General features: G+C 42.3%; 2 protein-coding genes across 12 annotated transcripts; both read left to right on the top strand.

Moving 5' to 3' along the window:
• Positions 1-96,613: 96,613 nt before the first annotated feature.
• LOC120916761 (mucin-5AC-like) lies at positions 96,614-392,060 on the top strand. 11 transcript variants are annotated; one of them, XM_040327693.1, is made up of 72 exons: positions 96,617-96,703; positions 102,118-102,237; positions 103,763-103,813; positions 105,099-105,360; positions 106,681-106,795; positions 106,882-106,972; positions 107,834-107,940; positions 108,033-108,243; positions 108,909-109,034; positions 109,143-109,260; positions 109,374-109,512; positions 109,693-109,803; positions 110,521-110,590; positions 110,696-110,833; positions 110,918-111,082; positions 112,976-113,070; positions 118,787-118,913; positions 119,081-119,336; positions 119,684-119,730; positions 121,259-121,359; positions 121,482-121,633; positions 121,728-121,866; positions 125,821-125,931; positions 126,038-126,217; positions 128,307-128,546; positions 133,957-134,113; positions 134,245-134,373; positions 135,832-135,976; positions 138,280-138,323; positions 140,992-141,183; positions 146,286-147,428; positions 147,510-147,739; positions 148,659-148,833; positions 149,893-150,143; positions 154,857-155,040; positions 158,732-158,945; positions 159,559-159,737; positions 159,830-159,899; positions 160,332-160,432; positions 160,572-160,603; positions 161,295-161,472; positions 163,588-163,692; positions 164,346-164,383; positions 171,300-171,474; positions 173,092-173,342; positions 174,273-174,456; positions 174,570-174,855; positions 177,408-177,586; positions 367,041-367,110; positions 367,593-367,693; positions 367,862-367,893; positions 369,674-369,851; positions 369,950-370,054; positions 370,494-370,534; positions 372,325-372,453; positions 372,539-372,637; positions 373,579-373,707; positions 373,799-373,897; positions 374,916-375,035; positions 376,693-376,791; positions 377,210-377,329; positions 377,702-377,800; positions 379,928-380,047; positions 383,243-383,341; positions 383,750-383,869; positions 384,235-384,333; positions 385,111-385,230; positions 385,909-386,007; positions 386,157-386,276; positions 389,184-389,229; positions 389,366-389,483; positions 390,957-392,060. In XM_040327693.1, the coding sequence occupies exons 1-72, from the start codon at positions 96,643-96,645 to the stop codon at positions 391,180-391,182; spliced, it is 10,563 nt and encodes a 3,520-aa protein (XP_040183627.1). In that variant the 5' UTR covers positions 96,617-96,642; the 3' UTR covers positions 391,183-392,060. The 11 variants fall into 11 exon arrangements, with proteins under 11 accessions (XP_040183623.1, XP_040183625.1, XP_040183626.1 ...); XM_040327694.1 differs by lacking the exons at positions 367,041-367,110; positions 367,593-367,693; positions 367,862-367,893 and adding exons at positions 177,720-177,789; positions 178,519-178,619; positions 178,779-178,810; XM_040327690.1 differs by lacking the exons at positions 134,245-134,373; positions 135,832-135,976; positions 138,280-138,323; ... (17 more) ...; positions 174,570-174,855; positions 177,408-177,586 and adding exons at positions 344,321-344,449; positions 345,634-345,778; positions 346,990-347,033; ... (7 more) ...; positions 365,787-365,988; positions 366,748-366,926 and having other exon boundaries at positions 96,616-96,703.
• On the top strand, positions 316,490-316,699 carry LOC120916906 (40S ribosomal protein S28-like). Its single transcript, XM_040327848.1, has one exon. It carries the CDS (start codon positions 316,490-316,492, stop codon positions 316,697-316,699), a length of 210 nt encoding a protein of 69 aa, XP_040183782.1.
• Positions 392,061-470,133: the final 78,073 nt, after the last annotated feature.

Genomic DNA, 470,133 nt, shown 5'->3' with positions numbered 1-470,133 from the left:
CATTGAACTTCGTTTTTTTCAGCACGTCGTTGTGTTTTATGTCACCACGTTCTGACACGATCGTTTTTTTTAACTGATGGTGTGTAGGCACGACGGACCATCAGTCAGCTTTATCGGTTAACCTATGACAACGGTCCTTCAGACCGTTGTCTTCTGGTTAACCTATCGTGTGTACGAGGCCTTACAGATAAAAATATCATTGGTGTCATGAAGCTGGCTATGCCATGTGGTGTTGGTCCTGAAACGGTGCAGGCACATCAAATGGGAGGTCAATTAACTGTAGCAATCCACAGAACTGGCTCAGAATAGCTGGTCTAAAACTATATCGTAAAGGTGATAGGTGTTTGGGAAAACTATGTCTCTCATTCTTCCAATGGGCATAATGGCAGCCAAGACATCTTACCTCAGGCAAACTGTCCCCTAATCCTCACGCACACAGTTTGTGCATGGCAGAATGATGTCGAAATTAGAAAGACACATACACTGTGTATTTTTTTTTCAACTTTTTGTCTTTACTGAAGTGAAACATTCAAATAGAATTGATAACAAAAGAGACCCTGTCATCAGACAATTGATTCCAACAAAAATCTTTCTAGATGAGATGATATATTCATTTAACATACTTTAACCACTTCCCGACCGCCGCATGTATATGTACGTCCACAGAATGGCATGTACAGGCAAATGGGCGTACAGGTACGTCCTTGCCTTCTAGCGGGTGGGGGGTCCGATCGGGACCCCCCCCGCTACATGCGGCGGTCGGATTCCCGCGGGGAGTGATCCGGGACGACGGCGCGGCTATTCGTTTATAGCCGCTCCGTCGCGATCGCTCCCTGGAGCTGAAGAACGGGGAGAGCCGTATGTAAACACGGCTTCCCCGTGCTTCACTATGGCGCTGCATCGATCGAGTGATCCCTTATATAGGGAGACTCGATCGATGACGTCAGTCCTACAGCCACACCCCCCTACAGTTGTAAAGACACACTAAGTCAGTGTTTCTCAATTCCAGTCCTCAGGCCCCCCCAACAGGTCAGGTTTTCAGGATTTCCCTCAGATGAAAAGGCTGTGGTGATTACTAAGGCTGGGTTCACACTACTACACTACTTTCATCCTACTTTGCTCTGCTACATTGATCCTACATTGGTCCTACATTGGTCCTACATCCATCCTACTTTCATGAACAGGATACTACTTTGGTCCGACTTCAATGATATTCAATGGGCCTGAAGTAGGATCAATGTAGGACCAAAACTAGTACAGGGAGCATTTTCAAAGTCGGACCGACTTGTGTAGGACGCTACAAGACGCTCTCATAGGGAAACATTGAACACAGAGCAAAGTAGGATGAAAGTAGTGTAGTAGTGTGAACCCAGCCATAGGCAGTGAAACTGATCAAGTCACCTGTGCAAAATAATGGAAATCCTGAAAACCTGACCTGTTGGGGGGGCCTGAGGACTGGAATTGAGAAACACTGCACTAAGTGAACACTAACTCCTACAGCGCCCCCTGTGGTTAACTCCCAAACTGCAACTGTCATTTTCACAATAAACAATGCAATTTAAATGCATTTTTTGCTGTGAAAATGACAATGGTCCCAAAAATGTGTTAAAATTGTCCGAAGTGTCCGCCATAATGCCACAGTCACGCCGCCATTAGTAGTAAAAAAAATTTTTTTTTATAAAAATGCAATAAAACTATCCCCTATTTTGTAAACGCTATAAATTTTGCACAAACCAATCGATAAACGCCTATTGCAATTTTTTTTTACCAAAAATAGGTAGAAGAATACGTATCGGTCTAAACTGAGGAAAAAAAATGTTTTATATATGTTTTTGGGGGATATTTATTATAGCAAAAAGTAAAAAATATTGAATTTTTTTCAAAATTGTTGCTCTATTTTTGTTTATAGCGCAAAAAATAAAAACCGCAGAGGTGATCAAATACCACCAAAAGAAAGCTCTATTTGTGGGGAAAAAAGGACACCAATTTTGTTTGGGAGCCACGTCGCACGACCACGCAATTGTCTGTTAAAGCGACGCAGTGCCGAATCACAAAACCTGGCCTGGGCATTTAGCTGCCTAAAGGTCCGGGGCTTAAGTGGTTAAAGCCAAACTCCAACTTTTGTTGAGAAAAAAACATCCCCCTCTGAAAGAGAACCACACAACCCAGAGCCACCAGAAAGAGCACCGCACTGCCCAGCACCACCAGAGAGAGAACCACACTGCCCAGCACCACCAGAGATAGTGCCAGACTGCCCAGCACAATCCAGCTAACTAGTCACTGGATTGCTTTTACAAGGCAGCCGGTGCATCCCTTCCCCTTCTACCACATTCTCAGGGTCTCCTGTATCACCGCCGGGTGGTCGAGCAACCAAAAAAAGCCAGGCCGGGCATTGATCGGGTCTCCGCTATAGTAATCGGAAGGGATGACTTGACATCACTTCTGGTTACCTGAATGTCATTGGCATCATTTAAAAAAAATCAAAAGCATTAAAAAACACAGATCTTAGTGTTTTGAATGCTTTTAAGGGCATAAACAGTATCTGTCACATGCATGTTACCTTAACAAGGATGTTTACATTCCTTGTGTCATCAATAAAAATAACAAAAAGATAAATAAAGCAACAATGTAAAGTAAAAAAAAAAAAGTTTTTATCTATTAATCTTTTTTTTTTTAAGGAAAGTGCTCCCATACCCCCTTGCTTGCAAGCAAAGGCAAAAGTGTGAGCCAGTCCTGCGCTCATGCAAACAGCGATCCCACACATATGGGGTATAACCACGAATGTCAGATCATTGGTGGTCATTTTAGCACCTGTTAGACCTCCACTGTAAATCTAAAGTGGTAACCTGTAAAGGCTTTTAAAGCATGGCCTATCGATAGTAAAATTTAACTCAGTTGTCGCCATTGCACAGACAATTTTAAACATGTTTGGCACCTATTTTCTCAGGGTAAAATAATTTTTTATATTTTACAAAAAAATTGGTTATGTATCGTGTTTTTTTTTTGCATTAAAATTTTAAAAAGTGTATTTTTACCCAAAAAATTGCATTTGAAAAACCGCTGCGCAAATACCATGTGACATAAAATGACAAAATCCACCATTTTATTTTCTTTGAAATATATACATAATTTTTTGGGGTTCTAAGTAATTTTCTAGCAAAATATACAGACTTTTACAAAAGTGCCAGAAAAAGGCCTGGAGGTCAAGTGGTTGATATACACTTTTATATCGCTATCAAAAAGTGAAATTAGATGAAAATTGACAGGTGTGATAGGGAATTTTTTGGCTTGGTAGCGTCACATTAGCAGTCTCATTTCTCTCCAGAAAAATCTCCTATGTGTGATGGCAATGGTGTTTATCCAGCGTGTCTACAACGTTGTTCTAATTTCCACCGACCACTAGATGTCCCTCCTGCACTCCCCTTGTAAATGTAATAAGCTTATGAAGTAAAAGTGTCTGCTTTATGGTTAGGATATATTTACTAAAGTTTAATACAAGCTATTGATTTTATCCACCATTATAAAAAATATAATATATCTATTATCTAATAGGATCAGCTATTAGGAAGTGTCCTCAGAGATTTTCTAATTGCAGTCACTACACCTTATTAACCACTTCCTTAGTGGGCGCTTAAACCCCCCTCCTGCCCAGATGCACTTTGAATGACAATTGCGTGGTCATACAACACTGTACCCAATTGAAATTTTTATCATTTAATTTCGCACAAATAAAGCTTTCTTTTAGTGGTATTTAATCACCGCTGGAGTTTTTATTTTTTGCTAAACAAACAAAAAAAATGGAAAATTTAAAAAAAAATCATGTTCCATAGTTTGTTATAAAATTTTGCAAACAGTTAATTTTTCTCCTTCATTGATATGCGCTGTGAGGCGGCACTGGTGGGCACTGATAGCCTGTACTGGTGGGCACTGATAGGCACAGATAAGGTGGCACTGATAGGCACAGATAAGGCGGCACAGATAGGGATAGATAAGGCGGCACTGATAGGGACAGATAAGACGGCACTGATGGGCACAGATAAGGCGGCCCTGATGGCCACTGATGGGTGGCACTGGTGGGTGTCGCTGATGGGGGCGCTGATGGGGGGCACTGATGGGTGGCACTGATGGGGGGCACTGATAGGTGGTACTGCAGGGCACTGGTAGGTTAGGGTGACCAGACATCCCCAGTTTCAGGGGACAGTCCCTTGATTGAGGACACTGTCCCCGGACCAAGTCTGTCCCTGGTTTTGTCCCCAGATTGGATTTATTGGGGACAGGGGCAATTTCAAAGACAATCAGTGCAGAATTGAAATAAAAAAAAAAATAATTACACCCCCCCCCCCTGCCGTGCCTACTAGCATAGGGGGGTTGTATTTTTCCCATTATCTGTGCCCCTTTCTGATGATCATGTGCTGGTCAGAGTAGAGGGAATATTTCTTCAGTTTCGGGTGCATGCCCATTCAGCTTCACTCGCATGTTCTTCTGCCTTGGCTCAAATCCTGGCCAGCCACCTGCCTATCTCCTTGCCTTCCCTGGCAGACTGATCTTCCTCCGCTCCCCGTAAAGAAAAAATATGTCCCCGGATTTCAGTCTAAAAATCTGGTCACCTTATGGTAGGTGACACTGATGAACACTGGTATTGGACACTGATGGGCGGCACTGGTAGGTGACACTGATAGGTGGCACTGTGGGCTCTGATGGGTGGCACTGTGGGCACTGATGGTGGCACTGTGGACACTGGTGGGTGGCCCTGTGGGCACTGATGGGTGGCACTGTGGGCAGAACTGTGGGTACTGATGGGTGGCACTGTGGGCACTGATAGGTGGTGCTGGTGGTCACTGGTAGGTGTCTCTCTTCATCTGGACCGATGTCGCTCTGACAGCCGCGGGTGGTTGTCTATTTTTTTCTCCTCATGCAATCAGCATGAAGAGAAAAAATAGCCGATTACCGTCTCTGTTTACATCACATGATCAGCTGTCATTGGCTGACAGCTGATCACGTGGTGAGGGGTTGGGGTTGACCCCTTACTCGGATCTGTGATCAGCTGTGTCTCATAGACTCGCTGATCGCAGAGCGTGCTGCGCGTGCCCTGCAGGGGGAGTGCAGGATGCTCGAACACGGAAGCACGTCCAGGAATGCCCTCCCGGCAATTCAGGTCCACGCTGTAGCGGTCTTTCAGCTATAGCGTGGATCTGTAGTGGTTAATACTGTTCTTCAAAGCTAGAGAATATAGTAGAAATTTTGGAATATGCCCATAGCTCATAACTGTCCCTGGTTTCGAGGGACTGTCCCTGATTTGGAAAATGTCCCTCTGTCCCTCATTCTCCTCATTTGTCCCTCATGTTGGCCTGATCAATATAGATGTATATAACATGCACTTTTTAACTATCAAAAAGTGTTTTCCAGCGCTAATCCTTATATCTGGTTTCTAAATTACTGCATTTGTAACTTCCAAAGGCCAATATAAAGGAATAGTAGTGGTAAAAAAAGCACTTGTGGGTTTAACCAATCCTGTTTTTTTGTACAATTCTTCTTTAACCTTCCTGGCGGTGTTCCCGAGACTGACTCGGGGTTAGATTTTCCTGCTACGATCGGTAACCCCGAGTCAGTCTCGGGCTTGCCTCGCTAGATCCACAGGCACTTTTTACTTACCTTGTCCCTGGATCCAGCGATGCCACCGCGCTGTGTGAGCGAGCGGGACCTCGCTCGATTCACATAGTGCCTCCGTGTGACGCCGATCTCCGTTCCCTGCGACGTTACGACGCACGGGGACGGAGAACGGCGCCAAATTCAAAAACGTAAACAAACACATTACATACAGTATACTGTAATCTTATAGATTACAGTACTGTATGTAAAAAAAACACACCCCCTTGTCCCTAGTGGTCTGTCCTGTGTCCTGCATGTCATTTTACATAATAAAAACCTTTTTTTCTCCCTGCAAACTGTAGATTGTCCATAGCAACCAAAAGTGTCCCTTTATGTCAAAAATAGTTTTAGATCAGCTAAAAAACAGCGATAATAAATTATAATCACTTGCAGAATTGTGCGATAGCGATTTGTGGGGAAATTCGTCATAAAAAAAATAAAATAATGACAGCAACAATTCTGCAACTGAGAAAATTTCAGTGATTTTAATTTGATTACATTATTGAATAATTTTTATTATAATTATATTATTATTTGTTATAATTATTTATAATTATTTATTATATTATAATTTATAATTTTGTTTTTAAAAAAATGTCATACCCGGGATGCCTATTAGAATCTTGTTTGGTCAGATTTAAGTGAGTTATTTCTAAAAATTACAGACCTACAATATAAAACGCCAAATTTCCTTGCAAATAATGGTACCGCTTTCAGCATGTTTTTTCGGAAAGAATCATACCGCCAGGGAGGTTAAGGGGGCGTGACACGGGGTGTGTCCTATGCCTGCATACTTTTGTTTATAGGTGTCCCTCATTCCCATCTCAAAAAGTTGGGAGGTATGTATGCCTATTTAGAAGGTTCCAACAGAAATGTATTTCTTAATACAAAGAATATCAGGCTTTTAGCGTATGCATTGCTTAATGGTAATCGTTTCTATGGACTATCAGGTCCTATAACATTATTAAAGGAACACTAAAGGTTCGTTTTTTATTAGATCAATTGATTGCTGTAAGCAAGAGCATTTAAATATCACTTACCTCGTTTTTCCTTTTGACCTCCAAAATACAGTAATCCAGGTTTGAAAATGCCATTTCCTGTCACTCCTCTTCTTGCTTTCCACCAGCATCTGAGCCGTTTTGCATGGTGGAAAGCAGAATGTGCTCACCCCCTCCCTATGTCTACAGCCCTGCATGAAGACGCCCTCTTATCCCTCACAGGCATGGAGGCTAAGCCTAATGGGAACTGTAGTTCCCATTAGGCCGTGATGTAGCAAGAATGAATGCGCACCGCAAACCAGGAAATCAGTGAGAATAACGATTCAGGAGTGACGGAGGTGAATAAAACGGCTCAATTTTAACAGGTATCAAACTAGTTATAATGCAAAACATTACTTTTTACTTTATCAGATACTGTCAGACTTTAATTTAAGAGGAAAATATTTTTGTCTTTATAACCCCTTTAAGATAGATACTTTATTGTCATTGCAACAAGTCACAATGAAATTACTCCATGAAACTACTCACGTTTAAAAAGAATATAGTAATCAACAGTAACTGCACACAAAATTAGTCTTGTACCCCCTCCTTCCTAAAAGAAACAGTAGGAAAAGTGTCACCATTTCTGACTATCTTGCATTTTTATCAATGAATACAAGGCTTCCTCTGATTGGCTCAGGTGGAGAAGGAGTGTGCCAGGCCACTCTCCCCATCCAACCAACCCCCTAAGTGTACATCCAGTTTTAAATTAAGTTTTCTGAGTGCAATTGCCATTTAAATCTGTACCCCTTTTCCACTGATGTGCTGATTCAAAGTTCCCATCACAATATGTCAACCTATATGTATAAAAGCCTAATTGTTAGAGAGTCCTAGGAACTTCTACGGACCTGACCAATAACTGTAAAAATAATTGTGCAGACCAATGGTAGATCCCAATGGCAGATATCTTCAAAAATGATTCAATTATGATTACTGGAGTCAGGGAGCACCTGACACACACGTTTTTTAATTTTTTATATGTTAAAATGATTTACAGAAGTACCTGTCTTTTGGAAAAGTGTGAATGCCTTCTTTCTGTACCCATCTTACATAGTAATTGGGGAAGATTATGTGTCATTTCTTCTTGATTATTCAAGTGAATTCTGAGGCAGCCAGGGGCGGATTGACAACTTATGGGGCCCCCGGCCAATAGGAGATTATGGGGCCCCCAGGCAGTAGGAGATTATGGGGCCCCCAGGCAATAGATTATGGGCCACACAGTATACACACACACACACATACAGTATACATACACAGTATACACACACAGACACACAATATACACACACAGTATACATACACGCAGAATACACATACACACACTGAAAGGGTACTGGAGAGGCGGGCAGTTATAATCTTGGGATTTTTTTTTAAAAACACAGATTTTTACACACTGTCCCTGGTTTAACTGAGGCTGGCAACCCTGATGGGGCCCCCTAGTGGCATGGGGCCCTCGGGCAGTGCCAGAGTGCCCGAATGGTCAGTCCGCCCCTGGAGGCACCAGATAGCTGAGTTGCGACCCCAGCCGCAAAACACTGACTTCAGACACCCACCAGTCTTAACACCAATATGCATTGTACCGTACACACTCAAGGACTCCATACCTCAGATGGATCCCCACCAGTTTCCCAATAATCATAAATAGACCTCCGTCAAGGACCCCAACTGCCAAACATTACATTATGAAAAAAACAGCAAACCGTAGAAGTAATAATAATAAGTGTGGGTGGGAGGGATGCTCTTTGACAATTTCCTCTCTTCAAGTGAGCCGGGACCTCCCCTTCCGGACAACTGGACACCCGGTCCTTCCCCATCACACCGTCCTTTGTGCCAATCAGGTAAGTGCAATAACTGACCATGCTATCTTACCATAGTTAACCCCTGCTGACCGATTCCCCTTTCACCCTGTCATGTATGCCCTTTACTGACTCCATTCCTCCTCTGTTTCCGGGCAAGTCTTTCTGCAAACAAAAATGAATTGCAGAAAACATTTGTTTAAGATCATTTCCTTTCAAAGCCAAGATATACACTTAGATATTGAATGGCTTGAAAGGAAGAGAAAGAGGTTGATTTACTAAAGGCAAATATACTGTTCACTTTTCAGGAGAAGTTGTACTTTCCAAAGAAATTTACCCTGGAGCTTAAATAACGAGGTGAAGCTCTGCTGACTTCATTCCATAAACAACATTTTTCTTGCACATGACCGTTTTGATGGAGGAATTGAGCAATCTTTCTTGCAACCACAGTACATTGCTTGATTTATGGCTGGTTTTAGTTTGTTAGCCCTTAAAGGAACACTAAAGACAAATACAAAAAAACAAACATGTTATACTTACCTCCACTGTGCAGCTTGTTTTGCACAGAGTGGCCCTGAACCTGGTCTTCATGGGTCCCTCGGCGGCTGTCTCAGCTCCCCCCCCCCCCCCGCAAGAACTTTCCACCTTCATGCTCTTCTCTCTCTCTCACGGTGGTAAGTTCTTGCGGGCGCGCTCCCGTGATACAGCCGGTGGCTATAGCCACTCACTGTATCACTCGGCCCTGCCCCTCAACGCGCCGTGCCATTGGATATGATTGACAACAGCGCAAGCCAATGGCTGCGCTGCTTTCAATCAACCAATGAAGGAGGGCCGCTAATGCTCGGATGTTTTTTCACCTTAATGCATAGAATGTATTAAGGTGAAAAAACATGTAACTTTACAACCCCTTTAAAAAGGGTCTCTGGACTCTGTGTGATGCTTTTTGAAAAGGAAACCAAACAATCAAATCACAGCACAGATAGAGTCATAGAAAAATAACTTAACCCTTACTAAACATTCATAATAAAGGGAGGTGAGGGGCCATTCACTGATCGGTTGCTAGGGGTGGTTTACAAAGCAACATGGGAAGCTGTTATTAAAACGGATGTCCGCTGAAAAAAAAAATATTAAAAGCCAGCAGCTACAAATACTGCAGCTGCTGACTTTTAATATTAGGACACTTACCTGTCCTGGAGTCCAGCGCCGTCCGCAGCAGAGGACGAGCGATCGCTCATCACTCTGCTGCCCCCCCCACCATCCTCAGTGAGGGAACAAGAAAGTGAAGCACTCGGTTCCCTACGACGCATGCGCGAGTCGCGCTACGCCTGCCGATTGGCTCCCGCTGTGTACTGGGAGCCGAGTGTTCCCAGAACACAACGGGGGGGGGGGGGACGGGAGGTGACGTCATGCCGGCAGTCTTCCCGAGACTGTGTGGCCAGAAGTGGGTGCAAATACCTGTCTTTAGACAGGTATCTGCCCCCCACCTGAAAGGTGTCAAATGTGACACCGGAGGGGGGGAGGGTTACGATCAGCAGGAGTTCCACTTTAGGGTGGAGCTCCGCTTTAAAGTATATGGTCTTTTTTCAAGCAATATTTAACCCTGTTCAATAAACATCCTTTTTGGCTATAGCAAAACTATGGGGCAGATTCACAGACAATTGGACAGGCGCAGCGTATCAGAGATACGCTACGCCGCCGTATCTTACCTGGCGTAATTTCGAATCCAAGAAGAATTTGCGCCGTATTTTTCTGGCGGCGTATTTGAAATTGGGCGGGTTGGGGGCGGCTTTCATTTAAATGAAGCGCGTCCCCGCGTCCAAATGAAATGCGTATGCGTCGTTCCTAAATTTCCAGCCATGCATTGCGCTAAATGACGTCGCAACGACGTCATTTTTTTAACTTAGACGTGACTTACGTCCATCCCTATTCACGGACGACTTACGCAAAAAAAAAAAAAATTCAAATTTCGACGCGGGAACGACGGCCATACTTTAACATGGCAAGTCTATCTATACGCCACAAAATAGCAGCTTTAACTATACGCCGGAAAAAGCCGACTACAGACGACGTAAGAGAATGCGACGACCGCGCGTACGTTCGTGGATCGTCTGAAAAAGCTCATTTGCATACCCGATGCGGAAAACGACGCAAACTCCACCCAGCAGACGCCAAAGTATTGCATCTGCGATCCAAAGGTGTACGAAGCCGTACGCCTGTCGGATCTTACCCAGATGCCGTCGTATCTTGGTTTGAGGATTCAAACTAAAGATACGACGCGGGAAATTTGAAAGTATGCCGGCATATCAGTAGATACGCCGGCGTACTTGCTCTGTGAATCTGCCCCAAAATGACTAATTATTGGACAGAAAGAGCTTAAAGGAGAAGTACAGCCAAAGCTCATTTGGCTGCACTTCTCCTATGGATCACTAGAGTGCAGTTCATTTTGCACTCCTGTGACCCATTTTCAGCAGAGAGCAGGTTGAAGTCCACTGTCTGCTGACATCAAACAGTCGTCCAGGCCCAGGCATCATCACGACCATGGAATTGGGATTTTCAGGTCCCTGGACCAACACCCGGCTCTCAGTAAGCTGCTGAGAGCCTAAGCCGACTGACAGTCACCAGCTCTCTTCTCAATGAGCTGTGAGAACCAATCGATCAGTGGTGTGTTCGATCGCTCGGTTCTCAGTGTAGAGGCGCTGAGGGACAGATGCTGCATCGGACCAATGCTGCATCCACCTAGGTAAGTATGAATCTAATATATATATACTTTGCTTTCAAAGAAGAACTAAACCAATTACCAAAATCTTGTATTAGATTTAAAGTGGTTGTAAACCCTTGTTTTACAACTTTATTCTACAGGTAAGCCTATATTAAGGCTTACCTGTAGCTAACAATGATGGTTTAGGAGATATCCCTGTATTTGTATGTGCCGACGTCATGCGGCACATGCGCACTTAAACCAACTGAAGCAATGACACTATATGCCGTTGCTTCAGTTGTACTTTGCCGTTCCTGCATGCATGCACAGGTTTGACATCATCGCGGCTCCGGCCAATCATAGCACTGGAGCCACAATACCCAGAAATCACTTTGGGACAACATATCGGCGACCGACACGGCAGACGTGGAATGCTGCGGGGGCTTCAATCTGAGGTAAGTAATACATAATCAGCTAGTATGCTATGCATACTAGCTGATTATGTCTTTGTCTTGCATGGTTTATTTTTTATTTTTTGTTTGCTTTCTGAGAGTTTACTTCCTCTTTAACATGTTAATTACATTTTTAAATATGCAACTTTAATTAAAATCATACCTGGTGACTCTGTCATGAAGGTCTATGTTCAGTGGCTTTCTGTTATGAAATGAGGTTTGTCTTCCAAATGTGTTCTTGCCCCATCAACCTTCACACATGCCCGTGGTTGGAACCATGGTCATGTGTAGCAGGGTTACATATATTTAACTTAAAGCGGTGGTTCACCCTGCTGAACAACATTTCAGCATACAATTCGGCATCGTAGCGCGAGCTACAGTATGCCGGTCTTACATTTTTTAACCCCGTACTCACTGTTTAATCGTACATAGACGATTCCGTCTGCCGCGGGGAATGGGCGTTCCTAGCAAGAGGGAGGGTGATTGACGGCCGACTCTGGCACGTCACGCTCCCCGAAGACAGCCGAAGTAGGACTCGGCTCTTCACGGCGCCTGCGCACAGGCTATGTGCAGGCGCCGTGAAGAGCCAAGCCTATTTCGGCTATTTCCGGAGAAGCGTGACGCGCCAGAGCCGGCCGTCAATCACTTTCCGTCTGGATTGGAACGCCCATTCCCCGTGGGCAGTCGGAATCGTCTAGGTAGGATTAAACAGTGAGTACGGGGATAAAAAATGTAAGACCGGCATACTGTAGCTCGCGCTACGATGCCGAATTTTATGATAGAATAAAAAAAAATTTTTTTTTTTTTTTTAATAGGGTGAACCCCCGCTTTAAGATTTCTGATTCTTGGTGTGCAGCTCATTGTTTGAAGTTGAGTGTATACAGGGGAGGGTTGCTGGTCTTGCACCCAGCCAACCACAGAGTGAAGGAACAAGAGGGCAGCTTAGATGCAGTCAGATATTGGGAGATTGTCCAACTGTAATTGTGCCATATATAATGCAGACATGGTCCACTATTGTTACTATAAGGAAGCAACATTATGTAGACAATGTTGGAGTAGATGCAAATAGACAGGAAGAGTCTGAAATCGGCTGGAGGAGGTCAATAGCACTGGGATGAAAGAAAAAAAAGATGAAGAACATGTAAAAACAGATATTTAATAAAAAACAAAAAAACAATGGTATCAATGGTATATTATATACAGTATTTGATAAATAAAATTCAATCTCCACTTCAGCTCCGGAAGGTTTACCCCCCTTCCTGACCAGGCCATTTTTTTGTGATATGGCAATGCAATGCTTTAACTGACAATTGCGCAGTCGTGCGACACTGTACCCAAATAAAATGCATGTCATTTTTTCCCACAAATAGAGCTTTCTTTTGGTGGTCTTTGATCATCTCTGTGGTTTTATTTTTTTTACACTAGAGACAAAGAACCACCAACAATTTTGATAAAAAAAAAAAAACAATATTTCTTAACTTCTGCTCTAAAACACATCCAATAAAAAATTTAAAAAATCGAATTTCTTCATCAATTTAGGTCAAGATGCTACATATAAATCCCAATAAGCGTATATTGATTGATTTGCGCAAAAGTTACAGTGTCTACAAATTATGGGATAATTTTATATATTTTATTTATTTTTACTAGTATCACCGACTTACAGCGGGACTGGGGTATTGTGGCAGAAAAATCGGACACCTAATTGACAGCTTTTTTTTGGGGGGGGGGACCAGTGACACTAAGGGGGTTATTTATGAAAGACAAATCCATTTGCACTACAAGTGCAATGCAAGTGCACTTGGAAGTGAAGTTGCTTTAAATCTGAGGGGTAGATCTGAATTGAGGGGAAGCTCTACTGATTTTATCATCCAATCATTTTCAAGCTAAAATGCTGTTTTTTATTTCCCTTACATGTCCCCCTCGGATCTACAGCGAGTGCACTTACAAGTGCACTTTCAAGTAGTGCAAAGTGGATTTTCCTTTAGTAAATAACCCCTAAAACAGTGATAAGTGCTAAAAATATGCACTGTCACTGTACTGATGACACTGGCAGGGAAAGGGTATACTTAAGGGGCGATCAAAGGGTTAAATGTGTGCCTATGACAGTCTGCCTATGTAAACAACAATTGGTGGGTACCGCCGGACCTCGGGTCCATGGGACACGCTGATCAGTTCTTGCTGTGTAAAATCACAGCGGAAGCGAGCCGTCGACGATGCAGGCTTGTGCACAAAACCTAGAAGTGCAGAACAATGTATATATGTATATACGTGATTCTGCACCGAGTGGCTACTCTGTAGCAGTAAATCTGCTTTGGGGCGGCTGTGAAGCAGTGCAAAAAAATGTGGGCTGTTTATTAAATCGAAGTTCCGCTTAAAAGTGGAAGTTCCGCTTTAAGCACTCCTCACCCCCATTTGTCATGTCATTTTTTTTTTGGGGGGGGGGGGGGGGTCGGGTACCTAGTTTTGACAGGTACCCAGATCCCACTTCTACTCAGGCCACCTAGGCGACTCCAGCAGAAGTTCTCCTCTCCTCCTTACAATTATGGGACACGTCACAGGTCCCAGAAGATTGCCCGGCCATTGAGGAATGTGCACCGCAGCCGCGTGCCCACACTTGTGATGCCGGAGTCGGGGAGAGAACCAAGGGTTTGGGCGGCCGCATCACTGGATGTTGGGACAGGTGAGTGCGTGTTTATCAGAAGTCAGCAGCTACACTTCTTTTAGCTGCTGACGTTGAATAAACCCAAAAACGGTTGGAACTCCGCTTTTAGATGTTTGCCATGAGAGTTTATTTACATTTGGTAGAATTTATATTCTCAGAAGAAAAGCTTTAAAGTTGACAGAACAAGGTCTATAAATGATTCATTATGAATTGCAGACTAATGAAGGTATCATGCCAACGTTATAATGAATTCAAGTCAAGAAGAGGTAACATATCATGCATGAATGACTCATATGCCATTGTCCTGACATGGCATGAGGAAGAAAAAGGCTGTGGTGACAGTTAGTGGAAATAAATTCATATGAAATGATTCATGTTTTATCATTTAAGCGTCAAAGTTATTAATAACAGGATAGTGATGTACGGTAACTCCTATCCTATCAGAGTGACTAGGCAGGGCATAAAACCATGTGGCTCATCTCTATTGAATTTCCGACAAGAAAACCATGGCTTTTTTTCAGACAGAATTTTGGCTCAAACTTGTGTTGCATACACACAAGTCACACAAAATTCTGACTGTCAAGAATGCGGTAATTTACAAAAGTACAACGACTCGAGAAAAAAGAAGTTCAATGATTCCGAGCATTCGTCAAATTGATTCCGAGAATGCATTTTTTTTGCGCATCGGAATTACATGCAGACGATTGGTATTTCCGACAAGAACTTTTCCCATCGGAAAATTTGAGAACCAGCTCTCAAATTCCGACAGAAAAAGTCAGATGGGGCCTACACACGGTCAGAAGCTCACATCGAACTTTTCTTGTCGGAATTTCCGACCGTGTGTAAGAAGAAATAATCAATATTTGTCCATAGACATTGCCTGTAAGTCAGTCATGGCCACTTTAGCTAGTGTATTTGTTTGACATGAAGCATCACCCATCTTCCCTATTGGAATTGTCAAATTACCTCCATATGCCCGCAAATGGGAGGAGGACCTGGAAAGAACATTGGCTGATATGGCTGATTGGTCAAAAATCTTTCTCCCCAAACATCCTGGCGGTATAAACCAATTATAAGGTTTTAATTTGATGGTACCTCGCCCCCTCCAGGTTGGCCAAATTTACAACAAACCACACAGTTCAATGCTTTTGAGGATGTTCTGACCCGGGCACCCACTTGCACATATGGTGGTCCTGCCCATTGGTACAGATATATTCAAAAAATTATATTTGGAATTGCTTCCAGAATGTTTACTCTCAATGTGCAACCAGACCCAGCCACTGCCTTGCTCAATTTAAAATCAGACTATATCACATACAGACAATTTAAACTCCTTATCCAACTTACCACAGAGACTAAGCAAACAATTGCTAAGGTATGGAGGACCCCTGACCTAGAGATACCTGAGACTGAAGGCAGTCTAAATGTTTTTATGTCTCATGCCGAAATGCTAGCAATAGAAAGGGACCAAAAAACATGGAATCCTTGGATTAACTACCATCTATCACCATCCTGCGATAACACAATTATCATGCCATGGTAGCTGACAACCTTACTCAGATACAAAGTGACTTACAAACCCAAACTCTTAGGGCCAGATTCAGGTACAATTACGTTACTCCTCGGCGGCGTAACGTATCCCATTTACGTTACACCGCCGCAGGTTTACAGCGTAAGTGCCTGATTCACAAAGCTCTTACCTGTAAACTTGCGGCGGTGTAACGTAAATCCGCTCGGCGCAAGCCCGCCTAATTCAAATGGGGCGGGCACCATTTAAATTAGGCGCGTTCCCGCGCCGAGCGTACTGCGCATGCTCCGTCGGGTAAATTACCCGACGTGCATTGCGCTAAATGACGTCGCAAGGACGTCATTGGTTTCGGCGTTAACGTAAATGGCGTCCAGCGCCATTCACGGACGACTTACGCAAACAACGTGAAATTTAATTTATCTCTTTTTTTTTGTTTACTTTTTTTTTCTCTCTTCCCTGTCCCCCTCGTCCCCCCCGCGGACCCCTAGGTTGCAACTTGATCCGTTTCCGCGGGTATCTTACTGACTAGGAGATGGATCCCCTGGTAGTGATATCAATAAATGCTAAGGGTTTAAACATACCCGAAAAAAGGAAGATTTTGGTACAAGATTTGAAAAAAAGGGGAAGTAATATCGCTTTGATACAAGAGACCCATTTTAAAACGGGAGGGCCGTTCTGTCTTGCAAGTGGATCGTTTCCATGGGTGTACCATGCGACTAATCCAGAGGCCAAAAGAGGAGGAGTTTCTATTTTGATCTCAAAAAACACCCCGTGGTCATTTACAGAATCACTGGTGGACCCAGGGGGGCAGTTTATAGCATTGAAAGGCACTATAGCAGGCATGGTAACAACCCTGGCAACCTTTTACTCCCCCAATACACAACAAGACAGTTTCTTGAAAAAGTTTCTGGAGGAGCTGGCAGGTTTCCAGGAAGGTCAGTTGTTGTTGGGTGGAGACCTGAATATGCCATTAGACCCAAAGGTAGATACATCAACCGGTGGATCCTCAGTCGCGGGGGGCATTAGGAAAATAATTCAACATATGTTACAACAGGCGAGATTAATAGATGTATGGAGATTGATGCACCCCGGGGAACGAGACTACTCCTACTATTCTATCCCACATAAGAGTTATTCGCGTATAGATTACTATTTTATTCCACACAACCAGCTACACTCGGTAAAAGAGGTTGGAATAGGGGAGATCACGTGGACAGATCACGCCCCAATTTCTTTGAGGTATGCGTTGGCGGACTCCCGGCCCCCGGGGCCTGGACCATGGAGACTGAATGAAAGTTTACTGCAGGTGGAGTCTATTCTAGAGGAGATACGGAGGGAAATTAAGTGGTATTTTGAGACTAATGAGACTTCGGATTGTAATCCGGGCGTGGTCTGGGAGGCCCACAAGGCGGTAATAAGGGGGGTCCTGATGAAGCATGGGGCAAGGATCAAGAGGGAAAGGGAACTAAAGGTAACCACTTTAATGTCAGAAATTGTAGATCTGGAAACAAGACATAAACAATACCCCACTCCAGAGCTAGAACGGGATCTACGGGCGGCACGTAGACAGATTTCAGAAATACTTTTATACAGAGCTAAAAGGGCAATACAAAGTGGTAGAAGGCAGAACTATGAATTTGGGAATAAGAGTGGAAAACAACTGGCAAGCTTACTAAAGGAACAACAGATTAAGACCTACATTCCAATGATTCAGGGGACAGGTGGAGAGAAAATTATGTTACCTAAGGAAATTGCAGAGAGTTTTGGAGAATATTATAGTTCCCTATACAACTTACAAACGAGTTCACAGGATCAGGTGGGAATGGATAACTACATAACTTCCTCGGGTATCCCGAGTTTAACATCAGAAATGAGCCAACAGATGGAAAAACCTATTACAGTAGAGGAATTACAGGAGGCAGTGAAGAAGGGGAAAGGGGGGAAAGCACCCGGGCCGGATGGATATACCATCCAGTATTATAGAGCCTTTTTACCAGAGCTGGGCCCATATATGATAAAAATGTTCAATGATTTAGGGGAATCAGGCACTTTCCACCCTGACTCACTGAAAGCGGTAATAGCGGTTATTCCTAAAGAAGGAAAGGATCCCTCCCAAAGGGGGAGTTATAGACCGATCTCTTTGTTGAACGAAGATCTGAAGCTTTTCGCTAAGATCCTAGCAGGGAGGGTCCAACAGAATATACCAGGACTTGTCCATAAAGACCAGGTGGGATTTGTCCAGAAGCGGGAGGCCCGAGATAACACGATTAAGACTATGAACCTGATCCATATGGTTGGCGTTTCCCGAACCCCATGTGTCTTTGTAGGGACGGATGCAGAAAAAGCATTCTACCGGATAAATTGGCAATTTATGTTTTCAGTGCTGAGACACATGGGGTTCGGTAGAATGATGTTGCAATGGATTGCAAGTAGCTACACACATCCAGTGGCGCAGGTTAGAGTGAACAGAGTTTTGTCATCACCCTTTAAACTTTCTAACGGGACAAGGCAGGGATGCCCTCTTTCGCCGTTATTGTTTGCTTTGACAGTGGAGCCCCTTTTGAGTAAAATACGGTCGAATACTGGTGTTAAAGGGGTGTCTTTGAGAGGTGCAGAGTACAAATGTTCAGCATACGCAGATGACATGATGTTTAGTTTAACTAGCCCAATGGAATTCCTGCCCAATTTAATACAAGAACTGAGTGAGTATGGAGAGTGGTCAAATTTCAAGATCAACTATGATAAATCGGAGGCAATGGGAGTGGCGGTCTTAGGGAGAGATTTAAAGTTATTGAAATCAAAGTATAGATTCAGATGGTCAGACACCTCCCTTACGTATTTGGGTACATCCATCCCAGCGGATCTAACACAGGTTTTTAAACTTAATTATGTACCTCTATTGTCTAAAATACGGACCCTCCTGGATGGATGGCAGAGGGGGTTCCATTCGTGGTTTGGACGATCTAGCATCGTCAAAATGAGTGTGTTGCCCAAGTATCTGTACCTCTTCCAGACCCTCCCAATCGCAATACCGAAATCCTTTTTTAAGCAAACACAGTCCCTTATTAATAGATTTATTTGGGCGAATAAACGCCCAAGAATTAAGGCTCGGGTAATGTCACTGGCCAAACGGGATGGAGGAATAGCGGTCCCAGATATCTATAGATATTACCAGGCAGCGTTACTATGTCGACTTGTTGATTGGAGCAGACATGCAGGAGACAAATTATGGTCAGGGTTGGAGCAAGATCAGTGCGACTGCATACTGCAGAGGGCGGCATGGTGCTACCGGGAGCTCCCAATTGACGTTAAGAAACATCCGTTGATAGGTCCTACTCTCCGGGTGGCTCATAAGTTATTTGCTAGAGGGATACTATCAACGGATGATTCACCACGATTCCCAATTCTGGGAAACCCACAGTTTAAACCAGGCTGGATGAAAGGACCATTTAGTAAATTAATAGAGCAGGGGTGGTTCCAGGCTTCGCACTTCCTGAAGGAGGGGGCCTGGACTACTCGACAGGAGATGATATCAGGTGAGCTACCCTATCAACTTAATTTTTGGCGGTCTTTACAATTACAACATTATTTTAACACCTTGAAATCCCCAGCTAGTTACGCACAAACTTTGACAAGGTTTGAGAGGTACTGCAGCGGGGGAGGGACCCTACGGCACCCTTTATCGAGAATTAGAGAGTTACTGAACACCCCAACAGAGGAGTTTCAGATACCCTTCTTCCATAAATGGGAGCCTGAACTGGGGAGACCTTTTACAAATGAACAAAAGAACAAAATAATTCAGAATATTTTTGAAACATCTATGTGTGTAAAGACACAAGAGATGAATTACAAAATCCTGTCACAGTGGTACTGGACACCGGAGGTATTGAACAAGTGCTACCCAGACATGGTAGATAGATGCTGGAGGTGTGGGAAGAGGGGAGGAACCCTAATGCATATTTTCTGGGCCTGCCCTAAGATTTTAAACTATTGGGGTAGGGTCCGGGAAATAACACAGAGATTTAGTGGGACGCAGCTACCAGACAAATGGTCTTTTTATCTGTTGCAAGATACAGAGATGTCAGCGAGACGATATAAGAGAACAATGACCTGCCATCTTTTAAATGCTGCCCGAGCATGTATCCCAGGGACGTGGAAGCAGACATCCCCTCCAACTATAAGGATGTGGCTTAATAGAGTTGAAAATCTGAATAGAATGGAGGATTTGGTTTGGACCTCAAGGCAAAAACGGAAGGTATATTTAGAAATATGGGCAGAGTGAAACACATTTAGATATTCGGAGGAGGGAAAGGCCTTGATTGACGCGGATTGAGGGAGGGGTGGACGGGGGGGGGGGGGGGACCTGATGGGGGGAGGAATTATGAGCTTTTTCTTCTTTTTGTATTTTTTGTCTCTTTTTCCCTTTTTTTTTTTTTGTGTGTTTGTTTTGTTTAGTTTGGGGGGGGGGTTATAGGGGAGGTAAGGCAGGAGGAACAGATTAGGTGCCCCAAGCCCGACGAGATATGGATCTCCCGTCGGACAGGTGGCAAAAGGGAAGGAGGGCAAAATGGTATTAGGGGAGTGGATCAACAAAGTAGATTTGGGGTAGCAGGGAAGGAACAAGTATAGGAAGAGAGATAATGTAACATATTATGAGCCTCTTTTCTTCCCCCAAAAGAGATCCACTTCCCCTTTACTTTTTGTTTTTACTTTTATTATTGAATTGTTATGAAGATAATACTGTTACTTATGTATCGACTGATTTAAACCAGAGGAATGCCTCCTAGGTTTCTGTATACTCTTGCTTTGCTAAAAAAAAAAACAATAAAAGAAGATTGAAAGAAATTTCATTTATCTCGACGGAAACGACGTAATTTTAGATCGACGGGCATCGCGGACGTTCGTGAATCGCCGTAACTAGTGATTTGCATATTCTACGCCGACCACAATGGCCTCGCCACCTAGCGGCCGGCCTAGAATTGCATCCTAGGATCCGACGGTGTAAATCAATTACACCTGTCGGATCTTAGGGCTATCTATGCGTAAATGATTCTATGAATCAGCCGCATAGTTAGGACGGGCGGATCACAGAGATACGACGGCGTATCAGGAGATACGCCGTCGTATCTCTTTTGTGAATCTGGCCCTTAGAACGTAGCTGTTACCCTACTCTTTATTGTGAAATTCATCATGCCCTTTTCAAGTCCAAAGACAAAAAGCCATGTTACCTGTACCAATCCAGTGAACTCCTGCACTTTCTTCTCTATCTCTCCTACTTCTTTTTCCTACTATTCCTTGTGTCTCTCTTCTTCTGTGTGTCCCTTTTTTTTTCCTTCTTTTTTTTTTGGGGGTTCTATTTTGACCTTTTTTTTTTTCTGAAGAGTAATAAAGTATTTTTCTACCTAACGGTTTTAATAGTTCTGGTCCAAGCGATTACCTCTTACGGTAGCATCATTTTCACCAAAGTCAGCTATCTTAAGTTTTATTAACTACTGTACTTCTTCTTTTTCTATAGTAGTTAAATAATCTACCTATCAGTAGTTTACTGATGGACCTTAGAGTTTTACCATTTCTTTTATACAGGTATGGCTCATTGCAGAAGCGGACTGACAACTCATGGGGCCCCCGGGCAATAGGAGATTATGGGGCCCCCGGGCAATAGAAGATTATGGGGCCCCCAGGCAATAGGAAATTATGGGCCCCCCAGACAAGGAATTGTCTAATTACCTGCTTGTCCAACAAAGTCTATGACAATGGTTATTCCATTCATACCCTGGCTTTTTCATCGTACAGCAACAAGTGAATGCTCAGCTTTGAGAGCCCCAATCTTAAAAAAGGCCATATCGACATGCTGTATTAGTAGCGTTTTTGTGAATACCAAAAAAAAAATTGAAAAATACTGAGCAGTATTTTACCACATTTCTTAAGGCGTTTGATACTGCTTTGTGAAAGTGGGCCCAGTATTAACTAAAGATCTACAGTATAAAGGGGAATTAGTACCTGCCTCTTTCTGCTGGTGATCCCTCTAGTAATACATTGCCTGGTCACACTGTTTGCTCATTTTACAATCATCTGAGTTAAGTACCCCCAGATCATTTTCCTCTGTAGTACTGGCCAACACTTTACCCCCAATATTGTGCTCTGTCAAGGGATTCTTTATTCCCTAGATACATTTTACATTTAGATACATTGAACTTCAGTTTCCTCTGCTTTGATTAATCTTCCAGTAATGCAAAATCATGTTCTATATTACAGACACCTCCAGGGATATTAACCCTATTGCACACCTTTGCTTCATAAGCAAATATACATACAAATATACATACATTACTCACCAAACCTTTAATTATATTACTTAAATATAGATAAATAGAACAGGACATAGTACAGAGAGCCCTGTGGTACACCACTAGTGATTGGTCATAGTGTGTAAAAAATAAAATCTGATCACTTCCACTGAGCGGTACAATGTTACACTCATAAAAAAAATATGTAAAAAAAAATGAAAACAAAATTACCAGTATATGATGACATTGTACTGCACTTCTGACAGTATGTAAAAAAAATATAGTGAAAAATCATTTTTTTTTAATGTCTTAATTTTTCTCAAAATTGTGACAAAAAACTTCTTACTAAATACCCTGGAGTGTCTACTTCCTAAAAAAATGATAATTTGAGGGGTATTTGTACTGTCCTGCCCGTCAGCACATCAGGATTAATCGATTTTCAGATATACTGTATATGTGTATCATAGTTAGTGGACTCTATAACTTTCCTACAGAGTAAATAATAAACACCGTTTTGGGTTATTTTCACCAAAGAAATGTAGCATAATACAGTTTAGCCTAAATATATGCAGAAAGATTTTTTATTTGTAAAATTGTACCTCCAAAAAAAGGCTACATTTATGTGGAAAAAAATGATAAAAATGTAATATGGGTACAGTGTTGCTTACCGCGCAATTGTCATTCAAACTGCGACAGCTCTGAAAGCTGAAAATTAGCCTGGGCAGGAAGGGGATGAAAGTGGATTGTATTGAAGTGGTTAACCAGACCAGTTCCTCTACCTCCTCTGTCTCCAGAGATCATGAAAATGAACCATCATTACTAAAAGCAATACAATCCCAATTTGTTATTGTTAGTGCAATTTCTGAAAAGACTGAACAGAAGTATTTGTTTAAATAGTTTGTAACACTCACGTTACCCTCAGCTTACAGTAAGTGCCCGTTCACACTACTGCAACTTGGGATCCGACTTGTGTCGCCCCAAGTCTCGCAACATGAGAAATTACATTAAAGTGAATGAGAGCCGTCTTAATGCACACTACTGGAGTCGCTCCGACTTCAGAAAAGGTTCCTGTACTACTTCAAGGTGACTTCTAGTCAGCTTGTACCCATAGATTTCAATAGAAGTTGCCTCCAAAGTCGGATCAGTGTCTTAACTGAAGCAACTTTACAGGAAGAGAAGATAGTTTTCTCAGGCAAACCCCTCCCTCGCAGAGAGCTGATTATTGTTTGATTGGCCACTGGCAAAGTTGCCTGTCCTGGAGGCGACTTGAAGTTGCCTCGAAGTTGCCTCAAGTTGCCTGGCAAAGTCGTGTTGACTTTCATGTCGCTGTAGTGTGAACCGGCACTTAGGGTTTTGTACAGTTTTTATTTCAGTGATCCCATTGTATATTTTCCTTCCATTACTGATGTACCTAAAAATGCTTGTCTCCTTTCCTTTTAGATTTAGCCATTTCCTCTTTTTTTTTTACAGCACTGTTAGTTAATGTTGTTGGCCACATTTTGTCTATTTTATACACTATGGCCCGGATTCACAAAGCACTTACGCCGACGTATCTCGAGATACGCTGCGAAAGTGCAAATATGCGCCGTCGTATCTGTGCGCCGTGCCCACAAAACTAGATACGCCTGAAAATAGGCTTCCTACGACCGACGTAACTTGCCTACGCCATGATATCGTGGGCGCATATTTACGCTGGGCACATTTGCCGCTCTCATTGATTTTCTATGCACATATGCAAATGAGGGAGTTACGCCGATTCACGAACGTCCGTCCGTCCGACGCAGTGCGTGTAAAGTCATACGTCTGGCGTAAAGTTATGCCCATAAAGGAGGTGTAACTCAGCAGCATCCATGCAATAGTCTGTACCAGGGAACTGAAAGCCGTCGTATTTTACGTCGTTTACGTTGGACGTGAATATGGCTGGGCGTAGGTTATGTTCACGCCGTAGGCAGTGATCCGTTGTATCTTAGGGAGTAGATCAGATGTGATTCTGAGCATGCGCACTGGGATGCGTCCACGGGACGGCGCATGCTCCGTTCGTTTTAAGTACTTCGATGACGCTTGGCCCATCATTTGCATGGGGTCAGGCCTCATTAGCATGGCTCACTCCCACTTCCACCTACGACGGCTTACGCCAAGGGAACCCGGCGCAGTTTGGGAGGCAAGTGCTTTGAGAATTCAGTGCTTGCCTCTCTGCGCTACGTCGGCGTAGCGTATATTAGATACGCTACGCCGGCATAAATATGCGCCAATGTATGTGAATCCGGGCCTATATCTTTCAGCTACACTTCCTTTTCCCTTAAATTCCTTTATGCTGTTTTTTTCTTCTTTACTATTCTACTTACCTCTTTAATGAACCATGTTGTTTTTTTCTTCTGTTTACTCTTACGAATTTTCCTGACCTATAATATAGTTGCTTCCAGGATGGTATACAACTGCCAACCCAGCAAAATCCTGTCAATGCGAAACACACAAATATTTGTTAGAAAAGATACCAATAGAAAATATAATGAAGATGGGAATTTCCAGGCTATGTATACCATTAGAGCAAATATGCCTATTTGGTTTTGCTAGGACTCGGAGTGCTGTTGGAAGAAAGAAAATGTATAGATGATACAACTATACTAATTGGGGCAGTAAAAATTTTTTTTTTGAACAAGTTATATACATTTTTCCCTACCAAGACAGATTAAATCATTTCAGCCTAGGTTCACACTGCTTCAAATCGTCTCATCGCTATATTCAAAAACAAACGCTGATTTGGGGGAACTACTGACCTAACTCTACAAAACTACTTTTGGCAGATGCATGGAAACCAGTGTTGGATACCTTTCCTCTCACCAATTGAGCCACTCTACTGGCCTGTAGGGATGAGCCGAACACCCCCCTGTTCGGTTCGCACCAGAACCTGCGAACACACCAAATGTTCGTGTGAACTTTAGAACCCCATTACAAGTCTATGGGACTCCAACGTTTGAAATCTAAAGTGCTAATTTTAAAGGCTAATATGCAAGTTATTGTCCTAAAAAGTGTTTGGGGACCTGGGTCCTGCCCCAGGGGACATGTATCAATGCAAAAAAAGTTTTATAAACTGACGTTTTTTCGGGAGCAGTGAATTTTATAATGCTTAAAGTGAAACAATAAAAGTGAAATATCCCTTTAAATTTCATACCTAGGGGGGTGTAAAGTATGTAAGGGAAATAGCACATGTTTCCCGTACTTAGAACTGTCTCTGCACAAAGTGTAATTTCTGAAAGAAAAAAAGTACAGTAATTTAAAAATGACTCGCGGCTATAATGAATTGTTGGCTCTCTGCAATTCAGAGAGAATTCATTCATAAAAAAAAAAAGCGTGGGGGTCCCCCCAAATTCAATTACCAGGCCCTTCAGGTCTGGAATGGATTTTAAGGGGAACTCCACCCCAAATTTTAAAAAAAATGTTGCGTAATTCCCCCAAAAATCCACACCAGACCCCTTATGCGAGCATGTAACCTGGCCGGCCACAGAAAAGAGGGTGGGACGAGAGAGCACCCCCCTCCTGAACCATACCAGGCCACATGTAGTACCAGGCCACATGTTGATGGGGACAAGGGTCTCATCCCCACAACCCTGGCCGGTGGTTGTGGGGGTCTGCGGGCAGGGGGCTTATCAGAATCTGGAAGACCCCTTTAACAAAGGGGACCCCCAGATCCTGCCCCCCCTATGTGAATTGGTAATGGGGTACATTGTACCCCTACCATTTCACGAAGGAAGTGTAAATAATTGTAAAAACACACACACACACACTGTGGAAAAAAATCCTTTATTAAAAAAAAAAGAATCCAGCGGTGGTAATCCACTCTCGATTCCCGCTCCAACATTGTCGGTATCCAGCAACGGGTGATCTCCTCTCCGCCGGGGTCAAGCGATAAGAAGATCCATCCAGGTCCGGGATCCAGAGCGCAGTATCACCGGCCGCCTGTCTCCACCGGAGACAGCCCGGCAAATGATGCGGCTGGAGCTAGTGACATTTCTTATATAGGTGAGGTGGAGCCTGGGCTTCCCCAGTGACGTAGAAGAGGGTGCGTCAGGTGGGGACGGGGTCACGTGACGGGTGGCCCTGCCTCACCTATATAAGAAATGTCACTAGCTCCAGCTGCGTCATTCGCCGGGCTGTCTCCGGTGGAGACAGGTGGCCGGCGATGCTGCGCTCTGGATCCCGGACCTGGATGGATCTTCTCATCGCTGGACCCCGGCCGAGAGGAAATCACCCGTTGCTGGATACCGACAACGTTGGAGCGGGGACTGAGAGTGGATTACCACCGCTGGATTTTTTTATTTATTTTTAATAAATTACTTTTTTTCCACGGTGTATGTGTGTTTTTTTACAATTATTTACACTTCCTTTGTGAAATGGTAGGGGTACAATGTACCCCATTACCAATTTACATAGGGGGGGCCATGACTTGGGGGTCCCCTTTGTTAAAGGGGTCTTCCAGATTCTGATAAGCTCCCCGCCCGCAGACCCCCACAACCACCGACCAGGGTTGTGGGGATGAGGCCCTTGTCTCCATCAACATGGGGACATCCTCCCCATGTTGAGGGCATGTGGCCTGGTATGGTTCAGGGGGGGGCGCTCTCTTGTCCCCCCCTTTTTTCTGCGGCCGGCCAGGTTACGTGCTCAGATAAGGGGTCTGGTGTGGATTTTTGGGGGAACTCCACGCCATTTTTAAAAAAAATTTGGGGTGGAGTTCCCCATTAAAATCCACACCAGACCTGGAATGGATATTTGGGGGGAACAACGTAATTTTTTTTTTAATTTACGGCGGGGTCCCCCTTAATATCCATACCAGACCTGAAGGGCCTGGTAATTGAATTTGGGGGGACCCCCACGCTTTTTTTTAAATGAATGAATTCTCTCTGAATTGCCAGGAGCCGACAATTCATTATAGCTGCAAGTCATTTTTAAATGACTTTTTTTCTTTCAGAAATGACACTTTGTGCAGAGACAGTTCTAAGTACGGGAAACATGCGCTATTTCACATGCATACTTTTTAGGACAATAACTTGCATATTAGCCTTTAAAATTAGCACTTTAGATTTCTCCCATAGACTTTAACAGGGTGTTCCGCGGCTTTTCGAATTTGCCGCGGACACCCCAAATTGTTAGTTGTTCGCTGAACAGGCAATGTTCGAGTCAAACTCAAAGCTCATCCCTACTGGCCTGGAGGAGCCTACTCCTACGGTCCCCTCAAGACATGCAAAGATACCAGATATGCATCCCTATGAAAACCCTGGGACATCTTATACCTTATACGAAAATGTATAAATTGGTTGATAGAAGCTTGCTGTGGGTGGATTAACTTTTTAATGTCACTGTTTTGAAAAACATGGCGATATTAAAGCAGAGTTCTGCCTGCAAAAAAAAATTAAAGTCAGCAGCTACAAATACTGCAGCTGCTGACTTTTAACATAAGGACACTGACCTGTCCAGTGCCCCAGCGATGTCATCACCTAAAGCCGACCCGCCTCTTGGCCCCCGGGTGGAGGCGCCGGCATCTTAAGTAAGGGAATTAGGAAGTAAAGCCTTACGGCTTCACAGCCTATTTCCCTACTATGCAGGCGCAAGTGGCGCTGAACTTTCTGACTGGTCCCTGTTGTCTTCTGAGACCTGTGTGTCTCCCAGAAGACAGCAAGGGCGGGCAGAAGAGGGGCCAGACATGGCGTAGTTCGCCGCAGATTCTGCAGCGATCTTTTGCCGGAAGTGGTAGCAAATCTGCTCCCCCCTCCCCCCTGAAAGGTGCCAAATGTGACACTGAAGGGGGGGGGGGACCGGATAAGCGGAAGTTCCATTTTTGGGTAGAACTCTGCATTAAGACAAAATTATGGATTTACTACTGCTGACGAATTCACGTTTATTCGTATAGGGAAATTAATGTCTGAACACCCTCTTTCCACGGTTTCAGTCGATTCATCAATTTGGTCCTTTCTTACCTCGCTCCATAGTAATACCATAAGAATTTTGCTGTTCTATAACTTTCTCAAACAAAAGTACATTTCTATCGTACTGTGACCACTCACATAGTTGTAGCCATGAGAATAGTGATAGCTAGACACTAGAAGGCTTTTCAGGCACCCAACAAAACTGAAGTCTTATTGTTAGTCCAGCTTAACCATGCCTATGAAAAATCCCTATTTATCACAACAACTAAAAGACAACTTTTTGAAAGACTATGGAAACCGTCAACAGACTGATGTAAACATCAACATTAGTACCACTCCTACTGAATGTGTGACCTAGCATTGTATAGATATCCTTAATGTATTACTGTTTTGCTATCTACAGTACGACTCTGACTATTTGAAAACACAAGATTTTTTTTTATGGATCTTCCCGACATGAACATGATATGTTATGTTTTGAAAATATTTTTTATCTCTACATTCTCTGTAACTCTGTACACATTCTAGATACTCAATAAAAATGTATTGCTATAAAACAAAAAAATAAAAAACAAAAGTTGATTTGACTATGCTAAGGCTTTATTTCCATGGACGTTTTTACAGCCACTTTTCTGAGCATTTTTTTGCAGCTTAAAAACAGCTCTCCATGGTAGTCTATGGCCTTATGCACACCATGACGTTTTTGAGCTGTAGATGGCTGAGCCGTTTTTAAGCTGCAAAAAAAAACCAGAACCAGTGCGTTCTGAAGCTCCAGCGTTAGAGCTGTAAGCCTCGTCCTGCGTTTCTTTCTCTATTCAAAATCAATGGTTCCCTATGGGAGCCCATTGATTTGAATAGAGGTCGCACCAGTAGTCGGATCAAGATGATCCGACTTGCAGGGCGACTGGTGTGCACAGAATCTTGAAGGGGAACCCCACGCAAATGACATTTTTTTTTTGTGTGAGGTTCCCCCCCAGGATGATAACAGACCCTCCGGCCAGGCAGCATGCTCAGATAAGGGTCTGGTATGGATTTTGGGGGAACCCCCACGCCGTTTTTTTCGGCGTAGGTGTTCCCCTTTAAAATTCATACCAGACCGAAGGGTCTGTTATCATCCTGGGGGGGAACCTCACGCAAATTTCTTTTTAATTTGCGCAGGGTTCCCCTTCAAGATTCTATGCACACCAGTCGCCCTGCAAGTCGGATCATCCTGATCCGACTTCTGATGCGACCTCTATTCAAATCAATGGGCTCCCATAGGGAACCATTGATTTTGAATAGAAACAGAAAACTAGCACGGCAAAACGTGCATTGAATTCAATGCAAAACGCTGGAAAAATCGCGGTAAAAACGCTGCTTTTTTTCCTGGCGTATATAGCTTTACAGACCGTTTTTTAAAACGTCCATGGAAATGAAGCCTAAAAATTAAAAAGTCAAACAAACTCCACAATTGCTTTAAAAGAGAAATTTGGCCAAAACCAAAGCCCACTGTTGGCTGATGTCACTCAGCCACTCTAGACTCTGGAGAGATGCCAACAATATTGTTGAGATCCACACAGATTCTTGGTCAGCAGCTGGCTCAGCCTTGCCGTGAGTCACTAAGAGCCTGAGCCAGCTGCTTCTGCCCCCTTCACAGCTCAGTGCTCCAGTCAGTACTGGATGGGCAGAGCAGAGAGCGGTGACTGTCAAATAAAAACGGGGAAATGATTGATCAGCGGTTGTGTAATTACCCAGTTCTTGGGCTTAAGGGCAGTGGGAGACAGCTGCAGCATCAGATGAATGAGTTTTACATCCCGCACTTCTCCTTTAACTATGAGACCGCTATTCTATAAGGTCATACTGTAAATAAAGCATTTGCTGAAAATACTTCCTATGGAAGATCAAAATTGAATAAAAACTTTACTGTCAAACAATAAAAAAATAGAGAGGCAGATGCTATGTTCATCAATAAACTTAGAGAAAAAAATAAAACTTTCTTAGAAATTTTTAAAATAAATTCTACTAGTCTATAGCCAGCTTTTTTTCTTGCTAGTTGACTGTCTGTCTCTGGATTCATTCTATAGGAGTACAGAAGAAAATTGAACAGCAAACATATAAGCAATGATGAATAAACTAGATGTAAATGATTGTCTTGTATTCAAAATTAGTAGCCATCACATATCAGGAGTTACAAATCTCTTCTTCAGGGCCTAGATATTGCAGAGAACAGCTGCTGCAGTCTTGACTTCTGCATGTCTGCATTTCTTTAACTTAAATAAGATAAACATGAATATCAGCAAACCAGTGTGTGATGTCTATTATGATATGTAGTGGTGCTTAAAGTGTCCCTAAACCCACATCATTAAAACTATCAATAAATGGTGTATTACATGCGGTTCATACTCACTATAAGAATTGTTTTCTGTAATATCCAGAGCCTCCATAGTAGGAAAACATATAAGAATGGACAGATTAAGGGCACGTATGCCTGGAGGGAGCCCAGCTCTCCTAACCCTAAGGTAAACACAATGGGGGGTGGGATATTACATCATGATTGATGGAGGCTTCACCTCCCTCTTTTTCTAAGACACAGGCTGGGGGGGTGTGACACAGTCTGTGACTGGCAGAAATCTGCCAAGCTTGCAAGGGGACCCATGATACACTTTAATCCTTACTGAGAGAATCTAGTTTACATCTTGTTTGTCAGGACACATTGTGCACATCTTAAAGAGCTAGCTGAAGACTTAAGCCTTCCTCCAAGCATTCCTCTACAAAGGACTACAGCATAGCCCCCCCCCCCACAAGGGATAAGAACATTTGGTGCCTACCTAAGCCCATACAGTAACCAAAGACTCTATTTGCTAGAGAATAGGTATAAGAACTTTTTATAGAGTGTTTGCTTAGTGTAAATTTAGGCCCGGATTCAGAAACAATTTACGTCGGCATATCTATTGATACGCCGCGTAAATTCTAGCATGCGCCGGCGTAACTTCTTTCTGTATTTAGAAAGCAAGATACGCCGAAATTTGGCTAAGATACGACTGACGTAAGTCTCTTACGCCGTCGTATCTTAGTTTCATATTTACGCTAGCCGCTAGGTGGCGCTTCCGGAGATTTACACGTAGAATATGCAAATTAGGTAGATACGCCGATTCAGAAACGTACGTCCGCCCGGCGCATTTGTTTAGGTCGTTTACGTAAGGCTTTTCCGGTGCTTTTTCCTACTATATGCAGCGTAGCCAATGTTAAGTATGGATGTCGGGCCAGCGTCGAATTTTGCGTCGTTTACGTTGTTTGCGTAAGTCGTTCGCGAATAGGGCTTTGCGTAAGTTACGTTCACGTCGAAACCAATGAGGCTTTGCGGCGTAATTTGGAGCATGTGCACTGGGATACGTCCACGGACGGCACATGCGCCGTTCGTTAAAAATTTCATTTACGTGTGGTCACACTGAATTAACATAAAACACGCCCACATCTTCCTATTTTGAATTAGGCGGGCTTACGCCGGCCCTCATACGCTACGCCGCCGTAACATAGGCAGTGGCGTATCCAAGGTATGGCAGCCACGGCAAGTGCCATAGGCGCCATGTGGGGGGGGTGTGATGCGACAAAAAAAAGAAACAAAAAAAATTCCCACCCAAACCCGTCCTCCTGCCGGCCGCCTCCCACACAATAGCCCCCGGTGAAGGCACAGCACTTCACTTGTAGTACTCTTACTTGGCTGGATGGCAGTGTTTTCGGAGAGTGACAGGTGCGGGCGCCCCCATGCTTGTAGATGAGTGTGACTGTCCAGACCATCGTGATTCGGCTAACTGGCGGTGGCGGAGCTTTCCTCCTCTGCGCGGCTTTCATCTTCTCCCCGAGCGGGTCGGTGACGTCACGTGAGGTCGCCGTCACTGAGGAGAACTTCAGCTGACAGAGGAATTGGACTCTGGAACCCGAGCCCCCAAGCCAGGCAGCACTGCAGCAGCGGCAGCCTGCAGGTACAACATAGCTATCATCATGTGCATATGATTTGACAGTGTGCCAGGCCAGCCCACCTGCCAAGCAGCCAATCAAATATGGTGTTTGCTTGCTCAATATGGATTAAATAAACTGTAATTATGCATAGCCATAGATATAAATAAAGTGATTTGTGCAACAGCAGGTACTACTTGCACAAATCACTTTATTTATGATATCTATGGCTATGCATAATTACAGTTTATTTAATCCATATTGAGCAAGCAGACACCATATTTGATTGGCTGCTTGCTTCTGTTTGGGCCTGTGCCTGGCACATTTATGACTTAGGCTATTTTCACACTGGGGCTTTGCGCCGTTGTCGGTTAAAGTTCCACTGTGTTAACTGCGCTTTACTGTTGTTTTTGCAGCGCTATTCAGCCGCTAGTGGGACGCCTCAAAGATGCGGCTGGCAGGACTTTTTTGAGCATCCTGCCAGCGCACCACTAGCGACCCAAAAAGGGTTAAAACATTTCCTGCAAGCAGCATCTTTTAGGCGCTGTAGGAGCGGCTCCTAAAGCGCCCCCTGCCCATTGAAATCAAAGTGGCGCTTTGCGGGTGTTTTTTTTTACCTTTTCTAGGCTGCTAGCGAGGGTTAAAAGAGCCCCACTAGCAGCTGAATAGCGCCCCGAATAAGACAGTAAAGCGCCGCTAAAAATAGTGTTGCTTTACCGCCAATGCCCCCACCTCCCAAGTGTGAAAGAGGCCTTAAAGCAGGGCTCAAGTCCTGTGGGAATGCATGGGAATGGAGTTCCTGTACTTTTTTCACAGCAGGAACTCAGTTCCCTTTGCAGGACTAGAGCAGCCGAGCCGCCCGAGCCAATTCTTCACTAAGCGGCGATGCCCAGCTTGAGTCTTTGTCAGGGGCAGGCGAACCTTAGTAATCCTTTATGTCACTGGCCGCTTCCTGTATATGGATTCATCAGGTTGTGTGCGGGTATTGCGTCACTTCCTCGATGCCGCAATGTCTTCTGGGAGCTTTTCTCATTGTTCCCAGGAGACATTGCGGAGGTCTGCCGCGAGTTATCGCGGGATTTAGAAAGAACTTGGTTCTTTCTAAATCCCGCGATAACTTGCAGCAGACCTCTGCAATGTCTCCTGGGAACAATGACAAAGGCTCCCAGGAGACATTGCGGCATCGAGGAAGTGACGCAATACCCGCACACTACCAATGAATCCATATACAGGAAGCGGCCAGTAACATAAAGGTTTACTAAGGTACAGTGGATCGAAAAAAAAACATGCAGTTTAGTAATTATGCATATGAGCGTATCATTTTTTTTTTTGGTGGGAGAGTGGATCTTGGGTGGGAGTTCCCACACTTTTTTCCCCAGGACTTGACCCCTGCCTTAAAGTCATCATAATGTGCGATTGTGCGTGTGTGCTAAGCAGACAGTGTCAGAGGCGCTGGCGCAGCAGTGGCGGAGGACTGTATTTATTATGAGGAAACATCCCCTGCACTGCTCCGTGTCCCTGATCATCACAGTGCCACTGCCAGTGAGTGTGACCTGTCTGTGTTCCACTGCGTGCAGTCACTGTCTCTGATGTTCAGTTCCACTCTGCCTTTCTGCCCAGTGCTGTTCCCGTACACTGCATGATCCGCCCCCACGGAGGCCACTCTCTCTCCCTAATGCTAAGTGCCCATACACCACACGATTCCTCCGCATTTCTGTGTGCTGTTATCACTGCATTTTTGGGTGCTGGTAAGGCCGCATTTATGGGTGCTGTTACCACATTTATGGGTGCTGATGTTACTGCATTTATGGGTGCTGATGTTACTGCATTTATGGGTGCTGATGTTACTGCATTTATGGGTGCTGATGTTACTGCATTTATGGGTGCTGATTTTACTGCATATATAGGTGCTGATGTTACTGCATTTATGGGTGCTGATGTTACTGCATTTATGGGTGCTGATGTTACTGCATTTATGGGTGCTGATGTTACTGCATATATAGGTGCTGATGTTACTGCATTTATGGGTGCTGATGTTACTGCATTTATGGGTGCTGATGTTACTGCATTTATAGGTGCTGATGTTACTGCATATATAGGTGCTGATGTTACTGCATCTATGGGTGCTGATGTTACTGCATTTATGGGTGCTGATGTTACTGCATTTATGGGTGCTGATGTTACTGCATTTATGGGTGCTGATGTTACTGCATTTATGGGTGCTGATGTTACTGCATATATAGGTGCTGATGTTACTGCATTTATGGGTGCTGATGTTACTGCATATATAGGTGCTGATGTTACTGCTTTTATGGGTGCTGATGTTATAAGAAAATTCCATAAGAAAGGTTACAAAGACAAAACCATCAACAACAGCATAAACACAGCCTTGAAAACCCAAAGAGAAAATCTCCTTCAATACACAGAGAAAAAAACAAATAACCGAGTACCTCTGGTCACCACATACAACCCAACACTGGAAGGGATCAAAAAGATAATCAAAGATTTACAACCCATTATAACAGAGGATGAAACTCTGAAAGGAATATTCCAACAACCCCCATTATTGGCTTTCAGACAACCACCCAACCTCAGACACAAACTAATCAGCAGGAAACTTCACTCTGATTATAAAGTCACAAATAATGGTAGCAAACCCTGCAATAAAAAATGCTGCACACTGTGCAACCAAATCAATCTATCCAAAAGTGTCACACACACAAATGGGACCTTCAATATCATGGGATCTTACAACTGTACCTCCAGTAATGTTGTGTACCTTATCCAATGCAAAAGGTGTGGCAAAGGATCTAATGGTGAAACAGGACAGAAGTTGCAAGCGAGGATGAATTTGCACAGACATACCATCAAGGAACATGAAGAAGACAGTTTATGCACACCCGTGGGACATCACTTCTCACAACCGGACCTTAAAGGGAATTTCAGAACTATCCAGGAAAGGAAAAGCTGAGAATGATAATTCTTTTTGACACAAAAATGAATGGCCTAAATTTAGATATTGGTTTCCTTATCCATTATACTACAGTTCTATAGCTCTCCCTCTGTCTTATCTCACTAACTATGCTGCTATCTTTATTACCTTTGATTTGTATGTGTTTGTTTTTCTTTTGTTTTTGTTTTTTTCATTTCCCAAAAAAATGTGTTAATCAGTACTGCTTGGACCTTGAAGAAGGGGACATACCCCGAAAGTTTGTCCTGAAAAATTGTATGTTAGTGCAAATAAAAAAAGTATCACGGACAGTACTCAATTTTCTCATGCATTTTCCAAGAACTACATCCAATCATCTTCATGCTTTGTTGTTTTTTGAGGTTGTGTGATACAGCTTCACACAAACAATCAGCAGCAGTAGCATAGAAAAAAAAAACAGCGTGAAGGACCCCCAAAAATCTGTACTAGACCCTTCTGGTCTGGAATGGATTTTAAATGAGAACCCAATGCAAAAATCAAGCACAAAAAATATGAGGTCCCCCAAAATTCCATACCAGATTCTACTACACCTTGTCACACGCCCTCTACATGGGGGGGCCTTGCTAGGGAAGACCTACATACTTTCCACTGCCCTGTCCTGCCACTGCATAACGTGTTAACCTGCCCCAACATAATGTCCACTGCTTTGCCCTTTCACTACACAATGGCCTTGCAACTACATACTGCTCACTGTACTGCTCTGCTACTGCATACTGCCTTGTGACTACATACTACTCACTGCACTGCACTGCCACTTCATACTGCTCTGACCCACCACTACATACTTTTTACTGCTTTGTCCTTTGATCACACACTGCCTTGACCAGTTAATACATACGGCTCACTGCACTGGTCTGCCCCTGTCCACTTCCTTGACCTTCCACTTCATACTGTCCACTGCCAAGAGGTGCCATTACATACTGCTCACTGCCTGCCCTTACGCACTGCTCATTGCCCTGCAACTTCCTTCACTGACGATATGTAAAGTTCATTGCCGTGACACTGTATACCTGTTAACTGAATAGCATTACTATTATATACTGCTCACTGAATAGCACTGCCAGTGCCATTATATACTGTACATCTCATTGCCCTGAAATTATATAGTGATCACTGCTTTGCAACTTAATATCATTCACTTTCTACCCTGCCCTTTCATACTTCTCATGGTCTGCCCTGTACTGCTTGTAAGTGCACCAGGTATTGTGCATGGCCCTGGACTATTTTACTACTACATACAGCTCCGTGCATGCCAATTACTGCCCTGCACTCTCTTCCTGCTACATAGCACAAACTGCACAGCTCTGCACTGCCATATTATAATGGCCACTGCCCTGCACTGCACATTTTATATTACAGAATATCTACATACTGCTCTGCACTGAGACACCACATACTGCAGCTACACATTGCACACACTAGCCCCGACAGTAACACTAAGCAGAGATGGGGGGGCCCTGTTAGGTAGACAGTATGGGCCCAATGATTCCTTAATGCAGCCCTGTTGCCAGCAGTGACCATTATAGCTCTCAAAAATCTGTTCAAGAGAATGTCCACAGCCCATGTCCCACTCAGTCTCAGATTTTCTTCCCAACATTCCCCCTTATGGGCTGTACAGCCGACCGAACATGTCTGCTGAAACTGGTCCACGGACCAGTTTCAGCAGAAATGTTTGGTCGTGTGTAGGCCCGAGCGTGCAGGATTCCAGCAAACATTTGCCCGCCGGGCCTTTTCCCAGCGGGCAAATATTTCTGGACTTGTTTTAAAACAGTCCGATGGAATCCTGCCTGCTCGGACATGTTCGGTCGTCTGTACAGACCTACCGTACATGTCCGAGCGCCCGCCATCCCTCGCATGCGTCGAATGACTTCGACGCATGCGTGGAAGCATTTAACTGGCAGGCCCGCCTACTTCGCCGCGTCATCGTCGCAGGGCGGCGCGGACACGCCCCGCGTATTGTTTCCCCGCGGATTTCTGTACGATGGTTAGTACAGCCATCGTACAGAAATCCCCGGGCAGACATGTACGGTGAAAACGGTCCGGCGGACCCGTTTCATCGTACATGTTTGCCCGTGTGTACGTGGCCTTAGAGAAATAACAGCATGGGTGCGTTATACCCATGCACCAAACCCACTATGACCTAAAACTTCAATTTTCTGTATAACTGTCTAAAACTCATAATGTAGAAAATGGAAGTCATAAGAAATGCAGGTGTATAACCTTATAGGGCAATGCAGAATTAGTACAGAGATACAAATTTATGGAACAGATATAGAACTTTATTTTAGGGAGAAAACAACCATACAGCAAGTATATCTTTAGCTGTCATTGGTTAATCTTTGAGTGGAGATGTGCATAGAGTAGGGTAAGTATCCTGGCCACATACCATATCCCAAAGGCATGGATTGATACTGAGGTTTACTGTTACTAAAAGACTCAGCTGCTCATCAAAATAAAATATACCACAGTACCCTTCCAGCCTGGGAAAAGAATACACACCTATTAATCCACTCACTATCTCCACCAGTACACAAAAATCTTCCCTTTCCTCCTAAAACTAAATCAAGAAAAAAAAAGAAAAATTAAGAAAAAGAATGAAACCCCCCCCCCCCCCCCCACAAAAATCACTTTGTTATGTAGGGACAGCCTCCCTAAATTGGGAACTGTCCCTGAGGAACTGAAGTCTAAATACTCTAATGCCGGGTACACACGAGAGGATTGATCCGCGGATATGGTCCGCCGGACCGTATCCGCGGATAAATTCTCTCGAGGATTTCCGCGGATTTTGATCCGATGGAGTGTACTCACCATCGGATCGAAATCCGCGCCGAAATCCCATCGCGATGACGTGTCGCGCCGTCGCCGCGATGATGACGCGGCGACGTGCGCGACGCTGTCATATAAGGATATCCACGCATGCGTCGAATCATTACGATGCATGCGAGGGAGGGAATCGGACGGATCGATCCGGTGAGTCTGTACAGACCACCGGATCGATCCGCTGAAGCCGTTTCCAGCGGATAGATTTCTTAGCATGCTAAGAAATTTTTATCTGCTGGAAATCGGTCGGCCCGAAAAAAATCAGCGGAAAAAGATCCGCTGGGTTGTACACACCAGCGAATCTATCCGCTGGAACTGATCCGCAGATCGATTCCAGCGGATAGATCCTCTCGTGTGTACGGGGCCTTAGGCGATGTTCACACTGCTGCAAATTTTTTTGCGAATTTGAGCCGTTGCAATCACTCAAATTCGCAAGTGATTTAAATAACATTGTTTCAAATCAGTGCGGTGCAAATCTAAGCTGCGTGTAAAAAGGGTCCTGTGCGAGTTTGATCCGTGTGCGGTGCGAATTCAGCTCCATAGACTTCAATGTAAATCGTTCTGGAATCACATTGATGGTTCACATATGTGCAAATTCCACCACACTACTCTCCACAAAAAACAGGAAGTACACAGGAAGTTAACATCTTTTTTTTACATTATGATTCCATTGGCTAGAACATCAATCGCAGCTATGTCCAACTCCTGAAATTCACGGTAAAATCGCGTTAAATTTGCAGTTCATTTGCGGTAAATTCGCACCTCACACAGGACAAAAACTGAACAAATTTGCAGTGCAGCAGTGTGAACCTAGCCTAATACAGGGTTAGGCAACCATTGAGAGGTGGAGATCTGGACAACATGGAAGAGATCAAAGATCACATGGGTTTTTGGAAATTAAACAAATTTTGCTGTAGAAATAAGAAATAAATAGTCTATCTTAAAAGTTATGTTTAGTTTTTTAAGTGTGGAAAATAATTAATCACCCCAAAAGCCTGATGCAGGAGTTTACCTGTAAGGCAGAACAACTGGAATGGCACATCACTGAACAACATTATTTCCACAAAACTCCTGAAAGAATGTTTCCTGGAATCATGGCACCCACCATAACACATCTCATAATCAAACTCCTCCTAAACCCAACCTCGACCCCAAAGACCCAAACTAACGCAGACCGGTAACAAGCCTCAGCACCATCTCCAAGATCATTGAGAAAGCAGTAGTACAACAGCTACAACTCTATTTGGACACCCACAAACTCCTGGATTCACTACAATCGGGTTTCCGCTCAGGCCACGGGACAGAAACAGCACTTCTCAAAATATGGGATGATGCAGCAGACGAAGGAGAATCGTGTCTCCTGGTGCTGCTGTACCTTAGTGCAGCTTTCGACACAGTAGACCACAAAATTCTACTCACTCATCTCACAGAAGTAGCTGGAGTCGCAGACTCAGATCTACCATGGTTTGCATCATTCCTAGAAAATCGATCCCAGACACTGAAACTAGGAGCCTTCACTTCTGAAGCGCACACCATCACCATTATTGGCAACGGTGGCAGACAATGGAACGGTTTCTTGCGTGACTAGTCCCGATTTAGCAGACCCATCGGCTAGATGTACAGGGAGTCCCTGAGCCTTGGGTTGTAGCAGGATCTGATAATTTGCAGCAAAAGACAAGTCCATGAACAGCTGCAGGCTCTGGAATCAATTATGGCCTGGGTTTTTCACTCCTGGAAGCTGTAATACAATGGAAAATGTGAGATAAGAAGAGTTGCTTAGCAAGGCTGGTGTAAGGGCAGGAGAGATTGTTAGACACAGTGTCCAGGTTCCCCACAATACAGGCAGAGATTGTTCTGGCCCCGATGTTGACGCTCTTCAATAGTGAGTGAGGGGCAGAGCAAGCCCACCTGCATTGGTTCAGGAATATCAGGGGTGGATGCTGCAGAGAAAAGGAGAAAAGTCCTTGTAGTGTAGATGTTCTGAATCTTCAGCTAGCTTCACAAGTGCCCAAAAGATTGGTGTGCAATTGCAACCAGCAATAGTGCCTAGCATATGAAAAAGGTTTCCTGTTAGAAGCTTTTTGTGTAAAGGGATGGGTAAAGGTGTCTGCATGTAAGATGTATATGGTGGGCCTTTGCCTGCTCACCAATTCTGATGACACCAAGACTCAAAGAAATAGGGTGTCCCAGAACAGGCACTTGAAGAATCTGCAACCAGTGAATGGTGCCTGGTTGTGCACCTGGTGATGATGGGATTCATCTGGGTCTGTAACAGTCATGATCAGGGTGACCCCGACAGTCATTCAGCCTACAGGGAGCTGGTGATTGTGGATCCACCTGCAGGTGTATGGCTCACTTGCTAAAAACTCTCCACACTGTCCAGGCTGCAGCATGTGCTTGCATTCCCAAGAACGGTCGGGTCCCTGCTCTTATCTGAAGGTCGCAGTCTGAAGAGGAAGATGAAGAGCCTAACCCTGGACCAGCATTCTTCTCTCTTCAGCTGGCTGGAACTTGTAGTCCCAGATCTCTGGACCACATGTCCTACAATCCCCTGCTTCAGTAGTGGTCTCTCACTCTCTACCTCTAGGAAATGATGACAAAATCACCAGACTGAGCACTAGAGGAAAATAAACTCAAGGCAGCCCTTATTAAGGAATGTCCCACTATATCACAGGCAGACTAACTAGCGCCTGGCTACATGCATTTTATATATATACCGTTATATATAACTGCCATTTTTTAAAACTTGTTTTTGCATTGATACATGTCCCCTGCAGGACCCAGGTCCCCAAACATTCTTTATGACAATAACTTGCATATTAACCTTTAAAATGAGCACTTTTGATTTTTCATGCTCGTGTCCCATAGACTTTAATGGTGTTCGCGTGTTCGAACAATTTTTTTGCCTGTTCGCATGTTCTGGTGCGAACCGAACCGGGGGTTGTTCGGTTCATCCCTACATGTGAAACACACTCCCCTAGGGGTTTACATGCATCACCCAGGATGGTTTAGACGTGTAAAAAAAGGCTCCACATAGCTTTATACCGTTTCAAACGTTTATTCGACTACCCCCTTAAAACCACACTTACACAACATAAATTGTAACAGGCATTTGGTTGAAAAATCAAACTGTGTGTTATCACCAATCAGTATGGGATGCCACCTGCCATCTACTGCATCCAGTTACACTCTGTTGAAGTTGTAATGACGAAACGCGCCAGTTTGGGACCTTACGGCGACCGGTGACGTGTCCATGTCACTACCAGCAAGGAACAGCCAGATACTTTTAATGCAGTGGATTGGGTGGATGGCAGGCAGCATTCCATACTGATTGGTGATAACACACAGTTTGATTATTCAACCAAATGCCTGTAACAATTAATGTTGTGTAAGTGTGGTTTTAAGGGGGTGGTCATCTTGAATAAACTTTTAAAACAGTATCACGTTATGTGGAGCCTTTTTTTTACATCTCTAAACCATCCTGGGCGATGAGCTGTTTGAGCTAACCGGACCAAACGGGAGACACCTGGCGTGTTCAAGGCTTTCGAATTACATCCCTTCAAAGAGTGTGAACCTCTACGGGAGTGTGTTTCACGTGATGTGGTGAATGGTATATATGAATGGTATATATGCCTATAAATCATCAAGTAGAATCCTTCACCTATAAATTGAACTTTCACATCACCTATCAACATACTACTGATTTGTCATATGTTTTTACATGTACATTATATGCTGGTCATAATTACAGTAATTTATTTGATTGGAGCGCTGTGTTGAGTATTGGAACTTTGTCTATATCGACTAAGTACTTTTTTTTACTTACGTGTACGGTATATTTCTGTTTTATTTAGCGGCTGCTTTTACGTACACAGACAGTCATATACATTATATATATATATATATATATATATATATATATATATATATATATATATATATATATATATATATATATAATTATTTTTTTGGGAACTTTTTTTACTGAGTGCTAAGCGGTGCAATTAAGCCTTTTAGACACTGAGCACATGAACATTAGTAATGTTCGTCAATTCTACCTTGGACTGAACCCATGCATGTCCCTACCACAGGAGCCTGCTACTACCTAAGAAGGTAAGATAGCATTTGCATAGAGAGGGTGGTTGGTATGCTGTGTATGTTTAGGGGGCTTGGGGGGTGCTGGGAGCTGGATTTTTAAAGAAAATAAAACATTTTGCCTTTTAAATCAATTTAACGTTGTTATTTTGTGTACAGATTACCAGGAAGAACTGTGAATTTGTAAATTCCATAGAGAATTTAGGGAAGATGAGGGTGTATGTTGACTCTAAATGAAGGGTGGAATAATGTGCTCTTTACTTTTTTCTAGTGTAAGCTCAAAGTAAAGAGACACGGCTCCGTGAATGGAAAGATGGTTATTTGCCAGAAGTAAGAGGTAAGATCCATTAATCTGTATAAACAAAAAAAAGTGAGCACAAAGAAAACTATCAGCATGGGGTCATTTGTCTTGCAGTCATAGTAAATACAGGGAACAGGTAAACTGAATGATTGTGGAATGATTGAAACATGACTTCCAGTCTTCTAGTTAAAGTTGAATTACAGGTACAGTAGATAAAAAAAGACACAAGCTTTCTTTTGGTGGTATTTGATCACCAATTTTCTGTGCTAAAATCAAAAAAAGACAGACAATTTAGAATAAAAAAAACTACAATTTTTACTTTCTGCTATAAAACATATCCAATAAAAACATTAAAAAATCACATTTCTACATCAATTAAAGCTAATATGTATTCTGGTACATGTTTTTGGTAAAAAAAAAACAATTGCCTAGATTCACATACAATGCCGCAACTTTGCGGGGGCTTGGCTTAAGGCATTTAAGCTACGCCGCCGTAAGTTAGCGAGGCAAGTACATGATTCTAAATGTACTTGCCTGCTAAGTTACGGTTGGCGTAGCCTAAAGCGGGCGGGCGTAAGGGCGCCTAATTCAAATGTCTCTAAGGCCCCGTACACACGACTGGATCTGTCCGCTGAAACTGGTCCGACGGACCAGTTTCAGCAGACATGTTCGGTCGTGTGTAGGCCCGACCGGACAATTGTCCGGCGGATCGGACAGTTTTCAGCGGACAAAAATTTCTTAGCATGCTAAGAAATCTGTCCGCTGGAAACCTGTCCGTCGGACGTGTTCGGTCGTCTATACAGACTCACCGGACACGTCCGATCGGCCGCCATCCCTCGCATGCGTCGTACTGATTCGACGCATGCGTGGAAGCTTTGAACTTCCAGGGCCGCCCATGTTGCCGCGTCATCGTCACGGCGCGGCCACGTCCCCGCGTATTGTTTATGCGCGGATTTCTGTCTGATGGTGTGTACAACCATCAGACAGAAATCTCCGGGCGGACATGTCCGCTGAAAACGGTCCGGCGGACCGTTTTCAGCGGACTGTCCATCCGTGTGTACGAGGCCTAAGGGGGCGTGTTTTATGTTAATGGGGCTTGACCTTGCGTTTTCGACGTTTTTTTCTAACTGCGCATGCGCTGGGCGCCTACATTTCCCAGTGTGCATTGCAGCTAAGTACGCCGCACGGGCCTATTGATTTCGACGTGGACGTAAACAACGTAAATCCCGATTCACGGACGACTTGCGCAAACAACGTAAAAATTTCGAATTTCGACGCGGGAACGGCGGCCATACTTAACATTACTATTCCAACTAGGGCCTAGCTCTAACTTTAGGCGGCCTATCTCTAACGTAAATGGCGTAAAAGTACTGCGTCGGCCGGGCGTACGTTCGTGAATCGGCGTATCTACTAATTTACATATTCTCCGCCGACCGCAATGGAAGCGCCACCTAGCGGCCATCCGAAATATTGCAACCTAAGATAGGACGGCGCAACCCGTCGTATCTTAGATATGTTTAAGTGTATCTCTGATTGAGAATACACTTAAACATAAGTCGGCGTAGATTCTGAGTTAGGTCGGCTTATCTACTGATAAGCCGGCCTAACTCTTTCTGAATCTTCCTAAATAAGCGTATATTGATTGGTTTGCGCAAAAGTAATCGCGTCTACAAACTGTGGGATATTTTTCCAAAGTAATGTTTATTGTATGCAAAAAGTGATATACATGAACATCACAGGAATCAGATATACTGTACAAAAAAAAAGAGTACAATGTATGATCATAAGAAAACCAACTGCTGAGAAGGGTTTATACATTCAACTGGAGTGAGGTGTAACAGGGGATAATAAAAGTTGTGGGTGGGTGGGGCACCACATATACCATTAGTTATATCATCTTCATAAGTCATGAATATCCATAACGTGCTGCAGTATCTCTAAAATTCTTCTCTTATTAGAGAGGTGTTGAGGTGTTGAGACCCAAGAAGTACTTTTGTTATATTAATAGAGGTCAAGAGTAGGGGTCTCAAGGAGTGTTGGTGTCTTTAGTATTAGTCGTGTGAGGGCACCTTTTATGTGGTGTCCACTGAAGGACATTTAATACTGTCCGTTAGCAGTGCATGGGGTTCTCTAGGGTCAGTGGTCTGCTCTTTCTAGATATGTCAATGGTCTGTGGGATTGCGGTCATCGGACCTCTAGCAATCCCCAGGGAAAAAAGCGAGACCAACAGGCTTTGTCTATGACTAAGACCCTCAGGGAGGGTGGTATAGAGAGTCAGTCAGGAAAAATGATTGGGTGAGGGGCGTCATCTTCTGAGGGGGTACCTCGTGGAAAGGAGGTAGGTAAAACAGAGAGACAGCTGGGAGAGGTATAAAACTTAGGAGATGGGGAGGCAAATAGGACATTTGTCCCCATAGGGAGTCAGTGTTTAGTACTATACTGAGTGAATACGGGGGGGGGGGGGGGACTGTTGAAAGAAACAAGTAGTAGGGGGGAGAGATGAGATGGGGTAAAGGGATATCTTTTCCTCCTCCTCCGCACTATTATCGCGTGTCTTCAGATATTACCTAGACAATAGTTGGGAGTATTCTGCAGTTGTTTGAAAGAGCTGCCTGCAAGCCCAATTTTTGTCGGTATTTGGTAGATGTATCTTTGGATTGATGTACCAGATCCTCTATTTCTGCTACTCTGTTTATGTGTCTAATCCACTCCACAATTGTAGGGGGATTGGGTGATTTCCAGTGTACTGGTATACGCATTTTTTCGGCGTTTAAGAGGTGTAGGGTTAGGGAGCTGTGGTAGTCTTTTTTGGCGATGGAGTAATGGTGTAGGAGCTATTGGGCTGGGGAAAATTCTATCTGGAATATGGTGATTTGAACAGTAAGGCGGTGGATCTCTTTCCAGAAGTTTTGGATATATAATACTAATATAATATATAATACACCATATATAAAGAAGTGAGCAGTCCTTGGCAGAGCATCTCCAACAATCGGGGGGTATTGCGGGGGAAACACTACTATTTTGCCAACAACCTCACCAGGCTCTGATGCCTAGTACACACGACCGGTTTTCCCAACAGAATTCCTCTCAGCCTGCCTTACATACGCACACTCAGACCGTTACAGAGTGACGAATGTGATATCTCCATTACAAAACATTAGTTTTACCAGAAAGAGCTCTCCCGTCTCATACTTGATTCTGAGCAATGCACGGTTTTCTGCCCGTCGAAAAACCATACAGACAAACGGTTTTCCCGCTCGGATTTTTGGCCTGACGAGAAAAAAGAGATCCTGATCTTTTTTTTTGTCCGGCAGTTTTCCTGTTGGAAAAACTGCGATGGAGCATACACACAGCTGGGTTTCCCAATGAAAAGCTCTTATCGCAGTTTTCTTGTCGCAAAAAACGCTCATGTGTACAGGGCATGAGTCTCATTCTGACGTAAAAGGACCAAACAATGGGTTACAAGTGAGTTGGATACTTCTATCTCTCTTCTGTCTTTTTTTTGGCTCCCCAAATTGTCCCCACTGACCTTAACAAAACACCCGACCATTGTCCCCTCTTAGAGAGTGTGCTCTGTAGCATTAAAAACGTATGGCTTTGCTCCTTTTCCATCACCTTTAAATCCTGTTCTCGGCAAACCAGATTTCCACCCAGGCAACTGTGATAGCTCATTTCTCCCATTGAAACAGAGGCGTAAACCATCTATACAACATTTTCTCAGAGGATCATTTTGGCTCACGCCTCTTCAAATGTCCCAAGACCCTGTACTTATGTGTCTCTGCACATTTTAAATGTTGCAATTATCTCACTTTCTTCATTTCGTACCACATACAGATCTTTTTACTTGCCTATTGACACTTTTTGAAAAATAAATTGCCTTTTGACTGTTCCGAAATACCATATGCTATCCTGGTCTTATACAGGTAAGAGTCTATTTCAGGAAACCTCTACACCGCCTCTGTCTCCTAATGGGAAATCCCTAATCCCTTGATAAAAATCAGTTCATTGGTTGAAACATGTCGGGTTGGATGTCAACATTGTGACGCAATTATCGTCATCGGCATACTACGTCACATGGGCGCATGCGCTCTGCACCTGGATGGGCTCTGCATCACACACTCACTACTTCAGCTAGCTGCTGATATGCTCGTTTGAAGTGTTGTAATCGTCGGGAAGGCAGTCACTTAAGCGGACATTACTTTTAAGCATTATTAGACAGGAAGTCTATTTCAGGACTCTGAGCACCTCCGAGCCAACGATACAGCAGGACACTATATCTCCAGGATATCCCCAGGATGGGGGCCATTACATCCTGCCGGCTCCTGCAGCCACTTTGAACATATAGCAGTCTGCTGAAATTATCCCCTTACCATGGGAGTGGAGGAACTTTGGGAAAACGCTTAACCCTTTCATGTCCAGATCTGGTGAGCGGACCGTTGGTCCAACAGTTATCATCAATCATGCTGATGTCTCATGTTCTGCTGCTATAGCATTCTGAACTTGCTGCATTCACGGCTGCTTGCCAACAAGGCCTCCTTGTTTATGCTTTGCTGCTACTGATGCTATTTTTGCTCTTCTGCCTTTTTGCCTTTTTGCCTTCCACTATTGGCTTAAGTGTGACTGAATCACTGTAATTTATACCTGTATTCACAGCATTTATTACAGGATACACATCATCTAACTGTGATATTTTAGTGTGTTTGATGCTTACATGCTTAAAAATATAGATGAGCCCCTGTGCGCAGCATTTTCTATACTGCTCAAAATTTCCCTTTAGGGGACTTGGTCAACCTACTTGGCTGGTCCAATCATATTGCAGTCTAATCAACTGGGACCATTTTCCAGCTGGCCATTCTGCTTGAGTACTGCATGCATGCACCTTGTGACCTAGTTGTGTTTTTAATATAGACAATGTTGTCTTATTAATTTTACTGTTATGGTGGTGGTGTAGGGTTTTTAGTGCCTTTAATATGAATATGTTTTTGTAATTTTTTACCAATAAATCCACTTTTCTTGGAGGACGTAGTATTTTTCCGGGGAGGAACAACCAAAACTGATTTCCATGTCATTCAAATCTTTGATCAGTTACTACTATCAGGAGTGTTGTTATAAAATTCTCACCTGCTGGTACCACACTATAGTATCCAAACTTATCTCCCACTTGCTGGCGGTATGGACAAAGTCCTGGAGACATGCTGCATGTCTTCTGGTCATGCCATGCGATGAACTCTTTCTAGTCCAAAGTACACTAACTAACTCAAAACATAGACAGACATATCCTGAAATCATGGGAGTTTGACTCACTTCATCATAACTCCATATCACCAAGACATATCGAAACTCTGCGTTAAGACATCTTGTTAACAAAGCTTGCTCCTATATTCTGACACAGTGGAAAGCCTCCACTCCTTCTACAATTTCTCAGTGGATAAGATGGGTTGAGAACATTAGGATAATGGAGAGTCTCAAAAGCTCCCTTAAAGATAAAAAAATTAAATGCACTGCCATGTGGTACTATTGGATTGAATTCAAAATTGAAAATTGTTCCCTTTTATAATGGTACTGTCGGTCTGGAGTTATTTTAGTGGGCATCCTTTGTTTGACTTTTTTTCTATTTCTGGCTGCTCTTCTTCTTTGTATATACCACCATATAAACATCACATTGCAATCATAACTATACTCCCAGTACTTGAAAGGGAGTCTCTTGTAAACTTCATGCCCTATTATTGTGCAGTTGTAACACTTAACCTTAACCCCCTCTTGGAATGAAATAGATTGTCAAATGGTCTAAGCCTGATTTGATTTGACTGGTCTATGTCATTTTCACATTGTTACATAATACTTTTCTTACAATGAACTGTTATATTATAATGTGTTGAAATTGTTCTCTATTTCAACCATGGAATCATACCAAACTGTTGTTTTTTGTGGTTATAAAGGGAAATTGGCTCTAAAAGAGTATACAGTACTTGATGTTGTGGTTAATGCCAGCAAGTTGAAATGTCCCTGGCTTCTGAAATTCCTTAAAGTATCTGGTACCGAAATGTCCCCCCAAGTGCTTCCAGCTCTGCTCACTACTGTGGCCATTCTGAAATCAGATAGGTGTGTCACATTCTATCTGTTGAATCCTCTGTAATGTAAAAAAATAATAATTGTAAAATCCATTGGCAAGAGTAAACTGACTCAATTGCCATGGAAAATAGACAGAGCTGTCTTCTAAATCTCATCATTAGCAACTTCAAGAGATATACAAAGACAGCAATAAAATGTACCCTGACACCCCAGAAAACAGGAAAAATGGAAGTAGGAATTTGTTTTTTGATAATTGCTTTTACTGATTAAATATAATCAACAAATTAAGATAATTGTTTTTTTTTAAATTCATGGTAGAGCAGGATGCAAATGTATTTTATAAGAACTAGCAATAGTAATTTGCCACTATTTATACATAGCTGTATTGTGTAATCCTTGGTTTGTTAGAAAATCTTTATGCACCAATGTAAACTATACTTTAATGTATTTTGTGTATTTTAAACTCATTCATAGTGTGTATTTTCATAAAACCTTATTCCATTACTTAACTGTTGTAGTAACAGTTCTTCTGGAAGGAATCTTCACTGGTAATACTGGAATTTCCACATTAGGTAAAAAAAGTATACAATAGCTGTCACAGATATTTTTGTCAGGTTTTTCAACACGCTGCCAAGCCAATAATGAAGACATCCGTACACAGTGGCATGACGTACAGATAAGGGGAAAAATCAACAACCTTTTCTTATTCATGTGATGCTGAAGAACGTACAGGGATGTTTATCACACATGATTTTGGGCAAAATATATCAAATAGCCGGATGCTTACACTTAAACATTAAAATATTTTAGGTGCAAGGTGGTAAAAGCACAATATTGTATTTATTAACATTTTTAACCCTCCTGCTCACTAGTGTTGAGCAGAATACGCCATATTCGATTTCGCGATATATCTCGAATATATAGTCGAATATTCGAGATATATTCGCTAAATTCGAATATTCGTGATATTTTATCGAAATGAAATGATTGCGAATTTTCGCTATTGCGAATGCGAAAATAATTGCGAAATTTCGATAACTGCGGTAGGAGCACTCTGATTGGCTCAGAATATTCTTGATATTTTTTCGAAATTTCGCAAAATGCGAATGCGATATTTACTGCGCAATTTCGACAAATGCTGTAGGAGCACTCTGATTGGCTCAGAATATTCGTGATATTTTACAATACAAAATAATTGCGAATATTCGGCAAATGCGGAAGGAGCACTCTGATTGGCTCAGAATATTCTTGATATTTTACAATAGAAAATAATTGCGAATATTCGGCAAATGCGGAAGGAGCACTCTGATTGGCTCAGAATATTCTTGATATTTTACAATAGAAAATAAAAAGTGTTTTGCATTGGTGGTGATTCTTTACTCTATCCATCTGTCACAGCCGTTTGTCAATCAAACACCTTGAAGATTGAACACGTTCATGCTGCATGCTTTGGACTTTTTTTCACTTCACATATCAAAGACATTTTTATTAAAGATTATTTTTCTATTATGGGAACTATATTTCTTTATATATTTGTTTCACTGTGTATTTCACAAGTTATTTGCGCTTGCTTATTTTATAATTTGCCCACATGTCTTGTCACTAGACATATTTTTTATTCTTGTAGAGCGACTCCATTTTCTGTCTTGTATTAATTTATGTTGTATAACATTTTTGAGTTGCTGCTGTATTCTCCCCTTTTTTTAAGGTATGTGCAATTTTTTCCTTCTTACAAAAAAAAATAATATCAAACATACAAATATTCATAACAGAAACATACACAAAGCCCCCCCCTTTTGCATCAGAGACAATCAGAGTTCTCCTACCACAGTTATCGAAAATTCGCAATCATTTTCGCATTCGCATTAGCGAAAATTCGCAATTTTTTTTTTTCAATTCGGCAACATAAAAGGATCGCCTCAGCTTAGCTACTCGGCCCAGGGTCTCTAATCATACCAGCAATGCTTTTAGACGTCGATAGGATGTGATCTGTTTTAAAAATAAAATTGAAAAAATGCGAATATTCGGAATTGCGAATATTCACCGCGAAATTCGAAATATATCGCGAATACTCGAATATGCCATATTCGAGCCGAATATTCGCAATACGAATATTCGTGAGCAACACTACTGCTCACATCTGAAATAAAGTTCTTCTGGTGATCTCTTCTCTCTGCTCCTACCATTCCTACCCATTCACTTGTGGGATTCAGTGCCAGATTAGGCAATGGAAGGAAGTTGCCACCATCGCTCTATAATTACACCAACTATTTGAACAATACTTTTATTGGGACTTTAAAGGCAAGGAATGCAATTGTAAAAAAACAAACAAGCTCTATTCTACATATATATTCAATATTATTAGATCAAAAACCATGGCCTACTCCAAATAACAAAAACACGCACAAAAACCATGACTGGCTGAATTGTGTACATTAAAGGGGTTGTAAAGGTTTGTTTATTATTTTCTAAATAGGTTACTTTAAGCTAGTGCATTGTTGGTTCACTTACCTTTTCCTTTGATTTCCCTTCTAAATGTTTTTTTTCTTTGTCTGAATTTCTCACTTCCTGTTCCTCCTCAGGAACTCGTAAAACGGATTCTCTATTTCCCTGAAGCTCTGATGGTTTATGAATCAAGGGGAGATTATAAAGCTTAGTGTAAAAAGCATGAAATTGTGACGCAATCTGATCCGTTTTTTGTATAAGTTGACCCTTAGATGTCTTAATGGAAAGAATAGAATGTGCATGAGAAATTGTTTTAAGGGTTTTTGCAAGGAATTTGCCACACTTATCCCCATGTTCATAATGAAAGCCCTTTTTGAAATAGAGAATACGTTTTGCTTTAAGATTAAGTAAGGAGTTAAGTTTTTCCCGCGTCTTTGACAGTTCCAACAAAAGCACCTCTAAGTGTGACTGTTTATGTTGGCTTTCCAAAGAAGCAATTTTTTCCGCCAATGCCGAAATAACTTTATCGGCTTCTCTTTTCTTAAGGGAACCAAGGCGCATAAGTTCGCCGCGTAGGACACACTTATGGGCCTCCCAGATCGTCAGAGGTGACATATCCTCTGTATTATTAAGCTGAAAATATAATTTGAGTGCCTCGTGAATTTGTTGGCAAGTAGAGGGGTCCGTCAATAGGGTGGAATTCAACCGCCAGCTGCATGACCTAGGGGGCCTATCTAATTGTGATAGGGAGATTGATACCGGACAGTGATCCGAAAGGGATTGTATGCCTATATTAGCTGCCTGGAGCAAAGGTAAGTCACGTTGCGAAATGAACACATAATCAATTCGGGAGTGCTTTTTGTGCAACGGAGAATAGTACGTGTAATCTCTGCCTGTCGGGTATACCAGGCGCCAAGCATCCACCAAGGCCAAAGAGTTCAACTGTGATTTAATTTTCTGTATAATAGAATAAGAAATGCTAGACCTGCCATTAGAGGTATCCTGTAGGGGTAACAACGGGATATTAAAATCTCCACCTAAAATAATACAACCAGTGGCAAAGCCCTTTAGTTCATCTATTAAATGACGACAAAATGCAAGATGGCCTGAATTAGGGAAGTAAGCATTTGCCAGGGTAATCTCTCTATTATGCCACTTTCCTCTGAGGAACAGAAATCGCCCCATAGGGTCAGTGCATTGCTGGGACACTTTAAAATTTGCATGTTTATGCAACAAAATACAACCCCTTTAATCATACATGTGATAACTCTATCAAAACTTGTCCTTTAATCATGAGTTGGTCCATCTGCTGGGTGACCCAAAGAATTTTGAAATGGTAGGGGTAAGGGTGTACCACACTGGAATTAAATAAGAACAATTTAAAAGGGAAGCGTGGCTGACTGCAGACCAAAGCAGATATATCTGACTGAGTTCCAGACCTTGGAGTGTGTCTGAATATACATTTTGTGGGATCTCTACAAGACTTTGCAGCACATACCTAGACAGGGGAAGTCCTGGAGTCTCACCCATGATCTCCTGACTCCTGACATTCAGCAGTTCTTCTGCTACTGCTGTGTTACAACCACTGGATTCCAATCTGTTGCTGTCCTCCTCTTCTTCACAGAAGCTAGGGTGGCAGCAGTGGGGTAAGGAGAGGATGCGTACAGCCAGCTTCCCCCTCCCTGGTTCTGAAGAGAGAGCAGACTCACCTATTGCTACCTTTGCTGTTAGTGCCCTTGATTCTTCTACCCGCTTTAAGTGCCCTGGTGCATCTCTGGTTGACTTTGTAACACTGCAGAGACATATAAGCCAGGCTGGCCTCTTTGCCTACCAAATCAGGGCTGGAACAGTGGGCTGTCAGGATTGAAGCTTCACTGAAAGGTGAGGTTAAGGCTCTCATATCACAAGTTATAGCCAACTAAAGCTGCTTATCGATCTCCAGCTGCAGGCTCAGGCAGTAAAGAAGATAGGAGTCGGCAGAACAACATTCGCCTCTGGGGAATACCGGAGGCTAACCTAGTTGCAGATTTGAAACACACCGTCATCACAAATCTGATCAGGTACGTTGACCTGTACCCCACAGCAGTTAGTGCTGGACTGTGTATATCAGGTTATTGGGTCTAGGGGCCCCTGTTGGGATTCACTATGTGACATGCTACGCAAAGTCTTCTTTTGTACTATAAAGAAATACTGTGAAAAGCCTGGCACCCTGGCCCTCTGGCGTTTGATGAGGCAACTGATTCCAGTCATAAACCGTTCCGGATGCTGCTAGTGAAGTTTTGGGCTGAAGTTTTAACCACAACTAGGTTACCTCAAAATTGCAGATGCCCCCTGCTCCAGGTCTCTTGGGCTCTCCCCTTTGCGGGGACTTCCTATGGTGAAAGATCCATTGGGTTGTTAACCTTAATGGTTTGTTAGTTATTTGTATGCCTATTATTTGTATGTGAATTATATTGTATTCAACTTTTTTATGTAGTTTACTGATTAGTTTTGTATTTGAATTCTCACTGGGAGACTATTTTCACCTGGATTTAGCACCCCTCCCTCAACTGGTTCTGACTAATATGTTTTTTTTCTTCTAGCAGCCCCCAAAAGGAGAGACACTGTGCTTGTTTTCTTTTTTTACATACAGGTCGTGGCTATCTGCCTTGTCTGTGAGGCTTGGTGCAAAGGGCTGCCTCTTTGTAAAGACTTTTAAAAGTCTCCAGTAACTTTCTGCAGTATTGATTTCAAGTAATTTCTACAGGCTGAATGATGCCTGTAATTTTCATAGTTTTTACTATTTTTGGATGCTTCTTTTTGTAAGCTTCTATTTTAGGTATTCTATGTACCTAGATTCTGTGTACTACTACACCAAATTTGCATGTGAATCTGCTGTTTTGTAGTTTGCCTACTGGGGTGACACATGGTTCAAATAGTCATATGATGGAATTAAAACTTTCTTTAGGCACCCCCGGCTTGAGGAAATGAGGTCTTGAATTTTTTTTGGTGATACTCAGCAAATTTTGTTTTACAGTGGCATTAGTAGCCAAGTTGCCGTGGTTTTTATATTTCATTCTTTTGAGAGATGAAGGAGTAGGGGCTCCTGTGGTGCAGGATCTTGTGTTTTAAATGTTATTTTTTGGGGTCATGTTAGCCTCTGTCAGTGGACAAGGGGGGGGGGGGTTCGGGTATGGGCTCCCCACCTGGACCTCCCTCTCCTCCCGTCAATGCAGGACTGAGGTTCCAAGGCCCTCCCTGAGGTCTGGTTACTTTTAGTGTCAGGGTCCTCAGGGGGTTCAGAGTGACATTAACCCTGGCTTTGAGGTGCCTCCGAAGCATGGCTTCCTTTCTATATGTTTATTACCCTGTTCTCTTGTTGTTCAGTTGTTGGAATTAAGGACCTGGTTGGCTAGTGTTTTGGTATCTGCAAGCCTTCAGAAGCGGATACGTGAGGTCCCATGTAGATGGGTCAAACAATGTTATGCTCTTTTATGAGTCTGGGTACCTTCCACAGTCCCTACTTCCTCTCCGCATAGGCCTTGCTCCCACCCATGATTTCATGATTGGATGACATGTGTGTATCATGTATTGCTTTTTCCTACACTCTTACTCCCCTTGTTATCTGATGCTTTCTCCCATCATGCTGTAAATAATTATTTGGGTGACTGGCTATTTCTCTTTCCCCTACCCCTTCCCTTCTCTTAAACTCCATCTCTCCTCTCCTCTCCCCTCCTCCACACCCCTTTTGTAATGCATTTCTCTGCCTCAAAAATGCAAAGGCTGTCCAAATTTTGCCTTCCAAAGATGTACTATACAGTAACACTGGTCAACCAAGCTTCCTGGAGGACTGTTAAGTTAAACTCTTGGATTTTGCTGAGGGCCTCTGGATTGGGAGGTGATTTTAATATAGCCCTAGACCCCATTCTGGATGTGTCTCAGGGTACTTTGCATTTGTCTTACACACCACTGAAGAGACCATAGAAACTGTTGGTGCCAGTCCATTTTATGAATATCCAGAGGCACTTGCATAATGATACAAAAAACTACACGTATTATTCCCCCCCTCATGATTCTTATTCATGATTGGATTACTTTTGACTTCACCAGTTGACTTTTTAACTTATTAAACAAACTGGCATAAGCCTTATAGTTGTATCTGATCACGCTCCTGTTCAGCTTATTCTGGTGTTGGGAGAGAGTTTCCAAACTGGGAGCACCTGGAAATGAAATGACAGCCTTGTTCAAAATCATCAAAACGTCCACGAGCTGCAGAGGGCCTTGAGGGAATAATTTACCACCAATGGCTCCCCTGAAATGTCAGCCTGTCTTAGGAAGCACATTAATGTCTGATTAGAGGTACACTGATTAGATTGGGGGCCCAAAATTAAAAAAAAAGACAGGCTGAGATAGATTTTTCGCTGGACAAAATCAGGGCTTTTGAGTCGCTTCACAAACATTCTTTAGCAGATCAGGTTGCGCTTTATCTGAAAATCTTCTATTATGAGTTTGGTAGTAAAACAAGTTGACCCCTGGTATATGCCCTAAGGGGGGGGGATCACCTCCGGTCCTATATCCCTTGCATTCACTCATCTATGGGAAATAAATTACACAAATCAATGGATATTGCAAATTGTTTTCAGGATTTTTACAGTAAACTGTACAATTTCCCTTGATGGGCCAGTGGTTCTCAATGGTTGAGGAGACCCAGTGAATAGAGGAACTTACCGCCACTATTAAGTTGAAAGAGGAACAGCAACAGAGTGCCTTCTCATTTTCCCAGGACTACCACATGTACCTTGCTCAATAATCCCCAGCCCAGATGCCTCTTGGAGGTCTCAGGACTTGCATTGTGATACCTCACAGGATGGTCTTTCTTTTTATCACCCTTAAGTTACCCCTTTGGTTGTATGAGTAGCTGTGCATATATATATAGTCTTTCCCCTTTCCCTCTTTCGCCCATCTCTCTCCTTCCCCTCTCCCTCTCTCTATGTTTATTCCCTTGCTTTCTAACCTTCACTTTGTGTGGATGTCTAGTTCATTCATCTGCGCACTTCTCTGAAAATGACAAAGCTTTTTGGTCCTTCCAGGTTGTTTATTTATTGGAGACCATTATTTTATACAGCATTTGAATGTAAAAATCACCAACTGATAAACTCTCTTCTCCTTTATTCACCTTTGTTTACCAAATATCTTCAACTCATCACATGTGAAACCCAAAAGAAACTCATATAGTGTAGAATTTTAATAATAAATGGAAAAAAGCATATCTATATTGTGCTCACATGTGAATATACCAACATCAGTGCACCACCAGTGATACAGTGCTCCCCCTGCCACTTGTGCCATCTCTTACCAAATAATCAAATTAAAACCACATATCATTCCAGGTAGGTCACTGGATCAACCTCCCTTGGTGTTCCTCCTCTCTGTATATGTAACTCAAAAGAAGATTACTCTAACTAGTTTAACACTATAAAGATTAACACTGAAATCCATATGAATAAATAAATCATGCTCACATTAACCACTTTTGGATCGCCTGCCGTCATTATACGGTGGCTGTTTGCAGAGGGATATCATTGTAATAGCAGCAGCTAGCTACCATAATCCCGGTATCCTCTTCTTTAGCGGGCGGTCTGCTTTCAGATAAAAGTGGTCTCTGCGACTGATTCGCCGCAAGATTACTTTTATCGGCAGCAGGAAAGAGCCCTGCTCTCCGGTGCCCTCTGCTGCTGATCAGAGCCACCGGCAGTGGCAATCAGGTCCTTCTCCCTGTAAGGTATGGAGATGAGTAAGGGGAAGGTGGCCCCCACCCGTCTCCATACCATTGCAGGGCAGAAGCAACGTCAAAACATCACTTTCGCCCAATGCGTTTAAAGCAACATTTTTTTTTGCATTTTAGTGTAAATATGAGATCTGAGGTCTTTTTAACCCCAGATCTCATATTTAAGAGGTCCTGTCATGCTTTTTTTCTATTACAAGGGATATTTACATTCCTTGTAATAGGAATAAAAGTGACACAATTTTTTTTAAAAGAACAGTGTAAACATTTTAAATAATAGGTAAAATAAATATAAAATAAATAAATAAATGCACCCTGCCCCGCCAAGCTCGGGTGCAGAAGCAAACGCATACGTGAGTAGCGCCCGCATATAAAAACAGTGTTCAAACCACACATGAGAGATTGTTAGAGTGAGAGCAATAATTATAGCCCTAGATCTCCTCTGTAAGTCAAAAGATACAACCTGTAGAATATTTAAATGTTGCAAATGGAGATTTTTTTTTAAGGGTAAAAGTTTGTCGCCGTTCCAAGAGCAAGCGCAACTTTGAAAAGTTGGGCTAACTTTAAAGTTGTCTCTTTTTTTTATTCAAAAAAGTGAATCTCTTAAAAAAAAAATTACACTTCAAGACTGCTGTGCAAATACAGTGTGACAAAAAGTATTGCAACGACCGCCATTTTATTCTCTCGGGTGTTAGAAAAAAAATATATAATGTTTGGGGTTTCTGAGTAATTTTCTAGCCAAAGAAGTGATTTTAACTTGTAAACAACAAGTTTGAAAAATAGGCCCGGTCTTAAAGTGGTTAAATCAATATTAAAGTGCAGACCTGTGATTCCCACACCACATTTTGGTAATATGTACTAACCCCTTACCAGAGGTATGTCCTTTAAAGCACAGAGGGCCAAATCTTCAAAGGAGATACGCAGGCGGAACTGCTGTTCAGCCTGCGTATCCCTGTGGCTATCTTTGGAAAAGATCCTCAGAAGGATTTTTCCAAAGATAGTCAGAAGATCCGACATCTGTAAGACACTTACACTGTCGGATCTTAGGATGCAGTACTGCATCCGCCGCTGGGGGCATTTCGAGTCGAAATGCCGCTTTGCGTATGCAAATGAGGACTTAGGCAGATCCACAAAGCTTTTTAGCTTTGTGTTTTCTGCGTAAGTTACGTTTTGCATACGTAAAATTAGGGATGCTTTTACAAGGCCTAAACTGTTTAGACCTTGTAAAAACAAACCTTTTTTTCGATCGCCGCGTTTTTTTTTTAATTTCGAATTTTTTTTCCCGGCGCGTATTTTTTTTTTTACCCGACGCAACTTTATTGTCCCGTCGCGATCCACAAAGCCCGGCTTAAAGTACATTCGCGCGATGCCGTCGGGAAAAATGACGTCACGCATGCGCCGAACGTCCGGCGCGGGAGCGCGCCTCATTTGAATAGGAATCGCCCCCTCGAGCAGACGACCGCCTTGCGACGGAGGCACTTAGGTTACACGGCGTGTAATTTCTAGGTAAGTGCTTTGTGGATCGGGCACTTAGGTAGAAATTTAACGCCTGTGTAACTTAACTGCTGAAAGTTAAGTTAGGCAGGTTTTTTGAGAATTTGGCCCAGAATCTGGTAATCTTAGATCTCTATTCCAATCTTCTCAGTGCTCAACATTAATACCAGCTAAACATCTTACCAAAATGGATCCTTTATGGCACAGGATATGGTAATCTAAGCCTCTCTCTCAGTCTTCTCAGTATTCAGCCTCCCCATAGATCAATAGTTAAAGGACACAGAGAAAGGAAAATTAGCTCATAGTGCAGAAAATCCCATAAAAACTGTTTTATTCACCAGCAATATGCTTACATGTAAGAAGGTATACAGACCTCCAACACACAAAGTGGCTGCCTGGGTGCTTCCAGTTCCAGCATCTGATGTCACTTTCTGACATGTTTCGTCTATAGACTTTGTCAAAGTAATATGGCATATTATTGGACGCCATATTCCTTTGACAAAGTCTGTGGACAAAACACATCAGCAAGCGACATCAGATGAGCTTCTTTTGCTTTCTCCATATCCTTTAACTATTATTTCTATGGGGATGCTGAATGCTGAGAAGACCAGGAGAGGGGCTTAGATTACCATATCCCATTTCTTAAAGGATCCATTTTGGTAGGGTGTTTAGCACATATAAAAGTGGCAAGCGTGTGGGAATCTCAGATTTGCACTTTATGGTTGGTATTAATGTTGAGCACTGAGAGGATTGGAAGGACCTTAAAGGACCTACCTCTGTCAATGGTTAGTACACATTAAGCTGCAATGTGGGGTGGGAATCACAGGTCTGCAATTTATTATTGATTTAAAGCAGGGGTCTCCAAACTGCGGCCGAGAGCCAGAGGTGGCCCTTTGCTATCCTTTATCTGGCCCTTGGGGCACAATTCCTCCCACTAGCATGAAGCACTATTCCTCCCATTGACACCAACAATGGGCCACTATATTATCTACTGATACCAATGATGGGATACTATTCCTCCTACTAATAGGGGGAATACTCCTCATCCTATCGATCACCAACCCTGAGGCCATATTTGTTCTCACTGATGCCGGGCCGGTGACATTTTCTTCCCTTGCTGGCCCCAATCCGGCCCTCCTAAAGTCTGAAGGGCAATAAAGTGGCCCTTTGTTTGAAAAGTTTGGAGACCCCTGATTTAAATGATAAGTTCACCTTTAATATATATATATATATATATATATATATATATATATATATATATATATATATATATATATATATATATATATATATATATATATATACAGAATAAATGCACATCCTTTTCCAAGTAAAAAAAATTGCATTTATTATTATTTTTTTATTAGGAGCCTTTAAAACATTGCACCATCAGTAGATAGCAGGTGCAATGCAGAGCTCTTGCAGGCGGGGTTAGCTTACCATGTACTGCAGCAGTAAAAGGCAGGAAGCATCAATGAAATACCTAGAGCGCTCAACTGGTAGTTCATTAAGAACTACAAACCAACAGCCAAAAATTCTGTCTATACTTGTAGTTCTTTCACTCTCAGTACTTTTTTTAAACTGTGACACCAAGATTGGGGAGAAGATCCCCAGCTCATTGTCACTACAGGTGGTGGATCGAGGAGATGCTGCAGCAGTGTGAACATGTTACATGTTCCACCCCCAAAAAATGGGTGAAACATGCAACATGTTCCCAAAGGTGAACTTATCCTTTAGGTTTGAGAATGATTTATTTATTCATATAGTTTGCAGTGTTAATCTTTACAGCATTACACTATTTAAAATAATTTTTGTTTTAGTTATACCGAGAGGAGGAACACCAAAGAATGTTAATCCACTGTCCTACCTGGAAAGGAATGATATGCGGTTAATATGATTATTTGTAAGAGGCAGCACAAGTGGCAGGGGGAGCACTTTATCACTGGTGGTGCACATGTGAGCACAATATAGATACTGTATGTTTGTTTCTATTTATTTAATAAAATACTACACTGTGGGCCAGATCCACAAAAACCTGACGTAACTTAAAAAATCCAATTTAAGTTACACTGCCTTAAAGTTTCTACCTAAGTGCCTGATCCACAAAGCACTTATCTAGAAATTTCAGGCTGTGTAACTAAAATTCCGCCGGCGCAAGGCGTTCCTATTCAAATGGGGCGAGTCCCATTTAAATGAGGCGCGCTCCCGCGCCGGCCGTACTGCGCATGCGCGAAGTTACGTTACGCCGAGTTTTGAGGATCGCGACGGCTTAAAGTTGCGTCGGGGAAAAAAAAAATGACAGCGGCATGCATTCCTGAGGGAGAACTCCATGCCAATTTTCAAAGAAAAAACCGGCATGGGTTCCCCCCCCAGGAGCATACCAGGCCCTTAGGTCTGGCATGGGTTGTAAGGAGACCCCCCCACGCCGAAAAATTGACGTAGGGGGTCCCCCTACAATCCATACCAGACCCGTATCCAAAGCACGCTACCCGGCCGGCCAGGAAGGGAGTGGGGACGAGCGAGCGCCCCCCCCCCCTCCTGAGCCGTGCCAGGCCGCGTGCCCTCAACATGGGGGGGTTGGGTGCTCTGGGGCAGGGGGGCGCACTGCGGGCCCCCCCACCGCAGAGCACCCTGTCCCCATGTTGATGAGGACAGGACCTCTTCCCGACAACCCTTGCCATTGGTTGTCGGGGTCTGCGGGCGGAGGCTTATCGGAATCTGGGAGTCCCCTTTAATAAGGGGGCCCCCAGATACCGGCCCCCCACCCTAAGTGAATGGATATGGGGTACATCGTACCCCTATCCATTCACCTGGAGGCAAAAAGTGAAAGTTAATAAACACACAACACAAGGCTTTTTAAAATATTTTATTATTCTGCTCCGGATGCCCCCCCTGTCTTCGTTATTAGCTCTTTTACCAGGGGGGGCTTCTTCTTCCACTCTCCGGGGGTCTTCCACTCTCCGGGGGTCTTCCGCTCTCCGGGGGGGCTTCTCCGGACTCCGGGGGGGCTTCTCCGGACTCCGGGGGGCTTCTTCCATCTTCTCCCCTCTTCCGCTCTTGACTCGGCGAACCCCGGTTCTTCTGCAGCTCTCCGGTGCCTTCTTCTTCAGCGCTGGCTGCCTGCTATGTTTGTGTGTTAGCTCGATTTCAAACAGGCAGCCGGCGCGGTCTTCTGTGGCGTCAGGGTCTTCTGGTCTTCTGTTCTTCCGATGTTGCCTCGTCGCCTGTTGTCGCTGTAATGATGGAAGCGCGCCTTGCATCCCATTTATATAGGCATCACCGTCCCATCATGCTCCGGTAGGTACCCACGTGGTGGGTGCCTACCCACGTGCACCCACCACGTGGGTACCTGCCGGAGCATGATGGGACGGTGATGCCTATATAAATGTGATGCAAGGCGCGCTTCCATCATTACAGCGACAACAGGCGACGAGGCAACATCGGAAGAACAGAAGACCAGAAGACCCTGACGCCACAGAAGACCGCGCCGGCTGCCTGTTTGAAATCGAGCTAACACACAAACATAGCAGGCAGCCAGCGCCCCCATGTACCCCATATCCATTCACTTAGGGTGGGGGGGCCGGTATCTGGGGGCCCCCTTATTAAAGGGGACTCCCAGATTCCGATAAGCCTCCGCCCGCAGACCCCGACAACCAATGGCAAGGGTTGTCGGGAAGAGGTCCTGTCCTCATCAACATGGGGACAGGGTGCTCTGGGGTGGGGGGGCCCGCAGTGCGCCCCCCTGCCCCAGAGCACCCAACCCCCCCATGTTGAGGGCACGCGGCCTGGCACGGCTCAGGAGGGGGGGGGCGCTCGCTCGTCCCCACTCCCTTCCTGGCCGGCCGGGGTAGCGTGCTTTGGATACGGGTCTGGTATGGATTGTAGGGGGACCCCTACGTCGATTTTTCGGCGTAGGGGGGGTCCCCTTACAACCCATACCAGACCTAAGGGCCTGGTATGCTCCTGGGGGGGAACCCATGCCGGTTTTGTTTTTTACAAATTGCCGTGGAGTTCTCCCTCGGGAAAGCATACCAAATGCCGTCGCTGGAATGGGCTTTTACAAGGTGTAACTAGTTTACACTTTGTAGAACGAGCCCTAATTTTACACTTGCAAAATAACACTTACGGCGCAAAAAGGAAGCTAGAAAGCTTTGTGGATCGCCTTAAGTGCTAATTTGCATACTAGCAACGGCATTTCGACTCGAAATGCCCCCAGCGGCGGATGCGGTACTGCATCCTAAGATTCGGCAGTGTAATTCAATTACACATGCCGGATCTTCTGTGTAACTTTGGAAAAAGCCTTTTGAGGATCGTTTCCAAAGTTACACACAGACTGAACAGCAGTTAAGTCGGAGTATCTCTTTTGAGGATCTGGCCCTGTATGACTTTCTTTGGGGTTTCACATGTGATGAGTTTAAAATATTTGGGACGCAAAGGTGAATAAAGAAGAAACACAGATGGTGGTTTTGACAGTTTTTTGGACCCATTTGACATATGTGGATTGCAAATCTGGTAAGAGGCTTGAAAAGTCATCTGCAGAATAGCTGTCAGGACCTGGGCTTAAACCTGGGACCTCTTCTGTGTCTGGCATTGACTCTTCCCATTGAGCTATCTGGGATGCTGAATAGCTCCCTGTCTGATCTGCTGGACAAACCTGATCCATTGGAATACTCTGCCTTGTGTCTTGATTGTTGTTGAACCTTGAACCCCTTGCTTCTCCCATGAACTTCCTATAAAAGCCTACTGCCTGATCCCAACCTGCAGCCACTCGTGATTGATCCCTTGGCTTGTTTACTGACCACGCTGCTGTTTCATCCTTGTCTTTTTATCCGCTATTGGACCCTGGCTTGCTCACACCCTGGATCTCGGAGGAATTCAACACATGTGACCATGTAGACCTGGATCTCGGAGGAATTCAACACATGTGACCATGTAGACCATGTTTCATTCAAATTCTGGTGAACGCCTGTGGGCTAATTTTTTGGGCCTATACTGGCCGACACTTTATTCTGTATCCAGTGAATGCCTAATGTACCACCAGCCACAGAATAAAAAGTTGTTTGCTGTCCGGTGAACGCCTGTGGCCGTGGGAAAATTTTTGGGGCCTGTAATGGCCAACACTTACTTCTGTATCCGTTGAATGCCTAATGTACCACCAGTCACAGAATACAAAGTTGTTTGCTGTCCGGTGAACGCCTGTGGCCGTGGGCTAATTTTTGGGGCCTGTAATGGCTGACACTTACTTCTGTATCCATTGAATGCCTAATGTACCACTAGCCACAGACTACAAAGTTGTTTGCTGTCAGGTGAACGCCTATTGGCTAATCTTTGGGGCTTGTAATGGCCGGAACTTACTTATGTATCCGTTTTTTCACTTAATACTTCTGGTAGGTCAGTGTCCATGTTGTAGGACTATTTGTGCACAGCTAGTAAGTATTTTGTGGCTGCAAATATGACCTGAATGTTTTTAATATTCGCCTGCCATTAAAGTCAATGGGGCCCGCCGCAAACTTGCGGTTCGTGGACATTTGCGATAGTTCGCGGTTAGCGTTCTCAACCCGTCCCGTTCATCCATCACTACTCAGGGGAGCCTGTGTCATCTGCCAGAAGTGACTGCCTGTATGCCTGTCCTGCCACTGCTATTGCAATTGGTCTTCAAGCCCGACACATGATCGTGACAATAGCACTCACTTTCAAAAAAAAATCGTGAAGCGCTGGACATTCTCTTGAATTTTTGAACTTTGTTGTATCTGGGACACTGAACCTCTGTGCTTTTTATTGTTATTATTACTTTGCAATGTACAACTCTGTGGAAGGATTCAATAAAACCTTGCAATTAAATAAAGAACAATTTTAGAATATAGTAGTATGTAGGCAGGTGTCTTTTTTTTTTCTCCACTGCAATGGCACTCGACCGTAGTGGCAATGCACATAGGACAGAAGGTTAGGAAAAGCTGTGTTTCTCTATGATTTCCTCGGTCACCCTGTCCGTGATCCAGTTAAATGCACTAGCCCCATGTGACCCTACAAAGTTTACCTTATTCAGGAAGCTTACTGTTTTGGGTCGGGTTGCCCTTCGATCCTTGTGGCAGATGCTGTCAGCATCCCTGAATCTACTGACTGCTGTCAATTTGCTGCATAGTTGTAAGTGGCACCGAAAAAGGTGAGGCTCCCCGCCAGACCTGTTTGTGTTGTCCACCTGATATTTCAACAAATTGTTCTTTGCAAATCAGGACTGAATGTTTATTGCCTACCACACTACACTGCATGTACCCAACAAGCATGGTTCAATTTTTAGAACACATTTTCTGTGCTGTAAATATCTTTATCATCTTAGGTACACAAAGACCACCTACACCAAACATTAAAAACACACACAAAAACATGACTAGCTGAATTGAAGACATTAATCATAAGAATACAACACACTGCCAAGCCAACAATGAAGAAATATGTACACAGTGGCATGATGTATACATCAGGGAAAAGTCAACAACCTTTTCTTATTCATGGGATGCGGATGCTGAAGAACTTACCGAGATGTTGATCACACATGATCTTGAACAAAGTATATCAACTAGCTGGATGCTTCCCTGTAAACTCTTGTAAACATTTTGGGTGCAGGGTCGTAATGGCAAAATATATTGGGTTTGCTAACTTTTTAAACTCTCCTGTTTACATCTGAAATAACGTTCTGCTGATGAACTCTCTCCTCTGCTCCTACCTTCCTTAGGGATGAGGATGTGCCACTCAGGAATTAAATGGGAATGATTTCAGAATTTAACAGCATGGTTCATATTTAAAATTTAACACCTTTCCTGTGCTGTAAATACCGTATACACTTACATATTTTTATAGATATATGATTACAGCACACATTTTAAGAAGATTCCAGATGGCTTTTTCTTACTCCACAAAGAAGCATGCCCCCCCAGCAAGCCACATCTTAGGCACACAAAGACCTCAGGGGCCCACCTAAGCCACTAGAAAAAACACAGATTTCATAAATATAATGGGTCTGCCCAATTAAGGTAACTACCCCAAATTATAGACCCCCAAAGAGTTAACCCCATACAGGAGTCCCTGGGGGAGTAACATCATCATTAAGTCATACCACCAATCTGTTTTAAAGATACTAATAGGTATACCAGGGATTACCATGTCCCATCTCATTTATTATCTCCAACACCTGGGAACTCTATACTACCTGCCCATGTATTCTGAAAGAGAATACTTACACGATGTCAAGGTCCAAATCTTGTGACTACACTTTACAGCATTGTCTAGTATCTCCTCTGAAAATTCAATTGACAGAGAGGGAAATTAATGACATTAATTAAAAATGCTCTTTTTCATTGGACAAAAACTTGGGCGCCTGATTTTCAACACACTGCCAAGCCAACAATGAAGACATCTGTACACAATGGCATGACGTGCAGCTCAAGGAACAATCAACAACCTTTTCTTATTTATAGGATGCTGAAGAACTTGTAGGGTTGTTTATCACACATGATCTTAAACAAAGTACCGGTATTTTAAATAACTGGATGCTTCCACATAAACGTGTTAAACATTTTGGGTGCAAGGTGCTGGGGATAACTTGTTCAATCCACCTGTTTACTGTACATCTGAAATAAAGTTCTTCTGGTAATCTCTTCTCTACACATTCCTACCTGTTGGGAATCAATGTCAGATTACCAAAAACAGGAAGAGTAGGCATTGGCCTGTGAACGACACAGAGTTTAAGGACCTGGTGACAACAGATCAAAGTAATATTGATTTAACTCAAAAGAAAGTTGTAATAAAGCTTTCTTAAAGTGTTTACAAAAATAGAAAAAAAGAATCAACTTAAGGAAATGAAAACGTTACATTAAATACTCTGTAGAGAAAATTTTGTAAAAAAAAGGGTAAATTCTATAACTGTATCCTATTTTGTATGTTTTCCTTATGCATTGCACAATATAGTTATTGTACACATGGCACTAATAATGTTTGATTATATGTTTGCATTCTTTTGAGTCCTGATAAGAAATTATCCCACCTGTATTATGTCCCTTGCTACCATAAAGACACTATTGTAAAAATATTATACCTATGTGAGCATGTGTATAAGAAAATGTCAATTGCACCAAATAAACAGATGCTTATGTATTTTTTTCCTGTTCTCTACTGCAGTAGTTATTATTAATTTGGAAACACTAATCAATATGAGGATAGGTGTTGCCTATCTAAAATTGCCAGAACAATACTGTATTAATGAAATGTCCCCAATGACAACTTAACCACTTAAGCCCCAGACCATTATGCAGCTTAAAGACCAGTCCACTGTTTATGTTTTGGCACTGCGTCGCTTTAACTGACAAATACGCGGCGTGGCTCCCAAACAAAATTGGCGTCCTTTTTTTCCCACAAATAGAGCTTTCTTTTGGTGGTATTTGATCACCTCTGCGGTTTTTATTTTTTTGCGCTATAAACAAAAATATAGCGCCAATTTTGAAAAAAAAATCAATATTTTTTACTTTTTGCTAAAATAAATATCCCCCAAAAAATATGTAAAAAAAATGTTTTCCTCAGTTTAGGCCGATACATATTCTTCTACTTATTTTTGGTAAAAAAAAAATCACAATAAGAGTTTTATTGGTTTGCGCAAAATGTATAGCATTTACCAAATAGGGGAAAGTTTTATTGCATTTTTATTAATATATTTTTTTTCTAGTAATGGCGGCGATCAGCGATTTTTATCATGACTGCAACATTATGGCGAACACATCGGACACTTTTGACACTATTTTGGGATCATTGTCATTTTTACAGCGAACAGTGCTATACAAATGCACTGGTTACTGTAAAAATGGCACTGGGAGTGAAGGGGTTTACCAGGAGGGGGCGCTGTAGGGATTAAGTGTGCTCTAAGGGAGTGATTCTTACTGTAGAGGGGCGTAGCTGGGCGTGTGATGTCACTGATCGTCGTTCCCTATGACAGGGAACAGACGATCAGTGACAGGCTCACTAGGAAGCACGGGGAGAGGTTTGTTTACACTTACACGGGCGGTGATCGGGTCCGCTGTACCCGCGGGGAAGGTCACGGAGAAGAGGGCCGGGGTCGCGAGGGCACCGCAGGCGGCGCGCTCGCAACCCAAGCCTGGGATCTTAAAGGGGACGTACATGTACCCCCTTGTGCCCAGCCATGCCATTTTGTCGACATATATCGTCGTGCGGCGGTCCTCAAGCGGTTAAAGTACATAAACCATGGGCATCAGGTTTACATTACAGTTTGTCTTTTAAAAGCAGATTTTATACTGAAAAGCAAGTTTATGACATGGACAGAAGTTCCCACCATTCCTTGTATAAAAATGATTCAATTTATTCTATACATATAGAAAATATTATTCGATTAAAAACCATGGACTGCACCAAATAATTAAAACACATACAAAAAAATATAACTGGCTGAATTCTGTACCATAATCATACAGATGGTAACCCCATTAAATCCCAAACTGGACTATGATCATAGATCTTTTAAATATCAATTGATCCATCTGGTGAGTGACCCAATGCGTTTTGAAATCTTTATCTTTATTCTTCCTCAGGGGTAAAAGTGTACCACTCTGCAACTAAGAACAATTTCAGTATATAACAGCATGGTTTATGTTTCAACTTTAGGAACACTTTTCCTGTGCTGTAAATATCCTATGCATTTACAAAGTTGTATACATATGAATAAAATTTTAAGAAGATACCAGATGTCTTCTCTTTACTCCATAAAGAAGTATGCTCCTCCAGCAAGCCACATCTTAGGTACACAAAGACCACAGGGCCCACCTAAGTCACTGGAAACAATACAGTATAAGATTTCATTAATATAATGAGTCTGCCCAACTAGGGGTAAATACTCCAAACTTTAGACTTCTAATGAATTAACCTCTCACAAGAAACCCCCTAAGGAGGGTAACATCATCACCAGCTCATACCTTCAATCTATTATAATAGTACTAGTAGGTATACCAGGGATTGCCATGTTCCATTTCATTTATTATCTTCAATACTATCTCCTCTCAAAAAAAAAGTCTAAGGCAGGGCTCATTATACACCTATAATCCAATAGACAGGGAGGGAAAATATTCACATTAATTTAAAATGTTCTCCTTCGTGGGACAAAAACTCTGGGGCCTAATTTTAAACACACTGCCAAGTCAGCAATAAAGACATCAGTACACAGTAGCATGACGTACAGATCAGGGAAAAATCAACAAACTTTTCTTATTCATCAGATGCTGAAGAACTTACAGAGATGTTTATCACACGTGATCTTGAACAAAGTATATCAAATTGCTGGATGCTTCCACTTAAACTATTTAAAATATTGGGGTACAGAGCGATGGAGGCATAATATTGGGTCTAACTAACTTTTCTAACCCTCCTATTTACATCTGAAGCAAAGTTCTTTTGGTGATCTCTTCTCTCTTCTCTTATCATTCCTACCCATTTTCTTGTGCGAATCAGTACAGGATTACCAAATAGACAGAGTAGGCATAGGCTGCCCTGTGCCATTAAAGGGCCCCCGCGACAAAGGATTGAAATAATATTGATTTAATTTTGAAAGAAAATTACAATGAAGCATTCTTAATTTTTTTACAAGAGATAGCAGAAATGAATCAACTCAAAGGAGTGAAAACTTTACAATAAAGTGGAGGTCCGCCCAAAACAAAATAATTAAAAGCCAGCAGCTACACATACTGCAGCTGCTGGCTTTTAATAATAGGACACTTACCTGTCCTGGAGTCCAGTGATGTCGGCTGGTGTTTCCAGCCTTACGGCTTCACGCTGGGAACCCTACTGCACATGCACGAGGCCCCGCTCCTCTCTCCTACTGACCCGTCGACAGGGGGAGCAGGAGGGGGAAGGAGCGTGCAAATGAACAGCACACTTGCGGTAACAGCAACTATGTTTAGGTGCAAATGAACAGCACGGTTGCAGTAACAGTAGGGATGAGCTTTGTGTTCGATTCGAACGTATGTTCGACTCGAACATTGTCTGTTAGTACGTTCGACGAATTTCGAACAAAATGGGTCATTCGTGCCAAATTCGAGTGACGCGCAGCGGCCCATAATTCACTGCGGCATTGCGCGCTGATGATTGGTCAAGCATGCACTATGACCCTGCATGCTTGGCCAATCACAGTGCGCAAAAAACGGAGAACAATAATTGGCCAAAGCCAGGGTGTTGTTCGAATTTCGTCGAACGTACGAACAGACGATGTTCGAGTCGAACATCCGCTCGACTCAAACACAAAGCTCATCCCTAATCTATACATATAAAGTGCTGAGGGCTAACTGATCCTTAAAACACTAACCATTTCTAACCAATCAATAAAAAAAAATTCAAATTTAAAAAAAATCGCGTCGCGAGCAAGAAAGGTCTGTTTTTACAAGGTGTAAACAGTTTACACCTTGTAAAAGCAGCCCTAATTTTGCGTTTGCAAAATTAAACTTACGGAGAAAAAACGAAGCTGAAAAGCTTTGTGGATCTCCGTAAGTCCTAATTTGCATACCCGAGGCGGCATTTCGACGCGAAATGCCCCCAGCGGCGGATGCGGTACTGCATCCTAAGATCCGGCAGTGTAATTCAATTACACATGCCGGATCTTCGTCCTAACTATGGGAAACTGATTCTGTGGATCAGTTCCATAGTTAGGACCAGGGATACGACGGAGTAACAGCAGTTACTCCGTCGTATCTTTTTTGAGGATTTGGCCCATAATTCTTAACTTCCCAGAGACGCATGTGTAGCATATAGGTGTTAAAGTCCTCCCTTGTGCCGCCACACATACTGTATGTGTTAGGTGGTTGTAAGGGGGATAAAGTAGTGCAGTGATTTGGAAATCCTTTAAAACTGGTTTACGATCAGAAGATCATCAATATATCTCCTCAGTGGTTTCCTAGTGAAGAAGAAAGGCATGTATGGGAGGTATGTTATACTATTTACCCCTGAGCAGTGAGCCATCTGGGGTGGGACCCCCTTCCGTCACCCTCAGAAGTGATCTAGTGGCTAATTAAGCTGAAAAGATTGATACTGGGATGATGCCTGTAGGTGCAGGCATCATCCTGGTATAACCACTGAAACCCGGGAACTTCCATGGATGTCCTACGGGAGGGAAGTGTTTAAAGTGCAGCCAAAACATAAAACACAAAAATCAACATAAGTGACATACAGTCCCTTACAGTCACCAGGATGTGTCCTTTGTGCTCATGCCTCTTCCATTAGGTGAAATCTTCCTCTGTCCATGCCCCCACCCCTGCAACTGCTGCAAGTTCCCAACTATGCCCCCCCCCCCTTTCTTCTCAACTACTCCTCATAAATGTTTGTCACTAGAGCTTCTATAATGATGACTCCCCTCCATTTATTCACAGATCATGTTTCATTCATTCATGTTTCATTCATAGAAGCTGTAGTACAACTTCCATGAATGGAGGAGCTCAGCAGAAAGGGTTAGCATAGTTAGGCACTCTTGATGAAAGCCTGTGACAGCCTCTTAATTTTATGAACCCCTGTTGCACCAGAAGACTGCAGCTGTGGGTGTAGAGAGGGGACATGGGTGAAGGAGGATTTCATCTAATAGAAGAGGCATCAGTCTAAGGGACACATTCTGTAAGTTATATCCCTTGTGCTGATTTTTGTGTTTTAATTTTGGCCACACATAGGCTTTAAAGAAATATTTTATCTTGTAAGTTCACATGAGTTCATGATCTTATGCAATGAATAAAATGCAATTTATTTTCTAAAAAGATCTGAAGCAATCTGTTATGTTGAAGATATGCTTTTGTTTGTCTACTTAATACTGTCTTTGGAGTTGTTAATGGTTATTCCTGTTATTCACTTGCCCTTTTAATACCATAATTTCCCTGATTGTCTTAATATATTTACCAATTTCCTTGAGTAAGCCTATTTCTGTTTATTCTGTCTTGTGGTTAATGAATAAACCTAGAAATAACCTTTAGATGTTAATGTAGTGTAGATATTAGAATATAAAAAGCCATTATTTCACCATAAGGATTATCGACCTTTCATTGTGTTGAAGTATAGAACAGAGAATTAATCTGTGGTAGATGTTGAGATTAAAGAATGATAATATTTAAAGTGATTCAACCCAAAGTGAGCATCTAGTTACCAAGAGTAGTAAGTGACTCAAAGGATTTGTCTGCATTAAAGCATGATAACTGATCACAAAAGGCATAGGCTTAGCAATAAACACTCCTTGGTGTGCTAAGGAATAGGATAGCTGTTCTCAGAATCAGAGGCAAACAAGCTTCTGCTTCCCCATTTTTTCAGCTCTGTTCTCCAGTATAGTAGTATTTTTCTTCCCAGAACTTTCACTTCTCCAGTCTGTTACCCTTAGATTTTTGGGTTAATCTGCTATGTATAACTACTGAATAAGGAAAACCCTGTTGTTTTTTTAACCTTTTTTTTATAATGGCAAATTTTGGTTTTACCTCTAGTAATAGATATGGAGCCTACGAAAGAATAAAATAATTATTTAAATGTATTTTTTTTCCAGATCTCGACTTTTACTCTCTGCTTTGTTTCTTAAACTTTTCCCCACGTAGTGCACCCTTTGGCTCATCCCTCTTTTCTCCTAGCAGCAACCAATCTGTGTTTCCTCGCTGGTGGCGTCAGAGTGGTCTGACGTCATGGGTTGCCATGGTGTTGGTGGCCCCGTTGGCTAGCGTCCTCTGTTACTAAGAGAGACAGCCAGCTGCATTACGTATGCGCGACCGGTGCCCTTTACTGTAATAGGCTGACAGGACTGGTTGCCAGGTTACTGGCGATGCTAGATCCTGTATGTTGCATTCTTTTGATTGGCGCATCTGGCAGGATGGGACTTTTTTTTCAAGCCAAAGAGGACAGGACTTTTATATACAGTAGGTCTGACATCCCTGTTTGGTTTTGGAACCGTAAAAAGGTTTGAGTAAAACCCTGATCCTCTGGGGACAACAGGTGTTCCAAGGCCAAAAACAAAGGCCTTCTTTTTTCTGGATCTTTGGCAATTTTTTATCTCAGAAACCGGGGTGGCCAGCTTGTAGCCTGAGAACAATGTGGAGATGACCTACTTGTCCTGAACTTCGTTCTGCCAGGCGTTTTATTTTCTGCTAGTAAATTTCATGCAAGGATGAGAATCAGCTGCATATGAAATCAGATCAGTAGATAAAAGCATTAAATACCTTTTAGTCAGTTTTATGTGGTGAGCAGTGTTCTAACAATTTCATTGCTGAAGATCTGTATCTGATTTTAGATTATTTATGTCATAAATCTATCCCCTATTTTGTAGACGCAATAACTTTTGCGCAAATCAATCAATATACGCTTATTGCAATTTTTTTACCAAAATATTGTAGAAGAATAAATATTGACCTAAACTGATAAATATATATTTTTTTTAATTGTGGATATTATTATGGCAAAAATATATTTTTTATTTTCAAAATTGTCATTTTTGTTTGTTTATAGCGCAAAAAAATTAAAACCGCAGAGGTAATAAAATACCACCAAAAGAAAGTTATATTTGTGGGAAAAAAAGGATGCAAATTTTGTTTGGGTACAGTACCAAATTGGAAAAAGTGCTCTGGTCAGGAAAGGGGGAAAATCTTCTAGGGCTTAAGTTGTTAGACAATTTATCTGGAACAAAAAAAAACAGAGTTGCTTTCTCGATCCTTACTACTAAAAAAAATTCTGGTGGAATGGGCCTCCCAGACATTAGAAATTATTATTTTGCTTCTATCTTAGATCAGATGAAACATTGGTTTAACCCAACAAATTACAAATTATGGGTAAACATTGAACGTCTAGCCACACACAATTTTGACCTCCCTTCTCTCGCAATAGCTAGCGCCATTATCCCCAAGATAACAATCCCCAACCTAATAAGCATTAAAACTACTTTATTCGCTTGGAAACACATTCTCTCAAAAACCAGACATGTAGAGAAAAAGGCTAAATTACATCTTCCCACAGAAGTCATTAATTATTGCAGAATCAGATTCTCTGTAAACGAGTGGATCAGTAATGGATATAATCTATACCAGAACCTACCCCCTAATGTTAAGAACATCATCGAGAATAAGATTGGTAAGTGTGCCCGACTGAAAGATTTCTCTCCCAGTAATTTGATCGAAATCCCTATGAACCTTTGGGAGTTCCTCTCTCCTCAGAAAAATGATAACAAGAAAGGTATAACTTTCTTCTACGATGTGTTATCCTCCCAACTCTTTACCAAAAACACAAATATGCTGAAATGGGAAAAGGATCTGGACCAAATTTTTTCCCCGACTCAGTGGATTAAAGCATTTCAAACAATAAGTAAGTCATCCTCTTGCATTGAACACTGGGATAATGCCCAAAAAATAATTAATAGATGGTACTTAACACCATACTTATCACCATACAAGTTATCCAAAATGTATCCAACAGCATCCGACATCTGATGAAATGTAACGAGCAAACGGGAAACCTCCTGCACACGCTTTGGAGTTGCAAGGCTCTAAAAAGTTTTTGGAACTCTATCTCATCCTTTATCGCCAATCTTACGGGCAACCTTACCAAGCTTACTCCTACCAATGCATTATTAGGTATAGATCTAGACAAATACCCCATTTTGTATAGGACTATTGTCTTACACATTTTGATAGCCTCAAGAATTACAGTGGCCTCTCTATGGAAATCCGCAGACGCCCCAAACCTACCAATGGTCATCACCAGATTAAACACCCAAGCTCAATTAGAACTATTATTAGCCTATAAGAATGATTCTATAATCCCCTATCGTAGAAAATGGAAAATGTGGTTAACCCACCCGAAAGCTTCCAAATATTTAAAAGATTCCTTACTTCAATAATCTTCCTATAGTCTGAAGAATAACAGTATAAAATACTGAATCTTTGGTATAGAGAATGACTAACGGCAGCCTTTATTTCAGTTTTCTCCATCCCTTCCCCCCCTCCTTTATTTGTCTTTACTTTAGCTGTATAGGTGTACCACTGATCATCTTGGTGACCTCCCAGTCCTACAGTTTGTACCCAATAGGGGAAGGCTGGCCTAGGTCGCTGAGTACCATATTCTTTTTCTGTTAAATGTTTGCCTGTACATGGTGATTATACTACTCAAGTTGTATATTGAATGCAACTATCTCAAGTGTTGTAAATTGATAAACCCAATAAAAATGTATTGATAAAAAAAAGTTGTTAAACTGTTTAAACAAAGCAGTCCAAGTGCATGTGTTTTTTTTTTCAGAGGTACAGAAAAAACTTTTATTAAAACTGGAGGCGGCAAAATCTGGTGCACTGGACACAGTGCAGAGGTCTCGCTCATATTTTCCCCTGATAGTCGAATGTTCCCAGTGTATAGTGTTATGCCGCGTACACATGACCGTTTTTCGGGTTGTAAAAAATTACGTTTTTTTTTTATGTCATTAAAAACTATCGTGTGTAGGCTCCAGAGCAGTTTTCACGATTTAATAAATGGCAATTAAAAATTTAGAACATGCTCTAATTTTTCACAACGTTTTTAACATTGTCGTTTTTAACGTCGTAAAAAATGGTCGTGTGTACGCGGCATTAGGCTATTTTCTCTATCAGTGATTGTTAACTCTAATGTCGCGTACACACGACCATTTTTAATGGTCTAGGAAAAACGTTTTTTTTAGCCCAATTATTGTTAAACTGGTCTTGCCTACACACGATCGTGAAAAAAAATGCTCTAGCAAAGCGTGGTGACGTACAAAACGTACAACGGCAGTTTAAAGGGGAAGTTCCATTCAGATGGCGCCACCTTGGGGCTGCTTTTGCTGATTTTGTGTTAGTAAAAGACAATTCGCGCTTTTCAGTCTGTTACAGCGTGATGAATGTGCTATCTCCATTACGAACGCTAGTTTTACCAGAACGAGCGCTCCCGTCTCATAACTTGCTTCTGAGCATACGCAGTTTTTTCACGTCGTTAAAGTCCACACACGACCATTTTTTACAACATTAAAAAGGACAACGTTAAAAACAACGTGAAAATTTAGAGCATGTTCTAAATTTTTAATGCCCATTTTTTACGTCGTGAAAAATGCTCTGGAGCCCACACACGATCGTTTTTTCGTGTGAATGTTCCTAGGGCTATTTTTTTCTTAGGATTGATTGTTAGGGAAAGTTGCATTTGCCCAGCGAAGGGTAACAAATAAACTATTATACACATAACACACATTAAGGGCCAGTTCACACCAGATGTAGTTCCATACAGTTCCGGGTGCATTTTTTCTGCACTAAAAATGCATGCACAGTGTTTTCCATGTATTCCAATGGCTCTAGTTCACACCATACAGTCAGTTTCCGGTACAGAAACTAACTGGAAACTAGACTGCATGATGTGAACTAGAGCCATTGCAATACATGGAAAACACTGTGCATGCATTTTGTGCAGAAAAAAAGCACACGGAACTGAACAGAACTGTGTCTGGTGTGAACTGGCCCTAATGCCGCGTACACACGACCATTTTTCGGGTTCTAAAAAAATACGTTTTTTTTATGTCAATAAAAACGATCGTGTGTGGGCTTCAAAGCATTTTTCGGGTTCTAAAAAATGGCCAAATTTTTTTTCGAACATGCTCTATTTTTTCACAATGTTTTTAATGTTGTCGTTTTTAAGGTTGTAAAAAATGGTTGTGTGTGGGCTTTAATGACGTGAATAAAACACGCATGCTCGGAAGCAAGTTATGAGACGGGAGGGCTAGTTCTGGTAAAACTACCGTTCGTAATGGAGTAAGCACATTCATCACCCTGTAACAGACAGAAAATGATCGAGTTGAAAAAAAAGTCATTTTTTTGAACCCGAAAAACGGTCGTGTGTACGCGGCATGAGGGTAATATTTGTTATGTTTACATTACAAGAATTAAGAGACATTAGCAAAGCACATTTATTGTTACACCCCTAAATGTTACAGACAATCTTAGGATTGAATGTTAGGGAATGTTACATTCACTCAGTGAAGGGTAACAAAGAAATTATTATACACATATAACACACATTGTGGGTATTATTTGTTATGTTTACACAAATGAGGAGACATTTGCAATGCAATTTTTTTATTACTACACCCCTAAACGTTACAGACGCTAACTAATATGATTTTGCTAACTTTGATTAGGTTATTTTTAGGGCTGTGGAAATTAAAGATTAATTTCTCGATTAATCGAAAACGTTTTTGATTGATCAAAATTCTTTTGATCGGTACTAGTGGTGCAACGGATGGTAAATGATCCGTGATCCGAACAGGTCACCATATGCGGATAGGCACATCGCTGCTGCCTCGGCCTTAGGAAAGGCAGCGGCTTTGGCCTAGCTCCCTGGGCAGCGGCCATCTTGCTCTACCCGGTGGCCCAGGTGAGCCTAGAGCGGTGGGCTGATGTCATCACCCGGCCTCAACTGCTCGTGCTCAGCTGGCTTCTCTGGTAAGACTAAGCAAGCACTAATCTTCCTATACAGTGGGGAAGATGTGGACCATATTACAGTGGGGAGATGTCTGTGGATTACAGTGGGGAGATGTCTGTGGATTACAGGGGGAGATGTCTGTGGATATTACAGTGAGTGAGATGTCTGTGGATATTACAGTGGGGGAGAAGTCTGTGGATATTACAGTGGGGCTGTTTGTGGATATTACAGTGGGGGAGATGTCTTGGATAGAAGAAGGTCCTGGACTGCCGTACTCCTTAAAGCGGGGGTTCACCCTTAGAGGGCACTTTTCCCCCTTAGATTCCTGCTCGTTATTACTAGGGGAATCGGCTATTTATTTAAAAATATGTGCAGTACTTACCCGTTTACGAGACGCATCCTCTCCGTCGCTTCCGGGTATGGGCTTCGGGAATGGGCGTTCCTTCTTGATTGACAGGTTTCCGAGAGGCTTCCGACGGTCGCATCCATCGCGTCACGATTTTCCGAAAGAAGCCGAACGTCGGTGCGCAGGCGCAGTATAGAGCCGCACCGACGTTCGGCTTCTTTCGGCTACGAGTGACGCGATGGATGCGACCGTCGGAAGCCTCTCGGAAGACTGTCAATCAAGAAGGAACGCCCGCTCCCGAAGACCATACCCGGAAGCGACGGAAGAAGATGCAGCTCGAAAACGGGTAAGTACTGCACCTATTTTAATACAAATAGCCGATTCCCCTAGACCGAACGAGCAGGAATCTAGGGGAAGAAAAAAAAATTTTTTAGAAATGGGTGAACTCCCGCTTTAAAACTATGTCTTTATTATACAAATAAAATCCAAAAAACAACCAAAGCGATGCAGTCAAAATAAAGTGAACAACAGGAAAAAGGTGGCTGACATGTTTCACATCATGTGATGCTTACTTGTAGCTAGTGAACAATGACCACATGGGGGATATGTCTGTGGATATTACAGTGGGGTGATTGTGGATATTACAATGGGGGTGGTGTCTGTGGATATTACAGTGGAGGTGATTGTGGATATTACAGTGGGGGAGATGTCTGTGGATATTACAGTGGAGGTGATTGTGGATATTACAGTGGGGGAGATGTCTGTGGATATTACAGTGGGGGAGATGTCTGTGGATATTACAGTGGGAGAGATGTCTGTGGATATTACAGTGGGGGAGATGTCTGTGGATATTACAGTGGGGGAGATGTCTGTGGCTATTACAGTGGGGGTGATTGTGGATATTACAGTGGGGGTAATGTCTGTGGCTATTACAGTGGGGGTGATGTCTGTGGATATTACAGTGGGGGAGATGTCTGTGGATATTACAGTGGGGGAGATGTCTGTGGATATTACAGTGGGGGTGATGTCTGTGGATATTACAGTGGGGGTGATTGTGGATATTACAGTGGGGGTGATTGTGGATATTACAGTGGGGGAGATGTCTGTAAATATTACAGTGGGGGAGATTGTGGATATTACAGTGGAGGTGATTGTGGATATTACAGTGGGGGAGATGTCTGTGGATATTACAGTGGGGGAGATGTCTGTGAATATTACAGTGGGGGAGATGTCTGTGGATATTACAGTGGGGGAGAGGTCTGTGGATATTACACTGGGGGAGATGTCTGTAGATATTACAGTGGGGGGAGGTCTGTGGATATTACAGTGGGGGGAGATGTCTCCGGATATTACAGTGGGGGGAGATGTCTGTGGATATTACAGTGGGGATATGTCTGTGGATAGTACAGTGGGGGAGATGTCTGTGGATATTACAGTGGGGGAGATGTCTGTGGATATTACAGTGGAGGTGATTGTGGATATATCAGTGGGGGAGATGTCTGTGGATATTACAGTGGGGGAGATTGTGGATATTACAGTGGGGGTGATTGTGGCTATTACAGTGGGGGAGATGTCTGTGGATATTACAGTGGGGGAGATGTCTGTGGATAGTACAGTGGGGGTGATTGTGGATATTACAGTGGGGGTGATGTCTGTGGATATTACAGTGGGGGAGATGTCTGTGGATATTACAGTGGGGGAGATGTCTGTGGATATTACAGTGGGGGAGATGTCTGTGGATATTACAGTGGGGGTGATGTCTGTGGATATTACAGTGGGGGAGATGTCTGTGGATATTACAGTGGGGGTGATTGTGGATATTACAGTGGGGGTGATTGTGGATATTACAGTGGGGGAGATGTCTGTGGATATTACAGTGGGGGAGATGTCTGTGGATATTACAGTGGAGGTGATTGTGGATATTACAGTGGGGGAGATGTCTGTGGATATTACAGTGGGGGAGATGTCTGTGAATATTACAGTGGGGGAGATGTCTGTGGATATTACAGTGGGGGAGAGGTCTGTGGATATTACAGTGGGGGAGAGGTCTGTGGATATTATAGTGGGGGGGGAGATGTCTGCGGATATTGCAGTGGGGGGAGATGTCTGTGGATGTTACAGTGGGGAGATGTCTGTGGATATTACAGTGGGGGAGATGTCTGTGGATATTACAGTGGGGGAGATGTCTGTGGATATTACAGTGGGCACTATATATGGTGGTGATCTGAAAAATGTATGTGCATTATAATTAATCGAAATTAGTCGATTAATCAATTTAAAAAAATCGATTAATCGAACATGAAAATTTTAATCAGTAACAGCCCTAGTTATTTTATTAAAGTATATATTTTGTACACTGTATGTACATACCACCCTACTTTCTGAGATGAAAAAATTTGACAAAATGTTGGCACAAAGGAAACACCTACATGTCACCTCTCTTTAGATGACCACCAAAAATGAATATTTAAAAAGATTGTTTTTTTGTTATGTTTCCTTTATATTGGAGTTTTAATTTAACAAATGCATTTATTTAGAGGTTGGATGAAAGATTGAGTTTAGTGCAATGCTTTTGGTGTTATATGGAAGAGGGAAGGATGAAGAGGAATTTGGATTTGGTTCCAAAAGTTACAGTCCCTCCAAACGAGGGACAGTTTGGGGCTATGTAAGCATAAAAAGCTATATTGTGTTTCCCCTAATGGTTTTTCATGACTGTTCTCACACCTATCCAGCACAGTAAATGCCCAAGATTGTATTTGTTCTGGTCCCTTGCTAGTTTTCTGTGCAGCACCGGAATGTGAAATGACCCTTGCAGCCCATGTTAGTCATTAGATGAAACATGTACAGCTGGGAAGAGTAAATAAATACAAACACAAAAGATCTGATTTCTGAGGGATTAAGCCACTATGTGGTCACTCCCTGCTGTCTGTTTGTGGCGTAATGTTAAATGTTCCGAGAGAAGCCAAGAAAGAAGCAGGGCAATTCCCACACTTCATGTGCACAGTGGATAATAACGCATTCATTGATTTCAGTGGGGTGAATGACAGTTGTATGTAGTACATGCCACAAGCATTTTCACCATATAAACAGTCATAGAAAAGGAAGTGTTTGAAAGAAATTATCTTTTCTGTATTATTTTAACCCCGAAACATGTCTAGTTTGATGTGATGATTTTGCACCTTCTGTAGCAAATTAGATGTTCCTTCCTGCCCAGGCCACTTTTTTCATCTTTTAGCGCTGTCACACTTTGAATTACAATTGTGTGGGCATGTTACACTGTACCCATATGACATTAAAAAAAAAAAGAATTCACACAAAAAGAGATTTTGGCCCAGATTCACGTAGGAGATACGACGGCGTATGTCCAGATACGCCGTCGTATCTCTGAGTCTGAGGCGTCGTATCTTGGCGCCTGATTCAAAAAATCAGATACGCCAGAATTTGTATGAGATACGACCAGCGTAAGTCTCCTACGCCGTCGTATCTTAACTGCATATTTACGCTGGCCGCTAGGGGCGTGTACGCTGATTTACGCCTAGAAATATGTAAATCAGCTAGATGCGCCGATTCATGAACGTACGCCCGGCCGTCGCAGTCCAGATACGCCGTTAACGTAAGGCTTTTTCCGGAGTAAAGTTACCCCTGCTCTATGAGGCGTACCAATGTTAGGTATGGACGTCGAAACAGCGTCAAATTTTTCACGTTTTACGTTGTTTGCGTAAGTCGTTCGCGAATAGGGCTGGGCGTCATTTACGTTCACGTCAAAAGCATTGGCTTTTTGCTGGTTAATTTGGAGCATGCACACTGGGATACTTTCACTGACGGCTCATGCGCCATTCATAAAAAGCGTCATTTACGTGGGGTCACATTAAATTTACATAACACACGCCCACATCTTCCACATTTGAATTAGGTGGGCTTACGCCGGCCTATTTACGCTAAGCCGCCGCAACTTTGCTTTGTGAATACAGCACTTGCCTGTCAAAGTTGCGGAGGCATAACGTAAATAGGATACGTTACGCCCGCACAAAGATGCGCTCTCCTACGTGAATCTGGGCCTCTGTTTGGTGGTATGTAATTGCCACTGTTTTTTTTTTCACTAAATAAACAAAAAGAGACCGACAATTTTGATATCATTTTTTTTTTCATAGTTTGTTATACAATTGTGCAAACAACTGATTTTTCTCTTTCACTGATGTGTGCTGATGGGCTCCAATGATGGCCACTGTTGCGGTGACACTGATCGGATGGCACTGATGGGCACTGATGAGGTGGCACTAGTGGACACTGATGAGGAGGAACTGAAGAGGAAGCACTGATGAGGCTGCACTGATAGGCGGCACTGATGGGTACTGATAGTTGACACCGATGGGCACTGATAGGTGGCGCTGATGGGCACTGGTAGGCAGCACTCATAGGTGACACTGATGAGGAGACACTCATGGGCACTGATAGGCAGCAATGGTGGGCACTGATAGGCAGGGACTGAAGGGACTGCACTGATAATCAGGACACTTATAATAGGTGCCCTGATTATCACTGTAGATGTCTCTTTCACACAAGCCGGTCATCGGCTCTCCTCTCCTTAGTCTGTCAGCATGAGGAAAGGAATTTATTCACTCTTGAGAAGAGGAGATTAAGGGGGGGGGATATGATCAACATGTACAAATATATAGGGGTCCATATAGTGAACTTGGTGTTGAGTTATTCACTTTACGGTCAACGCAAAAGACAAGGGGGCACTCTTTACGTCTAGAGGAAAAGAGATTTCATCTCCAAATACGGAAAGGTTTCTTCACAGAAAGAGCTGTGAAAATGTGAAACAGACTCCCTCCAGAGGTTGTTCTGGCCAGCTCAGTAGATTGCTTTAAGAAAGGTCTGGATACTTTCCTAAATGTACATAAAATAACTGAGTACTAAGATTTATAGGTAAAGTTGATCCGGGGAAAATCCGATTGCCTCTCAGGGGATCAGGAAGGAATTTTTCCCCTGCTGTAGCAAATTGGATCATGCTCTGCTGTTTTTTTTTTGCCTTCCTCTGGATCAACTGTGGATATGGAGTTGGGTATATGGGATTGTACGATATTTTTTATTTAATTATTATTATTTTTTTTCTATGGTTAAACTGGATGGACTTGTGTCTTTTTTCAACCTGACTTACTATGACTGACTTGTGTTTACATTATGATCAGCTGTGTCCTAAGGACACAGCGATCGCACGTCATATAACATCCTCCTAGAACTGGCTGGCTGCCAAAATATACCGTATTTATCGGCGTATAACACGCACAGGGGTATAAAACGCACCCTAACTTTAAGAGGGAAGTTTCAGGAAAAAACTTTCCACAGCCCCCTGCGTGTAGCACAGTTTACCCTCTATTTTCAGGGTAAAAAAGTGAGTGTTATACACCAATAAATACAGTAATAAAAAAAATGTGATCATACAGTACAATAATAATATGTGAGCAGATACTTAACCTACTTCACTCCCAAAACTAATATGTGATGGGTGGGCAGCTGCCCCAGTAAATGCCTGATAGACCCATTGAAAACTGTATAAAAAATCTGCAGTTGCCCAAATCTGCAGTTGCACTCTCCAAGTGCAGTTGCTCCAGAGCTTAATAAATGAGGTAATGCTTCACTTTACAAAGAATACCCAATCACGTGCAAAAAAAAAAAATACATTTTTGCTTGCACATGATTGGATGACGGAAGTCGGCAGAGTTTCTGCTCATTTACTAAGCTCTGGAGCAACTGCTCTTTTGAAAGTGCACGATCTATTTGCCTTTATTAATACCCACCCCATAGTATGATATTAGTTATTAAAAATCAAGCTTACAAAGTGATGTATATATATATATATATATATATATATATATATATATATATATATATACACTCTTGACTGAATAGATTGATAGCAGCGCAGGCATTTATTCACACCTGCCTAAAACAATTGCACAGTATTGTGTGTATATATATATTTGACAGTGTATGTCTTTGAATCAATGGATCATTTTGCAATGTGGTTTTTACTTTGATTTTTGCTTCATCTGTGTTTGAAGTGCCAGGTTTATTACAGGTGTACTTTAACTCTACACTACACGCATTACTAAAACAATAGGGTTGCCAAACCACAGAATTCTGGCAGTAATTCCGTTTTTATTTGGCAACCTCTTTCATGTACATTAGAACCTGGCTAAACAATATAAATTGCAGACTTTTCATTAAACAGTACAGTGCATTTACATTTTCTACTTAAATGGATTGTGACAGACTGAATACACAAGTAAAATTTATATTTTTTACCCATTTTTGCACTAGTTGTTCACCTCATAGCAACTAGCAAATTTTTCTAAATTCAACCAGGTTCAGGTACTTTGTCAATAATAATGAAATGTGATGTGAGATTTAGAACAAGTGTTGATGGTTGTTCACTTCAGAACCGATCCCTCCTCCATCTGTGGGAATGCAAAAACAGCTTGAAGGAGGTCAACTAACTGCAGATCAAATGCATGCAGAATTTTCCCATAGAAGCCTGTTGATACTGGCCTTTTTACTGTTGCTAATGTTTTTTTTAGAGCTATTTTTATTTTAATAGCAAAAGAGGTAAAGAATACTTTTTTTTAGTTCTGACCAGCGGCTGTGCATCCATAGTGGGCGCAGGAGTGCCGCCCCGTCTCTCTCCTGCGCCGTCACTCAAGTGTACAATACATAGAGATTCATGCATTGCATGTATAATCACCGCTGCCACCCACTATTCAGATAGCCGGCCCCCTGGTGAGCGCTGGCCATCTGAATAACATTAGTTAGTTGGTGTTTGGAAGTGCCTATCAGAGCAAGCGGCTCTGATGGGCTTTCCGATTACAGCCTGTTTTTGGCTTCCAAATAGATAACCAGGGGACACAGGGGGTGTGCGTTCCCTGGTTAACACTGACACTCGTCTCAACCAATTGGGTTCACCAGGTCTGGTTACCGGTAACCTGATTGGCTGAAGCGACATCGAGGGCGGGACTAGAAAGAAGACATCGAGTGCCCATTAATTGTCACCACTGTGCCATGCCATCAAACGCAGCCACTGTGCCGTCAATTGTCGCCACTGTGCCATCAATTGTCGCCACTGTGCCATGCCAAACGCAGCCACTGTGCCATCAATTGTTACCACTGTGCCATCAATTGTTACCACTGTGCCATCACTTGTCGCCACTATGCCATCAAGTGTCACCACTGTGCCCATCAAGTGTCACCACTGTGCCCACATCAATTGTCGCCACTGTGCCCATCAATTGTCGCCACTGTGCCCATCAATTGTCGCCACTGTGCCCATCAATTGTTGCCACTGTGCCCTGTAAAATGCTGCCAAATTGCCCCCCGCCTGGCACTTACCTTTCTGGGGTCAGCCATCCTCCTTCCACAGTCCCTCCATGTCTTCTCCCGCCCTCGATGACGCATTAGCCAATCAGGTTACCGGTAACCAGAACCGGTGAACCTGATTGGCTGAGACGCCTGTCAGTGTTAGCCAGTGTTAGCGTCCCCTGGTTAACTATTTGGAAGCTGATTACAGCCCTCAGGCTGTAATCGGAAAGCCTATCAGAGCCGCTGGCATGCGCTCTTAAGGGATGGCATACCGCTTTGTTGTACTTTTCCTGGGTAGGAGTGCAGTTCTTTCTGCACTTTTGTGACCCATTTTTAGCCCACAGACAGCTTTAGCCAGCTGTAAGCTGACATCACCCACTTCTTAACTTTAGGGTTCGCTCAGATGCCTAGACCAGTAGCTCGCTTAGCCTCTCCACAGAGACCCTGAGACAGCCACTTCTGCCCTCTCCACAGCATGGCATTCCAGTGAGCTTGGGGAGGGGGGCAGAGCTAGGGACTGACAGTCACCACTCTTTGCTCACTGAAGGCTGAGAACTGAGTGATCAGTGGTCTTTAATAGCTCTGTTGTTAGTCTTAGGCCCCGTACACACGACCAGTTTCCTCGGCAGAATTCAGCTTCCGACCGAGTTTCTGGCTGAATTCTGCCGAGGAAACTGGTCGTGTGTACACTTTCGGCCGAGGAAGCCGACGAGGACCTCGGCGAGGAAATAGAGAACATGTTCTCTATTTCCTCGTTGTTCTATGGGAGCTCTCCTCCCGCCGAGGTCCTCGGCGGCTTCAGGGCTGAACTGGCCGAGGAACTCGACGTGTTTGGCACGTCGAGTTCCTCGGCCGTGTGTACGAGGCCTTTAGAAGCAGCTGGGGACAGATACAACATTGGATCGATGCTCCATCCAACTAGGCAGTACAATAAAAAAAAACATCTCTTTTAAAGGAAAAAAAATACCCTTCTCCCTCCTAAGAACCATCCCTCCCCAAGCAAAGATCCCCACTGTAAAATATCTCCCTCCCTCAAATATCCCCCCAAAATTAATCCCCCCTGTCTCTAGACCGACCCCCCAAAGTAAAAATATCTCCCTTAGTCAACACCCTCTCCCCCCCAGCAAAGATTTCTAATTATAAATAAAATCTCCCTTCATCCAATCAACCCCCCTCCCAGAAGCAAATCCCTGCTATTACCACCCCCTGTAAACTTCTCTACAAGAAACTCCCCCCTTCTTTAAAAGCAAACTCACCCCTTTCCTTAACCCCGCACCAAAAGAAATGAAATTCTCACTTCTTCCTTCCCAAAACAGAAAAATGGCGCCTCCCCACTTACCAGACCTCAGATTCAGCATGGCACACAAGTAGGAAAACTTCTGGATCCCCAGTCTCCCTTCGGCTGTGTCATATGATACCTTGAGGAGTCTAGGTGTTTCCTTAACCGTAACACTGTCAATTGCCGGCATCTGAGACCTTGCAGTAATTTCATGCTTTTCAAAAGGGCCCTTTAATAAACTGAGGGGATGGGGCACAATAGAAGGGGGGCTGGCTGCTGCACTCCGAAACTCTGATTGCTTCTACTGTGCTGATGCTGAGGTTAAACAGCAGGGATACTGTCTGGGCATTTTGCCAGGATTCTCTGGGGGTGGGGTTTGAACACCCCTGACCCCCCCTTATCCACACCCCTGAGAAGGTAGGTTTAGACACAGTATGCTAGACAGTGTAATCACTATGTCAAAGTAACTTAGAATAGGGTTCTGTACCACTAGACAGGAATCAACATATTATAATAATACTAAAACTACTAACTTCCTAGGGGAATGGCTAGGATATGTAGCAATGTCCCCTGAGAGGTACCTCTTAGAATAATTAGAATAAACAATAGGTAAAGGAGCTGTAATGGGATAGTCATTAGTTGTAACTTATCGGCTGGCTAGAGTTGGGCCCCAGTTGTGCCATTGGTGCACATGGGAATAGTCCCAGTCATGCCTGGGGCGAGCAATAAGGTTATTAGATAGCTGTATGGTCAGTTCCTAAAGGGCCCAGTCTCTTTCTCTCCAGCAGCAGTAAATTCCCACAGCAGCTCACCAGTTCCAGTGATATTACAACTCACCATCCAGTAAGTAGCCCACTGTGAGCCAGGAGAATTCCTAGCATCTGTAGACATTAAGAATGTTATCTTCATGTCCCAATCTTTTCCTCCCATCAGATATTTTTGCGATTTGCAAAAGAGGACTGGGACTTTTAATTTGTAGGTCTGCCATTCGCGCTGGCCAATGCTCACTTAGGGCCGGATTCTCAAAAGAGATACGACATCGTATCTCTGAGCTGCGCCGTCATACCTATGCGCCTGATTCTTAGAATCAGTTATGCATAGATTTCCCTTAGATCCGACAGGCATAAGTCGCTTACGCCGCCGGATCGTAACTGCATATTTACGCTGGCCGCTGGGGGCGTGTACGCTGATTTACGCGTCAAGATATGGAAATCAGCTAGATACGCAAATTCACGAACGTACACCAGGCCGACGTAGTACAGTTACGCCGTTTACGTTAGGCTTTTCCCGGCGTAAAGTTACCCCTGCTATATGGTGGCGTAAGTGCGGCGTACCAATGTTAAGTATGCCCGTCGTTCCCGCAACGAAATGTGAAAATTTTGCGTAGTTTCCATAACTCGTCCGTGAATGGGGCTGGACGTAATTTACGTTCACTTCAAAACCAATACGTCCTTGCGGCGTATTAGGAGCAATGCACACTGGGAGATTTCCACGGACGGCGCATGCACCGTTCGTGAAAAACGTCAATCACGTCGGGTCACAGAACATTAACATAAAACACGCCCCCCTGTCCCACATTTGAATTAGGCGGGCTTACGCCGGCCGATTTACGCTACGCCGCAACTTACGGAGCAAGTGCTTTGAGAATACTGCACTTGCCCGTCTAAGTTGCAGAGGCGTAACGTAAATCAGATATGTTACGCCCGCACAACGTTACGCGCTCCTACGAGAATCTGGCCCTTAGTATTTAAACAAGTGCTGGCCCTAGTTCTAAGCCTGTTAGAGTTTCAAATGTTACCCATTCTGGAGTATTTTGAAAATATGTTGCTCAGAGAGCAATCAAAATTATACAAGTGCAGCGCTATGTGCTATACAAGCTAAAGATTATACCAAACAATGGAAAATACAAAAAAAATTATATATTGACAATTCCAAAATATATGAGAGTCCCAACATTATTAATTTAGATCATTTCTTGGTACAAGATAGGTATCCACCATGTGTGCAAGTTTTCATCCAGTGTTTAAACTCTGCTCAACTATGCGCTCACCAAAGACATGCAAGTAAACAGCAAAATGACAGCTGATACACTTCACCAGGTGTAACAAACATTGGCGTAAAATGAAGGATGGATGGATGGCCGCACTCCAAACCAAACAGGTTGTCTTTATTTAAACGAACAGCAAAAACATACCGGATCACAGCAACAGAAACAGGAGGATAACCGACGTTTCGCACTGACTTAGTGCTTATTCAGCCATGAATAAGCACTAAGTCAGTGCGAAACGTCGGTTATCCTCCTGTTTCTGTTGCTGTGATCCGGTATGTTTTTGCTTACAGCACGCAGGCTCCCCCCAGTTAGCAGCTTTTCATCTACAGTATTGAAAATGCTCACTGCATATTTTTTGCTTTTATTCAGAGAACAATCTGTTTACTATTTGAGGTAAAATGTGTTTCTCACGATTCATGCCTCGTACACACGACCGGTTTTCCTGGCATGAGAGTTTTTGGCCGGCAATCCAGTTTTCCTGCCAGGAAAACCAGCTGTGTGTAGGGGGAAAAGCTATCGAGCAGGTTCTCGGTTTTCTCCTTGATTTTCCCAGCTGACTTTTTACCACCGTGTACAAGGCATTATACTCTGGAGAAGTTTGGCTGGGTTTTCGAAGTCCAGAAGTTAGCATTGGTGCCAACTCAGAGACTGGAGCTTGTGGGTCTGATCCTGAGAGCACTGTCCAGGAGAAAATGTTTCTTCCTCCAGAAAACTGCATTTCTCTAAGAAATCAGGTATCTTTCCTCAGAACTCACAGGTTTCACTCTATTTTTCTATGTATGTGACTGTTAGGAAGAATGGTTGCCACTTCTTAGGCAGTTCCTTTTGCTCAATTCCATCTCTGGCCAATACAGAAGAATATCTTGTTTAAATGGGACAAGTGGGCTCATTCACTGGATTATTGGATGTCCCTGCATCCCAGTACACAGTGGGTACTAAACTGGTGGGTGTCTTCTTTGAAGTTAGAGAAAGGGGAAGCCAGGGAAATTACTGGCAACGGATGCCAGCCTAACAGCATGGGGAGGTGTTCTGGGTCACCTTTCAGTTCAGGGGACTTGGTCTCCTCAGGGAAGGTTGTTATCCATCAACATTCTTAAACTTCAAGTTATAAGTCTAGTTCTGGAAAGATATTGTTTCCCCCTCTATAATCGGACTTTAAAGGCTTAAGAGTCATAAGCCTCATTCTGTTACACTGGACAACTACAGGCAGTGGGCCCATCCATAGAAGGTGCACAGGCGTTCGCCCCCCCATCCGTGCATCCAGCCCCCTGATCTACATACAGGGATCCCAGACCATGGATTCCAATGGGGGAGGTTATTTTGAAGCACGCAATTTGAGACAGAGGCTTTAATAGGCTTCAAAAATGGATGGGCTCAGGACACAGAGCACTGCACTACGAGCCCACCCAGTTGTGTGACAACAGCAAATTTATATTTGCTATTCTCACACTAATCCTCCTCCTGGCCAATCAGGAAGCAAGTATGTATTGGTAAATAGTAAGGAAGTCTAAGCTAATACACAGCAATCTATCTATAGCCTATACGAACAAAGTTAAAATAACAGAATACAGAGTATAATACTCAAAACATTCATCTACAAAACAACAGGACATAAAAGGCATAAGGCAAACATTTAGATTCAAGTACAAGGGAGATTTCCCATAGTTACCATTACCATGTTACTGCCCACCACGGTTCTATTCTGGTGACTGCCCTACCATAGAGTGTGTGCTTTCTCCTCCCATCTAGTCTGTGTATACCATTACAGGCCAGTGCCTCATTGGTTGGCATTGCATGGGTCTAATTGATGGCCCTCCCAATTCTTGGTTAAGGATTTTGGCTACATCTCCAATCCCTATACTTCGCATAAATCAGCCCCCTTTAAAGCGGATCTCCACCCTAAAGTGAAGTCGCACTGATCGGCACCCTCCCCCCCCTCCGGTGTCACCTTTCAGGGGGAGGGGGGTGCAGATACCTGTCTAAAGACAGGTATTTGCACCCACTTTCGGCCACACGTCACGGGCAAAAGACGGGTATTTCCATGTCCAGACCAGGTGGAGGTCTGGGAACTTGTTAGTCGACTTTTGATGGGGGAGAAATGTGACAGACTCTGACCCTCTTATGTTTAAAATCATCCTATGTCCACTAAGGGCATAGGATGACTGAGAAATTATATCTTGGACTACCTGAGATGGGACTATTATGTAATTATTATCCACAATATATTCCAGGATATCTGCAAGGCCGCGTACACACGATCCGACAAAACCTTCGGTCCAAAATTTTAAAACATGCTTCAAAACCGAACCTATGGATCGCTGCCCGTTCGGTCCAAACCGATGGTTAGTACACAAAAGCATCGGTTCAAAACCCGCGCATGCTCAGAATCAAGTCGACGCATGCTTGGAAGCATTGACCATCATTTTATTCAGCACGTCGTGTGTTTGACGTCACTGCGTTCTGACCCGATCTGACCCGATCGGTTTTTGGAACGATGGTGTGTACGCATATCAGACCATCAGGCCATTTCAGCGTTTCATGCATTTCAGAGAATGGCTACTGAACATCTCGGAAGTGCACTGGAAGATTTGGAGTTTCTGGCCATCCAGGAATGGGAGCTGGAGATCGCCTACAGACGGCTGCTAGACTCTGCTCAGCGCCAGGGCTGGGCTCCCTTTGCCTGGGACTATCAGAAAATACCAGTGAACAACACTGAAATTCTGGCTGAAGAGTCGCAATGTGGCAGAGTAACAGTGTGCTTTGCCATCCTGTCCCTGCAGCTATGGACGCAGAGGTCTTATGGCGGATGCAGGAAGTGCTGACAGCAGGGCAGAGTACTGCTAACCTCTGCCCAGCACCCATAGCATCTTCTGGGTTCCACGGACAGGAGATGGTAAACGTCTATCCCCAGACACCAGTTGCAGAGGCAGGGGATTTGATAGACTTTTCTGCTGAGGAAGAACAACCTGAGGAGCCTCCAGCAGAAGAGCTGGTATCAGGGCCACTATGCTCTGCCCATCACCAACAGCAGTATCTGTGGAGTTGCAAGGAACTTCCCCAGCTAAAGTGCTGGTCACCGGACAGAGGTTCAAGACCTCTGCCCCACCCCTGAGGCAGTTCCGGAGGCTCAGGGTGAGAAGGTGGCGATCACTTCCCAGCAGCAGATACAGGGGGAGAAGGGAGAGGAGGTGTTCATCGTCCCTCCCCAACAGTTGGCCAGGGTGGAGAACATGGTCTTTTTTTCCCAGCAAAGATCCGTGCATCTGGGAGACAGTACCACAGACATGTTGTCCCAGCAGCCAGATGAGGGAGCGGAAAAGTAAGTAGCCAGCTCACCTCCCCAATGGCAGCTACACAGTTTGGGTGTGGAGGAATCCAGCTTCCTCCCCAACGGTTAGCTGGAGCAGATGGTGTGGAGTCTCCAGCAGAAGTGCTGGCAAAAGGGCAGAGCGCCGCTGGCCCCTGCCTACTACATACAGTGTCTCTACAGCTTCAGTAAGCTGGGGGGGGTCGGCCCCGCTGCCCAGCAGCAGCCCTGGAATGTTAAAAACCACCCAGCTGAAGAGCTAGCAGCTGGACAGAGAGTCAATGACCTCTGCCCCACACCTACTGGTGTCAACTACTCCTTGCAGCCAAGATGGAGGACATGCGGACAGACTATGTGAGTTCACTTTATTTTTACAGTGGCAATGTCACTGATCGTCTGTTCCCTGATATAGGGAAGGCGATCAGTGATGTCACACGTCCAGCCCTGCCCCCTACAGTTAGAAACACATATGAGGTCACACATAACCCCTACAGCGCCCCCTAGTGGTTAACTCATTTTCACAGTAAACAATTCATTTTATAGCACTTTTTGCTGTGAAAATGACAATGGTTCCAAAAATGTGTCAAAATTGTCCGATGTGTCCGCCATAATGCCGCAGTCATGAAAAAAAATCGCTGATCGCCGCCATTAGTAGTAAAAAAAAAATATTAATAAAAATGCAATAAAACTATCCCCTATTTTGTAAACGCTATAAATTTTGCGCAAACCAATCGGTAAAAGATTATTGTGATTTGTTTTTACTAAAAATATGTAGAAGAATACATATCGGCCTAAACTGAGAAAAAAAAACATTTTTTATATCTTTTTTGGGGATATTTATTATAGCAAAAAGTAAAAAATATTGATTTATTTTCAAAATTGTCGCTCTATTTTTGTTTATAGCGCAAAAAAAAAAAAAACGCAGAGGTGATCAAATACCACCAAAAGAAAAAAAGCTCTATTTGTGAGAAAAAAAGACGGCAATTTTGTTTGGGAGCCACATCGCACGACTGCGCAATTGTCAGTTAAAGTGATGCAGTGCCGAATCGCAAAAACTGGCCAGGTCCTTTACCTGCATAATGGTCCGGGTCTTAAGTGGTTAAAGGGGTTGTAAAGGTAAAAAACATTTTCCCTAAATAGCTTCCTTTACCTTAGTGCAGTCCTCCTTCACTTACCTCATCCTTTGATTTTGCTTTTAAATGTCCTTATTTCTTCTGAGAAATCCTCACTTCCTGTTCTTCTGTCTGTAACTACACTAATGCAAGGCTTTCTCCCTGGTGTGGAGAAAAGCTCTTGAAGGGGGAGGGGGCGAGCAGGCAAGTCAGGACACTCTCTACTTTGCAGATAGAGAAAGGATCTGTGTGTTAATGGGCGTCCTGACACTCCTGCTCGCCCCCTCCCTCCTCAAGAGGCTTTTTCCACACCAGGGAGAAAGCCTTGCATTACTGTGTGTAGTTACATACATAAGAACAGGAAATTAGCATTTCTCAGAAGAAAAAAGGACATTTAAAAAAAAAATCGAAGTATGAGGTAAGTGAAGGAGGACTGCACTAAGGTAAAGGAAGCTATTTAGGGAAAACATTTTTTACATTTACAACCCATTTAATGACTTTTGGCTGCATCAGAAGCTATAGGTTTGGTGATTATGAACAGGTCATTTCTTTAGTTTGCACATTCAGCAAACCTTGACCAGTCTGAATTTAGGTCAAACCTGCCATTGATCTAAACCTGAAGCTTATTTCTATGGCTAATGCCTAGTACACACGATCGTTTTTCCTGTCGGGAAAATTGCTGGGTTTTCCTTTGGCCGGGGAAACCGGACGCGTGCATGCTCCTTAGTCAGGAAAACTGCGCTTTAAAAAACTTTCTCTTTTTTCTCGCCGGGAATTGCAGCTTTTTTTCCTGCAGTTTTCCTATGGGAAACACTTTTCCCGACCAAAGTTCTCCTGGCATTTTTACTGTCGTAAAGAAAAAACGGCCGTGTGTACAGGGGAAAAGGGACTGAGCCGGTCCCGGTTTTCCCAACGATCGTGTGTACTAGGCATAAGGATGCAACACAGGCAGAGAGTATGGAACGTTATCAGCTCAGTAGATTTCTGACATAATCCACAGGATTTTTTTTGTGCTTATCATACAGATATAGGAAAACACTTTTGATAGCATATTTACTAAACCAAAGAGACCAAATAAGAGACAATCATTTTTAAGGTTTGCATTATTCACAATTACTGAAACCAATTACATTTATTTTTGCCTAATTATGTTTACATTTTAGTGGTTTAAACATCAGAAAAAAATGGTGGGGTAACCAAGGATTTTAAAATATATATAAGATTATTTCCTGTGAAAGTAATGATTAATGTTGGACAAATAAGTGGAAAGACAATAAGGAGTTGTCTGCTGCTTGCAAGCAGGAAATACCCACAAGCCAATATTTGCTATGTTGGTCTTCACAATGTACGTTTTTTTTCCATGCAATCTGTTGGGACTGTGAATATTTACGTTTAGATGTTTTCTCTGCTTTACTGTGGATACTGTCTGACTCTGTGGATATTTTACAAAACTAAAAGGGTACTCCTTACAAATAAAAAAAAACAATTCTTACTTTTCCTATTAATTGTGCTGCCAATTTTCACTATCTTGAAGAGCTAAGCTTGCTGAAGAATCTTTTGCATCCTATGCCTCGTACACACGACCGGTTTTCCCAACAAGAAAACTGCAATTTTTTTTGAACCTGCTCTATTTTTTCCCATTGTGTTTCCCGCCAGTCTTTTTCTCATCGCGAAAACCGCTTGTGTGTATGCTTTTCCGAGGGGAAAAAAACGCTAATGCTCAGAATCAAGTATGAGACGGGAGCACTCGTTTTGATAAAACTAGCGTTCGTAATGGAGATAGCACATTCGTCACGCTGTAACGGACTGAACAGCACAAGGCTGAAAAGCGTGACTCGTCTCTCACCAAACTTTTACTAACACAAGGATCAGCAAAAGCAGCCCAAAGGGTGGCACCATTTGAATGGAACGTCCCCTTTATAGTGCCGTTGTACGTGTTGGACGTCACCACGCTTTGGTTGAGCGTTTTTTTGACTGAACATGTGTATTCAAGGCAGGCTTGAGAGGAATCACGTCGGGAAAACGTCGGGTTTTTGCATGTCAGGAAAACCGGTCGTGTGTACAGGGCATAACAAACTACCTGGTGTTTCAAAAGCCTGGTTCCTCGCTTCATGGGGTGGTTCCATTTGAAGCCCCTACATCACCTCTTTATCTAGCAGTGACATATGGGCTTAAAAATGAAACCACAAAACACAGGGGGTGACCAGGCATTTGAAAAACCCAGGTACTTATTCACGCAAATAAGTGAGAAATTAACTTAGTCATAATACCCTTATGACAGCGATAAAAAGAATGCAAATGCCCATTAACCACTTTCTTACTGGGCACATAAACCCCCTTCGTTCCCAGGCGAAATTTCAGCTTACGGCACTGCATCACTTTAACTGACATTTGCGCGGTCGTGTGACGTGGCTCCCAAACAAAATTGGTGTCCTTTTTTTCCCACAAATAGAGCTTTATTTTGGTGGTATTTGATCACCTCTGCGGTTTTTATTTTTTGCGCTATAAACAAAAAAAGAGCGACAATTTAAAAAAAATATATATTTTTTTTACTTGTTGCTATAATAAATATCCCAATTTTTTTTTTAAAAAAACGCAATAAACGACTGGTTTGTGCAAAAGTTATAGCGCCTACAAAATAGGGGACAGAATTATGATTTTTTTTTATTCTTTTTTTTTTTACTAGTAATGGCGGCGACCTGCGATTTTTATTGGGACTGCGACGTTATGGCGGACACATCGGACACTTTTGACACAAATTTGGCGCCATTCACATTTATACAGCGATCAGTGCTATAAAAATGCACTAATTACTGAGCAAATGTGACTGACAGTGAAGGGGTTAACACTAGGGGGTGAGGAAGGGGTTAAATGTGTAGCCTGGGTGTGTTCTAACTGTGTGGGGGGAGGGGGGTGACTGGGGGAGGTGACCGATGCTGTGTCTCTATGTACAAGGGACACAGATCGGTCTCCTCTCCTCTGACAGCACGTGGAGCTCTGTGTTTACACACAGAGCTCCACGTCCCTGCTGTCTTACCGACGATCGCTGTTTACCCGGCGGACATCGTGGCCGCTAGGTACACGCATCGGCTCCCGAGCGATGCGCCGGGACAGTGTTTACCCGCTGCGCACCCCCCAGTGGCGCGCGCGGGTAATGCTTTCAAATGACGTCCAAAGACGTCCAGTTGGCACTTGAGAGCCGCGCTGTTGACGTCTTTTGTCGATAGCGTGGGTCTCAAGTGGTTAAGATAATTGGCCAGCTAGAGCAATCATTAATAGTGAATAATATAGTTTAGCTAACCACTGGGCTGCCAAACACTTTATCATGGTTTCAACCTAAATTTACAACAGGAAACAAACCTGTACGAAATTACAGTGCAAGCTTCATTGTAATAAGTTTACTGGACCTAATTTTGGATCATTGGGGGAGATTTACTAATACTGGAGTGTACAAAATCTAGTGCAGCACTGCTTAGAATCCAATCTGTTTCTCGCTTAATTGAACAAGCTAAAGTTAAAACCTGAAGCCTCGTACACACGACCGAGGAACTCGACGGGCGAAACACATCGTTTTCCTCGTCGAGTTCCTTGTTAGGCTGTCGAGGAACTCGACAAGGCAAGTTTCTCCATTCCCGTAGAGGAAAAAAAAGACATGCTCTCTTTTTGGCTGGACGGGATCCTCGGCAGTTTCCTCATCGAAAAATGTACACACGACCGGTTTCCTCTGCAAAAAAAAAATCCCAGCAAGTTTCTTGCTGGTTTTTGCCGAGAAACTCGGTTGTGTGTACAAGGCCGGACTGGCTACTACGAACAGCTGCACCAGGTTTTTACTGCTCTAGTTGTAGTAAATCTCCCCCATAACATTTGACTAGAGGTATGAATGCCTGTCCATACTCTTTATACACTTTATATTACATATAGCCCTTTATTGCATATTTCTATAGCACATCATTTTTATTTGCCCAAAAAACAGGTATTAAATTTGTTAAAATGTACATCTAATGGATTCAAGCTAAACTGACATGAGGCAAACTATATGCAAACAATTACAAATGACAAAATTACATAAAATGTATATTTCATCTGCAACATACTATGCATGATACTGGCTCCTTTAAATGACTTATTTTAACTCATAATATTATGTAGAGAAAATATAGAACTGTGAAATCACAGACACCAACCCAAGATACCAAACAGAAAATTACTCTTTATCCTAAAGACACTGAAATGAAAAGCAGGAATAATAACCCCAAAAAGTTAATAAACCACCATAGAAAAGACAGTATGAAAGTAATTGTAATTAAAGTACTAGAAATTGTAACTTAACTCAGTAAGCTTTTTCAAGTCATAAAAGTTTTAATGGTCTAATGATCCTCAGCATTTCACCTTCTGAATAGCAATACAAAAATATACATCCTATTAGTATATTTGTATTTAAAAAAAAAAAAAACGAATTGTATTAAAAGTTTAAAACATAGTAGCATGGTGAGCATAAATTGACTGGAAAGCATCTATAATATTTATCTGTTGCTACAGACTGCAAATTCTGAAATAAAGTAGAAGTGTAAGTATGCATAGGTATAGTCAGAGTGTACATTGTTCCAGCATCCTCCCTTACACCTGCAATAAAAGGAAAGACCAACAACTCCTCCCAGGTTACCTGTGTGGCGTACGCCTGGCATTGTTCCAAGCTCCCTTGAGAAGTGTATATAAAGATCACTGTCCAGCCTTGTTCCCTACGAACCCTCCTCTTTGCTGTCTCAGCTACTTAGAAGATGGGGACCTCCAACAGGATCCCGTTGTGGATCCTACTAGTCATCTTGGCCCCACTGAATGGTAGGTATCCTCACCCACTCTTCTATGACTTTTCCACAAAGAAATCTAATAAGAATTACATTTTTTAGTTGAAGTTTTATTTAAAAAATGCATACTTGTTTTAAAAAAAATGGTTGTATTAGAAAGAAGTGCTTATGGAAATAAATTGACCAATGTCCCTATACAGGTAAAAATTGTTTACTGGATAGAATAAAGAAAGTTTTTAGTTTTTATTTGATACTTATGTACCGTTAAAATGTACTGCTTCTACATGATCTAGAATTTGAAAAAAAGTTAACTATTAAAAATAATTATAGACTCTTAGGGGGAATTTACTTACGTACTTTATTTGCAAAATCTGGTGCAGCTCTGCATAGAAACCACTCAACTTCCAGGTTTTATTGTCAAAGCTTAATTGAACAAGCTGATGTTAGAAGCTGATTGGCTACCATGCACAGCTGTACCAGATTCTGATTGTCCCAGGTTTAATGAATCTCCCTCTTAGTTATTTTGCTTTAGATGCTGATTCTGTCAGTGCTGATATAACACTGATTATAACTTTCACAGTGTATTACAATTCTGGGTTGTATATCATTGTTAGGGTTTTTATCTGTCCTCTGCCTTTATTGGTACAGAAGGTATGATGACATTTTAGTATAATTATATCTGAATCTGTGTGTGTGTATAAGCCTGAGTGTTATAAAACCTTAAATTGATTGTATGTTTTTTTTATTAAAAGATAAACAGCAAACATGTTATACTTACCTCCACTGTGCAGCTCGTTTTGCACAGAGTGGCCCCAATCCTGCTGGTTTCTGGTCCCTTGGCCGCTGTCTTGACTCCCCCGCTATAGCTAACCCCCCTCTGGGAAGCTCTATCCCAAGGGGGTTAGCTTGCGGGGGCGCTCTCCCTGTCATACACGACAGACTGTGTCTATGGATGCAGCGTCCATAGACACAGAGTGTATGACTCGGTCCCGCCTCCCGGCAGGCACGTCATTGGATGTGATTGACAGCAGCGCGAGCCAATGGTTGCGCTGCTAGCAATCTATCCAATCTATCCAATCAATGCCCAGACTCTGTGGAGGATAGGACGCGGGGGACGCGCACAGCATGTAAACGTGCTCAGGTCGTCATTGCCAGTCATTGCCAGGTGTTTTTTCACCTTAATGCATAGGATGCATTAAGGTGAAAAAACACGAACCTTTACAACCCCTTTACGCAGTTCTCTGTATTTACTGGTCTCAGAGCAGGTTAATTGGTGGACTGTTAGCAGTCCTTATTAGGCTTTTCTAAAATAGACAAAATCGGTGTACTGATTCATTTACAATAAAGTACATGGATAAAACAGAAAACAGACCATTTGTTAGACATTTGTATAGTTACTGCACACAGCTGAGAAAAGATACAGAACATAATCTGCCACATTATAGGGGTTGTAAACCCTCAAGGTTTTTCACCTTAATGCATTCTTAATGCAGACCCCCAGACCCCCCCCCCTTTTTACTTACCTGAACCTGGTCTTTCTAGCGACAGGGACGAGCATACCTGCTCCAGCGTCTCTGGTCCTGATTCAATAAATTGATAGCAGCACAGCCATTGGCTCCTGCTGCTGTCAATCAAATTTAATGATGCAGGAGGCGGGGGAGGGGCTGAGTCCTGCTGTCTGTGTTAATAGACGCAGCAGCAGGACACGGGAGCACGCCTGCACGAGTGCCCCGAGGGAGAGTGCTTCTCCAACAGGGCACTACAGAAGAGGAGGAGCCAGGCGTGCCGCTGATGGTCCCCAGAAGAGGAGGACCTGGCCAACTGCACATAGGAGGTAAGTATGAAATGTTTGTTATTTAAAAAAATGAAGAGATGTTTCATCTCTCTGTCCTTAAAAGGAAGGGGGAATCAACCTTGGTTTCAATGATCAGTTTTATTTTTTCATTTAAATTTGCACTAATAAATGGCTAAACAATATATAGGCTGTTATATGGAGTATGTCAGTAAAGAATTAAGATATTCCAGTGCCACTCTTTTTTATATGTATGTAATTATTCAGTAAGGTAGTACAGACAACGGTAATATTTCAGATATAGAGGGACTGTGGTGAGCTGAACCATTTGCAAGCTTAATTTATCTCTAGGTATCTAAAATTGCGGGATCTCACTGCCATAATTCTTGTTTCTTTTCCTTCAAACCTTATAGTTTTGGGTGATTCTATTCTCCCTGGGGGTATTTGCACTTTTTCTGTTATACTCTTGCAAAGTGTTCAAAGCCAGCAGAAAGAACAGAGCCTGACTTGTAATATCATGTGTACAGATCTGAAGAAGTGTATAGATCTTAACCCAGAGTTCCTGAGAGCTAAGAGTAAATACTGGGGAACTGAGCTCTCCAGCATTTACTAAACATCAAAGTATCCTTTTTGGACTAACTGATCCTTTAAGCTTGTCAATGCTGGACAGCACAATCCTAGGCTGGGAGTTTCAAAGTCTGGCTATCCTTTCAACAAAGAAGTATTTTGGCCCAGTTGAAAAAAATCGAAAGTGAATGCTCTTTGGAAAGACAAGTTCCATATTGAACTAATTAACTAATACATGTTAAAGAAAACCTCCCATGAGCAAAATAGAGGCTGTCATTACTGACCCAAACCCACCCCCCACTAAACACGATAAACTGATAAGGCAGAGATGTCAACGACGTATCTCTTTATTTGGGGTAAATGCAAGTTCTTTAGGGGTTGTTAATATAGAAAACTTGCAGAATTTATAGCTTTTGCATATAAATCACCTTTGCCTTACTGAAAACATATATATTAGCATTTAATTGCACCCTTTCCTTTATACAATAGAAATGTGGGGTTTCATGCTCAATTTCACTGGAGGTTCAGAAAGAAACCTGTGGTACTTTTTTGTGTGTTATGATAATAGTCTTGCTTTATCACTAAATTCGGGTAGAGGTAGTCAGGTAACTATGTTTCTTTCACAATAAAAAAATTGTGAGAGGGTTATACTTTATTTTGGTTTCTTTACCCCTTTTTAAAGTGAAACATTACCGTAACAACTCGATAAAAAATAACGTTCTTTAGCAAAGAACATACATTCCACATTTATTAATTGCGGTACCAAAATTAGTGTGTGCTGTAAATTGCCTTCAGCATTGCTCCTGTTTCTTCTTGCTGAAGGATGCCATTTAGCTAAAGCCCAGAGCCCCTGAACAGCTGTAAATCATAAAGCATATATAAACCCGTTGATTTACTGGTTTCTGAAATTAGTTACATTGCTGGTGTCATAACTGATCACATGTGCAGCACCATGGCAGTTGCATATCAAATAGAATCAGCTTCCTTGGCTGTAAGGGATAGGGGGCTTAATTCCACTTTAAGGCTGTCAGCACATCGACCTAAAATAGAGAGCAACTGATCATGTGTAGATGAGCGTGAGACAGTGTAATATTGGATATTAAACAGTATAGACACTTATTTATAATGTTTTACATAGCTATATCTGCAAAAGGGGCCAGCATGAAGTGATCTTGCATGACTTAATTTTCAGACTCAAGCAAATCAGTCAATGCTATCTGAAATGGATAAAACTTTCCTATGCATTTTTTTGAGCAGAGTCATAAAGGTTATGCTTAAACAGCCTTTGGATGTTCACCAGATAATACATATTAGCTGCATTTACGGACTCACAGATCATGGGTCATGTATATATTTCGGCAATTAAAGACAGCATGGAACCTTGAGTGGGTATATGGGCTCTTTGGGCCAGATTCACCAAAGAGATACGACGGCGTTTCTCCTGATACGCCGTCATATCTCTGTTTCTATCTATGCGACTGATTCATAGAATCAGTTACGCTTAGATATTCATAAGATCTGACAGGTGTAATTGTTTTACACTGTCGGATCTTAGGATGTAATACCGCGGCCGCAGCTGGGTGGAGTTTGCGTCGTAAACCAGCGTCGGGTATGCAAATTAGCAGTTACGGCGGATCCCCGACGGATTTTCGCGCTCGCTACGTCGTCCGTAGTCAAGTTTCTTGTCGCAATTTTAGTCGTTATTTGACCTGCACTAACTTTAGTCAGCAATCTTATTGCTGTCTAAAGTATGGCCGTCGTTCCCGCGTCGAAATTTAAAATGTAACGTCGTTTGCGTAACACGTCCGGGAATACGGAAGTACGCTACGCCCGTCGCCGCTCGAAAAAATGACGTCACGGCGCGCAAAGCACAGCGGGAGTTAGGAAACGGAGCCTGCGCAGTAGGTCCGGCGCGGGAGTGCGCCTAATTTAAATGGCACACACCCATTTGAATTGGCCCGCCTTGCGCCGGCGTAGTTTTCATCGCAAGTGCTTTGTGAATCAGGCACTTGCGATGAAAACTTGCGGCGGTGTAACGTATCTACGATACGTTACGTCGCCGCAGTTCTATGTGAATCTGGCCCTTTGTTAGTATATTTATAAATTATAAGTATGCTTTGTGATTTGACATTACCCTTAAGAAAAATACTGTATAGCTATAATGGCTTGTGACTTGTATGTTAAATAAAGAATAAGTATATAGGGTATTGGGTAATTAAGCAGGGAATATAAACCAACAATAGACTGACAATATTTAAAAATTTGAAATTGTTGGAACATTTAAAAAATGTAAAGACTAACTATATAATAGCTTTGTATACTTATTATTCAGGTTACTGCCTCCAAAATGCCAGCATCCCCCAACAGTCTCAGGCCCCGTACACACCATAGAATCCATCCGCAGATAAATCCCAGCAAATGGGTTTCAGCGGATAGATCCTATGGTGTGTACACGCCAGCGGATCTGTTTCCGCGGATATATCTCCCCTGGGATGGATTCCAGCAGATCGAATATTCGCTGACATGCAGAACATATCCATCTGCTGGAATCCATCCCAATGGATGGATCCGCTGGTCTCTATAGACTCACCGGATCCATCCGTCCGAAGGGATCCCCCGCATGCGTCGTAATGATTCGACGCATGCGTGGAATTCCTTATATGATAGCGTCGCGCACGTCGCCGCGTCATAATCGCGGCGACGGCGCGACACGTCATCGCCAGAGGATTTTGGCGCGGATTTCAATGCAATGGTGTGTACACGCCATCGCATAGAAATCCGCGGAAATCCTCGAGAGGATTTATCCGCGGAAACGGTCCGCTGGACCGTATTCGCGGATAAATTCTATCGTGTGTATGGGGCCTTAGACTTGTCTATATATGCTCCTACCAGATTCACATTGTGTGGACCACAGAAAACAGCTGCCATTGTTCTCCCAGCTATTTCCTCTGTTCTTCTGCATGCAGTATGTGCAAAAAATATTAATAACTCCTATGGAAAAAACATCTATTATGCATCCCAAGGACAGTTACTGTATTCTTTGTAATTTCAGCATTCATATAAGATTTATTTTACTTATTTTGTTGTAGCTCAAATACAGCATGGAGATTATGCCTCAGAAGAGACTGAAACAGAAACGTATGACTACACTGTTGATGAGACTGTACAACAAAAGCAGCTAATACAACAGCAGCAACAAGAACAGTCTGGTAAATATTAATTGTCTATAGTAAAAATATATAATAAAATATGTTAATAGAAAAAAAATGCCTGTTAAGATAAACCATAAGAAGCACCCTGGTTGATTATTCTTTATATAATGCTTAGCTGATATATGGATACACACACATTACTTATACCAAAGATAAGGGTCCCATCGAATATGCAGTTTATAATGCCTTTTTTCCACTGAGCGGAATGGTTTGGGTCGGTACAGTTTGGAAGGTTTAGAATGGTCTGGCCTATTCAGGTGAGCATTTCCACTGCAAGTCGGACCTATGATATGGACTGAATGGCAATATGGTGTTTGTTTTTCTTTCCTTTGACGTGAGCATTGAAGTTTTTCTGTGGAATGTATCGTGTGACGCCAGTAGCTCCACCCTAACCGTACCGTACCATTTTCTATGGCCCCACATCTGAAGCAGGACCCTGAATGGTGCGGTATGGTTAGGTTGTATGGGCCTCTTTCATAATGGAAATGCTCAAAATAGCATACCGTACCAAACCAACCCAAACCAATCTACTCAGTGGAAACGAGGAATAAATGAACCTGGTTTTACATTTTCTGTCTATTGTGATTGCTAATGCCATATGCAATACCACACTAATCGGACATTGTCGACAAATGAAAAAGGGTTGAATTAAACATTTTCAATAATATACCATGTATAAAGCCCTATACACAAGATCGGATATCTGATGGAATCTAATCTGATGGATTTTTTTTGTTGGATATCCGATGAAGCTGACTTTCATCAGTCTTGCATACACACTGTCAGACTAAATTCCGACTGTGCCAAAACGCGGTGACGTAAAACACTACGACGAGCCGAAAAAAATGTTCAATGCTTCCGAGCATGCGTCGACTTGATTCTGAGCATGCGTGGATTTTTCTCCGATGAAGTTCCACACAGATGATCGGATTTTTCAATCGTTTTTTTATCCATAGAAAAAATTTAAAACATGTTCTATTTTTTAACACCGATGGAAAAAAGCCCGATGGGGCCCACACACGATCGGTTTGTCCGATGAAAACAGTCCATTGGTCTGTTTTCATCGGACAAACCGATCATGTGTACACGGCTTAAGAGATACTTTAACTGTAACAACCAAAATATATAGTCTATTGATTTGTTTTATCATTAATAACTATCAATATGTAATCTTTGTACACATGTGTCAGACAACATTGTATCATAATGGATATACAGTACTATGGTTTTGGTTTTTGGTTTCTATTCTTATTTATGATTATAAAAAAATAGAAGAAAATTGCCCTCTAAAGTCATATGGACATTTTTGTAAAACTAATTTTCCATACTACAGAACTCATGAAATACCCTTCATACTATATGATGACTAACGATACTGGCAATCAGGCATAATTCAATAGCCATTCATCTATAATGTCATGATGAAAAACTGAGAGGCGTTTGTACTTTATTTCTATACTGTAATTATTAATATAATTATATAATATACATCTTTTATTTATTTTTCCAATTTTAATAACAGGAGCACCAAGAATATCAGTGATCCAAGTGTCTACTAACCTTCCAGTGAAAGGTAGGTAATAAAGGACCAAATTCACATAGATTTACGTTACTCCACGGCGGCGTAACGTATCCCATTTACGTTACACCGCCGCAGGTTTACAGCGTAAGTGCCTGATTCTCAAAACTCTTACCTGTAAACTTGCGGCGGTGTAACGTAAACGCGCTCGGGGCAAGCCCGCCCAATTCAAATGGGGCAGGCACCATTTAAATTAGGCGCGTTCCCGCGCCGAACGTACTGCGCATGCTCCATCGGGAAAATTACCCAACGTGCATTGCGCTAAATGACGTCGCACGGACGTCATTTGTTTAGACGTTAACGTAAATGGCGTCCAGCGCCATTCACGGACGACTTACGCAAACGACGTGATTTTTTAAATTTCGACGCGGGAACGACGCCCATACTTAATATGGCTTAGAACACCTAGGGCTCAGCCCTAATTTTACGCGGCGTATCTCAGCGGAAACAACGTAAAGTTAGATCGACGGGCAGCGCGGACGTTCGGGAATCGCCGTAACTAGTCATTTGCATATTCTATGCCGACCGCAATGGCCTCCCCACCTAGCGGCCGGCCTAGAATTGCATCCTTAAGATCCGACAGTGTAATTTAATTACACCTGTCGGATCTTAGGCTATCTATGCGTAACTGATTTTATGAATCAGTCGCATAGTTAGGACGGCCGGAACACAGAGATACGACGGCGTATCAGGAGATACGCCGTCGTATCTCTTCTGTGAATCTGGCCCTCAGATTCTAAATTGATTGGATATCGGTGCGTAGATAGTAATTACTTCAATAAAGGTATTGAATAAACAATATACTTTACATGTACACACATACATTTAAGGTGTTTCTAAAGACATCATTCATTTACTTCTAATTAAATATCCCAGGTCAAGGGAGAGGATGTTACCCTATTGCCATTTCAGAGGTAGAAATTAAAAATAAATGTATCCCTCCTCACTATATTGTGAATGCCATTATTTAAAATTTTACAAACATCTCAGATGTAAGGAAGGCAGCTTGCATAGCCAATCACAAAATAGCATGAAAGAGATAATCTCTGATAAAAAATATGATATAAAAGATCCCTAAAAAGAGACTACATAGATTAAAGGAAATTAACTGTATAGAGAGACACAGTAAATGGACTAGATGGAAAAAACATATACATTCAGTATCCAATAACAAGACTGTAGGGACGAGCTCTCATCATTTTCTGCACTGAATAACAAAGCCTTTTTGTGAAGTGTAGATGTAGAAATGGTTATTACATCTTTCCATGCATTTTTACAGCTTTGAATGTGGCTCATAACAACAGAGTATGCAGCACCTGGGGAAACTTCCACTTCAAGAACTTTGATGGGGATATCTTTGACTTCCCGGGTACATGCAATTATGTATTTGCCTCTCATTGCAAGAGCACCTATGAGGACTTCAACATCCAGATGCGGCGGACTGTTGTAAACAATGTCCCTGTCATTGAGAAGATCAGCATGAAACTCGATGGGCTTATAGTACAAATAGACAGCAATGCAGTTTCAGTCAATGGCAATAGGTAAGTGCATAAGGAAAAGAGCCTAACTATATCAATAGAAGACCATGTGACTACTGTGAGAGCAGCTGCACTGAGATTCCAGAGCTATCCGCCTGGACACATTACATTTTACTGTTTTGTACCCAATTTATATCCTTATTGTATCCTCCTTTTTATTTCTCTTGCTTGTACTGAACCAGTTTTCAATAGAGGGGAAAGTTTATACAGTTTTCCAGGTTCCATTGGAGAGAGAGTGTTAGGCCCTGTACACACAATCAGTCTAAACCGATGAGAACGGACTAAAGTTCCGTTTCATCGGTCCAAACCGACCGTGTGTGGGCCCCATCAGTCCGTTATCCTTCGGTCCAGAAATGTAGAACTTGCTTTAAATCTGAACTGATGGACTGGTAACCGATAGGTCAAAACCAACGGTTAGTACGCAAAAGCATCTGTTCCAAACCCGGGCATGCTCAGAATCAAGTCGACACATGCTTGGAAGCATTGAACTTCATTTTTCTCTGCACGTCGTTGTGTTTTAGGTCACCGCGTTGGTTTCGATCGGTTTTTGAACTGATGGTGTGTAGGCACATCAGACCATCAGTAAGCTTCATCGGTGAACCGATGAAACTGAACTTCAGTCCGTTTTCATCAGTTTGGACTGATCGTGTGTACAGTGCCTTAGCCTTTTCCTAATTTACTAAACCATGTTTATTTCTGTAGCACGCTATCCATTCCTGAAAAAATTAATAAAAAATAGCCGGACATACAGTACATCTGTCACTTTCAGGAAGGCATATGATTATATACAGTATAGGAGCTGAAAAACTTTTCTGATGTGCCCTGCAAAATATTGTAAATTATTTAGGCCTCGTACACACGACCGGACATGTCCGCTGAAACTGGTCCGCGGACCAGTTTCAGAGGACAGATCCGATCGTGTGTACAGGCTAGTGGACAGATTTCAGCGGACTAAAGTTTCTTAGCATACTAAGAAACTTGTCCGCTGGAGAGCTGTCCGTCGGACATGTCCGCTGGTTAGTACGTCTAACCAGCGGACCGAAATCCCGCGCATGCGTCGAATTGATTCGACGCATGCATGGAAGCATTGAACTTGTGCGATAGAGAACGTCGGTGTCATCTACGTCACCACGTTCTCTGTCCGCGGGGATTTCGGTTTGATGGTGTGTACAGCCATCAGACCAAAATCTCCGAGCGGACATGTCCGATGAAAACGGTCCGCGGACCGTTTTCATCGGACATGTCCCCTCGTCTGTACAGGGCCTCAGAGCTTTATTTAAAGTAACATGATAATAACTAATCTCTGTTTCAATATTTTCTTAGAGCCCAACTGCCCTTCAGTGGTTCTGGAATTCAGATAGAGAAACATGGAGTATACCTTACAGTGAGCTCCAAACTTGGCCTGATCTTTAGGTGGAACGATGATGACAGCATCTTGGTAAGAGAGCAGAAAAAGTTTCTCATGTTATTTATTCCTGGTGCTGCCTGTTTTTCTATAACTTTCTTTTCTTTTTCCCTCGGTAGCTGGAACTGGAATCTAAGTATGCCAACACAACCTGCGGACTTTGCGGAGATTTCAATGGCATTTCAATCCACAATGAGTTCATTGCCAATGGTAATTTTCTCATGACTTTCTGTAATGAACGTATAAAAAAATAATATGGGAACATAAAAATATACATGAACCAAACTACACTGTGAAAAATGCAAAACATACTACGCATACTACATTTTAAGTGCCTATAAATGAACCACAGTACTATTCTAAAACTCTTTAAAGCTCCTCTACATCCAGTGATGGACTTTTCCCACTGTCCTCATGTCAAGAGCTGGTCTATGCACAAAGCCGGTTGCATGCGCGCGCGGGGGGGGGGTTGTCATCAGGAGCAGCAGGGATCGGTCTTGCACTTGGAGGTTTAGGGAAGTATATCTCTGCTCTTCTCACTTTGCGACAAAAGTAAGAAGATAACCAATTCAGTGCAAACACAGCCCCACTGCATCGGAAAAAAAAATCCTGAAATTCTTCTTTAGAAAAACGTACCTGTAAAAAAAGAGTTTAAATACTTACCTTTCTTGCCCCCCCCCCGCTAAAGTCCATCGAATGAACAACACTTCAACACTTCCAGATGTGTTGATATCCTTAGTTCTTGCAGCTCTCAATTGTTCCTTCTGCCAAACTCTACATCATTACAGGACACAGTAGTGATGGACCCAGGAGACTGATACTCCCAAAAGTATTGGTTTGTCTAAAGATTTTGGAACATGATAAATAGAGGAGAGATTAGCAGCACAGGTGGCAGGAAAAGTAAGTTATTATACTCTATTTTGACAGGTACGCCTACCTTAAAGTTCTTTAGCATAGTGTAAAATAATTGTGTTTAACAAAAAGGTTTCTACTAAATTAAATCTTAACATACCATCTTAAATCCAAAATAGGAACATTACCTAATTTCTGGAAACACATGCTATTTTACAGGTATTCAGATGACAGCAGCTCAGTTTGGTAACCTGCAGAAGTTGGATGGACCCACAGAACTGTGTCCTGATGTGCCACCTACACCGAAGAGCAGCTGTGCTGACTTTGTAAGTCATATGTTTCAAAGCAAATTATAATGACATGTGTTGACCAGCATCTGCCAAACAGCTATAATAATGACTCTACATGTGTTTTCCAGGAGAAAATCTGTGAAACTGCCCTTCTTAGTGCATCCTTCTCAAGTTGCCATTCCTTGGTGGCTGTAGAACAATATATTGAAACTTGTGAGCAAGATCTGTGCCAATGTAAAGATATCACTCAGTGTCTGTGTAATACCTTTGCTGAATACTCAAGGCAGTGTGCCCATGCTGGAGGACACCCAGAGAACTGGAGGACAAAAGACCTATGTCGTATGTGTCTTTATTTATCTTTTACCATTTTTCGTGAAACAAGAAAATGAATTAATCACATAAATGATTAGTTGCAATACCATATTTTAAAGTGTTACTAAACCCACAGCAGTAAAATCAGCCTGTATATGCAGAAAAGCATGATTGTTATACTCTCTGTGGAACCGAAGGAGCTAATCATCTGCATTGTGTTAAAAGGCTGTTTAATCCTGTCTTCTCTGATCCTCTGCTTTTCCACTGTCCCCAATACATCTCCTGATAGAACAGAGCATTGGGGGCAAGCTGTACATACTCAGATTGGTGTGTATTGCTAGAGAGTTTATTTTCCTTGGGAGAGTGCATGTGATTAGCACAGGGCCAATCAGCACTGTCCAGACAGAGGGTCAGAGGTCCTGCAGCCTCATAGGACAATCAAGGGAGAATGAAAACTCCTTCTACAAGCTTTAACCAAACACTGATAGAAGTCACAAGACTGTTCTAACTGCTGAAGAGAAAAGGTATTTGGCATTTTATATTTACTAAAACAATTACATTTCCATGTTCTGTGTACTGTAAGAGACCAGATATAGTGATTGCAGGGTCCTGGGTTTAGTAACATTTAAAACCTGCCATTAAAAGCAAAGTATGTAAGTAATGAATGCATAATTTTCATTATTTTCCCACAGCCAAATCTTGTCCTTACAACATGGTATTTCGGGAATGTGGATCCCCTTGCCTTGATACTTGTAGCAACCCAGAAAGATCAGTTCTGTGTGAGAATCACTGCATGGAAGGCTGCTTCTGTCCTCCAGGTTTGCCTCTTAAAGTTACATAACAAGATGACCAATAGAGTGAAACAAAAAAGTAGAATTTTGCACTGTATATAAACATAAACCACATTATTTCCATATTCCTTACAGGAACTGTATTTGATGACATCAACGACTCAGGCTGTGTCCCTCTTGAAACATGCTCCTGTACTTTCAACAGTAATGCCTATGCTGCCGGAACAGCTTATTCAACGTCTTGCAGTGCTTGGTAAGTTTACTTGCTCGTCAGTTTAAAATGCACAGGTACTCATAAAGTGAAGAATTAACTTTCCCATTCCAGACAAAGTAAAAGGTTGTTTAATTGGTTGTTTATTTTAATAGCATGTGCTCGGGAGGAAAATGGTCATGTAAGAACCTGCCATGCCCAGCCAGTTGTTCCATCGAAGGAGGATCTCATATTACCACTTATGATCAAACTCATTACAGCATTCATGGTGACTGCAACTATGTCCTTTCAAAGGCAAGTCCATACTTTAGTTACTACATATCTCTGTAAATAATAAGTGAATAACTCTTTATGATAATCATATTGGCCATTATATTGAGTATTTCGGTCTTGACAAAGCGTGTATACCACTAAAGCATTAATGGATCGGTATATATTCAAAAAAATAATTTATATTCTTAAACCTTTCTATAGGCTTGTGATGGCGAGTCTTTCATTGTACTGGCAGAGATGCGTACATGTGGTTTGACAGAAAGTGAAACTTGCCTCAAGAGTACAACTATCATTCTTAATGGAGGAGAAACTGTAAGTGTAAATTTATATAATCGAATGACGAACATCCCAAATGGTTTTACAGGCAGCTTTAAGGCCTCGTACACACGATAGGTTAACCAGAGGACAACAGTCTGATTCGTTTTCATCGGTCCAAACCAATCGTGTGTAGGCCCCATAGGTTATTTAACCATAGGTTAAAAAAATACCAACTTGCTTTAAAATTAACCTATGGATTCCTAACCGATGGGAAAAAAACGATCGTTAGTAGGCACGACCATCGATTAAAAATCCACACATGCTCAGAATCAAGTCGACGCATGATTGGAAGCATTGAACTTCGTTTTTTTCAACACGTCATTGTGTTTTACGTCACCGCGTTCTGACACAATCGTTTTTTTAACTGATGGTGTGTACGCACGACGGACCATCAGTCAGCTTCATCGGTTAACCTATGACTATCGGTCCTTCAGACCGTTGTCCTCTGGTTAACCTATCGTGTGTAGGAGGCCTTACAGTTTTCTTTTCTTCCGCTCAGACTTAACTTTCTTGGCGACTTTCTCATCAGCCTTACAGATTTCTAATGTGATTAAATAGAGTTTTCCTTTTTGCAAATGCAATAGATTCATTTCTCTGTGACTGTAATTATATTGCTATTTTCATATCGCTTCTAATATGAATATATCCTAGTAGTTCTATTATTGCTGTATTCTGACTTATTGATCACCTTTTGTTGCCTTATTCCAACAGATTATTGTAATCAAGCCATGCGGCAGTGTCTTTGTCAACAGCATCTACACTCAGCTGCCTGTATCTGCAGGTATGAAACATTGAGAACAATGTTTGCTAGGAAAATATTTGTGGAGCTAGTTAATGCTTTGTAAATTTGTTATACGTGATCTAAGAGTTGCATTCTATTTGGTAGCAAATGTCACCATCTTCAGACCGTCCTCATTCTACATCATTGTTCACACCAATCTGGGAGTACAGATCGTGGCTCAACTCACTCCATTCATGCAGGTCTATGTTGCCCTGGACCCAGCTTATAAGGGCCTGGCATGTGGTAAGTTTAGCACTGTGATTTTTTTTACTGCTCTGTGAACCAATGCATATGTTCAATCTTTTTTTAACTAGCAAATAATTTTAGGTCTCTGTGGGAACTTTAATGACAAACAGTCAGATGACTTCCAAACCATCAGTGGTGTAATTGAAGGCACTGCAGCATCCTTTGCCAACACATGGAAAACCCAGGGAACCTGTTCAAATGTTAAAAATGTTTATGAAGACCCTTGTTCCCTCAGTGTGGAAAATGGTAAGATTTGTTTTCTTAATGGAAACTGTATTTGAAAAGATCACAACGTACAGATAATAGATAGATAGATATGAAAAATAAAAACTCCCTCTAGAGACAGCAAGAACAACCTTCTTTCTTATTTCTTGACACAACTATGCTCAATGGTTTGGCTAAATTTAGACATTAAAAAGGTATCATTCCAGTTTAAAAAACTTACTGTAACTTAAAGTGATTGTAAAGGACACACAAAGCACAGCTCAGCCGCACACCCTCTTCACTGGCTGTGATTGAAAGCAACAGGAGCAAATGGAACCTGTTACGGTCTCTGTGCTAATGAGGAGGTAGAGAGCTAAGAGAGACACTGCTCTTGTGCACATTGATGGGTCAAGGAAAAAGAGGGGGACCGGGAATAGAGGGATAGCGGCTGCTAGTACCGCAAACTCACACGAACTATTACCCAGACAAAAGTGTATCAATGGACTTTCTCGGTACTGATAACATGAGTCAATGTAGTAAAAAAATCATTTATTATACATAAAAACATACATATAAATCAGGACTAGGACTAACAACCTCACTTAAGATACAGAATCATTATTACAAACGGAAAACCGTGGGGTATCTGGGGTTGTGAGGAGGAGTCATAGGAGAACCTCTACCGGTTTGGTTTGGTGACCGCTTCTTCAGGAGGTAGTATGTACAATAGATGATATAATATCAAAAACTAGCAAACATAAAACATCAGAACAACAAACAATATAACACTTGGAGGGATCAAAAAATTGCAAACCAAATTTTTGCAATTTTTTGATCCCCCCAAGTGTTTTATTATTTGTTGTTCTGATGTTTTATGTTTGCTAGTTTTTGATATTATATCATCTATTGTACATATCGATGGGTCAAGATCGGACTCAGGTAAGTATAAAGGGGAAATGGAGGAGGAGCTGCACTCTAAAGGCTTTTTTTTACCTTAATGCATTGGATGCATTAAATTGATATTAAACACACACTGTTTAATTTACATTGTCCTTTCTTTATGTTGATGATGGCACTGTAATTATAAAAAAAAAGACAACCAAGTACCTTTTTCTAATTGATATACAGCTGTCACATCACCCAGCTCTTTCCCAGCCTGTCTGCAGGGAAACATAAGCAGGAGGAGATTCTAGTCCTCTGCTGCTGGTCACAAAAAAAGAAACACAACCTTTGGAATATAGAGTAAACAAAATCATATCAAAAAACTGTTTTACATCATCATACATATATGTATTTGAAAATAAATCTTTATTATTTTTGGCAAAATTATAGTGTGTGTGGAATTCTCCCAGTCACAGGCTGTGTCACACCCCTTAAGACCGTGTCTTAGAATAAGAGGGAGATGAAGCCTCCATTAATCTACATATAATATCCCGCCCCCATTGTGTTTAGCTGGTTAGTGGGCAAGGAGGAGGGAGGGACTTGGCTGTAATTTATACGTTTATACACTCACAGGTGTGACTCTATAGTCCCATAGGCTGCTTAGATGTGATAGGAAGAAAATGCTCAGCATAGAATCTCACTGAAAACTGAGCATGTGCAGAGCTTCCAACACTGCTCTGCAAAATCCTTAGCTGAATTGGGGACTTGGACAGAAGGAGGAGATAGACAACAGATCAATCTGGTGTTTAGCACAATGCAGAAAAGGAATCTCATAGTGACTGAGTATGAACAGCATGTAATACACCATTCATTGATAGTTTTTTATGATGTGGGTTTAGTGACACTTTGAGGTAAAAAAAAACTCAGCTTTTAGAATCACTTTACTATCTGTTTCTACTTGTGAAAGGTATAATATACATATAGACTTGAAAAATACATAAGCAAAACATATTTTTTTTTCAAAATTGAATTATTTTATGTGCTTCATTACAGCGAATTATGCCCAACACTGGTGTGGTCTTATTTCTGACCCAACTGGACCATTTGCTTCCTGCCATGCTACTGTTAATCCCAATCTTTACAAACAAGTAAGCTAAAAGAGGAAATCTTCAGTTACATAACGTTTTATTGAAAAGATAAGTTGAACATAAGCATTCAGATATAAAACAATATGCTGTATTTATCAGTGTATAACACGCACATTTTTCCCCTTAAAATCAGGAGAAAATCGTGGGTGCGTGTTATACGCCGAACGGCTGCCTCGGAGGGCAAGAGTGCCGCCAAAATAGACAGAGCTGAATCTCCTGTGTACTCAGCTCCACTCTGCTCCACTCGCAGTCACGCCCAGTCCCGCCTCCTAGCATTTACTTCTGCCATTGGACCGATGTTATGTCCGTCATAGGAGCCAGGCTAAAGGGCCAGGACTGGGCAAGACTGCGAGACGACCCGAGTACACAGGAGATCCGGCTCTGTCTATCTCGGCAGGGGAAAATAATGCAGATGGGCACTGATCATGCTACAAAGAGTTGCAAGACTGCAGATGGTCACTGATCATGGTGGTCACTGATCATGCTGCAAAGAGGGGCAGGACTGCAGATGGGCACTGATCATGCTGCAATGATGGGCAAGGCTGCAGATGGACACTGATCATGCTGCAATGGTGGCAGTTCTTTATTTAAAATGTAAGTTTTTTCCTTAAACGTACCTCCTAAAATTGGGGTGCGTATAATACACCTGTGTGTGTTATACGCCGATAAATTTGGTACTTGTACTTCGATGGATGTTGCACAAATTGTTTTTTTTACAAAAAAAAAAAAAAAATGAAAAAAGAACGCGGGTCACGTACAACATGTACAACGGCACTATAAAAGGGAAGTTTAACCACTTAAGACCCGGACCATTACACAGGTAAAGGACCTGGCCAGTTTTTGCGATTCGGCACTGCGTCGCTTTAACTCACAATTGCGCGGTCGTGCGATGTGGCTCCCAAACAAAATTGGCGTTCGTTTTTTTCCCACAAATAGAGCTTTCTTTTGGTGATATTTGATCACCTCTGCGGTTTTTATTTTTTGGCTATAAACAAAAATAGAGCGAGAATTTTTGCTATAATAAATACCTCCAAAAAACATATTTTTTTCTCAGTTTAGGCCAATACGTATTCTTGTACATATTTTTGTTAAAAAAAATCGCAATAAGCATTTATAGATTGGTTTGCGCAAAATGTATAGTGTTTACAAAATAGGGGATAGTTTTATTGCATTTTTATTTATCATTTTTTTTTTACTACTAATGGCGGCGATCAGCAATTTTTTTCGTGACTGCTGCATTATGGCGGATACATCGGACAATTTTGCCACATTTTTGGGACCATTGTCATTTTCACAGCAAAAAATGCTATAAAAATGCATTGTTTACTGTGAAAATGACAATTGCAGTTTGGGAGTTAACCACTAGGGGGCGCTGAAGGGGTTAAGTGTGACCTCATATGTGTTTCTAACTGTAGGGGGACGGGGCTGGACATGTGACTTCATTAATCGCCTTTCCCTATATCATGGAACAGATGATCAATGACAGCGCCACAGTGAAGAACAGGGAAGCTGTATTTACACATAGCTCTCCCCGTTCTTCAGCTCTGGGGACTGATCGCAGGACTCTGGCGGTAATCGGGTCTGCGGGTCCCACGGCAGTGGTCATGGAGCTTCGGACCGGGTTGCAGGAGCGCGCTGCGGGCGCGCGCCCACGGCTGGGCACTTGAAGAGGACGTACAGGTACGTGCTTGTGCCCATCCATGCTATTCTGCCGACGTATATGTGCAGGAGGCGGTCCTTAAGTAGTTAATACCAAGTGCGCCACCCTTTGGGCTCCTTCTGCTAATCTCGTGTTAGTAGAAGTTTGGTGAGAGACGATTCATGCTTTTCAGCCACAAAAATACAATGTCAAATTAACAAGGGACACCAACACCATCCAACCTCCTTGAGGTTAAAAAATATAAGATAATAATGGCGTTGTGGTAACTTGAAACACAAAACAAAAAAAAATATTATGGAGATCTCTGGAAAAAAAAAAAAAAGAGATCCGATTCATAGAGATCAAGTGGGATTTGTCCCTAGGAGACATGCAGGCGACAATACGCGATGCACGATAGACCTCATCAACCTATTAACGAAAACTAAACGCTTTAATATTTAGTTTAGATTCCCAAAAAACATTTGACCGTCTCAGTTGGTCCTTTATGTTCACAATCTTATCAAAATACAGTTTCTCTGGCCCTTTTATCCAAGCCCTTCAGACTCTATACTCAAATCCCACCTCTCAGGTTCTGCTCTCCTCCCATCTATCGCTGATGTTTTCCCTAGTAATGGTATGAGACAGGGCTGCCCTTTGTCACCTTTACTTTTTATCCTCAGCTTAGAACCCCTGGCAGTGGCCATACGTGAATGCTCTACTGTTAAAAGTGTACAATTACGTCAAACGGAGTATAAGCTATCCCTCCTTGCATATGATGTTCTCTTAACGCTTACGCACCTACACACATCCCTCCCCTCCCTCCATAACATCTTATCATCTTTTAGTTCCATTTCCGGTTTTAAAATCAACACTGCCAAAACTGAAGCCCTACCTACTAATATCACCCCCTCTCAACTAGCTTTTCTTCAACAAAATTATACCTACCATTGGTGTTCCCACTCACGTCATCATATTCCACCTTGTACCAGGCTAACCTCCTCCCCTTTTTCACAGAAATGAATCGCTTATTGACCCATTGGACCAGCCTCCCCTTTCCCTTCTGGGACGTATTAATGTCCTCAAAATGTCGATACTCCCTAAACTGCTGTATCTGTTTGAGATACTCCCAGTGTCTATCCCAATGTCACAATTGAAAGCTTTTCAGAGGAGAAGTTTCGGTTTCATCTGGAACAATGCTTCCCACCGAGTGGCGGGGTCGGTGGTCATGGATCGTAAAACTAGGGGAGGTAGGTAGGTGGGTGGAGATTAAAATGAGTGTTACCGCACCGGTACACCCATGTTATATGCTCTGGCCATCTAATGACAAACATATGCCCAAACCGAGAGGTATAAGTTTAGCCCCAATGCTTTTTACCTTGTCTATATGGAGAAGATACTCCGAGCCTTACTCTCTATCCTCCCCATGCCCACCACTTCTTAGGCCGCGTACACACGGTCATTCCAAACCGATGAGAATTGTCCGACGGGCCATTTCCATCGGTTCACCGCTGAAGTGGCCTGATGGTCTGATGTACGTACACAGCATCGTTCCAAAAAACGATCGGGTCAGAACGCGGTGACGTCAAACACACGATGTGCTAAATAAAATGAAGTTCAATGCTTCCAAGCGGCGAGTTGTCCCGTGGCGAAGTGGAAGCTGATCTTCTGCGGGCTGCAGTTGCCGACGGAGGTCTGTCAATTATTTTGAAGTCCAGCAGGGCCTGTTGAAGCTGAGCTGGTGTTCTACACACAATTTTTGTGCCTTGACAGGTGAATCGCAGGGAGAAAGGGAAGCCCCATTGATATTTGATTTGGCGTTGCTGCAATTCGTATAGGAGGGGTCTCATTTCTCTCCTTTTGTTGATTGTCATTTGCGAAATGTCCGCAAAGATTTGATATTCATTCCCCTGAAAAGTTAGCTTGCTCTTCTCTCTGGTGGTCTGCAGAATCAGCTCCTTTGTTCGATAGAAATGAAATTTAGCTATGATGTCCCTAGGGGGACCATCAGCCTTCCTGGACGTTAGTGCTCGGTGAACTCTGTCCATTTCCAGCCTGTCAGCTGGTATCCCAGGTAATATTTCCTGACACAGTGCCAACATTGTACCATTTAGGTCAATGATAGATTCCGGTAGTCCCCTGAACCTCAAATTTGATCTCCTGGCTCTGTTTTCGAATTCCTCCAATCTATTTTGCAATATCAAGTTTTCCTCTTTTAAGGTGTCAATTTCAGATACACAGTCCTGAGTGTAAGCTTCTAAATCATCCATTTTAGTCTCAAGTACTTCTGTGCGGCCCCCAAGCTCCCTAATTTCTTTAGTCAGGCTATTTGTTATCTGATCTGAAGTGGTCTGGAGCGCCTTGTGCAGTATCTTTTCAAATTGCCTCAGGAGACTTGTGGGTACCGCTGTGCTGTGACATATTGCTGTAGGGTTTGTCACATTGTCATCCTCCTCACTATCTGAGACAGTAGTATTGAGAGAAGCCATTTGTTTTGCGCTTTTAATGCTGGCCTTTTTCTGCTTCACTGAGGTGAATCCCTCAGAGGGGGCTGGTGCCTTTCTCTCTGAGGTGATTTTGAGATGCTGAGGAGACTGGGGATGCTGTGCGCTGCTGCTGTGAAGCAATTTCCCCTTTCCTCTCGTTCCTTTCAGCACCATAGCGTATAAAAATGTTCTCTCACCCTTCCTGAAGCTTTGCCCAGTATTCTGGGTGGTTATGCCCACAGTGTTCCTCCGTTATTTGCGGGTCAATCTCTGTCACGGAGCGGAGCTCTAGCTCAGCATTGCCTACCCGCTAGGCTCCGCCCACCAGCCGTCGTCCACTTTTCTATTCTTACCTGCAGATCAGACATTTCTTCTTCACCAGATCCCCTTTCCTATCCATAGAGAAACCATCGGAATTTGAAATGCTATGCGCCAAGGGCCCTTACGAACCCCAATTAATATCCACCATTTACAAAATCTTACACAAAGCCACCCCCTTAACTATTTCTGGAGGAAGTGGTCTCAGATCCTTTAGCATGACATTTCCTTGTTGGATTGGGGGAAGATCTGGGAGTCCACCTCCAAAATCTCCAGCTGTGTGACTTATATAGAAAGCGTGTATAAAGTTCTACTTTTTTGGTATAGGATCCCAGAACTCTTACATGGCCGGAATCCAAAAACCTCAAAACAATGCTGTAGATGTAATAATGCGGTGGGCTCACATTACCATATTTTTTGGGAATGCCCCTCAGTTAATCAGTTTTGGGTCCAGATCCAAACGCTTCTGGAAAAGTTGCTAGAGATCCCCATTTCTGTAAATCCTATGCATCTACTAGGTCTCCCTTTCCAAAATATCCCTAAAGCTAAACGGAGACTAATGTTCTTTATACTATTTATTCTTTATACTATTTATACTATCCCTAGGCTTTGGCTCTCCACTTCTCCCCCTAAACTCCCCAAATGTTTCTTTATTATGGCTGATATACGTAGGATGGAACATTTGACTGTTGTAGTTGATGTCTGTTGTGCATTCCCTCCACCCCCCACCCCCCCCTGTTGGTATGGTGCATTACTTAGTGCAGGTTTGAACCCTTGTTTGTGAATATTCTAAGTCAACTAAGGCCGCAATTTTGTTCTGATTGTTATTCTTATGGTTTATTTTTTCTTATTTTTTTATAAATGGCAGTGTGTATCTGTATTGTTCACAGAGTTTGTATTCTTTGTGTTACTTTGTATGCTTTACAATTTTTTTTTTAAATAAACAATAAAAAAAAAAAAAGAAGGAGATCTTGATTAAAAAAAAGAGAAAAAAGATCACTATAAAAATACATTTTAAACATTATTATGGAGATCTAGCTTGCTTAAAAAAAAAAGATTATTCAGGAGATTACGAGAAATAATAAAGAACTCTGTGTGAAAATTAGCAGCAAAGTGTGCAATCCTTTCCCATCTATACTTGTACTTTTATAAACCTCTGTCCATCAAGAGGTATGTTATTCAGGCCTCTCACAACAAATTAGAAAATTGTTTGGAAATGTATAATTATTTATTATAGTAGTTTGAACTTAACTACGGTATCTGTGTTTCTTATCAGAACTGCATGTTTGACACCTGCAACTGTGAAAAAAGTGAGGAGTGCATGTGCGCCTCCCTCTCTTCCTACGTCCGAGCCTGTGCTACTAAAGGAATCATACTGACTGGATGGAGAGAAAATGTGTGCAGTAAGTGTTTTTTTAATGTAATCTGTCAAACTTCTGCACAGAAACATATTATTACATTTTTTTATTTTTTTTTGTTCTTGACCCACCCCCTTCTTTCCAATGCTTTTTCTATAAATAAATATTATAAATTATACTGATTTGAAATGTTCACTTTTTTTAAAACTTAGCCAAGTACATGCACACCTGCCCCAAATCACTGAACTACAGCTACTCCACCAGTACATGCCAGCCAACCTGCCGTTCTCTCAGTGAACCTGATGTCACCTGCAGCATCAAATTCATACCTGTTGATGGCTGCACCTGTTCCAAAGGATTTTACATTGATGACAGTGGCAAATGTGTCCCTGCTGCTGCCTGTCCATGTTACTACAAGGGATCTGCTGTGCCTTCTGGAGAAGTTGTCCATGATAACGGCATTATGTGGTGAGTGTGGACATTGATTTTAAGTTCTATATAATCTACTATACAAGAAGCAGCTTAGAACAGCTGAACAAAATATTATCAAGTATTTATTATTCCCATTATTCAGCTGCCCTACAATACTTACCATATTTATCTATATGACAATAATCTGCTAGCATACAATACTTACTAATATTGAAAAAAAAATATTGTTTATGGAAAAAGTTAAAACACCTTTCAAAAAAAAAAATGTAAATCTATGTGATGAAGCCACTCCCTTGTTCCTTGTTGGTACATATGACTTTTAGTATCAGATGATACCCTATTATATTTGCATTTATGTTTCTGTTGTACTCTTTCATTTATAGCACTTGCGCTCAGGGAAAATTAAGCTGTATTGGAAGTGTTGAAACAGGTAACGTTCATATATATATAAGAAAAAAAAAATCATAATACCACTAAAATAACACCAGGCAGCCTTCCCAACTTGCTGTAACTTTATTTTTGGCCCTTCTTAAAAGTCTTCTATTTCTACTCTGCCCCCTGCTCCTGTACTTTGCCCCCTGCATTGCCCAGACTGTTCAACATTTCCTTTTTCACAGGTAATTTCCACTAAGCCTTGAGATGTGCAGTTATAACTCACATGAAGAGCATTGCCTTTCATGACCCATCTCTACTTTACAAATGCCCTTCCATTTTTTAATATGTTATGTTTTGCCTAGGGCTGCAACTAACGATTATTTTCATAATCGATTAGTTGGCCGATTATTGTTTTGATTAATCAACTAATCGGATAATCTTAAAAAAAGTGTGGTGTACAATTTAATTAATATGTAAATGATAATAATAAAAAAAAGCAATGTATTCTTAAATATCCATATGCAGTGGTAAATATAAATAACCAACTACAGTAATTGTAATGCCTTCTATTACCTCCACTTTCTTTGGGTTCAGATGCTGATCTTCCCTGCAGTCTATAAAGTGATTTTTATTTTTTTAAATAAACTTGTTATACTTACCTTCTCTGTGTAATGGTTTTGCACAGAGCAGCCCTGATCCTCCACTTCTGGGGTCCCTCACCGATGCTTATGACTCCTCCTGCCCTCAGAGAGCCTCAATAGCAAGCTGCAAAGTATAGTATAGAGCGCCCCCTATAGCAAGGTAAAAAAACTCCTGCCTTTAGAACCACTCACTTCCTGCCCAGGACTACATGTCCCATGAGGCATTGCTCCTCGCACTTTCACATTCACAAATTCTCAGGCACTTAGTGACATGTATGGATGGTGTACTGAGCTGTATGTGTGCTGCACTGTATTTCCTGATATGTAAACAAATAATGCATACTATATGCAGGCCAACTAATCAACTGGCCGATTAATCGATTATGAAAATAGTTGACAACTATTTTCATAATCGATTAGTTGTCGATTAACCGATCAGTTGTTTCGGCCCTAGTTATGCCTACCCCACAAATGCGTTGGCCTGCTTTTCTCAGACCTCACATCGAGAAAATGTCTAGTTTCACCCTGTAGTAACTTTCACAATTCTACATAAATTCTTTCCAAACTAAACAAGCTAACAAAGATTTACCCTATGGCCTCATAATGTTTTGGTCTTAGCCAAAGACCTTTTCATTCTCTAATCTCTATCAATACTCCAATTTCTTCAGCAAGCTAGTTCAAGCAATGGCATGTTCTTCTCCCATGTCCCATGTCTGTATATATTATATATTGTCTAGGTTTTTTTAATATACTAAATGCAATGCAATATAATAAGAAATATTAATAATATGTTTTCCAAATCATATAGAGCACTTCTTTTATACCTAACTTACCATTTTATTTTCTATTATGTAATACAGAATATAATAATATATTTAATAACAATGTAGTGCAATATTAATAATATATCTATACATAATTTTTTTTGCATTGTCTTCTCAGCCTGCAAATCTCCAATGGCTTACTTTGACTGCAAGAATGCCACAGTTGGCACCAAAGGTTCAGAGTGCCAGAAAAGCTGCCAGACCTTAGATATGGCTTGTGTAAGTCTTCTAAACCCTGCGCAGCAAAATATGGGAAGAAAGTAATTATGGCAATCTGAATGTATCTGAAAATTTGAATTTCCTTTATTGTAATTTTGACATTTGGTATTTATTTTATACAGTACAGTGCTAAATGTGTCTCTGGCTGTGTGTGCCCTGCTGGTCTGGTTGCAGATGGAAAAGGAGGTTGCATTAAAGAAGATGACTGTCCATGTGTTCACAATGACGGTACTTACCAGCCAGGGGAACAAGTTAAAATGAAATGCAACACCTGGTATGAAAAAAGAATGCTAGTATGCAAAGTAAACTTCATTCAATATTGAGCTGGCTGAACAAATCTATTTATTTGTATTTATTTTTCTACACAGCACTTGTAAAAATAGGATGTGGCAGTGTACCCAAAACCCATGCCTGGCTACATGTGCTGTGTATGGAGATGGACACTATACTACCTTTGATGCTAAAAGCTACAGCTTTAGTGGAGACTGCGAATACATACTTGCCCAGGTAAAGTGATCTCCAAGACATCTATATTATTATTATTTTTATTATTATCACCATTTTTAGTTATTACTTAGAATCTTTAATCCATTAGTAACACTATACGTACATCTAAATGTTCAATGCTTAGAAAAATTGATGCTCTCCCTGTCCAGTCTGTGTTGTTTACGCGTGTGAGATTACCTCAGCCTTACACCATTCCACCATACATCTAAGACAAAGGCCCAGTTGGTGGAGCGAACCTAGGGCTGCCACCTATGCTTCAACAAAACCTGAACACTTCAGTGGCACAAAGCATTTTTTTTTGAGTGTAAAGAGTGTATAAGCTTGTAAAAGACCTGGGACTCTTTTGAGTTCCCCAAGGAGAGGAGTAATGCATAGAGTTTAGCACTACATGTCGAACATTGGGTGTGGCCAAACTGTGCACAACCCCCCCCCCCCCAGCAATACTCTCCCCCACTTTACCCTTTTATTAAAAATCCCTGTATGTTTTCCGAATAAATTCCTCTTGACAAAAATGTCCACTCCAATTCCTGCAAAAAAAAAATCCAGCAATAATCTTAATGCTCACTCAACCACCAAATATAATTCCCACCCCCTCACAGAACAATCCCCCCCCCCCAAAAAAAATCTTCTTCCCCTTCCTTAGCACAAGTCCTGCACCACATCTCCAAAATCACCAGTCCTAGTACAAACCCCCCTTTTTCCCATCCTAGCACTTATCCCCACCCCCCTCAATTCCCTCTCTTAATACAAATCCTCTTCCCCTACAAGCACAAACCCGCCTTCCCCCCAAGGCGGGTCTGGGTCTCAGGCGAACGGAAATCCAGACACATTATTCAAAACCTGAACTGTCCAAGTGAAACCCAGGCAGGAGGCAACCCTAAGCGAAACATGTCAGAGGCGTAGCTTGTGGAGTGGTGTAATGCTGAGGCCACCTGACACACATTAACAACATAGAATTGGAGGGCTGCAATTTTTCTAAGCAAACTACACACTCCGGGATGGTAATATTTTGTGCCAGCACCACATTCCTAAACACCAGCAAGACTTAATATATCTTCCTTTTTTCCTTAAAACGACACTACAAGTAAAAAGTGATCTAAATGTTTAAAGTTGATTTTCATTCAAAGCTTTTTTAGGGGAGTAGGGGAAAGTTACCGGTACAATCATCATAAACCTTTTATTGATGTCTGTGTCCCTGTTAGAAATTGTTCCTCTCTGGTAAAATTGTTGTCACATTGGCAGAAGGAGAGAGAAAATCAAACTCGGTATAGCAATAAAAAAATTTTGAAAAAATAACACAAAAACTGCACAAAAAAAATGTAATAAACATACAAATTTATTACATTTTAAAAAGAAATTATGGATGTGGGGGCATCTTATATGTAAAATTATTTTAAAGCTAAATTATGCAGGTTCACTCCAAACATTCACTCCAAACATTTCCTTCTCTTGCTGCACAAGCTGCTACTTGCTAGCAAAGTCCAAGCTAATTTCAGTAAACATTCCTATAACTAATGTAACTAGAAAGTTTCCAGCAAACTGTGTGTAAGGGCTCACATACCGCGTACACACGGTCATTTTTCGGCATTTAAATTTTTTGGGCATGTAGTTTGGGCATGTAGTTTTAAAAAAATATCATTTAAGAAATGATTGTGTGTATGTAGTTTGGGCATGTAGTTTTAAAAAAATATCATTTAAGAAATGATTGTGTGTGGGCTAAGACAACGTTAAAAACCTGCGCATGCTCAGAAGCAAGTTATGGGATGGGAGCGCTCATTCTGGTAAAACTACCGTTCATAATGGAGTAAGCACATTCATCATGCTGTAACAGACACAAAAGCGCGAATCGTCTTTTACAAACACAAAATCAGCAAAAGCAGCCCCAAGGGTGGCGTCATCCGCATGAAACTGCCCTTTATAGTGCCGTTGTACGTCTTGTACGTCACCACGCTTTGCTAGAGCATTTTTTTTTAACGATCGTGTGTGGGCAGCGTCGTTTTAATGATGAAGTTGGAAAAAACATTGTTTTTTCTAGAGGCTGAAAAACATTGTTTGTTACAAGCCGAAAAATGATCGTGTGTACGCGGCAACACTATAAGGGGTGCTCATTGTTTTACAAAAAGTCCAAATTTTAACACTGGTCAATAATGCCTAAGGCCTCGTACACACGATCGGTTAACCAGAGGATAACGGTCTGATGGACCGTTTTCATCGGTCCAAACCGATCGTGTGTAGGCCCCATAGGTTATTTAACCTTCGGTTAAAAAAAAGACAATTTGCTTCAAAATTTAACCGATGGATTGCTAACCGTTAGTAGGCACAACCATCGGTTAAAAATCCATGCATTTGTTGACTTGATTCTGAGCATGCGTGGATTTTTAACCGATTGAACTTCGTTTTTTTCAGCACGTCGTTGTGTTTTACGTCACCACGTTCTGACACAATCGTTTTTTTAACCAATGGTGTGTAGGCGCGACGGACCATCAGTCAGCTTCATCGGTTAACCTAGGACAACGGACCGTCAGTCCGTTCTCATCGGATGGACTAATCGTGTGTACGCGGCTTAAGCTACGATTTACTGAAATATACTGAGACCTTCAAAATGCAAAAGACATTCTTGGTGCACAGCTGGATACCTGGCCCAAAGGTTGCTCAAAATGTAACTCAACTTTATCATAGCAGCACCACAAATTTAAAATGCTATTTAATTAATTTTTAAATAGTAAAGAAAACTCACCCATTCATCCATGTCTTCATGCTTCATTTTGTTGGAAATTCTTTTGAAAAACACCCCCTAGCATTTCTAGCCACAGCCATCTTGGGTAAGGGCGGATGATTCATGTAAATGGGAGTGAGGTAGTAGGTATTGGCGCCTCTAAATTTGTGTAAAAACCAAAAAATAATGAATAAAAATAAAGTTAAAGATGAGGAATAAATCAGTAACCTCCTATGAATCCGTGTGTATATAGTTATTCGTGGTGTGTGGGTATATATGGATATATATCAAACCCTTTCTAGATCATAGGCAAAGACTATAGTGCTCAAAATCAACAACTAAACATTTGAAAAAAAGTCCATACAGTTATAAAAAAAATAAAAAAATATAAATAAAAAATATATTATTAATGGATGAATTGAATTAAAGTGCTCTGTGCTGTGAATATCCACTGATATAAGATAAACAGTCCATGCAAAAAAAGTGCTTCGTGCTTCATATAATATGCAGATGACAGTGTGCTCAGTGCTCCCTCAAGGGGTAATACGCCTTCACAGAATTAGCCCTGTGTCGCTCTCTGGCAAGTATCCACTTGTTTGGACCCCTTCACTTAGATGTATATCTCAGAGGAGAGAGAGTACTCACATAGTACAGTATCGTTTTGATCAAAAAAATATTTTATATAAAAGTCAGGTACTCACAATTGGCAAGAAGTAATCAAGCGCTTGTGTCAGATATCCTTGGAGTGTTTGCAAATGGGTGCTTGACCGGTTTCGTCTAGTGACATCATCTGGAGCTTACCTCCGTCGCAGACACTCAGTGTATTTATGCTGGATCTGTGCTCTCTCATTATGCCTTGCCCTGCGTCCAATACTTTGATTTAAAATGGGGACAGAAGCCCTGGCTTCATGTAGCATTCACTTCCTGGAATCCATATGCCCTTAGCTCAGGCATGCAGGCAGGAGGGCATGCTAAGCTGAGAAAACCCCTTCTCCCCTCCTCCACATGAAAAAAAATACTCATTAGATTTATGACATCATTTTGGCCTAGGCCAGAAACCAGGAAGCAATTTAAGAAGCAGATAAAACAAGTAGATATAATGTACCTTCCTAACAGTAGCATCATAAGGATTACAAAAAGTTAATGCTTGCTGATTAAAATAGTTTTTAGTTCCACTTTATGCATTAGGAAACTTGTAGGTGTATTGTATTGTTTCATGCTCCCTTATTGCATTTTAGGATCACTGTGGCCAGGCCGCAAACAGCAGCACCTTCCGTGTCATCACTGAGAACATCCCATGTGGCACCACAGGAACAACATGCTCTAAGAGTATTAAAGTCTTCATGGAGGTAAAAGACTTATTATCATTATCATCTATATCAAAATTTCAAGTGTAATAAAGGTATTTGTTATCATTCTTTTTACTCTCTGACATGCCTATATTTCCATTCACAGAACTATGAACTTGTTCTTACTGAGGAGCACGTTGAAGTGGTGGAAAGGGGTATTGGAGGAGTTGTGCCCTACAAGGTCCGGCACATGGGTATCTACCTCATCATTGAGGCTGACAATGGGCTCATCCTGATGTGGGACAAAAAGACAAGCATATTTATCAAGCTCAGCAAAGAGTTTGAGGTAAAACATCAAGTTCTACAGAATTATTTCAAAAGTGTTGTGTGAAAATGACCAATAGTAACTTGATGCAAACAGAGATAATCTCACTCAGTATTTGATACATATTAAAGCTAAGCGCCAGAGAAACTGAAACAGGAGGAAAATGGATTTTTATTTCCCTCCATCCAGTCTTGAGGTTTATACAGTTCTGCCACACATCATAGCCTTGCCTGGCAGGGCAGACAGCCTAATAATTTTGTTTGCTGTAGTTCAGTAACATTTACAGGTCATGGGCCTCCTCTAAACGGTGAGTGGACAATACAATGAAGCAGTAGACTGATGAGCTCATCTTTGCTCTCTCCTCATCTCAGCATGTTTCTTGTTATCACATGAACCCTGCAGCATAGCTGATTGGCTTATTGTGCTGGTTTTCCTTTTCTCAGCCTAAGCTCTGCTGTACAGGGACTTCTATCAAGTCAAATTCAAGTACTTGCATTTGTGTCTTAAATCTGCCTGTTTAACTAGCTGCCGACCAGCCGCCCCAGTTCTACGGCGGCAGGTCGGCTCTCCTGCGCGAGAGCCCGTAACTCTACGTCGGCTCTCGAAGCGGCCACTAGGGGCGCTCGCTCCTGACTCCCGGGCGGTCGCGATCACCGCCAGGCACCCGCGATCGCTCGTTACAGAGCGAGAACCGGGAGCTGTGTGTGTAAACACACAGCTCCCGGTCCTGTCAGGGGAGAAATGCCTGACCGTCTGTTCATACAATGTGATTTCCCCTAGTGAGTCCACCCCCCTACAGTTAGAACACACCCAGGGAACATACTTAACCCCTTCCCCGCCCCCTAGTGTTAACCCCTTCCTTGCCAGTGTCATTTTTATAGTAATCAATGCATTTTTATAGCACTGATCGCTATAAAAATGCCAATGGTCCCAAAAATGTGTCAAAAGTGTCCGAAGTGTCCGCCGTATTGTCGTAGTACCGAAAAAAAAAACGCTGATTGCCGCCATTACTAGAAAAAAAATATTAATAAAAATGCCATAAAACTACCCCCTATTTTGTAAACGCTATAGCTTTTGCGCAAACCAATCAATAAACGCTTATTGCGATTTTACGAAAAATATGTAGAAGAATACGTATCGGCCTAAACTGAGGAAAAAACTTGTTTTATTATATATTTTTGGGGGATATTTATTATAGCAAAAAGTAAAAAATATTCATTTTTTTTCAAAATTGTCGCTATATTTTTGTTTATAGCACAAAAACTAAAAACCGCAGAGGTTATCAAATACCACCAAAAGAAATGTGGGAATTTGTGGGAAAAAAAGGACGCCAATTTTGTTTGGGAGCCACGTCGCACGACCGCGCAATCGTCAGTTAAAGCGACACAGTGCAGAATGGCAAAAAGTGCTCTGGTCTTTGACCAGCAATATGGTCCGGGGCTTAAAGCGGGAGTTCACCCGAATTTTTTTTTTAACATTAGATTGATGCTCATTTTGTCATGGGGAATCGGGTAGTTTTTTAAAAATCGAAGCAGTACTTACCGTTTTAGAGAGCAATCTTCTCCGCCACTTCCGGGTATGGTCTTCGGGACTGGGCGTTCCTATTTGATTGACAGGCTTCCGACAGGCTTCCGACGGTCGCATACATCGCGTCACGAGTAGCCGAAAGAAGCCGAACGTCGGTGCGGCTCTATACGACGCCTGCGCACCGACGTTCGGCTACTTTCGGAAAACCGTCGGAAGCCTGTCAATCAAATAGGAACGCTCAGTCCCGCAGCCCATACCCGGAAGCGGCGGAGAAGATCGCTCTCTAAAATGGTAAATACTGCTTCGATTTTAAAAAAACTACCCGATTCCCCTAAACAAAATGAGCATCAATCTAATGTTAAAAATTTACTTTTCGGGTGAACCTCCACTTTAAGTGGTTAAGCTTCAGGGATTCCTTACATTTCTGTAATCGTTCAACTTAATTTTAGCTCATTTAGGCTAAACAAAAATTCCTGTTATGTTAAAAAGAATGATGCAAAAATATTTAATGGTTAAAATCTTTTTGTATGTCCTAATTCAATTCAATGATTAACAAAGTACTGATGCTTTTTTTTCCTTTTAGGGCAAGGTTTGCGGTTTGTGTGGTAATTATGATGGAAATGGAAACAATGACTTTACAACAAGGAGCCAATCTGTAGTTGGAGACATTGCTGAGTTTGGCAATAGCTGGAAAATCGCTCAGTCATGTCCAGATGCCAATGTACCCAAAGATGCCTGCACTGCCAACCCATACAGGAAATCCTGGGCACAGAGAAAATGTAACATCATCAATAGTCTGGTTTTCTCTGCTTGCCATGCTCAGGTGTGGATACAAATTATATAACTTTTTTTATTATTATTATTATTATTATACAAGATTTATATAGTGCCAACAGTTTGCAAAAATTACCAAAAATAGGTAGAAGAATACTAATCGGCCTAAACTGAGGAAAAAAAATATGTTTTATATCTTTTTGGGGGATATTTATTTTAGCAAAAAGTAAAAAGTATTGATATTGTTTTTAAATTTGTCGCTCTATTTTTGTTTATAGCGCAAAAAATAAAAACGTCAGAGGTGATCAAATACCACCAAAAGAAAGCTCTATTTGTGGGGAAAAAAAGAACGCCAAATTTGATTGGGAGCCACATCGCAGGACCGCGCAATTGTCAGTTAAAGCGATGCATTGTCGAATCGCAAAAACTGGCCAGGTCCTTTACCTGCATAAAGGTCCGGGTCTTAAGTGGTTAAAGAAAATAGTTTTCAGGGATCGCCTAAAAGTGGAAAGAGTAAGAGATAGACAGAGAGGCTTGGAAAAGTCCTAGAGGCAAGCATGGGAGGAGGTGACAATCGAACTAAAGAGCAAGAGATCCTGGGAGGAACAAAGAGAACAATTTTATTGGTATTTTGAGACTAGGTTAGTGATGTAACTGGGGGCCAAGTTGTGGATGGCTTTGTAAATTATTCTTAGCATTTTAAATTTAACTTGTTGGGTAAGAGGCAGCCAATGGAGGGATTAGAGAGGAGTAGCAGACGCTGAGCTGTTTGTAAAGGCACAATATTTAAAGGAATATTTAATTTTTATTATTTCACTTTAAAGTGGAGTTTCCATCCCAAAAATATTTTTTCATTATTGTGCTCATTAGACCTAAAAAAATAAAAAAATAAAAAAGATTTTTTTTTTTTTTACTCATCTGGAAATACCTGTTGTTATGCAGTCCCACGAAATCTGCCTTTGGATCCACCTAGGATTCTGACATCATCTCCCTCTAATGCTCCTGGGAAATGTGTGTCATCATTTCCCAGGATGCAGTGCGCTACCCAATTATCACTCCCCATCCAAGACTTCCAGGAAGTAAGTGCTTGTGAGCTTCACAATTCCCACAAGCAAAATGACAACGGTGTGGACATAGTTTTATAAACTATCTTTTTTGAATAACTATAGTAAGTGACCGGATTTATATTATAAAAACGCAGGATGAAAGGACATGCATTTAAAAAATGCTAATTGTGGTTGGAACTCCGCTTAAAGCATTCTTAACCATTTTACCACCGGGACAATTTTGGCACTTCTCTCCTTCATGTAAAAATCACAATTTGTTTGCTAGAAAATTAATCAGAACCCCCAAACATTATATATTTTTTTTAGCAGACACCCTAGGGAATAAAATGGCGGTCATTACAACTTTTTTTTCTCGCACGGTATTTGCGCAATAATTTTTCAAACGCCTTTTTTTGAAAAGAAAAACGGTTTCATGAATTAAAAAATAACAAAACAGTAAAGTTAGCCCAATTTTTTGTATAATGTGAAAGATGATGTTACGCAGAGTAAATAGATACCTAACATGTGGCGCTTTAAAATTGCGCACACTCATGGAATGGCGCCAAACTTCGGTACTTAAAAAATCTCCATAGGTGACTCTTTAACATTTTTTTACAGGTTACTATTTTCGAGTTACAGAGGAGGTCTAGTGATAGAATTGTTGCTTCCGCTCTAACGCATGCAACAATACCTCACATGTGGGGTTTGAACGGCGTTTACATATGTGGGCGGGACCTGCATGCGTGTTTGCTTCTGCGCACGAGATAACGGGGACAGGGGCGTTTTGAAATGTATTTATTTTTTTTTTTATTTTTTTTTTTACTTAATTCTTTTTATTTTTACACTTTTTTAAAAAAAAAAATTTTGATCACTTTTATTCCTATTACAAGGAATGTAAACATCCCTTGTAATAGGAATCAGTGTGACAGGTCCTCTTTATGGAGAGATGTGGGGTCAATAAGACCCCACATCTCTCCTCCAGGCTTACAAGCATCTGTGAAAAAAAATCACCGATTACATGCCGACAGCCGCGATTGCGGCTTTGTTTACTTCCGGGTACCGGGCGTGATGTCATAACGTCGCGCCCGGGCCTCCGACGGTCATAGAGATGACTGGTGACCATCTGGTCATCTCTATGCTTTCCAGCACCGCCGACCGATTTGCTCTCTGGGCCCCCAATGGCATGGGAGAGCCCGGAGAAGCACCAGATGGCAGCGGGAGGGGGGGAGTCCCCTCCCACTGCCTATAAGAACGATAAAGCGGCGGGATAGCCGCTTTGATCATTCTTATCGTGCACAGATTCGGTGGCTGAAGACGGCGATATCTGAATGATGCCTGTAGCTGCAGGCATCATTCAGATATCACCGCACAAAGCCATGTGCAGTACCCGGGTCCCCCACTTTTTATGGCAATAACTTGCATATAAGCCTTTAAAATTAGCACTTTTGGTTTTTCATGTTCGTGTCCCATAGACTTTAATGGTGTTCGGATGTTTGAACAAGTTTTTTGCCTGTTCGCATGTTCTATTGCGAACCAAACAGGGGGTGCTCGGCTCATCCCTAGGTGCAATGGTTGTGCCATTGATCTTGACAGAGAAGTCAGGGGAAGGGGCACGTGAGGGAGAAGATTTTATGAGCTCAGTTTTGGACAGGTTGAGTTTGAGGAAGTGGTGTGACATCCAGACTGATATGTCAGTTAATAAATTAGTGATGCGTGAGGAGACTGATGTTGAGCTGAGGCTGAGGGGTAGAGAAAAAGATTTGGGTGTCATCAGCGTGGAAATTATATTGAAAGACATATATATATATATATATATATTATATATATATATATATATATATATATATATATATATATATATATATATATATATATATATATACAATGTGATAAAGTCACAGATGGGTATATTTATTTTCTGCTAATAGTATCACAGTAAAAAAATATGATTTTCAGCAAATTGTATAACAGTATGTTCAGAAGCATGTGGAGCAAGCAATGGATCAGTACGGATCAGCAAGCATTGCAACAAAGTTGAGAATGTAAAGAACGGTATAGGGCATTTGCTGCCCTACCTGCAGAAACTCAGGGAAAGAAATCCCTGACCCTTTTTTTACCACGTCAATATCAGACACTTTTACCCCCCTTCCTGCCCAAGCCAATTTTCAGCTTTCAGCGCTGTCACGATTTGAATGACAATTGCGTGGTCATGCAACACTGTACCCAAATGAGATTTTTTTATTTTTTTTCACACAATAAGAGCTTTCTTTGGGTGGTATTTAATCACTGCTGGGTTTTGATTTTTTTGCTAAATAAACCAAAAAAGGAAAAAAAATGAAAAAAAAAAGATGCTATTAAAAAATATTTCTTCAAAAATTTAGGCCAGACTGCTACATTTCTTTGGTGAAAATAACCCAAATTGGCGTATATTATTTAGTCTGTAATTTTTTGTTCAAATATTTCTGGGATACTTTTGAATACTGTCACCAGTGCAGTATGCTGTCATCATATAACTCGTGTGGCGGTGATCAGGGACACAGTATTAAAAAATTTTTTTTTATTTTTTTACTTTTTTTATTACATTTATTTCTTTTTGTTAAGCTTAGAAAAGGAGCAGTAGGTATTTTATGAGAAATACTATTGTTATTTTAACAGTCCAAAGAAGATTGCAATAGGCTTACTTCAGTTGGTATCTGTTTAGAGATCTGACTACATTAAAGTGTAAGTACAGCCTAACACAAAAAACCCTGCATCTACAGCCATACTGTACATGATCTAAAACTAACCCATCTAGATTTGTAAAGAAGAAATCCATATACATACCTTTTTTGAAGCAGATCCCATCTCCAGCGGCGGAAGCTCTACAGAGGACACAGCCGACAAAGGCTGTGAAATGAATATGGAGTGACTGATTTTTATACATGCATAGAGTTACTAAGGCTTCTGTTGCCGGATGTGTCCTCTGAACCTGCCTCCGCAGTGAAGCCGCAGCTGACAGCTCAGTGTGGGATTGGGTTGGATTGGGTTTAAAAAAGGTATGTAAGGTGATTTTTTATTTTCAGGACAAGATATGTTAGATTGTGGATATCTGTAGATGCAGGGATTTTAGTGTTAGGGTGGACTTCTACTTTAACCACTTCCCGCCCGGCCTATAGCAGATTGACAGCCGGGAAGTGGTTCTGTTATCCTGACTAAGTGTCATATGACGTCCAGCAGGACAACATGCCGGTGGCCGGCTGCGGGGACCACCGGCATGTCTGACACACACCATCTATGATCGTAGTAAGGAGCCTCTGACGGAGGCTCCTTACCACGTGATCAGCTGTGACCAATCACAGTTGATCATTGTGTGAACCAGGAAGTGCCGGTAAACGGCTTTCCTCGGTTCGCGCTGAGTTTGTTTGTTAGTTAGTTTGTTTAGCAAAAAATAAATAAATAAAAATCCCAGCAGTGATAAAATATCACAAGAAGAAAGATCTATATGTGGGAAGAAAATTATAAAAATTTGATTTGGGTACAGTGTTGTATGACCGCGTAATTGTCATTCAAAGTGTGACAGCGCTGAAAGCTGAAAATTGTCCTTGGCAGGAAGGGGCGAAAGTGCCTGGTATTGAAGTGGTTAAATATACATCTGAAAACTGACTAGGGGATATTCATGCGGTGTGCAGGGTTGTTTTTTGGGACGATACACCAATCTGTTGCTCTCATGCCTAGTACACACGTACGGGTTTCCCTGTGGACTTTTTACCACCGGGAAACCCGAGGGGAAAGCCGAGAACCTGCTCGGCAGCTTTTTCTCCCTACACACGACCGGTTTTCCTAGCAGGAAAACTGCCATGAGAGCTTTGGTCAGGAATCTGGCCATGTGTATGCTCCACCGCAGTGTTTCCCATAGGAAAACTGCCGGGAAAAAGACCGCCGGGAATCCCGGCAGGAAAAAAAAAACATGTTCTCATTTTTCCCCGCCGAGGTTCCCGGCGGTTTTCCTGTTGGGAAAACTGCCATGGAGTATACACACGGCCAGTTTTCCCGGCCAAAGGCTGTCATGGCAGTTTCCCCAATGGGAAAACTGGTCGTGTGTACAAGGCATCATTTAGAAGCATGGGTTTTCCATCAATGGGCAAAAGTAGCAAACATTCAGATGCATTCAGCTTGCATTTGAGATCAGTTTGAGATGCATCTGAGATCATTCAGAATTCCTTCACAAGTGCTTTTGACTTGCAGTTTACTTCCTTCTTTCCAACATTTGACCTGCTTTTAAACTTCATCAATCTGTTTTAGGCTGCTTTTGTATTCCTATTAACTTATGAGGGGAGGGAAGCAGTTCTGACATGGGCAAAAACTTGTGTGTACAAGTTTCTAAAGTTGCTAAGCATAATAGTTAGAAAAACTGTCTATTTTTCACTTTGACAGGTTGATCCATCCAAGTACTATGATGCTTGTGTGGCTGACGCTTGTGCTTGTGACACTGGTGGGGACTGTGAGTGCTTCTGTACTGCCGTTGCTGCTTATGCCCAGGCCTGCGGAGAAACCGGAATCTGTGTTTCCTGGAGAACACCCAGCATCTGCCGTGAGTATCATATTCCCATCATTATATGAGTTCTCCTATCCTTCTTATGCTGCAGGCTGCGTAGATAATACTTTTCATAGTAAAATATTATTATACTTCTCTAAATAAAATAATGTCCTTTCTATTTCCAGCTCTCTTCTGTGATTACTACAACCCTAAAGGAGAGTGTGAGTGGCACTACAAGCCCTGTGGAACACCTTGCCTGAAGACCTGTAGGAACCCCAGTGGAAAATGTTTACATGAGCTTGCAGGTTTGGAAGGTAATGCCATCATGCCATACATGTCCATGTTGTTATTACCATCTCTTGCTATCATATTTTTGTTTTGTTTTATTATTTAACACAATTAACTTCATGAGCTTTTCTAAATGTATCGTGTTAACGCTTTTTATTGCTTGTTATCCGACTTAGACTAAAAGATAATTTATACTACATATACAAAGAATACCAGCTAATAGAAGGAAAGATACAAAAAAATTATTTTCAGTTTAGGAATGCAATTTTGGTATAACATAAAGAAGTTGATATGTGTAAGGCCTCGTACACACGACCAAACATGTCTGCTGAAACTGGTCCGTGGACCAATTTCAGCGGACATGTTCGGTAGTGTACGTCCGACCAGACAATTTTCCAGCGGATCGGACAGGTTTCCAGCGGACAAATGTTTCTTAGCATGCTAAGAAACATGTCCGCTGGAAGCCTGTCCGTCGGACATGTTCGGTCTTCTGTACAACTTACCGGACATGTCTGCTCGGCCGAAAGCCCTCACATGCGTCGAAGTGATTTGACGCATGCGTGAAAGCATTGACCTTCCAGGGTTGCGCACGTCGCCGCGTCATCGTCGCGGTGACTGCGCGGTCACGTCACCGCGTATCCTGTCCGCGGGGATTTTGGTTTGAAGGTGTGTACAACCATCAGACCAAAATCCGGCAGCGGACATGTCCGATGAAAACGGTCCGGCGGACCGTTTTCATCGGACAGTCCGTCCGTGTGTATGAGGCCTTAGTGACTATCCATAGATTTGATTGGTCTCCAGAAAGGCACAGGATAATTATTATAACATCAAGACTACTGCATATCAGATCCCATGTTATTGTTTATGCATCCTTTAATTGTCATTTTCAAGAAAATAATTATTACAAACAATAACCCTGAACAACAAAATAAACAGAGCACATATTGTTTTATTCCTTATATTTGCCATGTATGTTCACATTTTAATACAAAAAAGCTGTCACATTTGTCATTAGTATAAAGTGTCCCATATTTGAAATATTGTTTTGTTGAGTAGGGAGGTTTGCAGTATTGTCTGAGGACAGTCTACTCTCTCAATAAGGCCATAAAGGTGATATACAATATCCCAATAGAGGAGAATTGACAGTAAGGTTCCCAGTGAGTAATAATCAAGAGGCCATTATGAGGATAAAAGGGATGATATTGTAGCTTGTTGTAGAGAGTAAATTATAATTTCAGAGGGATAAGAGGATACTAATACAGGAGGAAAGGTTGGGGTCAGAGGGTATGCCAAATGACGTTGTTGTAATCCCACCTTCTATCCTAACTCTTTTTATTGTTTATTGTTTTTACAAAAAAAATGCATTTACCAACAAACAAGGTTAAGCCCCATTAGTGACTTGGTACAATGTAATCACTTTTGTATGTCTGCCAATGTGCCAACATTTTTGTCAAAGATAACTTTTTATTTTTAAACTCAATCAGGATGTTACCCTAGCTGTCCAGCAGCTAAACCATTCTTTGATGATGAAGAAATGGAATGTGTAGCACAGTGCGGTTGCTATGATGATGAAGGAAATCATTTCAGAGTTGGCCAAACTGTACCCTCTATTAAAAACTGCCAGACATGGTAAGAATTCTACAATGTGCATCAGACATAACAAAGCATGCTTAGCTTTCTGTTAATTAGTGCATAATTTAGCAAAAAACACTTTGACAAACACCAATGTGTATATACACTATGGGCCAGATTTACAGTGAGAGTACGCAGGCGTATCTACTGATACGCCGGCGTACTTTCAAATTTGCCGCGTCGTATCTTTATTTTGAATTCTCAAACAAAGATACAACGGCATTTGGCTAAGATCCGACAGGCGTACGGCTTCGTACGGCTTCGGATCTTAGGATGCAATACTTCGGCGCCCGCTGGGTGGAGTTTGCGTCATTTTCCGCGTCGGGTGTGCTAATTAGCTGTTTACGGCGATCCACGAAGGTACGTGCGGTCGTCGAATTCTCTTACGTCGTCGCTAGTCGGCTTTTCCCGTCGTAAAGTTGCGAGTGCTATTTCAATGGCTTTTATTTAGACTAGCCATGTTAAAGTATGGCCGTCGTTCCCGCGTCAAATTTTTTTGGCGTAAGTCGTTCGTGAATAGGAAAGGACGTAACGCACGTCGCCGTTCAAAAAATCACGGTGGGAAATTTCAAAACGGAGCATGCGCAGTATGTTCAGCGCGGGAACGCGCCTAATTTAAATGATACACGCCCCATTTGAATTAGGCGGGCTTGCGCCGGACGGCTTTACGCTACGCCGCCACAAGTTTACAGGCTATATGGCCAAATATTTGTGGACACATGACCATCAAACTTATATGAGCTTGCTGGACATCCCATTCCAAAACCATATACATTAATATGGAATTGCACACCCCATTTGCAACTGTCTCCACTTTTCTGGAAAGCTGTTTACAAGTATTGATGTTGAAAGGGATATTCTTGCTTGTAATCAATATTCCAACTCATCCCAAAGGTCCTCAGTAGGGTTAAGGTTAGGTCACTAAACCCAACAAACCAAACACAACACAAACTTTATGGGGCTGACTTTATTCACAGGGGCACAGTGATGATGGAACAGAAAAGGGCCTTCCCCAAAGTGTTGCTATGAGGTATAAGGTGCATAACATTTATATATTTAAAATATATTTTGTATGCTGTAGCAGTAACAATACTTTTCATTGGAAACACCTAAACTGAATAATTTGATGGGGGTTCACATACTTCTGTCAATATATTGTTTCAGTAACCAGCAGAAACCATTTAGGAATTATCTTAAAGCGGGGGTTCACCCTTAGAGGGCACTTTTCCCCCTTAGATTCCTGCTCGTTTTTACTAGGGGAATCGGCTATTTATTTTAAAATATGTGCAGTACTTACCCGTTTACGAGATGCATCCTCTCCGTCGCTTCCGGGTATGGGCTTCGGGAATGGGCGTTCCTTCTTGATTGACAGTCTTCCGAGAGGCTTCCGACGGTCGCATCCATCGCGTCACGATTTTCCAAAAGAAGCCGAACGTCGGTGCGCAGGCGCAGTATAGAGCCGCACCGACGTTCGGCTTCTTTCGGCTACGAGTGACGCGATGGATGCGACCGTCGGAAGCCTCTCGGAAGGCTGTCAATCAAGAAGGAACGCCCGCTCCCGAAGACCCATACCCGGAAGCGACGGAAGAAGATGCAGCTCGAAAACGGGTAAGTACTGCTCATATTTTAATACAAATAGCCGATTCCCCTAGACCGAACGAGCAGGAAGCTAAGGGGAGAAAATATTTTTTTTTACAAATGGGTGAACTCCCGCTTTAACCTGCAGAATAGGCCTGACAGTTGTGTGTTAGTTAGTTTCCTTCAGAGCACTCTAAAGCCCTGTACACACGATCGGATATTTGATGGAATCTAATCCGACGGATTTTTTTGTCGGATATCCGATGAAGATGAATTTCATCAGTCTTGCCTACACACCATCAGTCAAAAATCCGACTGTGCCAAAACACGTGACGTACAACACTACGACGAGACGAAAAAAATGAAGTTCAATGCTTCCGAGCATGCGTCGACTTGATTCTGAGCATGCATGGATTTTCCTCCGATGGAGTTCCACACAGACGATCTGATTTTTCTATCGTTTTCTTATGCATAGGAAAAATGTAAAACATGTTCTATTTTTTTTTACCAATGGAAAAAAGACCGATGGGGCCCACACACGATCGGTTTGTCCGATGAAGACATGGAAAAAAACGATCGTGTGTACAAGGCTTAAGAGGAAAATTACTGGTGTTATTTAAAGTTAAAAATTGCCTTAAAAATATATAGGCTCACTATTTCAAACATGCATTTTACCATTCATGACTATAGATGCACTTTAATCTTAAATTTTACTTTTTCAGTGTTTGCAGCTTGTCTGGAATGGAGTGTAAATACCAGAAAGAAGGTAAATACAACACATTTTTAGGGGACTTTTTATGGTATTAACTGTGTTAGAAATGGTACATAGTAATAGTAAGAATAAGTGGCCCAGATCACCCAGATGATAAAGATATGAAGGACTGATAGTTTGAGTGCCTAATAAGGTAAGTACAACCCATTGGGAGTTAACCTTTTTTTATGGATAAGCCTAAAGTGTACATATACATTACATAGACAGCAAGATCCTATGTAACGTCTCATCCATATACTTTATGCATGATAAATTACAGATCTTACGGCTTGCTCATATGCATGAGCCATTAAAGCGGGGGTTCACCCAAAAATAAATTTTTACCATTACATTCAGCCGAGTTGTCCTAATGACAATCGGCTGTTTTTTTTTTTTTCCCCTTACATACCGTATTTTCACCGCCGCTTCCGGGTATGTCGTCTGTGGGACTTGGCGTTCCTATCTGATTGACAGGCTTCCGACCGTCGCATACAGCGTGTCACGAGTTGTCGAAAGAAGCCGAACGTCGGTGCGGCGCTATACGGCGCCTGCGCACCGACGTTCGGCTTCTTTCGGCAACTTGTGACGCGCAGTATGCGACGGTCGGAAGCCTATCAATCAATTAGGAACGCCCAGTCCCGCAGAAGACATACCCGGAAGCGGCGGAGAAAATACGGTATGTAAAAAAAAAAAACAGCCGATTGTCATTAGGACAACTCGGCTGAATGTAATGTTAAAAATTAATTTTTTGGGTGAACCTCCACTTTAAGGTTAGGTTAATTGTTAGTATTTGGATGAGGTTAGAGTTAAGTGTTAAAATCAATTCACTGTTTAGGATTTTATATTAGATTTGTTTTAAAAACACACATATACACTTTTTTCTAGTGAAAATCCAACACAAGGTAATAGTATAGGCATGGAAGTTAAAGGAAAAAAAGGTGTTTAATACCATTGTAAAAAAATTTTTTTAATGTATTTAAAAAGAAAAAAAATGAAATAAGCAACTAATCATATTCTAATTGTCATTCTCTAGTATAGACTCCAATATCAAAGAAAGAGCAAGAGCAAGAAATATGAATAACTGTCCTAGAATAAGCTAAAATGTAATAGTACTATAGTTAATGCCAAGGCCATATGTTAGGAGTGAACGCCTATCTAAGGCCCCGTACAGACGACCGGATTAATCCGCTGAAAACGGTCCGCTGGACCGTTTTCAGCGGATAGATCCGCTGCGACCGCTGCCGGATTTCTGTCTGATGGTCGTACACCCCATCAGACAGAAATCCGCGCGTAAACAATACGCGGGGCGTGGCCACGCCATCGCCGCGACGATGACACGGCGACGTGGGCGGCCCTGGAAGTTCAAAGCTTCCACGCATGCGTCGAATCAGTACGACGCATGCGAGGGATGGCGGTCGGTCGGACGTGTCCGGTGAGTCTGTACAGACGACCGAATATGTCCGACGGACAGGTTTCCAGCGGACAGATTTCTTAGCATGCTAAGAAATTTTTATCCGCTGGACACTGTCCAATCCGCGGGACAATTGTCTGCTCGGGCCTACACACGACCGGATCTGTCTGCTGGAACTGGTCCGCTTGGAAGAAAACCATCTGGCCATCAGGAAGAAGCTTAAGACCCAGGCAGTTTAGTTTGTGTTTGTAGCGCTATACAAGTTACTCATTCATTCATTCATTCAAGTAGCAGTATTTTTAGATTACTAATCTCAAATTATAGGTATGTATGGAAAATTTAAGGGGTTATAAATGTACAATTTTTTTTCCCTAAATAGCTTCCTTTACCTTAGTGCAGTCCTCCTTCACTTACCTCATCCTTCCATTTTGCTTTTAAATGTCCTTATTTCTTCTGAGAAATCCTCACTTCCTGTTCTTCTGTCTGTAACTCCACACCGTAATGCAAGGCTTTCTCCCTGGTGTGTAGTGTCGTGCTCGCCCCCTCCCTTGGACTACCAGAGAGTCAGGACGCTCTCTACGTTGCAGATAGAGAAAGGAGCTGTGTGTTAGTGGGCGTCCTGACTCTCCTGTAGTCCAAGGGAGGGGGCGAGCACGACACTCCACACCAGGGAGAAAGCCTTGCTTTACTGTGTGGAGTTACAGACAGAAGAACAGGAAGTGAGGATTTCTCAGAAGAAATAAGGACATTTAAAAGCAAAATCGAAGGATGAGGTAAGTAAATGAGGAGGACTGCACTAAGGTAAAGGAAGCTATTTAGGAAAAAAAAATACCTTTACAACCCCTTTAAACTGATCTGCAAAGGGCTGCATACTTCAGAGTTCTGTAATGTGGGTCAATAATGATTACACGTTAACGTATGTTGTTTTGCACATTAGCATGCATTGCATTAAAGCAGCCCATTAATTATAACATTTCACCACAGCACCCCAAAACACATGGTATGTACTTTGTGGGAAAGATGCAGTGCATGTACATTGGCTGTGACTGTACTAGTGCTTTGGGTGCTATCCAGATTCATTCGGACCACTTTGCACATATTGCTGTGTGTCATGGTACATGTGGAAAAAATTGTTTTATTCATTACAACAGCACAAAAGTCTGAATTTTTTTGTTGTACTGTGTTCATGAAGCAATTTTACCACATTATTCTCAGTTGTATTAATGTTTTAAGTGTATATCTATATTATTGTGCTTGTTTGTGTCTAAACAGCATGCCATTGTGAGTACCAGGGAAAAATGTTCCAATACAATGATGTGGTCTATAACACTACGGATGGAATTGGAGGCTGCATCCTTGCCATCTGCAAAGAAAATGGCACAATATACAGAGACATTACTGACGGGTGTTATATAACACCAACTCCTTTTACCTTTACCACAACAAATCCAACTACTACTTCAGGTAGGTTACAGTCAGTAGGTAATGCAAACATTCATAAAGCTACTAACTACTGTATATTAAAGGTGAATGCAAACCCCAACATAGAGGAGTGGATTTACTAAAGGCAAATACACTGTGAACTTTGCAATGTTCACTCTGAAAGAGCAGTTACTCCAGAGATTAAAAAAAAATTGCAGAAGCTCTGCTGACTTCCATCATCCACTCATATGCAGGCAAAATGCATTTTTTTTTAACTTTTCCTTGTGAATGGGTATTTTTTGCAAAGCGAAACTTCACCTCATTTACAGCTGCTCTTGCAAAGTACTTTGCAAAGTGCACAGTCTATTTGCCTTTTAAATCAACCCCAGAGAGTCTAAATTCTCATACACACGGTACGATTGTTGGCCAACCGAGTGTCTGATTTTTGTCAAAAGGGCGTGTGCCAGGATCTTGTCTTGCCTACTAACGTTACACAATTGTCATGCCACAAACCCGAACATAGTGACATACTACGAAGAATTTCAGCTCTTGAGCGCCACCCTTTGGGCCCCTTCTGTTAAATTCATGTTTGGTGAGCATTGACTCAGAGGATGCGTGTTTGTATGTTTGACTTTTGTGTGACGGATTTGTGGACTGACCATCAGAAAATCGAGTGACAAACCGCTGTCCACCCAAAATTTACTAGCCTGTCATCCAACATTTGTTGGCCGAAAGTTGGAAAACAATTGTCAAAAGAAGCGTATTAACAGTAAGAATTTAGGACAACAGTCTGTCAACAGACAATCCCCTGCCAACAATTGCTCCATACACACTATTAGATTTTCTGCATATCTTTGTCTTTAGATTTACCAAAACCATATAATATGAGGTCAAACCTTAAAGCCCTGTACACACGATCGGTCCATCCGATGAAACGGTCTGATGGACCGTTTTCATCGGTTAACCGATGAAACTGACTGATGGTCAGTTGTGCCTACACACCATCGGTTAAAAAAACGATCCTGTCAGAACGCGCTGACGTAAAACACAACGACGTGCTGAAAAAAACGAAGTTCAATGCTTCCAAGCATGCGTCGACTTGATTCTGAGCATGCATGGATTTTTAACCGATGGACGTGCCTACAAACGATCGTTTTTTTTTTCTATCGGTTAGGTATCCATCGGTTAAATTTAAAACAAGATTGCTTTTTTTTAACCTATGGATAAATAACCGATGGGGCCTACACACGATCAGTTTGGTCCGATGAAAACGGTCCATCAGACCATTCTCATCGGTTTGACCGATCGTGTGTACGTGGCCTAAGAGTTTTAATTTGTATGCAATCAGGCAGGCCCTTGCACTATATGGTTTTGGTAAATCTGAAGACAAAATATGCAGAAAATCTAATAGTGTGTATGGGGCTTTACTCAATAAATCAGGCAGGAAGATACTAAAGCTAATAGATGTCTTTTGCAATAAAACATGAATATACTAAAGATGATAGGTGCAGTATTAATAGCAATAATTGAGAACCAATATTAGGCTGGGCTCAAAATGATCCCTGATCATGGGACTAAAATCACTAGCAATTAATAACCTTCCTGGAACACATGACAGGCAATGGATGCAAGCGCATAGGCAATTTTAATTAATCAATTAAGTGACAGTACAATATTTTCCAATTAAGTAACATAGTGAGAAATCATTGCTGCTTTTTAACTCTTTTAATTTGAATGAAAGGAATCAATTAAAGGGGTTGTAAAAGTTAGTTTTTTTTTCTTTTTCTAAATAGGTTCCTTTAAGCTATTTAGCTATGCAGTATTGGTTCACTAACCTTTTCCTTCGATTTCCCTTCTAAAACATTTTTTGTTTTTGTTTTCTTTGTCTGAATTTCTCACTTGCTGTTCCTCCTCAGTAAGCTGTTCTGGCTGACTAACCCCCATGGATTATGGGGGCAAGCTTACTGAGGAGAGACAGGAAGTGAGAAATTCAGACAAAGAAAAAAAAACATTTAGAAGGGAAATTATAGAAAAAAGGTAAGTGAACCAACAATGCACTAGCTTAAAGGAACCTATTTAGAAAATAAAAAACAAACCTTTACAACCCCTTTAATTGCAAGGTTGTAGTATAATCAAGTAATTTCACACTTTTTTTTGTTTTGTTTTGTTTAAGGCCTTGCAGGGCACAAAAACAACAATGCCAGCCTCAACATTTCTCTCTGTAAAGGTTTCAAAACTTTTTCAGACGGAAACCTTGCACATGCATGGTTATTAAAAAAGTTTTTTTATTTCTATTGTTTAATATTAACCTGTGTCCAGATCATGCTCATCAATCAGCAAAAACACTTTGAAACAAACCTTCATTTATTTCTGTATCTATAAACATTTTAGAGAAAAAAGTGTCAAAGTTCACAAAACAGTACCGTATTTACCGGCGTATAAGACGACTGGGCATATAAGACGACCCCCTAATTTTCCAGCCAAAATGTTGGTTTTGGGATATACTCGCCCGTATAAGACTACCCCCTTCCTACTAGTCATGCCTCGCCTCACAGTGCCACCATTACATGCCAGAATGTGCCCCATTACATGCCAGACTGTGCCCCATTACATGCCAGACTGTGCCCCATTACATGCCAGACTGTGCCCCATTACATGCCCGACTGTGCCCCATTACATGCCAGACTGTGCCCCATTACATGCTAGACTCGCTGTGCCCTTACCTTATCGTAAGACATGCAGAATCGTGGCCGTCCATTTTTTCAAAAGCCGCGCCTTCTACATCTTCTGTTCCGTGATAGGTGGAACACTCAGCTTCCCAGGAGGCACTGTGTTCAGTGTTTGCCTATCACGGAGGCCCTCTCGTCCGAGGACGAGAGGGCCTCTGTGATAGGCGGACACTAAACACAGGACGAGAGGGCCTCCGCTATAGGCGGACACTAAACAGTGTCTCCTGGGAAGCTGAGTGTTCCGCCTATCACGGAACAGAAGAAGTTGGAGGCGCGGCTTTGAAAAATGGACGGCCGTGATTATGCATGTCTTAGGATAAGGTAAGGGATGTCAGGTTACCGGCGTATAAGACGAACCCTGACTTTTAAGAAGATTTTAAGGGGTTAAAAAGTCGTCTTATACGCCGGAAAATACGGTAATTGAAATCATATTTTTTTGCATGAGAGAATTAGACCTTTAATGTAAACACACAGTATGAGTCTCTGAGCTGCTAAGAGAGCCATTCGGGTTCTGCCTCTGTCCATTGTCAAAATGCAGACACACACTGAATAAACACGGATGTCAAAACTCTGACAACCCATTCAGCTCCGATTCATCAGGGGATTCACTCACAGATCCTCTGCTGAACGGATCATATCGGCTCTTAGTTGATGACTCAAGCAGCTAAAGAAGTCAGGGTTGGTTTTTATAAAGCTTTTTTACTATTTGGTAAGAATATATAAATAGTTAAATGTTTGGGCACTTTAGGGTCACCATCTGTGGGACGCATTGTCCTTTTAATTATATAGAAAATATTGATCAGCATCGGTAAAATCAAGAGTACTGCACACTAACCTTTCATTTAAAAATTGCATTTGCATATTTAAAAACAAAACACTTTGTTCAGATCACGTGTATTCATTCAACTATCTTCTATTGTTGCAAAATAGCATGATTGAGCAACTTTCTTAATTCCACATCTAATGCCACGTACACACGATCATTTTTCGGCATGAAAGAAAACGTAGTTTTTCAGCATGTCCAAAAAACAAAGTTTTTCCAACTTCATCATTAAAAACGACGTTGGCCACACACCATCGTTTTTAAAAAATGATGAACAAAGCGCGGTGACGTACAACGCGTACAACGGCACTCTAAAGGGGAAGTTCTATTCGCCTTTGGGCTGCTTTAGCTGATTCCTTGTTAGTAAAAGACGATTTGCGCTTTTTTGTCTGTTACAGCGTGATGAATGTGCTTACTCCATTAGGAACGGTAGTTTTACCAAAACGAGCGCTCCCATCTCATAACTTGCTTCTGAGCAGGCGCGGGTTTAAAACTTCGTTTTAGCCCACAAACGATCATTTTTTACAACCCGAAAAACAAAATGTTTTAAAACGACGTTAAAAAATGCAGCATGTTCGAAAAAAAAAAATTGTCGTTTGTGCAGCCCACACACGATCATTTTAAATGACGTTTTTTAAAAACTAAGTTTTTTTCATGTCGAAAAATGATCGTGTGTACGCGGCATAATAGTCATCTGTATGAGCCCAGCCATATACTAATCACAATTTAGTAACATGAATTCTGCTTGGTTGCTATGTTTTCCTGCACTTAGCATTTGACACTTTGCTTCTTGTACTTTATTATGAATAATTCCAATAACAGTGAGGTTGGATTTGCACCTTTGTGTTTTATGCTTGATGCATTTTCCATTTAAATCAATGGAAATGTATCAACACACATGCCAACGCATGATGTACATTGACATTTAATACAAAGTACATGTCTGTCAGTTAAAGATTTTTCCATATAAGTATGTAAAAATGTTCTGGCACAAGTCACAGGCTGCTGCAAGAAAACAGCAGGTTTGTACTCTTATGCCTCGTACACACGACCATTTTTCTCGGCAGGAAAAAAAGCAACGTTTTTCCCGACGTGATTCCTCTTCAGCCTGACTTGCATACACACGTTCATGCAAAAAAAAGTCTGATCAAAGCGCTGATGTACAACACGTATGACGGGACTATAAAGGGAAAGGTTCTTTCAAATGGGGCCACCCTTTGGGCTGCTTTTGGGCTGCATACTTGATTTTGAGCATACACATTTTTTCCCCTCGTAAAAGCATACACACGACCGTTTTTCGCGACCGGAAAAAGACTGACGGGAAACACGACGAGAAAAAAGAGCTGGTTTCAAATTTTTTTGCGGGCAGTTTTTTCATTGAGAAAACTGCTAGGGAGCATGCATACAACCGGTTTTCACCACCAAAATAAAAAATGACAGTTTTCTTGTCGTGAAAACCAGTCGTGTGTACAAGGCATTACTCTGGACTGTAGCCCTTCTTCATTTTCTCTTAGCTGGAGCTCTCCTTTGGTATACATGGTCTATGATTCTTCAGACCACATAATTCAACTTTCATCATGTTTGTTATTTAGGAACAACAACAACTCACAGCACCACAATTTGTGTTAAAGAAGAGTGCAAATGGTCTGAGTGGATCGATGGCAGTCATCCTGAATTAGGAATGCAAAATGGCGATTTTGACACATATGAAAATATTAGAGCTAAAGGAATCTCTATCTGTAACCATCCTCAAGACATTGAATGCAGAGCCGAAATGTTCCCTAATGCACCACTTTCAGAGCTTGAGCAAAATGTACAGTGTAATGTATCATTTGGACTGATTTGTTGGAATAAGGAACAGCTACCACCTATTTGTCACAACTATGAAATTAGAGTAAAATGCTGTAGTTTTGTACCATGTGTACCAACAACGCAATCTATAACATCTACAGAAACTCCTACAACCACAACACCCACTACCCCACAGCCAACAACAAAAACAACACATTCAGCAACAACGTCATCTGCAACCACAGAGATCATTTCAACTCCATCCACGACAACAGAGCCAACCACTTCAATTGTACCATCTACAACAGTCTGTCAGCCACAGTGTATATGGACCAATTGGATTGATGTTGACACTCCAACTTCTGGATTAGATGGAGGAGACAAGGAAACATTTGAAAACATAATGGCTAAAGGGAAAAACATCTGCAAATATCCACAAAATATTAAGTGCAGAGCAACAGATTACCCTGATATCAGCATTGAAAATGTGGGGCAGATTGTTAAATGTGATATTACGGTTGGCTTGGTGTGTAATAACAAAGACCAAATTGGAAACGTAAAGCAGTGCTACAACTACCAGATACAAGTTTTGTGCTGTGATGATTATAGTCATTGTAGCATTACCCCTGTGCCAACAACAACAACTACATCAACTCCCACTACGTCAACTACTACCATTCTAACCACAACCACAGAAACAACTACTACTCCAAAACCAACAACAACATCTACATCAACTCCCACTACTACCAAAGTAACTACTACAAAACCACCAACAACAACAGAATCTACTACAACCAGTGTTTCTACAACTACAGAAGCAACTAAATCAACAACTCAAACAACACCAGAGACGACGACAGCTGAATCATCTTCAACCACCCCCAAACCAACAACTCATAAGCACTGCTTTTGCCACGTAGGCGACAAATTCTACTCACCAGGTAAGATTTCTTTCTGTCTTTATTTTTTTCTTTCTCATGCGGACTCTTCCTTAAATATGTGTATTGGGGTTTCTTCTGCAGGAGAAATTCTCTACAACACGATTGATGAAGCTGGGTGCTCGTTCTATGCTGTTTGCAATGATTTGTGTGAGGCTGGGAGATTTGCAGGACCTTGTACAACGACAACCCAGACTACAATTTCACCAACAACCCCTAGGTCTACAACATCTCAAAAGACTACAACTACTCCTACAACTACTGGAAGCACAGTTGTTCAAACTACACCAGTAGAAGGTTGTCCACCAAGAAAGGTAAATGAACTTAACCTCTTTATAACTAACCTCATAACAAGTATATCTGTCTTTTGATTATACAGTCACTGTTGTTATATGGCAGCAAGTTGTCTCCCCTACGCAAAACCGCCGTAGCTGTATGGCGGGCACTTTAAGTGGTATAGGGGGCATGCCGCGTGACATCGAAACCAATGCATGTGGCCCGTGGCCGCGATGTCTGCAATGTGAACCACGATCACTCCTGAGAGAGACAGAACAGGGATATGTCAATGTAAATAGACAGATCCCCGTTCTGTCGGGAAGTAGAGAGAGATCTGCTGTTCCTAGTAATCAATCTATTCCCTGTCATTACACTGCCCCCATAGTTAGAAACACCTCCCTAGGGAACACTTAAACCCTTTGCGCAAACCAATCAATAAACGCTTATTGTGATTTATTTTTACCAAACATATGTAGGGGAATACATATTGGTTTAAACTGATAAAGATTTTTTTTTATGTTTTTTTGGATATTTATTATAGCAAAAAGTAATAAAGATTTTTTTCAAACGTGTCAGTCTTTTTTTGTCTATAGCGCAAAAAATAAAACCTGCAAAGGTGATCAAATAGTGTATACAAGGGTTAAAACCCTATTTTTTTCCCCCTCACTCTGAAGATGCAACAGGAAATTTGAGGAAATCTTTCTAAAGTGAGAGAAATAGCCATCTTAGACAGTTGTTTCTTTAATGTTTAATGTTTGTTCGTATTGGATATTTTTGTGTATTTTTTGCTCTGGTGATAACTTTGCAGTTTTGGATTCCTCATTGCTTTCTGTCAAATAAAGATGATTATTTCCCCTAACCATCAAAATAATTAAACTTTCTACTGTATATGCCACTGTATGTGTTTGTGATGTAACATTATAAAAAAATAAATAAATACATATTCCCATTCTGTAGACCAATGAGACATGGATAAATGACCAATGTGAAGAGGTCACATGCCATGGAAACAACATCACTATCCACAAGCCGGTGACATGCCCTGAAGTCAAAGAGATAACTTGTACTAATGGCTTCCCACCAATTAAGAAAAAGAGTGCGGATAGTTGCTGTTACCACTACGAATGCCAATGTAAGTTTAATGAATGAAGGACTTCCTTACCAAGTGAGCATTTATATTATAATAGTAATTTCTAGAAACTAAAAAACACCTATACCACCTACCCTGTGGAAGAAAGATCTGTATACTTACCTATGTTCAGGCTCCTCTGGTCTGGTCATGCGATCGGCAACCCTGTATCGGCTAGCATCGGTTTCAGGGGAGAGGAGGGAGCACCAACAACTGATGGCTAGTAAGCCTATGGGTGATGTTGCCACTCAGGCATTCCAGCCATTGTCGGAGTGCTCTCTCCTTAAACCAGAGGTGGCTGATACAAGGCCACTGAACTGGACCAGAGTGGCCTTAGAATAGGTGAGTATATGCATATTTATTCCACAGTGTAGTTAGTATAGGTGTTAGAAGAGGCGCAAGAGCAGTTTTAAGAATTTAAATTACAGTATACCATTGAAAGTGTTTTGTAATATGTGTTTCATAAGTGTAAATACGTGTTGCTTTTTCCATAAATCTTGTGAGCTGATAACTTCCTACGCACAAGCAGGGATTATAGAGATGAGAAAGGTGGAGGGAGATGAAGAGAGCTCTGTTTTTTTTTAATGTAATCCATCATAAAAGAAGTAGGCAAGGCTGACACCATTAGTAATTCAAAGCAGAATATATACTATGTTATCATGAAAAAGAGGAAGGTAAGAGCACATTATCAGGGGAACTCAAAACCTACCTAATGACACATTTCTGGTGATAGTCTCCTTGAGAATTGCCTATGCCTAATTCAGGCAAGAATTTGCAGTAACATTACCAGCATATGCCGCAAATTCAGGTAGTTCTTACTACTGCAACTTTAGGAATCTGTCACTATGGCAGCAGCAAATTCTTAATAACATTACTACCATTTCCCAGATTAAGAATCTGGCAGTAATTATATAAACTTTGAACTGGTGTGCAGGATGTATGCCAGTACTCAGAGGTGCAATGCCTGTGCTGGTTTGCTGTCATGTATGTGACAGTTAAAATCCTTTGTTTTACAGGGTGCAAGTGGATAATAATGCAGAAAAATTGCTTGCCTTTGTACAGGTGTCTGCAGAGGATGGGGTGATCCACATTACGTAACCTTTGATGGAACCTACTACACTTTCCTGGACAACTGCACATATGTCCTTGTTCAGGAGATCGCTCCCAAGTATGACAATTTCCGCATCCTTGTTGACAACTATTTCTGCGATGCTGACGATGGCTTGTCCTGCCCACAGTCTATCTTGATCTACTATAAATCCAATGAGATTGTTTTAACACGTATGGTTTACGAAGGAAGGATGAGAAGCCGGGTAAGAGATGCATATTTTTTCCTTATAAGACAATATCCTTAGTCTCCAAAATAATCCACTAATTAATGTCAGTTGTGAGGCAGTGGTTTAACATTGTCAGCTTGCAGCAGAAACTGCTGTTACTGAAGGGATTTCTAAGTGATAAACTTTGCAAAATTAAACTTTGCCTAGGGGGGTCCTAGGTGGAAGGAATAGTTCTGGAAATGAGGTGATGGGTTGGATTCTTCCCCGCTATGGTATGCAGGGAGTGTTACAGATGAGGGTAGTGTTCCATTCTCAGACATTGTGGCTAAAACTAATTTGGGAGGGATACAAAATCTAATATCACCTTGGATACATTTTGGCTGTGTGGAGAATCTGTGTGTGGCTGTATTGGGTGGCAGAAGGTTTTAGTATTTAAAAAGGTGCCAATGGGTGGCATAAAACAACTAGAGCCGGATACCATCTGGATCTGAGCTTGTACAGGTAAAACCCGAAAAATTTGAACATCGTGCAAAAGTTCATTTACAGTATTTCACTAATGCAACATAAAAGGTGAAACTAATATATAGACTCATTACATGCAAAGCAAGATAGTTCAAGCCATGATTTGTCATAATTGTGATGATTATGGCTTACAGCTCATGAAAACCCCAAATCTACAATCTCAGAAAATTGTGAAAAGGTTCAATATTATAGGCTCAAAGGGCCAGATCCTCAAAAGAGATACGCAGGCGGATCTGCTGTTCCGCCTGCGTATCCCTGTTTCTATCTTTGGAACTGATCCACAGAATCAGTTTCCAAGAGATAGACAGAAGATCCGACATGTGTAAGGGACTTACACTGCCGGATCTTAGGATGCAGTACCGCATTCGCCGCTGGGGGCATTTCGAGTCGAAATGCCGCCTCGGGTATGCAAATTAGCACTTACGGAGATCCACAAAGCTTTTCAGCTTCGTTTTTTCTCCGTAAGTATTAGTTTGCAATCGTAAAATTAGGGCTGCTTTTACAAAGTGTAAAGTTAGTACACCTTGTAAAAGCAGACCCTTCTTTCCAGCGAGGCTGTCTTTTTAAAAAAAAAAAATTTCCACCGCAACTCGTTTTTTTTCCCGACGCAACTTTTTTGACCCGGCGCGATTCACGAAGCTTGGCGTAATGTAATTTCATGCTATGCACGTCGGGAAAATGACGTCACAAGCATGCGCAGTACGTGCGGCGCGGGAGCACGCCTAATTTAAATGGGACTCGCCCCATTTGAATTGGGAACGCCTTACGCCGGCCGGATTTAAGTTACACAGCCAAAAATTTCTAGGTAAGTGCTTTGTGGATCGGGCACTTAGGTAGAAATTTTCAGCCAGTGTAACTTAAATGGGAATATTTAAGTTACAGCGGCTGGCTGTGGATCTGGCCCAAAGTGTCCCACTCTAATCAGCTAATTAAGCCAGAACACCTGCAAAGGATTCCTGAGCCTTTAAATGGTCTCTCAGTCTGGTTGAGTAGGAATCACAATCATGGGAAAGACTGCTGACCTGACTTGTGCAGAAAACCATCATTGACACCCTCCATAAGGAGGGAAAGCCTCAAAAGGTAATTGCAAAAGAAGTTGGAGGTTCCCAAAGTGCTATCTAAGCACATTATTAGAAAGTTATGTGGAAGGGAAAAGTGTGGAAGAAAAAGGTGCACAAGCAGCAGGGATGACCGCAGCCTGGAGAGGATTGTCAGGAAAAGACCATTCAAACGTTTTGGGAACTTTCACAACAAGTGGACTGAGTCTGGAGTCAGTGCATCAAGAGCCACAAAGATGGGTCCTGGCTTCAAATGTTGTATTCCTCTTGTTAAGCCACTCCTGAACAACAGACAATGTCAGAAGCGTCTTACCTTGGCTAACGAAAAACAGACCTGGTCTGTTGCTCAGTGGTCCACTTTTCTGATGAGAGCAAACTTTGCATCTCATTTGGAAACCAAGGACCCAGAGTATGGAGGTAGAATGGAGAGGCACACGCTGCAAGATGCTTGAAGTCCAGTGTGAAGTTTTGATTTGGGGAACCATGTCATCTGCTGGTGTTGGTCCACTGTGCTTCATTAAGTCCAGGATCAACACAGCCGTCTACCACATTTTGGAGCACTTCATGCTTTGTTCCACAGACAAGCTCTATGGGGATGCTGACTTAATTTTCCAGCAGGACTTGGAACCTGCCCACACTGCCAAAAGCACCAAAACCTGGTTTAATGACCGTGGGATTACTGTGCTTGATAGGTCAGCAAACTCGCCTGACCTGAACCCCATAGACAATCTATGGGGCATCGCAAAGAGAAAGATGAGAGACATGAGACCGGACAATACAGAAGAGCTGAAGGCCGCTGTTGAAGTATCCTGGTCTTACATAACACCTCAGCAGTGCCACAGGCTGATAGCTTCCATGCCACACCGAATTGAGGCAGTAATTGCTGCAAAAGGGGCCCAAACCAAGTACTGAGTACGTATGCATGCTTATACTTTTCAGAGGTCCGATATTCTTCTATGTACAATCCTTGTTCTATTGTTTGCATGTAATATTCTAATTTTCTGAGATGGGGATTTGGGGTTTTCATGAGTTGTAAGCCATAATCATCATAATTATGACAAATCACAGCTTGAACTATCTTGCTTTGCATGTTATGAGTCTATCTTATATATTCGTTTCACTTTTTAAGTTGCATTAGTGAAATAAATTAACTTTTGCACGATATTCAAATTTTTCGATATTCATCTGTAATTCAACTTTTGAATGTCAACATTAATATAACCCTGGAGAGATAGGATATTCATATATTCATACTGTGGAGAGAGTGTTAGTGACAAGTTCAAGTAGATTGTCATTGTAAGATCAGACAATGACAATTGGGATAAGCATAGGGATTCAGGGGTGGGTCATAGTGTGATCTAGTGTGGGGGTCATTCAGGAAGTGTTGGAGCTGTAAATAGGAGCATGTTGACACTAGGTTGAACTTATTCATGGTATTCAATGTGTACAATCAGCAAAATTTGCCACTGCTTAAGAACATTCAAAGACTAACATTCAGGTCAGGGTGACAGCATGAGAGAGAAACGTCACAAGCACAGTTCATTTCTTGCCAGGGGCGTACCTAGAGCATTTGGCACCCGGGGCGGATCCAATATCTGACACCCCCCCCCCACGTTAAAATGTAAAAACACCCCACTGTGCCCCCTGCATACCTCTGCATCCTTCAATATCTTTTTGTTACTACTGTGTACCCCCTCTCCACAACTGCACCTCTGGACCCCTTTACATTACACAGCCCCCTGCATCACTGGACCCCTTTACATTACACAGCCCCCTGCATCACTGGACCCCTTTACATTACACAGCCCCCTGCATCACTGGATCCCTTTAAAATTACACAGTACCCTGTATCACTGGACCCCTTTAAAATTACACAGCACCCTGTATCACTGGACCCCTTTACATCTCACAGCCCCCTTCACCTCTGGACCCTTTTACATTACACAGCCCCCTGCACCACTGGACCCCTTTACATTACACAGCCGCCTGCACCTCTGCACCCCTTTACATCACATAGCCCCCTGCACCTCTGGACCCTTTTACACTACACAGCCCTCTGCACCCCTTTACATTACACAGCACCCTGCACCTCTGGACCATTTTACATTGCACAGCACCCTGCATCACTGCACCCCTTTTACATTACACAGCCGCCTGCACCTCTGCACCCCTTTACATCACATAGCCCCCTGCCCCTCTGGACCCTTTCACACTACACAGCCCTCTGCACCCCTTTACATTACACAGCACCCTGCACCTCTGGACCCTTTTACATTACAAAGCCACCTGCACCTCTGGACCCCTTTACATTACACAGCACCCTGCATCACTGCACCCCTTTTACATTACACAGCACCCTGCATCACTGGACCCCTTTACATTACACAGCACCCTGCATCACTGCACCCCTTTTACATTACACAGCCGCCTGCACCTCTGCACCCCTTTACATCACATAGCCCCCTGCACCTCTGGACCCTTTTACACTACACAGCCCTCTGCACCCCTTTACATTACACAGCACCCTGCACCTCTGGACCCTTTTACATTACACAGCCACCTGCACCTCTGGACCCCTTTACATTACACAGCACCCTGCATCACTGCACCCCTTTTACATTACACAGCACCCTGCATCACTGGACCCCTTTACATTACACAGCACCCTGCATCACTGCACCCCTTTTACATTACACAGCCGCCTGCACCTCTGCACCCCTTTACATCACATAGCCCCCTGCACCTCTGGACCCTTTTACACTACACAGCCCTCTGCACCCCTTTACATTACACAGCACCCTGCACCTCTTTACATTACACAGCACCCTGCATCACTGGCCCCCTTTACATCTCATAGCCCCCTGCACCTCTGGACCCTTTTACATTACACAACACCCTGCATCTCTGCACCCCTTTTACATGACACAGCCACCTGCACCTCTGGTCATGTCAGCTAAAAAAAAAAAAAAAAAAAAAAAAATTTTTTTTTTTTTTAAATCGGGATGGTGTCACCCCTCTAGTGGGTGTCACCCGGTGCGGCCCGCACCCCCCGCACCCCCCTAGGAACGCCACTGTTTCTTGCACTGGATTTCAGAGTTAAACTGTGCTTTCTTCTTATGGGGCCAATTCAGGATTGACGTGAATGTATCCTGTTCTCTCCACTCTACAGATTAGATTCAACAATATCTGGATCTCTCCTGGTTTCACCAAAGATGGCATTACCATCACCACTGCTGGTGTCAAGATGAATGTGGAAATTCCAGAAATAGATGCCTTCATCTCATTCAGCGGAATGATCTTTGTCATTAACCTACCATTTAGTAAATTTGCTTACAACACAGAAGGACAATGTGGTATGTAAATGGCTCTTAAGACTTTCCTTAACCACTTGACAACTGGGCACTTAAACCCACTTAATAACCAGACCAATTTTCAGCTTTCGGTGCTCTCACATTTTGAATGACAATAACTCAGTCATACAACACTGTAACCAAATGAAATTTTTGTCCTTTTTTTCCCACAAATAGAGCTTTCTTTTGGTGGTATTTGATCACCTCTGCGGTTTTTATTTTTTTCGCTATAAATTAAAAAAGAACGAAAATTTTCTAAAAAAATGAATTTTTCTTCATTTCTATTATAAAATTTTGCAAAAAATGAATTTTTCTTCATAAATTTGGCCTAAAATGTATACTGCTACATATCTTTGGTTAAAAAAAAAATTTGGATATTATTTAGTCTGGGTGAAAGTTATAGGGTCTACAAGCTATGGTACCAATTACTGAAAATTGATCAATTTGATCACATCTGATGTACTGACAGCCTCTCTCATTTCTTGAGACCCTAACATGCCAGAAAAGTACAAATACCCCCTAAATGACCCCTTTTTGGAAAGAAGACATTCCAAGGTATTTAGAAAGAGGCATGGTGAGTTTTTTGAAGTTGTCATTTTTTCCCACAATTCTTTGCAAAATCAAGGTTTTTTTTATTTTTATTTTTTTTCCACAAAAGTTTCATATTAGCAGGTTATTTCTCACACACAGCATATGCATACCACAAATTACACCCCAAAACACATTCTGCTATTCCTCCCGAGTATGGCGATACCACATGTGTGAGACTTTTACACAGCGTGACCACATACAGAGGCCCGACATGCAGGGAGCACCATCAGGCGTTCTGGAACACCCAGACCAATTCTGACATTCCTCTCCTACATGTAAAAATCATCATTTATTTGCTAGAAAATTACATAGAACCCCAAAACATTATATATGCTTTTTTAGCAAAGACCCTAGAGAATACAATGGCGGTCGTTGCAACTTTTTATCGCGCATGGTATTTGCACAGCAATTTTTCGAACGCATTTTTTTGGGAAATAAAACAGTTTTGTGCTTTTTAAAAAAAAAAACATTAAAGTTAGCCCAATGTTTTTGCATAATATGAAAGACGAAGTTACGCCGAGTAAATAGATACCCAACATGTCACCCTTCAATATTGCACACGCTTGTGGAATGGCGCCAAACTTCGCTACTTAAAAATCCCCATAGGTGACGTTTTAAATGTTTTTACTGGTTACATGTTTTTAGTTACAGAGGAGGTCTGGGGCCAAAACGATTGCTCTCGCTCTAACGTTCGCAGCGATACCCCACATGTGTGGTTTGAACACCGTTTTCATATGTGGGCGGGACTTACATACACATTCGCTTCTGTATACGAGCACGCGGGAACAGGGGCGCTTAAAATTTTTTTTTTTTTTTTTTATTGTTCATTTTACTTAATTTATTTTAGTTTGACACGTTTTTCCCCAAAAATAAATGTTTTGATCACTTTTATTCCAATTACAAGGAATGGAAACATCCCTTGTAATAGGAATATAGCATGACAGGTCCTCTTTACAGTGAGATATGGGGTCAATAAGACCCCACATCTCACCTCTAGGCTGGGAAGCCTGAAAAAAAACAAGAAAAAAAACGATCCTGGCTTCGATCGCAGCGGTGAGTCAGAAGAAGCACCGGAGGGCGAAGGGAGTGGGGACGTCCCTTTTTGCCTCCCGTAAGAACGATCAAGAGGCGGAACAGCCGCCATGATCATTCTTATGGTGTAGAGAATCGCCGGCTGAAAAAAATGATATCTGAATGATGCCTGTAGCTGCAGGCATCATTTAGATATCCCTGCACAAAGTCAAGGACCTCATATGACGTGGGCGGGAAGTGGTTAAAACACATTTTTTTCCCCAGAGTATTTTCTGGGTATTGCAGAGTATTGGCTGGGGTATTGCAAAGTATTGGCCGGGGTATTGCAAAGTATTGGTGCGGGGGTATTGCAGAGTATTGGTGCGGGGGTATTGCAGAGTATGGTGCGGGGGTATTGCAGAGTATTGGTGCGGGGGTATTGCAGAGTATTGGTGCGGGGGTATTGCAGAGTATTGTGTGGGGGGTATTGCAGAGTATTGTGTGGGGGGTATTGCAGAGTATTGTGTGGGGGGTATTGCAGAGTATTGTGTGGGGGGTATTGCAGAGTATTGTGTGGGGGGTATTGCAGAGTATTGTGCGGGGGGTATTGCAGAGTATTGTGCGTGGGGTATTGCAGAGTATTGTGCGTGGGGTATTGCAGAGTATTGTGCGGGGGGTATTGCAGAGTATTGTGCGGGGGGTATTGCAGAGTATTGTGCGGGGGGTATTGCAGAGTATTGTGCGGGGGGTATTGCAGAGTATTGTGCGGGGGGTATTGCAGAGTATTGCGCGGGGGGTACTGCAGAGTATTGCGCGGGGGGTATTGCAGAGTATTGTGTGGGGGTACTGCAGAGTATTGCGCAAGGGGTACTGCAGAGTACTGGCAGGGGGTACTGCAGAGTATTGCGCGGGGGTATTGCAGAGTATTGCGCGGAGGTATTGCAGAGTATTGTGCGGGGGTATTGCAGAGTATTGCGCGGGGGTACTGCAGAGTATTGCGCAAGGGGTACTGCAGCGTATTGCGCGGGGGTATTGCAGAGTATTGCGCGGGGGTATTGCAGAGTATTGGTGCGGGGGTATTGCAGTGTATTGTGTGGGGGGTATTGCAGAGTATTGTGCGGGGGTATTGCAGAGTATTGAGCGGGGGTATTGCAGAGTATTGAGCGGGGGTATTGCAGAGTATTGCGCGGGGGTATTGCAGAGTATTGCGCGGGGGTATTGCAGAGTATTGCGCGGGGGTTTTGCAGAGTATTGCGCGGGGGTTTTGCAGAGTATTGCGCGGGGGTATTGCAGAGTATTGCGCAGGGGGTATTGCAGAGTAATTGCGCAGGGAAGGCAGAGCATTGCAGAGTATTGCGCAGGGAAGGCAGAGTATTGCAGGGGTTAATGCAGGGATGGCTGAGCAGGGATGGATGGATCTGTGACTGCAATAGTCACAGATCCATCCCACACTGCTGCTGCCATCCGCGCTCTCCTCTCACACTGTACCGATCGGTACAGCGAGAGGAGGGAGGAACCGGCGTCATCAAATGACGCCGGTTTGTTTACCTGTGATCGCGCCGTCATTGGACGGCGCGATCACATGGTAAAAGACCGCTGTTGTCGGTCAGTTACCGTGATCTGTGTAGCCCCGGGTCTCATAGACCCGGCGCGCACAGAATTTTCTGTGTGCGCGCCCGAGGCGGCGCGCATTACAGCTTCTGCGGGGCGCCGTTTCAGAACGGCGACCCCCAGTTAAGCAACCACCTTGCCGCCGTTTTTGGACGGCGGCTGGTGGTTAAGTGGTTAATTATTATGCCTCGTACACACAGTCGAACTTTTGACCATGCAAAAGTCCGCCATGAGTCCGTCGGTAGTCCGACGGAAATATAGAGAACATGTTCTCTATCTAAGGTCCGTCGGACTTCCGACCAAAAAAAGTTCAATGGAGGCTACACACGGCCGGACTTTCTGAGAAAAAAAGCCCTTCGGACTTTTTTTCTCGGAAAGTCCGACCATATTTACGAGGCATTAGAGGTATGGCTTTCAATGTAAAGTTCAAATTGTATTGTTACGGTTGAGTGAAATAATTTTGGTGATTTCTCCCACAAAGGCACTTGCTCCAACAACAGCACTGAAGACTGTCGAATGCCAGATGGCAAGATTGTAAAAGATTGTTCTGCCATGGCTCCTCACTGGAGGGTCAATACCACAACACCTGGCTGCAGTAAACCACCTCCTCCAACTCCACCTTCTCCAACTCCACCTCCTCCAACTCCACCACCAACTTGTAAATCTTCACAGCTATGTGATATCATCTTAAGCGAGTAAGTTATATCATTGTAAGGTAATTAAAGCAATTTGCATAAATGTTCCTTTTTATTCACTTTACAAGCATGTTCCAGTCAAATTGAAGATTAAAGCAAAACTAATTTTTTTTTTCATTACTAATAAAATGCCCAGGATAGGTTGAAAAATGTACTTTATTTACAATACTCACCTTCAATCTGGAGTTTTTGCTGGTTAAATAATTTTGACCACTAAATGGGGCTAGTCTTTTATCTTGAATGATCTCCACAACTTCCTCTTAGCCCATGATGCTATAGATCAGCCCCATGGGGGTGCATCTTTACACAAGCCTGCATAAATAAATACTAAATACTAAATAAATAAATAGACTGGGGCCACACACTGGCAAAGACAATCATAGAAAGATGAGTAGAATTCCAGCTTCAGCTTAGTCTTCTTCCACTGGTCCGCCCTTCTGCCATGTTTCACCCTGGTTGGGGTTAATCATTGGTGATTATAGCACATTATTGTTTTTACACAGATGATGCATGACAGGTTCACTTCAATTATAGAGCTATTATAATGCATGCTATTGTTTTTATACAAATGTTGCTTGACAGGTTCATTTTAATTCAACTCCTCTCTTTAAAGTATCTTCGCTGCATGCCACAAGATTATTCTCCCAAAGCCTTACCATAATGGTTGCATCTTTGATGCCTGCCGGATTAGAAACGATTCAGTGCAGTGTTCCAGTTTGGAGATTTATGCTTCCCTGTGCAGTGCCAATGGAATCTGTGTAGACTGGAGAGGAAAAACTGGAGACCATTGCCGTAAGTTCTAATAACGGAGAAAAAAAATAAAAACATCTATCTATCTATATGTGATGTGATCCAAACTTTTTTTTTTGCCTTTTAAAATATAGCATACAACTGTCCTGCTGGAAAAGTGTATAATCCTTGTGGGCCAGTGCATGTTAAGACCTGTGAAAACAAGTAAGAAAAGTTAATAAAGCATCCTTTTTTTTTAACACATCTTCCATACTGAAACCCTACCTGTTCCTTGGTTATGGCTTCTCCTTCTCATAAAGCGCACCTCCTGAATTAGTTGGAGTATTCAATGACCAAAATAGAATATAGGCATCACAGGGATTGTAAAAGGCCTTTGGAATAAGCTATCCTTAAAGCATTAATGGTAAGCCATAGAAGGCTTTGTATAAGGAAGACTACTCAATTTTATTTTGTTATGGGACTTGTTGTGATTACATTTTTCACAATTGCAGTAAAACATCCTCTAGATCCATCTTGCCTTAATCTAAACTTGATAAATGTGACTATATCATTTTAAACTGAATTCTTATTTGTATTGGTATAGGCAAGGGCCACAATATTTAGTTCCAAATTGTGATCCACACATTATTTTTACAGACTCATTGAAAATGTTGCTACCGGTACAACTGAAGGCTGCTTCTGTCCAGCTGGAACAACCCTTTTCAATTCCTACACTGATACTTGTGTCAAGAGCTGTGGTAAATGTGAAAAATATGTAATCTATTCACAGAAAACAGTAATAAGCAACTGAGACGATAAAAAGTATAAATATGTCAATTTTAATGTTTAGATTTCAATAATGTAATGAAAATTATTATTTTTCTTTCTTTCTTGCAGCTTGTGTTGGTCCTGAGGGAATGCCCAAAGCTGTGAGTTCTAAGTAAACATTTAATCATTAAATATACTAGTTAAATACCATTTAAATTTAGTCTGTAAATGTTTTTAAACTTTTTAATTATTATTATGAGTATTAGTCCTTCCCTAAAAAAATAGAATTTTTACTCTACAAACATTTTAACTAAATCAAATCCCTTGTTTGCATTTCTCCTGTGCTAGAAGTAAACTCAATCTTGTACAAAGTTGTGAGCTAATAGATTGCAACGATTAACAAAAAGTTAGCAAATGACAGTTGGAAGCAATGAACAACAAAAACATTGCTGACAGTTGGAAGCTGATGCAACACTAAGTTTTACCTTTAAAACACTTTTTTTATTTCAAATTCTCCATATTGTGTTGTAAATTCTTCCTTTCCATGCCTCCTTCCTGTGCCTTTTGATACCAGATGTATATTTATGTGTATTGGGACCCCTTAAAATTCTTTTTTTTTTACCCCCTGCTAAAAATGTAATTGAATAAACATACTGTATAGTTATGTAGTTACCTTAGACAGATATTAGTATTAAGCAAGTACAGGATAAGTTTAGGTAGACATTAAAAAAAATGTCCACACTCACTGGGTAAATAATAAAGATTTTTGTGAAACTAGAAAATTTAGGCTTTTCTTGCACATTAAATTCTAGTCTTTGAATTGTACTTGAATTATCTTTTATATATTAACAGCCTGCAGAGACCTGGACCAGTGGCTGCAAAAAGTGTGTCTGTGAAGCAAATTCCCTCACTGTTCAGTGTCAGCTACTGTCTTGCCCCAAACTAGCACCCATCACCTGTGAAAAGGAAGGCTTCATCCCTGTGACTCTGCCAAACCCAGAAGAACCATGTTGTATGCAGAATAAATGCCGTAAGTTAACACCTTATCTGTATATTTTATACAATCTCATCAATGATTATCCCCAGGGGCGTATCGTGGGTTATCAGCACCCGGGGCGTAGCGTGGGTTGTCAGCACCCGGGGCAGGTAATTTGTACCCCCTAACCCACGGACTTTCCTATTCTCAGATCAGTCTGTCGGTCTGGACATATGGTCCACTGTGTTAGTCAGCAGTAGCTGAAGGGGAGAGGAGAGAGTGCTTGACATTGGCTGTTAAAGCTTGGAGCGATGACATCACCTGTAGGTTCCTATGTCTTATCTGTTGTTGGTGCTCCTTCCCCCCCTTTGCATACACCACAAGGGATAATGTAAGAAGACTGGAGCAGCCTGAAAATAGGTGTATACGTCTTTTTTTTTTACAGGGGTTAGCAAGCATAGGGGTAAGTAGGGGCAAGGGGAGAAATTTTAAGGCTAGTCAGGTTTAAACTGGAAATTCTACTTTAATCCCTCCCCATTGGTGGGTATTGGCGGACTTAATTAAACCATTTGTGCTGTATTAGTGACCACTGGAAGTGTTTTTTTAACCCCTTTATAAAGGGGTAATTAACACTGACACTGGTGCCACTAATTCAGAATAAAGGGGTTAAATAACTGTCACTGGTCACTAATGCATCAGTGACCTGTGGCAGAACATTAACTTCTTCTTGTTACACTTTATTGTGCAAAACCATTGTTAAGGAATTACCCCTTCACCCCCTCCAGAATTTAACCAGTCCAGTTCACAGAAAATAAAAATGGGGTGAGAGAGAAAGAGGGAAGGGGTGAGAGATGGGAGGAGAGAGAGAGGAGTGAGAGAGAGAGATAGGGGGCTGAGAGTGAGGGGGTGAGAGGGAGGAGGGATGTAAGAGAGAGAGAGAGAGGGGCTGAAAGAGGGGGCTGTGAGAGTGGAGGTTAAGAGAGAGAAAAGGTGAGAGAGAGAGGGGTTGAGAGAGAGAGGAGATAATAGATAGAGGGGGATGAGGAAGAGGGGGACTGAGAGAGAGAGGGGAGTGAGATAGAGGAAAACTGAGAGAGAGATGGGGCTGACAGAGGGGGTGAGAGAGCAGGAGGGGGTGAGATAGAGGGACACTGAGAGAAAGATGGGGCTGAGAGAGAGGGGATGAGAGAGAGAGAGGAGGGGACTGAGAGAGAGGGGGTGAGTGAAAGAAGGGGCTGAGAGAGAGGTGGGGTGAGAGAGGGAGGGAGGCCGAGAGAAAGAGGTGGCTAAGAGAGAGGGGTGAGAGAGAGAAGGACTGAGAGAGAGGGGATTAAGAGAGAGAGACAGGGAGTAAGAGAGTAGGGGCTGATAGAGAGAGAGGGGGTGAGAGATGGGATAGTGAGAGAGAGGGAGTGGGTGAAAAAGAGGGGAGGTGAGGGGGTGACAGAGAGGGGGGCTGAGAGAGAGGGGGCTGACAGAGAGGGTTGATGAAAGAGAGGGGAATTGACAGAGAGGGAGCTAAAAGGAGAGGAGGGCTGCGATAGAGGGGTGGCTGAGAGTGAGAGGATCTGACAGAGAGGGAGCTGGGAGAGAGGGGGCTGAGAGAAAGGGTGGCTAAAATAGAGGGGGCTGAGAGAAAGGGGGCTGACAGAGAGGGGGCTGTGAGACTGGGTTGAGGGGGGCTGAGAGAGAGGGGGCTTAAAAGAGAGGGGGCTGAGAGAGAGGGAGGGCTAACAGAGAGGTGGGCTGACAGAGAGGTTGGTCGAGAGAGAGGGGGGCCTGACAGAGAGGGTGGTTGAGAGAGAGGGCATGAGGGGAGAGATGAGAGAGAGCAGCCCTGTCCCTATCTGAAGTCCCTCCTTTTCCCCCTATACCAGTCAGTGCCTGCAGCTTGGTCTCTGTATGATGACCATTGCCTTCCATGGCAGTCTCCTTCTTGATCCGGGGGTACTCTTCTGCTCATTTCAGTGGCTCCCTGTTAGCATGTGCCTCCCGCCAGTCCTCGTCCTCATTTACAATAATGACTGAGCCCAAGGCAGCACACTTGGGATGGTGCCCCTCTAAATTTTCTGCCTGGGGCAATAACCCCAGCAGCCTCCCCCACACTACGCTACTGATTATTCCATCTACTGCTGTAGAAATACTAACATTTGATCTGTCTGCTCATAGAATGTAACAGTACCAACTGTCTGCACAAGGAAATGAAGTGTGAAACCGGATTTGAAGCTACTCCTGTACTTCTAAAGGGTGACTGCTGTCCAAAATATGAGTGCAGTACGTACCTAATTAAGATTCCTCTACTTTGATGTACTCCATGCCTGAAAATGTTCTTGGTACTGTTTGCATGCTTGAAAATGTTATTGGTACTGTTTGAAACATCAGAGTTGATTCTATTATAATTTTAAACAAATAACTTTGTGCTGATCTACAATTGATTTCATTTAGGAGCATTTTTGATTATTCCAGATAGAAGTTCTTAGTGCACAACACCATCTAGAAGAGAAGATAATTTTTTACCTGTTTGCGATTGCACTTATCTGATCATCATACGCAGAAACACAGTGGGGATTATTTACTAACGCTTGAGAGTGCACAATCCAGCTCACTTCTGCATATAAACCAATCAGCTTCCAGGTTTTGCTGCCTAAGCTTAATTGAATAAGCTGAGGTTAGAAGCTGATTGGTTTCTATGCAGAAGTGAGCCTGATTTTGCATTCTCCAGCTTTAGTAAATAAACCCTGTATGTTTAATAAAGCTGTACATTTTTTTTAGTAGACACATTGCAAAGTGACTTACCGGTACTTGTCCTAAATTCAGTGAATAATTAGTAATTATTCAACATTCACACTAGCTTTGTAAAAAAAAAAGGAATTTGATAGTATCATCACAATAAGAATATCCTAAAATGCTCTCATATTTTTCCACAGCTGTGCCAGTCTGTCTTGATCATGATAAAACTTATAAGGTAAGAAACATCTGAACAGCAAAACATGACATTTTCCTGAGGAAAGAAATTACAATGATATGGCTTATATGGCATCTTAACCCCTTTGAGACGGTGCCTCCTGGTCCTTTAATGATTTTAATATCCTGGGAGGCGTGGCAGGGTTTATGATCATGTGACCACCATGATTGGCTGGCATGGCGGTCACATGATCGGAAACCTCTCAATGTCAAGCAGCTATCCTGACCTTTCCATTAGCCACTGGTAACTGTAAACAAAGAGAAGAGCCACACTAGCCTTGTGCATTACCCAAATGGTATCTTTAATAGTAAATTATTAAGAAATATACTCACAAACAAATCAGAAATAAAAGCATATAAGGGTCCATAATAACCACAAAGCAACCAGGTCATCTAGACTGTTGCCAGCAAGCCGGAGGACCGTCCATCCACACAGCTATGTTTCAAGGGGGGATCCCTTCTTCCTCAGAGCCAATCTCAAGGGTGTGCTCTCTCAGAACAGCTGTATACCACCAATTCATGCAACTATGCGGCCGCTTGGTGCAAAGGCCCACCTGCGAAAAGGCTGCATATTTGCATGCGGCAGGCGCCAATGGGTTAACGTATACAGTGCATCCCGAAAGTATTCACAGCACTTCACTTTTTCGACATTTTGTTATGTTACAGCCTTATTCCAAAATGTATTAAATTCCTTATTTTCCTCAAAATTATACAAACAATACCCCATAATGACAACGTCAAAGAAGTTTGTTTGAAATCTCAGAAAAATCACATGTACATAAGTATTAACGGCCTTTGCTCAATACTTTGTTGAATCACCTTTGGCACCAATTACAGCCTCAAGTCTTTTGCTACTAGCTTGGCACACCAATTTTGGGCAGTTTTTCCCAGTCTTCTTTGCAGTGCCTCTCAAGCTCCATCAGGTTGGATGGGGAGTGTCGGTGCACAGCCATTTTCACATCTATCCAGAGAAGTTCAATTGGAAGTCTGGGCTCTGGCTGGGCCACTCAAGGACTTTCACTGTCCTGTAGCCACTCCTTTTTGTTATCTTGGCTGTGTGCTTAGAGTCGTTGTTACATAGTACATAGTTACATAGTTGGTAAGGTTGAAAAAAGACACAAGTCCATCAAGTCCAACCTCTGTGTGTGTGCTTTTATGTCAATATTACATTGTATACCCCTGTATGTTGTGATCGTAGGTGCCTGTCCAATAGTTTTTTGAAATTATCTATGCTCCCTGCTGAAACCACTGCTTGTGGAAAGAACAGTTAAGAACCCTCTACGCAGTTTAAGGTTAAACCGCTTTTCTTTTAGTTTTAGTTAATTCCCTTTCGCGGGGAACATTTTTTCCTTATTGTGGGATCACCAGCACAGTATTTGTACATTGAAATCATATCCCCTCTCAAGTGTCTCTTCTCTAGAGAGAATACGTTCAATGCTTGTAATCTTCTCTCATAACTAAGGTCCTCCACTTCCCTAATACTCCAGGTGTGGCCAAACCAGAGTCTTGTAGCGTGGGAGAATTATCGTTCTGTCTCTGGAGTCTATACCATTTTTAATGCATGCCAATATTCTGTTGGCTTTGCTTGCAGCAGCTTGGCATTTAATGCCAGATCATTTATGAATAATTTAAATAGGATTGTTCCCAGGACAGAACCCTGGAGGACCCAACTTTTCACACCGGACCATTCTGAGTACTCCCCATTTATCACTACCCTCTGAACTTGCCCCTGTAGCCAGTTTTCAATCCAAGTGCTCACCCTTTGGTCCATGCCGACAGACCTTAGTTTGTACAATAAACATTTATGGGGAACTGTATTGAATGCCTTTGCAAAATCCAGATTCAGCACATCTACTGGCCTTCCTTTATCTAGATGGCAGCTCACATACTCATAGAAGGTTAATAGATTGGTTTGGCAAGAACAATTTTTCTTATTACTGCTAATGATACAGTTTTCATTGCTAAATCTTGTATATAGTCCCTTATCATCGCCTCCAAGAGCTTGCATACTATTGATGTCAGGCTAACTGTTCTGTAGTTCCCAGGGATATATCTTGGTCCTTTTTCAAATATTGGTGCTACATTGGTTTTTCTCCAATCATCTAGTACCATACCAGTCAGTAGACTGTTTGTAAAAATTAAGAACAAGGGTCTGGCAATTTCCTTAAGGACCCTTAAGTGCAATCTATCTGGTCCCGGTGACTTAATTATGTTAAGTTTTTCAACTCTATTCCTAATTCTATCCCCTGTTAGTCACAAGGGTGCTTCCTGTGACGTGTCACAAGGATAGACCTTGCAGTTTTGGGTACTGAAGCCCCTCGTTTCCCACATGAAGACTGAGGAGAAGAATAAATTCAGTACCTGTGCCATCTCTCTATCCTTTTAACCAGATTCCCCTCATCTTTCTTTATGGGGCCAATATGATCTGTCCTCCATCTTTTACTATTTATGTACTTAAAGAATTTCTTGACATTTTTTTTACTCTCCTCCGCTATGTGCCTTTTCGTGTTCTGTCTTAGCCGCCCTGATTGCACCCTTACATTTCTTATTGCATTCTTTGTACAGTTGCAATGCTGATGATGACCCCTCAGCCTTGTATTTTTTAAAGGCCTTCTCCTTTGCTTTTATATTTGCTTTTATATGCATTTTTACATTGGAGTTAAGCCACCCAGGAATTTTATTAGATTGTTTACATGTATTACCCATTGGGATGCACTGGCCAGTACTCTTATTTAATATGCTCTTAAAACAAGCCCATTTTACTCCATGTTCTTTGCTCCTTGGATTTTATCACATTTAGTATCTTCTAGCAAGGAGCGTCGTTTATCAAAGTTGGCTTATCAAAGCGTCGTTTTATACTGAAACTATTTATACCTGTGGTTGCTGTTAGGTTGTCCTGTATTTCCACACCTGTGATCAGGTCTGTATTGTTGGTAATCAGTAGGTCTAGTAACACATTTTTTCTTGTTGGTGCATCTACCATCTGACCAATGAAATTGTCCTGTAAGACATTTAGGAAATGGCAAGCCTTGGAGGAATGTGCTGTTCCTTTGACCCCAGTCTATGTCTGGACAATTAAAATCCCCCATTATAATGACAATTTTCATCCTTGTCGCCATTCCAAACTATGATAGGAGGTCTGCCTCCCCCCCACCTTTGGTTAGGGGGCCTATAGAATACTCCCAGTATTACTTTCCCCTTAATTTCCTCCCTTTGTAGTTCTGCCCATAAGGATTCCACCTCCTCCCTTGCTCCAGTGATGGCATCCCTCACATTCACTTTCACATCATTCTTGATATACAGGCATACCCTCCCCTTTTTTACCCTTCCTATCTCTGCGATATAGGGAATACCCTTAAATGGTTGCCAGCCAATCATGAGAGCTATTGAACCAAGTCTCTGAAATTCCCAGAAAATCAGAAATCCTCCTTATACATTAGCAGCTCTAGTCCTCCCCCATCTTGTCCGCCAGACTCCTGGCATTAGTGAACACGCCTCGTAGTTTTGTCCAGACGCATACTATCTCCTTATTGGGTGTTCTGAGGTTAGAAATAGGACTGGTTACTATGCTTACCATGGGTTTAGGTGCTTTAGTCAACCTACCACTAATGCCCCCAATACTACCCACTGAAATTTGTTTCACGCTGGCCATTCTTTATATCTGGACCCTCCCCCCATCGCCTTGTTTAAAAGCCCCTCTAACGTTTTGGCTATCTTCTCTCCCAGCTGATCTTCACCTTCCCTATTTAGGTGCAGTCGGTAGCTGCTAAAGAGCTGGTAACCAACTGAGAAGTCGGCCCAGTTCTCCAGGATCCCAAACCCCTCCTTTCTACACCAGCTCCTCAGCCACTTGTTTACTTCCCTAATCTAACATTGCCTTTCTGGTGTGGTTAAAGGTGCTGGTAGTATTTCTGAGAATACTACCTTGGAGGTTATTTTCCCCAATTTAGCTCCTAAATCCCTAAAATAATTTTTTAGGACACTCCATCTTCCTCTGACTTTGTCATTGGTGCCAACGTGCACCCATACCCTGCCCCTCCCAGTAATCTGTCCACCAGATTTGTGATGTACCGAACCTGAGCGCCCTGTAGTCAACATACAGTTCGATGCTTTAGGTCTTTGTTACAGATTGCCCTCTCTGTCCTTCTGAGAATTGAGTCCCCTACCACAAAAATCTGACTTTCCTTTCTCTTCAATTCCCCCCTGCCCTGAGTTCTTCCCCTGGCAAAAATCCCCACAGAATGATGCTACCACCACCATGTTTCACTGTAGGGATGGTATTGGCCAGGTGATTAACGGTGCCTGATTTCCTCCAGACATGACGCTTGCCATTTAGGCCAAAGAGTTCAGAGATGTTTTTCATTGTCCGAGAGTCCTTCAGGTGCCTCTTGGCAAACTCCTGGCAGGCTGTTATGTGCCTTTTACTAAGGAGTGGCTTCCATCTGGTCACTCTACCATACAGGCCTGATTGGTGGAGTGTTGCAGAGATGGTTGTTCTTTTGGAAGTTTCTCCTCTCTCCACTGAGTAATTCTGGTGCTCTGTCAGAGTGACCATCAGGTTCTTGGTCACCTCCCTGACTAAGGCCCTTATCCCCTGATCACTCAGCCCACTCTAGGAAGAGTCATGGTGGTTCCAAACATCCTCCATTTACAGATGCTGGAAACCACTGTGCTCATTGGGACCTACAATGCTGCAGGAATTTTTCTACACCCTTCCCCAGATCTGTGCCTCGATACAATCCTGTCTTAAAGGTCTACAGACCATTCCTTGGACTTCATTGCTCAGTGTGTGCTTTGACATGCATTGTGGGACCTTATATAGACAGGTGTGTGCCTTTCCAAATCATGTCCAATCCACTGAATTTCCCACATGTGGACTCCAATAAAGTTGTAGAAACATCTCAAGGATGATCAGTGGAAACAGGATGCGTTTGAGCTCAATTTTGAGTAACATGGCAAAGGCCGTAAATACTTATGTACATGTGATTTTTGACATTTTTAATTTTTAATAAATGTCAAAAAAACGTCTTTCACATTGTCATTATGGGGTATTGTTTGTAGAATTTTGAGGAAAATAATAAATTTAATCCATTTTGGAGTAAGGCTGTAACATAACAAATTGTGGAAAAAGTGAAGTACTGTGAATACTTTCTGGATGTACTGTATAATTGAGGAAAACTTTTTTTGAGGTTTTGGATATCTTAGATTATTACAACCAGAACAGGTGTGGCTGTGGAAAGATTTCCACTCACATTATGTTTCAGTGACAACTGTGGTCACCAGGACAGAGAGAGAAGGTACATTCCTCTGGTGAGGAAACAGAGAGAGACAAAAATATAACAGAGAAATGTATTCTTTCCCACTCCATATAAAACTTTTCGCATTTAGATACACCTTAATTATGTATTGTAGCAATGTGTGGAACAATCTGATATACCGGTATGCTTTAACCAGTTCAGTTCTCGTACCTATAATTACCTTATGGACTGGATTAATGTTTGCAAATGTTTGCTGTTGTCTGAAATTAACTTTAAAGTAATTGTTGTTATATTTGAGAATTAATTCCTTCATAGTACAAGCAATTAGAGGTCAAAGAAAATATTTGCCCCGTATTTTGTACATGTGGCAAAAGTATTGTTCAATGAATTAAATGTGAATTTTATTTTTTAATTTTGCATATTTTTGCTAATATAACTCAAAAAAAATATTTTTACCTTGATTAAGGGAAGCTTAGTCTTCGCAAAACATTTTTTTTATCTGGTCTGCATTTATTTAATTGCTGCATTGAATTTTTGTTAAGCTTGCCATTTTTTTCAATGGTCTGTTGCAGTACCTGAAAAGGTTATGCACACATTGGGGGTTATTTACGAAAGGCAACTCCACTTTGCACTACAAGTGCACTTGGAAGTGCAGTCGCTGTAGATCCGAGGGGGACATGCAAGGAAAATAAAAAACAGCATTTTAGCTTGCACATGATTGGATGATAAATTCAGCAGAGCTTCCCCTCATTTCAGATCTTCCCCTCAGATCTACAGCGACTGCACTTCCAAGTGCACTAGTAGTGCAAAGTGGATTTGCCTTTCGTAAATAACCCCCATTGTTACTTTGGCACTTGAGGCATGTGCGTTGTATGGTATGTGTATCAAATATGGGCCTGTCACATCCTAGCTAAAGCAGGGTTGTAATTTGCTATACCATACCTGGCAAATCGTAGCGTTTGTTTTTTTCCAAGTGGGTGGGTAGAATTATAGTATGGAAATATATATTATATTACTTTATGAACACATTTATATCATTAATGTGTAGATAGGGATGGGCCGAACACCCCCTGGTTTGGTTTGCACCAGAACATGTGAACAGGCAAAAAATGTACCCTAGCGTTCCCATTTATTACCCTAGCCTGTCTATATACTACCCTAGCCTTTCCATATACTACCCTAGCCTGTCTATATACTACCCTACCCTGTCCATATACTACCCTAGCCTTTCTATATACTACCCTAGCCCGCCCCATAGAATTGAATATAAAGGTATGTCATATAATTTTGCATATAGACAAGGTGCTGTTGCAGGTAAATCTGACTTCCTGATACATTTAATTTTAGTTTTAATGATCATAGATTATAATAGATGTGGGGGCCTTTTGATGGGCTTGATTTATTTAATCTTTTGGGTCGTGGGGGGCAGCATTTTATTCTTGGACCCAGGCAGCACAATGTCTTGGGCCAGCCCTGGGTCTGTGGGAGCACTTTACAGAGACACTGTTAATTTTCTTTGTATGAGCAAGGTGACAATGTCTCTTTAAAACTCAAAAAGTAATAACCATCAAAAGAATTCATAACAACTTTCTATATGCCACTGTATGTGTTTTGATATAACATTATAAAAAAATAAATGCATAATTCTTTCCATTCTAGACCAATGAGACATGGATAAATGATCAGTGTGAAGAGGTCACATGCCATGGAAACAACATCACTACTCACAAGCCGGTGACCTGCCCTGAAGTCAAAGAGATAACTTGTACTAATGGCTTTCCACCAATTAAGAAAAAGAGTGCAGATAGTTGCTGTTACCACTACGAATGCCAATGTAAGTTTAATAAATGAAAGACCTCCTTGCCATTTGAGCATTTATATTATAATAATAATTTCTGGATTTGATCTTAACCACTTAAGACCCGGACCAGTATGCAGGTAAAGGACCTTGCCCCTTTTTGCGATTCGGCACTGCGTCGCTTTAACTGACAATTGCGCGGTCGTGCGACGTGGCTCCCAAACAAAATTGGTGTCCTTTTTTCCCCACAAATAGAGCTTTCTTTTGGTGGTATTTGATCACCTCTGGGTTTTTATTTTTTGCGCTATAAATAAAAATAGAGTGACAATTTTTAAAAAAAATCAATATTTTTTACTTTTTGCTATAATAAATATCCCCAAAAAATATATAAAAAACATTATTTTTCCTCAGTTTAGGTCAATACGTATTGTTCTACATATTTTTGGTAAAAGAAAACGCAATAAGCATTTATTGATTGGTTTGCACAAAAGTTATAGCGTTTACAAAATAGGGATAGTTTTATGGCATTTTTATTAATATTTTTTTTTACTAGTAATGGCAGCAATCAGCAATTTTTTTTCGTGACTGCGACATTATGGCGGACACATCGGACACTTTTGACACATTTTTGGGACCATTGTAATTTTCACTGCAAAAAGTGCTATAAAAATGCACTGATTACTGTGAAAATGACAATGGCAGTGAAGGGGTTAAGCTTTAGGAATCTGTCACTATGACAACAACAAATTCTATAAAAATGACCACCAGTTCTCAGAAGAGTCTGGCAGTATTTATAATAAATATAACTTATATTAAACTGTAAACTGGCATGCAGGATATATGCCAGTACTGAGAGGGGCAGTGCCTGTGCTGGGAAGCTGTTATGTATGTGACGGCTTCCCACCAGTGCTATATCCCCATCCCCATTCAGCTGGAATTTCTCACCAAAAATATAAATATAGATAGGTATATAGTTGATGTCATTATTCAAATGTGGGTAAATGACTTGTCATTGGATGGGCAGAGTCTGATGGGGAACTGAGAGACTAGTCCCCCACCAGGTCAGCTTTACTTTTGATTGACAGCACATTGCAGAGGGCCAATTCAAAAATGGATATTGGACTCATTAGTGGCTATGGATTTACCCCCTTGCTATGCTCTGTCAATCAAAAGTAAAGTGTACCTGATAGGGAACTAGTTTCTCTGTTCCTCATTGGGCTCCACCCACCCCAGTACAAAACGCCTTGATCATGTATCTGTCAGTGGGGTGGGGGTGCACTGGGGGAGGCGTTTCCAGTGTGGACACTCCTTCTTCAGTACAGACTTGGACAGATTCATGTACTTAAAACTTTTGGTTCTGTACCCTGACGAAATTCGAATGGGTGTCTATGACACCCTTTATTAATTCCCTGGTATATTTCAGACATATCAACCTTTTCTCCTCAACTTGCAGCATGTTTAAAGAGATAAAACACAATGCAGTGGGCATGTATTGTGGACATGTACTAAATATAGTCATCATTAAAAACTCCATTCAAATAATTAATAAATAAATACATTAAAAAAAAGTTTAAGCTATACATACACTTTGAAATCCTTTGTTTTACAGGGTTGCAAGTGGATAATGATGCAGAAATATTGCTTGCCTTACAGGTGTCTGCAGTGGATGGGGTGATCCACATTACTTAACCTTTGATGGAACCTACTACACTTTCCTGGACAACTGCACATATGTCCTTGTTCAGGAGATCACTCCCAAGTATGACAATTTCCGCATCCTTGTTGACAACTATTTCTGCGATGCCGATGATGGCTTGTCCTGCCCACAGTCTATCTTGATCTACTATAAATCCAATGAGATTGTTTTAACGCGTATGTTATACGAAGGACGGGTGAGAAGTAGGGTAAGTTGGACTTGGAGAAGAGGGTAGAGTTCCTGATGCCCATTCCCTGTCACTGTGGGTCAAATCTAATTTGGGAGGGGTTCACAATCTAATATTACTTGGATAAATTTTGGCTGTGTGGAGAATCTGTGTGTGGGTGCATTAGGTGGCAAAAAATGTTTAGTATTTAAAAGTGCCAATGGGTCCAAGTAAGTAAAAAGTGGGACATGTTATCCTAACTAACAAAAATTAGTTCCTTTAAAGTGGCCACTGAGACCTTGCAGGGAAGCCATTCTTGAATCAAAGTAGCATGTGGGGATATCCAATTTTGTGATGTTAACAATTTTGCATCTTTCAGCAGCTGAAGTACTAGGAAATGCCTGTACTGCATCAGGGGCATTGGCATAAAATATATAGAGGCCTGTGCCATTGTTGCATCTCCAACAGGTGTCAGGCACATCTCCTGAGATGTGGCATAAAACTACTGGGTCCAGGTGCCATCTGGATCTGAGCTTTTATTTTATCTTATGAATGTCAACATTAATAGAACCCTGGAGAGTTAGGATATTCATAAATTGCCACTGTGGATTCCTTGAATAGGGTGTTAGGGACAAGATCGAACAATGATGTGTGGGAGAATCATAAGGATTCAGGGGTGGGTGATAGGGCATAGTGTGGTCATTGTGGTCATTGTGGAAATAGGACCATGTTGACACTGGATTGACATTATTTGTGATATTTAATGTGTGAAATTAGCAACATTTTCACAGCTCAAGAACATTCAAAGCCTAAGATTCAGGTCAGAGTGCCAGCCTGAAAGAAAATCTTGGTCTGGGCCAATACTATAGTTAATTTATTGCACTGGATTCTCTGGATTCTATAGAGAATCAGTGTTCGCTTCCTATGGGGTTAATGTGGGATTGACTGTAACGTGTTCTCTCCACTCTACAGATTAGGTTCAACAATAACTGGATCTCTCCTGGTTTCACCAAAGATGGCATTACCACCACCACTGTTGGTATCAAGATGAATGTGGAAATTCCAGAAATAAATGTCTTTATCTCATTCAGCGGAATGATCTTTGTCATTAACCTACCATTTAGTAAATTTGCTTACAACACAGAAGGACAATGTGGTATGTAAATGGTTCTTAAAATTCATATTTTTTAGGGGTATGGCTTTCTGTAACATTTTGCATTGTATTGTTATGGTTGCGTGAAATAATTTTGGTGATTTTTCCCACAAAAGGCACTTGCTCTAACAACAGAACTGAAGACTGTCGAATGCCGGATGGCAATATTGTAAAAGATTGTTCTTCTATGGCTTCTCACTGGAGGGTCAATACTACAACACTTGGCTGCAGTAAACCACCTCCTCCAACTCCACCATCTCCTCCAACTCCATCATCTCCTCCAACATTACCATCTACTTCAACACCACCTCCTTCAACTCCATCATCTCCTCCAACACCACCCCCTTCAACTCCGCCACCTACTTGTAAACCTTCACAACAATGTGATATCATCTTAAGCGAGTAAGTTGTATTGTAGCTATATCATTAAAGCAATTTGCATAAATGTTCATTTATATTCACTTTGCAAGCATGTTCCTGTCAAATTAAAGATTAAAGCAAAACTCCATTTAAAAAATATATATATATATTTACTAATAAAGTGCCCATGATAGAATAAAAAAAATGCACTTTATTATTATTATTATTATTATTATACAGGATTGATATAGCACCAACAGTTTATGCAGCGCTTTACAATAGAAAAGGGAGACAATACAGTTATAATACAATAAAATACAAGAGGATTAGAGGGCCTTGCTCAGAAGAGCATACAATCTAATAGGGTGGGGCAGGTGGTACAAAAGGCTGTAACTGAGGGGAATGAGCTGATGGAAGGGGTAAAAGATTAGTTGGAGACGTTATAGGCTTCCCTGAAGAGATACATTTTCAGGGATCACCTGAAGGTAGCAAGAGTAGGGGATAGCCAGACAGGTTGAGGTAGTGAGTTCCAGAGAATGGGAGTGGCTCTGGAGAAATCCTGGAGATGAGCATGGGAGAAGGAGATGAGAGAGCTTGACAGTAGGAGGTCTTGAGAAGAACGGAGAGGACGGATGTAGCTGGGGGAAGAGTTGTGGATGGCTTTGCAAGTTGTGGTTAGTATTTTGAATTTAATTCGCTGGGTTCTTGGGAGCCAGTGTAGGGATTGGAGGAGAGGGTTGGCAGACACTGAGCAGTTGGTAAGGTGGATAAATCTGGCAGCAGCATTCATAATAGACTGAAGAGGGGATAGCCTATGGAGAGGCAGGCCAATGAGAAGGGAGTTGCAATAGTCAAGGCCAGAGATAACAAGGAAGTGAATGAGGAGTTCATTTGGTTTTTTCATTTGTTAAAAAGGGGCGAATTTTAGAGATGTTACGGAGGTGAATTCTACAAACTTTTGACAATGATTGGACCTGAGGCTGAACTGACAAGTCAGAGTCTAGGATTACACCTAGTACTCTGGCATGAGGGGAGGGACTGATGGTTGCATTGTTGATTTGGAAAAGTCATGGAGGGGGGCACGGGCAGGGGGGAATATTAGTAACTCACTTTTAAAGAGATATAGTTTAAGGAAGTGGTGCGTCACCCATGCTGAGATGTCAGTTAGTAAGTAATAAAGAGAAAAGTGCAGCGCCAATTGAAACAAATATGCCCTGTTGAGCAATATCATATGGTGTATCAGTTGGCAAATCAGCAAACGTACTCCAATATAAAGTGATTACAGTGAATGAGAAGTATCTGATATATCCTCACCGACCAAATGGTCAGTAGGTATAAACTCTTCCCAAATTAAAAAGTACAAAATAATGTGAATCTCTAGGTGCAACAACCTAAGAAAATACCTGTAAAGACTATAACAGTCTCACAAAATGTACAGATATGTGATCAATCACAAACAAGCATAATATTTGTACAGTGAAAAGGAAATTCTATATAATATGACATAGAATGCATAGTCCCATTCAATACACAGAGGTGATTCTATGTTCTCATGGATGGAAGAGTAAGTAAGTAATGCGAGAGGAGACGGAAGGAGTGAAGTGAGGAGTAGACAGATAGATTTGGGTGTCATTGGCGTATAAGTGGTATTGGAAGCCGTGAGCAGTTATCAAGTGACCAAGGGAGGAGGTGTAGATAGAGAAGAGAAGTGTTCCAAGAACAGAGCCTTGGGGGACCCCCACAGAAAGGAGCAATGAATCACTTTATTTGCAATACTCACCTTCAATCTGGAGTTTTCCCTGGTTAAAGGCCCCTTTCACACAGATGTTTTGATGGGGTCTGCCTGTTTTTCAGGTGGACCCGATCGGAACCTCCATTCTTCTTTATGGAGCAGCAGGTGTAAACGGACACATGTGCTACATCCAATCTGATCCGATCCACCATAAAAAAAACTCATAGGGATCCATTCCCCTTCCATCCAGTGGATCAGATTAGATGGCACTCGGGTGTAAAATACACAGGTGGTCCATTTACATCCAGCCGCACATAGAGGAGAGTGGGTTGTGTCTGTGACCACTCTGCATTAGTTGGATGGACATGCACCTGTCATCCGCCTACTCAGTGGGGATCAGGGGAGAGATCCCCTGCTGAGCAGGTGGATTGTAGCCGTAGTCTGTCCCATGTGAAAGGGCCTTATTTTTTGACCACTAAATGGGGCTAGTCTTCTGGGCTGAATGATCTCCAGCCTCACTGAACCCACTTCCACTGAGCCCAGGTTGCCATGGATCAGTACCATGGGTGTGCATCATTACACCAGACTGCATAAATTAACTGGGGCCACACACTGGCAAAGTAAACCATAGAAAGATAAGTTAAATTCCAACTTCAGCTTAGTCTTCTCCCACTAGCCCGCCCTTCTGACATGTTTCACCCTGATTGGAGTTAATCATTGGGTGATTATAACACATTATTGTTTTTATACAGATGATGCATGACAGGTTCACTTTATTTATAGAGTGGCTACAATGCATGCCATTGTTTTTATACAGATGTTGCATGACAGGTTCACTTTATTTCAACTCCTCTCTTTAAAGTATCTTCGCTGAGTGCCACAAGATTATACTACCCAAGCCTTACCACGAAGGTTGCGTCTTTGATGCCTGCCGGATTAGAAACGATTCAGTGCAGTGTTCCAGTTTGGAGATTTATGCTTCCCTGTGCAGTGCCAATGGAATCTGTGTAGACTGGAGAGGAAAAACCGGAGGCCATTGCCGTACGTCCTATTACTGACTCTATATTAAAATATCCATGTTAGGATACTTGATTCTAATAACAGAGAAAAAAGAAATACATTCTATCTATCTGTGGTGTGACCTATTTTTTTTTTCTTTCTTTTTAAAATATAGCATACAACTGTCCTACTGGAAAAGTATATAATCCTTGTGGTCCACTGCATGTTAAGACCTGTGAAAACAAGTAAGCTATTTTAATAAGCATAAATCATCCTTTTTTAGCACACTTCTTTTTGAGGCCAGCCATACAAGGTTCAAATCTGGGATCAAATTGGGTACAGCCAGCCTGCCAGATTCTCTTACGCTTATTGCTAGTGGCTGCTATAGCCGCTAGCGATAATCATTGTCTTCTCCCAATGGGGATGGCTTCCTCTGCCTTCTCACTGCCTTTCCGCCGAGAGAAGACAATGGCCCGGCAGGAGGTATTTCCACATCAACATTGTTCGTGGAATCTAGCAAATTTCTTTCTTACAACCTGTGGTTGCAGGAAAGAAATTTGTTCCGTGTATCTTACAGAAACCCTGCCTGTTCATTGGTTAGCGCTTCTCCTTCTCATATACCACAACTATTTGGAGTACCAAAACTGTACCAAAACAGAATATAAGGACCACTGGGATTAGGAAAGCCATTGGAATATGTTAATCTTGAAACATTAAAGCTAAATCATAGAAGGCTTTGTATAAGGAAGAGTACTCAATCTTATTTTGTGTTGGGACTTGTTCTGCTTACATTTTTCATAATTACTGTAAAACTTTCTCTAGATCCATCCTGCATTAATCTAAATTTAATAAATGTGACTATAGCATTTTAAGCTAATCTCCTTGGTATTGGTATAGGCAAGGGCCACAATATTTAGTCCCAAATTATGATCCACCACAGTTCAAATGCCATTACTGCATTTTTCTTTTTAAAGGCACATTGAAAATGTTGCAACCAGTACAACTGAAGGCTGCTTCTGCTCAGCTGGAACAACCCTTTTCAATTCCTACACTGATACTTGCGTCAAGAGCTGTGGTAACTATGCAAAATGTGTAATCTAATCACTGAAACTACTAATAAGCAACCAAGAGGACTATAAAACGTATAAATATACTGTAATTCTTTTTAAATCTTAGTTTATTTTTAGGTTTCAATAATGTCATGAAAATTTGTTTTCTTATTTCTTTCTTGCAGCTTGTGTTGGTCCTGATGGAATGCCCAAAGCTGTGAGTTGGACTTAAACATTTAATCATTAAAGATACTAATAAATACCAGTATTATGAGTCCTTTCCTAAAAAAATTGGATTTTCACTTTACAAACATTCTAACTAAACATAATCCCTTTTCCTGACAGCTCCATGTCAGCCTACCACTGGGTATGCTTCGCCCATCCCTCCACCTGCAGGACCTAACTAATAAATTTGACTCCCTCCCTCAGGCCAGCGTACCTTTCATTTCCTCCTCACCTCATAGGACCAAGCAGCACCCCTTACCTGGCTGCAATAAACTTGTGGCCATCCAACTGTTGCTCGCCACGTGCAGACACAGACCCTTATAATAGGCTTCTTGCATGGGTGTTATGGCTGGCATTGGGATTGATGCCACGCTAAATGCATGGCTGTTCCCAAAGGTGACACCATGGCTGTGCAGCTATATGGTATGTAATTCTGCCTGATTTTATTGCCTTTTTATTTGTCTCTGTGATGTATGCTGCATCTTAAAGGGGTTGTAAAGACAAAAATATTTTCCTCTTCAATTAAAGTCTGACAGTAACTGATAAAGTAAAAAGTAATGTTTTGCATTATAACTAGTTTGATACCTGTTCAGATCGAGCTGTTTTACTCACCTCCGTCACTCTTGAATCATTATTCTCACTGACTTCCTGGTTTGCGGTGCGCATTCATTCTTGCTACATCACGGCCTAATGGGAACTACAGTTCCCATTAGGCTTAGCCTCCATGCCTGTGAGGGATAAGAGAGCATATTCACGGAGGGCTGTAGTCATAGGGAGGGGGTGAGCACATTCTGCTTTCCACCATGCAAAACAGCTCAGATGCTGGTGGAAAGCAAGAAGAGGAGAGACAGGAAATGGCATTTTCAAACCTGGATTACTGTATTTTGGAGGTCAAAAGGAAAAACGAGGTAAGTGATATTTAAATGCTCTTGCTTACAGCAATCAATTGATCTAATAAAAAACAAACCTTTAGTGTTCCTTTAAGTCATTCAGTGATGTTTCTCTAGATTGAATGGATCCCCATGTGGCAGTTAGGATGCTTTTTGGACTCCACAGCAGCTTAGGGTTGAATAAAGGCACCTGTTTGTGGGCTATTGAAGTGTACCCCACTTTTGTTAAAATGTACAATGATGATATTTACTATTCCCTTGGGTGATCGGTGTACATTGCAGAATATTATTATAATCTGTTACAGAGTCCCACCTTTTTTGTTTATGTCCTGAACAAAACTTTTTTTTTTTTTCAAAATAAAAATAAAGCACAAACATTTCCCAGAGTACAAAAGGGAAGATTGCACATCATAAACAATGATAAAAGTTCCAGATGAACACCCCGTACAACAGCTAGTGAACCTATACAGAAGGTATCAAGGCATTAGAACTGAGAGGGCACTAAGTCCGTCGCCAACAAATGATAAAGTGTAAACCCGGGATAATGGAGATGCAAACTGGGAGGGTAGAAGTGAAGTAAAAAAAAAGGATGTGGGGAATAGGGAGAAGGGAAGAAAGGAAAAGGGAAAGGGATGGATAACTGTAAGAAACACCTTGAACATGTCCATACAGATGCAGTTGATTAAGACATATCATAAACAGTACAAAATACACAAACAAAGACAAGTTGTATTCTACTGTGAGTCAAACCATTCCGCCCAAGACCTCCACTGCTTATCAAACTTAACTCTTCTATCTTCCCTGTTTGCCAGCAAAGTCTCAAAGGTATAATTGGCTTGCGTAGTCTCGAGGATTTCCGAAACATTGGGGACCTTATTGGATTTCCAATTTCTAAATATCAATGACCCAGCGGGACATGGGGTCACCTTAGTATAGTATTGCCATAGGGTATCCTGTATAAATATATGTCGGGACTTTAATTGCGTTCAGAAAATGAGAGGCTTGAATATATTTAAAATGGTCTGTAGGGGGTAAGTTGAATTCTGCTGCAAGTGTTTTAAATGGTTTGAGCGTATTGTTACTATACAAATCATCAATCCATGTGATGCCACTAGCAACCCAATTGGAATAGGAAGTACATGGGATAGCGTGTGACAGGGTCTCAGTGGGAATCAGAACAGCCACAGTGTTGGGGGAGCTAGACGCCAGACTACACGGCTCCCTCCATGCAATTAAAAAGCCTGGAGCGTCAGCGTAAATTCTGAGAGTGGTGACTGCAAGCTGAGCCGAGTGTCAGTCTATGACACTCTTTCATAGCCCAGCGAGTCCAGCCACCCCCCTCACTCTCCTCACATACGAGCATAGAGGAATACAGCTCCTCCTCCTTCCAGTCCCGCCCACACTATCCCGGCATGCTGTATCAGAAGAGAGGGGATGTGTGGGTGAAAAATATGAAAATCAGCAGCATTCCTGGCTGTGTGTGAATGATGCCTGAGATTCTAGCCTGGACAGTGGGTAAGTGTGTGCACTGCAGACTGCAGTACACTGTAATCACTGAACTGCATTATCTCCATCCCTTCTCTCCCCCATCTGTCTCCCTCCCCCTCTCCTGTTCTTTCAAGACATTCACAATTTACTTTCACTTTCAGTTAGGCAGGTAATATACGGTGCAAATTTCTTTCCTGTATCCACAGATTGCAGGAAAGAAACTTGCATGATTCCACCATCAACACAGACAGTGCTGACAGGGGAATATCCCTCCTGCCCAGCAATTGTATTCTCCCGACAAACAGTGATATCACTAGTGGCTATACAGCAACCACTAGTGATAATCATAAGAGAATCTGCTAATTAATGGTTCACATCTAAGCCAGTTCCTGCTGAACCAGCTGAGATTTAAACTGTCTATGGCTGGTCTTAGCTCTTAGGCTAAGGTGACCAGATTTTTTAAATGAAATCCGGGGACATATTTTTTCTTTACTAGTAATGGCAACAATCAGCGACTCTCTGCCCGTCACCGCCCGCCTCACAGCCTCTTAAGTCTTACTCTTTGGGCCCCGGCTACTACTGGATGGGGAGCGGAGGAAGATCCCTCTGCCAGGGAAGGCAAGGAGATAGGCAGGTGGCTGGCCAGGATTTGAGCCAAGGCAGAAGAACATGAGAGCAAAGCTGAATGGGCATGCGCCCGAAACTGAAGAAATATTCCCTCCGCTCCGACCAGCACATAATCATCAGAAAGGAGCACAGATAATGGGAACAATACAACCCCCCTATGCTAGTAGCCACGGCGGAGCTGGGGGGTGTAATTTTTTTTAAATTCTGCACTGACTGTCCTTGAAATTGCCCCTGCCCCCTAATAAATCCAATCTGGGGACAAAACCAGGGACATACTTGGTCTGGGGACAGTGTCCTCAATCAGGGGACTGTCCCCTGAAACTGGGGATGTCTGGTCACCCTATCTTAGGCAGCCCATACATTGATCACTTTTTTTCATTCAACTATTAGGTTGAATGAAAAAAAAAAAAATGATCCAATTCCCCCATCTACACATTATAGGTGGACCAGTGGTGGAACAACCAGAGTTTCTGTCCTGTCCCAGCTATTCACAGCGCTGGTCTCTGTCTCCATGGCAGCAGCGGCAGCACATTGGAACCCAGTGCTGGTTACTTTATGGGGCTGATGTACAGGAGGGCCAGCACAATTTGTTGTTAGAGATGAGCTGGGCATGTTCAAAATTCCACATGCCAGAGCCTGCCAGGAAGCCCACACTGCACAGCGCTAATCACGGGCAGTGAGACATTTCCCGGTCCACAGCTGCACCAATCAGGAAATGTCTCACTGCCTGTGATTAGCACTGTGGAGTGTCAGCTTCCTGGCGGGATCGGGCATTTGGGATTTCAAACACACCCGAGCCCATCTCTATTGGTTGTAGACAGTTGAGCTCCCTGCAGGTTGCTTAGCAGCAGTGGGCCCTTCTCTGACATGCTGATCGTGATGCAATCCAGGTGATGCTCTGTTAAATATCAGTGATTTTATTGATCAAAGACCACACTTTACAGGCATAGAGCCCACATGGCTGCGGAACATATGGTTGATTATATATATGTGGTTGTACTCTTGATGCTAATAAATACTGTGTTTATTAGATCTGACTGGGAGCATCACCTGGATCACATCCCGATCAGCATATCAACAGAGAAGGTTATACAGCATTACTGCTGCTAGGTGACCAGCTGGGGGCTCGGCTCTCTATAACCAATAGTGCCAGCCTTCCCCTGCATGCACCCATACTGTCACCAGCACTAGGCCCTAATAGACTGCTGCCGCTGCCAAGGAGACAGATGCCAGTCCAGCGCTGTAAATAGCAGGGACAGGACAGCTGGGGAACCCCACAGTGGCAGAACACCAAGGCCCGGTGACAAGACAACCTTTGCAACCCTGATAGTTCTCCCACTACTTTGGACCCTTATATTTCCTTGGTGTGCTGGTGACATATATCTCTTGTTTTCTGCCACCCTGGGGGGCCCCAGTATAGTAGGAAGGGAGCTCATTGCAGAACATGTGAAAGGGCCCGTTGTGGGATCATAGTAAAGGGCCCCAGGATAGATAGATATAGATACTGTATATATATAATTGCATTTTATAGTTGGACCCCCTACTTTCGTCCCTGTTCCCCCATGTCCCCCCCCTGAATATGAAAGCTGGAGACGCCATTGCCAGTAGTAGGCTGACATGGAGCTTGTCAGGAATAGAAAATTGCGTTAAGTGATTGATATTACATTTTCCGCTGTTTGCATGCTCACATCTGTAAGCGAATAGATTGCAATGAACATCAAAAAGATAAAAAATTACAGTTGTAAGCTGATAGATTGCAATGATTAACAAAAGGTTTGCAAATGACAGTTGGAAACTGATGCAACATAATGTTTTACCTTTAAAACACTTTTCATACATCAGATTCTTCATGTTGTGAATTCTCCCTTCCCATGCCTCCTTCCTGTGCCTTTTGATACCAGATGTATGCTTATGTGTATTATTTATTTTTTATCCCCTGTTCATAATACCAGTGGATAAACATGATGTATAGTTACCACAGAAATATTAGTTTTATACAAGTACAGGGTAAGTTTAGGTAGATGTAAAAATAGTCCACATTCACTGCGTAAATAGTAACGAGTTTTGTGACACTAGATAATGGAGGCTTTGTTTGTACATTAAAGGAGAAGTACAGCCATATGGATCACAGGAGTGCAGTTCGTTTTGCACTTTTGCAACCCATTTTCAGCAGACAGCGGGCGTGAATCAACTGTCTGCTGATGTCACAGAGTCAGTCCAGGCTCAGACGTCATCACGAGCATAGAGTCAGGATCTGCCCACATGCCTGAGGGCATGAGCCCGCTGCTCCCGTCCCCTCCACAGCCCAGCACTCCAGTGAGCGAGGAGGGGTTGGAGCAGAGAGCTGCTGACACCCAGCAGAGAGCTGCACACTGAGCTCTGAGAACCAAGCGATGAGCTGTGTTTTATCGCTCGTCTCTCAGTGTTAGAGGCACCGGTGGACAGATGCCGCTCTGGACCGATGATGCATCCACCTAGGTAAGTATAAATCTAAAAAATTAAAACCCAATACTTCTCTTTTAAATTCTAGTCTTTTTAACAACATCATGTAACTGAATTATCCTTTTCATATTCTCAGCCTGCAGAGACCTGGATCAGTGGCTGCAAGAAGTGTGTCTGTGAAGCAAATTCCCTCACCGTTCAGTGTGAGCCACTGTCTTGCCCCAAACTAACACCCATCACCTGTGAAAAGGAAGGCTTCATCCCTGTGACTCGGCCAAACCCAGAAGAACCATGTTGTATGCAGGATGAATGCCGTAAGTTAACATCTTATCTGTATATTTTATATAATATAATCACTAATTATTCTATCTACTGCTGTAGGAATACTAACATTTGATCTGTCTGCTCATAGAATGTAATGATACCTACTGTCTACACAAGGAAATGAAGTGTGAAAATGGATTTGAAGCTATTCCTGTACTTCTAGAGGGTGACTGCTGTCCAAAATATAAGTGTAGTAAGTACCTAATTAAGATTCCTCCACTTAGATGTACTCCATGCTTAGTACAGTTGTTTCTATAGGGAATTTTTAAACAATTAACTTTGTGTTGACCTACTGTACAATGGATTTCCGTCAAGAGCTGTTTTCATTATTTCAGATAGAAGTTCTTAGAGCACATCACTTTGTAGAAGAGAAGAGAATTTTCTATCTGCTTGCAATTGTACTTAGACCATCACAATCAGATACACAATGGGCCGGATTCAGAAAGCCTGGCGTTACTTTGAGCGGGCCTAGCGTATCTCAGATACACTACGCCGCCGTAACCTAGTGAGGCAGGTTCTGTATTCAGAAAGAACCTGCGCCCTAAGTTACAGCGGCGTAGCGTATGTGGTCCGGCGTAAGCCCGCGTAATACAAATTATCCAGGCAGTGGGCGTGTTGTATGTCAATCAAGGCTGACCCCACGTAAATTACGTTTTTGACTTATGGCCCATGCGCCGTCCGTGAACGTATCCCAGTGCGCATGCTCCAAATTACGCCGCAAATAGTCAATGCTTTCGACGTGAACCTAACTTACCCTATTCGCGAATGACTTACGCAAACGACGTAATTGACAGAAAATTCGACGCTGGCCCGACATCCATACTTAACATTGCGTACGCCTCATATAGCAAGGGTAACTTTACGCCGGAAAAAGCCTTGCGTAAACGACGTAAAAAAATGCGCCGGCTGCACGTACGTTTCTGAATCGGCGTATCTACCTAATTTACATATTCTACGCGTAAATCTACGGAAGCGCCACCTAGCGGCCAGCATAAATATGCAACTAAGATACGCCGGCCGTATCTTAGTAAAATTCTGGCGTATCTTGCTTTCTGAATACAGAAAGAAGATACGCCGGCGCTTCCTAGAACTTACGCGGCGTATCAATAGATACGCCGACGTAAATTCTATCTGAATCCGGGCCAATGTGTTTAATAAAGCTGTACATTTTTTTAGTAGTCACATTGAAAAAATAATTTTTACTTATCTTACTTATCCTAATTTCAGTGCATAGTTAGTAATTATTCAACATTCACACTAGCTTTGTAAAAAATGAATTTGATAGCATCATCACAATAAGAATATCCTAACATATTCTCATATATCTCCACAGATGTGTCAGCCTGTGTTTATCATGATGAAACTTATCAGGTAAGAAACCTCTGGACAGCAAAACATGGCATTTCCCGAGAAAAAAAAGCCCAAAGTATGTTATAATGATATGACTTCTAATATATGACGAAATAAAGTATATAATAGAGGAAAAATATATTTTTTAGGTTTTGGAAAGCATCAGTATAGATATTTATTACCAGAACAGGTGTGGCGGGGGAAAGATCTCTACGCCCGTTATGTTTCAGTGACAACTGTGGTCACCAGAACAGAGAGATAAAGTGAATCCCCCTGGTGAGGAGACAGATAAAAACATGGCAGAGGTTCTAACTCTTTCCCACTCCATCCAAAACCTTTTGCTGTAAATACACCTTATTTATGTATTGTAGCAATGTGCAAGACAATCCCATATCTGGTTTAACCAGTTCAGTTCTCATACCTATTGTTGACTTATGAACTGGATCAACAATGGACTGGATCACAACTAACTTTAAATGGGTTGTAAAGGTACAATATTTTTTTCCTAAATAGCTTCCTTTACCTTAGTACAGTCCTCCTTCACTTACCTCATCCTTTGATTTTGCTTTTAGATGTCCTTATTTCTTCTGAGAACTCCTCACTTCTTGTTCTTCTGTCTGTAACTACACACATTAATGCGAGGCTTTCTCCCTGGTGTGGAGTGTCGTGCTCGCCCCCTCACTTGGATTACAGGAGAGTCAGGACGCTCTCTACGTTGCAGATAGAGAAAGGAGCTGTGTGTTAGTGGGTGTCCTGACTCTCCTGTAGTCCAAGGGAGGGGGCGAGCACGACACTCCACACCAGGGAGAAAGCCTTGTATTACTGTGTGTAGTGACAGACAGAAGAACAGGAAGTGAGGATTTCTCAGAAGAAATAAGGACATTTAAAAGCAAAATCGAAGGATGAGGTAAGTGAAGGAGGACTGCACTAAGGTAAAGGAAGCTATTTAGGAAAACAAATTGTACCTTTACAACCCGTTTAATGTAATTGTTGTTATATTTGAGAGTGATTTACTTCATAGAACAAGTAACTAGAGGTCAAAGATAAAGCTTTAGCTTGAAAGCTTTTTTACTGCTTGTTACAATACTGTCTTAAAAATATCTTCTATTTAACCTATAGACAAACATATGTAATGCCTTCAGTGCGAAACGCGTCAGAGGTCAGGTTTCATTTTATTTTGCTGTGATTTGTAGTGCTGTCCTTCTTTTAATAAAAGGCTACAATTTGTTCAGTGTGCGGCTGTCCAGAGACAATCTTAGTTCCTGCTTTGCTAAGTGCATTGCCTGCACCTGAGTTGTCTGCAACGGAGGATATTCATCTGGGTTCCCACCTGGAGCGGCTATTCCCTTTTCCCCTTTCTAATGCCTTGTACACACGACCGGTTTTCACGACGAGAAAACTGCCATTTTTTATATTGGTCGTGAAAACCGGTCGTGTGTATGCTCCCTAGCAGTTTTCTAGATAAAAAAAACTGCCCACAAAAAAATTGAAACCAGCTCTCTTTGTTTCCCGTCAGTCTTTTTCTCGTCGCGAAAAACGTGTGTATGCTTTTCCAAGGGGAAAAAAACATGCATGCTCAAAATTAAGTATGCAGCCCAAAAGCAGCCCAAAGGGTGGTGCTATTTGAAAGGAACTTCCCCTTTATAGTCCCGTCGTACGTGTTGTACGTCACCTCGCTTTGCATGTTTTTTTGCATGAGAGCTTGTATCCAAGTCAGGCTAGAGAGGAATTACGTTGGGAAAAACATTGTTTTTTTTCCTGCCGAGAAAAATATGGCATAACACTACACAACAATACATTTGTCCAAGTTTTACTGTTAGTTTTAGTTTGAAACAACTAGTGTTACTGTATCTATTAAGCCTCGTACACACGACCGAGGAACTCGATGGGCGAAACACATAGTTTTCCTCGTCGAGTTCCTTGTTAGGCTGTCGAGGAACTTGACAAGGCAAGTTTCTCCATTCCCGTTGAGGAAATAGAGAACTTGCTCTCTTTTTGGCTCGTCGAGTTTCTCGACAGTTTCCTCGATGAAAATGTACACACGACTGGTTTCCTTGGCAAAAAAATATCTCCCAGCAAGTTTCTTGCTGGTTTTTGCCGAGAAACTCGGTCGTCTGTACGAGGCCTTAAAGTGCACATTTTATTCTACAGGGTGGGCCATTTATATGGATACACCTTAATAAGATGGGAATGGTTGGTGATATTAACTTCCTGTTTGTGGCACATTAGTATATGTGAGGGGGGAAACTTTTCAAGATGGGTGGTGACCATGGCGGCCATTTTGAAGTCGGCCATTTTGAATCCAACTTTTGTTTTTTCAATAGGAATAGGGTCATGTGACACATCAAACTTATTGGAAATTTCACAAGAAAAACAATGGTGTGCTTGGTTTTAACGTAACTTTATTCTTTCATTAGTTATTTACAAGTTTCTGACCACTTATAAAATGTGTTCAATGCACTCTCCAGTGACATGCGGCGAGTGCTACGCTGTGGGCTCTTGCTGAATGAAGCTAGGACAGCCACTGATGTTTCTTCATTAGACCCCTTTTACACTGGATACGCCTATATCGGAGCCTTAAAATCACGGTAAAATTGCGGTAAAATAGCAGTGTTTTACCGCGATTTTACCGCTCCGCTATGGGCGTATCCAGTATGGGGAGGCAGAATTTGATGGGCACAGTAGCAGCAATTGATGGGCACACTGGCAGAAATTGATGGGACAGTAGTGGCAATTGATGGGCACAGTGGTGGCAATTGATGGTCACAGTGGTGGCAATTGATGGGCACAGTGGCGGCAATTGATGGGCACAGTGGCTTCATTTGATGGGCACTGTGGCTGCTTTTGATGGGCACAGTGGCTGCGTTTGATGAGCACAGTGGCTGAGTTTGATGGCACAGTGGCTACGTTTGATGGCCCAGTGGCGGCAATTGATGGGCACAGTAGCTGTGTTTGATGGGCACAGTGGCTGCGATTGATGGCACAGTGGCTGTGTTTTATTGGCACGGTGTCTGCATTTGATGGCACAGTGGCAGCAGTTGATGGGCACAGTAGCTGCATTTGATGGGCACAGTGGCTGCATTTGATGTTTTTTTTTTTCAGTTTGTTTGCGCCCCCAAAAAAATGTTGAGCAACAGCCACCACTAGGGATGAAATGTGGTAAACAACTGAAACGAGACTCCGTAACTTCAGGGCCAAATTAACCAACAGCTAATAACTCTACAACTCTGCAAATTATATTTTACATTTTGTATGCTTGTATCTGAGGCTCCTACATTATATTCATATACATTTTGTTTTTTCTTTGAAACATTTTAGCCTGGTGAAACATGGAGTCCATCCAATGATCCATGTATCAAATATAAGTGCGAAATGACTGAGGACCAGTACATTCCTATGGAAGTCCCAACAACTTGTCCAAGTGAGAAGTGTCCACTGGTAAGTTGTATGCTTATATGAAAGGTAGAGTCTAACCTACATTAAAAAAATAAACATTGAGATGTATACAAGATTAATAGCCCTCTTATTGGACATTTTTCATCCTAACAAGTCTGTACTGCAGTAATGAGTGATGTTTTTATTTGGAAGCTGGTAATCATGGAACACACCTGCCAGTGATGCTGAAAAACCTTCCATGCTGCTTCTCTCATACAGAAAACCTGATGTAAAAAACATTCCACTACTAAGAAGTTTCTCACAGCCATCACTCGCCAGGCTGTAACTTGCACTGGAATATTGAATGTAATTGGCAATGCAGGAATCATAAAAAAGTGGAAGTTAGAGCTCATCTATACAGGATTTTGATTAATTTGCTTTTTTTCCCTCATCCCATTCAGGTCAATATGAATGCAACAGCCACCCAAAGACACTCAGCAGCGTGTTGCTTTAATTTGCTGCCTAAGTTAAACTTTCAGCTTTTTAACTAGTGAATAAACAAAACAGGGAGTAGTAACATGCTTTAAACAAAGTCAGGAAAATTATGTTTGACCAGAATGTCTATGTAAAATATGTAAATTATTAAGTATTTTCACAGGCATCAGTCCACACTGGAAATTTGAAAGTACTTATTAAAGTAATATTAAAGGCTTTTTTCTAAATAACACACATGTCATACTCACCTCCTGTGTGTAGTGGTCTTGTACAGAGCAGCCCGCATCCACCTCTTCTCAGCTCCCTCGCCACGCTCTTGGCCCTATACTCCTGCTGAGTGCCCCCAGAGAAAGCAGCTTGCAATGGGGGCACCCATCACTGGATTGAGATGGGGCTCAGGCAGGGGAGGGCTGGCAGCCTTAAGCATGGGGGCCAAGTCGAGTCGGGTGGCCCATTGTGCCACCAAATCATCTCACCATCAATGCCCTCTGGGTTTTATAACAGATATTGAGGTTATGAAGCAAGACAAATATGACACAGCAATGACAGCATGACCCTGATCTGGGTAAATAGCAGATGACGCCTTACCCATGTGATTGGCTGTGTCCAATAACAGCCAATCACATGTAAATGACAGCCTGTGAGGAGAGCCGATTAGGGGCATCTCCTCACAGGGGACACTGTACAAATAATTAGAGCACTGATTACAGTGCAGCCCCAACAGTGCCCAGCAAATGACACCAATCTGTTCTGCTTTTTAGTGCCACCCATTAATGCCCATCATTGCTACCCATCAGTGCTCAACAGTACCGCCTATCTGTGCCCCCCATCAGTGAAAAATTACTTACAGTGCCCTGAAAAAGTGTTTATACCCCTTGAAATTTCCCACATTTTGTCATGTTACAACCAGAAAAGTAAATGTATTTTATTGGGATTTTATGAATACTTTTTCAAGGCACTGTATTTACAAAAAAAAAACTTAATTTTATTTTTTATTTTTTCATGTTTTAGCAAAAAATAAAAAAACCCAATTGTTATTAAATACCACCAAAACAAAAACTCCATTTGTGTGAAAAAAAGAACAATGTAATATGGTACAGTGTTGCTTGACTGCGCAATTGTCATTCAGAGCCCAGGTTCACACTGACATCGGGAATGAAATCGTGTGAGTTCAGCTGAACAATTGAACGATTTCATACTCGCATTTCAATCCAGACTTTGGGGTGCGAATTCAGAGACATCTGTGCGGGTTTCTGTACAAGTGTCTTTTGAAATCGCACCCCGAAGTTGCCAAAAGTAGTACAGAAACTACTTTTGGGAATCGGTACAACACCACAAATGGAATCGATGCAACGTTGCATCGATTCGGATGGTGCCATCGCTGCCAATTCTCACCGTTTTGGCATCGGATTTGACATGTCAAATTGCATGCCAAATCGCTCCAAAGTGAACCTGGGCTCAGTGTAAGAGAACCGAAAGGACTGGGCAGGAAGGGAGTGAAAGTGCCTGGCAGGCAAGAGGTTAAATGATAAGGCTCAAGGGAGAGAGGAGTAGGAAAAGAGGAGGGAGGGGAGAGCCTGTTTACAGCTCACCCACTTGCACAGTCCTAGCAGGAGGCTCACTGTCACTGGCTCACTCAGCGTCTTCATGTTTTGAATATGACACTGTGGCTGCCGACTTCAAAGTTTCCCGCCCGCATATCTTCTTCACAGAGGACACAGGAGGCATCGAGTGTGGGCAGGCATAGGGAGAGAGGGGCGGGAGGAGACAGAGCTGATCGTTCTCCCATTAGTGGAGACTGAGGAGGGGGAGGGCTGTACTCTGCAAGACGGAATGCACACACTCACTGAGCCCTGTGACAGGTGCAGCTAACATCCTTGTCACAGGACACAGCGCAGCTGCAGCATGGGCTGGAAGGATCAGTGTGACCTTTCACTGCAATTCGGCCGCTAATTCACGATCCAGACAGTGCAGTCTCTCGCTCAGGCTCACCGACTCTTTTCTGCAGCCAGCCCACGAGTCACAGAGATGTACGGCGCTCGTGCCCTGACCCTCCCCTGACGTGCCACATGACCTAACCTTCCTACAACTCCCACAATGGAGCGCGGCAGCAGCCAGCCCGCCAATCAGTGTTCAGCCCTCAGTGGTGGCTGGTGCTCCTAATTTTTGGGGGGCGCAAAAAAAAAGAAAACCCATCAATTTCCGCCACTGTGTCCATCAAAACGCAGTCACTGTGCCCATCAAAAACAGCCACTGTGCTATCAATTTCAGCCACTATGCCATCAAATGCAGCCACTGCGCCCATCAATAGCAGCCACTGTACCCATAAATTGTTGCTAATGTGCCCATCAATTTCTGCCAGTGTGCTCGTCAATTGCCATTACTGTGCCCATCAATTGCTGCCAGTGTGCCCATCAATTGTTGACACTGTGCCCATCAATTGCTGACACTGTGCCCATAAACTGCTGCCAGTGTGCCCATCAATTGCTGCCAGTGTGCTTATTAATTGCCATTGTTGTGCCCATCAATTGCTTCCAGTATGCCCATCATGCTGACACTGTGCCCATTAATTTCTGCTACTGTGGCCATCAATTGCTGCAAGTGTGCCCATGAATTGCTGCTACTGTGCCCATAAATTGCTGCCAGTGTGCTCATCAATTGCTGCTACAGAGCCCATCAAATGCTGCCAGTGTGTATCCCCCGCCCACCCAAAACTTACCTTGTGTCGGTGGGGCAGCGAGGTCCTTAATGTTCCTCGATGTCTTCTCCCGTCGTCTCTTCATATCCTCTGCAATAGGCGTCCTATCACAGCGCCTGTCATTTCAGCCAATCAGGTGACAGGTAACAGACCAGCATGGTGCCTGCTGTTCACCTTTTTGGATGCTTATTAAAGCCTATGGCTCTAATCAGGTGCTTCCAAAAAATACCTTGCCGCTGCGGCGACCATAGATAGATTCATGCAATGCATGAATCTATCTATGGTGATAGACAGGTCACAGGAGAGAGGGGGTGGCGCCCGTGTGCCCTTTATGGACACACCGCCACACAGCCCTACTGATCCTCTATAGATCTGTGTGTGCTTTCTGATTTAAATCAACATTTACTGTACAGCATTAGGGGCTTACTTATTAATTGTATTTGTTGCCTATTTAAAGTTAATTCATAAAAAAAAAAAATTAATTAAATAACTATAAGCAGTTATAGAATTCAGACACTCAAATATGCTATACCATGCCTAGATGAGTTTTCCCTACTGCTGCTATGGGTAAATGACAGGACAATCTAAAAAGGTTAAGCTTAGACAGCTCCACTACCTTCCACCTACCACAAATTCCTATTGGCCCATCAGCATAATTGACTGCTTCAATAGCCAATAGGTATGCGTGGGAGATGGCAGGGGATGGACAAGCTTCTATACTACCTGGAAGTGCCAAAACTGATCACAATATTCCAGAAGAAGAATTGCAATTGATGTAATACCAAGGTTTTTTTTGGCTTGTAATTAGCAAAGCCATACTCTGGAAATAATGAAGTTTTAAATATATGTGCACTGATTTAAATACTGATTATTGTCTCTTTTCTTTCAGGGAACCAAGTATGAGAAGACTGATGGGGAATGCTGTGGCAAATGTATACAAGTGGCTTGTGTAATGAAAATGAAAGATAACACTACAAAGATTTTGCAGGTATGTCTTAATGAATCAATGCAGATTAGTCATATCATAATAGGCATTGCATCCCCTGATACCTAAGCAGGGATGACAATTCTGGTGCTATATGTCTTATCTAATTATAATCTAGTATTCTAAATCTAGTATTTTTTGTATCTGAGGTTTCTACATTTATTTTGTTTAAAAAAAAAAAAACAGCCTGGTGAAACATGGACCCCACCTGATCAACCATGTGTAAAATATGAGTGTGAAATTTTCGACGGGCAGTTCAACCCAACAGAAATCAGAAGAGCTTGTCTAATTGAAGACTGTCCACTGGTAGGTTTATATATCTATTAAAACAAATTCTAGTCTAAATTATACATTTCACTTGAATTCCTATAAGGGGTACAACCCTTCCACTGAGTAATTTAATTGTCCATCTCTGCTATACTAAAATAGTTCATACAGCTTTCATGAGTCTTGAATTTGGTGATCCTGGAGGGCACCTGGTGGTAAAACCAAACACTTTTCATGCCAACCTTTCCACATATAAATCCTTCTAGGAAATGGATGCATTGAATAATAAGCCTTTTCCCAGCCGCCAGTCTGAATTCTAAGCTAAATTGGAAGTTTGAGCTGCTTTTCTTCGCCATACTAGTTACGCCATACTATGAGTTAGCATCACATGTCAGCCACCTTTTTCCTGTTGTTCACTTCATTTTAACTATATATCACTTTGGTTGTTTTTTGGATTTCATTTGTACAATAAAGACATCGTTTTAAGGAGTGCGGCAGCCCAGGATCTTCTTCTCTCCAGTTACGCCATACTAGTTAGTGCAAATTCAAATGCATCTCAAAGCATCTTTCAACTTCTGCTTATTACCCACGTTTGAAATGTAATATTTATCTCATTAGCTTAGTAATGATCTGTTTATAAGTGTGCAACAATGGAAGGGCATTAGGGGCAATTAAAACAGGTAAAGCAATATCAAGCTGTGAATAATATATATATATATATATATATATATATATATATATATATATATATATATATATATATATATATTTTGGGGGTCATTTGTTAGGAAGAAACTGCTGGCATCAAAAGGTAAAGAATTGTGGTCGACATTTCAGAAAAACAGCTAGTCCAGCATTATGTGGCTTTTTCTTGCCATCAGTGTATTGCTCATACTAATTAATTTTTCTTTTTCTCAGGGCGCCAAGTATGAAAATGTTGAAGGGGAATGCTGTGGTAAATGTGTACAGGTGTCCTGTGTTATGAAACTGAAGGACAACTCTACAAAGATTTTGCAGGTACAGCCTAATGAATTAATGCCGATGAGTATCAATATAATAAGCATTGCATCCCTTGCATCTATGTAAGAATTACTTTTCTGGAGCTTTTGTGTATTCTTGACCTCAAGGTTTGTGCAGACACATGCAGATTTACAAAACATATACAACATTTTTTTATTTATTTAACATCAGCAGCATTCACAAAAAGCCTAAACTGGTCAGTGGAGGCCTGCAGTGGGATGAAATGTGGGTAGAAACTAAAGTTGAACACTTTGGCCCGGATTCACAAAGCACTTACGCCGACGTATCTCGAGATACGCCGCATAAGTGTAACTATGCGCCGTCGTATCTGTGCGCCGTGCCCACAATCTGAGATACGCCTAAAAATAGGCTTCCTACGACCGACGTAACTTGCCTACGCCGTCGTCTCGTGGGCGCATATTTACGCTGGGCGCATTTGCCGCTCCCATTGATTTTCTATGCACATATGCAAATGAGGAAGATACGCCGATTCACGAACGTACTTGCGCCCGGCGCATAATATACGCGGTTTGCGTAAGACGTACGTCGAGGCGTAAAGTTATTCCCCATATATGAGGCACAACTCATGCTAAGGTATGGACCAGGGAACACTGCCGTCGTATTTTACGTTGTTTACATAGTACGTGAATAGGGCTGGGCGTAGGTTATGTTCATGTCGTAGACAGTGATCCAACGTATCTTAGGGAGTAGTTCCGACGTGATTCTGAGCATTTGCACTGGGATGCGTCCACGGGACGGCGCATGCGCCGTTCATTTTAAGTACTTCTATGGCGCTTGGCCCATCATTTGCATGGGGTCACGCCTCATTAGCATGGCTCACGCCCACTTCCACGTACGCTGGCTTACGCCGAGGAAACCCAGCATAGATTTGAGAGCGAGTGGGAGCACTGGCTTCCTAAATACTGTGCTTGCCTCTGTGCGCTGCGTCGGCGTAGCGTATATTCGATACGCTACGCCGGCATAAATATGCGCCAATGTATGTGAATCCGGGCCTTTATATTCAGGACCAAATAGGCCAAGCTGATAGCACTACAAAGCTAAAAATTTGATTTTGCATAATTTTTTGGTCTGAGATAATGTTCCTTTCTTAAACAAAATGTAGCCCGGTGAAACATGGAGCCCACCTGATCAACCATGTGTCAAATATGAGTGTGAAACTATTGACGGCCAGTTCAATCCAACAGAAATCAGAAGTGCTTGTTTTGAAGACTGTCCATTGGTATGTTGTTTTTCCTACCAAAAGCAATTTCTTGTTTAATGTATAGCCTTAAAATTGAAATTCTTTCAGGTATTACAACCCTTCCACTGAGTAATTAAATTTGTTATCCAGACACTGCTGTACTACACTAGTCCACGCCACTTTCTTTTGCCTGTAATCCATTTATTTTGGAGAGGACCTTCTGGTGTTGGAGCATCCTCCATGCTGCCTTTCTACACAGAAATTCTGATGTAAAATGAATTTCACTAAAAAGCCACTAAAGCTGCATTGGAAGTTTGAGCTAAATTAACTCTACATACAAGTTGGTGTGAATGCAAACACACTAAAAGCAGCCTGAAATTCCTCTATTCTGTTTAAGTAATATGCTTAGTGGTAACAATCAGATAGCAGGTTTGTTACAATAGATGGGTATTAGGGGCAAAGAAAACAGAGAAAGCAATAACACGCTATGAATACAAAAATTCAATTTTCAATGTTTTTTAACCACTTCAGCCCAGGACCATTTGGCTGCTGACTGGGCTGCTTTTTGCAATTCGTCACTGCGTCACTTTAACTGACAATTGCGCGGTCTTGCGACGTGGCTCCCAAAAAAAATTAACGTACTGTTTTCCCACAAATAGAGCTTTCTTTTGGTGATATTTGATCACCTCTGCGGTTAATATTTTTTGCGCTATAAACAAAAATAGAGCGACAATTTAGAAAAAAAGCAATATTTTGTAATTTTTGATATAATAAATATCCCATTTTTTTTTTAAAAAAAGCAAATTTTTTCTCAGTTTAGGCCGATACATATTCTTCTACATATTTTTGGTAAAAAAATTGCAATAAGCGTATATTGATTGGTTTGCGCAAAAGTTATAGCATCTACAAAATAGGGGTAGTTTTATGGCATTTTTATTATTATTATTTTTTTTACTTGTTATGGTGACGATTTGGAATTTTTATCATGACTGCGACATTATGGCGGACACATCGGACACTTTTGATGCTATTTTGGGGCCATTCACATTTATACAGCGAGCAGTGGCATAAACATGCACTGATTACTGTGTAAATGTGACAGGCAGTAAAGGGGTTAACCAGTAAGGAGCGCTGAAAGGGTTAAGTGTGTACTAGGGAGTGATTCTAACTGTTAAGGGAGTGGCTTACTGTGGCATGTCACTGATCGCTGCTCTCGATGAGAGGGAGCAGACAATCAGTGCTGTGTCACTAGGCAGAATAGGAAGATGTTTTGTTTAAAAGACATCCCCCCGTTCTGCCGTTCTGTGACCCGATCGCCGGTCATGGAGACCACAGCGGCTGCGCGCACCTGCTAGGGGGCAGGTTCAAAGCAACATACAGTATATACACACTGTACCGTGCTTTGCCTGCCCGTGCCATTCTGCCAACGTAAATCTACGTGAGGCGGTCAGCAAGCGGTTAAAGCATAATTAAAGGAAACATTTTTGTTTAGTTTTGCACAGAGGGAGGTGGATTAGAACACCTGCCAGTTTTTATTTCTGTCTGTTCCCCCGTTAATGCTATTCACCCTCTCTAATTGTCCTGTTTACCATTATCATTGAAAGTGAAAGTAAAAGAAAATCCCACATTTTGGGTTGTTCTGAAAAAAGTAATATAGGGGAAATCTTTCAATGGGGACACTAGTTCTGGTGGCCTGGTGGTCCCCAAGAAACTCCATTAATTTGCAGGGATTTCCTCTCACTTCCTATTTAGCTATGGGACAGGAAGGAACAGGAAGTGAAAATAAATCTCCCCAATGGGACAAAGATGGCAAAAATAAACCTTACAGGTGTTATACCCCTCCCTTATTCTATCCAAAATGAAAAAAAAAAAGTTTGCTTTTAAGTCTCCTTTAAGGTCTATGTATGAGCCTGACACCTGAATCTGCTCCTTGTAATATATATTTTGACCAGAATATCCATTGTCCTAGAATACATATCATAAATAAAGGACTCAAACATGTGAAACTGTGTACCCACAATTTAAAATCTTTAATTAAATCTCTGTCAATATATCTGATGTTAGAAGACTGAACTGTTACTTTTGCAGGGCTACAAATATGAGACAACACCAGAAAAGTGCTGTGGAAATTGTGTGAAGGTTGCATGTGCTATGACACTGGCAGACAACTCTACACAAATCTTGAAGGTAAATCTGTTGCAATATATATATATATTAGACAATTGTAACTTAAAGCGGGAGTTCACCCATAAAAAAATTATAGATGCTCATTTTGTCTAGGGGAATCGGCTAGTTGTTTTAAAATCCGAGCAGTACTTATCGTTGTAGAGAGCGATCTTCTCCGCCGCTTTCATGTATGGGTCTTTGGGAGTGGGCGTTCCTTCTTGATTGACAGTCTTCCGACAGGCTTCCGACGGTCGCATCCATCGCGTCACGAGTAGCCGAAAGAAGCCGAACGTCGGTGCGGCTCTATACGGCGCCTGCGCGCACCGACTTTTGGCTACTTTCGGAAAATCGTGACGCGATGGATGCGACCGCCGGAAGTACAGCTTCGATTTTAAAACAACTAGCCGATTCCCCTAGACCAAATGAGCATCAATCTAAGGGTAAAAAGTGGTAATTCCGGGTGAACCTCCACTTTAAGGACAATTCTTCATTTTATCTTTGAATATATTTTAGTATTTACTTGTATTTTTTTAGCCTGGAGAGGTGTACGTGTCACCAGAAGACAAATGTGTCTCATATGAATGTACCAGCTCCCTTGAAATGAAAGAAGTAACCAAAACATGCCCAGCTTTCAATCCTGAAGACTGTTTAGAGGTTAGTATTTGTGTAATGTGTACTATTTTTAACAATTTACCATAATAATGTGACTAAAAAAGTATATAAAAAAAAGTTACCAGTAAAACTAATATTTCTGAAGGAATACACTAACATTACTTTAGTCTAAACCAGTTGTCTCCAAACTACAGCCCTTTGCTTGCCTTTATCTTGCCCTTGGAGCACTATTCCTCCCACTGATATGAGACACTATTTTGTCAACTGACAACAATGGGACACTATTTCTCCCATTGATACCAACAATGGGGCACCATTTCTCCCTTTGACACTAACACCAGGGCACTATTTCTACAAAATTATACCAACAATGGAGCACTGTTCCTTCACCTAATACCAAATGTGATGTTTACTCTCACTGATGCCAGGAAAATGTCCACTCCTCCTTGCCACAGTCCAAACCTCTTAGGCTGCGTACACACGATAGGATCGCCAGAGGAGAACGGTCTGAAGGATAAAAAAAAAAACAGGCCCTTTACTTAGAAAGCTTGGAGACTCTTGGTGTAAAAAAATATACCTTAATTTATTACAGAATTTCAGTCATAAAAATGGTCTCTAATTTTACAAAATGTCAGCACTGTTTAGAACTAATCTGTAGCCACTAGCCAGTAAAATTGTATTTATATTCCTGATGTCATATTTTAAAGAATAAACATGTTGCCCCGTGTTACTAAATTAAATGTGTCTTAGTTAAATGTATCCCAATACAAAGGTTCGTAATATTATCAAAAATAAATGTGATATCTATACCAACATCATAAATTCAAATACAATTGAGAAATAAGACACCACTATTCCAAAGTGACACAAAAAAACCCCAATACATTTGTCAATAAATATAGAGCCTGATGGAAGTCCACAACCTTTATGCAAATGTCCAAATAAAATAAGTAGTTATGTGTAGGAGGGTTCCGCCACCATTGCAATTTCTGGCTGCAGTTCAGATTTAAACTGTGAGCTTCATAATTCTCACTAATTAAGACAAAAATACATCCGTTCCCACTATGTAATCAGGTATTTTCAATGAATGGATTTTGTGGGGGGGACCTGTCTTTGGGTCTGAACACAGTTCTTTGTGACACAATGCCTATAATTGAACACTTTAAAATAGCACTTTAACCACTTGCTTACTGGGCACATAAACCCCCTTCCTGCCCAGGCGAAATATCAGCTTTCAGCACTGTCACATTTTGAATGACAATTGCGTGGCCGCAAACAAAATTTACGTCCTTTTTTTCCCACAAATAGAGCTTTATTTTGGTGGTATTTGATTACCTATGCGGTTTTTATTTTTTGCGATATAAACAAAAATAAATCGACAATTGTTAATTTTTTTTTTTTTTTTTTACTTTTTGCTATAATAAATATCCAATTAAAAAAATATATATATTTTTTTTCTCAGTTTAGGCCGATACGTATTCTTCTACATATTTTTGGTAAAAAAAAAAAAAAAAACGCAATAAGCGTATAGTGATTGGTTTGTGCAAAAGTTATAGCGCCTACAAAATAGGGGATAGAATTATGACATTTTTTTTTTATTATAATTTTTTACGTCGTTTTTTTTTTTACTAGTAATGGCGGCGATCTGCGATTTTTGTCATGACTGTGATAGTACGGCGGACACATCGGACACTTTTGACACATTTTTGGGACCATTCACATTTATACAGCGAACAGTGCTATAAATATGCACTGATTACTATATAAATGTGACTGGCAGGGAAAGGGGTTAACACTAAGGGCGAGGAAGGGGTTAATGTGTGCCCTGCATAGTGTTTCTAACTGTGGGGGGAGGGGAGTGACTGGGGGAGGTGACCGATGGTTATCCCTATATACAAGGGACACACCATCGGTCTCCTCTCCCTGACAGGACATGGATCTCTGTGTTTACACACAGAGATCCATGTCCCTGTCTCTGTGACTGCCGATCGCGGGTGCCTGGCGGACATCGTGGCCGCCAGGCACGCGCATCGGCACCTGAGTGATGCAGCGGGCGTGCGCCGGTGGCGGCGCTTGCGCTCCCCCCAGTGGCTGGAGGCCGTGTATAGACGGCCTCCCGGCAATTCAGATCCACATTGCGGCCGTAAAAAGTCGTCAGGCCGGCAGGAAGTGGTTAAGCAGTGTATTGCTGAATAATAAAAAAAAAAAACATTATGCACCCTTGTCTAACATATAGTTTTATGCCACTTCCAATGGAAATCTTCAAATGCATTTCTATGGGTATTGGTAATGGCTCATTTACACCTCCAATGAACATAAACTTGTATGGATTATTTTAGAGACTTTATGTGGTGTGAACCTTGCCATTGTCCACACACAAACATACTAAAGAGTAGATCTTTCAGGCTGTTTTTTTTTCTCAATGCAAACTACACTTGTCTGATATCCCTAGATTGTTTGATTGGGGCTGTGCAAGAAAGTCAACACTTTCTATGTGACACAATAGCAATTTGTCCTCTATGTTTTTGTCCTGCAGGGTACAATCAGGAGCACAGAAGATGGTTGCTGCAAGACTTGTGAAAGTAAGTATATATATATATTGTAAGGGGTTAGCTCGGTAACGGGGTGTGTGACCCCTTGGATGGGTTCACTACACACTGAATTTATACAGACAGGCAGTCGAAGACGGTTGAAAACAAAGATTTTGGTTTATTCTTCTATCTTGCTGCAAACAAGTGCAAGCCTCCAAACAGCATAAACAAAATCGAACATAAAATAAACCCTGGCCACTTGGGGCGTCTATCTTCACCACACAGGAACCTATCTATGGAGTCTGGCACAGCCTAGTGCTGGGCAGACACTGCTGGTCATACAGCAGAAAAACAATAGTCTTTTGATTTTTATTACACAGAAAAATCAATCCTCCTCACCTCCTCAGAAGACTTTCAGTACACTGCTTCTCCTTACTCACAAAGCCTCAGGATGCAGCAAATCAGTGGTAATCCCCTGGATTACTTATAGAGGCCTTAATTGCCTCATTCTGAACAGCTGAAGTCTTCCAACGCCCTCAAACCTTTCCTGGCTACATTTGCAGCCGACGCCTAATAACAATTGGTGTATTGTCTAAACAAGGCAGAAATGTATGTCCCGTCTGTGACAACACCCACAGATTTACCTGACTTCCTGTCACAATATATATATATAGTTACATAGTTAGTTTGGTTAAAAAAAAGTCCAACTAATTCAACCAATAAAAGGGGGACATAAATATACAAGCCTATATATACAAACCCTTTCCCATAGTTGATCCAGAGGAAGGCAAAAAACAGCAAAGCATGATCCAATTTGCTCCAGTGGGGAAAAACATTCCTTACTGATCCCCCCAGAGGAAATCAGATATTCCCTTGATCAACTTCACCTATAAATGTTAGTACCTAGTTATATTATGTACATTTAGGAAAGACCTTTTTTTTTAAAACAATCTACTGAGCTGGCCCGAACCAGCTCTTGAGGGAGTCTATTCCACAGTTTCACAGCTCTTACTTACTTCAAATCAAATCTCTTTTCCTCTAGACAGAAAAAGTGCCCCCTTGTCCTCTGTGATGACCTTAAAGTGAATAACACAACACCATATACATAACATATATATGTTGATCATATCCCCCCTTAATGTCTTCTTAAAAGAGAATAAATTCACTTCCTCTAATCTTTCCTCATAGCTGAGCTCCTCCATGCCTCTTATCAGTTTGGTTGCTGTTCTCTGCACTTTCTCCATTTCCCCAATATCCTTTTTGTGAACTGGTGCTCAAAATGGAACTGCATATTCCAGATGAGGTCTTACTAATGATTTGTACAGGGAAAAAATAATATCTCTCTCTCTCTGCAGTCCATACCTCTCGTAATACAAGAAAGGGTTTTGCATATTTTGGAAGCTGCCACTTGGCATTGCATGCCATTATTAAGCCTATGATCTACCAGAACACCCAGATCATTCTATACTATTGATTCCCCCAGTTGTACTCCACCTAGTATGTATGATGCATATGCTTTCATTTTTCTTTCTTCTTTCTTTAATGAATACTTGTTGAGACACGGGTAGAAGCTACTAAATGTGAACAGTCAGAAGATGACATTTTCAAGGAACCAATCAGAAAATGGAAAGATCCCTGCACTCAACATATGTATACTATGTACATAGATTGTTAACCAGAGATGCAGGCTTACATTTGATTATCTGTTGAGTAATAGTACACCAGAATGTATAATCTGAAATTGAGAATTTGGTCAAATGCTGTTTAGGAATGGAAATTGTTTTGATATAAGCCATATGCTGTAAGCTAGGATTCACCTCGCATCAAAAGATGACACTCTATTTAAAAAAAAGGTGACATTCAAATCACTGATATTAATTGATTGTCAGCATTTGAAATGTTATTTATCCTGAGAAACATTTCATGACTGCTGCAAAAATTTTGTTATAAGTAACATTCTTGGTTATTTTCTTTCCAGGCGCCCTAAAAGGATGTCAAGTTCATAAACAATCTCGTCAAATCAAGTCTGGAACTTGTGAATCTGATCAAGTTGTGGAGCTCTCATACTGTGACGGAGGCTGTATGACATCATCCATGTAAGATATTGTTTTGATACTAATTTGCAATTAGTAATGTATATTATCTTTATTGAAACTTGATCTAATGCTACCCCTTAAAATCTTTACTCTAGAAAGGTAAACTAGACCAATTAGCTGTGCTGCTACTGTTTTATATATAGTAATCATGCTTCCATTCAGAGTAAAACCGAACTTATCTGCCTAGTAAAGTTAATAACTTACTGCTCTAGGGTGACAACACTGTACCGCTATAGGTACAGTACAGTAAGTTTGTTTTCACAGGAAGAGTTTGACTTGCAGGATCACCAGGTGAAAAAAAACATGCAAAATAAAACTACAGTAATGTAATTACAACTTCTAAGGACTGAAAGATGACAAATATTATATTTTTTCTTCTGGGATTAGATATAATATACATGATAAAATCAAACAGTGGAGACAATGCAGGCTCTGTTGCCTTCCTTTAGTCATTGACTTCATACATTCATCTTCGCTGTCATGTTTAATTACTTTATATACAGAATTAACTGTTAAACATCACAAAGGAAGACAGAATAGTACTTCATAAAATGGTACATAGTACACAGACTTTTTGGTTATACTTGCACTGCTGTTGCCAAAAAAAGACGAGAAAACTGCATTGAGTTAATGTTACACACCTATTGGCTTTATCCTTAGGCTTACTAGTAGTTTATTTTTCTACCCATGATGGAAACATCAGTTTTTGCACTCACAGTCTCACAATTTGATCTTTTCAGGTACTCGGCTGACTCTAACAAAATGGAACACAAGTGCAGCTGTTGTCAAGAAGTAAAAACAAGCAAGAGGGAAGTGAATCTGAAATGTCTGGATGGAACAAGTATTGTCTACACCTACATCTACGCTGAAGAGTGTGGTTGTACCACCACAGAATGTGATAAAGACATACCACAGCAAGAACAGCAACAAGTCAATCAGGAACAACAGCAGTAAAACATCAACTGAACACATCTGAGTACAGATACACGTATACCGATGAAAGAGAACTTTTGAAATATAAACTATAACCAAATATTAACCTACATCTACATACTCTGGGGATTACCCTCTACCACTGGGCCTCCTCACTGCCAACAACTCTTCAATGAAACAACATTACAATAAATGCATATAAAAAACATTAAAAACAGGAGAGTTAACACAGAAACAACTGAACAGCAAAGGTTCAGAATTAACCAATAATGATCCAGAAGAGACATCAATAAAATCTCAGCAGAGATATGATGACTAGCATACATAGTAGATCAAAACCAAGCTTGACATGTTTCGCGGAGGCCGCTTCTTCGGGAGCTATAAATATTTCATTATTGGTTAATTCTGACCCTTTGCTGTTCAATACAGTTGTTTCTGTGTTAACTCTCCGGTTTTTAATGTTTTTTATATGCATTTATTGTAATGTTGGTCCAATAACACCTATGGGAGAATTGCATCAATAAACATATTCATATTTTTATAATTGGTGCCTACAAAGTCCATTCTTGTCGTGGCACTGCACTACCACAGACACCCACAGCTCCATCCTTTGTGTGGTGTACTTTCTCTTTTTTTAATCATAAAACTCTTCAATGAAGTCTCCAACAGCCCTTCCATTTTAGATAAATTTAGAACCATATTGGAGATAACCATGGTGGAGGTTTAGATATGGCATTGGACTTCTAATTATTGCTGGGATTTTTCTTTAAGCAAGCTTTGCTTTAATATAAATTGTGCTTCCTAGCATCACTTCCTATCATAAACTATGACACAACAAGTATAATTTCATCCTTGCATACAGCGTCTGTGATATATTATTATTTTAATGTCTATTTTCACATTCTATAGAGAGATTTTATTTTTATTATTATTATTTTAATAACTTAAAGCAAATGTAGAGCATAATATTTAGATTGGTAGAATTAGCATAGGAGGCATTTTATATAACTTATAACACACTTACAACATATAGTTAAATTGCTGAAGCCATGTAAACAGTTCAGTAATATAACCTCAGGTCCATGTTTGCATTTCATTAAATGAAGGCAACTATACTGTCACTTTTAGAAAATGTGATTCTGTTTACAAAGTAAAATACATTTGGATAAATCTATTTAGCTAAACTGGAGTTCACTAGTGGGTGAGCATAAAGATTGCACTTTTTATTTTTGTTTACATTTTCATTCCTAAACTTTTATTTTCTAAGGATGGAACTTTGCTGTATTTATTTGTTTGGAAAATTGTGATAGGTGTCTAGAATCTTTCTTGAGGCTCATTGGATTTAGAGGATAATGTTTTTATCTCCAGAGTATAGAATTTGATTTCAATAAAACAATCTTTTAAGCATGTGATAATCATGTTGATTTTCTTTATATTATTCATACCTCCCAATTCTTTTTCTACCAAAAGCAACAGTTATACATTCTACTAATTATAACTAGATACAACATTTCTACTAAGAAACATCTTTAAATATATTCACTTTTACAAAATTTAATTATCAAGGCACACAATCTAATTCAATATCCACAATACCAAGGATAACTGATTTGTTTATGTTATACCAATATACAGTAAACTGTAAACTATTAGGTAATAAATGAATGATATTTATACCCTTTAAAATTAAAGATGGGTGCTGATTATAAAGCTGTAAAATATTACAGCCTACTAAAAAACCTTATAAAATTCACAAATCAACTGTACCTTGATTGTATGTATTGTCCTAAACTAGAAATGAAGAGTTACATTGAAAATAAAAATCAATGCTAAGTAGAACTGAACAATCATTTATTATACTGTAGCAAAGGCTCCCTAAGCAACAGCTGGATTGTTTGGTCCTCCTGCCATTCCCAGTGGTGAGCTGCTCTTAATTGGCCCAGACCACTCATCAACACCAGTAGTGGTAAAATATTTTTTTTTTTTTTTAGGCAATAGTACGCCCAGTAGGGGAAGTAATCATTAAACAGTTTGAATAATAATATTGTTTATTTACATCCCCTCATGAACCACAGAAACCAAATTACAACAAAGTATATTACATATTTCTTGTTTTATCCCCTGTGAATGGCCTTGACAAAAATGTACTAGACAGATGTAAAAAATAAGCTGACACCGGAAGTGACACAATCACGAGGCAAGGGGCTTATCGGAATCTGGAAACCCCCTTGAACAAGGGGACTCCCAGATCCTGGCCTCCCCCCTATGTTAATTGGTAACGGGTACACTGTACTCCTACCAATTCACAAAAAAAGTGTAAAAAAAAAAAAAAGACACTTTGGGACAAGTCCTTTATTAAAAAAAAAAAAAAAACTGTCCAGTAATGTCCATTCATCTTTTATCACACCGCCCGATGAGCCTGAAAAAAAAAGCCGCAACAGATCCACCTCGATGGGAGGCTCCAGCCGAGTGATGCGGGGCCACCCAGAGACATACACGGGTGACCCGCCTTCCTCTGAATCATGTGGCATCAGAGGGGGGGCAGGGTCACCTGTTTACATCACCGGGTGGCCCCACCCTCAGCTATATAACAGCTGTCACCAATTCACATGGTAAGGCCAGGATCTGGGGGTCCACTTGTTAAAGGGGGCTTCCAGATTCTGATAAGCCCCTCACCCGCAAACCCCCACAACCACCGGGCAAGGGTTGTGGGGATGAGGCCCTTGGGCCCATCAACATGTGGCAGAGCCCCCCCTGCCCCAAAGCACCTATCCCCCATGTTGAGGGCATGTGGCCTGGTACAGTTTAGGAGGGGGGGCACTCTCTCGTCCCCCTCTTTTTCTGCATCCTGCCCGGTTTGCGTGCTCAGGTAAGGGTCTGGTATGGATTTTGGGGGGATCCCTATGCCATTTTTTTAAATTTGGTGCAGGGTTCCCCTTAAAATTCAAACCAGACCTGAAGGGTCTGGTATGGATTTTGGGGGGACCCCTACGCCATTTTAAAAAAATTGCGCAGGTTTCCTCTTAAAGGAGTTGTAAAGGTTGTTTTTTTTTCACGTTAATGCACCCTATGGCAATGACGGCCCCCCAGCCCCCCTGTTTTACGTACCTAAGCCCCAAAACTCTGTGGGCTCGTTCCCACAATGGTTTACCCCAGCTTGAGTCGGTTCGTCATTGGATATTGATAGCAGCCAGCCATTGGCTCGAGCTGTTGTCAATCGCATCCAATGATGCAGCACACTGGGGGGGGGCAGGCCGAGTGATACAGTGAGCCGCTGGCTATATCACGGGAGCGTGCCCGCAAAAACTAACCCCCATGGGAGAGAGCTTGCATGAATGGGGGTTAGTTCTTGCGAGGAGGAGCTGAAACAGCCATCAAGGAACCCCAGGTTTGTTTGTTTTTTTGTTTTTAATTATCCTTTACAACCCCTTTAATATCCATACCAGACCTGAAGTTCGGGGTTCCCCTTAATATTCATACCAGACCCTGGGAGGAAAACCATGTCGTTTTTTTCTATGAGTTTTATCTGTATTGCCGAGACCCAACAATTTATTACAGCCGCGATCAGTTTTAAATGACTTTTCTTCCTTTAGAAATGTAATTTTTCTGCGGGAGTGTTGTAAATACACAGGACGTCACTTTACAGCAGTGTTTCTCAATTCCAGTCCTCAGGCCCCCCCAACAGGTCAGGTTTTCAGGATTTCCATTATTTTGCACAGGTGATTTGATCAGTTTCACTGCCTTAGTAATCACCACAGCCTTTTCATCTGAGGGAAATCCTGAAAACATGACCTGTTGGGGGGGCCTGAGGACTGGAATTGAGAAACACTGCTTTACAGGCATACTATAGACACTCCCCAGGCATGATAACCACTTCCCATCCCGCCAATAGTAATATGATGGCCACAAGGTGGCTCTGCCATCCTGGGTGGCCGTCATATTACATCCTCGGGCCTCTTGTCCGCATCACTCAGGTCCTGCTGCGCTTGTCTGGCGGCCGTGATGTCTGCCAGGTGCCGGCGATCGGCAGTTACAGAGCCAGGGACGTGGATCTTTGTGTGCAAACACAGAGATCCACATCCTGTCAGGGAGAGGAGACCGATGGTGTGTCCTTTGTTCATAGGGACACCGGTCGGTCACCTCCCCCAGTCAGTCCCCTCCCCTCGAAGTCAGAATCACTCTGTAGGGAACACATTTAACCCCTTGATCGCCCCCTAGTGTCAACCCCTTCCCTGCCAGTCACATTTATACAGTAATCGATGCATATTTATAGCACTGTTCGCTGTATAAATGTGAATGGTCCCAAAATAGTGTCAAAATGGTCTGATCTGTCCGCCGCAATATCACAGTCCTGACAAAATCGCAGATAATCGCCATTACTAGTAAAAAATAAAAATTATACTATACACTAGACCAGTGGTTCTCAACCTTCTAGTGCTGTGACCCCTTGATAAAATTTCCCAAGTTGTGGGGACCCCTAGCAGTAAAATTAATTTTGTAGCATGGGTTGTCGGCACCCAAGGCAAGACCAGTAATTTGCACCCCTAACCCACAGATACTTGGCGCTCCGAGTCCCTTCCACTCGTACGGTATTAAAACCCCTTATGGTACTTACTGTCTCTGGAGCAGTGACACCTATGCCAAAATCAGGAGATAGGGTCTCCTCCAGCCCCTCCCACTTCATATTCCTCACCAGCCATCTGACATCTAGTCTCTGCCCCCCAGTCACGCCGTGAACTGAATGGGTGGCTACGTAGAGGCCGAGTGGGCCACCACAAGCTCCAGGGACAGCCCTGTTGGGTAGCCATGAAAAGGCTGGGAGAGCGGTGTGGGATTCAGGAACAGCCCAGGATTCCGTGACCCCTGGCAAATCATCATTTGACCCCCGAGGGGGTCCCGACCCCCAGGTTGAGAACCACTGCACTAGACGCTTATTGCGATTTTTTACCAAAAATATGTAGAAGAATACATATCGCCCTAAACTGAGAAAAAATATATATATATTTTTTAATTTGAATATTTATTATAGTAAAAAAGTTAAAAATATTGTGTGTTTTCAAAATTTACAGTCTTTTTTTGTTTATAGCGCAAAAAATAAAAACCGCAGAGATAATCAAATACCACCAGAAAGAAATAAATCTCTATTTGTGAGAAAAAAAGGACGTAAATTTTGTTTGGGAGCCACGTCGCACGACCGCGCAATTGTCATTCAAAGAGTGACAGTGCTGAAAGTTGAAAATTGGCCTGAGCAGGAAGGGGGTGAAAATGCACGGTATTGAAGTGGTTAAAGGGATATTTAATTTTTATTGTTTAAGCATTATTAAAATCACTGCTACTGTGTTTAAAACTTTTATTTTTGCATTGATACATGTCCCCTCTTCGTAGTTTCCCAAAAACTATTTTTTTTATGACAATACCATGCATATAAGACTTTAAAATGAGCACTTTTGATGTTCGCGTCCCATAGACTTTAACGGTGTTCGCGTGTTCGAACAGATTTTTTGCCTGTCCGCAAGTTCTGGTGCGAACCGAACCGGGTAGTGTTCGGCTCATCCTTATTCACAAGGCAAGGAAGTGGTTCAACGTGATATGTCCACTCCCTGACATCTCGCCAGAAGCATCCAAGTACCCTTTTGTTGGAAATATAATATAAATATATTTTTTTATATATACAAAAATGTAAAAATGTATTGTGTGTGTATATATATATATATATATATATATATATATATATATATATATATATATATATATAAAGTGATATATATATATATATATATATATATATATATGTATATATATATATATATATATATATAAAGTGTATATATATATATATATATATATATATAAAGTAGTAATACAGTTTTATATATATATACATACACGCATGTGTGTTTGAGCTTTGGGGTACACACACTGATACATTAGGCTGCACACACATATGTACTGTAGGCTTGTAAATTTCTCCCAACAGTTTTCTTTTTAGCAAAACGAACTACTGACACAGCATGGTTCACCAAGCAGTAGATGTGATTTCAACTTTTCTCCGCAAGAGGGCAGCAGTGTACATGCCGTGTAACAAACATGAGAACAACAAGCTAAATTCTCTGATCATATAAAGAGGCATATAGTCATTGAATTCTTGCATTGAGTAAATGTACATTCATTATCCTCTAATTGTTAAAGTGTACCATAATGCGTCAAATAAAAATGCTTCAAATAAAAACAATGCATGCATTTAGTCCCTCATGTTTTTTCTTGACCCATCACCTCTTGTGCCTTAAGACATTTTCTGTGTATAATAACTGTCCCCCAATCACCAATGTGCTAACAGAACTTTCACCTCCGTCTTTCTTTTATCACAGCTCCCACCACAAATCCTTCACATGCATGGATCCCATTTGTTTATATGGGGGTGAGTGTCTTCTTGTGTGCATGATTGTGCTTTGCGCATGTTCACATGCGCATGTTCACAGATACTCTTCATCCAATCTGAAAATTTTGTAAAGAAGAATGGACACAAATATCACTCTCCAAAAAGACTTGCAGCTGTAATTGCAGCGAAAGGTGGTTCTACAAAGTATTGTCTCAGGGGGGCCGAATACAAATGCACACCACACTTTTTACATATTTATTTGTAAAAAAACTTTGAAAACCATTTATAATTTTCCTTTTATTTTACAATTGTGTGCCACTTTGTGTTTGTCTATTACATAATATCCCAAAAGAATACATTTACAATTTTGGTTGTAACATGACAAAATGTGTAAATTTCAGTGTATGAATACTTTTTCAAGGCACTCTATTTGGTCATGAGGGATTCCTGGCCAGCAGCTGACAGTGCCCGATGACATCAGTAGTTGCTAAGGACTCAGCAGGTGCTATTACCACTTGCTTATTTAACAACCATTAACAGGAAGTAAACTGTCATATATAGTAGTAGTACAAATATTGCTACTGTTTTATTAACCCCCTGGCGGTTAGATTTTTGTGCTAGGATCGGTAACCCCCGAGTCAGACTCGGGCTCGCCTCGCTGGATCCACAGGCAGTGTTTTCTTACCTTGTCCCTGGATCCAGTGATGCCACCGCGCTGTGTGAGCGAGCGGGACCTCGCTCGATTCACACAGCGTCCTCCTGTGCCGCCGATCTCCGTTCCCTGCGACGTTACGACGCACAGGAGCGGAGAACGGCGCCAAATTCAAAAACGTAAACAAACACAATACACACAGTATACTGTAATCTTATAGATTACAGTACTGTATGTAAAAAAATACACACCTCCATTGTCCCTAGTGGTCTGCCCAGTGTCCTACTTTTATATAATAAAAAACTGTTCTTTCTGCCTGCAAACTGTAGATTGTCCATAGCAACCAAAAGTGTCTTTTTATGTCAAAAATGGTTTTAGAGCAGCTAGAAAACAGCGATAATAAATTATAATCACTTGCAGAATTGTGCGATAGCGATTTGTGGGGAAATTCGTCCAAAAATAAATAAATAATGACAGCGACAATTCTGCAACTGAGCAAATTTCAGTGATTTTGAGTTGATTACATTATTGAATAATTTTTATTATAATTATATTATTATTTGTTATAATTATTTATAATTATTTATTATATTATAATTTATAATTTTGTTTTAAAAAAAATGTCATACCCGGGATGCCTATTAGACTCTTGTTTGGTCAGATTTAAGTGAGTTATTCCTAAAAATTACAGGCCTGCAGTACAAATCACCAAATTTCCTTGCAAATAATGGTACCGCTTTCAGCACCTTTTTTCTGAAAAAATCATACCGCCAGGGAGGTTAAGTCAACCCCAAAATATGGATAAAAGGATTTTTTCCATTCTACACCTCAAACATTAAAACTTTGCATTAAAATATTACACACCCTCCAGTGATCAGTGCCGTGCTGGGGAGGGGGTAGGAGTTGCTGGCTCAGGTTCTCAGTGATGCATTGAAAGGTCGAGCCAGCTATCTGTAAGACATCTGGATAGATCCCAGAGTCAGGGTCTGTAACATCAGCTGACACCTGGCCTTAGCCAGCTGTCGACTGATTTTGGGTCACAGAAGAACACAAGTAAATGCAGTCCTGAAACCCAGAGGTGTAACAAGAACCTTCAAGGCCCAGGTGCAAGAAACCATGAAGGGCCCCCAAACCCAGCCAGGAGCCCTTTCCATTGATCCCACAGCTCTTTACTCCCATTCCAGGCCCTTTAATATGGTCCCGCAGCGGGACCCTTTCACTTGTTCTGCAGCGGGCCCCCTTCCTGCCCATACATTACAGTCCCCCCTTACATTAGAGTTCTTAGCGCTCCTGGAGCCACCTTTACATAAGAGTTCCCCGTTTACAGTGCCAGGGATACTGGTGAAAAGGGGAACTCTGATGGTCACCAGAACTTTCTCTTACATCAGCGTTTGCAGAGTTCCTCCTTACCTCAGGGTACGCAAAGTTTCCTGTGAACTCTGCTGACTCTGATATAAGCAGGGATTATGGGAGCTCCCCCCATTACTGTGCTCAGCCCCTCTCCATTAATGTTCTCAGCGACCCCATTACAATCTTGACCCTCCATTAACATCCCCCTACATCAATATCCTAAGCCCAACCCCATTAATGTCTTCAGCCCCCCCAGCTTCATTAATGTCATAAGCTCCCCCATTGATGTCCCTTTCATTAAAGAGGAACTGAAGTCTGCTCACATAATTTGCAATAAAAACATCTTTGCCATTCTGAAGCTTCTTTCCAACCACTTTGCATATTATTTTATATATACTGTGATTCTGTACAAACATGCTGCAAAAATCTCCCTCCACTAAGTCTGGTTTCAACCATTTTAATTGTTGCCAGCTGAAGTTGATGCCTGTTTACTTCCTGGATTCACACAGACACATAGAGGCCCCTGGACGAAGTAAGTTATTACGAAATGGACGGACGTAGGGTGGAGCGGCGTACTGACGTCACCTCAAGCTCCATATCATTCCCCAGTAGGACGTGTGTCTGGGTTTTTTGTACCGGCCGGCACACCAGATTTAACGCCTATTTTTTCCTGCAACATTGTAAGTTCATTACCAACCTTCTTAATAAATACTTTATATACGTTTAATGCACTATGTGGAGCTATCATTATCTTTTACATATCGGGCATATTTGTTGATGACCCATGATCATTATTGGATGAGATTTACTGCTTATTGATTGGATTTCTTTGAGCTAATTTTTTGGAGTGAGAATTTCGATTACATGTATTCTGTGATCCTCTGTCATAAGGGATCATGGCAAGCTGGTAATAAGTAATTTCTGCTGATTGGTGGAGGATTCATCACTTTTTTGGACATGTTAATTCATCAGCTTATGGATTTTTGTACTGAGCACTGGTGTTCATCATCTGTTGTTTATTAATATTCAAGCACTTATGGACTATATTATTTAGTACAAATTCCTTTTGTTTTTCACGTATTGGTCACCAGTATACACACAATTTAATTAATTGTCATGTGACTGTTGCAAATACGGTAACTGATGCATCTATTTCACTGAATATATTAGTTTATTATTATTTATGTTATTAGTCATATATTAGTTTATTACTAACCTGGTTTTGGTATAGTTATAATTTTGGTGATTGAATTCCTCAAACTACAACTCATACCATATGGTTAGGGGGTCAGCGCGATTTAATTTTTTCTTTTCATGCTTTTTTTGTACCAATTGTTTATTGCAGCTCCCAGTTCAATAAGCTGCGACTTGGTTTTGCAGCTTTTCTTTCTTTTAGCACTTCCAGTGCAGTTTTTCAATTTTTCCACATAGAGGCATACCTCTTGCTCTGCAACCCTGCAGCTCTCATAGGCCCTCTTAAAACTCATCCCCCCTTCCTTCCTTCCTGGCAAACTCTCAGGAGAGTGAGAGAGACAGTTGTGCATGAGGTCATTAGCCTAAGATATTTATCAGACAAGAAACAGGAAGTGGGCTGCATGAGGAAATTACTGACAGAAAATTAATGTTGTGCTATCCAAAGTTAAAACAATAAGGCCAGAAGATATAATAGCTGTAAAGTTGAAAAAAATACTGAAGATCCGCTTTAATGTCCTCAGCTTCCCCCATAATGTCCATTGCCCCCCCTCTATTAATGTCCTTAGCTCCCTCATTAATATCCTCAGCTCCCCCACCCACATTGCCCCCTCATTGCCCTCTCCTCCTGTCTTACCCTACACAGTGCAGAGAGTGTGAGGCACAGCATTTCTAGACAGAGGACTTGGCGGTGCAAGCTGGTGATTGGTTGCTATGATTGCCCTGCATCGTAACAACCAATCACCTCCTTGTTAACTCAAGCAGCCCCTGACCTTCACCCAGAGCTCTCTTGCTTCCCATAGATGGCTCAGAAAGAATGACATCAGCAGTGGCTCCTAATGCCCCGTACACACGATTGGGCTTTTGCCCGGCCAAACTCACATCGGAATTCCATCTGAGTAAAAGAGAACATGTTCTCTATCTAAACTCCGATGGAATTCCTCGGAATATCCGATGCAAAAACTCAGATGGGCATATACCCAGTCGTAATTTCCGATGGAAAAGGTCCGTCTGACTTTTTCCATCGGAATTTCCGATCGTGTGTACAAGGCATAGGTGGCAGGACTGCGGCCAGCCATGATGTCTGGTGTAACAAGGAGGCCAGCTGGGCCTCCTGGAACAGAAGTGGGATCGCAATTGCAATTCCTGATGCTATGTCAGTGCCCCACATGAGGGACCCACATGAGAAGTATGACCAAAAGAGCTTTGGCCACACCTCTCTTTTAAGGCACATACCTACTAATGACTGGCCCTCTTATAAGGATTGATTTGTTGATAATATGATTTGCTACCTAGTTTTTCTATCTTGGAGACTAAAGATAGATTATAGAGAACATTTAAAATTTGTCTTCTGGTTTTATATGCAACTGTCAGTAGAAGAAAAAGTGTACACACAGGTTGTATTATACATCTGAATATTAATCAAGTTATAGGTGTATTCAAATGGTGTCGGCAAATATCCTTATCTTTAGTGATTAGCAATATGAAATTGCCAATAATATTATAAAGACCTTGAGGTGTATTTTCCTGTGTGCAAAGCCAAAAAACATATTATTTTTGGCAGATTGATCTGTAATCCTTATCACCTGGACAAGTCCCACAAATTGAAATGTCCATGAGAATTTTGAATTCAGAATAGGCCACTTCACTTAAAGGGGTTGTAAAGGTACAATTTTTTTCCCTAAATAGCTTCCTTTACCTTAGTGCAGTCCTCCTTCACTTACCTCATCCTTCAATTGTGCTTTTAAATGTCCTTATTTCTTCTGAGAAATCCTCACTTCCTGTTCTTCTGTCTGTAACTCCACACAGTAATGGGAGGCTTTCTGCCTGGTGTGGAGTGTCGTGCTTACCCCTCCCTTGGACTACAGGAGAGTCAGGACGCCCACTAACACACAGTTTCTTTCTCTATCTGCAACATAGAGAGCGTCCTGACTCTCCCGTAGTCCAAGGGAGGGGGCGAGCACGACACTCCACACCAGGGAGAAAGCCTTGCATTACTGTATCCTTTACAACCCCTTTAAGTACAAGTATTGTGAAAGATACCTAATATATTTTGCATTTACATGGCAAAAAAAACGTAATATTACAAGTAAAACAAAACCAAAATTCTGTGGACTCCTGACCAATAGGGATGAGCAAACTGGGCAAAGCTTGGTTTCCTGATGTTTTGGCAACATTGGTGTGAAGTTTGCAAACCTCGAATATAGTGACAAACCCCATTGAAGTCTGTGGGAGGAAAATCTTGTAATTTTTGTTCTGCCCTTTCAAGGTTCACTGCCATGATTCATATGTACCAATTTAAAAAATAAGTGTAAAAAAATGATGTTCAGCAATGAGAGAGTCTTTAATTCAGCCTAAAGGGCAACACACTACACATACACATACTTTAATATTTTTGGAGGATGCCTTGAAGTTGCATGTTAAAATGCTTGTAAATGCTAAAGGTTTTTACCTTAATGCATTCTCTGCATTACGGTACAAAACTTATTTTTTCAGCTTCCCACCAGTGCCCCGTAAATACTTACCAGAGCCCACTCTCTAACCAGTGCTGTGCTCGAAAGCAGCAGCGCTCACTCAATCTCTCTCCTAATGGGACTCAGAGGCAGCAGCAAGAGCCATTGGCTTCTGTTGCTGTCAATTAAATCCTGTGAGGAGAGATCAGGGGTGGGGCTAAGCTGTGCTGTGTGTGTCAAAAAATCCACAAAGCCCAGCTTAGGTATGAGCCCATATGATTTCCCCATTAGCAAGCAAATTGCTATGGGGGGACTTGGAAAGGTGGAGGAACCAAAAACATCGGTGTGGTACCCCAGAAGAGGAGGATCCGAGTCGAGCTATGCAAAACATGCAGGTAAGTATAACATGCTTGTTATTTTGAGAAAGTTTAAGTTGTGGAACAGTACTTGTAAAAGTTTGTTGTAATACAGTAGCCAGTGGGGTATGGGTCCCATAAGACATGAAGTGAACTTCATACCAAACTCTTATCAAAGAATACACTTGGGGGAGGGGTGTCAGGAAAAAAGGAAGGTAGTGAGCATGCAGCCCCCCTTCCTGAACAATACTAAGCCAGGTGCCTTAAACATTAAGAGGATACTTTGCAAGGGGAGGGGGTTTCGGGACAAGGGCCTCTTCCCTCACATCATGTCTCCTAAAATGCATGCAGAGGTTTGCTTTGAGGACTTATCAGAATCTAAAAGCCCTCCTTTGAATAAGGGAGCCCCCTGATAATCAGCCAAAGGGAATAAATACAGGGTACACTATAACCACTTATGGCTCATTCCACCCCCACAAAAGAAAAAAAAAAGAAAAAACACAAAAAGTGGCAAAATCCTTTGTTTGGAAAAAATAGCCCCTTGATGTAAAACCAACATGAATCATGTCGTCCAGCAATGTAGGTGCTCAAAATTTACAGCCACCCAACAATGTTTTCCCACCGCCAGATGTTGTTTCCATGCTGCTGACCCACTGCAGTTCCACTGCAAAGGCAGATCCCAGCTAAACAAACCATCTAGCTATCCTGGGTGATGTCATGACCCTATTTGGTCAATAATGTCAGCCAGGATCCTTGGCTGGTTGTTTAATTTATGGGTGGTTTCCCTCCTGCCACAAAATGACCTCCGCTGGGGGTCTGTTATTTAACCGAGGTAGCAGCATGGTAGTGCTAGTGGTAACATGGTGGCATTGCAGCATTGGTAGCCAAGACAAGGAGGGCAACGAATGTTCATCCCCCACTTTTGGAACTATACCAAGCCAACATGGAGGCACCTTATGAGAATTTAGAAGCCCCCTTTATAATAAGCAGGCCCTCAGATATCTTTGCCCCCAGTGGTTATAGGTCACTGTGGGAGCTTGGCCATATATTGGATCAATGATGCCATCTAGACTTCCTGGCTGTTCCAATAGGCTTGGGTGTAGGTCAAATTTACATTCAACTCAAACCTGAAGCTCATCCCTATTGACTAACATTCCAAGATCTTGGTGGTGGTAGGCTGAAAAGAGATGGTACTACATCCAGAGTGTATCAAAAACTACTAAGTGTCAGTTTATTTGTATGAAACTTTTACATACCTCAGAATTACACCAAAGTATCAAAAATACTAATTTTATTTACATAAATATCACATCTCATTGGAACTTTTAGGCCTCTTTCACACGGGGTGGACTCCGTCCCTTGTGGGGCTTGTGCAGTGCCGCTGTCTCCTATGGAGAGATCTAAAGAAAACGGGCAGCATGTCCCATTTTCATCAGATCTCACCCGATCCGATCTGCCATGGACGGATGGGGACGTATCGCCATACTATGATTTTGGCGGAACGGATGGGGTCGAATGTCAGCAGACATGTCTCCGCTGACATGCGACGCTCCATAGGCTTGCATGGAGCGCCCGTTTAGGGCCACGGACAAAACTGACAGGCGAACCTGTACGGTCCGACCCTCTGAAAGAGGCCTAATAGGGAGCCTAGTTTCCTCTGCATGTTTCATAAGCAACTCGGTTTCATGAGAAGGATGGAAGAACAACAACATGTACAGATATGCTATATAATAAAAAAGACGGTAGGAAATACTCACTGGGAACAGGAAAGTAGAAAATACTCACTAAGAAGCTAAAATCACTCAGATGGACTAGGTCAGCAACATGGATTTCCCTAGGGGTGAGAGCAAGGGTACTGTACATAAAGGGGACACCTGGAGAGGAAATAGGTATGCTTCAGTAATTAAAGACAATTCCAAGTATGCAGTTGATTTACTAAAGGCACATCCACTCCGCACTACAAGTGCACTTGGAAGTGCAGTCGATGTAGATTGCTGTAGATCTGAGGGGAAGCTCTGCTGTTTTTTTTTCATCCAATCATGTGCAAGCAAAGCACTCAGATCTACAGCGATTTACAGCGACTGCACTTCCAAGTGCACTTACAGTCTACTTATAGTGCAAAGTGGATTTACCTTTAGTACATAACCCCCTTAGTGTAGTGAAATGCTTTTGGTGGTTAAATAGTGCATTATTACAGTGCCTTGAAAAAGTTACAACTAAAAACGTAACTGTATTTTATTGGGATTTTATGTGATAGACCAACACAAAGTGGCACATAATTGTGAAAACAGCCAGAGCTATAATGGAATGTTAGATCAAAGCATATTCATGTGTTAGAATGGCCCAGTCAAAGTGCAGACCTAAATCCAATTGAGAATCTGTGGCAAGATGTAAAAATTGCTGTTCACAGATGCTCTATCCAGTCTGACAGAGCTTGAGCTATTTTACAAAGAAGAATGGGCAAAAATGTCACTCTCTAGATGTGCAAAGCTGGTAGAGACATCCAAAAAGACTTGCAGCTGTAATTGTAGTGAACGGTGGTTCTACAAAATATTGACTCAGAGGGGCTGATTACCAATGCACACCACACTTTTCACATATTTATTTGCATAAAATGTTGAAAACCATTTATCATTTTCCTTCTACTTCACAATTATGTGCCACTTTGTGTTGGTCTATCACATAAAATCCCAATAAAATACATTTACGTTTTTGGTTGTAACATAACAAAATGTGGAACATTTTAAGGGGTATGTATACTTTTTCAAGGCACTGTACTTGAAGAAGGAAGGATAAAGAAAAAATTGCATTTGGTTCCAAAAAAGTTACGAGGGACAGTTTGGGGCATGAAAAGCTATATTGTCAAAGTTTCCCCTAATGGTATTTCATGACTGTTCACACACCTATCCAACGTAGTAAAAGCCCAAGATTGTATTTGTTCTGGTCCCTTGCTAGCTTTCTGGGCAGCACCGGAATGTGAAATGACGCTTGCAGCCCATGTTAGTCAGAAACGTACAGCTGGGAAGAGTAAATAAATGACAAACACAAAAGATCTGATTTCTGAGGGATTAAGCCACTATGTGGTCACTCCCTCCTGTCTGTTTGTGGCGTAATGTTAAATGTTCCGAGAGAAGCCAAGAAAGTAGCAGGGCAATTCCCACACTTCATGTTAACAGTGGATGATAATGCATTCAATGATTTGAGTGAAGTGAATGACAGTTGTATCTAGTACATGGCCACAAGCATTTTCACCATATAAACAGTCCATACAAAAGGAAGTGTTATACCTTTTTAAAACTATAAATACATGATCTTTTCTGTAGTGTTTTAACACTGAAACAGTTCTTCCTTTCACTTTGTCTGGATGTAGTTTGATGTGATGATCGTACATCTTCTGTAGTAAATTAGAAGTAAAGAGGAACAAATTTGGAAACCCAATTCCTAATTCATTGAACATTCAAACTGTTACTAAATACATCCCATGTGCATTGAAAAAAAATGTGTGCCAAGGCTAAAGCCATGTACACATGCTCGGTTTTCTTGGCGGTAAAAAGTCAGCCGAGGAAACCGAGGGGAAAGCTGAGAACCCGGCAGGAAAACTGCCATGGAGCTTTGGCCAGAAATCCGTGTGTATGCTCCATCGGCACTGCCTTGCAGTGTTTCCCATAGGAAAGTAATAGATCTGGCAGAAAAAAATGCTGGGAATCCCGACGGGAAAATAGAGAGCAGGTTTCTCTATTTTCCCGCCAGGATTCCCGGCTGTTTTTCCTGATGGGAAAACTGGTCGTGTGTACGAGGCTTTAGGCTGGTTTCTATGCGGGCGATCCGATCAGGTCTGCCTGTCAGTTATTCATGTGGACTTGATCAGACCAGCCATTGTTCTCTATAGAGCAGTGACATCCAATCCTGTCTGCCAGAAACAGACAGATGATGGATCCATTCCCCATACATCGATCGAATCGGATGACAGTTGGAAAGAAATGGACAAGCGGTCCATTTCCTTCAACTGCCCCATAGAGACTTGATCAAATTGAAAACTCAATTCCTAATTCAGTGAACTTTTAAACTTTCACTAAAATGCACCTCATTTGCATTGAAAAAAAGATGTGCCAAGTCTTAGGCTGGTTTCACATGGGCAATTTAATCAGGTCTGCCTGTAAGGCCCCGTACACACGACCGGATCTGTCCGTTCGGATTTATCTGCGGATCAGTTCCAGCAGACAAATCCGGTCGTGTGTACGGCCTAGCGGACATTTTTCGGCGGACATTTGTCCAGCCGACCGGTTTCAAGCAGATAAAAATTTCTTAGCATGCTAAGAAATCTATCCGCTGGAAACCTGTCCGTTGGACTTATCCGGTCGTCTGTACAGACTCACCGGATAAGTCTGACCGATCCCCATCCCTTGCATGCGTCGAAGTGATTCGACGCATGCGTGGAAGTATTTACCTTCCAGGGTCGCGCACATCGTCGCGTCATCATCGCGGCGACGGCGCGGCCACGTCACTGCGTATGTTTTCCGCGGGGATTTTGATCTCATGGTGTGTACAGCCATCAGATCAAAATCCGCCAGAGGACATGTCCGAGTGAAACGGTCCGGCAGACCGTTTTCATCGGATATCCGCTCGTGTGTACAGGGCCTTCGTTTTTCAGGCAGACCTGATCGGACTAGACATTGTTCTCTATGAAGTGATGGCATCCAATCCTGTCCGCCAAAAACAGACAGATGGGGGATCCATCCCCCAGACGTCGATCAGATGACAGTTGGATGGAAATGGACAGGCATTGGACAGGCAGTCTGTTTCCTTCCAACTGTGCCATATAGAACAGCAGGGCTGTCTGCTCTGCATGGTGGAGCAGACACAGACCTGTCATCCGCCTGCTGAGTGGGGATCAGTGCAGGCAGATGCATTTTATAGAGTCCGCTCCATGTGAAAAGAGACTTATAGTTGATTTTCTTTAAAAATCAACCACAGCCTGAGTATAAAAGCCTTCTCCTTGCCAACATGCTGCAGAAAAGGACCCTTGTTCTTTGTGTGGAAGCAGTGGTCTTTCTGTGGAGTCAGACCTATAGACCTAAATGGAGAGCTCAAATGCTGTGTAGAGACTTTCATTTCCACAGAGAGCAAGGGTTCTTAGGGATGGGGGACAGGCTATTCTATTCAAGATGTGGTTGATAATGAGTAAAACAGACCTTAAAGTGATTGTAAACCACTTTTGCAAGTTACACTACAGGTAGGAAAAGGGAGTCACCGTCCCAGTGGGGTATGCTAAGCAATCAATATCTTCTCAGGAGATCCAGGGTTCCGGCAATGCACGAGGCAAATGGTAGAGAATTTTTGAATGGACAGCGCGCACTCCAAAAACCTTGATGGTTGTCTGTATTGTAAAACAAAATAAAATATGCACTACAAAACACAGCAGAAATAGGGATAGCAGCATACGCGTTTCACACTATCAACTAGTGCTTAATCATGGCTAACATGTCGGTAAAAACACTTCAAATATATGTGATCTTTACAAAAAGCATGTGATCAATATTGACCGCTAACAAATGAGAACCAATTAGTGAAAGGGATTCCCAGAAGTCATAAGAGTGTTATCACATGTGCACATGAGTGTATCCTAAAACAATACTTTTAACTCAAAAAACACCAAAGACATAAAGCATAAAATATAAACATAAATAGCCGGATTCACGTAGGACTTACGCCGACGTATCTTCTGATACGCCGCGTAAGTCCACGGATGCGCCGTCGTATCTATGCACCTTATACAGCAAACAGAGATACGCCTGAATTTGGCTTCATACGACCGACGTAAGTCTGTTACGCCGTCGTATCTTGGGCGCATATTTATGCTGGCCGCAAGGGGCGCTTCCATTGATTTACGCGTCGAATATGCAAATGACCGAGATACGCCGGTTCACGAACTTACTTGCGCCCGTCGCTGTAATCTACGCCGTTTACGTAAGGCGTACGTCCGGCGTAAAGTTAGTCCACCTAACGCCGTCGTTCAGCATTCATTTCATGGGGTCACGGTTCATTTACATGTATCACGCCCTCCTTCAACCTTCTTTGAATTAGTCAGGTGAATTTGCGTTACGCCGGCGCAAGTTTGGGAGCGAGCAGGGATGGACTGGCCATTGGGACTACAGGGAGTTTCCAGGTGGGCTGATGGCTCAGTGGGCCGGCTTCAGTGAAAGCGGCCTGTAAGTTTCTCACTTCTGCCTAATCTTGTCCCATAAGGGGGGGCACCAAACTGATTCTTTGCCCCGGGAGAAAATAATGTCTAGCTTCCCACTGGTACCTACCTATAAGAGGACCAGTACCAGCCGTTCTACTCTAATAAAGTAAAACTGCTAGTGGCTAGTGAAGGGGGAGAGGGGGCTTGGGTGGGGGGGGGGGGTGCAGGAGTGGTCCGGCCGCTGTGGGAGAGACCTGTCAAAGTGGGCAAGTCTGGATGAAGTCCAGGGCCAAATTTTTGTCCCAGTCCAGCCCTGGGAGCGAGTGCTTTGTGAATACTGCTCTTGCCTCTCAGAGTTACGTCGGCGTAGCGTATATGAGATGCGCTACGTCGGCACAAAGATGCGCCGATCTACGTGAATCCGGCTAAAAATGTATATGTGCAAGTGGCTCCTTAATTGACTCTAATAAATGTACATATGTTTGTGCATAAAAAATACAATAGTCAATGTGTATAATTATACAAATATGTAACTATATTACTAGAAAAAAAAAAAAAAAATTCTATATTAGAAGTAATGGCATCGCAAAGGCGTCCCACTTGTGCAGCGATTTGAAATTGTGGGCGGAATTACTGTATTTATTGGCGTATAACACTCACTGTCTTTCCCTGAAAATAGAGGTTAAACTGTGCCTGCGTGTTATACGCAGGGAGCTGTGGAAAGTATTTTTCCTGAAACTTCCCTCTTAAAGTAAGGTGCGTGTTTGCTTGTGCGAGTTATACGCCGAATAAATAAGGTAATTGTGGTGATTCCGCCCACGATCAGGTGTGAATGGAGCCTAAATAGGAGCTTTCCATATGGTGATGCTTTCAGTGACAGCACAACAAAGGTTTTTGTCAGGAATCAGCAGTTAGGATAACCAGATACATTTAGCTACAAAAGGAAACTGGGACCAGACCATGTATGTATACCTTTAAAGTGAGATTTATTTACAGTGAATGAAAGATAATCACACACCAGCAAACAATAAACTTAAAAAACGCATGAAAAGGCAAAACAAAATAACAAATGCCTAACCAGCAATCTGACCACACTCAACTATATACAGTATCTCACTGTACACTCCTTACCTTTTTGTAAATATTTTATTATATCTTTTCATGTGACAACACTGAAGAAATTACAATTTGCTACAATGTAAAGTAGTGAATGTACCATACAGGACAGGTTCCACTCGGAACAGGCTTTGCCATAGTCGACCAAAGAAGTTGATTGCACATGCTCAGCATCATATCCAGAGGTTGTCTTTGGGAAATAGACGTATGAGTGTTGCCAGCATTGCTGTAGAGGTTGAAGGGGTGGGGGGTTAGCCTGTCAGTGCTCAGACCATACGCCGAACACTGCATCAAATTGGTCTGCATGGCTGTTGCCCCCGAAGGAAGCTTCTTCTAAAGATGATGCACAAGAAAGCCCACAAACAGTTTGCTGACGACAAGAAGACTAAGGACATGGTTTGCTGGAACCATATCCTGTGGTCTGATGAAACAAAGATAAACTTATTTGATTCAGATGGTGTCAAGCGTGTGTGGCGGCAACCAGGTGAGGAGTACAAAGACTGGACTGGGGAGCTACAGTTCATTGAGGGAACCATGAATGCCAACATGTACTGTGACATACGGATGCAGAGCATGATCCCCTCCCTTTGGAGACTGGACTGCAGGGCAGTATTCCAACATGATAACGACCCCAAACAAACCTCCGAAACGACCTTCTGCCTTGCTAAAGAAGCTGAGGGTAAAGGTGATGGACTGGCCAAGCTTGTCTCCAGACCTAAACCCTATTGAGCATCAGAAAATATAAACACTCTGGTATGTCTGCATGACTGGCTAAAGTGATGCCTACTTGCCTACTATAAAGTGACTGACAGTCAATATACTAGATTAGTTTTATAATTAAAGTTAAACTAACTTTCTACGTTTTTCTTGAAGTTTATTAAGAAAAAATTACTACAGTTTGAATTTAAAACGTATTTGTGTGAACTGTGAAATAAAGTCATGGATTGTGGAAACTAACTAGTATCGGGTGATTGTATATAGTGTATACCACATTTACCACTGACTAATGCAGAGTTGCAATGCAAGGAGATCAGCTAAAAGTAGTTGGATCTGTATGTGCATTATAATTGATCGAAATTAGTTGATTAATCGATTAAAAAAAAAATGATTAATTGAACACGAATATTGTAATCAGTAACAGCCCCATTAAATTTACATCTACATTATTTATATAGATTTATCATCATGTTTTCTTTTTTGATGAAGAGCTAAGGTTATTTTTATGGCTTTGGCCTGTCTTAAGCTTTGTACACAATGAGAATATCAGACAAATGAAGAGGTTACTTTAGTGTGAAAGCTTTCTCTTTCATGGTTGTGCATCTTTACATGTTTATTTCTAAGTAAATATTTGACACTCACCCACTCCCCATATTCATATAAATAAGAACAATCTTTGAGGGATAAGCACTATGTCAAGTGATCAGAGGCATCTTCCTTTATGCTTTCTATGAACGCAATCATTTCTACTTAAGTGATATGGCAACTTCTCATTAGAGTGTGGCTGAACACCCCCTGGTTCGGTTTGTGCCAGAACTCTCGAACATTGCAAGTTTGGTCCCGAAATCCGAACCCTATTAAAGTCTATGGGACCCAATTTGAAGGCGTATATGCAAGTTATTGGGCATAAAAAGGATATGGGGGCCTGGGTATGTATCAATGCATTTTTTTTAAGAAGATCATTTTTACAGGAGCAGTGATTTTAATGATGCTTAAAGTGAAAAAATGTATATGAAAAAAATCCCTTTAAATATAGTACCTGGGGGGTCCCCTTAGTCTGTCTGTAAAGTGGCACATCAGTACTATGTATAAAACCTGCTGCAGAAAAACTGACATTTATAAAGAAAAAAAATAGATTTTAAGGAGAACCCCATGCCAAAATGTTTAAAATTAATGTGAAATAATCGGAATTACATGCTGGGAGTTTAATCCGTGTACATAGGTGGTGGTAAAGGGCCCAGAATCCGTGGACAAAGGCCCCGGAAAAGCCAAATTTTTCCAGGATTAGTTCTAGGTATTGCCACAGAACGCTATCAAAAGCCTTGTGGATATTAAAGCTAAGGAGTAGCACTCCGTGAGCGCATAAATCGGCATCTTGGATAATGTTGGAAGCAAGTCTGATATTGTCAGTGATTTGTCTAGTAGGAATAAAACCTGTTTGGTCGGGGGAAATTAGGGAAGTAATGATTTTTGAGTCTGTCAGCTAAAATACGGCCAAAAATCTTCAGATCAGTGTTGATGACCGAAATTGGTCTATAGTGCTGGGGTAGAGAGTGATCTTAGTTGGGTTTTGGGATCAGGGACATATTAGTAAGGAGCATGTCACCTGGAAAAAACATTGCCTTTAGGAATATAGTTAAAGAGAAATTTTAGGTGTGGGACTAAGTTGGAATTTCTTGTAATATGGGGCTGAGTACCCACCCGGACCAGGGGTTTTGGAAGGTTTTAATGATTTGACAACCTCAATTATTTCAAAATCAGATCAGGGGGAATTCAGCTCCTGTAGGTGTTCCTGGGTTAGGGAAGGGAGAGGAAGATCATCTAACCAAGTTTTAAGGGCAGGATCAGGGGGTAAAGAAAGAGGGGAAAGTAGCCATGTATAAAACTTTGAAAAAATCTGTAAAACCTCAGAAGAGTGAGAGACTAAGTTACCACTGGGGTTTCTTAGTTTAAATGTGTGAGGGGGTTGAATTGATTGGTTGAGCTTTCTGGCAAACATATTTGAGGTTCAAATTGCTGTGTAGCAGGAACTTGGCTTTAGACCATCTCAGAGATCTCTCAGTCTGTTCAGAGAGGATTTTATCAAGTTCTAGTCTACAGTTGTTAATTTGTTGTAGTAGGTCTGGGGCGTGATTTTGTGTATGTAGGTGATATAACATGTCTTATTCAGTTGTGAGTCTGGTAATATCAATCAATCCCTGTTTATTTCTCTCAGTGGCTAATTGGATAAGATATCCTCTCATTACGACCTTATGGGCTGCCCATAAAACTGAAGGGGAGACATACTGTATTTGGTGTCGTTGGTGGCAACAATTTTGGCCATATGTTTTGCTATATGGGAGACCGTGATTGGGTCAATGAGTAGGGATTCATTTAGTCTTCATCCTGCAACTGAAGGTTTAAGGCCTATGTGGGATACGTCTAATGCCGCGTACACACGATCGGTTCGTCTGATGAAAACGGTCTGATGGACCGTTTTCATCAGACGAACCGATCGTGTGTGGGTGCCATCGGTTTTATTCCCATCGGTGAAAAAACGTAGAACCTGTTTTAAAATTATGTGATGGTTAAAAAAAAACGATGGAAAAAAACGATCGTCTGTGGGGAAATCCATTGGTTAAAAATCAACGCATGCTCAGAATCAAGTCGACGCATGCTCGGAAGCATTGAACTTCATTTTTCTCAACACGTCGTTGTGTTTTACGTCACCACGTTCTGACACAATCGTTTTTTTAACTGATGGTGTGTAGGCAAGACTGATGAAAGTCAGCTTCATCGGATATCTGATGAAAAAATCCATCAGACCGTTTTCATCGGATGAACCGATCGTGTGTACAGGGCATGAGTAGACCACCTGGTGGTCCGACCATGATTAGGAATGGATTTCAGCGGAAGTGGAGTTTGCGAGGAGGATAGGGGAGCAAAACAGATAATCCAATCTGTAGTAGCTTTCATGGAGGTGGGAGTAAAATGTGTACTCGCGGGCACCCACGTTATGTGCCCTCCAGGAGTCTACCAGGTTGTGTGTGTGTAGAAGTCTCTTTATAGTTTCGGGAAAAGCGTTGGTGGTGTTACCAACCCTGCTTCTATCGAGAGCTGAGTGCGCCAAATTAAAATCACCTCCCAGCAGCAAGTGAGGAGAATTGTACTTGTCCAAAATCTGAAAAAAAGTCTTAAAGAAGGTAGCCTGGGAATCATTAGGGGCGTAAACATTAGCTATAATGACCATCTTCCCTTGCCAGCCAGAAAAGTGTATATTGCATAGATCAATCTCACTTCTGCCTTCTCTCTATTACGGTATTCATCACCTCCTACTAATTCCGAATCCACAGGCTGATGTAATCTCCAGGACACTGGGGCATGTGCAGTTGTAAATGTGTTCAAAGCTAAGGCAAAAAACAGAAAGTATCTACAAACAAAGTTTCAAACAAGTGAACCTAAATTTCCCAAACCAGCTCTTTCTTTCCAAGTCTAATTATTTCTTTCTTCACCTTGTAATATGCTCTGTCTACATTTTCTTCCTACAATAGTGTCCCCTCTCCTTAAACTGTCTTTTCTTTATCCCACCTCTCAACTGCACTGCATATATATATATACACACACACTCAAAAAAATGAAAGGAACACTTTTGAATCAGAACTCCAGGGATATTTCTCTGGTCTGTTAATTAGCAGGGGGGGGGGCGGTGTATACAGATGGGGTTATTAATTAGTTTCAGCTGCTTTGCTGTTAATTGAAATTAACAACAGGTGCACTAGATGGGCAACAATGAGACAACCTCCAAAACAGGAATGTTTTTTCAGGTGGAGTTGTTTGACATTTTTTTCCCCTACTCATCTTTTCTGACTGTTTTTCACTAGTTTTGCATTTGGCTAGGGTCAGTGTCACTACTGGTAGCACGAGGCGATACTTGGACCCTATAACGGTTGCACAAGCAGTCCAACTCCTCAAGGATGGCACATCAATACATGTCATTGCCAGAAGGTTTGCCGTGTCTCCCAGTTACTCTAGGAGAGCTGGACAGAGCCGTAGAAGGTCCTTAACCCATCAGCAGGACAGGTATCTGCTCCTTTGTGCAAGGAGGAACAGGATGAGCACTGCCAGAGCCCTACAAAATGACCTCCAGCAAATCCTTGGACCCATTGTCAGACCCTATGCTGGTGCAGTGGGTCCTGGGTTCCTCCTGGTGCATGACAATGCCAGGCCTCATGTGGTGAGAGCATGCAGCCAGTTCCTGAAGGATGAAGAAATTGATACCATTGAATGGCCCCCACGCTCACCTGACCTAAATCCAAAAGAACACCTCTGGGACATTATGTTCCGGTCAATGAACTGCACCAGGTTGTCTGTTCAGGAGCTCAGTGATGCTCTGGTCCAGATCTTGGAGGAAATACCCCAGGACACCATCTGTCATCTCATTAGGAGCATGCTCTGATGTTGTCAGGCATGCATACAAGCATATGGGGACCATACAAACTACTGAGGACCATTTTGAGTTGTTGCAATGAAATTTCAGCAAAATGGACTAGCTTGCTGCATAATTTTTTTTACTTAGATTTTCGAGGTGTCTTTGAATTCAGCCCTCTGTAGGTGGATAATTGTCATTTCCATCAAATGATGTGCCATTGTTTCATTCCTAACACATTACCCAGTCCATCAGTATAGATATCCAGCATGAGATTTTTGCCCGTTGAGATCTGATATGTTTTCAAAGTGTTCCTTTAATTTTTTTGAGCAGTATATAATAGGATTTTTTAATACAGCTTACCTGTAAAATCCTTTTCTTGGGAATACACCACGGGACACAGATCCTTAATTACTTAATGTGTTATGTAGTCACCACAGGTGACTGGACACTGGCAAACCCAATTAAAATTGAGTTCCTCCCCTATATAACCCCCTCCCAAATGGAGAGTACCTCAGTTTTGTAGCAAAGCAATAAGTGTTCCACACTCCAAAGACATGCTGGTAGGTTAATTGGCTTCTGTCTAAAATTGGCCCTAGTATAAGAATGTGAGTTAGGGACCTTAAATTGTAAGCTCCTTGAGGGTAGGGACTGATGTGAATGTACATTGTATATGTAAAGCGCTGCATAAATTGACGGTGCTATATAAGTACCTACATAATAACAATAAGGGACTGTCCAGTGCAACATCATTGCACTGGTCAGGTAAGTATACCCTCCTTTATTTTTCTCAAAAAAAAAAAAATATTTTAGTATCACTGTAATGCTACATTTGTGATGTGTAAGCATTGTTCTATGCAGCTTTGTAATGTAAGTCCAAGGTATCTATGACTGACAGCTTAGGCTCATTGAAGGTGGCCTAATGATGCTGCACCATTATTCATCTCAGAATGGGACAGAAAACATGGTTGGAAGAAGACATAAATGCACTAATAGAGCATAGATTGGAGTAGTAAATTAAAAAACTTTTTGAGGGCAACAGGAGATCAAAAGAGAGAAATTTGCGTGTAACTACATAAAAGAAAATGTGTTACAGATAGTACTCATAGCAACCAGTAAACAGACAGATCAGGACAAAGCATTACCTTATCTTTTCTGGATTTCCTGCTCTGTTTTTGTAATTTTGGTAGTGTTCCATGGCTATGGCATGTTTCGGTTGTAAAAAGGAAGAAATGCCCAAAACTGGTACTTGTTTGAATTAGCATTTTCTTGGATATAAAACAACTTTGTGCTTGAAGTTTTTAAAGAAGGAGAAAGATTTCAGGGCATGTAACAGCAGTTACAGTTAGTTAAACCTGGCATCCACTTCTTAAAATAATGCTAAATCTATGTAGTTTCCAAATGCCCAAAGTGTACATGAAGACTTCTATGGGTAATAGGATTCTTCAAACTCTAGGTCTTCATGGTCTTATCCCCAGCCATGTAATAAAAGCCTGGGTAATAAAGGTTATTTAGAACACCATAACACTTCTACAATTATTTATAAAAACATGCTTTGTGATGCTTTTCATTGTGACCCCAAAGAAAACCTATGGAGCATCTGTCCATGCGCTAGGATACATTGATCTGGAAACTCTATCGTTGATTTGTGCCAGCATACCGTGGAAGCTCATCTAATCTTACTGTAAAATGTCTAGGTCCCAGAAGTGGACAGCTGCACACCAAAAGGCAGCCAAGTCCTAGTACGAAAGAACGACTTCAGTGTATCTCCTCCCAGTCAATGTAGTATTTATAAAATACAGTGCAGAGTATATAATGCAGTCAGTGTAGTGTATATACCACAGTGCAGAGTATATAGTGCAGTCAGTGTAGTATATATATTACAGTGCAGAATATATAGTGCAGATAGTGTAGTATATATTTTACAGTGCAGAATACATAGTGCAGTCAGTGTAGTATATATAATACAGTGCAGCGTACATAGTGCAGCCAGTGTAGTGTATATAACACAGTGAATAATATATAGTGCAGTCAGTGTAGTGTATATAACACAGTGCAGAGTATATAGTGAAGTCAGTATAGTATATATAATACAGTGCAGAGTATATAGTGCAGTCAGTGTAGTATACAGTATATAATAAAGTATAGATAGGTGGCTCTGAAGGGCACTGATAGGTGGCACTGATGGGTGGCACTGATGGACACTGCTAGATGACACTAATAGGCAGCACTAATATGTGTCACTGATGATGAGGCACTGATGGACACTGATTGGCAACACTGATGGGCATTGATAGGTGGCAGAGGTGGGCATTCATAGGTGGCACAGGTGGGCTCTGGTAGGTGGCACTGGTATGCACTGGCCGGTGGCACTAGTGGGCATTGGCAGGCAGCACTGGTTGGCACAGATACTTGATCGGCTTTTTTTTCTGCTCACACTGACAGCGCGAGCAGAAAAAAAGCAGATTACTGATCTTTTGTTTACATCACATGAGCATTGGCTGACAGTTGATCACATGGTAGGGGCCCGGATCGGCCCCTTACTCCGATCTGTGATCAGCCGAGTCTCATTGACTTTGTGATCACAGAGCGTGCTGTGCACACTCTTTATGGCAATAACTTGCATATAAGCCTTTAAAATAAGGACTTTTGAGTTTTCCTGTTCGTGTCCCATAGACCCTAATAGGGTTTGTATCTTCGCTAGAACCTTTTGCCAGTTCAAGGTATTCTGGTGCGAACTGAACTGGGGGTGTTCAGCCCATCCCTAATCGGGAGTTGGTCAGGTGCTGGTTTTCCAGCAGGCACGTCTGACAGACCGACATACACACAGGTCGAATTTTTAGACCTGGGCGGGCATCCACAGGGGGGCTAAGCTGATAAATATTCGACGCAGACCGCCTTGTCAGAGGAGCAGCCGATCGGCTCTCCTCTACTCGCGTCTGTCAAACGTGAGTGAGGAAAAGCCAATAAACGGCTCTTACTGTTTACATCGTTGGACACGGCTGATCATGCGGTAAAGAGTCTCCCTCAGAAACTCTTTACGTAGATCAGAGTTGCGGTGTATCAGACTGACATGCCGCAACAACGATCGGTGCGATGTGCCCCCCCCCCCGGGTGCATGCGGTGGCTTGTTATCCTGATCAATTCATATGATGTCAGGATAACAGAACCGTTTTGCCACCATCATTTTGCTATATAGCAGGCGGCAAGTGGTTGAACTAGAGTTTTTACAATGTCATTTAGTTGACTCAAGAAAATGTAAGCCCCTGTGGAGTTTTTCAAGCCAAAACTATTTCTCTAATAAGCCGGTCTAACTTACGTCAGTGGTAGTTTGTTAATTTGACTCACTGTGTAACTTGATACACATTACTATTGACACATGGAACAACAGCTTTAGCTTGGGATGGTACATGCATTTCACAACCAGTTGTGTCAGAGTGTTAGCTGGCAGTTGAAGACACGTGATGACCAATATTGCAGGGGTAGGCCTCCCAGATATAGGGATCTACTATAGAGCCATGGCCCTGGTTTGTATTATGAACTGGTGCCATGATACAGATAGTAAAGCATGGGTACCAGTGCAGAAAACATTGTCAGGAAGAAATTTGGCAGGGGCACCATGGATACCGGATGTTCACAGGGGATTGTCGGAATATGTATCACCCCTGACCAAAACAACACTTACAATATGGGACAGAATTAATAAGACAGGAAGATTTGCTTCCCCGATATCACCCTTGACACCTCTGGAAGGTTTTCCCTGGTTTCCCCCTGGGGGAGGAAAGAGATAGTTTAGGGTGCTGGGGTAGGGAGGGGAAAGAAAACTGCGCAGGAGTGGCACCACAAGGGAAACTTCTTCCATTGGGGGGGATATAGTAAAGAATATGGGGGAGGTAGTAATGACCGAATAGAAATATGGTCAGTTGAGGGACTGGTTTAATAAATGGAAGCATCAGATGAGACCCGCAAATCCATTGAACACCTTTGAAGAGTGGTGTGTTAATCCACCAGAGTCGGGCCACATGTTATCTCGAATGTATAAGTTGGTGTTGAGTGCTCATGGTCATACAACTCCCTACTACATTGCTGAGTGGGAAAGGGAATTGGGCCATAATTTCACGATAGAACAAGTTTATAGATTGAAGAGACAACACACCATGTGCCCCCCCGGTTGCATGCGTGGCTTGTTATCCTGATCAATTCATATGACGTCAGGATAACAGAACCGTTTTGCTGCCATCATTTTGCTATATAGCAGGCGGCAAGTGGTTGAACTAGAGTTTTTACAATGTCATTTAGTTGACTCAAGAAAATGTAAGCCCCTGTGGAGTTTTTCAAGCCAAAACTATTTCTCTAATAAGCCGGTCTAACTTACGTCAGTCGTAGTTTGTTAATTTGACTCACTGTGTAACTTGATACACATTACTATTGACACATGGAACAACAGCTTTAGCTTGGGATGGTACATGCATTTCACAACCAGTTGTGTCAAAGTGTTAGCTGGCAGTTGAAGACACGTGATGACCAGTATTGCAGAAACTGCTACCACAAGGGTATGGGCAGGTCATACTCCAAGTCAAGTTTTTTGGGAAAAAGCTTTTCCCCATTTGTGGTCTAAATTATATGATCTAATTTAAATTAAACAATAAAAATCAGGAGCTCTGCTGAACACTGGCTAGTACTTAAGCTGCATTCACACCTGAGCGTTTTGTCACCTGAAGCGCGACGCTCAAAAACGCTTGAGGGGAAAAAATACATTATTCCCTATGGAGATGGTTCACATCTCCACTCCAAAACGCCTGACGCCGAACGCCTGAAGCTCAAACAAGTTCCAGACCCTTTTTTGTCACGCAAATCGGGCGGTTTGGGCGTTTTTGAGCGTTTATTTCCTATAGAAAGTAATGGAAACGCTCGATTCAAGCGACTAGAGCGAAAACAAGCGTTTTGGTTACGGGCGTTTTGTCCCTTTAATCAATAGAACATTTCACCCAGGCAGAAGATAAAAAAAATCTAACAACATAGCAACAAGTGATGAAAGGATGATCATTTTTCCTATTGGCTAAAATAAAAAACGTTGAAGTACAAAAACGTCGGACAACGCTGTATGCAAACGCGCAAATAAGCATGAATACGCGTGACAAAACGCCAGAAAAAAAAGCCGGAAAAAATGACCGAACGACCTACGCTCAGGTGTGAATGCAGCCCTAGACTCCGTACCTCAGGTGATTCTGCATCATCCGCCAGGTATGACTGCCTGTGTACCCATCCTGCTGGTCGGTGGTAGTTCAGCTACTGCTATAGCAACAGGTCTTTGAGCCTAATGCCTCATACACACGATCCGATTATCGGATGATAAAAATCGCTTTCGGATTGATCTTTCGATAATCTGATTGTTAGTACACAGCTTTCAACAGCCGATCACGGTTTGCTCGGATGACAGCCCATCGTATGACAATCGTTTAATCAGTACAGTATGCGTTCGCTAAAAATCGATAGACGAACACCAAGCATGATCGGAAAAACAGAAATTAAACCAGAAGGACACAGGGGTCACACGTAGTTGACATAATTTCAGATACGTAGCTAGGCACACCGGAAGGTTTTTCCAGAATTGTACGACAATTGTACGGCATAGCACTGTTGTATTCAATATTAGCTTTATGCAACAAAAAGCGAATGATACATCGTACGATAATCAGATCATGTGTACGAGGCATAACTCACCGATGATCTACACCAGCATTTATGGCAGAAAAAAATGTGTTTTGGAAACATGTTTTTAAGACATTGAAGTAAGCACAGATGTCTTAATCAGTTCATAAATTAGTTCATGAGGTATAAGATCTAGGATGGTGGAGGGGTATGGAACCATGTCTTGATCAGTCCACAGATTGGCTAAAGACATGACCAAACCGCAGAGAACTCTAAAGCCTCATACACATGATCGGACAACAAACAAACTTTTCCGTGGATGTTTCCAGGTCGTTGGCCGTCAACTTGGTATGCATACACACAGCAGGACTTTTTCAGCCAACAAACATGAACGTAGTGACGTAATTGACGTACTACATGTTTTTTCTGATCTTTAGTGCCACCCTTTGGGCAACTTCTGCTATTGCTGATTGGTCTTTTTCATTGGTTCTGAGCATGCGTGTTTGTAGTTTGGACTTAAGTCCGATGGACTACTTTACACACAATCAGACTTTGCTCCATCAGACTTTTTTTGCCGGAAAGCTTGTCTGTTTGTAGAGCGAACATTTGTCCGATGAAAACCGAAAAAGTTTGTCCGATGGAGTGTACACACGGTCGGATTTTCAAAAAAAATTGTAATTTTGAAGTTTGTTGTCAAAAAGTCAGATCGTGTGTATAGGCCTTTTCATCATGATACAGTATCTAAAGGCCCATACACACGGTCAGACTTTTTGCCAACAAACTTCAAAATTAGCAAGTTTTCAAAATAGTCCGACCGTGTGTACGCTCCATAGCGTTCGTATTTGAAAGAGCACATTCGTGACGCGGCAAGTTCTGAAATCAGGGAAAGCAGCTCACATTCTCTTCTTCTTTATAATGTGAAAATTCTAAAAGCTGCTTTGCTGGTGATACTGACGGAGTAAAAACAAATGTCTTTACTTTGGATTAGTGTATTTTGGTTATATGAATCAAACATATTTCTATATTTTTTTTTGTGGGTCAAGTAAGCACAACCCCATTGTGCAACATGTCTGCTTGATGAACGGATGTTCAGAAACGAACAACATTGCACAAAACTGAAAATCACAAATGCACACAGACGAAGCCTCTACTAACTCTCAATTAGCAGAAGGAGCCCAAAGTGTGACCCTGGAGAATTCAACTTCCGCTTTTAAACTCTCGTCTTTACATTGAAACGTCACTACGTTCGTGTTTGTTGCCGAAAAAGTCAGAGCGTGTGTATGCTATGGGTGTGACCGGACAACTCCCTTCGGACAAAAATCCAAGGGAAAGTTTGTTTGATGTCCGACCGTGTGTACGAGGCTTTAGTAGATGCTACACACGGTAGGACATCCAACAAAATTTCCCTTGGATTTTTGTCCTAATTGATTTGTCCTGCCACACCCATAGCATACACACAGTCAGACTTTTCTGCAAACTTTTCTAAAAGTTTCCTAACATCACGTGTTTTTTTTTGCTCTTTTCTGCTCTTTACCGCCACCCTTTGGTTAACTTCTGCTATTGTTTGTTGCTTTTAACATTGGTTTTGAGCATTCGTATTTGCACTTTGTCCAAAAGTTGGTTGGATTGCTGTACACACGGTCACACAAAGCACCATCTGACTTTTGTTGCCGAAAAGTTGGTCCGTTCGCAGACCCAACTTTTTGTTGGATGAAACCAGAAAAAGTTGGTCTGATGGAGCGTACACACGGTCGGACAAATTTGAAAAGTTGCAGATTTTGAAGTTGGTTGGCCAAAAGTCCTACCGTGTGTACAGGGCTTTAGATCTAAACCATAATTTATAGCAAAAAAGTCTTTCAAGGCCCATACACACACACCATCAGACTTTTTGACAACAAACTTCAAAATGACCAGGTTTTTTTTGAAAATCAAACCGTGTGTACGCTCCATCGCACAAACTTTTTTGGTTTTCATTGGACAAATGTTCGCTCTGCAAAAAGACAAACTTTCTGGCAACAAAAGTCCGATGGCGCAAAGTCCGATCGTGTGTACAGAAGTCCATCGGACTTAAAGCGGATGTCCGCTGAAAAAAAAAAATTAAAAGTCAGCAGCTACAAATACTGCAGCTGCTGACTTTTAATATCGGCACACTTACCTGTCCTGGAGTCCAGCGCCGTCCGCAGCAGAGGACGAGCGATCGCTCGTCACTCTGTTGTTCCCCCACCATCCTCGGTGAGGGAACCAGGAAGTGAAGCGATTCGGCTTCACTGCCCGGTTCCCTACGGCACATGCGCGAGTTGCGCTGCGCCTGCTGATTGACTCCCGCTGTGCTCTGGGGGCCGAGTGTTCCCAGAACACAACGGGGGGGGGGGGCGTCCTGCCCGCAGTCTGCCCGCAGACTGTGGTCGGAAGTGGGTGCAAATACCTGTCTTTAGACAGGTATCTGCACCCCCCTCCCCCTGAAAGGTGTCAAATGTGACACCGGAGGGGGGAGGGATCCGATCAGCGGGACTTCCACTTTAGGGTGGAGCTCCGCTTTAAGTCCAAAGTACAAACACGCATGCTCAGAACCAATGCAAAAGATCAACCAGCAATAGCAGAAGTTGCCCAAAGGGTGGCACTAAAGAGCAGAAAAATTACGTCACTACGTTCATGTTTGTTGGCTGAAAAAGTCCTGCCGTGTGTATGCATACCAATGCCCTTCGAACAAAAATCTACGGAAAAGTTTGTTTGAAGTCCAATCGTGTGTATAAGGCTTTAGGAACATGTTCTTAGGACAATCAAGTAATACTAGGTATCCTAATCAGTTCATGAGTTATCCTTAAGCGTCATACACACGATCGGACTTGCATCTGACTTTTACGTGGATTTTTGTTCGAAAGGTGTCGTCCGTGAACTTGGTATGCATACACATGGCAGGACTTTTTCAGTCAACAAATACGAATGTAGTGATGTAATAGATGTACTATGTGGCTTTTCTGCTCTTTTCCGCTACCTTTTGGGCAACTTCTGCTATGGTTGGCTGATGTTGGCTGACTTTAGTTCGATGGACGTATGTACACACAATCGGATTGGCCGACGTAGGACATTTGTTGCGGGAAAGTTTGTCTGTTCTCGCAGCGAACATTTGTCCGATGAAAAAGTGAAAAGGTTTGTCTGATGGAGCATGCACACGGTATGATTGTCTGCAAAAACAGGTCCGTCTGAGGTTTGTTGTCAAAAAGTCAGATCGTGTGCACGGGCCTTTAACTACTTAAGGACCCCTTCACGCCAATATACGTCAGCAAAATGGCACGGTTGGGCACAAGCACGTACCTGTACGTGTCTCTTTAAGGCCCAGTACGTGACCGCGCCCGCGGGACCCGCAAACCGATCGCCGCCGGTGTCCCGCGATCGGTCACCGGAGCTGAAGAACAGGGAAAGGTGTGTGGAAACACACCTTCCCCATTCTTCATTGTGGCAATGTCAGTGATTGTCTGTTCCCTGATTTAGGGAAAGATGATCACTGATGTCACACGTCCAGCCCCGCCCCCTTACAGTTAGAAACACATGTGAGGTCACACTTAACCCCTACAGTGCCCCCTAGTGGTTAACTCCTAAACTGCAATTGTCATTTTCACAGTAATCAGTGCATTTTTATAGCACTTTTCGCTGTGAAAATGACAATGGTCCCAAAAATGTGTCAAAATTGTCCGATGTGTCCACCATAATGTCGCAGTCATGAAAAGAAATTGCTGATCACTGCCATTAGTAGTAAAAAAAAAATATTAATAAAAATGCCATAAAACTATCCCCTATTTTGTAAACACTATACATTTTGCGCAAACCAATCGATAAGCGCTTATTACGATATTTTTACCAAAAATAGGTAGAAGAATACGTATCGGCCTAAACTGAGTTAAAAAAACGTTTTTTTATATCTTTTTTGGGAATATATATTATAGCAAAAAGTAAAAAATATTGTATTTCTTTTTAAAATTGTCGCTCTATTTTTGTTTATAGCGCAAAAAATAAAAACCGCAGAGGTGATCAAATACCACCAAAAGAAAGCTGTATTTGTGGAGAAAAAAGGACACCAATTTTGTTTGGGAGCCACGTCGCACGACCGCGCAATTGTCAGTTAAAGCAATGAATTGCCGAATCGCAAAAAGGGGCAAGGTCCTTAACCTGCATAATGGTCCGGGTCTTAAAGGGGTTGTAAAAGAAAAAAACAATCCCTAAATAGCTTCCTTTACCTTTTTTTTTTTTATAAATCTCTTAATTAATTTTTGATTTTTTTTTCCCCATTCAAAAAAAAGTAACATACATACACATATACATTCACATTATACATTTAACACATATATGCTCTCTTCTGGAGCCTCCTTGATACTGTTACCCATCCTTAAAGGGGTTGTAAAGGTACCATTTTTTTCCTAAATAGCTTCCTTTACCTTAGTGCAGTCCTCCTTCACTGACCTCATCCTTCCATTTTGCTTTTAATTGTCCTTATTTCTTCTGAGAAATGCTCACTTCCTGTTCTTCTGTCTGTAACTCACCACAGTAATGCAGGGCTTTCTTCCTGGTGTGGAGAAAGCCTCTTAAAGGTGGGAGAGGGCGAGCAGGAGGGTCACATTACTGTGTGGAGTTACAGACAGAAGAACAGGAAGTGAGGATTTCTCAGAAGAAATAAGGACATTTAAAAGCAAAATGGAAGGATGAGGTAAGTGAAGGAGGACTGCACTAAGGTAAAGGAAGCCATTTAGGGGGGGGAAAAAAAACATTTCCTTTACAACCCCTTTAAGTGGTTAAACTTACACACATTTACTGCATTTTATTCTGTCAGTGGCATCAGGATGAATTATGTTATTGATTTTTTTTCCCTCCTACAGATTTTGTTATCTTTTACTGCATACCACACGTAGCATGTGCAAATGAAAAATGTAGAAAACATAAGGAAATTTTAATGTGTTCAATAGTTTAACTTTAAATACTCATCCAGAGAAGACAGGTTATTTTTCAAGAACAGTTAGAGCCGGTTCACACTGGGGCGACTTGGGATCCGACTTGAAGTCGCCTCAAGTCGTCCCAAGTCGCGCTGTCGAGAAAAACAATGCAAGTGAATGGGAGCGGTGTTAATACCCACGACTCGAGTTGCTCCGACTTCAAAAGAAGTTCCTGTACTACTTCAATCCGACTTCTAGGCGATTTGTACCCATTGATTTCAATGGAAGTCGCCTCCAAGTCTGATCACTGTCTTAACTGAAGCGACTTTCCAGGAAGATAACATACATTTCTCAGGCAAACCTCTCCCTTCCCCTCCCTCCCCTAGAGCTGATTGTTGTTTGATTGGCCACTGGAAAGTCTCCTGTCCTGGAGATGACTTCAAGTCGTGTTGTAAATCGCCCCAGATCGCCCTGTGGTTCATGCTCAAGTCGTGTCGGAGTCGCCTCTGAAAGTCGCGCTGGAAGTCATGTCGCCCTAGTGTGAACCGACTCTTAGTCATATAAAATATTTGAGAATGGATAGCCCTAAAAGAAAACAATCTTCAAAAATAAACATATCAAATTTTCTACCTAACTTTTGGTATGAACAATTTGTAACATAATGTACCTCGCTTCAAATGAATTTGTATTCAACATGACATTGAAGTAGTGTTGCTCACGAATATTCGCATTGCGAATATTCGACTCGAATATAGCATATTCGAGAAATCGCGCTATATTTCGAATTTCGCGGTGAATATTCGCAATTCCGAATATTCGATTTTTTACAATTTTTTTTTTAAAACAGATCACATCCTAGATATCTCCATCGACGTCTAAAAGCATTGCTGGTATGATTAGAGACCCTGGGCCGAGTAGCTGAAGCGTTCATTGAATTTTGCCGAAAAATCGCAATGCGATTATTCGGCAAACGCAATATCGCGCGATTATTTTCTTCGCCCCTATCTTCCGCATCAGAGCGATTTTTACAGTTTCATTTTTAAAACAGATCACATCCTAGTGATCTCCATAGACGTCTAAAAGCATTGCTGGTATGATTAGAGACCTTGGGCCGAGTAGCTGAAGCGATCATTTTATATTGCCGAATATTCGCAATGCGAATATTCGGCAATAGGAATATTGCGCGATTATTTTCTCCGCCCTTTTGCATCAGAGCCAATCAGAGTTCTCCTTCCACACTCGTCAGAGGTTAGCAACCAATAGGAACCTGCCTGCACGGACATTATATAAGCTCACTCCCAGCACCATTTCATTGCAGATTCAGAAGCTGGCTAGAGAGTGTGGAGGCTGTTTCTGTGTTCCTGTGTCTGTTCCTGATTGTTTTATATCATCACCAGCATAGTGCTGCATTGCTATTTAGTGATTCCAGTGCATCTTTTCCAGTATATCAACTGCTTTTTTCAAAGCAATAGACCCAAGAGCTTTTTTCAAAGCTACGTTTTGTGCTGTTTTGTGCTGTTTTGTTCATCTTGTGTTACTGTTTGATCTTGCATCTTTGCTGTTCAGTGATATTTGCTAGTGATTTCAGTGCACATTTTGCTGAGCTTTCTAAAAGAGCTTTTTTCAAAGCTAAGTTTTGTTCATCTTGTGTTACTGTTTGATCTTGCAGCTTCGCTGTTCAGTGCTAGTCATTTCAGTGCACATTTTGCTTAGTTTTTCCTAAAGAGCTTTTCTAAAAGCTACGTTTTGTGTTCAGTTTAGTTAAATTTTGTGTAGTAAGTGTACACACTGTTAGTGTACATTTATTTCATCTAGCTTAGCTTAGTGTGTGTTTAGTGTCTGTGTTTTGTGTTTAAAAAAAAAAAAAAAAGTTAGTGTTTGTTTAGTGCTTTTTTTTTTTTCTTTAATTTTGTAGTCCTTGTCTTTGGTGTACTACTTTTCTTATAGTTTAGTAGCTGTCTGTGTACGTCTTTGTCTGCGTGCCTGTCTTGTAAAAAAAACACAAAAACACATTTTCCTCACATTTCCCCCCCCCAATAAAGTTTACCCCCCCCACACACATCAGCAATTATGAGCGGCATCCGTGGCCGTGGCAGCAGGGGTAGGGGAGTTACTCCCAGTGCTGGGTCGCTGCCAGCACGGGGTACCTCTCGTGCCCCTACTAGTGGTAGAGGATCGGGTGCAAGGGGAGTCCGCCTGATCCGGGAGATCTTCCGCCCGATATTGCCATCTCAGGCTGAAGTAGTGGTGGACTACATGGGGCACAGCAGTGCCACTGAGTCGTCGGTCCCGACTCACAGTAGTACCACCATTACACCGGTGCCTGTAGTACCCCCCCCAGCCCCCAAGAGTCCAGCATCTTACTGTTCGACAGCGACAGTGAGAGGGATATCTTGGGGGAGGCCATGCATCAGGCAGACCTTCAGCTCTGTCCTGATGGTCAGGACCTTTTTGAAGGGATGGATGAGGAGGATGGGATACCTGCTGGCAGTATCCCAGAGACATCCCTTCAAACTGGTGCTGCTGTTTTGGTGCAGGAAACAGCAGCACCTAGTCAGACCCAGGCGTGGGTGAGGGGACAGCGGAGCCAGGCTAGAGGCTCCATGTCAGTTGGTTCCCTCAGACCAACACATCTCAGCCCTTGGTCTGACGTCTCTGGGGGCGAAGAGGGTGACCCATCATGGTTGCCATCTGACGCGTCGACTCACTATGTCAGTGACGACGGGGAAGGTAGGCACCCTGGTGAAACGGTGCGCCAGGTCACCACCAGGGAGACCATCGTCAGGGTCTCCACTGGTGATGGCAGCAGGAGGTGTCAGGAGGAGCAGCAGCAGCAGCAGCAGCAGCAGGCAGCTCCACCTGTGCGCACCGAGTCCCAGCAGGTGCAAGTAAGCGTCACCCCATCTGACAGGAGAGCGGTGCTGAAGTCACCTGTCTGGAACTACTTTACCCTGGTGGCAGACAACCCTACCGTGGCCATCTGCCGGATTTGTAAAGTGAGGGTGAAGAGAGGGAAGTGTTTGGCTCGGGTGGGTACCACAGCCCTGAACCAGCACCTGAGGATAAACCACTGGGCAGTGTTTGACGAGATGAAGCGTGGTGGTGGTAGCAGCGCCACCACCACAAGTGAGCAGGGTACAGCAGCCCCTGCCACATCTTCATCTCTTTCCAGCAGGTCATGCCCCCCCGCTCCCTCTAGTAGAGGTACTGGTACCGGCAGCCAGACCTCTACTTCCACAGCACCCTCCGCGTCTGGGTCCCGCACTGCCGTCCGGCGCCAGGCGTCAATTTCAGACGCCTTTGACCGCACCACTCCCTTCCCCCCTGGAGACCGACGTGTGCGTTCCCTCAATGGGCTCCTGGCAAGGGTTATTGCCCAACATCTGCTGCCCTTCAACATAGTTGACAGCAACCCCTTCAGGCAGATGTTGGAGCAGGCCCAACCCCAATGGCGTGTCCCCAGCCGCCATTTCTTTGCCAGGACTGGTGTCTCTGCCCTACACCAGCACATTGTGCAGAATGTAACCCTGTCGCTGGATCACGCTGTCAGCGACAGGGTTCATCTGACAATGGATGGCTGGACCAGCAGGCATGGGCAGGGGCGCTACATCAGCTTCACGGCCCATTGGGTTTCCCTCCGAGGCGTCGGTGAGGGATCGGCGGCAACCGATCTTGTGGTGCCGCCCCGGGGTGTCCAGGGGAGAACTGCTGGTCTCCCTCAAGCCACTGTCTCCGCAGCTGCTGAGCCTCCCAGCAAGCGCCCCCGTACCTACTCAAGTGTGGGGCACGTGCGCTGTCAGGCCGTGCTCCAGCTTGTTAGTTTAGGGGACCGGAGACACACTGGAGAAGAAGTGCTGAAAGCACTTCAGGCTCAGGTCCAGAAGTGGCTGACACCCCGAAGGCTCCAGGCAGGTATGGTTGTCTGCGATAACGGCAGCAACCTACTCGCCGCCCTCAGTGCTGGCAGTCTGACCCACGTGCCCTGTCTGGCACATGTCCTCAACCTGGTGGTGCAGAAGTTCCTGCGCACTTATCCCGGGTTGAGTGACATTGTGGCAAAGGCGCGTAGGATTGCCAGCCACTTCAGGCGCTCCCCAACCGCTACCGCGTCCCTGTCCGAGTTGCAGCGGAACTACAGTCTGCCCCTTCACAGGCTGATTGTGGACAGTGTGACGCGGTGGAACTCCACCCTCCACATGCTGAAGAGGTTGTGGGAGCAGCGAAGGGCGGTGAGGGAGTACCTGATGGAACTACGCACTGAGAGGGCTTCACCACAACTCCCTTTCATCGCCTGTGCGGAGTGGGGGCAGATAAACCAGGTCTGCCAAGTGTTGTCCTCCTTCGAGCAGGCGACCAAGATGGTCAGCAGTGAGCACGTCGGCCTCAATAGCGTGCTGCCAATAGTGTTCATGCTGGAGAGGACACTAGATCGCCTGCTCGAAGCTGGGGAGAGTGCCTTGGTGGAGCAGGAGGAGTCAGCAATGCTCCACCGAGACCAGGGCCAGGACGAGGAGGAGGAGGAGGAGGATGATGATGATGAGGAGGAGGAGGTGGTTGCTGGTGTCATCCCGGAGTCAGGGCCTGGTCAGGAGGGAGAGCCGGTGTTGGGGGCACCGATAGTCCGGGGTTTGGGCATCTCTGAGCGTGACCAGCAGCGCCTCAGGGATGAAGAGTCGGACCTCATTGACCTGGGCAGCAGTGAGGAGTCACAGCGGGCTGTGCTCTTCCCCATGGCTGCCCACATGCTGAGATGCCTCAGGAGGGACCCCCGGGTTAAGACCATCAAGGCGAGGGATGATTTCTGGATGGCCACCCTTTTGGATCCCAGGTGCAAGGGGAAACTGGAGCAGTTCATCCCAGCCAGCCGGAGGCAGCACCGGATGGAGGAACTGCAGGCAGGCATTGTCAGCCGGTTGGAGCAGGCAACTCCCCGGCCTCCAGTTGTCCCCCCTCATCTCACCCAGCAGGTGGCTGCACCCAGCAGCAGCCGAGCAGGGGACCTAATGGATGAGATGAGGATGTTCTTCCAAACCGAGCGACCCAGTACCAGCACCAGCAGCAGCAGCAGTCACCACCAGCGGCTGGCCCACATGGTGGCAGACTACATGGCGTCCGTCGGTGCTTCTGACAGTATGAGCACCGACGACCCCATGGAGTACTGGGTTGCCAGATTGGACACCTGCCGCGAGCTCGCTCAGTATGCGCTGGAGTTATTGTCTTGCCCCCCCTCCAGCGTACTATCTGAGCGGACATTCAGCGCGGCAGGTGGGGTGGTCACGGACAAGAGGACCCGTCTGTCCACAGACTCCGTGGACAGACTCACATTCATAAAGATGAATGAGTCCTGGATCGGCGGTGACTTTCTGGCACCCGTCGTCGGTTCAGGGCGCTGAAGGGTCCCTTGTCATGCATTCCCTGATGGAGCCCCGGACCTGATGTATTTACAGTGCTGAATATAACTATTTTAACACCTGAGAAAATCAATGTTAATATTTGGTACAGTAGGCTTTCTTTGCAATTACAGCGGTTAAACCTTTCTTGTAGTTTTACACCAGCTTTGCACACACTGGAGGAGGGATTTTGGCCCACTCCTCCACACAGATCTTCTCTACATCAGTCAGGTTTCTGGGCTCTCGCTGAGAAACACGGAGTTTGAGCTCCCTCCAAAGATTCTCTATTGGGTTTAGGTCTGGAGACTGGCTAGGCCACGCCAGAACCTTGATATGCTCCTTACAGAGCCAATCCTTGGTTATCCTGGCTGTGTGCTTTGGGTCATTGTCATGTTGGAAGAACCAGCCTCGACCCATCTTCAAAGCTCTAAATCAGGGAAGGAGGTTGTTGCCCAAAATCTAGCAATAAATGGCCCCGGTCATCCTCTCCTTAATACAGTGCAGTCACCCTGTCCCATGTGCAGAAAAACACCACCAAAGCATGATGCTACCACCCCCATGCTTCACAGTAGGGATGGCGTTCTTGGCATGGTACTCATCATTATTCTTCCTCCGAACACGGTTAGTGAAATTATGACCAAAAAGTTATATTATGGTCTCATCTGACCACATGACTTTATCCCATGACTCCTCTGGATCAGTCAAGACACCTATGTCAGCAGTTATTTCCCACTCTATATACTCCTATTACCACTGCTGTTCATCATGGCACCTCCTGCCCAAGTGATATGACTCTGTATCAACTATTACTGCTAATACTACTACTGCTGCTGCTGCTGCTGCTGCCCAGTCAAGACACCTATGTCAGCAGTTATTTCACACTCTATATACTCTTATTACCACTGCTGTTCATCATGGCACCTACTGCCCAAGTGATATGACTCTGTATCAACTACTACTGCTAATACTACTACTGCTGCTGATGCTGCTCAGTCAAGACACCTATGTCAGCAGTTATTTCACACTCTATATACTCCTATTACCACTGCTGTTCATCATGGCACCTACTGCCCAAGTGATATGACTCTGTATCAACTACTACTGCTAATACTACTTCTGCTGCTTCTGCTGCTGCTGCTCAGTCAAGACACCTATGTCAGCAGTTATTTCCCACTCTATATACTCCTATTACCACTGCTGTTCATCATGGCACCTCCTGCCCAAGTGATATGACTCTGTATCAACTACTACTGCTAATACTACTACTGCTGCTGCTGCTGCTGCCCAGTCAAGACACCTATGTCAGCAGTTATTTCACACTCTATATACTCCTATTACCACTGCTGTTCATCATGGCACCTCCTGCCCAAGTGATATGACTCTGTATCAACTACTACTGCTAATACTACTACTGCTGCTGCTGCTGCCCAGTCAAGACACCTATGTCAGCAGTTATTTCACACTCTATATACTCCTATTACCACTGCTGTTCATCATGGCACCTCCTGCCCAAGTGATATGACTCTGTATCAACTACTACTGCTAATACTACTACTGCTGCTGCTCAGTCAAGACACCTATGTCAGCAGTTATTTCACACTCTATATACTCCTATTACCACTGCTGTTCATCATGGCACCTCCAGCCCAAGTGATATGACTCTGTATCTACTACTACTACTACTGCTGCAGCTGCTCAGTCAAGACACCTATGTAAAAAGTTAATTCCCACTCTATATACTCCTATTACCACTGCTGTTCACTGATACCACTGATAGTTAATTTATCCCTTAACTACCCCCATTTTGTGAGGGTCGGGGTTTTTCTTTAAAGTCCCATGCAAATCAATGGGAAATGTATGTTCCCACATAACTTCTGTACGCCTAGAGATATTTCAATAATACCTGCTATAAATATTACTTATATGCCAAATAAAAATATATAACAGTTAAATTAACCCTTACCAACACCCTTATATAAAAGATGGGTATATTTATATTACTATGATTTTCCTCCCCAAAAGGTTAAGATAGGAAGACCGGGCAACGCCGGGTATTCAGCTAGTAATAGTATAAAATGTTTTCGGTTATTATTAAGCTAGATGTGTTGATGTTGATGTTGATGTGTTAGATGTGAAGTTAGATGTGTTTAAAAACTAACAATTTCAATAAGAAATGAAACCTTTGCAAAATATAACATTTTTTATTAAAAAAAAAAAATTAAGACATGAACTTCTGAAGCTCTGCCACCTCATCCATGGTTTTCGCCATTTGTTGCACCAGCTGCTGATTTTGGCGCGTCAAAAAAAGTATCTGCTGCTCATTTGCCAGTACTCTCTGCGTCATGTTTTTCACGGCAGCTTGTTTCCCCTTGAGCTTTTTTATAACTGTTAGGATATAAGAAAAAAACATTTGGATTTCAAAGACCGTTACGAAAGATTATTTTCAGCCATAAAAATAATAAAGTCGGACTTAAGAGACTCTATGAAAGAGGATCTGGCAGAGGCAATTCTCTTCCTTAGAACTCTACATTGCATTTATTTGCATTTGCTAAGCCTAGAACTACATTTCAAGATTAATATAAACCATTTCTAGGTTTTTCAGATTTTTTTTTTGGTTCATTATAGATAAGCTTTGTTTTTGTTCTAAAACAGCCAAATAATGTGGTCTGTATTTTTGAACTGTTAAAGATCATGTTCCTGATGTTTAAGCCTGCTGCTACTATCCAGTCACTTGATTGTTTTCATTGTGTTTGTCTTTTGGTTAAACTGTGCAATACAGTAGACTGTTGGCTTCCCAGCCAGTAGTCCTGTGGTAGGTTGCGTTTCTTTCCCTCAAGGAATCTATAAAATACATTCGCATATTAATACAGAGGAGTCGGAGTCGGGGAGTCGGGGAGTCGGAGTCTGAAGTACATAAAACTGAGGAGTCGGAGTCGGAGTCGAAAAATTTATCTACCGACTCCACAGCCCTGCTTTAAATGCTGTCCATTTTTAGAGCTACATGTTATTGTTGAAATTTTATTAATCTCTGTGCACATATTTACCCTCCTGATTGATGGTAAAATTAACCGTCTCATCCTGCTCCTCTTCCTCGTCACCCACTACTCCACCAGAAGTTTCGGGGGGGGGTGCAGCTCCTCCTCTTGCTCCTCCACAGGAGCTGGGGGTGGTGATGTGGATGGCCCTGGCTGCTCCTCCTCATCCCTCTCCTCCTCTTCCACATCCTCCTCCTGCTCCTCCTCTGCGGCCTGTCGCCTTGTGCGCTTGGGGCGCACAGTTGGTAGCGGAGCTCCTATAATAACACAATGTTCATATATTATAAAAATGTTTTCTAATGACGTATGCAAATTCTGTGTACTCTGCTGTATTGTATATGAATACAAATTAATTTATATAGACAGTTAACCAATGGGACAATGTTATATTAAAGGGTCTTGTGGGCACTACAGGGGACTGAGCGTGAGCTGGGCTGCCACCATGGTAAAATTAGCTGTTTTTGTCTCCTTTGTTTTGTTCAGACGATCTCATGTTTAAAAAAGGGCTTGATGGAGTACACGGGACTACTATAACAACCCCACGCCTAACACAGGAATTTAGTGGGAATCTATATATATAAAACTCAACGTGTGTGTGCATGTATGTATGTATGTTCCACCATCACGTCCAAACGGCTAAAGATATTTACATGAAACTTGGCACACAGGTTACTTATATGTCAGCCACAAATATAGGATTGGTGGTTTAACCCTTACCCACCCCCATTTGCCTTGGTCAGGGTTTTTCTTTAAAGTCCCATTCAACTCTATGGGAAATACATGTTACTTCATAACAGCTGTAGATATTTCGATAACACTTGGTCACATGTTATCTATACGTCCACTTAAAGTATAGGATCGTTAATTTATCCCTTAACTAACCCCATTGGTGAGGTTCGGGCTTTTTGTTTAAAGTCCCATGCAAAGCAATGGGAAAAGTATGTTCCCACATAACTTCTGTGTTCCTGTCTGCTGTCCCATGTTTTTTTCCAACAGTACTATGAATACCTTGGCTGGTGGTGATATATGTTACAACAACATGGCGTCTTGGTTAACAACATCTGACCTTACATTAATTACATATGACCTTACATAACTGTCCCCAAGGGACCCGGGCTGGCTCAACGCGATTGCCACTGCGCTGACAAGCCATTCACCTCTGCAGCTAGGGGTTCGGATCCCGCTCTCGGCTACATGTGAATTGAGTTTGGTGGTCTCAGCCCGGCCCCCGGTGGGTGTGCTATGCGAGGTAAGCCTGCGCTTAGTATGCCCACCTCCCTCCCACAAAAACCACCACACTTACACACGCACTCGCAATTGGGTTAACATGCACGCACTCTGACCACGCGGTCAGAAAGAGAGGCGAAGGACTAACGGGGCTGGTTGAGCGGGCAAATCCTCTCACTCCCTTATAGGGAGTCCCTCTGCCCCGTTGGGCTTCGAAGCGGAGCAGGTAGGACGGTCTGTGTGGGAGGACCCCCTCACACCCGCCATTGCCACCCGGGGCATGGAGAAAGGTGGCAGATTACCTCTGGGGGAGGCCTGCCTACTCCCAACTCCTGCAGTCCGTTTCCTCTCTCGAGTACACACACAAAATACACTTTAGGGAAAAAAAACATAACTGTGACCAATAACTTACCAGGATGATATTTATTACGGATACGCCTGACCCGGTTCATCTGGCGCCTCTTCAGGTCGGACCACTTTTTGAGGATCGTCATGCGAGTGGGTGCTTCGCCGTTTTGGGCGCGTAGTTCCTCAATTAGGGAGCTTACAACTGCCTGTTTTTCTTGCTGCCTCCGCAGCTCATCGTATCCTGTTTCCAGGAACTTCTGCAAGATGAAGAACAAAGTATATTGTAATACTTTTGTTGACAGCCTTATGGATATATGACGTAAATGTATGGTATTCAACAATTGGAAGCATTCTCGCCTTATTAATCAATGACAGGGGTAACATGACAGATTTTATATCATGCCATTTCGGTCGCCACCTTTTTTGCATAAATATAGCAGCCATTATGATTTGCATAATTATGTATATATGATTAACAACACAGGATACACGTATAGGGGAGATATGCGTTGCTATTCATCTGACCGCTATAATTTTTTTGGGACACTGATAATGGGCCTGTACAATAGATTATTTTTTTTCATCCCTATCTTTATATAGGAACAAGAATATGTTTGTTTCTTTTGACTTTTTGATTAATTAATTTAGAATAAATAATGGAGTTGATGTTATTTAACAACTACAACTACCAGCATGCTCTGATACACCATGTAGCTCATCCGTCACCAGCTGTACAACAATTATACTTTAACTCCCAGCATGCCTGGACAGTTAATGGCTGTCCGGTAATAAAGGGGAGGCATGGGGTTCACAGTAGTTTCCCGCTGAGGGTTTGAGCTGCAGCGCCAAATTTGCTTCAGCTAGAAGCACACTGTAAGCCACAGCCCATGTGAATGTACCCTGTAAATTCACATTGGGGGAGAGGGGGGGGGGGGTAATTGCAGCCAGTTGCATGCAGGGAGTTGTAGTTTTGCAACAGCTGGAGGCAGAATTATTTCACATTGGTCACTTTCCTCACTCTCCCATCTTCCTTTTCCCCACTTTCTTTTATTATTTTTCCCCGTGTTCTGTTTTGTTTGTCACTCTTTTTGTTTTGGTGCTTGCACTTTATGTGTGGCGAGTAGGGTGCTGGTCCTCGGGCCGGTCTCTGAAAGTCTTGGGAGTTGGTAGACTCGGCCTTCTGGTTAGGTTCACCGGCTCTCATGGGGTCTCCCTTAGGGGGAGCCTCAACGAGGAGGGTTCTGTTTCGGCAGTCCCTCCGAGGATGTTGGGTCCTTGTGGCTTCGGCTGCTTGGACCGAGATGGGTCCATATGGCTTCGGCTGTATGGACCACAGTAACTCTTTTCCCTGTCAGGAGCCTAACGCCCCGGGGGGTCAGAGACGGGACCTTTTTGGAGGACCACTGACGTATGCAACCGTCGCAGTTTTTTGTGATGTCACTCTTTAGGTGTGTGCAAATTTTTCCCTGCACCGGGTGGAGTTTTTGGGTTGTGTTTTGCACGCCGCAGGCTTTTCAACAGAAAAAAAACAGCTGGAGGCAGAATGGTTGCAAAACACTACGGGTTTGTTACCTAACTCAGGGTTTCAAGACCAGTCCACCTCCAGCTGTTGCAAAACTACTACTCCCATCAGCCACGGTCTGTCAGTGCATGCTAAGAATTTTACTTTTGCTGCATCTAGGGTGCCACAGTTTAGAGACCCGTGCATAAAGGCCTGAAAAATGTGGGCCTGCAGAACTTACAATACTAGAAGTGCCAGCATTCCCAGGCATGCTGGAAGTTGTAGTTCTGCAACATCTAAAGGGCAATATGTATTCGAACGTCCTTGGGCCTTGAGGAAGTCAGGACGTTCGCATACGTCCTATGTCCAAAAAAATGTTAAATTCATTATGCTAAATAACAAGGAAAAGTGCCTAAATACACATACCAACCAGGGTGTCTGCAGCTGTCCAGGCATGCTGGGACTTGTAGTTTTGTAAAAGCAGGAGACACATTGTTTGTGAAATACTAATATCTGATCATATATACTAACTTTTAAACTAGACTAAAATGCAGTTGAAGATAATGAAATAACAGTGGTCAAAATACTTACACAAATCATCATCTTTTCCTCAGAGAGTGTGAAATTACTTCCAACCATCTTGCTCTGCGATTGCGATGCGATCATAAAGTTGGAAACTGGCAAGGGTCCAGGAAATTGTCACGTGTTGGGCGCGTGTTGTTCGCGCGATTGCGCATGCTTGATCGAAAAATCGCAATATTTTTTGGCTAAAATATCACAAATATTCTATTTCAGAGTGCTCCTACAGCAGTTTTCGAAATATCTGCAAACAATTTTGCATTCGCATTTAGTGAAATTGCGCTAAAATATCTCGAATATTCGATTTCAGAATGAGCCAATCAGAGCGCTCCTACAGCATTTGGCGAAATTCCGCAATAATCATCGCAATCGCAATATTGCGAAATTTCGATAAAATATAACGAATATTCTAAGCCAATCAGAGTGCTCCTACAGCATTTGTCGAAATTGCGCAATAAATATCGCATTCGCATTTTGCGAAATTTCGATAAAATATCACAAATATTCTGAGCCAATCAGAGCGCTCCTCCAGCATTTCTCGAAATTGCGCAATAAATATCGCATTCGCATTTTGCGAAATTTCGATAAAATATCACGAATATTCTGAGCCAATCAGAGCGCTCCTCCAGCATTTCTCGAAATTGCGCAATAAATATCGCATTCGCATTTTGCGAAATTTCGACTAAATATCAAGAATATTCTGAGCCAATCAGAGTGCTCCTACCGCAGTTATTAAAAATTCGCAATTATTTTCGCATTCGCAATAGCGAAAAATCGCAATCATTTAATTTCGATAAAATATCACGAATATTCGAATTTAGCGAATATATCTCGAATATTCGAATATATATTCGAGATATATCGCGAAATCGAATATGGCATATTCTGCTCAACACTACATTGAAGCAGATTTCTAAAATATTTAGTGGCACACTCACCATTAATTGTTTTATAGTTCAACCATTTAGTTGTTGTACAATTGTCAGTTATATCCTCCCTATTAAATACAGAATTTATTGCACCCATTGGAACCAAGCTCACAAGAATAGAAATAAAACAAGCCCTTGAGATTGTCTTCTAGTGATGAGATGAGTAGGATGGAGCCTGAAATGATGTCATCACGGTTACCGGCCTCCAACCATGAGATCAGAGTTTGTTTAGATGTTTTATTGAGCGGTACCGTTTCCTGGAGAATGTGAGTGTGCCCTGTATTTTAATTAAGTGGCTTTTTAACCACTTCCTTACCGAGCCAATTCTGGCACTTCTCTCCTACATGCAAAAATCATAATTATTTTTCTAGAAAATTACTCAGAACCCCAAACACTATATATGTTTTTTTAGCAGACACCCTAGGGAATAAAATGACGGTCATTGCAACTTTTTATCTCGCACGGTATTTGCGCAATAATTTTCATGAATTAAAAAATATTAAAACATTAAAGTTAGCCCAATTGTTTGTATAATGTGAAAGATGATGTTATGCCGAGTAAATAGATACCTAACATGTCACCCTATAAAATTGCACGCGCTCGTGGAATGGCGCCAAACGTCGATACTTAAAAATCCTCATGGGCGACGCTTTACATTTTTTAACTGGTTATATGTTTTGAGTTACAAAGGAGGTCTAGGGCTAGAATTATTGCACTCACTCTAACATTCGCGGCGATACCTCACATGTGTGATCTGAACACCATTTTTATATATGTCTTGCGTATGCGTTCACTTCTGCGTGCAAGCACACGGTGACATGGGCACTTTAATTTTTTTTTATTGCTAATTTTACTTTAAACTTTTTACGTTGACACTTTTTAAAAATCTATATATAATTTGATCACTTTTATTCCTATTACAAGGAATGTAAACATCCCTTGTAATAGGAATAAGCATGACAGGTCCTCTTTACACTGAGATATGGGGTCAATAAGACCCCACATCTCACTACTAGGCTGGGAAGCTTGAAATAAAAAAAAAAAAGATCCTGGCTTCCCAGCCGAGGCGGCGCTGTTTTTTGAATGCAGAGGCCGGAGCGTGACGTCATAACATTGCGCCCGGCCACCGAACGATCATAGAGACTCCGGCGACCATCTGGGCCGCCGAAAATCTCTATGGAAGGGCAGCCGGGGCTGGCAGATCTGTTCTCTGACTCATCGATCGCACACAGGTGAGACGGTAGAAGCACTGGAGGGCACGGGAGGGGGGGTTGTCCGCTTTCGCCGCCTGTAAGAATGATTAATCGGCGGAACAGCCACTATGATCATTCTTACGGTGCACAGAATCGTCGGCTCTAAAAGACAATATCTGAATGATGCCTGTAGCTGCAAGCATCATTCAGATATCCCGGCTCAAAGTCAAGGACGTCCATGGACGTCCATCTGGTACAAAGTAATTAACTACTCAAGCCATGCACGATTGTTGGCAGGAGAGGCAGAACGTAGGTCTGTCTATGTAAACAAGGCAGACGGCCGTTCTGTCAGAGAGGAAGAGAGAGATCTTGTGTTCCTGTTAATCAGGAACACAGATCTCTCTCTTCCTCCAGTCAGTCCATCACCCACACAGTTATAAAGCATTCCCTAAGAGCACACTTAATCCTTTAATCACCACTGATGTTAACCCCTTCCCTGCCAGTGTCATTTATACAGTGACAATGCATTTTTTTTTAGCACTGATGACTGTATTGGTGTAACTGGTCCCCAAAAAGTGTCACTTAGTGTCAGATTTGTCCTCCGCAATGTAACAGTCTCGCTAAAAATCACTGATCGCCGCCATTACTAGTAAAAATGATAAAAAAAAAAACGCTATAACTTTTGCACAAACCAATTATTATACGCTTTTTTGGAGTTTTTCTTTACCAAAAATATTTAGCAGAATACAAATTGACCTAAATTAATGGAGAAATGTAATTGTTTTTTTATTGGATGTGTTTTATAGCAGAAAGTTAAAAATATTGTTTTTATTTTTCAAAATTGTCTGTCTTTTTTTGTTTAAAGTGCAAAAAAATAAAAACTGCAGAGGTGATCAAATATCACCAAAAGAAAGCTCTATTTGTGAGAAAAAAAGGACATCAATTTTATTTGGGTACAGCGTCGCATGACCACGCAATTGTCAGTTAAAGCAACACAGTTCTGTATCGTAAAAAATTGCCTGTTTAGGAAGGGGGTAAAAGCTTCCAGACCAGAAGTGGTTAAATCTACTGCATAACTACACTATATGGAGTCTCTTTGTATTATTTTTGTTCTCTAGTGAGCCTGGTTCCATATGGTTAAAAAGAGACCATCCTGGGCATTTGGAGTTTATTTCACAAGAGCATTTAATCAATCATTTATAGAGGGTTGTGGAATCCTGGTAAGCAGATCTGTTGTCTGTTTGTTCACTAACTGTCAGGATGCAGGGATTTTCATGACTTTTGTTGTATTGCTGCACAGTGTGATGGTTACAATTTATGGAGTGGTTTTATGTACTATGTTTATGGACTATTAATACCAATTTTAAAGATTTTTTTTCACATCTTACACATTTTGTAATTTCACAAATTGTCATGTGTCAGCCATACCCAGCCATACTCAGCCATACCCAGCCATACTCAGCAGTAACCAGCTGTACTCAGTAGTATCCAGCCGTACTCAACCATACCCAGCCATACTTGGCAATACCCAGCCATACTCAGCTGTTCCCAGCCGTACTCCGCCTCTGTATGTAGCCAGGCTGTGCAAGTCTCCCACATGTGGTATCACCACACTCAGGAGGAGTAGGAGAATCTATTTTGGGCTGTCGTTTTTGATATGTACATGCTATGTGTTAGAAATATTGCATGAATGGACAACTTTGTTTTCATTTTCTTTCCACATTTTCCCAAAACTTTTAGAAAAAAATGACATGTTCAAAATACTCATTATGCCTCATAGATTATACGTTGGGATGTTTTCTTTCCAAAATGTGGTCATTTTTGGGGCGTTTCCATTGTCCTGGTGCTCCAGTGCGTTCAAAAGTGCAAGAGGTAGTCAAAAAAAAAATATGTGTAATTTATGCTCCTAGAACGCCTGAAGGTACTCCCTGCATGTTGGGCCTCTGTATGTGGCCACACTGTGTAAAAGTCTCACACATGTGGTATCGCCATACTCAGGAGTAATAGCAGAATGTGTTTTGGGGTGTAATTTGTGGTATGCATATGCTGTGTGTAACCTGCTAATATTACAATTTTTGAAAAAAAAAGATAAAATAAATCTTGATATTGCAAAGAATTGTGGGGAAAAATTACAACTTCAAAAAACTCACCATGCCTCTTACTAAATACCTTGGAATGTCTACTTTCTAAACAGGGGTCATTTTGGGGGTATTTGTGTTGTTCTGGCTTGTTAGGGTATCAAGAAATGACATAGGCCGTCAGTACGTCTGGTGTAATCAATTTTCAGAGATTAGCACCATAGCTTGTGGACTCTATAACTTTCACAACGACCAAATAATATAAACCAATTTGGGTTATTTTTTTATAAAAGACATGTAGCAGTATACATTTTGGCCAAAATGTATGAAGAAAAATTATGAATTTGCAAAACTTTATAACAGAAACAAAGAAAAATGCATTTTTTTTACAGAACTTTCAGTCTTTTTTCTTTTATAGCACAAAAAAACAGCAGTGATTAAATACCACCAAAAGAAAGCTCTATTTGTGGGAAAAAAGGACAACATTTTATATGGCTACAGTGCTGCATGACTAATTGTCATTCAAATTGTGAGAGCACCGAAAGCTGAAAATTGGTCTGCTGCCCAGTGGTCAAGTGGTTAAGGTAGTTGTTTGCATTTTTTAAAGTGGAAGCAAGGATCACAAATACTGGCATTTGCTACAGTGATAAGGCCCCCATAAGATCCCCAACTGGCGCCAACATCTTCTCCCTAGCTTCCTAGGGTTTTTGGCCGTGTTGATTGGCTGGCGCAGGATGATGTCACTCCTGTGCATGTGCGTGGGAGTTCATTCATCCCAACACTAAGGCATGCTAAGAATGTAAACAAGCTGGGCATGCTCAGTAAGCAGAATTAAAGTAAAAGTCAGGATTAACCTGACTATCTAAGCTTAAAGTAGTTTTAAAGGCTCACACTTTCTGTGTGCATAATGGGAATTACGTGATATCTGGTTGTGGTGTGAGCCTGTAAGGCTGTAAAATGTGAACCTCCCTGATGTAAATGGCTTATGGATGGTTGTGTTTTTTTGTAATAGGGGGAATCAGATGGATGGAGGGAGGGAGGGGAGCCTGTTATATGAACGAATGAACTATAGGGTAAGTATATGGGACAGTATATGAAGATAGTGGGAGTCTTTTCTCAGGATATGAGAAGGTGAGGCGTATGGTGAGTTTGCTTGTCAGCTGATTAGAATGGATGATATCCCCTTTTAGTACTGTATACATTTCTGATTTGGATTAACAACCATAACAAATTCAAATAGCTCTATGGTTTGCCCTCCCTTACTTTTATAGATTTGACATGTCTCCATTTTGCTTTGCTGCAGTTGGGTACACTAATTTCCCTTTCTCCTTGCCACACAATGGGTTCCTAGTGAACTCCTCAAGGGATCACAGGTGAACATGTAGATGTTTATGATGTAAGTTGGAAAAGGTCATATGTATCTTAAAATTCTGGTAAAAACAGTATTTGAACACTTTTGTTTTTAAAAAATAATGTCATTATTTTGTAGTGTGGTACCTCCCTAATGAAGAACGTTATGCAATGCATGTTTGAAACGCGTTGGGCTCTTCAAATTGAAACAGGCTGTTATAATGTCACCTCAGTCTGTGGGATTACAACTGGTTGTGCCACTGTATGTTCATTTTAAGTCTGACACTATTGATCCCTTTGTTCTTCTTTGTAAATGTGTAATGTAACACTGTACTTTTAAGATGATTTTCACTGGCCCTTTTTATCTATTAGTAATGATAAAAAATATTTGTATACAATTTACTATGTTTATATGTTTGGTTGCTGACAAAATCCCATAAAAAGTCTATAACAATTTCCACAATATATTGGGGATGCTGGCAACCCACATTTGAGGGACAAAACACTCGAACCCCACTCGCTCTTCACTGGCTGTGATTGACAGCAGCGGGAGCCATTGGCCAATGAGTAGGCAGAGAGTCAGGACTGCCTTTGTGCAAGTTGCTGAAAAGAGATCAGGCTCAAGTACAGTAAGTATTAGGCCACGTACACACGGTCGGACAAAACCGATGAGAATGGACCGAGGTTCAGTTACATCGGTCCAAACCGACCGTGTGTATAGCCCATCGGTCTGTTGTCCTTCGGTCCAAAATTTTAAAACATGCTTTAAAATCGAACCAATGGCCCGCTGCCCGATCGGTCCAAACCGATGGTTAGTACAGAAAGCATCGGTTCAAAACCCGCGCATGCTCAGAATCAAGTCGACGCATGCTTGGAAGCATTGAACTTCGTTTTATTCAGCACGTCGTGTGTTTGACGTCACCGTGTTCTGACCCGATAGTTTTTTGGAACGATGGTGTGTACGCACATCAGACCACTTCAGCGGTGAACCGATGGAAATGGCCCGTCGGACCATTCTCATCGGTTTGGAATGACCGTGTGTACGCGGCCTCAGAGGAGCTAGGGGGAGAGCTGCATAGTGAAGTATTTTTTTTACCTTCATGCATAAAATGCATTACAACTACTTTAAGTAGCACGGTAGTTACTCAGAGAAGGATATAGAGGCCAGCCCAGCTCGATCACTGATGTAACAGTGCTTACTACAGTGATTTTTAGCTTCCACAAGGATTAGTCAGGCATGGCACATCCATATTTACATTGGTCCAATGTAAATGTGCAAAAAAGGCCATACCAATACTTAAATTTTAAGCAACACAGCTAGGTCACATTGTCCCAAGACTGTGATTGGACAATGACAGAGCAGCAACAGAATGATAGACATGTCCCCACCCCCCATCAGCATATTTTTTGTCTTTATGTTTGCATATATGTTACTTGATTGGTCCCAAGTCCTTTCTCAGTCTGCTGCTTAACAGGAAATTGCAAGAAGCAAAATCAAGTCAAATTCAAGCAAAAACAGTTGCATTTAAAAATAAATAAAAATGTTCACCTACACATCTATAGCTGCATTTATTGGCCCAGATTCACAAAGGACTTACGACGGCGCAGCGCCATGTACGCCGTCGTAAGTCCTAATCTGGGCCGTCGTATCTATGCGACTGATTCTTAGAATCAGTTACGCATAGATATCCATTAGATCCGACAGGCATAAGTCTCTTACGCCGTCGGATCTAAACTGCAATTTTTGTTTTGTTCGCTAGGTGGCGCTTCTGTCGATTTCCGCATCAAGTATGCAAATTAGCTAGATACGCGAATTCCCAAACGTACGCGCGGCCGACGCAGTAAAGTTACGACGTTTACGTTAGGCTTTTCCCGGCGTAAAGTTGCCCCTGCTATATGAGGCGCAGCCAATGTTAAGTATGGCCGTCGTTCCTGCGTCGAAATTTTAAAAAGTTACGTCGTTTGCGTAAGTCGTCAGTGAATGGGGCTGGACGTCATTTACGTTCACTTTGAAACCAATGACGTCCTTGCGACGTCATTTGGAGCAATGCGCACTGGGATATTTTACGTACGGCGCATGCGCAGTTCGCTCAGCACGGGGACGCGCCTCATTTAAATGATACACGACCCCTACCCGCCAAATTTGAATTCCGCTGGATGATTTACGCTACGCCGCCGCAACTTTACAGGCAAGTGTTTTGTGAAAAAAGCACTTGCCTGAAAAACTTGCGGCGGCGTAACGTAAATCGGATACGTTACACCGCCGCAGAGATACGCCAAAGGTACCTGAATCTTGCCCATTGTATTTTTCAGCCTTAAAGGGGTTGTAAAGGTACATGTTTTTTCACCTTAATGCATCTTATGCATTAGGGTGAAAAAACACCTGGTAATCACTGACCCCCCACCCCCTGTTTTACTTACCTGAGCCCGATCACCTGCTCGGCGCGTTCCCGATGTCCTCTTCTCCATGGAGTCTCGGCATTAATTGGATAGATTTATAGCAGTGCAGCCATTGGCTCCCGCTGCTGCCAATCAAATCCAATGATGGTGCCGCCGGGGGACAGGGCCGAGTCATACACTCGGCGTCTATGGATGCTGAGTGTATGACACAGGAGCGCCCCCACAAGGTAACCCCCTCGGGAGAGAGCTTTCCAGTGGGGGGGTTAACTATTGCTGGGAGGAACCGCGAGTGCTGCTGTGGGACCCCAGAACATGAGGATCAAGGCCACTCTGCAAAACGAACTGCACAGTGGAGGTAAGTATGACATGTTTGTTATTTAAAAAAAAAATGAACCTTTACAACCACTTTAAGTTAATTGAATTGTGGACACAAATGTCTCACTACATGTTTGTAAGCAAACCAAACTAAAAATGTGTATACACAATAGATTACTTACGAATGCATTTTATTCGATTATAAAATATATTTAATGACATCTAGTACCTAATCTCTAGTTCTTGTAGGAACATTTGAAATATACAAAATAAAAAGTTTACTATGGAAAAGTCTCCTTTGTCTTCTCAGGCAACCCCATACTTGAACCTCATTGCAAAGTTTACACAAGGCGGCAATAAAGGAAAAGAAATCACACCAAGCCAGCCCCAAATATAAACACAGTCCCAATTGACTCTACAAAGTTATAAAATCTCATGTATTCTTTGTGAGTTTATCTGCATTAACCCATTTGTTGCTATGTGTATGATAAAATATGATCAGAAGCAGAAATATACACATGACTCGATAAGACACATAGTTAAAGCGGAGCTCCACCCAAGCTCCATTTGTCAGCCCCCCTTCGATGCCACATTTGCCACCTTTTGGAGGCAAATTGAGACAGAAGTTTATCCCCCTTCTTTCCCAGAAGACTGTGGCCCATTCAAAAATGTGCAGTAGGTTTCCCTTAGTTAAGAGGGCAACACCAGCACCCTATAGCCGATTGAAGAATTGGCTCGGGTTAGGACACCACTGTATTTTTTTTTCTAAAGGAGCCTGGTGCTCCTCTTTAATGATTTTAAAAAGCAAATTCTGCATTTTTTTAAATGGTCACAGATGTGATCTAATCAAACGATATTAGCCAACTTTACATTTACGAATTATGCAAGCAAAACATCCCAACCAATTTTTTATTCTAATGATATTAAAAAAATTATGTAGGCCAGCCATAGAAGCAAATTTATTTTCTGCAACCATAAGGCAGGGGGACAGGGAAATATCTTCTGCTGAGTCATCGTCTTCTCCCAGCAGGGGGGCAGGGGAAGCCACCCCACCTGGGAGAAGACAGTTATTATTACTATCGGCTATAATCAACCACTATTGATAATTGCATGTAAAATCCGGCAGGATGGCTGTACACAAGTTAATCACCTTGGATAAATTCACCCTGCCCATATATGGTTCAAATCTTGGCTGGTTCCTGCTGAACCAGACAAGATTTAAACTGTTTATGGCCTATTCCTATTTCTTGCTCAGTGTCCTAGGATAGGTTTTGATTGAATGAGTGTGAGATAAAATCAAATTAATCTTTGATCAGAGTATCTTTGAAAGCTGCTAATTTCACTTAGCAATGGAGAAGCTGAAAAATACACAAAAGTCTATGACAGGCATATAAATTTAAGAATAGAGATGAGCAAATTTTGAAGAGTAACAATTTTTGTGAGCACTTGAACCCAAAAAAGTCCCCATGAACGTATAACTCTCCAGGGCATCTTATTTACAGGATTGTGGAACAACCTGTTTATAAGAAAGAATTGAGATTGTGGCACACATGCACAGGAATAGCTGAGACTGGCTGTGGGCATTTTCAAGAAGGTGCTTCAGTATCGGTGGTCGGTGCAAATAAAGAAAAAATCCCAAACACCGGTGGTCACTTCTGTGGCTGCTAGAAGTGTGTATATCTGACAATCCTACTGCTGATTGTCAGATAGAAACAATCAAGTGGCTGTGAAGCTTCCCTGTAAGGTAAACCAAAAATCCAGCACCAGAAAACCAGTGCAGATCTATGCCCATCAATAATGTTCATGCACATTGCCAACAGCTCATTTTTTTCCCAAGCAAATGAGCAATGTTAGATGTGCTGGTCCACTTTGTCGCACTTGCAGGTACGCATACTGATTAGTATGCACACTTGGCACCCAATACTGGTCTGTTACTATGAGCACTTTCTGAACAGTCTTCAGCTTGTTCCTGTGTTCCTGAGACCTGATTCTCTGTACCTGCTTACCTATGTTTGCCCCAGTTTGCCTTTGGACTTCTGCTCCTGCCCTGAAGCTAAGAGAATGTGATTTCATCAGCTTCACTAGAGGACCAGTGAGTAGAGGTTGGCGAGCAGTTCGCCTGTTCGCTCGTACTTTGAACACAGTGCATTCTAAGCCCTTATTGGGCAAAGCTTTGCCCAAACAGGGTGCAGTGAATAGCTGGTTGTTAAAGCGGAGTCCCAGTATATTTTTGTTTACAAATACTGTAGCTGCTGACTTTTAATAAAGACACTTACCTGTCCAGGGAGCCCCCAGAGGCCGATTCATCCATCTGCTCTGGTGCAGGCGCCACAATTGCAACTAAGGGAAACCGCCACTGGAGCCTTCAGGCTTCACAGCCGGTTTTCTACTGCGCATGCGCGAGTCGTGTTGCTCTTTCTGAATGGCCACATCTTCTGGGACACACACACAGGTCCAAGAAGGCAGCGGGAGGAGGAGGGTTTGAGGCAGAAGAGGAAATGATGTACCTCGCCACAGTGAGGCTGGGACAGAAGTACACCTTTGTAATTAATAAACAGTAAGAAAAAAAAAGAAAAAAATATATATATACAAAAACGAGGGATGGAAGGGTGGTCTTAAGTTTAAGACCTAGTAGTAAAGTTGGGTGAAACTCCGCTTTAGGGATCAGGCCCGGGAAGCTGGCTGCTGTGTCCTTAACAACTGGTGAGTCATCAGCTGTCAATGGGCTTTCCCGCTGACAGCTGAATAAACGAAAACATTGGCGGCAATAAAAAAGTGAAAAAAAATGTCTTGGGGTCCCCCCTAAATCCATACCAGACCCTTATTTGAGCATGCAGCCTGGCGGGCCAGGAAAGAGGAGGGACGAGTGAGCACCCCTTCTCCTGAACCACACCAGGCCACACGCCCTCAACATGGGGGGCTCTTACTGGGGTATCTAACTTGTTGTTATTTTGTGGCTCTCCCTTTTTGTGAGCGGTTGAAAGGTGATAGTTCATATCAGTGCTTGAGCATTTTTCTTGCAAAGGACTGGGAAACTGCATAAGGCCCAAATCCTGGTAATTGCTCAGTGTCCCCCTGTTTATAACTGTGACTGTTACTGATTGTCCCTACGTTCAAATGTTACTAATGATTTCTCCTTAAAGCGGAGTTCCGATTCCCCCGGAAAAAAATAAAAGTCAGCAGCTACACATACTGTAGATTCTGACTTTTAATATTAGGACACTTACCTGTCTTGGATTCCAGCAATGTCGGCACCCCAGCCAATGTTTCTATTGTCTCTCGGGTGCTGCCACTGCCATTGCCTGTAAGGGAAACCGGTAGTGAAGCCTTGAGTCTTCACAGCCAGTTCCCTTCTGCGCATGAGCGAAGTGCGCTGTGCTTTCTGGCAGCGGGGGTAGGAGGAGGGGGCAGAACTTTTGAGTGATCTCGCCGCAGTGAGAACTCAAGATGGATACCTGTCAAAAAGAGGAAAGGTACCTGCTCCCCCCCCCCAGAAAGGTTCCAAATGTGGCACCAGAGGGAGGAGAGAAGGCAGATAAGTGGAGCTTCCACTTTTGGGTAGAACTCCGCTTTAAATCCCATTGTAAAAACACTCACTTCCTCTGACCTACTCATTGACTCTAGCTCTCTATGTTGCAGATAGAGAAAGAAGCTGTGTGTTAGTGGGCGTCCTGACTCTCCTGTAGTCCAAGGGAGGGGGCGAGCTCGACACTCCACATCAGGGAGAAAGCCTTGCATTACTGTGTGGAGTTACAGACAGAAGAACAGGAAGTGAGGATTTCTCAGAATTAATAAGGACATTTAAAATATGTAAATAATGTTCTGTCTTCCGCACAAAAAAATAGCATTCAGCCAAACGTTCAAAACATTTCCTCATAAAGGGGCACCATTTTTTTCTATTATCTGACTTATTTGGTTGATAATAAATATAATAAGTGCCTACAACCTTTTGTCTAGAACAAGAATCTAGCCAATGCTGATGTGGCTATTACCAATAAAGTTAAAAACAAATGATGAAAAAGATAATGATAAATAAAGATCTAATTAATTTATACCAATTTTTTTTTTTCTTTATCGTACATCACGGGACACAGAGCAGCATAGCCATTACATATGGGTTATATAGTGTACCTTCAGGTGATGGACACTGGCACTCTCCGACAGGAAGTTCCCTCCCTATATAACCCCCACCCATAGTGGGAGTACCTCAGTTTTTTCGCCAGTGTCTTAGGTGTTGGTGCACGTTGAAGGTTGTGCCTGCAGTTTGTCCTTGGGACCAGGGCCAGCCGACCGGATCCGTCCAAGGTGCTTCATAGCCAAAGTGGACGGTACCCGGGCCCCAATTCGTGGATGGGGTTTTGCCTATAATGCCTCTCCTTGGAGGGCTGGACTCTGGGTTCCAGGACTGGGTTTTTTAACCTATGAATTCCTGCTGCCAGTAGTGCTGTATAGGTCCAGGTGTGTGGTGTTCCTGACTTGGACCCCGGTCCCTGAAGGTCTATGACCATACCCACGGTGAAGGGGGAAGATTGGGCCTCTTGCATGAGCAATACCCTGCGGCGTGGAAAGGTAAGCGGGGGGCCTACGGAACTTGGTTTGTCAGTGGGCTCCCCACAGGGGACTCTGGGGAAAAGCCTTTTTTATGCCTCTGTGCATGGGCTAAAAGAGAAACCACAAAGTCTGCATGACTGGATGGCTCAAACACCCAGGTATACTGTTCCTCTGGCTGGGCTAATAGACTGCTGCTGCTGCTACAAGGTGTTTTGCTCCTTGAAATGTAAAAGGGAGCATGTCAGGTTTAAATTACTTACTTCCTGATGTCCGTGTGTCTCCAGCAGCTCCCGGGCTCCTCTCCCCACATGGATTCTGCTTCCTGCTTCCTGAGAGCGGCGTCGGGAGCGCGCGCGCGCGCGTGCGCGCGCACTGTTATAGGCGCCGACGCTGCGTGGAGGGGCGGGGGACGCCCAGGGAGTTCCCTCCCCTCTGTACATCAGAGGGAAAAACTCTATTTAGCCTGTCAGTTTGCTGAAGGCTGTGAAGGGACACGGAGCAGCGATGCTGAGCTGAGCAGGATAGGTTTGCCTATGTTATGCTGACACAGTGACACCTAGTGGCCGTTTTTTTGTACACACCTTGCTAAAGAGCTGTTTAAGCTCATATTTTCTCTGAAAAGCCGGTGTACTAAGTAGCAGTCAGAGTACTTAGTATTTGGTACTCTCTTAGCCCAGCATTAAGGGTAGCAATATTAGGATATGATTAAGCCCTTGGGGCTCAATATTGCTATCTCTTGTTAGGTTTTGGGAAGTTTAGTTTCTGTCTAACATTACCCTAGCCTAAATTTTTTTCCTCATTTATTTAAATGTGTGTTTTTCTCCAGCTATTACAGTTAGTTGTATATTAGCGGAGTATCTCAGATTTGTTATTATGGCTCCTAAGGGTGCAGGGAACGCTAAAAATGCTAAAGGTGTTAAAAAGCCGAAGGGTTCCCCATCGGGCTCGGAGGATATTTCCCAGAATCCACCTGCCCCTACCTCCCCGGAGGATCCGGAGGTTGCTGCCCTGGGTGAGCCATCGGGGTTGCTAGGTGCTATGGCGGGCCCTATTCAACCAACTCCTTCCTATGTCACGGAAGAGATGTTAGCCTCCACCTTGGGTGGATTTGAAAAGAGGATGGCCGCTCTTATTACGGCCTCTTTATCCGGGAAGAAGCGGGCTAGGTCCCCGTCTCCCAGGTTTGAATCTCCTGAGGAAGATGTCCTTTCCACTGAGGAATTGGAAGATACAGGAGACCAGGCTGAGGATCATCTGGACCATTTGGGTTCTGAAGATTCTACTATAGAAGAACCTTTTTCAGCTTCTCACGCAGAAAAATTGTGGGTTCAGTCCTTAACGGATATGGTGCGGTCAGCTTTTAAAATGCCTTTGCCTCAGCCGCTGGCCTCCGCTGTGTCCTCATTGGGCTCCCTAAAAGCGCCCCAAGCCAACCTGGTGTTCCCGGTCCATCCTTTGTTAAAGGACCTGATATTTCAGGACTGGGTTAAGCCAGACAGGATTTTTTTGCCTCCTAAAAGGTTCGCAGTTATGTACCCTTTAGAGGAGGAGTTTTCAAAAAAATGGGCTGTCCCCACTGTTGACGCAGCCATATCATGTGTCAATAAAGCTTTAACATGTCCAGTGGACAATATTCACATGTTCAAAGATCCTGTGGATAAAAGGCTTGAGACCTTACTAAAGGCATCCTTTTCCACAGCGGGGGCAGTGGTCCAGCCAGCTGTAGCTGCCATTGGCGTCTGCCAGGCTTTAAAAGACTAGGCCAAGCAGGCCCTAAAGGACCTCCCGGCTCAACAGGCTCAGGACTTAGCCGATCTACCTAGAGCCTTATGTTTCGCGGTAGACGCTATCAAGGATTCAATCCAACAGGCGTCCCGCCTATCCCTGTATTTGGTCCACATGAGAAGATTACTTTGGTTAAAGAACTGGTCTGCAGAAACCCCCTGCAAAAAACTCCTTACAGGATTCTCCTTTCAAGGAGAGAGATTGTTTGGAGAAGATCTTGACAAATATATTCAAAAGATCTCTAGTGGTAAGAGCACCCTTTTGCCGGTTAAGAAAAGGTTCCGAGGTCCCTCTTTTAAGCGCCCAACCTCTCCAGTTCCAGGGCCCTCATTCTCTAGGCAGTATCGACGGCCTCCTGGACGCGCAGCTGCAAACAGGCCCCAGGGGCAAGCTGCAGGGAACAAGAGACCGTGGAACCGTAAGCCGGTTAAGGCTGCCCCTAAGGCAGCCTTGTGAAGGGGCGCCCCCACTCTCTCGAGTGGGGGGAAGACTCCGGTTGTTCTCGGAGTTGTGGGGGGCCCAAGTTACCGACCAATGGGTTCTGTCCTCAGTAACTCAGGGGTACAAGCTGGAGTTTCGGGAGTTCCCCCCTCCTCACTTTCAAATGTCAAGACTTCCAGGCGACCCTCAGAGACAGGCATCGCTTCTGTCCGCCCTAGAGCGACTCCTATCTCAAGGAGTGATTATGGAAGTACCAGCAGGGGAGCAAGGACAAGGGTTTTACTCAAACCTCTTCGTTGTCCCGAAGCCAAACGGCGACGTCAGGCCTATTCTGGACCTAAAGTTATTAAACCGCTTTTTAAGAGTCCGGTCTTTTCGAATGGAGTCCATTCGTTCGGTGGTGGCCGCCCTCCAAGGAAAGGAGTTCTTGGCCTCCATCGATATAAAGGACGCATACCTGCACGTTCCGATTTTCCCAGGCCATTACAGGTATCTGCGTTTTGCCCTAAACTATCGGCATTATCAGTTCGTGGCTCTTCCGTTCGGACTAGCCACGGCCCCTCGGGTTTTTACGAAGATCCTGGCCCCCGTATTAGCCATCCTAAGGGAACAGGGCATTCTGATCATGGCCTACCTAGACGATCTTCTGGTAGTCGACCACTCAGCGGCCGGTCTAAATCGGGCAGTGTTGCTAGCAGTAAACTGCCTAGAGTCCCTGGGTTGGGTTCTAAACCGGGACAAATCGGCTTTACAGCCCACAAGAAGGTTGGAGTATCTAGGTCTGATTTTAGATACAAGACAACAACGGATCTTCCTGCCCCAGTCCAGAGTGGACTCGATAAGGGAGTTAATCCACATAGTCCTAAGCAGCACAAGGCCATCTATACGCCTCTGCATGCGCCTGTTGGGAAAGCTAGTGGCCACCTTCGAGGCAGTGCCCTATGCCCAGATCCATTCTCGGAGGCTACAGAGAGCAATTCTCGCGGCCTGGGACAAAAGACTCCAGGCCTTGGATCTTCCCATTTCCCTTCCCTATGCGGTAAGGCAGAGCCTGTGTTGGTGGCTAGTCACAAAAAATCTTCTGAAAGGAAGATCGTTCAATCCCCCCTCATGGAGGATAGTAACCACGGACGCCAGCCTATCAGGTTGGGGTGCAGTCCTAGACGATTTAACCCTACAGGGGAAATGGTCAAGGGCAGAATCAGCCCTACCCATAAATGTCTTAGAGATCCGAGCAGCTCGGTTGGCTCTTTTGGGCTGGACGGAGGTTCTGCAGGGCTCCCCAGTAAGGGTACAATCCGACAATGCCACTGCCGTAGCTTATATAAACCACCAGGGTGGCACCAGGAGTCAGGCAGCCCAAAGGGAGGTAGATCGGATCTTTTCATGGGCAGAAGCCCATGTCCCCTGCATCTCAGCTATCTTTATCCCCGGGGTGGACAATTGGCAAGCGGACTTCCTCAGCCGCCAACAGATGTCCCCAGGGGAGTGGTCCCTCCATCCCGAAGTGTTCCAGGTCATTTGCCGGAAGTGGGGTACTCCGGAGGTGGACATTATGGCGTCCAGATTCAATGCCAAAGTAGCAAACTTTGTCTCTCGAACGAGGGATCCATTGGCCTGCGGGACAGATGCCTTGGTGTGTCCTTGGCATCAGTTTGCGCTAATCTATGCCTTCCCTCCAATACGGATGCTACCCCGTCTTCTTCACAGAATTCAAAGGGAACGCAAGCCAGCGATTCTAGTGGCCCCAGCGTGGCCCCGAAGACCTTGGTACTCCTTGATAAAAAGGATGACCGTAGAGGAGCCTTGGGTCCTCCCTCTACGTCCGGACCTCCTCTCACAAGGGCCATTCTACCACCCTGCCTTACAGGCCCTAAATTTAACGGCCTGGCGGCTGAGTCCCTGATTCTCAGAAACAGAGGCCTTTCAGGGCAGGTCGTTTCTACCCTTATAAACGCAAGAAAACCAGTTTCCAGGTTAATATACTATAGGGTGTGGAAGGCCTATATTACCTGGTGTGAAACCAGGAAATGGGATCCCCGCAAATATACTATTGGGAGAATCCTGGAGTTTTTACAGTTGGGAGTGGAAAAAGGTTTGGCGGTCGGCACAATCAAGGGGCAGGTGTCTGCCTTGTCGGTCTTCTTCCAGAGATCGTTGGCTGCCCATTCCTTAATGAAATCCTTTTTACAAGGTGTTATTCGGGTGAATCCCCCGATTAAAGCTCCCCTGTATCCTTGGGATCTAAATTTGGTTCTATCGGTCTTGCAAAGGCAGCCTTTTGAGCCCTTGTCCGCGATCCCTTTGGTCCTTTTGACTAGGAAACTAGTGTTTCTGGTGGCCATGGCATCCGCCAGAAGGGTGTCGGAGTTGGCAGCCTTGTCATGTAAGGCACCTTATTTATTATTGCATAAGGACAGGGTCGTTTTGCGGCCGCTTCCGTCCTTCCTGCCTAAGGTGGTATCAAATTTTCACCTTAATCAAGATGTGATTCTTCCATCATTTTTTCCAAAGCCTTCTTCTAAGGAAGAGAGGTTACTACATTCCTTGGATGTAGTTAGAGCTGTAAAGATTTACTTGGAAGCTACAGCCCAGATTCGTAAGACGGACGTCTTATTCATTCTGCCGGAAGGGCCCAAGAAGGGCCAGGCAGCGTCTAAGGCCACTATTGCTAAGTGGATTAGGCAGACGATTATTCAGGCCTATGGCCTGAAGGGGAAGAGTCCACCCTTATCGGTTAAGGCTCATTCCACTAGAGCTATAAGTGCCTCTTGGGCAGCGTATCACCAGGTCCCTATGGCTCAGGTCTGCAGGGCAGCAACCTGGTCATCTGTCCACACATTTGCAAAATTTTATCAAATGGACGTTAGGAGGAACGCTGATTCAGCCTTTGGGCAGGCGGTACTGCGGGCCGCAGTTTAATCTCCTCTTGTCCGGTGGCACCTCTTGTTTGGTTTTTTCTGGTTGTCTCCCTCCCCTCATGGAGCATTGCTTGGGGACATCCCATATGTAATGGCTATGCTGCTCTGTGTCCCGTGATGTACGATAAAGAAAAAGGGATTTTTATTAACAGCTTACCTGTAAAATCCTTTTCTTGTAGTACATCACGGGACACAGAGCTCCCACCCCTCTTATGGGGAATTTTGGGATGCATATTGCTTGCTACAAAACTGAGGTACTCCCACTATGGGTGGGGGTTATATAGGGAGGGAACTTCCTGTCGGAGAGTGCCAGTGTCCATCACCTGAAGGTACACTATATAACCCATATGTAATGGCTATGCTGCTCTGTGTCCCGTGATGTACTACAAGAAAAGGATTTTACAGGTAAGCTGTTAATAAAAATCCCTTTTTTTTTTCGTTTAATAAAATAGAACATAACTGGTGAAACTTTAAAAGCAATGATGTTACAAATAAAATACAAAGTAAGTAAGTATTCCACAAAAAAAGAATGATGATGCAATGTAAATACAGAATAAAAGAAAGTTACAGTAAAAGGAACACCGAAAACTTTACAAACCCATGGGGCAGCTACAGATCAAAGAGGGCTAGACGGCCTGGCTTTTGTGTTATATATTCTTGCAAAGACCACCCTCATAACCAATATAAGTATTAAAGTCACTCGCTAAGCCACATCCGTAAATGTATGTTTTGAAAGAAAATCAAACCCACCAAGTCGGACTTTAAAGGCAGATTGGACAGAAATTGAATAACAAAATCATATTTTATCGTGCATCAAGAAAAAAAGAAAATTACATATACAAAAATGCCGAAATTTCACTAGAAGCATATAATCGTACATATATACATACAGATGACCAACTATTTCCAACCTATGGTTTATGATATATGACCTCAGAGGAGTGAGCCCCTGTGCGTCAACACATTTTGCTGGTCCACTTCTTCAGAACACACATAGGAGTAAGTATAAAAACAACAGGTCTCACTGAATGTGAATGCGCACACTTATAAAGTCTCCCTGGGCGGGCACCGGAGAAATATAAATTTAAACATTTACTCCCACCCATCCAGGTAGAGACACACCAGCTCACATATCCTAAGACTTTGCCCCATTTGTTGGTTTTATCAAGTTTAGATTTATTTTCAGTATGGTTTTCAATAACAATTTTCAATTTTTATTTTCAGTATTCGATAACAGTTGATTAATGGTACGTGGTTCTCCTTTTAGTATGTTGTGGTAGATACCTGCATGGGTTACATCTCTTGGCTACATAGTAGGGTACTAGGGTAATCCTTCTACCTTTTATAAGTATTTTTTTTTTACAATTTAAGGCTATACTTGGAAGCTGCTAATACTTAACCAAACATGTCTGCCTCTTTCGCAACCTATATAAATGCCCCTTGTCTACAAGTGACTAATACTATCTTTACATCTAGGGACAATCTCTGGAAACAGACCAAGTCGACTCATATTAAACAGGGAAGCCAGAAATTTGCCAGCAGGTATATCAGCTTATGTCAAGAAATGGTCTAACACCATCTACGTCAGTAGGGAATTTGTTGAGTTTGGCTCTGATGCACCTTTCAGATTAGAAATGATTAACCTATTTTAGCTGTCTCCAGATGTGTTGCTATATGGAACCTTTAAAAAAATGTTCCTAACATTAGGGATGAGCAAAACGGTGAAATGTAATTACCCCCTAACTTTCAATAGAATTATGGAGGTATCGGTGAAATGTTGTCATTTTGGCATAAAGCTTTGGAGTCAATGGGGAAGGTGAAACAAAAAGGTGAATACATCCTAAAACAATTTTTAGGTATGTATTATGCCTCACTGTATATAGTTTTCTAAGAAAATTTATTTTTTTGCTTCCAATGCACATACAGTCAGTTAGTTGGGCTGCCTCTTTGTCAACCCAAAACATAAAGCGTTGTTACTGGCATGATCTCCAAATAATAAAACCTTGCAATATATTCACAAAAAGATTGTGCTCACAAAAACTGTATAGATATGATGCCAAGCAAACTGAAAACAGATTTAGGATGTATGCATGCTCCTGCTTTAGTAAATCTCCCCCTTAGTGTCCGGCTCATAGGTCAGTTGCTCCTTTTAGTTCTGCATCAGACTCTTCTAGACAGTCTTTTCAGCTCCCTCAAACTACAGTCCCTAGAGCAGTGGTTCTCAACCTGGGGGTCGAATGATAATTTGCCAGGGGTCACCGAATCCTGGGCTGTTCCTCAAGCCCACACCACTCTCCCAGCCTTTTTGCCGCCACCCAGCAGGGCTATCCCTGGAGCCTGTGGCTGGCCAGCTGGGCTATTTCCCGAGCTTGCAGCGGCCCACTCAGCCTCTTCGCAGGCGCCCATTCAGTTCACGGCATGGCTGGGGGGCAAAGTCGGTCAGCTGACTGGTGAGGAATGTGAAGTGGGAGGGGCTGGAGGAGACCCTATCTCCTGATTTTGGCATAGGTGTCACTGCTACAAAACACCACAAAGTAGGAGACACAGTAAGTAACACTACCTGTGATTATAGTTGCCATTAAAAGGACTCAGGTAACGCTAAATGTCTGTGGGTTAGGGGCGTAAATTACTTGTCTTGCCTTGGGTGCTGACAACCCACGCTACGAAAATAATTTTACCGTTAGGGGTCCCCACAACTTGGGAAATTTTATTAAGGGGTCACATCACTAGAAGGTTGAGAACCACTGCCCTAGAGGGAAGGCTCGAGCCAGTTTCATAAAAGATCCTGGTCATCTAAATCCAGAGTCAGATTCTCTTCCCAGTGAAGGGGACCCCCACACATTCAGGTGGGGGGGGGTTGGTTTGCTGACATTTCCAGATGTTTGGCAAGAGGAGGTTGTGGACAATTGGGTCTGCTCCACAGTCACGCTTGGTTACAGAGCCAAGTTTTGATAATTTCATCCTTTATGTTTTATGAGGTCAAATGTTTCCATGAATCTGCAAATTAAGTCATTGCTGTTTCAGGTTCTTGATCACCTTCTTTCACAAGAGGTGATTAGTCCAGTCCTGGAAGGCAAAAGGTTCCTCGGTTGTTACTCAAACCTGTTAATGGTCTTAAGACAAAATGGTCATGTGGTGACAATTTTGGACCTCAAGAAACTCAAAAAGTGTCTCCTGGTCCAGACATTTCAAATGGAGTCAATTTTTGATTTTTACATAAAGGAGAAAAGTGCCAAACTAGGCCCGGTAATGAAGTGGTTAAATGAGATACGCCTGAATTTTGCCAAGATACAACCAACGTAAGTCTCCTACGCCGTCGTATCTTGGGTGCATATTTACGCTGGCCGCAAGGGGCGCTTCCGTTGATTTACGCGTCAAATATGTAAATGAGCAAGATACGCCGATTCACGAACGTACTTGCGCCCGTCGCAGTAAACTACGCCGTTTACATAAGGCGTACGTCCGGCGTAAAGATAAAACACCTCTATAGGTGGCGCAGTCAATGCAAAGGTATGGACGACGGAACAGCCGTCAGATTTTACTTTGTTTACGTAAGTCGTACGTGAATGGGGCTGGGCGTAGGTTACGTTCACGTTGTTGCCTTTGAGCCATCGTATCCTACGGCGTAAATTCAACGTTATTCTGAGCATGCGCGCGCATGTGCCGTTCGTTCAGCGCTTCATTTACATGGGGTCACGATTCATTTCAATACACTACCAGCCTACTTTGAATTAGGCGGGATTACGCCGGCCCATTTACGCTACGCCACCGTAACTTAGGGAGAAAGTGCTTTGTGAATACTGTACTTGCCTCTCCATGTTATGTCGGCGTAGCGCATATGAGATGCGCTACGCCCGCACAGAGATACTCTGTGAATCTGGCCCTATGAGTATGTCAGACCAAAACAAACAATCCTTTAAACATGGGTATATTTTTGTCTACTTTAAGCATGTTTGCTATTGTGACATTTATATTTTTTAGCTTTATTAAACTCTTTTGTCCTCTCCTTTTTTAATTTTTGATCTATCTATCTATCTATCTATCTATCTATCTATCTATCTATCTATCTATCTATCTATCTATCTATCTATCTATCTATCTATCTATCCTTCTACCTACCCTTTAGTTGCCTTTTACCTTTTTTAATGGCATCAAATGTTATGCAAGGACTGCGTCAAGTGTGGATATAAAGCCTGAACCATATGAAGAAATTATTGGGTTGATAATTAAATGAAATCTGGCAAAAGCCCTTAAAGTAAATATTGGTTAAAGATAAGTTGTCAAATGTTACTGTGGAGTAAACCTCATTCCACACCTCCAGCTTTAATAAAGGTGTAGTCCAAATAGAACCCCATGAAATGATACAGACATGTAGTTTATCACATTCTCTGTTGGTTTTAACCCATAGTGACCTTTGAAGCTGAATCGTGTATGGATTATATTGGGCACTGCTCAAATAATGCCTGCAAAACTGCTGTGGTCCTTTATAGATACGAAAAATCCACCACATTGGATAATTTGCACCTGGGACTTCTAAAAACAGTATAATCTTAGATGTCAGGTTTTTACACCTACCTGAGATTTTCCCTCATTTTCTGTCTATCTAACAACAGTTTCACAAGATAGGAAGAGTGGTAAAATCTGCAACACACAGATACTGAAAGAAATACCAATCTGACAAGGGTTCTAACTAGGGTTGTCCCGATACCGATACTAGTATCGGTATCGGGACCGATACTGAGCATTTGCGCGAGTACTTGTACTCGCGCAAATGCTCCCGATGCCAGATCCGATACTTTTTTTTTTCACCCGGCTAGCAGGCGGAGGGCTGACTGAAAGGGCCGGAGAGCGGGCTGAGAGGGGGTGGCTATCAGGCAGAGGGCAGACTGAAAGGGCCGGAGTGCGGCGGCTAGCAGGCGGACTGAGTGGGCGGAGAGGGGGCGGCGAGCAGGCGGAGAGCGGACTGAGGAGGCGGAGAGCAGAGCAGTCCTCCGGTATGTAAAACAGGCTACTACATACCACTAATGGAGGAGAGCTGCTTCTGCTGCCGCCGCCGCCGTCTAGTTCATCAGCGCTCGGGGGAACATACATACCAGCTTTCATTTGAATAGCTGTGTGTTCCCCCTCGCACGTCGTCATAAATAGCCCCTCCCCCTTGTCCGGGGACTTTGATAGACAGATAACCCGTCCCAGGATTGGACAGGTGATCTGTCTGTCAAAGTGCCTGGACAAGGGGGAGGGGCTATTTATGACGCGCGGCGGGGAACACACAGCTATTCAAATGAAAGCTGGTATGTATGTTCCCCCGAGCGCTGATGAACTAGACGCAGAGGCTACAGCAGTGACCAGCAGCAGGTCAGCTTTAATCATATATAAATATAATAGGCCTAACTTTATCTATGGGAACAGGACAAAGTGTGCTAGTGATATAATATAATGTTTACATTGCACACCATTCTTCCACTTTTGTTTTCACTTTTATTTTTCTTTCAAACAATGCAGCAGTGTGCTGCAATCAGCAGCTCCAAAAACGGATAGCCAGGGACAAGCTGTGCTTTGGGAAACCCCCAAAGCAAAAACTTAAAATTACCACCCATAAAACAAAAGGGGGGGGGGGCAGCTATTTTCTTGCAGTTAATCAGTGTGCCATAATAACTCATCCATCAGGGTTCATTGGGCAAATGATTTTCACAGCAGATGCAGTGTCAGTCAGAATCGTTCATGCCCTGTAAGACCAGAGCCTGACTAAGCTGTCATTCGCTGGGGAATGCAGGCCCAGCAGCTTTCCTATTTAGTGCCCTGCAGGTGCTGTGCATTTGGGGACATACAGCTGCATTTGGGGACCAATGGATACATTTTTAAAAAAGTATCGGTATTCGGTATCGGCGAGTACATGAAAAAAAGTATCGGTACTTGTACTCGGTCCTAAAAAAGTGGTATCGGGACAACCCTAGTTCTAACCTTTTTCTACTCTATTAAAGAAAAGCATTTTTTTTTAAATCTGTGTTAAACATGGAAAGCTTCCCATACGCTCTTTCTGGTACAAGGGGCATTCAAATCAAACCGAGACTTTTACAGTAGTAAGTGGTAAATGTGTCCTATTACTGATAGGCAGTGCACATGTCGCAGGCCAGTCCAGAGACTGTTAAACTAGATGGCAAACAACAGTGTTAGTGCGTGCATGGCATAGTGTGTGGTGATGAAGTTTCTTGTGAAGGCGTAAAACCCCAAGATATCTAAAGACCTCAAGCACAGTATGGTAAAGAGACGCTCGGATCCTGAATAATCTACCCATAACCTGTCTTGAAATTACACAAGAGACAAATCTTTGTGTGGGAACTGTGAACACAATCATTCACAAACATTTGCATTTTGGAAAAGTTATTGCACACTGGGTACCAAGACAGCTTTTCCCTTTTGACTGGCACAGAAGAGTGGCACAGAAGAGTGGCACAGAAGAGTTGAAGTCTGCACTGCATTAAAGGATCGTTTTGACATGGAGGTTGCTCCAGGACAACGCACAAGCTCACACTGCTCAGCATACCACATGCACATTACAGTAACTTGAATTGGAGGTATTGCCACATCCTCCTTACAGCCTGGAGTGATCTCCACCTGTTTGGACCCCTAAAAGAGTTCCTCGGAGGTCACCATTTCAGCACTGATGATAAAGTGAAGCAAGTTGTCCTAGGATGGTTCAGGCATACTGACAAATCTTTTTATGACAAAGCTTTGCAAACATTAGTTAAATGTTGGGATACATGTATAAATGTAGCAGGGGAATATGTTGAAAATAAATGCAGTTTCCACTCTTTGAAATTTGTTCTTTTATTATATAAACTCAAAAGTTCCAGTTTGACTTAAATGTCCCTCGTAGAATGTTCTCAGCAGGACAGAAAGTAAAGGGAAATGTCCAAGGGAGTCCCTGATAGCAGTAATAATAATAATACAACAAAAAAAAAACTAACAGGCACTCTAACCCTTTCAATTCCACCCCCCCCCCCAAAAAAAAAAAAGTTTTGGATAGCCATGTATTTTAGGGGATATTTGCATTCATCCACTCCAAGGGATTGAGCGACAGATAGACCGGAAGTGACACAGGAGTACGAGCTTGCTGCTTGTGGAGTATACTGTATGTCAATTTTTACTTTCTTAAATGTGAGTAAAACTAGCTGTTTTTTAACCACTTCAACCCTGGAGGATTTGGCTGCCCAATGACTGCCCAAACCAGCAGTTAAAAGTGGCATAGATTTAAAGAGGAAGTAAACACTGATGGGGTTTTCTTCCTCTTTGTTTCCCTGTAAAGGTAAAGCATAATGGACTACTATGCATCGCATAGTAGCCCATGGTGTGACACTAACCTGCAGGAGAAGCCTGTGATGTCCCTGTCTTCCTCGCTAGTAGCGAGCGGCCATTCTTCACCCCTCTTCCTTCCAGGCTCCAGCTCTGTGATCGGTCAGAGTTGCGTGACGATGTGTGATGTAACTCCCATGAATGCGTGCAGGAGCCGCCTTTAACGGCATGACCAAGATAGAAACAGCGTACCCTTTCTAACTCCGGCTCATGCACAGGAGAAATTGCCGTATGGCGATTTGCAAATATCTCCTAGACCGTGCAGGTCTGGGAGATATTTCAAGCACCTACAGGTAAGCCTCAAAGGGGTTGTAAAGATAAAAAAAAATTCACCTTAATGCTGTATTACAGGAGCGTGCCCGCAAGGACTCCACACCATGCGAGCTCGCATGAATGTGTAGAGTTCTTGCAGGGAGGACCAGAGACAGCCGCCGAGGGACCCCAGAAGACATGGGTCGGGGCCACTCTGTGCAAAACGAGCTGCACAGTGGAGGTAAGTATAACATGTTTGTTATTTTTCAAAAAATAAAAAAAAAATCTTTACAACCCCTTTAACCTCCCTAGCAGTATGATTATTTCAGATTTTAGGTGCTGAAAGCGGTACCATTATTTGCAAGGAAATTTGGCGTTTTATACTGTAGGCCTATAATTTTTAGGAATAACTCACTTAAATCTGACCAAACAAGAGTCTAGTAGGCATACTGGGTATGAAATTTTTTTAAAAACAAAATCATAAATTATAATATAGGAAATAATTATAAATAATTCTAACAAATAATAATATAATTATAATAAAAATGATTCAATAATGTAATCAACTCAAAATCACTGAAATTTGCTCAGTTGCAGAATTGTCGCTGTCATTAATTTTTTTTTATGACGAATTTCCCCACAAATCGCTATCGCACAATTCTGCAAGTGATTATAATTTATTATCGCTGTTTTCTAGCTGCTCTAAAACCATTTTTGACATAAAGGGACACTTTTCGTTGCTATGGACAATCTACAGTTTGCAGGCAGAAAGAACAGTTTTTATTTTATAAAAGTGCATGCAGGACACTGGGCAGACCACTAGGGACAAGGGGGGTGTGTATTTTTAGGTGTTTGTTTACCTTTTTGAATTTGGTGCCGTTCTCCGCCCCCGTGCGTCGTAACGTCGCAGGAAACGGAGATCGGCGGCACACAGAGGCACTGTGTGAATCGAGCGAGCACCCGCTCGCTCACACAGCGCGGTGGCATCGCTGGATCCAGGGACAAGGTAAGTAAACACTGCCTGTGGATTCAGCGAGGCGAGCTCGAGTCTGACTCAGGGTTACCGATCGCAGCACAAAAATTTAACCCCGAGTCAGACTCGGGAATACCGCCAGGGGGGTTAATCTAGGTTTACCTGAAGGTTAATGTGGTTGTAAAGGGTTTACAACCACATTAATACTTGTTACAGACACACTCTAAACTGTATTCCCTGTTATAGATTGCTACTAAGTTAGGTTTAGAATGCACAATATTCATTTCCTGCTTGGACAGTTTAATATTTCTTTATATCGGTCGCTATGGTAAGCACTCTCTTGGTGTTTCTATATATAGTTTTTTTTCACTTCTTCAGATATAACTCTTTTCTTCTTGTTTCATGTGATAGGGAGAAGTTATGTTGTTAACACTATCAATGGAGACCAAAATGTCATAATGAAAAATGTTTAATCAAACAACTGATTTTTAGTGTAATCATTTAGCACTAGCACACTGTAAGGGTTTTCTTAACTGAGCACAAGCAATTTGGTTACTACTTAACCCAAATAATTCACAAATAAAACTTATCGCTGTGCTGTCAATTATTTATTTGAATGTTCTTGCAAGTGAAACCAATTAGTGAACTGCTAAGGTTATTCAGCAGACAACACAGCTGTGATAAAGATAGAGAATTAACTCTGTAGATCTTAAAGTATATGTAAAGCCAATGACTAAAATCTAACATGACCTATATTGGCTGTCAATCAAAGTCAGCTAGCCAATCAGGAGAGATAATGAAATTGGCTCTGTACCAGGTGATTTCTGTCACCAATCACAGCAATCACAGTAAGAAGTAGTAAACAAACCATTTCATTCATGCATCCTATGTTTACTACTGTGATGACCACACCAGTCACAATGTCCCAAATCACTGCTGCACCAGTCTCAGTGTCCCTGATCACCACCACACCAGTCACAGTGTCCCTGATCACCACCACACCAGTCACAGTGTCCCTGATCACCACCACACCAGTCACAGTGTTCCCGATCACCACCACCCCAGTCCCAGTGTCCCTGATCACCACCACACCAGTCACAGTGTCCGATGCATGGCCAGACTTGCTGTTTGGAGGCTAGACAGTGGGGACCTTGAATGGAGAGTGTGAGCAAGTTTTTCTTTTTCTTTTGACTGCTGGTGATTGCTGTGTTGCAATTTAGGTTCTTTTTGGGGCTTTTCCTTGCAGCTTTTTAACATCTTTTTCTGGCACTTTTTAAACAGCCTTTTTTTCCCCTTCAGGCTACTAATTAAGGGGAGTGGTTAATCACAGGTGCTTGAGGCCTATATAGATTTCTGTAGAAGTCATTTTGAGCCTGCTCATCTTTGAGCTTGCTGGAACTCTGTCCAAGTAGAACTGGACTAAGAGGTAAGTTAAAATCAAGAGCTTAAAACAGGAGGTTATAACAGGAGTCATAGTGCCTGTGTAGTGTGAGTGCACGTAGGTCAGTTGGTCTGCGAGTGCACGCTGGTCTGCGAGTGCACATAGGTCCGATGGTTTGCGAGTGCACGTAGGTCTATTGGTCTGCGAGTGCACGTAGGTCTGCAAGTACCTGTGTATTGTTTAGTTGAGTACCTGTGTATTGTCTTGTTAAGTACCAGTGTATTGTCTTGTTGAGTAGTAGTGTCAGGAAGCTGGTTGTTAGGTAATTTGGACAGGGTATAATCCCCAATCTTCATTAAATTAATAGGTACGATGCCTGACGTGTGGAGAGGCGACTCGGTGTACATCTTGCGTCATGTATGCGTTCCTTGATCATGCGATTGAGGGCAAATACTGCTGTGCAAAATGTAAGCACCTTGTTTCCCTGGAAGCCCAGGTTCTGAATCTGGGGAAGCAACTGTCAGCACTGAGAGTGAGCCTCCACACTAAAGGAAAGCCGGGAATTAACCTGGCAGGTGACAGCAGGGACCAGCACAGAGGTGGAGACAAAGAGGTGCAGGCGCTAGAAAATAGTAGATGGGTGACAGTCAGGAAGGGTAGAGGGGCAAGTGCCAGGGAGGCCGATCCAGGGCTGGAGCATCCCAATAAGTACGCTCCATTGTGTGATATTGGTGAAAACAGTCAGAGACTAGCGTGACTCAATTCTTAGAAAGACAGAGAGGGCAATCCGTAACAAAGACCTGAAGCACCAAACTGTATGTTGTCTATGGGGTGCTCGGGTTCAGAACATCGCAGATCTGGTGGACAGATTACTGGGAGGGGCTGGGGAAGCTGTCATAGTGCACGTTGGCACCAATGACAAAGTCAGAGGCAGATGGAGTGTCCTAAAGAACGATTTTAGGGACTTGGGAGCTAAATTGAGGAAAAGGACCTCCAAGGTGGTATTCTCTCAGGAATATTACTGGTACATCAAGCCACACCAGAAAGGGAGAATAGGGAAGTAAACAAGTGGCTGAGGAGATGGTGTAGTAAGGAGGGGGTTGGGTTCCTGGAGGACTGGGCCGACTTCTCAGTCAATAACCAGTACTATAGAAGGGACAGACTGCACCTAAATTAGGAGGGTGCAGATCAGCTGGGAATGAAGATGGCCAAAAAGTTAGAGGGGTTTTTAAACTAGGCGATGGGTCCAGAGGTAGAGATAGTCAGCACGGAACATATTCAAGAGGGTAGTATTGGGGGCATTAGTCGTAGGATAACCAAAGCACATAAACCCAAGGTAAGTATAGTAGCATGTCCTAGTTGCAATCTCGGAACACCCAATAAGAGGATAGTATGCGACCGATCTAAACTATGTGGTATTATCCTCAATGACAGGAGCCTTGCCGGACAAGATGGGTGAACTAGAGATACTGTTGTACGAGGAGGATTTGGATTTTGTAGGAATTTCAGAGAACTGGTTCAACAGCTCTCATGATTGGCTGGCAACCATTCAAGGGTATACCCTTTATCGCAAGGATAGAGAGGGTAAAAAAGGGGGAGGGGTATGCCTATATATCAAGAATAATGTACAAGTGACTAAGAGAGATGACATCAATAAAGAAGATAGGGAGAAGGTGCAAACCTTATGGGTAGAGCTCCAAAGGGATGAAGCTAAGGGGAAAATAATACTGGTAGTATGCTATAGGCTCCCTAACCTGAGGGAGGAGGGGGAGACAGATGTCCTATCACAATTTGGATTAGCAGCAAGGATAGGAAGTGTTATCATAATGGGGGATTTTAATTACCCAGACATAGACTGGGCGCAGGGAACCACACATTTATCTAAGGCTCGCCAGTTCCTAAATGTCTTGCAGGACAATTTTATGGGTCAGATGGTTGACACACTAACTACAAATAAAGCGTTACTGGATCTACTGATTACCAACAATACAGACCTGATGTGGAAATATGGGGCAATTTAGGTAACAGCGATCACAGGTCAATTGGCTTCAGTATAAATCACACAAATAGGAAACATAAGGGGAATACAAAGACACTGAATTTCAAAAGAGCCAACTTCCCTAAACTACGAACCTTGCTAGGAGGCATAAATTGGGATAAAATCTTAGGAACAAAGGGCCAGATCCACAAACAGCGGCGCAAATTAAGTTACTCAAAACCTATGTCATTTAAGTTACGGCGCCCTAATTTTGTGTCGTAAGTGCCGTATCCACAGCGCATTTGCGTCCAAAATTGCGCAAGTGTAACTTAAATTCCGAGACGTAAGGCGGGGTTATTGCAAGTGGGAAGGAAGTGGGCGTGCTTCATTGTAATGAGCCGTGACCCCATGCAAATGAAGGGCCGGCCGTACTGCGCATGCGCGCACGAATCTGCTCCTCACTGGGCATGTGCAGAACTTTGCTCGCCGCAATCAGTGAGATAGGAAAAAGGCCAAGCGTACTTAGTTTGAGGATCGCCCTGTGTATAAATAGCCCCAGACAAACACACTTCCCTTGCAAAAGTATATCCCTGTGTTACCCTTCCTAGAGCAAGTTGCTTCTGCTCTGTCGTTTGTTGGTGTGTGTTGGTGAGTTGTGTGTGAGATAAAAGTTTTGGAGGAGTAGTAAAGTGTAGTTGTAGTTTTTTTTTCATAAGTTTATTTTCTGATTGTTTTTTTCTGAGTGTATTTTTGTCAGGTCACCCGTAGCCAGGTGACAAGTGCACCCCGTAGGGGTCAGGGATGCACCACAGGGTGGTGAATCCTATGGCCGACTGCTGCTAGCAGAGACGAAGCGTGAACCTAAGATCACCCAGGGCGCGGAGTCTAAGACCCAGTTTTGTATTCACCAGGGCCCTTGATGGTAGGGATGGTCTTGGCCGCAACTGGGTCCAGGTCGCATCCCCGAGATTCCTCAAGTCACACTCCGCAGGGAGAAGGGGGAAGCAGTCAGCAGGACAAACAGTGGTGATGGACAGGCCGAGGTCAGGGCAACAGGCAGACAAGGATAACCGTGGAACATGCAAATAGTCAGGGGCACAGGCAGACAAGGAAGTCGGGGACAAGCCAAAACGGTACACAGAAGATGATCGTAGCACTCTGCAAACAGGAACTAGCGATTACACTGCAGACAGGAACTAAGCATAGGAACACTGTTGAACAGCACTGCAGACCTGTAGAGCAAAGGTTAATATAGGCTTCCTGGGATGGACTAGGGTGGAGCCATACAGGAAGAGGAAGTGATAAAAAGGGAAACCAGAACAGGATCTGCCTCTAAACAACACATGGAGATCAGGTAAGCGGACAGACTTGATGCATATTCATGACAGTACCCTCCCTCTTAAGGCCCCTCCCCAGCCTGGAGCCAGGGCTAAAGGGGAATCCCAGAAGAAACCTCCTCGACAAATGGGGCGCAAAGATCTCAGATGCAGAAATCCAAGACGCCTCCTCAGGACCAAATCCTCTCCAAAGCACAAGGTACTGAAGAATGCCTCCGCAGAGACGAGAATCCAGAACTTGAGTATCCTCATTGACCAAAACCGAAGTAGGGACAGGAGGAGAGGATTTATTGAGGACCAAAGGCCTTTTAGGAATAAGTAAGGGCATGAGAGGGTCAACAGGAATCCGAGGAGGATCAAGCAGACCCTTAAAGATGAACTGGGGATTAAGCACAAGACCATCAGACTGGGCAGAGATCAGAGGAACCCTGAAGTCAGGTTGGTTAGAAGGTGACAGGGCACAGGAGTCAAGCTGGATAGCAGGGAAATCGGCAGAATGCAGAGAGCCCTGAAAACAAGGTAGAAAACCCCATTTAGCCGAATGAGGCAATCTATCCAAAGGATGGATTGAGCCCCTTAGACAGGTTGCAGGAGGGCCTGAACAAGAAAAAGTAGGAGGCTCACTGGGCATGGGCCGACCTGGCATAGCTGATGCAGAGGCTGATTGAATAGCATAGTCAGGTGTAGTGATTACCCGAATCGCATCACAAGGCGTAGTGACTGCAGAACTCGCAGACAAGTTAGCCTGGCTGTGCGTTTTAGGGACAGTCAACGGTAAACTGGAGTGAATGATCGGCTCAGGTTCACAGACGGGCTCCTCATCCAGAGTGCTACATTGGCTAGAAAGTGCATCAGCCTGACTATTGCAGGACACATTCCGGACACCACTACATGTGGTAGGACGAGCAAAAGATTCTGGAATGGTGGCAACAGGAAGTTTCTCTTTTGGGGCAACCTTGGGTAGGTAAGACGTGGAACAGGAGGGACCCCAAGCCAGGATCTGTCCGGCAGTCCAGTCAATGTGAGGAGAATGGAGTCTTAACCAAGGAAGACCCAAAACGATAGGAGCTGAGGTCTTAGGTAGAACAAAGAAGGATATCCACTCCTGGTGAAGTGTGCCTACTGACATCTTAACAGGGACTGTCTGGAAGCGAATAGGACCCCCCGGGAGAACAGTGCCATCAATCGCCGAGACCACCAATGGTGTGGTGAGGGGCAAAAGGGTAAGTCTCATGGACGATGCGATTTCCCAGTCTATGAAATTGCCAGCGGCTCCGGAATCCAGATATGCCGAGACCGAATGAGAAGAAGCACCAAAATTAAGGGACACAGGAAGAAAAAGACGAGAAGGTGAAGGAGATATTTCTGGATCCAATACTCCACCTTCCAGATGTATTGAACCCGAGCGTTTCTCGGGGCGAAGAGGGCAAGTGTCACTAAAATGACTTTTGCCCCCACAGTATAGACACAGGCCTAGAGTTCTGCGCCTGGCATGTTCCTCAGGGGATAGCCTGGTCCGACCCAGCTGCATGGGTTCCTCAGTTGGCAAGGGATGCTCCACGGGTCGAAGAGAGGGGATCTCAGGCTGACTAAGGGCCAAGGGATGTTGGCGTTGCTTTTCTAGGGTCCTTTCCTGAAAGCGAATATCGATCTGATTACACAAGGAGATCACTCCGTCCAGATCAGTGGGGATGGTTCTTCCTGCTAGTTCATCGTTCACTCTATCAGATAGGCCATGCAAAAAGGTTGCGACTAAGGCTTCATTGTTCCAACTCAGTTCAGCTGAGTGGATACAGAACTGAAGAGAATATTGTCCCACTGAACGGGATTCTTGGTTGAGACGTAAAAGGGCGCTGGCTGCTGAAGAGACACGAGCCGGTTCTTCAAAGATATTCCGAAAAAGTTTCAAGAAAACAGGCAGGCTAGAAACCACTGGATCATTCAATTCCCACAGAGGGGCAGCCCAGGCTAAGGCTTCCCCGGAGAGGAGAGAAATGATATAGGCTACCTTTGCCCGATCAGACAAGAAGTTTTGAGGCTGTAGTTCAAAATGGATAGTGCATTGGCTAAGGAATCCCCTGCAGGCTTTGAAGTCTCCAGAAAAACGGATTGGAGGTGATAACTTCAGTGAATGCGACTCTGCGACTGGTGCAACAGGTGCAGCTGCTGGTTGTACTTGGGGTTGCGGATTCGGGGTTCCCAGCGAGGTCTGAAGCTGATCAAAGCGGGAAGCCAGATCCTGAAGGAAACGCATCACCTGATCCTGATTAGCTTCATGCGTCTCGAGTCTGCGAACAATGCACTGTAATGGATCATCTGCGGGGAGCGGCATTTCGGCCGGATTCATGGCTGTTCAAACTGTCAGGTCACCCGTAGCCAGGTGACAAGTGCACCCCGTAGGGGTCAGGGATGCACCACAGGGTGGTGAATCCTATGGCCGACTGCTGCTAGCAGAGACGAAGCGTGAACCTAAGATCACCCAGGGCGCGGAGTCTAAGACCCAGTTTTGTATTCACCAGGGCCCTTGATGGTAGGGATGGTCTTGGCCGCAACTGGGTCCAGGTCGCATTCCCGAGATTCCTCAAGTCACACTCCGCAGGGAGAAGGGGGAAGCAGTCAGTAGGACAAACAGTGGTGATGGACAGGCCGAGGTCAGGGCAACAGGCAGACAAGGATAACCGTGGAACATGCAAATAGTCAGGGGCACAGGCAGACAAGGAAGTCGGGGACAAGCCAAAACGGTACACGGAAGATGATCGTAGCACTCTGCAAACAGGAACTAGCGATTACACTGCAGACAGGAACTAAGCATAGGAACACTGTTGAACAGCACTGCAGACCTGTAGAGCAAAGGTTAATATAGGCTTCCTGGGATGGACTAGGGTGGAGCCATACAGGAAGAGGAAGTGATAAAAAGGGAAACCAGAACAGGATCTGCCTCTAAACAACACATGGAGATCAGGTAAGCGGACAGACTTGATGCATATTCATGACAATTTTCTGTTTGTTTTTTGCGTATTTGTTTTTGAATTTGTAGTAGCTGTCTGCTTGTGTGTTTTGATTTTTGGGTGTGTTTCTTCTGTGAGTATTTTTGTTTGTTTCTTCTGTGAGTATTTTTGTTTGTTTGTTGTGTGAGTATTTTTGTTTGTTTGTTGTGTTTGTTTTTTGTTGGTGCTGAGTGGTGGCTGTGATGGCACCCAAGCGCAGGAAGTTAAATTTTTCTGTCGTAGAGAAGCAGATACTTGCTCGGGCCATCGTCCAATATGGGCGTTATTTACATGGCCCTGAGAGCCGGAACACCTCCCCGGCCCAGAGGAAGGCGATCATCCAAAAAATAACGGATCAGATCAATGCGGCGGGGGGGAGACGAGGACCCCCTGTGGGATACAAAAGAACATCAACGATCTTAAGAGCCTGGTCCGTGACAAGATGGCCAAGATCAATGCCCATGCCACGGGCACTGAAGGAGGCGGACCCTGCCCCATCAGGCTGAGTGAGGAGGAATGGGCAGTGGCCCAGTGTTTCCACCCACAGCAGGTGGTGGGCCTGCGTGGCTATCAATCAGATGTTCCTGTGAGGACAGGTACATTTTTGGTTTTTCTATCTGGTGATTAGCATGTGTGGGTGGGGGAAGGGAAGATGTGCCAAGTGTGTGGATCCTCCAACCTGTGATTGTTTTGTGTCCTCCACAGATGACCAGGAGGTTGCTGGGCCATCAGGCAAGGCTGCTGCACCATCCCCTGGACAACAGACTTCAGAAGAGTCCCAAGAAGGGCAGGATTCCCCAGGGGAGGGGAGTGGCCACACCTCCCCTCATGAGGAGGTTGAGGGGGAGGAGGATGAGGGGGTGGAGGCTGAAGATATGGAGATTGGCAGGGAAGTCCTTTTGGCCTCGGATTTGTTTACCCCTGAGGCTACCCCTGAGGCTGGCAGCAGTCAGGCCACCATCAGGGGTAGCCCCTCTCACTCCTCCCCCAACAGGCCTCAACCCACAAGGGTCTCTCTCTCCCCTCCTCCCAGGCCACAAGACACGGCTGCAGGCAGGATGGCGACCCAGGAGACCAGGGGGGTGGCCGAGCGTCTGTCGGCCAATCTGCAGAGGGACAATGCCCGGCAGACCCGCAATCTGGCTCAGATCAAAGAGACTCTGAGCCAGATGGAGACAAGCCTGGGTGCAATGAAGGAGGCAATCACTGATGGGGCCACAAACTCCTTGGCGGTCATCACATGCTTGTGTGACCTGCAGACCGCCACAACAGGCGTGGCCCAGGAGGTGAGTGCCCTGACCCAGGCTGTCCAGGACAATACCTGGGCTGGCCAGGCCAATATGGCTGCCCTCACAATATGTCTGACCAGGATAGCAGTGGCTAAAAAGGGCAGGCCAGCAGGAGGACAGTCACCAGGGGAGGCTCCTCCTTCCTGTGCTCACCCACCCCCCCAGGATGATCCTCCTTCCCCTGCTCACACCCCCCCAGGATGATTCTCCTTCCCCTGCTCACACCCCCCCCAGGAGGCTCCTCTGGTTGGCCGTGGCCGTGGGTGGCCCAGGCGTAGCTTACGCCGCCACCGTTAATTTTGCAGGGTACTTTTGTTTTTTTATTTTTATGATTTTGTTTTGTATACTGTACTTATGATTTGTTTCATGTGTGTGAATGTGGGGGGGGGGGCATTCCTGATTAAATAAGGGGTGTCACCCTCAGTTTTGGTGGAGTAGGGATCCCCAGGACCAGGGAGAAGTGATCCCAGGTCCATGAATGGTGTATGAATGCACAGTGACATAATTGGAGCTGTGGCGGGGCGTTACTGCTCCCAAGTACCATTAGGGGGGTACTTGGATCTAATCCAATTAGATGTGTATGTGATGTGTCTGTGCTAGGGACCACAGTGGGTGTGCATGCATGCATTCTCATTGTGCCATATTTAATGTGTGTGTTTACTGTGCAAAGATGCCTTCTGCGAGGCGTCTCCTGGCTGCTGTTCCCTCAGCAGACCGGGTAGAGTTGGTTGGGGGGAGACTGTCTGGTTCGGGGGTCAGGTCATCACATATGTCAATCTCCAGGCCCCTTCTCACTGCGAAGTTGTGCAGAATGCAACATGCCCCGATGATCTGGCACACAAAGTCTGGGGAAAACAACAGGGTACCCCCAGACTTATCCAGGCATCGGAAACGTGACTTCAGGAGGCCAAATGTGCGTTCCACCACTCCACGGTTGCGTATGTGTGCAGCATTAGTTTTGCTCTCCTGGGGTTTGGGGATTCCGGTATGGAGTCATAAGATGGGGTCCCAGTGCATATGCAGAGTCACCTGGAAGGGAAAAGACAGGAGGATGTTAGTCATGCATGTGCCCCTCGTGATGTCTGCATCATGGGGGGGGGACAGTCATGCCTGACACCCATGTCACTCACCAACCAGCCAGCTGTTCCCATACACGTTCTGTTCCAATTCTCTGGAGATGTTGCTGTGACGGAATATGTAGCTGTCATGGCTGGATCCTGGGAATTTGGCACAGACGTGCCATATGAGGTATTGGGCATCCACTATCACCTGTACATTGATTGAATGCCAGTGCTTCCTATTTCAGTACATGTGCTCTGTCTCATGGGGGGCTGTAGTGCCACATGTGTGCAATCAATGGCCCCCGATGGTGCGTGGGAATCCAGCAATTTGGTAAAAATCTGTCACTGTGTTCATTCGCTGGACCTCCTGGGAGGGTTTGATGAATTGATTGGCCATGCGTCTCAGGATTGCAGGCACAACCTGGTGCACACATCTGCTCATGGAAGATTGTGCCATCCCAGCCACACGTCTACTTGTGCGCTGAAAAGAGCCAGTGGCCAGGAAATGCAGTGTTGCCATTACCTTGATCAGTGGCTGCACTTCATGTGAGCGTTGTGTTGGGCTGGTGAGGTCATCCTGCAGGATTGTGGTTAATTCCAGGATGGCTTCACGGTTGAATCTGAAGTTGCGATACACCTCAGAAGCAGTCATGCCAAAGACATCTAGGCGTCTGCGGTAGATCCTCTCCTGTGCCCTCCTCCTCCTCCTCTGTTCCCTCCTCCTTCTTAGCGCGTCTAAAGTCACTAGTGCAGTTATGATCATGGATGGCCCTGGCATGCTGGCAGACAGATTGTAGTCCAGCAAGTGTGTGTGCTCAGCTCTTCCTTAATGGTGTTGCTGTAGCTGACCTTTACACGGCAGGTGTAAAATTAGGGCTGCTTTTATAAAGTGTAAAATTGCTCCGGGAAACTAACAGAAGCGCACAGGGCGTAATCTAGGCCGCACACACTCAATTTTGTGGATCGCCTTATCTCCCTCATTTGCATCTTTGCCTATCAAAACAGCGGCGTGTCTAGCGTATTTTGCGTGCGAAGAAGCGCCGGTGTAATTATTTTAGGTAGGACGGAAAAAACTGAATTTCAGGCGTATCTCGTTTTGAGGATCAGGAGCAAAAATATGCGCGGCGCAAATTTCAATTACGCCGCGTATCTCGAGTTAAGTAGGCGCATCTGCTTTGTGGATCTGGCCCAAGGAACATGGAGGAGAGATGGGTTTGCTTTAAGAGCATATTAAATAAGGGCATTAGCCAATGCATCCCATTGGGAAATACATTTAAAAGGGCGAGCAAGAGTCCTGGATGGCTTAACTCCAATATAAAAATGCATATAAAAGCAAAAGAGAAGGCCTTCAAAAAATACAAGGTTGAGGGATCATCATCAGCATTCAGACTTTATAAAGAATGCAACAAGAAATGTAAGGGTGCAATTAGGCCGGCTAAGATAGAACATGAAAGACACATAGTGGAGGAGAGCAAAATAAATCCCAATAAATTCTTTGAGTATGCAAATAGTAAAAAAGGGAGGGCAGACCATATTGGCCCCATAAAGAATGATGAAGGACATCTGGTTACAAAGGATGGGGAGATGGTGAAGTTATTGAATTTATTATTCTCCTCGATCTTCACAAGGGAATTGGGGGGGGGGGGCTTCAGTAACCAAAACTGCAGTGTCTATTCTAATGACACATCACACGAAGCAGCTCCATGGTTAACAGAAGACACAATTTAAATTTGACTTGGGAAACTTAACATTAATTAATCACCAGGACCAGATGGCTTGCACCCGAGGGTACTTAGGGAACTCAGTCAAGTAATTGCCTGACCATTGTTCCTAATTTTAACTGACGATCTACTAACTGGAATGGTACCAGCTGATTGGAGAAAAGCCAATGTAGCACCAATATTTAAAAAGGGACCAAAATAAATCCCTGGGAATTACAGACCAGTTACCTAACATTAATAGTATGTAAGCTTTTGGAGGGGATGATAAGGGACTATATACAATATTTTGGTAATGAGAACGGTATCATTAGCAGTAATCAGCATGGATTCATGAAGAATCGTTCTTCCCAAACCAATCTAATAACCTTCTATAAGGAGGTGAGTTGCCATCTAGATAAAGTAAGGCCTGTAGATGTGGTGTATCTGCATTTTGCAAAAGCATTTGACACAGTTCCTCATAAACGTTTACTGTACAAAATAAGGTCCGTTGGCATGGACCATAGGGTGAGTACATGGATTGAAAACTGTCTATAAGGGTGAGTTAGAGGGTGGTGGTAAATGGGGAATGGTCAGGGGTGGGTTGTGGCGTACCCCAGGGTTCTGTGCTGGGACCAATCTTATTTAATTTGTTAATAAACGACCTGGAGGACGGGGTAAGCAGTGCAATCCCTGTATCTGCGGACGATACTATGCTAAGCAGGACCCTAACTTCTCAGCAGGATGTGGAAACCTTGCAAAAAGATCTGAACAAATGAATGGGGTGGGCAACTACATGGCAAATGAGGTTCAATGTAGAAAAATGTAAAATAATGCATTTGGGTGGCAAAAATACAAATGCAATTTATACACTGGGAGGAGAAACTCTGGGGGAATCTAGGATGGAAAAGGACCTGGGGGGTCCTAGTAGATGATAACCTTAGCAATGGCATGCAATGCCAAGCTGCTGCTAACAAAGCAAACAGAATATTGGCATGCATTAAAAAGGGAACTAACTCCAGAGATAAAACATTAATTCTTCTGCTCTTCAAGACTCAGGTGCGACCACACATGGAGTATGCTGTCCAGTTCTGGGCACCAGTCCTCAGGAAGGATGTACAAAGAAGGGCAATACAGCTAATAAAGGGTCTGGAGGATATTGATATTGATATTTGATTTCAATGTACAAATACCATACTGGTGACCCGACAATAGGGATAAAACTTTTTTGCGGAAGGGAGTTTAACAAGACACGTGGCCACTCATTAAAATTAGAAGAAAAGAGGATTAACCTCAAACTACGTAGAGTGTTCTTTACTCTAAGAGCAGCAAGGATGTGGAATTCCCTTCCAGAGGCGGTGGTCTCAGTGGGGGGCATTGATGGTTGGCAACATACAGGGATATACAAGGTAATACTGACATATAATCACACACATAGGTTGGACTTGATTGACTTGTGTCTTTTTTCAACCTCACCTACTATGTAACTATGTGTCAAACAAATACAAGATTTCTAAACTCATACTTACCAACCAGCCAGAACCCAATCAAATTAACCTGTCTAACAATATGCATTAATAACAAGGGTTTAGTCTGCACACTGTTTTCTGTAGTGCCTAACCCTGACTTCTGGGTCTCCACAATGGGAGAACATGTATCCACTGCTCATCTGCAGGACTGGCATAGCTGGCGTCGCTGGGTAGAAAATAGGAAGCAGAGTTTACACACATCCTCTCTCCTCCCCTTCGTGTTGCTGACCTGAAAGCTATATTTAAAATGCCATTTATGGATCTCCTTGCCAGCGTTCCTGGCTACTGTGGCCGGGAAACAATGCATTGCAATGCGATCTGCATTACATTCAGTGGAACACAGTTTTTTAGACCCTGGATGTCTCATTGAAACAAACCTGTCACCAAAAAATCATCACATGTCCCCTATGTGAAGTAAAAGAAAAAAAAAAAGTTTTAATAGTAAAACATTTAAGTTACACTCAAACCCATAAAATCCCCCCTACCCCCACATATGTGCACATATAAATGTAAACTCCTGCTTCAGGGGCGCTTATGCATGAGAAAGTCGATTGGGATACACATGTTACATATATCTGCACATGCCAGAGTAAGTGCAGTATTTTTTAGTACCAAACCTCCTCTGTAACACCAAACTAGTGACCTATAGGGGGATATTAAAGTGTCGCCTATAGAAAATATAGGTTAGGGAAGTTTGTTGCCATTTCACATGCGTACGTAAATTTAAGGTTTGACATGTTGGCAATCTCATCTTTAAATTTTACTAAAGATTGGGTAATTTACTGCGTTTGTTTGCCCTAAAATTAACTTCAGTGTATTTTCTTACTGAATTTTTGCATTTCTTAGACCTTTGCGGTAATATCGCATGCCATAAAAAGTAGAACCACCACTATTTTATTCTTTAGGATGTACTTTTAGAGAATATACTGTGTAATATGTTGGGGGTTTATGCAATCTCCAGGCCTAGAACTGTTTTTTAAACGTGTGTGCAAAAGCCGTCCCCACCGGGAGAAGACAGTGACAATTGTAAGTGAATCCAACAGGCTGGTTGTACCCAAGTTGATCAATCGATCAACTTGGTGCAATTAGTCTGCCCATTAACGATGCTGAACCGACCGAGATTCAAACTGTCTATGACTGGCCTTAATCCTCTTTTTCTGTTCTGGAATCCTCATTTAATGCTTGTTCATAAAATAAGTGTTTGTATGAGTGTTTTCTCAACTCCTCATATGTCTCTTTGCCTTAGATAACCCATGCACACTGTCTGTATATGTATTAGCTATACATTTGTAAGACACTCGTTTCTGATAGCACAAGTTAAACACAGTTTTCCAGCAGGCATTCTTTGTTTTTTTAATAGTCATTGCTTTAGAAGCAAGCAGTGAAAAACATACATATTAACCACTTGACCTCTGGAAGGTTTTATCCCCTTACTGACTAGGACATTTTTTGCTATTCAGCACTGAGCTAATTTTACTGGCAATTGTGCGGCCATGCAACACTGTACGCAAATTAAATTTATACAATTTTTTTTCACATAAATATAGGTTTATTTTGGTGGTATTTGATCACCACTGGGTTTTTTATTTTGTATTATATAAACAAAAAAAATATGAAAATGTTGAATACAATATTTTCTATATTGTTTTATAGATCATATCCAATAAAAAAATCTAAAAATCTAATTTCTATAGTTTAGGCCAACATGTTACATGTCTTTGTTAACAAAAAAAAAAACAACAAAGAGTGTATATTAATTGATTTGTGTGAAAGTTATAGCGTCTACAAACTATGGTATATATACTGGAGTTTATGCAGCTATAGACACTATACTACAATGGCGGTGATCAGCAACGTATAGTGGAACAGAGATAGGGTAGCAGGCAATCTGGTGCTAGCAGACACTATCTGGGAGGGTCACTAACTGACACTGATGTCGCTCCCCTCCTGCCAACTTCTGTCGCTCGCCTGCTTGTGATAACAATAGAGCGACTGCTTAGCCGTATCACTTGTTACTACAACAGAGCCGACCATCGGCTCTAAAAAACGGTACAGGGGTGATGCCTGAGGCTGCAGGCATCACTCCAGTACAACCACTTTAAGTCAAATGACATACAGGTATGTGATTTGGAGGCAAGTGGTAAAGACAAACTCATAATGTACTTGGGACACATATAGCACTGCATTTATGTAGAATGACTACAGTTGAAATAGTAAACTCCCCCAATGTCTCAGTAATGATATGATGAGTAAATTTGCAGAAACCAGGTGCTAAAAACAAGCTCTGTTTTGTTTTGCATATTGATTGATGTACATCGTGCTGACATGCAGTTTCTTTGGATTATAGTCTACATTCCAACATAAAGCATCTCAAAGAGTGGACAGTTATTCCAAGATTTATTATAGTGAACACATAGTAACACATTCTTGTATGATGCTCAGAATCTTCATGATGATGAACTGAATTTCACGGTAGATTAATTCATTTACACAATCAGTGAGCATTTATAATAAAGACAACACCTTGGTTTATCTTCCTCATTGCTAGGTTGAGCAATTTACTGGTAATACCTTTTATTTTCATATGGAAAACAATAACACCTGTGTTATAGTTGTATTTCACACCTTGAAAAATGCAAGCATATTAACTTCCTTGGCATGAACAACATGCCTGGTGGCAACAAAATAGTTTAACAATAAACACCTGTGACACACATGAGCCAGAAAGCATATATGCTCTTTAGCAACCACAATTTACAAGCAATATTTCTCCTTGCCCTGGAAAAATAACAGCACAACCATAAACATGTTTATATAAATTGGGGGAATTAGAATTATCCAAAAATTATAGATATTTACAGAACATAGTCCAATTTGTCCTGAGAAAATTCCTCCTAAGTGACAGTTGATCACATCTGTAGATAAGCTTGCTATGATGGCTTCTCATTAGGGATCAGCATTTCTCATGCCTCTCCTGGGCTCAGACACCAGTCCTCTGTTCAAATGACCAGTAGAGATGAGCTAAACATACTTGGGGTAGATTCACAAAGGAGATACGACGGCGTATCTCCAGATAAGCCGTCGCATCTCTGAGTCTGGCCGGTCGTATCTATGCGCCTGATTCATAGAATCAGTTACGCATGGATTTCTATTAGATCCGACCGGCGTAAGTCTCTTACGCCGTCGGATCTTAACTGCATATTTACGCTGGCCGCTAGGGGCGTGTACGCTGATTTACGCCTAGAATATGTAAATCAGCTAGGTACGCAAATTCACAAATGTACGCCCGGCCGACGCAGTACAGTTACGCCGTTTAGGTTAGGCTTCTCCCGGCGTAAAGTTACCCCTGCTATATGAGGCGTATATGCGGCGTACCAATGTTAAGTATGGCCGTCGTTCCCATGTCGAAATTTGAAAAATTTACGTTGTTTGCGTAAGTCGTCCGTGAATGGGGCTGGACGTTATTTACGTTCACGTTGAAACCAATACGTCCTTGCGGCGTACTTTGGAGCAATGCACACTGGGAAAAAACGTCAATCACGTCGGGTCAGGGTTAATTTACATAACACACGCCCACCTCTTCACAATTTGAATTAAGCGGGCTTACGCTACGCCGCCGCAACTTTCTTTTGAGAATATGGCACTTTCCTGTAAAAGTTGCGGGGGCGTAACGTAAATAGGATACGTTACGCACGCACAAACATACGCCATTCTACGTGAATATACCCCACTTGAGTTTGGTTCTGGGCAGGTTCAGAGAACATTGCAGAAGTTGGTGGCGAATCTGAACGCCATTGAAGTCAAGGGGAGATTAATCTTAAAAATAAGTTCTGGCCATTTTCTAGGCAAAAAAATGTCATGAAGGACTGGCCATTGCCTTGAAGAACAAGTGCCAAGGCAATTTTTTTTTTTTTTGGATGGGAGCAGTGATTTTATGAATGCTTAAATTAAAACATTAAAAATACAAAATGCCTTTAAATAACATGCATTTATGATGTCCTTAACCTGCCTGTAAAGTGGCACATCTCTAAGATATACAGCCATGGCCAAAAGGTTTGAGAATGACACAAATGTAAATTTTTACAAAGTCTGCTGCTTTTAGTGTTTTTAGATCTTACGATGTTACTATGGTAAATTGAAGTATAATTACAAACAATTCATAAGTGTCAAAGGCTTGTATTGACAATTCAATTAAGTTTATGCAAAGAGTCTATATTTTCAGTGTTGACCCTTCTTTTTCAAGACCTCTGCAAATCGACTGGTATTCTGTCAATCTACTTCTGGGTCACAACCTGACTGATGGCAGCCCATTCTTGCATAATCAATGCTTGGAGTTTGTCATAATTTGTGTTTTTTTGTTTTGTTTTTTTGTTTACCCACCTTTTGAGGTTTAATCACAAGTTCTCAATGGGATTAGGGTCTGGGAAGTTTCCTGGCCATGGACCCAAAATGTAGATGTTTTGTTCCCAAAGCCACTTAATTATTACTTAATTAGTTAATTACTTATCACTTAATTATTACTTCTGCCCTATGGCAAAGTTGCTCCATAATGCTGGAAAAGGCATTGTTCATCACCAAACTGTTCTTGGATGGTTGGGAGAAGTTGCTCTCGAAAGAATGTTCTTGTATTATTCTTTATTCATGGCTGTGTTCTTGGGCAAAATTGTGAGTGAGCCCACTCCCTTGACTGAGAAGCAACCTTACGCATGAATAATCTCAGGATGCTTTGCTGTTGACATGACACAGGAATGATGGTAGTGCTCATCTTTTCTTCTCCGGACAAGGTTTTTTTCTGGATGCCCCAAACAACAAGAAAGGGGATTTACCAGAGAAATTGAATTTACCCCAGTCCTCAACAGTCCAACCCCCGTACCTTTTACATAATATCAGTCTGTCCCTGATGTTTTTCCTGGAGAGAAGTGGCTTCTTTGCTGCCCTTCTTGACACCAGGCCATCCTCCAAATGTCTGCTCCTCACTGTGCACGCAGATGCACTCACCTGCCTGCTGCAATTCCTGAGCAAACTCTGCTAAATCAACTGCTGGGCTTTCTCGGGCACCCTGAAACCTTCTTCACAACAATTGAACCTCTCTCCTTGAAGTTCTTGATGATCTGATAAATGGTTGATTTAGGTGTAAACTTAGTAGCAGCAATATCCTTGTCTGTGAATCCCATTGTATGCAAAGCAATGATGACTGCATGTGTTTCCTTGCAGGTAACCATGGTTAACAGAGGAAGAATAATGATTTCAAGCACCACCCTCCTTTTTTAAAGCTTCCAGTCTGTTATTCTAAATCAATCAGTATTACAGAGTGATTTCCAGCCTTGTTCTCATCAACATTGACACATGTGTTAATGAGAGAACTACTGACATGATGTAAACTGGTCATTTTGTGGTAGGGCTGAAGTGCAGTGGACATTTTTGTTGGGGGGGGGGGGGTTAGGTTCATTTTCATAGCAAAGAGGGACTTTACAATTAATTGCAATTCATCTGATCACTCTTCATAACATTCTGGAGTATATGCAAGTTGCCATCATAACAACGGAGGCAGCAGACTTTGTGAAAATGATTACTTGTGTCATTCTCAAAGCTTTTGGCAAAGGCTGTATACTGTATAACCTACTGCAACAAAACTAAAATTTATGAAAAAAAATGCTCATTAAATTGCAGGCAACTTACAGCTTCAACCACTTTACTTTGTTTTAGAGTAAAAGAGGCAGTTAAACCCTTCACCCATACCAGAATCTAGATAAGGATGGGTTTGGTATAGATCAGGGTAATGCAATTAGCGGACCTCCAGCTGTTGCAAAACTACAAGTCCCATCATGCTTCTGACTCTGGTGTCATGCTTGTGGCTGTCAGAGTCTTGCTATGCCTCATGGGAATTGTAGTTCTGCAACAGCTGGAGGTCCGCTAATTGCATATCCCCGGTATAGATGTTAGTTGGGGACCCTAAACATAAATATAAATGGCATGAGGTTCCTCTTAAATATACATAGTAGACCATTATCCTTGATGAGGGTCTTACATGGATGTCAAGGTGGATCCCGCAAAAAAAAAATATGTATGGCAGAATTTACCCCATATTTGTTATGGATTTTAAGGGAAAATCCCCATGAAATGTCTATGTCCACATTTGATCATATCCATATTTGGTCCCTTTGTTTAAACACTTGGTGACTGTCTTGCTTTTAGCGGCAGAACATCTCTCCTGTGCTGATCAAGTACAGTATCTCACAAAAGTGAGTACACTCACATTTTTGTAAATGTTTTATTATATCTTTTTATGTAGGGAGTGTACAGCTTGTATAAATGTGCTAATTTCGTTTTTTCTTTTGGCAGGTAGGCGGTCATTGTTTATTGTGACATAGATCTGTATTGCTGGATGACCTCATTGACAATGAATTAAAAGGTACAGAGTGGCTCTGTACCTTTTAATCATTGTGAACCAATCACTACTATCACAAGTGTAAACACTAGTAGTGTTTATAAACTTTCAGTACATTTACAACAAAGGAAGCTCCCCTTTTCCATAGTGAATTGGTGAACATTTGTAAACACGGCAAGAAGGCAGAACACGGCAGGTAAAGGTGAAGTGAAGGGACAAAAAATTCCACTGAGCACCAATTATGATGGGATCTTTTTTGTAAAGGTGAGCTTTCACACCAAAGCCAGGCAGAAGAAAGTGGCTGCTAACAGTGATTTGTAGGAACACCAGTGAATGAGAGTCAGATCAAGCCAGCGAAAGGATGCCCAATGATGTCTAAAAATCCAGCCTGATACATGATTCACAGTGAAAATTGGATGTCTTGGATGACTCCACACCACAGGTTGCAGCAAGCCCTCTGCACAAGCCAATAGTCCCTTGCCACACACACAGCCTGAGGAGCTGAACCCACTTTAACTGATGTTCTGGCTGCAGTGAATAAAGGCAACACTATCATAGCTGAACGACATAAAGAAGTATATTTCTCCATTTTAGACCATTGAGAGGGAGAGAGAAAAAAGGGATTTTAACGGTGCAATTAATATTAGGGTGATGATGAGAAAGAATGAGAATCTTTCTCATCATCACCCTAATAAATACAAAATCATTTTATTAAATACAAATCAATAAAAACATTGATCCAATTAAGTGTTGGTAATGCAGTATAGTGGTCACAGAATAGCAGATTACGATTATGCAAAATAGAAGAAATCGCAAAATCCCAACATGTTTCACAAAATGCGCTTCTTCAGGGGAATGCGATGACCGTTAATGCTATTACAACTATATAAATAGAAGACAACATATAATTAATTATACAAAACCAAATGCAAATATTACATACACAACAACTATACATGGAAGTAATGAGTGACTGGGGTATCATAGAAGCCAGACAAAAAATGCACGCTTACCCAAACTACCCGCTGGACCAAATGACCAACAACCTACAGAGGCATGGAATCAGGATGTGAGAACCCCCAATGGGGGAGAGGAGCGTTCCGAACACACCACAAAGGACGTTAGGTGGGACTGTGTGAATGAGACACGGAAAACAGATAGAGAATATAGCTAAGTAAATGAAACATCTAAATGTGCATACATAGCAAAATGGGCTGATGTTAGCGACAGTCATCAAGGTAATACTTACATAAAGGCAAATAAACTGTGTGAGGGCAGAAAACAAGGTGATATGGTCGATCACCTACAAAGCCCAAGAAAGTCGGTCTGCACACTATATAAACAAATAAACAAGAAGGGAACCTTTAAGTATATGCCACTATCCTCTCCAAGGGGCACATAACAAAACAGACAAAACAGAAAGAGACCAGAAAAAAGACTGAATGTCCAATGAGTACATTAGCTAATTTTAGGAAAGAACAGTAGTGAACTTTTGGGAAGCCTAGACAAAAAACTAGTTACTGATGGGTCTCTATAATATAAGAGACACAGAGCGGACACTTTTCTCACTACATTGGTTAGTTATATTGATATGGAAATTTGTTCAGATCATTATTCCAATGAAGGAAAAAAAAAAGGGAAAAATATAACAACATTCACAGAAGAGAAAGGACAGATAAGATTACAGCTGAAATGTGGAATGGCAAGTCCATCTAGACATAGCAGTGAAAGCTTACCACAAGGATTTCCGTTGACCATCACACCAAAAACGCCGGGCGCTTTGCAAGGACGCTTTAAATACCTGCTATCGCGGCTATGCCGTGTAGAGAGCAGGGGGATTTTGGTGTGATGGTCAACGGAAATCCTTGTGGTAAGCTTTCACTGCTATGTCTAGATGTACTTGCCATTCCACATTTCAGCTGTAATCTTATCTGTCCTTTCTCTTCTGTGAATGTTGTTATATTTTTCCCTTTTTTTTCCATCATTGGAATAATGATCTGAACAAATTTCCATATCAATATAACTAACCAATGTAGTGAGAAAAGTGTCTGCTCTGTGTCTCTAATATTATAGAGACCCATCAGTAACTATTTTTTTTGTCTAGGCTTCCCAAAAGTTCACTACTGTTCTTTCCTAAAATTAGCTAATTTACTCATTGGACATTCAGTCTTTTTTCTGGTCTCTTTCTGTTTTGTCTGTTTTGTTATGTGCCCCTTGGAGAGGATAGTGGCATATACTTAAAGGTTCCCTTCTTGTTTATTTGTTTATATAGTGTGCAGACCGACTTTCTTGGGCTTTGTAGGTGATCGACCATATCACCTTGTTTTCTGCCCTCACACAGTTGTTTTGCCTTTATGTAAGTATTACCTTGATGACTGTCACTAACATCATATGCAGCACATTTTGCTGTGTATACACATTTAGATGTTTCATTTACTTAGCTATATTCTCTATCTGTTTTCCATGTCTCATTCACACAGTACCACCTAACGTCCTTTGTGGTGTGTTCGGAATGCTCCTCTCCCCCATTGGGGGTTCTCACATCCTGATTCAATGCCTCTGATGGTTGTTGGTCATTTGGACCAGCGGGTAGTTTGGGTAAGCATGCATTTTTTGTCAAGCTTCTATGATACCCCAGTCACTAATTACTGCCATTTATAGTTGTTGTGTATGTAATATTTGCATTTGATTTTGTATAATTAATTATATGTTGTCTTCTATTTATATAGTTGTAATAGCATGAACGGTCATCGCATTCCCCTGAAGAAGCGCATTTCGCGAAACATGTTGGGATTTTGCGATTTCTCCTTTTTTGCATAATCGTAATCTGCTATTCTGTGACCATTATACTGCGTTACCAACACTTAATTGGATCAATGTTTTTATTGATTTGTATTTAATAAAATTATTTTGTATTTTTATACATTTTCGACCAAAGACAATTCTTTCTCATCATCACCCTAATATTAATTGTTAAAATCACTTTTTTCTCTCTCCCTCTCAATGTTCTAATATTTTTGCCAGGGATGTGGTGCCTATTATTTTTGGTGTTTTCGTGTGTGTTTGGACTACGTTAACACAAAATATTTCTCCATTGCACCATTGTATTTAAAAAAAAAATGGAGCTGAACACCACTGGTAAAGGTGGGAGAACTGGAAGATATAATGATATAAGTTCAAAGAGATCTCTCCTCCAATACTTATAGAATGGAAATAGAAACTATGATCTAGAAAACTGTCTCCAATTGAACAATGTGTGCTTTATAAGCATACTTCATAAAGTCTTGACTGCTTCAAACATTTAGCAAATGCCCTCTTTCCCTTTGTTTGCTGAGAAATGAGCTCACAGAGTTTGATCTCGCCCCTTGCTCCCCAGAACACCTCCCAGAGTGTTCTTTATTAAACTGCAGAATATTAGGGACAGGGAGCTGATCATTAGGAAAGCAAGAGAAATAGGACATTTAGACATAAATGATTCAAAGATTTCAGCATTTCCTGACTTTTCTCCAACTACTGAAAAATGAAGGCTTAAATTCAGACAGCTGATACATACAGTGTGTGCTTCTCCTGTATACCACTGATGTTCTTAACCGGTTTGACAATTCTAAATAGGAAAACATATATTCAATTATTGCTTGGGGACTTTAAATTTATGGACCCCGCTCTGGATAAATTCTCAGGAAGTGCTCATGCATATGCTGGTCAATTTATTATTTTTCCTAAAAATAAATTAGAACTGAGTCTACTTCATGTCTGGAGACTCCATCACTCAATGGAATCCCAATATTCATTCTTTTCAAGGATGTGCATGTTTTCCTCCAGAATTGTCCTTGCCTTAATGAACAAACTTTTTGCTATGAAAGTGCAAAATTGTGAGTTACTACCGGGAAGCTTTTCTGATCACTCACACCTATGGTTAATAACTATCTTGGGTAGTTTACCTAGTAGAACATGATTGTACCTTAATCACTTGCCGATCAGCCACCATCATTATACTGCGGCGGGTTGGGACGATCCCGTGAACCGCCATAGCTGTACGTCGGTTCCTTTAAGCGGGATAGCAAGCATGCACAAGCCCGCTGCACAGCGGGGGTGCGAATGCTCGTGGCTAGCGGTCGTGAGGACCGCTGGCCACATGCAATCGCAGGCACGAGAAGCAAAACAGGGATGTGTGTGTAAACACACACATACCAGTTCTGTGAGGAGAGGAGAGAGAGATCATGAGTTCCTAGGAGCTGGGAACCACGGTCTCTCACCTCTTATAGTCAGTCCCATCCCTCACAGTTAGAACACACACATAGGGAACACAGTTAACCCCTCGATCGCCACTAGTGTTAACCCCTTCCTTGCCATTGACATTTACACATTAATCAGTGCATTTTTATAGCATTTCTGTATAAATGCCAATGGTCCCAAACATGTGTCAAATGTGTCTGATATGTCCACCATAAGGTCGCAGTCCTGATAAAAATCGCTAATCACCACCATTACTAGTAAAAAATAAAAAAGATGCCATAAATCTATCCCCTATTTTGTAGACGCTATGGGCTAAATCCACAAAATGGATACGACGGCGTAACTGCTGTTACTCCATCGTATCCCTGTTCCTAACTATGGAACTGATCCACAGAATCAGTTTTCCATAGTTAGGCAGAAGATCCGGCAAGTGTAAGGGACTTACACTGCCGGATCTTAGGATGCAGTACCGCATCCGCCGCTGGGGGCATTTCGTGTCGAAATGCCGCCTCGGGTATGCAAATTAGCACTTACGGAGATCCACGAAGCTTTTCAGCTTCGTTTTTTTTCCTTAAGTTTTAGTTTGCATACGCAAAATTAGGGCTGCTTTTACAAGGTGCAAAGTTAGTACACCATGTAAAAGCAGACCTTTCTGTCCAGCGACGCGATTTTATTTTTTTTTTCCCGCCGTATCTTTTTTTTTCCCGACGCAACTTTATTGACCCGACGCGATCCACAAAGCACGGCGTAACGTAATTTTGCGCTATGCACGTAGGGAAAATGACGTCACAAGCATGCGCAGTACGGCCGGCGCAAGAGCGCGCATCATTTAAATGGGAATCGCCCCCATTTGAAGAGGAACGCCTTGCGCCGGCGGAATTTAAGTTACACAGCCCAAAATTTCTAGGTAAGTGCTTTGTGGATTGGGCACTTAGGTAGAAATTTTAAGGCAGTGTAACTATAAGGCCCTGTACACACGATCGGACAAAACCGATGAAAACGGACTGAAGTTCAGTTTCATCGGTCCAACCCGACCATGTGTGGACCCCATCGGTCAGTTATCCTTCGGTCCAAAAATTTTGAACTTGCTTTAAAATTCAACCGATGGACGCCTTACCGATAGGTCAAAACTGATGGTTAGTACGCAAAAGCATCGATTCAAAACCCGCGCATGCTCAGAATAAAGTCGACGCATGCTTCGAAGCATTGAACTTAATTTTTCTCTGCACGTTGTTGTATTTTACGTCACCGCGTTGGACTCGATCGGTTTTTGAACTGATGGTGTGTAGGCACATCAGACCATCAGTCTGCTTCATCGGTTAACCGATGAAAACGGTCCTTCGAACCGTTCTCATCGGATGGACCGACCGTGTGTATGCGGCCTTAAGGTTTATTCATGTAGATTGCTCATTAAATTAAAGAGATATCCTTCATAAAAACATCTATTAATACATAGGAGGTTGCACTTCTACACTCTTTTCTAGCACAGAACATCAATATACGGTATAGCAGACTTGATTCCCACCACCCAAGCTCAATAGTTCACCTCATAGGACTTACTCAAATCTACTACTTTTACTAAGGTTAAGCAGAGGGGCTTCTTTATTCACTATAAAAAATTATATATTGTAAAAAAACAGGCTACTTATTGGTCCAGGTTACAAAAGAGGCTCTAACAATATTAGTCACAATACCTCTGTCTTCAGACACAATGCATTCTACCACTGATGTCCTAACAGAGTTCTATATGTTTTACAATCAGTTGTACATCTTTAAGGCGAGTTACAGTTACCAAAGCCTTCTTATGTTTTTAGAATTGGTTCCCTCTCTGCAGTTTCCTGCTCAACTGAAATACTAGACACCCCAACAGCTTTTACAAAATTCATAGAGGCTATGAACTCATGTACTACCAATAAAGCTCTAGGTACAGATGATCTAAAGATTGAATCATACAAACAGTGCCATAAATACCTTCTCCCATTAATATTAGATGTGTTAAATGATCAAATACCAGGAAACATCCTGCCTTTATGTACAAAGCCAATATGTTAGTGATTCCTATTCAAGGTAAGAATGCTACCAAATCATAAACTCATATAGACCTATATCACTTTTTGTGTAGGTCCTGGCAAAAAGCCTTGTTTACCTAGTTATCAATATAGTTCATGATGACTGATCAGAATGAATTCCAGGAGAATTTGTTCCAAGATCGTTACTTCATTTGCAAAATCAGCCAGAAAATTCAGGTAAAATGGCCATATTGTCATTGGACACTGCCAAGAAATGTGTCAATTGGTCCTAACCATGGTGGCAGATTAGGTCCCAGCTTTATTAGGTGTGCTCTGTTCTTCATGGCATGTGCCCAAGTGCGCATCAACGATGAACAATCAGCTGTCCTCTGTTGCTCCTCCTATTTGTGATGACAGTAGAGCCTCTGGCAACAATGATCAGAGATATCCAGGAGAGACTGGTCTTGTATGCGGATGATGTCCTTTTATCATCACCATCTCCCTTTCAAATTTCACTACTTCCCTTAAAGGGGTTGTAAAGGTAATTTTTGTTCCTAAATATCTTCCTTTACCTTAGTGCAGTCCTCCTTCACTTACCTCATCCTTCGATTTTGCTTTTAAATGTCCTCATTTCTTCTGAGAAATCCTTACTTCCTGTTCTTCTGTAAGTACACACAGTAATGCAAGGCTTTCTCTCTGGTGTTGAGTGTCGTGCTCGCCCCTCCCTTGGACTACAGGACAGTCAGGACGCTCTCTACATTGCAGATAGAGAAATGAGCTGTGTGTTAGTGGGCATCCTGACTCTCCTGTAGTTCAAGGGAGGGGGTGAGCATGACACTCCACACCAGGGAGAAAGCCCTGCATTACTGTGTCAAGTTACAGACAGAATAACAAGAAGTGAGGATTTCTTAGAAGAAATAAGGACATTTAAAAGCAAAATCGAAGGATGAGGTAAGTGAAGGGGGACTGCACTAAGGTAAAGGAAGCTATTTAGGAAAAACAAATTGTACCTTTACAACCCCTTTAAGATATTTCTCAGGATTTCTCCTTCTCGAGATTGGAAAAAAAGCAAACAAGTGGACACTACTCCTTCTAGACCTCCTAACAGGATCTTTATTTACATATTTGTGCCAACTATTTACAAATTGTATCCACTTTCCAATACCTAGGGATCACTATAACTGTATGACCCAAAGAATATGCACAACTCAAGTCTAGGTGGGTTTAATGTGTTATACCAGTTGCAAATCGTATACTCCCTTATGAGAAAATGCATTTCTCTCCTGAGATCAACAAGTTGAGAACCTTTGAGCTCTTAAAAGCACTAGAGATTATAAACATTCATCACATATTTATTAATAATATCCTGAAATCCTTTCAGCAGCTAAAATATGCTTTATCCCTAAAACACTATTACCAATACATGCAATACCAGAAGTACAGCCAAGACTTCGCCCTTTCTATCTCCAAAAGGCTGTATTATTCACAATGATTTTTAGTACTACAGCCAAACAAAGAGTCATATCTCATATTTTTGCTGCTTTACTGCACTCGCTCAAGTATGTTCTATTCCTCTTACCTGTAGATCTAAAAGGGAGCAAGTTGTTGGCCAAATCAATGATGAACACAATCTTGCAAAATATTCTACTGGTCTCAGGCTGCGTACACAAGATTGGTCCATCCGATGAGAACGGTCTGATGGATTTTTCCATCGGTTAACCGATAAAGCTGACTGATGGTCAGTCGCGCCTACACACCATCGGTTAAAAAAAACGATCGTGTCAGAACGCGGACATGTAAACCAAGTACAACGGCACTATAAAGGGGAAGTTCAAATCCAATGGCGCCACCCTTGAATGAATGTGCTATGTCCATAACGAACGCTGGTTTTACCAGAACGAGCGCCCCCTGTCCCCTAATTTAGTCTGAGCATGCGTGGATTTTTAACCGATGGTCGTGCCTACTAACGATCGTTTTTTTTCTATCGGTTAGGAATCCATCGGTTAAATTTAAAACAAGTTGGCTTTTTTTTAACCGATGGTTAAATAACCGATGGCGCCCAAACATGATCGGTTTGGACCGATGAAAACGGTCCATCAGACTGTTCTCATCGGTTTAACCGGTCGTGTGTACGCAGCCTCACTCTCAACCACCAAAAGCATCACCCAGGCCTCAATTCACTAAGCCACATCACCTGCAATATTTCAGTCATGTGACTCGTTGCAGTTAAATATCACACGTATTAAACAATTTTCAAGTCATAGAAAAAAGTGTGCGGTAAATACTGGAAAATCCTAAACCTGCAATAAATATTGCATAAAAAATGTTATATGATATTAAAGTCAATTTACAAAAAACAGTATTTGTTAAAGTGCCACTAACCCACATCATAAAAAACAATAAATGCTTTACTACATGATGTTCAGACTCACTCAGTCACGATGAGATTTGTTTTCTGTATTCTGCAAAAAAAATAGTTGATCCTGCTGCTTTCCATCTCCGCTTCCTTGTAATGTCCGCCATGAGCTCTTTTTTTTTTCTCACTTCTGTTTGTTTGGAAGGAGCAATGCAAGCTGGTTGTGGTTATGTGCTCTACTCTATGCACACGACACATCCTATCAGTACTTATATCATAGTCCCTAGTCGATCTTGGGAGCAAGCAAGAGAGGGCATCTACATTGCTACATACAGCAGGACCATAGAGAATGAATGTAGCCATCCTATAATAGGAAGTGGGATGAAGACTGACAGGAATAGAAAGTACTTTTTTGAGTTAAGAATAAATTAATAGATTTTTCTTTAAGCCAGAGTTTAGTGTTACTTTAACCGCACTATAGTCTTCAAGGAGATCCATATGTTTTCTAGCAAAGGGGCTTGGATTACGAGCATGAAGTACTGAAAAAGTTAGATTCTCTTGAGTGGTGAAAATTAAAAATTAAAATGTTTGCATTATTTGTGTTAAAGCTGAAGGCTTGTGTTAAAGCGGCAAGTTACTCTTGCAGTGGGAATACCCCTTCACTGTAAATATTAGGTGCTTTTTTGTCTAGGGTACCATTAAAACAAAAAGAGGGGTTTGGGACTTTAAATGAGGTGTGTAGGATCCCACATCTCCATCCCTATCTATATACAAGAAAAAGAGGGTTTGAGACTCTAAATGAGGTAGGTCTAGCATGGCTAAAAGAGGAGTCAATGTAAGAAGACATGTTTTATTCAATACATTAGAAAACACGACATAGTAAAATAAGTACATACATGGTAGGCAAGCATATCAATCACACATTATTAACCAGATATTCATAAAAACAATTATAGCAACTTAGAGATGACATATTGAGGTATAAGACAGTTGTCCATCATAAAGAATCGCTTGAAAAGCAACATTGTGGGTTACTTGGGAGTGGATGAATCAAAACCATCTAAAAAGAAAATTGTGCATCAAAATTGTCCCAACGCATGTTTTGTGGTTTTCTACCACATCATCAGGGATGAGTGCACCAATGTCTGTAAAAAAATAGTAATAATAAAACGATAAGGTACAATGTTACACCCAAACACGAGGGAGACTATATGTGTAAAGGAGGGGAGAAATTAACTCATCCCACTAAGTACTTACATGTCAATAAAAGGGGTTGTAAAGGTTCATTTTTTATTTTCTAAATAGGTTCCTTTAAGCTAGTGGATTGTTGGTTCACTTACCTTTTCCTTCGATTTCCCTTCTAAATGTTTTTTTCTTTGTTTTCTTTGTCTGAGTGTCTCAGTTCCTGTCCCTCCTCAGTGAGCTATTCTGGCTGATTAACCCCGAACCAGAACAGCTTGGATGATGGGGGCAAGCTTACTGAGGAGAAACAGGAAGTGAGAAATTCAGACAAAGAAAAAAAAATTTAGAAGGGAAATCGAAGGTTAGTGAACCAACAATGCGCTAGCTTAAAGGAACCTATTTAGAAAATAAAAAAAAAAACCTTTACAACCCCTTTAAGTCTAAAACATATGAACATGAAAACGGGTGTCTGCTTAAAATGTAATTCTTAAGCAGTCACCAGTTTTTAAAAGTAAAACTGCTTTTTATGGTACCCTAGAAAAAAGTGATCATTGCATTCAAGGTGGTGGGACTCCTTCCTGCACTGCATAGGTAACATTACGTTTTCCCCAGAGTTCAGCTTTAATTAATCACCTTTTCAATGCTGGTTAACCTCTATGCCATTCTCAAAACAATGATTTCCCTTCCCTTAGAAAATTGCTTTCTCATGAATTACAGTCTTAACAATATTAATTTCCTCTTATTCACAATAAATGGTTAAATAATCTTGGAGAGAAGACAGAAATTCCTCTTCATAAGTGTCACTGAATACACATGGGTCACTCCTCTTCTAAATTTACCATATCCTTGTGCAATGTTTCCCTTTGTCTTGCTATTATTTAGTGTATTTACGCATAAACATACTCTTCCTGATATCATATGATGTACTTACTATAAACGACAGCTGTAGCAACTCTCTACTTTGATAAGCCTTGGGGATATACGTAATTTTGCAACATGAAATCTTAAAATTGTCACGCTACTCACATTCTACAATCATTAAGGTCAAAATGAGTAGTCTAATATGCAAGAATAAAACAAATAAGGTGTGACTTGACCCTGAGTAAGGTAGCACCATTCCCAACAATGATAAGTGAATAGTGCTATAGATGTATGGGACTTTTGAGGCACCACCAACCAAAGATTGAGAAGTAAAGGGTCTTTGGGTAATTTTAGTAAAGTTACTTCAAAAATATATGGACTTGATCCCAAAAAGCGGAGATGTAAGAACAAGACCAGAAGCGATGGGTCAATGAAGGCCTGGGGTGCTGGCACAGAGGGCAAACAGGGGCGGATAGTTTGGCAGATAGAAAGGGAATATGGGCCCGGTGGACGATTTTGAGTTAAGTTTCCCTCCAGATCTCGTTGGGGATCAGTTTGTGAACGGTATTGAGTACATGAAGAAGCTTGTCCACTAGCTCGGTATCTGGGAAGTCTTTAGACCAGTTGGCAGCTGATGGGGAGGAGTAGTTTTCAGGAGAAGAGGTAGGTAGATGTCCGATATTTTGTAAGAGCCCTGAGAGAGAAGGGTGTCCATGAGAGATACTTTGAACCTTTTGCAGTCGTCTCTACAGGCATCTTTCAGGAAGCTGACGCATTGTCCATATTGGAAAATATGTGACGGGGGGAGTGAGAACTTGCAGGTCGCAAAGTGAGAAGAATTCCTTAAGTCCCTTTTGCTGCCAGATGAGGTACGGCTGATTTTCCAGGCCGGGGAGGAAGGTCGGATTCCCCTGAATTGGGAGGTGGCGAGATATAAAGGGTGATAGTTTGAGGCTCTTCCTAGCTTCTCTCCATGCGATGACCGTGTCACGAAGCAGGAGGTTGTGTTGAAGGGGTGGGGGGATGGATTTCCACTGACAGTGGAGGAGGGCTACCAGGGAGAGAGGGTGTACCATTGCTGTTTCCAAGGGGAAATTGGAGTAGCGAGAAGACCGGGCTACCCAGTCCAAGCCAGTCCTTAGTAAGCAGGCTAAGTTGTATGTTCTGATATTAGGTATGCTGATACGCCCCTCTTGTCTGGGAAGATATAGCTTTGAGAAGGCTATACGTGGCCGTCTGCCTCGCCAGAGAAATTTAGATATGGCCAAATTGAGAAGTTTTACGTCTTTATGTTGTAGAAGCAGAGGAATAGTCTGTAATGGATATAGTAGGCGAGCGAAACTGACCATTTTTACTAGATGACATCTTCCCAGGAGCGAGAGGGGCAGATCCATCCAGTTATATAATTCCTGAGAGATTTTCGTGAACAGAGGGGGATAGTTGAGATGATAGAGAGGAGGGTAGTTTCCCTATTTTGATGCCTAGGGGAGAATTTCCGTAATTTATGCGGAGTTCCGAGCACCGTCTGAATTGGACAAACGTTTCTTTGATGGTATTCATGTCATGAGAGGGGTTAGCTGAGAAAATAAGGACATCGTCAGCGAAGAGGGATGTACGTAGTTCGTGGTCGCCAATTCTAATACCATGTAGAGGGGCTACTTGGGTCAGGTATCTGGATAAAGGTTCTAGAGCAATATTAAAAAGGAGCGGGGAAAGGGGGCAACCTTGTCTCGTTCCTTTGTGGAGGCAGAATTCGTCCGATAGGAGGCCTGCGGCCACCAACCTTGCAGCCGGGGCGTTATACATGGCGTTAATAAGATGGGCGAAGGGGCCGGAGAATCCCATTTTAGTCATGACCATGGAAAGCCATTCAAAACTTACGTTGTCGAAGGCTTTCTTAGCATCTAGAGTGATGATGGCATGATCCCCTTTTGGGTTGCACTTGGCATGTTCCAGGGCCATCATCACCTTCCTGATATTCATGATGGCCGTCTTGCCTTTCATGAACCCTGATTGGGCAGGGTGTATCAGAGAGGGTATGATGGCAGCCAATCTGGTGGCTATAATTTTGGAGAGAATCTTGTCATCAAGATTTAGGAGTGAGATGGGCCTATATGAGCCTGACTCTAGAGGGTTTTTCCCCTCTTTTTTCCAGAAGTTTAATGATTCCTTGGTTGCCTGTGGGTAGGTAGAGACTGCCTGACCAGATATGTTGATAGACTTTGTGAAGGGTGGGTATCAGGAGCGAGTAGAATGATTTATAAAATTCTCCCGTGAAACCATCTGGACCAGGGGCTTTGGATGGGGCAAGGTTCTTAATAACAGTGTGTATCTCAGGAGGGGATATAGGAGCATTCAGAGCTTCGAGTTGGGATGGAGAGATTTGAGTGAGGGCAGTTTTCTGAAGGAAGTCAAGTGCAGTTGGTACATCTATGGGATCGGGGGCGTAAAGGGAGGCATAGAAATGAAGCATAGCGTCATTTATGTCTTTTTGAGTGTTTTTAACAGTACCCGACGAGTCGCTAAGGGAGGTAATGTGAGTTGGGCGATTCCGGCCCTTGCACAGCCTAGAGAGTAACTTGCCTGCTTTGTTGCCAATTTTGTGAAGAGTGGCATCCAGGTGTGCCTTTTTGGTCTGTTGGAGAGCCGCAGCCCACGTGTCAAAGGACTGCTTGGCCGTAAGCCAAGCCTTCCTGTTGTCCGGAGAGTCGTCAGTGTAAAGGGATCGTTGGGCGCAATGTAGTCGTGAGCTGGCCAATTTATAATTCCTGAGGGTGTTTCTTTTAAAAGAGGCGGCATAAGATATTATACAGCCCCTAAGGAAAGCTGTATGCGCTTCCCAGAAAAGATTGGGATTGTCAGAGTGTAACGCATTAGTCGAGGTGTATTCAGACCATATGTTGCTGGAAGTCAGAGTTGTTGTGGAGGTAAGAAGGGAAACGCCATATTTTGGGATTTGTATGTAAGTCAGGGTCGTCAATCGTGGTCGTTACAGGTGCGTGGTCAGATATCACAATGTCATGGATGTCGGCATCCGATATCAGTAAGACGAAAGCGTCTGTGCAAAACAAATAGTCTATTCTTGTAAATACATTATGGGGGTTAGAGTAAAAAGTCAAGTCCCTATCTGCCGGGTGCCGTAGGCGCCAGATGTCGTGAAGGTGGAGGGATTCCATCGTTGGTGCCAATAGTGTCTGATCATTGGCATTTGGGGAGGGACGTGGGTGCCTGAGGAAAGACCTATCGTCCGACAGGTGCATAGTGGAATTAAAGTCCCCGCCTATCAATTGTGGGAGAGTTGGATCGTGCAAAAGCCAGGATGTAAGTTCCCCATAAAACTGTCTCGTAGGGTAGTTGGGTGCATAGACGTTTGTGAGTACCAAGACCCTGGTCCCTAATTGAACCCGGGCAGATACAAAGCAGCCCTCGGAGTCCGAGTCCGTAGATAGGACCGTGCATGGGAGATTTTTCTTTATGAGTATCAAAACTCCCGCTCTGCGTCGATCAGAGTCAGAGCCGAGAACCGTGCCCACCCAGAGTTTTTTCATTCGTTGAAAATCAGGGGTGGATATGTGGGTTTCCTGGAGTAGGGCAATGTCAGTCTTAAGTCGCTTAAGGTGGCGTAAGATTTTCATTCTCTTATTGGGGGAGCGGAGCCCTTTAACATTCCAAGAAACTACTTTCATGTTAGGGGGGGCCACTGGGGGGATATGTGCCGGCATTGTGTCGGTGGTGTGCAGTAGTAGTTGGTGGTATGTGGACAACATGTTTAAAACAGCGAGGGAGCCAAGGCTATCTGAGTATGTAGGTTGAGGTGCAATTGGTGCGCATGTGGTATAGAGCAGAGAAAAATGCAAGGGGTGGGAGGAGAGGGTGGTGTTGAAAACATACAAACTGAAAAACACAATCAAGGAACTTCTCTTTTTTCCACATGGAGTTACAGAGTAGGCCAACTCCCAACACAGGACTCGTTGCGCTTTAGTCTACCCATGGTGTAGGGAATAAGCAGACAGCAGCAGTGAGTCATGTGTGGAGAGAGAGGACCAGGCAGGGATGCCAGGGGGAAAGAAATCAAGTATAGGTTGCAACCGTAAACAGTATGAGACATTCCAATGATACATAAGACAGTGGAAAAAGAAGTGAAAAAGTTTCTCGGCCTACCGGGAGCCTTGATGAACGATGGGGAGGAGGGAGCAAGGCTATGCTAGGCGTAAGTCCTGGGGAGAACCAGATCGGTGGATTGAAGAGACGTAGGGGCCGTGTTCAGTAGAGGCGTGGTTGAAAGTACATTAATAAGGAGAGAATCGTTGTTGGTCTGGACCAGAGGCTCTGAATATTTTTGGAGAGTCTTTACGTGGACTTCTGTGTTCCAGGGCACGGTTGGTGGGGGCTGATCTGGGAGAAGGACTAAGCTGTGGGCCCGAGTGTTGCGATCTCAGGAAGGTTTCTGCTGCAGACAGTTCGTGAAAAGAGAGTTGGTCACCGTTGGGGGCTTTAAGCCGGAGAGTAGCTGGGAATGCCAGGGTGAATTTGACTTGTAGTCGGTGAAGCTCTGAGCAGATCTGTTGGAAAGCTTTTCTTTTCTTGGATACTTCAATCGAGTAGTCCGCAAAAATCAGGATCTTTATTTCATTGATCTGGAGTGATCTGGACTGCCTGAATTTCTGTAGGATGAAAGCTTTGTCCGAGTAGTTGAGGTACTTGGTGATAATGGGGCGAGGTGATTTGCGATCGGAATTAAAGGTTTCCATACTGTGGGCGCGCTCGACTGTGCAGGGGCCTGGGAGGCCTAATGCTTCAGGAATGCGACTCGAGCATAGATCCGTAAGTGCCGAAGGTTGTAACGATTCTGGGATGCCCACGAAACGCAGGTTGCTCCTTCTGGACCTATTTTCTAAATCGTCCAGCTTGTCAAGGATGTACCTGTTCGTCTTGTCTTGGGCCTGCTCTGTGGACTGGGCCTGGTACAATTCTTCCTCCATATTAGCGATGCGATATTCAGCCTCATTCAATCTGGAGGCGTGCTCCCCTAACTGGGCCTGGAGCTTCTGCATGCCTGTGCTGATGGCCTTCTTAACAGAGGCCGAAATCATTGGGGACAGAAGAGCTGCCACTGCCTAGGCGATGAGCTCTGTATTGGGGTCCCCTGTGTGTGGAGGAGCCGTGGAAGCCTGTGGGGAGAAGGGGGGCCAAAGCGTCGCTTACCTCCATTGCGGGAGAGGTTTCCACGGAAGGTTCCATGCAGGCCGAAGCCGGGTCCTCGATTTGCGGCTGACCCGTTACGGCCTCGTACGATCGCGGGCCGTTTTTTTCCACAAATCTGTCCATCCTCTGGCCGGGGGTTGGCTGATGGTGCTGCCGTTGATCGGTGGCGGGTCTGTCGGCTTTATAGGCCGTTTTGAGAATCTGGCTGTGGGAGCTGAGGTGAGGGGCAGCTACTCCATGTGGCGCCGGAAGTTATAAAACAAAATTTTTAACCACTTGCTTACTGGGCACATATACCCCCTTCCTGACCAGAGGACTTTTTGCGATTCGGCACTGCGTTGCTTTAACTGACAATTGCGCGGTCGCGCAACGTGGCTCCCAAACAAAATTGACGTCCTTTTTTCCCCACAAATAGAGCTTTCTTTTGGTGGTATTTGATCACTTCTGCGGTTTTTATTTTTTGCGCTATAAACAAAAATAGAGCGACAATTTTGAAAAAAAAAAAATATTTTTTACTTGTTGCTGTAATAAATAGCTCAATTTTTTTTAATTTTTTTTTCTCAGTCTAGGCCAATACGTATTCTACATATTTTTAGTAAAAAAAAAAAAAATCGCAATAAGCGACTGGTTTGCGCAAAAGTTATAGCACCTACAAAATAGGGGACAGAATTTTTTTTTTTTTTTTTTTTACTAGTAATGGCGGCGATCTGCGATTTTTATCGGTACTGCGACATTATGGCGGACACATCGGACACTTTTGACACATTTTTGGCACCATTCACATTTATACTGCGATCAGTGCTATAAATATGCACTAATTACTGTATAAATGTGACTGGCATTAAAGGGGTTAACACTAGGGGGTACACTGTGGGGGAAGGGGACTGACTGGGGGAGGTGATCGATCTGTGTCCCTATGTACAAGAGACACAGATCGGTCTCCTCTCTCCCTGACAGGACATGGATCTGTGTTTACACACACAGATCCATGTCCTTCTCTCTGTAACCGCCGATTGCGGGAGCCTGGCGGACATCGCGGCCGCCAGGCACACGCAGCGGCATCCCAGTGATGCGGCGGGTGCGCGCGCTCCCCCCAGTGGCCAGGAGGAGCGGAGGCCGTAAAAACACGGCCTCCGAGAGATTTAGAGCCACCCTGCGGCCGTATAAAGTCGTACGGCCGTCGGGAAGTGGTTAAACTGTGCCTTGGCTTCAATCATACCCCCATATTTAATTAAAAGTTAGTAAATGCAATTCCTTTGATTTCATATAATGGAGATGATCAGGACTGCTACATATTATAGTCAGGAACTCCTAGACTGTAAGTTTAGTAACTGTTATTTTCCATCAACATTTACAGTATATCTGGGCATGTCCTGGGCTGGTGGTAGCTTAAGGGATGTTCTTCCTCAGTCATAAATAAATAAAACAAAAAAATTATTGTTTGCAATCTGTGCCAATACAAAAATATCTGTTCATTAATTAACCTTAGCAACTTGGTATAAACAAACGTAAACCTGTCTGCTTGATGTGGTAGAACTGTTTTTTATCCTTAGTCATGCAATAGAGACAGTCTTTTATAAACTTTAGCATCACTGAATCCTAAAGCTCTTTTACAACTTAAAAAAAATGGAAAATATATTCTGTCACTAATGTGCCTACACCACTCCATTACACAGTCAGCCTGTTAATATTTCCACTACTGGAAAGTCAGAAAAATAATAATAATACATAAAGAATATGTTCTCAAATAAAGATATGAGTACATATTTGCCTAATATGTGTACATATATAAACAGGGCTATGGCAGTATATATTTTGTGGTGGTGATACTTTGCTTTGTGATAAAACAAGCAAATGATAAGGCATGCTTTAGGCCCAGAGTGTTTCCCACCCCCTAGATTCAGAAGTACTTTATTGGCACTGGAGTAGTGAATGTGATGTTTAAAAGGCGGTAAAGAAACATTGATTTATGATGTTTAATGTTCTCTCTGTTTTTTCAGCTACTCATTTGAAACTACATGAGGTTAATGGCCTAATTGTTGGCATAACTATCAAAGTTTTAAGCAATATATATCACTATGTATCCCATTTAAGAAATGTTATTATAAATTCTTTAGCATTATAAGTTATTTATTAATGCATCTGTTATGTAGGTATTCATAAAACGTCTAATGGGAAACATGCCAAAGTATACCCAGACCTTAATAGGACCATGGGTCTCATGGTATGATATGGCATGTTCATTAAATGCAGTTTTACACATTTTTGGCCCTCAGATACCCTCTGTTTTGGTAACTGAATTCCACATTGCTGATTAGGCAATACTGGCATTCACTGCATGTAATTACTTTTTGGGTTGAAGCAAGTGCTATGTGGTCTGCTTTCTGCTTATATAAAACATCTAATGTGACAAAACGACTGCACTTTTCACTATTTTCTGAGAAAAATAAGCAGACAAGTGTATCTAAGCCCTAAAACAAAAAAGTTGTATGTTGCAGCTTACCAGTCCTTGGATGCAGTGGCTGCATTGTATTATTTTTCAGGTATTCCCCTTCAACGTTTATACCAGACCCTTATCCAGCATTAGGGCCTGGTATAGTCTTTAAGGTGGACCTCATGCAAAAACACTACACAAAAATTGATGTGTGGCTCTTTTTTGCTCGAATCTATCATCATGGACACAGGCCGCGTGCTGCTGATCAAGCTTGCTCGGGTAACAAAAGTTCTTGGGAGAACTGGATCTCAGGAACAGTGTACTCAGGTCCATATTGAGTTCATGGATGATACCAACTGCTCCATCATAAGAAACGTAAACGGCCCTATTCGTGGGGGAGATGTATTGACCCTGTTGGAATCTGAATGTGAATCTAGGAGATTATACTAGCAATGCCTTATAAACTTTCATCTGCAGCAGCTTTGTATCTTGGTTAAAAATAAAATGTAAGAAATGAAAGAAAGAAAATGGTTGTGTGCCCCTCCCCTAAAATCCACACCAGACCCTTATATGAGCAGGCAGCCTGGCTGTCCAAGAAAAGGAGGGGCATCAAACATGTATCCCCCCAACTATACTAGGCTACATGCCCCTTACACAGGGAGGATATATTTCCTGGAGGGCCCCTGGCAAAGCACCTTGCCTTCTATGGGCCTCTTCCCAACATCCATGGCCCAGTGGATGCGGGGAGGGGGGACTTACAGGTATCTGTATGCCCCCTTTAAAATATGAAGCCCCTGGTGGCTACACCACCCCCTACTTGAATGTGTAAGGGGTGCATAGTATCCCTGGTCACTTATTAATGGAAAAAAAAGAAATAGCAAATAAACACTCACACACCATGCAAAAAGTCCTTTATTCAAATATTTTAAAAATCAAAAAAATTGATCATTACATAGAATCACTTAAAATCACATGAAACACGACAACTCACCCAAAATGATCCCACTCCTGCCATACTCACCCAGGCTGTTATGTCACCCAAGCTACCTGCTGACTTGATTACTATATGATGCTATTATTGTAGTAGTAGCAGACAAAAGTTTGGTGAGGATAAACAGGCCATGTCTGTCCATTGATTTTGCCCATTCAGCGAACATTGAACTTAGGTCAAACCTGCCATTGATCTGTACCTAAAGCTCATTCCTATGGCTAAGCATGCAACACAGGCAGAGAATATGGGAAGTTATCATCTCAGGCCTCATACACACGACCGAGTTTCTCGGGTAAAACCAGCAAGAAACTTGCTGGGAGATATTTTTTGCCGAGGAAACCGGTCGTGTGTACACTTTCGTTGAGGAAACTGTCGAGAAACTCGACAAGCCAAAAAGAAAGCATGTTCTCTATTTCCTTGATGGGAATGGAGAAAATTGGCTTGTCGAGTTTCTCGACGGCTTCACAAGGAACTCGACGAGCAAAACGATGCAAAAATGAATGCTTATCTTTCCCACCAACTGTGCTGCTGATTTTTCTTGACAAGCTAATCTTGCTGAAGAATGTTTAGCATCTAACAAACTGCACAGTGTTTCAAAAGTCTGGTACTTCGCTGCCTGACATGGTTGCCTTTGCCAGCTCCTACATCCCCCCTTTGTCCTGCAGTGACATAGGGGCTTAAAGATGGAACTAAAGAGCACAGGGGTGACCTGGCATTTGACACACCCAGATGCCTATTTATGAGAATAAGTGAGAAATTGGCTTAGCCATGTGTAGTGGAAAACTGAAGACATTTCTTGGTTGTAAAGATGAATTTAAGGCAAACAAAAATTTGCGGTTCATCATAACACCCTTATGACAGCAACAAATAGAATGCAAATGCACATTAAGATAAATAGCCATGCAAATTAAAGAGGAATGTTTGGACAGCCGCACTCCAAAAAAGTTTATTTTATTGTAAAAATAATAAAATCACAAAAAACATGCCACAGCAAAACAGGTACAAGCTGACGCGTTTCACACTAAAGCTTAGTGCTTAATCATAGCTAACCAAAAGATAAATAGCCAGCTAGAGCAATCATCAATAATGTATAAAATATTTTGGCTAGTCACCAGACTGCCAAACTCTATATCATGATTTCAACCTAAAATTAACAACAGTAAGCACACCTGAAAAAAGAAAATTACTGTGCAAGCTTCATTGTAATACATTTACTGGACCTAGTTTTTGAACATTGGGGGAGATTTACTAAAACTTGAGTGAGAACAATTTGGTGCAGCACTGCGTAGAAACCAATCAGCTTCTAAGTTTTAGCCCAGGTTCACACTGCTGCGGGTTAGCAAGTTCAGCTGAACTCATATGATTTCAAACTGGCAATAAACATAATTAAAGTACCGTACTAGAAATTGTCACCTAATCCAGTATCTTTTACGAGTCAAAAAAGGTTTAATGGTCTTATGATAATCAGTATAGCTGATATTTCTGAATAGCGCCAGAAAAATAATGATCATTTTTTTTTTTTTTTATTGTAAATAAAACAAATTGTATTAAATTGAATACGATAGTATTAAAAGTTTGAAACATAGTAGCACAGTGAGCATGAATTGACTGGAAAGCATCGATAATATTTATCTGTTGCTACAGACTGCAAATTCTCAAATAAAGCAGAAGTGTAAGTATGCATAGGTATAGTCAGAGTGTACAGTCCACACATTGTTCCAGCATCCTCCCTTACACCTGCAATTAGAGGAAAGACCAGCAACTCCTCCCAGGTTACCTGTGTGGAGCAATCCTGGCATTGTTCCAATGTACCTTGAGAAGTGTATATAAAGATCACCACAGGACTGTCCAGCCTTGTTCCCTACCAACCCTCTTCTCTGCTGTCTCAGCTACTTAGAAGATGGGGACCTCCAATAGGATCCCGTTGTGGATCCTACTAGTCATCTTGGCCCCACTGAATGGTAGGTATCCTGACTTTAGCATAGAGAAATCTTATAAGAATTGTATATTAATTAGTTGAAGCTTTATTTTAAAAATGCATACTTTTTAAAAAGAAAAATAATTTGTATTATACTAAAATAGTTATATTAGAAATATGTGTCTGCTCTATGTGACTTCCTAAATCCAGTGTACTTATGGAAATTGACCAATATTTCTAAAAAGGCAAACACTGTTTACCGGATAGAATAGTTTTCATTTTTCTTTAATACTTATGTACCATTAAAATATACTGCTTCTAGATTAGAATTAGAAAAAAAAGCTATCTACTAAAAAATAATTATAATAATTCAAATAATCTATAGACTCTTTTGATGCAATTGTACGATAATCTGATCGTTAGTGCAGAGCTTTCGATAGCTGATCACGACAGTTCATCAGATATTATCTGATCATACAAGTGTGAAAATTTTCCTTGTACAGTATGATAATCTGATCGTTAGTACAGAGCTTTCGATAGCAGATCACGACAGTTCATCCGATATTATCTGATCGGACAAGTGTGAAAATTTTCCTTGTACGATAATCTGATCGTTAGTACAGAGCTTTCGATAGCTGATCACGACAGTTCATCCGATATTATCTGATCGGACAAGTGTGAAAATTTTCCTTGTATGATACTAGATTGTACGATTTTTGATTAGTCAGTACAGTTGTTGTGCAAAAATACAAAACATATACATCACAACACATGACATCACTTTTTCATCACAGATTTCTTGTGACTTTAGTAACCTATTTAATTCCTTCTTGCGACTAGTAAGCGAAAAAAGTCAGACGATCTGTCGTCTGATTTTCGGTTCATGTGTACGGGGCATTAGGGGGGGATTAACTAAAACTGGAGTGCAGAATCTGGCGCAGCTGTGCATAGAAACTTCCAGGTTCCAGGTTTTATTGTCAAAGCTTAAAGCGGGGGTTCAACCAAAAATCAACTTTCTGTCACTAGATCAGGCGAAAATAGCCGTCGTGACTCTCGGCAATTTACGGCGCCTGTGCAGTTAGCTCTACACGGCAGGCGCAGGCGCCGTATAGCGTCGTAAGCAGCCGAGAGTCACGTCGGCTATTTCCGGATGGCGTGACGCGCTATCCAAGCCCGTCAATCAAATGCGCTTGATTTAGGAACGCCTACTCCCCGAAAGGATTCCCCGCTCGGAGCCGGAGAAGAAATACGGCTAAAACGATAAGTACAAAGAAAAAAAAAAAAATCCAGCATACTGCAGATGTCAGCAGTATGCTGGATCTAGTGACAGAAAGATGATTTTTGGGTGAACCTCCGCTTTAATTGAACAAGCTGAAGTTAGAAGCTGATTGGCTGCCATGCACAGCTGCACCAGATTCTGAGTATTTCAGCCTTAGTAAATCTCCCTCTTCGACCCCTTTCACACTGGGGTGTTTTTTAGGCGCCTTGGCATTAAAAAATTGCCCGTAAAGCGCCTGAAAGAAGCCTCATCTGCAATCCCAATGTGAAAGCCTGAGTGCTTTCAGAGTCCTTTCACACTGCCAGCACCCAAAAACGCTGGTAAAGCGCCGCTAAGACCCCTTTAACACTGGGAATTTTTCAGGCACTTTGGCGTTAAAAAAAGCTCCCTCAATGGAAAGGGGGCTTTAGGGCGGTGTATTCACCGCTCCTAAAGCGCTGCTGCAAAGAAGCTGCTTGCAGGACTTTTTTGATGCCCTGCCAGCGCAGCGCCTCAGTGTGAAAGAACTCAGGCTTTCACATTGGGATTGCAAATGCAGCTTCTTTCAGGTGTTTTTTTTTACTTTAAGACCCCTTTCACACTGGGGTGTTTTTCAGGCGCTTTAGTGTGAAAGCACTTGGGCTTTCACATTGGGATTGCAGATGCAGCTTCTTTCAGGCGCTTTACATGTGCTATTTTTAACGCTAAAGCGCCTGAAAAATGCCCCGGTGTGAAAGGGGACTTAGTTATTTTGATTTAGATGCTATTCTGTCAGTGCTGATATAACACTGATTATAACTTTCACAGTGTATTACAAACAATGTTGTGTTGTATATCATTGTTAGGGTTGTTAGCTGTCATCTGCCTTTATTGGTACAGAAGGTACCGATAACATTTTAGTATAACTAGATCTGAATCTGTGTGTGTGTGTGTGTATAAGCCTGAGTGTTATAAAACCTTAAGGAATGTATTTACCTTTGCGCAATTCTTTGTATTTACTGGTGTCAGAGCAGACAAGCGTGTATAAAGGATTATGTAATACAGTCATAGTAATCACTTTATTCATACCAACAAACAATGCAGTACAATTAGAGCATACTATAAAATATTTAGGAGCCAGTGAACAACTGTTAGCAGTCCTTCTTAATCTTTTATAAAATAGAGAAAATTGGTGTACTGATTTGCTTACAATTATGGTAAGTGCATGGATGAAGACAGAATACAGATTCATTGTTAGCAGAAAAATTGTTAGACATTTGTACAGTTACTGCTCAAACAGAGATGCTGAGTACACAGATACAGAACATAGTCTGTCACAGGACATTAAAGAGATGTTTTATCTCTCTGTCTTTATTAAAGGGAAGAGGGAATCCACCTTGGTTTCAATGACCAGTTTAAAAGTTTTGCAGTTGCATTTCCACTAATAAATGGAGATACAATATATAACACGATAGGCACCCAATAGACTGTTATAGGGAATATGTCAGTACAGAATTATGACATTCCAGTGCCACTCTTTTTTTAAATGTATGGAACTACTCAGTAAGGTAGTACAGAGTGCACTGATGATGATGTGTGGGGTGCCATTACCCATACCAAAGAATCAAAAATGCTCTTTCACAGATATTACTTCAGTAAACTAAAATCTTAATTACTGGCATAGATGTTTTCCCGTGTCTGTTCTTTATGCTTCCTTTTTATGTAGAGATTTAGCGATTAGCAAACAGTAATATTTCAGATATAGAGGGACTGTGTTGAGCTGAACCACTTGCTAGCTTCTTTTATCTCTGGGTATCTGTAGTGGCAGGATCTCATTGCCATAATTCTTGTTTCTTTTTGCTCAAACCTTGGAATGTTGGGTGATTCTACTCACACCTGTTGTATTCTTGAAAAATGTTAAAAGCCAGCAGAAAAATCAGAGCCCCCAGGACTGTTTTTACAGCAGGGCAAAGGGGCCCAAAGCAGCTGCCTTTACTTGCCAACTTTCCCAGTTAAAATGTCCTTGCCTCTTGCAGTTTTAGTCCTGTGCTGTGTCCCGATATCTCAGTGTGAAGTTATGTTACTAATGCTGCCCAGCTCTGCCCTATTGCTGTTTACATATGACTCTGCAGACCTTGTGTTTACATGTAAATACACTGCATTGATGTGTAAAAAGTGGTGGACCGCGACATTTATATGTAAATAGCTGTGGCACTCATATGTATAGCATGTCCCCCTGAGGTCATATCCACCATCACCTATACTAAATGCTGCCCACTGGGGAGGTAAATGGGCATGTTTGAAAGTCCTGCCTACAACTATAGTCACCAAGCCTAACATCAGCCTGTAAAGGTAAGCAAATTAAAGGTGGAACAATTCTTCAAAAGAACATGGTGCCACAACGCCCTAAATTTTGGTGCATGTAAATACGCACATCTCAGCCGATGCATTAGGGTGTCATTAACAATTAATGGTATTGCTGTGTATCTGCTAAAGGGCAGCATGTTTTTGTGGTGTCAGGAAAGTGATTTTGTATGTGTTCCCAACACACACAAATGTGAACGCAGGATAAATGTCTCAGTTACATTGGTGGTCAGTGGAAAACTTCCCATTACATTGGGGCTTGGTGTACAATATTTTCATTCGTACTAGTGGCCAGTGTGAAGGTTTCCCTTAGATTGGTGATCAATGTAAATCCCCACTTACATTGGGGATTACTGTAAAGGCTCCTATTACATTAGTGGTCATTATATTGGTAGTCAGTGTATATCTCCATTACATTAGTGGTCAGTGTAAATCCCCATTACATTAGTGGTCAGTGTAAATCCCAATTACATTTTCGGTCAGTGTAAAACTTTACATTACATTGGTACTTGGTGTACAATTCTTTCATTCACACTAGTGGCCAGTGTAAAGGTCCCCCTTACATTGGTGGTCAGTGTAAATCCCTCTTTACATTGGCGGTTACTGTGAATGCTCCTATTACATTAGTGGTCAGTGTAAATCCCCATTATATTGGTGGCCAGTGTAAAAACTCCTCTTTATATTGGTAATCAGTAAAAAAAAAAATACAAACTTGCATTTGTGGTCAGTTTCGAATGCTCCGTTACATTGGTGATCCATGTAGAAGCCCCCTCTAAATTGGTGGTGAGTGTAAAAACCCCTTACATTGGTGGTCAGTGTAGAAATCCTCCTTTATTGGCTTTTGATGTAAAATCCCCCAATACATGGTTGTCAATGTAAATGCTTCATAACATTGGTGACCAGTGTACCTTTCCCTTTACATTGGTGGTAAGTGTAGAATTGTCTTTACACTGGTGGTCAGTGTAAATCCCCCCTAACATTGGTTGTCAGTGTAGAAGTTTCACCTTACATTCATGGTCAGTGCAAATCCCCCATTACATAGGTGGTCAGTGTAAATCCCCCCCCCCCCCTCACATTAGTGGCCATTGTAAATTCCCTAGGATCCCTGGCAATGTTCTGTCTATTGATGGGTCCCCTCACCTCCCCAGTCCATAGTGTGCAGGCAGTGAGGAGATGATGTGCTGTAACCTTTAGCAACCAATAGGTGAGCAGTAATGCCGTGCACTAACCTCTTGCAACCAATCATTAAGTGGTACATATATGCAGTAACCTCTAGGAACCAATTAGTGAGCAGTAATAATGTGCAGTAACCTCTAACAACCAATTAGTGAGTGGTAAGGTTGTCCAGTAACCTCTGGCAATCAATCAGTGAGCACTATTGATGTACAGTAATCTCTAGCAACCAATCAACAAGCAGAAGTCATGTGCTGTAACCACTATCAAATAACCAGTGAGCCATAATGTGTGCAGTAACCTCTAGCAGCCAGTCAGTAAATGGTAATGATACACTGTAACCTATGGCAACCAATCACAATCACTGCCTGATCTGATTCAGTAAACTGATTTTGAGTCCAACTGCTATTTACAGTATGTCTCAGAGCAGTTGGAGAGGGAAACTGCATGGAGGGAGGGATGTTTGCCCAGGGTCCAGTCATTATTAACCACTTAAGGACCGCCTCCTGCACATATACGTCGGCAGAATGGCACGGCTGGTCACATCCACGTACAGGTACGTCCTGTACTAGTACCCAGCCGTGGGTCGCGGGCGTGTAAACACGGCTTCCCCGTTCTTCACTGTGGCGGCAGCATCGATCGTGTCATCCCTTTTATAGGGGGACACAATCGATGATGTCACACCTACAGCCACACCCCCCTACAGTTGTAAACACACTTCAGGGAACACATAACCCCTTCAGCGCCCCCTGTGGTTAACTCCCAAACGGCAACTGTCATTTTCACAATAAACAATGCATTTTAAATGCATTTTTTGCTGTGAAAATGACAATGGTCCCAAAAATGTGTCAAAATTGTCTGAAGTGTCCGCCATAATGTCGCAGTCATGAAAAAAATCGCTGATCGCCGCCATTAGTAGTAAAAAAAAAATAATTAATAAAAATGCAATAAAACTATCCCCTATTTTGTAAACGCCAACGCCAAAACCAACCGATAAACGCTTATTGCGATTTTTTTTTACCAAAAATAGGTAGAAGAATACGTATCGGCCTAAACTGAGGGAAAAAAAATAATGTTTTATATATTTTTGGGGGATATTTATTATATATATTATTATTATAGCAAAAAGTAAAAAATATTGATTATTTTTTTTCAAAATTGTCGCTCTATTTTTGTTTATAGCGCAAAAAATAAAAACAGCAGAGGTGATCAAATACCACCAAAAGAAATCTCTATTTGTGGGGAAAAAAGGACGCCAATTTTGTTTGGGAGCCACGTCGCACGACCGCGCAATTGTCAGTTAAAGCGACGCAGTGCCGAATCGCAAAAAGGGGCCTGGTCTTTTACCTGCATTTTGGTCCGGTCTTAAGTGGTTAAAGATGTTCCTGAGAGCCCCCTTTTTAATATCAGTGTCATGTATACAGATCTGAAGAAGTGTAGAAATCTTAACCCAGAGTTTCTGAGAGCTAAGAGAAACCAATAGAGAACTGAGCTCTCCAGCATCTACCAACCATCAAAAGTTTCCCTGATTCTTTTAAGCTTTGCATATCTATAAGATGCGCTGTTTCAAACTGAACCATGACCCAAATTAAATGGGACAATTGATCGGAAAATAATACTTAACCTATAAAATATGCAACAAATGTGAGGATAAAAATATCATATAAAGCTACCACACAGATCCTTTAAGCTTATCAGTGCTGGACATCAGCATAGACCTAGGCTGGGAGTTTCATAGTCTGGCCATCCTTTCAACAAAGAAGTTTTGGTAAAATATATATATATATATATATATATATATATATATATATATATATATATATATATATATATATATAGTATCTCACAAATATGAGTACATCCTTCACATTTTCGTAAATATTTCATAATTTTTTTTCATTTAACCATATGCATTCCAAGGACAATTACTGCATTCTTTGTAATTTCAGCATTCATATAAGATTTATTTTACTTATTTTGTTGCAGCTCAAATACAGTATGGAGATTATGCCGTAGAAGAGACTGAAACAGAAACAGAAACTTATGACTACACTGTTGATGGGTCTGTACAACAACAGCAGAAAACACAACAACAGCAGCAAGTAATACAACAACAGCAACAAGGACAGACTGGTACATTTTATTTGTCTATAATAATAATATATAATTAATTATGTGGTTAGAAAAAAAATTGCCTTTTTAGATAAACCATAAGTAGCACCCTGCTTGATTATTCTTAATGCTTAGCTCAGTGTTTCTCAACTCCAGTCCTCAAGGCGCACCAACAGGTCATGTTTTCAGGATTTCCCTCAGATGAAACGGCTGTGGTAACTGCTAAGGCAGTGGAACTGATCAAATCACCTGTGCAAAATAATGGAAAGCCTGAAAACATGACCTGTTGGGGCGCCTTGAGGACTGGAGTTGAGAAACACTGGCTTAGCTGATGTATGAATACACGCACCTTACTTATACTACAGAAAAGGTCCAAACAAAGATGTGGTTTCTAAACTAACCTTGTTTTATAGTATCTGTCCATTGTGATTGCTAATGCCAAATGCAATGCCACGACATCAGATATTGTCGACAAATGAAAGAGGGTTGAATTAAACTTTTTCATTCTTATACCATATATAAGGGATAATTTAACTGTAACAACCAAAGCATATTGTCTATTGATTGGTTGTATCATTAATAACCACCAATATGCAATCTCTGTACACATGTGTCAGTCAACACTGTATCATAATGGATATACAGTACTTGTGCTATGGTTCTGTTTTCTGTTCTTATTTCTTTTTTTTAAAATACAAGGACATGGTCCTATAAAGTCTTATGGAAATTTTTGTAAAACAAACTTTCCATACTACAGACCTTAAGAAGCACTCTTCATACTATATCATGACTCACAATACTGGCAAACCAACATAATTTAATAGCTATGCGTCTATAAAAGGCATGACGAAAAACTGAACGAGGCAGTTGTTCTTTATTTCTATACTGTAATTATTAAGCACCATCTTATATACATCTTGTATTTTTTTCCAGTTTTAATAACAGGAGCTCCAAGAATATCAGTGATCCACGTGTCTACTAACCTTCCAGTTAAAGGTATGTAGTACAGATTCTAACTTGTTTGGATGTTGGCTATGTATAGTATGTAGGCAGTAAATACTTCAATAAGGGTATTTAATGAACAATATACTTTACATGTATACACATAAATTTCAGGTGTTTCTAAAGACATCATTAATTTACTTCTAACTAAGTTTGTAAGTCAAGCCTGCCATTTCAGAGGGAGAAATGAAAAATGCATTTTTGTGAATGTAAATTTTTTTGTGTTTTTTTTACAAACATCTTAGATGTAAGAAAGGCAGCTCCCATAGTCAATAATAAAAAAAAAGCGAATAAGCTTAGCTCGATGATAAAAGATCCATAAGAAACAGATTATTTTGATTTTAGGAAATTAATTATATCAAGACTAATGCCGCGTGAACACGGTCAGACTTTTGACTGGGCAATATCAGACGGAAAAATGGAGAACCTGCTCTCTATCTAAGTCCATCAAAAATTCAGATGGAAAAAGTCAGATGGGGCATACACACGGTCGGAATATCCGATGAAAAGCTCCCATCAGAATTTCTGACCGTGTGTACGTGGCATTAGTAAATGGACTGGATGGAAAAAATATATACATTCAGTATCCAATAACAAGGCTGTAGAGAAGAACTACTATAATTTTCTGCAGTGAATAACAAAGCGTTTTTGTGAAGAGTAGATGTAGAAATGCTTATTACATCTTCCCATACATTTTTGCAGCTTTGAATGTGGCTCATAACAACAGAGTATGCAGCACCTGGGGAAACTCCCACTTCAAGAACTTTGATGGGGATATCTATTACTTCCCGGGTACATGCAATTATGTCTTTGCCTCTCACTGCAAGAGCACCTATGAGGACTTCAACATCCAGATGCGGCGGACTGTGGTAAACAATGTCCCTGTCATTGAGAAGATCAGCATGAAACTCGACGGGCTTATAGTGGAAATAGACCGCAAAACTGTTTTAATCAATGGCAATGGGTAAGTGCATAAGGTCAAGAGCATAAATATAGCCATAGAAGACTGTGTGACTACTGTAAGGGCAGCAGCACTGAGGTTCCAGGGCTATCGGCCTGGACACATTGCATTTTGTAAGCTAGTAATAGTTTTTGGGCAATAGATGTGGATACAAAGAATGGATATATTGTTTGACAAACTTTATATAATTGTTATAGCATAAATGAGTATTATGTACAAATGGAAGGATTGTCAAGGGATAGTTGTGACTTCAATATAAATATCCTAGACTTATGTGATGGTTTACCGTACTTCAACTGCATTTCCACTATAGCATCACATTACCAAGTCTATCTTTAACTATACCATGCTGAAAGTCTTCTGACTGAGGAATAAATTATTTGTAGGTATAGCTATTATTTGGAAAGTATTTGAACAAATAAAACTGATGTTTAAAACATGTGCTTTCTTCTCTTGCCAAACGCCAGCATTTCAGATTTTTATGTCACTCTGTTTTTCCTGAATCTTTCCAAGACAAACTGGATATCTTATGTATAAACTTACAAACTTGTTAGCGCTTTATTTAAATTACCATGATAATCTCTTTTTCAATATTTCTTTAGAATCCAACTGCCCTTCAGTGGTTCAGGAATTCAGATCGAGAAACATGGTGTATACCTTACAGTGACCTCCAAACTTGGCCTGGTCTTCATGTGGAACGATGATGACAGCCTCTTGGTAAGAGAGCAGAAAAAGTTTCTCATGTTATTTATTCCTGGTGCTGCCCTTTTTCTATAACTTTCTTTTATTTTCCCTTTGGTAGCTGGAACTGGAATCTAAGTATGCCAACACAACCTGCGGACTTTGCGGAGATTTCAATGGTATTTCTATCCACAATGAGTTCATTGCCAATGGTAAGTTACTCATGACTTTCTGTAATGAAATTATAATAAAAAAAAGTATGGGAACATTAAAATATACAGTACATTAAACAAACTAAACTATGGCAAAACTGCAAAGCATATTACACATATTACATCTTAGGTGGATATAAATGAACCATGACAGTATTATACAATGTTTAATGAAGGCATACCTGTAAAAAGGAGTGTAAATACTTACTTTTCAAGCCAGCCACCCCCTCCCCCCCCAAAGACCATCAAGTGACCAACACTTCCAGATGTGACAATATCCTTAGTCCCTGCAGCTTCCCCTATTTCTTTTTGGCGACCTCTACATCATTATAGGACACAGTAGTGATGGGCCCAGGAGGACCCTGGAGGCCGATACTCCCAAAGGTATTGGTTTCTCAACAGACTTTGGAAGATAACTTCTACTAAATAGGGCAGAGATTAGTAGCACAGATGTAAGGAAAGGTAAGTAATTATACACTTTTTTGACTGGTATGCCTACCTTGATGATCTTTAGGATAGCAATTTTTTTTTTTACAAAACTGTTTCTACTGCATCTAAACCTACCATACCATCTAAAATACAAAATCGGAAACCCACATGACCTAATTTTTGGAAACACATGCTATTTTGCAGGTATCCAGATGACAGCAGCTCAGTTTGGAAACCTGCAGAAGCTGGATGGACCCACAGAACAGTGTCATGATGTGCCACCTACACCAAAGAGCAACTGCACTGACTTGGTAAGTCATATGTATCACAGTAAATTATAATGACATGTGTTGACCATCATCTGCTGAACAACAATCCTAATGACTCTACATGTGCTTTCCAGGAGAAAATCTGTGAAACTGCCCTTCTTGCTGCATCCTTCTCAAGTTGCCACTCCTTGGTAGCTGTAGAGCAATATATTGAAACTTGTGTGCAAGATCTGTGCCGATGTATAGGCAAAGATACCACTCAGTGTCTGTGTAATACCTTTGCTGAATACTCAAGGCAGTGTGCCCATGCTGGAGGACACCCAGAGAACTGGAGGACAAAAGACCTATGTCGTATGTGTCTTTATTTATCTTTTACCATTTTTTGTAAAACAAGGAAGTAAATGAATTACACTAATGACCAGTTGCAGTACCATATCTTAAACATGCCATTAAAAACAAATTATGTGAGAACTGAATGCATAATTTCTATTATTTTCCCACAGCTAAAACTTGTCCTTACAACATGGTATACCAGGAATGTGGATCACCATGCCCTGATACTTGTAGCAACCCAGAAAGATCAGTTCTTTGTGAGAATCACTGCATGGAAGGCTGCTTCTGTCCTCCAGGTTTGCCTCTTATAGTTACTTAACACGATGACCAATATAGTGAAACAAAAAGTAGAAATGTTCACTGTATATAAAAACATAAACCACATTGTTTCCATATCCCTTACAGGAACTGTATTTGATGACCTCAACTACTCAGGCTGTGTCCCTCTTGAAACATGTTCCTGTACTTTCAACAGTAATGCCTATGCTGCCGGAACAGCTTATTCAACGCCTTGCAGTGCTTGGTAAGTTTACTTGCTCTACATTTTAAAATGTGCAGGTACTCATAATGTTAACAGTTAACTTTCTGATTCTAGACAAAGTGAAAGGTTTGCTTTTTAGGTGGCACTGCAAACAGTCATTATATTCATACATATTTAGTACTCCCCAGTAGAGGAGACTATGTGAGTCTTCCATTAGATTCCAACAATTAAGCCATTACTCAGGCCTGAGTGTCACCATATGGGGGTGAGGGATAAGACAGTCTTAGAAAGTAGCACAGGACTTCAGAGGGCTCTGGCAGCATATCAGGTGAGCAGCAAGGGAAGAGTACTGACTGCTTACAGTGCCTCCAGTAAAATAAGTCTACTACCTTGCTTGTATAGGGAAAACAAAAGTTCACCAAAATTTAAATATTAAATATTGCTTTTGTATGATATTACTTATGGTAGAAACGTCTTTAAACACATAAGAGAAATTACTAGTTTATAGGATACTGTATAAGATTCTTTCATTCTTCCGGTTAAAGGCCAAAAAGGGGAGTTTTTTCAGTTATAGACTTGGCATTTTAAATATAAGCTTTCATTGTACACTTTTGCACAATTTGGAGGTATCTTTTTTCTTTCTTTTAGGGGGATCTATATAATGCTACATATATATATAAAATTGACATGAAAATGTATTTTTACTGTAACATAGGCTTATTCCCTCTCTTGATATTGATATTGATGTTTTTGTTTTTATATTGTTTCCAAGTTAAAAAATAAATAAATAAATAAAATAAAAAGAGAAACATGTTTTGTAGACTAAGTACGAATCTAACAATTTAACTGCAACAACTGCTTATGAATAGTTGAACATTTTCTACCATTTAATGTACTATAAACAGGCTAACAGGCTTAATGGCACCCTGTGCTGCCAGAAAGTTCAACTATTTCCTTTGCCTGAACACCATATTAATAGAACATACAGTATAACTAACTCCATAAATATGAGAATTACTAGACATTCAACCCTTATCTCAAGTATTTATGAAACTTTGGCCTGCCAAAGCCCTCTCACCGACTGGGTGGCGTGCACAGCCAATAATAATATAAGCATGGGCTCAGTTTAATAGTAACAACACCCTACATTTAAACATTGGGTGTTTAAGTGCAAACTCCTCTCTTTGATTAATAGATAGGTGATATTGCATTAAGGGTTTGTAACATACCACCACCCTGATAGGCTTTGTTCTCAGGTTGGCTCTAATCTTTTTTGAATATTGACTTTGGCTTGGAGAGATAAGAACTGGTTCTTAGAGTTAATCTGCCATGCTATGCCTCTATACATTTTGGATACAGGCCACCTTTAGCCATCAAAGTATTACTTAGCAAGGGATTATATGGTACTCTGGAAAAATGAATGATGAAAAAAATTAAAGTGTATTATTAGTAATAAAAAGAGAAAAAAGAAAGACCACTAATTGGAAGTGTCTGACTGGTTTACGTTAATCTCCTGTTGCTAAAATGGTTAAGAATGTAATATAGCCCTTTACAGCACCTTACTCAAGCAAAATACTTATTCAAAAAGGGTTAAATATTTTCCTAAAATAATAAAATGTAAAGTGTTATTTACAGGTATAGAATACATACTGCCGTTGCACCCACCTTTTGCGACAGATATAGATATTGGTTTTCTAATTTTCAATAAAATTATTACATTTTTTATTTAAATATACTATTTAGTTTGTGTATGTGATTATCTGTGAACAAGCATGTGAATAAATAAAGCTGCAAGCATGAAGTGAGAAAAATCACTGAAATGTGTATACAATTTTCATTTCTTTTTTTATACTACTTAGTTTCTTTACAGAAGCACAAAAAGGAAGTACCTGAGATTTAGTTTGTTGACTACTGTTGACCTTTGTGTTTTATTAGCTGTAATTTTCCTACTGCAGGAATCAAACACTCCTTCATGCAATATTTACTTTCAAGCATGAATTTCTGGATCTCACTTAAAATAAAAGTCTGCTTACTTACAAGTTAGCTAGCAAATATTATTTTAACATTCATGGACTTGTTTGTATAATTTACGCTCATTTGCTATATACCGGTAGAATGTTTTTTTTTTTTAATTTATTTCTAGATATCCTAGAATTTAGGTATTGTGGCTTAATCGCAAGCTTGATTAATTGGTTGTTTATTTTAATAGCATGTGCTCGGGAGGAAAATGGTCATGTAAGAACCTGCCATGCCCAGCCAGTTGTTCCATCGAAGGAGGGTCTCATATTACCACTTATGATCAAACTCATTACAGCATTCATGGTGACTGCAACTATGTCCTTTCAAAGGCAAGTCTATATTTTAGTTACTACATATTTCTGTAAATAATATATGAATAACTCGTTTTGAATATCATATTGGCCATTAAATTGAAAATTATATTCTTGACAAAGTATATATACCATGATAGCACTTATGGATCAGTATATTGGAAAAAAAAAAATATTCTGGACATTGTGTGAAATTTTTAATTTATATTCTCAAACTCTTCTCATCTCTATAGGCTTGTGATGGCGAGTCTTTCATTGTACTGGCAGAGATGCGTAAATGTGGTTTGACTGAAAGTGAAACTTGCCTTAAGAGTACAACTATCATCCTTAATGGAGGAGAAACTGTGAGTGTCAAGTTATATAAATGAATGACAAACATCCCAAATGGTTTTACAGGCAGCTCTGACAGAGTTCGAATGTGATTAAATAGAGTTTTCCTTTATGCAAATGCAATAGCTGACTTTCTCTGAGACTAAACTTACATTCCTATTTTCATACCTCTCCTAATATATATTCTAGTAGTTCTATTATTGCTGTATTTTTACTTATTGATCACCTTTTGTTGCCTCATTCTAACAGATTATTGTAATCAAGCCATGCGGCAGTGTCTTTGTCAACAGCATCTACACGCAGCTGCCCGTATCTGCAGGTATGAAACATTGAGAATATTGTTTGCTAGGAAAATATTTGTGGAGCTAGTTAATGCTTTGTAAATTTGTTATACGTGATCTAAAGGTGGCATTTTATTTTGTAGCTAATGTCACCATCTTCAGACCTTCCTCATTCTACATCATTGTTCACACCAATCTGGGAGTACAGATTGTGGCTCAACTCACTCCATTCATGCAGGTCTATGTTGCCCTGGACCCAGCTTATAAGGGCCTGACATGCGGTAAGTTTAGTGTTCTGATGTTTTTACCGTTTTGTAAACCAATGCATATGTTCAATCTTTTTTTAACTGGCAAATAATTTTAGGTCTCTGTGGAAACTTCAATGACAAACAGTCAGATGACTTCCAAACCATCAGTGGTGTAATTGAAGGCACTGCAGCATCCTTTGCCAACACATGGAAAACCCAGGGAACCTGTTCAAATGTTAAAAATGTTTATGAAGACCCTTGTTCCCTCAGTGTGGAAAATGGTAAGATTTGTTTTCTAAATGCAAGCTGTATTTGAAGAGATCACATAGAAAAAAAGAAATCTGATAGTGAAAACTAATGTGGGTGTGCCACATTCCAATGAATGTTCAGTACAAAGTGGGGGGAACCCCTGAAGTGGGACTTTAGAGGCACTATCAACAAATAGGAAAATGTGTGAAAGTATAACAAATAATTGTATTCAAAAGAACATATAAATAGAACATGTACGTATGGATACAATTAAAAATGTCAATGAGAAATATATTTTACTGAACCGTCTCGGAAAATCCTTTCCTTCATCAGGGTTCTTACAGAAAAATTTAATCTTAAGAATTACAAAAATGCAAGATAGTTAACAATTCATATATAAATATAACCATCTCCAATTGTATTTGAAGAGATCACAACATCAGAGCATAGATACAGATGAAACATAAAAGCTCCCTCTAGAGACAGATGAAACATAAAAGCTCTCTCTAGATACAGTGGAAACATAAAAGCTCCCTCTAGAGACAGGTGAAACATAAAAGCTCTCTCTAGAGACAGATGAAACATAAAAGCTCTCTCTAGAGACAGCAAGAACAACCTTCTTCCTTAGTTCTTGAAGTAACTATGCTTAATGTTTTGTTCTGGTTAGACATTAAAAAAAGCATTATTACAGTTAAAAAAATAAAAAAATAAAACATACTTAACTTAAAGTGATTTTAAAGGTTCACAGTTTTTTTAAATAACAAACATGTCATACTTACCTGCTCTGTGCAATAGTTTTTCACAGAGCAGCCCTGATCCTCCTCATCTCAGGTCCCTCACTGGTGTACCTGGCTCCTCCCGCCTAGTGCCCCCATAGAAAGTAGTTTACATTCGGGGGCCCTTGTGCGGGCTCGCTCCTGAGCTGGCTCTATATGTATATAAGACACATAGAGCATGGCTCAGCCCCGAGACTAACAGAAACCAATGGTTCCTGCTACTGTTTCTGTGCTAATGAGGAGGGAGAGAGCTGCTGCTCTTGTGCACATCGTTGGATTGAGATTGGTCTCAAATAGGTGGGGCTGGAGGGAGAGCTGCACTCTGAAGCCTCATACACACGACTGAGAAACTCGACGGGTGAAACACATAGTTTTGCTCGTCGAGTTCCTTGTGAAGCCGTCGAGAAACTCAACAAGCCAATTTTCTTCATTCCCATCAAGGAAATAGAGAACGTGTTCTCTTTTTGGCTCGTCGAGTTTCTCGACAGTTTCCTCGATGAAAATGTACACACGACCGGTTTCCTCTGCAAAAAAATATCTCCCAGCAAGTTTCTTGTTGATTTTTGCAGAGAAACTCGGTCGTGTGTACGAGGCCTGAAATTTTGTTTTCAGCTTAAAGCAATGTTTAAGTCATTTTTGTGTTTATTAAAAATCAACAGCTACAAAAAGTGTAGCTGTTGACGTTTAATAAATACACACTCACCTGTTTTAGGGTCTCCCTTAACACCAGTGTGATGTCCCAGAAGATTGCAGGGAGGGAGGGGGGATCACCTAGGTGGTTCATGCAGAAGTGGGAGCGGGTACCTGTCAAAACTAAGTACCCACTCCCCCACAAAAAAATCATGTCAAATGTGGCATACGAGGGAGGAGGAGTGCTTAAAGAATAACTTTCCCTTTTGTGAAGAGCTCCGCTTTAATGCATAGAATGCATTAAGGTAAAGAAAATGTCAGCCTTTAAAAAAACACTTTAAACTGACAATATACTGACGATATTATTATTTGTTTGTACTTAGTAAATGTAAAGGGTATAATATACATATAGACTTGGAAAACATATAGTCATCAAATAATAGAAAAATAAATGTAATTATTTTATGTGCTTCATTACAGAGAAGTATGCCCAACACTGGTGTGGTCTTATTTCTGACCCAACTGGACCATTTGCTTCCTGCCATGTTACTATTAATCCCGATGTTTACAAACAAGTAAGCTAAAAAAAACAATATTTTTGAATCCCTACTTTCTTTTTGTTAGGAATACATCAATGTCAGTTATATTTATACATTCCTCTTGTATTTGATTAATACTTTGGATGTTTATATCTTATATTATGTGTTAATTACACTATGTCAAGAATCTTATATTCTAAAAGTGGACATATTACAATTCTGCAAATCTACCTGCTCAGAGACAGTTTAATTTGACATGCGTCAGAGTTTCTTTAGAGGTTCTATCTTAAAAAAAATGCATTAAGCAATAGTAACAGATGTATAAAACATGCTAATTATACGGTCCAAGACTGTAAAACTGACAGTGTCCAATCCCTTCCCATCTACACTTTCCTTAATCACCCATTGTCTATCTAGAGGTATGTTATTCGGGCCTCTCACAACAAATTAATAATAGTTTACTTTGGAAAAGTATAATTATTTATTAAAATAGTTTGAACTTAATTATCTGTGTTTCATATCAGAACTGCATGTTTGACACCTGCAACTGTGAAAAAAGTGAGGAGTGCATGTGCGCCTCCCTCTCTTCCTACGTCCGAGCCTGTGCTACTAAAGGAATCATACTGACTGGATGGAGAGAAAACGTGTGCAGTAAGTGCTTTTTTAATGTAATCTGTCGAAAATTTTAAAATTCTGCACATAATCTTATTATTATTAAAGCACGCCTTTTTTATTATTATTATTATTATTATTATTATTATTATTATTATTATTGTTATTGACCCACCCATTCTAGATATTTTTACACATCTTTCTAATGCTTGTTTTTTTATTATTAATATTATAAATTTTACTTTTTTTTACACAGCTAAGTACATGCACACCTGCCCCAAATCACTGAACTACACCTACTCCACCAGTACATGCCAGCCAACCTGCCGTTCTCTCAGTGAACCTGATGTCACCTGCAGCATTAAATTCATACCTGTTGATGGCTGCACCTGTTCCAAAGGATTTTACATGGATGACAGTGGCAAATGTGTCCCTGCTGCTGCCTGTCCATGTTACTACAAGGGATCTGCTGTTCCTTCTGGAGAAGCTGTCCATGATAACGGCATTATGTGGTGAGTGTAGATATTAATTTTAAGTTCTATATTTCCTACTATACAGATTTCAGGAACATTGAAGAACATCAAGAACCGCTGAAAAGACTATCGTCAAATTTTCGGCTTCCCTACAATACTTACCATATTTATCGATATGATAATAATCTGCTAACATAGGATACTTAATAAAAAAATGTAATCTATGTGATGAAGCCACTCACTTGTTCCTTGCTGCTACATATCACGTTTAGCATCAAATGATACCCTATTAAATTTGCATTAATGCTTTTGTTGTGCTTTTTTATTTTTATAGCACTTGCGCCCAGGGGAAGTTAAGCTGTATTGGAAATATTGAACCAGGTAATGTTCATATACACAAAATTAAATAAAAAATACATATATTTATAATAGCACTAACATTACACCACAACCTTCCCCACTTGTTGTTTGCCCTTCTGAAAAGACTTTTTTCTTTACTCTGCCCCCTGCATTGCCCAGATTGTTCAACATCTCCGTTTCCACGGGTGACTAAGCCTTGAGATGTGCAGTCATAACTCACATAAAGAGCATTGCCTCTCGTGACCCCTCTCTACTTTGCAAATGCCCCTCCATTTTTTAATATGTTTTTGTTATGCCTCCCCCACAAATGCATTGACCTGCTGTTATTCTTAATTTATACCTCACATTCAGGACATTTCTGGCTCTTTCAGCTTGTACTAACATCTATATTATTTCCTTCCAAACTTAAACAGTGAATAAAGATCTACCCAATGACCTCATAATGTTTTGGTCTCAGCCAATGACCTTTTCTTTATCTACCAAGACTAAAATGTCTTAAGCCTCGTACACACGACAGAGTTTCTCGGCAAAAACCAGCAAGAAACTTGCTGTTTTTATTTTTTTTGCCGAGGAAACCGGTCGTGTGTACACTTTTCGACAAGGAAACTGTCGAGGATCTCGTCGAGCCAAAAAGAGAGCATGTCTTCTTTTTCCTCGACGGGAATGGAGAAATGTGGCTCGCCAAGATCCTCGACAGCCTAACAAGGAACTCGACGAGCAAAACGATGTGTTTCGCCCGTTGAGTTCCTTGGTCGTGTGTATGAGGCTTTAATTAACCTGGTTAAAGCAAGGACATGTTCTTCTCCCATGTCATTCTGCATATTTTGTATATTATGTAGATTTTTTTTAATATACTAAATGTATCATGTATTGCATTGTATTGTGTAATATGATAAGGGATGATAATATTTTATTTTGCCCAATATAAAATCATATAGAGCAATTCTTTTATACCTAACTTACCAATTATTTTCTATTATGTAATTCAGTATATAATAATATATTACATAACAATATATTGCAGTATTTATAATATCGATACATATCATTTTTGCATTGTCTTCTCAGCCTGCAAATCTCCAATGGTTTACTTTGACTGCAAGAATGCCACAGTTGGCGCCAAAGGTTCAGAGTGCCAGAAAAGCTGTCAGACCTTGGATATGGCTTGTGTAAGTCTTCTATTCCCTGCACAGGAAAATATAGGAAGAAAGTAATAATGACAATCTGAATGTATCTGAAACTGTAAATTTCCTTTATCCTAATTCTGGCAATGATGTTTATTTTATATAGTACCATGCCAAATGTGTCTCTGGCTGTGTGTGCCCTGCTGGTCTGGTTGCAGATGGAAAAGGAGGTTGCATCAAAGAAGATGACTGTCCATGTGTTCACAATGAAGCTACTTACCAGCCAGGGGAACAAATTAAAATGAAATGCAACACCTGGTATGAAAATAAACGCTAGTATGCAAAGTAAACTGCATTCAATGTTCAGCTGGATGAACAAATCAAATTTTTCTTTTTTTTTTCTATATAGCACTTGTAAGAATAGGATGTGGCAGTGTACCAAAAACCCATGCCTGGCTACATGTGCTGTGTATGGAGATGGACACTACATTACCTTTGATGGTAAACGCTACAGCTTTAGTGGAGACTGTGAATACATACTTGCTCAGGTAAAGTGATCTGCAAGACATATATATTATTATTATTATCACTATTTTGCAGTTATTACTTTTCTTTATCTACTAGTAACACTATAATATTTAAATTTATGCCCAGCCAAAGGTTTTTCTTTGATAATGGAGTGGGAAAGAGTTAGAACCCCCATCAGGTTTTTAATGCTATCTGGGGCACTGTTACAGAAATGTCCTCTTATGCCTTGTACACACGGTCGGACTTTTGACCGTGCAAAAGTCTGCCGTGAGTCCATCAGAAGTCTGACGGAAAGAAAGAGAACAGGTTCTCTATCTATGGTCTTTTGGACTTCCGAGATGGAGGCTACACACGGCCAGACTTTCCGAGAAAAAAAGCCAGTCTGACTTTTTTTCTCAGAAAGTCCGGCCGTGTGTACGAGGCATAACTTTGCACTGTGTGAATATGGTCTTACCAGGCAGGAAGTGAGGTAAACAGCAACACACACAAAGAGGAATATACATTTTTTTTTTTTTTAATAGTATGGAAAGGTTAGAAACATCATAAGCCTTTTTTTGCTGTCTGTGTCCTTGTTAGAAAATAGTTCCTCTCCGGTAAAATTGTTGTCACATTGGCAGAACGAGAGAAAAAATCTCTTTAAATTAGAGAACCCTGTATAACAGAAAAAAAACAATAGGGGAAAATAACCCAAGAACCTCACTCTACAAAAAAAAAAATTCTAAACTTACAAATGTATTATTACATTTAAAAAAAGAAATGAAGAATGCGGGGGCATCTTATATGTAAAATGCTTCAGGTTCACTCCAAACATTTCCTTCTCTTGCTGCATAAGCTGCTACTGGCTAAGAAAATCCAAGCTAATTTCAGTAGATATTCCTACAACCAATCTAACTGGAAAGTTTCCAACCAAACTGTGTGTAGGGGCTTAATTTTTCAGCTGCTCAATGCTTTACAAAAAGTATTAATTTTAACACTGGTCAAGGATGCCTAAGCTACGATTTATTGAAATATACTGAGACCCTCAAAACGTAAAAGACATTCTTGGAGCACAGTTGGGTACCTGGCCCAAAGGTTGTGCCAAACTGAACTTAACTTTATCAGAACACCACAAACTGAAACTGCTATTTAAAGAGGAAGTAAAGCCTCCTGAAAATAAAATAAGAAAAATAAACCATGCAAGACAAAGGTATAATGAGCTAGTACTTACCTGAGATCGAAGCCCCCGCATCGGCCCTCATTCGCCTCCTCCGTCGCCGGCATAACTTCCGGAGTGACTTCCCAGTATCACGGCTATGATGCTGTGATTGGCCGGAGCCGCGATGACATCATTCCCGTACAGGTGAACGGGAGCCGTCAGTGACGGCACGATCACCTTCACTAACGGCAGGCTCAGTGCACCTGCGCCGTTGTCTATGGCGTGCATGCGCCGTAGACATTGGCGCAGTCTTTTCTGAAAATATCTCCTAAACCGTGTAGGTAGGAGATATTTCTTGTACCTACAGGTAATCCTTAATCTAGGCTTATCTGTAGGTGAAAGTGGTCTGTAAGGGTTTACAACCACTTTAATTAATGTTTAATATGCAAAGCAAACTCACCCATCCATTCATGTATCCATGCTTTTTTTTGTTGAGAAATCACTTTGAAAAGTACTCCCCTAGCATTTCTAGCCTCAGGCAACCTTGACCAAGGGCAGATGATTCATTTAGTATTTACTTCTTGGAGTCCATGTGACCTTAGATCAGGCATGCACGCAGGAGGGTGTGCTTAGCTGAGAAAAAAAGCTCCTCCTCTCTTCCACATGAAAGAAAACAAAATGACTATGAAGAATCATGGGATGTATGACATCATTTTGGCCTAGGCCAGAAATCAGGAAGCAACTGAAAAAGTTTAAAACAAGTAAACATAATATACCTTCCTATCTATAAACTAACGGTAGCAGCATAAGGAATAAAACAAGTTACTGTTGATTGAGAGAATTTAGTTCCACTTTAGCTTTAAAAACATTATGCATTAGGAAACTTGTAGGTGTATTGTATTATTTCATGCTCCCTTATTGCATTTTAGGACCACTGTGGCCAGGCCGCAAACAGCAGCACCTTCCGTGTCATCACTGAGAACATCCCATGTGGCACCACAGGAACAACATGCTCTAAGAGTATTAAAGTCTTCATGGAGGTAAAAGACTTATTATCATTATCATCTATATCACAATTTCAAGTGTAATAAAGGTATTTGTTATAATTCTTTTTACTCTCTGACATGCCTATATTTCCATTCACAGAACTATGAACTTGTTCTTACTGAGGAGCACATTGAAGTGGTGGAAAGGGGTATTGGAGGAGTTGTGCCCTACAAGGTCCGGCACATGGGTATCTACCTCATCATTGAGGCTGACAATGGGCTCATCCTGATGTGGGACAAAAAGACAAGCATATTTATCAAGCTCAGCAAAGAGTTTGAGGTAAAACATCAAGTTCTACAGTATTATTTCAGAAGTGTTGTGTGAAAATGACCAATAGTAACTTGATGCAAACAGATAATTTCACTCGATATTTGATACATATAAAAGCTACTGTAAGCGCCAGAGAAACTAAAACAGGAGGAACATTGAGCTGTAATTCTGTCCATCCAGTACTGAAGTTTACACAGTTCTGTCACACAGCATAGCCTTGCCTAGCAGGGCAGACAGCCTAATAATGTAGTTTGCCATTGTTCAGCAACATTTACAGGTCTTGTCCCTCCCCCAGCCTGTGAATGGACAGTAAAAAGAAGCAGCAGACTAATGAGCTGAGCTTTGCCCTCTCCTCCTATCAGCATGTTTCTTGTTATCACATGAGCACTGCAGACTAGCTGATCAGCTCATTGTGCTGCTTCTCCTTTTCCCAATGTGAGCTCTGCTGTACACAGACTGCTATCAAGTCAAATTCAAGTACATGCTTTGCTTGCATTTACCAACTACATTTAATGTTTGTTTTAATAAATACGGAGCTACATTCACTGTATCACAGACAGTACTAAATGTTCTCTAATTCTATGTTAAAAAGAATGATAATAAAATAATGAATGGTAATAATCTTCCTTTATCTCTTAATTCAATACTATTTACTCACAGGGCAAGGTTTGCGGTTTGTGTGGTAATTATGATGGAAATGGAAACAATGACTTTACAACAAGGAGCCAATCTGTAGTTGGAGATGTTGCTGAGTTTGGCAATAGCTGGAAAATCGCTCAGTCATGTCCAGATGCCAATGTACCCAAAGATGCCTGCACTGCCAACCCATACAGGAAATCCTGGTCACAGAAACAATGTAGCATCATCAATAGTCCGGTCTTCTCTGCTTGCCATGCTCAGGTGTGTAAATCAATTATTTAACATTTTACTCTTTTCAGATACAAAATACTTATAAATATATATTTTTTCTGCTAATAGTATCCCAGTATAAAAATATGATTTTCAGCAAGTTGTGCAACAGTATGTTTACTGTTGCACATGAAGCATGTTTAAATGAATCAGTATGGATCAGCAAGCATTGCAATTATGAGAAGAATGTAAAGAACAATATAAGTCTTAGTTCACACTTGAGTGGTTTGCATTCTGAACTGAATGTGAAAAATCACCATGTAAAGAAAGAAGAGGAATACACTATAATTTAGAGGACATTGGGCCGGATTCAGAAAAGAGATACGCCGGCGTATCTCCTGATACACCGTCGTATCTCTGAGTCCGGCCGTCGTATCTATGCGCCTGATTCATAGGATCAGGTTACGCATAGATATGCCTAAGATCCGACAGGTGTAAGTGTCTTACACCGTCGGATCTTAGGCTGCAATTTCACGCTGGCCGCTAGGTGGCGCTTCCGTTTGTTTACGCGAGGAATATGCAAATTAGTATTTATGTCGATTCAGAAACGAACGACCGCCCGCCGATTTTTTTTTACGTCGTTTGCGTTTGGCTTTTTCCGGCGTATAGTTACCCCTGCTATATGGGGGGTATGTGCGGCGTATCCTATGTTAAGTAAGGCCGTCGTTAATGGGCCGAGTTTTTAAATTCTTATTCTTGCGTAAGTCGTTCGCGAATACGGCTGGACGTAATTTACGTTCACGACAAAAGCATGACGAGTTGCCGACGTCATTTGGAGCATGTGCACTGGGATTCAGTTGCGGCCGGCGCATGTGCAGTTCGTTCGGCACGGCGACGTGCATCATTTAAATGATACACGCCCCCTACCCGCCGAATTTGAATTCCGCCGGGTGGCTTTACGATACGCCGCCGCAACTTTACAGGCAAGTGCTTTGTGCATACAGCACTTGCCTGAAAAACTTGTGGTGGCGTAATGTAAATGAGTTACGTTATGCCAGCAGAAAGATCCGCTGATCTTTCTGAATTTGGCCCAGTGACTCTAAGGCCCCATACACACGAGAGGATTTATCCGCAGATACGGTCCAGCGGACCGTATCCGCGGATAAATCCTCTCGAGGATTTCAGAAGATTTCTATGCGATGGCGTGTACACACCATCGCATTGAAATCCGCGCCGAAATCCTCTGGCGATGACGTGTCGCGCCGTCGCCGCTATTATGACGCGGCGACGGGCGCGACGCTGTCATATAAGGAATTCCACGCATGCGTCAAATCATTACGACGCGTGCGGGGAATCCCTTTGGACGGATGGATTCGGTAAGTCTGTACAGACGAGCGGATCCATCCGTTGGAATGGATTCCAGCAGATGGATTTGTTGAGCATGTCAGCAAATATCCATCTGCTGGAAATCCATCCCAGGGGAGATTTATCTGCGGATAAATATCCGACGGAGTGTACACACCATAGAATCTATCCGCAGAAACCCATTTGATGGGATTTATCTGCGGATAGATTCTATGGTGTGTATGGGGCCTCATTGTCACTCTGTTAAGTTGATATGGGTGCAGTTGGTATCTTCACATACAGGTGTTTTGGATGCAGAGTCCTTTCTTTGCACTGTGGTTTCATTTTCTGGCCCCCAGATCTGTCCTGTAGTGTCCTAGGGCAGTGGTCAATCAATCTGTTTTAAGCTGCTTTTGTATTTCTATTGACTTATGAGCGTGAGCAAAAGTTACTAAGCATAATAATTAGAAAAACTGTCTATACTTCACTTTGACAGGTTGATCCATCCAAGTACTATGATGCTTGTGTGGCTGACGCTTGTGCTTGTGACTCTGGTGGGGACTGTGAGTGCTTCTGTACCGCCGTTGCTGCTTATGCCCAGGCCTGCGGAGAAACCGGAATCTGCGTTTCTTGGAGAACACCCAATATCTGCCGTGAGTATCACATTCCCATCATTATATGAGTTCTCCTATCCCTCTTATGCACTCACTGCATAAATAATATTTTTCATAAAAAATTAGTATTATACTTTTCTAAATAAAATAATGTCCTATCTATTTCCAGCTCTCTTCTGTGATTACTACAACCCTGAAGGAGAATGTGAGTGGCACTACAAGCCCTGTGGAGCACCTTGCCTGAAGACCTGTAAGAACCCCAGTGGAAAATGTTTACATGAGCTTGCAGGCTTAGAAGGTAAGGCCATCATGCCATACATGTCCATTTTATTATTACCATCTATTGCTATAATGTTGTGCTTTATTATTTAACACAATTAACTTAATGAGCATTTATATATTTATCTTAAGGCTTTTTATTACTTATTATCAGAATAATAGATAATTTGGATTGACATATACAAAGAATACCAGCTAATAGAAGAGCTGTACACAAATTATAATTTTCATTTTAGGAATGCAATTTTTGTATAAAGCCGAGTAGTTTATATGTGTCAGTGACTATCCATATTCAATGGGTCTCCAGAAACTCAAAGGCACAGAATAATTATTATAAAATCAGGACCACTGCATATAAGTTCCATATTTTATTGTTTATTCATTCTTTAATTGCAATTTTCAAGAAAATAATTATTAAAAAAATCAAAAAAAAAAAAATAAAATAAACAGAGCACATGTTCAACATGTGTGTTCACATTGGAAATACAAATAAATAAGCTGTCCCATTTGTCATCAGTACAAAGTGTCCCATATTTTAAATATTGTTTTGTTGAAAGGGGAGCTTGCGGTATTGTCTGAGGACAGTTTACAATCTCAAAAATCAGATAAGGGCACTGATAAGGTGATATGCAAATATCCCACATAGAGAAGATTTGACAGTAATGCCGTGTACACACGATTGGAATTTCCGATGGAAAAGGTAAATTTTCAGATCTTGTGTAGCCCCATCTGAGTTTTTTCATTGGAAATTCTGATGAATTCCATCGGAGTTTAGATATAGTACATGTTCTATTTTTTTCCGATGGAATTCCGATGTGATTTGGCCGGGCAAAAGCCTGATCGTGTGTACGCGGCATAAGGTTCCCTGTGAGCAATAATCAAGAGGCCACTGTGAGGAAAAAAACAGGATGATATGGACTTGTTGTAGACTTGTTGTAGAGGGTAAATTGCAATTACATGGGGATAAGAGGATACTTATACAGAAGGGATGGTTGGGGTCAGGGGGTATGCCAGACAGGGGTTGCCATCATCCCACCTTCTATCCTAACACTTTTTATTACAAAAAAGTGCATTTTTGGACAAAAAAGGTCAGGCCCCATCAGTGTCCATGTAAAATGTATTCAGTTTGTGTGCGTTTGCCAAAATGTTTTTTGGCAAAGAAAATGTGTCAAAGATAACTTTTTTACTTTTAACCCCAATCAGGCTGTTATCCTAGCTGTCCAACAGCTAAATCATTCTTTGATGAAGATGAAATGGAATGTGTAGCACAGTGCGGTTGCTATGATGATGAAGGAAAACATTTCAGGGTTGGGCAAACTGTACCCTCTACTGAAAACTGCCAGACATGGTAAGCATTCTACAAGTCACATCAAACATAACAGCATGCTTAGCTTCCTGCTATTTAGGGCATAGTAATTTTGAAAAACATGTACACTATGACAAAAACCAATGTGTATATTATGCATTATATGGCCAAATATTTGTGGACACCTGACCATAAAACTTATATGAGCTTGACATCCATTTCCAAAACCATAGTCATTAATATGGAATTACACACCCCATTTTCAAGTGTCTCCACTTTTCTGGGAAGGTTTTCACAAGTACTGATGTTGAACAGGACGTCCTGGCTTGTAATTAATATTCCATTTCATTCCAAATGTGCTCAGTAGAGTTAAGGTCAGGGCTCTGCAAAGGTAACTAGAGTTCCTCTACGCTAAACCCAACAATCCAAACAAACCCTAGACCTTATGGGGCTGACTTTGTTCACAGGGCACAGTGATAATGGAACAGAAAAAGGCCTTCCCCAAAGTGTTGCCACGAGGTAGAAAGTGAATTAGTATTTAAAATATATTTATATGCTGTAGCAGTAACAGTACCTTTCACTGGAACACCTGAATTCAATAATTCGATGGGGGTTCACATACATTGTCCATATATTGTGTCAGTAACCAGCAGAAACCATTTAGGCGTTATCTGAACCTGCAGAATAGTCCTGACAACTGCTTGTGTTAGTTTCTTTCAAAACACTCTGATGCCCTGTACACACGATAGGTTAGTCTGATGAAAACGAACCGATGGATTTTTTCATGAGATATCCGATGAAGCTGACTTTCATCAGTCTTGCCTAAACAACATCTGTTAAAAGTCTGATCGTGTCCAACGCGGTGACGTAAAACACAACGGCGTGCTGAGAAAAATTAAGTCGACTTGATTCTGAGCATGCGTGGATTTTTGACCGATGGATTTCCCCACAGACGATCGTTTTTTTCTATCGGCTTTTTAACCATAAGAAAAATTTAAAACAGGTTCTATTTTTTTTCACCGATGGCAAAAAAAAAACGATGGGGCCCACACACGATCGTTTCGTCCGATAAAAACGGTCCATCGGTCCATTTTCATCAGACAAACCGATCTGGTGTACCGGGCATGAGAGGAAAATTACTGGTGTTATCTGACAATTGCCTTTAAAAAAATATATATAGCCTTACTATTTTAAACTTGCATTTACGGTCCAACACTATAGATGTACTTTAATCTTAAATTTTACCTTTTCAGTGTATGCAGCTTGTCTGGAGTGGAGTGTAAATACCAGAAAGAAGGTAAATACAACACATTTTTGGGGGGAGTTTTTATGGCATTACCAGTGGTAGAAATAGTACATAGTAATAGTAAGAATAAGTTGTCTAGATCAACCAGATCTTGGCAATCAGTAATATGAAGCCCCGATAGTTTCAGTGTCCAATAAGGTAAGTACAACCCATTGAGAGTTAACTTTCTGTTAGTGATTAGCCTAAAGTGTACGTATAGCCAAAACGTTTTTACATAGACAAGTGTAAAATATGTTCTATACACCCATTCCTGAGAGTAATTTTTTCCTTTTCCAGTTTACACAGCTTTAAGCTGCTAACGATCGATGTTCATGGGTCAAAGGAATGCAAAATTGCTTTGTTCAGATCTGCATAAATTACTGATTTTATTGCAGAGTATTGTATGCCCATGTGCATGAGCCATTATGGTTAGGCTACTTGTTAGGATTTAGGTGAGGGTTAAAGTTAAGCGTTAAAATCAAGTTACTGTTTAGATGATGATATTAGATTTTTTTTTTAAACACGTTTACATTTTTTTCTAGTGTCAGGCCCCGTACACACGTCCGAGGAACTCGACGTGCCAAACACATCAAATTTCTCGTTGAGTTCTGTGTTGAAGCCGCCGAGGATCTCGGCGGGCCAACTTTCCTCATTGAACAACAAGGAAAAAGAGAACATGTTCTCTATTTGGCCCGACGAGTTCCTCGTCGGCTTCCTCGGTGAAAAGTGTACACACGACCGAGTTTCTCGGCAGAATCCAGCTCCGATCGAGTTTCTGGCTGAATTCTGCCGAGAAACTCGGTCGTGTGTACGGGGCCTAAAACCAACACAAGGTAATAGCAATAGGCACAGCAGTTTATCTTGGAGTAGCAAGCAGATGTTTAAAGCGGACTTTCAGTAATTTTTTCAACTTTCCATCTATTAAATCTTCTGCCCTTTTAATTTTGGATAGTAAAACATTTTTTTCCCTGCCATTAAATACCTTATACAGCCCACTTCCTGTTTCTTGTCTGGTCATTAGCCTAGGCTTATGACATCATGCACAGCTCTCTCTCAGTCCCCTGAGAGTTTGCCAGGAGGGGGGGGGGCGAGTCATAAGAGAGCCAATGAGAGCTGCAGAGCTGGATGTGTGTCTGTGTAAAACCAGGAAGTGAACAGGCAATGGCTTCAGCTGCCCACAATTAAAATGGATGCATCCAGACTTAGTGGAGGGAGATTAAACCGATCTGCAAAGGGCTGCATACTCCAGTGTCTTGTAAAAGGCCCATTCACATTTTAACAATATATTGTGGGGCATTAATGATTACACGTTAACAAACGTTGTGTTCCACATTAACATTGGGCAGCATTAGGGCAGCCGAAACATTTTACCACAGCAACCCCAAAACACACAATATGTGCAATGTCGAAAGATGCAGTGCATGTAAATTGCCTGTGACTGTACTAGTGCTTTGGGTGAAATCGAAATTCATTGGGACTACTTTGCAGTATGCACACTGCTGTGTGTCATGGAAACATGTGGTAAAAAAAAAATGCAATTCGTTACAGCAGAATATAAGCCTGAATAGGTCCTCAAACTAATTCATTTTATTTTGTACTGTGCACTGTTACCACATTATTTTCAGGTGTATGAATGCTAGTTTTAAGTGTATGTCCATATTATTTATTGTGGTTTTTTTTTCTAAACAGCATGCCAATGTGAGTACCAGGGCAAAATGTACCATTACAATGATGTGATTTATAACACTACGGATGGAATTGGAGGCTGCATCACTGCTATCTGCAAAGAAAATGGCACAATATACAGAGACATTCATGCCGGGTGTAGTACAACACCAGCTCCATTTACCTTTACCACAACACATCCAACTACTACTTCAGGTAGGTTACAGTCAGTGGGTAATGCATACATAGCCATAAATACTAACTACTGTAAAGTAAAAATGAATGCAAAGCCCAACGAAGAGAGTCTTATTCAATGAATCAGGACAGGAAGATGCTAAAGCTGATAAGTGCAGTATTAATAGCCATAATCGAGAATCAGTCATAGGCTGGGCCCGAAGGAGGAATTTTAGTCACGTGAACGCGGGACTAAAACCACTAGCGATCAATTACCTTCTCTGGAACAGGCAATAGATGTAAGCACATAGGCAATTTTAGTTAATTAGTCAAGTGACAGTAGAATGTGCTCCAAATCAGTAACATAGTGAGCAATCATTGCTGTTTTTTTTACTACTTCAGCCCCGGACCATTTTGCTGGCCAAAGACCAGAGCATTTTTTGCGATTCGGCACTGCGTCGCTTTAACTGACAATTGCGCAGTCGTGCAATGTGGCTCCCAAATAAAATTGATGTCCTTTTTTCCCCCACAAATAGAGCTTTCTTTTGATGATATTTGATCACCTCTGCTGTTTTTATTTTTTGCTCTATAAACAAAAATAGAGCGAAAATTTTGAAAGAAATTTTTAATATTTTTTACTTTTTGCTATAATAAATATCCCCAAAAAATCTATAAAAAAAATAAATGTTTCCACAGTTTAGGCCGTTACGTATTCTTCTACATATTTTTGGTTAAAAAAAAAACGCAAAACGTGTATATTGATTGGTTTGCGCAAAATGTATAGCGTCTACAAAATGGCAGCGATCTGCAATTTTTATCGTGACTGCGACTTTATGGCGGACACATCGGATGCTTTTGACACATTTTTGGGACCATTGTCATTTTTACAGCGAACAGTGTTATAAAAATGTACTGATTACTGTGAAAATTACACTGGCAGTGAAGGGGGTTAACCGCTAGGTGGCGCTGAAGGGGTTAAGTGTGACCTAGGGAGTGATTCTAACTGTTAGGGGTCATGGCTACAAGTGACATGTCACTGTTCGCTGTTCCTGATGAGAGGGAACAGATGATCAGTAACAGGGTCACTAGGCAGAACGGGGAGATGTATGTTTACACTTGCCTCTCCCCGTTCTGCAGCTCTGTGACCCGACCGCTGGGACACCGGCGGACATTAAATTGATTTCAAATTGAAATAGAATTTCAAAGTGACGTATACATACATCACGTTGCCCAGTCATGCCATTCTGCCAACGTAAATGTACAGTAGCCGGTCGGGAACCGGTTAAGGCCCCTTTCAAACTTATGCAGTCTGAAAAGTGACGTGACTTTGGCATGGCTTGGATGCGACTTGAGGCAATGCCTGTGTAATCTTGAGGCCTTCGGACCTCCCGTCGGATCAAAGTGGGACCAAACTAGTGCAGGAACAACTTTGAAGTCTCTGTGACTTGAAGTTGCACAACTATGAACGGTACCCATTGTAAATCATGGGGTATGACTTATTATGTGACTTTGCAGTCTCAAAGTGTGAAATGGGCCTAACGCTTTGATACCAATGGGAGAAATCAATAGATTGCAAAGTTGTAAGAATTTCACGCAGTTTTTTTGAGTTTTTTTTGTTTAAGACCTTGCAGGGCCCAAAAACAGTAAGGACGGCCTCAACATTTCTCTTTGTAAAGATTTCAAAACATTTTCAGACAGAAACCTTGCACCTACATGCACCTATATGGCTATTAAAAGAGTTTTCTAACTTTTCTTGTTTAATGTGAACCTGTGTCCAGATCATGCACACTAAAATAGTAATGTATTCTCAACAGTGAAAACACTTTGAAACAAACCTACATTTATTTCTGTAGCTATAAACATTATAGAGAAATCTATTTTCAACATTCATAAAACAGGCATTGCAATCGTATTTCGTTGTATGAGAGCATATCTTGGCAGACTGCTAGATATTTAATGTAAACACATGGTAGATGTTTATAAGCTGCTAGAACATTTTTAGAAAACTGTATTTTAAAGTCTTTGGGCCCTTTCACATGGGCATTCCAATCATTTTTTAGGTGGACCTGATCGGACGCTCCATGCAGCTCTATGGAGAGGCAGGCAGATGTAAACAGACCTGGGTTGTTTACACCCACCTACCTCCAAATCTATCCAGGTCCAGAATTTTTTTTTGGAAAGGACTGTGTTCTCTTCCATTTTTCTGAACCTATATGTGATGGATCATATGTAGCCTGATGTAATCGGACACAAATCCATTTACATCCGGCCTCCCAGAGAGTCATCATGGGCCTGCCTGTGTCCATTGTCAAAATGCAAACAAACAATGAACGGGCACAGATGTCAAAACTCTGAGGCCTCTTACACACGACCGAGTTTCTCTGCAAAAACCAGCAAGAAACTTGCTGTTTGGTTTTTTTTGCCGAGGAAACCGGTCGTGTGTACACTTTTCGACAAGGAAATTGTCGAGGATCTCGTTGAGCCAAAAAGAGAGCATATCTTATTTTTCCTCGACGGCAATGGGGAAATTAGGCTCGCCGAGATCCTCGACGGCCTAACAAGGAACTCGACAAGCAAAACGATGTATTTCGCCCATCGAGTTTCTCGGTCGTGTGTACGAGGCCTCACATTTGTCCTGTTCAGCTCAGATTCGGCAAGGGATCCAGTCACAGATCTTCTGCTGAACTGTAAAAAAAAGTCCTGCTAGCCGCATCTTTGGAGCTGTGAAGAGTGGTGTGTTTACTGCTCCTTCACCGTTGCTGCCCAATGAAATCCATGGGACAGCGCGGCTATACCGCTCGCAATGCGCTGCTGCAGCAGCGCATTGCGGGTGGTTTTAACCTTTTCTCGGCCGCTAGCAGGGGGGTAAAAAATACAAAGTGCATGTCTATGAATTATATAAGTATGTAAAAATGTTCTGACACACAAGCCACATACAGACATTTCTGTACTCTTATGCCGTATACACACGATCGGACATTCCGACAACAAAACCGCAAATTGTTTTCCGACAGAAGTTGGCTCAAACTTGTCATACACATGGTCACACAAATGTTGTCGAAAATTCTGAACGTCAAGAACACGGTGACGTACAACACGTACGAAGAGCTGAGAAAAATGAAGTTCAATAGCCAGTGCAGCTCTTCTGCTGGATTCCGAGCATACATGGATTTTTGTGCGTCGGAATTGGCTACACGATCGGAATTTCCGACAATAACTTTTGTTGTCGGAAAATTTGAGAACCAGCTCCCAAACATTTGTTGTCGGAAATTCCGACAGCAAATGTCCAATGGAGCCTACACACGGTCGGATTTTCTGACAACAAGCTCACATCAAACATTTGTTGTCGGAAATTCAGACCGTGTGTACGCGGCATAACTCTTGACTGTAACCCTGCATTCTCTGTTAGCTGGAGCTCTCCTTTGGTATACATGGTCTATGGTTTTTCACACCACATAATTCAACCTTTATCATGTTTGTTATTTAGGAACAACAACAGCTCACAGCACCACAATCTGTGTTAAAGAAGAGTGCAAATGGTCTGAGTGGATCGATGCCAGTTATCCTGAATTTGGAATGCAAAATGGAGATTTTGACACATATGAAAATATAAGAGCTAAAGGAATCTCTATCTGTAACCATCCTCAAGACATTGAATGCAGAGCCGAAAGGTTCCCTAATATAGCACTTTCAGAGCTTGAGCAAAATGTACATTGTAATATATCATTTGGACTGATGTGTTGGAATAAGGAACAGCTACCACCTATTTGCTACAACTATGAGATCAGAGTAAAATGCTGTAGTTTTGTACCATGTGTACCAACAACTCAACCTATAACATCTACAGAAACTCCTGCAATCACAACACCCACTACCCCACAGCCAACAACAAAAACAACGCATTCAGCAACAACGTCATCTGCAACCACAGAGGTCATTTCAACTCCATCCACGACAACAGAGCCAACCACTTCAATTGTACCATCTACAACAGCCTGTCAACCCAAATGCAGATGGACACCATGGCTTGATGTCCATATACCAGGTGTAGGTAAAGATGAGGGTGATTTTGAGACATTTCAAAACATCGAAGCAGCAGGACATAAAATTTGCAAAAAACCAGATGGCATTCAGTGTAGAGCAGAAAAATTCCCAGAAAAGCCAATTGGTAGAATTGGGCAAGTTGTTCAATGCAATGTTACAATTGGTCTTGTCTGTCACAATGAAGAGCAAGATGGAGATTTTGAAATTTGCTTGAATTACCAAATTAAAGTGCTTTGTTGTGATGATTACAGACATTGCGAACCACAAACAACAACACCAACAATGCAGACAACAACTACTTACAAGCTGACTACACCCACTCCTTCTACAACAACTGAAACAACTACAGTGCACACAACAACAGAGACAACACCATCTACGACTCATGAAACGACTACAATACCCATAACAACAGAGACAACAACATCTACAACTACAGAAACAACTCCAACTCCAGTTATCACTACTACAACAACTGAACCCACTACAACACCCACAACAACAGAGACAACAACATCTACAACTACAGAAACAACGCCAACTCCAGTTATCACTACTACAACAACTGAACCCACTACAACACCCACAACAACAGAGACAACAACATCTACAACTACAGAAACCACGCCAACTCCAGTTATCACTACTACAACAACTGAACCCACTACAACACCCACAACAACAGAGACAACATCTACAACTACAGAAACCACGCCAACTCCAGTTATCACTACTACAACAACTGAACCCACTACAACACCCACAACAACAGAGACAACAACATCTACAACTACAGAAACCACGCCAACTCCAGTTATCACTACTACAACAACTGAACCCACTACAATCCCCACAACAACAGAGACAACAACATCTACAACTACAGAAACCACGCCAACTCCAGTTATCACTACTACAACAACTGAACCCACTACAACACCCACAACAACAGAGACAACAACATCTACAACTACAGAAACCACACCAACTCCAGTTATCACTACTACAACAACAACTGAACCCACTACAACACCCACAACAACAGAGACAACAACATCTACAACTACAGAAACCACGCCAACACCAGTTATCACTACTACAACAACTGAACCCACTACAACACCCACAACAACAGAGACAACAACATCTACAACTACAGAAACAACTTCTACAACTCCAAAAACTACCCCAACTACCACACCTATACCTGTAACAACCAAAACACCATCAAAGCCTCCAACAGCTCCCCAAGAAAATTGTCAGCCACAGTGTAATTGGACAACTTGGATTGATGTTGACACTCCAACTTCTGGATTAGATGGAGGAGACAAGGAAACATTTGAAAACATAATGGCCAAAGGCAAACACATCTGCAAATATCCACAAAATATTGAGTGCAGAGCAGCAGATTACCCTGGTATCAGCATTGGAAATGTGGGGCAGATTGTTAAATGTGATATTACGGTTGGCTTGGTTTGTAATAACAAAGACCAAATTGGAAATGTAAATCAGTGCTACAACTACCAGATAAAAGTTTTGTGCTGTGATGATTATAGTCATTGTAGCACTACCCCTGTGCCAGCAACAACAACTACATCAACTCCCACTACTACCAAAGTAATTGCAACTACTACAACACCAACAACAACTGAATCTACAGCCACTACCACTGTAACCACAACCACAGAATCAACTACCACTCCAAAACCGACAACAGAATCTACAACTATTACCACTGTAAGCACAACCACACAATCGACTACTACTTCAAAACCAACAACTGTAACCACAACCCCAGAATCAACTATTACTCCAGTACAGACAACAACAGAAACTACACCTATTACCACTTTAACTACAACCACACCTACTACTCCAAAACCAACAACAACTACCCCTACAGGGTGTCAGCCACAATGTAAGTGGACACCATGGATTGATGTTAATACTCCAAGTTCTGGCTTAGATGGAGGAGACAAAGAGACATATGAGAATATAATGGCTAAAGGCAAAACAATATGTAAACACCCACAAAATATTGAGTGCAGAGCTGAGGAGTTCCCTGGTATCAGCATTGAAGATGTGGGGCAGATTGTTAAATGTGATGTCACCATTGGCTTGGTTTGTAATAACAAAGACCAAATTGGAAAAGTTAAGAAGTGCTACAACTACCAGATAAAAGTGTTGTGCTGTGATGATTATAGACATTGTAGCACTACCCCCGTGCCAACAACAACTACATCAACTCCAACTACATCAACTACTATCACTGTAACCACGACTACAGAATCAACTACTACTCCAATACCAACAACGGAATCTACACCTATTACAACTGTAACGACAACCACAGAATCAACTACTACTCCAAAAACAACAACAGAATCTAAACCCACCACTACTCTAACCACAACAACAGAATCAGCCACTACTCCAGAACAAACAACAACATCTACAACTGTAACCACAACCACAGAACCAACTACTACTCCAGTACCAACAACAACAACAGAAACGACACCTATTACCACTGTAACTACAACCACACCTACTACTCCAAAACCAAGAACAACTACCCCTGTGCCAACAACAACAACTACATCAACTCCCACTACATCAACTACTACCATTCCAACCACAACCACAGAATCAACTACTACTCCAAAACCAACAACAACATCTACAACTGTAACCACAGAACCAACTACTACTCCAGTACCAACAACAACAGAAACTACACCTATTACCACTCTAACTACAACCACACCTACTACTCCAAAACCAAGAACAACTACCCCTACAGGGTGTCAGCCACAATGTAAGTGGACACCATGGATTGATGTTAATACTCCAAGTTCTGGCTTAGATGGAGGCGACAAAGAGACATATGAGAATATAATAGCTAAAGGCAAACAAATTTGTAAACACCCACAAAATATTGAGTGCAGAGCTGAGGAGTTCCCTGGTATCAGCATTGAAAACGTGGGGCAGATTGTTAAATGTGATGTCACTGTCGGCTTGGTTTGTAATAACAAAGACCAAATTGGCAAAGTTAAAGAGTGCTACAATTACCAGATAAAAGTTTTGTGCTGTGATGACTATAGTCATTGTAGCACTACCCCTGTGCCAACAACAACAACTACATCAACTCCCACTACGTCAACTACTACCATTCTAACCACAACCACAGAAACAACTACTACTCCAAAACCAACAACAACATCTACAACTGTAACCACAACCACAGAACCAACTACTACTCCAGTACCAACAACAACATCTACAACTGTAACCACAACCACAGAACCAACTACTACTCCAGTACCAACAACAACAGAAACTACACCTAGTACCACTGTAACTACAACCACAAATACTACTCCAAAACCAAGAACAACTACCCCTACATGGTGTCAGCCACAATGTAAGTGGACACCATGGATTGATGTTAATACTCCAAGTTCTGGCTTAGATGGAGGCGACAAAGAGACATATGAGAATATAATAGCTAAAGGCAAACAAATTTGTAAACACCCACAAAATATTGAGTGCAGAGCTGAGGAGTTCCCTGGTATCAGCATTGAAAATGTGGGGCAGATCGTTAAATGTGATGTCACTGTCGGCTTGGTTTGTAATAACAAAGACCAAATTGGCAAAGTTAAAGAGTGCTACAACTACCAGATAAAAGTTTTGTGCTGTGATGACTATAGTCATTGTAGCACTACCCCTGTGCCAACAACAACAACTACATCAACTCCCACTACGTCAACTACTACCATTCCAACCACAGCCACAGAAACAACTACTACTCCAAAACCAACAACAACAACATCTACAACTGTAACCACAACCACAGAACCAACTACTACTCCAGTACCAACAACAACATCTACAACTGTAACCACAACCACAGAACTAACTACTACTCCAGTACCAACAACAACAGAAACGACACCTATTACCACTGTAACTACAACCACAAGTACTACTCCAAAACTAACAACAACTACCCCTACAGGGTGTCAGCCACAATGTAAGTGGACACCATGGATTGATGTTAATACTCCAAGTTCTGGCTTAGATGGAGGTGACAAAGAGACATATGAGAATATAATAGCTAAAGGCAAACAAATTTGTAAACACCCACAAAATATTGAGTGCAGAGCTGAGGAGTTCCCTGGTATCAGCATTGAAAATGTGGGGCAGATCGTTAAATGTGATGTCACTGTCGGCTTGGTTTGTAATAACATAGACCAAATTGGCAAAGTTAAAGAGTGCTACAACTACCAAATAAAAGTTTTGTGCTGTGATGACTATAGTCATTGTAGCACTACCCCTGTGCCAACAACAACAACTACATCAACTTCCACTACGTCAACTACTACCATTCCAACCACAACCACAGAAACAACTACTACCCCAAAACCAACAACAACATCTACAACTGTAACCACAACCACAGAACCAACTACTACTCCAGTACCAACAACAACATCTACAACTGTAACCACAACCACAGAACCAACTACTACTCCAGTACCAACAACAACTGAAACTACACCTAGTACCACTGTAGCTACAACCACAAATACTACTCCAAAACCAAGAACAACTACCCCTACAGGGTGTCAGCCACAATGTAAGTGGACACCATGGATTGATGTTAATACTCCAAGTTCTGGCTTAGATGGAGGCGACAAAGAGACATATGAGAATATAATAGCTAAAGGCAAACAAATTTGTAAACACCCACAAAATATTGAGTGCAAAGCTGAGGAGTTCCCTGGTATCAGCATTGAAAATGTGGGGCAGATCGTTAAATGTGATGTCACTGTCGGCTTGGTTTGTAATAACAAAGACCAAATTGGCAAAGTTAAAGAGTGCTACAACTACCAGATAAAAGTTTTGTGCTGTGATGACTATAGTCATTGTAGCACTACCCCTGTGCCAACAACAACAACTACATCAACTTCCATTACGTCAACTACTACCATTCCAACCACAACCACAGAAACAACTACTACCCCAAAACCAACAACAACATCTACAACTGTAACCACAACCACAGAACCAACTACTACTCCAGTACCAACAACAACATCTACAACTGTAACCACAACCACAGAACCAACTACTACTCCAGTACCAACAACAGAAACTACACCTATTACCACTGTAACTACAACCACAACTACTACTCCAAAACCAACAACAACTACCCCTACAGGGTGTCAGCCACAGTGTAAGTGGACACCATGGATTGATGTTAATACTCCAAGTTCTGGCTTAGATGGAGGCGACAAAGAGACATATGAGAACATAATAGCTAAAGGCAAACAAATTTGTAAACACCCACAAAATATTGAGTGCAGAGCTGAGGAGTTCCCTGGTATCAGCATTGAAGATGTGGGGCAGATCGTTAAATGTGATGTCACTGTCGGCTTGGTTTGTAATAACAAAGACCAAGTTGGAAAAGTTAAAGAGTGCTACAACTACCAGATAAAAGTTTTGTGCTGTGATGATTATAGTCATTGTAGCACTACCCCTGTGCCAACAACAACAACTACACCAATGCCCACTACCAAAGTAACTACTACAAAACCAACAACAACAACAGAATCTACAACCATTACCACTGTAACCACAGAATCTACTACAACAAGTATTCCTACGACTACAGAACCAACTAAAACAACAACTCAAACAACACCGAAGACCACAAGACCTGCAATAACCACCCAAAAACCAACAACTCATAAGCGCTGCTTCTGTCGCGTAGGTGACAAATTCTACTTACCAGGTAAGATAGATTTTTATTTTTTTCTTTCTTTCTTTCTTTCTTTCTTTCTTTCTTTCTTTCTTTCTTTCTTTCTTTCTTTCTAAATGTGTGCATTGGGATTCCTTCTGCAGGAGAAATTATCTATAACAAGACTGATGAAGCTGGGTGCTCTTTCTATGCCTTTTGCAATGACTTCTGTGAGGCTGAGAGATTTACAGGACCTTGTACAACGACAACTACTCCCACAACAACCACAACAGAGTCTACAATCTCACCAACAACCCATAAGCGTACAACATGTAAAAAGACTACTACTCCTACAACTACTGTAACCACAGTTGTCCATACTACATCAGTAGAAGGCTGTCCACCAAGAAAGGTAACTGAACAAAACCTCCTTATAACTAACCTCATAAGTTAGTGTTATCTGTTTTTTGATTATACAGACCCTGATTTATTAGAGAAATTACGCATATAAAGCATATTTCCTTTGGAAAAGTGAATCTTCACTTTGTAAAGGGAATTTCCAAGATTTTTTTCCCTCATTCACTAAGCTAAGTGAAATGTTTCCCCCAAATAAAGAAATAATTCACTTTGCAAGGTAAATATGCTCAATTCCTTTAGTAAATCATGGCGAGTGTTGCATTGTATGTTAGCCTTCTGAAAGCTAACATACATAACCTCTCAAGATAAAATGTTACCTTGATTGAGGGGAGTTTAGTATTCTAAAAAAAAAAAAAAATTATTTAGTCACTATGCATTTATTTACCGGTAATTGCTGCTTTGGACTTTTGGCAAGCTTGCCATTTTTTGCAATTGTCTGTCTGCAGTACTAGAAAGGGTTGTGCACACAACTGCAGTTTGGTGTTTGAGACATGTGTGTTGTATGGTATGTGTATCAAACATGGGTCTGTCACATCCTAGCTAATCCAGGGTTGTAATTTGCTCTACCAGACCTGGCAAATCTTAGTGTTTGCTTTTTTCCAAGTGGGTGGGTAAAATTATAGTATAGAAATATATATATTATATTACTTTGTGAACACAACTTTTATAACATATATATTATATTTTGTATGTAGGTATAGCCAAAACCTTTTTAGTTTTAGATACTGTATACACGGGTTAAAACCCTATCAGATTTTGTTTTGATTTTTTGCTGTCTATATCCCACTGGGGAGATTTCCCCTCACTGCTTGTCCTGAAGATGCAACAGGAAATTAGAGGAAATCTTCCCAAAGTAAGAGTGATTGCCATCTTATGCTGCGTACACACGGTCGGAATTTCCAAGGAAAAAAGTCAGATGGAATCTTTTCATCGGATATTCCGACTGTGTGTGTGCCCCATCAGACTTTTTCTGTTGGAAATTCCGACGGAGTTAAAAAAGAGAACGGAAATTTTTTTATCGGAAATTCCGTTCGTCTGTAGGGAACTCCCACGGAGAAAAAAACATGCATGCTCAGAATCATTTTGACGCATGCTCGGAAGCATTTAACTTCATTTTTCTCGGCTCATCGTAGTGTTGTACGTCACTGCGTTCTTAACGGTCGGAATTTGGTTGACAGCGTGACAACTTGAATGGAATATTGTAGGAAAAATCAGTCTGAGTTTATCCCGTCATGTGTACGCGGCATTGGACAGTTGTTGCTAGAATGTTTGTTCCTATTGGTTAATTGATCCTATTTTTTGCTCTGTTGATAACTGTACAATTTCGGATTTCTCATTGCTTTCTGTCAAATAAAGGGGATTTTCTCCCCAGTGGGGGCCCAGGAAACAATAACAACTTGATAGAGTGTCTAACTTTCCCCCACTATCCAGAACTAATAAGAAAAACAAATCGCATTTACATACACTTTTAATGTAAATTAATGTACATTTGTTTATATGTAACATTTCTACATTTTTATACTCAATATTTTTAAAAATTGTAGGATAGATACCTGCTCATCTAAGATTCCATGAGTCAGATGTTTGGTTGTATTGGTCTTATCTTCAGTTGATGAACATCCAATCTGCTGCTATTACATCTACTACATGCTGTATATAGAATGTTCATATATACTTATTAAAGCTGTATGTTTAAAGAGAAACTAGGGTGGATTTACTGAAGGAAAATAGACTGTGTACTTTGCAAGCGCAGATGCACTCTGCAAGTGCAGTTGCTCCAGAGCTTAGTAATTGAAACAAAGCTCTGCTGACTTCCACCATCAAGTCATGTGCAGGCAAAATGTTTTTTCTGCCCTTGCATGTGATTAGGTATTGCTGTGTCAGCATATTGGCATTGTCAATTTGCCAGTCATGTGACAGTGTTCAGGCCTAGCGATTGTCTGCCGGGCCTCTGTACAGGGCAGCTGGTCACATATTCTCCTATACCTGGAAGGTATTCTCATCCTCTTTTGAGGAGTAAGGAGGTGCAAGCAAGTAAAGGTGGGGTAAATATGAAGGGGTTCTCATGCAATTTTCTTTGCATGAGAAAGTTGACGATGTCTCTTTAAAATTGAAAAAAAGTAATAATTATCGAAATAATTCATAACAATGTTCTATATGCCACTGTATTGGTTTGTGATGTAACATTATAAAAAATAAATATTCCCATTCTATAGACCAATGAGACATGGATAAATGACCATTGTGAAGAGGTCACATGCCATGGAAACAACATCACTACCCACAAGCCGGTGACCTGCCCTGAAGTCAAGGAGATAACTTGTACTAATGGCTTCCCACCAATTAAGAAAAAGAGTGCGGATGGTTGCTGTTACCACTACGAATGCCAGTGTAAGTTTATTAAATGAAGGACCTCCTTGCCAAGTGAGCATCTATATTATAATAGTAATTTCTGGATTTGATCTTAAACTGCAATTCTAACTAGTCCCCCACCCCAAAAAAACACCTAACACATACTAACTACCGCCTGACAATAGGTGAGTATATTCATCATTTTTAAACAGGGTAGTTAGTATAGGTGTTAGAAGAGGGGTGGGAGCAGTTTTAAGATTTTACATCTAAAAATGTATATGAAACTTTTTTTTGTTTGCTTAGAATATGTTTAAAGCAGAACTAACCCCCCCCCCCACCCCAGTTGATGTACATTTAAGGCATGATGAGAATGATAACTGTCACAGGTGCTTGTGCTCTCAGCCGAACTGTTAAGCTCTTAAATGGTTAAATGGTTTGTGTCACATGTGCAACACCATGGTAACTGCAGATCAAGCTGAGGCTAAGATGGCAGTTTCATTGGATGTAAAGGGATAGGAGGGTTTAGTTCCACTGTAAGTCTAAAGTTCTTTCACTTCCTCTCCTGGAGAAACCACAACAACAAGAAGTGAGAGGAATTATCCACAAATTGAGAGGGATTCCCCTCATAGCTATCAATGAAACAGTCCCCATTGGATGATTTACCCTTTCCTTTTGTACTGATGACAACTGTAATAAGTGGATTTCCTATCACTTACTGCTCAGTGGCAATGTTATCCAGGACAGATAGAGAAGGTTGAAATGTATGAAAACCCGAACAGTGAACTTCTCTTATTTTCTTCCTTCTGGCCTGTTAAATATACCATTGAATGTGTTTTGTAATATCTGTTTCAAGTGCAAATACGTGTTGATTTTTCGAAAAAAAAATTATAAGCTGATAACTTCCTACACACAAGAAGGGATTATAGAGATGAGGAAGGTGGAGGAAGATAAGGAGAGCTCTGTGTTTTTTTTTAAATCCATCAGAAGGTAGGCAGGGCTGACACCACATGTGCAGAGCAGAAAATATGCTGTGTTGTTATGACAACGAGGAAGTAAGGAGCACATTATCAGGGGAACTCAAAATGTACCTAATGACAAATTTCTGGTGGTAGTCTCCTTGAGAACTGCCTATGGCTAATCCAGGCAAGCATGTGCACCAATGTCAGTAATATTTCTAGCACATTCAGCAAATTCAGGTAGTTCCTACTACCACAACCTTAGCAACCTGTCACTATGGCAGCAACAAATTCTTAATAAAAATACCAACAGTTCCCAGATTAATCTGGCAGTAATTAAACAAACTCTGAACTGGTGTGCAGGATGTATGCCAGCACTCAGAGGGGCAGTGCCCATGCTGGGTTGCTGTCATGTATGTGACAGCTTCCCACACATTGCTACATTCCCATCCCCATTCAGATGGAATTTCTCAGCCAAAAACTAGATGTAGATGGGGATATAGTTGATGTCATTACCCAAATGTGGGCAAATGACTTGTCTTTGGATGGGCAGAGTCTGAGGGGAGCTGAGAAACTAGTCCCTCAGTTCCACTTTACTTTTGATTGACAGCATAGGATAGACCTTGAGGTGATTTAGTTTGCATTTGTAGCGCTATACAAGTTACTCACTCACTCACTCACTCATAGTGGGCCAATTCAAAAATGGCTATTGGACTCATTAGCGGCTATGGATGTATCCATTGCTGTGCATTGTCCTTCAAAAGTAAAGTGAAGCTGATGGGAAACTAGTTTCTCAGTTCCCCATCAGACTCCATCTGTCCAAGTACAAAACTCCTCAGCCATGAGTCTGCAGTGTGACACTTCTTCTTTAGTATAGACATGGACAGATTCATGTACCTGTTTGTTACAGGTTCATGAATAAAGTACAAGCACAGACACATTTGGTGCTGTGCCCCAACAAAATTCTAAAGGGTGTCCATGACACCTTTTATTAATTCCGAGCAAATCAATAATTTTCCTGCATTTGCAGCATGTTTAAAGAGATAAAACACAATGAAGTGGGCATGTATTGTGGAGATGTACTAAATATAGTCAGCATTAAAAACTCCATCCAAACTAAAATAAAACATTTAGTTTTAGCAAACCATACACTTTTAAAATAATTTGCTTTACATTGTGCAAGTGGATAATGATGCAGAAAAATTCTTGCCTTCTTACAGGTGTCTGCAGTGGATGGGGTGACCCACATTACATAACCTTTGATGGAACCTACTACACCTTCCTGGACAACTGCACATATGTCCTTGTTCAGCAGATCACTCCCAAGTATGACAATTTCCGCATCCTTGTTGACAACTATTTCTGCGATGCTGACGATGGCTTGTCCTGCCCACAGTCTATCTTGATCTACTATAAATCCAATGAGATTGTTTTAACACGTATGGTTTATGAAGGAAGGATGAAAAACAGGGTAAGATGCATATTTTTTTCATATGAGACGATATTTCCAGAGTTTATTGTATTGTTGTCCAGTTGGAATGACACTAAACAATATCCTTATTCTCCAAAACAATCCATACAGTTCCACTAATTAATGTCAGTTGCGAGGCAATGTTTTAGCGTTGTCAACTTGCAATAGAAACTGCTGTTACTTAAAAGGATTTCTAAGTATAAATTTTGCAATAGTAAACTTTGCCTGGGGGTCCTAGATGGGAGGAATAGTTCTGGGAGGAGGAAAGGGCCAAGATTATTCCTCACTATGGTATGCAGGGAGTGTCAGGCCTCGTACACACGACCAGTTTCCTCGGCAGAATTCAGCTTCCGACCGAGTTTCTGGCTGAATTCTGCCGAGAAACCCGGCCGTGTGTACACTTTCGGCCGAGGAAGCCGACGAGGAGCTCGGCGAGGAAATAGAGAACATGTTCTCTATTTCCTCGTTGTTCTATGGGAGCTCTCGCCCCGCCGAGCTCCTCGGCGGCTTCAGTGCTGAACTGGCCGAGGAACTCGATGTGTTTGGCACGTCGAGTTCCTCGGCCGTGTGTACGAGGCTTTACAGGTGAGGGTAGAGATCCTGTTGCCCATCTCTGACACTGTGAGTCAAATCTAATTTGGGAAAGGGTCCACAATCTAATATGACCTTGGGTAGAATTTGACTGTGTGGAGAATTTGTGTGTGGGTACACTGGGTGGCAGAATGTTTTAGTGTTTGAAAAAGTGCCAATTGGTCCAAGAAAGTAAAAATTGGGGCATGTTGTCCTAACTAACGAAAAGTAGTTCTTCTAAAGTGACCAATGAGTCCATGCAGGAAAGACATTCCAGAATTGTAGGCGCATAAAGGGCTCTCTAATGTTGTGTTATTAAATTTGTACACCTTTTAGCAGGTTGAGTACTAGGAAATGCCTGTACTGTTTCATGTTCATGTTAGTTTGATGGAGCAGGTATGAAACAGGTTGAAAAAGAAGAGGAATGTCAGCCATTAGGCAATTGACTGTAGACCAAAATGGTTGGATCAGGTGCAGTGCCATAATAATAAAAAATAATAATATAAATAGGCCTGTGCTATTCATGCAACTCCAGCAAGTGTCAGGCAGATCAGTTGAAATGTGGCATACAACTACTAGGGTCGGGTATCATCTGGTTCTGAATTTGTAATTCATCTCTCGAATGACAACATTAATAAAACCCTGGAGAGATAGGATATACCTAAATTCCCACACTTCCACTGTGAATTCCTTTGGAGAGAGTGTAAGGGACAAGTGCAAGTTGATATAAGATGGGACAATGATGTGTGGGAGAAGCATAGGCATTCAGGGGTGGGTGATAGAGCACAGTGTGATCTAGTGCAGGGGTCATTCAGGAACTGCTGGAGCTGAAAATAGGGCCATCTTGACACTGGGTTCACTTTGTTCATGGTATTCAAAGTGTGCAATTAGGAAAATTTGCCGCTGCTTAAAAACATTTAAAGCCTAGAATTTAGGTCAGGGTTTCAAGCTAAGAGAAAAAAAATAAAAAATGTTTTATAATTCTTGCACTGGATGTCAGAGTGAATCAGTGCTTGCTTCCTATAGGAATCATTTGGGATTGACTGTATCCTCCTCTCTCCACTCTACAGATTAGGTTCAACAATAACTGGATCGCTCCTGGTTTCACAAAAGATGGCATTGCCATCACCTCTGCTGGTATCAATATGAATGTGGAAATCGCAGAAATAGATGCCTTCATCTCATTCAGTGGAATGATCTTTGTCATTAACCTGCCATTTAGTAAATTTGCTTACAACACAGAAGGACAATGCGGTGTGTAAATGGCTTTCAATTACTTTCATTAATTATTAGGGTTACGGCTTTCTGAAAAGTTTTAGATTGTATTGTTAAGGCTGAGTGAAATAATTTTGATGCTTTTTCCCACAAAGGCACTTGCTCCAACAACAGCACTGAAGACTGTCGAATGCCAAATGGCAAGATTGTAAAAGATTGTTCTGCCATGGCTCCTCACTGGAGGGTCAATACCACAGCACCTGGCTGCAGTAAACCACCTCCTATAACACCACCACTTCCTCCAACTCCACCACCAACTTGTAAACCTTCAAAGTTATGTGATGTCATCTTAAGCGAGTAAGTTATATCATAGTTATATAATTAAAGGAATTTGCATAAATGTTCCTTTTTATTCACTTTACAAGCATGTTCCAGAATATTAAAATAAAACAATTTTTTTTAAAATCATTACTAATAAAGTGCCCAGGAAAAGTTAAAAAAATAAATCTACTTTATTTGCAAAATTCACCTTCATCCCAAGTTCACACTGAGCTGTGGGAATGAAGCCGTGCGAGTTCAGCTGAACTTGCACGATTTCACTCCCGCATGACAGTCCCGATTTCGGATGCGATTTCAGAGACATCTGTGCCAGTTTCTGCTCAGATGTAAATCTCAGCCTGAAATCACAAAAAGTAGTACAACTTTTTGAAATTGGTGCAGCGCCGCAGATGCGGCATAGCGCCGATTAGGACAGTGCCATTGATGGCAATAGCCGCCGATTTGACATGGGATTTGACATATCAAATCCCATGTCAAAACTCTTCAGTGTGAACCAGGGCCCAATCTAGAGTTTTATTGGGGCCACACACTGGCAAAGTCAACCATAGAAAGATGTGTAGAATTCCAACTTCAGCTTAGTCTTTTCCCACTGGCCCGCCCTTGATGTGTTACACTCTGGTTGGGTTTAATCAGTGGGTGATTATAACACCTTATTGTTTTTACACAGATGATGCATGACAGGTTCACTTTAATTGTAGAATGGTTATAATGCATGCTATGGTTTTTATACAGATGTTGCATGACAGGTTCACTTTAATTCAACTCCTCTCTTTCAAGTATCTTCGCTGAGTGCCACAAGATTATACCACCCAAGCCTTACCATGAAGGTTGCGTCTATGATGTCTGCCGGATTAGCAACGATACAGTGCATTGTTCCAGTTTGGAGATTTATGCTTCCATGTGCAGTGCCAATGGAATCTGTGTAGATTGGAGAGGAAAAACTGGAGGCCATTGCCGTAAGTTCTATAACAGACTCTAATTTAAAATGTCCATGTTGATTCTAATAACAGAAAAAATAATAATATCTATCTATCTGTGATCTAATTTTTTATTTTATTTTTTAAATATAGCATACAACTGTCCTGCTGGAAAAGTATATAATGCTTGTGGACCAATACATGCTAAGACCTGTGAGAACAAGTAAGAGATGTTAATAAACGTAAAGCATCCTTTTTTTTTGCATCACATCTTCCTTACTGAAACCCTGCCTGTTCATTGGTAATTGCTTCTCCTTCTTTAATAAACCACATCTCCTGAATTAGTTGGAGTTTTCAACGACTGTACCAAGCCAGAATATAAGGCCCACAGGGATTGGGAAAGCCATTTGAACAAGCTATACTACATGTATTCATGTATTGAAACATTAATGCTAAACCATAGAAGGCTTTGTATAAGGAAGAGTACTCAATCTAATCTTGTGTTAGGACTTCTGCTTATATTTTTCATGACTACAGTGAAACATTCTTTAGATCCAACCTGCATTAATCTAAACTTGATCAATTTTACTATATCATTTTAAACAGATTTTTGCCTATATTGGTATAGGCAAGGGCCACAATAATTAGTCCCAAATTGTGATCCATCACAGTTCGAATACCATTACTGTATTTTTATTTTTATAGAAAAATGGAAAATGTTGCTACCGGTACAACTGAAGGCTGCTTCTGCCCAGATGGAACAACCCTTTTCAACTCCTACTCTGATACTTGTGTCAAGAGCTGTGGTAAATATAAATTAAATGCCATCTAATTACAGAAACTAGTAATATGCAACTGAGAGGACTATAAAAAGTATAAATATACTGTAATTCTTAAATGTTTTCTTAATACGTAGTTCATTCTTAGATTTCACTTATGTCATGAAAATGAGTTTTCTTATTTCTATCTTACAGCTTGTGTTGGTCCTGATGGAATGCCCAAAGCTGTGAGTTTGACTTAAACATTTAATCATTAAAAATACAAATTAAATACCATTTATGTTTAGTCTGTAAATGTATTTACATATTTTAATGTGCACATTTTTTTTAGTATTATGAGTATTAATCATTCTCTAAAAATAGCATTTTTACTTTACAAACATTTTAACTAAACATAACCCCTTGTTTGTATGTTCTCTTCTACTGTGCAAAAAATGTTCTCATCCTTAAAAAAGACAGTTGTAAGCTAATAGATTGCAATGCGCAACAAACAGCTTGAAAATGACAGTTGTAAGATGATAGACTGCAAGAAAAAAACAGCAGTTTGCAAATGGCAGTTGGATGCTGAAAGGTTGAAATAAACAACCACATTTTGCAAATGACAGTTGGAAGCTGATGCAACACAAAAGTTTTACCTTTAATGCTAGTTCACACCAGACACGATTCCGTTCAGTTCCGTGGGCTTTTTATCTGCATAAAATGCATGCACAGTGTTTTCAATGTATTCCAATGGCTCTAGTTCACACCATGCAGTCAGTTTCTGGTCAGTTTATGTACCGGAAACTGACTGCATGGTGTGAACTAGAGCCATTGGAATACATGGAAAACACTGTGAATGCATTTTTAGTGCAGAAAAAAAGCGCACGGACCCGAACGGTACTGCATCTGGTGTGAACTGGCCCTTAAAACAATTTACATACAGCAGATTCTCCATACTGTGTTGTAAATTCTTCCTTCCCATGCCTCCTTCTTGTGCCTTTATACCTGATGTATATTTATGTGTATTGGGCCCCATTAAAATAAATGTATTTCTTTTTTCCCCGCTCATAATACCAGAAGATAAACATACTGGCCCGGATTCACAGACAGCGGCGCACATTTATGCCGCCCGTAGCGTATCTCCTGTACACTACGCCGACGCAACGCAGAGAGGCAAGCACTGAATTCACAAAGCCAGTGCTCCCAAAACTGCGCTGGGTTTTCTAGGCGTAAGCCGGCGTAGGTGGAAGTGGGCGTGAGCCATGCAAATGAGGCGTGACCCCATGCAAATGATGGGCTGAGCGCCAGACAGATACATATAATGAACGGCGCATGCGCCGTCCCGTGGATGCATCCCAGTGCGCATGCTCAGAATCACGTCGGAACTACTCCCTAAGATACGTCGGATCACTGCCTACGGCGTGAACGTAACCTACGCTCAGCCATATTCACGTCCAACGTAAACTGCGTAAAATACGACGGCTTGTGTTCCCTGGTGCAGCCCTTTGCATGGATGATGCTGAGTTACACCTCCTTTATGGGGCATAACTTTACGACGTACGCATAACTCACGCGCACTTGCGTCGGCCGCACGTACGTTCGTGAATCGCCGTATCTCCCTCATTTGCATATTTGAATGGAAAATCAGTGGGAGCGACAAATGAGTCCAGCGTAAATATGCGCCCACTCTACGCTGGCGTAGGCAAGTTACGTCGGTGGGATGAAGCCTGTTTTTAGGCGTATCTTAGTATGTGGGCCCGGCGCACAGATACAACGGCGCATATTTGCACTTACGCGGCGTATCTGGAGAAGTGCTTTGTGAGTCCGGGCCACAGTATAGTTATGTATTTAACAAAGAAATATTAGTTTTATACAAGTACAGGGTAAGTTTACGGAGACTTAAAAAATGTCCACACTCACTGCGTAAATAGTAAAGAGTTTTGTGACTCTAGAAAGGTGAGACTGTTTGTACAGTATTTTAGTCTTTTTGAGCAACATGTAAGTGAATCATCTTTTTTATATTCACAGCCTGCAGAGACCTGGACCAGTGGCTGCAAGAAGTGTGTCTGTGAAGCCAATTCCCTCACTGTTCAGTGTGAGCCACTGTCTTGCCCCAAACTAACACCCATTACCTGTGAAAAGGAAGGTGTCATCCCTGTGACTCGGACAAACCCAAAAGAACCATGCTGCATGGAGAATGTATGCGGTAAGTTAACATCTTATCTGTATATTTTATACAATCTAATCACTGATTATCCCATCTACTGCTGTAGAAATACTAACATTTGATCTGTCTGTCCATAGAATGTAACAGTACCTACTGTTTGCACAAGGAAAAGAAGTGTGAAACTGGATTTGAAGCTATTCCTGTACTTCTAGAGGGTGACTGCTGTCCAAAATATGAGTGCAGTAAGTACCTAATTAAGATTCCTTCACTTAGATGTACTCCATGCTTGAAAAAGTTCTTAGTACTGTTTGAAACATCGCAGTTGTTTCTATAGGAAATTTTTAAACAATTAACTTTGTGCTGACCTACAATGGATTTCATTTAGGCGCCGATTTGATTATTTCAGATAAAAGTTTTCAGTGCACATCACCTTGTAGAAGAAAATATTTTTTTTTATCTTGCACTTATTTTACCATCAAAAGCAGACCACAGTGCATTTATTAAAGCTGTACATTGTTTTTAGCAGTTACATTGCAAAGTGATTTTTTTACTTATCATACTTGTCTTAATTTTAGTGCACAATTTGTCATTATTCAACATTTACAATAGCGTTGTAGAAAACAAATTTGATGGTATCATCACATTAAGAATATCCTAAATATTCTCATATTTTTTCCACAGTTGTAATGCCAGTCTGTGTTTATCATGATGAAATTTATAAGGTAAGAAACCTCTGGACAGCAAAACATGGCATTTGCCTGAGGAAAAAAAGGCCAACATGTGTGATTTTATTATAATGATTTAATATAATTATATGGCTTATATGGCAACATAAAGTATATAATAGAGGAAAACTATTTTTGAGGTTTTGGATAGGGTAGGTATAGATATTTACCACCAGAACAACAATTCACCCATCAACACTGACTTAATCCCTCCTGGGGGGGAATCCATCCCTATCAGGAGAACACAGTGATTATACTAGCTGCTGGCAATAATTGCATGCAAAATCTGTCAGGCTGACTGATTGTACCCAAGTTAATCGACCAATCAATTTGGGTACATTCAGCCTGTCCATACATGGTTCAAATTCTCGACCAGTCCCTGCTGAACCAGCTGGGATTTGAACCGTCTATGGCTGGCTTGTTTGTTATATTTGAAAATAAATTACTTCATAGTACAATCAACAAGAGCTTGATACAAAATGGACCTTGACAATACTGGCCTCAAAAAAATATCTTCTAGTTAATCTATAGACAAAAATATGTTACCATACAAAACAATACTTTTTTCATAGTTTTACCTTTAATTTTAAAACAACTACTGTAGATATAAAAGTGCACGTGTTAAGCCTCGTACACACGCTCAATTTTCTCGGTAAGAACCAGCAAGAAAACTGCTGGCAGAGCTTTCTTGCGTGTGTAGGAGGCTTTCAGGTTTCTCGTCTAGAAATCTGCCCAGAATCTCGACGAGAAAAATAGAGATCCAGCTCTCTATTTTCTCGTTGAGATTCTTGTCGGCCTGTTTTCCGACAAGAAAACCGAGCGTCTATACTTACCTGTCGCCATGGAAACCCGCGCAAGCTCGAAATTACTTTGACGCATGCACGGTAGCTTCAACGGCATAGGTAGGGTGAAGCAAGATGGCGGCGATGACATCGAATGTGATGAGCGCATGCTCGTCGTACGCGATGATGTCACCGAGTTCTTACCTTTCAAAAGAATCGCGGTTCTTTTGAAAGGAGTGTCTGTACACTCGGGCGGCAAGATATTCTTGCCAAGAATCTCGTCAGGAAAAACAAAGTTTTCTTTAATTTGTCCCTTATTTTGTACAATGCATGGCAAAATTATTTCCCAATTAATTAAATGTGAATTCTTTTTTTTAAATTTTTGCATATTTTTGCTAATATAACACAAACAAATGAATGAACCCAATAAACAAATATAGAAAAAGTTTAAATATTATTTTAAAAAAAATTAAAAATAAATCGCAGAACAGGACAAGAACAGTTAAGGAAAAATGCAAATATTGAAATTGCTAAGGCTAATTTAGGTTAATAAGTTTACTAAGGCCTCGTACACACGGCCGAGGAACTCGACGTGCCAAACACATCGAGTTCCTCGGCCAGTTCAGCCCTGAAGCCGCCGAGGAGCTCGGCGGGACGAGAGCTCCCATAGAACAACGAGGAAATAGAGAACATGTTCTCTATTTCCTCGTCGAGCTCCTCGTCGGCTTCCTCGGCCGAAAGTGTACACACGACCAGTTTCCTCGGCAGAATTCAGCCAGAAACTCGGTCGGAAGCTGAATTCTGCCGAGGAAACTGGTCGTGTGTACGGGGCCTCAGGGGTTTGAGTGTGATTAATGTATAGCTGAAATACATATATAAAATCTTTTAAAAATAATCCTTACAAATGTACAATTAGGGGTCTAATATAGACCAATCGCAAATATTTATTTTATTAAATAAATGATAGCATTATATGGAATTTAACCCCCTTTTTTCCATTCATAGCCTGGACATCCAATCCCTCAAGCTAAAGATTCATGTCATGAATGTGAATGCTCATATGAAATAGATGCCGTGACCTTACTGCATTTGGTGAATTGCACACCCATTGCTTGCAAGAAGGAATGTGACAAGGTTAGACTTCAGCCTGGGCAATGACAATTATAAGAGTATAACATTTTTATAGTGTCTCTAACTGCTGTTGATTTTTTTGTTTTAGGGCTTCCAGTACATGGATGTACAGGGTCAATGCTGTGGTCACTGTGTACAGGTTGAATGTATAATGAAGATGAAAAATGATGAAATTATGACTATTCCGGTAAATACCTTTCTTTTCTATAGTATTAGCTGGTTAGAAACCAGCCCTTACTGTGTTATCCTTCAATGCCCTTACTTTAACTACTTGCCAACCACTCTATAGCCAATTAATTGCTACAGCGCAGTACCGGCTCTATTCACTGCTGTCAGCATGTGGAGGAAGAGAGATAAAAGCCAATAATCGGCTTCTGCCAATCTGTATCCACCACTGCTGCCAATCTGTGCCCACCACTGCTGCCAATCAGTGCCCACCAGTGTCTCCTCATCAATATCACCTATCAGTGCTGCCTACCACTGCTCATCAGTGACACCTACAAGTGCCCAACAGTGTTCGTCTACCAGTGCCCATAATTGGCACACATTAGCGCCTATCAGTGCCAACTATCAGTGCAGCCTCATCAGTGCCCACCAGTGCAGCCTATCAATGCCTATCAATGCAGCTTAGCAGTGCCCATCAGTGCTGCCTCATCAGCACACATCAGTGAAGGAAAAAAATTATCCGTTTGCAAAACAAACTATTTATTTTACTATTTTTTTAATACTTTTCTTCAAAATTTTCTGTCTTTATTTGTTTATTTAGAAAAAAAGTAAAAAACCCAGTGTTGATTAAAAAAACACAAAACATTTTAATTTGGGTACAGTGTTGCATGACCATGAAATTGTCATTCAAAGTGTGACAGCGATGAAAGCTGAAAATTGGCATGGGCATGAAGGGGGTGAAAGTGGGGTGGGCAAGTGGTTAATTTGAATTTGGTTTGCTTGTCATTTAGAATTGTGTATAATGGAGATGCTGCAATAGTTGAAACTCCACATACATGTAAAACAAAATCTGTTTGTGTGTGTGTGGGATGGGGTATTTGCTCATTAAAAAAAAAAAAATATAGCAAGTAGACTAATCAACTGAATTATATATTTTAAGAATATTTTAATTTTGTTTTCTAGCCTGGTGAGATCTGGTCCCCCTCTGCTGACAACTGTACTTACCATCAATGTGTCCAGAATGGAGAGCATTTTGACATTCACATCACAAGCAAGGAATGTGCTGTCCCCAGTGAGAAAGATTGTCCACTGGTAAGCATATCATTTTGCAAAAATAAAATATTTAATTAGAAAAAAAAAAATATTCTGGTTCAAATATCAAACAATGTTTTGTTTCTCTCAGGGCTACAATTATGAAAAGGATGAAGGGGAATGCTGTGGCAAATGTATACAGGTGGCTTGCGTAATGAAAATGAAGGACGGTACTACACAGGTTCTGCAGGTACAGCTTGATGAATCAGTGATGTTTAGTGATATAAGAGTTCACATTTGGATTCTGTTGCTTTTGCAGTGCTACTTCATTTACAAAAAGAGACATTAATGTAAATAATAAGAAACTGTTAAAAAAATATGACTTAGACTGGATAATGGTACAACAATTTAATGGAATGTATCAGATTTATTTAGGCAGTTTGTTGCAAAATAGGAAGTGCAATGACTTGTAGATACCAGCAAAATTTTAGCCTATTGAAGATAGATCAGTGAAAAATGCTCTTTGTCTTACTGAGAAACAGGAGGGGACCCGGTGGGGGCAGTTTTTCCCGGTACCAATACTACAAGATATGTTAGATTGGTGACCTTTGTGAAGATACATCACCATTTAGGCATAGGTCAGATTAGAAATCAAAGTCAGTGACACTTGCTGGAAATTGTATGATAACCTGCTCCCCAGTAAGACCCATATCTAGGAAAAATAACCCTTCTACCACCAGCTTATTTAGCAGTTTTGGGATATCATGTGACTGAATGCAAAGTGATGCAAAGAAAGATGATGCTAGAAGATGTTAAAAGATGTCCCACAATAAAACATGTCCTTTGGCACATGGCACATTTTACATGCTACACTTTATTTTGCCCATATAAATGTGCCTCGTCATAAAATAAATACTTGATTGTGTTTGCCCTCTAGGCTTAAGGTCTCAGTTTCCCCCTGTTGAGTAAAATAGCATAAAACCGATGTGCTTCACTGGACATAATCCAGCACTCAATATATGTTAAAAAATATATCAGTCATAGCATCATAAAAGCCCAAAACAGCATCCAAGAGGAAGGCTTTTAGTGGGATGAAATGTGGTAAACAACTGAATCTAGACTCCCTAACTTCAGGAGCAAATTAACCACACTGATTGCAAAGCTAATAACTACACCTCTGAAAATTATATTGTACATTTTGTTGCTTTTATCTGAGGTTCCTATATTTTATTCATATAAATATCGTTCTTTTCTTTGAAACATTTTAGCCTGGTGAAACATGGAGTCCATCCAATGAACCATGTACCAAATATAAGTGCGAAATTACTGAGGGCCAGTACATTCCTACGGAAATCCCAACATCTTGTCCAAGTGAGGAGTGTCCATTGGTAAGTTTTATTTTTATGTAAAAAGGTAGAACAAGTATACAAGGGTAATGGCCCTCTTATTGGGTATTTTTATTGCCATCCAAACCTTTCTGTAATGCATCCATGTTGTTTTCATTTGGAACTTGATAATCCTTAAATGTACCTACCGGTGATGCTGAAATGCCCTCCATGCTGCTTCTCTCATACAGAAAACCTGATGTAGATTACATTCCATTAATAAAAAGTTTCTCACTGCCATCACTCAGGCTGTAACCTGCACTGGAATATTGAATGTAATTAGCAATGCAGGAAACATAAAAAGTGGAAGTTACAGCTCATCTATACAGGATTTTGACGTTTAGATCCATATGAATGCAGCAGCCACCCAAAGGCAGTCAAAGCAGCTTGTTGTTAATTTTTCAGGTTTTTAACTAGGGGAGGACATTAGGGAATAACCAAAACAGGGAGAGTAATAACATGCTTTAAACAAAGCATGGAAAATTATGTTTGGCCAGAATGTCGATGTAAAATATGTAAAATATTGAGCTAAATGTTTTTAAAACCATGAGGCCTCTTACACACGATAGGTTAAACAAAGGACAACGGTCTGATGGACCGTTTTCATCGGTCAAAACCGATCGTGTGTGGGCCCCATAGGTTATTTAACCATCGGTTAAAAAAAAGCCAACTTGCTTTAAATGTAATCCACGCATGCTCAGAATCAAGTCGACGCATGCTTGGAAGGATTGAACTTCATTTTTTTTCAGCTTGTCGTTGTTTTTTACGTCACCGCGTTCTGACACAATCGTTTTTTTAACCGATGGTGTGTAGGCGCGACGGACCATCAGTCAGCTTCATCGGTTAACCGATGAAAATTGTCCATCGGTCCGTTCTCATCGGATGGACTGATCGTGTGTACGAGGCTTGAGTCCACACTGGAAATTCAAATGTACTTATTAATAAAAGAAAGGGGGTCTTTTGAATTTATATCAGCTGTTTTAACACACAAATCAATGTGAATGCAAAAGCTACTTAAAACAGATTGAAGAACCCCATAAATTGCTAAAAGACCCCTTGAGCAACTCAAGGGCAGGTCACAACAATTCAGAAGCACCTGATACTGCATTTGACTTGCTTCTGAGTATGATATTCAGTGTTCAGCCATAAGGATCCTCTATAGATCTGTGTGTGCTTTCTGACTTAATGCTGTATAGCATTAGTAGCTTACTGATTCATTTTATTTGTTGCTCAAAACAGCTCTTTAAAGTGAATCCATCCAAAAAAATCTATAAGCAGTTATAGATTTCAGACACCCAAATATACTTGAACAGGCCTATATGAGATTTCCCTGCTGCTGCTATGGGTAGTTGTCAGGATATTCTAAAAAGGCAAAGCTTAGACAATTCCACTACCTTCTACCTACCACCAATTCCTATTGGCCCATCAGTATGAGAGGCTGCTTCACTAGCCAATAGGTATGTGTGTGTATTAGCAGGAGGTGAGCGAGCTTCCATACTACCTGGAAGTGTCGAAACTGATTAAAATATTCTGTCAGAAGGATTTCAATTGCTGCAAGTAATACCAAGATTTTTTAGGATTTTAACTAGCAACGCCACACTCTGTAAATAAAATATATTTGCACTTATTTAAATACTGATTATTGTCTCTTTTCTTTCAGGGAACCAAGTATGAGAAGGCGGAAGGAGAATGCTGTGGCAAATGTATACATGTGGCTTGCGTAATAAGACTGAAGGATAATACTACAAAGATTTTGCAGGTACATCTTAATGAATCAATGCAGATTAGTGATATCATAATAGGTGCTGTATCTCTGATACCTAAGCAGAGATGACAATTCTAGTACTATATGTCTTATGTCATTTCTGGGATTCCATCATCCATGCAGCAGCCTTCCTAAACCTCATTATCTGTGCAGATGTTTGAAAACATAACGCAAAAGCATTTTGAATTATATGACATGTGTAGCAATTACAAAATTCCTAAATTCCATCCATTGTGGAGGCCTGTTGTATGATAAAATGTGGGAAGGAACTAAACTGGGACACTTTATTCTCAATTCCAAATGTGCCTGAGAATAAGATTCTAAATTTAATATTTATGTATCTAAGGTTTCTAAATGTATTTTGTTTAAATAAAAAATATTCTTCTTTTGTTTAAATTTAATAAAAAAACAGCCTGGTGATACATGGACCCCACCTGATCAACCATGTGTAAAATACGAGTGTGAAATTATCGATGACCAGTTCAACCCAACAGAAATCAGAAGAGCTTGTCCAATTGAAGACTGTCCACAGGTAAGTTTATATATTTAAAAAATAATTTTAGTCTAAATGATCAATTTCACTTGAATTCCTATAGGGGGTACAACTCTCCTAATGAGTATTTTGATTTTCAATCTCTGCTATACTTATGTTTAAAACATACGTTTGTAACAATGGGAGGGCATTTGGGGCAAAGAAAACAGGGACAGCGATATCAAGCTGGGAATACAAGAAAAAAATATTTCAAAAATATTTTTGAGGTCATTTGTTGTGCAGAAACTGCTATCTGCAAAAATAAAGAATTGTGTTAGACTTTTCAGAAAAACAGCTAGTCCAGCTTTATTATGTGCCATTTTCTTGCAATCAGTGTATTGCTTATATTAATACATGTTTACTTTTTCTCAGGGCTACAAATATGAGAATATTGAAGGGCAATGCTGTGGTAAATGTGTACAGGTTTCTTGTGTTATGAAACTGAAGGACAACACTACAAAGATTTTGCAGGTAATTAATGCTGATGTTTTAAAATTAATAAGCATTGCATCCCTTGCATCTAAGTAAGATTGACAATTCCGGTGCTATATGTCTTATTTTTATTCCTGACCTCGAGTTCTGTGCAGACACCTGAAAACGTAGATTTACAAAACATATTTAACATTATTTGGCATCTGCAGCATTAAAAAAAGTGCTAAACTGGTCAGTGGAGACAGTGGAGACAGGGCCATCTTAAATATTGCTTGGACCCTGGGCAAACATTTCCTTGGACCCTTCCGAATCCACGTATTAACTATTTGGGAGCATTATGGGCATTGTTGGCTCAAGGGGAAGCTTCATTGGACCGTGCAACAATAAATGGGCCTGGGGCAGCTTCCCTTTTGCCCTATGTTAAAGATGGCCCTGCCTGGAGGCATGCAGTGAGTTAAAATGTGGGAAGGAATTAAAGTGGGAATCTTAATATTCAGGACCAAATAGGCCAATCTGATAGTAGACATGTGCAGATTGTTTTATTCCGAATTGAGATTCGGACAAATTTTTGTTTTTCGGAAATCTGGATGTATCCGGATTTCCGATATACAATAGTACCAAATTTTTACTTTAGAATTAGAATCAACTCGAATAGTAATTAAATCAATTTTGAATAGTTTTCTAATTGGAATAGTTTTGAATTTGAAAAGTTTTCAAATTCTAATAGTTTTCCAATTTCCAAAGAGGATAAAATAGAATAGAAAATAAAGAAATTAAGATAGAAAAAATATATAATAGAATAGAAAAGAATATAACAGAAAAAAACTAAAAACAGAACAAAATAGAAAATAAAAGAAAAAAATAGAATAGAAACAAACAGAATAGAATAAAATAGGAAGAATACAACTATCTTCTGAAATTTGAATTTGAATATATACGAAAAGAAAAGAATAGAATAAAAAAAATTGAATAGAATCTAAAAAATTGAATAGAACAGACTATAATAGAAGAGAAAAGAATAGGATTAAAAAAAAATTGAAAAAAAATAATATAACCATTTCCCAAAATTCTAATATATAATCAATTCAAATTTAAATAGAATAGAAAAAGAATTGATTCGAATATAATAGAAAATAAAAGAATAGTATAGAAAAAAACAACAGAATAGAAGAGAATAGAAAGAATAAAACCATCTTCTGAAATTCAAATAGAATACATTTGAATAGAAAAGGATAGAATAGAATAAAATAAAATAAACAAATATAAAAATAATATAATTTTAAAAACAATAGAATAGATTAGAATAGAAATAACCATTTCCCAAAATTCAAATTGAATTTGAATAGAATAGAAAATAATAGATTAGAATAGGAAGGTGGTTATATTCTTTCTATTCTATTATGTTGTTATTTTCTATACTATTCTGTTATTTTCTATTCTATTATTTTCTATTTGTTTTCCGTTTTGAATTGACTCTTTTTGAATTTTGAGAAATGGTTACATTATTCTATTTATATTATTGTTTTTTTTATTATAATATTTTTTTTCTATTCGAATTTCAGAGAATGGTTATATTCTATTTTATTATATTCTTTTTTTTATTCTATTCTCTTCTATTTGTTTTTATTCCAATCTATTCTGTTCTTTTATTTTCCATTCTATTCTGTTTTACTCTATTATATTATATTCTTTTATTGTCTGCTATATTCTATTTTATTATATATTTTTTTCTGTTTCATTGCTTTATTTTCTATTCTATTTTATTCTCTTTGGAAAATGGAAAACTATTTGAATTTGAAAACTATTCGAATTAGAAAACGTTTCAAATTCAAATCTGAAAACTTTTCGAATTTGGAAACTATTTGAATTTGAGAATTATTTGAAATTGATTTGAAAACTATTCAAATCTGAAAACAAAAAAAAAAAACAGAAAATTTTAATCGATTTGAATACAAATAAAAAAAACAAATTCCGAAAATGAATTAAGCAGATTAAAGGAATTTAACTAAACAAATATATGTAAATAACGAATTGAAACAAAACATTTTTTTTGGTCTGCACATGTCTATCTGACACTATAATGGTGAAAATTACATTTCTTTTTTTTCTTTTTTTTTGTATCTGAGATTTCTACTTTTTATTTACATACACAATGTTCTTTTCTAGCCTGGTGAAACATGGAGCTCACCTGATCAACCATGTGTCAAATATGAGTGTGAAATTATCGACGATCAGTTCAACCCAACAGAAATCAGAAGAGCTTGTCCAATTGAAGACTGTCCACTGGTAGGTTTTTTTCCTTTACTAAAAGCAATTTCTAGTTTAATTTATAGCTTACATTTAAATACTTTCAATTCAATAAAATTTTCATCCAGACCGTGCTGCACTACACTAGTCCATGCCACTTCTTTCTATTGTGTGTAACTCATTGATCTTGGAGAGGTCGTGCTGGTGTTGGAGCATCCTCCATGCTGCCTTTCTACACAGAAATTCTGATGTAAAATGAATTTAATTAAAAAGCCACTACAGCCGCATTGGAAGTTTGAACTGATTTAAATCTACATACAAATCGGTGTGAATACAAAACATGCTAAAAGTAGTCTGAAATGTCTCTCTACTGTTTATGTAATATGCTTAGTGGCAATGATCAGGTTTGTTACAATGGATGGGTATTAGGGGCAAAGAAAATAGGGAAAGCAATAACACACTAGGAATTAAAAAAAAAAACTGTATTCATTGGTGTATAACACACACCCTAGTTTTAAGAGGTACGTTTCAGAAAAAAACTTTCGGGAGCCCCCTGCATGGCACACAGACCCCTGCACTCCCAGGAGTCTCCCCGCACAGTACTCAGACCCCCTGCACTCCCAGGAGCCTCCCTGCACAGTACACAGACCCCTGCACTCCCAGGAGCCCCCCTGCACAGTACACAGACCCCTGCACTCCCAGGAGCCCCCTGCACAGTACACAGACCCCCTGGGCTCCCAGGAGCCCCCCTGCCTAGTACACAGACTCCTGCACTCCCAGGAGACCCCCTGCACAGTACACAGACCCCTGCACTCCCAGGAGCCCCCCTGCACAGTACACAGACCCCTGCACTCCCAGGAGCCCCCTGCATAGTACACAGACCCCATTCATTCCCAGGAGCCACCATGCACAGTACACAGACCCTTGCACTCCCAGGAGCCCCCCTGTACAGTACACAGACCCCTGCACTCCCAGGAGCCCCCCTGCACAGTACACAGCCCCCTGCACTCCCAAGAGCCCCCTACACAGTACAGAGACCCCTGCACTCCCAGGAGCCCCCCTGCCTAGTACACAGACCCCTGCACTCCAAGGAGACCCCCTGCACAGTACACAGACCCCTGCACTCCCAGGAGCCCCCCTGCACAGTAAAAAGACCCCTGCACTCCCAGGAGCCACCTGCACAGTACACAGACCCCTGCACTCCCAGGAGCCCCCTGCACAGTACACAGACCCCTGCATTCCCAGGAGCCACCCTGCACAGTACACAGACTCCTGCACTCCCAGGAGCCCCCCTGTACAGTACACAGACCCCTGCACCCCCAGGAGACCCCGAGTCTCCTGGGACAGCACTGCCAGCATACTTTAAAATAAAATAAAATCACTGCCAGCCCCTTTAATATACTGCTTCTTCTGTGTCATTGTCATAGCAAACTGAAGCTTCTAAATACCTCAATAATGCCAATGTAAAATATGTAAAATATTGAGATAAGTGTTTTCACAACCATGAGTCCACACTGGAAATTCAAATGTACTTATTAATAAAAGAAAAGGGGTCATTTGAATTTATCTCAGCTGTTAGCTGTTTTTGTTTAACACACAAATCAATGTAAATGCAAAAGCTACTTAAAACAGCTTGAAGAACCCCATAAATTGCTAGAAGCCCGTTGAGCAACTCAAGGGCATGTCACAAACAATTCAGAAGCACCTGATACTGCATTTGACTTGCTTCTGAGTATGATGGTCAGTGTTCAGCCCTAAGGCTAAGCCCTCTATAGATCAGTGTGCTTTCTGACTTAATGCAATATTCATTGCATAGCATTAGCTTACTTAGCCCCCCCCCCCCCCTCCCGCCGCTCTCCCGCGCCCTCCGCCGCTTACCGGAGCCGTCGGTAGCGGCGGAGGAGATCGCGACCGTTCGGGAGCTGAGCGGGGACGAGACTGAAGGAAAAATCTCCTTCGCCCGTCCCCATAGCTCGGCTGGGCGGAAGTGACGTCAAAACGTCAGTCCCGCCCAGCCTCTTAAAGAAACATTATTTTTTTTTGTCATTTGAAAAAATCTTTTTCAGTCTTTTTGACCCCAGATCTCATATTTAAGAGGACCTGTCATGCTTTTTTCTATTACAAGGGATGTTTACATTCCTTGTAATAGGAATAAAAGTGATCATTTTTTTTTTTTTTTTTTCCCAGTGTAAAAAACAATAAAATAAATAAAAATAAATAAGAAAAAAAAAAAAATTTTTTAAAGCGCCCCGTCCCGACGAGCTCGTGCGCAGAAGCGAACGCATACGTGAGTAGCGCCCGCATATGAAAACTGTGTTCAAACAACACAAGTGAGGTATCGCCGCGATCATTAGAGCGAGAGCAATAATTATAGCCCTAGGCCTACTCTGTAACTCAAAAAATGCAACCTATAGAATTTTTTAAACGTCGCCTATCGAGATTTTTAAGGGTAAAAGTTTGACGCCATGCCACGAGCGGGCGCAATTTGTAAGCGTGACATGTTGGGTACCATTTTACTCGGCGTAACATTATCTTTCACAATATATAAAAAAATTGGGCCAAATTTATTGCTGTCTTATTTTTTAATTCAAAAAAGTGATTTTTTTCCAAAAAAAGTGCGCTTGTAGGACGGCTGCGCAAATATGGTGTGACAAAAAGTATTGCAATGATCGCCATTTTATTCTCTAGGGTATTAGAAAAAAAAAATATATAATGTTTGTGGGTTTTAAGTAATTTTCTAGCAAAAAAAATTTTTTTAGTCTTGTAAACGCCAAATCTGAAAAACACCCAAAGTAGAGAAGTGGTTAAAACAGCTCTCTAAAGTAAATCCATCCAAACAAATATATAAGCAGTTATAGATTTCAGACACCCAAATATACTTGAACAGGCCTATATGAGATTTCCCTGCTGCTGCTATGGGTAGTTGTCAGGACATTCTAAAAAGGCAAAGCTTAGACAATTCCACCACCTTCCACCTATCACCAATTCCTATTGGCCCATCAGTATGAGAGGCTGCTTCACTAGCCAATAGGTATGTGTGTGTATTGGCAGGAGGTGAGCGAGCTTCCATACTACCTGGAAGTGCCAAAACTGATTAAAATATTCCAGCAGAAGGATTTCAATTGCTGCAAGTAATACCAAGATTTTGTAGGATTTTAATTAGCAAAGCCACACTCTGTAAATGAAATATATTTGCACTGATTTAAATACTGATTATTGTCTCTTTTCTTTCAGGGAACCAAGTATGAGAAGGCCGAAGGAGAATGCTGTGGCAAATGTATACAAGTGGCTTGTGTAATAAGACTGAAGGATAATACTACAAAGATTTTGCAGGTACATCTTAATGAATCAATGCAGATTAGTGATATCATAATAGGTGCTGCATCTCTGATACCTAAGCAGAGATGACAATTCTAGTACTATATGTCTTATGTCATTTCTGGGATTCCATCATCCATGCAGCAGCCTTCCTAAACCTCATGATCTGTGCAGACATTGGAAGGCAAAAGCATTTTAAATTATATGACACGTGTAGCAATCACAAAATTCCTAAATTCCATCCAGTATGGACGCTTGTTGTATGATAAAATGTGGGAGGGAACTAAACTGGGACACTTTATTCTCAATTCCAAATGTGTCTGAGAATACGATTTTAATCTAATATTTATGTATCTAAGGTTTCTAAATATATTTTGTTTATATAAAAAATATTCTTCTTTTGTTTGAAAAAAAAAAAAACAGCCTGGTGATACATGGACCCCACCTGATCAACCATGTGCAACATATGAGTGTGAAATTATCGATGACCAGTTCAACCCAACAGAAATCAGAAGAGCTTGTCCAATTGAAGACTGTCCACAGGTAGGTTTATATACTTATTAAAAACAATTTTAGTCTAAATTATAAATTTCACTTGAATTTCTATAGGGGGTACAACTCTCCTAATGAGTATTTCGATTTTCCATCTCTGCTATACATATGTCCATACATATGTTTGTAACAATGGGAGGGCATTAGGGGCAAAGAAAACAGGGACAGCGATATCAAGCTGGGAATATAAGAAAAAAATATTTCAAAAATATTTTTGAGGTCATTTGTTGTGCAGACACAGCTATCTGCAAAAAATAAAGAATTGTGGTTGACTTTTCAGAAAAACAACTTGTCCAGCTTTATTATGTGCCATTTTCTTACAAGCAGTATATTAATAAATGTTTCCTTTTTCTCAGGGCTACAAATATGAGAATGTTGAAGGGCAATGCTGTGGTAAATGTGTACAGGTTTCTTGTGTTATGAAACTGAAGGACAACACTACAAAGATTTTGCAGGTACAGCCCAATGAATTAATGCCGATGTGTATAAATATAATAAGCATTGCATCCCTAAGTAAGATAGACAATTCTGGTGCTATATGTCTTATTTTTATTCTTGACCTCGAGTTCTGTGCAGACACCTGAAAACGCAGATTTACAAAACATATTTTAAATTATTTGGCATCTGCAGCTTTCAAAAAAGCACTAAACTCAGTGGAGACAGTGGAGACAGGGCCATCTTTAATACTGATTGGACTTATCAACTATTTGTGTGCAGTGTGCGCTTAAGGGAAAGCTTCATTGGGCCACGCAACAGTGACTGGGCTTGAGCCCTATGTTAAAGATTGCCCTGCGTGGAGGGATGCAATGAGATGAAATGTGGGAAGGAATTAAAGTGGTACTCTTTATACGCAGGGCCAAATTGGCCAATCTGATAGTAGACATTTGTTTTGTTACGAATTGAAATTAAGACGGATTTTCATTTTTCGTAAACGTGGATATACCCAAATTTCTGAATTACAATAGTACCGAATTTAAACAAATCCAAAATAACAAAAAAAAATTGTTTCAAATATGAATAAACTAAACTAATTCCGAAAATGAATTCAACGGATTAAAGAATTTAATGAAAAAAATGAATGTAAATAACGAATTGAAATAATCAAAACACATTTTTTCGTTCTGCACATGTCTATCTGATAGCACTACAACAATGAAAATTACATTTCTCTATTTTTTTTTTTGTGTCTGAGATTTCTACTTTTTATTTACATATGTAATGTTCTTTTCTAGCCTGGTGAAACATGGAGCTCACCTGATCAACCATGTGTCAAATATGAGTGTGAAATTATTGACGATCAGTTCAACCCAACAGAAATCAGAAGAGCTTGTCCAATTGAAGACTGTCCACTGGTAGGTTTTTTTCTACTAAATGCAATTTCTAGCGTAATTTCTAGCTTAAATTTAAATTCTTTCAGGTGTCACAAGCTATCCACTGAGTAATTACATTTTTCATCCAGACCTTGCTGTACTACACTAGTCCATGCCACTTTCTTTTGTCTGTAATTTATTGATTTTGGAGAGGACCTGTTGGTGTTGGTGCACCCTCCATGCTGCCTTTCTACACAGACATTCTGATGTAAAATTTGTTTAATTAAAAAGCCACTAAAGCTGTATTGGAAGTTTGAGCTGATTTACATCTACATACAAATCGGTGTAAATGCAAAACATGCTCAAAGCAGCCTGAAATTTCTGTCTATTGTTTATGTAATATGCTTAGAGGCAATGATCAGTTTGCATTTTTTACAATGGATGGGTATTAGGGGCAAAGAAAATAGGGAAAGCAATAACACACTATGAATTAAAAATAAAATGTTCAAAGATTTTTTTTAAGGTCTATGTAGGAGCCTGACAATCGAATCTGCTCTTTGTGATAATTATTTCGACCAGAATACCCATTGTCCTAGAAAACATATCCACAAAGAATGCAAACCTATGAAACTGTGTACCCACAATTAAAGATCTTTAATTAAATCTCTGTCAATATATCTGATGTTAGAAGGCTGAATTCTATGATTGTTACTCTTGCAGGGCTACAAATATGAGACAACACCAGAAAAGTGCTGTGGAACGTGTGTAAAAGTTGGATGTGTTATGACATTGTCGGACAACTCTACACAAATCCTGAAGGTAAACCTGTTGCTATATACATATATATATATATATATATATATATATATATATATATATATATATATATATATATCAGCTATATGTATCTAAGGGAAAAAATATATTTTGTCTGTGAACATGTTTTAGTAGTTATTTGTATTTTTTAGCCTGGAGAGGTGTACGTGTCACCTGAAGACAAATGTGTCTCACATGAATGTACCAGCTCTCTTGATATGAAAGAAGTGACCAAAACATGCCCAGCTTTCAATCCTAAAGACTGTTTGGAGGTTAGTATTCATGTAATGTGTACTATTTTTAACAATTTACCATAATAATGTGACTAAAAAAATATACCAGTGAAATCAATATTTCTGAAGAAATACATTAACATTACTTTAGTCTAAACGAGCGGTCTCCAAACTGTGGCACAGGTGCCGGATGTTACCCTTTGCATGTCTTTATCTGGCCTTTGGGGCACTATTCCTCTCACTGATACAAAATATTATTCTGCCAACTGACATCAACAGTGGGGCACTATTTCTGCCTTTGACACCAAACAATGGTGCACCATTTCTCCCATTGACACCAACAATGGGTCACCATTTCTCCCAATAATACCAATGTTCCTCCACCAATTACCAAATGTGATGTTTACTCCCACTGATGCGAGGTAAATTTCAACTCCCGCTGGCCACAGTCCAACCCACCCTAATGTTTGAGGGACAAAAAACTGGCCCTTTGTTTAGTTTGGAGAGTCCTAGTCTAAACGAATATACCTGTGGCACCACCCCACTGGAGGACTGTCCCCAGAGTTTGCCCTGACCTTGCAAGCCCCCTTGCACCCCTAACACCCTGGGTGCTGACATAATTTAAAGAGAAAATGCAAAAGACAAAGAAATAACAGAGATTGAAAAAGGATATTTTACTGAATACTTTTGAGTTAACAACAGAAAGATGAATGTGAAATGTGGTTATTCCCCATTTTGCATCGTTCGCATAAAGCAGAATTATAGAAATATGCAGAGAAATGGCAATAACAGTGAGCCTGACAATATAGGACAACAAATATTAAGGGGGACCTTTGACCCCAGGTACAAGAGGGGTAAGAGAAGACTTTTTGTCAGTCAGTATGTAATATGTAAAACCTGAGTGAGAGTTCTCCTTTAATATAAACAGGTGTTGTAGGTTGATTCCCATGTGTGAAGAAGTCCTTGAAGTAAGGGTGTCCAGATAGCTATGAAGGGACCCAAATATATTGCTGTGCAATGGTGACCAGCAAAGGTGGATAGGATGAGCAAGGTGCTTCCCAGCGAAAAGGCCTTTTTGTAAAGGGTGGCGTAAAGGTGTCTGCAATCAGTGTCTCTGAAAGTAAAATTAAGGGTGGGCTTCTGTCTCCTCACCAATCCTGGAGATACCAAAGCGTATAGGGAAACAAAGAATTCATGACTGGCAACCTGATGGCCCAGGGGTTTAGCAGAGTCTGCGTGGGCATAGGTGAAAGTGGCCCTGGATAGCCGATGAGAGGCCGGTAGCTGAGGATCTGCCTCCAGGGATAAGGCTCACTCACGTAGGGGCCCTTGGTGCCATTCAGGCCATGGCACTTGCTTACACCAACCAAGGGGAGCCTAGCTTCTCGCTCCTGTAGCTGCAGGCCCCATGTCCCAAAGGAGAGAAAAAGAGAAATCACCACTATAAGATACTAATCAGAAAGTCTCCTCACCTGATCCAAAGCCACGGGTGCTGGCAATGCATGGAATGATGCAAAATGAAGGAACAATAAATAGCTTTTATTTTAAAATCAAAAAACACACAAAAAGCATGCTACAGCAGACGGGGTAAAAAGCTGACGTGTTTCACACCAAACTTTAGTGCTTATTCATAGCTTATTCCCAAAGGAGAGAGCAGTTCCCCAGACCGTTCTTTTTATGTGCTTACCCAGAATTCTTTCTCTCTCCAGCCAGCTGGTACTTGTAGTTAGCAGAAGCATTAGATCCATTAGAATCTGGGCTACATATCCCACGATACCCTGCTTTCAGTAATGGTCTCTCTCTGCAGTAAGGAAATGATGCAATAATCCCTGTGCTGGGAACTAGAGGAAACAAAGATCAATGTAATCTTTAGTAAAGAGTGTCCCATGATAACAAAAGCAATATAGCCAGCGCTTGGCTACATACCTCAAATTATAACAGAATTTCAGTCAAAATGAAAATGGTCTCCAATTTTACACGTCTGCACTTTTTAGAGCTGATCTGTAGCCAGCAAAAATGAATTTATATTCCCGATATCAAATAATATTGTGAAATACATGGATTACCTATTCATTCTTGAACTTTTGCATTTGATCTCCCTTTGCAGTTTTCTCTAGTGTCAATAAAGGCAGGGAAGCAAGGAAAGTCTCTGACCACTGTATGCAGAAGCCCCTGTGAGATAGAACAGTGTAGTCACTGACACACTCACTTCCCTTATCAACAGTAACATTACATTTGCAGACTGTGCAATGTTACTGAGTATGCATAGCCAGTTTGTGTTCATTAAAGCGGAGTCCCACCCATAAACGGAACTTCCGCTGATCCGGTTCCTCCCCCCCTCCGGTTTCACATTTGGTGCCTTTCAGGGGGTGGCGCAGATTCCTGTCTAATCCAGGTATTTGCTCCCACTTCCGGTGAAAAATCTCTGCAGCAATCTACACCATGTCCAGCCCCTCCCCCTACCTGCTGTCTTCTGAGAGACAAACGGGTCCCAGAAGACAGCAGGAACCATTCATAACGCGCAGCGTGACTCGCACATGCGCAGTAGGAAATCAGGCTGTGAAGCCACAAGGCTTCACTTCCTGATTCCCTTAGTGAAGATGTCGGTGCCTGCAACCGGAGCCGAGTGATGGGTCGGATTTGGGTGAGGACATCGCAGACACCCTGGCAGGTAAGTGTCTTTATTTTAAAAGTCAGCAGCTACAGTATTTGTAGCTGCTGACTTAAAAAATATATATATTAGGCGGAGCTTTGCTTTATTCCCATCCCCAGACCATTGTCCAAACATAAACATACTAAAGAGTAAATCGTTTGGGCTGTTCTTTTTTCTCAATGCAGTCTAAACGTGTCTGATATCCCTAGATCGTTTAATTGGGACTGTACAAGAAAGTCAACACTTTCTAAGTGACACATTAGTAATTTGTCCTTTATGTTTTTATCCCACAGGGTACAATCAGGAGCACAGAAGATGGTTGCTGCAAGACTTGTGAAAGTAAGTATCTGAGACATTCATATCACCAATATTAAGTGATTCTTAGCATTCAAAGTGTTATTTATCCTAAGATTCATTTTATTGACTGCTGCAATAATTTCGCTATAAGTAACATTCTTGATACTTTTCTTTGCAGGCGCCCTAAAAGGATGCCAGGTTCATAAACAATCTCGTCAAATCAAGTCTGGAACTTGTGTATCAGATGAAGTTGTGGAGCTTTCAAACTGTGGTGGAGGCTGTATGACATCATCCATGTAAGATATTGTTGTTTTGATTCTAATTTGCAATTTGTAATGTATATCTTTGTTGGAAACCGATCTAGACCAACCCCTTAAAATCTTTACCCTATATAGGTAAACCAGACCAATTACCTGTGCTGTTACTGTTTTATAGTATTCATGCTTTTATTCAGAGTAAAACTGAACTTCTCTGGCTGATAAAGTTAATGTATATGTAAATTCTAACAACTATTGCCCTAGAGTGAAAACACTGTACCACGATACTGTAGATGCAGTACAGTAAGGGATCATTTACACTTGCTTCGGCTTCAACACACATTAACTGCTAGTTTACACCTGCTTCAAAACAAGGCTTCGGACAGGCATTGTTAAAGCTCTCTGATGCTAGTCAAAGCTCCTGTCACTAAATAAAATGGTTAGCTTACAGTCCTGTTTACACCTGGCTTTTGCCTTGTTTTGCTTCGGCTTTGCTTCAAAAATGATACACCACGTAGCTTTAGTGGTGCTTCAAAGCATCTTCAAAGCCCCCATAGAAGTCTATGGCGAAGCCCCATGAAGCCTCACTGAAGCCCCACCAAAGCTCCACCAAAGGCTCATCGCAGCCCCATCGAAGCTCCACCAAAGCCTGATCGAAGCCCCACCGAAGTCTCATCGAAGACCCACCAAAGTCTCATCGAAAACCCACCAAAGCCTCATCGAAGACCCACCAAAGCCTCATTGAAGACCCACCAAAGCCTCATCGAAGACCCACCAAAGCCTCATCGAAGACCCGCCAAAGCCTTATCGAAGACCCACCGAAGCCTCATTGAAGCACCAAGCAAAAGCAAGGTGTAAACAGGACCATAAGCTAACCATTTTATTTAGTCACAGGGGCTTTGACTGGCGTTTAGACAGCTTTAACAAAGCATGTCTGAAGCCACGTTTTGAAAAAAGTGTAAACTAGCCCTTAGTGAGTGGGTTTTCACAAAAAAATTCAGGAAGAGTTTACCCGGAAGGTGAAAAAAAAAAAAAACTTACAAAACGAATGCAGAAGATACCAAACATTATATTTTTGCTTTTGGTTTTAGATATACTATAAATGATAAAATCGAACAGTCGAGTCAATGAAGGCTCTATTGCCTTCCTTTAGTCATTGACTTAATACATTCATTTTCTCTGTCATGTTTAATTACTTTATATACAGCATAAGCAGTTAAACATCATGACTGAACCAGGTTTAGACAGAATAGTACTTCACAAAATAGCACATTGTATACAGATTTTTTTGGTTATACTTCCGCTGCTGTTGTCAAAAGATGAGAAAATGGCATTTCCTCGATGAGTTAATTTTATGCACCCATTGGCTTTAGCCTTAGAACTACTAGTAGTTGTTTATTTGTCTACCCATTATATGACAAGATATGACATGGTCTATTTGAAATGCATTAATCTGAACATGGCCACTGGAAAGATCAGTGCACTCACAGTCTCACAATTTGATCTTTTCAGGTACTCGATTGACGCTAACAAAATGGAACACAAGTGCAGCTGTTGTCAAGAAGTAAAAACAAGCAAGAGGGAAGTGAATCTGAAATGTCTGGATAAAACAAGTACTGTCTACACCTACATCTACGCTGAAGAGTGTGGTTGTAAAACCACAGAATGTGATAAAGACATACCACAGCAAGAACAGCAACAAGTCAATCAGGAACAACAGCAGCAAAAAATCAACTGAACAATGACCTGACTACAGATACACATATACCGATGAAAGAGAACTTTTAAAATATGAACTATAACCAAATATTAACCAACATCTACATACTCTGGAGATTACCCTCTACCACTGGGCCCCGCTTTGCTTTCTCACTGCCAACATCTCTTCAATGAAGTCTCCAACTGCCCTTCAATTTTAGATATGGCATAGGACTTCTAACTATTGCTGGGTTGTTCTTTAAACAAGCTTTACTTTCATATAAATTGTGCTTCCTAGCATCACTTCCTATCATAAACTATGACACAGCAAGTATCCTTTAATCCTTGCATTACAGAGTCTGTGGTATATTATTATTTTAGTGTCTATTTTCCCATTATAAAAAGTTGTTGAACAACTCTTCTATAGAGAGATTTTATTTTTATTATTATTATTTTAATAACTTAAAGCAAATGTAGAGAATAATATTTAGATTGGTAGATTTAGCATACAAGGCATTTTATATATGTTGTGTAGTTAAATTGCTAAAGCCCTGATAAACAGTTAGGTAATACAACCTCAGGTCCGTGTTTGCATTTCATTGAATGAAGGCAATTATACTGTCACTTTTAGAAAATGTGATTCTGTTTACAAACTAAATACATTTAGATAAATCTATTTAGCTAAACTGTATTTCACTAATGGGTGAGCATAAAGATTGTACTTTTTATTTTTGTTTAAATTTGCATACCGAAGCTTTTAGTTTCTAAGGATGGGAACTTTGCTGTATTTATTTCTTTGAGTGGAAAATTGTGATAGGTGTCTATAGTCTTTCTTGTGGGTCATTGGATCTAGAGGATAATGTTTTCATCTCCGGAGTATAGAATTTGATTTAAATAAAACAATATTTAAGCATGTTATAATCTTGTTGAGTTTCTTTATATCTTTTATACCTTCAATTGTTTTTTCTACCAAAAAAATAACAGTAATACATTTTAATAATTACAACTGGATACAAAGGGCCAGATTCACATAGAGATACGACAGTGTATCTCCTGATACACCGTCGTATCTCTGACTTAGGCCCGTCGTATCTATGCGACTGATTCATAGAATCAGTTACGCATAGATATGCCTAAGATCCGACAGGTGTAACTGTGTTACACCGTCGGATCTTAACTGCAATTAAAAAAAGGCCGGGGGGGGGGGGGGTGGGGCGTTCTCGCTGATTTACGTTGAGAAATATGTAAATCAGCGAGATACGCCAATTCACGAACGTACGCGGGCCCGACGCAGTGTTGTTACGATGTTTACACGGCGTATACTTACCCCTGCTTCTATGAGGTGCAGCCAATGTTAAGTATAGCCGTCGTTCCCGCGTCGATTTTTGTTTTTTTTACGTCGTTTGCGTACGCCGATTCTCTAACCCGCTCGTCCTAGCGACGTCAGTGGGAGCAATGCACGCCGGGAAAAATCGCGGACGGTGCATGCGCATTTAAATCGTCGCAGGGACGCGCCTGATTTAAATAGTACACTCCCCCTAGCCGCGGAATTTGAATTCCGCCGGGGGATTTACGATCCGCCGCCACAAGTTTGGAGGTAAGTGTTTTGTGAATTACCCACTTGCCTCTCAAACTTGCGGCAGCGGATCTTAAATCACATAGATCACGCGGATCTAAAGATCCGCTGATCTATGTGAATCTAGCCCAAAGTTTTTAGTAGGAAACTTCACATTTACAAAATTTAATGAGCAAAGCACAAAGTCTAATATGACATCCACAATACCAGGGTTAAATAGAGCTTAAACTGATTTGTTTATTGTAAACCCAAATACAGTAAAGTGTAAACTATTAGTTAATAAATTAATAATATTTATACCCTTTAAAATTAAAGATGGGTGCTGATTTAGAAAGCTATAAAATATTTCAGACTACTAAAATACTTTTAAAATGTATACATCAACTGTACCTTGATGATCTCTATTGTCTTAAACTAGAAACAAAGAGTTAACAACACCATTCATTTTTTTTTTTTTATTATAGTGCGGCAATGATTCCCTAAGCAACTGGTGGATTATTTGGTCCTGCCATTCCTAGTGGCGGCCTGCCCTTAAATGGCCCACACAGCTCATAAACACACCAGTAGTGTAAAATAGGCTTTATTTAGGCAGTAGTAGGCCCTGCAGGGGAAGTAATCATTAAACAGTTTAAACATTAATAGGGTAACCTAAACCTACATCCTCTCACCAACCACAGAAAAAAAATTCCAACAAAGTATATTACATATTTCTTATTTTATTCCCTGTAAATGGTCTTCACAACATGTACTAGGCAGACTAGAGGAGTGACGACCCTGCTGATACCAATGAAATAATACAGTAGCAAATATCCCTAAAGGTGAATTTAAGAGAATGCCATTAACAGTGAGGCCTACCTACTGTAGGCCTCACTGTTAATAGGCTCTACTGGACTACTAGGTTGAAAAACGGTGATGCAGATGGGGAGAGCTCTACTGGTGGCAGTAAAGTGCCAGTGACAGCAAACACTCTCAATACACATAAGGGTGGCCAAACACCTGTCACAACTCAGATGTCATTCGAATATCCTCTGGTCAACAGTCTGTCCTATGATGAACCCTCCTGTAGGCTGGATAAAAGTGCATGAAAGGTAGATAGCATTGGAACCATTACAGTGGAACAGACAGGAGGTAGGCCCCACAGTTTCTGGCTACAGCTATGCCTCTGTTGGCCTCTGTGCTACTGGCATAACTATGGGGGTGTCAGTCAAGAGATAGTCTGTGATTTTCTCTTTAGCCTGACCTGTACCCTCTTCCCTGGTTGCCTCATGAGTCCCCACTGCTCTGATACCTTGGAGTTTTCTTTCCATACAAAGTGTCTCTCTCTCTTTTCAGCCTTCCTTCAACCCTCCACTTTTGCACTTCATACAGTCCCTCTGAGGGGCTTCCTGAAGCCCCTTTTCTCTGCAGACTGTACTCTGTTGCAGCCTATCTCTATTTAACTTGTGTGTTGGTGGGTGGGATTTACATCCAGGCCACCAATGTGGCCAATCGCCATTCCTACCTCTCCTTGCCGTACTATATTATCATTGTGATGGAGAAGTCACAGGCTGCCGTGCAGCTGTGTGGCCATGTGGCTACAGAATACCTGAGCTGTGCAGTTCCTGCAACCTAAAGGGGCTGCCAGCCAGGGCTATACATTCCCTCCCATGAATGTCTTTGGTCCCCAAAAAAGTATTTGTTTTAGTTACAAACAAACTAAACTTATTTTATGAATATTCTTAACACAAAATGTGGGAGGTGAAATTCCCACCACAGTGTTTTGAATACACCTTAGAAACAGGGGCGGACTGACAACTCATGGGCCCCCCGGGCAATAGGAGATTATGGGGCCCCCGGGCAATAAGAGATTATGGTGCCCCCGGGCAATAGGAGATTATGGGCCCCCCAGGCAATAGATTATGGGGCCACACAGTATACACAGACAGTTTACACACATACAGTATACATACACAGTATACACACACAGCATACACATACACACACATTTTTACATACTGTCTCTGGTTTTACTGTGGCTGGCAATCCTAATGGGGCCCCCTAGTGGCATGGGGCCCTCGGGCAGTGCCCGAGTGCCCAAATGGTCAGTCCGCCCCTGTTTAGGAATATTAATGTCAAACTTTATTTTATATAGCATATTTAAAGGTATCTTCTCAAAGCACTTTATAAAGGAAACACAAGAAATACACAGGATAAAACAAAGGAAACAAGTTAAAGCTTGTCTAATGCCGCATACAGACGGTCGTTTTTTGTGATGAAAAAAAACCACATTTTAAAAAACGTCATTTAAAATGATCATGTGTGGGCAAAAACGTTGTTTTATGTCTTCAAAAAAACGACCAAAAAAAATTCGAACATGCTTGAATTTTTTGTGTCGTTTTTCAAAACGTCATTTTTTACTTCACAGAAATTGACCGTGTGTAGCAAAAAACGTTGTTTAAAATTACGTTTTTCAACCCGCGCATGCCCAGAAGCTAGTTATAAAGCGAGCTTCAATGGAAAAAAGTGGTGAAACGTAACCTCGCTTTGCTAGAGCATTGTGAAAAAACGATAGTGTGTATGCTACAGTACATCGTTTTTGAAAATGAAGTTTAAAAAATGTCGTTTTTTTTCATCACATTAAACGTCATTTTTTTCATCACAAAAAATGACCGTCTGTACGCGGCATAAGGAAAAAGTTTTTAGATTTGATCTTAATCAGTTCAGAGAAGATGACAGAAAGATAGGAGAGAAGCAGCCAAAGTAGAATCTGGTTTAGTGTGGATGTATATCTGAGGCCTCGTACACACGACCAGACATGTCCGATAAAAACGGTCCACGGACCGTTTTCATCGGACATGTCTGCTGGGTGATTTTGGTCTGATGTGTGTACACACCATCAGACCAAATTCCCCGCGGACAGAATACGCGGTGACGTGGCGGCGACGTGGCGGCAACGATGATGCGGAGACGTGCGCGAACCCGGAAGTTCAATGCTTCCACGCATGCGTCGAATCACTTTGACACATGCGCGGGATTTCGGGCCAGCGGACATGTCCGATGAGTCGTACTGACCATCGGACATGTCCGATGGACAGGCTTCCAGCGGACAAGTTTCTTAGCATGCTAAGAAACTTTTGTCCGCTGGAAACCTGTCCGCTAGGCCGGAAAAATGTCCGGTAGGCCCTACACACGGTCGGACATGTCCGCGGAAACTGGTCCGACGGACCAGTTTCAGCGGACATGTTCGGTCGTGTGTACAAGGCCTGAGGGTCACCAGAAAGTAGTGATTATTGAGCCCATGTGATCTCAGCAGTTGGCCAAGTGGAAACATGGAATTATCACATTCTGTGAAACAGTGGTTTGCTGCACTTGTGTGTCGGTGGATCTGTGTACTGTGATAATGGCTTCATCATAACTGCTTCCTCTGGAATCATAGGTATAACTCTCTTCCACTAGGATTTGGGCTACAGTAGAAGCCGTTTGATTTTCCATTAGAAAACCTTGAGCATATCAGGGGAGGTGGCCGGTCACTAGCAGGATGTCCACTTGTGTCAGGCTTCAAGCACAGGAAATACATTTACATGGGACCTTGTCTCTGCAGGTGAGTCACTGGGATGGCTGTGGTGGTTAGAGTCTCCCCTTGTATACAATGCAAAAATGGATATCAATAACTCAATTTCAGTTATTTTGCAAGGCCAGCAAACCCTTTGGATTCTAGGTGGTTATGTTCATGACAAAAGCCACTAGTACTGTACATCTCTTATTTTTTATGAAAAAACAGCTGCCGTGTTGAGTTCTTTTGAGGGGACAGCAAATTGACACTGTTATACAAGATGTACACTCATTCCGTTACATTGTAGGGAAGTGACATTTATTTCAGTGTAGTCACATGAAAAGATATAACAAAATATTTATATAAATGTGAGGGGTGTACTCACTTTTGTTAGATAATGTATATATCTATATATAGATATACACACACACATGTGTTTGAGCTTTGGGGTGAACACCCTAATGCAATAGGCTGTACAAACCTGCGTACTGTGTGTTTGTAACTTTTTCCTACAGTTTTCTTTTTAGCAAAACTAGAAGCTGATACAGCATAGTGCACAATCAGTAGATGTGATTGCAACGTTTCTCCACAAGAGGGCAGCAGTGTACATGCAGTGTAACAAACATGGAAACAACAAGCTGAATTCTCTGAACATATAAAAAGACATCATTTCGTTAATGTTCATGGAAAACATAAAATGTGCTTTTGCACATAGAGGTTATCACCTTGGTTATTTTTTTTTTTAATCAACATAAGGGACGTAATGTTACGTATACTGAATGGGAAGCATCACTGGTGCTGATGACAGCTGCAGTGGCGGTGCGTCCATAGAGGGCTCCGGAGCGCCGCCCCCTCTGCCTCTCGCACCGCCACTGATACAATACATAGATTCAGATGGCCGGCCCCCTGGCAAGCGCTGGCCATCGGAATAACGGCAGCTGGTTGGCTGTGGAAGTGTCTATCAGAGCCAGCGGCTTCCAAAGCTTATCCGAGGGACGCACGGGGGGTGCGTTCCTTGGATAAGACTGACAGGCGTCTCAGCCAATCAGGTTCACCGGTTCTGGTTACCGGTAACCTGATTGGCTGAAGCGTCATCGAGGGTGGGAGAAGACATCGAGGGACGGAAGAAGCAGGATGGCTGACCCCAGAAAGGTAAGTGCCAGGCGGAAGGGGAGGGGGAATTTTACAGGGCACAGTGGCAGCATTTTACAGGGCACAGTGGCTATAATTGATGGGCACAGTGGCTACAATTGATGGGCACAGTGGCGTCAATTGATGGGCACAGTGGCGACAGTTGCTGGGCACAGTGGTAACAATTGATGGCACAGTGGTAACAATTGATGGCACAGTGGCTGCGTTTGGCATGGCACAGTGGTGACAATTGATGGGCACAGTGGCGACAATTGATGGCACATTGGTGACAATTGATAGCACAGTGGCTGCGTTTGATGGCATGGCACAGTGGTGACAATTGCTGGGCACAGTGGTGACAATTGATGGCATGGCACAGTGGTAATCATTGATGGCACAGTGGCTGCGTTTGATGGCATGGCACAGTGGCTGCGTTTGGCATGGCACAGTGGTGAAAATTGATGGGCACAGTGGCGACAATTGATGGCACAGTGGTGACAATTGATGGCACAGTGGCTGTGTTTGATGGCATGGCATAGTGGTGACAATTGCTGGGCACAGTGGTGACTATTGATGGCACAGTGGCTGCGTTTGATGGCACAGTAGCTGCGTTTGATGGCATGGCACAGTAGCTGCGTTTGATGGCACAGTAGCTGCGTTTGGCATGGCACAGTGGTGACAATTGATGGGCACAGTGGTGACAATTGATGGGCACAGTGGTGACAATTGATGGCACAGTGGTGACAATGGACACAGTGGCAACAATTGATGGCACAGTGGCTGCGTGTGATGGCATGGCACAGTGGTGGCAATTGATGGGCACAGTGGCGATAAATGATGGCACAGTGGCTGTGTTTGATGGCATGGCACAGTGGCTGCATTTGATGGCACAGTGGCGACAATTGATGGTTAAGTGGTGACAATTGATGGCACAGTGGCTGCATTTGATGGGCACAGTGACTGCATTTGATGGGCACAGTGGCTGCATTTTATGGGCACAGTGGTTGCAATTGATGGGCACAGTAGCTGTGTTTGATGGGCACAGTGAGGCTGCAATTGTTTTTTTTTTGTTTTGTTTGCGCCCCCCCCAAAAAATGTTGAGCACCAGCCACCACTGGACAGCTGTCTTAAATATTCCACTGTTTCGTTTGCCTGTCCCCCACCCATAGCCCCTCTGTGGTAATCTTCTGGTGCTGCTCGAGTCAAAATAGCCTCTGGACCTGTCATGCTGATTTTACCCACCCTTACTGCACCCCTCCTCCATTCATGGAATCTGTACTATAGCTTAATTTTAGTTAATTTTTTTATTTTTTTTTATAGATTCATTTTATTAACACATATTTTTTCTGGATGGACTGCACAATGAGTCTTCCTTCATTTTATATATACAACATGTCCCAATTCTAAGAATAGCTGGCTCGAGGCTCACAACGAGATCCGAACATATGATCCACTCCAACACAGTGCCGCTGAACCTGGCAGGTTGAAGGAAGCTCTGCAACTCACGCTGTTCATAATCTCTTATAATCTGGAGATCATAGAGATTTAGTAAGAGGTCACTATTTCTACTTTTGAGCACTGGTGGAACACAGAAGCACTTTATTGGATACCATTATTAAGGAAAACTGGGAACAGTGCACCTTTACACATCTGTTTGTCTTTTTTGAAAAATAGTTTGGACACAATTTTCTTTTGATTCGTTTTTGAACATTTATGTTGATATATCACATTGGTGTCTTTGAGACTTATTGCACAGTAGACTTTGAGAAATTAACAATATGATTACTATGTGACACATTTTATGGAAGGAAGGCGCTATAAGCCACATGCATAACGATGGAAGCCCGGTGGAGGAAAGATGATATTCAGCCTGCAAGCTCGTTGTTGCACTCCGCTGGTGTCCAAGATGGAAACCACAATATGCGGGGGGGGGGGGGGGGCTGTGCTGACTGCTGTGATGTCTTGAGCCAATGGTGGGAGAGAGCCAAACTAGGCTGTGGGTAGGGAGCAAAGGAAGATTTCAACTAAAACAGCAGCCACCAGCACAAGGGACACTTCTGACTAAAAATACTGTCCTACTAATTAAATAAATTAATAAACTTAAAGTGGTTGTAAACCCTCACATATACCCAGTGAAGCGAACAGCCTCAGTCGATACACAGGGATGAAACTAATCTACCTACATAAGTTTTACTTGTATATCTACTGACTTCAGTTTGCTATATTCTTTAGAATTCTTACATCGGGTTAGAATTTTTACTTCCTCATTCAGCAGTAGCAGTGTAGTCTGGGCTTACACTGGGAAACAGCTGATTGGAGGAAAGGCACACACCACCCCTCTACATAGGCAGAAGAATGAAGATACTTTCAGAGCTGTGCTGTAACAAGACAAGCTATCTGCTAATTTATAGCAACCTCCCACGACACAAATTTCAGGCTGCTTTTATCTCCCATCTCTGAGAAATTGTCAACAGTTCTCATGCTTATAACAGAGGAACGAAACTGCAGAAACACACGGGACATAGTGCTTTATAGAGAGATGAGAAAACACTACATATATACAGTATGTGCCTAGGTCAAATTTCATGAATCAAGTTTACATCCACTTTAAGTTTTAAATGTACTTGCACCTTTCCTCTCTTTTTCTTCTAGTTTGTGGCGGTTGGTCAGCGATATATGATTACTTTGTAATTTATGTCAATTCCTCATCTACAGTTACAATTTTTTTCTGCAGCTTAAATTCCTCTTACTGTCTATACTTTCTGTCCATTTTCTTTTCTAAAATGTTCAATATTACACTTTCTAGTAACCAAGCATACAGACACCTAGCGACTACAAAATCCCGTAGCCTAAGACAGGGCTCGACAAAATACCGGCACCCGGTTGCAATTGAATTAGCGACCTGGCACCCGGGGAAGCTTAGGCCTGCAGAAGGCCGCAAAGCCGCGGCCACAAATACCGGCTGGCGCGGCCTGACGCGATCGCGCGGTGGGGGAGGTGGGGATGCACGGAGACACAGAATACCCCATCCTGTGTCTCCGTGCGCCCCCACCTCCCCCACCGCGCGATCGCGGCGGGCCGCGCCGGCCGGTAATTGAGACCGTGGCTTTGCGGCCTTCTGCAGGCCTAAGCTTCCTTCTGTGATCTGGCACCATCTTGCGGTGGCCGTTGGCATTACAAGTAAACCAGCAATCCAGCAATTCTAATGGAGCTTCCCCAGTGTTTTCACTGCCATCTCCTTCCCTCTAATTAGATCCCCCAAACATTATATATATTTTTTTATTCTAGCACCCTAGAGAATAAAATGGCGGTCGTTGCAATACTTTCTGTCACACCGTATTTGCGCAGCTGCCTTACAAGTGCACTTTTTTGGGAAAAAATACACTTTTTTTAATAAAAAAAATAAGACAACAGTAACGTTAGCCCAATTTATTTTTATATTGTGAAAGATAATGTTACGCCAAGTAAATTGATAACCAACATGTCACGTTTCAAAATTGCGTCCGCTGGTGGAATGGCGACAAACCTTTACCCTTTAATATCTCCATAGGCGATGTTTAAAAAATTCTACAGGTTGGATGTTTTGAGTTACAAAGGAGGTCTAGGGCTAGAATTATTGCTCTCGCTCTACCAATCGCGGCGATACCTCACATGTGGTTTGAATACCGTTCGCTTCTGCACGCAAGCTCGGCGGGACGGGGTGCGTTTTCTGGCTCCTAACTTTTTTAGCTGGCTCCTAGATTTCAAGTAAATGTGTCAAACCCTGGCCTAAGAACCAATTTGCTTTACTGAGGAGTCGCATGTGCTGCATACAGCTGTCCATACAAGTGAGTGGCAGCACACAGGCATACTTATGTAAAAGTTGTTGGTTTCTGCATTAGAATTAAATATTGGATGATGCATGTATGGTGTATTTTGCTGAATGTGATAGCGTTTTAATGGAAATATGCCATATGAGCTTGCACGGGTAAACACAGATGCAGAAGTGACCAGCATTTACATTGATATGGCCACATACATCCATTCATTTGCATTGGTGGTTGTACAGGGCATCTATTAAATGTAGCTATGCATGAGGCTTACCACCCAGTTTAAAGTAGTATTAAACCCTCAGTGTTTTTTAGTTTAAGACACTGAACACAAAAAAAATAAACATTGCTCTGTAAACAATGTGCTAAAGCCGTTCTAAAGTTGTAAGGTTTTTTACCTTGATGAATTCTACGCACCATATTTACCAGATATGAAATGAGGGTAACTCTCCAATGGCAACACAAACACACAGAATAGGGGATGTATAGAACTTCTTTTTCATATTTATATTTCTGTATGTGTCTCCGTTGCAGTTTTTTTCTCCATTCCTGTCCAGTAGAACATAATCAGCAGTACAGGGTGTGGGGCTAAATCTCTCTAACTGGGCCTTGGATACCGGTAAAAACACTACAATAATTGTAATCCTTACACACTCTGTGCACAACTAAAAAAAAGAAAGTTTTTGACTTGACATACCCTAAAATAGTGACCCCCTCGTGGGAGTATTGCATATGACACCAAAAATATCTTATATATATTACCATGGGAGTGGTATGTGCAACTAGTGACCTCTAGTGGGTAGAAAAGTTATAACACATATATCACAATAACATTAATATGTACAACCAGTGACCTCTAGTGGTTACAAAACTTATAACACACATATATATATATATATATATATATATATATATATATATATATATATATATATATATATATATATATATATATATACACACACACACACACACATACACATATATATACACAATCCAACTGTAAATGATAACAAATGAGTGACTTAACACCACGTGGAGCCTCCACCAGTCATAGTATGCGCTCACCTCCCAGAGCGGCCCCCAATTGGACCAAGTAGCACCTTCCCCTTTGGGGTCTCAATAGTGAACTCCTACAAGCATGATCTCTCATATAGGTCGGCAACAAAGGGTAAAAAAGGAACTAGCATAGTGTAATACTGTAAAACAAAATCTATTTAAAACACAAGCAACTATTCCACTCACATTTAGGAATGCACTATCCCTAGCGCATACAGGTGATGAACTTGAAAACATACAGATCCGTCCTTGGGGTCACAAAATCATCTGCAAGTCCTCGGCCCTGCTACCCTCATGGGTGATTGTCTACTTCCTACAAATGATGCAGTGACGTTTTTTTAATCAGTGAGGGTGCAATCATACACATTCAATGACATCTAAAGGACCAGGTGTTCATTATAAATTATTCTTTGCAGTGGTATACCAGCAATAGCACCTTATACAGCTGTTATGGAGCCTAGGGAAGGAGGCGGTGTCCCATAAGTGAGGCTGTTAAGGTAAACTGTGAAGTTTCCAATAGAGAAGGACCAATGTGAGACCTCAGGATTATGTCTGTTTCAGTAAAAGAAAAAAACTCAGTTTCTCCTCATTCAAAACCTTATCGGACAGCGGAGGTACACTATATTACCAAAAGTATTGGGACACCTGTCTTTTCACACACATGAACTTTAATGGCATCCCAGTCTTAGTCCGTAGGGTTAAATTTTGTGTTTGCCCACACTTTGCAGCTTCAACTCTTCTGGGAAGGCTGTTCACAATGTTTAGGAGTGTGTCTATGGGGATGTTTGGCCATTCTTCCAGAAGAGCATTTGTGAGGTCAAGCACTGATGTGGGAGAGAAGGCCTGGCTCACAGTCTCTGCTCTAATTCATCCCAAAGCTGTTCTATCAGGTTGAGGTCAGGACTCTGTGAAGGCCAGCCAAGTTCCTCCATCCCAAACATCCTTGTCTTTATGGACCTTGTTTGTGCACAGGTGCACAGTCATGTTGGAACAGGAAGGAGCCCATACCAAACCAAACCATTCCCATAAGTTAGGAGCATAAAATTGTCCAAAATGTCTTGGTATGCTGATGTCTTAAGAGTTCCCTTCACTGGAACTAAGGGGCCAAGCCCAACCAGTGAAACCCCCCCCCCCCCCCACCATAATCCCCCCTCCACCAAATGATTTGGACCAGTGCACAAAGCAAGGTCCATAAAGATATGGATGAGCAAACTTGGGGTGGAAGAACTTGATTGGCCTGCACATATTCCTGACCTCAACTCAATAGAACACCTTTGGGATGATTTAGAGAGGAAACTGTGAGCCAGGACTGTTTGTCCACATCAGTGTCTGACCTTATGAATGCACTTCTGGAAGAATGGTCAAACATTCCCATAGACACACTCCTAAACCTTGTGGACAGCCTTCCCAGAAGAGCTGAATCTGTTATAGCTGCAAAGGTGGGCCAACTCAATATTCAACCCTATGGACTGAGACTGGGATGCCATTAAAGTTCATGTGTGTGTAAAGGCAGGTGTCCCAATACATTTGGTAATATAGGTGTAGTTATATAAAAACGTTTAAAGAAGCTAGAGTTTGGGGTGTGTCCAAGATGGCGACCGGAGTGGCAGCACATTAGGGGAGCTCCGGACAAATCAAGCAAATTTCACCAGTTTTCCCTGCAGTATCAACCCTGCCTTATACCAGAGGTGCTGCCTTATGTGACCCGGCTTGGGATGCGCAGGGGGAAGAACTCCTCGTACTCCCGCGGCACCGCCAAATGCCCTAAAATCTCCGGCGGGGTGCCGGCCTCACCTGCTCCTCTCCAGACTTCCAGCATGGCGTCGCAGATGGAGGAGAGCGATCAGGATCCTGCCCTGCTGGAGCAAAGCAACTTCACCGCTCTCATGCATGCCATCACGGACTGAAAATCCACGCTGACAGGCAAGATAGACTCGCTGCAGCTAGAGCTGGGCCTTATGCGCAAGGATGTAGACACGATCTGCTCCAGAGTCGCCATGGTGGAACACAGGGTGAGTGATGCGGAGGACATGCTGCATGGTCATATGGCCTCACTGCACATGCTGAAAGTGAGGCCTCGTACACACAACCGGACATGTCCGCTGAAACTGGTCCGCTGACCAGTGTCAGCGGACAGATCGATCGTGTGTACAGGCTAGCGGACAGATTTCCAGCGGACAAATGTTTCTTAGCATGCTAAGAAACATGTCCGCTGGGAAGCTTTTTGGCGGACATGTCCGCTGGTTAGTACGTCTAACCAGCGGACAGAAATCCTGCGCATGCGTCGAATTGATTCGACGCATGCGTGGAAGCATTTAACTCGCGCGATAGAGAACGTCGGTGTCGTCTACGTCACCGCGTTCTCTGTCCGCGCGGATTTCGGTTTGATGGTGTGTACAGCCATCAGACCGAAATCTCCCAGCGGACATGTCCGATGAAAACGGTCCGGCTGCTTAACTTTAGAGACAGGGACATGGTGCTTAGGGAGGCCAGGAAGCTTGATGCCCTGCGCTATGAAGCCACTAAACTCATGATCTTTTCTGACTACTCTGTGGACACCTAGAGACAGAGGAGGTCGTTCAACCATGTCAAGCTTAATCTTCGGAACAGGAAAATCAAGTATAGCATGCTTTTTCCAGCGAGGCTGCATGTGCAAGATGGCGAGACGGTGCGCTTCTTCACGTCCCCGGAGGATGCCTCCAATTGGCTGGACAGCCTTCCCAGGGCCTGATGTCCCTCTTTCTGCCCCTCCTTTGATTGATTTTTGTTTTTTTGTTTTTCCTGATGTTGGGCCTTTCACCCCTGATACCACATTCACTCCGGATGTCTTTACCCTGCTAGTATGGGCAGATGTGGTATGTGTGTTGTTTCTACGGGGAGGGGGGGCTAATTGGATAGTAAGCCTACTGGCTAAATGGAGCACCACTGTTGATTGAACGATCTATGTACTAGTTCTAGTGGTGCTAGATGCAGCCGAGTCCTGGTACATGGAGGATCCTCACCGGTGCTATGTCTTACATTGCATGGTTGCCACTGTCCCCCCTGTTTGCTCTCCTGAGACGTGTGACTCTTGCTGAGGACTGCAGCCCTTGGGGGGGGGGTTACTATTCATGTGTGTGTACAGGCAGGTGTGTACATCCACATGTTAGCTCAATGGCTTTTGAATGTTTTAAACATCTCAGGAGAACATGTTAATAGTATCTGTATAGGAAAACCCAGTATACCCCGATCCATGACCACAATACCAATGTATGTATTCCAGATAGTTTAAACCCTTCGGGTCTAAGGGTAAGACAAATCTACGTGCACAATTTTGAAACTTTGACATGTGTTTGTAAAACTGTACATATCACAACTACTTTGTGTATCCAGGTGGATTACACCACATTATTTTTCAGGACAAATTGTGCTTTCTTTTAGTGGTAAATGCTATAGGCCTGATCCACAGCCAACGGGTGTAACTTAAATATTCGGATTTAAGTTACACCGCCGGAAAATTTCCACCTAAGTGCCCGATCCACAAAGCACTTACCTAGAAACTTTCTGCGGTGTAACTTAAATCCGGCCGGCGCAAGGCGTTCCTAATTTAATGGGGCGAGTCCCATTTAAATTAGGCGCGCTCCCGCACCGAACGTACTGCGCATGCTCCCGACGTCATTTTCCCGATGTGCTTTGCGCGGTTTTACGTTGCGCCGGGTTTTGAGAATCGCGACAGGCGTAAAAAAAAAAAAACGAGTTGCGGCGGGAAATTTTTTTTTTTTTAAAAAAAAGACAGCGACGCGGGATAGAAGGGTCTACTTTTACAAGGTCTTAACAGTTTAGGCCTTGTAAAAACAGCCCTAATATTGCGACGGCAAACTAATACTTACGGAGAAAAAACGAAGCGTAAAAGCTTTGTGGATCTCCGTAAGTGCTAATTTGCATACCCGAAGCGGCATTCCGACGAGAAATGCCCCCAGCGGCGGCTGCGGTACTGCATCCTAAGATCCGACAGTGTAAGTTCCTTACACATGTCGGATCTTCTGCCTATCTATGTGAAACTGATTCTGTGGATCAGTTCCATAGATAGAAACAGGGATACGACGGCGTATCAGTAGATACGCCGGCGTATCCCTTTTGAGGATCAGGCCCTATGTTTTTTTTAAGTAAGCGCAACATATTAACAAGAGCAATCTATGCCAGAAAAGTGGATCAGCAGCTTTACCGAATTCCCCCAAATGTATTTAAGCATTTAATAAGTATAAAAAACTCCTGCATGGACTGCTGATGAACTTGGATCCTCCACTCCGGCACAGCCAGGCACACTGAATTTTTACACGCACAGAGAACAGTCCATGGCTTTGTTTTTGTTATTTATTAAGGGTTAGCTTGGATAGGGATTAGAGGTTTTGGGATAATACCCACTTGACTTCAGCAAAACTTTCATCAAAACTTTCAGCAAAACTTCAGGGACATCTTCCTATATACAGTCTATATACAGTCTCCTTCACTTGCCTCCTGCACACACTTGCTTGCTTCAGCTGAATCACTGTAGAATAGTCTGACAGGCCCCCAGTCAGATTTAGCAATAGCCCTTTACAGGCAGGAACTTGTAGCCCTTTTTTGTGTAGCAAAAACAGTGAAACAGCCTGTTATAGCCTCTTCTGTGGCCTCTGATCCCAGAACCATCATTTAAGGCATTGCCAACCCACCTGGCTGCAGATGCCCATTTTACTAGCCCCCCAGGCTAACTCTCACACCAGTCCTCCTAACTGACTCTTCAGCCCACCCGGCTGACTCTCAGGAGATCTCTCAGGCCGGAATCACACTAGTGCGTTGCTTTTTTGAGCTGCGTTGTCGTTGCAGATTTCTCTAGAGGGTGTTCTGCAGATCAACTGCGGTTTAGCTGCAGATCAGGTGCGAATTTGGAGACCTGGGAGAACTTCCGGGTGAGAGGAGAGTGGGGGAGAATTGTATTGAGCTGAATGAGAGAAACTCCTGCAGAGAACTGAACACATGTGCGAATTAGATGCGTACCCATAGAAGATAATGGGACTGAATTCGCACCTGAGCCGCACCGCAAGACATAAAAACCGCATGCGGTTTGGAGGCAATACGCAGTGCGAATGCATCGCACATATGTGAACCAGCCTCATTGAAAACAATGTATTTTGAAATGTCCTGTGAATTAGATGCGGTTTAAACCGCACTCAATTCGCATAGGTGTGAACCTAGCCTCAGGGAAGGATGAAGACTTAAGCACACCGCTGTCTTCAGGGAGACTGGCTACATGTGGCAGTCTCCCCCCTTGTTAGTTCCTAACGGTGCTGACCTGCTCACTCGGTCCTCTCTTGTGCATGTGCCTCCTGGAAGGGCTGTATTATGGGAGAATCCCTCTAGCACCTGAGCTCTGGCCCAAGGCAGGACACCCACCAGACTAGAGGGCATCCCTGAGGGCTATCAACAGCGTCCTTAGCACTGTAGTTCCATCTTTCACCTGACTGCCCATGCTGGCTTGGCTCATGTCTATTTATGAGGTATGGCCTGCCCCCTGCCAGCTTCACTAAACCGAACTTCACTAAACCTTGACCCAGATACCATGGCTCAGAATAAGTTCTAGCACACACACTAGGGGGTGCTACAATAGATAGGTTACAGATGAAAGCTCACATCATTTGCCAATACCCTATCCCCAACGTTGCCACAGTGGAGGGGATGATTTGGTGGGATTCAGAGGACCAGGAACAATCAATCATTTCACCCTTGGTTTCAGAAAGGCGTCCCAACTCTTTTTTTTGGCAGTGTGCTAATTATTATTGATAAAAACTGATAAGACTGTGTTGATGGATAAATGGTTAAAGAATTTGGTACGTAAAGAGGAAATATGAATAAGGTTAGTATCTGCAAACAAGATACTTCCTTAAACTTAAATGAACGTCACAAAACCTCCATGATATATTGGTATAAGTAATTGAAAAGGGTGTTTATTTTTTAAAATTAATAGTCATCCTTCTTCACTCCACCCAATTAGACACACGGTAATGGGAAATGAATGTGTTGAAATCTATTGTTATTTAAATTCCTTAATTTGAAGTGTAAACTAAAGGACAGTCCAAGAAAGATCACTCACTGGCAATGGGTGGCAATGCACCAATTATCTGACAGCAATCTATATCAGTTTTCCCTAAACCATCATCTCATTTCATGTCCATTTTCTTTTTTCCCCACACCCCCATCATTTGTTATCTTAAAGTCTCCTCTCCCATCCAATAGAAGTCTTCTTCAATTTTAACAAAGCTAAAAAAATAGAAAACGATAAATCTATATAAATTCTGAGGCCCCGTACACACGACCAAACATGTCTGCTGAAACTGGTCTGCGGGCCAGTTTCAGCAGACATGTTCGGTCGTGTGTAGGCCCGAGCGTGCAGGATTCCAGCAAACATTTGCCGGCCGGGCCTTTTCCCAGCGGACAAATATTCCTGGACTTGTTTTAAAACAGTCCGCTGGAATCCTGCCCGCTCGGACATGTTCGGTCGTCTGTACAGACCTACCGTACATGTCCGAGCGCCCGCCATCCCTCGCATGCGTCGAATGACTTTGACGCATGCGTGGAAGCATTTAACTGGCAGGCCCGCCCACGTTGCCGCGTCATCGTCGCGGCGACACCGCGGACACGCCCCGCGTATTGTTTACGTGCGGATTTCTGTACGATGGTTAGTACAGCCATCGTACAGAAATCCCCGGGCAGACATGTACGGTGAAAACGGTCCGGCGGACCGGTTTCATCGTACATGTTTGCCCGTGTGTACACGGCCTAAGTTTAACCACTTGACACCCGCACGCCGTCATATGACGTCCAAAACGGGGACCTGTTATCCTGGGTGGACGTCATATGACGTGATGGGCTTTGCGGGGGGATATCTCAATGATGCCTGCACCCGGAGGCATCATTGAGATATCATTTTTTAGCGGCGGCGATCCTGCGCACCGTAAGAACGATCATAGCGGCGGTTCCGCCGCTAGATCGTTCTTACAAGCGGGGGGAGGGGACATCCCCCCCTCCCGCCGCCATCCGGTGCTTCTCCAAGCTCTCCCGTCCCACCGGGGGCCCGGAGAGATGATCGCCGTCCGCCGGATGTTTGCCATAGAGAAGACTGGTGACCATCTGGTCACCAGTCATCTCTATGACCGTCGGAGGCCCGGGCGCGATGTGATGACGTCACGCCCGGGTCCCCGTAAGTAAACAAACCGCAATTGCGGCTAGTTTGAATGAGATCTGTGAATTTTTTTTCACAATCTCATTCTTTCCAGCCTGGAGGAGAGATGTGGGGTCTTATTGACCCCACATCTCTCCTTAAAGAGGACCTGTCACACACATTCCTATTACAAGGGATGTTTACATTCCTTGTAATAGGAATAAAAGCGATTGAAAAAAAAAAAAGTGTAAAAAAAGTGTAAAAAATAAAGAAATAAGTAAAATAAAAAATAAAAAATAATAATAAAAAAATTAAAATGCCCCTGTCCCCGGTAGCTCGCGCTCAGAAGTGTACGCACACGTAAGTCCCGCCCACGTATGTAAACGTTGTTCAAACTACACATGTGAGGTGTCGCCGCGTGCGTTAGAGCGTGTGCAACAATTCTAGCACTAGACCTCCTCTGTAACTCTAAACTGGCAACCTGTAAAAATTTTAAAGTGTCGCCTATGGAGATTTTTAAGTAACGAAGTTTGGCGCCATTCCATGAGTGTACGCAATTTTAAAGTGTGACATGTTAGGTATCTAGTTACTCGGCGTAACATCATCTTTCATATTTTACCAAAAAATTGGGCTAACGTTACTGTTTTGTTATTATTTAATTTATGAAACCATTTTTTTTACAAAAAAAAGCCGTTTGAAAAATTATTGCGCAAATACGGTGCAAGATAAAAAGTTGCAATGACCGCCATTTTATTCCCTAGGGTGTTTGCTAAAAAAAACATATATAATGTTTGGGGGTTCTGAGTAATTTTCTAGCAAAAGAATGAGGATTTGTACATGTAGGAAAGAAGTGCCAGAATAGGCCGGGAAGGAGGTGGGTTTTAAAGCCCGGTATTGAAGTGGTTAACAAAGTCAATATGAATATTTGTTGGGAATGGAGAACCAAAGAATATATTGCAAATGTTTGGCAGTGAAACTCTCCCTAAAGCCACCCATTCAAGTTGTCACAATAGAGTTGGCTTTGTATATGTCTACAATACATCCAGCATTAAAGAAGAACTTTGCTAAAAACAGTTTCTATATAAACTGATCCTATAACATGACTGTAGTGCAATGCCAGAAAAACTAAAACCTTTATTTTGTAAATAAAACACTTTCAGGTTTAGGAGAAGGTATGAGCCAAACAACCTACCCCAGCCCCCCCCCCCATTTAGTTTGCACCAGAACTAACGAACAGACAAAAAAATTGTGAAAGCATGCAAACACAGTTAAAGTCTATGGGATGCGAATATGAAAATATTACGATAAAAAGAGTTTGGGGACCCGGGTTCTGCCCAATGGGTCATGTATCAATGCAATTTTTTTTTTTTAAACTGCATTTTTTTTCGGGAGCAGTGATTTTAATAATGCTTATAGTGAAACAATAAAAATAAAATATTTCTTTAAATATCGTGCATTGGGGTCGTCTATCTGCCTGTGAATTAGCGTATCTTTCCTATGTTTATGACAGTACCACAGAAAAAATGAAATTTTTAAAGGAAAAATGTCATTTAAAACTGCTTGTGGCTATAATGTATTGTCGGATCCCAGCAATATAGAAAAAAATCATTAAAAAAATATTAGGGGAACCCCTGCTGTGAAATATTATATGAAAAATTGTAATTACATGCCCCTGTTAAACAGGAGTAGACAAATTGGGCCTTGGATAGTGGTGGTGCCACAACACTGTAACCCCTCACAGATACTCCTGTTGGGCACAGGAACAGGCCCTGCTGTGAAATATTATATCAGAAATTGGGACTTGGGTGGTGGTGGTGCTCTAAACCAAATATATTGTTGGAAAATAGCATCATCAAGATTGAGTTGGAATAGGATAGTCAGCATAGGCAGTCTTCAAGGGATCCCAAATCCATAGCAAATTCAATCAGTTACATCAGCATCAGGTGCTTGATAGCTGCTGATCCAAGACTGATTCATTTTTATGACTGTGAGCCTATCAACGGAGTCTGTGGACAAGGCGCACTCTTTGATCCATTACAAATCCTCCAATAGCACTGAATGTGCATTCAGAAAGCACGCTGGATGCAGGACAGGCCAGTAGCTCGATTGCATATTGAGAAAGTTCTGGTGAGTGGTCCATCTTCAAGACCCAGTAACCCAGTGGATGCTCTGTTGAAATGGTCTCCAAGTTTGCTCTTGCCCCTATATATTCCTGCACTATATATTGCAGACACTGGCAATGGTTGCTTGAACCGAAAAGACCTTGGCACTGAGGACTAAAAAATTGTTTAAAGGCATCAGTCAGCAGGCCACCTTCCCCACTACTCTTCCTCTGACTGAATGAAGCCTCAGCAACATGTTGTCCAGCACCAGGAAATGGTAACCTCCCAGGGTCTTGAAATGCATTACACAAACCTTTCTTCAAGGCCTCCCAAAAATGTTTCAACCTCTGCTCCCTCTGTGAAGGCAGGACAAGTTTGGCAACTTTACCCTTGTAACGTGGATCAAGAAGGGTTGCCAGCCAGTGATGATCATCCCTCTCCTTGATACCACAAATCCTAGGGTCCTTTCGCAGGCTTTGCAGAATCAGGGAGGCCATGCAGCATAAACTTGCAGAGGCATTTGATTCTGAGTCCTCTGGGTCACTAAGGATCACATTATCGGTAACTACCTCCTCCCAGCCACGTACAACTCCTTGGGTTTCTGGGGACTGAAAACTATCCCTTGAAGACTGCTACTAAGTGTTATCCTCTACATCCATGCTGACACAATCCTCCTCCTCTTCTTCCTGTGTGTTCAGCGGGCCCGCAGGAATGCTATCTGGATAAAGGGGGTCTTGAGAGGAAAGGAGGTTCTCCACTTCCTCTCTCTGTTCTGCCTCAAGTGACCTGTCCATGATTCCACGAGGCATGTGCTCCAGCAGGAAGACTAGGGGGACAGTGCCACTGATGCATGCATTGTCGCTGTCCTTGTGTCCTCCTCAAATAGTAACAGGACAGTTCATTCATCCTCGATCAGTAGCCGCTGGCATGGCGAAAAGAAGCCAAGCTCCCCTGACCCTGTCCTGGTACCATACTCACACAGGTACTCATTGATGGCCCTCTGCTGTGTGTGCAGCCACTGCAGCATTGCCAACACTGAGTTCCACCAGGTGGGCATGTCACAAATGAGGTGATTGGTGGGCAGGTTGCATCCCCTTTGAATGTCTGCCAACCGAGCACTGGCATTGTATGACCAGTGGAAATGACCACAGACTTTTCTGTCCTGCCTCAGGAGATCTTGTAAGCCTGGGTACCTGGTCAAGAACCGCTGCCCCACCAAATTCAGGACGTGTGCCAAACATGGAACATGGGTCAAGTGTCCCTGTTGAAGGGCAGAGAAAAGGTTGGTGCCATTGTCGCATACAACCATCCCTGGCTGAAGCTGTCATGGCGTCAACCACCTCTGAGCCTGTCCCTGCAGAGCTGACAGAATCTCTGCCCCAATGTGGCTCCTGTCCCCTAGGCAGACCAACTCAAGCACAGCATGGCATTCTTTTAGCCTGACTGCTTGCATAGCCCCTTGAACGCTTATGGAGCACTGCTGGTTCAGAGGACAAATCAGCAGAAGAGACCATAGAGCAGGGGTGTCAAACTCAATTTTTATTGTGGGCCACATCAGCATTATGATTGTTCTCAAAAGGACCAGTTGAATCTGTAAGATCAGATGTCCAGTGCATCCCCCTACCCTTACATTAGATGTCATGAGCCCCCCCACCATCAGAAGTTAAATTCCCCACTCTCCCTTACATCACAGTGCATCCCCCTTTCCTTATGCTGCTGCTGGGGAGAAGCTGGATGCATTGCTTGAAAGCAAAAAGTATGGGTCTGGAGGAGGACCAGAGGATTGGGCTGGAGATGAGAGGTGTAAGGGCCACATGAAATTGCCTGGAGGGCCGGATTCGGCCCGCGGGCCTTGTGTTTGACACCTGTGCCATACAGGAAGAAGAAGAGGAGGAGGTGGAGGAGAGAGCTGTAGCAGAATCACCACTAGCATTTTGAAGGCGTGGTGGTGGAACAAGCTCCAACAACACTGAACCCTGTCCTGCATCCTTCCCAGCAGCCATCAGAGATACCCAGTGCACCATGAAGGAAACGTAACATCCCTGCCTTTGCCTGCTGGACCATGAGTCAGCAGTAATTTGAACCTTACAGCTGACAGCCCCTGTCCAACGAGGCCAAAACATTTCCTTCCACATGCCGGTAGAGAGCCAGAATGGCCTTCCGTGAAAAGAAATGGCGTTTTGGAACCTGCCACTGAGGTACAGCACATTCCATAAATTCACGAAAGGGGGCAGAGTCTACCAGCTGAAAAGGCAGCAGTTACAGTGCTAGCAATTTGGTCAAGCTAGCATTTACACGCTGAGCATGTGGCTAGCTGGGACCGAATTTCTTTTACGGTTCAGCAACTGGGGTAGGGAAATTTGTCTGCTAAAATCAATTGGTGGTGTACTGTTAGCAGATTGGCTGCAAGTACTTGGGACACCTATTGCTATACCTTTATTCCTTTCAGTGCAGGTTTTTGAGTGGACTGGGGGTATAGTAGTAGGTTTTTCAAGTGCCATTGCCAATGGACTGCATGGCAGGTCGTCATATGTCTGGTCAAGCAGAGGCTGCTGTTCTGGCCATGCTTGATCCGCTTTAGGATAGGTTGCAAACAGCAATGATGCTATCTGCTGCACACGTGTCAAAAAAGGCCCACACCAAGGAACTTTTAAAAGTCAGTTGGGAGTCAGCATCGGCCTGCACCTGTGGAGCTCTGCTGTCCTTAAGTTGCCCCCTAGAGGACATTATGCCTCCTTGGAGTTGTGCCTCCACCTCTTCTGCCTCATTTTCCTCCTTTCTTCTCTCAGGCACCCAAGTACAGTCAGTGACCTCATCATCCACTCCCTCCTTGTCACTGGAGCAAACTTGCAGTATGCTGCAGCTGGGGGAACATGACTGACAGTTTCTTGTCCTTCTGTGGCACCCCCTCTCTCTAGGCTCACATTACTCCCTTCCTCAAACTGTGAACCAACATCGGAGCCTTCAAATTGCTGTGCATCCTCCAGCAGCATATAACCGACACTGTGGTCGAATAATTTTGGGGACTCCTCCTTTCATGATGGTGGGGCTATGGAAGGAGTGACTGTGGACAAGGAGCCAGTGGAATAGGCCACTTTGGTAGCTGCGTTGGAAGGTAAACTACTCTGAGCCTGAGTGACAGGATTAGGAGGATGAGGATGGCTTTGTTATCTACTCCACCGACTCTTCTGCATGTTGTGGCGCAACAACAAGGCCAGCAGCATCAAAAAAGGACAAGCCCCATGACCACCTGCAGAGGATGCACCATGTCACTGACCACCACTGTTGACTGTAGAAACAGAGGCTGCTTGCCCTCTTTTAGTGGCCTGTGAGCATCTGCCTCTCCTTGGTGGCCTTCCGGACATGATTTATTTTTTGTTTTGCAACATCACACTACACTGTATTAGATACTGTGTACACTGCCTGAAGTGTATTAGAAAGAATACACCACAAATGCACTGTATATATAGGCTACACTGAATGCAGAGTATGTATATATATATATATATATATATATATATATACTGTATTTATCGGCGTATACCGCACACTTTTTTCCCCTTAAAATCTGGGGGAAACCGTGGGTGCGCGATATACGCCGATACTCCGCCAATCCCCGCTGTCTCCGACATTGTCCGAGCCGAGTCGAGTGTACTGCGCACGCGAGAGGAGCCGAGACAAGCCGAGAGGAGCCGAACACACAGGAAATCCAGCTCCTCTCGGCTCGCGCCAAAATCGAAAAAACGAACACTGGACAGCGGAGACGCTCACCTGGATGGAGGCCGCAGACGGACACGTTGGACGAGACGGACACCTGGATGAAGCTGGACGAGACGGACACCTGGATGGAGGCCGCAGACAGACACGCTGGACGAGACGGACACCTGGATGGAGGCCGCAGACGGACCCCGCGCAAGGAAGCCGCAGACGGACACCCATAAGGCCGCAGGCGGACGCCGGACAAGGCCGCCAATGGACGCAGGGCAAAAATGTAAGTTTTCTTTTTTTTCCTTTTTTACCTTGCTGAGCTTGGGGTGCGCGTTATATGCTGGGGCGCAATATACCCCAATAAATACGGTATATACAGTGCCTTGCAAAAATACCCCCCCCCCCGGCTTTTTACCTATTTTGTTACATTACAGCCTTTAGTTCAATGTTTTTTTAATCTGATCTATATGTGATGGATCAGAACACAATAGTCTAAGTTGGTGAAGTAAAATTTGAAAAATATACACATACAACTATTTTTCAGAATAAAAAAAAATGATAATTGGCACGTGCGTATGTATTCACCCCCTTTGTTATGAAGCCCATAAAAAGCTCTGGTGCAACCAATTACCTTCAGAAGTCGCATAATTAGTGAAATGATGTCCACCTGTGTGCAATCTAAGTGTCACATGATCTGTCATTACATATACACACCTTTTTGAAAGGCCCCAGAGGCTGCAACACCTAAGCAAGAGGCACCACTAACCAAACACTGCCATAAAGACCAAGGAACTCTCCAAACAAGTAAGGGACAATGTTGTTGAGAAGTACAAGTCAGGGTTAGGTTATTCAAAAATATCCAAATCTTTGATGATCCCTAGGAGCACCATCAAATCTATCATAACCAAATGGAAAGAACATGGCACAACAGCAAACCTGCCAAGAGACGGCCGCACAGCAAAACTCACGGACCGGGCAAGGAGGGAATTAATCAGAGAGGCAGCACAGAGACCTAAGGTAACCCTGGAGGAGCTGCAGAGTTCCACAATAGAGACTGGAGTATCTGTACATAGGACAACAATAAACCGTACACTCCATAGAGTTGGGCTTTACAGCAGAGTGACCAGAAGAAAGCCATTACTTTTAACAAATAACAAAATGGTACGTTTTGAGTTTGCGAAAAGGCACGTATGAGACTCCCAAAATGTATGGAGGAAGGTGCTCTGGTCTGAGACTAAAATTGAACTTTTTGGCCAGTAGTGAGTGTACAGCTTGTATAAGTGTGAATTTGCTGTCCCCTTAAAATAACTCAACACACCGCCATTAATGTCTAAACCGCTGGGAACAAACGTGAGTACACCCCTAAGTGAAAATGTTCAAATTGGGCCCAATTAGCCATTTTCCTTTGCCGGTGTCATGTGACTCATTAGTGTTACAAGGTCTCATGTGTGAATGGGGAGCAGGGGTGTTAAATTTGGTGTTATCGCTCTCACTCTCTCATACTGGTCACTGGAAGTTCACCATGGCACCTCATGACAAAGAACTCTTTGAGGATCTAAAAAAAAAGAATTGTTGCTCTACATAAAGATGCTCTAGGCTATAAGAAGATTGCCAAGACCCTAAAAAAGGAGCTGCAGCACAGTGGCCAAGACCATATCGTGGTTTAACAGGACAGGTTCCTTTCAGAGCAGGCCTTGCCATGGTCGACCAAAGAAGTTGAATGCAGGTGCTCAGAATCCTATCCAAAGGTTGTCTTTGGGAAATGTACGTACGAGTGCTGCCAGAATTGCTGCTGAGGTTGATGGGGTGGGGAGTCATCTTGTCAGTGCTTAGACCATACGCCACATGCTGCATCAAATTGGTCTGCATGGAACTATGTCCTGTGGTCTGATGAGACCAAGATAAACTTATTTGGTTCAGATGTGTCAAGTGTGTGTGGCGGCAACCAGGTGAGGAGTACAGAGACAAGTGTGTCTTGCCTACAGTCAAGCATGGGTGGTGGGAGTGTCTTGGTCTGAGGCTGCATGAGTGCTGCCGGCACTGGGGAGCTACAGTTCATTGAGGGAACCATGAATGCCAACATGTACTGGGTCGCAGGGCAGTATTCCAACATAATAGCGACTTCAAACACACCTCCAAGACGGCCACTGCCTTGCTAAAGAAGCTGAGGGTAAAGGTGATGGACTGGTCAAGCATATCTCTAGATCTAAACCCTATTGAGCATCTGTGGGGCATCCTTAAACGGAAGGTAGAGGAGTTCAAGGTCTCTAACACCCAGCAGCTCTGTGATGTCGTCATGGAGGAGTGGAAGAGGACTCCAGTGCAGGGCCATCTTTAATGTTGATTGGACCCTGGGCAAAAAAAAATTTGGGGCCCCCCATATGCAATTTTGCTCTCCACCTGGTCTGAGACATACAATAAATATCAGCTAGACTTAAAATCAGTTTACTGTATCAGATCAGGCAATGATTGCGATTGGTTGCCAGAGGTTATAGCATATCATCACCACTTACTGACTGGTTGCTAGAGGTTACAGCACACATTATGGCTCACTGGTTACAGCACATGACTTCTTCTTGTTGATTGGTTGCTAAAGATTACTGTATAGTAATGCTGCTCACTGATTGGTTGCTGGAGGTTACAGCACATCATCTCTTCACTGCAGAGGGGAATGATATACATATGAATGCCGCCTTTATTTACATATGAATGCCGCCATCCTCAGCTATTTACAAATGAGTCCTGGCGCTATTTACATATGAATGCTCCCATTATTTTCATATGAATGACAGTTATTTACATGTAAACACAGGGTCTGCAGGTAAGTCATCTGTACACCAAAATAGGGCAGATCTGGACAGCATTAGTAGCAGCACTTCACACTGAGATATCAGGACACAGCACAGCATTAAAACTTCAAGGGACAAAGGAATTTAAACTGGTATAGTTGGTAAGTATAAGGCAGCCGCTTTGGGACCCATAACAATGACAAGGCCCTGCTCCAGTGGAAACCTGTGAAGTTCTGGTGAACACCATGCCCAAGAGAGTTAAGACAATGCTGTAAAATAATGGTGGCCACACAAAATATTGAATCTTTTGGCCAAATTTTAACATTTTCACTTAGGGGTGTACTCAATTTTGTTGCCAGTGGTTTGGACAATAATGACTGTGTGTTATTTGGAGGGGACAGCAAATTTACACTGTTATACAAGCTGTACACTCACTACTTTACATTTTATCAAAGTGTAATTTCTTTAGTTGTTGTCACGTCTCAGCAGAGCACGCTGTGATTGGCCAAAGCACGCAGGTCAGGTGCATGCTTTGGCCAATCACCATACAGCAATGCACTGCAATCTCGCAGTGCATTATGGGGCAGTCTGTGGTGCTCAAACTTCCTGCAAATGCCCCATAATGTTTGCTTATGTTCAACCTGAATATCAAGCTCATCCCTATTTAGGAGATGTAGAGGATGGTCAGGAATGCAGACATCCATGCAAATGTCCCTAAATAAGAACGGTGAACTAGGTTGTGTTTAAGACCGACATCTCTGCCTGGTGCTGGCTTTTTAGAAGAAAAACAATAGCGGCCAGACAAGTTATTCTAATGCCCTAGAGTGAAAGGGCACAGTTGTGCAGGCCCAACACTACAAAAGCCCTAGACTTCCACAAGAGCTCTTCATATGTATGTGTTGCACACCCTGAGGTGAGGTGGAAGGGTATACCCATGCAGGCATAACACAACACTATAGAAGCAGAATACTGGGCTTCCCATAGGACTGCCTGCCCGGCAGTCCCGGGACAAGGTCATCCAGGGCCAAGGTCGATGATGGTGAATTACGCCCCCTCTGACAGGTGAAGTCCCACTTTACATCAGGTGTCCCCAGTAGAGTCCCTCTTTACATAAGGTGTCCCCGGTAGAGTTCACCTTTCTTTACATCAGGTGTCCCCAATAGAGTCCCCCTTTACAATAGGTGCCCCCATTAGAGTTCCCCTCTACATCAGATTTCCCCAATAGACGTACCCTTTACTTTAGGTGTCCCCTATAGAGTCCCCTATTACATCAGGTGTTTCCAATAGAGTGTCCCTTTACATCAGGTGTCCCCAATAGACTCCCCCTTTTACCTCAGGTGTCCCAAATAAAGTCCCCCTTTACATCAGGTGTCCACAGGTTTCCAAATAGTTTTCCCCCTTTTCCCCTTCTACTGGTCGATCTGTACTCACCCTCAACATAGCGCCCGGGGCTGGTGTCCGCTCTGCCCCCCCCTTGTCCTGGCTCTGCTGCTGGTGCCTGTTATTATTCCCACCACCTGGCTTAGGTGAGGTTTGCAGAATGCTGGGCTGGTCAGGAGACATCTCTCTCCATTGGCCCATTGTTTTCTATGTGCAACCTGTTCTTTTTGGGCAGCTGGGCCTATATTAGGGTAAGGTCCTGGAGATGCAGCTTCAATAAGCCCATATGTTAATCCAGCCCTGCCTGCCCAAACCACCATAAGCATAAGCCTCTATACTTTCATACAAATACTCACCTACAGTGATACAGCCCACACCTAATCACCAGGGGTCAAGTCCTGAGGAAAAAAGTGTGGGAACTCCCACCCAAGATCCACTCCCCCACCAAAAAAAAAAAAATGATACGCTCATATGCATAATTACTAAACCACATGGGTTTTTTTTTCGATCCAGTGTACCTTAGTTTTAGAAAGAACTTTAAGCAAGTTCTTTCTAAATCCCATGATAACTTGCGGCAGACCTCCACAATGTCTCCTGGGAACAATGACAAAAGCTCCCAGGAGACATTGCGGCATCGAGGAAGTGACGGAATACCCGCACACTACCCGATGAATCCATATACAGGAATCGGCCAGTAACATGAAGGATTACTAAGGTTCTCCTGCCCCTGACAGTGACTCGAGCTGGGCATCGCCGCTTAGTGAAGGATTGGCTCGGGTGGCTCGGCTGCTCTCGCCTGCTCTAGTCCTGCAAAGGGAACTGCGTTCCTGCTGTGAAAAAAGTGCAGGGACTCCGCTCCCACAAGTTCCCGCAGGACTTGAGCCCTGCTAATCACCCTGAAGGCTACATGTACTGTTTTCTGTTTCCCTCACTCTCTGTACTGTCAGGCCAGACATTGTAGCATAGTGTACAAAGACCTGGGGGCAATAATATAATGGTAGACATGCTAAAGGCCAAAGGGGCCTGCTAAAGGCCAAAGAAACTTTAGCCAGCTATGAATTCTGACCCAGGCATCGTGGCAAGAATAATGACGATAGTGTTGCTACAACTTACAATAAACGGAATCATTCTACCCAGATAATCACTCATGCTGCAGTGTAAAGACTAATAATACAAAAGAGATTCAATTAAAATGTGGCACCAATGAAGCTTTGTGTTACAGGAAAACAAAATCTATCCGCCAGAAATTTTTGAAATTTTAGAAAGCCATTGGAAAGGTGGCCAAGAAATGAAACCACTGTCATTAAATACATGACATTTCCCAGCTGCATGCAGCAACTGCCCTGTTTGTGAATCAAAGAAAATTGTTGAAAATTATTTTAGGAAACATGTACATTTACTGACTTGCCTGGAATTGTCAAACTGTAAATTTGATGCTGGTAATAACAATGTTGCAGATTTTTTGCTGTTTCCTACTTCTACTGGTGTGTGTCCTATGAGCTTCAAATTGTACTTCACATACATTATGAAAACATGTAGTTAAAGTGTCAAAAAACATGACCTGTACAGGAATAGGGTTCACACTCTCCTGTCTAAACTCCTATTCCTTTTTTTTTTTTTCAAAATATTTTATTGAGTTTACAGAAAATTTACAGAAAATAATATAACAAAGACAAAAGAACTGAGGTACAATGTCTAGTCCAATGGAAATTGTACATAATCCAGTGGTGGACAACATTATCGCGCAGGTAAAGATACGTCATAAACATGCTTGACTGTTGACCAGTTTAGGACTAGAGGGCAGACCTCCAGGGAGAGGTAAAGGTAAAGATAAAGGTGAGTAAAGGCTAGAGAGGGAGGTAGAGAGGGAGAGGAGGGCAAGAAGAGATCTTTATACATTCTAGTTGCACAATAACTTGGTCAATAACTTGGGTCACCATAAATGAACGTGACTATCTAGTCAGTATAGAGGGTAATGGGGGGGGGGGGTGGGGAGATGGTTACACAATAATACCGTTATACCTTGGGTAAGGGATGATCACGTAGGTTGGGGGATTGCAAAAGCAAAAGAACCCGAAGATAAGGCATTTTGATCTGAAGTAGAGAGGTAATGCATAAGGAAGGCTGACCACCTTAGTTCAAACTGGGGTTTGGAGTGCGTAGGGGTAGAGAACATGTCCATGTTTTCTTTGAGTAGTAAAGTTTTCAACTCCTTTATCACGGCTGATATAGAGGGAGGGGATGGAGTGATCCAGTGTTGAAGAATTGTCCTGCGAGCCGTGAGTAAAGCCAGGAGTATCCATTGCCGAGTGTGTCTGGGCAACCGATGGTAGACAGAAGAGTGTGGTTCCGTGTGAGGAGGGCATCCAAAAAGTAGAAGTGTTGGGTCCATCATGGGGCAAAACTGTGTTACTTTGGTTACTAAGCGGATAACCGACGACCAGAATAGTACTATGGGTGAACAGTTCCAGAGTCTATGTAGTAGCGTTGGTTTGATTGTTAGGCACCAGGGGCAGGCCGGGCCTATTTCAGGGGCCTTTGATGCAGAAAAAGGGTAATACGCCCTGTGAATAATCTTGAATTGAGTCTCTCTCCAGGATTCGTTTTGGATGACAGACCTGGTAAGACTGTACCCATGTATGATGTCATCCACTTCCACAAGACCGGGCAGGTCTTTGACCCATGAGGACATGGAGGTTTTTTGTAGGGGTGTTGAAAATTTACCAAGCAGTGGAGTGTAAATGTCTGAAATTGAGTAGGTATCATTTTCTACAAGGGTATCGATGAATGAGGCTCGAAGGCGGACAGACTTATTCGGGCATGTCTTGTTGATAAAGGCTACGTATTGCATGTACGGGAAGTAGTGGTTTTGGGGGAGGTGGAATTCCAATGACAGCTGAGAAAACGACTTGACAATGCCTGTGACATCTTGAAAAAGGGAGTGAATCCTATCCAATCCTTTGTCTCTCCATTTAGAGAAGGGCTCGTACTGGAGACTGGGTGTAAACATTGGATTACCGTAAATCGGGAGGTGTTTAGAGAATAGTGGGGATAAACCCAATTTCTTCCTGATTTCTCGCCAGGCCACCAGGGTGTCTCTGAAAAGTAGGTTATGTTTGATTGACACTGGTAGTTTCTGGAGTGAGCTATGAAGCATAGCTGCTAGATCAAAAGGTTTAACCAGCGATGACTCAAGACTGAAATTAGAATATTTAGAGGAACCCAGTATCCAGTCCAGCCCGACCCTCAGTAGACAGGCCAAATTATATAGCCGTATATTGGGAAGACTCACTCCACCCTCACTCTTCGGGAGAAATAATTTGGTCAGAGCTATTCTCGGCTTGGCTTTCTTCCAAATAAATTTGGTTATGGCTTTGTTCAATAATTGGACATCCTTATGTTTCAGCAGTAAGGGTAGTGTCTGTAGGGGATATAGTAAGCAAGCAAAACTGACCATTTTAAATAGCGCGCATCTCCCAAAGAGTGAGAGAGGAAGATCCATCCAAGTTTCGAGTTCACCCACCAACCTATCAATCAAAGGAGGGTAGTTCAGAGTGTATAGAGAAGACAGTGTTTTGCCAATCTGCAAGCCGAGGTATGTTATATGGGTGCCCGCAATTCTTAGAGAGGAGGGGGGGAGGGTGTGTCGTAGGGGGGTAGTACCTAAAGGGAGAATCTCGCTCTTTGAAAAGTTAATTTTGAGTCCCAAGCACTTGCGGAAATCTTCAAATATACATTGTATGGCCAGTATGTCCGTGTGGGGGGATGAGGAAAATATCAGAATATCGTCTGCGAAAAGAGCTACTCTTAATTCCTCCCGCCCTATGGGTAGACCATGTAACAGAGGGGACAGAGAAAGGAGGCGTGATAGGGGCTCTATGGCGAGGTTGAAGAGAAGAGGGGAAAGAGGGCAACCCTGCCTCGTCGCTCTGTGAAGACGGAAGGGTGGGGATTGTATGCATGCTGCAGTGACCGTGGCGGATGGGGCTGAGTATATGTTTTGGATGAAGGAATAGAACGGCCCATTCAGGCCAAAACATTGCATAACCAGAGAAAGCCACTTGAAACTAACGTTATCAAAAGCCTTCTCCGCGTCAAGGGTGACTATTACCGTATCGTCAGAGGGGTGTGTCTGTGCGTATTCAAGGGCCATCAGTACTTTACGGATGTTAGCCGCGGCGGATCTTCCTTTTGTAAATCCTGATTGGGCGTTATGTATAAGAGATGGCATAATATCCCCCAATCTAGTGGCTATGATCTTAGACAATATTTTGGAATCGACATTTAGTAGTGAAATGGGGCGAAAGGATCCTGGGTCTAGCGGGTCTTTCCCTTTTTTCGCAATAAGTTTAATATTGGCCAGGTGCCCCGTAGGGAGATAAGGGCCCCCTGCCCATATGTAATTGTATACCGTGTGAAGAGTAGGTATAAGCTCCGGATTCAGGAGCTTGTAAAATTCGGGTGTGTACCCATCTGGGCCAGGCGCCTTTCCGTTGGAAAGACCTCCCAGTGCATGTTTAATTTCTGTCAGGGATATGGGCGCATTTAATTGTTCTAACTGTTCATGGTCTATCAAAGGAAGTTTGGTGTCTTTTAAAAGGGTTTCGGCTAGATCCCTATCTACCGGTTCTGCGCTGTACAGTGTGCTATAGAAATTTTCTAATGTCTTATTAACATCTTTGGGTGTTGTGGATAGGGAGCCATCGGGGTTCCTAAGCTTGTCAATGTGTGTCGGCGTGTAGGGGCCCTTAGTGAGTTTGGCTAGAAGTTTGCCTGCTTTGTTCCCAAATTTGTGGAAAAGTAATTGTGCTGCTGATTGTTTAGTCTTTTCCACTTTTTCCGCCCAACTATCAAATCTTTCTTTGGATGTCACCCAGTTCTTAAGATTGATGTCTGTGCGGTTGTCGTTTAAGGTCTGTTGTGCTATGCGCAATTGGTTATTAGCTTCCACGTATTGTTTTTGTGCATTCTTTTTGTACCCCGCCGCATACGAAATAATCCTGCCTCTTAAATAAGCTTTACCCGCTTCCCAAAATAAATTAGGGTTGTCCATGTGTTGGGCATTGTCCCGTGAGTATTCCACCCAAGCCGAGGTTAACATTGCTTTGAAGTCATCATTATGGGCCAGAAAGGCTGGGAATCTCCATTGTAGGATAGATGGAGTTGGCCTAAGATAATTAAGCGAAATCGCAATTGGGGAGTGGTCGGAGATCACTAGATCGTGTATGACCGTATCATGTATGCGTGGTAGAAGAGAGTGTGTGCACAGAAAGTAGTCAATTCTTGCAAAAGACTTGTGTACCGGTGAGAAAAAAGTGAAGCCTGTGTCTATGGGATGTTGCAGTCTCCACGTGTCAATTAGGTTCATTGCCTGTGTCATGTGCCAGAGTGGGGTGGGGCGAGGGGAATGAGATGTTCGAGGCTGAAGTCTGGGTCTGGACCTGTCTTCCTGGTCATTGAGAGTCGAGTTAAAATCACCCCCCACAAGATGGGGGATGGAGTCATGTGGGTGTAGAAGCGGTGTCAACCGTGTGAAGTAGGCTTGGTCAGGAGAGTTAGGGGCATAAATGTTGGAGATCCGAATATCTCCTGAGGGGAGCCTAAGGTGTATAGATGTATATCTCCCTTCTGCGTCATTGGTGATAGAGATTAAGTCATATACTAGGTTTTTATGAAACAAGATGAGCGTGCCTGCCTTGCGGTTGATCGAACTCGATCCCACCACTTTCCCTACCCAAAGTTTTATCATTCGAAAAAAATCCTTATCTTCTAGGTGCGTTTCCTGAAGTAGAGCTACGTCTGCCTTTAAACGTTTAAGGTGTCTAAGTATTTTCATTCGCTTTGTCGGTGCCCTTAACCCTTTGACATTCCAAGATATTACTTGTAGTTGGGTCATGTTGAATGTGTTGGGGGGGTAAAGATGTATAGATTTGCACAATTCTTACCCTGTTTCCGAGAGGTGACTTCAGATGGGCATAATAATAAGTAGCTTTCGTTCCTACACTTGCGTTGGCAAGACCGTCTTCTCATGGGGAAAAGAAAGGTGTCAAGAAAGACAGAAAGGAAAATAGAAAAAAGAGAAATTAACTTCAATACAACCATATATCAATCAACTGACTTCGCTTTTTTCCGTATGTACTCTCCCCACCGGACGTACCGCCACACCGCCAGTAGGGGGACAAATTGTACCAGCATAGCCTCGTTCTTGGTCTAGTGAATCTTTAATGGTGATTGCGAGCGATCTTGTGGTAAGAGTACATACCTACTAAGTGCTAAGAAGGAGGCACCCTTGGGGAACCAAATTTACAAATATAACGTTCGGCGTCAGCCGTAATAGCCCTGCCTGTGAACTGTAAGGGGAACAGACCTGACATAACAAATGGCATCGGCTAAATAAACAATAATAAACAAAAAAGAAGAATAAAAGAGATTAACTGAACTATCATTCACAATGTCATTACCAGCTGCAGGTATCCTGCAGACTCTGCATCAGGCCACTTAGGATGGAAACCCCATGATATGTATAGGGGTTTTAGTGCGCGTCGCAGTGGTCCTGAAGCACTGACATCAAAACAGCTCCTTGAGGGGTTGAAAATAGAAAAAGTGATCAAGACAAACGAGCTATCAACATCCCAGAAGGAGTGGGAGAAAATCATCCGGATCCTTGGTGTTCGGATGGTTGCGTTTGTTTGAGGCGTTTCGGTGGTTCTTTGCGTGGGCTTCTCTGATCCCTTGGGCCTTGTTTCACTCGGTCTGCGTACGTGCCTGTAGGTTCCTGCCCGATGGACATCGATTGTAGGAATGCTCTGGCTTTCTCTACAGATTGGAGTGTGTGTTGCTTTCCGTTCGGAGCTTGCAATCGTAACACTGCTGGGTAGGCCAATGTGAAGCGGAGACCCTTTTTATAGAGTTCAGCACAGATAGGTTGGAAGTCCTTCCGTTTGTGCGAGACCTCTTCTGAATAATCGGCAAATAATAGAATTTTGTGGCCCTCAAATTCTAACGATCTGGACTTGCGAAAGGCCTGTAACATCTCCGTTCGGTCAGCATAGTTCAAGAATTTGGCTATAACGGGTCTGTGGCGGGCCTGGTCCTCGGGTTGCACGCCAATGCGATGCGCTCTTTCCACCACGCATCTATGATTAAGGCCTAAAATCTGCGGCAAGGCCACTGAGCAGATGTCCATCAGGGAACTTTGTTTGTGTGACTCAGGGAGGCCGATTATGCGCAAATTATTTCTCCTGGAGCGATTCTCGAGGTCCTCCATGCGATCGTGCAGAATCTGTTGATCCTGTGTGAATCGCTCCAGGGCCGTCTCCATGCTGTGCTGGTCTTCCTCCACCGAGGACACTCGGTGTTCCACCATGTCCAGTGGGCGAAAGCAGCGCAGCCACTGTCTTTGCGATCCTTTCATGGGTGCTGGCGTGGTCAGGTAGAGCAGGGAGTGAGGTGTCCATACCTTCCGATTGGGGTCCACTGTCTAGCTGGGGACTGCAGGAGCCTGGCTGAGGGCTTCCGTATGTCGAGGGAGCGCCACGTGTGTCCTCTGCAGCGGCCATGTTGCCCAGGGCCGAGGTCTCCGTGGCTGGTTCCGTTGTGCCCGAACCCCTGGCCGCTCGGGCTTGTGTCAGGTATCTCTCCATCCGCTGAGATACGAGCGGAGTGCGGGGATGTATATCTCTGCAGTCCGGGGCTATGCCGGGGCTTTGTATGCAGGTTTACCTGGCGGTGAGTGCGGAGCCTCCGGAGCTAGCGTCTCCTACATACGGCGCCGGAACCGGAAGTAACTCCTATTCCTTTAAGGCCCGTACACACGATATGAAAATCGAAAGTAAAATTTCGTCCGACGAACGATTTGCCAAGTTTCGGATTGTTAGTACAGTGCTTTCGACAGCCTATTTCGTTTTTCGGCAGACAAAAGCTGGATGTGCAGACTATAACGTTTTTTTTTGTACGTGAACGTAACATCTGATTTTCGTTTAATTAGTGCGGTTTTCATATGAAAAACATCGTAAGAGTAAAATTACACATGCTTAGAAACAATGGAATACATACAAAACAATTCAACACATTACGTCACTTCTGAAGTTGAATTCTGTCATACGAGAATTTTCGTATGGTGAGTAACCTCTTTACTTTCGACATGAGACTAGTATTGAGGCATGTAATTTGTTTTGGGGGGGAGTGGGGGGCTTCAGAAGGAGTGGGACATCCTGTCCCACTTCCTCCTTCCGCCCAGGGACCGCTAGGGCGATATGTCATATCGTCTTTTGGTGGCCCCTCCCTGTAGGCGATCGTCTGGGATACGTGACAGGTCCCAGGCGATCGCCTGCCCAATCAAGTAGCAGCAGCGCCGCTCGTGCATCCGCAGTGAGGGCCCGGCCGTGAAGCTGAAAGCTGTCATGGCTGGGTGCCCACAGTTAGGATGGAGGCGCTGACAGAGAGGGGGGAGAGAAGCGGAGCTCCGTGCGGTGCATCACTGGACAGTGGAGCAGGTAAGTGTATGTTTATTAAAAGCCAGCAGCTATGCTTTTTGTAGCTGCTGACTTTTAATAAACATCAAAAAAGGCTGGAACTCCGCTTTAAGTAGAAAGTCATTTAGTAGAAAAGATGACAAACAGACGCCATCTAGAGGCTGTTATGAACATAGCAACATCGAAAATACCAATACATATTGGATGAGAATGAGAATCATAAGGCAACACACAAGATGCATCAGTGATACAAAAATAACTTTAATAACATCATAATAATAGAGTTAAAGTGGATGTAAACCTACTCTCATTCACTTTGAAGCAAATGACGTCCTTGCGACGTCATTTGCCGCAATGCACGTTGGGAAAGTTTCCAGACGGAGCATGCGCTCTACGATCGGCGCAGGAACGCGCCTAATTTAAATGATTCCCGCCCCCTACGGGATCATTTAAATTGCGTGCTCTTACACTGGACATTTTGCCGGCGCGTCCGCGCAATTTACGGAGCTTCTGCTCCGTGAATCAAGGGCAGCGCAAAAAAATTGCGGGGGCGCAGGGTAAAAACGTTGCCCTGCGCCTCCGTAAAAAAAGCGCAATTCTTACTGAATCCGGGCCAGTGTTTACAATTAAACAGTGTGCATCAGGCTTTACAATACAGGCTCTGCGGTGTATATGAACATTACTTCTCGCCAATGAGCTGAAAGCTGACCTAGGAAGTACTAAAACTGTTAAATCAGTAGTAATACTAAACCAGGAAGACGCAAAGGGATGTTACTAAGTAAAGGGGATGTGGGTACCACAAAAATAACTAGCTTGTAAGACAAATAAAACAAACATTAATGCATATCAAAAAAGTATTTTCTGATTGCCTGGGAAGTTTGGCGGGTAGTATGGTGGAGGCTTTAGGCTGCATTCACACCTGAGCGTAGGGCGTTCGGTCGTTTTTTCGGGCGTTTTTTTTCGCGCGTATTCATGCTTATTTGCGCGTTTGCATACAGCGTCGTGCGACGTTTTTGTACTTCGGCGTTTCTTATTTTAGCCAATAGGAAAAATTATCATCTTTTCATCACTTGTTGCTATGTTGGTAGATTTTTTTTAATCTTCTGCATGGGCGACAAGTTCTATTGATTAAAGCGACGAAACGCCCATAGCAAACGCCTGTTGTCGCGCGATACGCTCAATACGCGCGTTTCCCATTACTTTCTATGGGGGAAAAAAAAACGCTCAAACGCCTCTGTCGCTCGATTCGCGCGACAAAAAAAGGTCCGGGACTTGTTTGGGCGTTCAGGCGTTCAGGTGTGAACAGTCACCATAGGGAATAATGTTAATTCTCCCCTCTGGCGTTTGTGAGCAGTGCGCTTCAGGCGTAAAAACGCCTAGGTGTGAATGGGGCCTTAGAGCTGAAGTGGTTAACATATTGGCAGATAATATCTATTACTAGTACTTTCTATTTACTCTGCACTATTATTAAAATTATTAAAACTTTACAACAATGAAAAAACATAAGTAAAATAAACATACACGGATTAACAAAGCACAGCAAACAAGGAAATGTTTCAAATTGAAGGGCGCTGCTCATTAGAGTTCTATAGGAGTACTTATTTGAAAAAGAGAAGCCTTGTTTAATTATAAAATACAATATTCACATGAACCCTGCCTGGACAAGTCACCAAACTAGACTGGGCAGGGACAGAAATGTGGGATAGTCAGGGGAAAGCACAGACAGGTCAAATTATTCTTGAATTGCTAGATTTATATATAATCTTAATATTAAAGGGTCACTAAAGGAATTTTTTTTTTTAGCTAAATAGCTTCCTTTACCTTACTGCAGTACTGGTTTTATGTCCTCATTGTTCGTTTTTGCTTTGAAGTAGCTGTAATTCTGCTGTGATCTCCACACTTCCTGGTTGCCTGTTTCCTTATAACCATGGTACTGGGAGATTTTCACAGTGGTGTAAGCTGTCATTACTGTGTGTCTAAAACTCATCAGAACCAATCAGAATCATTTTAAAAACAAAACACTGCCCTGGATTTGTTTGTTTTTGTTCTGTGAGTCTTCCCGACTCACCTCTCACCCGGAACTTCATGTATGTACCTTTAAAGCCGAAAGTGAAACTAGAGGCACATTATATGATAGATTAAATTCAATTTTTAATCATTTTTAAAAGGAATCAGTTAACTTTTATGTCTCTATACCCAATAAACAGTCATTTCAGCAAAACTATTTTTTTCCTTTAGTGACCCTTTAAGTTTTTATTTTTGATTGCACTAAAACCATAATTCGAATTTACAGAGCACAAGTCTTGCTTACTAAAAAGCATAAATATTTTCAGTGGTATATTTCAGTAGAACTGAAGGCAAAACTTTCATTTTGGATAAAGTAGGGAAGTGTTATAACCTCTGTCGGGTTTTTTTTTTTCACCAGAGCTTTAAGTCAGGGAAATCCCTGGTAGACATCAGTGTCACCAAAACTAGTGTCTCTATTGCATAGTTGACAACATTATCAAAACATTTATAGGGAAACTTTTTTGTATGTAGGCAAAGTCTTATAATTAGGGGCATTTTTAGGCATGGTGTAGTGTGGGGTGGAAAAATATGGACAATGGCCGTGGTTTAAGCTTAATAGTGGGCGTGGCTGGGAGAAAGAGAGGGAGAGAAAAAGAGAAAAAGAGAGAAAGGGAGAAAGAGAGAAAGAAAGGGAAAGAAAGAAAGAAATAGGGAGGTAAGGAGAGAGAAGGAAGGAAAGAAAGAAGTGTCAGAGAGTGTGCAGACATGATACAGGAAACTGCAGACCTACTACAAGAGATGGGGCCAGACTGTGGACATGATAGAGATGGTCAGAGATTAAGAAGTGGCAGCACAGTGGTGCAGTGAGTAGCACTTTCACCTAGCAGCAAAAGGTTTGCTGGTTCGAATCCCAACCACGACACCATCTGCCTGGAGTTTGCATGTTCTCCCTGTGCCTGCGTGGGTTTCCTCCGGGTACTCCGGTTTCCTCCCACACTCCAAAGACATGCTGGTAGGTAAATTGGATCTCGTCCAAATTGGCCCTGTATATATGTGTGTATGACTGTGTGTCCCTAGCGTGTCATGATCCTACGGGGTAAAAATGACCACACCAGCCAAGCAGATACTGGCTGGAAAAAGCACCCAGAGGCGATTCAGTTTGCATGCGTTGCGCTATACAAGTCATTCATTCATTCAAGAACACAGCTGACAGCACAGAGAGATGAGGAGGTGTACAGAGAGGATGGGGGTGATAATCACCAGTCCTGTCATGTCATGTCACATCCCAGTCAGTCCCTACACTTCTTCATTCACCTGTCTCTGGGGGGCACACCTACTACATTCAGGGTGGCATCATGATGTTATGTGCATGCACCCGAGTTAGGCCGAGCCGGAGCGGCGCATGTGTAGTTCCAAATAGCCAATTTGTTGGGGAAATGGCTGGTGTTATCGCTTTAATCACCATGACACCATGGTTGATATGGTGTCAGGATGATTGAAGAGCATTATTTATATTATTACACTGTAATACAAGATTAAATAGTTCAACTCACCATAATGCAGAATCAGTGGGAGCACTGAGTGTGTCACTTGCCACCACCACATGCCACCAGATGCAGCATGTCACTTGCCACTTCGCCTGCTGCCAGATGCATCTTGTCACTTGCCACCACTGCATGCCACCAGATGTAGCTTGTCACTTGCCACATCGCCTGCCACCAGATGCAGCTTGTCACTTGGCATGCCGCCTGCCACCAGATGCAGCATGTCACTTGCCACGTTGCCTGCCACCAGATGTAGCATGTCACTTGCCACTGTCACCTGCCACCAGATGCCGCTTGTCACTTGCCACGTCGCCTGTCACCAGATGCAGCTTGTCACTTGCCACATTGCCTGCCACCAGATGCAGCTTGTCACTTCCCACTTTGCCTGCCACAAGATGCAGTTTGTCACTTGCCATGTCGCCTGCCACCAGATGCAGATTGTCACTTGCCATGTTGCCTGCCACCAGATGCAGCTTGTCACTTGCCACCAAATGCAGCATGCCACTGGATGTGGCTTGCCACCGGATGCATTATGAGACCTCCATGCTGCTGTATTGCCAGAGCCGCCAATAGAGGACTGGGGTCAGCACTGGTGACTTAGTCTCCACCGCCATTTTACAGAAGACCAGCTCTCATGCGGAAAACAAGAGGTGGAGCCCGGGTGGCAATGAAAGTGTCTGTCAATAGAAATAAAGCTGCTGCCAAACCCCCGCCCTGCGGCCTGGCCCACAACAGGTCATATACAGGCAGCAGGCCACGGGGCAGGGGTTGGCAGCAGCTCCATTTCTATTGGCAGCCGCTTTCATTGCCACCCAGGCTCCACCTCTTGTTTTTTACCAACAAGAGCTGGTCTTCTGTAAACCGGCAGCAGAGACCAAGTCACCACCAGTGCTGGCCCTGGCTCTGGCAATATAACCGGACAACCAATTTCCTGTGATTTTTCATAGGAAAATCTGGACTTTCTAGTTCTGGTGATCATTTAAAATTTGTGATTTTCTTTAATTTTCAGTGATAACGGTCACAAGGAGAAATAGAGCGGGTGACTCTCCCTAACAGGGACACAGATTGCTATAAAAGCCTGATCAGGGTTCTTCTTTATCTTTAGTCTAAGACAATAAGACTCTATCTAAAACAAAAAAAAAGGCTTCAAATATACTATACTATATAATATACTAAGCTTTTAAAACTGGCTCCCAAATTTGGAAGACAGAGGAAGCTGCTGAGTTGATGATCTGTGTAGCATAAAGAGTCAATTCCTTTTTCTTTAAATAATAAACATGTTATACTTACCTGCTCTGTGCAATAGTTTTGCACAGAACAGCCGCGATCCTCCCCTTTTCGGATTCCCCACCGTTGACCTTGGCTCCACCCCCTCCTGCAGAGTGTCCCCATATCAAGACACTTGCTATGAGGGCACTTGTGTGGTTCGGCCCATCCCCTGCTCCCTACTCATTGGTTGTGTCTGAGCCTATGAGGAGGGAGAGGACAGAGAGACCACAGCACTGGATCCAGATTGGGCTCAGGTAAGTGTAAGGTGCGGCTGAGGGGGGAGCTGGACAAAGAAGATTTTTTACCTTGATGCAGATAATACATTGAGATTGTAAACGATCACCTTGTAAAACAACCCATTCAGTTTAAACCAGAAATGAAAGGTAAAGGAGAAGCAGCAGCACACTGAGCTTCCCAGTGAATGGCTGTGCAGCGACCATGCCTCCCAACTGCCAGGTCCCAATAGCAGAACATGCTCCATGTTGGAAACACTGTTCTGTGTCTCCCCTGTAGCTGTGCCTCTGATAGGCAGCTACAGAGGAAACATTGCTTGCTTATGTCAGGGAGAGGGTGGGTACTAAAGGGCGGCACAGGGAATAGGGAGTTGGGAGAATGATTGTGAATGGCGGCGGGTCTGTAAGTCAATCACAGTCAATAATAGCCCCGCCCCTACTATCCATGCTGTCCTTCAGTACCCGCCACCTCTTTATCATCAACAAACTGCATTTAGTTGCCTGTGAAAAGTGCAGCTGTAGGGAAGACACAGAAAGAGGAATGATTTCTGTCCTTCTCCCTGGACTTTTTATATTACTCAGGATACTGCAACTCCAGCTCCCCCTATAATCTCCAGGTCCAGTAGGTGGGATATGAGTAGCTGTCATTTTGCTCTACCTAGAGGACCAGTGAATAAGAGAAGGGTGAGAATGGCCGGAGCTGCAGTACCCTCAGTACTATAAAGAGTCCAGGGAGAAGGAGAATACAGGTAAGCAGTGCAGAAATGAGCGAGAGAGGGACATTTACTACTGCACTTTGTGCTCTGTGTCATTATTGACCTCTGTACTCTATAATAAGTGATGCAGAGCTCAGAAGTGACTCAGAGGTCATTAGTAAGTGATGTGGAGTTCAGAAGTCAGTAGTAAGTAAGGCGGAGTTGAGGGGTCATTAGTAAGTGAGGCTGACTTCAGAGGTCAGTAGTAAGTGAAGTGGAGTTCAGAGGTCAGTAGTAAGTGAAGCGGAGTTCAGAGGTCAGTAGTAAGTGAAGCGGAGTTCAGAGGTCAGTAGTAAGTGAAGTGGAGTTCAGAGGTCAGTAGTAAGTGAAGTGGAGTTCAGAGGTCAGTAGTAAGTGACGCAGAGTTCAGGAGTCAGCAGTGAGTGGGCAGAGTTGAGGGGTCAGTAGTAAGTGATGTGTAGTTCAGAGGTCACCAGTAACCGAGGCATAGTTGAGGAGTAAGTAGTTAGTAATGTGTAGTTCAGAGGTCAGTAGTAAGTGAGGCCGAGTTCAGAGGTCAGTAGTGAGTGAGACAGAGTTCAGGGGTCAGTAGTAAGTGGGGCAGAGTTTAGGGGTCAGAAGTAAGTGAGGTGGAGTTCAGGGGTCAGTAGTGAGTGGGGTGAAGTTTAGAGGTCCGTAGTAAGTGAACCAGAGTTCAGGAATCAGTGGTGAGTGAACCAGAGTTCATGGGTCAGTGGTAAGTGAGGCAGAGTTCAGGGGTTAGTATTATTAACAGAGGCCCAGATTCAAGAAGCAATTGCGCCCGTGTAACCATAAGTTACACGGCGCAATTGCTTACTTGCTCCGGTGTAACGAGTGCTCCTGATTCAGGAGCCTCGTTACACCGACTGCAGCCTAAAATCTGCGCGGCATAAGGCACTTATGCCTCGCAGATTTTATGCTGCATTCTTGTGCTTGCCGCTAGGGGGCGCTCCCATTGTGATCAGCGTGTAGTATGCAAATTGCATACTACCAACTGATTCACAAACTTGCGCGGGCACCGCGCAAGCCAGGTACGGAGTTTCCGTACGGCAACTTTAGCGCAAGGCTGCCCCTTCTAATAGTAGGGGCAGCCAATGCTAAAGTATAGCCGGCCTTCCCGCGCCGTGAAATTTGAATTTCACGGCGTTTGCGTAAGTGCTTTGTGAATGGCGCTGGACGCCATTCACGTTCACTTTGAAGCAAATGACGTCCTTGCGACGTCATTTGCCGCAATGCACGTCGGGAAAGTTTCCCGACGGAGCATGCGCTGTACGCTCGGCGCGGGAGCGCGCCTAATTTAAATGATTCCCGCCCCCGGCGGGATCATTTAACTTGCGCGCGCTTACGCCGGGCAAATTTGCCGGCGCGCCCTCGCAGTTCACGGAGCTACTTCTCCGTGAATCGAGGGCAGCGCAAAATATTTGCGGGGGCGCAGGGCAAAATCGTTGCCCTGCTCCCCCGCAAATATCGCGCAATTCTACCTGAATCTGGGCCAGAGAGTTTAGAGGTCAGTAAAAATAAATAATCAACTTGGCTTTTAGACTAATGCTGTGCATTTTTCCCACCCCATGGGTGCAGCACAGTGTACCTCTGGTTTTCATGTGGGTTAGCTGCACTTTGCCATAGACTTCTATGTCTCATAGCTTTAATGCGCTTTCTGAAAGTGCACCAAAAAAAAACTTTCAGTATTTGTTTTCAGGAAGCGCACCAAAACCGCAGGATATAATAGAAGTCTATGGCAAAGTGCAACTAACTCACGCGGAAACTGCGGCTACACTGTGCTGCCACCATGTAAACTATATGTCATCAGTGTGAATGCATCCTATAGGGGGGGGGGGGGGGGGGGGGGGGGGGGGGCGAGACCAAAAACATATTTTTTGGGTACAGGAAGGCTTTTGTTTTATTTAACCATGCCCCTTAAAGCCCCTCCCACTGTAAACACAATTTGGCCTCAGCCACTATTCACCGTGGTTTTGGGGTGCACACCCTAATGCAATAGTCTGCACACATCTATGAAAGGGGTATATTTTTCATGCAATTTTGTTCTGCTTTTTAACCTCTTGCCTACCGCCTGCCGTTGTTTTACGGCGGCAGGTCGACTCGGCTGTGCAAAATCACGTAATACAACGTGATTTTGCATTGCAGCCACTAGGGGTGCGCGCCCACCTTGCTCGCCCCTGGTGCCGATGCGAGTGCCCGGCGGGCACGATCACCGCTGGGCACCCGCGATCGCTTGTTACAGAGCGAGAACCCGGGAGCTCTGTGTGTGGTTTTGGGGTGCACACCCTAATGCAATAGTCTGCACACATTTATGAAAGGGCTACATTTTTCATGCAATTTTGTTCCGCTTTTTAACCTCTTGCCGACCGCCTACAGTTGTTTTACGGCGGCAGGTCGGCTTGGCTGCGCAAAATCACGTAATACAACGTGATTTTGCATTGCAGCCACTAGGGGTGCGCGCCCCCTGCTCGCCCCTGGTGCCGATGCGAGTGCCCGGCGGGCGCGATCACCGCTGGGCACCCGCGATCGCTCGTTACAGAGCAAGAACCCGGAAACTCTGTGTGTAGACACACAGCTCCCGGTCCTTTCAGGGGGAAAAATGACTGATCGCATGTTCATACAATGTATGAACAGCGATCTGTCATTTCCCCTAGTCAGTTCCACCCCCCCTTCAGTTAGAACACGATGAGGGAACATAATTAACCCCTTCCTTCGCCCACTAGTGTTAACCCCTTCCCTGCCAGTGACTTTTTACAGTAATCAATGCATTTTTATAGCACTGATCGCTATAAAAATGCCAATGGTCCCAAAAATGTGTCAAAAGTGTCCAAAGTGTCCACCATAAGGTCGCAGTACCGATAAAAAAAATCGCAGATTACAGCCATTACTAGTAAAAAAAAATATTAATAAAAATGACATAAATCTATACCCTATTTTGTAGACGCTATAATTTTTGCGCAAAACAAACAATATACGCTTATTGCAATTTTTTTCACGAAAAATATGTAGAAGAATACGTATCGGCCTAAACTGAGGAAAAAAAATGTTTTTATATATATATTTTTTTTGTTAATATATTGTTGGGTGATATTTATTACAGCAAAAGGTAAAAAATATTCATTGTCGCTCTATTTTTGTTAATAGCGCAAAAAATAAAAAACGCAGAGGTGATCAAATACCACCAAAAGAAAGCTCTATTTGTGGGGAAAAAAGGATGCCAATTTTGTTTGGGAGCCACGTCGCATGACCGCGCAATTGTTAGTGAAAGCGACGCAGTGCCGAATCCCAAAAAGTGGCCCGGTCATTGACCAGTAAAATGGTCCGGGGCTGAAGTGGTTAAACACCAAAAGCGCATCAAAAACTGATCAGCGTTAAGGCCCTTAGTCTGATATCCAGTTAAAGGTTTCTCTAAAGGAAGGGGTGCATGGGAGTTGTCACTTTAAAGGAAACCTGTTCAGAATTAAAGGGTCACTAAAGGAATTTTTTTTTTTAGCTAAATAGCTTCCTTTACCTTACTGCAGTCCTGGTTTCATGTCCTCATTGTTCGTTTTTGCTTTGATGTTGCTGTAAATCCTCTCTGTTCTGGACACTTCCTGGTTGCCTGTTTCCTGATAACCACAGTGCTGGGAGATTTCTCACGGTGGTCACTAATCAAGGAGGTGTGATTATTGTGTGTAAAACAAAACTGGATTGGTGCTGAGGAGTTTTAGACAAAGTATCACTGCTCTCTATTGGCTGACTGCCCTCTAGTGGCTCTCTGTACATCAAAGAACCAGGAAACAACAGCAAAAACGAAACTACACTGCAGGCACATTATATGATTGTTTTTTTATCTATTTTTAATCATTTTTAAAAGGAATCAGTTAACTATTATGTCTCTATGCCCTGTAAACAGTCATTTCAGCTAAAAAAAAAAAATTCCTTTAGTGACCCTTTAAATATAAAGGATTCCATTGCTGATCTCATTCTGAGAATGAAAGTTGTTTGGTTGTCTCTGGGTTTTACACTTTCTCAATCACAGACAAAACAAGCATGCAGCAAGTGAAGTCAGATCTCCTGACAGGTGTACTTGTTCCTAGCCAGTGATTCAGGAATTGCAAAGCAAACAGGCAACCATATGGCAGTAATAAAATTAAACGTATCTCTCTCATTAGAGATATCAGCTTTATATACAATATACACATTTAATAAATAATACATAGGGAAACCAGCAATGTCACTGTGTTCAATTTCATTTTATTAAACTTTAACAGAATAAAAAGGAAATTAAATTATATTGTTATCAAGCCAAACTACACACACTGGTGCAAGGCTGGAGTTCCCTAAGGCGTGTCTGTGTAAATATGCAAAGTAGATCAAATAGCACATTCTAAAATAATTTGTGGTTAACCTAACTAAACATAGCCTGCAATGTCTGCCAATACGTTACTATTGTAAAGTACAACTGCCAGCCCTACAAGTACTGATCATCATCTAACAATAACAATGTAGGCTCTCGTACAAATTGTTTGAGGTTAATACAAAAATGCCGTCTTTTCAAATGCAGATGAAAGTTATTACCTGAGCAGAACTATGGCATCCTTACATAAGCTTTCATTTACCTCTGTGCAAACATGTTCAGTATAATGATGTGCTGGATTAGTTTGGAATAATATAGATGTAAAAGCTGAAATGTTAATTACAAGGTTTAGGTACAAATATGAAATCTGTTTTACATGCCAAAGATTTTATCCATCCAGCCCTCGTCGAGTTCCTTGTTGAACTTGTCGAGAAGCTCGACAGGCTTGCTTTGCGTACACACGTAACAGACAACAATTTGGTCGTTCTCCAGCGCGGTGACGCTCACCACGTATGACGCGACTATAAAGGGGAGGTTTGATTTTGTTGGCGCCACCTTTGGGGCTCCTTTTGCTGATTCCGTGTTTACGCGTGTTAGTAAAAGTTTGGTGAGTGACGATTCGTGCTTTTCAGTCTTTGTGCTTTCAGATTGATCTCTGCCGTTCAGTTTGTACTTGTGGGGGTCGTATCTAGGCAATCGGGACGTGCGGTCAGGTCGTATTGTTTTACATTGCGATCCTGTCCCCGCGTTTTTCATTGTCAGGTCGTTCTTCATAGGTCTTGCTGTTCTTCACTGCGGTCTGTTTAGTGCAATTCTGATTTGTCGTTCGTTCCTAGCCTTGTAGCCATGTTGCAGGCACCTAGTCGTCGCCGACTTCGTGCTAAGCATCTTCTGTCTATAGGTCTGTTTGTTTATGACCTAGACGATGAGGAGTTCATGAACAGGAGGAGGACGCGTTCATGGACCAAGAATTGGTTGCTCCGTAGGAACCAATTCTCTCACATGCCTTTGCTGCGGGAGCTTCAGGAAAATAATCCTGTTGATTACAGGAATTTCCTGAGGATGTCTGATCCCGTCTTTCAGCACCTGTTGGCTTTGGTGTCCCCCTATATTACCAGGCAGGACACCGTTATGCGGGAAGCCATCAGTGCTGAGCAGAGGCTAGTTGCCACCCTCCGTTATCTGGCAACTGGGAGAAGCCTTCAGGACTTACAGTTCTCGACGGGCATCTCCCCCCAGGCTCTGGGCCTCATCATTCCTGACACCTGCTCTGCCATCATCCAGGTTCTGCAGGAGGAATATATGAGGGTAAGTTTTCTCCTTTAATATCCCATTTTATGTCTATAATGTATGCTAATGTCTTGTAGTTATCTCCTCCTTCCCTAATTACCATGTCTGGAATATGCTGTGAATGTTCCCTTTGCCCCCATGCATGCTGTAAACTTTATTGATGCCCCTTTTTTGGCCTACATGCATATTTCCCATCACTTACCTCCCCAGCATGCTATCCTGGGCCCCAACCTACCTAGTCTAGTCACTTCCAAATGTATTGTGTTATATCCATTGTAATGTCCCCCCCCCCCCTCCCCTCCAAAATGTGTTGTAAAGTCTATGTTCACCAATAATCCTAATTTTAATTTTGTTTGGACTCCCAAACTCATCTAGCCCTCCCCTCCCAAATGTGTGGTAAAGTCTATGTTCACCAATATTAAATATATATTTTCATTGATTTTTGGACTCCCAAACTCATCTAGCCCTCCCCTCCCAAATGTGTGGTAAAGTCTTTGTTCACCAATATTAAATTTTTTTTTTTTTTTTTGGACTCCCAAACTCATCTAGCCCTCCCCTCCAAAATGTGTGGTAAAGTCTATGTTCACCAATATTAAATATTTATAATTTTTTATTTTTGGACTCCCAAACTCATCTAGCCCTCCCCTCCCAAATGTGTGGTAAAGTCTATGTGCACCAATATTAAATAATTTTATTTTTTTATTTTTGGACTCCCAAACTCATCTAGCCCTCCCCTCCAAAATGTGTGGTAAAGTCTATGTTCACCAATATTAAATATATATTTTTATTGATTTTTGGACTCCCAAACTCATCTAGCCCTCCCCTCCCAAATGTGTGGTAAAGTCTATGTTCACCAATATTAAATAATTTTATTTTTTTATTTTTGGACTCCCAAACTCATCTAGCCCTCCCCTCCAAAATGTGTGGTAAAGTCTATGTTCACCAATATTAAATATATATTTTTATTGATTTTTGGACTCCCAAACTCATCTAGCCCTCCCCTCCCAAATGTGTGGTAAAGTCTATGTTCACCAATATTAAATAATTTTATTTTTTTATTTTTGGACTCCCAAACTCATCTAGCCCTCCCCTCCACCTCCTTCTACTGCTCCTTCTACTGCTCCTCCTCCTTCTACTGCTCCTCCTCCTTCTACTGCTCCACCTCCTCCTCCTCCACCTCCTCCTCCACCACCTTCGTCTACTCCTCCTCCACCACCTTCGTCTACTCCTCCTCCTGGCATGAGTACTACCCCTGTGGCACCACCTCCAGCCAGGCAGAAGAGGAAGGCTGCTGAGAAGGCTGCAGAGAAGGTCAAAGAGCAGGCTGCAGGGAAGCCACCAAGGAAGGCCTTGAAGAAAACCAGAAAGTGACTCCCGTACTTCCATGTGGTGTACCAGAGTTCAGGCTGCTATGGTACCACAACCTGGTGACATATGCCTGCCCTGCTCCAGTTTGTGACCTCGGGGAGTCCAAGACCTTGATGCGTTCCTTCCTGAATGAACCTCTCAAGTCCCCATTTTGGCCTCCAACTGCTCACCAGTCACATCAGGCCACACCTGGCTGTGCACAAATGGCAGAAAGCTCTCCAGTGCTGACTTTTGCTTAGTTACTTTAGTTTTCTAACCAAAATAAATGGTAAATTTTGATTTTACAGTTCATACTTGTCCTTGTTTTTTTTGGCAAAAAAATTTAGCTTGTGAGAAGGCAGGTTATGTTTAAAATAAAATGGGATATAAGGTGTAATTTGAAAGGGACAGATGAGATAAGACAAAGCAATAAGGTTTCAATGGGGGGAACTTGACATTCCAAAAAAAAATTGCATTTTTGCTAAATTATAAATTAAGGGGAATATTAAGAGCAGGATTTAAAACACAGGACCAAAATAAGGTAACATTTTTTTAAGAAAATATAATTGAGATCAGTAAGAAAAAGGTTCCACAAAATTTAACAGAACTCTGTGTGAATATCATAACAAAAGCAAAAAAGAATATTGCTGTTTTGTGCCCTTACAAAAAATTGGGTAAAGCGCTGCAAATAAACGATGCAATAATGTTGGAAGCGGGACGAATGTGCTATCTCCATTCCAAACGCTACTTTTACCGAGGGTGTTCTCCAGTGTCTAAGTTTTTCACAGGTTTCTTAGCATACACACGACCAAGTTTCTCGTTGATAAAACAGCCCGACGAAGAACTCGTCGATCCAAAATCCACTCCCGTTGAGAAAATAGAGAACCTGCTCTCTATTTGCTCGACGAGTTCCTCGGCGGCTCCATCGGGCCGAAAGTGTACACACGACAGAGTTTCTCGGCAGAATCCGGCTCTGACCGAGTTTCTCGCTGAATTCTGCCGAGAAACTCTGTCGTGTGTACGAGGCCTGACATTGTTAGTTAACGGCTCTTCTCACACAGACACACCGTGGAAAGAAAGGACTGCCGACAAGCCAAACTCACAGCATGAAAGGAAATTAAGAAAAAATAATATAGCTTATAATAGATTGTCAAATATAACAAATATAACTATTATTTGTATTACCATTACAGTGCTGATGTTATAAAAATAAAGTGTGTGATTTGACCATAGAACTCCTTTAAAAGAAAAAGTTTATTTTATAGTCTAAACTAATTTTATTAATACATGTATATGTGGACTTTGTATGACCATAGCTATCAGATTACAACAAAGCTCTGTAGCCAACGTGTTTGTGATCTCTATCTTATTATTAATATTTTATGTCATATATCATCTACAACTTTTATTTCTTTCCTATGCAAATATCTTAGATTTTTTACAAAGTACTTGTTGTTCCTTTTATTATTGGGCTTATTTGTCACAGAAAACATTGACACAAGCTGTTATGTTACATACAGGAAATAATTACTGCTATTTCCGACACTGGGGACACACAAGGTGGAAAGTTGTCAAGATAATTATATTGAATTTAAACAAATGATATTCACCTTCTTCCTCTTCTCACATCCGGCTTGACAAAGATCTGTTCGTCTTAATAATTCAATGCTTTAAGGCAACTGGCTTTATTCAGGAAGATACAGAATGATACAGGTGACATCTGTTCTAGCTCTACTACAGGAAGAATTTCGCTTGTTTCACAAGGAAGTGTCCTCTCCACAATTAAGTCTTTCCTTCAGCACTGGCAGAGCTCAGGATATAGGAATGTGTGTCTCAGCCTAGGTTCACACTGGTGCGGTGCGGGGAACCACATGTGATTCAGACAGGAATCGCACCGCATTCCTGTTCAAATTAAATGTGATTTTTTTTGCAGTGCGATTTGAGACCATTCATTTTGCAATCACCTTTTTTTTGCCGCTCTGGAATCGGATTGTGTGGATGTTCATATCCATGCAATCCGATTCTGCAAATTGCACTTAGTTTTGAGAACAATTTTTTGGGGTGTCATTAACTGAAAGTAAAGTAAGCTAAAGGCAAAACTATTTTTTTTTTTAGTTTTGAATAGAGCACAGAGGGATTAGAACGCGTGTTGTTTTTTATTGCTGTATGTGTAAAAGTATAAGTAAAAGAAAATCAAACATTTTGGGTTGTCTCCAGAAAGGTAATAGAGGGGAAATCTTCTAATAGGAAAACTAGTTCTGGTGACCTGGGGGGTCCCCAAGGAATCCTCTTAATTTGCAGGGATTTCCTCACACTTCCTGTATGACTATAGAAAAGGAAGTGAAGGGAAATCTACACAATGGGACACATGTGGCAAAAAAAGAAATCTAACAGGGGTTGTAACCCCCTTTGCTCTATCCAAAATGAGAAAAATAAGTTTTGCCTATAGTTCTACCTTAACATTGACACCTGCAGAGTTCGCATGAACAGAGTGCGATTGTGATGCGGTGCATGAAAATGCACAGGAATTGCTGCGTATCCCACACCGCACCAGTGTGAACCTAGGCTCACAGGAAAATGAGGCTTTGAGGAGAAACCACAAATCAATGTGCATGACCTTCAAATCGGTGAGGTTTCTAAAATTCAAGCTCATTTAACCACTTGAGCCCTGGAAGGTTTTACCTCCTTCATGACCGGGGCATTTTTTGTTATTCAGCACTGCACTATTTTAACTGGCCATTGCTCAGTCACGTAACACTGTACCCAAATTAAATTGATATCATTTTTTTCACACAAATAAAGCTTACTTTTGGTGGTATTTGATCACCACTGGGTTTTTATTTTTTATGATATATTTGAAACAATTCTAAAAACTTGTGAGATAAAAGGATATTGTGTACTTTCTGTTATAAAACATACTGTATTGTAAAGAAGGGCTTGCCAACAGACAAGATGGCTTCTCTGGACAGACTTCTGTGCACTCTTGTGGTTGAAGAAATTGGGCACATGATAATGCACATGCGCTCGCATATTCCCGTGTGCACGGGCGCTCACATGCACTTGTGACAGATGTTGGCACCAAACTGGCTATTTAAACTATTTAACGGGCTATTTAAACTGGGCCGGTGCTCAGGATCAGTGCTGTTTTGTCTTTAGCCTCCTTTGTATCCTGTGATCCTGTATCCTGATTCCAGTTGCTGACCCGGCTTGTCTTAACTGCTCTCTGCTATCAGTAACCATCTAAGCTGTCTGCTGTTGCCAGTGCCAGCCTGCCTCAGTCTGCTTGCCTGCTTACTGGAGCCGTCTGATGATTTCACCTGCCTGGCGTGGACACCTGCCCTGCTACTAGCAAGATTTACAGGCAATCGTGCCATGTTGTACTCCTGCACCTCCTGTATACACTACAAGGTGGGTGTAAGAGAGACCTTCCTTATCATATCAAGCTCTGCTACAAGATACCTGCAACAAAATCAAATGTCCTAATAAATTTAGGCCAAAATGTATTCTGCTACATGTTTTTGGTTAAAACCAAACTGCGTTTTTGGGGACACAATACTATTGGGAACACTAGTCTGATTGTGATTGAGATACTGATCCGTACAGGCACTATACTAGTAATGGCGGTAATCAGCAACTTATAGTGTGAACGATATCTGACAGCAGGGAGAAATCCAGCCAGATCTTTGTTTTGTGATCACAGCTGCTCAGCAGGCATACAGCCAAAATAATTGGCTGTATCCTGCTGACAAACTTGTGTTGTGTCCAATCACAGCACAGATTAGCAGGTGGCATGCGCGCCTCTAAACCAGGAAGTTCACCACGACGTACGGGTACGTTGTGGTGCTTGGCAAGCAGCTAAGAAATCAATGCACAACAATTAACCTAAACATAAATTATATTTGAAGATGAAAATGTGAAAGTGTTAATGGAGAAATCAGCCTGAGCGCATTTGGCTGGGCTTCTCTTATGGGTCACAGGAGTGCAATTTGTTTTGCACTTCTGTTACCCCTTTTTTAGCAGAGAGGGTTCTGAAATCCTCTCTCTGCTGATGTCACTGGAATCAGTCCAGGCACCACGTCATCACAACAATAAAGTCTAGACCCGCCAGGTTCCTGGACTGATACCCATCTCAGCCTCTCAGCAAGCCAATAAGAGTCTGAGATGACTGCTTCCCGCCCCTCCACAGCTCAGCGCTCCAGTTAGCGTGCGGGGGTGGGGGGGGGGCAGAGAGGAGAGTCGCCAGCAGCTCTCTTCTTGGGGAGCTCAGAGAACCGGGCCATCAGCGGTGTTTAATCGCTCGGCTCTCAGTGCAGAGGCAGCAGGGGACAGATGCAGCATCCACCTAGCGGAGGTGGGGGGGGGGGGGAGACCATACTTCTCTTTTAAGGTTTTAGAAGTTCTTTTTACTTGCATGGAGCTGACCGTAGTATATAGAGCAGCACAGTAAATAGTTGGGTATTTCTTTCTATTGTTATTTGCTATGGGGGTGCAAAAGGAAGTGAGATGAAATTGAGATAGGAAATGACCACTTAAATAGCTGACCTCCCGGAATCCATCTGCCCTTACCTCAGGCATGCAAGCAAGAGGATGTGCTTAGCTGAGAAATCCCCTTGCCCCCTCCTAAAGAAGACTCCTGAGATGAATGATATAATTTGTCTAGGCCTGAAAACCAGGAAGTATGTGAAGAAATTAATCACTTGTTTACAGCAATAATGTGCAGAATTTCTCTGTAAGATGTCTTGTCACTACACACTTGTAACTGATGTATGCTTTGCATTGGGAGGGACAGAATGAAGTCCCGCCAAGCACATAGTGGGTGTTCATTTTTCTGTAACTCGTGATCAGGTGTTGAATATCCATAACCCTATTCTGCTCTCGGTTACCGAAGGAGACAGACAGCTAGGGAGAAAGTCAGAACAACAACCCCCTCGCTACTGGAGGACCTGTCACCCAATCAGGTACCATGACAAATGACTGGTTGCTGTAGCTGTTCTTCCTTTAAAGTGGTTGTAAACCCACTTTTTTTTACTTTTGCCTACAGGTAAGCCTATAATAAGGCTTACCTGTAGGTATAAAGAATATCTCCTAAACCTGTACGGTTTAGGAGATATTCCCCTCGCAATGCGCCGCTGATTGCAGCGGCGCATGCGCAGGGGTGATCCTCGGCTGAATGGCCGACCCATACCGAAAAGGAAATCTCCTGCGCGCATGTGCGGGAGTGACGTCATCGCCGCTCCAGCCAATCACAGCGCTGGAGTGGCGATACCCGGAAGACACGCTCGGCTCGGCATGGACCAGGTAAGTTCCCTACCTCGTTCCGAGGTAAGTATTTCATAATGAGCTAGTATGCGGTGCATACTAGCTCATTATGGCTTTTGCCTTGCAGGTGTAAAAAAAAAAAAATGTATATGCGGGTTTACAACCGCTTTAAGTTACCAATGGCAACTACCTCCTCTTCTTTGAGTTAACCTTTTGTAGTGGTGTTACACATACCCCATAGCGCTATTACAGACCCAAGTTCTTTAGGAATATGCCAAGACCCAATTGATGTGAGGAAAGACGGGATGGACAGCCGCACTCCAAGAAAAACCAAAAGGTTGTCTTTATTGTAAAAAATTGTTAAAAAATGCACTACAAAACAAGCAGAACACAGGGAAAACAGCCTACGCGTTTCACACTCGAATTAGTGCTTAGTCATGCCAACACCCAACATACACCCCTTTAGAATACCTTCAGACCAGGCTCATGGCAGTTGAACAAATTTTACCGAAAATTTAGCATAACATGTACAACAGGGTAAAACTTACTTTCCTTAACTAACTCTAGTTTAGAGATGGGCTTGGGCGTGTTCGGAAACATATTCCCAGCACACCTGTCCGATCCTGCCAGGAAACCAAAACTGTACACCACTTATCACAGGCAGTGAGAGCTGCAGACTGAGACATGTCTTAGGCCCTGTACACACGGTCAGACAAAACCGATGAAAACGGACTGAAGTTCAGTTTCATCGGTCCAAACCGACCGTGTGTGGGCCCTATCGGTCCGTTATCCTTCGTTCGAAAAATTTAGAACTTGCTTTAAAATTGAACCGATGGACGCCTAACCGATCGATCAAAACCGGCGGTTAGTACGTAAAAGCATCGATTCAAAACCCGCGCATGCTCAGAATTAAGTCGGCGCATGCTTGGAAGCATTGAACTTAATTTTTCTCAGCACGTCGTTGTGTTTTACATCACCGCGTTGGACTCGATCGTTTTTTGAACTGATGGTGTGTAGGCACATTAGACCATCAGTCAGCTTCATCGGTTAACCAATGAAACTGAACTTTAGTCCGTTTTCATCAGTTTGGACTGATCGTGTGTACAGGGCCTTACTGCCTGTGAATAGTGGTGTGCAGTGTCGGCTTCCTGCCGGGAACGGGCAGGTGGGTTGGCACTAGGATACTGAACACGACCAAGCTCATTCCTACTAGTTGCAGCTGCCCCAGCATACCTGTGCAGGTAAAGTTGGTTTGGGTAAGGCCCATAGTTTGAGAATGCAGCGTGGCAGTGTCCATTATTACGTGGGTCCCGATGAGGTAGACCACAGATCCCAGCACGCTTCTGCCTAAACTCCTGTCCTCTTTCCCAAACTAGGCAGCCAAGTAATCTAACTAAACACAGTAGGCAACCTCCCTACATGCATCTATAGGTGGCTGTTTATTTTTGTATTGCTATTGGCCAAACATTTGTTCCCATCATTGGTTGAATTACTGTCATTGCAGATATTTATATACACATTGTCACAATACCTAAGCCACCAGATTAGGACCAGTAAAACGAGAACATGTTCTTTGTGTGTGTGTGTGTGTATGATTTTACCAGAGGGCCTTATGATTAAGCACCAAGATGTAAAATATGTAAATCCATTCTGTAATGATTGTCATAAAGCTTAAAGCTCAATGCACTCATGTACACTCATACAATAATAAATATCCTGCTCTTCTAGAGTTTTTTGGCTGCTAAGTGCTGCAGCAATGGTAAAATATCCTGTGCTGACAGCATGTAGGACAGTCTGACGGTTAATCTCACACACAGGCAGTGGCTCTAGATCTCTACTGGCAGCACATTGAAGTGTCGGACAGCAACAGTCTGACTTGCCACCCTTTGCACACTCAAATCTACATGGTACATACTACCTGAGCATCATTGTTGTTTGTTGATTGGAGCAGTGCATACAGGTGGTTCTCAGAAAATTAGCATAATGTGATAAAGTTCATTATTTTCTGTAATGTACTGATAAACATTAGACTTTCATATATTTTAGATTCATTACACACAACTGAAGTAGTTCAAGCCTTTTTATTGTTTTAATATTGATGATTTTGGCATAAAGCTCATGAAAACCCAAAATTCCTATCTCAAAAAATTAACATATCATGAAAAGGTTCTCTAAACGAGCTCTTAACCTAATCATCTGAATCAACTAATTAACTCTAAACACCTGCAAAAGATTCCTGAGGCTTTTAAAAAAAAAAACAGCCTGGTTCATTACTCCAAACCGCAATCATGGGTAAGACTGCCGACCTGACTGCTGTCCAGAAGGCCATCATTGACACCCTCAAGCAAGAGGGTAAGACACAGAAAGAAATTTCTGAACGAATAGGCTGTTCCCAGAGTGCTGTATCAAGGCACCTCAGTGGGAAGTCTGTGGGAAGGAAAAAGTGTGGCAGAAAACGCTGCACAACGAGAAGAGGTGACCGGACCCTGAGGAAGATTGTGGAGAAGGACCGATTCCAGACCTTGGGGGACCTGCAGAAGCAGTGGACTGAGTCTGGAGTAGAAACATCCAGAGCCACCGTGTACAGGCGTGTGCAAGAAATGGGCTACAGGTGCCGCATTCCCCAGGTCAAGCAACTTTTGAACCAGAAACAGCGGCAGAAGCGCCTGACCTGGGCTACAGAGAAGCAACACTGGACTGTTGCTCAGTGGTCCAAAGTACTTTTTTCGGATGAAAGCTAATTTTGCATGTCATTCGGTAATCAAGGTGCCAGAGTCTGGAGGAAGACTGGGGAGAGGGAAATGCCAAAATGCCTGAAGTCCAGTGTCAAGTACCCACAGTCAGTGATGGTCTGGGGTGCCATGTCAGCTGCTGGTGTTGGTCCACTGTGTTTTATCAAGGGCAGGGTGAATGCAGCTAGCTATCAGGAGATTTTGGAGTACTTCATGCTTCCATCTGCTGAAAAGCTTTATGGAGATGAAGATTTCATTTTTCAGCACGACCTGGCACCTGCTCACAGTGCCAAAACCACTGGTAAATGGTTTACTGACCATGGTATTACTGTGCTCAATTGGCCTGCAAACTCTCCTGACCTGAACCCCATAGAGAATCTGTGGGATATTGGGAAGAGAAAGTTGAGAGACGCAAGACCCAACACTCTGGATGAGCTTAAGGCCGCTACCGAAGCATCCTGGGCCTCCATAACACCTCAGCAGTGCTACAGGCTGATTGCCTCCATGCCACGCCGCATTGAAGCAGTCATTTCTGCAAAAGGATTCCCGACCAAGTATTGAGTGCATAACTGAACATAATTATTTGAAGGTTGACTTTTTTTTTATTAAAAACACTTTTCTTTTATTAGTCGGATGAAATATGCTAATTTTTTGAGATAGGAATTTTGGGTTTTCATGAGCTGTATGCCAAAATCATCAATATTAAAACAATAAAAAGGCTTGAACTACTTCAGTTGTGTGTAATGAATCTAAAATATATGAAAGTCTAATGTTTATCAATACATTACAGAAAATAATGAACTTTATTACAATATGCTAATTTTTTGAGAACCACCTGTAGGGGGTATCAACCATTACAGTTTTTTTTTTTTTTTACCCCTGCTGCAGCACTTAGCAGTTAAAAAGAAACTAAAAGAGTAGCATATGTATTACTGTGTATAAACAAAAGAAGGGTAGAGAAAGGAAGCGCCACCTAAGTGCAGTATTAAAGAGGTTCTTTTAATGACACATTGTACAAAACACACTTACATGAAGGTAAGGAAAGAAGGCTCATCTGTAACATCCTGTAGTCCTCGTCCCGGATCCATGGGCTGCTTAGAAGTGAAGATAGCAGAATGTGTGGAGTCTTCAGGCCTGTCCTGTGGCCTTCAGGATGAGGCCTGTTCCAGCCTCTCAGGTCACGTGATTACTTCCGAGGAACACTTCCGGGAGGAGGGTCAGACAGGGAGAATAAAGGCTGATTGGGCTACGCGCTCGGAGCCACTGCTCCTTCTATTGGCCTATTCTGAGCATACACAGGTTTTTAACCGATGCTTTTGCATACTAAGGATCGTTTTTTTCTATCGGTTAGGGGTCCATCGGTTAAATTTTAAAGCAAGTTCTCATTTTTTTTGACCGAAGGTTAAATAACCTATGGGGCCTACACACGATTGATTTGGACTGATGAAAACGGTCCTTCAGACCGTTGTCCTCTGGCGATCCTATCGCGTGTACGCGGCCTAACACTTTGAATGACAATTTTGCGGTCATGCAACACTGTACCCATATGAAATTTTTATAATTTTTCTCACACAAATAGGGCTTTCTTTTGGTGTTATGTAATCACCACTGGGTTTTTTGATTTTTTTGCTAAACAAATAAAAATAGATCAAATAAGAAAAATGTTTTTCATATTTTGTTATAATATTTTTTCTCCTTCACTGATGTGCGCTGATGAGGTTGCACTGATGGGCACTGATAGGTTGGACTGATGGGCACTGATGAGGCTGCACTGATGGGTGTCGATGATAGGTGGCACTGATAGGCAGCACGAAAAGTTGGCACTGATAGGTGGCACTGATGGACACTATTAGGCGGAACTGATGGGCACTAATAGGCACTGGTAGGCGGCACTGATAGGCAACACCGATTATGAGGCACTGATTGAAAGCACAGATGGGCACTGATAGGTGGCACTGGTGGACACTGATGGGCACTAATGGGACTGATGTCCCTTTAACAGGAGGCTCTGCTTCTTTTTCCTTCACTCTGACAGTGTGAAGGAAAGCAAAAACGATAACCGCCACACGTTTATTTCCGTGATTAGCTGTCATTGGCTCAGTGATCACAGAGGATGCCTCCCACGTGCCCCAGGGGACATGCGGGAAGTGCGAGAATGGGAGGATGCCTATGGACGCCCTCCCAGCAATTTAAGCTTACGCTGTAGCCGTCTTTTGGCTATAACACGGGCGGCAAGTGGTTAAAGAAGAATTCCAGTCATAGTATTTTATGCAGTTACATTGGCCCAGCTTGGAGCAATTTAACTACCATATGTATATGCCATACCTGTGGGATCCCTCTAGAAGCTGGAAATCACTGTAGTACACACTGCTATTCCAGTTATCTTCACTAGATTCTGGGTCCTGTACCGAGCAGCTGCAGCTGCACAACATTCTCTGATTAGACGAGGAGACAAGCATGACATCACTGTCTCACTTCTCCACCTTGTCCAATCAGAGAACCATTTAAAATGCAAAGCATTTTCTGAATGGCACCCATGCCGAGCAACCAACCTCCTGTGTTCACAATGCAACAGGGTAGCCGCTTGGCACAGGACATGGAAGCTAGCGGATGTAACTGAAGTATCGGTGTTTACTGCAGTGATTTCCAGCTCCTAGTAGCATCCCACAGGTATGGTATTTACATGCTGGACCAATGAAACACAATTCCATATTTGGAATTCTGCTTTAGGCTGGGTTTACACCAGTGGCGGAATTATCAGTGTCGCAGCAGTCGCCGTTGCGACTGGGCCCTCTAATTCCGCCAAGTACGGGGGGCCCGCCACCCACCCGTGTGAGGTGCCCAACCGCCGCTGGCGCGTGCTGTTTGTTCCAGGGATCGGGTGCTGGCCGAGTTGGATGAAGGGTGTCCCGGCCGTCATGCTCCTCCAGCCTGGTGGCAGAGCAGGCCCCGTTGGCTGGGAAGGCAGCAGGGGGTGGTGCTTCTGCCTCCTCAGCCAATGGCTACACAAAGTGCACTCAAATTATTCCGAGGGCTTCCAGACGCATGAGAAGTTCCTGATCGAGGTGAGAGAGGAGAAAAGTTACGTTCACTTTCTTCTGATGCATCTTTCACCCCAGCTTTACTTCCCTTCCCTCTGTGTACTACATGCTCCACTGCCTACACATGTTCCCCGTAAGACTATTCAGTGATCAGACACTCACACACCCGATCCCCACCCCCTTCTCCTTTCCAGTTCAGTTCACTATCTCCTGTTAGTGATGGGAAGTTTGATTCTTTTAACTGAATCGGTTCATTTCGAGTCACTCACTGAAATGAACCGATTCAATGAATCGATTCTTCAATTCACTTGCTGAGTCTACTGACAAGCAAGGGAACTAAAGCTCTCACTCAACCTTAAATGATTAGAATCAGAAGAATGATTCTTCACAGAAGGTTTGCAGGTCCTGGGGACATTTACTTGCATTTAGTTCCTTGCTCAGAGCACAAGCACAATCCTATTGTGTCAGTCCACAATTTGTCAGATTAGACAGCGTCATCAATTTTGGTGACGCACAAAAAGCTGTATAAATGGAAAGCAGGTTTTTGTGCATGTGATGGGCCAACTTCAGTTAACATTGCTAGCCATCATATTTTTCCGTAGTCTTCACAGCGCATGCCCAGGGAAAAATGATCGGATTTTACTAGCGTGGGCGGGCAAAGTACCCACGGTAGTAAAATCCAATCGTTAGGCTCCTTTCACGCTTGTGCGACTTGAAAGTCGTGCAATTTTTGCCACGATTTTTACAGTGACTTTGATGCGACTTGAAGCAATACCTCCTGTTACTTTCTGCTCTCCCCTCACATAAATCTGCACTGAACACATCCTGCAGCCTCCAGTCTCAGATTTGGGAATTACAAACTAGTAGTCCACACACTGACTGTCTGCCTGACACCCTTTCCATCCCAGCTTACGTCCAACTGTTCTGCAGCCTGATACATTCTTTACAGTACTTGTTTTTTTTTTATTCCAGCCAGCAGGCTAGTATAGTACTGAATTGAGACTCAGACTGCAGTGGTTGCTATAGTATACTGTTACTACTTTTGACAAGAGTAGTAAAAGTATACAGTGCAAACTTTGTCTGCAGCCATGAAAGATACAGCCACAGCACCTGTGATCATCATTATCATGCTGATGATCACACTGTACAGCCTATATACAGTACAGTCACATGAAGTACAGTGTAATCATCAGCATGATAATGATGATCACAGGTGCTGTGGCTGCATCTTTCATTGGTGTAGACAGTGTTTGCACTGTATACTTTTACTCCAGGCTTTTTTTCAGCAGAAATTTGGCACTTCTGACATCTGCACTCGGTACGTAGCACACCCCGGACTCTGCACGTAGCACACCCCGGACTCTGCACATAGCACGCCCGGACTCTGCACGTAGCACACCCCGGAATCTGTACGTAGCACACCCTGGACTCTGCACGTAGCACACCGGGGACTCTGCACCTAGCACACCACGGACTCTGTACCTAGCACACCCCGGACTCTGTACCTAGCACACCCCGGACTCTGCACGTAGCACTCCCAGGACTCTGCACGTAGCACACCCCGGACTCTGCACGTAGCACACCCCGGACTCTGCACGTAGCACACCCCGGACTCTGCACGTAGCACACCCCGGACTCTGCACGTAGCACACCCCGGACTCTGTACGTAGCACACCCCGGACTCTGTACGTAGCACACCCTGGACTCTGCACCTAGCACACCCCGGACTCTGCACCTAGCACACCCCGGACTCTGTACCTAGCACACCCCGGACTCTGTACCTAGCACACCCCGGACTCTGCACCTAGCACACCCCGGACTCTGCACGTAGCACACCCCGGACTCTGCACGTAGCACACCCCGGACTCTGCACGTAGCACACCCCGGACTCTGCACGTAGCACACCCCGGACTCTGCACGTAGCACACCCCGGACTCTGCACGTAGCACACCCCGGACTCTGCACGTAGCACACCCCGGACTCTGTACGTAGCACACCCCGGACTCTGTACGTAGCACACCCTGGACTCTGCACGTAGCACACCCCGGACTCTGTACGTAGCACACCCTGGACTCTGCACGTAGCACACCCCGGACTCTGCACATAACACACCTTTAACCAGTGACGGAATTATCAGTGTCTCAGCAGTCATCATTTCGCCTGGGCCCTGTAATTCAGCCAAGTCTGGGGGGGCCTTCACCCGCTCGTGTGAGGTGCCCGACTGCCGCCAGCCAGTGTGAGGGGTCCACCTGACTGTCATGTCACTGTGCAGGGGGCCCTTTATGATTTCTTGCACCGGGGCCCTGAAGTCTCTAGTTACGCCACTGGTTTACACTGTCTTTGCATGCAGCTCACAGCAGGGGTCCAGTGTGTCGCCATCACCGTTTCAGGTCTGATTTCAGCCAGAATTTTGGGCTGAATTCAGACTTGAAACACAGTGCCACTATGGAGATATGTGAACTGCTCCAAAGAAAGACGGTCAACATTTCCTGCTATTGGGAATTGGATGCGGAAAAATCCGAATCCAATTCGCAATAGTGTGAACCCAGGCTTAATCTCAAAATAAACATTTGTGTTTTTGTGGTGTTTCCTTTATATTCTGTATACAGAGTCTTAACTTCCAAATCATTTTTAGTCCCCCTGTGCTTTATGCCTTCCATTCAGTTTAGAATGCTAGAGCTTCTCCTGGCCAACTTTCAGGGCAATTATGTAGTCCAACTCGGAAGCAAGTTGGATGTGGTTTGCATGTTTAATGGGACACAAATTGTGCTAGAATCACATCAAAGCAGTACAGGAACCTTTTTCCAAAATGGCGCCCTGCTGAGTTGCACTGATGTGAACGGCCATCATTAAAAACAATGTGATTCAAGTCGCATCTGAAATCACACTAGTGTGAACAGAGCCTTATTGTTCTAATATACTTTATATTGTCATTTATTGTTCTTGCTCACACTGACCTGTTCCTATCAAAATCCTCCTTATGCCCCGTACACACGGTCAAAATTTCCGACAAGAAAAGTCTGATGTGAGCTTTTGGTCGGAAATTCCATCAGACTTTTCCTGTCGGAATTTCCGACCAAAAAAGATTTGAGAGCTGGTTCTCAAATTTTCCGACTAAAAAAAAAAAAAATCCAATTGGAAATTCTGATGGTCTGTAGCAATTCCAACGTGCAAAATTCCGACGCATGCTCGGAAACAATTCAACGCATTCTCGGAAGCATTGAACTTAATTTTCTCGGCTTGTCGTAGTGTTGTATGTCGCTGCATTCTTGATGGTTGAAAGTTCAGAGAACTTTTGTGTGACCGTGTGTATGCAAGTCAAGCTTGAGTGGAATTCTGTCAGAAAAACCATCCAAGGTTTTTCAGACGGAAAATACGATTGTGTGTACGCGGCATTAGTCTTTTATCTTCCTGCCAACTGCATATATATTAGATTTTTTTGATGTGAGTTGTGCAATATTTGAAGGAAGATATGAATAATGAAAAAAATAATGAAAAAAAGTTGGAGAGGTTGGGGAAGGAAAGAAACAGAAAGGTGATTATCGTCAGTAAAAAAAAAAAAGAGAAATAAAAATGTTGTTATGAACAGGTCAGTGAGCAGGAAAAATAAATGGTAGTAATCTGTATTGAAAGCGAGAGCATGTTGCAAGAGAGAAAAATAATTAGATTCCACTTATAGTAGGAGAGAACACAAGGTGAAAAGAAAGCAGCGGAGAAACACTTTACACAATTAAAAAAATAGGAGGAGAAAAGAGTATATAGTATATACTGTATACTGGAAGAGGATGTACTACCTAAGAAATATAGAAAAGGATTGTGCGTTTTAAAGGAGAGATATTGCTAGTGCTGTATATTTATATATTGTACATACACCCATTGTAAGTAACACTACGGGCTAGATTCATAAAGACTTACGACGGCGTATCAGTAGATACGCCGTCGTAAGTCCGAATCCGCGCCGTCGTATTTTTAAGCGATATGCTCAAATTGAGATACGCTTAAATGTTGCTAAGGTACGACCAGCGTAAGTCTCCTACGCTGTCGTATCTTAGTTGCATATTTACGCTGGCCGCTAGGGGCGTGTACGTCAATTTACGCTGAGAATATGTAAATGACGTAGATACGCCTATTCACGAACGTACGCTCGCCCGTCGCATGTAAGATACGCGGTTTACGTAAGACGTTTTCAGGCGTAAAGATAAACCACCAAAAAGATGGAGCAGCCAATGTTAAGTATGGACGTCGGACAGCCGTCTAATTTCACATCATTTACGTCGTTTGCGTAAGCCGATTCAGCATGGGGCTGGGCGTAGGTTACGTTCACGTCGAAAGCAAGGAGTATTTGTGACGTGATACCCAGCATGCGCGCGCATGCGCCGTACAATCGGTGCTTCATTTACATGTATGGTAATGAATCGTGAATTCATTACCATACAACACGCCCCCTACCTGCCTATTTTGAATTAGGCGGGGTTACGCCGGGCCATTTGCGCTACGCCGACGTAACTTAGGAGGCAAGTGCTTTGTGAATACAGTACTTGCCTCACTATCTTACGTCGCGTAGTGCAAATGGGATACCGGCAGAAAGATACGCCGCCGTACGTGAATCTAGCCTTATATTTGTAAGGTGCAGTTGTGTTGGAAAATTAAGGCAAAAACAAACAGAATTAAATTTTACCACATAAAAGTAAAGGCAAAGGTTTATTATCTAGTTAAGTAAGTGATGCTGCCTACACACGATCATTTTTCGGCATGTAAAAAACGAAGTTTTTCAGCATGTAGAAAAAACAAAGTTTTTTCCAACTTCATCATTAAAACGACATTGCCCACACACGATCGTTTAAAAAAAATGCTCTAGCAAAGCGCGGTGACGTACAACGGCACTATAAAGGGGAAGTTCCATTCGGATGACGTCACCCTTTAGCTGATTTTGTGTTAGTAAAAAACGATTCACGCTTTTCTGTCTGTTACAGCGTGATGAATGTGCTTACTCCATTACGACAGTATGTTTTACCAGCGCTCCTGTCTCATAACTTGCTTCTGAGCATGCGTAAGTTTTTTTATAGTTGTTTTAGCCCACACACGATCATTTTTTTACAACCCGAAAAACAACATTGTTTAAATGGTCGTTAAAAAATGCAGCATGTTCGAATTATTTTTTTGTCGTTTTTTAAGAACCCCAAAAATTATGTGAAGCCCACACACGATCATTTTAAATTTCATTTTTTTTAAACGTCGTTTTTTACATGCCGAAAAATGATTGTGTGTACGCGGCATCTGACGCTGAGCTCATAAATTTGTCTTCCATTTAATCTCCTATAAAGATACAACTTTAGGAACAACAGAAGGTAGGGTTGCGAGTATATATTGACAAACGGATATTCTACATCAATGTCTATAAAAAAGAAAAGCTAGTTGGATGTGAGCCCAGTCTGATTCTCCTATCTTTCTTTATCTACCTCTTCCCTTGACTCTGGCTTTTGTCCCTTCCTTTCCTCTCTTTCCCTCCCTTTCTGCCCCCCCAGCCTTTTTGTTAAGAAAGTCTACAGGCAAGAGCGACAGGTTGCCTTACATTAACTCTCCATTACAGAGTATTGTTCTGGTTTTGTTATTTTTTTTCTTTTTCTCCATCTTCTCTCTTACGGATGACATTCACCATGGCAATTTTTCTCAACCTCCTAGAAAGGGTTGGTGGGACTGGGTGGTGGGGTCTCCTTACCCGGTACAGTTAGTTCCCATATGGGGTACCGGGGGGTGGGAGATGCCATCGCCCGGCTGGCTAGGAACCTGTTTTTTGTTTTCTTTTAATTTTTTCTTTTTTTTTTGCATTACTTTCACCATGGTACTCTTATATCTGATGTTCCATTGTATATTCTGTTTCAGTATGCTCGCTGCTCATTCATATGTTTGGCTGGCGTTGTTTTGTATCTAAGCTTTACATCTGCTGTCGCTTGAGGAATGTATTTTTCTGTTATCTCAAAATAAAATACTTTGAAATTAAAAAAGAAAGCTAGTTATTACAATTTGAGGGTGTTTGCCCTCTAAAGGCTAATGTCTTTGGGGTTTTATTCTCTGGTTGAGTGTTTTAATAATAGAAAATGTAAACGCCAAATAGCCTCTAGCTACTCTGTTATTTCAATTAATTCCTGTCTATCTAATCTATTTCTGCATCGCCCTCTTGCTCGGGGTGCCCGGTTAGTACAATAAAGACACAAGCTCTGGGTAGAGTCAGATGAATGATGATTTCCTTTGCGTAGCAATGCCCTATGTTGTTCTGCTACCAAAAACCTAAGAAAAACTGTATTTTGCAGCTCGGTAGGGATCTGGGGAACGCTGTCTCTTGATAATAAAGCAACAAGATATGGCAACAACAGGATACTGAAACAGCAATATATGGAACAACTGGTCGAAAAAACAACAGTCCCTTTATAAAAAGTCAACGGAAGTCCTTTGAGTCCAGACTATACCCCTGTGCTCCATCTTCATGCAGGGAGGGAGAAACCATCTGCAGGTGGAGAAGTGGCGACCTAAAGAAAACGATGACTCAGTGGGAGCTACAAAATCCATTTTTCTTATTAGTGTTGGAAAGAGTAGGGAATAGTTAAGATTCCAGTCAGGTTTTTTACTTAAATTTAAAAAGGGGGCACAATGTCGAATGTTAGCTACTTTAGCTATCACTGTCACAAGCACTTCCAAAATATTCATGCTACCCACTTCTGTGACATTCATACACAATGTCTCATTCACTCATTCATTCTGTCTTCCAGGTGTGCTGGAAATCTGTGCCTTGCTATAAAAAGGTAGCCATTGATTGCTAAGACAATCTGGAAAGCCTTCAGCTACCTTTGTGCTATATTGGACTTCTGGTGTTTTTTTACACTGGGGGTGAGCCCAACCACACAAGCAGCTGATGCATCGCTCTAAAACAGTGGAACCACAATGTATCAGGAGTTGAAGGGAGCCATCTTGAGGGTGTTCAGGCTGAGGAGTTCTCGCAACACTAATAGACAGGTAAGTCAAAATGAAGGGAACAGCCGTCAACTCCAAAAATCCTTTTATTCTTTATTGTAGCATATCAATGAGTAAGAAACAGTGGCTAACGCATATTGGCGATAAGCCTTGGTCAAAGCATGGATGAGCCCATCCACCTTGGGTTAAGTTCAAGATTTGTTGGCGCACTTCGAAGAAGTTCAGATGCTGAAACAAAATCCCATTGAGATCAATGGGAACTGAATCTGTAAAATAAAATTGCCTATTTTCTGTGCTAATAGGTGAGAGGGTGTCAAAATAGCAGGGAGAAATATCCAAATACAAACAAATATCCATACCAGACCCTTAAAGTGGTTGTAAACCCTTTACAACCAATTTTTATAATAAGTCTTACCTGTAGCTACCCCGAGTATCTCCTAAACCTGCACGGTTTAGGAGACATCCCCTGTATCAGCATGGGCCAAGGTCATCGGCACATGCACACTGAAGCGATGGCAATTGAAGTAACTCCTGGGGAAGGTGTCACCGGCTAGGCCAGTGTACGAGAATCGCTGCGGGGGCTTCTAAGGTAAGTATGCTATGCCTTTGTCTTGCAGGTTTCTTTTGTTTTTGTTTTTTTGTTAGTGGGTTTACAACCACTTTAACCTGAGCATGCAGCCTGGCTGACCAGGAAGGGGAGGACAAGCATGTGCCCCTTCCCCTGAGCTACACTAGGCAACATGCCCTCAACATGGGTGGGGGGGGGGTGAGGGGTACCTTGCCATGTTGATGAGGACAAGGGTCTCTTCTCCTCAACCCTGTCCGGTGGTTGTGGGGTCCGTGGAAAGGAGGGCATATTGAAATCTGGGGGCCCTTAGATACCACTCCCCCTCATGTGAGAGAATAGTACACAGTATTCCTACTCATTCAATAACAAAAAAAGATATAACCTACAAATTAAGACGCACAAACCTTTGACAAGTCCTAAGAAAAAAAAAAAGGCCCCAAAATATCATTTGTTGTAAATCACCTGCCACTCACCAGAATATTACTTATAATTTCCTGTTTCTTATGACAAATTAAAAAATGGTGGATTCCTCAACACCTTCTACCTTCACTGGATACAATGTTCACCAGACCCAATAATGAGAGTGAATCTACTCAGCTAGAACATAGACAGCAATACGAAAAAATTACATAGGTTCTAACCCTTCCATATTTTATCCAAAACCAAAATGAATAGTTTTGGCTTTACATATAACTAAGGTAAACACTGCAATAATAATGCAAAATATTTGCACACTTGTAAATGTAATATACTTTCCCGTATCTTCAAACTTTCTGATAAGGGAACAAGGGACACCAATTAGCAAAAGTATGTAGGCATAGGACACCACTACTATTCATCTATATTGGCTTATGAAATTTACAAATGCAGCAATTTAGAAATTGGATGAAGGGTTTAGCACGGGCAAACACTTTTTGAAAGATAAAAAGTGCACCTTATATAGAACTATATAGATCAGACCAAAATTAGGGAAAAATGATGGGGAAAGAGAGACAGAGGGATTTTGTTCCAAATCAGGGACAGTCCCTCGAAATCAGGGACAGTCCCTCGAAATCAGGGACAGTCCCTCGAAATCAGGGACAGTCCCTCGAAATCAGGGACAGTTGGGAGCTATGTACTTTCCCATTAACAACATGTAAGGGTTAAAGGATTTTAATAGCTTAGATGCTATGACAACTTTAATAGAAGTAGGATGAACCATTCGTGTATTTGGGAATAATGCCAAGTATTAGGTAATATAAGGCAAGCCAGCTAGTCAGGTACTTACATTTGTACCTGCAGTCATGGTACTCTCTGGACTTGCAAAACTATGGCTTCTAATATTGGCTTTCACTTTCCTGAATTCTATTGGTAAGGGCAAATTAGCTAATTATGCTACTTTATTATCATTATACTTATTACTAATGTTATTTTATTGTACCAGATAGAACATATAGCACACATTCTGCACAATCTAAATTATTTATGAGCAGACTAGTGACAGTCCTGCTATAAAGCAGCAATTTTGATATTCACCAAACATTCTCTGCGTGTGAATCTTTCAGGTGCATGTGTTGCAAGTAACAGTGACTGATTCACCACTGGTGAATGTTTGGTGAAAGTCACATTTACTGCTTTATAAAGAATTATGAATACAGCTTAATTAACTACTTTTGTGATGTTGTACACCAATATATATATATATATATACTGAAAAAGATAAAAATACATTTTACATAATAGTAAATAGATTGATGGTAAGTCGCTTCTTAAGGAAAATGTAAGCAAGAGCCTGCTGTGAAGCAAATATGTATTGTTATGTTATTTGTTACTGTATATACAGGTATATATTATAACCATACTTATAATGTACAGTAAGACTTAAAGCAGTCGTAAATTCTACCAGTTTTTTTTCTCTTTTTTAAATGGGCCCCTGCAGCTTTGTACTGCATACTAGGACACTATGACAGGCTTACCCATCAAGCAGAGTCCTCCAGCATTGAGCTGTCACCACTCCTGGTGCTTCCATCTTTGCCCTGTCTTCTTTCTGGGTTTGTGCTCTCCAGCCATTGGAATGGCCAGCCTGTAATGATGTCACTACCATGCATGCATGCTGTAATCAAGGCACGCATACACACTCAGTGTTCCTTGAATGCAGAGTGCGCTGCACACGCGCAGTGACATCATCAGTTGGAGCCAATGTGAATATATTCTAAAGCACAAGTTTAGGAGATATTTAAGGTACATACAGGTAGGACATATTACAAGCTTGCCTGTAGGTTCAAGAATTATGTTGGAGTTTGCTACAACTTTAATAGAACAAAATAGGATATACAAACCATTTAATTTAAAGTGTATTACATATAGCCAAAACCTTTTGCTGTAGTGAACAGAGTTAGGTCCCTTTCACACGGGTGGACCATTCGGGTCTGCCTGTCACTGCTTCAGGCTGACCCCCGATCGGACCTTCCAGTCTCCTCTATGAATCGGCGGGTGTCAACGGACACGCTTCAGTTGACACCCGCCAACATCCAATCTGATCTTATCTTGTATCTTGTCCCCCATCCATTTGGCGGATTGGATCAGATGGCACTCGGGTGTAAATGTGCAGGCAGTCCGTTTACATCCGACTGCTCATGGGGCAGAGCGGGTTGTATCTGTGTCTGCTTTGCATAAGCGGAGCGAACATGGACCTGCCATCTACCTGCTCAGCGGGGATCAGTAGACAGATTCCCCGCTAAGCAGGCGCACTCCAAAGGAGCATGTGTTGGGCTGGATTCACACCTATGCATTTTTTGTGCTTTTTGCATTTTGCAGATCTGCACTACAGTCCATCACATGCAGTATTGCATCCCATTAAAGTCAATGCGGAACAAATTATTTTAGTTTCCATTGACTTCAATGGGGAAACTTGGGAGTACTTTGGATTATGAGCATTCTCCTGGAATGGATTATGCTCGTATTCCGAGGTTCCACTGTATTTTCTGTGTCTTCGACAATGGTACCCAGGGAAATAGAGGGATGACTCGACTTAGCAGGGATGCAGACAGCAAAAAAAAAAAAAGCATCAGGGTGTTCTAAACTTTCCCTATTGTCTCAAAAAAAAAAGATAGGTGGAGTTATAAAACACCCTTTATTGATTAGGAAAAGCTTAGCTTAGATTATATTATAATAATTATAAAGTGATGCGCTATTTTACTGCTCCCCCTCCCCCTTTTTGGCCCACCCAAATGGTAATATAACAGGTGGACAAGGCTAAAGGGCTGTATGCGTGTTGTGACATCACAGCTGTAGCATTTTAAATTCAGGGTGGAGAGTTTTATAGGCAACAAACAGTTGCTGTGCAGTCCCACGGTGTAAAATTGCAATGCAGCAATAAAATAAATAAATAAAAGCAGGCATTCAGGAAACAGTACTGACTAATCCTGAACACCTGCCTTTTTTTTCATTTTTGTGTTCAGGCAGAGGTAGTATCGCCTCCAGATCCACCACATGTCACCTTTTAGAGGACGGTAAAGTTTACTGCAGATCTGACAGAGACTGAAAAGCTTTGGAACAAAGTAGAAACCCAGACTCTTTTTGTAAAGCGATTTGCAGGTGCATTGTGGGTCTATTCAAAGCAGTATTATGCTCAAAAGCAAACATTTAGGCTGGGTTCACACCTACGCGAATTTGATGCAGCTTACACTGCAACCAATTCACAGGACATTTTAAAATACATTCATTTGTATGAGGACGGGTTCACACCAGTCCGATGCGAATTCCAGCTCCCTTTTCCCTGCGAAGAGAAAAATCAGTTGTTCAGCGTTTCACGTCAGTTTTTGATCAGGATCAGGTCAGGTTTACATGAGAATCAGGTCAGGATTTTGTCCTCTTCACAATGGAACACCTCTGCAAATCAGATGCATGCCCATAGAAGATAATGGGCCTGAGTTTGCACCTGAGCCGGACCACACTGCCTAGAAAACGCACATGTTTTTTGGGCAATGCAGAGTGTGAATGCACCGCAGATATGTGAACCAGTCTGATGCCTCATACACACGACAGGCACCCAACGAGAAAACTGCAATTTTTTTTAGATTGGTCGGGAAAACCGTTGTGTGTATGCTCCATAGCAGTTTCTGACAGCAAAAGTCAGAGGGAGCATACACATGGTTGGAATTTCCATTCAAAAGCTCACATCTGACTTTTGCTGTCGGAATTTACGATCGTGTGTACAGGGCTTATGCTTATGTGTAGCAATATGGTTACATTTAATGAAGGTACAACATTTAGCAACTCACATGGTTGATGATTAAAAGAGGCACATCAGTGCTGGGACCCTTACTTTTTAATATCTTTATAAATGATATTGGGTCTGAGATCAAAAGTAACATTTCAGTTTTTGCAGATGACACCAAGCTATGCAGTGGAATAACGTCCTTACAGGCTGTCTCCAATTTACAAGCTGACCTCAATGCACTGTCTAATTGGGCGACTATGTGGCAGATGAGGTTTAATGTTGATAAATGTAAAGTTATGCACTTGGGGGCTAAGAATATGCATGCATCATACATACTAGGAGGTGTACAACTGGGGATATCCGTAGTGCAAAAGGATCTGGGGATTTTGGTAGATCATAAGCTCAATAATGGCATGAAATGCCAAGCTGCGGTTTCTAAAGCAAGCAAAGTCCTTTCTTGTATTAGGAGAGGTATGGACTACAGAGAGAGAGAGATCTAATTTTGCCCATGTACAAATCATTAGTAAAACCTCATCTGGAATATGCAGTTCAGTTTTGGGCTCCAGTTCTCAAAAAGGATATCCGGGAACTGGAGAAAGTGCAGAGAAGAGCAACCAAACTGATAAGAGGCATGGAGGAGCTTAGCTATATGGAAAGATTAGAGGAACTGAATGTATTCACTCTGGAGAAGAGGAGAATAAGGGGGGGATATGATCATCATGTACAAATATATAAGAAGTCCATATAGTGAACTTGGTGTTAAGTTATTCACTTTACGGTCAACGCTGAGGACAAGGGGGCACTCTTTACATCTAGAGGAAAAGAGATTTAATCTCCAAATACTAAAAGGTTTATAAACAGTAAGGAAAAAGAAAGTCCTGATATGCTTCAAACAAAAGTAATTCCACAATGACAGAAACATGAAGAAAAGCCTATAATGGCACCAATATCACACGTGTCCCTTCAGTTACTCTACTCAATAGGAGGGACTTACTCACAGAGAGGCCACCGAGAACCAATAGGGCACCTATTGTCCCCTTTACAACCACCTATTCGGTGCAACACTTCAGTGTCAAGAAACTCTTGGGGAAACATTGGCACATTCTTACTAATGACCCAGTACTTAAACCTGCACTTCCAGACAAACCGCAGGTCATTTTCAAGGGAGCTCCATCTCTTAGAAATAGAGTGGCACCAAACATCTTGGATACCCCCCCCCCCTATAAAGAGAGTTTTTTTTGAGTATATCACTGGGTTTTACCATTGTAGAAAATGTAGAGTCTGCACACTAAGTGGATGCAACCATAGACGTACTCATAAATTCATCTCCTCCAGCACTGGACTCAAGTTTGAAATAAAATTGTTCATAAAATGCTGAAAGAGTCGTCTATCTGCTCCAATGCCCGTGCGGGCTTCAATACGTGAGCAGAACTAAACGACCCTTACGTGTGCGACTAAACGAGCACAATAACTAATACATTTTTCTGGGGATTGACAAATATGCTCCACAATGGAGAGGCGATTCAATGGTGCGTAGTATATCCAGACTAGAAATGGCCTAGATCCACAAAATTAAGTGTTTTACTCCATTTGGCTTAAATGTTGAGGTTGACCTTAACGCATTTATTGATAACTCGTAATTGCTATTTTATTTATTGTTAATGTCATAATTATCATATTTTTGTTCTTATTGATGTACACTTGGTGTGACTTTGAGACTCTGCTATATTTTTTGTCTTATATATATTATGCAGGAACTTAGATTCTATGCATTTTTTTATATATAATTTTTATTAAAGTTAAAAAAAAAATTCATGTTGTTTCATTATAACATCCTATGAATTACTTGGCCAAGATACGAGCTGCGTAAGTCTCCTACGCCGTCGTATCTTGGATGCAATATTTACGCTGGCCGCAAGGGGCGCTTCCGTAGATTTATGCGTTGAATATGTAAATTATGTAGATACGCCGATTCACAAATGTATTTGCGGCCGCTACGCCGTTTACGTAAGGCTTACGTCCGGCGTAAAGTTACCCCTGCTATATGAGGCGTAGGTAATGCAAAGTATGGACGTCGGCAAGCGTATCTTTTTACATTGAGTATGCAGTGAAGGAGTTTTTCAGGCAGTATAGCAGCGCTATTTTTAGCGTATAGTTAAAGCTGCTATATGGTGGCGTACTCAATGTTAAGTATGGCCGTCGTTCCCGCGTCCAATTTAGAATTTTTTACGTCGTTTGCGTAAGTCGTTAGCGAATAGGGATTTGCGTAGAATGACGTCACCGTCGGAAGCATTGGCTTTTTCCGGGTTAATTTCGAGCATGCTCACTGGGATACCCCCACGGACGGCGCATGCGCAGGAAAAAAAAAACGTTGTTTATGTCGGGTCACGACGTATTAACATAAAACACGCCCCCATTACATCCATTTTAATTATGCGCCCTTACGCCACCAAAGATACACTATGCAGCCGTAACTAACGGCGCAAATTCGTTGAGGATTCGGAAAAAAAAATAAGTTGCGGCGGCGTAGTGTATCTTAGATACGCTGCGCCCGGCGGATTCTTACGCGCAGGTACGTGGATCTGACCCTTTCTGCTTTTAGAACCATTTTAATTACAGATGCTAATGCTCAATTTCTTAGTGCTTTAGTTTTCCGAATGGATTTAAGAATATTCTTATATAATTTGTAACCTGTTTCAGGTCCTGTTATGTCTGGAAACAAAAAAGAAAAAACTGTGGCAAATAAAAAAATATCTCCAGTGGGTAAGTGTTTTACTGCTACTGAATGTCTCTACTTTTAACAATGTTGCTTGAACTAAAATGTAGGTTGCCTACTGAGGCCCTTTCACACTGGTGCACTTTTCCAGAGCAACAAAGAATATGAAAGCTATTCCCCATTAAATCGTATGTAACTGCTCACACTGCAGGTGCACTGCACTTTAAGGAAAAATCTCAAAAACACAATCCAGAAAGTTTTTATTTCTGCCTCTAAACGCTGAGCTTAAAATATGCCTCTGAACATCCTAATGTTCATGGACACATAAGATACCATTGAGCGGTTTCTACAGGCAAAACCCCCAATTCCTGTGGCAACAGCATTTTTATTTTTTTTAAGCCCAGTGTGTATGGACCCTAAAAAGTCCTGCATGCTGCATCTTTGGTGCAACTTTTCAAAAGTCAATGGAAACTCATCAAAAGCGCTCTAAGCCTGGGTTCACACTGATGCGGGTTAGAAATCATACAAGATGTCCAAATGCTTCAAATGGTCCTTAAATGTTTTGGAAAAGATGATGATGTCATCCAAGTAAATCGGAACGGAGTCAAAGTTCAAGCAACTGTTCATTAGACTTTGGAAAGTGCTGTGGGCATTAGTCAGGCTGAAAAGGCATACGATTGAACTCTTCAGGCCCCGTACACACGACCAAACATGTATGCTGAAACTGGTCCGCGGGCCAGTTTCAGCATTCATGTTCGGTCGTGTGTAGGCGCGAGCAGGCCGAATTCCAGCAAACATTTGCCCGCCGGGCCTTTTCCCAGCGGGCAAATATTCCTGGACGTGTTTTAAAACCGTCCGCTGGAATCCTGCCCGCTCGGACATGTACGGTCGTCAGTACAGACCTACCGTACATGTCCGAGCGCCCGCCGTCCCTCGCATGCGTCGAATTACTTCGACGCATGCGTGGAAGCCTTTAAATGGCAGGCCCGCCCACGTCGCCGCGTCATCGCCGCATCATCGTCGCGGCGACGACGCGGACACGCCCCGCGTAGTGTTTACGCGCGGACTTCTGTACGATGGTTAGTACAACCATCGTACAGAAGCCCTCTGGCAGGCATGTACGGTGAAAACGGTCCGACGGACCGGTTTCACCGTACATGTTTGCTCGTGAGTACCCGGCCTTACAGTCCTAGAGGGGTACTAAAGGCTGTTTTTTCACGGTTGTATTCCTTTACTGGGACCTGCCAGTATCTGCTGGCCAGGTCTAGAGTAGAAAAACTGAGGCTGAGCCTGGCCTAAGGCCATTAGGGATTCTTCGACCCGTGGCAGTGGGCAAGCATCTCGATTCTCGATGCATATATGAGTTTAGTCTGCGATAATCCACACAAAAAAACGTAAATGTTCATCTTTCTTTTGGACAAGAACTATGGGAGCAGCCCAAGGACTGAAGCTCTCTCGTATCAACCCCCCCCCCCCCGTAGCATTCCTCGTAACTTCCTGACAAAGTGCAGAGGGTATATTACGATACCTTTCATGGATCCAAAGCAGTAGTACAGCCATAGTCTTCCGTGCTTCGAGAGAATGCAATCATATGTTTGTGAACCAACTGCTGAATTTTAGTTAATTGATCAGGAGTCATCTTATGAACTGGAAGTGCGAGTTGTGCTAATAACTGCAAAAGATAAGAGTCCTCAGAATCAGGCAGAGCAGTTTGCAAAGAAGCACATGCAGCTTCCACTCCAGGGCAAGGAATTATGATGCAATTTCTAGGTACTATATATACATCTGCAATAGCCAAGTCAGTGGGTACATGGAGAGAGGCAGACCCCAGGTTAACAATAACAAGTTGCACCAACAGGGCCGGCCTTAGACTTTTAGGCGCCCTGTGCGAGTAAGCATTACAGCGCCCCCTAGTGACCACGCCCCTCGGTAACCACGCCCCTCAGTAACCACACCCTTTCAGTGTCCACACCCATTTCTTCAATATCGGCTCCATTTAAAGCCTTCCATTCCGTTAAGTTCTCAAAAAATAGATTACAAGCTATGATAAAAATACAACTTTTATTCACATGGTATAATAACACCACATGCACATGCTATAATAATGCCACATATACTGTATATCACACGGTATAATAACACCACCTATACTGCAAATCACATGGTATAATAATAACGCCATATATAAAGTAAATCACATGGTATAATACCACTACCTGTAAATTTACAATCACATTTCAAACATAATTACAATAAAGTATTTTTTAACTTTTGTATTTACTGTTCCTTTAAGAAACACCCTATTTAAGTAAGAAAATACAAAACAGACATTAAGCAGTACACTGCATTTATAAAAAAATATTTTACTTTATTTTATCTCAGTGCGCATGGCATATGAGCTCCTGATCCCTGCTCCTCATACCAAGGCAAGGACAGCCGCCCACGCCGTCTTTCCGGCAGAATCCGCCTGTGGCCTGGCAGACGTACCTAGATCATTTGGCACCCGGGGCGGATCCTATATCTGCCCCCCACGGTAAAATGTAAAAACACCCCATTGTGCCCCCTGCATCCTTCAATATCTCTGTCACTACTGTGTACCCCTCTCCACAACTGAACCGCTGGACCCCTCTACATTACACAGCACCCTGCATCAATGGACCCCTTTACATTACATAGCACCCTGCACCTCTGGGCCCCTTTACATTACACAGCACCCTGGACCCCTTTACATTACATAGCACCCTACATCACTGGACCCCTTTACATTACACAGCACCCTGCACCTCTGAGCCCCTTTACATTACACAGCACCCTGCATCACTGGACCCCTTTACATTACACAGCACCCTGCACCTCTGGGCCCCTTTAAATTACACAGCACCCTGCACCTCTGGGCCCCTTTACATTACACAGAACCCTGCATCACTGGACCCCTTTACATTACACAACACCCTGCACCTCTGGGCCCCTTTAAATGACACAGCACTCAGCACCTCTGGGCCCCTTTACATTACACAGCACCCTGCATCACTGGACCCCTTTACATTACACAGCACCCTGCACCTCTGGACCCATTTACATTACACATCACCCTGCATCACTGGACCCCTTTACATTTCACAGCACCCTGCACCTCTGGGCCCCTTTACATTACACAGCACCCTGCATCACTGGACCCCTTTACATTACACAGCACCCTGCATCACTGGACCCCTTTACATTACACAGCACCCTGCACCTCTGGACCCCTTTACATTACACAGCACCCTGCATCACTGTACCCCTTTACATTTCACAGCACTTCTGGGCCCCTTTACATTACACAGCACCCTGCACCTCTAGGCCCCTTTACATTACACAGCACCCTTGGGCCCCTTTATATTACACAGCACCCTGCACCTCTGGACCCCATTATATTACACAGCACCTCTGGACCCTGTTACATTACACAGCATCCTGCACCTCTGGGGCCCTTTACATTACACAGCACCCTGCATCTCTGGGCCTCTTTAAATTACACAGCACCCTGCATCACTGGACCCCTGTACATTACATAGCACCATGCACCTTTGGACCCCTTTACATTACACAGCACCCTGCACCTCTGGACCCCGTTACATTACACAGCACCCTGCACCCTGGACCCCTTTACATTACACAGCACCCTGCACCTCTGGGCCCCTTTACATTACACAGCACCCTGCACCTCTGGGCCCCTTTACATTAAACAGCACCCTGCATCACTGGACCCCTTTACATTACACAACACCCTACACCTCTGGGACCCTTTACATTACACAGCACCCAGCACCTCTGGGCCCCTTTACATTACACAGCACCCTGCATCACTGGACCCCTTTACATTACACAGCACCCTGCATCACTTGACCCATTTACACTTCACAGCACCCTGTACCTATGGGCCCCTTTACATTACACAGCACAATGCATCACTTGACCCCTTTACATTACACAGCACCTTGCACCTCTGGGCCCCTTTAC

Source organism: Rana temporaria, chromosome 11 (assembly GCF_905171775.1).
Source record: "Rana temporaria chromosome 11, aRanTem1.1, whole genome shotgun sequence".
NCBI lineage: Eukaryota > Metazoa > Chordata > Amphibia > Anura > Ranidae > Rana > Rana temporaria.
The sequence above is the reverse complement of the archived record's forward strand: the minus strand, read 5'-3'. Positions and strand labels throughout refer to the sequence as shown.

Bases quoted from the DNA above. Each gene is read 5' to 3' on its own strand.
- LOC120916906 (XM_040327848.1), top strand. From the start codon at position 316,490: ATGGACACAGGCCGCGTGCTGCTGATCAAGCTTGCTCGGGTAACAAAA.
- LOC120916761 (XM_040327685.1), top strand. From the start codon at position 96,643: ATGGGGACCTCCAACAGGATCCCGTTGTGGATCCTACTAGTCATCTTG. The intron at 125,932-126,037 runs GTAAAAGACTTA...TTCCATTCACAG, and splicing joins GTATTAAAGTCTTCATGGAG to AACTATGAACTTGTTCTTAC. The intron at 385,231-385,908 runs GTAGGTTTTTTT...TTACTCTTGCAG, and splicing joins CAATTGAAGACTGTCCACTG to GGCTACAAATATGAGACAAC.